The 576,716-nt window shown below is 48.2% G+C and overlaps 2 protein-coding genes across 2 annotated transcripts; one reads left to right on the forward strand and one right to left on the reverse strand.

Moving 5' to 3' along the window:
* Positions 1–97,253: 97,253 nt before the first annotated feature.
* NBAS (NBAS subunit of NRZ tethering complex) lies at positions 97,254–354,520 on the reverse strand. Its single transcript, XM_090280933.1, has 52 exons — positions 354,352–354,520; positions 351,701–351,755; positions 349,915–349,951; positions 349,067–349,144; positions 348,680–348,727; positions 346,774–346,817; positions 333,750–333,883; positions 331,796–331,929; positions 330,307–330,405; positions 308,591–308,729; positions 303,943–304,011; positions 301,086–301,214; positions 293,502–293,565; positions 292,442–292,635; positions 291,097–291,354; positions 290,309–290,434; positions 288,418–288,569; positions 287,409–287,546; positions 287,069–287,147; positions 281,538–281,642; positions 281,054–281,190; positions 260,864–260,947; positions 256,025–256,178; positions 252,212–252,397; positions 250,412–250,585; positions 243,633–243,766; positions 239,379–239,441; positions 237,268–237,390; positions 231,070–231,172; positions 227,814–228,031; positions 225,238–225,350; positions 221,923–222,036; positions 218,732–218,845; positions 216,267–216,424; positions 215,480–215,569; positions 199,685–199,852; positions 196,895–197,002; positions 196,443–196,566; positions 193,058–193,134; positions 192,588–192,725; positions 184,288–184,517; positions 180,491–180,601; positions 169,816–170,066; positions 168,436–168,770; positions 143,801–144,019; positions 140,726–140,928; positions 138,130–138,219; positions 130,279–130,474; positions 116,473–116,612; positions 113,518–113,662; positions 107,556–107,684; positions 97,254–97,684 (listed from the first exon to the last, which is right to left on the reverse strand). The coding sequence occupies exons 1-52, from the start codon at positions 354,466–354,468 to the stop codon at positions 97,409–97,411; spliced, it is 7,104 nt and encodes a 2,367-aa protein (XP_090137059.1). The 5' UTR covers positions 354,469–354,520; the 3' UTR covers positions 97,254–97,408.
* An 18,228-nt stretch (positions 354,521–372,748) lies between these two features.
* DDX1 (DEAD-box helicase 1) lies at positions 372,749–407,047 on the forward strand. The gene is made up of 26 exons (XM_090280934.1): positions 372,749–372,846; positions 375,994–376,045; positions 376,345–376,408; positions 377,365–377,394; positions 378,013–378,109; positions 379,953–380,000; positions 382,364–382,447; positions 382,650–382,733; positions 383,104–383,180; positions 383,778–383,850; positions 384,815–384,891; positions 385,008–385,122; positions 385,852–385,990; positions 389,021–389,081; positions 394,059–394,157; positions 394,950–395,039; positions 395,821–396,009; positions 397,301–397,352; positions 399,646–399,792; positions 402,901–402,992; positions 404,259–404,331; positions 404,449–404,521; positions 404,603–404,645; positions 405,370–405,465; positions 405,727–405,847; positions 406,726–407,047. Exons 1-26 carry the CDS (start codon positions 372,831–372,833, stop codon positions 406,854–406,856), a joined length of 2,223 nt encoding a protein of 740 aa, XP_090137060.1. The 5' UTR covers positions 372,749–372,830; the 3' UTR covers positions 406,857–407,047.
* Positions 407,048–576,716: the final 169,669 nt, after the last annotated feature.

Below are 576,716 nucleotides of genomic sequence, written 5' to 3' on the forward strand. Positions count from 1 at the left end.
GAGCCTAAAATCTGCTGTCTCACATCCCTTCCAGCCGGACACCTTCTCACTGATATAAATTGTGCCTCAGAAATCACCTTTGATGCCCATAGTTTCTCAAGGTACAGACACCTCTAAAAGGGGCTACTTGCTTACCTGTGTAATGTGACCTCGCTTTCTATGACGTACTGAAATGCCTTCCTGAAACTTATAAGAAGAATAGAAAATGGGAAAAGTCAGGCACACATTGTATTATTTTCCACGCCTTGCCCTGAAGTATAGCAAGAAGGAACACATTGCCAGATCGTATTTAAATTATTCTAGTAGCAAAAATAAATAAATAAAAATAAATTTTAACTTTAAGAAAATATGCTCCTATAGGTCGAGCTATTGCTGTCCTATAGCTTAAAGCTATCCCACCCATTGGTCCATGTGATCCTCATAAAATTCCTGTTAAATGGCTCGATCATCCCAATTTATTTTAAGTTAAGAAATTGAGGATTAGCAAATTGAAGTGATTTTCCCAAGGCCATCTAACTAATTAGTGATGGTTAGATCGATCATCCAGTTCTGATGCAGGTTTGGCTCTTAGTTCAAAGCTCTCTCCAATGCACCAAGAGCTGGGGGAATGTTAAACTATCATCAAAAATGACCTTTGGTTAGTGACAAATGTCATAAATGCCAGCAAGTAAAACTTGTATCCCTTGCTTCCCAAAGGGTATGGATATAGACGAGAAATGATGAAGAACCACTTTCTAACACACATGCTCATCTATCTCCAGAGAATTCTATTTAATACAATAGAGATGTAGGACTCGCTCGCAGACCAACAAATAAGTCCCCCATCAGGCTGCAGTAATTGCCTTACTGTAATAAGCTCATTAGATAAAGGTTTGCTTGTGTCTTTTTGAAGACTGTTAAAAAAAAAAAAAAAAAGTCTCCAACTCTCAGCCAGAGATCCCTGAACTTGACCTACTAAGAATACTAATCATTCTAGAGCCCAAACTGACGATCTCTGTGGTTGTTAATTGGAGCAGGCTCAATAAATAATGCAAGAAGTCATTGTTAAGGCCAAACTGTGAAGGAGGCAAGATGTGACCTCATTTCTTGTGAAGGCCAGATGTCCCTGCATATGCAGCAGTTTGCGCCCAGGAGGAGAACCCCCAAATCATGACACTCGGAGCTTATATAGGAACACAGGAAGCTATGACCCATCTTCCCATCCTCCCTTCTGGAGAGAGACAGAGACAGACGGCAGATGGGGTGGGAATCTTATAATTTGCTCTGGAATGCAAACCAATCACGGGAGAAGAGGAGAAGGTCACTAGGCTGGGATATAAGCAATTGTCTCTGAGGGTGATGAAAAGGGGATACAGCCTCTGGACTGCACCATCCTTGGCCTGGGAGCAAATGGCTCTGGAAGGGACAAGGCCTTTGCTCTCTTTGTAGTTGGCCAATTTCTATTGCCCTGAAGGCCTGAAACAAAGAGGAGCACCAGAAAATCCAGGGAGCATTGTGCCCAACCAATCAGCCAAGCAGGGAATTATAAACCCAGGAAGCACTTTTATTGGACCAGGTGCTATGAGGTGATGCGTACACCTCTCACTTGTCTAAGAAAAAGGGTTAAAAGGCCCGTGGCTTGGGGATATTCCTACCGAGTCCTCCCTCCATGGGAGCTACTGGGCGGTCACTCTCTGTGGCGCCTCCATGAGAGAAAGGGGGTAGCAGCCCACCAGCTCCACTTCCTCCTCCAAATCCCGGAGCTGCCCTTTGCCTGGCCCGATAGCCAAAACGAGCTAACTCAATGTGGCAGCAAACTCGACCAAGTCCAAGTGGCTGCTCACACTGGCTCCCTGGTTGGAACCCGATTTCCAGCACTGGTCCCACTCAGCCTCATTTCCCAGGAAGGATGCTAATGTCCAATGTTTTAGAGTAAATCACAGTTTTACAGGAAATTGTCAAATCTGCCATCTTACTGAATACACAGACAATCCTGTGAAAATGGTGGAGCAGGAGCTCTAACTCCCTTTTCACAGGCGAAAATAAAATGTAGCTCCAAAAGAGCAATAACCCACAAGACTGCACAAGCTGATGACTGGCAGAAGCAGAATGCAAGCCTATTTCCTGCCTCAGAGCCCGTGGTTTTGCACTAATCCAGCGCCGCCTCCCCACACCCGCGCCGGGCCGATAGAACCATGAAATCTTAAAACCTAACAATTTTGGCTTCTTCTTGGGTCCTTCAAAGTATTAAATGGCGAGTATGATTATTTTCCAAAGCATTGGCTTATTTTATTGTTGTTATTGCTGTTGTTTTAAAGACTTTTAATTAATACCATAGTTTTGGTACTGGGAAGCTGAAACATTTCACCTCTTTCCCCTTGACACGTGCATAAAAGAATTGGGTTACATTTTCGCTTCTTTTCCTTATGAAGGAGTTAATCAAGTAATTAACAGCGCCAGCTATTTGGCCAGAGCATTCCCAAACTTGGCTCCTAACTCTGCAAGGTAGAAAGTTACTTCTACACATAACGGTTTATACACGTATCCAAAAGAGTCAACCTTAGTTTCTGAGAACCAGATAAAATCGTTCTTCTTGAAGTGAAAGGTTGTTTTGCATAGTTTTTTCTTTTTTATGTAAATGCACCCGATTCTTAATAATTTTACACAGAATTTCATGCATGTACAGGAGAGGATTTCATGCAAAAAGCTGCAGCTGTTGCGTCCTGTGAATGTGTCCGTCACCTGTGATTAGGCACCTAAAAGAATGCGCTTTCTGCATGTCAATAAGCCATGGAACAGTCTGGTTCAAAACACACAGTTTAATGAAATGGTAATGATTTCATTAATATATCAAGCCATGTCTAATTCCTTTCAAGGAACATAAGTCAATTTCCATTCACTCTGAATACACAATAAGTAAATAGTCCAACTGGCAATAGATTAAATACATTCTCACACTCAGAGTCCAGATATATAGACATTGTTGCAAAATCATTAGAGATTGTTATTAGGGAACATGATTTGAGTTATAATGTTGAAACGGCAGGGAATTTGTGCTTTATTTTTTTCTAGTTACAATTGTACAGGAGGTAAATAATTAAACCAAAATTTAAGGACTTATTCAACCAAGTTTTCTATTCATGGCTGCCTATCTAATCCTTGTTAAAAGATCCAAGTATTTCCTTCATACCCCTTTTTCATTATCAGTTGGGGACATCTCTGTTAGCGGGTGGACAGAGGAAGAGGAACTGCAGTCAGAGAGACAGAGAACCAGGATGGTGCAGATACATGGAAACCAGGAGGAATCGATGAGGCAGCGACGTGTTCTGAGGGCCTCTCTGCCAAGTACATCACAAATACAGCATCTTGCTTTAACCTCGTGACATTCCTACAATCTTTACAATTACCTCCCCATTTTACAGAAAAGGAAATCAAGGCTTCGCGAGGCTGAGGAAGCTTTCCAAGGTCACACAGCTACTGCTGTAGAACTGGAAGGCGAACTCACTCTGCTTCACTCCCCAGTCCACGCTCTTCCTCACCCTGCCGCACCATCAGAGACGTCTCTAAGGGCAGAGTCCCCACGGGGGCAAGGGGACAACCGTCGGAAGATCATTTGATTTGGAAGTTATAAATTTCTCCGTCATATTTTCAGGAGCTGGCACCTAGAATTTGTGGTGTGAGGCACAGAGGGAAGCAAACACAAGCTCTTTTCAGACGTGCGGTGGTCAAAGGTGTGATGGCAGCCGGAGGGGTGGCAGAGATGAAAGGAACCAGCTTCAGGGTGGCGGTGTGAGGGCGGATGAAAGCAAGAACAGAGTTCCCAGAGCCCAGAGAAGGGGACGAGGCCCTGGCAGGGCGGTTGGCCCTGCAGATAAGAGGACCTGGCCACAAGATCAAAGTGAATCAAAGCACAGAGGGAAAAAACAGAGAGGACACCATTCCTGAGAGCAGGGGTGAAGAAGAAGATGGAGAACAGAAAGAGAGCACTGAGAGTCTTCATCTTGATTTAGAGTCCTTGGAGCGAAGATATGAGAAGTGGCTTTTAGGGGTAAGGTGACAGCTAGATGGTATCTTCTTTATTCAGAGACATCAAAAGCCAACTCACTGGCGCGGGTTTGGGAGAGAGCATTATACACCTGCCAGTCCTTAGATTCTGCAACTATGGGAGTCTGGAGCAGAGAGATGGGTTTAAAGTCATTAATACATTAAAATCAACCACCACTTACCTAGTGTTTTACAAAAACTTCACAATACAGGGATAAGCGAGATGGTGACTGGAGAAACACAGAGCCCAGTGGGAGGGACCAAGGTGTAAATAGTTACCACTAGCGCAGTGAGTGTTCTAGAAGAGAGGACCCAAAGATCAATGGACACAGAGCGGTCTGTAATACTACATCACCTCAAGGATCTGCATCGTGTGTGTTAACTGAATTAATTAATTCTGTCTGAGGGCAGGATTTAAAGAGGAAATGGCATGGGGCCTAGGCCTTGAAGGATGCATACCAAATGTCTGTCTGGTTCAAAGGGTCTGGGGCAGGGGCCAACCTAGAGCTAATTTGAGCATTCACCCTCCTCGGCCCTAATTGAAGAGACACAAAGGCTAATTAGGACAAGCAGATCTAGGTGCTCACAGGGTAGACAGACGTGCAGGCAGGCTCAGCTCCTGACGGGTGGTCCCGGCTGCAAAGTTCTGGGCCGCAAACAGCAGGCTGCAAACACCAGATTCCGAAGAGCCACAGGCTTGCCTCCAACAGAGGTCATCCCCCACCTCTCTGAGGTCATGCAGAAAGAGGAGGAGCTTTGGAAGCAGGGCAACTGGTCCTAGTTTAGTCACAGACCATTGGAGTCACCTTGAGGGTTGCAGGTGCCCAGAAAACAGACTCTGAATTGGAGAATTGTGAGCAGATGGTGTACCCGGGGACTGTTCTTGGGAACATCACCTGAAAGGAGGGAGGGAAAGGACGGGGTGGAAGGAGAAGTTGACCCAGCATGCACTAAACTCAACTGTGAGGTGTCAGGGGCTGAAGCAGCAATGGGTGTCTTGGTCCTCAAAGGGCAGATGAGGGCAATGCACCCCAGCAATGACTACAATCCCATTGCCAAAGTGCGGGATAGTCATTGTCAACTTTTAGAGTCTTCGTCCTACCACCGACTTGATCTTTCTGGTTAGGTTTATAACAGACATCTCCGATTTTTAACATATCCCCAAAAGGAACTGTATTTCCCATCCAACCCACTCCCCGCTCAGTAAAAAGGATCCATCAAACTGCAAATGCGAACAACCTAAAATTCCTTCTTGAGCCCCATCTGTACGTCTCAGTTCCTTCCATGTCCAGTCCGTCAGAAGGTCCTGTCAACAATAACCTCCAAGACCGATCCCAAGTCTGGTCACGGCTCAGGTCTCTACCATGACGTCTGAGTGCCTGTGAATCGCGGCTCTTGCCTGGGTTTCTGGGTGGCCTTGTAACTTCGCTCCCTTCTCCATTCCTGTATACTGTGTCCCTTCTCCTCATATCACCCACAGTGATCTTTTCAATATTGTTGAATGCCTTGGAGTTTTGAAATCTTTTTATTCGATTATTTATACTCGTACGTATGTACATGTTTTATGTGAATGAGATTATATACTTTTTTAGTCTTTTTTGTGTTCCTTTTTTGTATGGTTTGCCCATCTTACCCATCCTCCTACACACACCAGCCTCCCTTCTCCCCAAACATCATAGCCCAAGTGGATAAGCTGTTTCTCTAGGTCTGCGTCCGTGGTATTTTTCTGTTATTTCAATCCGATTGAGATATATATGTGCATATACATATACTTTGTACATGCACATATATCTTTTATGCACAAATATGTCTTGTATATACACTTGGTATGCATAGAGAAGGCAATTTTGTCAGTTTGATTTACAAAATGGAACCCTAATATGTCTATTTCACTGCATCTTGCTTTTCTTATAACAATGCTCAGTGGGAGGTCCTTCAAGTCAACTGAATAGCTAATTCATTCTTTTAAGGACAATATAACATACCATGGTACGTATGCACGTACCATAATTTAATCAGTTATTTCCTTATTAGTGAGCATTCACCAATTTCTTTCCAGTTTTTTTTTTTTTTTCTGTCTTGCTTTGCTCCTATGAATGATGCCACATGAATCATCCTTATTCATGAGTCCTTACATCTTGGGATTTAATCCTTGTAAGAAAGGTCACCAGGAGTGAGTGAAAGGAACTACATCATTTTAATTTTAATAGGTGTTGTCCACTGCTTTATAGGAAGGTTATAAATTTTCAAATCCCCAAGTAAAAACTAGAAGTACTGTTTTCCTCTCATACCTGCTAACCATCGGTTTTCCATTTCCCTTTAACTTTTGCCAGTCAACGCGTGTAAAATTATATCTCACCCTGATGTTAATTTCCATTTCCTTAACTCACAGTTGAACATCATTTAAGGTTTACTGGTCACTGGTAATTGCTTTTCTTTGAATTAACACTTTATGCATATTGTTCATTTTCTTAATGGTTGTTTGACTTGTCAACATGTGAGAAATCTCTGGATATTCAAATTATTCATGCTTTGTTCATTATCTGCAATAAAAATATTATCAGGGCATATCTTTAGTAATTGACGTTACTTGTGGAGTTTTTCTATATACAAACTTTTCCTTTTCATATAGTCAAGCATGCCTTTTCATTCTTACACAGCTTTTAGGTGTGCAGTTTTAATTAAGAGGGTATCCCCCAGCTTCCATATAGTACATGTAATTTTCTAGATTTGTCTGCATTTAACTCAGGAATTCATCTGGGATATATATTTTCATACGTGGCATAGGATTAAAATGGATCTATTTTTAGTTTCTTTCAGACAAATAGCTAGTGGTGGCAGACCACTTATTAAATAGTAAACTCTCTCATGTAAAATGGGAATAGTTATGAGTTCCCTAGTCTGTGTCCCATTAATGAATTTGTTCATAAAATAACCCCACACTGAGCTGGCTTTATGGTAGAACGGTATCTCGCGAGGCAGATCTCTACTCGCTGTTCTTTCTCACAGTTCTGCGCATGACCCTCAGGCTCTTATTCTTACATATAAACCTTATGATCATTTTCTCATTAACATTTAATACTAATTTAAAGCCCTGGCTGCTGTGGCTCAGTGGATTGAGCGTCGGCCTGTGAGCTAAGTGTCACTGGTTCGATTCCCAGTCAGGACACATGACGAGGTTGCATGTCAGGTCCCCAGTTGGGGGCACGAGTGAGAGGCAACCACACAGTGATGTTTCTCTCCCTCTCTTTCTCCTTTCCCCTCTCTCTAAAAATACATAAACAAACAAATAAATAAATAATTAAAAAATATATACTAATTTAAGGTAATTAACAAGTTTGTGATAGGAAGTCTTCCTATCCAAGAATAATGTATACTTCTTGGTTTAGGCTAATTTTCCATCTTTAAATAAGATTACTATAGTTTTCTTTATATAGATTTACTACCTTTCTTGTTTTATGTACTCTTAAGTACTTTAGATTTTTCAGTATTATAAATTATTCCATAACGAATAAGAAAAAATAGCATTGATTTTTATAGAGCCTATATCCAGCCACCTTATCATATTCTCTTAATAACCGTAGTAATTTTACTAGTCTCTTGAGTTTTCAAATACAAAACAGGTCGTACGATCCAAGATATAATTTTATTTCTTCTTTCTCAATATTTGTAGCAGTCCTTTTCTTGTTTCCGTGTTCACTGAAACCTCCCTGACCATGTTAAGTAATAAAGAGAATAGCAGGCAAGCTATACAGTCCTTGATTTTAATTCAAATGGGTTTTCCATTTAAACCATGTTTGGCACCAGTTTCTAGGTGTTGATATTGCCGTTGCTGTTGCTTTTCATCTTTATCATATTTAACTAGTTTTACCTGGTTCCCATCTTGTGAGTCATTGTTAGGAATTGCTGCTGAATTTTATTAATGCCTTGTCGGCTTTTATTATTATGACCAGAAGGTTTTCTCTGTTTTTTTTAACATAATGGATAATATTTATATATTTCATTGACGTCAAACTTTAGCTTACTAGAAAAAAGCTCTGCCTGATCAGCGCATGTTATTTTTTTTTGATACATTGCTAGAATCTTTTGACTAACATTGAGGATGTTTGCATTTATATTCATGAGAATAGTAGCTTTTTAATCTGTTGAATAGATCGATTACTATGGAAGAAACCTGAAAGAGGGTTAAAGGGCTACCATTAAAAAAACTCATCAGGAGCTTAGGAACCCACAGCTTCAACTTACCTACCCTTTAAACAAAATATAATTGCATTGTTTTCTTATCTAGTGATTTTAACAGATCTAGGGCTCTGTATTCTTTATCAGCTCCCCAGGGGATTCTGACATGCACCAGAATTTGCAAACTACTGTTCTAAACTGTTTAGAAAGCTCCCGGTTCATTTTATGAAGCCAAAAATAATTTTTTCATACCCAAATCAGATACAGCCAGGACGTTTTCATCTTTTGAAAACAAAAATCAGATTATGTTAATTCCCTGCTTAAAACTTTTGAACGACTGTCCCTTGCACTGGCATCAAACCCAGATTCCACGGTCTGGCCCACGAGGCCCTGTGTCCTTGGCCACGCCACGTCCCTGTGACATCATCTCGCTCTCTAAGCCACAGGTTTCCCATCCCCCCAAACCCAACAAGCTCGGCCAGCCCACTTGAGGGCCTTTGCGGTCTCCTCCAGCTGGAACACTCTTCCTCTAGATGTTGACACACCTGCTCCCTGACATCCAGTATCAGCCTAAGGACAAGGAAGTCTTTCCCTTACTACAGTCCTAGGGTAGGTCTCTACCACGCCATTTGTTAATTTTTCTCTCTATCTCTGTCTCTGTCTCTGTCTCTGTCTCTCTCTCCCCCTCTCCCTCTGCCCCCTCAGATTGTAACCCCTAGAACAGCAAGGAGCTCATCTGATTTATTTACCACTAAATTTCCAACACCTACAATAACTCCTGAAACACCGAGTGAACGGATTTATTCCCTTATTAGTCTGTAGGCTCCTGGAAGATACAACTTTTTCTGGTTCCTATCTGTAGCCCCGGAGCATGGTACAAAACATGTGCTCAGAAAACATTTGCTAAATGAGCCAAATGAATGCCTGTTGATTTTTACTCAGCTCCAACATGGCTCATAATAAAGGGCTGTTGATCTGAAAATACTGCTTTTCAAGCTTGTCGAGAACGTAACGACTCTGAGAAACAGGAGGTGAGACTGGCCTGAGGAAGAAGGTCCCACTAGGAGGCTCCAGCTACAAATTCCCATCAAAGCGGCTTCTCCCCAATGTGTGACTACCCTCCGAAGCGGTAATTGAATTATAAATCTTGTAGCGGAATACGCTGGAAACGACCGTCTGATGCAGACTCTGCCTCCGGGCTGGGTTCACCGTCGTTAGCCTCACTCCACAGATGGAGCTTGTTAGTAACAAAAGGAAGGAGAGACCTGGGGACTAGAAAGGGGGGGGACAGCAGGTAAAATACAGAAGTCGAGCTAGAGTAATTTCAGCGAACGCTTGGAAGAGAGAAAGGAATTTGAAGAAACCTATTCCTGGGCCTTCAAAGTGCTCTCCTGCCTGAGTAACACAGAGCAGGATATTCTGATGGGACACCGCTGCCCTGGTCATGCACTGTGTGTGACCTGTGTGTCACTTCCCGTGTCCTAGTTAATGACAGCAGGTGATGCCGCACGGAGAGGGCTGGAGCTGGAGAAATGGAGTCACCGAGAAAGGAGGGGTGACTATAGTTAATGCTTCTGTACCAAAGACTGGACATGGGGCAAGAGAGATTTCAGGTGTTCTCATCACCAAAAGGAACAATTACTATAAAAGATGTGTCCTGGAGCTGGAAAGTAGTAATGATTTCACTTCGTATGTGTATATGAAGTCACCACGTTGCATACCTGAAATCTACACAGTTTTTTTTTTTTTTTAAATAAGATAAAGAACGAAGGATAAAGGGAGCAGGCCTTGTACTTATGGAGGCCACCCAAGAATGAATGTCACCCTGAGAGCCAAGAGTGAGGTGGCGTCTATTTCCACCCTGACCTTGGCAGATACTGGATGATTAAAGATCAGAAAGGGACAACGATGCCGGCAAGACCGAAGGATAAGGATGGAGAGGAAAGCAGCAGAGTGCAGACCTGTCTTCCAGCCTGTCTCTGCCACTGACTAGTAAGGCTCTGGCCAGGCCCTCCCCCAGCTGCCAATCATCACATAAAGGGGAGGGGCTACTGGGGGTGGGGAGAGGCAGGAGGAAGAGGAGGGGGGAGCTGCTAGCTGCTTTCAACTCAGACGCTCAAGTCTAATATTCTAAGTATTTTCTCAAGTGAGAGCTGAGAATGCAAAACGGGCAATGCTCAAAGGATCCATTCTTCAAAAAATAATAATAATTTCATCTTCTGAAAGGCAACCCTTTAGCATGGGAAAAAGAACCTCAGACTCAGCCTCCAGAGCTCAGCTTATCGGGGAAGGAACTTCATCGTGCTGTTTCTGCTCGTCATTAATTTAAGTATCTGTCTGTTGTCTTCAGATAATCATCTTCTGGGAGTGTGGGGAAGTTGGTACCTTTAAGCACACATTCGCCCCAAAAATCACATGGAAGGACTTAGTGAGAAGGAGCAGGCCACGCCCTGAGGCAGCGAGCTCCAGGGCTGGACCATAGGCCGGTTCAGCCAGCAGAAGGAACGGAGAGTAGAGAGGGTCACAGTCAGAGATCTGGGGCTCACAGTCACACACAAAACCAAAGTCAGGAGCCCTTTAAGCAGGGGAATGACCAGCAGAGGTCTGAGCGGGGCAAGTCCAGATAAGAACATCTCTGAGGCACCCTTTACAACAAAAACTGGGGATGGTGCCAAACCGCCTGGACCCAGGAGTTCCTTCACCCCACCCTGGCCTTGGTGGGGGATTCATTTCCAGATGCCACTGCCAAGAAAAAGGACACGCAGGTGTGGGATGGCAGGGAAGGCCAGAGACGCATGCTCTGTGAGGGTTTTAGAGAGGACCCTGGCTCACGCCCTGACCTTCACCTCTGAATTTCTGCTGTGCAGTCATTAATCCAGCTGTTTGCATTTCACACTGCAGAGCAGGGCCGCTCAGCCTCTGCACTGCTGGCATTTTGGGTCTGATGACTCTTTGTAGTGGGGGCTGTTCTGTGCACTGTACAGTTGAGAGGCATCCCTGGTGTCTCCCCACTAGCTGCCAATGGGACCCTGCCCTCCCAGTTACGACAACCAAAAAATTGTCTCTCGACATTGCCAATGTGCCCCATTTGAGTTGCTGCCAGAGCTCACGCATGTCACACTGGCCTCTCCGGTACGACGTCAGATCCCTGGGGGCAGGAAGCATGTCAGGCTCTCCTTTGCTGCTCCCACTGCCTCAGAGACACAGTCTGATGTCTCAGATCAGCCACTCAGCTGCCACTCTGCTATCTGATTGCAAATATAAAAAAAGAATGTATATTCTCAAAATGTTTTCATGTGATTTATAGATTCTACACCAATATACCTGTCACTGACAACCAAAGAGTATAAAGAAGCTCATGTTTAGAATTTATAATAATTGACTTGAGATGGAGAGCTACGAGGGTTAAAACCAACCAACAGCTCATAGACGAGTAATTCCCTGGCAGCTCTGTTGCTAAATAGCTGTGGGAGCCTGGACAAGTTGACTAGCATCTCTGGGACTCCGTGTTTCCTGCCTGGAGCAAAGTACTTAAGGACTGTAACCGGAAGGCTCCACAGTCTGGGATCTGAGTCCTAGTGGAGATGTACAACATTCTTAGTGGGTATTACAAGGAGCTCTATCTTCATTTAGGCTGAGGCCTCAGGACAGCGAAGGCCAACTACAGCACCCAGTGATGGAAGACCTGGCTAACTACCCACCTCCGGCTGTACCCGTGGTTGGGTAAAGGACCAGAGGACACGGGAGAGAGGATTTTGGAGAGGCTGTCACTGTTTGTGGTCCTATCTCCTCCCCTCGCCGCCAGCCTTGGGACAGGGGTGTCTAGACCACCAGGAGAGCCTGTCCCCACATCCTCAGTTTGTGGGGCACCGCTCGCACCTGAGAGATGAGCAAGGCAGGGACCTGTGGCCGCATGGCTGCTCGGGCGACACCTTAGGGAACCAGCTCGTGTACGCAGAAATCCCCATGGCAACAGATGTGGGACTCGATGGGGCCCTCTGAGAGACAGCTGGCCAAGGATGAGCCTAGCCCCAGCTCGGGGAGACCTGTTGAAAGCGCAAGGAGACCGCAGCCAGAAGAACCGAGGTGTGTCCCTCTGGATGGCCAGGGGCTGTGGCGCAAGCCTGGAGCGACCCGCCAGAGAAGGAGGCCAGAGCACAGAGCTGGCGTCTCAGCGCAGAGCTGGCAGGGCTGCGGCGGGGAGGAGTCAGCCTCCCCTGAGCACACTCGGAATGTCCCAGTGGCTGGACTGGACTGGGGACCCGGCCATTCCTCTCCTCCTGGGCTCCAGCCCTAACCATCAGCAAAGGTAAACCCACTACACAGGGTGTCCTTGACATGCCAAACAACTGGCACATTCTAGTCTATACCACGCTCGTCTCAAATAATTAGACTCTGAGCTCATCAGTGCCAACACGCAATGCTCTGGTCATTGTTTTTTGGTTTTTGTTTTTCTGTTTTCATACAAGTAATACATGAATACATTTACTTGTTAAATTTACTTGTTAAAATTTTGGACAAAGCTGATTGAGCAAAATGCTGTAGGTCTCTGTAAAACCAGCCCTTCGTCAGGGAGACACTATCACCACTTCGGCCATTTCTCTCCAGCTTTTACACTCTGTTCACACACACACACACAGGAAAACAGTTCTGTCTTCTGATTTTTTAACATCAGTGTACGCTGTCCTATATTTTATTTTTTCACTGAATAACATCACTCCAAGATCTCTCCACAACAGCATGTATAGATCTATTCATTCTTTTTCCGGTTGATTTATAGTATTTCATAGGATAGTTGTACCAGAGATTGCATTCTCCTGCTGATGAGTATCTAGATTTGTTTATTTCAATTTTTCACTCTTATAAACCATGCTACAGTAAAAACACTTATAAATGTTTCATAATTGACATATGTAAATCTTTCTTTAGTGTAAATATTGAAAGGTTGTATTACTAGATTAAAAGTATATACATATATTAAATTTAGGGAGAAATTGAAAAATTGCCCTCCAAGAATTCTATTTATATTACTCCCACCACCCACAAATGAGAGAAGTTGCTTTTCTGTGCTTTATATTTTTTCCAATATGTTGTATTTTTAACAACATCTCATTTTTGCTTTAATCTACACGTTCTTGACTACCAGTGACCTTGAGTCCTATTCATATTTGCACGCCTAGTACCTAGCAGGGTGAATGCAATGAAATAAACACTAGTCTTTTTATAAGTTTTCCAGATAGAGAAGCAAGAGCAAAAACCCCTCACCAGCTGATGTGTGAGGAGATACACTAGCACTTTGTATGCATTTCCTCATTCATTCCCTCTACTCTGCTCTGAAGTTATTACTCTTCCCTCCCTCTTCATAATGAAGAAACAGAAGCCCTGCAGATGAAGGCAATTCCTCAAAGTCACAAAGATAAGAAGACAATACCAATTCCAGCCAAGATCTGACTCCAGAAACTGAATCCCATTCCACCTCATCACCTCCACTTCTTGGTTAAGCACCTACTCTGTGCAGGGAGCTGCAGGGGTCTCCGATCATCCGTGCTGTGCCCACTCCAGGTGTGACCGGGGGCTGTGACACAGCGCAGAGCGTCAGCGCACGGCCATCACGGAGAGCACGCAGCTGGCAGGCAGTAGAAGACACCGGGGGTCCAGGTAGGAGAACCTAGATAGGAAAGACAACTGGAGTGACTGAGGGAGGTCCCTGAGCGCAGACAAACAAGGCGAGCTCTGGAAGGGCAGAATTTGACAGGAGCCCAGAATATGGGAAGGCTTATGGGGTGAGGGGAACACCAAGAGCCAATTTGATATTTGGACAGGTCATACAGCAATATGACCCCTGACCCTACACCTCTGTGTCCTGACAGCAGGGGAGTCAGCACAGGGCCACAGAGAGGACCCCTGGAAGCCCTGCTCCCCCAAGATGAGCAGCAGTGATCTAAGTCACTGAGACCTTGTGACAATATCCCACTGGGCCAAGCAAATGCATCCCCCACGCCAAGTTTCCTTTTGGCCAATCCCAGAAAGGCCACAACAGGCCACCTGACCCCAGGGGAAGAGTGACCAAGTAGATACCACAGTGGAAAGAGACAGCAGTCTGAACCCATTACAGCCACAGCATCTTAACTCTTGCAAATGGGATGGAAAGACCTGACCATGTGACGACAGGGTGACGGGCCCTGACACTTCATCTTCGGTGGCCTGGTGGTGGATAAACATACCTCTGCTCCGGCGCCTGGTTCCGTAGGGGACACTGTGAGAAAAGACTCCCGGTCGCACCTGAACTCCCGTGAAAACAGGACTCGTGGAAGCCGAAGACCTAAATGTGAATACAGACCCTGATTCTGACGAGCCTGGTGTGTTTGAACATGTGCCTGACCTTGGCTGAAACTTAGCTTCCTGATCTGTAACATGGAAACAGCAGTGCGGGTCTCAGAAGGCCATGTTGAGGCTTAAACGAGATGGCAGAATGGAAGCACCCACCGGTGGCATGGGATCAGGGGTCACTGTGGCTGTGTGCTGAGCGAGCAGGTTGAACACGGGGACCACCTGAAGCAGGTCTCAGCTTCCTGTGCTAACTCCCTCTGAGGGGCCTTCAGCTCAGCGACAGCCTAAAACTCCAAATCCCCACAGAAATAAGCCAGGGCAGGATTGAAAGGAAGAGCTACGTATGATTTTTCACAGGCTAATCTGTGCTTCCATGGGGGTTAAAGAAGATTAAGGGCTCCTGGAAATTCGAAGGCTGATGACTTCCAATCCTATCCCAGGACTCAAAGGGGCTACCGCACTCCTCAATATTCAGCGCCCAAGTCACGGCTTTTAAGACCAGCATCTCAGGATACGCTCACCTAAGGCGAAGGGTGTCCAGAAAGCTGTGGCTCTGAAACAAACCCAAGGACCAGAGAGCTGAGCTCTGCGCACAGCCCCTCCGCCCAGCCGGCCCTCTGCCGGAGCCTGTGGCCGGGTCCCAGCCCAGCTCAGATGGCCCGCGGCTGCTGGGAGCCACATCCTCCCTGCCGCCTCTGTGGGGCAGGACTCCGAAAGCGCAGCCCTGGAGGCCGACCGCCTGACTTGGTGACCTCCTTCCCAGGTCCTCCTCGGAGCTCCGCTAGCAGCGAGGACGTGGGATAATGCACTTGCGCTTGACAGGGAACAATTTAAGTGACAGCTCCCATCTTGTACCAGGTGAGGCGAGGGGAGATGTGAGGGATGCCTCTTCCAGAAGGTGATCCATCTTCTCTGTCTCCGGGCAGAAAGGCAGATCCGCAGACACAGACGAGGCGATGAGCCTGCCATCAGGGAAGAGCTGGCCAGCCCACATCGCGCTGTGGGCCCCGCACGCCGACCCAGCTCGAGGCTTTTGCGAGGCTCACTGGCGCCTTAAGGACCTGCAAGGAGCAGGATTCTCATGGCCAGAGGAGCCTGGCAGCCACGGAGCGTTCCTCCATGCCGCACAATCACACTTGGCGGGCATTCACCGCCTGCCCCAAAGGCAGCAGGCACAGGCTTGATGGCATTTAATCCTTACCACCGCCCGACGTTTTCCTTTTCAACTGGGGTGGCCTCGCTAATCAATTATATTGGTTTCAAATGTACAGTTCTCTAACCCATTGCCTTCATATTGCATTGCGTGCCCTCCACCCAAAGTCAGGTCTCCTTTCGTCACCATATATGCGGTCCCCTTGACCCTTGACTACCTGCTCCAGCTCCCCTCCCTCTAGTAACCACCATACTGTGGTCTGTGCCTATGAGTTTTTGCTCGTTTGTTTGCTGTCTCTGTTCAATTGTTGTTTGTTTTGTATCCCACATGAGTGAAGTCATATGGTTCTTAGCTTTTCCTGTCTGACCTATTTTGCTTAGCATGATATTCTAACCCTGATGGTGCTCTAGGCCTGGGCAGGAGTAGAGCGGCCTTTCTGGAGGGAGGCAGGGCCTCCGCAGGGACTAAAGAAGTGGGCAGGTATCCACGAGGACATCTGGGTCTGTCTGCAGAGAATCGGGGGCCACAGACCAGGGCAAACGGCGGTGCAAATGCTGCAGTGTGGGGCGTCTTGTTCTTCCACATCCGTTCTCTACCCCTGTCTTTTTCCATGATAACCCTTACAACAAAAGCAGCGCTAGGGCAGGGAGGCCCCATGGGACCCGGGCCAGTATCCCACTGGTAGGCAGTGGAGGAATCTGCAAGGCAGAGAGGAGCTGCTCAACGGGGAATAAATCAGGCTGGATGCCTAGGGTAGCTGGAGGGAGAAGTGAGTCTGGAACAGAGACACGACCAGTGGCTTACATGTGGGCGGGGCCTCCAGTCTGGCCATTAGCTCAGGGCAGCTGTCAGAAGTATTCCTTGTGCACCAGACAAAGGAACAAACACATATTAAAGAAATGGAGAAATCTTCTGCCACCAGCATATAAATAAATAAGCGAGCCCAGCACATCTGGGCCTCTGAACCATCTGTACAGTGAGAAGCGCTGGGTACACTGCTTCCCAGAGTCCTGCCAGCACCGATGGTCTCCCTCTTCTGTTATTTCTCCCTCTTCGACATTCAGTGGAAATGAGGCCTGCCGGGAAGGCGGGATCACTTTCAGGGCTGGGTGCACGCCTTCCAAGGTCGGCTTTGGAACACACTTCCTTTCAGCAGGTGAACATGAAGTGGGAATGGCATGATTTATGTCTATGTTTCTCGTTCCTCTCCGTGCTTTAAACACAGACGACATTTAACAGCGCGTGGAGCTTTGAATCTTCCCAAATTGCCAGAGCCAAAGCCGGCTGGAGGCCTGACGTGAAAACTTGGCCCAAATTGGGTTCTTCTGTTGGAAAAGGACTAACGAGGAGGGAGGCACACCTGGAAGGTTGGTGGCCTTTTTCCCTCTATTCACATCTGTCTGTAAATGTGTAATTGCCATCATCAGAGCCCAACGAGGCAAAGGGGTGTCACGGAGAGTCTGAACGAAGCTGTCACACGCTGGCTGGAGCTGAGTAGTGCAGCAATAAGGACCATCACATGGTTTGGTTTCTACTTATCATGTCCCAGGTTGTTTACGGAAGGAAGAAAATGACTGGGAGAGGGCAGTAAGGGAGCAAAATTACTCCAGTAAATCCGGAAACAAGCAAAATGAACAAGGAGAAAATGGGAAGAAAGGAAGCACAGATGTTTTCTGTAGAGGCTCACAGGAAGCCCGCGGCCCTGGTCTCCTTCCCGCTTCTTCTCAGGGGACAACCCGGAGTGAAACCAGCTCGGTGACCCAGCCAGGGCCCTGCGTGTTGTCCACAGGATGGGAGCTGGCAGGCTACAGCGTTGACGGGACCGCCTTCCTTCTGAGAGATCATTCCAAACCAGAGACTCAAGGGAACCCCAGCCTCAAGCCCCCAAACAATGCAATCAATAAATGAAAGGGATTCTGGAATCTTCCCCTGTCAGTTAATCATTGTATTTGGCAAAACCGTAACCCATGACTTGAACCAGAAGCCAGCAAACTTTTTAAATCAAGGGCCAGGCTGCAAATATTTTTGGCCACACCGCTTCTCTCCCAGCTCCTCGGTTCTGCCATCACAGCGTGAAAGCAGCCAAGGGAACACACAGGCGGACGTGTGCAGCTGTGCCCCAATCACGCTTCATTCACAGAAGCAGGCAGCAGGCCAGATCCGGCCCACGGGCCAGGCTTTGCCAGCCCCCAGGTTCAGTGATGATCACAAATCTTACGTGACCTTACAGCACTTGACCCTCTAGTGCTGACGCCTTCCTGGGCTCATCCTGTGTCTGTGAGGAGGCCGAGTAGGGTTCGCTAGACTGAGCCCACAGACATGGAGTCGGGGGTTCACAGATAACAAGTGCATTGCACAAGGTCACACAGTCTGTAGGTGGCAAACTGAACGTCACTCCCTGCGTGCCTGGGGCCCCCACATCTGGTCCCGCCCCGAGTCCTGCAGCTTCTGCCTTCTGAGGACTCCGGCTGAGCAGGGCATCTATACCAGCACCGAATCGGTCCTGGCTGGCTGTGTCTGTCACGTGAAGCATCTTCTCCCTCCTTCCATCTCTCTGCACAGCTGCCTACGTGAGCTTTCTCAACGTCACCTGTCAGCATGTCACCCTCCTGCTAGGCTCTCTCCCCAGGACCTGCGGCTAAGGCCCACCCTTCCTGGCCCAGGCCACAGAGCTCTGTGCGCCCTGGCCTCTGCCCAGCTCCGCATCTTCACCCCGTGCAGAGATCCCTAAACCTCAGCAATTTCTAACAGCACGATCTGCCCACAAGGCACCACACGAGCCTCTGTGGCTGCGTGCAGACAGCTCTCTGCGCCAGAAGGCACCACCCTGCCCCAGCCCTGACTCATACATACTACACCCAGTGTCTTTGCTAGGGAGGCCTTGGTGGAATGGAGGATTTAAACATTCCCCAAGAGTTAGAAAAGCTGGGCTCTAAGGCTAGCTCTGCGGAGGACCAGTGGCCCTCTACTGGCCTGCCAGTCCTTCGGCACTCAGCGTAATATCTCCCCTCCAGAAGACGCCCCTGACCCCACCCACACTGGGCCACAGCGCTCCTGTTCATACCTCCGTGATCATGCAAAGCTCCCACCTTGTGACTTGTGACGTCTTCCTGTGTCCGCTACCCAAACACCGAGGCATGCGAGAAGACACCCCTTGTTACCCTTCCATTCCCAGCACAGAGCTGAGCGCCCGCTGCAGAGAAGGGGTAGGGGGTGGGGATTGGATGGATGTATGAATGAATGAATCAGTGAATGGAGTTCACAGACTGAGAAACAGAAATCCTCATAAAGACTTCTCCCGATAAAGGGTTAGGCTGAACAGGGAGAAAAATTAAGAACTTTCCTTTGCAACTACATGTAATTTAGACAAATCCCCCGGTGGCGTTTCCGATTATTTAGATTCCACATGACAAAATTAGCATTCTGTAAGACGACCTGCTAACATGCTGACATTGCACAATTTGGAAGAGGGAAGGAAAGGTCTTCGCATGGTTGAGTTCCCCACATTGACGAAGAACGGGGGACAGCTGGCTTGACATCAGCCCCCCAGTCCAATTACTTCAGCTCCCTTCAAGCCTACTGCTTTCCCACATCTAGAAGAATGAACGGCAATTCTCTATTACTGTGGTTTTTCGTAAGACAGAAAAACAAATGCAGTCTACAGTGAAACATACAAGGGGTGCAGCAAAGAATAGAATTAAGATGTCACAGAGCAACTAGCAAGGCAGGGTTCATTTCCAGTGTTGCCATGGAGAATCTGGAGGGAAAAATTAACCTGGGTGTCGGAATGCCAAGCCTTTTGTCCTGACTCGGATCTCCAGCAAATGCCATGAGACTCAGTTTCCTCCTCTGCACAGTGGGGTGATTATCTCTGCCCTGCCTCCCTCCAAGAGTTGTTGTAAGGTTTCAAAGAGATACAGTCGTTTTCTAAACTGTAAGTCACTATAAAGAGACAAAACATTACCCGATCGTCCGTGCTTCTGTTCAGTGCTTTTCACAGGAAGACAGCAGGCTGCTTCCTATTACACGAGACAAATGTGAGCCATGTTTTGCTTCCCACATTTAGCCTTCTGTTTGAAATGGACCATAAATGCGTCTGCTCGCACCAACACATAACTGGGGTAAGGCTAGCACATAACAATGAAATGTCACATGCTAGTAGGAGCTCCCTCAAGAATAACGTATCAAAGTCCGAGTGCAAGAGAAAGAGCCCATTCTGCCCAATTAGCAAAGACGGATCAATTTCTAAATATGATCTCCCAAATAAATATCAAAATCTCCATCATGCATTTGCTGAAGCATTCCAAGTAAGCAGACCGATCTGGGGGGCACTAACTGACCACCAACCCTGGGTCAGGCCTTGGAAAGCATGCCACGCTAGCCCCCAAACAGCGGGACAGTCGGGAAGATAAGGTATTCCGGAACAGGGAGAGCAGCGAACACTGGGGTCAGAACAAAGTGCTGAGGAAGCGAGACTGTCTTGTGTGTGTTTCTGGGCGGTCTTTCTCCTGCGCGCCAGGAACACGGCTGTCCACTGGAGGGGCCCCCAGCATGTTTCCTTCTGTTATCTGAGGGCAAGGAGGAGGGCTCCCCTCTTCCACTCTCAAAAATGCCTCTCCCAGCATCATACGCAGGGCCTGAGACCCGCAGGTAGTGGATTTCAAATCACCCCTAGTCTGGGCTGGGGAAGGGACAATGACTGTTTTAAGAGTGCCCTTGGCTCCTGCCTCTGCCCTCCATCATTGTGTGTGCAATAGCTCAGCAAAATCTCAAGCCTCTTTGATGAGACCGGGTCTATTGATCAGAGGAGGATGCCGATGCTTTCGCAAGACTCCTGTTAGGCAGTTCAGCAAGAATCCCTTACCCCCGATGTCGCCTCTCAGTAATTTTCCATCCACTGACCCTCTGTCTGCTCCCTGGCCATGAGTCCCCAGCTGTCTTTGCTATAGTTAGAGCTGAAGAGGTGTTAAATTTTGCCAAGTGCTTTTTGTCTCTGTTGAGGTGATCACATAGTTTCTCTTCTTTAGTCTCTTAATAAGTGGATTACGTTGATCGGATTCCAAATGTGACCCCCACAATGCATCCTGGAGATGTGTCCTGTTTTGTCACAGTGAAGTGACCTTTTTTATATTGAAGACTCTGATACGCTCACAATTTCGTGAGGACTGGCGCATCTATGTTCATGACGAATATAGTTCTCGTTTCCTGTGGTGTCTTTGTTTGACTTTCGTATCAAAGTGACCTTACAAAGTGAATTTGGAAGTGTCCCCTTTTCTGCTTTCTGGAAGAAGTGGTGTAAATTGATGTTAATTCTTCCTTAAGTGTTGGGTGTTGCTCATCAGTTAAACCACCTGGGCCTCAGCATATGCACCCCAGTTCCTTAAACTTCTCTATCAGATGGTCCCTCTGCCTGTGCCGGCTGGTGGCTCTCGGGAGTGTGTTGCTTTTTCTCGCTTTTCACACACCTTATGATTTCTTGTTGAAAGTTAAGACATGATGTGAGAGACAAAAGTAAATAGCTTTTATGTCCAGAAATGGACACACCGTCCCCTGGCTCAGTCTCTAGTGTGAGGGTTTGCATTAATTTAGTCAGGTGCTGGGCTGCGTTTGAGATTTATTGTTGCTATGGTTACCCTCAGCCCGTCACAGTCTCCAAAATTCCTGTAGGGACAGCTGGTGTCGAGGGTTGACTAGGCCAATGTCTGTTCAACTCCTGAGTCCGGGTCTCGCCTTCGTGATGTGATCAGAAATGGTCTCCTTCCACATGGCTGTTCCTCTCAGGTTCCTCTCCCAGCAGCATCCTGCTGTTGTTACTGAAATCTTCCCAGGTTGGTGGCGGGACAGGGACTGTGGAAAAAGCCTGTAGAGGGCAGAGACCCCCGGTTTCAGGGGCCCCAGCAGATTCAGCCAGGCCCGTCGGTCCGCACCCAGCTTTGACCAGTTTGTCAGCAGTCCCAGCTGCACGGCTCTCCCCCCACCGGCTGTACCTGTGCCAGGTAGCCACGCTCCCACCTTCCCTCCCAGGAGGCGCTGTCCCTCCTTGGCTTTCCCACAAGTTACCTCTGCAACCTCAGCTCCCCGGTGTTTCCAAAAACAGCCGCAAACTGAAATAAGTCCGGCTCTTTCTCGGTTGCCCAGGTGGCCTCCCCTGGTAGCTCTGCATCCGAGAGTAGAAGCCGGATTCAGTATCTCTTTACAGCTAGTTTTTGTTTTCGTTCTTAGGGCTTAATGTGAATGAGCTAAACACCCAACTTAACTGGGATGTCTCATTCCAATTCACGCACATCTTTAAACTTTTTAAAAACCTTTAAAAATGATCACCGTAAGTCTATAGAGAAACCTCTTTTAGCCGCAGTAGGCAGATAATTGTAGAATTGGGGGGATCATCACTTAGACCCAGCAAACACAAACGCCACACATTTCTGTTTCCTATAGGCTCCTGCAATTAAAAAGAGAATAATTTGAAGTCAGACAGAAAGAAAGCATCCCTTCTGGAATAACAAAAAGCTGCTCCTACTGTGTAGAAATGGAGAAAGCGTTCTATTTTTATTATATTTATTTTATGTCTTGTCACTTTAATACTGACAGTGGTTTTATTTTTAGTCCACTCTGAATTAGTCGTGCAGAAGAGAGAGCCAGTCCAAGGCAGGGAAAAAGAGATCATCTGGCCAACTCCATACTAACTATAACCTGGTAAGGGCTGAGGAGAGAGGATGAACTCTACACTCAGGGCACAGACTCCATAAAGGGTCACCAAGGAGGCTGCTGGGCCGTGAAGGGCAAAGGCACAGAATCACAGTGCGGGGCCTGCAAGAGAAAGCTGGAGGCCTGCTGGTAGGAGCTCTGACAGCCACCCAGGCAGTCTGGGGAGTCTGCACCCCAGGTTTCTCAGCAGGAGAAGTGGCTTCAACGTGATGGATCTGACTGTCAAGCAGGATGGAAGGATTGAAGCACGGGGCTCATGGGGTTGGGGGGTGGCGTGGAGACCACATGAGAAGCAGTCAGGGTCTCCCCTAGGGAGCTGGCAGTATGACTGAGCTCTGGGAGAGGCACGATGAAGGCAGGGGAGGAAGAATTGTTTTATCGCCCGATCGTAGTGAACCAGGAAGGAGGCCGGCGACAATGGCTGGGGTTCCAAGCCTCAGCCCGGCCCCAGCCTCCGCCCCATGGTCAGAAGTGGCACGCTGTGACAGGGCCCCCAGTATCGGGTGGCAGGATGGCTTCGGGCACTGCCTGGTACCCCGAGGGCCACCAGCTGCCTCCATCCTACCTCCAGCGCTAGTTCCTGTGCAGTCTCAGGTCAGACTGCGGGCGACCCAACTCAAGAACCAGAGACCACCATCGTCACCTGGCCATGGCCCCGGATCTGACCTAGGACTGGTTCAACATGGCAGCTACTTCCTTATTCCTGAGACTGGCAGCTCAGCCTGGCTCTTCACTCAACACACATCCCAGGTCTCACACTGATTAGGCGCTGACTACAACAGTAATGCCACCCAGACAGGACACTGTTCCTCCCCTAAGGAACTCCATCTGGGGCAGTCACGGGTGATTATAAGGCACTCTGTGTACCAGAGAGAAGGGGGTCCTAGACACAGAGGAGCTGCTTCCAGCCAGGATAGGTTGAGGCTGAAAATCCAGCTTAATGGAGGTGACCCCTGGGCTGAATCCCCGAGGAGGAGGAGGAGTCGGCCAGGTGAAGGGCTTTCTGGGCAGAGAAAGAAGCCTCAGGGGAAGGGAGGATGTGATATTTAAGGAACTGCCAGCTGTCCAGTAGCGCTGAGCCCCCTCTCCAAACCTGGCCACTGCCTCGCACACCAGCTCCAGCCAGGACTCGGTGCCCGCCGCTGCAGACTGCCACCTGCCCCCACAGCTCCCAGATGCCAGCCACCTGCTCCCAGACTCCCAGGACCACGCTTCAGCCACTGGCCGCTACCACTTCCTCCTGCCAGGCCTCCCGACCTGCGTGGGCTGCCTTGTTTCATCCCATCTGGCGCCGTCCTCCCTGCTGCCTTGGCTTCGGGGCTCCCTCCCATCTGTGACAGCCGGGAGCATCCCTGCTGCTCTGCCAGTGCTCAGCTCAGCAGACCACACCCAGTGGATTCATTCAATCTGGAGGCGACCGTGGGCATGGTCCCTCTGAGCGCTGACTCAGAGAAGGAGGTTTGCTGGCTTGTGGGGGGGGGGGGGGATGCTCCCTGAGGGGCTGGAAACAACCTCCCCCCCGTGTGTCAGCACCAGGGGCCTATGGGTCCAACACAAGAACCCCAAATCCATCATCTCTCTGAAATGGTGCTTAGTTCCCCATGGGAAGCCTGAGGAGACACACGCTCTCCCCTGGCTCTGCTGTCAGGGCATGGAGGCAGGGTCTGCTCCCTCCTGACACAGGACGGCAGGGGTCAGGGTCGGGGACAGGTTTGTCCACAAACGAAGGCACAGGTGCGGGGAGTCAGCACATACCCGCGGAGCCAGCGACAAGATGCAGACAGAAGTGGGAACCAGCCTTTGTCCAGCCATGCGCGTGGAGCCCGGAGGAGCTGCGGGTGCACCCCTGCTGGCTGGCTACTCCTGGCAGCCTGGCTCCCCGGTTCCCCAGCTGGAGGGAGGCTTTAGGGGACCCGGGGCCCCCAAACCTGGATTTCAGCCCCAACTGCAATTCTAATCGATGTGTGGCCTTGGACCAGGTGCCCCTCCTCTCCACACCTCAGCTGCATCGTCTACAAGTCATCCAGAACTCCAGCTTTCTTCCCCTACATGAGATCTCTGGCTTTGTCCCCCTTCCCCCAAGCTGCCGATTTCAGCATGCTGCCCCCACTCCGACCCCAGCACACCCCCAAACAGGAAGCTGCCTGCTCCTCACTCCCACTGCATTTTATATATACTTCTTTTACATTCTTTTTAAATTAGACTTAATCCCCACTGTGGTTCCACAACCCTTTATCCAAAACCTTTGTGGTTTCAAAATTCAAAGTTTTCCCGATTTCAGACAGGGACAGAGCGCACACAATGTCTGCACCCGGCGCCCAGCGAGGCAGCACCCGCCATCAAACGTGAGCGACTCTCCAGCAAAGCCCACAAGCACAGAAGTGCGCGTGAAACGGGACAAAGATGACTCAGCTCAGACCGGGAGAAACACGGCGGGATTGCTGATAAGGGGGCGCGGAGCTGCAGCAGACCACGCTGGTCTCAGCAGCACAGAGTGGGCCACGCACACACCCCGGAGTCCTGGGCCCAGGAGCGTGCCACCCGCCGGGGTGGAAGACAAGGGTGTGTGCAGAGGCCGCCGCGGGCAGAGGAGCTGCTCGGCCGACCCCAGCTGGCGACACCTGGGACCCGGGTTCCGTTAGGGTTTCCATCGTTACGATGGGCACGCACTCGGGCAAGCCCTGTAGCCTGTCCCTCAGTTCTCACGTCAGTAAACAGAGACCATAGTACTGACCACAGGCTCACAAACATAAACATGAAGTGAGACCGGGATGAATAAAGGCGGCAGGGAGGGAGAAGAATCTAAGGAAGAGGTTGAGGGGTGTCCTCTGGGCCTTCCCAGCCCTGGCTAAGCGTCTACTTGTCTGATTTCTTCCCTACCTGGTAAGCCCCTCAGGGCACATGCTGGGCCTTTTCTCTCCTCTTTCTGGTACCTCATAAAAAACGGGGTCTCAATAAATGCTTGGGGAGTGAACAAATGATAGAATGGATTATTGAGGATGCTCTCATCCCCAACCTTCTGTTCTCCAAGCAGGCGCCCTGGCAGCACATCAGTCAGTGACCTGAACAGAACTGTGTGAAGGCAGCCCCACCCCATGAACTGTGTGCTGGGTTGACAGCCACACTGGGATGGCACAGAGGCATGACAGAAGACACAGAGGCCAGGGACGGGTTGCTGGCAGGAGCCCACAATTTGGAGGCGCATACACCTGCCACTTACCGCCTGGGGCCCAGGGCCAGAGACCTCGCCCTCCTAGGGCCCATCCCCTCTTTTCAATGAAAATGGCAACAAAACCTGCCTCCCGGAACTGTCATTCATATTAAAGTACAGAGCACGTCGCCAGAAGGAAGATGCTATTAATTTACACTGCAGATGATTGCCCTTCGAGCAAGATGCAGTCCCATATCGCCACCGTAATTAGGTTAATTGCTTTAATATATATTGCAATTAAAGCACCTATATTTGTCTCGGGCCTTTCATCATATATCACTTTATACTGTCCTGAATGTCACTGTGGGACTTCCATCAGAGTCTGTGGCTGACGGACGGCAGACGCCAGTCAAGGAGCAGCCCAGGTTTAGTTTCTGTTCTCCTGGCCTCTGTCTAGAAACACCCTTTTCCTGCCCTCTCGGAACGTTCAACCCCTACTCACTTCTTCAAGAGTCAAGTCAGATGAGGTTTTCCCCATGAAAACTTTCTTCCTTGCCCCCAGCTGTAAACGTTCTCTCATCCCACCCCTCGCCGCCTCCTGGGAGGCCCAGTCATTGCATCATAATGACAGTGAGCTTCTCCCGTCTTCCATCTTGGCTTTGAGCAGCTGGAGGGCAAAGGCAGGTGTTCCTCATCTGTGTCTCTCTGGTCCTCAGCACAGAGACTGGCTCTTAAAAGACCCCCAGCAACTAAGCAGTCACATTATATAAAGTTGTGAGAAGAAAAAAAGAAGCCCTCTAGAGAATAAGCTGGAAAAAGCAAGCAGTAAACACAGCACTTCGCATTTGAGCAGGACCCTTAGGCCCCAGACCACATCCATGCGCTTGCCTCCTCTGCCGGGCTTTTCAGGCAGAGATGTGACGCCTCAGGAGGTACTAGGGACTTTCCAGAGTCTCCCAGGGCACAGAGATTGTCAGCAAATTCTCAGTCCCGGGCTTCTGAGTACCCTGCCCAAGAACATGCGTGGCAGGGGCGGCGTCACGGTGGCTCTTGTGTCCCCCTGCCTTTGCAGAGCCATTCCTTCCCGACTGGACAGGATGCACCTCTCACCACCTGAGACCTGTCCAGGCTGTGTTGCCTTGGGACACAGACAAAGGACACATGGCAGTGCTTGGTGTCCAGAACCTCCCTGAACCATGGCACCATAGAGCCATGTCACAGAGACAGAACTTCCAGTGGCATTTACTTTCTATGTTTAGTTTGCAAATCTACAAGTTTGCAACCTCTATATATATATATAATAGAGAGAGAGAGAGAGAGAGAGAGAGAGAGAGAGAGAGAGAGACGCCTCCTAGACCCTCTCAGTGGACAGAGCTAGGGAATGTGTGCTTGTATGTGCATGTGGATGTGTGTGTTTATATACAAACACATACACGTATACTACACGCATTTGTATTTACTTAAACCTATAGATATAAATGGCCTGCAGAGGAGCAATGAACACCACTCGCACCCAAATCTCAATCTGCAAACACCTTTCTCCACAAAAAAGCACCCTTTGCATAAATCAGACGTTGAAGAAACCAGCCTTAGAAGAGCACAGCATTGCCTCGGTCATAGGCCCGCCCAGCCTGAATCTAATCACAAGGCAACTTCAGACACACTGAAATTTTTAGGATAGTCAACAGAATAGCTGGCCGGACATCTTCACAAGTGTCAAGGTCCTGGAAGTCAAGGAAAACTCAGGAGCTGTTCCAGACTGAAGGGGATAGAGGAGCCACGGCAAGTACCTACCTCAAGCACCTCCAAACTAAATGCGTTTGGTCTAAAAGACACCCCCAGAGCAGTGGTAAAGCTCAAATGGGACAGTACAGTTGACAGTAGGGAAGCTTCCCTGTTCATTTCAGGGTTGTGTCTATGCCATTTACATACAAGACTGTCCTTATTTGTAAGAGACACTGAAGTACGGGGGTGTGACGGGCACCAGGCAGCAGCCCCCTGTCCCATGGTTCAGAGAGACAGAAGTGTGCACATGGCACTCATCACCTGTCTACAAGCTCAAGACTGACTTAAGAGTTCTTCCTCGTTCAAAGGGAAACACTGACCCTTCAGAGACTCTGTTTCTTCATCTGCCAAATGGACATGTGGTCCTTATGGAGGCTCACAGAGAGAATAGTAAGCAGTGTGCCTGCATTTTCCTTTGTCGCCCTGGAAAGCACCCTGCAGACATCAGGCACTGACTGCAGAGTGAATGGAGAGACAGCAGTGCCCAGCAAAGCCATCGGAGAGGGACGGAGGAGCCAAAGACACGGAGCGGGGCCTGGTCTCTGAAACACAGCCAACCAGCGAGGGAAAGGTAGGCTTTATGTTTGTCTTCTTTTGTTTTTCAAGGCAGAACAGACCTCACAGTATTTGGAAGCCAGGGGCTAAAGACCCTGCTCTCTTTTGCCTTTTCGCGGACACCTGTCCCCATCTGCGGGCCCAGGCTGCAGCAGCTGGCCTGGGCCCCGAGCGGCAGGCCCTCGGGCAGCCTCCCCGAAGCCTCTCGCCCTGCCAGCTCCCTTCTGCTTTCTGTATGCAAGGCCTCGGTGCATGCACTCAGCAAAGACCAGCGCAGCTTCCCTGTAAAAACCCAAACACCAAGCAAAACTAAAAATCGTTGGAGAGGAGCTCAGTGGCTAGGCAGGAGGGGAAGAGAGAATTTTCTTACACCTGCGGCATATTTTAAATGGAACTACATATGAAGAGCCCCTTGACCCTGATGAATGGGTAGGAGCCAATTTTGCCCCCCCCCCAGGGAGCATTTGGCAATATCTGGAGTCATTATCATATTTGTTACAACGATGGGGAGCTTGGTACCGCTGAACAGCCTACAGGGCATGGGACGGCCCCCACAACAAGAACAATCCAGTCCCAAGTGTCAGCAGAGTGAAGGCTGAGAAAACCTGGAATTCATCTTCCAACAAACACTACATAGGAATTTTTTTTTTTAACCTTTGGCTGCTTCTTTGAATAAAATAAAAAACATGCCACAGCTGTTGGCATTTGAACAGGCCAGGCCACAGACAGGAGCCTGGGTGCCCTCCCTAATTCTAAGCCCTGCAGGACAGTAGAGCATGCAGTGCACGTGCCGCTAATTCTAATCCAGGTCGCTGCGACTGGGGGGAAAGATGAAGAAGTCCTCGAGGCAGAAATGGCAATGACATTGAAAGTGTATGTAAGTCGCCTCAACTGATGTTGGGCACATAGTATTTGATAAGTGATCGTTTTAAGTGGCAGCTGTATCTGTATCAATGTATGTGATCGCACTGAAATGTTCTGTGTGCTAACAGAGAGGAGGCCCACCTGGGCTGACGTTCCCAAGGCCACGGGGACATGGTAGCTGGAGTGAGCACCCACAGTTCCTGTCCCCAGTCCTGTGCTCCCTTCACCTGCTTGGTGGTGAGTGCAGCCCCGAAGGAAAACTCACCAAGGGGGACGATGTAGCCCAGGTAGGAGCCCCAGCAGCATGCTCTGGAAGGCTGTCTTCCAGCATGTTCTGTGGGCGGTGACAATCCAGGCGGGAGCAATTACAGTGTTTGTTTGCGGACACCATTTGTTTGCAAAACTCCTGTTTGTGTACATCACTAAAACCCCATCTGTGGTTTCACAGGGGAAGATAAGCAAACCTTAAAGCAGCCTTCTGGAAAAGTGTTACGTGATTAAACCTGCACACGTGTATACAGGTCAGGAGGGCTTGGCTGGAAAGAATGCCAGGGACTGCCCATGGAGCAAGACAGTGGCCATCGGCATCTCTAAAATGGACATGTGAGGCCCCCAGGAAGCACCCTGCAGACCCCTAAATGGAAAGCAGCCCCAGCAAGGCCCCACCTGCTTAAACTCAGTCAGGCCACCCATAGCTAACCCGGCAGTCACCCCGCCTCGACAGACCAAGTCCTTCTGAGGTTCGATCTAGAAGAAGCAAGCTGTGTTACCGCTGCCTCGGTTTCTGGCACCCTTTAACACTGCCCTGAGGCCCGGGCCTGACTCTCTCACCGGCCACCGTGTGGGACCAGAGAGGATGTGTCAGCTGTTGAGCCTGAAGCTTACGCCCTGAGTATCATCCATTATCCTGTGTAATCACCGCACAGAAAACAAACGTGGCCGAGCTGCTCAGAGCGAGGAGCTGCCGGAGCTGCCCATGGGGCTATTTAGGCTGGAGGAAGGCTATTTGAAAACCCCAGGTCAGGGCCGAACCCAGCATGATCCTTCTACGTGCAATTATCCCCGTTTGTCATGAAATTCAAATAAATGTTTAGAAATGCTGGACCCTCCAGACGAAAGCTGTAATTAATGTATCAATGATTTTCCTTCTAAAGGGCACGCAGTCCAAAAGGGGAGTCGCATCTGAGAGCGATTGATGGAAATTATAGAGTTGTGAGGACAACGGGTACGCATTCTGCTTTCAACCGCTTTGGGGGCCCAGACGTTGTCAGGTCAAAATGTGCCGTGGCTGGAACCCAGCCTGATGAATGGTCACGGCTTACAGAGGGCACCCCACCTGCAGCGTGAACTCTGCAAATTGGAAAATACAAAAGACAAGGTCCTGCCTCCTGGACCTCAAATTCTGAACAATCTGTAAACTAAATAGCAGGTGGAAGCAAAGTATTTGGTCCAAGCCACGCAGACAGAGAAGCCGCCGAGGGCTCGGCCGGCAGGGGGGCTCCAGGAAGCCCGGAACAGAGCCAGGGAGAGAGGCAGACGCAGCACCCCCCACCAACACCAGGTCCCTGCGTGGCTGTGGGGACACAGCTGTTCCCCCCAAGCCGAGTGCAAATGTCGGAGCTGTGCCTCACGCTTCCCTGTCTGTCCAGTATGTCAGGGGTCCCCAACCTCTGGGCCATGGACCGGAACTGGTCTGGAGGGCCTGTTAGGAACGGGGCCTCCGAGCAGGAGGTAAGCTTACATGCAATGCGCTTGAATCCAGGCGCATTACGTTTGCGCATTTGACCTAGATAACCCCAAAACCACCACCACCACCCCCAGTTCATGGAAAAATTGTCTTCCACAAAATGGGTCCCTGGTGCCAGAAAGGGTGGGGACCGCTGTAGTACATGATCAACCCACAAAAGGCACTGAAGTCGCTCTTCATCTGGAGTGTGGGCAACTCAAGGTCAAATCCCCTCAGCTCAGGCCTGGCAGGCAGGAGATGCTCAGGAAATAGTTATGGAATCCCATTGCACTGAGTGCTGACTTCTCACATCTGTTTAATTTGGAGGCAGGGTCTCCTCTTCAGGATTCCAGAAATGTGCACGCGTCCTTCAAGGCTGTCTGTACGCTGCCTCCTCCCACCAGCCCCCCTTAACTACTAGAGCCCACGGTTACCAGACCTTTCTCTCAGCTCCAAAATTGCTCCCCATCCCTGGGTCTCTGCTGATCTCCCCATATAACCTGTAAGCTCCTGGAGGATGAAAAGAATGACTTTTGTGCCTTGGCCAGGTGGCTCAAAGGGTTGGAGAGTCTTCCTGTATCCAAAGGTTGTGGGTTTTATTCCTGCTCAGGGCACATACCTATTTAAGTTGTGGGCTTGATTCCCAGTAGGTGTACATGCAGGAGGCAACCAATCGATGTTTCTCTCTCTCTAAAATTAGTTAAAAAAACAAAACAAAGTATGTCCTCAGGTGAGGATATGTTTATCTTATTAGAAAGTCTTTTTCATCTTTTACAATCGGTTTTTTTAAAATATATGAGGTGTGATGAATTGAACTGTGTTCCCCCAAATTCAAATCTGAAGTGTTCACCCAACTCTGTCTCACCACGTGACTATATTTGGGCAGAGGCCTTAAAAAGATAAGGTTAAGTGAGGTAATCAGTTGTGTTAAAGGGAGGAGCCCTCCTCTGATGTGACTGGTGTCTGTATAAATCAAGAGAGAGACGCCAGGGTCACGGGAGCCCAGAAGAAAACCCACGTGAGGACACAGCAAGGAGGCAGCCGTGCACAAGCCAAGGAGAGAGGCCTCGGGAGGAACCAGCCCTGCCAACATCTTGACCGCAGACTGCCAACCTCCAGAAATGAGAGACAATAGATTTCTGTTGTCAGAGCCCCCACATCTGTAGAACTGTGCAACAGCAGCCCCGGGAGACTGACGTGTAAGGTACAGGACAGAAAATGCTCTCCTACGTGTCCTGGCTCCTCCAAGCAGCAGACAGGGAGCGAGTAGGTAGGCCAGAGGGGGTGGAGTCAGTCTCCAAGTTCCTGATTTTGAAAAGCAAGCAGATAATTTCTAGAAGTACTCCTAGAATCAAGACTATGACTGTGTTATGTCAACTCTAATTTTAAAATAATTCTTAAAGTAGTATGACTATGTTAACTGTGGACGGAAATTTAGAGTGAGGCAGAATGATCGGAAGTTGGCGAGCTTTGGAAGTAAGAGAGACCAGGATTTCAACTGTAGCTCTGACATTCACTGGCTGGGTGGTCTTGGGAAGGTCCCTTCAACTCTCTGGAACTTAGTTCTCTTATATTCTTCCTCGGGTTTGGAACATGTATTTGTCTGGTCTTAGCTTACACTGCTGTAATCATTCATGAATTAATATGGGTAAAACATCATCAGGATTAATTCATCACATTCATAGATCCTGAATTAAAGGACAACTACCATTATTCAGCGAGACTCTCGTACCCCTAATAGCTGGTCAAATTCCTCATCCTCCACCCTCCCCCAGCCGATAGCTGATCACCCTGGACTGCCTTCAGCGAGAATCTGATTAGGCGAGTTTAGCAAGAATTCTCCTATAGTCTTCATAACTTCCCTCCACGGACCCCTCCCTGCTCCGTCGCTCCAAATCTTTACTTCCCCTTGTTACATTCAGAGTCGAGCAATCCCTCTCCCCTAATGCAAAACCCCACTGCAGTGGGCCCTGGGATCAAGTCTTCTTTACCATCTTTAACAAATCAGAGTAGTGTTTGCCCAAAGCTTGCTATGTGGGCTTGAACTGTGGCTCTTTTCCTGGGCAGAGCTGATATCATACTAATCCTCTAAACCCCATGTCTATTACGTGACAGTTCCGATCAACCATCTTCAGGGAACAGTAATTCATAGGAGTGTTAAGGGCAGCAATTCTTACTCTGACTTGCATTTCTGAGCCACATGCTAAACGGCCCATGTCGCCCCATTGGGGACGCCCCCCTGTGTAAGGCTCCTGTAAATTCTGGACGCATCTCCTAACCCACCCACCGAGAAAAGAATGGGAGGACGCACACATTTAGCCTCTTTATGTCCAATTTGTCAAAACTCCCGCAGCAGGACCCTCCGGGCTCCCTAAAATAGCTCCTGGACCTTTCCCGGCAGTGACGCTGCCCTGGGAACTGTGGAGACGTCCAGAGAAAGATTCCTTCAGTCACAACAAAAACACTCTGTGTTCTCCACACTCTCTCCTGACAGGAACCCCCTCCCGGCCCCCTGAGTCACCAATGAGACCTCCGGACAGCTCGCTGTCCTTCAGGCCCCGGCACTCTGACGTCACACGTGCTGTGCAAACTACAGATCATGGTCTCAGTTAGACTCCAGAAACAAACAAACAAACAAACAAACAAACCACCAGGTCTGGAAAAGAGACAGCAAGGATGGCAAGTGACACCTTTCACGCTGCTTTTCGGGTTTCAAGGGAGTCAAAGGCGGGAGATTTTTCTCACCTCTGCATCTCTGTAGTCTTGAGCGGTGCTGAAAAGCGGAAAGTAACCTTCCAAGGACATTTCTCCTCTGCGGCAGCATCTACATAAGACACTGATGGCGGAGAGCAGAGACAGACCACCGATACTCGGCCTTAGCTGCTGTGAGTGTTCACAAGAACGGGAGGTAGATGAGCATTAAGACGGAGAGGCAGGGAGCGACCCCGTCCCTGAAGTCAGGGAGGAAAAGCCCAGGTGCTCTAGGGTTTGTCAACACCTCCCACCATGAGGTCTTGACAAATCGCCCCTGGCAATGCCCTTTATTTAAAAAATCAACATACTTTTTAAAAAGTGGAGCTCAATTATCTCCAGGCCTATGCCCTGCGGGCCCACTGGCAGTGCAGTAAATTTCACATATAATTGTGATTAGGAAATCATTTTTTTGACAGGCAAGTAGATAAATAATTCGTGGCAGACCTATATAGTTGCATACTATGGAGTCATTTAAAAAATAACTCCAGGTCCATGATACATGGCTAAATGAGAGAAGCAAGTTGCAGAACGGCATGCGCCCTAAGGAGCAATCCCTCCCCACACCTCCCCACCCTGGGGACGGCTGTAGGGGCCGCCAAAGCCCTGCCCCTGGCCTCCTGTGGCCTTCCACCCTGGGGAGCCCAGACCACATCCAAGTGAGTGGATAAGACAGAGGCCCAAGAATTTATACTCTTGGCTCCTCAAGGCAAGGCTGTCTCAGGCTCCCTCTGTGCCCCCGGCCCCAAAGCACTGTGCGTAAGACCATGCTCTCCTTCCCACGCCTCCGGCCTTAGGGCTGGGGTCGGCTCTGGCCCCGACCACAGCTGCCTGCTCTGTCTGCTGCAGTTCCCCAAGGCAGCACCCACACCTGCGTGCCTGACCCCTGGGCCACTAGTGGGACCCCTTCCAATGACCCTGATTCCAGCGCACCATTGTCTCCTACTGGGATCCTGACTCACTAAGTGTATGTAATGTCATTTATGCGCCCCCAAAGGTGTCGTAAACACATGCATAGAAAATCCCTGTGAGGATGCACAGAGAACTGCTACGCATGATCCCATCTGGGGAATGGAGTTAATTGGAAAAACTGGGAACAATAAGGGTTTTACATTTTGCTTAGTGTAAATTGTGCTAATGGAGCTTTTTCAAACAAGATGAGCATGTATTCCTTTTAAAATGTGTGTGCATATGCGTATATACATGTATACATGTGTGTACACATATAGGCTACCCTGGCTGGTTTGGCTCAGTGGATTGAGCGTCGGCCTGCGAGCTAAGTGTCGCTGGTTCAATCTTCCAGTCAGGGCACATCAGAGAAGGAAAACTCTGACTCCAAAAAACCTCCGCTGCCTTGCGGCATACCTCTTCAGGGAAAGGCTAAGGGAGTAAACCCCGACAGAAAATCCGGAGCCGGAGTCCCTAAGGCGGTTTGACGTTGTAGTCAACACCGGCAACTCCTGCGGCGCACCTGAAGCCAAGCTGTATTGACTCCGTCTTTCCCTTGGATCCTTCAGCTGCGAAGAGAGGGGGGGTCTGCTGCATGGGCAACAGCAGACCCTCCATATCACCCTGCCCAGGCTCTGTAGCTTCAGCTTCACTGGAGAGGACACTCCAGCGTCATCACAAGATGTCGATTCAACACGGGAGGAGACAGATACCGTGTCACTCCCAAGTCGGACTGCACAACCATTCTCGGCGGTGCAGATAGACTCTTAAGAAGCTACACCATCGTCTCTCGAGACGGACGGCTGCCGACGACGACGACGACGACGACACATATAGGCATGCGTATATGTGTATATACATGTATACATGTGTGTATACATATATACATGTGTGTGTGTGTGTGTGTGTGTATGGAGAGGGAGAGAGATTTAAAAATAAAGAATTCCCAATCTGCCACTGTGCCCTCCGTCTCTAATCAGCTCTTCGAGGCGAGGTGACTGTGAGCAGCCGGCCAGGCCTCTGTGGAAGAGCAGCCCTATTCTGGAACCTCTGTTCTAATAACCATGTGACTGGCCACGTGGCCTCCTGGAGCTTCAAGCCTGTTACAGCCACTCCCCTCCATTCCACACCAGCAGCAGATGTTCGAACGACGAGCGTGCTGGCTTCGCCTTTGAGGTTTGGGCTGGAATATTTACAACAGCAAACATAGAAGCCTGTGGAGCAAAACGGGACCGATCCAGACTTCCTCAGAATCGAGGGAAAACAATGCGTCTCTGTCCCTCTCCTGATGAGGAGCTGTTCCAGCCAGGCTAATCCGGAGAAGAGCGGAATTTAGAAAACGCAAGAAAGTTGAGCGGATATAAAGTTCTCTGGGAGAATGTCTCTCCCCGTGTCAGGCTTAGACTGGGGATTTGAATGAAAGGCATAAGGGAGAAAAAGGGACAGGGCTGGTGACAGAAACACTAGTGCTTTCCAATGGCAGAGACCGGATCTCGGCGGCCCAGGAAGCCACTGTGCCATCTGGAGTCGCGTCCACACCGGAGCTGACTTCCGTTCCACCAGGTCATCGCTGTCCTCCGTCACGGCTGGTCAAGTTCACAGCTGAGTTGTTCCCAGGCGCCTTCCTTCAAGATGCCCCTCAGCACGAAGCAGGCCAGCCGGGCGCCCTGGCTGCCCGTAGGAACTGAGTGGCAAGGCTGGTGACTATGCGCACGGTCGTGCGTTTGGCGGTCTCGCCTGCGACTTCATTTCCTCGGCAACTCCTTTTCACTGGGGTGCGGAGCAGTACCTTACCGCCGCTCAGAGCTTATCACAGCGCTGCTAGGGTGGCTGAATCAGAATTCCAGCAAGCACCCACAGGTTAAGAACTGCTGCCCTAGGCCATCAAATGATAAATTACACAGGGAAACCTCTGCATTTTTCAGTCAAGATGCTTCTCTTTCCTGTATGTAGTTTACACCACAAGGATCCTCATTTCCTCCCAAACGCAGGCCAACCATTCAATTCGACCAGCTTCTTTGGTGTGTATCCCCTGGCCAGGCCATTTGCCAGGCACTGGGCATGATCAGGAATATATCAACCCTTCCCTCAAAGGGTTCACAGCCCCACTGGGAACCCAGAAAAGAGGGCAATGCTTGCAGCCCATGTGTGTCATGTGACAGTGGGAGTGGGTGAGAGGTACTTATTGGTACTGAAGCTTGTGACACAGTCAGGTGGAACCTGTCACGGTCGGGGAGAGAGTGCCAGGAAGGCTTCGTAGAGGAGGTCCCTGGATCGTAGGTTTTGAAGGTACGTATACAAAATGACAAAAGGCATTGTGGATGTAAGGAGAAGCACATGCAAAGGCCCTGAGACACAGCTGGACTTGCCGAGGCTTAATGCTCAGAGGAGAATGATGTCAGCAGATAATCTGTAGGCCTGAACACAGAATTGAATTCTACCTTGTAGGCAGTAGGGAGCCTTGGAAACTTTTCAAATGGGGCCAGCGGGGTCCAATGGGAAGTTTCCCTGTGGTGGCTGTGATGGGAACTAGCCTTGCAAGGGCCTCGGAATCACTCTTCGGTGCAAGAACGGGAATATCAATAAAGCTATAAAGCTAGCGTGGTGCATTCGTCTTGCACTTCTTTTACTGCTAGGAATAAATAATGCTTTGTCCTGCCTCTGTTCTTTCTGCTGGAGAGTTTAAAGAACCGTGTTGGCTTGGCCTCTGTAATCTCCCCAGCACCTCTGAGAGGTAGGCTGCGGAAAATCACACTTCCATTCAGCGCTCACAGGGGCTTTGGGAGCCTAGTGGGTGTGCATTAGGCACAAGGGGACTTGGTTTGATATGTGTCAAGTGCACCCAATCTGTTCCTGGTAAAGGACCTGGTCCCCAGACTCCTCGGTGGAGACAGGATTTGAAGACTCTAGATTTGAGTTGCAGACTGCCAGGCAGTGCTGAAACATTTCCAAACAATAAGTATTTCCTTTAAAAAAATTTGTACCGCACGGAAAAAAAATATATCAAGACAGCCATGAAATTCAGTAGTTAGTGCGCACCACGGGCATGATGACTTTTCACGTCTGAAGATGTATTTCCTTCTGGTCTTCCCGGCCACGTAACAAAATCAGGATCAAAGAGAATATACAATTTTGCCTCCCAATACATTTCGGCCCTGCAGAAGGCGGAGACGTGAGAAAACGTGCATCACATAGGAATGGAAAAGGAAAAGGTACTGCAATCTGTTAGGACGGGCAAGCTCTGCACAACGGGGACCCGCCTGCGAGTTTAGTCATTTCTACGGCCTTTTCTCTAAGCTCCTCTGGAGCAGGAACGGTGCAGGGAGGTTTTGGGTCACAGCCGGACTGACTAGAGGACCTCGGAACCTCCTCCGAGCACCGGATCATCGGCTGGTGCACCTGTAAAATCACAGAGCAGCAGCCTACTTTCTAAGGCTCTAACCCTCACTCAGACCGATTACCCCTGAGCAGAGAAAATGCGAAATTTGGAACCAGACCAGAATAAAACGAGAAACCTAGTTCAGCCCACGCTAGTTGTGTGAACTTAATCAGAGCATTGCATTTCTCGAAACCTCAGTCCTCTCCTCGGTGAAGCGGGAATATTATTTCTTTCCTCATAAACATCTGGGAATCTGAAAGATAGCACTTAAGCACAGGACAAGCACTCAATAAAGATGCCCATCCTTGCCGTCATCCCCGTCACTTTCAGGTCCTTAAGAAATCAAGCAGAAGCCGCCACTCATTCCTGAGGCCCCGGTGGGATCTACCAGGACCACCTTCAGCCCTCCTTCTCGTCCACATTCCCGAGGACACCGCCACCCCTGCCCAGACCTCTGAATACGCAGAGCCTGCTATGACATGCTCAATGTCTGAAGCCCCCGTCACTATGAAGCCCCTGGCTCCTGTTCTGCCTGATGTGTGCATGTCACTCCTCAGCTTGTTCTTGGTCCTCCGAGGGACCCTCCCTCCATGCGCTGCAAGTCTCCTACCCTTCTAAGAGGCAGAGAGCGCTGTGAGAGCAGGACTGTGGCTTACTCCTCTCTGTGCAGCCAGTCCTCAGCTCCAAGGGCCAGGCACGGAGTACACAGCCAATGAACGCTGACAGGGAGAGCGACGATTACAATGAGTCAAATGAACATGGCATGGGGTTTTTTAGAGCCGTCTATTGACAAAGGAGTGGCCCTTTTCTCCCCACTGTTTGACCTTGGCATTGAATAAAGAACAGAAGATCTGCACCCCTCCCTAGAAGTTCATGGGCAATGAGGAAGCCAAGGAGAACAAGATAGCCCCTCACCCCGGCTGGTGTCACAGACCACAGACACCCACGCAATGGCCTTATCTGCCAGCACTAGGGGACTAGGCAGGCTCCTAGCTGGAAGAGTACAGCCCTTTCTCCTCCAAAAAGCCTGAAGCATCATGGTCCATCTTCTCTCATACAACAGCCCAAAGCACTCATGGGCACCTAGAGAGAACTTATTAGATCTGAGCTTGATAAGGAGCCCCGCCCCCTGCGCCTCGCATTCACAGAGATCCAACTTCAGGGCAGCACCATCCCCAAAAGCCTTCAATGCCACCTGCGCATCTGTTCCTCTCCACAGGTGTGGTTCTCATGACCAGCCCTGGTGGCCCTCCCCAATATGGGCAAAAAAGAGGTTGGAGGGATGACAGTTCTGGTTATCTATTACTGCATAACAGATTATTCCCAAACTCAGTGGCTTAAACAAAAGGCAACCGTTTCATTATATCTCACAATTTCATGGGTTTTGAGCTTGGGCAAGGCTCAGCTGGGTGAGTCTTCTGCTACCTGTGGAACCAAATGTCATAACTCAGCGGAATTCAGTGGGGTATAGGCTGATCTGGAGGAGCAGATGGCTTCAGTCTCATTTCTGGCACCCTGGTGGGATGGCTGGACGTCTGGGCACAGTTGGACTGTGACCTTTCTAGCACGATGGTCCCAGGGCAGACAGACTTCTGCACAGAGGCTCTGCACTCTCAGAAAGAGTTCAAAGAGCCAAGAAGAATAAGTTTGCAAATTCTTAAGGCCTCCAGCAGTATCACTTCCCCACTCTTCTATGGCTCACAAAGCTCGCTCGAGTCAAAGGGTTGAGATATCAGCCCCACCTCTTGGTGGGAGGGCTATCAAAAATTCAGACACCTTTACTCCTCTGGATCAAAGAGGACTACCGTGCAAGGGTGGCGGACACCCCCAAATTATCTGCCTCCTGTGATGTTTTCACACCTATATGAATAGTCCTCAGCTCCACCAAGCAAAGCAAAACCATTTTCTTTGTAAAACCAACCATCACCGACAGCTCTCACTGGCCTGTGGGTAGCAATGGGGCCATGCTAACTTTAATTTAGGATTTTCACTAGCATTCCATCCTTACCTGTATAACTGGTGAATCTTCACCTTTCACTCTGTCTCCCCAAGTTACTTCTGGGAGTTCCTAGGCCGGTGTGTCCAAGGGAGATAAGTCCAAGACAGTAGACTCAGGAGTAAGTCCTGTCAGGTTGTTCACGGTCCTCTTCACCGAGGGCCTCCGCCTACGTAGATAAGCAGGTAAATGTAAAGGAACTTCCATGCTGTATTTATTTACTTCCTACAACATTGTAAGAATAGTCCAGTGTATCCAGTCAAGGCCTCTAGCACAAGCTCACCCAACGGTCCTCTGACTTGCCTTACACCCAGTCCACTGTCCCGTGACCTCTTTACCTAAAGGCGTTACCCAAGCATGCCATTCTGGAAAGAGCTAAACAGGGCGCAGCCTCGTCCTTCCTCAGGCTTCCCCACCAGAGAGAGATGTCTGTGTGCCCAAGGCCTCTCTCTCTCCACTCCTGAACCCACGGCCACCCCACACAGCCTTAGCTCCCTGAGTCAACACGCAAATGGCTGTGACCAGATGTGTCGTGTACCCAAATGGTTTGAGACTCTGGCTGCCATCTGGAAGGCTGGCCATGTGTGCCCACTCGGGGAGGCAGCATTTTGACAGGTGCTGCCAGGTTGCGGCTACGGGCTGAGTCTGGAGCCAGGCGCACCTGAGCGCGAGTCACAGCTCTTCCGCTCACTGGATGTGTGGCCCTCAGAAAGGTTTTCAGTCTCTCAGCCTCGGTCTACACATCTGTGAAGTAGCACTAATGGTGTCTATTTCACAGAGGAATTGCCGTAATTAAATAAAACCAGGCAGTTTCATATAAAATCCACCCCTCCAAATATGGGAGCAATTAAAAAGAGGAGGATGGTGAGGGAATGAAGACCTGGTGAATCCTGGGTCTAGCACCACCCACGACTCTGCATGACACAGTTCCTCATACCCCCTAGTCCTGTTAGCTCCCATAGTGATCTGCATGCCAGTGTTTGCCCTCCCAGCTATTCATCCATCCATTTATCCATCCAGCCATCCATCCATCCAGCCATCCATCCAGCCATCCATCCATCTACCCACCCATCCATCCATCAATGCAACAAATGTCTATGAATCACTGTTATGAGCGGAGCACCTGGCTGGGGCTGGGGACACAGTAGAGATTTGGACACCGGCCTAATAGACCTTCCCACATCACTAGTTCACGTCTGAATCACGTGATGATTCAGACATCGCAGCTGGAAGGCCACTTCCGCTCTCTCTGGGCCTTGAATTCAGCTCTGCTCTGCTGCTGGCGTTCCAAGCCCCTGGCCAAGCACGGCTCCTGGTACCCTCCACGGCTGTGCTCTTACGTGTCCTCTCTTGATCCCTCCTCAGCCGGCCTCCCTGATTGGAGACCCCACTGAATCAAGCCCAGGCCCCTGGGGACTAGGGTTTGCATGGGCCCACCCAGCCCGCGCTGAGAGAGACCTTTAAAAATCCTAGCAGTTGGGCTCTATTGGGTGCTGTGAGCACGTTGCACACACTCCTCCGTTCACTCCTCCTGGCAAGCGTGTCCGGAGCCTTCCCCTCCGCTTCCCAACCCAGGGGACGGGGTTCCAGGAATGTGCCCCGGTCACAGTGGGGGCAGGATCCAAACCCAGGCTGGGTGCGGGCCCGGACTGACGAAGCCACGTGCAACATGAACGGCATTCGCCCCGCTTTGGGGGAGTTATCCATTCTCTGGGATATTTTAATTGACGCGCGTCTCCCCGTGTAGGCATGGCAACTAATTAATAAGAAAACAGATGTGGGAGGAATGCAGCAGGTGTGTGCGGCAGAGCAGGGGGGCGATGGAGCCCACCTGAGGCAGAGAAACCAGCAACTTCCCCAGGGCACCCACCCACCCCGCGGGGCCTGGCTGAACTGCGCTGGCCTTCCAACTCCCTGTCACCCGGAGCGTTCGCGTGGGTTCTGTGCCCTGCAGCTGGCTCCCCGCGTCAGTCCACCGCCCACAGACAAGGGCAGGGCCCGCCTCCCGCCCCCCAGGGTGTAGCCCTTTGCGGGCGCCGTGCAGGGGCCCAGAGCTGATGACTTCCTGCGCGACAGCAGCTCTTTAACATTTTCAAACTAAAAGCTGGGTTTTTGTTCTTTTCTTCCCCGCAGGTTTGTTTGGAAGGAACAAAATGTCCTCGTTCATTCCGCACAGACGACATACCTGCTACACTACCATTTGGAAAAGTATTCTAAACTTGAAAACTGTCATGAGCTAAAATTGCCTTCATCCGCATTTCTTATTCTGTCTCAGGATAATGCCGGGAAGACAGAACAGATGTCTGACACAGGTAGAGCCTGCTCTTACCAACGTGGCCCACAGAATCATCAAACTATTTCCATCTGCCAAAGAGAGTCACGGTGCTCCCAGGCCGGCATGGCTCTACCTGGGGGAGGGGAGGGATGCCACTTAGAGACCTCTGGGGTCACTGACCAGCCTGAGCTCACAAAGGTGCGAACCAGGGAGGGAGGAGAACGCGGGCCTTCGAGTAGAAATGACTCAAATATCAGCCTCAGCCCTGCACACACACCAGCTCCGTAACTCGGAACAAGTGGCTTCGTGCCTCTGAGCCTCCGTAGCAACACCTGTAAAATGGGGACAAAAAATGCAGACAGTAGGTCTGCTGGTTAGATTGGATAAAAAAACATACATAGCCCATCTAGCATATAAGTAGTTTGTGGCAAACACTCAACAATTGCCTTTATTTTTACCGTAGATTCAATGTTTAATAAATTACAGCTGTCATTCCTTAATCAATCTCTCTATCATTCAAGTGGTGTAGTCTCAGCAAAACCAGTCTTGGAAAGAGCCCGGAGGATCCGGGATGAACTCCACCTGGCTACCTCTAAAGTATCTATTGGATGTCGCACACATTTCTTCAATTCTGGTTCCTTAGCGCAGAAGGCGGGTCCCAAAGCTCTTCCAGGCAGTGGGGCCTCCACCTTCCCATGCTCATCTCGGGAAAGGCTGACTCACGCTCTCACACACGCAAAGGGAGGGAATCCTCACGGAGGCGCGTGTGCCCGTGCGTCCCTGCCTGCCACCGCTCCTTCCTGCCCCCTCTCCCCTTGTCTGAGGTCTGAGAAGCTGGCTCATTCGTGATGTACATCAAATGACAGAGCATTGAGACAAGGTAAAACAGGACAAATTCTGCTCAAGTACAGTAAATTACTCGTTACGTAAAAATCTATTGGTTTGCTGACTATAAACGTTAATTTTATGTGCCAACTTGACTGGGCTACAGAGTGCCCAGATGTTGGCCCAAACATTCTTCTGGGTGCTTCTGTGAGGGTGTCTTCAGATAAGATTAACATTTAATGGCCCTCCCTACTATGGGTGGGCCTCGTCTCATCAGTTGAAGGCTTGATTAGAACGAAAAGGCTGAGTAAAATAAAACTCCTGCCTAATGACTTTTTTTTTTTTTCAGAGAAAGGGGAAGAGAGGGAAACATCAATGTGGTTGCCTCTTACACGCCCCCAGCTGGGGACCTGGCCTGCAACCCAGGCACGAGCCCTGACTGGGAATCAAACCAGCAACCTTTTGATGCACAGGCTGGCACCCAGTCCACTGAGCCACACCAGCCACGGCTGCCGCAAGACTTTCAAACTGAAACATCTTTGTTTTCCCTGCCTTCGCACTGGAACTGAACTGAGACCTCGGCCCCTCCCAGGTTTCAAGCCTGCCTGCCTTCAGACTGGAAATAGACCCCGAGCTCTCCAGCCGGCAGTTTCTCCAGGGGATTCTGACTAATACAGTCTCTATATAGATAGTCTTGTCTATTCATACAAATGAGTACTTCAGTGACCTCTAGGCACTGCGGGTCACGTGGCGAGACGCAGAGACGGTACGCTGTGGTTTCAGGATGGTGACATGTGCCCGGCTTTCCCCTTCGTTAGTCTGCCCTTCACGCCCAGCTGGTCAGACTAACAATGTCTGGCTGCCGGCCTTACAGACACGAAAGACGAGAGTGACCAGCCTCGTCTCCCCTACAGCTGTTCACCTAGAGGAAGGGAACAGTGAAGGTGCTCAGAGAACTCATCATCTGGTCCCCCTCGGTTGACATAAGAAAAAAAAAAAGACAACCTTGAAAATCATATCCCTTTCAGCCTGGGAAGGACACGGGCCGGTCCTGAGCGCCTTGGGTTAAGGACTGCTCGCCAGCTATACTGACAGCAAGGTAAGGACGACCAGCGGTGAGACGTGGATGACAGCGGGGCCGGAAATCGTCCCATGTTCGAGCTGCCGTGCCACTGTGTGGGGGGCACCGTTCCCTTTCGCTTTCCTTTCATTCAGTCATGTGTTCATGCACCAGACAGTTCCTGAACCCCCGTGGATCCAAACCTCCTGCAGCAGAGGCTCCGGGCACTAACTCTGTGGTTAACCAGGCAGCCCTGGGGTCAGGGGACACGCGCCCAGAGAAGGAACATTCCCAACATGAGGCAGCGCGCGCCCAAGGCCCATGGTGGGTGAGTCGGGCTCAAGGGAGCTGCGAGGAGAAAGAACGTGTCACTCGGGTGGGGTCCTGGAGGCTGTGCTGAGTCTGCAGAAGGCAAGGCCAAGTGGGCTGGTCGCAGGAATAGGGAAGGGTCATTCCAGGAGCAGTGGGGGGAAGGGTCACCATTGCTGTCCGTGCTGAGTAGCAAAGGCCGTCAGGCTGCTTGTATGACGCTGAAGGAGACAGAGCCAAATAATCTGAACTTGATACAGGACTCCACAGGGACAGAGAATCCCTGCGTATGTCAGAGGAGCTGTGTTTTAGAAAAATCAATCTGACAGGGAACAAATTATAACCCAATTTTCTATTTTTTCCTGGCCGTCTTTCAAAATTATTTCTTTCTGTTTGTCTGCAAAGGTCCAGTTGTCAAACATGAAAGACCTTGAAAAGTGGAGAAAAAGGACACCAAAGATACTTACCTCCTCGCCTAGGTGGAGTCTTAAGTCCACGCTTTGCCTTTCCTACCTGATGGGAGGTTCCTTAGGACCGGCAGGCGGGACTCCCCGTGGGCCCCTGCTGGGTCCTTGCACTGCCCTGGGCACACTGTCTGCATGGGGGCTGCGAGCTCCTGTGGCTTCACCGGATGGCTGCTACAGAAGCAAGGGTGACTCTTAGGGCCAGAGGACGTCAGAGCTCGTGGAAATGTCTTCTGATCTTACAGAGGTGGGAGCTGAGAACAGGTGGGAGCAGGACCACGCAGTAAGTTCATGAAAGATCCGCGACAAGACTCCAGACTGGCTAACTCCCGGTCCCGTGTTCTTCTCATCCCAGAGCCTCACTGGGATCAGAGGAGATGCCTGGATTCAGGCCACCAGACAGGACTGGAAAACAGACAGGGCTGTGCAGAACTCTGCTGGGTTTCCATGGCCCATGCCAGACAAGCACAGGACAGGGCGTCCACCTGCCCACCGCCCAGTCCCCGCAGCCTCCTGGCTGGTTTGAAGGGTGGAGATGAACCCACAGCCTAACGACCCCTCCTGTCCTCCCCAAACGCTCCACGCTACGAAAGGCTTGCTTTCTCCCTCTGTCACATGGTCTCGTAAGTGCTTAATGAATGGCAGAAGCTGTCAAGGTCAGTGAAACATAATTGCCTTTTTAAGATACACCTGAAATATGGGGTTGGCCAAAAAGTGAGTTCTGGTGTTTCCGTAAGATGGCTCTTAGTTGTCTCTGATTTCATTCAAAACAGTTTTGTGAGATTGTATTGTGTCAGCTGTCATGTCAGCGCGTGTTTATAAAGACTTACCCATGGGTGAGTTTTTGTGTAGTCAGTTTAATATTGAAGAAGGAAGAAAATACGCAACGTTGTTGGCATATTACGCTTTATTATTTCAAGAAAGGTAAAAATGAAACTGAAATGCAGAACAAGAAGATTTGTGCCGTGTATGGAGAAGGCGCTGTGACTGATAGAACGTGTCCAATGGGGTTTGGGAGGTTTCCTGCTGGAGAGTCCTCGCTGGACGCTGCTCCATGGTCAGGAAGACCAGCTGAAGTTGACGGCGATCAGATCGAGACATTAACTGAGAAGAATCAACGTTATACCACGCGGGAGATGGCCGATACACTCAAAATATCCAAATCAATAAAGTTATTGGTAAAAATGAAGAATGTGTCTTCTATTTTATGGAAAAACCATACGGACTTTTTGGCCAACCCAATAATTATTCCTAACCATCCCAGAATCATAAAATATGAGTGTCGGGAGAGATTCTGGACCCTCTGATACATGTGAGGAAACCGAGGCCTGGGGAGGATAAGACACTTGAGACCTGCCCAGACTGGTGTTTCCAGCCCTGGCGCTGCTCATGGAGTGGGCAGAGGAGGGGTGCAGGAGGGGAGGGGGTGCACGACAGAGCAAGGGGGCTGTGGTCGGTGCAAGAGAGTGCCCCTCACACAGCTACAGAAATGGTTGCCATGGGGACACTCAAGCTTAGCGAGGCCAGGAATTCCTTTTCAAAAGAAGCTGAAAATCAGATTTTTATCTGAAATCACTACCTTTTAAAAGGCCGACAGCTGAGTCAAGGTGTTTTAACATTCTTCAGGCCAAAACCATGTGCCTGCGGGCGGGCCTCCGACCTGTGACCTCTGGCCCCGAGGCTGAGGCTCAGCACACGCAGCTGTCTGCGGCCCCTCCTCTCGCTGCCTCTTCCACTGTGTGCCTGTCTGAGGAGCCAGGCTCCCCTTGTCCGTCATCGGAGCACAGTAAGGCGAGAAGCCCCTAATCTAAGCTCTCCTCCTTGAAGCCAAACCACGTAGACACAAGTAACTCTGACCTCTGCGGGTGAATCATGTTGGCTCCAGAAGGATTTCCCCAGCTCAGCTTTGGCTTCCACTGACGTACGGTATTAAATAACCTTGACACGAGACATTTGCATGCGGGCTGCAGCAGACTGTGATGGGCTGATGCCAGCATTAATACCTGAGTGGGGGCCGGGCATTGGCCCAGGAACAGCTGCAGGACAGCCACCCAGCTGGAGCAAGCTATACAAGCCAGAGAAACAAGAGAACCTCCCTCCACCTTTCCCCCCAAACCCCTCTGCTGGCAAAGCACTTAAAACCAGAAAACACAGCCTCCCTTCCAGCATTGGGGAGAACCCGCCTGCGGCGGTAACGTCCCCTGGGTGAGTAGCTGAGGCGCCTGGCACCCAGATTCGCATTTACATTGATGGTTAGACTGACAAAGTCCCCAGCCGTATTTGGAAAAGCCACAGGAAGCACTTCAAAGAGTTTTCCCACTCTGGCCTTCGCCTTCTGTTACCTCTGTTGGGAGATCCTGGGGGATGGCCCACTGCTCTCACATCCTGTCCAGGGTGACACAATGCCCCGCTGAGCCTCTGGAGGCCCTGTGCTCTGAAGGGGTTACGGCTCCCCACTTCCTGTCCTCACCCACAACCGCAACTCAAAACGCACTCCAGATCCTAACACAAACAACACTTAAATGATGATAACGTCCAAGGAGACTTTTCCTAGATTTCTATCATGAAAATGTTCTGAGTAAGTCCATGAAATCAGAACTGTGTTCATTCCGTAATGCCCTGGCTTCTGGTGCCCCACGCCTGGGCCACTGGAGCACTGGCCTCGTAGAATCAGGGACACAGTGAGGAGAATAAGCCTGGGCTGCCCCGTGGCCAGGGACACATGCCATGAGGCTCCCTAGAGGCCACCTACCCTTATCTTCATTACAAATGGGGAAACTGAGGTCCTGGTCACAGTGGCAAGGTGTGAACTTGATCCCCTTCATTTCAAATACACCAGATACTGTTTCTCAACTTCAATGACCTCTCAGGAAAATACCCAACAAGACCCTGATTTCAAAAATCGCCCAGTGAAGAAAAAAAATGCTTTCAATGCTTCCCTCAGGAAGTCCCAGATCCCACCCCTTGCATAGCTGGCAGCGAGTCAATCTGCCTACATTTCAGCAAACGTACCGAGGAAGGTTTCAAGAGCCCAGCGTGATGAATTACGCACCCTTGGCCAAGGAGGGAAACGCATGTTCTAATTAATTAGGTATGCAAAACACAACGAGTATTGGACCTGAAACAAAGGAGGAGACTTGCAGAGTTCAGGGGAAAGCTTCATAAATTAGCTCCCACAGAAATGAACTAATTGCCTCTGCTTTTTGTCCTCCCGTTTTTATTCTGCAAATATGTGACAAGTCTTTATTTTCCTCCCGGTCTTCTGACTGTGCCTTTGAAGTTTCCTGCCACCGCAGGGACCCGCTTCCGTCCCCTGGCTCAATGGCCCCCGTCCACATGCTCAGAGCTTGCTCCAATGTGTCCGCCTCACGGATAATTAGTCTGAACTAAAAACATAATCTGCTCAGTGTGGTGGACTCTATATGAAGTTGACTTAAAAAAAAAAAAAAAAAAAAGTCTACTTTGGGCTTCCCGGCTCTGCATGTAACATGACCATTTCTTAAATCCAATGGAAATCCCAGGAGGTCTAATCCCCCTTTGAATCGGGAGGGTCACCGCGGGTAAGTCTGAGGGTAGAGAAAGAAGCAAGACAAATTCCATGAGCTTAGTGCTGTGTTTTCATCCAAAGTGCGGAGTTTAAACGGAAGCATTCTGTCATGCTCCTGCGGGTCACTCGGACCCAGTGCAGTGTCTGTCGCTGGCACCAGAGACATTTGAGGCCGCCCCTGAGCTGACCCAGCCATCTGCAGCCTGAATGCCTGCCCCTAATCAAGGAAGTGAACTGAAATGCGTAGGTGCTACGGACTTCAGCCCAGCAAGTGTGGCCAAACATGTTCGAGGAGGACTCTGCATGCCGCTCTATGACGTGTCTGCCGGGACGGACTTTCTGGAGAGCTGGCTGGCAGCGTGTCTGAAGGCCCTGACCCAGCCATTTCACTTGCAGAGTGGGCTCCGGGGGAGGCCCCTGGAAAACTGACCAAGATTTTCTGTAAGGAAGTTTATCACTGTGTTATTTACACAAATGAACAATGAGACAGGGCGGGGGGGGGGGGGGATGAAATGATTCCCTTTAGAGAATTGGTTAAATTAATTATATCGCAATCAAAGGTTAAACATGAGGAAGCCATTTAAAATGGGGTTTCCCAGGGGCTGGAAGGTGAAGGAAATTGGGAGAAGTTGGGCAAAGGGTACAAAGTCCCAGTTACGCCTGAGTTCTGGGGACCTGATGCGCAGCACAAGGGTGACCGGTGACAATACTTCATTGGTTTGCGACATCTGCTAGGAGGACAGGTCTTAAGCCCTCCCCGCACACACACAAACGGTAACTGTGAGGCGATGGAAACGTTAATATCTTCATGGTGGGAATCAATGTGCATCATGTTGTAGACCTTAAATACATGCAAGTTTTATTTTTCAATTATACCTCCATAAAGCAATCAAGATCAGATGATGTTTAAAACAATAATTAAAGACGTGGGAGAAACGCTCACCGTAAGAGGCTTTTTTCAAGCGTCGAAAAAGAATGTTTCTTTAAAAAGAAAAAAAGTGGATGATTCTCACAATACTTCATAAGTATAAAAGTGTTATTCGATTATGATGGATTTTAAAAGTAAGCCCTGTCTTGGCTACTAAACCTAAAGATGCAGGACGTGAGCTTTGTTTATTTTCAATAATAGTTTTAGAAAGGCATGTAACCTGTTGACCCTTTGTTTCCAGCCCAACTGAAAAATCAGCCCCACATTTGATGGGTGTCTTTTTAAAGCATGCAAAAGGAAGCCACTACAAGGTAAGACTCATAAAAAACAAGTCATTTGGTTAGACCTCCCATTCCCATCCAGCCGGGCTGCGGAGAGCTATTAAGGTAACTGCTTGCAAAGAACATATTCCTCTCCCTAGCAATCAAAATGCGTCTTCTCCTCCATCTGCCTCATAATGAGAAGTCGTAATCTTCTTTTTGAGACATCACCATAAAAGACACCAATAGAACAAAAAAAATACATCGCTCCTCGTAATAATAGTGTTTGTTATGAAAGTGTAAAATGTTCCCATATAGGTGCAACCCACTTTAATTAAGCCTTGTCAAAGAATCCATTTTCAAAACATCTAAATCAGATATTGTAGAGCCATGAACTTGCGGTCTTGGGGGAAAAAAAAGCCCTGCACCTCAGAGATTAAGCCTGGGGCTGAATCAATTTTCTTATTAAGAGCCGGCACAGCTTAGGACATTGGCCATGGGAGCTCAGCCAAGCCTCCAGCATGAAGTAAGAGCTTTGTGAGCTTAGCATGCAGGGACGGATGGGCCCCAAGGCTGGGCCGGACCTCCCTTGATCTGCGGGACCCTGCAGCACCCTCCTCTGCAAGGCTCCGCAGACCTCCCCTCCAGCATGGACCCTGATCGAAGCAGAGACACGAAGCATGAGAGCAGGCAGGCTCCCAACATAGCCACCATCTTCCACGAAGTTTCCAGAAAGAGGGGAAGGAGGCACTGGTGGGTCCGGCCAAATTTTAAGAGAAAGCTGTAATTTTCTTTCCACATTCTAAATTCTTTTGTAATTTTCTTTCCACGTGGTCTAATTCTTTTATTTAAATTCCTTCTCAAAAACTAGAAAGGGAAACATGTGTGCCCCATAATTTAAAAATAAATTACAAGGAAGTACCGTAAAAACCGTCTTCCCTCTGCAGCTCCCCAGCCCCCAAGGTGGCGGCAGCGCGGCCGGCGGCCTTCTTCCCTTCCCTCCTCGCTCCCCCAGCACACGCACAGGTGTCCTTGTTGGTTTTTATTAAAATAAGGGCCTCTCACACCCATGACTCTGCCACTCGTCTTGCCTCCGGGTCAGCAGCTACAGATCTAGGAAAACGGCCTCTGCAACCGTTCAGCTCCGGTTTCCTGGGCCCTCGCTCAGCAGCGCACAGTGGACCCCTGACTATGTGTTTCCAATGCCCCGAAAGGGCCTAGAGGAACAGACAGCCAGATTTTAGGTGACAATTTCTGAGGAGGTATTATTACAGATTATTTTTATTTTCATACTTTTCTCTCTTTCCAAATATCCTACAACGGGCGCAGGCACCTTCCCTACAAAGAAAAGGTTAACTTTAGTTTTTCAAGTGTAAGTACAAGTGGGAGCCCAGGGGAAGTTATTTAACCCCAGTGGTTTCTGTATGGGATATAGCCAACCTGTGATGCTGAGAGAGGAAAATTACGTAACTTCTGTTTTTATTTATTCGCCTTCAAAACGAAGAAAGAACTTAGATTGTACTCAATTCTCACAGCGACCCTGGCACTCCATTCCACCCGTGTGTCCTGTGGCCAAACGTCCAGGACCCTGCGATCCCGAAGGCAAACTGAGTCCCCAACAAGACGCCCTGACCGGGGTGCCGGGCTTTGTTGCTGATTTCCCGGTACCATAAATTATGTTGCCACCTGCTGTACCATACGTGTACACACACGCGCTACACTGTGTCATCTGGTGTTTCTTTTTTAATGGACAAAAGGTTTAAAAAGATTCCTGCATAGAAACATCCAGGCGAAAACAACACATACAAACACACGAACAAGCAAAGGAAAAGGAGGTAACTTCGGAGGGTGAGGTCTTTTCATGGTGTCCTTCTAATCCCGTCACAAAAAAGCCAGCCAAAAATCAACAGCGACAACTCATTTCAATGACGTGTCAGAATGTACACCACCATTATAAACATAATCATAATGTTTGACCTTCAAAGGGAAAGCATCCAGAATATGGGTTGGTTTTTTTTTTTTAATCTCTCATTCTTCCTGCCACAGTAACGTGGCTAAAATGACACAGAGCTATGATGTGGAAAGATGGTGATAAATTAAGTTGCACTCTTTGTCAGCAATACATTTGGAAGTCACACAAAAATTTCAGTGTGAGGAAATTTGAGGAAACGCCTAGTAGAAGACACCATGTAGTATCCATGTTTTCAGGCAGTTGGATTAAAGTTCAGATGTTGCTGACGTGTTGCATTTTATGCGTTTGGATTGGAAGTGCCTTATTCCCATGGCTCGCACCGCTGTGCCATGGGCCTCTGATAGCATGTCACACACATTCTGGGGGCCCTGATGCAGTGACCTGGAAGGACACACGTGGAGAAGTGCTTTCTTTGAGCCATGAAAGGAAACTATATTGGAGAACATATTGTCTCAACAATTAATTCTGTAATAGGAACTGTGTTTTACAGAAACATCCTAGAAACATAACCAGTAGAATGGAGAAAAGATTCCAGAGTGAGGGGACAAAGATGGTGTCCCACATGAAAGTCATTTATGGCCTCTTCAATGAGCTACCTGTCACAGCCAAGAAATGCAAGCTAGAGGGGAACACTGTCACGGAGTCCCAGTGGCGGGACTACCTGTCAGGGGAAAAGGATCAGGATACTTGCACCACAGAATTTTCACAAAACGTCACAATAATATAAGGTGTGACCATGAACTTCTTTTGGAGCGCAGAGTGGTCTTGAAAGAGTTACTAACTGGGAAGACGAGTGATTCATTTTCCTTTACGAAGAGACAGGGTATCAAATTTGGTGACCCGTCCTGTGACGGTAAGTGGCTCTCAGCAGCGCGCGCTGTAGGCAGTTAATATTTTTTTTAAATAAACACATTTAATCCGACCCTTCAAGGTACGGGGTGAGTGATGAAATAACTGCTTTTTTGAAAGAATTAAGATGTAGAGGAGCATTTTTGGAAACATTCCCCTCAGCCTCTGATTTCCTCGTCACGATGCTTGGCTCCCAGGTTAAATAAAGTATTCTCATGTGCACGCTTACACAGGAGGCTCCAGCCTGCGTGGTATTACAATCTTCCACGTGAAGTTTCCATGGGTTTTGGATCCCTTTGTTTAAAAATGTAAAAACGCACGATCTCCCAATTAGTTTGCAAGAATAACTGCCTGACATCGGGGAAAATGGAAATTTACTAGCCCAATTTCAGCAGAAACCTTTGCATAATCGGTGGCTGGCATTGAAAAATGAGGACCGGGCGAGCCCCCAGCCCCGACCCTGTTCTCCCAGCGGGAGTCGCGCCTCTTTGGGGGCGGCCTCTCCGTTCCACTAACGCGGAGCCGCCTGAACTTAGCGTTTCGATAACTTGCTGTGTCGTCTAATGTTAAAATTTCAAAAGTAATGACGCGTATCCAATCTTCATATTTACTTTGAAACATTATTACTGATTCCTGTGGCAGCAAAATCAGTGGCGGCAGAAAAAGGATTCTGTAATATGATTTAGAATATTACCTATGACATGTTTATCTCAAACCTTTACATGTTCAATTTTTGTGGATATTACATAAAATAATTTACTTTTATATTTATCCTTCCATATAATACACGTATAAATTATAATATACGTGTACATAATATCAATTAGTCATACATATATAGTATAGAAATACATGTATGTAAATTATAAATCAACATACACACAGTAAAAAAAAACGGTTAGGATTTTTATCCCATCCGAATTTGGGGTGGGACAGGGACAGGTAAGGGGTTCTCAAAGGGGTGACAGTTGATCTGAGCCTTGAAGCAACAGTGGCACCCAAAGCCTGACCACAACTAAATCAGGGATGAAGAATCGCATTCTCTTTGATCCCATCCTAATAGTCACTCAGCGTCATGCCGGGCGGCCCTGGAGCAAAGGAGCGGAAACTCGTTCCCTGCAGAGGCTGGAGGCTGGAAGAAGAATGAGGTTCCAGAAGACGAGACCTCGGTCTTCAGTGACTAATCTGAGGGGTGCTAAGTGTACAGTCCATTTCTGAGGGTGGCAACGACCAGCCCCTCCCAGGGAGGCCTCGGCATGACCTTGGGAGCCATGTTTTGTGTTCTTACAAGGCGAAGGGGCCTGCCCTTTGAGACCCAGCTCAAATGTCCCTTCCGCAGCACCCTCTCTAAGCCCCGAGTGGGACGTGAGTTCCAGTTCCCTCTGACTCCCTCGATCGGTGACACAGGTATGTCCTTCAGGCTAGTTGGGGCGATTTGAGGGAGGAGGGACCAGGTACCATGAGGGCCACTACCCAAGGTGACACGTAGTAAACCCCCAGCATGAGAAGACTTGGGCACGAGACCGAGAAGGCATCTCCTGTGGGACGAGACAGGAGAGTGAGTGGGGATGTGAGTGGCTGGGGCTCCTATAAGCAGGTGTGTGTGTTTGTGTGTGTGGAGGGGCACAGTCCAGGCAGGTAGCCCAGGCCGGCATCCAGCATCCATGAGCAGCAGGTGCTCTCCAGCCAGGCCTGTGCTCTCCCATCCGTCCCAGCCTCCCATCCTGTTACCCAGTGCCTGAGGGATAGGAAATCAGGTCGTATTCACATATTCATGTAACAAAACTTAACAAGCATCAGTGCCAGGCCATGCTGGGCACATTCTATTGCACCTGCTAATGAGGTACCTCTCTGCTCTTTTATGAATTCCCCTCCCCAGTAGTGAGCTCTTATGGGACAGACTTCTCACTCTGAGCTGCAGCTCCATGGTGTCTAGAATACAGGCCCTCCCTTGTTGGATGGACAAAGAGGACCTGTGAGTCCATTCAGAAGCCAAGGGACTTGAAATGATCTTCCATTGCTCTTACCACAAGCTCTTTTAACATGAGAAAAAAGTTGGTTTGATTTTTAAATCGAAACTAGACAAGGATAGCTCTCTGGTGCCTCCACCCACATGATCAATTTCTAGCTTCATGTTGGACTCATTTGGAAAACTTGGAAAGAGCAGAAGAGTAAGTGACAAACCTCAAAGTATCTTCCCGGAGTCTACCTTTGTCTGGACCTCTGCTCTAGCCAGATAATTCATGTGTGTTGAACTCAAGATCAGTCAGGCTATTTGGGGAAGGGATCCTATGTGTCATGGTTACGGTTTTTAGAGGACTGCATGTGGAGCACTGAGGGCGAAGGAAGGGTGGGAGAGGGAAGTGGAGGAGAGGGGAAGGGGGTGGAGTGGGGAGGGGGAAGGGAGGAAGGGCTTGCTCAGCCAGCCAGCCAGCGAGTCAACAGAATCGCCCGGATCATCAGTGAGGAGGAAGCAAATCGTTCTCATGTGTGACTGTTCCCAGCACAGCCATGTGCTTGAGCCTCCCTCTGAACCTCCAGTCCTGCTCTCCACGAGTCTAGAACGATCTCCCTGCACCCTCTCACATCTTGTGATGGCTATTTTGTGTCAGATGACTGTGCCATGGGGTGCTCAGAGTAAACATTATTTCTGGGTGTGTCTGGGAGGGTGTGTCTAGGTGACACTAGCCTTGAATCAGTGGACAGGTCAGGCAGATTGCCCCCCTCAATGTCAGTGGGCACCATCCAATCCGTGGAGGGTCCAAATCGAACAAGAATAGAAGAAAGGATTCAATCCCTTCCTGTCTGTCTGCTTGCACTGGGACAGGGGTCTACTCTTGCCCTTGGGCTGGGATTTACAGCCCTGGATTCCCTGGTTCTCAGGATATAACCAATATACATAGATATATAGATATTCTATCAGTTCTCTTTCTCCAGAGAACCATGACTAATACATGTCAAGCTTCTTTCTGAAAAATTTTACTGACGCCTCACCCTAAAAGCAAGGTGCATGTTCAGCATCATCATTATCACATACAGAACATCTTAAAACTGGATTCCCAAGCACACTCATCCTCACTGAAGTCTGAGAGCTTTTAGTCTATTCATTCAAAAGGCACATAGCAGGCACTTACTCTTTTCCCTACACTGTCCTAGGTTCTCCTAAATGTGTTCACTCTGTGTCACAGTCCTTTACCTTACCCCTCTAAGATACTGTAAGTGGGTCAGGGAAAAAGACCACTTCTTATGTTCCTTGGTACCCCTGAGGTGCCTTGCACAAAGAAGCCACTCAAGAAATGTTTTAAGAGTAAATGAATAAGCAAATGAAGTGTTCCCATCTCCCAGAGAAGCTCTCTGCTTACTAGCATTAGAGAGGTCGGAGACTGTCCTCTATGGTTCCATTAATAACATCATTTAAAAATCCATTAACTAGTTCCGGACCAAGGACAGAACTCACTGGTGCCTGGAAACAAAAATTCAGGTCCAATGTAATAAGTCTCTCTACCTGGTATCAAAAACCTTACAAGGTATGAGGGATTCAGAGATTTCTCAGGCACACCCGCAATCTTCTAAGAACTCCTCAAATACAGTTGTGACAGGGACATAGAACACACGTCCAGTGTACTGTGACAATGACTATCGGCCGAGTCCAGGTCATGTTTCTCCTTTAGTCCTCCAAGATCTTTGGAGATTTGTCTGTCACATCCAAGCCATGCACGCAGAAGAGACTGAGGCTTGTTTGGAAGAGAAGATGGCACACTATTTCAGAGATCACGCTGGCCCTCTGCCTTGGGCTACATCTGCTCAAATTGAATTTACTCGAACGACGGGACAGCCATTACGGCGGCACTCTTGCAACACTGGCATCTAATGAGATGGCTTCGGAGACGATTAAAAGTTAAATCAGTTGATAAATGAAATATTAAAACCACCAGAGAAATGGCCCGATGTGCAAAATATTAACAGTGCAACCTCTCAATCAAACACTGCACATGAATTTAGCCAAAGCCATTAAAACAAGACTGCGGACTCTCCAGAATCTGGAGCTGTGCCCAAGGAGTTTTCCAAAAGCTCCATATTTCCTTTTGTGGGGGGTTCGGTGTGAGGGAGCTCCACCCTGGGGGCTCTCCCAGGACACTTGGCACTGGGAAGACTCTGGGAGCAATGCTTGGGAAATGGTGCCTTAAATCACAGAGCACAATGACAGCAGTTTTATCTATAGACCATGATGTTGTTCAGGATGGGGACTGGGGCTCAATCCGTTCAGGGTGCCTGGCTCTCAGCACAGCGTCTGCCACCGCCCAGCTGCTCAGCAAACACTAAATCCCATCCCCTCTCCATGACTCCGCTCTCTCTCTCTCTCTCTCTCTCTCTCTCTCTCTTCCCCCAACCCTCTCCCTCTCCCTCCATCCATCCTCTCCCCCACCACAGTGTCTCCCCCCGCCATAAGAGCTCCCCCGTCCAAAGAATATACATCCTTCAAGGCCCAGTTCAAACCCTCCCCCTTCCAAGAACTCTCTGATCCCTATGACTGAATCCCTGTCTCCTCCACAATTAATCCCTTTCCCCATGGTTTGATGCATGAACAGCCATTGGACTACTGTTTCCAGTCCACCTTGGATTACAGTTACCTGTACAAACGTGCATAACTGTATTTATTTAGGTGTTCCCAGATTCAGACCCTGAGATCAAGATCCCAGTTTAAATGGCTTATTTGGCGGGCAAAGGGAACATTGGAATAGGGGTGGGTAGTGGTACAGGAAAGTGAGGGGTGAAGTACTAAGCTGGTAGGTGACTGGTGCTTCCTCCCAAGGGAAAACTCCGAAAGATGGTATATAGCACACCCTTCAGAATTATCCAGCTGAGGGGCAAGGGAGCTGAGCTATTTAGACACCAATTTCCAAAAGTAGTCATTTGGGGGCTGCTTCCAAAGTCTGCTCCCCAGCATGTCAACCTGCCATAGGCAGGAAGAGCAATCCTCTATAATTCTGGGTGGGGGAAATTTGGGAACAGGGTATGCTATGTGTAACCCCTGCCCCTAAATCCACATGTTGAAGTCCTAACCCCTAGTGTGATGGTATCTGGAGATAGAGCTTTAGCGAATAATTAGGTTAAATGAAGTTTTAAAAGCGGGGTCCTAATCCAATAGGATTGGTGATCTGAGAAGAAGAGGAAGGGAGCAATCTCTCTCCCATGTGCAGACACCAAGGAAAAGCCAGGAGAGGGCACAGCAGGAAGGCAGCCACCCCCAAGCCCAGAAGAGAGCCCTCGGCAGAAAATGATTGGCAGGAACCTTGATCTTAGACTTCCTAGCTCCCAGATGTTTAAGCCACTCAGCCTGTGACATTCCTCCGTAGCGTCCCAAGTAGACTAAGACAGCGACAGGACACTGGATGGGCAGAGGAAACAGGAGAGGAACTTAAAAGCCCGCTCAGAAGTCTGCAAGTCCAAGGGCAGAAACTGTGCAGTGCTGTCTCCCTGAGCAGCAGCCAAAGAGAGAAGGGAAGCAACATCTATTGAGTACTCAGTACCTGGTAGGCACTTATTTTAGAAAATCAGTAACGTGTCACTTACATAGAATACAATGCGCACATTTTAAGCATACACATGCCTACAGTCATGTAACTTCCCCCACAACAGAGACATGGAAACATTTCTATCACCCAGAGACTCCCCTGTGTTCCACCCCAGTCCATCTCCAGCCCCGACTCTGGCCCCAGGTTACCCCCGATCCACTTCCTATCACTACTGACTAGACTTGGTTTCCCTAGAGTCCCACACACACAGCAACACGGTCTTCTGTGTCTGGCTCATTTCTCTCAGTCCCACTGCTTTTTAGAATCATTCACAGTGGTGCACAGAGCAATGGCTCATTCTGTTTATTGATAAGTAGAATTTCACTGTATGAGTATAGATAATTGGTCTATTCATTTGCTCATCAATGGACCTTTGGGTTGTTTCTAACTGAAGCTATTATCAATAAAACATCAATATTTGCACATATGTCTTTGTGTAGACACATGTTCTTATTTCTCTAGGTTGCTTCTGAGGGGTTGAATTGCTGGGTCATATGCTAACTGTATGTTTAAGGTTACATGAAACAGTACACTAGGCATTTGTAATTTACCTTATTTAACTTTCTGACTGCTCAACAATGAGGGTATAATCATTCTCGCCTTTTCCATATCCTGAGGCTCACTGATGGTAAATGGCTTCTCTTAAGTTCATACGGCTTGTAAAGATGAACACAAGATACACACCCAAGTTGACCGAGCCCCAGATCTTGTGTTCTTTCCATGATATCATCTTCCTCTCCCTTCTTAACTCAACAAGGAGGCCTGGGTGTTGAACACAAGGGAATAGATAAAGTTACTTTCATCCTTCTAGTCTCTAACTGCATGTTGTCCTGAAGGGTTGAGTGGCTGCCCCAGGGAGAGGGATGGAAGATGGTCATACAGGCAAAGAGCCTGGCTGAGCCTGACCTTGGACATGCACAGGGATCTTACCACTCACCACAAAGCGACTGAAAGGAAAGGAAAGGAATGAGATTTTACCTACTAGGGTGAAGTTCATGGTTTTGAAGTCATGACTCATTGCCTGTAGCCTGTCAGGCTGAAATATAACCAATAAATAGTGAGCATGCAGGAGACACTTTTTTCAGGCCGTGTCTGGGAAAGGGTTTTTGAGTCAGTATCCAGGCAGCTGAGTGAGGTTAAGGTAGGGCACAGTGTGCACTGACCTGCTGGCCACAGCAACCCACTGGCTTAAGACCTAGTAAACACCCCTCCACACACACTTCAACACTCAGAAACACAAGGATCAGTTCACTGGACCAAGGAAATAAAGGAAACCATTGGGGTTATGTTCAAATCTTCAGAGGAACTCTTAGGGGAGGAATTGGCCTGTACAGCAGATCTTTTCCTGCTAAAGATGCAAACTTTGGCTACTCTCCAGAAATAGAGACTATTAAAAATGCATCGAAGAGTCATGTTCACATTTCTATAGTCAACTAAAAGATTTTGCTCCTATAAAGTGGGGTCCCCTCTGCATAGTACAGTCCTTAGTGCCTGTCAATGGAAGATAATATGCTTGAATTTTATGGAAAAGTACAGGATATTCCTCAAGTTCACAACCAGTCTATGGGATTAAAGTGCCAAAAAACAGCACCAGCAATAGCAGCCAGGAGTCACACACTTGAGTTCTGACCCAGTTCCACTGCTGAGTCGCAGAGTCACTCCTGTAACTGAGGGGAACCATCTCTTACCCCATGGGGGGCTCTCATGAAGAGCTATGGCAACCGTTCTTTGGCCATATGGAGTCCTGTGAGTTTTTAAAAAATACTTGAGTTGTTTAAATGTTAAGTGATTTTTCTGTTGATGTTAATTGTTCAAACATATTTATGGCAGATGGAACACATGTGTTTCTCCCTCCAAAGCTCATTAGCATGCCAGTAAAAGGATTTTACAAGTATGAACCCACAGAGACAAAGTGAACAGTCAAGGGCACCACTGGAAATAAGAGAGGTCAATTAATTTCTGAAGCTGGAGGGGAGGGAAGGGAAGCTTCACGAAAAGACAGTTGGGATAAATATCCTCAGGAAGTCACCCGGGAGCTCAGACACAGAGATGCCAGGGGCCCTGAAGGCAGGTGAGAGGAACAAGGCTGGAGACAAGAAAGGCAGGTGCGACAGGCTGGGTCTCCCTCCACAACTGAGAAGGAATACAACTACCTCAAAACTAGAGACAACTAGAAGTTCCAAAAAACCAAGCTGCGTGGAAGTCCAACAAACAAAGGTATAAAGAAGAAATACTCATCCAGACAGGTAGGAAGGGTGGAGCCAGAGCAGAGAGGATGCGGTGTGGTGGTGGCAGCAGTGATGGCAGCAGCAGGCTGGCAGAAAACACAGTCACACGTTTTCAAAAGTCAGGAGGGACACCTGAGGAGCGTTCCTGGCTCCTGACCAGACCCTGCAGCTCATGGTCCCAGTGCCGGGTAAAATCAAGCCTCATTGCTTCTGACTGTGCAAACCCATGGGGGTTGGGGCGGATAAAGAAATTGCCAGTCTCTCAGCAGAGTCCACTTGTTTAAAGGACCCCCACGGTCCTAGAACATCCACAGACTGACCCATTCTGGGGAGGGTGGCCAAGGCAACAGCTGGAGGGGCACCAGTCCCACACGGAAGTGGGAAAAGTGCCTGGACAAGGGGCAGGTGCGGAGCAAGTGACATTGTTCCCTCTCTGACCCCTCCCCCACATACAGTGCCACAACATGGTGAAATGGGTCCCCTCTATGACAAATACCTAAGGCTCCACCCCTTACAATGTAACAGGAGCGACAGCTCTACTTAAGACACAGACACAAACAAACACAGGAGCCTGTCAAGATGAGGAGACAGAGAAGTGTGGCCCAGAAGAGGGAACGGATCAAGGTTTCAGTGGGAGAACTAAGCGACTAGGAGATAGCCAATCTAACAGATGAGGAGATAGACAACCTAACAGATGCAGAGTTCAAAACACTGGTGATAAAGATGCTCACAGGCTTGACAGATATGCTTAAGTATTGTAAACACATAAGGGAAGAAATTAACACTATGCTAAGTGAAACAAAGGAAATCCACACAAAACCAATGGTGAAGGGAAGGAAACCAGGGTTCAGATCAATGATTTGGAACATAAGGAAGAAAAAAAAAATAGTCAACCAGTACAAAAGAGGAAACAAGAATTGAAAAAAATGAGGAGAGGCTTAGGAACCTCTGGAACAACTTTAAATGTGCCAACATCTGAACCATAGGGGTGCCAGAAGGAGAAGAAGAGGAAGAAATTGAAAGCTTATGTGGAAAAATAATGGAGGAAAACTTCCCAAATTTTGTGAAGGAAATAGACATACAAGTCCAGGAAGCACAGAGAGCCCCAAACAAGCTAGATCCAGAGAGGACGACACCAAGATACATCATCATTAAAATGCCAAAGGTGAAAAATAAAGAGAGAATCTTAAAAGCAGCAAGAGAAAAGCAGAGAGTTACCTACAAAGGGGTGCCTCTAAGACTATCAGATGATTTCTCAAAAGAAACTTTGCAGGCAAGAAGTATTCAACGTGATGAAAAGCAAGGACTTACAACCAAGACTACTCTATCCAGCAAAGCTATCATTTAGAATGGAAGGACAGGTAAAGTGCTTCCCAGACAAGGTAAAGCTAAAAGAGTTCATTATCACCAAGCCATTATTGTATGAAATATTAAAGGGGTTTATTAAAGAAAAAGAAGATCAAAATTGTAAACATTAAAATGACAACAGACTCACAACTATCAACAACTGAAGCTAAAAGTAAAAACAAAACCTAACTAAGCAAACCAGAATAGGAACAGAATCATAGATATGAGGATCATTTGGAGGGTTATCAGCTGGGAGGGGGAAGGGGAGAAATGGGGAAATGGTGCAGGGACTAAGAAGCATAATCGGTTGGTACGAAATAGACAGGGGGAAGTTAAGAATAATATAGGAAAGGGTGAAGCCAAAGAACTTATATGCACGACCCATGAACATGAACTAAGGGGGGTGGGATTGCTTGTGGAAGAGGGGTACTGGGCAGAGGGAAGCAAAGGGGATAAAATCGGGATTACTGTAACAACATAACCAATAAAATATACTAAAAAAAAAAAAAAAAGGAAAAACAGGTGAAAGTTGCCTGACTTTGAAAGGCCTCCCCTTCCAGACATTCATTCTCTGGGTCGGGTGCGCCACCCAGGGGAGTGGTGTGCAAGACAATTTATTGGAGTGTGGGAAGGAGTTATTAGAACTTTTATTTACAAATTTTCTTTAAAAAGAAATCAAAGTCAGTTGCACTAACATTTAATGACTAATGCAAAGTATTCATATATAAATGCACAAAGATGGACAGCCAGAGCGAAGAGCACACTTGCTCAGAGGAGACTGAACCAGGGAAGTTACAGTCTCTCTGCCAGAACCAGGGAGAGAGAGCTTTTCCACAGGGGCTGTGTGTGAGCCTGCCCAGCACACTGGGGATGCTCTGACCCCTTTCTCTGTCCAAGCCAATGGCTCCCAGACTGCAGACTAGCGGGCACGTCTCAGGGAATGGAATCCACTCCCGAGAAAACAGCGAATCCTGCTGACAGTGTGGGCACCCCCATGAAAAGCTGGGTCTGCCACAGTTACACTCGGTGGCAAATCCTCTCCAACACACATACACGCAGAAATCTCCATGTCGCCTTTAAGCAAGTTCTAAATATGAACAGGCAACCAGAGATAAATAGGAATTTGAGGAAATCCTCTAACACGAAAAACAGAGACCAAGATAAATAACCAGAAGGAAACAAATAATGTTGGGGGCAGAAACAATATGTTAAAGAACACATACAATATAATGAATAATCCCAGAACAATTTCCAGGGGAGGGGAGGACAAACATATGTACAAGAGAAGAAACATGAAATTAGTATCTGCTTTTTTTAAAAAATAATTTATTTATTTATTTGTTTGTTTATTTATTTTTAGAGAGAGGGGAAAGGAGAAAGAGAGGGAGAGAAACATCACTGTGTGGTTGCCTCTCCTTCGTGCCCCCAACTGGGGACCTGACGTGCAACCTAGTCATGTGCCCTGACTGGGAATCGAGCCAGCGACACTTGGCTCGCAGGTCGACGCTCAATCCACTGAGCCACAGCCGCCAGGGTTAGTATCTGCTTTTAATATAGTTCTAGTAGTCTGTGCTGACTTTACTGGGAAATAACTCTATTGGAAGAATGAAGGGAGGGCAAGTGGTTGGTAAGAAAGCAAAACCCCTGTCTCCTAGAGCTGGACGTCCTGGGTACGAATGTCTTAAAATGATGAGGACTCTGGGACTATGGCAGTGAGGTCAATGCATTTTTTAATCTTTCCCCAAAACACATGGAGAGCTCAGTGAGTGAGCGTTCGTCTATGTACCAAAAGGTCACTGGTTCGATTCCCGGCCAGGGCACAGGCCAGGGTTGTGGGCCAGGTGCCCCTTCAGGGGTGTGCAAGACGTTTCTCTCTCACATCGATGTTTCTCTCCCTCTCTTTCTCCCTCCCTCCGCTCTTTCTAAAAATAAATAATATAAAACCTTTTTTTTAAAGTCCCCTTTAAAAAGTAAAAAAATAAAAGCCCGTAGAGAAACGAAGGTAGCAAAAACTAAAACCCACATCCAACCTGCGTGACGTCAGCGTCTGTGCCAAAGGGAGCAGTGGAAGGCGCGAGAACTATGAAACAGGTAACAGGTATTTACTACGAGGTACGGGGCGCGACAGCTAGATCTGAGAGCGGTGCCCCCAGGGGGCCCCCTCCACGGTCTGAGGGGAAAGTAGCCTGGGCCTTACGAATTCTCAGAATGAATGAGTGAAGCTTCCTGGTTTTATATGTGTTTTACTTAGTAAAAATAAAATTAAAACACATAGAAGAATAAACCTATTATTTAGAATTCCAATGATAAAGAGCAGAGGTAGCGGAAAGGTTTGGAGGGAGGAACAGAGCCAGGACTGCCTGTATATAGTTATAATGTCAACAGCAAAAGCGTTATCATCCTGATGGCATTTTACTTATGCATCGTCTTCTGCTATGAAAAGGAAAATATTTTTTGTTTAAAAGTGTATGTTGCCATTTGAATCTGTCTTTGTGAACTGTATACTCCAGGGCCTAACACGCGGCCAGAAATCCAGCCCATCTACGCAGTAAACAGGTTTCTAATGAGCAAACACGTGGCTTCTTTCCAGAATCAGAGCAACCTGGCATCTGAGCCCAACTCTGCCACTAAACGCCTTGGCAAAATGGCTTTCATTCCTAGAAAAGGTACCTGTCTCTTGGGAACACGTACCAAAGACGTTAGATGCTAAAATATAGAGGAGTTGGATCTAGAGCTGAGCTTTGATTACCTGGAAAAATTGACTTCATAAATAATATTGTGGGGCGAGATTTGATGACATTGAATCAAGTAAAGCAGGATCCATGTAAAAGTGCCCGGAACTTTGTCAGGCTCGTGGCTGACGTGCAAAGGCATTTTACAGTAATTACTACCTGAGCTACCAGCCTAACCCGCCGCTGCTCGTCAGCGAAGTCACAATCCACACGTAGATACTTCAGCATCACCACCTAATCCCGGGTCCTCTGTGATGTTTGAAAGCAGATTAAGGAGCTCATCTTCTCCCGTGCAACAGCCCGTGCTGAGAAAACACGCCAGGTTTTCACCACGGAGACTGCGAGGGTGATTGACGGTGTGGGAGCAGCTCAGCTCTCCGGGGCGTTTAAACGAGTGACCGACCAGCCTCTGTGGGTCTTCACCGGAAGGACGGTTCTGCCCTTCGCGGACAGGGGTGTTCACCCCAGCCAGGGCTCCAAGGACGTTTTCTGCTGAAAGGGCGACAGCCAGCTCAGGCTGCCACAAGAAAATATCGCAGACTCGGGGGCTCACACAACGGCAGTTTATTTTCCACAGCTTTGCCGGCCGGGAAGTCCGAGGTGAAGAGGCTGACCGTTTTGGTTCCTGGTAGGAGCCCTCCTTCTAGCTTTTAGGGTGTATTCCCGCCGCCTCTGCCCCTGGCCTTTCCTCTGGGCCTTCACAGACGGAAAGAGAGCTCTGGGGTCTCCTCTTCTTTTCGGGGCACCTGAGCTATGGCATGAGGGTCCCACTTTTATGGCCTCATTAAACTTCTATCACCTCCTTACAAGTGCCCGCTCCAAATGCAGACACATCGGGGTCTAGGGCTTTTAATATGAATTTTGGGGTGACATCGGTGTCCAGGACACGACAAAGGGCATCTGGAGGAACACGGGGGAATCGATGCCTGGATGTGCACAGCATTTACAGTTTACAAAGGACTTTCACGGCGCTGTTTCCAGGTGGGCCCCTCAGCAGAAGATAAGCAGGACAAAGATTATTACGTCACATGTGCAGGTGAAAAAGCCTCAGGATTTTTTTTTTTTTTTTAATGCAATTAAACCAGTTGCCTTTCAGGAACGTCTTAATTTAATACATATAAAAGGTTGGACATTTTATGAGAAAAGAAAAAAATCACATTAAATATGTATGTTAAACTCATTCTACCCTTCGAGCAGAGGAGCCTGGGAAAAGCCGAGCAATCATTCCCTCCCTGTCTCATTAATTCTCTCTGGCTTTTTTATTCCTCATTCCCATGGGATACTAATGGGACCCAATTTCCCATGCAATGCTCCATAACGGAGACACAGGACAGGAAACTGTGCCCCTCGGCTACACACGTCAGGCCCCACAGGCAAACGTGCCCACGTGGGGTCACACAGGGCTGAAGCACACAAGGGCGCTTGATGCCTGGAGGTCAGGGTAGAGCAACGCCACCGTCCCCGTCACCACCCAGCACCGCACACGCCGGGGCGGCAGAGCCCGCTCAGAATGACTCTGCACTTGAACCCAGGCTGGCGGCCTCCCTGGCAGACAGGAAGCTAAACCATGGGCACTCCAGGGCAGCGTGTGGAATAAGCCCTGGCTCCTGCCCCAGCACATCCACTCCAGGCCCTACGCTGTGAGGACCCTCGGCTTGGCTCCTGTTTGTGGCCCTGCTCCGCCTCTGCACCTGACGGCTGGGCCGGGCCGACCTGGCTTCCCTGAGGAGTGTGCTAGTGTGCTCCCCAGAAGGCTGGTCTTGAAACTTACCCTGAAGAGGCAAAGGAGGACTTATGAACAGGTCTGGGAGCACTTACTGGAGCGGCGTTAGACATGTGCCCTAACTGCAGGCCTTCTCAGAGCCTTTGGGAGGCTGATGAGGCGTGGATATGCTATAAGAACATTAGAATGTATACTTTGCATAGACTCAGTATGTTGGAGACCTTTAGTGGGGGGGGGGAGGGTAGCACCTCTTCCCACCCTTGGGGATGGTGGCATAGGGACGGAGTTTGGGACACACTGCCCTGGGACACAGTGTTCCCTCCCTCAGCCTGTCCCAGCTCTGCCACAGCTCGCCCCGTCCTCTCAGAGCGGCTGCATGCTCAGGCCCACACGTCTGTCACTGCCTGCATTTCAGCATTCTGCTCGGCCCCCGGGAAGCCCTTCAAGCAGCGGGGCCTGCGCTGTGTCAGAGGAGGAGCGGGATGGCAGAGCCCCACTGTCAGGCTCCGCCTGGCTGATCAGGAACAGGCTTTATTAACAGGAAAAAAGAAACAGTTTGTTACTGACGCACCCTCATCAACCCGCCCCTTGCCTGGACTCCATCAGCCAAACGGAGGCCTGGAGGGACCTGGGCGGGGTGACTATTGATCATCAAGTCTTCTGTTACCACTGGGTCTCCAGCCTGTGACAGTCATTAATCAGAGATTCCAGGGTCAGCTGGAGCTGCACACGTTCGTCAGTGACGTCCACAGCGGGCGCTCCTGAGAAGGTTCCCATGTAGGTTTGACACAGGCATGCATGTTTATTCCCAAACACTGTCATCATCAAAGGACACAGAGAGGTGGGGGCTGGTCTCCAACAAGCCCCGTGAGCCACCAGGCCCCATATTCACAGCCTTTTTAGACCCCTCCCTGCCACACTGTATGTGGGCTGGCACTGTGACTTGGTTTAGCCAATCAAAGGCGGTGGGATGGATGCTTTGCCATTTCAGGCCTGAGTCTCAGGAAAGCGTGACAGCTCTGCCCCTGTGATCTGGGAGGCCAGGGCCACCAGGTGCGAAGTGGGGCTGTCGGACAGACTTCACAGAGAAGCCACATGGTGCAGCTGTAGGAACCACATGAGTGGCACACGGGTTCCAGGCGGAGCCCAGCCTTCCAGCCGTCCCAGCCAAGGTACTAGACAAGGAAGAAGCTGCCTTGGCTGTTCCCAACCCTGTCCCTAGCAGGCAGACGTCACAATGGACAGATCTGAGTCAGCCGACCCAGAGACCCCTGAGAAACAATAAATGCTGTAGCTTTCAGCCGCTGCGGTCTGAGGGAGACTGCTAATCAGCAGCAAGTAACTAAAACAGAGAGGAAATGGGCACACACAGGTTGGGGTCAGGGTCCCAGAGAAAGGGACAGAGCCTGAGGTGTGGGCAGCTGCAGGGTCAGGCAGGGAGGAGGGAAGAACAACAGACCCAGAAAGAAACTCTCCTCCCAGAGCAGGCTCAGACCCAGAAGAGAGGCCGTCTGTGTCCCTGACCGTGCGGGGCCCCAGCAGGAGAATAGAGGGGCAGGGTCTCCTGGCTGATGGTCGACCACCACCTGGCTGAGCGTGGCAGCTGGTGAAGGGTCAGGAACTCCTGGCACGGAGCCTCCACCATCTATAAAAATGCTCAAAACGCACCCCCACGTGCAGTGTGCCAGGGTGCGAAGCTCTTCCACACACACGCTATCGGTCGATCCTCTCCCCAGTCCTCTGAGATGGGCGATGCCATCACTCCATCTGATGGCTGAAGAAATGGGGACTCAGATATCAAGCGACTCTGCCTGGGCTGCAGCGCCGTTCAGAGAGCTGGGCAGGGCACCGGGCTGGGGCCCAGAGCGTGGGACATGCGGTCCGTCATGCCCTGCCGTCCCTGGGAGAGGGAGACGATCGCTGTCCATTACTTCCTCCCCTGGGTGTGGGGGGAGGTGCTTCTGCTGCAGGTGCAGGTGGGGGAGGCCCCTTCCCTGTCTGTAAGGTCACTAACACAGGCAGCAGGGGTCTGGGTGCCAGCTCACCCTGACCCACCGCTGAACCCTAGACCAGGTGTCTGACCTCCCTGGGCCTTCGCTTCCTCTCCTGACAATGGGGATGAAAAGAGGATCCGCCTCACACGGCGGATTCAAGGGGTCGCTGAGTTCATACATGTTTGTAAGTTACATAGCGCCGTGCCTGAGCGGAGCATTTTGCATTTGTGAGAGCTTCCTGGGCAGCCAGGTGTTTACCTGCCTCCAGATGTATCATCTCTTCCCAGGACCCCAGCCTCGCCCCTCCCCTGGCTTTGGAGTCCTTGCTTTTTATGAGGGGGAGGCAGGGACCCCCACAGGCAGTGTGCGAGGGGACCATGGTGTCCAGTGAAGTTTCCCTAAAATCACCCTCCGCTCGGTTCAGCCAGCGCCGTGTGCGGGGTGCCCCAAGTCCAGGCGAAGAGCTCACAGTAAACAGGAGCCGCAGTGGGACAACCTGGTGACACTCACAGGCATCCTGCTTACTTATGCTGAAGTCCAAGCAGAGGGTTCCACCGGCTGCTGAGAGCAGGTGGACAAGGGGACGCAGGTGGCCCTTCCCATCCATGAGGTTTGAGAACCCAGGACAAGTCTCCAGCTGCACAGCGCACCTGCCATCCAGATATTATTCTCCCCATCTGCAGCCAAAGGAACGGATGCTTAGAGGGATAAGTAACACTCCACGCCTGTCCCACGCCCATAGCTGTGTTCTCTCCCCCCACGCGTGTCAGGGGGACGAGGAAGGACGGGTCAATATTCACACAACTCTCTGAAGCAGAAACCTGCTTTCTTCTTATTTTTCAGGGGAGGCAGGTGAAGCTAAGTGAGGTTTTTGGCTCCTTGGAAGTCCCCGGATGTGAAGAAAAGGATTTAGGATTTGAACCCAAAATGGTCCCTTTGCATGATCCTGGGGCAGGGACCTTGGCTTCATCCCTTTGAATACTCTACCGGTCAGTGCGCTCTGCATAGAAAAAATAAATGAAACTCGGAAAAGAGGAGAAAAAATGGAGACTTGGGCCGGAATGAGTACAGCAAAGTGAACAAAATGTCAGGGAGCAACCCAGGCAGCCCCACAGCTTCGTGGGGCTGCTCAGGGCACCCCAGAGGTTTGCTTTGTCTCCACACGGTGTCTCTGGGACTGAGGGGTCCTTTCTGCACAGGAAGGACGCCCCAAGTAGGACGCCCTTTGTCACTTCAATGGCCTATTCAGTGTTTCACTCGGCCAACAACTTCGCTCTGTAACTAATTCATCTTCTGCCTTGAAATACAGCCCATTGGGGACGAGATACAATTTGTCTGTCGACTCCCAGCCAGCCCCTCCGTCTGTCCCCCTGTGTGAGAGCTGGCACGGCCTCCCAGGCAATCTGTTTCTGGGGGAGTCCTATCCCAGGACAGTGGCCTGGTCCGACAGCCTAAAGATCAAGCTCCACACCTCTTTTATCTCGCCCCTTGTTTTAGCCAAAACGCTGATCGCCCTGCTGGAGCCTAGATTCTGGGACCCCCACTGTGGCAACGACCAGGAATGGCACTGTGTGTCCCCTGGTGAGGCGGAGAAAACAGAGGCGAGTCCTCTCACTCAAGAAGCAAAGGTGGAAGAAGCGGGCAATGTGCAGGGTCCGCAAAGGTCAGAAGAGAGAATTCGGGAATTCCGAGAACGTGAATGGGGAAAACAACATCTTCCTTTCCACTCAGCTCCGACTGAAACTTAGCACCTCTCTGGCCTGCGCCACAGAATATTCGCCGGCCTGGAAATGCAGGTGCTGGTCTGTGGAAGTCGGCAGTGGGGGAAGGGGGCAGTGAAGAGGGCTGGGTTGGGGGGGCACGACAGGGCACCGACAACTCTGGGGGAGTGAAGACTCACTGGGACCCCGCTAGACACGATGCATTCTGCAAGGCTCTCAACCAACCTCACTTCCCTGCATCCTCTCTTCACTCCAGCTGCCTTCACGAAGGAGGACACAGAGGCTCCCCCCATCTCCGTCTGAGGTCAGCCAGCCAGCCAGACGCAAACCTGAGGACTGAGCCCAGGCTTGTCCGGCTAGAAGGCAGCTCCGGGGCTTCTCCACGGCCCTGCAGATCCCCCGAAAGGCCCAGAAGCCCGGGGAACAGCACTCACACAGGCCTGGGCTCAGCAGGGCCTACGCTTGGCTTAAGGCTCCGCAATTTCAGCATCGTGAAACTTCCTAAGTTTTGAACCGTGGGCCCGTGCATTTTCATTTGGCATCGGCTCACACATTATACAGCAGGCCCTGACTCGGGGCCTTGCCCACCCAAGTTCTAATTTCCCTAAGAAACGTATCTCCAGCTCGGCCACTTGAAATCTGATGGACTCTACAGAATTAATTGAAAAATCCCTGCCACGTACATAACAGTTTTCCTCCCTGAAGTTACACTAAAAATTAACAGGCGATAATGGTTTCCCAGCACTCTCCCAGCATCCAAGACTGGCCGAATTATTTCTCCACGGCCCTGGCTGTTACTTTAATCTTCTCCCTTCTTCCCGGCGCCGCAGCCCAGCAGTTAATGACCTGCAATAAATCCAAGGCGCTGTGACTTGAAAGCTACTGAGGTCCAGCTAGGAAACAGATCTATATTTTCTTCGAGAGGCGGCATCTAGGTTACCTGGGCCCGGCAAGGGTTCCTCGATATTAAGGCTGTTCTTCTTTTAAGACCCACATTGACATCTCCACTGGCTCACGCGGGGACTTGTGCTCTTCCTTTTAATCTGCACCAACCCTTCCCAGACGGCTTGTTCTTTCAAGTGCAATAGCCAGCTCATCAGACTAAGGTGACTGGTGGAATGTGGCATTGAAGGGAACTGCCCCGAAGCCTGGCAGTGGGGTACGCCTAAGACCATGTTCAAGAGCTCCAGCCACAGGCTGGGGGTGGCACCGCCCTTGGCACCTGGAGCCCTCCCCACCCCCTCACACACGTGCTCACCAGCCAGGTTCAGTCATTCCAGAAGGGTCTCCTGAGGCCCTGAAGGCTTCTCTCTCTCACGCCTTTAACACTGCAATTCCCCATTCAGCTAAGTCCTCTCTGCTTCCGGACAGATCGCTGTGACGTGCCTAAGTCTGAGTTAATCACCAGCCTGCCTGGGAGAGTGGATGGTCAGCTCTCCTCTGTCCCTGGAGAGCACATGGGGCCTCCCCTCTGGTCCAAGATCAACTTAATTCAGAAAATGGAAGTTTTCTGAACTTACCTGGTCAAAACCTGGCCTGAGCTTAACTGAAGCTAAATGCCATCTTTATCCCTTTCAATGTGAGTATTTCACTTTTGCAGCAGAAACATGACTGTGTCTGACTACAGGGGACGCCCCCCCAGACCTGGGGGGGGGTGGGGGCTGTTCCATGTCATAATATAGATGCACCATAATACTCGTCCGAAGTCTGAAAACTCTAGAATTCCACAGCACACCTGTTCCCTGGGTTTTAATGAAGGGACTGCGTCCCTCCCCTCCCCTCCTCACACAGCCCTCACGGGACACACACAGCTCAGGGCACTGAATCGGGCCCTCTCATCCAAGAGGCTGGGAGTCTGAGAAGAGATGAGCTACATGTGGGAGCTTCCCGGGTGAAATCTGCAACTGGGCCTCGTACCCAGAGGGCAAGGAGAGAGGGGAGAAAGAGGCGGGCCCCTCCAGACTCTAGGGGGCAGTTTAATAAGCAAGGGAACTTACAGGCAAGGCCTGTCCTGGGCAAATGCATAGATCTCTGCACCACCTGCCAGATTCTCAAAAGTTTATGCAGGGACCTCCACGGGGCTCAGTCATGTCTCCCATCCAGATGGCCTCAACAACACCTCGCTCTCTCGAGGTCGTATCTGTGAAATGGCTCCTGCAGTGGGAACGGGGGCAGAATGAACGTCCCAGGGATGGGGGAGGGGTGAGGAGCCTCTGACAACAGCCTAGGTCTACCTTTGAGGACAACCAGCAGTTCTGTCCGCTCCACGACCTCCTCTAACACACACACACACACACACACACACACACACGCAAATAACCATTATCCAAAGTGTGACACCATCATTTCCAGTTGAGGAGACCAGGGGTGCATCATGGAGGAGATGCAGCTGAGCTAGAAGATGGCCTGGAAAGGGAAAGTCGTGGCTGGCTGTGCAAAGGCCCTGGGGCAGGAAGCAGCAGGGCGCTCACTTCCTTCGGAGCCAGGGGCAGAATAGGAAATTGGGTTGGCAACGTCACACTAGAGAGGGCCCGGGTGCCCCCCGGAGGTAGAGCTTGCTGGAGCCATGGGGGCCATTGCCCGGAAGTTAAATCCTGGCCGGAACACAACTGCAGAAGCTGGGGGGAAAGATGATGATGCGGTGGACCCAGGGGCGGCAGCCAGAGTCAGGCGCAGCGAGGCAGAAGGAAGGAGGCCAGGGGACTGTGGGGACTCAGTTCTCAGGACACAGGAGCCAGGCATTTGAGCAGGGGCAGGGGGACCCGGGGTGCTCAAGGGTGGGCCTCGCCTCCCCGGCTTCATGGGGTGCACACACAGCATCTTTCCAGGCTGCACAGGTCAGTACCAGCATCGGAGCGCTTCTTCATTTGTATTTCTCTTCCAGCTTCCCCGAGCGAGGCTTAATTATTCAAATCTCAGTTCATCCCTGGAAGGGTACCTGCATGAGAAGCTTGTTTAATTACCTCCTTTCAACTCCCCTGTGGCACGTGGCCCTGTTTGGCTTATTGATCAGTCAACCACCAGCTTCTCCCTCAGAGCAGAGGGCTGGAGCGCAGAGGAAATTCTGCAGACGCGGAGTCCGAGGCCCCGGGGCCCCTCCTTCCACTGCCCACGTGGCTGCACAGTGGGGAAGGGGGCTCAGGACCGTCGTCTGCGGGAAAAGGAGGCTCGGAGTCTCCCGTCTCCATAACCGTCCCCAGCCGACGTCTGTGCCGGGCATTTCCCACCCTCTCATGCTGGCAGGGCGCAAGGTTCTCCCCAGGCCCCGGCTCAAGCTGTTTCTCCCACCCCCACCCCACCCAGCACGCTGCCCACCTGTGCCCACTCAGACCCTCGTTCAAACCCCGCCTCCCCTAAAGCACCTGTCCCGCCTAGACGCCTCCCCATCACCTTGCCTTTCCCAGCGCCTCGTTCAGCACCTGGACAATCAGCTGGGCAAGTTCCACCCGGCCAGACCCGCTCCCGCCTGCTCGCAGCTGTGGGCTGAATGACTGCATCCCCCCGAATTCACATATTTACACACTGATGGCCAATCCAATGGTGCTTAGAAGTGGGGGCCTTTGGGAGGTAATTAGTTCACGAGACTGGAGCTCTCACGGATGGAAGCGATGTCTTTATAAATAGGACCTCAGAGAGCTCCTGATGCCGCCTTCTGCCACATGATGTAAGCGGTGTTGGCCGTGTACGGGCAGGAAGAGAGCCGTCCTCAACGGCCCCCGCCCTGCTGTGGTGGCAGCCTGGTCTTGAGGGGACTTCCAGCCTCCAGAGCTGTGAGAAATACATTCCTGTCGTTTATAAGCCACCCAGGCTGGTACTTTGTCATAGCAGCTCCAACTGGCTAAGTGGGTCTTTCTCTCTCTCTCTCTCTCACACACACACACACACAGACACACACACCCCTCTAAGGTCCAAGAAGAGAAGCTCCTGAAGGTCAATATGCAGATAATCTCAGAAACAGGAAGCACCCAGAATGGAAGGGTCCTCACTTCTGATGGGAGCAGACTTCTCTGAAGAGCAGACACATGGAAATGTCAACAATCGGTTGCTTATTAGACGTGACGTCCACATGGGGCTCCCAACCGGGGGCTTTTCCCTCTTGCATTCAGGTCTCCGGATCCCACGTTCATGGATGCTCCTGAAGCTATTTGCTTCCTTCTGGCTTTTATATGGACCCCTTTTCCTAACAGTCTATTATAAGCTGGAAGATGGACCTCATTGTTCCTAAATGTAACCATGATCCGCGTGGTGACAAGTGGGCCCTGAATGATGTACGATCCCCTCTAATAGGCCAGAGCTTGTTTGGAAAGTGTGATCTTATAAACCAGCAGGTTGGCTTTTATGGCAAATCGCATGCGAGTCCCCCCTCTTGCTTTACATATTCTCCTAATTAGGGGAGATAAAATAGATTTTAGACCTGAAAAAAAGTGATTTCCTTCCAAGAGCCCACATTTGTATGGAAAATTAAGCTCATTTCAGTCAGCTGCACCCTCTAATTTGGAGCCATTGTCAGCATAAAGCATAATCGTAAGGGACTTCCCCATCAGGGTCCTTTACACAATTGAGACCTTAAGGTGACATTGTCTAGTTCAGGAGGAGACAGGACGCTGTGGACCTTCAGGTGGCCTCGGAGAGTCTGAAAGGAGACTCGGATTTCACGGAGGACGCTTGAACGCCGGTGGGCGCTTCGCTTGCCTATTCCTGGAGAAGCAGAGGGAGCTTACAGTGAATAATAATCGCCGTCCCTTAGGGGCCCTGCCAGCACGCAGGGCGGACACGCTAGCCTCAAGGTCACGGGGCAGGGAGGGAGCGCCTGTGCTTGGGACCTGGGCAGTGGGGAGATGTGGCCTTTGCCTCCCCACTTCCGGGGACACAGGGGGCAAGAGGTGGGGTGAGGTTAGGGTGGGGGCATGAAGAGCTGGGAGCGGTGGGGGGGGGGGGGTCTATAATTATCCCGGAAGTGTGGAAGCATTGTCATCCTCAGGGGCGGAGTCGCTGCTTTCCGCTCTCACTCCAAGTGGGAAGAAACGGTTCTTTCAAAGAGACTTTAAGCCCCGCCCACTGCCATCACGAAGGGCAGAGACCCTGGAGAGAGACCAAACGCAGGCTGGGGAGGGTCTGGAGAGGAAGCAGAGCCGTTCTGGGGCCGAAAGAGCAGCCACTCCATCCTCTCCGGGATCTGCAACCAGGGCCTGGAGCCAGCGGCAGACGGTGGCAAAGACAAGGGCCACACACAGAGTCAATATTTTTGGTCTGCGGGCCCTACAGTCTCGGTTGCAACACTTCAAGTGTCCCATGGAAGCCGAAAAGCAGCCATAGGCAATATGTAAATGAATCAGTGTGGCTGTGCTCCAATAAAACTTTATTTATAAAATACGTGGGGGGCCAGACTTGGCCCATGAGCAGTCAGCCTAGACGTCGCCAGGCTAGACATCCTGCTTGTCTCAGTGTTAAATAACATCATCTAGCCCTGGCTGCTGTGGCTCAGTGGATTGAGCATCGCCCTGTGAGCCAAGTGTCGCTGGTTCGATTCCCAGTCAGGGCACATGACTAGATTGCACGTCAGGTCCCCAGTTGAGGGCACAAGTGAGAGGCAACCACACAGTCATGTTTCCCTCCCTCTCTTTATCCTTTCCCCTCTCTCTAAAAATAAAATAAAATAAACAAACAAATAAATAAATAAATAACATCATCTTTAGGATGTTAATGAGCATTCAAATGTATGGCCCCTTCTCAAGCAGTAGATAGTGTGCTGGCCTCTCTTCCGCGAAACCTAGCCGCTTAGTCCTGACTGTCTGCTATAAAACATGGTGAACAGAACATTCACGTCCCTGTGGCCAGACGCCTGTGACAGCAAAGTCCATTCCACATGCCGGCAGAGCCAGGAAATATCAGGAGACGTGAGAAAGATGCACACACTTTTAAAAACGTAGCCCTGGCTCAACAATACCCTGCAACCTGCCGTTTCAAGCAGAAAATCTTTTCTGAAGAAAACACCGGAATTCAGGTTAAGGGCTGCTCAGCTTTCTCCAAGAACAATAGGAGCCTCAAGAGATTTCTCTCCAGAACAAAAGCCTCCCCGTTGCCCAGGGAGATCCACTTCTCCACCCCTGAGAGGCAGACTCGAGATCACAGCTGTCATCGAGACTCCAGAATAAGGGGACTCAGTGTCTGCCGCCACCGCCGCCACCAGCACTGCCCCCAACTCACACTGAAGGGAGACTCATAGGACTGTCCGCCAAGTGTGACCCCCCAGGGACGGAGAGGCCTGGACACCTGACCCAGACTCAGGACTGGAGGGGGTCACAGCGGAGCTGAGACTGGGGGGCAGTTAGTCAGGTGGAGGGGGAGAGAAGGGAAGACAACTCCCGCAGGGGAAAGAGCAGGTGCTGTTGCTCCCCTTGAAGAGAGAAAAAGCCCAGAACCTTCTAGAACGCGAAAGAGGTCCAGTGAAGCACTTCGGAGGAGCCCAAGGATGGTTCTGGAGAGGTGATGCAAGGTGAAGAAGGGGCCCGTGAAGCACTGCGAGCAGAGGGAACGCCATCAGATTGACCCGTGGGAGAAATCACGACGAGACGGCGCGGAGCGTTTCCCGCTGCACCAGACCTGCGCGCTGTGCTTCCCGCACGCCACCCCGCCGCCCTGGAGAAGGGACGGAGCGCAGGACCTGGGGACTGACTCCCGGGCTCCTCTGCTCTCAGACCTCAGAGCTGAGCCTGCAGGTCTTTGTGTCTCCCGAGCAATAATAGGTAGAACAGAACCCAAGCAAGACAATAACGACTGTCCAGGAGATGCTCGGTTCCGGGCTAATTGCTCCGGACCGCGCCGCTGCTGCGCCGTTGCTGAAACGGGTTCCATGGAATCACGGAGCGCGGAGAAGCCCTGAAGGATGAAGGGCAGGGAAATGCAGCCACACTAGTCAGCTCGGGTGACACAAAGAGGTCACTCGAAGATTTCCTCTCTTCCTGAAAGAAAACGAGAAGGTGTCTTTTCTTTTCTCCCTTTTGCCTTCAAGCTGTCAAACATTGTTCACATCTTTCTTCTGCTGGTTTTTTGTTTGTTCTTGGAAGGGAGGAAGGGGTTGGTGTTTCTGCTCAAGTGCTGGGCACAGACGGAGGCTGGGAATGAGGCCGCTGCGGGTGAGGCGCTGGGTGCTGGGCCCCCACTAGGGTGCTGGCTCAGCCTCGACCGGACAGCGACCTCAGCTGTGCCTCTGCAGTTTATTTTCTTCCTCTGAAATGCCACTAAGCCAGACCATTATTATCTTCTTAAAGCCACCAGGAAGCAAAGGGTAGGCAGCTGCTTGCGACACTTGCAAAGATAATGAAGAAAAGAGGGGTGTGAGGAGCGCTTGGGACCCTCTGATTTCACAAATACTTTTGGCCCTTCTGCCCGGACCCAGGAAGCTCAGAGCCTCACCTGGGGTTCAAGCACTGTAAGTGGATCTGAAGATGATAAAGGGGAGTTTCATGGGAGTTGGTATTTTTTTACTTTTTGCCTCTGTATTTGGTGTCTGATCTTCTGTGACACGTGTGTGCTGTGTGCACTGTCTGTATACATGTGTGTGTGTTGTGTGTGTGCATGTGTGTATAATCTTGGGCAATCTGTGTGCATGTGTTGTCTGTGTGCACGTTTGTACATGTGTGCATGCATCATCTGTGTATGTGTATGCATGTGTTTGTATGTGTATGTGTGTGTGAGTATGTACGAAGTCTGTCCAGAAAAAATCCAGCCATTGTTAATATAACGAGAACAGTTTGCATGACCTCGATGTGACCTGGCAGCCAAGGAGAGTGGCCTGGAATGTGCGTGTGTGAATAATGACGACCTCACTGTATTGGTCAGTGGGGGCGGTAGACATCGCTGAGTGAGCATGTGTACTGTGTGGCTGTCGCATTCAAAATGACTGAGTGAGTAGAGGAACAAATCCGCATCGAATTTTGCGTTAAGCTTGACCACTCCTCCATGGAAACTATTTGGATGATTCAGAAGGCCACAGCTGTGGGCACTGGTGATTGGCAGCTTCATTACGACAACACACCCTCTCATGCATCACGTCTTCTGCAGAGATTTTTGGCAAAACATCAAATCACCCAGGGGACTCAGCCCCCATACAGCCCAGATCTGGTGCCCTGCGACTTCCGGCTCTTCCCAACACTAAGGTCACCTTTCAAAGGAAAGATTTCAGACCATCGATGACATTCAGGAAAATACGACAGGGAAGCTGATGGCGAATGGGAGACCTGTGTGAGGTCCCAAGGTGCCTACTTTGAAGGGGACTGAGGTGTCATTGTCTTATGTACAATGTTTCTTGTGTCTTGTATCTTCTTCAATAAATGCCTCTATTTTTCATATTATATAGCTGGATACCTTCTGTACAGGCCTTGTATATGTGTGCATGTGTGTTGTGTGTGTGCATGTGTGTGTGCTTGTATGAGTGTGTATGTGCTGTATAGAAACCCACCTCAAATCTTCTCTGGGATTAGGCAAGAATAAGCTATCCTAGAAACCAGAAAATTCGCCGCCCGCTGCAATGACCATGAAACAGAAATATAAGAGAAACCACACTTTGCCAAACCAAGCAAGGGTCCCCTGCCTCTCCATGGCTGAGAACAGAAGCCATGACAGAGCAACCCAGGGCAGTGGCTGCAGCTTCTCCCAGAAAACCTTCCCCAAAGCAGCACCCCCAGACCACAAGAAGCATGCTTCCTTTGACGGGGGTTACAAAGAAGGCCACCATAGCATCTCCCACCCGCCTGCTCTTCCTAGAAAGTGACTTTGGCATTCTTCCCACAGAGAGGAACACCCTATTTTCCCTCCCCAAGAACCTGGGCAGGTTTGTGGCTACGGTGGAAGTGATGTTATGTGACTTTTGAGGTCAGGTCAGACACGTGACTTGGTTCTGCCCAGCTCCTTTAAGGACCCTGGCTCTTGGGACCCAGCGACCCTCTTGTGAGGAAGCCCAAGCAGCCATCTAGAAGGGCCACATGTAGGTGTCCTGACCAACAGCCCTCGCTGACGTCCCAGCCTCAACCGCGAGATGAGTGATGAGCTTTCACCTAATTCTAGTCTCCAGCTGCCAAGTCCCCCCAGCCTCCCAGTCTGCCCAGTGGGGGCCCCAGAAAAAATGGAGCAGAAATGGTCCTCCCCAAATTCCTGACCTAAAGGATCCACCAGCATGTTTGATAACACTGTTTGATAACACAGTTTCCAGGGCCACAGAGCCCTAGCATTGGGTGACCTTAGACAAGTCATTCAACCTCTAGGGCTCAGGTTCTTCATTTGATCATGACAGTAATACCTACCTCTCAAGGTCCTGTTCAGGGTTGTATAAAAATTTGTACAGAAAAGCATTCGATGAATATCAAGAAACACTATTCAAATAGGAAAGGTTATTTTTAAATTTCAGAAATGTCTTCAGTGAGCCAAGGGCCAATTCAGCAGAAGTCCTGGATTATCCTAGGTAACAATGCAGGTGGGGTCCTTGGGGGAGGCATCTCTGTCCCTTTACTTTTAAATGTGACGTGAAAAGGTAGTCACGAGAACTCAGAAAGAAAGCAAAAATGCTTATTTAATTGTACAGTGCGACTAAATAGGGCTGTCTTGAGCATTAAATGGTATTATACATCCAAACTGATGTTGGAAATACAACATTTCTCAGGGAAGCCTCGAGTTTTAACTTGCAGCCAGACTTAAACACACCCCGGTAGGAGACTGGGGGATTCCTCTCCAGAGAAAATGTTCAGGGTCTGGCATCAGGGAGCACGCAATAAGCGTGCACTGTTTTTCTGGTGCAATGCAAAGTGGTCTTATTTCCGTGTAAGATATTTCTTTTGGAGGAAATATTGCTCTTGGAGCTTTTCTGGAGGAAATGGCTGTCTCTCTGCCCCCCGCCCCGATTTCCCTCCCCCTCCTCTTCCCTCCCTCTCGCCCTCTGCAGGCCTCTGCAGCCCTGAGTTTTGAGTGAGCACAGCCTGCGCTGTGAGCCTTGCTCTCTCCACACTCAGCAGTGTTCGTGAAGCATCTGCCCTGAGGTCGGCCTTGCACACACACCGGCCCACGCCATCCTGCGGGCTGATGAGGCTGCAATGACAGCTCCCGCTTTGCAGACGGGGGCAGGGAGGCTCGGGTGGCGCATGGCCTCACCCAGGCTGCAGGGGGGCACAGCTGGGGTGGGAGCCAGGCCTCCTGACCCCCACCCCCCACTCTCTCCACTCTTTCCAGCTGGGTTGGGGGGCCTTTTTCTTTCATCTGTTTCTACTTCCATATGCTGGCGTTTTGAGACGTCACTCTGTTCTAAATGTCTTCAATTAACCCCTTAAACTAAAGTGGGGGAAAGCGTTTGCCAGTTGGTTTTATGAAAGCTAGACGCATTTTGATATAGAACAAATATATTTTATGTATAATGTTAATATATAGTCGATTATCAATAAAACCTTTTTTTTTTTTTTTAATAATAGGGACCATATGTACTCAGGCCAAGTGGAGAGACAAGAACTTAAAACTAGCATCCCCTTTACCAGACCCTCCCCCTCCCCCACCCCTTCCCCCACAAGAAAGGAGCACTGGGTGCTGGAGGAGAGTTCACGGCCAATGTGACTGTGTCGGGCACCGATGAAATCCAGGTGTTATTACATTTCTCTGGGTTTGGGTCCCTCTTCCTCGAAAGAGAAAGAATGAGCTCTCGAAATTCAGATTCCCATTGACTCTGAAGTCAGGAACATAGTTAACAGTACGAGGCTGTGTCATTTACAATCATTAAATGCACGTTAGAGAAGAAACCCGGCGTCACCTGCGTCCCTGAATACGGAACACCCACTCGTCTACACCACGTGTCCGGGCACAGACGCTTCCGCAATGACAGTGCTCAGAGCGCCGGGAGGCAGGTGCCGGGGGTGACCGCAGGCCGCAGCCAGCCTGCACACTTGCGAAGGCACCCAGACCAGGGAGGACCGGACAGAACACAGCCGGCTGCCTGCCAACCTCTCCTGGACAGGCGGGCACACCTGGCTTCACTTGGAGGCACAGGTGTGTGGGCCAGACACGGCAGAATGGATGTCACATCGGGGACAGGCACGGCCATCGCTCAGCCGGAAATGCACCCCCATGAAAGCCCAGGAAGGCTGCCGCAGGTGACATCAGGAGTGCTCCAAGGCTCCTGCCACAGAAGGGCACGCTGCTGAAGCGCTAAACACGCAGGCTGACAGGCTACGGTCGGAGGGACGCCGCACCGGCCCCCTTCCGTCCGCAGAGACCTTGCTGTGCTAGTCATCCTGCCGGGCCTCCTAAAACCGCTAAATGCAGGTCTATTTTTGCTGCTGCGTTCCCACCCCCTGAGGCCAGCCCCGGGTGGCCGGCTGGGAGCGCCTCCTGCCTTCGCCTTTCCTACCCCATCCATCTACCTCTGACGGGAGGGACAGTGTGAGGAGCGCTCCGGGGGCTGCAATAAACACTCCCCTCCAGATACCGCAGGAGCATTTTTGTTTTACTTTCTGAGCCTACATCTGGCACACGGACGAGAACAAAGGAAATGCTGGAACTTTAGGAGAACCATTTCTCCACTTTCTTAACAGGTTTTATGGAGAGAGGCTGAGAAACGATTATTCCAGCATTTCTCCCTCCCCCTGGCTCGGGGAGGGGAACACTGACCCACAGACGCCTCTGCACACAGCTTCACCAGCGTGTAGGACCGTGCGGACGACGGCTTCCCGCTTTCCCAGTGTGCTCTGTCACCCCAAGTAGGCCGGAAGCTTCCGGAAGTCTGCTGCTGTCGTCTGCCCGTGTGACTCCTGCAGGGCTTGGCGCAGCTGCCCGCGGGAATGCCCCATCTCCTCGAAGGCTACAACAGCCCCCTGAAGTCATCAGTAGCCTCGTTTTACAAACAGGAGGTCTAAGGCCTAGGAGCCCACGGTCATGGGGCAAATGAGTACCTGTGGGTCTGGGGGTGCAGGGGGGGCTGCTGGGCTTTGTCTGACTCTGAGCCCAGACCATTCACGGCCTTCATATCCCGGAGCAAGGAAACACATTGATCAATGGAGTCCAGTTTTGCTCCTGAGGCCCTTAAGGTTTCATGGGAGAGTCAGTGAACTTCCGAGGAGGAGGAGGAGGAGGAGGAGGAGGAAAGTCAGGACGAGCCCAGACAGCTTAGCGTAAGGGTAAGACTGGGGGCTAAGGCCATTCGATCAACAGTGCCCGGGACAGGGCCCCGTGCTGTCCTTGGGGCCACACAGAGCACCCCGCTCCTTCTGCAGCCAGAGGTTTGCCAGAGGTGGGTCTACCCCCCCATCACCCCATCACCCTTGGACAGACAGTTGTCTCTTCAGCAGCTGGGCCCCAGTGCCCTCCCACGGCCACCCTCCCACACACAGGCACACGCGATGTCACAAGGCAACACGCGTCCCCCGAGTTACGTAGCGTGACCGCGTCCCAGGAGCGTCCGTCACGGGCTGCCTTGGCAAACCTTTCTGAGACACAGACCCCGAGGGGTTTCCAGCACTCATCCCCGGAGCGCCTGCCCCAGACCCCGCCTCCCAGCCTAGTTAGTGACATCTAGCGTTTGTCTCGTCGTCGTCGTCGGCAGCCGTCCGTCTCGAGAGACGATGGTGTAGCTTCTCAAGAGTCTATCTGCACCGCCGAGAATGGCTGTGCAGTCCGACTCCGGAGTGACGCGGTATCTGTCTCCTCCCGTGTTGAATCGACATCTTGCGATGACGCTGGAGTGTCCTCTCCAGTGAAGCTGAAGCTACAGAGCCTGGGCAGGGTGATATGGAGGGTCTGCTGTTGCCCATGCAGCAGACCCCCCCTCTCTTCGCAGCTGAAGGGTCCAAGGGAAAGACGGAGTCAATACAGCTTGGCTTCAGGTGCGCCGCAGGAGTTGCTGGTGTTGACTACAACATCAAACCGCCTTAGGGACTCCGGCTCCGGATTTTCTGTCGGGGTTTACTCCCTTAGCCTTTCCCCTGAAGAGGTGTGCCGCAAGGCAGCGGAGGTTTTTGGAGTCAGAGTTTTCCTTCTCTGATGTGCCCTGACTGGAAGATCGAACCAGCGACACTTAGCTCGCAGGCCGGCGCTCAATCCACTGAGCCAAACCAGCCAGGGCTCCCAGTGGGCACTATGACACAAAAATTGGTAGGTTCCGTATATTATTGTATGAAGCAGTATAAAAATTAAAATATTCTCAAATTACATTAGCACAATTTATAAATCATCAAAGTGGGAAAAAGCGTTTGTCTACCAACGGAGAACTTCCACGTTTGACTTGCTCCTGTGCCTGCTGACTCAAACAGAAGTCCATTGATAAAACCGGACGGAGCACCTGCCCTGGGGGAGCGCTGGGCACACGCTGGGGGCTGCGGAGGGCGGGCACAAGCCTGGCCCTCGGGAGCCCCTCCAAGGCGGAGGTGCACCACGCGGCCACGCGTGCACCCCCGTGCACAGAGCTGCTGGCTTTGCTTTCGCACATTTCATTGCCTAAGAAAGGCAGCGGAGTGGGAGGAAGTGCGGGACTTCGCAGCCAGCCAGCAAGCCCTGGGTTTTAACCCGAGTTTTGCGGAAGCAGATCCTGTCTCCTGTTTCCACACAGGCTCACGCGGGCTCGGGAGATTCACTTTTAAGCACTTGGGAGCTTTCATGCAATGGGGTCGGCTTTCTCACAATTCCAGAGAAGGCCAGGGCAGCTGAGGCCTTCAGAGAAAAGCTGGCAGTGGCAAGAAGTACCTTTCTTCCCCGCTAAGGGGCGGGCTGAGGGGTTCCTACAGCCGCTCAGTGTTCCAGGTTAGACCCTCCGGCAAAGCGGTGAGTGGACTCGTGAAGAAGGCTACACCTCAGGCAGGCGTTAAATCTGGATGAGAAATCGTCCCCGGAACCCAGCCTCAGTGAAGGGTGTGTACGCACCCCAAGTTTAAGGAGGCAAAGAACAGACTGGTTGTGTCACTGGGGACAGTACCAGTGAAATTACAGCTAAATCCTCAGCTGCGATTTTTAGTGCCCGTTTTTATGGTTTGGGCAGCTTTCTGGTCACTGTGGATTTGAGTGGTCCACCTCTGTCCCTATTTTCCTGTGAACCCGGTGGTTTTTATTAGGCCAGTGTGAAGAACCCAAGGAGTTTAAGGCCACATACATACATGCTGTCACAGCAGAACTGCAGGGGTGTGCGTGTCTATGTGTGGGCCCATGCCCGGCGCACAGCAGGTGCTTCCTGGGTAGAAGCTTTTGTTAAGAGTTAGTCTCCTCTCTGCATCTGGCCGTGCAGCTGAGACCCGGTGCTGGGAGGGCTCAGACCGGCTGAGGCTGTGGTCACAGGCCGGGAGGGGCGGGCGATGCCAGCCACGGGCTGCACAGACAGGGCTGTCAGAGCGTGGGGCGGCCTCTCTCTGGGCTGCGGCAGACCAGTGGGCACTGGGCGACCGGCCCCATGGGATGTAGGGTGATCAGAGGGACAGCTGGGCTTGGTGCCAAGGGTAGGGCTGTGGTGGAGGGGATGAGAGCGCCAGCATCACTTCTTTTGAGAAGCCTGCTTCCTCCTGATGTGTGGACAGCTGATTGCCAGACTGCGAGGCGCCTCTAGGCCAGGGAGGGTCTGTGTGTCCCTCAGTGCCTGGCCTGTCAAGGCTCTAGGGCCGTCCCATCATTGTGTGTATTTAGGAACCAAAACGGTGCCCAGAGAACCGTCCTGTTGCAGTGAAAGACCAGTACTCCACGCAAAAAGTAACCAACTGTCCTGTGTCACCCTGGAGGACAGAGCGAACAGGCTGCGGGAAGTCCCGGGGTGGCAGGTTAGCACTCAGGACGCAGGACGTTTCTCTGAATGGAGCTTTGCAGCCCATCCGCTGCCCACAGAGGCTCCCTGGGGCTGAGCACATGGTTTCCAGGGGACTGGTATAGAGAGAGGACGCAGGATCAAGGCCCTTTCCGGCTCTGGCCTGGGACTGAGAGAGTCCTCAGATGGACGTATTTGGGGCCTCTGCCCCACCCACTCAGCAGAGGCAGCTCTGAGGCCCGCTGACGCTCACCGCCCATTTCCACAGCCCGCAGACGCCGAGAGACATAATCACGGCATCACCCCGTGAGTGAACTTGGAGCACTCAGTTCATTCCCTGGGTCTCCCATCAAGTTTAAACATAAGACAGCAGGCTCAGATCAGGAGGAACCTGGGAGATTTTACCTGCGGCCTGAAAGCAGGCTAAATAGTGTCTTTGAAAAAGAATGACAGCAGGCAGGGGCAAGGTGCGTGTTTGCAGACGCCCGGTACCCAGCTCCGTGCCGAGGGCGGGGACGAGGCTGGGAGAAGAGGCTAACCCAGGAGACATCAGAGGACACTGTGCTCCCAGCCATGACTGCAGCCCAGACCCTCAGCACGGTACTATGTGCGTGGGCCCAGAGGCAGCCGGACCCAGGCCCTGACACCGAGAGGCCCGTCTAGTAGGGGACAGACACTTGTCAGGGACTACTGGAGTCTCTGCAACAAACACTTAGGTTGGGGAAGGTGAAGAGGCAGGTCCTGAACCCAGTCTGGGGTGTCAGACACACTCCCAGGAGGAGCAGAAGCGTGACCCGAACTCTGGAGAACAGGACAGAGAAAGAAAGAGGCCAGGGGAAGGTATTCCAGGCTCCGGCCGCACCTTGGGCAAAGGAGAGTGGGCTGCAAGGAGTGCCAGCGGTCAGTGGACAAGGGGACTCCCTGAGCCTTAAACGTGGGACAGGATGAGCCCGGGCGACGACACTTGACTTGACTGGGCAGTGAACCTGGCCACACAATGGGGAGACCCTCCAACGTGCTCCCCACTTGGAAGCCAAACGACGCCCTGCAGCTCCCAGGCGGGCAGAGGTGGAGGCCCCTCGCCTGACCCCAGCCTCCATCAGTGGACAGAAGTCTGAAACCCCACCTCATCGCCGCCGGTGAGAAATACACAGAAGAGAAGTGAGGAAAAACCATGGCACCTCTAGCCTAGAGGTTGGAGATTTATTTCCTTATCTAAATTCATAGCGTAGAGATTTATCTCTTAACTTCACAGCAACCAGATAAAATGACCAAGGAAGAACCCACTGCTTATCCTCAATTTCAGGAAGCAGAAAGCCATCTTGGGCCCAGGCATTTGCTGCCCGTCAGCCCAGTTCACCGACAACGGCTGGTGCACCCGGCACCAAGCGATCTGGTTTGTATCAGGGGTGGTCGTTTGCCCAGATGGATCCCGGCCAGCAAGTGACATCCAGTTGGCTCCACACCTCATCTGCTCCGGGAAGCCTTCCTGACCACGGAGCCCCTTGTTTCCTGAGGGCTAACCATAAGGTCAGGGTCAAGTTCACTGCGCACAGGGGCTGGAGGTGGGGACTCACTGTCAACGGTCTCTAAGATCAAGACAGAATTTACCTTCCTTCTCCCAGGGGCAGGTAGCCAAGGAGGGCAGGGACGGAAAGCTCAGAGGGCATGCGCGAGGTTCAGGACTGGAACCAGTCAGAGAGGCCTGGGTTTGAGGTTGGGTTCTTCCAGTTTATAAGCTGCATCCACCAGGAAGTCAGGCCTCTTGGGGTCTCTGTTCGCTCCTGTACTGACTTTCCGATAACATCGAAACTCTCATCAGAAGGTAAAGCTTTGTCCTACAGCGAGAAGAGTCAAAATCTAGAACATTCCCAGGATGACAGGGCACAAGGAGCGTCTTCCAGAGATGTCAAAGTTGCACACGCTGAAGGCACTAAACAGGCTGCAAGGCGGTGAGCCGGGGTTCACTGAGCAGAAGGATCTTGGCCAGAAAACACCCACGCTGGAGATTAGCCAGCCCCGCAATGCCTCAACTCCTTTGGACAGAAACTCTCTCCCGGGGACCAGCGCAGACCACTGGCTTCAGAACAAAGAGCCAATCACAGTCCCCTTTTGAGAGTCTGAGTAAAGAGACGCAGAAAAGGGAGTGAGTGTGTAGCTGGGCCACAATGATCACATCCCAGAGTGAAGGACCTGTAGGCCGGCCCACCAGCTCCTCCCGACGGGTGGCCCTCCTCGGGTGCACACTGAGCGTGTCTGTGCCCCTCAGGCCCACCCCAACTCAAGGAGGGGCCTGCGAGTGATGCTTGTAGCAAGAAGCATGGGCCCGCTCAGCATACACTCAGGAGCCAAAAGTGGGGCAGATGTGCCCCGCTTCCAGCTTCTCCAGAGAGAACCGGATTTACAGAAGCAAAGGCAGACGGAAGAGACGGCGGGGTTGAGAGCCACAGTGAGAAAACACCAGACACAGCTGGGGAACACCGAGATGCTGAAGGAAGTCGCCGGGGTTTGCAGAGCCACTTCAGGAAAGGACACCGAGGAAAATGATGTCCCACAGAGAGGGCGGACAGAAATCCAGAAGCTCCAGCCAGTTAGCCCAAGGTCAGCTCCTGACAGAAATCTATCCATGGAGATGAGCCAGGCAGTGTGTGAGTTCGGTGAGTGAGGCTGCCTAACTCACATTAGAAATGTGCCCAACGTGGCTCTAAGTGGCTGTTCACAGTGCAGAGCTGTCCCTTTGGAAAATGTGGGACAGCAGACACACTGTGTTGTCCCCTCAGGTCCCATGGAGCCAGATGTTGCCTCAACTTTCAATCAGAGCTGCTCAACAATGAAACGAGGTTCGCTGAGAATGAGTTCCCCATCGCTAGACATATTCAACTGACATTTGCATTAGCATCCACCATCATTGCTGTAGAGGTGAACATTGCATCAGGGCGTAGTTAGAAGACCCAGACTCATGGCTTTACGTGGACAATCCATTACTGCCTGGGTGAACTTGGGAAATTCACGTACCCTCTCTGGCCCTTGGTTTCCTCCTGGATGAAATGAGGATGATTCTTTACAGGTTGTGGGTTACGGGGAAGTTGCCAGTCATAAATTAAATGAGAATACAAAAGCATGTTATAAACTAAAAAATGCTACACTAATGTGTTATCATTAAGATTTTAGGCGCCCGGAAATAAGGGGCTCTCGAGGCTGGCTGCATCGTACAGACTGCAGGACTTGAGGCTGGCACGCGGAAGCCTGGATGGAAACCAAGTGCTGTGACGCGGGGCACACGGGCTCTGGCGTGCAGCGCACCGATTATTACTCAGACGCCTCATTCACGCGTAATGATTATTTTAAAGCACCAGGGCCACACTCGAGGATATCAGCCTGCAAGTTGGCGCATTTTTATTTTGGTTTATTCCGAGTTTGAGGAATGATATACTGGGTCGTCTTGACGTCCAGAGACATGGAAGAAATTCCCCACCTAATTAAAAAGTTGACAGATGGAAATGAGGTTCCTGACACTGTATTCCCAGCTCACTGCGGGGCTCGGAGCAAGGTCGCCGGGCCGCGCACGGGCCTCTGCAGGGAGAAGGACGCCGTGACTGCGGAGATCTCTCCTTTCCCTTCGCTGGGGCTGCGCAGACCCCGTGGGTGGGGGCCTGCTCCTCAGCTGGGCCTTCTAGCCACCTGTCACAGCGTTCCGCAGGGAGCTCCGGCTGCAAAAGATTGTATCTGGTGTCGGGGGCCTGAACTCACTTCATTCTAGTTCACGGGGCACCATCCACCGGCTCGTGTGATTCAACTCAGCGAGCATTTGTTGAGAAAGTGCCCCACACAGCAAAGCTCCTGTCTCTCCTGTGGGAAGACCTGGGCCCAGCCCTGCCCAACAGGGGATCCTACTGCCCTCAGAGCCACTGCGTCACCAGGCTGACCTTGCATGTATTCCTCTTAGTCCCTCGGGTCCCAGCACTTCCCCCACGGATGCCGTATGGGTATTGCTACACGCGAGTTTCCCAGAGACCCCGTCTACCAGTGAGGGAGCTGGGGAGCGTAAGCAGAGATTGTCCTCCGGCTCTCAGGGATCCCCACCCTGAAAGGACGGGGAGTTGAGTGATTCCTAGGGACATTTCCAGTACGCTAGGATATTACAAATTTGCTGCTGAAGAGTAATTAACTTTCTAAAATATCGCAACACTACGCAGCAAAGAAGCACCCACCTTTGGGCTCTGTCACCAAACTACCTGCTGTCCTTGGGCAGCCGTCGGTCTCACTGACACTCCATTTCCCATCTATAAATAGGGATGGAAGTCTCTACCTCCCAGAAGGAATTTAAGTTCTAGAGGAAAATAAGTACGTCCAGTGCCTAAAAGCTTGACTGGCCCATTGTAGGAACTCCACCAATGTTTGTTAGTTTCATTCCCCTAGATCTTTGACAAGAGCTGCTGTTTTCTTCAAGAGAAGGGCTCATTTATCAGCAGGCCTGGTTTATGCTTCACAGTGGGATGGGGAAGAGGTGAGCTCCAAGGACGCAGGTGACGGAGACCCTGGCTCCCCTGTAATCCACCCAGGGGGGAGTTTCTGCGACCACTACCCTTGTGGCTGAGGCCGCCTCCCTCCTCACACTCTGTCTGACGTCCTGGGAGCTAGTGTCAGTCCCTCTGGACCGCCCTCTTCTGGATCTGGGTGCAGAAGTGGGTGGTGTCCGGCTGGGGCTCCAGAGAGAAGAGCCACCCGCTTCCGGGCTGGGCGATGTTCCGGGCGCCGCATTTTACGGCACAATATTCGCAAGGCTGTACATTTCTGGACGTAGTAAATCTTCCTCTTTCTTCCTGCAGAAACAGTCGCCCTACATGCATAAAACTGTTGGCTGAAAAAGTTTCAGCCGGCTTCTCTGTTCCCTTTCCACCACGTAAGCATTCCTACAGATCCTGGCCCGGGCCGCCCAGATGGTCTATGAGAAGAAATCAAGAACTCATCACCAGGCATTTCTTGGTGCCAAGACACACAGAAGGCTTATGTTTCACAATGGAAAGGTAAGTATCTCAAACAAGGCAGAACCCAGGGTACCAAAAGCTCCTTCTATTTCATATTCTCTTTCACAGTGGTGGGTTTTATACCGAATCTCACTAGACGCTTGACAAGCATAAAAAGCAACCTTTTCCTGTCCCCCAAATATGTTGCCTTCCTAGTTCCTTTTGTTTCCTGAGCTGAGCCAGCCGAGGAAAAAAAGAGGCAGTTTTCCGTGGAAGGGCAGCTGAGAAAGATGTCATTGTGGGCACTACAATCAACACAGTGGCTGCGTGTGGCCTGGACTCATCCCTCCTCCCACTAAAGGCAGGTGAAGGATGGAACCTTGCTAATAGGACAGGGGTCCCAGGGTGCGGGGCTGATTTTTTAAAAGTCTGGGTCTGCTTCCCTCCATTGTCTGCGTAGGAAGTTAATCTGGCCTGTGTGGTTCAAGTTCATGGACCGCTGTGGCCATTTTTCTAGGCACCTGCTCCGTGCTGGGCTCCAACACTCATGGATCCGGATGCTTCCGTCGCGTTCACAAAGGTTCGTATGCAGTGTCTCTTGACCTTTCTCGATGGTGGAGAATCCTGAGAAAGCCACGGGCATTCTCCTCCACCCTCTTGCCTTCACACACACACACACACACACACACACACCATGTACACTGTACGATGCTGCATGTCCACTCAAAAGCCCGTCTGTGCAACCTGAGGCATCACTAGAGCCCCCCGTCAAGAACTCTGCTCTAATCTGTGCCCGTCCTATGAAATACACCCCACGTCATCTGGCCTCCCGCGTGGAAGCTGTCTGAGGGCAGGCGGCTCAGGTTCAGGCCCTTATTCCCCATAGCACGGCCCGGGACCAAGTGAGCAGGAGAGGTCAGTTTCAAGTCCAAATCAGCGTGGGTCCCCGGACCACCCAGCAGGCTTGGCTTAATCTGTTAACTGAAGGACATGCCAGGACTGCGTAGAGCGTAGACGTAAAACACACTTCAAGCGGAAGCCTCGCTCTCGACCGTCTACACCAGACAGACTGTCCCACACAGACCCACGCATGGCGCTCCCTGGCACCCAGCACCTATTCTGAGCATCCGCAAGGCCTGACCTGCTTCCCTGCCTCTGCCTCTGCGTCCACCTGCCTCATCACTGCCCAGATTCCCCTCCCACGGCTCTTCTGACACTAACCAGGCGGCCAACTGAACTGGGCCTGAAACACAGGTGCCCCTTTTTCCATCAGAAGAAAAACATCTCAATGTTTCACAGAAAGCTGCGTCAACCTCACTTTCTGACTCTACAGATAAGACCTGGTCTGCAAGCGTCCCTGGGCCAAGCCGAGGGACAGGCGTGAGGGGCCGGCGGAGAGGCAGGACGGGGAGCGCAACGGAAAGAAGACGGGACCCGGATGGAACGTCCCAGGCCCCGTTCCCACCTGTGCTGCTCACACGGGGTGGCCCTGGGTATGTCACTGAACCCGACTTCGCTGCTGTTTCTCCGCCTTAGAACAAGGATGACAGCCTTGATGTCACCGTTGTTCTGAGGACCCGAGGCTGGGAGGGTGCCGTGCGCCCCGGGAGGAGTGCAGTGAGGGAAGGAGAGGATGAACGACCGACCGTGCTGCTGGTGCTCGGCGGCTGCTCAGCCACCAGGGGGCGGGGACCCTGCCTGAGGGAGGCCTGGAGACAGTCAGGACCTGCTGCACCCCGCCCTGCAAGGTCACCGGGTAAGCCGAGGGGCCTGAGCAACAGCACTGATCCCAGTGACCTCGATCCCTTGGGACAGACGAGTTCCAGGCCTCCTCTGGGGCCCGCAGTCCTGAACTTGTGCAGCAATTACCCTTTGCTGGTGAACTCGCAGGCCCCACGGCTCCCTGCGGCACTGTGGCTGGCAGACAGTGAGGAGCTGATCAGCCTGGGGCGGGGAGCGCAGCGCTGCGGATCCTGTCGCCATGGCAACTCCAGCAGGTGTTCCTCGAAGGAACAACAAGGCCAGGAGCTGGGGCTGCTTCTCTCTCCCTTCGGCAAGTCTGAGACTGAGAACGGTCACAGGGTGAGGGGCCGCCCCGGGCCAGCGGCAGGCACAGCAAGCGGCAGAGCTGGGCCCAGGGCCTAGTCTGCTCCTCCCTCTACGGCCGGTGCACACGGTGGACTTGGGGACACTGTGTCTGCTGCACACACCTCCCATCCCCACCTCTGGGCTTTCAGACACCTGCGCCCTACAGGAGATCTAAATTAGAGCCACGGCCAGGCCCCAGCTCCCCACTCCTCTCCTGCTCTGCTGGTCACAGCTGGCTTCCCTGCAGCACTGTCCCTAAGACTAGCGGAGTCTGTCCCCTAACGTGGGAGAGGCAGGGCAGCTCCCTTTTCTCTCCTGTGGCCAAGCCACGGAAACTAGGGGTACCCTGTGCCCGGCTCCATTGAGAAGGCCCAGACAGTGAATGCCATAGGCAGAGAAATGCAGATGAGGACTAAGAGAGGGACGCATGCAGCATCTGTCCCTGGATCAGTGTGCCCAGAGGCCCCGGCGCTGGGCCCTTTCTGTATTTGGTCACGGGAGTAAACCCCCACCCCACCCCCCACGTCCTGAGTCATCATGTGTCGACAGCGGCCCCAATTCCCCCAGCTCCCACACTGGCGCACCAAGGCTGGGAGACCCCAGCTGCAGCGCATAGGCTTCCCTCGGGGAATCTTGTGCCTCCAAACTCCTGGGGCTTGAAAGCCTCCCCACCTTGGAAGAGGCATCGGGAACAAGGAGGGAGGAAGTCGGGCCTGGGGGGAGGGCTGGGTTACTTTTCACATCCCCAAAACACCCTGCAGGCCGCTGTTCACCTCCAGGGGACACCAGCGGGTCACCTCGGGGAACCAGGAGTGCGATTCAGGGGCAGAGCGCTGCCCGCTGGGTGACTTAGCCTGCCGGTGCCTCAGTTTCCAAATCTGGAAGTTGGGAGCTAGTGACCCCTCCCTTCCAGAGCTGTAAGAATACAGGAAAGACGGGTTTGGGCAAGGTGAGCACAGGTGCCAAGCCAGCCCCGCCTGGCACTTACTGTAACAAACCAAGACCAACTAACACAGAAGGGGACCCTCCCTAGGCCTCAGACCGGAGAAGGGCGCCATCCATCCGCCCCAGGCTCCCAGGAACAGTGACTAGTCACAGAGCAGATGGGACCAGATTAAAGGAACATCCTAAAAATCGACGCAACACCTCCGCCCCCCCCCCCCCCCCCGAGAAATCAGTGCCATCTCCCAGGACATGGTGGCGGATCCTGACAGAATGTCTCCACCCCCTTGGGCTGGAAGACTGCGTGCTGGAGGTGGCAGAGGTCGTGGCTTCCAGAAGCCCTCACAGGGCCGGGCCCACAGCCCAGCGAGGGAGGAGGTGCTCTCAGACAGCAGGGGAAACACCCCAAACTAGAGGTTAATAGCTTAGGTCTGTATGAAGTCACAGAAAACACACACACACACACACACACTGCTTGGGACTTGGGAACAGCTATTTGGGCCTCGGAGACCACAAGGTTCAGAGCTCAGTTCTGTCACCGGTGGGCTATGTGATTTGGGGGAACTGTTTAACCCGTGGGCCTCCTCATGCCCTATGAAATGCATGTTTAAAACATGAAGGTTACTGAAAAGATTACCTATAAAAGACGCTCCATGTTACATAAAAAAATAGCTACCAATCCAAACATGGCGTGGAAGGCTTTGGTTATCACGCCTAGAAGCTGACTGATTGCTGGCTTTGAGTTGGGGGTCTGCGCAGCTCGGCCCTGGCCACGGTCCCCGGGCCTCGGGGTGCCTGGTTAAGCTTTCTGATTTCCAAACCAGAAAGACAGAACGGAGTCCTGATCTCTTGCCTTCAGCCCAGCTCAGGAGCTGTGAAGAGTCCTTGACAATTCAAGTGCCGAAGGGAGCACCCGAGGGCGATTGGGGAAGTCACCTGAGGATCTTCAGAGACCACGCCCTGGCCGCCCCTGTGTGGATTGTCAGCTCTAGGGAGAGACCTTCCCCACGGCGTTTTGCTAGGACATGCCCGCCCCCCTCCACAGGACTCCGACGTACCCCCTACACACCTGTGCCTCAGCGCAGTGGAAGGGGTACGGGAAACAGATGCAGAGAAAGCCAAGAAAGTGAAGTTGCCCCAAGTCACAAATGAGCCAGACCAGCTCTCAAACCCAGACCCCGAACTCCAGTCCAGGGCTGCCTGTCACGATGCTCTGTCAGCCAGGCTCAGGGTGCCGAGAGCAGTGTGAAAATCCCAAGTTGCCCCTATGTAGCGGGTGACGCATCAGGCGAGCCCACCTCTAGGACCCCGCCAGGACTATCTGAATCGCACACCCCGTGGCTTCTTTCACCACTGGACACGGTTAGGGTGACGCTTTCTGAATCTGTTTCTCGTGCTACGAGGCCCCTTCCAGAACTCTGACGGGCCCTGGGGAGGGACACTCAGACACCAGTAGCTGCACGCCAGCATTGAATCCGAGCTGTGCCCTGGCCGGTGTGGCTCAGTTGTTTGGAGCATGGTCCCACAGACCGGAAGACTGCGGGTTCAATCCCAGTCAGGGCACACGCCTAGGTTGTGGGTCCGGTCCCCGGTCAGGGCATGGACAAGGGGCAACTGACTGAGGTTTCTCTTCCCCCCTCTCTAAAATCAATAAGCATGTCCTCAGGTGAGGATAAAAAAAATGTGAGTTCAGGGGTACTGGGCGGAAGGGAGCCAAGGGGAAAAACATTGGAACTATTGTAACAACATAATCAATAAAATATACTTAAAATAAAAATTTTTTAAAGAGTTTTTCGTATGATGAGTAATTGATTGATAGGGAAAATAATCGCCACGTTCTGTCTCTGTAACTTTGCTCCTATGTTTGCATCAGAAAAAGACATGACCGCCATGTTCGTTTCTGTAACTGCTTCTATTTGTATCAGGAAAACTTTGACCAGTCTGCCTGCGAACGATCCACCAATGAATAGTTTGCCCACGAACAATCAGCCAATGAGCACTGATTCCCACGCTTGCTAGCGAAATGCCATAAAAGCCCAGGAGCGGCGCAGCTCAGGGCTCAGTCCTTTGGAGGTGACCCCTCTGGGCCCGCGTGTGTGAATGAAAGTTTGTGCCTCCGCCTCTCCCAGCGCCGCCTGAGTTTCTCGCCACCGTAATTTCCCGCAACATGGTGACTCCGGGCTCCCGCTGTGAGCAGGTGCGACAGCTCTCCGTGCCTACCGTCAGGCTCAAGTCTAAGAACCCCGGACTCCTTAGAGCAGCAGGAAACCAAGTCTTGCTTCTGTCCCCCTGCCTGCGGACACAGCCCAACACGTGGGCCTCCCTCAAGAGCCCACTTCTCTTCCTTGCCGGCCCTGTTTTCCTATTTTCTCGTTTTCTAAGCCGTCTTGAGTTTATAATGAGTTTGGAGTTATTAAGAAGAGATAGTGAATCCCCAGCTGTTGGAGCTTAACGAGAATGCTGAGCTGCTGCGTTTGTAGTTAACGGGGGGAAAGGCAGCCTCTCTCCAAAGAGGAGGGCAAACCTGCATTTTGAATGCTCTTCTGATACATTAATCATAATGAGTTTTCTTTCCAAAAAGATAAGAACCAGTTTTCAAGGTGGCGGGGGCTGGGGGGGCTTCACATACCACATGGCTGCCAGTGCTCTCACGTAGGGACCCACCTTAACTCCAGGGACCCACCTCAATTCCAGACCTGAATTTAGCTGCGGGTCCATCGCCACTTCCTTTCCAGGGGCTCCTGCTCCCCCTCCACATGAGCCCGGGAAAGGCAGCTGGCACGGACGGACCATTCCCGACCAAGAGCTCCCGCCTCCTGCTTCCTCACCGACCTTTCTGGTGGGGCTGGAACGGACAAATGGGCCCGGTGTGGGTCCCTTCACCTTCCTTGTTTGCTTTGGAATGCAAGGCAGGTGGACAGAGACGTGGCCAACAAGTGACGAGGGTCAGTGACGTAAATCCAGTTCCCCCCACTGGCTGTGGGGGCTCTACCCCTGGGTATTGTGATTCAATGGATCAGGGCTAGGGTGGCAGACTGGGCATCAGTATGACTTACATTGTCCTCTGGAGATTCCAATGTGCAGCCATGATTGCTAACCACCGGCCCCAATGACCTTCAAAGAAGTCCTTGACACGACCTCACTTTAGTGAGCCAGGTGATGGCAGAGTGATAATAACTGTCTACCGAGAATGTCAATGGTACTCAGACGCACTGGCACCTTCGGGGAGACCGGAACACTAGGGAAGGCTGCATGACGCTGCCTAGGTTTTCTGTGGCACGTGGGGCAGTCTGGACCGGTCAGTGTCAGCGCCCGTGAACACAGCAAAGATGGCATGACCCCTCCCCCCGCCTTGATGGAAGTAGGGACATCGATCAGCAGGCAGTTTGGAAGAGTCAAAGGATATTTCAGAACCGCCCCCTTTTGCCACGGTCATCAGCTGATGAATGGAAGGGACGGAGGGACGGATGGACAGTACAGCCCGGCGTCATTCAAACGCCCTCCCTCCAGGAGACTCACCCGGGTTTCCCGGCAGACGGACCTGCAGAGCCATGAGGACAGAAGCTAACAGCTTTGTGGCCAAAGGCGAGGGTCTGAGCCAGACTACCGAAGACTGCACTGGGGTTCCATTACTTACTAGCTTTGTGTCCCTGGCCAGGGGACTTTCCCAAGGATTCCATTAACAGGGACTATGAGATTTCTTGCTTGGTGTGTTCCATCACCTGAAATGATGAAAATTAGCTGTAAGGTTAGAGAAAACCTAAGTCATCAGCAGGCCGTGGCCTGAGTAATGCCACCTGGTACAGCGGGTGCCACCCAAGTTGATGGGCTTTTTGGCTCCTGGGTCTGTCTGGGAAGATGTTACCTAATTGGGGTGACTATGCTGACCCCTTTGGGCAGAAGCATTTTAAAGACTTCTGCAAACTATTCCCAGATTCTAGGAGCTGCTGAAGGTTCGGGCCAGGAACTCAGTCCTGGGGTAGACAACTGGTCAGAGGTCAGCGGAGTGAGCCCTATGTCAGTAAGTCCCCTAAGGGGAGGACGGACACTTTCCTTCTGCCAAAGGCCTCTGCAGCTGTGCCCACAGGAGTGCGGATGAGGTGAAGCCCGCGATGATGATGATGATGATGATGATGATGATGATGACGACAGACTGCGAGGTGACCCGACAGGTGTGTGGGGAGGACATGTGGAGACTAGGTGGCCCCAACATGCTACACACCAGAAGACCCTTGGTGACTGGTGTTACATTCAGCACACCAACTCTGCCAGCACAGTATGGAAACTGACCAGAGGCAGCCTTTTCAAATTACTTAAAAATTAGTCCTTATGACAAAGACTTGTCCTATATAATATTATCTCTTGTATCTAAACTAAGCCTTCCTATCAATAAATACGTGGTCACGCTCCCTCCCTCCCTCCCTCCCAAGAGGCTTTGCAGTTAGACACCGGGGCCTACCCTGGGATACCCTTCAGTGCTGGTCTTCCTAAGGGCATTTGCTACTCACACCTCACTGGGATTGCCTGTGTGGGCATTAGTGTACCCCAATATGCCTGTGTACGTGTACATGCTGGCTCAGTTAGCCCACATGCCCACAGACATGCAACTGTGTCAGCCTTCACATGGTGATGCTGGTAAGTCCGGAGACCTCTAATCGAGCAGGTAGCCCTCATGTGTTGGTATTCGCCATCTGTCTGTGGCCTTAAGATAACAACTCATGAACCACTACACTGGTGGGGGAGGAGGCATGGCATTTCTTGGGTCCCTACCATGTACCTGACAGAGCCTCAGACACACAATGTCACGTCATACTCAACAGCCTCGGGAGGTAAACAGCCTGACCCCCATTTGACACAGGACAGACTATGGCTCAGAGAGGAGGGGTCCTTCGCCTCAAGTCACATATCCAAGCTGAGACTTGACTCAAGCCCGTTCTTCCTGCATCCCAGGACATCGGTTCCAACCATGAGCCGTTCTACACACACCCTCCCTTCCTCACGCGACACTGCCCACATCGCATGCATCTGTGTGAACTGTGGTCTTAGACACTTTCATTGCATTCCATCCAGAAAAGGCAGTTCAAAAACTGGGTGGAGGAGCTGACTCTCTTAGTCAATAATAAAATATGTAAAAATGGCAGCTCGCTCATCATCAATGTGCATCTTTATTTTCAATTTGCTGGAAAACAACCAACAGGTACACATGTTGCCCCCGGGAACAGCACTCCGCTCTGTCTGGATGCTCCTGTCCACTGGCGCGCGGGCAACTGGAGGCTGTGCGTGGGCCTGGGCCTGACGCGGTCACACCCAGTGCTGGCTCGCGCTGAGGGCCGTGCTGAAAGTCCTCAAGGCCCGATGAGTGCCCCTCGCGGCCAGAAGGAGAGACCCAGCTTCGGCTTCATGGCCGGCCTCCCGCAGGTGTCTGGCCAGCTCTTCCGCGTCCCAGCGCCCTTGCTGAGGACTGGCCAGCAGGTGCTCAATGAGGTGGGGGTAGAAGGGAGTGGAGATGCACTTCACCAACAGCTTGGCATCCAGGAGCAGGGTGAGAAGTTCTGGGTCACAGTTTGCGTCATTCACCTTCAAGAAACAAGACAGGCGAGACGTGAGCGGGAGCCGCGTGCTTCTCACCAGGGGACTCAGCACGCGGCGCTGCGTTGCTGGGCACCGCCCCTCTGCTTTGTCCTAGAAGCACCTCGCGTGGGTTAACAGTGCCCGCTCCGAAAAGCACGTGCGGGTCTCCTCTGAAGAGGAGACACAGGGTCACAGCAAGAGCGCCCCTGGGTCACTGCATCTGCCCCCATAACCCGCATGCAGGAGCCGTGCTAACATCGCGCATGTGTTTCTGCACGGAGTTCTCCCCCCACTCACCAGCACCGCTACCCGGCCGCCTGAGAGGCTGGGACGCGGAGGCGCCAGCGCTCTGCCTAATGCCAATGCCGTGGTCAGCAGGGATGGGAACGGAGGCCAGTCCTGACTCCCGAGCCGGCCTGTCCCCAGCCGCGCTGACCATCCCGTTCGGGCATTTACCCCACCACTCCCCTGTAAGTAGGTCCGCAAGGAAAATAAAAAGTGTTTCAGAACAAGAAAGCCTTCCGTCTCCTCTGGGGAGAAATAAATCCGTCAAGCCCCTGACATAAACAGGATGACCTCGGGAGGTGTGTAAAACTTGTTTGACTTACGGCTCTAGGAAGCTCAGAACCAAACTTACCTTTTTAAGTGGTTCACAGGCCCTTTCAGCTGTGTGTTCTCTGCACTGTGCCCCTCGGTCCCACCTTCTGAGGCTACGAATGTTTCCCACAGCTTTGACACTTAGCTCCTGTGTTTCTGTTTTCTAGTATCGTCCGTGTTGGTGTAAGGAACCAAGCCAATGCTAGTTGCATATCAAAACTCACAATTACATTGTGGTGTCCTAAGACAGCCCCATGGCAGGTTCCTCTCAATGTCACTGGGCACGTTTAATAATTTTGGTTGGGGGAACCGCGGAAATAAGGTGGCATTTCAAAGCCAACAAATGACTGTTTAGACCAGCGGCACTGCTCTGTTGCAAGGAGAAATGCTACTGACAAGGGGCAGGGGGTGGTCAGCTGTGTCTACTAGATGCAAGAATTAAACAAAGGAAAGTTTCAGAAGAAGAGGTACTGCCCACTTGATAGCGTCTGTCTTTCCTATAACCTTGTGATCCTTCAAAACCCAACATAAATGTCAGCTCCAATGACATCTTCTTGGTGACATTTTCTCTAAATCTCTGGGCTAAGTGGACTCCTCCTTCCTCCACACTCCAAGACACCATGCATGCCTCTTCACGCTGTATTCTAGAACTGTGTGCCCGTCCCCCTGCCGGACGGGGGGCTTCCCTGGGCACAGAGGTTCTGTCGTCCTATTTTAGCACCCTGTTTCCTCCACGTTTGCTAAAAGGCCAAATGGGCAACGGGACTGCACTCTGTCACACTCCCGTAAACTGCACAGCCCGTGATGAGGACCCGGTCTCCATAGGGAATCTGCAGAGGGGTGGGCTCGGAACTGAATGGTCCCTGCCCACCCCCGGCACCTTCCCTTTGCCTCTCATTTTGTCAGCCCCTGTGCGGACAGCGCACGCACCTCTGACTCAGTAAGACACGCGGGTGAACTCAACTGAGCCTGTTTCGTTTGTTCTTGGTTTGGGAAGCCAGAAGGCAGGAAAAGCAACTGGCAGAGAAGGCTAGCTTGTCTGCTGCCAGGGGCGCAGGCACTCAATCCTCCACACTGGGGGCGGCGGGCGCTGTACACGCCCTCTGTCCTTCCCCGTCCCCTCCTCTCTCTTCCGCTCCACAGGCAGGAAACAGGAGTCTGAACCGCCGACGGTGCTGCCCACATCATCAGGGTGCCTGCTCCCGGGCTGGCAAGCGCTTCTTCCCCAAGCCTTGGAACACCCCGCGGAGGCAGCTACAGTCTCTCCTGGTAGGTGAAGGAACAGGGCCGGTGGGGTCAGAGCCACATGTCAGATGTCACACGGCTGCTTTGGGGAGCTGGGACAAGCGCCCTCACCTCCGACTAGTCTGCTGTGCACCATTTGCTCCCCTCCAGAAGAGGGGCTCCTCCAGAGCACGGGACTCAGTCCCTTTGTCCATGCCTGCAGCCCCCACGCCCAGGGTCCCGTGGGCCACGTGCTGGGGCCTCAGCAAGGTCTGTGGAGTGAATCTGTGAGTGGATGAGAAACGCTCACGTCCTTTCCCCGCACACTGCTGCCTCCGAGGGCGCTTGCACACGGCATCTGAGCTCCTGTGCCTGTGGTTATTCTGATTTACCCTCAAAAACCAAGAATCCCTCCACCCGACCCTCCAGGAGAGAACAGCGTGGGCCAGGATGCTGCAGGCAAACGTCTGATAAAACATACGGATAAAAGGCTAAGAACGCACACACTGAGGGGTGATGCTTTCCTTGTTGCCCCGAATAAGTCTTCAAGGCGGGGACCCCACTGTGACTCTGTTTGCTCACTGGCCTCCCTTCGGGGGCCTGAAGGACTCCCAGGAAGGGAGGGAGGGACTTTCCGGCAGGAGTCAGAGATGGGTGCTGTCAATGCCCGTGGCGGCGGCTCCTCTCACCCCTCCTCTGTTTGTTCCTCTCTGCACAATGACACCTGAAAATCGGTTTCCCACTGGGGGTGCCCGGCCTTTCAAATAGCTGTCCCCGCCCCTGTAGGCTGGGAGGAAGGGAGGGACAGGGTAGGCGTCTACCCTCCAAAAGCTCTCTATCTACTGCCAGGCTTCCACAATAGGTAGTAGCAGACTTTAGTGCCTTAAGTTAGAATCTTTAGCTAAAAATAAGAGATATGTAGACAAACTGAGGCTTTACAAATTAGTGTCAACTTAGCAGTGGTGCCCAAGGTCGCAGAGACACGACACTGTCCCCTCACCCAGACGGCCGGCCGGCCGGCCTCAGCAGCACCAAGGCCACGGTGAGTCCCGCCCCTCGGGACGGCAGGGCACCTGGCACCCCAAAGCCTTATCCCCATACTGCTAAGTTGCCATTAATTTGTAAAGCCATATACTTCCAATCATTTTTATTTTTAGTTGTGGGAAGAATCAAATAAGTCCTTTGTTCATTGACTAGAGGTACAACATCATTCTTTCCCACATGAAGTTCTTGGTGTAACTTAAGTATTAAAGCCCTGATTGAAGTTATAGTGAACATTCTAATGTGTTTACAACTGTTCGGGTTATTTGTTCTTGTACAGAAGTTTTACATTTTTATATCGTAAGGAAAAAACCTGGGTTTTCGTTCTGCTGTTTTTTTCTACTGCCTGAAGTTTAGAAGGCGTAATTCCTTGGAGGATCTGATGTATATAGATTATTTTGTGACATTGAAAAATACCTGATTTCTTAATCGATCGGGAATTACTTTGGTATACAGTCGGTGAAAAATCACACATCCCTGACACTGGCTGGATCGGTGCTTTAAGAGCTTGAAGACGAAAATATAATCTGTCATTTCTGGACTCAGCTGGATGCTCGAAAAACTGTGAGACACGTCCAGGAGCATTCGCTACTTTAATTCCTCTGGTCGCATAACGGTGAATGAGAGGGAGAAGCAACGTGGTCTTCTGAAAAGGAGACAGGCTTTTGGGTCCGAGACCCATTTCCAGTCCTGGTTGCTTCACTAAACTGCTGTGTGACCTCGTTAATTAGGAGGGGCTCTCTGGCCTTCAGTTTCCACATCGGAAATACAGACCACCTCTAAGGGCGACATAATCTATGCTTTCCAGTGCCTGGCACAGTGTCTGCTACAGAGTTCAAGTTCAATAAGTGGCTGACGTCAGCACAGGCAAACACATCAGGAGTGAGGCATTCTGAGATGAGAAAGAGGCGTACATATGTCATAAAGAGAGTGAAATGCTTGCCACCTCCATCGGTGATTTTTCTGTGTGCCAGTAATTAATTTTTGCGAATAAATGAAACTTCACAGACTTGGGAAAGAAATCTATTAAAGCACAAAACTCTACTGTCTTCCAAGCCATTAAAATGTTATCTGCTTAATTCCTGTTTTAACAAATGAACCTTCTCTGAATTATATCTTTGATTTTACGGATCTAAACAAAGCTAAGTAATTACAGTAATGAGGTAAGCTGAAAATTCCAGCAGCATAATGTATGCAGGGCCTCATTTCAATTACTTCAAGGAAGATTATTTAATATCGCGTCCCTGTTTACTGCAGGGAAGGATATTCATCTCACTGTTACGTACACTATTACTAATAAAAGTGATTACGTGCATCAGCGATGAGGGCAGAGGCACAAAAGGGCAACACTAGCGTATACCTGGAATGAGAAACAACGCCCGTAGATCCTTTTTGGGTTCCGTATTTACCTGAATGACAGGCAGGCGCTGTTTCTCAGCACAGCGCCAGTCCCGCCCCTGGCAGGGGATTTGATAGTGAACTTCATCTGACGGATAAGCAAACGACGGGAGAGGGTCTCTGAAGTCCAAGCCTGATCGCCAGCGTGACTGTCACCGAGTCTTCCGTCTCACGGCCCTGCGTCTGGCTAGTTCCACGATTGGTGCTCACCCCCTTCCCACCTGGCATAATTCCGTGATGGCCTGTGTCAGTCCCCCTGTGAGATAATGCCGTGAAATGCAGGGAAGCTCATTCTGTCCATCTTCGCCAGCATCTTATCCATTCCTCACTCCTGCACACAGGGCCAGGCTGTGCACAACGGTGCTCATGCGTGTGCTCACACTCAGTAACCCAGGCCAACACCAGTGCTGCCTAGAAATGTAACAGGTGAGCCCGCAGGGGGTGACTGCCCATCCCTAGAGGTGCCCATAGGTGGACCTGAGCTTCCCTCATTGAGAAGACCAAGCCCAGGCTGAGAATAACTGAGGATGGGGTACCAGTATCCTATGTAGGTACGTTCAGGTTAAAGGGATACTTAAAAATGAGTCAATATGCTCAAAATTCTGAGAAAAGGGGCCTGGGACTAAAAGAGCCACAGAACGGAGCAACTGCAAAGAGAGGCCAGTTTAGTAACAGCTGGCATCTGCGGTCCGCAGCTGGTTCTTCTTCGTGCACCTGGGTCGCTCCCGCCTAACCTGGTTGGGACACACTGAGAAGGAAACCAGCTGACCTCAGGGCTCCACAGACCTCAGCCCCATCTCCCTGCCATCATGGCACACAGGGCAGGAAGGAAAGGGACCGAGCCGTAGCTGAGCAGGGGGAAGGGGCCACGAGGGGCCACGACAGGTGGAGCAGACTCCCGCTGAGGGAGACAAGTCGGTGGGAAACCTGGGCAAGTCAAAGGGGAGCAAAGGAAGGGCCCATGGGCCTCCGTACAGACGTTCATCCACGAATGCTTTTCTGAGAATCTTTAAGGCTCTGATTCTGGTTTATAAGGTCAGCAGGCCCCTGTGCCTTTGTGGCAAGATCTAAGGGGATAAGTATCACACGCATTAAGAATGCGCAGGGCTGGCACGTTTTTAATGGGAGCAGCCAGTTCTGAACGGCACGGGGTGCTGCCTTCATTCCAGAGCGCTCTCTCCCACGAGGCCCAGCACCGCAGCAGCAGAGAGCCAGGGGCGGGCAGCTCTGTGCCCCTGGGTGGGCGGTGGGCCGGAGCGGGCCGGAGAGGGAGCCCCAACACGGAGTAAGCAGTGAGACGCACTCTGCTCCCGCCCTTTGCAGCGCTGGTGTCACACGGTTCAGATGCTTCCCCGCGATTCCACGTCTCTGCAGAGACACCCTCTTTCCAGTACAATACGTCCTGCCGCGTCACACTGAAAGAAGGGGTATGGTGGGATATAGACTTGAAAGCCGGATCCAGGGTGTACACTTCAGCCCTGGCTGCTCCCTAGCTGTATGACCTCTGAGTCTCAGGTTTTCATCCGTGAAGCCAGGATGCTATCTCCTCACAGGATTATTAAGACGATAATGGGAGGATGTGCCTGTTGTAATGCCTGGCAAGAACTTTCTGGGAGATGGCAGTTATTACTAGCCTCTGGGAGAAGTCCTTAATGAGGTGCTAAAGGTCTCAAAGGCTTCCTTTAAACCCGAGGAATTATTCTTTTAACAGGCACCCTCGTCCAGGACAGGCTGGGCAGGGGTGGGGGGTGGGCAGAGGCACTGAGCAGCACCAGAGGAAAAAGGGATGGAGAGCTGAAGCCACCGCGAATCTGGAGTCGTAGAATGGGAAATTTTCAGTGCACAAACCATTATAAATACACAACTGCTTACGTTGATAAAACGAGTCAAGGAATGTTCTCCTTGGAGAGCATGTGGCTTTGACAGTGAGCTCTGACGCTCACTGAGGCTGATGGACAGGGTGACGGGGCAGTCCACGCCACACGGGGCTTTAATATTCCTCAACAGTGCCCACTCAGAGAAGGGCCGTCTACGTCTGGCCCGGGAGGAAAGGCTGTCAGCCACCTGTAACAGCTCCTCAGCACCAGAGGCCTGTGATCTCAGAGAAGCTTCGAGAAAGAAGAGAGCGTCACTCTTGGAGGGAACCCTAACACAGGCTCTGGCATCAGCACGTACACATCATCGCCCTTTTCATCGCAAACACCTGCGAAGCTGTCTGTAGCCTAAAAATAGTGGCCGAGGACTGCGCGCTGCCACCAAGCAGGTGGGCGTTTCTGCAACTGGATCCCCGCACCGTGCACACGAGCGGCTGCCCGTCAGGAGTCCCTCTGCCAGGCGTTTTCCCTTTTACGTCAACAGGAATTACCATCAATGGCCAATGAAGTCAGGGATGAGCTCCAGCCCCTACTAATGTATTGAACAGAGGGAGTAGCAAAATAAAAACAAAAAAGACAGCAGACATTTTCTATTTTTCTGCTGCAATACCAAGTATAACCTAAAAATAACCAGATCAGAGTCCTGCCAAAAGGCCCACTGAAGCTTCTCCCTTAGAACAGTGACAGAGGAACTTTTCCTGGAGCTGGGGGGCCATAATCGATCATAGTTGCAAAGACAGAGAAGAGATGGAATGTTGTCCCCGGCTGCTGGGTGGGCGGGGAGGGGGCGGGTGGCCGAGGGGCCCTTGTGACGTAGCTGCTCTGCATCCGGACCACAGTGGCGGTGACGTGGGTCTACGTGACAATGCCGCACAGAACGTCACACACAGACACACAGAGAGCGGAGCAGGTGCGAAACTGGGGAAATGGGAAAAGGTCAGCGGTCACACCGATGTCAACGCCTGAGCTAATACTATAAATACTAAGGGGTGCAAGACGTGACCACGGAGGGCCACTGAGTGAAGGGCAACTGAATGTGAATTTTAAATGATCTCAAAATAAAAAGTTTAAAAATACATTTTAAAACTGGAAAACTATAAAACTTTTGGCTCTTTGGAGGATGCAAAACGTCTGGAGAGGCTTGGCATTTCTGTGAATGCATTTTAAGGTCACTGATGAGACAGCCTAATGCAAATACACAACGCAGTGCGGGGAGGTTACCTGAGAGCAAGGGTCTCCCAGGGAGGCGATCCGCACCCCTGTGGCTGAAGACCACACAGGTGTGGGGTGTGGCCCTCACAACCCCTGGCAAACGACCCACGGCCTGCACATAGGGTGTTTCAGAACCACCGAGTTTCAGCACAACGTTGTACGTCACAGGGGCCAGTGAAGACGTTAGGGATAAGTCCGTGCCGCTGAAAAACTCCTCAGGGTCACGATGCTCCCATTCAGTTTCTTATTTTGATAGTTTGGTGGGGGGATCGGGGGGGCGGAGTTGGGAGCGGGCCTAGTTAGCGCTTAGGGAACCCCAGTTCAGCTGTGGTTCTGACAGATGCATTCGCAACAAGGAATGTCTAAAATACAAGCTGGTCCGCTTGTCTAAGGGACTCAGGAAGGCGTCAGGGGGCACTAGGCCGGGCAGCCAGACAGGCACAGCGTGTGTGGAAGATGCCCATGGCAAGTGGCAGCGGGGCACTGAAGCAGACACTAGCGCAGGGCAGAACGGTGCCGAGAGGAAAGAAGTATGAAAACCTGCGGCCTGGCGATATTCTTCCGTTTTCCCTGCCTCCTCATTTCCTGTATTTACAATAGAAAATGGGCTAAAAACAAGATCTCACTGTAACTATTAGTTTCTTGTAAATTCCCAACATGATGCAGCTTCCAATTTAGGTAAAACAGACAGGAAGGCTACGACAGACAAGTTCCCTCAATGCCCCGCCCAGTTCCCAGAGGCCCAGCCGTGATCCATTATCCGTGATAACCAAGGGGATTCACAGACTCTCTACATAAGCTTCACGTGACTTCGAAAACACATGGAAATGAACAAAGGCACTGGATTTTCCCTCACTTTGCTCATGACGACTGTTCCCAAAGGCAATTCCGTTGACTTCTGTAACCACAGGCCTAGTTCTCTGGATCTTTTGTCACGAACAACACTTTGTATCGATGACACAGAGTCACGCGCCACGTAACACCGTCTCGGTCGGTGAGGAACGGCATATCCAACGCGATCCCGTCGGATCACAGTGGAGCTGAAAATCCCTGTCGCCTAGTGACGCTGCAGCCAGCACAGCACAGCACCCCAGGGCAACGGCCACCCCCCACCACCGCCCCCGCGCGTGCGGAGCGGCTGTGCAGCAGGCCTCCCGGCTGGGCTGCCACCCACGTACGGTGCAGCACGTACAGCCACGGACGGGACGCCATTCTCCGGAACGACAATGGGCGACTCTGTCACTGGTTCCCGTGGCTCCTACACCACACTCTCCATCACTGCTTTAGCGCGTACTTTCTGCGTAAAGAAAAGGTCTGCTGGAATACACACGCGGCCGTGGCACTCGGGCAGCCTCTGGCGCTGGCTGCGTCTCTCGGGCCGGATTTCAGCTCGTGCTGTCTCGGGAGCACAGAGCAGCCTGAGGGAACAGTGACGCAAAGTCTCCAGCGGTGGTCACGCCCTCGCACCCACTCCCTGCCCTGCGGGCTCCCCGCAAAGTCAGGGCCCTGCCCGGTGCGCCCTTTCCTTCCTCTCGTCTTCGAGGCCGCACTGTTACCGACCTTTCTGTATGTTTGGGCACGCACACACTTACCGCGCTGCTACCGGTGCCTCCAGCGCTCAGTCCAGCAGCCGAGGAGCCCCAGGCCGAGCCGTGAGCCCAGGTGCAGCGCAGGCTGGGCCCCCCAGGTGTGCGCGCAGCGACGAAACCGCCTAGCGGTGCGCTCCTCACAGCCTATCCATCCCCGTCATTACCCAGCATGTGACTGTTTTCACCAATGTCTTCATGGTCCCGTGTGGCCAGCAGTACCTCTGCTCCAGGCTTCTCCTCCCCTCTCCGGTCCTCTCACATTTTTGTTTGAAAAAAGCACCGCTCACACAGACACACATGATACACACACAGAGAGTTCAAACAAAAGAATGATCTCACCACAGAGGGCTTCGGGAAGACGCCTACAATGTGAATTCGTTAGAACACAACCGTGAGCCACCTAATTCAGAAGTCTGACGTTTATAGAGGGACGGGGATGTCTTTTCCTTCATCGCAGTAACAAGCTAAGCAGCCGTGGGGGAGAAAGCACAAGCCGTGACTTCAGGGCATCATCGCTCCCCCAGATCAGGCTGCCAGAGCACACGGGGGCTTGCGATCTCACACGGTGCCCGTCAGCGTGACTGGCAGCCCCTCTCCCACCGTTAACCAGTAAGCAGATAAGCAAACACCGCCACCCAGGCAGAGAGAGCCCGCCTAACGCCGGGAGCTCCTCCCACCCATTTCAGGTGCCCAGGACCGGCGCCCCACAGTCCTGGGCTGTCTGACATTTTCTCCAGGATTCGGACTTAATAGTCTCCGCACCTGAACAGAGTCTGGTTAAGTAAATGCTTGTAAAATAAGCCAATATCTCCTCCTCACAGAGCAGTTGTGGTCAGAGAACATGGCAGACAGAACGGTCACAGAGAAGCCGTGGTCATCACTCAGGAGACCGACAGGACGAGGTCATTCCCGCGGAACGAGCGCGGGGCCCGCGGGGCGTACCTTGGCGGCGGCGGCGAGGTGCTCCAGCGCCAGCGCGTGCAGGCGCGTGTCCTCGCCCTCCAGGAGCAGCTTCAGGGACGGCAGCAGGAGGGCCCGGCTCCGCAGCAGCGCGCAGAGCTCCCGCACACACTGAAAACACAGCACAGGCGTGTGAGGGCGGGGGGCTCCGGCTGTGTCCCCACCCCGTCTCCTCTGGGCGTGAGCGTGTGTGTCGGAGGCACACAAGGGCCCACGCTGATTTAGCGTCTGGGTCCTGCCTCGCTCCCTTCACAGCGAATTGGAAACACCTCCCCAAGCTCTCGGGTTTTCCCCTAACATCGCTTTTAATGGTCCCACGGTATCCCACCAGATGAATGGAAGCCTGTCATTTATTTTCCTAAATTCTCAGAGCCTTTCTCTACTCACAAGTCAAATGGAGGTAATTATACTTACTTGGCTGTGTTTGTGTATGAGAATAAGCCTGACTCAGTAATAATGCACAAGGATCAGCGTATACCAGATGCATAACCAACGATGAAAACTATTATCCATCGTTAATACTATCAAATATCTAGTTACCGTCCATTGCAACAAAGGAAATCAGCAAGTTAAATATTTAAAAAAACTGTTTATCATCCTAATGTCAAGGTGAACTGAATAGCTGATGCTTAAGATTTTCATCTTCGTAAAAAAAAAAAAAAAAAAAAAAGATTTTCATCTTGGTGAAAACTAGCCGTGGCCCAGAAAAATCAAAATGTATTAGAATTTTATTCTCAGCTCTTTCTTGTACTGGCTGACGCTGTCATCAGAGGACAGGCTTTTACAGAAGAGAGCAAATGATAATCCTTCACGACAAACGTATAAAAGAACAGAAAATGAACATGGAGCCACCCAGCCCTGCTGAGTGAGACTCCGCCTCGTGCCCAGACCTGGCCTGAGACACGCAGACGGGAACTTGTGGACCAGGGACCAGGTGACAAATGTGCCCGTCGCCCGAAGCCGGGCTGTGGGAGGAGCGGAGAACCGCTGTCCTCCGCGAGGCTGGTGATTCTCTGGCGCTCGTCCAACAGCCGCAGACCAGAAGAGAAAAGCAAGTTTATAACTTCGCAATTTCTTTACGTTATGATAAAGCTAGACCACAGAAGGACGGCACAGAGAAGCGCCCATTGGAAACTCTGGAGAAACGTCCCTTTGGAATTCCAGTAACTGTAGTATTTTTAGCGTCTGCCCACGTCTCTGCTGGGAATCAGCAAGGCCTTCGCATTTCAGGCCGGAAGCTTGTGCTGCACAAACTTGTGTGGGAATGATCAACATCAGCGGGGGGACAGTTTTGCAAAGTATGCACTTCCGGCAGGACGGGTTCTAATCCGGCAAAGTGCTCTGTGGGCCGCAGAGCACATTTCCACGCACAGGCTCTGGGCCCGGGAGAAATGGAGGTTTTCCATCGGGGTGCCGACTGTGCAGAAAATACCTGGGAGGACGGAACACACACTCCCTGGCATGACCATCTAGCCCAGCTGCCTCAAACCAACCCGCCTCCTTCCCGCTGCCCTGCCCAGCGTGACGGCCATGCCCCCACCTGCGGGCTCCTTCGAGGGCCGGTGCCCAGGACACAGCTGAGCCCGAACAGAGAGTGTGCTGCGGGTGTGCTGCGTGCGGGCGGGGAACGTTTGGGCTGTGGTGCATCCGAGAGACTGCATTCTGAACTTTATTCAACTGCACTGAAGCTTCAGCGTTCATAACCACACGCGGCCAGGGGCTACCGGGAACGCGCCTCTCTCAGACTCGGCGTCCTTACACGCGCTGCGGCTTCTGCTGCTTCCTTCTCTGATCAACCCTTCTGTTCTTTTAAGTCTCAGCTCTCAAATGCACCGGAAAACCCCTCCTGCCACGTCCGCACCTCTGATCCCCCTGGCTTGGCCCTCCTCTATTCCAATTATTCTGTAAACATTTCCTACGCTGTTACTTTGTGTTATTCTAGTTCTTCATTTGCCTGTCTGCCTCACTTGATGGCAAGAATGGTTTTCCTTTTCTGTCTTCCAAATTTGCTTGGTATATATTATATCTAGAAACATTTGTATATAATTCCCTCTTTCTTAGCTCACATTTGCTTATTTGATAAGTTGGTAAACAGGCATTGCTTAGCAATTTGTGATATTTAGACGAAGGACATGACTTGGCTGACCTCAGTCTTGATGAAAAGTGTGACCTAAATAACCCACGCAGGCATAGTGGGCAGACGCCACAGCCAGGCAGGGACATCTAGGAATGGAGGCCTTCGTTGTACACGAGCTCCTGACTCCTTCTGATCGCCGAGCTCACGGTTACTGTCTAAAACCCTCCTCCGGGTTGAAACGCTACGCTGTGTTCGTCGGTTCTCCCCCCTGTGCCGCAGGAGGGCGGTGCATTAAGGAGACTTATAAAGGGATTTGGGGAGCTGCAAGAAAGGTGGGAGCAGCAAAGGGAACCACAGACATCTCATGCGGCACTTTCGTGGCTCAAGCCCGTGTGTCCATTGGGACATAGGACAACAGGAGAGGCCCCAAACGGAGAGGAGCAGGTGGGCTGGGCCCAGAGCGGACTCTGCGTTATGGTGACGCCCGGCCCTGGTCCCTGTGGCTTAAGGTTGTCAGAGAAGCAGGACCGGTCCAACCAGCAGTCCGCCTCGCCTGTCCTCACACAACCCTCCTGCTGGTCGTGGGGCCTCCAGCACCTCGAGGTGTTACAGGTCTGCCACAGGAGGGCAGGGCGCATGATGTGCAGGGATGCATGCCGTCTGACTCCAGAAGTGAAGCTCCTGATTATCAAGGTCATGAGTGAGAACAACCACACGGAGACCTAGGAGCCAGGGCATCGAATGCCCACACCCTGCCCCACAGCTCATGCTGTGCCTTAGCAGGATCAGGGACCTTCCGGGTCTGCCCCAGGGGGGCTGGGACCTAGAATTTTACATCTATTGTATAAATGCCAAGAACCTGTTCTGTGCCAACTTCTTACTCTACCTCACCCCCGCTCCAGAGAATGCTCAGTATATTGCCATGGAAACCAGCCAAGAGGAAGGGACACATGACCTGTGGGAAACAGTGACTTTATCCTCCTGATACTTTCCATCAGCAAAACCATGACGGCCATAAATAACAAGTACCATGAGTGACAGCTGGCAATCCCAAAAAGGGCATCTAAGAAAAGAATCTCTAATAGGAGGCTTCGTGGGGGACAGGAAGTGCGGCTGGCGTCCCTGTCACAGAAGATGAGGTGGGGACCCAGTGGGGACACGGAGTGGGGCTGGCGTCCCTGTCACAGGCGATGAGGACGTGCACCTCATGCCCCCGAGAGTAGGGCAAACTGAAGGTGCTGGATTTAAAAACAGTGAGCCGTGGCTAATTCTGCCACCAGTGACATTAAATACTATGACACTCTGAATTAGACTGTGGAATTCTCAAACGAGGTGAACTTAAGACAGTCCCACTTTGCAACAATAGTGTGCCTTCCTTTGTAACAGTTTTAGTTCGCATCCGGGCACATTCAGTGATCAGTCAAAACAGCACACGGCATGCGCAAAGCCCCCATAATCATGCCGTCCTCAGACAGGTACCCACAAACAGACCCAATGAAAAGACAGACGCTGAGGCTGCCCATGGAAAACGGGAGCAAGTCACTGTGGCAGCAGAAGTCACGCGATAATAATTATTTTCATCTCCTCAAATTAGAAGAGAGAAGCTATAATGACCTAGTTAAAAATGGGGCTCGATCTAGTACCCTATGCCTCACCCCAGGAGACCGTAACTTAGGAAAGGCAGGGAGTTACAGGCGATGGATGAAGCAGGAAACAGCCTCCGCTGCTTCTCCTCGCGGCCCGGAGACCTCGCGAAGCAGACAGAGCGGGAGCCACGCTGAGACCACCCAGCCGAGCCCCCGCTTCTGAGCCTGGACAGCGGAGGCCCAGAGGGAAGGTCAGGCTATGGCCCCGTCCGGAACAGAACGGTACAAGGTCATGCATCGCGAGGGCCCCACCGGCTGCGCCTGCCCTTCAGGCGCGCCTGGTCCTAACGACGACAGGCCAGCAAATCCCTTCCCACGCGGCGGCGTGAGGGGGAGCCCGACGCATGCATGCTCAAGGCACCGCGCTTTCTGTCCTGCTCACCAGAAACCACTGGGGAATAACGACTCGGTGGTTCTGAGCTCAAACTGGACCGAAGCAAATCAACTTAGTATGTGACTTGATTGGCTGAAGTATTATAGCTCAGCCTGGCTAGAGAACCATATCAGGGACTCAATCATTACAGCTATGGAACTTCTCGCTCAACCACAAACTCCTTTCATTAAAACGTAGGAAACGGAAAGCAAACGCATTACACGTCAGCCAGTGAGACCGCGTCCTGGAAGCCTTCCCTCGGCTGTTAAGTGCCCCGTAACGGACTCTGAGCTACATCTGTCAGCCGTTCCCGGGGGGCTGAAAGATAATGCACACGACTGCTCCTGGGCCTGATCACGCGGCTGGTGGTGAGTGAGGGTCAAAGATGCTGTGGCCAGGTTCTCAGCCAGCTTACATTCCTCACCTGGGCACTAAGTACAGTGAAACCAAACCATAAGGACATTTAAGAAACAAACACGTGTCTCTGGGCAACGATGCAGACCCTAACACTCTTCCACCTCAACCCTGATCATCTGGACTCTAGACTCCGTAGGCCATTCTTGAAGAAAGCACCATAGTAAAGGGGGGGAAATGGACCATAAAACTCATGCAACTACATACGACAGACACTCAATATGGCCGCACCCTAGAGTAGTAAGAATGGAAGTGTTTACTTCTCAAGAGTGGAAGCCCAGAGCCTTGGCCTGAGGGCGGGCCAGCTGTTCAGGGCCCCAGGCCCTCAGCCCTGCGGCAGGGTCCTTGTCCTCAGAGCCCCTGCCCCCTCAGTTGCCGGGGGAGGTCCAGAGAGCTTCTCTCAGGGGCTAAGGTTAAATGAGACAACAGAAGGGAAAGCCCAAGACTGCTGGCAAATATTACTTCCTGTCACTACCGCCAGCTTGTCACGGAGTAACAACCGGTCCCGAACAATGTTTTCCTAACCAGGATCCAACAGAACCGGCATCAGGGCACTGCTGGCATCAGTCCTGACCTTGCAGTGCCGATCTCAGCTGATGCTCAGGCAAAGATGAGCCCTGCACTATTAACATCATACCTGCCCTCGGAGGGTAGCGTGCTGCGTGGAGGCCCCACTTCGTGCAGTGCTGAATCCCATCACGGGGGAAACAGATGAGAGAGCCACGGTCCCACCCCCCAGATCACAGGGAAACAAGTAGCCGATACCGGCAAACCACGCACCACTGGAGCAAAGGGAAGCAATCTTTGGTGTTGGCACTTAAGAAGTTTTACTAAAGAACTGTGTCATTCTGATGGTTAAAAGGCTTCTTTAAATAAATATTTTAAAATTCAATCAAAAGGACTTAAAAAGTCAGTCCATCATTCAGAAAACAATTCATTAAATGCGCATTCCGAATGAGAATATTTTCCTTGAGTGATTACAATGCAGATTCAGAGAACCACATTTACAATTTTATTTTCAAGTTTATCTCCTATGTGGTAAGAACTCAAAATCCAATTAATCAATTTAGTGCCCTTATCCAAATAAATGCTCCAACTGAAGGCATGTAAAATGCTTGAAAAACATATTGTTGGGGCCGGGACCCACAGCAGGGGGCTGGGAGCGGCCATGACCCCGGGGAAGGGGAACTTGAGGGAGACATGACAGGAGGGGACACCACCCCGGGCTCCACAGCAGGACTGCGAACGGAATGCCGTTTCAGCGCTCAGCTCAAGCAAAGCCAGTAGCCCCCACGGCATCCTTCCAGCGCTGCGTGTCTTCATTTGACCCGTTCCACACGTGTCCCTTCCCCTCGCGATGATCTGAGCAGGCTCTGTCAGTGCGTCCACGACGGAGCCGGAGGGGAGGAAGGACACCCGCAGGAGAGCACTCACCTCGGCGGGGAGCATCTGGCTGGTGTTATACAAAGAGCGGCAGAGTTTCAACACCGCGTCCCCGAGGCCTGCCTCCGTGTCCCCCGTACACCTGGTCAGCATCGCCGTGGCCAGCCGCACCCAGGGGTTCCTCGTCACGCTGGTTCTAAGGGAGAAACACGCAAGGCACTGGAAATGCTTAAAGCTGTACCAACTGTGATAAGAAATTCGAAAGGAGGAAAACATCCCACTTTTCGAAGCAGAACGCTATGGACAAGCCGCAATCCTAATCCAGACGCCGTGACCCTTCAGGCCCGTCCTGGAGAAGAGAGGCCCCTCCAGGAGGAAGGAGCGCTCAGGGCCTGTGGCCCCGACCTGCACCCAGCAGCCCGGACGCAGCGGCAGACGCGGCACGGCGGCCCCTAAGCCCTCGCCGCTCGGGCTCACTCCTGGCTCCTTGACTGACTCCCGGACGTCACGGAAACACGCGTGGCCTGCTGGATGGTCCTGGGGCAGCCACCCAGCCTTTCTGGGCCTCAGTTTTTTTCACTGTGAAGAAGCGGCTTAGTGTTTGCTCTGCAGGGCTGCTGTGTTAAATGAATGACGTGTGCAGTGGTGCAGTGTCACTCCTAATACCTACTTACTGCCTGATACCGGCTCTTCTTGGTCGTACGATTATGGTTATGAGTGTGATTATGCCTAGGACTGTGAGGCCAGGACAGAATTCGTGTCAGGAAGGACAGGGCACAGCAGAGTCAGCCTGGGGGCACAGACCCAGGGAGCCACACGCCAGCAGCAGGGAGGTCACACCTGAGCTTCACCTACTTCTCTTATTTCTAAAACACAAAAGCATGCGAAGTTTGCCTTCTGTTTCCCTTCTCCGGCCGCCACCAGCCATGTTTCCCAGAAACATCGTGACTCACATTTCAAGGGATAAGTTAAAAGTACATTCATCCCAATGTCCCAGGAACAGGGAGCAACCTTTACTTATAAGATTTGAAGATAATTTTACTATTTATTAAGTGTCTGTTGTGGAGGCACTGAACACCTAAGGATGGTCCTTTCTTTGAAGAATTGTATTCCTTGCCCCTGAGAAAAGTGTCAAGTGCAATGATGAGAAGAAGACCCACACCAGCAGCCTTTCTGTCTCAGCTCACAGGGGAGGGTCTGTGAGGACAAGGAACACTGCTCATTTCCAAGTGCAAACAAAGCCCGGGGTCTTCTTACACTCAGGGACTAGTGCTCTGCCCTCCTCCTTCCGAGTCTGCATCCACGCCCGGGGTCTCCTTCCACAGGCGGCCGCAGGGCAGGAGACCACGGCTGGGCCCAACTCAGCGCACCCCCGGGCAACGTGGCGTTGACAACAACTTTCAAAATGCGCTTTCACCAGCCAGGCGTGAGGCACCGGCCAAGAACTACGCATTTTCTATACGAACGACACTATTACACTGTCCGTGCCTTTTCCCACGAGGGACCCCAACTGAGAATCTCGGTGGGCGCTGTGGAAGGAGCAGTCATGTGGATGGAGCCCGTTTCTGAGTGTCCCACTCGCCTGTGTGACGGGCAACATTCAATCCCTGTCCCGCGGCCCCCTTCTCTCCTCCGCCTTTTCCCTCTCCCGCAACCTCGTCTTGGTCTTGGTTATTTTGGAAGTGCTGAAGTCATGCATGTTGGATTGTCTGAAGTGGAAAAAGTGTGTGCTCAGAAGCTTTTAAAGGGTTCCATCATTTGTCCTCCTGTGTCAAACACCAACCGGAACCACAGAAGAAGCAGAAACACACACCCTTATCCGGCGTAACCTCTGGTTACCTCTTCCGTGGAGGAGGCCCGGCAGATGGGTCATAGGCCTTGTTTGAGTCGGAAGATGTCTTTAACAGAGGGTTGTAAAACACAGGCCAGCAATTTACAAGTGTCATTTTACATGTGACTACAAAATCAGATTTTTTTTGTCTACAAGCACATGAACGGTTTCACATGCAGCAAAGGCTTTCGGTGAAGCTGATTTTGCTTCTTATGGGTCAGTGAGAGATGTGAAATGGTCACTGTTCTAAAGGTAAGAGAAACTGTAAAGGCACAGTTCACCCATCTGCCAGGGGTGTCACGTTTTCAATTTAAAAGTTCTCTTGACCGAGAGATCCATTTTAAGGAGGGGAAGAAATCTACATTCAACGCTAACAATATTCTCAAACAGGAAAGCCTGCTAACAATCTAATCAGGGGGTCCCACATCGACTTCATATTATCATCACCTGGGACTTGTTCAGAAACGGTTTCCAGGCCCCACTACAGAGCCGGGCATGCAGCAAGTCGGGCGTGGGCCCACGTGCTCCTGCTTTTTTGCCAACAAGGAGCAGCAGCTCATGACAGGTAGCATGCGCGCTCAGAGGAAACCTGCCACAGTTTCACAGGAGCCCTAGGCTGAGGGCACAAGAATGGGATGGCCACCCCACGCAGCCGTGAGCAGCGGCGGCGGCCAGCCCAGCCTGACACAGAGGAGACCCCAGGGCTGTGAGGCCAGCCAGTGGTTAGCCAGGACGCTGCCTGCTCGCCTATTGGCCATGGGAGGCCAGAAGCCACGTGACTTCTGGGCTTCAACACCCTCCTCCACAGAATGAGATAACATCACCTTCCCGTGCGGGGTTGTTGTGTGAACGGGTAATATTTGTAAACTGCACATAACATTGCGTGTGCTCAATGAAACAGGAATTATCAATTTATTCCGCAGGAATTCTCAAGTTAGCATTGCCGGCCATGTTAAAAGAGAGGCAAAGGACTTCCTGGTACAAAAAAGGGGAACGAAATTATTTTGTTGACATAAGTCGGATGTGATTATCAACCACTGTCTGATATTTTTGAATAAAATATTTGGGTTTAGGGGCAAGACAAATTGTATCTGTTTTTTTCACGGGCTCTTTTGAAGGTACTGACTTTTTAAAACGGAAGAAACCAAAGGAGGCCGATGTGTGTGCCTACTTACAGACGCTCCCGGCCCATGGGCGGCCACGCCTGCAGGAGCAGAGCCAGGTGCTGAAACTCGGCCTCGCGGCCGCTGGCCTCCAAGAGCGCCTCGAAGAGCGCGTAGCGCTGCTCCTCACTGTCAATGTCGGTCACGTCCACCTGGAAGCGCAAAGGCAACACTTGAGGCTGGCGGCAGAGGCGAACGAACTGCTTTCTAGCAGAAGTCAAATCTATTCGTGTTCACCACTCTGCTGGCAATTTTCACCAGATGTTAGGGAAAGATTCACCAACATCCCTCTCCACGCCCCCCAAAACCCGCAAAAGCTCCACACCTTTCCCACTTCAAACCTTGAAGCTGAAAATTGTTTAGAACAAATCACAGGATGGGTCTTAACATTCTTTACAAAAAAAAAAAAAAATCCAAAGTACATTTGTCCACAGAACTGGGTTACTGGCATTCAATATATGTTACACTAAAATACTTAATCATTTTATATGAAATGATGAGTTCAATGTACTAAAATTTAGCTTTTTTGTTTTTTGCTTTAAATTATTCTAAATGCATGTCTACTTTTTATTTTAGCATTTTTATTATTAACTAGAAAATTTTATTACTGTCTAGAAAATTTCTCTAATTTGAAGTTAAAGATTTTATTAAAGTGCATTTGTCATACGACGTTTTGCTACAAACAAAAAGTAAACTACCCTTTATTCTCATCTCCATTTCTAAATGTAAAACAAGTCTCGATCAAATAAAAAATGCTCATTTTCCCTCTCACTGAAGAACCAGACAATCTTTTACACGGAGGCAGTCCTAAAACAAATCCCGTCCCCAGCACCTCTGTGCGTGACACTGTTTGCTCTCTTACATGAAAAGGCAGATTTCGGTATAAGAGCAGGCCAGACGCTGGCCTGTTGTGAACACAGACTGCCCGTAATTGGGTAACTAAGGCTCAGAGGATGCCCTGAAATGATAAGGAGGATGAATGACTGCCTACATATTTGCTAAACTGTCTACGTTAATACGTGTCTCCAAAACATTTAATTTAACGGTCATTCTGGCTCTGAGCCCAAGGAGCCAGCCGATAAGGTTGTACCACGAATTCTCCATGTTCACAGTGTTGGTAAGTGCTATGAAATTACTGGTTAAGTCCCGCCAGCCAGATCCTTGAAACCTGCATTCCAGCCTCATGCCGTCCTTCCGTAACTCAGGGCATTTTATCATTTTTGAAACAATTTTATAATACAGTAGGTCCGTTGACCCTTACAAGAGTTTTGTGTGGGAAACAGCACAAATATTGGTAGCCTCATTTTACAGATGAGAAACAGGTTCATCTGTCCCAGCAGCGGGGCTAGCAGGTGGCAGAGTCAAAATACAGTTATAAGCAAGTGGCACAGACAAGATATAACCCAATCAGGAAGTTTGAATTGAGAGAACTCAGTAAGCTAAATAAGCTTCGAATTATTCAAACTGGTGGTCTTACTGGGAGATTTGCAATAGTTTCTCACCCGTATAAAGAAATGGTTTTAAGAAATCTCAAACTCAAGCCATCCTCCTGTTGTTGCCAGACTTCACCACCTTCAACTGGTGTCCGGCCTCAGGGCCCCTCGGGGGCTCTGCGCTCACCACGCGCACACAGGGAGACCTCGGGGACTCGGATCTGGTTCCTGTGCCCGCACATTCTCTCTCCGGAGCGCCGGGGGCTCATTCCCCAGTTCCTTACAATCTCTGTGCTGTCGCCTTCTCGGGAAGCCAGCTGCGCATTTCCACCCCATCTCCCTCTGTCACCTCGCTTTGTTCCCTTCTTAGCGCTTACAGGGATGGGACATGTGAAATATTTGCTGATTGCCTTTCTTTTTCCATTAGAGTGGAAGCGCCTTAAAAACTGAGACTTTCATTTGTCACTCGTTTATCCCTGCTGCTTCAAATAATGAAGGAATGAATGGACATACAAATGAATGAATGAAGGTATAAAATATTTTAGCACAGAATGATATCAAATATTCACAGAGCGGCCATAAATTTTTGGCTGTTCTTTTTAAATTAAAGACAGACTTAAGGTTTTAAAAGAGGTCACCAGACAGACCCCGAGATGGCAGCTTATTGACACTGTCACTCCCCCACTGATGCTTGTTCAGCTGGGTGATGTCAGCAAAGCCCCTCCCTTGGAGTCTCACTTTCCTTACCTGAAAATGAGCCCCCCAATACCTTGACATCTCAGAAGGGAAAGTGCCTGGAGTCTGCAGCTGGGAAAGAATTGGAAATGGCTGTTCTTTTCTTTCGTAGTTATAATCTAAGTTTTCACAGAGTTCATTTGTAGAAAACGTTTTTTGTGTAAAAAAAATAACTTAAAAACAATCAAATGATATGCTGCTAATGTTCCTAGCAGCGTCAATATTCCAGTTTCTATAATTAGCTGCCATATAATTAAGAATAATAAGTTTCTCCTTTACATGACATGCAGAGAATGGGTTTTATTTGCTTCAGACCATAACAGGGAAGAGATTAGGAAAAAGTGATTCATGTTTTCAATACCATTTAGATTTGTTTCTTTTCAGAAAGTGTAACCGCCTGAAAATTTTATGTACATTAACTGTCATAGGAGAAGAAAGGAGAAAAGAAACTATAAATTAAACCATCATGTGTTTGTTTCCATATTAGTGTGCAAATAATAGTTTCCACTTAAAAAAATGTTTGGTAATAAATTTCTTTGCATAACACATTTCTAATGTATACACAGAGTTTTTAAGGGTCTGTCTTTGTCAGGAAACATTTGCTTCTGAATACTCACTAATCACCTCAATTATTAGTAAGTTTTCAGAGCACTGATCCCCCTTTTTAAAATACAAAATCATAGTAACTTCCAGTCCCTCCTTTTGTGTTGGCACACCTGCACATAACCTCCTACCATAAAGGGTTTCAACCTGTTAAGTCACTCAGCTCTTAAGAAAGCATTTTTAAACTCTCTACTGCTATAGCTGCAAAAGCTTTACCTTACATGAGAGAAGATGTGTGTCCACGTATTAAAATATTTAAATTTATCTAAATTTAACAGGATATAAGCTTATTTTTTCATTATATTCTATAATATTTTAAGCTATATTCTGATAACCAAAACTCAAAATGAATTTTTATAAAGATAAAAGATAAGAATATGCAAAGAACTTCCAGCCTAGATAAAATAGTTTTAACCCATTTTTCCCTACCCCTCTCTAAAAGCACAACAGTAAGCTCTAGAAATAATAAAAAAGACAACCAGACGAGAACTCCTAACGGTGGTAAACAGAACTCAGACTGGTTTGGGACTCCAGGACTGAAAAATAATGCAGGAGCAGAGTATCCTGCATGCCTTCCCCCAACAGAAGAAAGACACACAGAACCAGTGTTTGCTGACTCTTGACCTAGAAAGAGAAGAGAGCCCAGATAAGGCCATTTCTCATCAGAGTTTCAGTAGGATGGGAGAAAAAGGGTAGAGCTTCCCAAATTTGGTGGAAAACACCAACCTAGAGATTTAAGAAGCTGAGCTAACCCCAAAGAGAATGAGCCCAAAGAAATCCATGCCCAGACATCATAATCATTCTCCAGTAAACCAAAGACAAAGACCAAATCTCGAAAGCAGTCAGAGAAAACAGCATGTCGCTATAGGGGAACAACAATTTGAATAACAGTGTATTTCTTATCTGAAACCATGGAGCCAGGAAAAAGCGGCACAATATTTTTCAAGTGTTAAAAGAACTGTCAACTACATAGTCTATATACAGCAAAACTATCCATTAGGAAAAAAGGGGAAATAACACATTCTCAGATAAAGAACCACCACCCCCGTACCCACCAGAGAAAAGAAAAAGCTCTCACTAACAGCCCTCATCTTAAAGGCTGGCTAAAGGAAGGTCTTCAGACAGAAAGGAAACGCTTAAAGAAAAAAGTATTGGCGCATCAGAAGAATGAAGAATGTAAGAAGAGATACGGGTAAAATAATGTTCCTTTCTCCTATTAGTTTTATAAATTATATATGAGGATTAGAATAAAGATTACAACAATGGATGCTCAGGCAATGATATTTGATAGTGGGAAGGTAAGAAGACCCAAATGGAAGTGATGTCCCCGCATCACACTCCCAGGCAAGGATGTCTACTTCTGCCACTCTTCTTCAGCATCATACTGAAAGTTCTAGCCACTGAAATAAGGCAAGAAAAATGAATAAAAGGCATAGAGATTGGGGGGGAAATTTCTATTTATAGATAACATAGTTGTCTCCTTAGAAAATTGCAAGAAATCTTAATATTAAAAAAACCCCAAAACCAAAAGCTAGAACTAGTGAAGAAGTCAGCAAGTTCAAAGGTACAAAATCAATGCAGAAAAATCAATCACATTTCTATCTACTAACAATGAACATGTGAAAACTGACAATAAATATACTCCATTTATAATTGCCCCCCCCCAAAATGAAATATTTACATGTTTGAGATCTATGTTCAAAAAGTTATAGAATGTTTATGAAGGAAATCAAAGAAGATTAAATGAATGAAGAAATATACCATGCTCATGGATGGGAAGACTTAACATAGTGAAGATGTCAAACTGATCTATAGGTTTAATTTAATGTCTATCAAAATCCCAGCAAGGTTGTTTGTAGACAAGCTTTTATAAAATGTTTATGAAAAGACCCCCTAGAATAGCTAAAACGATACTTACAGAGAAGAATAAAATGGGAGAAATACTGGGATTAACTTTACTTGATACAGAAGTGTATTATTAAGCCCCAGTAAGAAAGCTGGTGTGGTATGGGCAGACTAACAATATAGAATCGAGAACACAGCAATGAATATGCCCAGCTGATTTCTGACCAAGGGCAAAAGTATTTCAATGGAAGGCAGACAGTGTTTTCAATAAATAGTGCTGGAGGAATCTGATCTCCTGAGTAAAAAAAAAAGTGGAAAAGAAACTTCAATATAAACCTCATACTTTACACAAAAATTACTCAAAGTAGATAAGAGATTTAAATCTATTAAGTGTAAAATGGTCAAGTTTTAGGAAAAAAGAAGAGAAAGCCTTAGGGATCTAGGGCTAGGCAAAGTGCTTCTGCTCATAAGATTGGCAGCAACGTGAGATCCATGGAGAATGGTCTTTCCACAGCTTTTAAGATGTTTGTAACTCATCCTATTGGAAGAGAGTCCAAGAAGAGTTTGTCCTAATGCCGACCTCTATTCTTTAGAAGACAGTGCAGAAGCCCGCCCCCCATCGCCACAGTTCAGGAGATAAAAAAGGCTCACATGTGTGGGTCATAGACCTGAACAGAAAACGCAGCACATTGGACCAGAAAACACTGAGCCTCTAGGGACACGCGAGCAAGGAGGCCTCTGAAACAGGCAACCAAGTTCACATAATTTTACTACAGTGCATATTTAGGGTTATTCCACTACCAGTGATGACTGTGCTTAATTTATAAATTAAACTCTATCGTAAGTATTATGTATCGGAAGAAACAGGCTTTATATAGGGTTTGGTACCATGCAGGACTCCAGGCATCCCCTGGGTGGGGGGGGGGGGGTCTCCGAATGTATCCTGTGGATGAGGGGGCTACTATATTAAAGGAAGGTTCCTAAACAGGGCTTTCTAGATGGTAAAAGAGTCGATACTTCTTCCCTTGAAGAATAATATTTACTTTAAAATTTATTTAAGAAAATGATGATATTCTAAGTTAAAAAGATGTCTTCATAATAAGACATATTTACTAAGATCCTCTCCTAGAGTATTATGAGTTATTTTCACATATATTATTATATGTATTCACTTATTTATTTTAGCCCTTATAATAAATTCTATTTATTAAATCTAGTCATTTTAAATATTTTTCTTGGTTTTTCTAGAAATTAGTTATATAATGTAAAAGTAAAGACAATTTAGATTGTTTAAATGTTACAGCTCTTATTTGTTTCTTGTTTTACCACATTGGTTAGGACCTTCAAAACAATGCCAAAAAACAAGGAGTAATACTGAAAACTCTAGTTCTTAATTTTAATGAAAGCGCCTCCAAGCTTTCAGCTTTGGAAGTCAACTCGCATTAAATCCTAGTGGTCAACAGAGAACACACAGCACAGCCAACTATCGACACAGACTTCTTACATACATGCTATCATAAAAATAATGATGGTATCTACGTTCTTTCTCGAAGACTGTATTGGCCCAATATATTTCCACATCACAACTAGCGATGCTGCTCGTTGATGGTTAAAAAAAGTAAGCAAGAGGAAGTTTAAGAAAATCAGGATGTCATAAATCTAACAAACCATCTAAAAAAAAAAAATTAGGGAGAAAAGTATTGCTGAGAGAGCAGGAAAGTCAAAGCCAGGGGACTCAGAGGCGCGCAGAGGCTGAGAGGGGAGGCACGCAGCTGGTGTTAACGCCGGGGGGCTCCGAGTGCCCTCACACCCCTGAGAGCAAGGCACCTGGCTGCGCACAAACGCGGGCCCAGGGAAGAATTGGGGGAGGAAGGAGTGCGATCCGTATTGAAACACATGTATTCCCAGAATTGAGCAAAAAAGGTAAAAGGACTCAATGGGCATGGACGACAATGGGGTGACTAGGGGGATATCAGGGGACGAAATGGTAATGGAGAAAAAAATACAATAAAGATTAAATCAATTCAACAAATAAATAACTACATCTCACTAAGGTATGAGACGTACAAAAAACGGACACACGTGCCGACCAGCTACGACGTGGAACGACTATAGAACATATTTTAACAGAGGACAAACCACCTGTAGGTGGCTATCGAATGCCCCCCACAAACCTCCCGAGGAGACTGTAAAATAAGTGATAAGGGGCAATTTGATTAAATATGCCACTTTCAGAAAAAGCTGATAAAGACCAAGAAACACAGAAAAAAATATTTATGTTGAAGATATGACTGGATCTTTCTGCAGCTTCATTTCCTCTTCTGTACGATGAAGATAACACATATTTGTATGTCGGTTGTGAATATGATATAAGAAAATCTGAATAAGAGAGCTTAGCAAACAGACAGGCACATGGTAGGCACACAATGAGGAAGAGATACTATCAGCTACATAATATGCTACATTTACAAAAGAAGAAAGCTGAATGTGTGCTATACTTGCTTCTAGTAAGAATTACATCTATACATAGGACAGAAAAAAAAAAGGAATACAGCTGTTTTAGGATAATAGAATTGTGGATTAACATTTGTCTTTTAATAGTCATTTTGCAATAAATGTAGTATTTGAAATGACTCTTAAGCATTGCCTTCCACAGATTAGTGAAAATTAAATTGAGAGAAATCGCTTTCATTTCTTTTACTTTGCTTTATTCTGCCCTTTTCACAGTAAAAAAGAAAGCAGCATATACCTGTTTTAATATCTGTGTCGCTTGCCCAGTGAGCTGGGGGGCAAATGTCCACTGTTTTACAGGCACTGTATAGATTCTCTACTGACGCCACAAACACACATCATAGGATAAAGGGCAAAATTCAAATGTGACTCAGACATGAGAATCCCTCTTCCCTTGTGCCTGCAAAAGCGCGCTTCTCTCCTCATTGAGTTAGGTGACGCTGGTCCTCGCTGGAAGTCCGTCTGTCCTCTGTCAGGGAGATGCAGCCCCTTACCACACATGGTCCCTGTCCGCAAGAAGCAGGCTGGGTCGCTGCCTCTCCCACGAGGAGAGCCCTCACCCTTCCTCCCTCGGTGGCTGCGGGAAGGGGACAGAATCATCTCACACCGAGGCACCGTTCCTGAACTCTGCGTCTCCCTACAGGCACTGACAGCGGCTTCTGTCACCGTCAGATATTTGTGACTAGGAAACATATATTAATGCATATAAAAGTACCTGAAGAGTAGAAACTAATTCCCCACATGCAGAGGATTACTACTGGAGGCAGTGATTCGTCACCCTAACCCCATCTCCCTATGAGCTGCCGGGCTGCCCCTGAAGGCTCAGGAGATGACACCTGACTTAAAGTTGCAAAGTAATTGTGCCACTCCTTTCATGAACACAATCAAGGAAGACTGAGCGCTGTGTGCAGGGCTTCAAAGTAAAAAAACAAAAAACATCCTCACTTCAATAGATATGTGGAAATATACAAAGGTGACAGAGTTGATTCTGAGGGGACCAGACTCCTGTCTGGTAAAGCCACTCCTTTTATAAGGGTTTGGGTCCCCAACGTTACCTTTGAGTCCACTGGATCCAACCAGTGTCTCCAGTGAGGAAGCCCCATTTTGAGAAAACCTAAGTCATAAGCTGGTGGGCTGGCTTTGGACTTGGTCATAAACAAACTACGCCCCTGGTCCAAGAAGTGTTTAGACCAGTGCCTGGCACACTTAAGTACTCAATAAACAGTATTAATTATAGTAATTAATTATGATTAGACAAGAAAATATAAACAGAACATAAATGATCATCATGTCCATTTCTGAGTGTTTTTAGGTTTTATTAAATAGAAAATAGAGCTGATGTTTAAATATGAAGAGTAGGCAGCTATTATCGGACTGATTTTCCCATTTCTAAGGCAGAGAAGTGAGGTGCAGATGCAGGTACTGACAGAATCTCGTTAGCACTGGCTCCTGCTGTGCTCAAAACGAAGGCACGGGTGGAGTAGAGACAGCGTGAGCAGAGGGGAGAGGTCGCCCCAGGAGGCTGTCCCGATGAGGAATGAAGAGACCAGGGCACAGCCCACGCACTGCTGTACTTCAATGCGTGGCACAGATGTTCACGTGGATGAAGGTAATGTTTCAGGATTATTTTCAAAATGAGATATGTGCTAGGGAACAATGCTTTGTGTCCAAATAAGAGGAAAGGTTTTACCTTACAAATTTTCCCTCTAGGACAAATAACCAATCATACCCTAGGAGCCCCTATAAATACACGTGTGTTGACTTTAAATAGCTACTGCGGGAGCTCCGTTTTTCAGGCCAGACTTTGGTTTTTAGCTGAAGTTGATGACATATTAATAGCACAATTCGTGGAGCTGGAAATACGAGCAGCTCTGTGCGCCTCAGTGCTCTGCTATGTGACGGTAAGGCAGCCACACCTATCTCACCGGGGTACTGTGAGGACAACGTGACAGGATGTAACACAGAGGGCCAGAAACCCAGGCTCCCGGATCAGGGCTCACGGGGTCGGAACGCCAGTTCTACGGCCCACCAGCTGAGTGACCTTCAGTAGGCCCGGCGACCTTGTCCGCAACACGGACGCGGCAACAGCCGCTCCGCAAAGCTGCTCCCGAGATGAAGCGCCGTGACCCGCACTTGGTACGCACCCCACCGTGCCTGTCCTCCCAGCGATGCCGGAGGCAGGAGGGCAGATCCTCCCGGGGAAGAGCCATAATTCATAAAGACAGACTCTCCACGCCTTCAAATACTGGAAGGATCCAGTAAACCTGGCCGCCCTCTCCCTGCTGTGACCACCAGGTGGGGGTGGGGGCACACCCCGCGCGCGCCCTATCCTGACACCTCCGGCCTCCTGCTCGTTCCCGGACAAATGTGTAGCGACTGCGCGCGTCCACACAGAAGGCAGCGCGCTGGTCAGAAGTCACTGTCAGCAAATGACGGGGAATGAGTATAAAACCGCAGCGACCTGAAAGCACCAGGCCACCCTGCGTCACTCCCCGCCAAGCCTCCTGCGCGCGGGTCAGGGGGCGCAGCACGGCCGAGCCCCCCTCATTCGCGGCAGGAGTGCCAGGCCGCGCAGTGGGAGTCCTGACCCTGCCATTTTAAAGGTGATCTTGGACAAGTAAGATTTAGTATTCATTTATTCAGCAAATATTTAATGAGGGCCTTTAAGATCCCTGTTCTCGTGAAATTTATATTCTAAAGGAAGAAGGCAGACATCCTATAATAGACTTTTAGACAGAGACAAGGGTAGGTAGGAAGAAGTTAGCAGATAGTGGTGAGTGATTAAAAGAGAATTAAAAGGGTCATAAAATAGATTGTGACTAGGTCCCTAATTCAGGATGGAGTCATTTTAGAAATGGTGACATTTAAGCTAAAGTCTGAGGACATAACTTCCTTCCTGGGCATCCACCGCCTTTCCTCCAAGATGCACCTACGGAACTGCTGTGGTTCTGGAAGCCTCCTCTCTTTCTAGGAATATGAGTTCATGGCTGTTACACGTATGTTGCATGAGTGTGTGCACATATATTTTTAACACTGAACATTATCTTTTATGTGATTAAGCAGACAGTTTATGGCAGTGGGTCTTAGCTTTGAAGACATTTACTGTAACAGTATATTATTTATGAGAAACTAAATACAGCTTTGCATACTAAACTTTTCTACTGTTCTGTGAGCTCTGTCTGACAAAGTGTTTTTTGATTTTGTTTTTTTGCAGATGAAGCCAAACTGGCCTCTGACCAGAAGGGTAAACATGCTTCTGCAAGTTTCAAAGCAGACAAAAGACTTGAATTTGTAATGAGGTTAGAAGTTGTCTTAAACGAAATCTCTCCGGCGATCCCTTAAAACTACTCAGACACTGAAACTGTCAGAGGCCAAACCACAGGTTCTTTTTTTCTATAAAAACACAGGAAAATATATTGAGGTGATGGCGTATGGGATTTTTTAAGAAAACATCAGCATTTTGACCCGCATTTTTCATGCGCCAGTTAACTAGAAAATTACAAAACCTGAAAAACTCAGATAAATTGTACCGAGGGGATTAACACAATATGCCCGTCCCCTCCTCCACGTGCGGCTCTCCTCTCCCGTGCCTCCCCTTCCCTGCCCAGCTGGGACACATTTCTGGAACAGACAGGACGGCCTCTCAAGCTGTTGAAAAATGAGGGCCTCTGAATTTTTAATTCTGTTAACTAATCGTTAGAAGACTAGAAATTGCCGTCTCTCTGAGAACCTGGAAGGTAGCAGGCGCCACAGACGCTGCATTTAATTTTGCAGGAGTTGGCCCGTTTCCCGGCAACACGCTGATTTGTGGGGCCACTACTCTGGGCACCTGGAGGATAATTAAATATTAAGTCCCTCTTTGATGCATGCAAAGTCTGCCTAAGAGGATTACCAGCCACGGCAAAGGTAGCAGTTCCTTATTTTCTGGTAATTGAACATTGCAATATCATTATCTCTTCTTATCTGTCCTCTAAAAATCCATCTCCATACTTAATAGCACCTTGGAGAATGGAGAAGGAAGTAGGGGGAAATGAGAAAAACGAGAACCTGGGCAATCAGTATTTCGGGGTCTTCCGGGTGTCTGGAATGCAAGGATGAAGACAACGCTTTAGTGGGTGCGGAAGGAGTGACAGGTGAGGCGAGCAAATCATCCTCCTGCTCTTCTAGTTCAAGGCTCCACTTCACATACCCGGTAGCCAAGGCTCACGGTTAAGAATCTTCCCCAAGATGATCAAACAATGGTGGAGGGAGGGTACAGACACATGGGTGCAACCCATCTGCTAGTGCCCCGACTTAGCTCTGTGACAGGGAACACCGTTTTAAATAAATAAATAAACAAATAATGGAGACAAACTCGATTTTCAGCCGCGGGCATAGCTCCATGACAGCCCAGAAGCTGCTGCTGTTCCCATTCTGAAGACACGTTTTTCTGCGTCCATTCTCCATGTAGCAGGCAGCTACTTACCATTATAAGACAGAGTTCTGCCGACCAGATTCACTTGCCCTTCCAAGCAGCTTTGAATCAGCAATGGCAGACTGACACAGAATTCTTAATTTTTAAAAAAAGGAAGAGCAGGAGACGCTCGCTGGTTTATTTTTTGAGAGGACTACAGCTGAACAGCATAACTGAGGCTGTGGAAGTTCTATCTCCACAACGCAGCCATTTAAGAAACTCAGGTCATTAGCTGCCGAGAACAGGGAACTGTCCTCCCACGGGGAAGGGGAGAGGGAGGGGACGTGAGATGACCTGGCTGGAGCTGAGGCAGCTGTGGGGGAGACGTCTCCCAGAGGGCCTGAACACGCGTGTGCACCACCGAGGAATCCGTGCTGAAACGAGAAGCCACGTGTGGGCTCCGCGAACGAGAGAAGGCCGTGCACTCTCCGAGCGTCAAAGTCACGGTCGTTTAGAAAGGGACTCCGCGCCACGCTGCCTCGCGTGCTGGGTTTGAAAAAAGTTAAGCTACAGAGAAATTAGAATCTCAGAAATCACTGAGATCATACAAAAGTCAGGACTTGTTCTTAAGAGTAACTGGAAGTTGAAAACCGCTTCAAATAAGAAATGCGACTTCTGAAGCGTCTGCACCCAAATGTGACACACGGCGTGCGCTCGAGGGCTTCGGCGTGACAGAGAAGACGGATGCGCTCCCCTTTCCCGTGCCCAGGTTCTTCCGTGGTATTTCCGCGGTGCAGATTTGACATAACACAATGTGCGGCTCCAAGCCAGGGAAACGGGCCACATCGCCCTGCCAGGCTCTGACCATCGAGGACGATGACACTGGGGAGGCGGAGGAGCCAGAAAGTGGAGGCGCCGTCAGGAGGGGGCAGATCTTCCCACGGGACAAAAACTGCATGACAGAATCCCGAGCTTCCCTCAGGGATGTTACACGGACCTTCCCATGCGCTGAAAACAGGCGCAGACTGCTGCATTTGTGTTCACAGCCTACACGTTAGAAAGGCATCTCCTGACGAAATTCAAGGCAGAATGACCAAACTAATTATGTTGGTAAGATCATAGTGCTTCGTAGAGAGTATTATTCAGGTACTAGTGATGGTGAATCCAATCCATTTTAGCAATCCGGCAAAATTACAGAACCTTTGATATGTCCATCTTTTTTGAAGAACGGCTAATGGTACCTACTTATTTATCTCACAGAAGGAAATAAATAATTATGAAGATTCACTCGGTCTCAAGAATCTTCATTTTTTTAATTGTTCTTTAAGTGTAATAAAAAGGATACAAATATAAACTACTAAGCAACGCTTTAAAATCAGCAGGTAACTCAAGTTGGAGTCAGACTTCCAGGAAGCTCTCCGGCAGACGAGATGACGGGGAAGACTTACTTTCCAACTTCTGTCGGCATGGGGTCTGCTCTGCCTGCTGAAGCTGGGACCGAGGTTACTGGCTCTTGGATCCCATGCCGTTAGGATACATCAGTTTAGAATGGCAGCCAAACTTCAAGAGCGATCGCGTGTCTTTGACTGAGCAATTAGCATCCCCATTTATTCAACCACACGATTTTTAAGCTCTGAGCTCCAGTGCAACATATTGAGAGGAATTCAAAAGCGGATGATGAGTACATCCTCCAGGGCTTTGGAGTTCTCATGACAGTAAGGAAACAAAACTTTTTACAACGATAATAACGATAATAAATAATTTAAGCTCAAATGTGTGAAATTCACATTTCAGTTACATTTGACAAGGTGAGGGAAGGTTGCAGAGAAAAGATGGCCTGAGTGGGCCTGAAAGGATGGGCAGCGTGGAGAAACCTGAGGTTTGCTACCTTGCTTCCATCAAGGTTCAGGGGAGGAGAGAGGGCCCCCAGCACTTGGGCAGAGAAGGGAAGACATGAACAAGCTAAACTGGTGCTGGATGTTCCCCGGCGGAAGGGTGAGCCCCCACAGGAAACCGATACTGGGAGAAATCCTCACTACAGCTTATAAAGAGAAAAACAACACACGCATGTGAGGTAAGAGGTCATCTACTGTGCACACGCATCTTCAAAACCATGACAAAGTAAAAGCAAACCCGGCTGCACATGTTAACCACTGAACAGCCGGACGGGTGAACGCATTGGATGCCGGCGTCACCACGCTGCTTCTTTACCTGAAGGCAGTTTAAAGGAATCCAGAAATGACCTCTCATTATCGTCAACAGAGAAAACATTCAGTAACCAGTCGGGTGCTCCCTTACCTGCCTCTGGGGCCAGGTGGCTTTGAGAATGGCTTCCGTCCTAAAGAACATGAGGAGCTTGCCGTCCTCCTCCGTCAGGTGAAACGACTGTCCCAGAACCTGCAGCACGTGGACGCGGGGCCGCACAGGCTGCGTGTCATCAGCACAGAAGGGGCGCAGCCAGGCCAGCACATCCTCGGGGGAAACCAGCCCCTCTCTGCAGGGCAAAACCAAGGGTCAGCCAGAGCCATCCACGCCTTCCTTTTCCCTCCAGCCATCAGATACAGTGACTACCTTTAGAACTGAATTGTGGGTGACTGTTCTTTCCCTTGAGAGAAGTTTAGGTCTTAAATGTGCCACAGCAGACCACATGAGCTGTTTAAAAACTATGTAACCTGAATGCAACTTTGAAACCGTATCACATTAAATTGTGGTACAGAAAGCTTATAATCATTAATCACTATATCCTTAGCTACTCTAATTCTTATGCAAAGTTTAATAACATTATGCTTATTTCAATTAACAATAATAATAGCTGTCATTTCAGTAATTTTTTTCTTTTTTTTAAGTATATTTTATTGATTATATTGTTACAATAGTTCCAATTTTTTCGCCTTTACTCCCCTCCACCCAGCACCCCTATCCGCCAGCAATCCCCCCCGCAAGTCCGTGCCCTTGGGTCATAAATACAAGCTGTCCCGCCTCACCCTTTCATATATTCTTCTTTTTTTAACTAAATAAATGATTATTTTAACAATAAAAAATAACAATCCCTCCTTCTCAGATATTAAGACCCTTTATAATCTTATAAAAGACAATGGGCGAAGCTCTCAAGCTTCAGTAATTTTATATAAACTATTACTATTGCCAATAACTATACAGACATTATAAGTTCCGTTTTATTTTATTTTTTCCACTTTTGTTGAGATATAATTGACATATAACATTGTATTAGTTTAAGGTGCACAACATAATGATTTGATATATGACTATAATGCAAAATGATTACCAAAATAAATACGGCTAAAATTCATCACCTGATAGAGTTATAAAATTTTCTTCTTGAGATGAGAACTGTTAAGATCTACTCTCCATAATTTTCAAATACACAGGACACTATTATGAACTACAGTCACTACGCTATACACGTAAATTCCATTTTACAGATAAGAAATTAGGCTTCAAGGAAATGGTGTAATAGGCACACAAATATCCGTGATAGTTCAAACCTCAAAGCCCGTGTTCTTCCTACCACTTTTCTCTCTGTGATAGAATTTCAAAATGGGGTTAGGGTATCAAAATTTCATACTGCCCTCAAGATAAAATATGAGCACTTGGGTTTTAAAGAACGATGTGGTCTAAAAGGATTCAGAGACGAGGATATGTTGGACAAATTTCTGTCCAGTATTAGACTTCTGTCTCTTCAACTCCCAAATGGGCCATCTGAGGGAAACAGCCTATCTGGTGATGATGTCGACGAGTTACTGTTGAGGCCTGGTACGCAGCCCCTGCTCAGAAGTCTCACGCCCACGGGGCCCCGGAGGCCCACGACAAAGCACTGAATTACACGGGTGTTGTCGCAAGCAGAGGCTCAGGAGGCTTCCAGCAATAAATCACTTCAACTACGTCCCAAATTCCACACCCCGAGACCACAAGAAATGTTTAAAACAGAGAAGGAGAATGTTCTCCAGTAACACTAAGTCCATGATTTTCAACCTTTTCCCTCTCGGGGCACAGAGAAACTAATTACTAAAATTCCGTGGCACCCCCAAAAAATATATTTTATATATTTTGCCGATCTGACAAAAAAATAGGTATAATTTCGATTCATTCGCACCAGATACTGCTGTGTCGGCTGCGGTCACGTTTTTATTTCGACAGTCTAAGGGGAAAGAGGGCACAGTGCCCCGACTAAATAAACAACCAGGTGTTGCATGTTTTTAAAATTCTGTGCGGTGGCACACGGGTTGAAAAATCACTGCACTAAGTATATATGATTATCGATACAGTGTTATGGCAATTTAAATAAAAAATGGAAATGATCCGTATTTAAGAATAAGAGAAATTACACAACGCTGTGGGTAACTGGCATAAGCATTTCCTAGATTTACTAAGTCATCGGATAGTTTCACCTGGTGTCCTTCTTAATATGTATCAGAAATGGCAAACTTGGGACGCCAACAAGCAGACGGCCACCGTATCTCCTGGACGTCTACTACGCGCCCAGTGCGGCGGAAGGAGCACTTCTTTTGGAATCTGGTGAGCCTGAGTCCTGGCCCCATCCTGTCCCAACAACTCTAGACAAAATTCATGGAAGTCATCGTTTTCGTTTTACAGGTAAGTGGACAAAGGTTCTGAAAGTGTGTTTCTTGGAGGAGTCGGTGAAACCAAGAAAATGCATCTAAAGCCCTAGCACAGAGGAAGTACATAAATAGTAATATCATTAGCATCATCATCACTCTTTTTATTATCAGCATCATCAAACTCTGAACTGGATGATACAGAGCTAGAAAATATGTAGTCTCTGCCCTCTAAGAACTATTAATACAATGGAACAGGAAGACTTTAAAAGTGACTCTTCTCCAAATTACTAAGATGAGTTTGAACCATCTGCAATACGCTAGGCTACATTAAGAAGAAGGGGCAGGGGGACAGGGAGGGAGGGCCCGTGCAGAGGAGGAGGGAGGAAAAGCGAGCGAGTCAGTGTGCGTGAGCTAGGAGTGAGGGACAGACACTCGCACTCCTCGCGGGCCGTGGCCTCCGTGAATGGAGCGCCCGCCCGAGCGCACACCCTTCTCACCGCACGTGGGGCCGGGTGAGGCACGCATGTCAGGGGCCGTGAAACCACGGGGCAGCTGGCGAGGAAGGAGCCAGGACCACAAATAAACAAATGCACAATGTGTTGATGTCATTGCAGTCGTATATAAAAAGCGTGATTCTTTCAAAGAATTATCATCAGGTTGTATGAAAACAAAAATCCCTAGAACGGCAGCAATTGGGGTGTGCACACAGTTCTCATCTCAAATGTTAACCTCCGATTAGAGCTAGTCACCACTCTGTGGCTACTCTTCCCGAGTTTCACGGATCAGTAAAAGTGTCCGCATATATCGTCATAATGAGGCAGAGACGGTGACGGGGAAGGCGTACATGTGGGCTCAGCTGGCCCCCGATTCTGCACGGGGGCCGGGGGACTCGCCGTCCTAGCGGGCGGCCGTGCGCTTCCGCAGGGCCCAGCATCACAGGGCATGGCAGTCACACACCACGGGACCTCAGAGAACACCCGACGCTCTCTTTCGCCTCACAGAGCATGAAGAATAAGAAGAAATTGGACTTAATTTGTTCTAGTGGGCTTTTCTTTCTTTTTCCCTTTGCCTTTTTGTCTTCTCTCTGAATCAAAAATAATGTGAAATCCCAAAGTAATATCAAAAAAGTTCAGTGAAGTCTGAATGATCAGACCCTGTTGGATACACAGGAAGCTTTAAGGCAACTGACACAGACACGCAAAGACCCCTAACATACCCAATAGAGCTGAAGGAAATCTCTCTTCCTGTCTGAATAGTGCACAGTGGAATTCTTCATTAATTATCTGTTGTCTGGCTGGACTGGATTCTGGACATTCTTTTTGAGAATCACTAATATACTGGTTCACGCTTGTGGGCCATTCCAGTTAGGAAAGGTTTTTCAAGTATATGAAGGCAGGAAATTAAAAAAAAAAAAAAAAAAGCCAAGGCAGCAAGAAGCTTGTAGAAGAGGACAGACCGTGCGGGGAAGTGACGCCTGAAGACCTGGCCCCCAAAGCACGGCCCGCAGACCAGCTGACTAGTGCTTGGGAACTGGTCAGACAGAGGAACAGTCGGGCAGAAGGTCAAGAACCATATGATTTCAGTCATATGTAGGATATAAAACTGACAGTAACAAATGAACAAACAAACAATGACCACACACACAAAACTCACAGACAGACAACAGGATGGTGGTCACCAGAGGGCAAGGGGGTGGGGGTAGTTAAGGGTAAAGGGGGCCAAATCCATGGTGACAGAAGACCTGACTTTGGGTGGTGGGCACACCATGCAGTTCACAGGTGATGCATTATAGAATTGTGCACTTGGAACCTATATAATTTTATTATCAGTGTCACCCCAATAAATGCATTTTTAAAAAAGGAAAGAAATGCAGAATTTTAAGCCCCACCAAGACCTACTCAAGTAGGATCTTCAGGAAAGTCCCACGTGCAAGGCCATGTGAGAAGCACTACCTTTCTGTCCATGGCTGGGGTTCTGCAGTGTCCCAGGTGAGCTACGGTGAGAAGAGCTCATAGCATGTCCATGCCTAGGTGGCCCTGGACAAGTCACACACCCTGCCTGAGCCTCATCTCCTGATCTGTAAGATGGCTGTAACGGTATCTGTCCAACGGGGTCGCTCTGAGAATTAAGTGAGCTGCTGAGCAACCCTTCCCAAGGTCTTGGCACGGAGTAACAAATGTTCACGAGCCTTTTGATTTTAAAATGTGTAGTGGTGTTTTCTTAATTCCAGGTTTAATGAAAATATTATTTTAAAACAGTTTTTAATTATTGATTTTTTATAAAATTCTTGTTTTTCTTAAGCAAACTAATGAACTAATTCTAAGCACAAACTAGGATATATATCATACAGTTGGTCCTCTGTATCCATGGATTCTTCCCCCCCCCCAGATTCAATCAATCACCGATCAAAAAAATATTTGAAGAAAAAAGTTACATTCTTGCTGACATACATGTACTATGTAGTTGGTCCTATGGTGATTGTGTCTGCAGTGAACGTACGCAGACTGTTTTCCTTGTCACTGTTCCCTAAACAATACAGTACAGCACCTATGTACATAACGTTTACTTTGAATTAGTTAGGTATTATAAGTAATCCAGGGACAGCCATTTTATAGAAGGGACTTGTGCATTTCCAATTTCGGGATCTGCGGGGCTGCTGGAACCCAGCCCCCAAGGATCCCGAGGAACAGCTGTATTCTCAATGTACGATGCTACATGTAGACAGACATGAACAATGGGCGGAAGCAGACACACCCATAAAGCAGATTTAACATGCACGAGCCTCTGAATCATTAACTGCCTCATCCTCGTCTTTAACTGCAGATGTTATACAAGGGTTTGGACACGATTTCAGCCCCTTGAACACTCAACCCTGACGTCTAGAGGCAAGAACGCAGTGGAATTGAAGGAAAAACTGGACGTACAGGCGGCCGAAGGCCCCACTGTGGCCTGTCTGTGCTGTGGTTTCTGGGACCTACACTTAGCAGAAGAAGAGGGAGCAGGGCCTTCGTGGGTGAGGCTGGAGTTAAAAGGGACCAATACAAAAAAAAAAGAAAAAAACAAGAAGGGCGTGCTGATAATGGCATAAACGGCTAAAAATTAAGCATAAAGCCAACACTTGGTGGCAGCCATTAATATACACACCCAAACCCTTACTTTTCTATGCAATCTCCCTGCCAGGAGTATTATGGGACGGTGTTGGCCCAGCCTAAGAGCATGAGAGAGAGAGAGAGAGAGAGAGAGGGTCAGGATGATGTACACAGAGACGGGATTTCCTATGTACACAGAGACGGGATTTCCTATCTCACAGGTGCCGCAGAGGCCACTGGGTGTTCACGTCACACAGAGGTTTGCTATGTCACCCAGAGGGAGGGGGCTGGGGTGTGCAGGCCTGGCGCGGCCTCCTGGGGGCCAGGCAGTCATGTCCGGCCAGGGAATAAGTGACCTGAGAGGCACACAGTCGGGAAGGGCAACTGAAGTGAACAACATCAGTTTTAACTGTGATTCAAAAAAAAAAAAAAAAAAATACTTGCCAGGAATAAATGTTATGACTTTCTGTTTCTTCCTCTTTCTCTTTTTTAAGAAAAAATAAAATTCTTTGAGGATTTTTTGTTGTTGTTGTGTTTAAAAGCCTTTGTAATTATTCTCTGCAAGGAAAGTAAGACCTTGTTCTGTATCTCCGTTCCCTAACGTCCTCCTCTTTGGAAGCCGAAGCTTAAAAAAACTCATCTGTATGCAAGAGACCCGAGCGGGATTCTTCTGCACATTTGGCTGGAAACCCACCGAGGAAAGCACTGCCTTCTGATCTCTGTGAGAGGCCCCCCGGGGGCCAGCCTGAGCGACCCCGCCGGAAGGCGGAAGGGGCTTAAGGCAGTGCGTGCGAGATGCTTTCATCAGGCGGGGCCGGGCCGCAGGTCAGCGGCGGGGGGCGGGGGGGGGCACACAGTGGCCCAGCGCCGAGTGACAGGCTGCCTGCGGAGGCAGCAGGTGCAGCCTCGGGAAGGCGGCTGAGACTCTCCCACGCAGCACCTCCGCCGCCGGTGCCCTCTGCGGGCTCTGCATCGCCCGGGCACCCTCCTCTGCCCCGAGTCCCGTTATCCACCTCGGCCCTTGCGGGACTCCAATTTCCTGGGCCACCCCACGTCGTTCCCCCCCCCCCCCCGGTGCACCCCACCCTGAGTGTCCCAGCAGAGTCAGCCGCCCACTTCGCCCGCTTTCTGCACAGCACTCAGCACCCCACTGGACAGGAACTAGGGCCACGGGCAAGCTGACTGCCCTGGCAAGACTCTGGGCTCCTCGGGTGAAGCCTCTGTGCCCCTTAGGTGGGGGGTTCTCTCTCACCCAAAGCTAACTCCTCGTGACCAAGCACGGAGCATGGCACACAGCCAACACGCACAAAATACGTAATGTCTGCCTACAAGGAAAGGCCTACATCAGCCACCTAAAGGCCCACAGGCAAAGCGGGGGGCAGAAACGCCAAGGCCAAGGGCAGGGCAAGCGGAGGGCGCTGCTCACAGTGCTTTCCAGAGTCCCCCACACGGCCTATCCCAGGCCCTCCCACCAAACGGCGGGCACAACGCAGCGCATGGAAACGCGCTGTCCCGGCATCTGGGCGCTACACGCGACTCAGCGCCAGACGGAGTCCTGGAGCGACTTCCCAGGCCTCTGACCGGGGAATGTCAATCTCCCTCCGGGCTCCCCTGTCCTCATCTGAACACGGCAGCAGCATACGCGACCATCAAAAACAATGATCATTAAATGCACTATATAAAGACAAATGGAAGAAGTCACAACAACAGTAAATAAAACATAAGTGCTGATAAATTTTGATCAAAACAATATAAAAATGTATCTGTACTCGAACAATAATGGCACAGGTGATACACAAATATAAACAAGTATCTTAGTGAATGGAACTACGGGGCATTTTTCAAACACTTCTTCATGATTATATCATATTTTCCAATATAAGAAGAAAGCAGGAGCAAGGCCTTAGATATCTCATGGATCTCAGACATGAGAAAGATTTCTGTAAACTCTGGGAAGTGTTTAACTCTTAATTCATTGTTGCCTTTATTCCTATCACTACTACTGCACGTGAATGAAAAATTCTTTATAAAAACAGCATTAGAGACACATACCTTTCTAGACTTACACAGCCTGGACACTCTTAGTCCTCAGACAAGACAGATCTAACGTATTTAAAGCTTTTTAAATAATAATGTAATACATACCCTCTAGGAATTTCCAACTTAGCCCATACAGTTAACGTGTTGTGGCTGTAAATCCCTTTTCCTCTAAGAAGCTCAAAGCATCCCTCTCCTTAGCCTTCCTAGGAGGGAGGCAAGAAGCCAGCAGCCTCTCTTAGCAAACAAGGCTCAGGAGAGAAGGTGAGCTAGAGCTGATGGGGGAAGTACCTGCAAAAACACTCTTAGTTACACAGAAGGTTCTCAGCTCCTCCTTGGGAACCGCCTAGGAATGCTGCTTAGTTTTCCAGGCTTCATATGGAAAGTAATTCTGAGTCTGAGGAAGGCCATCAAATGAGATGGCAAATTTGCTATAGTCTTACCCCTGGCCCACGCTGGCGTGGATGGCTGCCACAACACCTTCGAGGACCTGGAGTGGCTCCCGTGGCCCACCGAGGTCAGCGCTGCCTCCGCTGTGAGGGGAAGAACGAAAAGAACTGGTTGAGAAGAGGACCGCTCAAGCCTTAGCCACGAGCTTGGCATTCACACTCAAAGAGCCCAGGTGGATGTTAGCAGAGCGCACACACTGCTCTGCCGTCCTCAACGGTCCTGAGCCCTACGCTATCAGCAAGGATATGGAAGTAAAACATTTTCTTCCCAGAAGGAACTCATATTCATGCTTTTTATCAAGAGAATTAAAAAAACCTACTTGCATTCTGTCATTCAAAAAACATTCAATGAACATTAAATACATGAGCTATTGTAAACATTAAATATGTATTGAGTTGGCCAAAAAGTCCACTTAGTATTTTCTTTTTCACCAATAACTTTATTGATTTGGATATTTTGAATATGTCGGCTGTCTCCCATATGGTCTAATGTTGATTGTTCTCAATTAATGTCCCAATTTGATCCCTATCAACTCCAACTGGTCTCCCTGACTGTGGAGCATCGCCCAGTGAGAAATCTGCAGCACGAAACTTCGCAAAAAAGCTTTTGGCACGTTCAGTCGGTCACAGCACCTTCTCCGTATAAGGAACAGTTTTGGGTTTTTTTTGCATTTCAGTTGCATTTTTACGTCTCTTGAAATAATAAAGCACAATATGCTGAAAATGTACATTTTCTTCCATCTTCAATATTAAAATGGCTACACAAAAATTCACCAATTTTGATGTTTTTTTCAATGCGCGCCGATAGGACAGCTGTCACAACACAATCTAACAAAATTGTTTCAAATGAAGTTAAAGACGACTAAGAGCTACTAGGGCCGTCTTAGGGGGAAAAAAATGAACTTTTTGGCTAAACCAATAACAATCACCCAAATTCTCCAGTATGCCTTTTTATCAAAACACTCATATTTTCATCATACTTAATAGATATCAGACACTGCTAGGGGCGCTGCCCCCATCCTGCCATTGAATGATCCCCACGGCCCGTGAGGCAGGGGCTGTTCCTATGTCCACTGTATAAATGTGAGTCTGAAACTCTAGTGAACTCTGAAAATGCAACAGAGGAAAAATAAGCTTTAGCTGAGTTTTGCGAATAATTTAAGACATATGATTTATATCAACTGCTGAATTCAGTTATTTTCGTGCCTTTGTTGTTTTGTGCTACTAAATTTTACTAACTTTCTCAAAGGTAAATGGGATGGATACTGTCAACAGGGGTCCCTTTTCCGTTGGAAAAGAGGTAGTTGAACTCCTGGTGTTCCCTTTCCTTCAACTGCTAGGCCCTAACTCACGGTTATTGGATATTGTCAGTGTGCTGGGTGTAATATTTATTAGATCAGAACCGAATCAGATCTTCAGTAGAAATGGGCTCAGTAAAGGAGGGAGAAGTCCAATTTATGTCAGAATTTCATAAATGTAAGAATATCACCTGTCGTGTTAATTATTAATAAAATGTGCAATTTTTAGTAAGTACACTAAATTCATCAAGCATGAATGTTTCAAAATATTTATTTTTGTGAGCTTCCCATAAAATCTTGATTTACTATGAATCAAGAGGTACAAAATATGGCAAACAAACCTCTTTCATTTGAAAGAGGAAAGTAGTTCTTACCACCACCACCACCACCACCACCACCAGTAATGCTGATAGTACGAAGCCTTACTAATCTGACATTTATTGTTTCTAAAGCGGGTCACACTGTATCTCTCGCCCCATATATACCAGCACCAGCTACCTCAGAGCGCCACAGTGAAAACGGTGTGAAGCTGGGGTAATTAAACTGATAAAGGCTCATTTGATGGCAGTTCAGCTGCTGAAAGCTGACTTGCATTTAATCAAAAAGTTCCTCAAGAGCAATACAGAATTACAAAGAATGCTTAAAGGGAGGCTGAATTAAACACAGCCAAGTCTTTTAGCCTAATTGCATTATTCTCAGAAAGCACTTGATGCCTCATTATTTTCTTAGCTCCACTGCCTCCTCTTCACGAATCCCCTTGGATACATTCCTATAGAGGCACCAGCATATCGATATGGAGTTAGAATTTTTCATCTGTGGGGTTTTCTGCTTTTGTTTTTGCCATTCATAGCAGGTAATTAATGTCCTAAGACATTTAACAGAAGTCTACCTTCTTCAGTCTATGGTAACCTTGCCTGGCGTACTTCCTAAGAACCTTGGGGACCACTTCCCCACTATGTGAAGGGAAATTAGAGAAGCCAGATTGGAAAATCCACCCTAGGGTCATCAACAGCCTGAAGCTTAGCTGTTTCACATGCCATTTTGGCCTTCCCTTTACTTCAAGAATAATGTGGAGCAGGGGTGTCTCACCGGGAGTTAGCTGGTTTCCTGACATATGACACACAACACCAGTAAGGAAACATTTTCATGGTTCTCTACTCTCAAGACATAAGACTTTGGGAAATCTAATAATCTCTCTCTCACTTCTGTACAGTACTTCTTAGGAGATGCTTCTATAGGCACTGTATTTCCCCTTGAACAAGCACTGTAACTGGCAGAATAGCACCGCTCACCTCAACGCAGAGACGATTTTCGTGACTGCACTCTGCACTACATCCCTGGGCGAGAGGCCCAGAGGACCCACGGCCACCTGCAGCAGCTGCTGAATCATCGCTAGAGGCTGACCGTCCAAGCACATGGCCACGGCCAAATCATGAAGTTTCCCTTTTTCAGACCGGGATAGATCATAGAAGTTACTGTATCTCTGCAGTATTTCCTAAAAAAAAAAAAAAAAAAGGGATGGTATTCAACACCTAAATATCCAATAGAAATTAAGTGTCTACATGTACATAGTGAAACATCTAGGTGATTCTCCAAGGAAGTACATGGTAACCAGAAACCACACAGAAGAACAAGCCCTGTCTGGTAAGAACTCCGGCTCCAGAGCCGCGCAGGCAGCAGGGCAAATCCTTGTTTCACCGCTAATTAGCGGGCCTTTGTGATCTCAGATTTCAATACCCACAAACCCAAGGTGAGAATAACAGGTTGTTGTGAACGGAGGGGACTGTGAGCATTACATGAGACCACAGAAATGCTGGCCAGTCCTCAGCACACGTCAGGCACACGGTGCTGCTCCGTAAGAGCCAGCTTCTCTGTTACTATTGTCATGCTACAGCCACACAACGGTTAGCATCTCCTGAGTACCAACTACTAGACACAGGTATTGTATGCATGTGATCTAACTTAACGCTTATAATAATCCCTCAAGGGGTTTTCCTCAGCTCCATCTTAACAAAAGGAGAACTGAGGACCGAAGATGCCAAGGCGCCCATAGTCGCAGAGCTAGCCAGCAAGGCATCGGGGTTAGAATCTAAATGCCTCCTCTCCCAGCCGCCACGTCACGCTGCCTGTCCTCCTTCGATAACAGCTGCCAAAATGAATGTGTCAACACACAAGTTAAGAACAGGACACAAACTACTGTTCTCAGCATGCCGAACGCAGTCACTTCATGTTACTAATACCTCCCGGGTTCTTCCCAGTTTCACGACTCATCCTGAACACACGTTTCCATCTTTCAAAACAACCAGCTGATCAACTGGGTACTTGAAGGATTACTAGTAGGTCTTATTTTTTCATTGTGGTAATGTTGTTGTGGTTATGTTTAAATGTATCTTCTAGAAACAGGTATGGAACTATTTATGGGTAGAATAAAAAATGACTGGGATTTTCTGTAAAATAATCTCCAGGAGCACGGTGAGTGCAGGCAGGGCTAGGCATGCAATGAGATGGGTCACCGTCTGAAAACTGTTGAAGCTGGAGGCGGGCAGGTGCAATTTTGCTTTGCTGTGTCCCCTCTGTGAAACTCGCTATTGAAAACCATGCCTGGCCGGTAGGCAGGGAACTCACTGGTACCCCCATGGAGACAAGAGGGAACTGAGTCTCCATAGGATGAAGGTCTGTACCTTAGATGGCACTAACCTTCTAAAATGTTCTCTCCCGGGCATATAATTAGAGGTTAAAATCAAGGCCTGAACTTAAAAGGGACAGACGTATGACCTTGAAAGTTTATTTCCAGGATTTACTATGAAAGGTCCCTTAATAAAATCAAATAACATCCAATGTAGAAACCAGAAGAGTCTCCTTTTGGGACCATCCACAGTCTGACTGAACAGCATTGGCAAGTAGCCATTTGGTACCTTTAAGTTACAGCCTCATTGAAACAAATGAGATATTTTGTTAATAACCTTCTTGGCCCCAACCCACTATTCTACTCATTAAAAGACAACACATTTCAAGGAGAGTAATGACAATTCACCGATCTGAGTGTAATATATTTGATAAAAAATAAAAAAAAATAAGACAAGTATTTTAAAATTTAAATTTTTTAATTAAAATCCTTTATAAGTTTAAATCACTTGAAGAGTTCACGTTTACCCTAGCTCTTATAACTATGGCTTACAGCATTGTAAATGTCAGCTGGATAAAGTCAAGATTGGAAAAACCAATCTGTTCCCCGAGAAGGCTTCTATTTTGCTCATACCGTTATTTAATGCTATTCATTAGACAGGTCAATAGGCGCTGAGAAAGACAGAAGGAAAGAAAATTGCTATCAAACTTTTGAACTGTTCTCGTTATCTTTCTATAAGGGGTCTGCATCGGTCTCATATACATTTTGAAGTCTTCTAGCTGTTCATTATTGGAACTCCTCTCCACTGAATGATCTTTCTAGTCAGGAATTTTTTTTTTTTTTACAAGCTAAGAATAGAATTCAGGAAATATGTAAGATTTAAGAAAAATAAAAGATGAGGTTAGTGGCCACTCACAGGGTCATTTGCCATAGCATTAAATTTTAATTTATAACATGTACATACCTAAACCTTGTTTTGACCTATATGAAAACCATTTACTCACTGATTTGTCAACTTTTCAGCCATGGGAAAGAAAATCTAAAAGCCCACGACTGTCCTGCATGATAATGCACAAGGAAAGCCGCCAAGGCCACAGAGGCTTCCCAGTTCGCTTCTACCACGCTGGTCCCCACGCCTTGCCGTGGGCAGGGCACCTGAGTCTCCTGAGGATGCTTTCGGAGACACCATGGGGGTCTCAACAAGAAGCCAACTAGGGACAATTTAATAAATTTATCCTGAGAACATGGAACACAAAAACCGGATGAGTATACTCAACTGAAAAAAACAGAACTATTGGAACAGAGAGGGGTGGTAATTTCTGTGTTTTTCTGAAAATTCAGGGTGAAGAGCTACTGTGATTTAGTTCGTGAGCACAGCACCTGCCAGTGGGAAGTGGGCTGGCACGCCACCCTCGGCACCAAGGCTGGGCTGGGGCACCTCCCCTCTCCCGGGCATCCTCCTGGGTTCACCTCAGCCCCCCCCCCCCCCATCTCCCCAGCCCCTTCTTCCCAGGCTGGCGACTGTGTGAAGTGGCCCAGGATCCTTTTTAAAGAAAAGTAAACTGGCTATCAAGTGATAGCGAAGAGACAAAAAGATAAAGGCTTGAGGGCCATTTTCAAGGGGATCTGCGACACAGAAAACCCTACAGAACGGCTCATACAGCTTTCAAGGGTAGAGGAAAGAAAATGCTGGTCGTTCTCGGAGCAGCTGAGCGTATAGAAAAAGTGTTCTTTTCCTCACCTGTTCACTGTTTTTCAGAGAAACAACGAAGCTATGGTTCAGGGTTTCCAGGTGAGCAAGGGATTTCTCCAGATGACCCAAGGTGTCTGCGTAGGTCACTTTAGGATCACCAGCTTCTTGAATGTCTTCTTCTGGACTTCTTTTCCTTGGCTTCTCAATAAAATGCTTGACTGTCTTAATGGCCTTGCAAGTCATCTCTTTCCGTGCTTCCACGGACAGCTTTAAAACAAAGGGGTGAACAATGGTAAGAAACCAGCCCTGCATCATTATATCTGGCCTACTTAAGAAGGCGTGAGTGAGAGAGAACAGAAGTGCAATTTTAACATATGCAATTTAACCAATGAGGAGGACTCGTTATACTAGTTTTTTCTTCTGTGACACAAACACAGTGAAATACCATTTGTGCTGTTAAATTAGTAAATGGAGGTTTTTAAAATGCTAATACCCAAATGCAGTCGGCGCTATGATAAAACTGGTATTCAAACAGACTACTGGGTGGAGTGCAAAACATGAAGAGCTATTTCTATAATACAACCGCAATTCCCAGTTCCGATCATTTATTAAAAGGGAAGAATGCAAAAGAAGAAGATACTACAGGCACGAATATTTTAACTGGAACAAGGCTACAAAAAGAAAGCTTCAAAAGCAACTAACTGTCTGATATTGAGAGACATAGCTAGCTTATAATAAATTACAATAAAATATTAAGCAGTCATTAAAATTAGCATTACAAAAACATCATAGAAATTTGGAAACTGTTTACCATAAAATGTTACATTTTAGGCATCAAAATAAAAACTGTCTATAACATGTTTACATGAAAACCTGCACTATATTTGTGCATATGGCCGAAGACAAAATATATATATATACACACATACACATATACATGTACACACACATAAAAATTAGTTACTATTATGTTCAAATGTTGGAATTATGAGCCATTTTGTTCTCAACCTTCTAAATTTTCTATAATACTTCTGTATTTACTCATTTATGCACCAAGTACCCGCTGAGTTCCGGCACGTGACAGCCGCTGTGCTAGATACGCAGGGGTCATACCTTTCTCACGATATTCAAAGTATCAAGCCCCCTTGGTCTCAGAACACAACACTGAGTCTAACCCTAACCCATCTGGAGAGAGGCACCGTGCCCCTCTGAGCCGCCGTGTGCCTGCTGATTTGTGCTGCGTGACACGGAATTTTAGGTTTCTCCCAACGACTGAAGCACCTTTTACTACAGCCTTACAAAGACCTTTGGTTGACTTTTTAAAAACAACAGAGAGAGGCCTCGGACAAAACCTCGCGGTGCCTGTAAAAGTTCCCTAAAATCGGTCACTGCATGTCCGGTTCCTCTGAAACGCAAACACAGGCAGCAAGCCTCCCCCGCCCTCCGGCCTGTCCCCTTCCAGTCGCTCCGATGAGTGCGTCATGATGCACGTGGCTACCATTTTCTCAATGCCTACGGGTACTGGTAAGAGGTCGTTTGGGGGAAGCACTGTGTCCTATGCCTTTTCACTACATGTTTGCTCTGCAAATGCAGCCTCAGGGCAAGTTCTGTAGCCCCACTCCGTGCCGGACAGCTCCCTCCAGCCTCCCGGGGCATTAAACGAAATCAGAAGCTACCACTGACCGGCAGGTGCAGTTACGTTATTGACTTTTTCTGTCCAGATAACCTGTGTGTTCCCTTCTGTGGCCGAGGAATTCAAGGCAGCAGAACTTGTGTTTAGGTCAGCAGACCTCCCTCATTCCCCCATCATGTGGATGGAAAAACCGAGCCCAGGGAGGTTCAGGGGAGGGTTCATCACACGAGTGAGAAGAGGAAAAGCCAGAATTCAGATCCCTATGCTCTGGAATGAGTGTCCCCTCTCCCTGCACATCAGACAGCTCCCGCGTGGTCATGTCCACCTCCTCGCAGGCTCTGACAGTGTGTGTCAGAGGACAAATGAGAATATATTGTAGAGAATCGCTCCTTTCCATTCACGTATATTTGTTCCCCCAAGAAATAAGGGCTTGGGGAATTATCTGGGTATACCAGCTGGCCACATGTTTATATTCTCCGAGCCTGACAGGCAAGGGGGGACGGGGCAGGCCATTCTCATGTGCAGGATGCAGGGTCCTGGGAGAAACAACAGGTCTGTATACCCTTGGATAGGTCCACCTGCGATCTTCACTGTCCAGGCTTTTACTTGCCATTGCCAACCGTCCCTGGCGGGTTGGTAAGAAATTAAATGAGGTAATATGTGAAACAATGAGCAAAAGGTCTTACCCACAGCAAATGCTCATTAAACGGAAGCTGGATTTCAGTTCAACCGACCAATATAATACACAGGCCACCTTCCGCCTATTCAGTTTTTTACCTTCCTAATAAATTTGTCACGTAGTTCTCCTTCAGGATAACCTTTCCTCAGCTTCCCAAATTCCTTAGCAAGGTACTCAAGGGCTTTCAGGCTGGCCCCAAGCGAACCCTCCAGCCTCACAGTAACGTTGTAACCCACACCCTAAGCTCCAGACACACAGCCTTCCATTAGTCATCGGTGTCATTACGTAGCTTGCTGCCTCAATGACATGCTCTTCTCTCTCTTCTTTGCAAGACTAATCCCGAGTCATGATTCAGCTGAGATGCCTGGACCACCGGTTTCTTCAGCCTCTGCAGCCAGGGTGCTGGCAGCTCCTCTGCTCTAACATCCACACACATCACCCACCTCCTTTCAGATACGCAGACGGTCTGCTCAGCTGCCGCGTCAGGGCCCACACTGAAGTCTACGCTTTCCCAGAACGTGCTGTTGGCCTTGAGAGCTGGGTGAATATTTTCAGTTTAAATTTTTTACCCCATCACCAGTGTTATCAGGAAAGTTTTTTTCCTTATTTTTAATACTTCAAAATAACTAAATAACCTGACACTCACAGGAATATAGAGTGTAAATAAGTGCACCCCTGAGTTCATCTTCCTGAGAGAGCCGGGACCTCTAAGATAGACACACATCGTGATCAAAGATGCCAGGGCTTTCATTTCACTGGCGCTCCCGCTCTTCACCTCCTTCCTTCATAAGCAGGTTTACTGCTGAAAGAATACAGGGTAAGCTGAGAAGTGTAAGTTTAACACTGAACTCATAGCTAGTAGACTTGCTTTCTTTGAGTTCTTCTATGATGGAACAAGCAAGAAGTAAAAGAGAGTAAGACTGACAAAATGTACCAGAGTGGAAAACAGCAATTCCTTCACTAACCCTAGTAGCCACGAGATACTTTACTTCTTAGCCTTCTTTTTTTAAGCCCATGAATGGACATGTCATCCATATACAACATTATTATAATACCCAATCAAAGATTTTCTAAAACGATTTAATAACAATTTGCAATTGTTATTTAAAAATGTGGATTTTGAAAGCTCAGTGGCTACATTGCTCTAGCACGCAGTCAACAGGTAATAAACATCTATTTTCTAGGCCCTAAGGAGAAATGAGATGAAAACAGGAGCCAGGCTCAAAGAAAGCCCATTCAGTTTAGGAGATGAGATGGTGGGAAGGGGAAAAATTGAGGAATCACCCGTGACGTCTGCTAATGGCACTGGGTGAACCTTCAAGGTATGCCCAGGCTCTCCCCAAATCCCATCGCCCTTCCTGACCCCACCCAAGCCCAAGCCACCGTCACCTCTCACCGTCGCAATGGCTCTAACTGGCCTTCCAATGCGGTCATCACCAAACACAAGCATCACGCGGTGAGCCACCTTCCAGTCCATGAAATCTGAACCGAAGCGAGGCGTCATTTCTGAGCCAACGCGATAGGTAACCCCCCACATGTACTGTAATCCAGGCTCCCTTCTCTGCCAGCCATGGCAGCTGAGGAGGGGGTCCCAGACGGTAGAGCAGCCACCAGCCTGGACCCTAAGTGACTGTGGTGTAAACCTCTTCGCCGTCTCTCACTGGAACAGGAGCATGAGGGAATATAAACCTTTGCTGTGTTAATCCTGTGATTCTGGCTCTCACTGGTTACTCCAGCATTACCTAGGAGAAGGGCAATTCTCATTTTAATTTTATTTTGTTAAAATATTTTATTTTTATTTCTTTTTAAAGAGAACAGAAGGGAAGGAGAAAGAGAAGGAGAGAAACATCAATGTGTGGTTGGCTCTCATGCGCCCCCAAGTGGGGACCTGGCCCGCAACCCAGGCCTGTGCCCTGACTGGGAATCGAACCGGCGACCTTTCAGTTCATGGGCCGGCACTCAATCCCCTGAGCCACACCAGCCAGGGCCAGAGTGCTAGTTTTAAAAGATAAAATCTGATCACATCACTCCTCGACTTAAATCTATTTAATGGCTTCCCAATTCATGAGAATAAAACCCCGTCTCCAGTGCCCTATGAAGGCCCTTCGGGACGTGCTCCCCACCTCGCCTGCCTGTGTAACCCCATCCCCCGCCCCTTCTGCATTGTCACCCCACTCACAGCACACTGGCCTCCCCGCATCCCTCAGCACCTTTCCACCACTTGCTGGCTCCTCTGGTGGAAACGTTCTCCCAGAAATCCTCATGCCCGGTCCCTGGGCTTCCCTCGGGACTTTCTCCTGACCGGGCATTATTTTTTTTCTTCTTCACAACTGACATACTGAGTTTCTATTTCCTTCATGCCCACCACCGTTACCTTCCCGGAGCCCGGAACGGCGGTCGTCCACAATAAATGCCCGATTTGTTGATTCTATGGTAGACGAATGACGTTTTGAAAACCAGAAGAGCAAAAGCAGAGCTGCCGAGGTGGGAAACGGGGTGCATGTGTAACCCCGGTGAGCACCTCGGTTTGGACAGAGCAGGCGGAGAAAGGGCCACACAGGGAATGTGTCGGGCCTTGCAAGTCTCTGTCACAGATTGTTCCGTTTGGTTGGCTGGTCGGGCAGTTCTCCCAACGCCTTATAAAGCTCTGAACCCCAGTCTGAGCTCAGAGGCGGGCGCCTGAACCTGGCCTGCAGGCCGCAGCCCACTGACGCCCTGGCCTGTAAGACTAAAAAGCCATAGTTGGAAAGATGAATAAACTGTAAGTGACCTTGAGTGCGACTAGCTATGCAACCTCAACCGCCGGGATTCAGAAGCCACGAAGGCGTCTGGCACACTGAGGACAATGACATGGGGATGTCTTGCTCGGTCCCCATGTAAAAATACACGGTAGGAGAATCTCAGGCCGAAGAAATCCCTGAAACTACGGGTCTCTGAGAGAAAGAAAAATGCTGGCCTTTCCAAGCCTCCCTTCGCCTGTCCGTGCAGAACCATCAGCTCGGAGCTCACTCCTCCGGAAGCGTCCGTCCCCGGCACGGTCCCCGCCCCAGGACACTGCTGCTGTCTGTGCCCCCCCGGAGCACTCCGCTTACCCACGTCACAGAACGCGCCGCACTGTGCGTCCCCCGGATTGAACAATGAAGTCCTTCGGGTGGAAACCGCTTTCCAAGTCTCTGTACTGCTAGCACCTAATGCAATGCCTGGCACACTGCACGCAGACAGAAAACAGCGGCTCAATTACTGAACGACTCTGGTCCACTCTGGAAAAGAACCTTTAAAGGGGCCATGAAATGACATCTTCTCAACATGTCCCTAGAAACGTGTGCCCAGAATGTGCCAAATGGCTCCCACGTACCAGTGACTCTGCAATGTCCTGTTCCTGTCTGAGGGCTCTGCGAGAGACTAACATTGCAAAAGGACGGTTTCAAGGACCTGCAACAAAATCCAGGACAATCCAGGGTGATCGGAAGTCATGGAGGAAGAGGCACGAGGACATTAAACTAGTGATGACCGTCAGTGTACTCACTGGACAGACACCCACTGAGTGTGTGCTGTGGGTCTGCCTCGGGCTGGGTGCTGATGACACAGCCCAAATGAGATCCGGTCCCTGCCTGGGGGGATGTCAAAGTTGGGCTGGAAATGCAGAGCAGCGTGGTCACTGTACAACTACAATAGGGCACACATGAGATGCCACTGAAGGGCCTTGGGGGGCGTACTTGTCCCGACGGCAGTCAGGGGCTGGGGCGCCCGGAAAGGTTTGCCTAAGGAGGCCGCTGCTAAGAAGAGTCCTCAGGAGTGGGCGGGCACTGAGACCGGAAGACTTCCGGGAGGTGACCAGGTCCCAGGAGCCCATGGGGACTGGGAGTGACCAGCCTGGCAGGAGTGCAGAGAGCAGGCAAGGCCAGGCAGAGCGGGAGGGAGAGGCACGCAGCGGTGACCACAGGAAGGGCCGCGTGCCGGGCTCACGTGGGCAGGACAGGAAGCAGAAGAGTGACACAGTCAGGATGATTATCCCCAGTAATGGCTTGATTTCAAACCCGCCAAGACAATTTTCATCAGGGTCAGGCTCTCAAGGCTGATCAGTCTTGCTAAGCAGATACTTTTCCTCCCCTTTTTAAAATAAACACAGCACGACTTCGAAGAGAAGACTGATGTTTAGGAAATGGCAGATGACTTAAGAAAACCCAGCTGCTACCCACGGAGTCAGGTGGGAACATAGGGGTTTGCATACTGTTTACATTGCTAAAAGCAACTACACAGAACAATGGGAAATCATGAGGAGAATTATTTCAACATCACAGTTAACTTGGAGACTGAAAAACATTTCTTTGACTCATAAAGAATGGGGTGAAATCTACTCAATTTGGTTTCCTTTTAAAACCTCATGCTAGTTTTTTATCTTTCCCTCCTCCGAGCACAAACACTTCAGCCGTCACCACACGCTAGGCCTGGTTTTGGCACAGGGGGACACAAAAGTGACTTCAGATACAGTCTCTGCCTTTGAAGAACAAAGATCCTAATGGGGAAGCCAAACACAAAAATAAATATTCGTAAAATGTGACAGAAGGATGAATTAACTATGGGGGTGTGCCTAGAAAAATGTCTGTCTTAGAAGGGCAAGCAAGTCTTTACTAAGGCAGGACTTGAAGGATGAGCTAGTGGCATGGGGAAGAGGAGGTGGGACAGGTTTCAGGCAGAGAGAACAGCATCGTGACTTAGAGAGAGGCTTTTATAAGAGGCAGCTCTGTGGCCGTGACTTTCAACCTTTCCACGGGCCCCAAAACACTTCCCACCTAAAACAATGGCTCGTGTCTCAAGGGCGTGGAGGAGCAGGCGCAGGGAAATAGCTAACACTGTATTTGGAAAAAGAGGAAGAATTGTTTTTTAAGACATCAATATATCCCAGGAGTTTGGTGCCCCATAGCTCCTCCTCAGTCGCACTGCCAAGAAGAGAGCCACTCTTCTGCTCCAGCCTCCCTGGAAAGCCACCGTTCTGGGGGGAAGGAGAAGCCTCTGCACATTGAGGGTCGGCGTGTGTCCAGGCAACAGGCTGTCCCGCAGGAGACGGGGCGCAGACAGGGCTCGGCGCCGTGGTGCCAAGCAGAACTACACGTTCTTCCTTAGGACGGCGGTCTGCAAACGGGGCACGTGTCCCCCCCGCACCCAAAGTCTTTTCGAAGACCACATGGATGCAGATAGTTTTAAGGGAACTGTTTCTGAATTTTCACCTTCTCTAAATACTCTTTCCTGAAACTAATCTTGAGAACGTGCCAGAAGTCAGGGTGTCGAATCTGTTCTCTCTGCATGCCCCCCATTCACAACAACCCCGCCTCTACTCACATAATAAAGGCCTGCCCCGCAGGCTTCCCGAATCTGCCTTGGACACTCTATCCTGGAGGCCCACCAGCCCCAGGATACCAAACAAAGGGACCATTCAAAACCCAGGTGCCGGAAAGGATTCCAACCTCTGGACAGCAAATTTCCTTGGGCTTGTCACATGGCTTCCAATTCTTTACTTTCAACAAAATTTATGGAGAATCTGACTGAGTTGTCAGCTGATAAATTATTAAAAATCATTTTTAACAACAGACCGTTCTGTGATTTTTGGCTGATAGCTCGGAGGGCATTCAAAGACTTCAGTGGTGCTCTGACAAGATGCCTCCCCCATCCACCTCTGTGAACAAGGCTTTTAAATATTCACATCCATAAAAATACGAAATAGGAAGAACTGATGTTGAGTGCAATCTCAATCTAGCAGTAAGTGACAGTCATGCAAAGACACAAGAACTAATTGAAAACAATGGTGAAAGCCCTGCCTACCTCGTTAAGATGTACATTTTAAATACAATTTTATTTTTATGATTAATACATATTTATCAAAAATGTTAATGCATCTATGTTGTTCTGGTCTAATGCATAATGTAATAATTTAAACAATAACTCAATGCAGAGTCGTAATAAAATATATTAGAGCTCCATGGTCACTAAAAAAAACCTGTAAATGTTCATTTCTATTTATGGAATTATTGTCGATGTAGAGAAACAAGACTTTTAAGCATAAAAGCACCTCATGATGATAAGATTACATGAGAGGGAGCTGCAAAAATTCTCGGCACAAACTAACTCTGTCCAAACTCCTTCACTAAGAGACCTGACCAAATCCTAGGGTGACTTCCAGCCACCAAAGGCCGTTAGGATGACCACAGTCCCTCTGTAAACATCTGAGCAAGCCCAGGGCTGCCAGGAGCACAGACCGGCAACAGGTCAGCAGGCCCTGTCGCCTCTTAGACCAGTAAAAGCTTGTACCCAACAAAGCCTCGCCCTGCCCCTCGGAGACATGAAGCTTCCCTACCCAGAACTGTCTGCCCAAGAACAGGAAGCCGTGGCTCTGAAATGCAAGCGACTTGCTCCAACTTGTACATCTTCTATCAGGACGACAGAAGAAGCCAGTCTTCCAGATGAGTGTCGGCAAAGCCAGACGGCCCGGTCACAGGGACCGGCACCCCTGTCCCCCTTTAGTGCCCATCAGGGCCTTTCCTTTAGCACCCCCAGTGTTTATAAAGTCTCCCGCCCCTGGTTTTGGTGACGTCAGACTCAGCTGACACGGACTGTCTTCCCGCTGCAGTAGTTGCCATTAATACAACTAGAGTCCGGCCTGATTTCTCTCTGACAAAAGAAACAAAATAGAAACAGGAAAGCTGCAACTTTTCTGACTGCTGAAGACATGAGTGTTCTGGCCCTGGCTGGGGAAGCTCAGTTGATTCGAGTATTATCCCTACACACCAAGGTTGTGGGCTCGGTCCCGGATTGGGGCACATACAAGAATCAGCCAATGAATGGATCAATAAGTGGAACAACAAATCAATGTCTGTCTCTTCCCTCTTCCTATCCTCTAAAGAATCAGGTAAAAAAAAATACACTTGTTCTAAAGGGACAGTGGTCCATACCAAATCATTGTGTTAATATAGACTGCCCTGAATACAAATAGAATTGTATACAGTTTTACTTTAAATGTCAATATTTAAAATACTGAAAATTACAGTATCTTTTGTAATCATTTAAAACTGTGGTAAATATCTTCAGGTAGCAAGTGCTACAGTTTGAATGCTATGTCCGCCCCCCCCCCCAAATTCATATATTGAAACCCTACCCCCCAAAGACGAGGATGTGAGTAGGTGGGTGGGCCCTCATTCAAGAGATCAATGCCCTGTAAAAGAGGCTCCGGAGACCCCCTGCGGCCGCGTGAGGCTGCAGTCGGAAGGCACCAGCTGTGAAGCAGGAAGAAAGTCCACACCCAACGGTGGCCTGGCTGGCCCCCTGCGTGGCCGCTCAGCCTCCAGAACTGAGAGCAGTAAGTTTCTGCCGTTTGTGAGGTGCTGGGTCTGCAGCACCTCGTTGGAGCAGCCCTTCAGACTCGAGTGTGGGAGGGTACCCCGGCTACTTTATTTACGTTCTCTTAGGCCGCAAGGGAAACAGCTTCAGGCCCTCTGCTCCGGAGCGCTGCGCCCTTGAAGTGTGATTTTTTAGACCACTGGTGTTGAAATCAACTAAGCGCACTTCAAAAATGCCAACTCCTGAGCCCTCGTGAGATGGACTGACAATCTGTGGGATCGGGGAAGGCCCTGGAATTGGAGGGAAGAAACCCGTATCTTGCGGAAGCTTCCCTTGGTTAGTTCTAACGGCAATGGAAGTGTGTGACATCACTGCAAGCTCTGGGCGTTTTGCGCGTCCCAGGGACCCGACCAACTGGCTGGTGTTGAATGTGGGATACGGTCGGAGGTGGCTGATGGGACTGAGGACTGAGGACTGACGGACGGTAAGGGTCACTGGTCAAGAGGTCCAGACAGGTTGCAGCGGGGAGGGGAGGGGAAGGGGACAGCTAAAAGAAGGCAGTTTGGGGTTGAAATGACATATATAATATATATAAGAACCAAAAGACACCCACATGCTGTCCATACGAGCCGCTGGAGTGTGCGCCTCCCAGACGCATGCAGCCCGGCGCTGCCGGCTGACCCAGCAGCTGCCGAGTGTTTCTGTCCGAGACCCATAGGAGGAGACACATTATATATCAAAGCTCAGTGATATCCCGATGCAGGCCACACATGTACTAAAAGTGAGCCAACGTTCCATGAAACAATAAGCCCTTCCTGTGGTGAGACGCGTGCTGATGGGCCCCATTCTAACCTGCAGCCTCGCGGCCTTTCGGTCTGTTTTTAACGCCCACCGTCTCTTTAGTCACAAGGCCCACTAACGGGCTATCGCGCAGGTTCCAGACCACCTGTCAGTCTGCTCCAGTGACGACAACTTACTTGCAGGAGCCCGCAGACACTGGGGCTACACACAAGCTATCCAATGACCTGAGTCAGATTTAACTGCGTTCATTAGAAAGAAGTCGCTCTATGTTTAACCAGTGGCGTAACAGTTGGTCCTATCTGTGTCCGCCATCCCGGCTGGACTTCAAGGCCCGTCACAGCAGGGCCTGCGTCCCACTGAACCGTCACTCGCTGCTTCGTAGAGCGTTTCAAGCACTGTTTTAAAGCTGTAAATACAGAATGTTATGAAATAGTACCTTAAATATCACGTGAGCAAAAGTGAAAACTGAGTTTTTTAAGTATTTACTTTAATATAATTGATCAGCAACTCAAGCAGATCAGAATGCAAGCTTTGTCACATTCAATTATATGCTTAACAACAAAAGAAATCATCATTATAATTCTGCTCTTTTGCTTTAACTATCAATTGCTAATACAATAAAGATGAACGATGCGGGACACAGGGGCCCCTGTATCTCTGCCTTTTACCTTGTAACGTGCCCACAGAATTACTGTTATTCTTCAGCGAAGTATAACTGGCCCGGTCTTCTTTACATTCCCCTTCAGCCCCATGGTAAGCTAACGCCTTCCTAAGCTTGCCAACAGCTTGAAAGTCACCTTTGTCTGAATTGAGAGGGACCCGAGGAATGTTCCTGCAATCAGCACTGAATCCCTCTGCCCATCGCGGTGTGCACACACAGTCTTTAAGGAACTCTGAGAGCGTCCGTTCACACTTGCCATTTAAAAATCTCCTCAGATCGTAGGCATGCGTGTGCTACACAACAGACTGTTGCTGTGAAGATCCTTTTAGGTAGATCCGCTGAATTTATATCAAAACCAAGTGTAAGTCTGAAAATCCAGATCTTATCCCAACACTTGAAACTACTTAGGGTCATTAAAAACCAAACTAAACTGCTGCCAGATTTTTGAAATTGAGCTGAAAAGAATCCAAAGGCTATTTTTTGACCTTAACGGTATTAACAAAACAGGGAGACCGCAGTAAGGGATCTCGAGTAAGGAAGAGGAGGGAGAGCGCGCGTGAACCACGCAGGCAGGAGTGCAGGGGCCCAGGCCACGGAAGGCGGGCAGCGGAACAGCCTCGGGGCCGTGACATCTGCCCGCAGAGGTTCCACGGGGAGGCTGTTTTCACTCCTTCCCCCATTGCTTTTGTTTGCATGTTGAAATATGTTTGGGTATGGGCTGCGCATCACTCCTCGGTCTCCCCCCCCCCCCCCACGCTCCTCCCCTGGGAACGGGACGCCCACACACTGCCCGGGGAGGGGAGGGCCCCCTTCTCAAACTCACTGATAAAGAGGCCCCCCGAGGGCGGCAGCCACACAGCAGCCAGATGCCTCCCTGGGGCGGGGGCACGAGCGTCTATGATTGGGCAGCGCACACCGCCTTCTGGCCAATTTTCACCCTCTCGGACTAAATTGTTACCTCCGCCAATTTTCAGTCATTTTCCAGCCACAAACAGCGAAAAGAGTTTTCGGCTTGCCAGTCAGGCCAATAATCACGAGCACCCCAGATGGGCTTTTGCAGCCACGTGTTCCAGGCAAGGGCAACAGGGAAAAGCCAAGATTTGGGGAGCAGGCCTAGATGGGAATCTTGGCTTTCCCTTCTTTCTCACAAGACACTGGAGCAGTTACTGAACTGCCTTGAGCCCCGTCTCTTCTGTGAAAATGAGGATAAAAGTATTTTCCTCCCAGGGCTGACAGGACAATTCACAGGGCGACATTACAGTCAATATTCCCGTTATCTCTTATTAATCTGTTTGGAAGACCGGACTTGCGGGGTAAATGGAGGGAACTGGTTAACGCGCACCAGACTTGGGGGCAGCCTGGGTGACTGAGACTTCTGGAAACATCAGTTCCCCCTTATGATTATAGGGTGACACCGACAGGCACTCGAGGGCCGGTCCCAACATTCAGGACCAACGCTACATGCACAATCCTCCTTGCAGGAAGCAGCCAGAGAGTCCCTTTGAAATAGGTTATCTGCGTGGCAACAGATCTCTTCATAATCAGCACAGCCGAGGGGACCAAGGACAGAGGACGCAGCCAAAGGCCGCCTGTCCGGCTCTGTCCCCCGAGGCTGCTCCACATGGAGAGCGACACGCAGCCAAAAGGTTCCTCTCCAGGGAAGTTCCCGTGGGAGTGGGAGTGACTGTGAGAGGCCAGCAGCCAGGCCGCGCAGGGTCCCACCCTCACGTCACACTTATCACGCGTCCGTGCCCGGGGAGCTGTGCGCGCCGCGGTGGATTCCGTTCGCTCCCGTGCTCAGCATTGGGGTCCTGTTATTCCCACTACGACGCCCATCAACCGGGGCAGCCAGAGTGAGGGGGCTTCCCCCAGCCTGGAAGAACAGATCAGCATGATACAAGGACAGACCAGCCACTCCTCTTCCCCTCCCCAAACAGCCCTCCTGCAGCCCCTTGGCCACTCCCAACATGCACTGGCTTCCTGCTTCCTCTCCATGTGCACATCCAGACTCTGCTGGGGGTCTCCCGGGGACACCTCAGAATATGCGGCCGATGTGGACCAGCTTAGTGAAGGTAAGACGCTTTCTGGGCTCAGGAATGTGGAAAATGCTTTCTGGGCTGGACCTGACTGACTTCTGCTACAGGGACCCCACAGCTCTTTGCAATCCCTAGCGCAGGGGCATGTCCTGCAGCCAGCGTCACGCTGGGACCAGGAGGCCGGGCTTGAAAATGGAATTGGACTCTTACGGCGCGTTTCACTTTGGACAAGAATCCTTTAAGGATCCGACTTCCAGACTGGAGATGCTAGTGCTTGCTCGGTAACCACCCCCACGAGAGGTCTGTGAATATCAAATAACTTAACATATGGGGGCTGATCATACCCAAGCTCACGCCGCCTCCCTCGCAGTCCCTGCTCGGCTTCGGTGCTGTGCGCCTTGTGTCCCCAGCCTGCAAGCCCCTGGGAGCATCTGTGCTGTTCCTCACAGTCCCAGCGTGGTCCCTGCCTGGGCCCTTCCCTCTCCAGTCCACTGACCTGGGATAACCACAGAGCGTTGCTGCCTCTCTCCTGGGAGGTCTTGGCTCCCACGTTACTTCCCCGGGGAGGTCTCCTCGGACCACCGTGCTTGAGACCGCCGGGATCCAGCTGGCCCATGCCGCCGAGCCCTTCCCAGGTTTACCCGTCATCCCTGCTTGTTACCACGGCACATCTCAGATCAATCATCTTTGTTTACTGCCTGTTTCCCCCTCTCCCTAATGCACGGTCTCTAAGGTTAGAGATGTTGGTCTGTTCTGTTTAGTGCTGTGTACCCCACACGGAGAATAATTCCTGATACAGAGTAGACACTGATACTGACTCTCCACTGTTGCACAACAAATTACCCAAACGTGGAGGCTGGAAGCACTGAATACCTTACAGTCTCTAGGAGCCGTGAATCTGGCCGTGGCTTCGGAGGTGCCTCTCCTAAGGCTGCACTCAAAGCAGCGGCCAGCACTGTCGCCGCACCTGATGACCGGGGTAAGGAGGGGGTGCACTCCCATGCCTCCTCTCTGCACCCGAACAGCCTGCGTCTCTGGTCATGGGGTCTCTGCACAGCATGGACGGCTACCTCCCCCAAGAGCAACCCGAAAGAGTGAGGGCACCCGGGAAGGAAGCCACAGTCTGTCCTGGCCCAGTTTTTAAGTGCACCCCATCATTTTTGCTGTACTCTGTCCCACAGAGGGAAACCAGCAAGCCCGGCCACTCTCTAGGGGAAGGGAGGACCCGGAAGTAGGGATCATTAGGGCCACCGGAGGGGCTGCCTCCCCGAGCACGCTAACACTCGTTCAGTGAGTGAACAAAGGAACCAACGATGCACACTTGAAAACGAAGACTGTAAGCCAAAAGGGAAAATCAGCTTGACTTCGCAAGGAACTTACAGAGTTCTGACGTGTGGTAAGTGGAAAAGAGCAAGCAGGACAGAGAACTTCAGAGGTGTGAGCACCATTTAAAACCTCCGACAGGGGAGCCTCTCCCTTCTTTAGAGACTTGCAACACAGGATCATTTTTCTCAGGACTGTCTATATTTTATTTATTTATGGGTAGGTTATATTTTTTTCAAAAACTATTGTCTATCCTTCAAGTATGGTATCTGTTCCCATTTATTCTGTGCCTTTCACTACCATGTTGGGAAAAATAATTCCTTTTTAGATTTGCTCTTCTACGCGTATCTCCTCAGCTCCTGGCTTCTGCATTTTTGTCAAGATAGGATAAGCTTCCCCCACTAAACGCACCCCTTGGCAAACAAACGAAAGTGTTCCTAAAGCAAAGGCATTCAAGGACAAACAGAAGGACAATGTCTACAAGTCAGCGAGCACACCCGGGCGAGCTGCAGGCCCGGGTCAGCGCCCAGAAGGGGTCGCTGTTGGTGTCACTATTAGCAAATACATGCCTGGACCACAGAAGGCTTTCAGTAAAGATGATTGATTCTGTCTTCCTCTGGGCACACAGCATTATTAATACCTTAAAGAGTACTTCTTATATTAAAGCATAGTCCATTTGATATGCACGCGTGCATTTGCCCCCAAACGACGGGGAGCTTCTCGAAAGCGAAGAGGTTGGCAGTCACTTACTTACTGATGGCACCGAGAACAATGGCAAAGGCGCTCCTATAAACATTTCTGAATGTATTTGGAATCAATAAAACTCATTCGGTTCAGAATCAAAGAAGGCAAATTATGACTCTACCCCCAAACCAAAGACAAATGGGCAAAATAGTTATGAGATTAAGAAAAAAATATTATGAGTCATCTTGTTAACACTGACTAAACATTTTATAACACCCTCCTAGTCAAGTTTCACATGATTATAAAATAGCAAAAATGAACACCATAAAACTTAGGGGAAGAAGGCTAACGCATGAGTACGCCCCCACATAAACACAGTCAGCTAATCTCTGACAAAAGAACAAAAGAAATGCCATGGAGAGAAGAGTCTTTGCAACAAATGGAGCTATCACAGAACAACTGGACATCCATGCGCAAAATGAATAAATAAATCTGGGCACAGGTCTTACATCTTCACAAAAATTAACTCAAAATGGACCAAAGACCTAGATGTAAAACACAGAACTATAAAACACCTAGCAGATGACGTAAGAGAAGATCTCGATGACCGTGGGCACGGCGATGTGCTTTTAGACTCAACACCGAAGTCAAAATTCATGGAAGAAATAAATGACGGCGAGACTTCATAAAAATTAAAGATGTCTGCTCTGTGAAAGACAGTGTCAAGAGAATGAGAGAAGCCACAGACTGGGAGAGAAAAATTTTAAAGACGTTTCACAATATATACAAAGAACTCTTAAAATAATAAAATAAAGAACAACCCAATATAAAAACATGGTCTTTACCCAAAGAAGCTGAGAGCTTACATCCACAGGAAAACCTCCACGTGAATGTTCACAGCAGCTGCATAGATAAATGAACTGTGGCATGTCCAGTCAATGGGCTATTATTCTTCACTGAAAAGAAACGAGCTATAAAGCCATGAAAAAACACGGAGGACCCTTACATGCATCTCACTAAGTGAAGAAGCCGACATGAAAAGACCATGTAGTGACCAATGCCAACTATGTAACATTCTGGGAACGACGGAACTACGGAGACGGTGAAAAGACGAGTGTTAGGGGCTGAACAGGCGGAGCGCAGGGGACTTTCAGGGCAGGAGAAATGCTCTGAATGGCATGACAATGATGGATCGATGAACACATACCCTTACACACGTGTCCCCATCTATGGAACGGGCACCACCAAGAGCGAACCCCTAAGGTAAACTGCGGATGGTTGGTGCTCCTGATGTGCCGGCACAGGCTCGTCACCTGTAACACACCTGACAAAGGGGAAGGCCGCGCATGTAAAAGGGGCAGGAGGCCCACGGGAAACCTCTACGCCTTCCTCTCAAGTTTGCTGTGAACCTAAAGCTGCTCTAAGACACTGGAGTCTCAAAAAATACGCAACTATCCAGTCTCCACGGGAACAGGGGCTTCGGAAACGCAGTGTCTCCCAGGACGCAGGCTTCCCGGAAGCATGTGCGTCCCCTACATTCATCTGACGTCGGAGCGTGTGAATTGTCAACTGGTCTGAACTGATATGTGCTGGAAGGGACACCGGATTTCAAAAAGTACTTAATATATTTTACATTAATTAGAGGGTGAAATGACCATGTTTGAGACCATCTCACCTATTTGGTCTTACTTTTTAAAAAGCGGGTCACTAGAAAATTTCACATCGCAAACCTGGTTCACATCACAGGTCTACTGGGTAAGACTGACGCAGAGGCCGCCTCTCCGGGTTCCACGGGTGGAAACCGAGGCGGGGAGCGGGGAGCAGCCCTTCCGAGAGAGCACGCGTGCCCTGCAGACCTAACCGCGTGCCTGCAGGGCTGTCGGAAGGGCTGGCACCGGGCGCAGCCCGAGGAGGGCAGACGCAGAGAAGTGAGCTCAGGCACCGCCCCAGTTCCAGCAACGGGAGAGCGACTGTGATCCCCGTCTACTTGACCCTCCTCTCTCTTCCCTTCTCCTCACTGGGGACGATGACATGTTAGTCATTGCTCTTCCCAACCAAATCCCAAAGATATCCCAGAAATATTTTTCTTCCCACAAAAGCAGCACGAACAAAAAATTCAGGGACAAGCACCCAGCAGAGGTAGTGGTCCTCTCCAGGCTTTGGGAGCACAGGTCTCAAACAGCCCTACGCTGATTTCAAGGGCGAGAGCCCCTGAGGGTGCATTTCGGCCACATCACACGTGGGCACGATGGTGAACTTCCCCAGGAAAGAGGTTTCCGAGACACGTGGCATTTCACAGCAAAAGGGCAGTGACGGCAGCCACGGAGGCGCTGCACCCGTGGGGACCCAGGGCTTCCGTGGGAAGAGGGAGTCAGGGAGGCGGCGTGACGCCAGACAGGGTCAGGTACAGCCCACTGGGCTCAGAGAGGAGCAGGACGAATGGCAATGCTGCCCTTCCTCTGTGGTGGACAGAACTGGGAACGGGGTTCTAACACCTCGTTCTGGGTGACCAACCATCGCAAGGCGGGCGACTGGCTCAAGTTTCTAACTTGCATGGCTATGGAGCGGGTGCTAATATAATTTTATTTCTCCTATTGTTCTTTCCGAGTTATAAAAAATGAGATGCATGAAAAACCTGCAGGGGGATTGATCTGACTCCAGATTTGCTGAAGAAGGTGTGTTCTGCTGAAGGAACATGCTATTATCCCGACACCTAAATCAGCCCACTCTGGCTGGGACAGAGCATAAACCACGAAAAATAATCTCTGCCTCTCATCTTCATTGAATTGATGATTTTTTTTTTTTTTTTTGATGTAATTGAACTTTAAACTGAAAGGGCAAGAGGATTTGGATTTTATGATGGCAATTTCTCCCAGAGAATTTAATAATGGGAATTTAGATTTGGGCCATTTTAAAGTTGCTGACCTGTAACACTTGGCATATTTTGTACTCCCATTTAAGCTCATGGCTTCACTTCTGATGAGTTTTAATTAGAACCCCAATTGAGTAAAATTTCAGGTAGGAAACAGAAGACAGTGAATTTCTAGGCAGGTCTTCTGACGACTTCAGAGCTTTCTGGAAGCAGGCTGAATTGCCACTGCTGACTTTGGGAGGGCACACGACAAGACTTGCAGGTGTGACTGGAACGGCCTTGTGAGGTGGGAGCACCAGGAGCCGGGCCTGACATCCCCTCTCCCCTCGCCGGCGACAGGTTTCGTTATTAAGCCCGATCAGCTAAGGGAACGAAAGCCCACTGCCCGCTCCCCACCTTTCCGTCATGGGAGACACTTTCGCTCCCGTCAACAGAAGACCGCAGGACGGACACCTCCAGCATCTGCCCCTCCCCTGCAGGATGAGATGAGCACGGACCAAAGGCCACGTGCGGGGCTTCTCCCCGCCGGCCCCCGCCTGTGCAGTGTGCCCTCGTCCTTGCCTGCCTTACAGAATCACTTTCTGCAGCCACCCTAACGCGTCAGTGACTGTGAAAGGGCCACTGGTCCCATCTCCAGGGCCAGCTCTTGTGACAGCAGTCACTTACATTTACTTCTTGTTGACACTTACGTTCGTCTTTCTAAAATTTACGAGCGTGGGAAGGACTATGGTTAAGCATCGCCCTTAAGCCCCCCTATAAAAACCGCCTCTTCTCCGGTCTGACATTCTGGCCTGGAACGGAGCCGAGGGCACAAGGTAGAAGGAGGGAGGGTCTCTTAGGAACCGCACCCCTACCCCGAGCCCCACTTTTCTTATGTGTCCCTCCTGGAGAAACCGCTGCTAAGCCTCATGAACAATAAACGGTAAACCTGTAGAGAGATCAAATATATTGTGCAGCTCGTAAATTTAAAGGGTGGTATCATGACCTTATCATGCACATGTTCCATCCTACTTTTGCAAATATTTATAACACTTCGACATCTGGATATCTGATTAGAAATCAAGCTATTTTAAGGAACTTAAGACAGTCCTTTAGGCACTTACCAGCATACACCTGCACTGTTTTTGTTTGTATTATAAACACTTAGGAAACTGAAGTGACCCTTTCACGTGGGCGCGACAGGCTGCAGCGGCAGGGAAACAATGGCCTATGGCCGTGGTTCTCAGGCTGAGGCCCCCAGAGCACGAGTCCTAGGCTCTTCCATAGGGTTTGCAAGATCGAAGTTATTTCTATGACATTGAATTATTTTTTATAATTTATCTTTTTTTCACTGCATGGACATTGACATAATAGTTCAAAGAAACACAGATAAAAGTGTCGGAACTTAAATCAAGGGAGTGGTATCAGACTTCACTCCACTGCACAGTCACTAAAGCATGTTCTTGAAAAAGGAGTCAAAATTATCACCTTGATCGAATCTCAACCCCTGAGTGCACGTTTTAAATATTCTGTGTGAAGAACTGAGATACGCAAATAACGCACTTCACTGCACAGAGAAGCACAGGAAGGACAGGCCTCGGAGTGACCGATCGAATTATGAGCTAAAGTAGCTGCCCTCTGCAGGCAGCACTGTGTTTGCTCGAAAGAACAACTAACAGACCAACTGGTTACTCTGACTTGGGTCTCTGGCAGACACTCCCTCCAAAGTGAACAAAGTGAGCCTGTCACTTCAATAAAACAACTCGTTATATTTATTGTCAATAATAAAATTTGAGCTTGCAAGCGAAAAATTGGAATTTTGGTGAACTTGCGTCCATCCCTGTGAGCCTGACAGCGTCCCCATACTTAAAGACTCATCTGCTGAGGTGGTGTTCGCACTGAAGCTTGTGACCTCGCTGATAGGATATAAGGCAACAGGTCAACCTCCGGATGCGCTCCGTAGCTCCGCAGGCGCCTGCTTTCCAAATGCCTAATGGGTTCTAGTCCAAACCAGACACAAGAACGAGATCCATTCAAACTGTAATCTAGACCAGCAGGCCTCACCCACTGCACCACGAGAATTTCTAAAGCATGCAATACCTTTTGAGTCAGGGGGCACCGATCTCTTTTCCTTTTGATCGTCAAACAAAAAAAATTTTTTTAAATGACAACAGTCAACACAATAGCCATCCAGTGAGAATACATCATAATTACACCGATGTTTTAAAATCAGGTTGGCAAAAAATACAGTTTTTGGTGTGCTGCAGAATTTTAGTAATTAGCTTATGTGTGTCCTGAGAGGAAAAAGGTTGAAGATCGCTGGTCTAGATGGATGGTCTTCATGTAAAGAGTACAGGGAGTTCAGTGACATGGTTTCAGACTCTCCATTACTGGTCTTTGGGTATCTATCATTTGCAGTGATTTCGTTAGTACCCAATAAGAGTACCTGAAATTAATTACAGTCTATTAAAGTGCTGCCTCCTTTTCCAACCCAGTATCTGTGGAAGGCTATATTTTCTTCATTTACTTCAATCAAAACAATAAAGACATGTTCTATTAGGCCAGACATATAAAATAAAAAGACGTCGACATTTCATTAAATATTTTTCTTTTGGAAGTATTCTTATTTTCCATTAAAATATGCTATTCATGTCAACCTACTGTTTAATGGGTCTATAGTTTTAAATTAATTAAACAAATATTTCTATAATTTCCTGGTTTTCATTTCTAGTATGACAAATAGGAATGGATATAAACTTAATAAATAAAAGTTCTTTAGGGTCCCCAATAATTTTTAAGAATGTTAAGGCATCCAGAGATCCAAAGTTTTAAGAATCACCAATCTGTGATAATAATTACTGATTTAAATAACTACTCAAAGGGTACCTGCTTCTACTGTGCTAGGAACTAGAACACTAGAAATAAAGATACCATTCCCACCCTCGAAGAATTTCATTAAAATTCTCCATATTAATAATTTTCCTGTAAACCAACTTTAAGTTTCTTAGGGGAATGTCTTTTGCATCTTAATGTCACCAATGGCGATCACTATTATACATGTCACCTAAATAAGGCCTAAGTACTCAACGATTCAATCTGAATCTACGTGACATGCATTTGACTGATGCATCAGACAGTCGTGGATCTTGTCACGCAATTTTGTGATGTGCGCTATCTGCACACGTCGACACGGGTCTCAGACACCGACGGCTCCTGGTGGTGAAACAACGTGCTGCCCCCCCTCAGTTAAAAGATGACATTGGCCCTGAGACGACACAGAGGCACACCTACAGTGCAGCCCTCGGAATGGCGCAGACTCAGGAAGTAAATGTAATATTTAAGTCATGTCATGGTTTTTAAGATAAATTTATTCTTCCAGATTTATATGTCAGACAGTCTGGATAATAGGATAAGGTAGAAGATAGTCACTTATTTCAAGAATTTGAACTGTCATAATATGAAAATAATTTTCCTGATGCTGTTACCAGAGCTCCAGAAGGCAACGCCAAAAAGTAGAAATTATAAGGAGCCCAAAGAAAAGATGCCATCCATATATATATATATATGGGATAGTAGCTTAATTATCAATAGAAATGATGCTTGAAGGTCAGAGGTCACGTCTTTTTCTGCTCTAATCCAAAGGAGACAGGGTATTTCCATCAGAAACAGCGGGAGCTGAAACGGAGGCTGCGGGGAGGGGGCGGGGGAGAAACGCCCACCCAGGCCAGGATGAAAGGCACCTGACGGGCTACCAGAGGCCTCTTCCAGTTCTGTGACTCCCGGGGTTTTCCAAGAAGGACCCCAGACAAGCTCTGGGCGGCAGTTAATCAGCAGAGGGGTACCTTCGCCGCCCCGCCTCATGCACGCAGCGCTGCCAGCAACGGCGAGGGAGGAAGCGGCTGGCCTCGCACGCGAGCCCCGCAAGAGCCACGCCGGGTCTGAGCCACGCAAATGGGGATCGAGGTGCACTTTGCCCATTTTCCTGCACTTCTAACCTGCTACCTTCTCTGTCCCTTCTACAACAAAGTTACTAATTAGTGAACTGAGAGAGCAGTAGGAAAGTGACTGAACCAAAAGAAACAATGCAGAATCAGAGCAAACGCACTTAAAGCAAGTTTCCTGACACCCCAGTCCTCTTCTCTCTTGGGCAGCCTGGTGTCCCTTCCTTGCAGGACAAGAAACCTGAAAGCCTGTCCCGGGACTGCAGCCTGCGTCCAGTGGGAACCCGGAGATGTGTCTCATTTAAATCTTGTGCGAGAAGGCTTAATTCTAGAATCAGTTCACCAGTTCTTCTCACAGCTTGGTTCTGAAACCAATGGGCGTGTACATCTGAAAACTGCACACCACGGATGAGTAGTACATACGCTTACTTCACATTTTTAGCATCACGTGCAGGCTGTGGGAACATCTGGTGTTTTGCAAATCTGGCGAGATCCAGCTGCATTTCCAGTTCCAGGTGTGTCCGCCGACATGTGTGAGCTGTTCTGCAACCTGGATTTCAGACTCTTTCTCTCTACCACCCCCGCCCCGTACAACAGCACTCACTGTGTGATTCCAAACATGCACTGTATCTAAACTTTATCCTTTTCCTCTCTGAATGGAAAAATTAAAAGCTTGCCAATTAAGAAAGTGAGGAAAAAACACAAAGCTGGAGCGAAGACGTAAAGTTAGTCGCAGGTGTTATCTGTCTCCCTTTCCTGCGGCTGAACCTGACGCTGCGGCAATGCCCTCGCTTGAGGACGCGCCCCCCGAACTGAGAGAGAGCGACACCCTCCTGAACCGCCCGATCCTTGCTGGGTCAGCACCGCCTCTCCTCCTCAGGAAGCACGCGAACACGCGCACAACCACATCTGTCACGCATTCTCAGGTGCCTGGAGGACATCTTAAAGGTGTAAGGTTAAGAAACTAAGGCGACGAGAATGGGCTGTAAATATAGAACATCATAAATAACAAGCAAAACTCTAAGTGGACTCTATATCCAATTCTGAAATTTAATCGTGAGTAAATAATTGCCGTTGGAAAGTCTAGAACCTCTGACCACCTCCACACACATGTCCGCAATCAGCGCGTGGCCGTGGCTGGTCATGCTAGGCTTGGTTCTTGCCCTCATATAAGCACTTAGAACCTCCTTCAGCCGAGGGGAAGGAAGGCCCCTCCATCACCCTGGCTGGTCGGTGGGTCTCACTCCAGCCAGGCCACAGGTCCTAACTCTGGAGCCATTTCCTGGGATTCCCAATCCCCACCTGGTTCAGTCTCTTCCCTCCAATCTCTACATCCTGCATTGCTAATACTTATTTGGATTTTGAACCTCTTCTCAGCCTTGGAGACTGAAACCGATGTTTGCAGGACTCCTGTCTTTTCCCACACGTGGCCAGGATCCTGCCCGGCCTTCCTCGATTAGACTCGGCCCTGCCCTGGGCCCACGCCATGACAGGCTGCCCGCTGGGACTGAAAACGCTCGGGGCCCCTGCTCTCCCACAGATCCTAGAACCGTTCCAGGTTCCTTGACTCTATCTGCTTGCTCTATGACTTCTTAGATGAAGCGCAGCTCAGTGGGTAAGAGCAAAGGCCCTATTTGGAATAAGCCTTCTTGAGTCCAACTTGTGGCTCCTCTATTACCACAGTAACTTGGTTGAACTCGCCTAGTAAAACCAGAATAATAATGTTATCTAGTTCACAGATTACTCAGCCACAGCCTCTGCCTCAAAGAGGCAGCAACCCAACAGAAATTCCTGAGGCTGAACCACAGAATCGGTGAATGGCAGGTTCAAAGTTCAAAGTCAGGTTTATATGACAACGGATCTGTGCTCTTTTCAAATATATCATGCTACTTCCCTGTAAAATCATCTTTATTTTCTTCTTAAAAAAAAACCCACAAAAATAATTACCTCCTTTTTATAGCAGCGGCTGTAAAACTTAAAACCAAGTTATTAACTAAATTATTTGATGTACACTAATAAGGAACTGAAGCCAAAGGTTATCCAGTAAGCTAGTTAAAATTAGCATTTCCCAGAGCTGTCTGAACCTCTACCTGTGCCAACTTCCAAGCGAATGCCTTGAATTCCTAGCCTTTACACTCAGTTCTCAGGATAATATTAGCCATAACAAACTTCTTGGGACAGGGTACTAGGCAGACGTGCGAACCTGGGGGAATGAGACAGCAGGCAGCGTTTCAGTCCCCTCTCCTCGGCTGCCAGGTGACATCACTGTCACATAAACTGTTCTCATTCTACTAACAATGGCTGGACTTCCTCAGGACAGACCTCACATACTCCGTGGTATTCATGTGAAATTTCCTAAGGGCTCACTTTTAATCAGAGCTAAGCGGTTAGCCTGGCTAAATGCATGTGATGAGGGATGGGCACCACAGGTTCTTACCACGTGTCACAGGGAAAGTTCAGGATGAAGCCTTTATATAAAATAACATGTTACAAGAACACGTATAAAACGTACATGTAAATTAGAACAGTCAAGTCCGATTGAGACTATTTACACAGCTGCGACAGAGGAAAGTGATTTCCTAATTAACACACCTCATGCCTAGCAAAAACCTGATATGCCACCGTGTTCATATTCCGCATTTCGAGAAAGGAAATAAAAATAAAATCGACAGAAAGGAAGAAGAACTTTCATTTCTCCTAAAGTGTTCAGTCTGCTAATACTTTCAACTGTCCCTCGGTTACCTTGGTCACAGCTTGGGGAGAAAACGTGACTGCGTCCACCACAGTGATGAGGTCTGCGGGGCGGAGGCGGTCGAAGTACTTCGCGCAGACCTCAAAGGCACTCAGCCACTCGGGCGTGCACTCCGGGACTTGCTTGATGAGGTGAGGGTCCCCGGCCCAGAACAACTTCTGCAGCCAGACGGTGTACAGGGAGCTGGGCGCGAGCGTCCGCCCATCCTGGTCAGGGATTTGGGGCACCAGCTTAGAGATAGACAGGATATTCTGGCTTGACAGAACTGGCCCCAGCGCTTCCAGGGGGTTCGTGTGCCCCTCGGTCAGCCTTTTGTAGTCGAGGCCTGATGGAAAGAGAAGAGAGGAGTTCTCGCCAACACAGACGGACAGCGGCTTCCAACACACACAGCCCTCTCTATGTGGCTGAGGGCAAAGACTGACCCGCCCGTTTAGTTACAGCAAACCACGTAGTTGTCCCTTAGACCAGAAGACCTGAGTTCTAGGCCCAGCCCGCCACTTAAACCAACCCTGCAGTCCTGGACACGTCACGCGCTCCGTGAGCCTCGGCCGCCTCCCGTGTGCACGGGAGAGGGCACCGTGTCCTTGCTCCCTCAGGCCCCTGGGGGCCCCAGGGCTTTCGGCAACAACTGCCCTCATGGACCTGCATTACGGCCACGGGTCACGCATCTGGCATCTCGTCAACTGCTGGAAGGCAGAGCCGCACAGGACGCCTTGTCCTCTGTGTGCACCCCAGGGTCTAATCCGGACACTTGCTAAACCACTGACAAACTAAGTTCTCATAATCGTTAGGAATACTAAAAAAACAGATTTGAAAATGCCTCGTAAATTATAAATTATCATAGTGACTCGAGGGATAGTAACGTGTTTCATTCCTTTGTTACGAGCGTAAAGACACACAAACAACGTTCCAGTGATTTCCACAATGTCTCAAAGATGTGAAGGCGCTAACTTAATGGGCTCCCCATGTGCTTTCAACGCAGAGGCTCCACTGAAGCCTAGTTCTGCCAAGTTGCCTGCTGTAAAGTGTCTCGGCCTTGATGTTCATGTAAATAAAATAGAACCGATGGAAGCAGAAAAAAAGATAACAAAAAAACAGAGCTCTAGAGTGAAAAGCATCGGATTTTGGTACCCTGTCTACTGTAAGCCGCTGTGTGAGTTTCAACAGGTTTCTTAGTTTCTCTGTATGCAGTTCCCCCAACCATAACTGAAGGCGCCGATAAGACAGAAACCAAAGACCAATGAGCATCAAAATCCTAGAGTTTCAGATCTATGTCAGTCATGGTGCACGGCCATGGCTATGCACCAAAAAAAATTAATCCCTAGATTTAATTTCAGAAAAGATACCAAGCAGGGGAATGATCCTCTTACCTGATGCAACAACTTTAAATTTCTTCAGCAGCCGGATGTGGGTTTCTGGTTTGATGGTGTAGGTCCCCAAATCTGCACAGCCACAGCTCTCCAGAAGGGTGAAATAGTACAGCAGCCTCTCGTGGTCAAAGCCACCGATAGTGGGGTAAATGTACTTGACCATGCGCTTGTGAAAGGCTTTGGGATCAGTCTTCAAAGTCTCAAACAGATGCAGAGCGTGGGCTCGGTGTTCAATCTCTGCTGTGGACAAACTGCAATTAGGAGAAGAAAAACAAAGTGTTAAATTTGGTTCCTTTATTAAACAAAAAATTATTATTTTTTAAATCCAGGAAGAAAGTCTACTTCTTACAAGTCCCTCCCATTTGCCTAATCCAAGACAGTAAACCACAAAGATGCATGTATTCTATATAAAAGAAGGCAAACGTGTTCAATGTCTGTGATGTACCATCCAATTTGGATGTGACTTCCTTGGGTCTATAGCCTCTACTTCTGGCTCCTGCAGTTGGGACCGTTGCCCAGGGCTTACTGACTAGGATAGGGACCCAGATCTGTTGGCTTCCACTATGCACTATTTATTCATGTCACGAGAATAATTCAAAATGGGAGCTTCGTTATAGAAATACAGACAACCTTATTATCTCAGGAATCTGTGAGGGGAAGACATAACCCCAACTTTTGGGCATAACTATTACATCCAAGAGCCTTGAACTGACACTGGAGAGACCCAGAATTGATACAAAGTTCCAAAAACATTAAAATCAGCAAGCACAGGTACACGCACTTCCACCTGAATTACCTGTAGTAATGAAAGCCACTTAAATAAAATACATCTTATTCCTTTCACGTTGACTTGGATGTCTTTACAATATAATACACACGTTACATGAGGAGTTGCGTTCGGTTGATGAGTTTGTAGCTGGAGGGGTTAAGGGGAGGGCTTAATTCTGGTCTGTGCCTCTCCCTGCACAGAACCCAGAGCCCCAGCACCCAGTGCCGTCCCAGCACCCAGTGCAGGGTGGATCAGGCAGCCCTCTGCTCTGACAGAGGTAGGCTCTGAGCAGCAGCAGTGGGAGAATCTGAGCGGGCGAGTGAGTCCTCCCGCAGCACCCACATGGGATGTCACACAGTTTCAAAGCAACCCTTCAAAATGGATACCCTGTTTACTAGAATCCCCACGTTTAGAAAGTGCCAGGACATGTCTTTGGTTTATGTAAATAAAGTTAATACAAATTATGTTTTAAAATTTTTATGTGTGGTAGTACTTAGGATAGTAGCATCAATCTATAAAGTCAAAATATCAAGTGGTTTAAAAATGCTCTTCTAACTTTCATGTCAAGAGAAATGTTCTTTTTCTATTAACACATAATCAAACATTTGCAAAAATAAACTGACCTATAAAAATGTCCCTGATCTACAAAAACTTCCTTGTCTGTCTCCGCTGAGTATCCTTCTGTTCTGGTCCTCACAGCACACCTGAACTACGCATTACCTTGTCTGTCCCCCTCACCAGACTCCATGCCACTTGACAGCAAAGATGATGTTCTCTATCAGTAGACTCTCAGCACCGAGCACCAGTATGCACTACAAGAGCACCCTCACTACACGTCTGACATGCGCCACAGCGACGGGGGGATGAACAAAACCAGTGTCCCCTTGGGAATCGCTGTGCTCGACGCTGGGAGGGTATAAAGATTGATCACATCAAGCGCTCACCCGGCAGCTTGAAAATCTAGTTGAGTGATAAATACTCAGAATTAAAACAACAGTGAGAAACAACAGCGTAGGCTCACAAACAGCACGCAATGATATTCCAATCAAGAGCAGGGTCCCTGAAGCTTTCACTTCGAAAACAGCAGAAGTCAGTAACTGAAGGGTTAATGAAAGAAGTCCTTGAGCTTGGCACTGCAGAAAGGAGTGAAGCAAAAACGATAAGACCAAAGCATCGAGACGATAACGCACAGGCCTGTCCAAGAAACACTGAGTGTAACGGATGGCTGGTCAGAAAATATTCCGGATACTATCACTATTCAAAATACGCAATGTCATCTGTGAAAGATTCTGTATACACAGAGCTCTATGGAAGTGACTCAGAATTTCTGATTCGCTTTCATAATTTGCAAACTGTAGTCTGAACACGATGTAGTGAAGAAGTAAATAATAAACCATGCAGCCCTATTGATATGAATCGTTTTGACAGAGCTTTGCAGGCAGAACAACATGTCCAGTGGAGGGGGAAAAAAAAAGCTTGCACGTACTACGCTGGTTACTGGGGCAGACGAGTTAAATCTAGGTAACTACCGACCAAGAGATGAGAGGTCGGAGAGGTGGAGTGACTTGCCTAAGACCACGCGCGTCCAGATCCGACTGGACTCAGTGTGGCTTTGTGGACCTCGTCACAAAGCTGCCGTTGCCTGATGAGGTCACGTGCCCGCAGTAACAATGATTTCAAACACAGGATTCTCTCTGTAATAGATGTTAGTTCTCTGCCCCAGAGCAACCATCTGAAAGAGGTTTCCCATCATCCTTCATTCCTAGCAACCTGAGGAACCACGTACTCAAGCCAGACTCAGCTACAGAATGGACAGCGACTAAATCCTAACATCTGTGTCTGACTTGATTCTGAACACAGTCTCTCAATCAACTTCACCTCCTCTCCCACCCAGTCCACTTGCTCTTCTGCACCTACAACTCCGTTTGCCAATGTGCAATTTTACCCAATTATCTTGTCAAGAGATGCTGGAATACCTTTACTGACACATGATAAATACCAAAATCTCCCTCTTCAGTAAATTACAACGTGCTAAGATCTTTTATAGATGCCAGTAATCAATAACCCATTCTAATAGTTTCCATTGAAAGAAGCTGCTTTCTTCCCTTTGGAAAAAGAAATGAAATGTCTGCTTAGAAAACAATTCCAAAGAACCCACATTCAAGAAAGGAGGAAGAAATATCATGAAACCACTGTGGACTTTTCACTAATCAAATTACTAATCACCCTTGGAAACTGTTTAAGTGCTTCTGCTTGAACCAAGATTTAGCTAGCTATAAAGCAGCTTGCATGTTTACACAATGCACATTTAACTCTCAGAGATTAACTGCGGGAAGAAATTAGCAGGAGTTGTACTCCCAGCACAAGGAGTAAGTTACTAGCACGAAGTCCATGATCAGCGTGTTCTGTGAGGGCTTCACGGTGTCAATCACCCAAAATTCGAGAGCAGGATGTACTGAAAGGGCTTATATTCGCACAGCAAACACATTTATTTAAATGCACATTTCTTTACCCAGTCTGAGACTGAGTAAGAGCGCAATCCCATCAGCTGGTAAAGGAGTACTTAGGAGGGGAGAGGAAGGAGGAAGGCAGGAGAGAAGGAGGGGGCTGCGAGGGAAGGCTGGAGAGAGAACAGGGGGACAGGGGAGGGGTTCCTGGGCTCAGACGCAGTAACATCTAGGCATCTCCCCCAAAGACTAATCCCAAACACTCGAAGAGACATGACTCCAAACTAACAACCTCGATCCAGGGTGAGCAGGCGCCACCACCAGTCCCCAGTTTCAAGGACGCGGACCCGTGGGAAACAAGGGGAGTGTCACACGAGGGCCTCGGGATGAACAGGCCTGGCCCCCCGATCTGTGCTGCTGCGGGGCAGCCCACCATGGGACTATGCGGGGGAGCGCAGTCAAAGTCATCAGGGCATTTTTCAGTTTTGCCCACATTTTGGCCACGAGTCTTCGTACAGTGAAAAATGGAATTTAACTTTTCGAGGTCACCTAGACAGTTGACGAGAGAATCGCTAATGAGTGTCCCAGGCTATTTCTTGTCACACAAATACTCGGTGATGTCCTCTGTGGAAGGTTCCTGTGAACAGAGTGGTGACATGACAGCCATGGGAACAGCTTCGTCCCCTCTTCCAGAAGAACAGCCCTGACCCTTAAGCCTTGTAATTTCTCATAAAATGTCAATTCTGATTGGTTTACATAACCTCATGTTACCTCTTGAACAAAAAAAATATCTTGAGACACCATGGCACAGAAATGGCAATAGCATTTCTGAGCACTTATTATACACTAAGCACTATGTCACCTCATTTATTCTTACAAAGCAGATGGAATTGATATCCTGACTTGAAAAAAAACTGTTCAAAACTCAGCTGCGCAATATTAGGCTAATAGTGTTCATAGGATACCTCTAAGCCTGCTCTGTTTCCAGAATTAATAACAGCAGCTACTTTTCTTCTTCTGAGCGCCTACTACATGTCAGGTATTTTGCGTAAATCTCTTAAATCTCACAGCAGTTCTACAAAATGGGTAAGAACAGCCTCTTTTCAGAGAAGGAAGCTTCCGCACAGAGGGATAAAGCCACCTGTTCACCTGGAACGCAGGAGAAGGAAGTCAGAGAGCCCGGGCCAGAGCCAGACTGGCCAGGTTCAAAGCCTGAGCACTTCCCCCCGACGGCGCCGGCCGAAACACACCCTCTGGCTGGCGTTTGGGCCACGGCCTGGAGCTGCGGAGCTGGGGAAGGAATCGCTTCCATCTTGGTAACGGCAGTAACTAGCTCTTCCGTGTTCAGGATTGGGAGATTTCGTCTTACGTGCAATACAAACCGTAACCTGGTCCTCTTTTCCCCTTCGGCCAAAAGAAAGATCAAACCCAAATACACAGCTCAGTTCGAACAACCACGTTAAGACCTGCGACCTGAATGTCTGCATTCAACCTTCCTACTCCAACGTGGATTTCTCCTGGTCGTGAATGTTACTTACTCTCATTTTCCATATTGGGACATACATTTAATGAGCCAGCCTACCTTAAATCCCCTCTCCATACACTAATCATTCTCACAGGAACTTCTCAATGAAGCCAGGCCTCTTCAAGGGAGGGGGTGGCAGGGAGGGGGTGGCAGGGAGGGGATGGCAGGGAGGGGGTGGCAGGGAGGGGATGGCAGGGAGGGGTTAGCAGGGAGGGGGTAGCAGGGAGGGGGTGGCAGGGAGGGGGTGGCAGGGAGGGGATGGCAGGGAGGGGGTGGCAGGGAGGGGGGTAGCAGGGAGGGGGTGGCAGGGAGGGGGTGGCAGGGAGGGGGTGGCAGGGAGGGGGTGGCAGGGAGGGGATTGCAGGGAGGGGGTGGCAGGGAGGGGGTGGCAGGGAGGGCTAGAATTCCAAATTCCTGACCACGTGCAATCCAGATGCAAGCCTGCTTATGAGCAACAGCCACCTCAGGAATGAATCCTGTCTCGTTCAGAACAGGGAAGAGGCATCATACTCACTCAGCTCTCCGGAGCTCTAAGCTGCTCTCACCCGCCCTTGGCCCTGAGACCAACAGCATTCTCCCAGCGAACACAAGGCGGCAGGAGTAACAGCTCAGCCGTGCCGTCGGGGTCCCCGGGACCGAGGCCCTGACCCTGGGTCTGAGCGAACCACTGCGAACGAACCCACAGAGCAGGCGACAGACAGCATCAGGGTCGCCCCCGCCCACGCAGTCACGTGGGCGGGCACCTTGGTGACTAGCAAGGCTAGTGCAGGACATGGCTTTCCGACCTGCCGTTTAAAGCCGGAGAGACGAGACGGTGCGTGGTGCCACGGCTGTCGGCCAAGGGCACTCTGGCTCCTGCTCGGTTCTCCTCTGTTCGGGGTGCCCCAGCCACGTGGTTGCGCTGACTGACTCACAGACGCCGGAACCTGCTCCCTCTGCCCGGAACGCCATTCCTTCCCCTGCCCTTCGGTCGTGAGCTCAGTCCACGTCCAAAGACAGGCCTTCCCTGACTGCTCCTCGTGCATTTCCTGTGGTGTGTTTACGATGACTAGTGACTTATGTTTTTTGGGGTGTGTGTGTGTGTGTGTTGTCTCCCTATCAGAATATAAGCTCTACAAAGGAAAAGATGTATCTACCTTGTTCAGCATTTAAACCTATGCTTGGAACACAAAGATACTATGAAATAATACTGATATTTAAGGGATGAACAAAGAGGACTATTCCATCAGCGAGAAGCATCCTCTGGCATTTCACATGGATCCTGCGTCCAAAACTTCAAGAGATGGAGCAAACAGGATTGACAAGAACAGGAAGAACTGCATGGTCCCCCGGGGCCCCAAGCCACCCGCGTCCCCCAGGTCTTCTCTGACCTCCAGCGCCCTCTCAGGGAAGGACCACGTCCTGGTAACTGAGAAAACAGAGGACTAAGAGGCGCTCAGTGCTACACAGCTGGTGTCACGGGCAGATGTGGACCCTGAAGCATGCTCCAACTACAAAACCCGTGCCCTTGCCGCCGGGCCACACGCACGCTGGTAGTGACCGTTGTCTCTGAGAACCATCCGTGCCCCGAAGAGCCCAGAGATGGAGCCGCTGCTGAGCTGGCACCGAGTGAGAGGCCAGCGCTCGGTCTGGGGAGCTGAGCCTGCCTGTCCGGAGTCGGAGACGTGCCCTCTACTGCGTAATGCTGCCGCCCCCAGGGCTGTCCGAGTGCGCTCATCGGCCCACGTGCTGAGGCAGGGACTCTCCAAATTCAACCAAGAAGAAGGAGAACATAAAATTACAAGGAAATCAACTTGTGGGGGCCGGGATGTCTTTTTAAAGAAATAGTGAAACAAAACCCTAAGGCAAACAAAATTAATTTCCTTGTGACTCTGACTTACTAACTTCCCACTGACACTGATTCAACAAACAGACGTCGAGCGATTTCTATTGCACTAACAAGGCTGATTTCTGACATAAGTGTCAGCAACTCTGATTGAATAACAAGGTAAACTACGGCCTTTTAAGTAAAGACCGGCGCGCACCACACACACTGGCTAAATCAATATTAGGTGTTTTGTCACTCACAAGTAATAATGCCAGGAGGTAATGATTTCCTGTTCTCGAAATTGCTGTGAGTCTGCATAATCACGCTGCCATCAGGTATAATGATATGCCCTGAACAGTCTTGTGTATTATTTAATTGCCTGATAACTTATAATATATTCAGAGACCAGTGAAGCATCCTGTTTGTACAGATATGACACCCTTCTGCGTAAATATGCCAAGAGATTTTTAAATGCCAATCTGCATACCACAAGAAACATTTATTTGAACATATGACTGTGCCCCAAAACAGATACAGTTCAATATTTATCATAGATAACATTATCGCCCGTGTAGCCATTTCATGAATACTTCAAATGCAGATATTGAAATCTGAAAGCAATCATACAAATTCAGGGTGCTAAGTCTGAAGCGTGACGTCCTTCTATCTGCCTCCCCTCCTTTCACCTCCTTCTTCCCACAGCCTCCCCAGCACGAGAGCCCATCTCCCCCGCAGCCTCTCCGCTCCTTCTGTCCCCGCTGCTGGCAGCCCTTCCTCCCCCAGGGACTGGGGACGGTCCTCAAAGTCAGTCTTCAGTCCTCTCTTCTTAATTCTGTATGCGCCCCAAGCACACCCACAGCACGGCTCAGGCGTCATCGTGTGCGCGGGGCTCCACCTTCGCCACCTTCTCCTGGGAATTTAGATCCCTAAGACCCACCGCCTGCTCGACCTTGCCTCGTGGGCACGTCAATGAACTTCTCTATTCCACTGCCTTTTCCTCGCCCTCCCCTCAATACCTTGTCTTTACCTATTATTCCCCGTCTGCCCGAGTGACGTCACCACCCGACAGGCAGACCCAGTGGAAACTGGCAGATGATTCCTGACCCCTCCCTGCGTATCTAATGGATGTTTATGAATCAACTTACTCAGTACTATCAACTTCACCCTCTAGATATCTCTAAAACCCTTTCTCACCGCTCCTTCTGTGCTTTTAAAACCTTACTCCAAACTCTGATCATCTGTCACCCAGTCTATTACTATAACAGCTCTTTTTTTAAGTATATTTTATTGATTATGCTATTACAGTAGTCTCAATTTTTCCCTGTACAACCCCATCCACCTGGTACCCCCTTCCCTCCAGCAATACCCCCACTTAGTTCATGTCCATGGGCCATGCACGTAGGTTCATTGGCTTCTCCATTTCCTACACTATTTTTAACTTCCCCCAATCTCTGTACCTTTTCCCCCATTTCTTCCCCTCCCACCTCCCAGCTGACAACCCTCCAACTGATCTCAATATCTATGATTCCGTTCCTGTTCTAGTTGTTTGCTTAGTTTGTTTTTATTTTGTTTTTGTTTTTTTGATTCAGTTGTTGATAGTTGTGAATTTGTTGTCATTTTAATGCTCATAGTTTTGATATTCTTCCTTTTCTTAAATAAGTCCCTTTGATATTTCATATAATAATGGTTTGGTGATGATGAACTCCTTTAGCTTTACCTTGTCTGGGAAGCACTCTATCTGCCCTTCCATTCTAAATGATAGCCTTGCTGCATAGAGTAGTCTTGGTTGTGGGTCCTTGCTTTTCATTACTTTGAATTCTTCTAGCCAGTCCCTTCTTTCCTGCAGAGTTTCTTTTGAGAAATCAGCTGATAGTCTTATGGGAACTCCTTTGTAGGTAACTTTCTGCTTTTCTCTTACTAATTTTAAGATTCTCTCCCTATCTTTGATCTTTGGTATTTTAATTATGATGGGTCCAACTTGTTTGGGACTCTGTGCTTCATGGACTTGTATGTCTATTTCCTTTGCCAAATTAGGGAAGTTTTCGTTATTTTTTCAAATAAGTTTTCAATTTCTTGCTCTTCCTCTTCTCCTTCTGGCACCCCTATGATTCGGATGTGAGCATTTTTGGAGAGGTCACAGAGTCTTCTTATTCTCTCCTCGCTTTTTTTTTTTTAATTCTTGTTCCTTCATCTGTTCTCATTGAATGTTTATTTCTTCCTTACGTTCCAAATCATGATGTGAACCCCAGCTCCCTTCCCTTCACTGTTGATTCCCTGTGGATTTTTCTTTATTTCACTTAGTGTAGCCTTCATTTCTTCCCTTATGCTTTCGCTATACTCAGTGAGTTCTCTGAGCATCCTTATCATCAATGTTTTAAACTCTGCATCTTATAGGTTGGCTATCTCTGTTTCATTCAGTTGTTTTTCTAGGGTTTCGTTCTGTTCTTTCATTTGAGCCATATTTCTTTGTCTCCTCCATTTGGAAGCCTCCCTGTGTGTATTTGTGTGTATTAGGTAGAGCTGCTTTGACTCCCTGTCTTAGTGCACCTGTTAAGTTGTAAGAAGCAGAACCTTAGGTGACCGCCAGGGAGGGACAACCTGCTTCACTGCTCTGTGGCTCTATATGTGGAGGGAGGGGTCAGAAAGGGGACAACGCTGCTGCCTAGTGGCTGGGGGCTTGCTTGGCACTTGCCCCATTTCCAGTCACTTCACCCATCTCCCATATGTGCCTGGCACCCCTCTAGCTGTTGCTCTGGTGGTGGTTCCCGAGTGGGTGAGTTTGCTAAGTTCTAGGACCATGCGGGCTGTTTAAATGGATTCTCTTGAGAGACAGGCAGTTTATTCTACTGCCCCAACCCCCACTGGATTTTATAGCCAGAAGGTATGGGGCTTTATTTTTCCTGTGCTGAAACCCTGGGCTGCTAGGTCTGGCCTGGGGCTGCAATCACTCCGCAGGTGTCCCTCCCAATTTTAGTCCACAACAGGTGAATGTGGGATCACCTGTTCAGCCGGCCACTGCTGCTACCTCACTACTGCCACACTGCATCCTCTCTGCCCCAGCTCATCTCCTACCTGGATGAATATGGCTCCTTTAAGTTCTTGGTTGTTGGATTTCTAAAGAGTGCAATTTTCTGGCAGTTCTGGGTGTTTTTTGTTTAGAGGTCGTTATCCTTCATATGCTTGTGCAAGGAGGTGAAGCATGTCCACCTACACCTCCATCTTGACTGGCAGCCTCTATAATAGCTCTTTAACCGGTCAAGACATCTCTACCCTGGCCTCCCTAAAACCTTCTTTCAACATAGTAACCAAAATGACCTTATCAGAATGTGAATTGGATCATATTATTTCCTTTTCCTTCCTTTACCCAAATCCTGAAATAGCTTCCTGTCGCTCTCAGGAGGACACCCACGGCCGGTGCCAGGGCCTGCTCGTGGTCTGGCCTCCAGGCTTTCCCGTGGTCTCATCGCACACCAGGCTCCCCTGACGCTCGGGGGCCTCGCCCACACTGTCCACCCGCTGGGCGCTCAGAGGCATCACGTTCCTTCCCGTCAAAGAGTTTTTGCGCCGAACTGCTCAGTCTCCCTAGAAAATGGTTCCCTGCTCTACATGTAGTGCAGTTACTTCAACTCAATACTTAGGTCTCAGCTCAAGAGTTCCCTCGGGAGAGCCTTCCCCAACAACACCCAGTCCCCTGACTGCGGCCCCTACAGGGTGCTTCTCACTGCTTCGGTTTCACATTTGCTGATGTCACTATTCTGTTGTAACCTGTCCCCCGCACTAGCCTACAAGTTCCAAGACAGCTGGGATGCCTGCCTTTGCCCAGTACTGGAATCCCAGTACCTCGTTCCTAGTACAAAAGAGAGTCTCAATAAAAACCTGTGAATGAGTGAATGGAAGTTAAAGTATCTAACTCAGGACTATTATTACTGAGAAAAAAAATGAACAGACTATTACTAGAATATTGGCATATCACTGATGAATAAGGAAAGACTGTGGAAAGACACTGGTCTACTGGAGCTGAAAAGGAAAAGGAAAATTATACTTTACAACGTCACGATCCTTCTAGAATAGACTGAAAAGAAAGACACGGACGTAAACTCACGCAGGAACTGTGTGTGGATGCTTACCCACTGTCGCTGAACAAGAACTCCAAATGGGTCATGAGCACTTCCCAGCGGGATACGCCGTAGCGCTGAGCCAGAGACAGAGCGATGCTGTAGACGTGTTCCTCCAGCGTTCTTCAAGGACGCCCAGCAGCCAGGGGAAGGGAGAGGAGAGAAACACGTTACCCCAATCAGCACGGAGAACGTTCCCCAGGACTGGCCTCCAGCCTTATTAAGGCACGGTCAGCCCAGCCCTTCATAACGCATCCCGTGCAGTGAAGGGAAAGGCCTTCTGGGGGTTCTAATGCTGCTTTTGCCCTGCAGTGCATTGCAGCTGCCCAAGGAACTTTCTAGGCCGGTGGTTTCTCAACTGAGGGTGATTTGTCCTTCAGGGGATATCTGACAATGTCTGCAGACATTTTTTATTGTCACAGGGTGGGAAGAGGCAAAGATGGCCCTCAGCATCCAGTGGGCAGAGGTCAGGGATGCAGCTAGCTATCTAACAAGGCATAGAACAGCCCTCCCTCAATAAAAATCACCCAGGCAAAAATGTACTGATGTTGGAAAATTCTGGTCTAGACACTACAGTCTCCACTCAAAAAACAGTGCAAAGGAAGTGTATTCCTGCCTTAGGGGTAGGTACTGGAGAAAGCACAGTTAGTCACTCAACAAACTTCTGTTTTCCACACTGTACCAGGTATTGTCAGCTGATTAGAATATAAAAACAAACAAGGTTTTTCTTGAGGAACTCAAGGCCCAGTGGAGGATGTGAAATGTTGACCAGTAATTAAATGTGACGAGACTGGAAGATACGTGGGAACAGAGACAGCAGGGTGACCAACTGCACCTGAAGACTGAGGAGTAAACAAGTGCTAGGTAGGGTTAGGTGGCAGAGAGGAGAAGAGACAGACAGGCTTCCAACAGAGGAGGCAGAATGGGGGGGCGGGGGGCAGAGGTGTCACAACTAGGAATGTATAGGGTCCTTAGGTCGTCTGAGAGTCAACAGAGAGCCGGTGGAAGGTATAAACCAGGAAACAGTGTCACCTGTCACTGAATCTGAGCGCCTGCAGGCACAGAAGCAATTCGGATCCGGAGCGCCCACCCTGAGGCCATTTTGGAAAGACTACTGTATAAGACATCTACGTCCCAGAAGGATCTGAGAGGTGAGGATGGAGTTCTCGGTGGGAAGCAGGGTGGACAAAGCCACACAAGCAGGAATGGAACATCTGTCACGATTAAGTAACCCTGCTGAGACAGTCAGACATTTGATCAGCCGAGGGCTGGCGAACACTTTCCGGGAAGGGCCAGGCAGGACGTCTCTCAGCCTTTGCTGCCCTACAGTACTCTCTTTTTTTACTGTTTTTTTATTGTGGTTTTCCTGCAGACGTTTAAAAATGCAGCAACCATCCATTCTCTGCTCATGGACTACAGAAACGAGGCTAAGGGCTGCAGTAAGTCTGTCAGGACATGGGTTATTAGGTCATTGCCAATTAAAAACTATTCCTTAAAATATTTAGTGAGAACCTCCCTCCACATGATGGAATAAAAGTTCCTGCGGAACAGGGACCATTAGCAATTCATTTTTCCCATCTCGGGGGTTAGGCACACTGCCTGGCAGCAGGTACATGCTCCTTAAGTACTGGTATCTTTCGTATTTGATGAAGTGGGAAGAAACCACACTGTATTGTGACCTCCTCTAGGTGACCCTGACTGACCACTGGGAAGGTACTACCCAAAATACACAGACAATAGAAGACAGATACAATACACCTCCCAAAAACAACGATCATTAAAAGGGAGGTACAGTTAATACAAAAATTAATGGTAATACTGTGTACAGCTGAAGACAGAGCTGCAGGACAAGTGGAAGCAGGTTCTTCAAGACTTCTTATGTATGGGACACTGAAATGCCATCTCCACACCAGAACTGCCAGCTCAAAAAACCTATAGACACTGAGACATTTTAAACAAGACATCCAAAGACTGCTGTATATTTTTCTAAGCAATAGGTTATGAAGGAGATTCTATTATATACATTTATCAAAAGTGTATATTTCTCCTCTAGGACATACTTCAAATAGCATATGCCAGCTGCATACTTGGAAAAGAAATAAAGGATTATAAAACCCTAACAAAATGGAATTGATGATATAGAGCATGTCTTATCTTGTAAATTTTTATTCTGCAAAGCAACCCTTTTCTAAGAAAACATGAGCGCAGCACCAAGGATTACAAAATGTCCATGGGACGAATTCACTGGGCTTGGAACTAGGAAGCCCATGTTCAACTTCGGGCTGTGTGACCTTGAACTACTCTTTAAAACTCTCTGATTCTCAGAGTTCTCTTCCAAAAACTAAGAGGTTGGATTAAATGATCTCTTTGGTGCCTCTGAAACTGCACGTTAAATGACTGAAATTATGAACCTCCAGGAGGACAGAGGGGAGAGAAAAGAACATTCCGCCTTTCTTCCCTTAATTGAGTCCAGCTATCGATTATTCCTTCTACCTTTCTTTGACCTCTCTGTTCCCTGACTTGCTCTAAAGAGAATCTGGAGTGTTATAAAATTATTGCAGAGTACCAAGGCTACCTTGCCCCTCTCTCTAAGGTTTAAATAACAATGATGAAAAATGACACACACCACCACCGTATCAGGACTATCCTCGTTACTTTAAAATAACTTCGGGAGAGAAGAATAATCATTAAATGTAGGCACAATTTAACCTCTGCTTCAGAGGCTGAAAGCCTTGGGTGAACTGCAGGCCAGCACTTCCTTGCGTACCCGTCAGGCCGTGCGGGGGAGACCCAGGGTGCGGTGAACCTCTGATGGCCCCAGTATGTGAGAGGTCAAGGTGAAAATCACAGCTGTGATCCTGGCCCCCTAAGCATGGGCCAGTTACTCGAAGACCCCAAACTTTACGTTCTTCAGCTATAAAATGAGGATTACCACCCTTACGTCCCATGGTTACCTTTGAGGATGAACAGATGTTTATATGGCACCTAATCCAGTTCCTGGCCCATGGTGAGCACCTCACAAGTTTTGGGGTTAAAAACAAAACACCTCTGCTTAAGAACCACTGTGGTGGACACACTTTCCCACTTTCTGACATGTAAGTGATGCTCACTGGATCTGAACTCAGCGGATGTAAGAAAAAATGGAGACCAATATTAAAAATTCCGTACGAGCAAAGGAGCTTAGCCCGCTGGCCCCTGGCCTGCACTGCTTTGCCTTCTCACACAAGGGCTTGCTCCTCTCTTGAAAGGAGCACGGGACACGGGGAACGGTAGCTGCTACCGGCCTCGAAGGACAGAGACTGTTATGGCTGGTTGGTCCTGCTTTGTCTCAAAACATGGGAGAGAGGAAGGTGCCCGGAACCCCTCTAGTACTCAATCTGCTGCGTCTATCAACAAATTAAACTGCCATGAACTTGAAAAGTGAGATTTCCATCCAGGAGTAAAAGGCCAACTTGTTTTTAAATTTCTATAGTAAGTGTCACGCTTTTCACCCCTGATTAGACCCTAGTCACCTCTAGCATGGTCATCATCTTGGTCTCCAGCTATCAAAGTCATGGGAAAAAAATTTTTTTTTTAATTGCCATCCTTACTATTTAAATCTGTAGGCTCAAGACGCTGTCCGCATCTACTGATCCGTTTGGGAAGACACCTGCCCCCGCCCCCCGGGATGGGAGGAAGCGGGGGAAAGGAAAGCCGTGTTCAAACCAGTGATGAATGTCAATCATCAAAGGCCTGCGGTGAACAGTCCTGCGAATGCAGCTCACTCCGACGCTGAAACCCACCCCTCTACGAGACAAAAGCCCCCTCACCCCGCCAGGCCGAGGATCGTCTCCCTCTTGTACTGCTCGTCCGCGGCGAAGCGCTGCACGTCCACGCCCCTGCGCAGACCCTGGAGCACCTGCGCCTGCGTCAGGTCCAGCAGCCGCTCGTTGTAGTAGCGCAGCTGCCCGCTCAGCGCGGCCACGTCCTCGGGCCAGGCGTCATGGCCATATCGAGTCACGTGCCTGGTGACCATCAGGATGAGCTCCTTTGGATCCGCCTGTGAGGCACAAGAAAGAAGTTCCAGGAAGAAGAGCATGACTGTTGGGCGGCTGTGTGGCCCTTCACACGGCCGTCCTGGGAGGTCAGCTGCAGGGGGGCTGGGAGCAGGCCTCCGGACCCCCGCTCTGCTCTTCTTCCGTCTTACCAACCCCCACCCACGGGATAAACCAACGTTCTTGCTTTTTCAGCTCCCGTCACCCTGCACCAGGTCTGGTCCCCCTACCGGGTCATCAACAACACGTCACCCCAGAAGGGGCTGCCGCCACGGCCGCCCTGAATAAACTTTCTCTGAAGCACCCACGTGTTCTCAAGCACAGAGCTGCAGCTCAGTAACCCCACTAATTACGCCCAGACAGCCGAGGAGAAGAGCGTTTCCTCTGAGGGGGAAGAATCCGTCCCTCCTGCCGAAATCATAACCGCTTCCAGTTGCAGGAGGAAGCCTCCGCCAGTGTTTACCCCGCTCAGTTTGGGCTCACTACGATATTGTTCTCCAATCCTTCGCAGCTCCTCCAACCAGTGCAAGTATTCAAATGGAACAAAACCCAGACGCTAACAGCTGACAGCAGAGAAAAATAAGTGACTAACTGGGCACATTTATTCATCTTGAAGTTGGTTTGGATGTCAATGAAATAATGTAGCTCAGCCATGATTTCGGAATTACTTTGGGAATCTAATACTTGAACATGAACCCAGTCACTCCCAATTTCCAGCAAAAGGTAGTTGTTGTTGTTGGCAGCCGTCCGTCTCGAGAGACGATGGTGTAGCTTCTTAAGAGTCTATCTGCACCACCGAGAATGGCTGTGCAGTCCGACTCGGGAGTGACACGGTATCTGTCTCCTCCCGTGTTGAATCAACACTGGAGTGTCCTCTCCAGTGAAGCTGAAGCTACAGAGCCTGGGCAGGGTGATATGGAGGGTCTGCTGTTGCCCATGCAGCAGACCCCCCCTCTCTTCGCAGCTGAAGGGTCCAAGGGAAAGACGGAGTCAATAACAGCTTGGCTTCAGGTGCGCCGCAGGAGTTGCCGGTGTTGACTACAACGTCAAACCGCCTTAGGGACTCCGGCTCCGGATTTTCTGTCGGGGTTTACTCCCTTAGCCTTTCCCCTGAAGAGGTATGCCGCAAGGCAGCGGAGGTTTTTTGGAGTCAGAGTTTTCCTTCTCTGATGTGCCCTGACTGGAAGATCGAACCAGCGACACTTAGCTCGCAGGCTGACGCTCAATCCACTGAGCCAAACCAGCCAGGGCTCCCAGACATGTACCTACCTAATTATAGTAAGCTGTCGGCATGTCTAATGTGGAAGCCATTGTTTTGAGCTACACAGGGATTTGCCAATGTAGTGCCCATATTACAAACACAGCCTGCCTTTCTCTCTCTTGATCCTATTAAGGAACGATCTGGGAGTACCAACAAAAAACAGTCAAAAAAAAACAACAAAACCTTGAACTCCAACAGCTGGAGCTGAGAAAAGGTCAACCTTGTTAGAATGTTTCCCCTTACTCTAGGCAGATACTGAGTCCTATTCTCAAAACACAGATAAGTATCTCCAGTCAAAAGACCAAGGTTTGAAAACGAACTCTCCAAAGCAAGCTACCAAACCGCTGTTCAATTCATGCAACAAATATTTTTTGTGGACCTATTAAATAGCAGGTGATGGACTAAGAAGATGCAACCCTTTCCTCCAAGAACGCTGCCTTAGGAGAGACCACCAGCGATTAGAAAACGGAGTGTGATACAGCAAGCACAGAGGAGCAGGACTTCGGCAAGTGTCAGGGAAGCCTCCTCAACATAGGCTAACTACTCAGATATCAGACGTAAAAGATCAGCAAAAGACAGGGAGACAAAGTCCAGCGCAGGGTGGAAGGTCCGTGCCAAGTCCCAGGCCGCTGAGACCTGATGGAAAGACGGAGCGAAGAGCACATCTCGGTGCAGCCGGACAGTGCTTTGGGAGTCACCTGCATGCGGACAGTATTTCTGGCAATGGATCTGGGCGAAGGGGATCCCAGCTCTTCGTGCCTCTACAGCTGACATTGATTGAACCCAACCCCCTCCCTACCTGTTGACTGCAGTCCTTGAGGCGCCACCCTGAGTCACCCACCACGGGCTCGGCCACCTCTAAAGCTATAGACACAGGGGTGTTGCTGAGGGCCTGGCCAGCATCTACACCTGCTCTGCACCCCAGACGTGCACGGCCATTGCCTGTTGTTCTCAGGCCTCACTGGTTAGCACTCCTCTGCCTCGCGGCAGGGAAGCAAGAGCACGTCCGAGGCTCAGGGCTCAGGGGACAGGAGAGCTCTTCTGCCGCTGCGCTGTCACGGAGCCCCAAGCTTGTGGCCCTGTCCTGCACTCCACCGACAAAGCCACGTTCACCGAAACCATAAAGAAGGCTTTTCTCACACACACTCTGATCTGTGGCGTCAGATTAAGCCGTTGGCCGGAAGTTGCCCAGCGCACGGTGCAGGAGAGGCTGTGACCGTGCAGCCTGTCTGTGAGTGTCCCCGGGCACCCCCCCACCCCACGCTGTGACTGCTTCCCAGCCCCTGCTCACAGAATCAGCTGCCTTCAGGCTCCCAAGGGTTTCTCCAGCTTTTGCTCCACTGTCATTTTTCACGTTTTGTTTTCTGGAATATCCAGGTGTGCTGGGACAGTGGCCTGCACACTTGTCACTCAACGAAAATAATACTAGAGCTTCTGAGGCAGAGACCACATGTAATAGTTTGTGCGTTTGTCTTTGCCAGAGCAGGGCATGGGCTGAAACGGGGACACCTGCACCAGCAGTGATGGCTTTCAGGACCAGGTGCCCGTCTGTATTCCAGCTGCCCCACTTAGCAGAGATACACTTTGGGGCACGTTACTTCCCTCTCTCTTTCATCGCCAAGAAGAATATCGATGCGCACACCGCATGCTCCCTTCGTGGTCGGTGGTGAGGCACAAATAAAATAAGGTTATTTTAAAGCTTCCTTTCCTCCATTGTTAAATGCAAGCAGATTGGGCCCAGAGCTTTCTCTCAGGCAATTAAAAATGAGTGACTGACAGATTCACACACACACGCAAACCACAGGAGGCGTCCGAATCCGAGCCCCACTGAAGACTCGCACACCAAGGACGGGGCGGGCTCTGTGGAGGGAGCAGGGAACTCCCTCTGCTGACCCTTCTGGAGCTCAGTTTTTTCAGATGTAAAGCAAAGGAGCATCACCAGATGGTCACTTTCCTGAAACTAAAATTCTCTGAATGTATAAGAATCTCATCACGAAAATAAAGTAAAACTCTGTAAATCCCCTCAGGGGTAGAACTGAGGAAGTTCAACATTCATCTCATTAATGCCTCCACCAACTATACAGAGCAGATTTCTTTGTTAAAAATACAATTTCAGTCCAACAAATTACCGTTAATAGGTTCCTACAGTTTAAACTACTTTAATCTCTTTTCCTTTGGTAAGTAGAAACTGTCTAGCCCCTCTGTGAATAACTTCTATTTCATGTTCTTTGAACAGCACATTTGTTCGCTTTTCTAAGGAAAGTTTAAGAACACCGACTACTTCAGTCTTCGGTGCAGAACAGGCATAGTGCTGAACAACATGAGCCGAGTCTCGGTTAGTACAAACAGTCCTGCGGAACAGGGGTCCACTGGTATCACCTGTTTTACACGTGTATGAGGAGGTAAGTTGCCTAAGGGCATTCGGGTATGTGGCAGGGCAGAGATACGACTCCCAAGCGTAAAGCCTCCCAAGCACCATCCTTCCATATTTGGTAGGCAGTGAGGGATATCTCTTAAAACTATAAAGCTCTTGATGGGACCAGGGTATATACAGAGGTCCCACCAGGTGTAAGTAAGACCTGTCCTCAGAGTCCTTTCACAAACGACCGGCTTTCAATGACGGATTGAATGCTGTCATGTGACACACACATTCCTCCTCTCATCCCTCTTTTACAAATACTCACGTGTGTGTAAATACAAGTGACCACAGAAGACACACAAAGATAGGTGTTCAACTGGATATTTGATTTGAGTGTATTTCTAAGCCTTTTGTTTTTTCCTCTCTAGTGATAAAGAATTTTAGAATCATGAGCAAGAATATCACCTCCTGTTCAACCCCTTGATATAGAAATACCTCCTTTTAAAATTTGGTCCTAATAAAGTGCTGAATTAAAAGCATTCTATGAATTCTTTGATGATAGGTTTCTAAGTGTCTCCGGGCTTATGAATCATTAAGTACTTATTAAGTATATGAAAATATATGTCAAGACTTCAATTTATTGTGTTAAAACATAATACTAATGAGAAAAGACAACTCACAAAGTCTTCCAAGAAAAAGAAAAATTAGTTACGGGGGAAAGAAAGGGAATTGGTATCAAAGAACCTTGATTACTGGACCTCGCCTCCTGAGCCTCACGTTTTTTATTATTAAAATTGAAGCCGTTTCTTTATAGAGGCCTCATAAAGATGCAATGAGACCGAATGGATAAGCACGTAGTAATTTCTAGCTCTCTAAACAAATTATCTTCTTGCCATTATCACTACTTTCTATCCCTTCCTCAAGGAACGTGACTCCTGACTACTTCCCATATTCTATTTCAATGTCAATAAGAATTCTCACCCTGAGCTTATCACACCTGCTCTCAATACACCCCAAAGCATCCCCGACTCACCCCGACACTTCATCCCATGCACACGTCCACTCACCCCGACATCGAAGTCTCTAAGTGCTCGCACAGGAACCTCATCTGCGTCTCGGGCCGACTCCGCGACGTCCGTACGAGAACCCCGTCCCTGGTGCCGCCCAAGCGCCAGGCGCCATGCTGTCACCCCGCAGGGAGGAAGGAGGCCCGCCCCGTGCCTCGGACCTGAAATCGCTGCCCCCCGTGTAGAGCAGTCGATCGTCTCTCCCTGCTCTCCCGGCCACATGCGATGGCCTGGCCCACGCGTGTGAAACTACTAGCCCCTCAGCTGCCTTTGAAGGACTTTGTACACAGCTTCCAGCCTTCCATGTAACCAGGCCTCAAAGTGATACTGCAAGGCAACACAGGCGGCAGCATGTACTAACATCAAAAGGCATCAAAATTTAAAAATGGAAGCGTGTAGAATTAAATTGGCCTATTACTTCTCAAAAACTTGGCAAAGCAATTTCTCAGGGGCAGGGGTGAATAAAATACGATTTCTTTAAAGAATACGGACAAGTCCCTGTGACAACAAAATACTCCTAAATATTCATGACAACAGAATGCTCTGTGAGTTCCTCTACTGCTTACTGCTTGGAGGTAGTAAATCCATTCTGGTTTAGTAGTCTTCCCTTCTGCGTAACATACTGGGAAGGTTTTAAACAGGTGGTGTGGCTTCCTCTCTAGGGTCCTTATTTGCTTGAGATAATTCTGTACTCAGTATTTTCAATTAAGAAGCTTTAAAAAGAACCCAATGTTCTAGAAATAGTCTACTATGAAGTTTTGCGTTTTACCCCTTGCTGTGCTTGCTTCTCTAGAATACAAAACTAAAGGGTATGTTTCCATTTTCAACTGATTTCATCTTCTGAAAATGTTTTCAAAAGGATGTTAAAAAGATCACGCTTCGAGATGCATTTACAATAATTCTAAAGGTCATATATTAGTGAAACACAAGGTACAGAACAATGTGCGTGGCTTATTCACATTTGTATAAAAATTGTTATATAAATATGTATCTGGGTGTGTATGTATACACATCCACAGGCCGAAAGAGGAAACAGAACTGGGGGAAGGGCAGACATCGAGTCTCACCATCCCTCATTCTACAACGCCCCGGCCCTACGTCCTTCCTTGTGAGCGCTCAAAGAACGCCAGGTCCAGAAAGGGATGCACAACCTACGAGATCTGGAGACAGAATACCCACTTCCCAGCAAGTGGGAAGAACTGCAGGGAACGCAGAAGCAAGCGAGATAGACACACCTGCGCTTCTACCCCTCACCCCCAACTTCCCACAGGTCTCCTTGCACACCTCAGATACAGACATCTTCCGTGGGGGTTCTCAGAGCGGCCGTGGCACCTGAAGTAGGAGACAGTGCTAGCCAGATATAAAGGTGGGGATGGAATCTAACGGTTCTCTCCTCACTGACCTCTCTCAAGAACGACATGATTTGGGACTTTTAGTTTTTGGTACAAAGTGATTTACTCTCAGGGTAAACATGAAAAACAGCTGTTCTACCAGAAGGTTCCTCCGAGAGGACGGCTCCCATTCATGTTTACAGACCCCCTAGTGGCTCCGCAGCTGGTCCTTGGTCCTCCATCGGCTGCCGGGCCCCGTGCTCACTTGGCTCCTCTCGTGCCCACCTGTGTGGCTGTCTCGTACAGGTCACAGGAGGTGTCAAGTTCACGGAGGTCAGGCAACATTCTCTCCCCCCACCCTGGCCTCCGTGCTCAGTAGGAAGGAGTCTAAGGCTCACATGACGTGCTCCCGGGAGGTTTAGTGGCAGCAACAGATTGAGTGGCTTTTCCATCCTCCATATTCACGCAAAACACAGCACCGCGCGCTCTGCACACGGTATGACCTTAGAACAGACGACATACTTGGCAACTGAAGAGGGAGATCCCCTTTCAGCACTGGGATCCCGTGTCAAACACACTGTGACCACACAACGACTTGTTGGGAAAAACCCAAGTTCATGACAAGGCGCACAGCTTTGGGCCACAGCAGAGCTGCCCTGGGTTTAACCTACTGGGGCCTGGGAGCAGCCCATCCTTCGGCCCTTGCACACACACAGCACGATGGAAGAAAGAAGGGTGTTCAGAAGCAGACAGCAGCAAACGGGCCCCCGACACCCCCTGCCAGCCGTGCCGCTGACTGTGATAACGGAGACGCAGCGCACTGTTCCCGCGAGAGACTCCCACCTGTGTAATCGCTGCACTGCTCGGTTTATAACGCAACCGGCCTACTGCTTCTTTCTCACAAACACACGCCTGACATATGAAAACGAAACGGAAAATTACTAGGGCACGGAACAAAGTAACTGTACAAAGCAGTGGTAGCTATCAAAAAAAGTTCAAAGTTCCCAAAATAAAGTAGTAACTTATATCAAGAGGCTAAAAAAGAAGAAACCAGTCCTGTTTGTTGGCCAAATGTCCTCATAATAAAACTGCGTCTGAGAACAACACCCGCCTGCCAATGACAACCATGTCCTGGGAGATGAACGTGCCCTGCAGATGGTCTCCAACACCCCCCTTCTTTTAATAGAACTGGGTGAATAAAAGCCATAGGTTTTGCCACAATTGTAATGTTTTCATATATTTGTAAGTTCTCAGCTATGTTTCGCAAGGCAGAGGCAGCTAGAGCTTTGACGTACACATGAAATTCTTTTTTGACAGTCTGCTTTGGGTCAAGGGGAAGAAAAATCCTGTCTTAATAAAACGTAAGCCTTGGACTGGTTCACAAAGTGGATCTGAAAGTCTGATCTATTTGCTTATCTTCCCTTAAGAAAGGGGCAATTTCCTTAAAATGACCCACTACAAAAGGGAGGCGACTTCCAGCGCTGACCGCTCACAACCTGATGCATGAAGCAGACCTGAGGTTCCGCCCTCAGAGGCGCCTGCAGCCCTGTCTGCCCACAAAAGGGGGCACATGGGACTGGCGGCCACTCCAGGTGCTTTCGCTCAGAAATTAACAGGAGAGTTACATACACGTTGTCTGAAGCAGGATATGTTTCAACATTTCACCTGCACAATTACTACTCTCACATTTATGGTTAAAAAATAACACAAAACTGCAGCACTGCTCGTAGAGTTACGTAGCCTGCTCTCCTGGACTAGACAGAGCCACCCTTTGGTGGCGGTGAATTAAAAAAGCAGTTCCTCACTTCGCCTTTCCTGTTCCTTCAGCCTTTCCTAAGAACGCCATAAAACAAGGCAAATGACAGGAAAGCTAGGAGGAGAATCAGCATTCACAACAAACAGGAGAAACTCTACCTCCTACCGATGCCGGGAAAAGCGACTGTGGCTGAGAACAAAGGCTGTCAGCCCCTTGGAATGCGCTCTGGATACAAAGCAGGTCAGTGCCTCCAAAGACAGACCTGAACTCTGCTCATTAAAAAGTGGAAACCAGGACTCACCCTGTAAAGAGGATGACACTGGTCCCTGAAACACGGAGCCAGGCGGGCGTAGATCTGCAGGCTGTAGTAATACGCGGCCAGCTGGAGCGAGAGGGCCGAGCAGGACTGCGTCTCAAAGCACCTGTTAGCATCCAGCACCTAGGAGGGGGCAGGATGGAATGGACGCAGCTGAGTGGAAGTCAAGATCATCGCACACCGTTACATCTCCAGTCGTTACTGGAGAATTCAGGTTCAAAGTTTCCATCACATCAACTCGCTCTCATCTTAATGTAACAACATTAAAATTCAGAAGATACTATAAAGGCAGATCCTCTGCACATAGAAAGATTTAATATCAACATTTCAACAGCATTGTAGAGTGTACTCCCTGGATACTGACTGCAATCATTTATGTAAAATAAACAATTATAATAATAGGTTTTCAGTTCATTTGTTTCTGACTCCTCCTTTCTTGGTGCGGGCAAACTTACCTGTGGTAAGGCAAGAAGATAAGCGAGCGCCAAGGTCATGTCCTTCGGTAAAGCGTCGCTTGCTAGTTGCAAGAGAACTGAATACAGGGGAAAAAATGAATTATTTTATTTGAGGAACCGTATGACATTCGTGGTTACTAAGTACCATGTTATCAGTCCTATAAGATTTCAACAGACAATTAGCTTCAGAAGACTTTTCAAGACACTTTCCCATCTAAACGCAGATCACGTGAAACTCTGTTACATGCTGTCGCTTAGACATGAGGAAATCCTGTCAGTGTAGCTGTAAAGTCTAAGTGCAGATAGATCAGTGAGGATGGTTTCTTAAAGCTAACCCTTTGCTTTAAAGGACCCAGGCCTTGCTGTAAAATGTGTGTATCAGCAGCAGCTAATGTGGAAGACGGCCATACAGGCGCTAACCATCAAAGCCACAAAATAGCTTCCTGAATGCAAACTTAGGATCCTTTGATTACAACAATGATGATGATATGGGTTTGTTCCTCCCAAGAACGCCCCTCTTCATCACAAGCCACAAAAAGAACACCAGTCTCTTGCTTTGGGTATATACCATAAAATATCCCAACCATTAACAGCTTTTCTAACAACAACAAAACAGTATGTAAGTGACAACTTGTAAACGTCACAGCTTTAATAAACACAAGGACACTGCCAACAAAGTCTGTGCTCATAAGCAGTTTGTCCAGATAAGGACGTACTCCATTCATTTAGGTCCGAGGATCAAGGACCAGGCAGTCATGCGTAATCACAATGTAAATCCTTTATTTTTAAAGAGCACAGATTCTACTGATCTGTGCTAATGAAGAACAGAATGTGAATCCAAAGTAAACGGTGTTTGACTTTAAGAACAGACCATATCCTGTTTTTCCAGAAGATTTACCTCCCTAATTATGCCTTACTTGGACTAGAATTAAGTCATCTGTATAATCTGAGCTTAGCTGACAGTCTGGGCAGGGGGTCGGTGGTGGGCTGAGGAGTATAATATCAACTGTCACATCTTGGTGAAAGGTATAAGGTAGTTCAATATAGAATTTTCTCAGTTTCATGTGCATTTGAAAATTTTCTTCATAAAATACCGGGTGAAGAAAGGAGAAGAGTCCTCTCTGGTAACTGTGTCTCATGCTCAGGTCCTGGCAGCTACTTCCTTCCCAAGGGGGTTATCCTGGAGGGAAACCCGGACATGCTGTATACACGTGTCTCCAGCACTCAGACAGCTGGTCTCCCAGCCACACGAAGCCCACGACCTCCCTGCTGCTCCAGGACTGGAAAAGTCACCAGTGCCAAGTATACCGCCACCCACCCGCCCCCAGGTTGAAAGGAAAGGGGGTCCCGTCTCCTCCTCCCTAATCCCTAACACAAATGGCGCTCAAGTTATGTCACAGCAACCTTTTCTCCCACGGCTGGGTCACAGCTCACTCATCGCCACGACCCAAGTGCCTGGCCCAGAGCCGCTCGTGACTAACAGCTGCACTGTCCCGGGAACTCCTGCAGAGTGACGGCAGTGGTCCCCCTCTACCCCTGGGCATCCAAACCTTCTCGGCAGCCCTTGCGGAGACTCGGGGATTCTTGCAAAGAAGAACTCAAACCCACAGACAGGCAGCTTCTCCGCCTCTGACTCTGCAGGTCATTTGAAGCAACAACTGACAAAATTATCGATAAGGATCTGAAGTAGTTGATGCCACCAGGTCTCACTGGGGTACACCAGATGTCACACTGGCTAGAGACTGAGGCCTGGTGATTTTACATTACCATTAAGATATATTTTTTAAAAACGGGGTGGGGCCTGCCCTACACTTACCGGTGCATCTGAGTTTAATCTGCAATGCTGGTTCTCAAACCCTGAATACAATGCATTTTGTAAAAAAGTTACCCAGCCAAACTGAGACGAAATCTATGTCTAGTTCTGAGCAAAGTCCATGCCCCTGGAAAGTAGGCGAGGATCAATTTAGTTCCAGAGCTCGATCTGCAGGGGAAAGCTGCCTGTATCATTGATTTAGAAATCATTAGCCATTAAATCATTCATTTAGCTAAATAAATAATGATCAATTTTCTTCAGCTAGTCTTCATAAAAACCTTTCCATCAACTTTATTAAAAAATTCTGAAATGTAGATCATGTTCAGAAGTGTAATTTGAATGATAACCTACATATGAACCAAAGTCAAGGATCCCATCTTTACAATTTTTAATATGGGCCATTGAGCCTATATAACTTCAATTTTGCCAAGTTTCTGACACATATTTGGTACTATAAGACAGTCAAAACCATGTTTCAGACATATTAGCATTATTGATACCAAACGTGCCTGTGAAAATGCTTCATAAATTATAAAGCCATATGTAAATTAAGGGATAATTATTAAAATCACCTCTATATTTTTTAAAAATCCATTTTTAATATACACAGTGGGTGCTCTAACATGTTTTCCCCACTCAATTCAACCACGTTTGAAAAAATGCTCACTACTTCAGTGGCCTTGGCGTCTTCCCCGTGGTGGAACGTGAGCACCCGAACGTCAGAGAAGGCAGCTGGGGGCCACACCCGCACTGCGGGGGCCTGCAGGCTGCTCGGGCCGCCGGGGCGCAGGGGAGCCGCACACAGGCCCTGGGGCTGGGGTCGGGCTCCCGGGGGGTTCAGGCGAGGGCGGGCTTTCGGCCTCGCCGTCCGGTGGCACCTGCCCGGTAGGACCCCCGTGTGGACGTGTGACAGCAGCCCGGGAGGGCGCGGGCAGTACAGGCGGCGCTCAGGGTCCGCCCGCGAGCGGAAGAGGCCAGGCCGCCGGCTGAGCGGCTCGCGGAGCCAGCGCGTCCCAGCCGAAGGAGGAGCGCACGGGCCGCACGGGTGGCTGCGGACCTCGGCCAGCTCGCGTGGGACCCTGGGGGGCTGCCACCTGCGCCACCCAAGGGGCCCCACGAACACCCAGGTTAGGGTTAGGGTTGGGGTTAGGTGTGGCTGTCAAACTTTCATACATTTAATTCTTCTCAAACACCCCTACCGGGGAAGACGTGCCACCACGCAGAAAATGCTGCAGATGAAACACACATCCCCGTGCCATAAAGCCGTTACCACCCGGAAGCAGGAAGAAAGGTCTACTGAGTACTTTGTATCATTTGCTTAAGACTCACTACATAATTAGCAGCTTAAAAACAGAGATTGCATCCCACGCGTCCTTTAAATCCTCAATATTAGTAAATACCTAGAAAACAGAAGGTAAGGTTTTAAATAAGTGAGAGATGGCGTCCAGCTCAGCGATTATAGGAGCGGAGCACGTTATGACTGTTCTTCCTGACCCGCCTTCATTTCATCCAGTTTCGCTGCCTGCTCCCCAGGCCGAGCGCCACGGTGTCGGGGACCGGCCGCCTCCCTACCTTCCGTGGCGGGGAAGAGGTCTCCTCCCCTCGTCTCCGCCTCCGCCAGCTCCCCCGTCCTCAGCAGCACTTCCGCGAAGCTCTCCGCCGAGACGTGCTGACAGGCGGCGAAGGCCACCTCGGACTAGGCACAAGGAGAACGCCACTTACTAAGGTGTCCCTTTTCCTATGAAGACATTCTTAGAAAACACAGTTCCAAGACTGTTTATCTTCTGGTGACTTCAATAACTTCTCACTAAAGCATACTATTTTGTGTAAGATTTTTAATTGATTTGAATCTCATAACAAAATATGTTGTATAGAAAACAAATCACATTAAAACCAATGGATAATATGATTAAGAAAGACGCCAAAGGGGCACATTTTCAGGAAAAATTTCAGTTTTTGTTTGTACTGACATGCCCACAACGGCATGACGGTTAAACCCATGTCCTTGGGCACACTGTCCTTACCTCTGTGACAAACGGACTGGCGAGGACAGACTCATAGAAAGGGTGGCAGCCTTGTTTTTCTAGACCTTCATTGGTTCCGATTCGATAAGCATCACCAAATTCTTGCCCCTGAATAGAACAAAGTGAAAAACAGTAGCTAGAGAGAGCCGTGAGAGAGACGTGAGGATGCCATGCGGGACGGTGTCAGGAGCAGCCATCGAAGCGCGTGTGGGGTCTAAAGAGGGCGTGTCAGAGGGACGCCGGAGAGTGAGGCACCACCGCGTCCTGAGAGCAGCTCTGCACCCTCGCCCCGCAGTGCCTTTGATTTCCCGGGTCACTGACAAAAATGAATCAGAAACACGGGAGGCAACTGGTCTTACACCTATAATGGCGAGTTTTCTACACTCGTCGGAATAACCTTCCTAAGACATCCTTTCGTGCATAGTGCTCCTCTGCTCAAAAACCCTTCAGTAGCTTTGAACAACGCAAACAGCCAACAGTAGCAAGTCTAAACTATGTGGAATAACATGTAGATCAGTAAATGTTCCCTAACATTAAAGGCTAACCGCTCACTCCGTCCACACTGGTCCACCGCGTGCGTCCTACCTCTGCGGCTTTCTTCCATTGCTAGGCTCCTGTCCATGCTGTCGGCCTGCTTAGATCCCACCTCCCCTTCCAGGCCCACCTCGGACCCCACCTGCTGGAACGGCACCAGAGGCAGGTAAGAGACAACGGCGCCCCTTTCGGGCCCCATCTGCTGCACGGCTGCAGCCCACACCAACACCTTCTGGACTTGCCGTCGGCACTCCCCACAAGCAGGTACGATATCTCAGTGACTCCAGTCTGCTTAATTCTATTCATGTGCTTTCCTCAGATAGATCGTAAAGGCCCTTACTGGAAGAGCCAAGGAAAAGACACTCACCGGGCCTGCCAAGTTTCCTGAGCACTTACCTGATGCCAAGCATAGCCCAGGAAACAACGTAGTTGCTGCAGCCAATGATGGCAAAAATGACTACCGGTACTTCAACACTATACAGTAGGCACAACGTTAACACTTTATCTAAGATACACACCCTCAAGAAGTAGCCAGAATCATCATCCAGTGGCACACATGCAGTAATAAGGGCTGCAGACTTGCCCCGAAGTCAAGCACTTAGCCTTTTAGTCAATGGTACCTCCACTTACCCAACGGTCTGGGCTATCATCCTGAGTTCTCCTCTTGCCTGCATATCCCACGTAGAGACCGTGAGTGGGTCCACAAAATGCATCCCCAAGCCTGCCGCATCCCACTTCCGCCCTGGCCACCGTGGCCCAAGCCAGCACCACCACCAGCACGTCTTGCCCGGGGTACTAGGGTAGAGATCTACCTGCCTGCTTCCACGCCTGACTCACTAGTGCTGTCGGCACAGCAGTCAAATGAGCTTATTAAAAGTAAACCTGGACCCCACAACTGCGTCGCCTGAATCCTCCAGCAGCTTCCCGTCTTACCCAGAATAAACTCTGCGGTCCTTCCACGAGGCTCCGTATGGCTGGCCTCTCACTCCTCTCTGATCTCGGCTCGTCCCGCTCTTCCCACTGTCCACTCTGCTCGCACCGTGCCGCGCCCCCTTCTGTTCTACAAAGATGTCACACACGTCCCCCCGCCAGGGCTTTGCACTTGTCCTGCTTCGCTCAGTCGGGTCCCTGCTCAGAGGGACAGCCCTTCTGAGGAACCTAACACCTTCCTACCTAAATCAGAGCTTCCGTCCCCAGCATCGCCCGTCACCCCCTCAGCTGGCTCATGGTCACAGTGTGCGTCACCGTCTGCCGTTACACACGACACAACTCTGTTTTTCTTGCTTTCTTTGTGACCCCCACTGAACCACAGGTTCCACAGGGGACGGGAACTCGACTGAAGCATTCCCCATTCCCAGTGACCAGCACGGTGTCTGACTCAGACGGTGCATGGTGAGTCTCTGCCAAATAAACGGACGAATGAGTTAACTAATGAGAGAGAGAGACCCGTGTGGGCATTTGGGGAGAACTTACAAGTACGTGGCTCTGTCCTCTGAGCTTTCCCCTGGGAGACTGAAGGAGCACAGTGCAAAGATGCAGAGGAGACAGCAAGGGACAATGGTTGACAGGTCACAGAAAGCAATCACCTGATGCACTGCTAGTCCTGCCGTCGACTTCCAGATGAATGGAAGAGTCTGTTAACCTGTGCTCCTAGCCCAGGCCCCGGAGTGACAGTATTATAAAGGGAGACCTTTAGTGGGTGACAGGTCACGAGGGCAGAGACGTCAGAAATGGCATCAGCTCCTCATCCCTCCCACCGTGAGGGCAGAGCAAGGAGACAATGGTCTGTGAACCAGGAAGGAGACCCTCCCCTAAATCTGCCAGCAATTTGACTTTGGACTTCACAGCCCCCGACATAGTTTGCTGTTTAGCCCACCCAGCCTACGGTGCTTTGGCTACAGCGGCCCAGACTAACTAAGAATGCCCTCAAGCTGGCTTTCAGCACTTAGCCTTCACGACTGGTTTGTAGAAGAAACACAGCAAAAGTGAGCAAGCAGTGATAAGACCTTTTTCCTTTTCATCCCACTAAACTTAAATTCTGACACAGCCCTAACAAGTGTCCTTTGCAAGTATTCTGTGGGGCTCCATATTACACTCCATAAAATAAATTACCCATTCCCTGACGGGACGCCTAGGTTCCTCAAGAGGTGAGTTTAATGACCTTGAGAAGACAAGGCCGCGGCCCCAGGGAAAGCGGCCGGGGAGCAGCGCTAAGAAGCGGCAGGAGCCACACCGCTGACGGGGGCGGGGGCCCACCTGGAGGGGCCGGAGGTAAGTCAGAGACTTCTTCCACCACTGCCCGTCACGGACCGCCTGCAGCACCGCCCTGGTGGTGGTCGTGGTGTTGGACAGGACCTTCCTGGTGGTGGCGGTGGTCCAGTGCAGGAGGTCGGCCGAGCCGCTGCCCGGAGCCCCGACGTCGTCCTGGGATGAACGGGGAGACAAGAAGCGCAAACGCGCGCATGGTCAGAGAGCGGAGAGGGGTGCTGGGCCTACTCAAGGTTATCAGACAAGAAGCAGGTAAACTGGAAGCCCATCTCTGCCAGTGACAAAATCATGTGAACTAGGCACCACTGCCACACCGTTCCTCTGTGAAGCGTTTACAAAAGAAAGTCTGGTAAAGGAAAAACCATCACAGTACATGAGTCAAATAACCCCTTTCAGAAACATTTAGGAGGTAAAAATGGGTTCTGTAATTTTTTCCCAGTGCAATATCCTGCCAATGAGACACACTCATGTTTGTTTCTTTGACAAGACTTTCTAGAGTATTCATTATCTAGATTAAGTATCATCACCAAGCCATTATTATATGAAATGTTTTTAAAGGGACTTATTTAAGAAAAAGAAGATTAAAGTTATGAACATTAAAATGACAACAAACTCACAACTATCAACAACTGAATCTAAAAAATAAAAACAAAATCCGACTAAGCAAACCAGAATAGGAACAGAATCATAGGTATGGGGATCATTTGGAGGGTTGTCAGCTGGGAGGGGGAGGGGGAGAAGTGGGGAAATGGTGCAGGGACTAAGAAGCATAATCAGTTGATACAAAATAGATAGGAGGACGTTAAGAATAATATAGAAAAGGGCAAAACCGAAGAACTTATATGCACGACCCATGGACATGAACTAAGGGGAGTGGGATTGCTGGAGGGACGGGGGTACTGGGCAGAGGGGAGCAAACAGGGAAAAAATTGGGATTACTGTAACAACATAATCAATAAAATATACTTTAAAAAAGTCATTTAAAAAAAGAAAGAAATCATTCACTCAAACAATGCTAAGTTTTACGACAACACTGCAGAGTAGATATTAGAGCACCATTTGACACAGAAAAAAACCATTGATCGAGTGAGCTGAGAATGCTGGGCTCAGGCCACCAGCCTCCCTTCCCAACCAGGGCTGGCTGGCAAAACGTGCCGTCCGCTGGTTCTTTGCCGGGTTCAACGCATCAGCAACATCTCTTTCTCACACACACAGAGACATCGACACTTGTATTTATTTAACATCGTTTGTTCTTCTGCATTATAACACTACTGTACTCTCACTGAAGATGGTTCGAGAAATTCAAAAGAGCAGGGGGAAAAGGATAGTACATTCACAGGTGGATGAAGCAAAGACATTACCTCCTCTGTGTCTGCAGCCCAGGCTGAGAGAACTTTCCTTAGAAAATGTCTACTGGAGTGTAAGGTCGATTAGAAACTGTGTGCCTGGACGTGTCCGGCTTGATCCACATGACCAGCACTGACACGCAGACACAGGACACCAGAACCCCACATACCACTCTGCGCTCACCGCCACACCCACCGCCCACCGCCAAGATTGACACCGCCCTGACTTCTCGCGGCATAAATGACTTTTGCCTATTTTTATGCTTGAGGTAAACAGAAATATGTTCTCTTTTATGTCTGGTGCCTTTCATTCAAAAAAATGCATTCCTATTCTTGCACGTGGATGAATACTGTCCAACTTGCGGTGGGTGCAATGCCACTGCATTGCTAACGTAACGGAGTATTACAACGTGTGACTACATCGGAACTTCTGTGAGCATTCCGCTGCCCTCCAGCCTGGAGCTAACACCAATCGTGCTGCCCGGAGCATGCTGGTAGGTACCTCCCAGTGAACAGACACCTTTCTGGGCAGGTACCCAGCAGTGGAGCTGCTGTAACAGGGAGTACGCCTACGTCCAGACTTAGGAAAGAGTGCCCAAGATTTTCTAGAACGGTTGTACCAGTTCACACTCTAACCAGCAATTACAAGGGTTCCGGTTTCTGCACATCCGTGCCAATACCTGGCACTGCATGCCTTGGTCCTTTTAGCAACACTAGTGACTCCCTTTGTGGCTTTAATGTCCGTCTCTCCGGCGGCTAACGAAGCTGAACACCTTTCCAGGCTTTTGCTGGCCCTGTGAGTGTCCCATTTCGTGACATGTCCATTTGTGTCTTTTGCCTGTTCTTCTGTTGGTAGCCAGTCTCTCTTATTCATGTGTAAGGATTCTTTAGATGTTCTAGATAACCATCTCATATTAGATATACGATTGTGAATATTTTCTGTTACTCTGAAGATTATCTTTTCAATATCTTAATCGTGTCTTTTCATTAACCGAAGTTCTTAAATTCTAAAGTAGTCCAATTTATCAGTTTTGTCATTTTATTAGTATTTTTGTATCATGTTTAAGAAATCTTTGTCTACTCCAAGGTCTCAAAGATATTCATCTATATTTTCCTTGACATGTAATATTTTTGCTGTAAGTAAAACCCTGTTAAGACAGTGTATTACCTTCTCCTATGCGCTCACAGCATTAGAGGCGTAGTTAATGCACTTAGCATAATATACTGATATAATTTTTTTGGCTTGTCTGTTTGCCTTCCCAACTAGGCAATAGCTTTTCGAGGGCAGGGACAATGTTTATTCATTACTATATCCTCAGAGTGTGTGAAATCCCTAATGTGTCATTTGTATTTGTAAATATGTGTAAGAAGTCAGGTTTTACTGCACTGTTTAAATGTTTGAAGATACATTTTCTCAAGCCTAATATGTTCATGTTTACAGTAGCTAAATGTTATTCAAATAAGATTTCAGGTCACACATTCAATCCCTGTTCATCTTTAGAATCTTCTTAATTGAGAAGGTGTACTCAATGATTTGAATGTCATCAACTAATCCAAGTGCAGAACTAAAAATATAAACATGGTAAGAAATAGGGCCCCGCAAAAGAACACAAGTTCATTCAGAGGAAAAATCAACTCTACTGAAAAAGATCAAAAAACATAGGCTATGAAACAATTATTCCATTTCATAAAATGAACCTAAACTTTACTTCTGTTCACATGGATAGGCTAGCTCAAGACAGGAAATTTAAAATATATGCAACTTAAAAGTTTGCTCGAGAAGATACGTGAAATCCACATGCGCAGGAATATGCGTCATAAAAGGATTTTCTGTAAGGGATCCTCTAATGAGACTTGCCAAAGAGGATGTAAAATAAAAAACTCATTTGGACCCCAGAGGAGATTTAATTTGGGGGCAGTCTACCATGATTATAGTGTAACCAGAGGCATTAATGAGGAAAATAGTCCTCTTTCAACTTCATGTAATGAAGAAAGAAAAAAGAAGTTAGGCAAAACCCTGAAATGATCGCTGCTGGCACATTTTATTCAGAGTTGCATTCTGCTAATTAATTTAGAGTGTATAGCAGCAGAAATAGATTGATCCCCAAAACCGAATCAACAACTCTAAGGCATAAAATTTAACATGAAATCTCATTAATGTCAAGTGCATTACAGAGCTCAAAGGTGAACTTACTAAGCACTAAGGATGTTTTTCAAACCTTACAGTAGACACCTTACCTAACAGGCAGGAGTCCCCAAGAACAAGAACAGTTCCACATGCCAGGCTGAGCTCACAGAAGCGATTCTTGCTGACCAGCCACCCCAGTGAATAATCTATTCTCTGGTTTGTCTGGTAACATAAGGGTTCTTTCCTGAGCCACCCGTTTGCCTACCACGGCTGAGCTCATGGTGGCACATACCCACGAAGGAAGGATGACGTATCTTCTAAATGTCCCTGCGGCAGGGCAGGAAGGAGCTAGGGCAATCCCTTGGCACGCGGACAGCCAGTTCCCACTGGCCCCACGCAGCACCCCAACTCACCTGGCTCTCGCTCCCTAGCATGACTTCTCCTTCCTTAAGCATTAGGCCCCTGGACAATGAGGTTCTGATCAGCATCAGATAATCTTAGGAATAAAGCCTTGGGTCTGCCGACCACTGAGACAGTTTTGGTCAAAGTGGAGATAACATCAGGCCCAGAAAGGCAGCAAAACCAGAGGAAGTCCCACCCCCTCGGGGCCAGATGTAACTGCCAACGACCCCCTGCCCTGGTGCCAGCCCATCAGTCAGCCCTGACCCCTAAGCTCATTTTGAAGAATCAGCACATGGAAAGCTGACGAATATTCTATTGAGCTCCTTCCCGGGGACGGCCCCTAAAATCCCTACCTTTAGAAAGCAGATAAAACCCCTCCAGCAAGGGCCCCGGGCACACTCCCCCCAGAGCACACCTGCACTTCCTACCCTTCTTCCCTCAGAGGCACATCTTGGCTTTCTCTCTCCTAGAGACTGGCAGTCGGGAGCAGCAGGCGAGGGCACCTCATCGGGGGGCCTCACCCCCTGACCCCGTCTGCAGGGGCTTCCCATTCACCCCTGAGTCCAGGCAGCCTGGGCAGCCCAGCAGGCTTGCTTCTTCGGTCTCTAACTTTCTCTCTAAAAGGCCAAGGCAGCTCTCTGAGCAGCCCACTTGCATCCTCTCTTTGAGTGTGCTTTTGCTTTGCACGCTAAATAAACTTCCTCTTGCACAGACTTCTTGGCCCCAAATTCTTTCTTTGCAGAACTCAAGACCAGAGATCTGACATCACTGCTAATACCTGGCACCGTGAGGTGACTCAGATTGTCTGATCATCCTTCTCTGGTCGGAGGTTTCTTCCGCTGACGGTTCCTTGCTGTGGTGCAGCAGGGTTCCAGAGAAGCCCACCCAGGACCGCCCTGCAGGCCGGGACCCGCGCTGGGTACCAGCAGGGGCCCACAGTAGTCCACTGGCTCCTCGCTTTGCATCGGGTAAACTTGGGTGAGTTTTTCTTGGAATTCTGGGCCTCCCTGTTTCAAGGTGAGAGGCCCTGACCTTATCTGAGCTGTTTTAAAAACAAATCCTCGAGGTGGAACTTAAAGGTTAAGAGCTGAGATAAGTCAGGGTAAGGCTAAGAGCTGAAACACCTCAGGACAGGAGGGAAAAACGCGTGGCTGGTTTTTAATTTTGGCTTCTCAATTGGAATTGCTTTCTGAGAGTCTGAACAAAACCTTTTACTGGAAAAATTAGAGCCTGAACTCATTCAGCTCCACAGATAAGGGGCACTTTCTCCCTCCAGCTCAAATTTCGGGTATTCTTAGGTGACTAAGTATTATTTGGAGGTGCCAAGAGTGTCCCTCACGACCTGCAGGAGCCCCGTAGGGAACTCCAACGCAACTGTAATTCGATGATGGACTCATCCGGGGACAGACATAAAGGCTGGTTATCTGGCGCCCCCAAGTCCTCAAGGTCGCGTTGACAGTATTACACAGCCGGGGAGAGAAACAGAGACCTGTAGGAGGGCTGAAGCAACTCAGGAGGTGACAGCCTCCTGGAGCCCAACGCACAAGCAGCAACCGCCCCCCCCCCCACCACTGCACAATATCCCTGGAAACATGTTCAGATTCTGATGATCTCAAAACAAAACAAAAATTAACACGGGAAATCACGCCCCCATGGCTGAGAACTCCCAGCCCCCGTCCCCCATTCATACCCCTGCAGCTATACAGTTCACAGGAAGCCTTTACTTGCAAGTACTTACAGAAACAGAAATGTCTGGCGGGAAGTGATCACGACTGAAGACGGCCCAAACGGAGCTCTTCTGCTCCCCTCTCCCTACCGGGTCTCCCCGGGCCCAGGGCTGCTGGCCGCCCCCCCAAAAATAAAGGCCAGAGTTATAGGACAGGCTCTCCACCGGGGGGTGGAGGCTGTAGGGACTCCTTGTATACAAAGGCCCGCAGGGACCTCCAGGAGGCTGGCTGAGGCCAGGGGTCATCAAGCGAGGGGCCCTCACTGGACGACAGGGGCCACACTCATTATCACTGTGGAGTGAGGTCCCCCTGCCTGAGCGGAGCAAGGCCGACGTCAGAGCGCTTGGCCATGTGACAGCGGGCAGAGCCGCCTTCAGAGCACCGGGTAAGCACCCCGTACCGCAGGGGGCTCCTGGGCGGCTGGGTACCTGTCCTGTTTATACCTCAGGACGGCCCCAAATGACCCGGAGACTCGCAGACACACCTAACTCTCGCCTTGTACAGATCCAACGCTCCGTAAGTGGGAAACCAGTCCACGGTGCCTCGGGATGCCCCCTTGAAGCTCCTGTTCGCCAACTGGGAGCAATTTGGCTCGGAGCCCCTCAAAAAAAAAGAGGCTAATCTTGTGCAACATGGCCTGGCCCCAATATAAACTGGGTGACGGAGAGGTCTGGCCAGTCGACGGCACCATCCATCTTAATACTACCTTACAGCGGGCCCCATGCTGCCATCCCCAGGGAAAAGCGGACGGAGATTCTATACACCCAGGCGTTTTTGGCCCTCAGGGACCACCCTAAGTTCCGTGTTACCAGGAAACTAGATCGCTCTGCAATTACTGTGCTACATTCCCAGCTGCAGCCTTGGAGCCCCTCCTCCACCACAGAGCCTGAGAGGAAAGCCAAAGGTACCCAGGTGGAAAGAAACTTTCCAAAAATTGGTGGATGGATTTGCCAGTCCTTTGAAGACATTTGGGTGACAACCTAATTCTTGTGGTATTAACAGCAACTGTCCTTGTTTTACAAATGAAGTCCTTTCAGGGCCCAACGTGGGGCTCCAGAAACAGTTCAAAGCCTGCCAAGTCCTTTCACCTTCCCCAGACCTCCCCTATTTATCTCAAAAGGCTTGTAAGTAATTGGCTTTATGAAACCAAAGTCTTCCTAGGGGATTGCATTGCTGTCCTTGTACTTTTAAGCTGTAAATACCTGGTCTTTTTCAAGAACTCTTATCTGGGCCATCTTTTAAAATGCAGGTTTCTGAGATATCGCAGCTAACAGCCACAAAATAAGTTTACTCAACACACATCTCTGGCACATGTACAATGTTTAAGACTCAGCACTAGGCAACAAGGTTACCATGACGATTAAGACATGTTCCCTGATCTGGCCCTGGCTGGTGTGGCTCATAGGACTGAGCACTGGCCTGCAAGCCAAAGGGCTGCTGGTTCGATTCCCGGGCAGGGCACAGGCCTGGGTTGCAAGCCAGGTCCCCAGCTGGGAGCACGCGAGAGGCAACCACACATTGATGTTTCTCTCTCTCTCTTTTTCCTCCCTTTCCCTCTCTCTAAAAATAATTAACAATTTTTTTAAAAGACATGTTCCCTGCTCTCAAGGAAATCCTAATACATTAGGAAGGAAAGGCAAATCAGGCAACCTGCCTCATTTCACCAATAAACTGAGAACTTATCAAATCAGAGCCACCCCATGTAGTAACAGAATTTATCCTCACCCATCATATCCACATCTTATCTTCCTCATTTACTTTATTCATTGATTCTTCAACCAATATTTGTGACATCAAACAAAAAATGACACTGTTCTAGATACTGAAAATCGAGCAGGGAATAAAACATGGTTCCTGCCCCAAAGAGCTTACGTTCTAAGAGAAGCCAGCAGTAAATAACTATAAAGCATGTCAGAGCAGTGTTTCAGATTAATGACAGAGTCTGGGAGGAAAATAAAAAGTGGCATATGGCTGGGGTTAGCAGAGGGAGCTATAATTGTGTATACAGGAACCAGGGAAGCTCTCAATGAGGGGATATTTGAGCCAAGACCTGAAGGGAGAGGACAAGTCATCTGGATATTTGAGAGAACATTCCAGGTGGAACACAGACGCGGAAGGTGTTGAGAATGCTTCTAGAAATGGCAAGAAGGTCAAGACAACCAGAGCCTGCTGACAAAGGGGATGTGTGTGGGGAGGTGGGGGAGGACAGTGGCAGGCTGGGAGAGGAGACAACGTCAAACAAGTAGTAGGCAAGACCGATCACGGAGGTCCTTGCAAGAGACTGAAAACTTAGCCTTTCCTCTGAGAAATGTGATGATCCGACCTTTGGTAAGGCCTCTGGCTGCCCTGTTGAGCAGACTACACAGCAAGGGAAGCACAGAAGCAGGGAGACATAGAAGACACGCTGCTGAACTTCCGGTGAGACACGCTGGTCCTTTAGACCAGAGTGGTGGCAGAGACGATGGTAAGACTGGGTCTAGTTCCAAGTCCACTGGGAAGGTGGAGCCCAAAGCCTTCTCAGCAGACTGGACGTGCGATGCAGGAGGAGGAGAGGAAGCAGGGGTGCCTGGGACAGGAGCTGCCCCTCCCCGACCAGGAGAGACCACAGAAGGACCGGTGGTTCAACCCTAACATTCTGAGATCGGGTATCTGTAAGAAACGTGTGCGGATATCAGGTCAGCAGCCGTACACACGTGTCCAGGACTCAGGAGGTGAGAGCCAGAGCTACAAAGCAGGCGATCACCGGCACAGAGCTGATCATTAAGTCATGACAGTGGGTGAGACCGACGAGGGAATGAGTGTCCAGAGACCTGGGGTATCTAAGATTTACTTCGCGAGATGAGGAAGGACCAGCAAAGTCAATGAGAGTAAGTGGCCAGTGAGCGATGTACAAACAGACGCATGGGCTGTCCCTGAAATGAGTCTTAGCCAATGTTACTGATGGGTAGGTCAGATGAGACACACTTACATCTGACCCACAGATTCGGAAACAAGGGCACACTGGTGACCCATACACGAGCTGGTCTGGTCAAAGAGCGGGAGGGAAAGCCTCATGGGGAGTGGGGAAAAGACAAGAGCATACAGAGACGTGGCCACTGCTCAGCGTAAAGCGAGGACATACAGGATGTCCCTCGGCGCAGTTCATATGAGACCCCACAGGGTAAGGGGTCACGTCACGAGGCCGCCTTCAAAGTAAAAGGCACCTGTTGAACCCCACAGACTGCACGGTAACTAAGACAAACGACTTGAGTGCATTGGTTTTGGAAAACACCCTTTGCACGTGGATTTAAATAGCAAAGCTAAATAAAAGGTAAAAAGTGTACTTCTCATTACTGAGTTATTTTAAAACTTAAAGAAAACAACACAACTATATTAGAAATGAATGGGCCCTGTGACGGAAGGGCAAAATAAATGAAAAGAAAACCTGGAATTCCATTCGTGGTGTTGAAAAAAAAAAAGAGAGAGAGAATTTAAACCTTTGTGAAGAGTGTTAATCTGTGATGTAGATTTGCAACCCAATGAAAATGTGATCACATTCACCATCATCAACTAAGCAAGCATGTTCCCCAACAGGCAGGCCAACGACAGAGCGCGTGCCCCTCGCGTTGGATCCCCCTGAGAGGAGACGCCGCCCACGGACTGAGTGTGTACCCGGGTGCTCTGAACTGGGCTGGCACCGAGTGCTCACACAGATCGCCGCTGCCTCCCCCAGAGAACACCCGCCAGGCAGTGCTGTCAAAAAATAAGTAACAAAACACATGAGGACCCACTGTGTTCCCACTGAGGTGCAGACATCACAGCACATAAACGAGGCAAAGTCAGGACTTAACACACTCACGGAGGATAAACCACACACACACACACACACACACACACACACGGAAATTACCTATCTCGGGAGCCCATTCCTACCTCTTTAACCCAGGACAACGCTAGCATGAGTGTGCAAAGTCATACACATAAAATGCTCGGGGAAGTTCAGTCTAATGTAGAGAAAATCTCTACCACAGTCAAAATGCCCCAAAACAAAGGAAAGTAGACCTAAAACATGGTACGCGCATCAATGACCGCTGTATAAATGATCTGTACATAACAGGAAGAGCCAGTGTCCATGACACATAACATTACATGGAAAAAGCAAGCTTCAGAGGAACATATGCGGTATGAACGCATTTTAGTTTAAAAATCAAAATAGTAATTATAGAGAAGAGCTGTACAGGAAATCTGTCTACACTCAGAAAAAGTCTGGAAAAAATATATATATATATAAACTTAGAAATGTTTGCCTCTGGGCAGTGAGATTCATGGAATGAGTGGAGAGAAAGAACTGAGAGAGAAGGAGAACTTATATACTAATGTATTGTTAATTAAATTATTTGTATATTTTTAAAAGCAGAAAGACGAAAATTATAACAAATTTCCATGTACTTATTATCAAAAGTTAACAAATACAAACATTAATATTTTATTACAGATGTTTCACACCTCTTCCTTTATTTATTTATTTTTAAGCTTTTAAGGAATAAAATAGCCCCGGCCAATGTGGTTCAGTGGGTTGGCCGCTGTCCCATAAATTGAAAGGATGCAGGTTTAATTCCTGGTCAAAGCACAGGTGTACGTTGTGGGGTTCAATCCCCAGTTGGGGCGCATGCAAGAGGCAACCAATCGATGTTTCTCTCCCACATGGATGTTTTTCTCCCTCTCTCTAATCCTCCCTTCCCCTCTCTCTAAAATCAATAAGTGTATCCACAAAAATGAGGATAAAAAAAATTAAAAAGTAAATATCGCAGATAATGTTAACTATCTGAACCCTGTTTCCCTTAAATGGGTTGTTAAAATAAAACCTTATTTGCACTACTTTTGTAATTGAAGAAAGCATTACAAGTTGTAGTCAGGATGGAGCCATGAATTCATGTGTCAGTACGCTCAGGGTGCTCCAAAATACTCAGGCTAATGGGAAAAGGGAGTCAGAAGACACTCAAACTCAGCAGAATCCAACATTCAGAGGCTGCCAGCAGTTGCCAGACGCCCCGTTTCTGAGAAGTCGTACCCACAGGACCCCGGGCAGAGGGAGGACCCCCACAGGCTCCCGGCCCGGGGCTGTGTATTTACATCACTAACTGCGGCTACAGAGGCAGGAAACAAAGGCAGGGCCCAGAGGAACGGGGCCACAGCCCTCACTGGCTCCCGGTCTGGGCTTCTCACGCCCTCGACAGTGCAAGGGAGAAGGGTCCCCTGAGAGAAGCCACCCCAGCACAGGGCTCCGCACGGGAGCACCAAGGGCGCAGGGGACGGAAACCACGGAAGTACAGAATCTGCACGGGGTCTCCGGAGAAAAACTTACCCCGGGTGTGACGACTCCAAATGGGCCTTCTGACCAAAATGCCCAACAGACACGGAAAAAAGAGTAACGCAGTAATTATAACCCAAATCCGCTCCAGGTGAAATCAGTTCATTTAAAACTTCAAACTATTACCTTGTGTTAGTGCATACCAAACATGAGACGTAAAACCCTTTAAGAAGGACCAAGCTGTTGTGAAACACAAAAGAAAACAGAACAAATATGGTCCTAGTAAGTTCATTTCCATGTGTGGTATGAGGTAAAGTTCTAAATACACTTTTTTGTATGTGGATAGTCTCCAAGTCTATCCTTATTTCATATAAAAAGTGGCTTCTTCCTGTTACTCATTTATCAGTAATACAAAAGACCAAGCTATAAACCCTTAGAATGAAAGCTCAGGAGGAAATCTTCCAACTTGAGTGAGGCACAGTTGTCTCAGATGCGACACCAAAGGCAGAAGCAATCAAATGTATTGATACCCTGCACTTCAGCAACTTTAAAAACCCGCGCTTCAGAAGTCACCGTTAAGAAAGTAAAAAGGTCAAACACTGAGAGAAATATATTTTCAGTTCCTACATCTGATAAAGGATTTGTATCCAGAATTTAAAAATCTCTCCCAGCTCAGTAATAAGAACAAATAACCCAGTTACAAAATGCGCAAAATACTTATGGCCATTTCACCAAGGAAGGTAACAGGAGCGACAAATAAGCACATGAAAAGATGCTCACTGCCATGAACTATTTGGAAAATGCACAGCAAAATGACCACGAGTTGCCACACACATCCATAAAAGTGACTTGAATCATAAAGCCCCTCCACAGCAAGTGGGGGGAGGGTGTGGAGAAACTGGACCTTGAGTGCTTCCTGGTGGGAAACAGAAAGCCCTGCGGCACTTCGGCTCCTACAAACGCAGACCAGAAATCAGAATGTGCGATATTTCCATACTAAGACCTGTAGGGAACGAGGAAGCTCGTGACTCCCAAACCAGGAGGAAATGATTAACAGCTAAGGCCAACTGAAACTGAATCATGAAGCAGGGGTCGGCCTTGGAGTCAACAGTCAAAGAAAGAAAGAAGGGAAGTACACAAGTCAGGAAATGACATTCCACAGCTCACCACGACTGTTTCTGAGAACAAAGGGGGGAAGATATTCACCACCAAACACAGGGAAATGGGAAATACAACTGGACAGCTCAGCAAACACGTTAGGGAGTCTTCAAGGGAGAGCTAGAGACAGACCTATCGCCGTCGTCGGCAGCCGTCCATCTCGAGAGACGATGGCGTAGCTTCCTGAGAGTCTATCTGCACCACCGAGAATGGCTGTGCAGTCCGACTCGGGAGTGACAATCCCTGCCGCACTTGGTACAGGTGAAGGCAGATGGCTGTTGTTGCTGCTGTTGACGCTGCTTCCGCCTCGATCTTTTCTGGGCCGCCTCCTCGTGGCGCGCAGCCTCTGCTCGTGACGTACCTTGCCTGACCGCGAGCCTCCAGGCTAGGCGGTCGTCTGCTTGAACTTCCCATGTGTTGAGATTGATGGAGCATTGTGTCATGTCCTTTTTGCAGATGTCTTTGAACCGCAGTTTTGGGCGCCCTGTCATCCTCTGGCCTTCTGCTAGCTCGCCGTAGAGGAGGTCTTTGGGGATACGGCCGGCATCCATTCTTTGGACATGGCCGAGCCACCTGAGGCGTCTCTCGCTAAGAACTGCATGCAAACTGCTCATACTGGCTCGCTTCAGCACCTCGGTGTTGGGGACCTTATCCTGCCAGGCGACATGCAGGACGCATCGCAGGCACCTCATGTGGAAGCTGTTGAGTTTCCTTTCGTGCCTTGCGTAGGTGGTCCACGTCTCGCTGCCATAGAGGAGAGTGCTGAGTACGCAGGCTTGGTAGATGCGCAGTCTGGTTTTCTCAGTGAGGCTGGAATTGTTCCACGCTCGCCGGTTCAGTTTGGCCATAACTGTGGCTGCCCTGGCGATTCTCCGGTTGACCTCCAAGTCGACTGACAGAGAGCTCGAGATGGTGGACCCGAGGTAAGTGAAGTCGTTGACAACCTCCAGGGTGTATCCGTCGATGGTGATGCATGGGGGAGTCCCCGTGCCTTGAGCCATAACATTCGTCTTCGTCAGGCTGATGGCTAGTCCGAACTCCTTGCATGCGTGGGAAAGGCAAGTGACTAGTTGCTGGAGTCCCTCTTCGGAGTGTGATGTCAAAGCTGCGTCGTCGGCGAAGAGCATCTCACGGATGAGCACCTCTTTGACTTTGAGACAGACCTATCACCCTTAGACAATCGCGCTAGGTTGCAAACTCTGGAGCACCCAGTTAATGGAGAAACGAGGGAGGGACAACTCGCGTTAGGATAAAACCAGTTTGCATTTTTTTGCTTTGGCGCGCCTGTCTCTGGCTGGGCGCTTGTTCCTGCAGAATCATGAATAAATATCTCGCTTTGCTGCTGAAGTCCTGTGTCCCGGTGTTTTATTGGGAGCGTTTCTCACAGACCTGTACAGCAATATTCATGGCAGCATTAGTCACAATCGCTCAGAAGTGGAAATAAACCAAATACCCATCGACTGGTGAATGGGAAAAGAAAGGCTTGTCCGTGATGTTGAACTACAACTGCCATTTTGCTCACTTTTATCTAAATATTCCTAATCGATCCTTATCTAAATTCAAAATAGGATAGCTCTTTGCTAAGTCCATGCCCCAGTTCTAAACATTAATTAGTCCACTTGTATAAATCTGTAGCCACTTAACATGTTCATAACAAGTTTTCCCACAGTGAAAATGATTTTTTAATGGGAACCTTGTACATATCCATTTCCAACTCTAATTAGATTTATCCGGGGAAAACACCACTGGCTAAGGGATACAACTAATACTAGCTAAACAAAATGTTAATATAATCTAAGTGGTAGAATACTGTTACATCTAGAAAACATAATAACCAACATTAATAAGAAACTGGAAAACTGTAATTTTGGTAGTTTTTCACAATGCATTTTGTTCTATTTATAAACAAATATCTTGTTCACAGGGACAAGAGCCAGTATCTTCACCCTTGTAGGTCATACTTGCAATAATGCAAATGCTACCTACTGCATAGCAATTATATCTTTGCTTTGCTGAGATGTATAAATAAAAATCATTATTTTCACAACTTAGTAATGAAAGTCTTGAGCATTAAGCAGATTACACATACAGTCAGCTCTCATTTATGAGTTGTAATTTAATGTGGTTATTATATCTGTTAATGTGGAACAAGAGCATCTTTCAGCTAGGCACTATATATTTTAATCTAATAATAGTAGCTTTAATATTCTGAAATGTGCTTCATGAATCAAGGCCATAATGTGTTTGTTGAGGTTGGGATTAGCACTTCAGGAGATCGAGATCGAGATCTGTTACAACTTGCTGAAAGAGGACAAAGGAAGATGGAAAGCTTTTAAGGAAGGAGCTAAAAAAGCGAGGACGAGGCCATCCTTTTGAAAAAATTCCCTCTCCTCGCCAAGCAGAACATGTCAGGGACTGTGGGTCTTAAAGATCCTAACGCCACAGCACTTGCCCACGTGTGGTGACCCAGCCTGTCCTACTCCAAAGAAGCCACCAAGTGCTCAGGCCGGCGCGTTCTAATTCATTGAAGGAGCAGGAAATAGGGAACCCAAAAGTCACCAAGGCTTTTGATGGATTTTATGAAGAAGGACAGGGATTCAGAATAAGCTAAGGAGCCGAACACGGCAGACACACTTTGCAGTTCTAGTCTCAACAGAGAAACGGTACACTCCTTTCAACAGCCAAACGTAGCAGGAGCTCGGGCGCCTCACCACATACAGGTGAGTGAAACAGGAAATTCCTTTTACTTTCAGGCTAAAACCTACTTTCTAGTTCATTTTTACCACAGAGCACTTTTACGCAGTGGGAGTTTCCAACTGAGCTTCATCAAACGTTTCCTAGGCATTCAGTACGTGGAAGTAGTCTGTGAGAGAACACAAGATCAAGGACACACTTCCAGTCACCACACAACACAAGACACCCCACTCCCACGCTGACACAGTGACGTGAGGGCATCTGGGGCCTGAAGAAGAGGGAGCCTTTAGAGGACTCACGAAAACTGGACAAGGGAAACAATATTTCAGATGCGATGGCCAGAGCGCAAGAGGAGGACAGTGCTGGCAGGAGAAAACTCTAACACCAAAGACGTGAAGGGGTCTCCTCGGAGGGCGGTGGCAATTCAGTGTGACTGGGACCCAACGTGTCTGCAAAGCGGGAAGACAGAAGAGGCGAAGAGAGATAAAATGAAGGATGTGGCCGGACGAGGAGGAAAGGAACAGAGGCACAAAAGATGCGAGACTTGAAACCAAGAAGATCTCATTAAAAGGAGGTCTTCTAATAAACCTTGGAAGTTGGGAACATCTGCCAGCTCCTAAACACAGGCCATACACAGAGCTGAAAACACACACTTCCGGGGCTTATGGGTAGATGCCAGAAGGCAGGCAGGCCCGTGTGCACTGGGGACATGGACTGAATGATGACGCAGCAGCGTCCTGAGAAGCTAAAACCGAACACTAACGTCAACATTAGAGGGATAAACTGTCACATGTGCACAAGGCAATTAATTTCTGTACAGCAGTGACAACAAAGAACTACACGGCATATTTCACACACGCAAAAAGTTCAAAGGAAAAAGTCTCTACAAACGCAGAGAAAAAGAAACACGCACACGCCTGCGCACGCGTGCACACACACACCCACACACACACCCCCTCCCACGCCAGGTCAGGCAGCTCCCGCTTCACCCCACTCACAGCGGCCCCTCCGACACCCCCGCCCCGCGCACGAGCTCACCTCCTGGCCCGCTTTACTAAGGGCCGGCGCGACGCTGACCCTCTCTCCTCCTTCCCGATGGATCTGGAAGTTCACTCTTTGATAAAGGATCTGAAAGCAGAACATGACACATCAGAAAGAAACTGCGTTTTTAAGCTTGCCTCTCTTTCACAATGTAGGCTGGACACTTGAAAGTCCTCTTTGGAGAAAAGCCTGACTATCCTCATGCACAATTTGGGCAACGGGACCCGAGGGCTTCAGGAACAGCTCCACACGCGTGTGACTGCGTCAGAGCGGGACCCAGCTGTGAGCAAGCTGACAGAGACGCAATCAGTGGGCAGGACACGCAAGTGCAAACCCAGAACCTTTCTCTGTATGTAACACTGTTTCCCGTCTCGCCTGTGAATTGTAGAAAACGAAGCATCTCCTCACCCAAAGCCCGGGCCGCGGAGGGACAGCAGCACCGCTGGTTTTAATTTATTTTGAGTATATTTTGCATGGCTGTTTCTTTTATGTTTTATTCTCGACAACACTGAATTTTCCATTACAGTCAATAATTTATTTCCTAGTAGTGCTTTCTATTTCTCTCGTATCTGCTTTGAATTCTTTCCCCATTACTACAATACAGCGAAAAGTACTATTTTATATCCTAAGATGTTCAAATTCCTTTTCTCATGAGTTATAATATATTTTTCTCTCATGAATTAAATTTCTTCTATTATTTCTTTAAATGACCACACATCTTAGATCCACACACCCAACAAAATGCACTTCACCGGTTCAGCTTTACTGGATCGGGAGCACTTACTTCTGTCTGCAGAGACCTGCTAGCTGCCAAGAGCGGCTCAATGCTGCTGGGCGGGCAATGTGTCAGGGCAAAAGCCATGAGCTCCTGGCGAGCGGCCAGGTCCTGGTAGCCTTCCGATTGTCCCAACTGGCTACAGACATCCCAACTTTTAGAATAACCTGCAAAGTTGACCAAAAAAAAAAAAAAAAAAAAAAATTAACAATATCCAATCTAACATGGGAATTTCATGGTTTTCCGCTCAGATTTCGTGTTACCAAAGCAAAACCATAGTCATTAGCAAGGCATAATTTTATATAACCAGAAACATGTAAGGATCTACGGTAGAAAAGAAATATTACGTTGGTTTATCCAGACAAGTGTTTCTGATCAACTCTGTTGCATTTTAGATTACCTGACAAGGACTACAAATAATCCACTGAGCTTTGTTTGATGTGGAGTAAAAAGCTGGATGTGTCTGAATTCAGAAAACTTAGGGCTTCGGCCCAAAGCTGCTACGCACACCTGAGTGAGCCCGACAAAGTTCCCAGTAACACACGTCCTTTCCCACTATGAAGAGACAATAACAATAACGCCTTACTGGTTGGGTTGTTGAAAGGATTCACTAACACTGGTATTTAAAAGATGCTGTTAACTGCAAAGTGCTAGAAAAAGAGACATTATTCTACCCAGCACTACAAGGGACGCGCCAAGAATGCAGGCAGCCCTGACCACAGCAAGTCTTTTTCCTACAGAATTTTGCACTGTGAATGCTTAAAACATACAGTGGAACCTTGGTTCTCAAACTTAATTCATCCAGGAAGGCTGTTCAAGAAGCAATCTGTTTGAAACCCGAATCTCCTTTGTTTGTCGCCTGAGTCACATGACTGATCAGACAGGTATCAGCATGAAAAGGTTGTCGTGTTGAGAACCGACGTTCTGTTCTTTGTTTGACAACCGAGACACTTTTTTCCGTGAACACGTTGGTCAAGAACCGAAACAGTCAGGATGGGGGACACCTGAGAACCGAGATTTGGCTGTACTCTTCATTCTTATTCTAAGGCGTTCCACTTTGAAGGTGGGGTTTTTCCCTAAGTCCAAAGGCCTCAGTCTAAAATAATTTCTCTAAATATAAGTAAAAATTAATCCAGGTACCACCATTCACAGGAATAAAATTATTACAAAACTCTCTAAATAAACAATTTTAAAGAAATACAAGATTTTTCCAGAAAACCACAACTGCATTGAACTTAATGCCCCAAAATCACTTGATTGATAACACAGAACACAGCTCTTCTATGAAAGCTGCGCTCCGGCTCCTCAGCCCTGTGTGCCTAGGCCTGCGCCCGGCCCAGTCCCTCCTGAGCCTGCAGAGCCCAATTTTAGCGAGAATCCTGCAGTCTGTTTACAGAGAACCTCTCGCCCCTACAACTGAACACCTTTCATACCTGATCCAAGTCCTTAGGCCTTACCCGTGACGTCCGATCGCCCAGGCCTGCCTTGGGCCAGACCGTGCTACGTCGGTTTAGCACGGATGCACACCAACCCTGATGTCTCCCCAAAGTACTTTTTCACCCACTGCCGCCCACACTCTGCTCCTCGGCTGTATCAACCCCCAGTTGTCTTTTCAGTATTCAGAGTTCAGCTCAACTGCTCTCCCCATTGCAATAGTCTTCACATCTATTGCAAAAGTGCTGAATAAAGTCTGTCTTCCTGTTTCTAGCAAGTATCAGCACAATACCGTCTTTAACAGCACACACACAAAACACGCACGCCTCCACGAACTATCGTGAAGGGAAGCAGCGCACTGTTAGTGCTCACTGTTAACCGCTCACGAACGCTGCGTAAAAAGCCGGGCGCGGCTCCCGTACATTTGGAAAGAGCTGCAGAAGCAGATGATACAGTACAGAGCCCAGAACAAGAGAGTATCACTTCCTAGCCACTGGGGAATGTGTTATTTTTTTTACCAGAGAAATTATTCTACAATAAAACCTGCTTATCCTCCACAGACCTAAATTGGACTTTCAATACAGAAAACTTTAGCGTTACAAACTACTTTGAAATCTCTCAATATTTTTTTAAAAAGCACTATGCCCTCTTCTTAAAAATATTAAATAGAAATATTGACTATATAGTCACAAATTGTAGATATTTCAAAAATTTAATTTTTTTTTAAATAACACATACATAAAAAGGCATTAAATATTTTACATAATGTTGTTCCTAAACTTATGAGACTGTTTTAATAGGAACTGGAAGGCAACCGGAATCTCAGATAAAATACAACCCCTGAATCCATTAAGGTATTTGTACAGATGCATGAGCACACAGCCTACATCCTTCTCAGTGCTCACAAAGTGTTTTCTAGTCTTACGAACACGGTGTGGCCGGCTTACCAACCAGGCCGACTGATTCCAGGACAGACCTTTCCCATTTCGCATCATGTGAGCGGGGGCATGAACAAAAAGCTACGTGGCTGTCCACTTCACCTGCGGCCATCAGCTCCTGGCAGTGCACGCTGGCTGCTTTGTAGTCATGGAAACGGAGCGCTTGCTCAACCAGAAGTATCAGGACCTGTCCACGCCTTTCCTCGGGGTCTTCACCTATAAACACATACAGACGACTTCGCAATTTTTGACAGCATCAATTCATAAAAGACCATCTTTTCCTAACACCATCTTTCAAATTAATTAAGAAATAACAAGTGAAGATTAGGCTGATTTTTAAAAAATATAGGACAAAAGGTCACAGGAAATTTCACCTTCTAATCTATTTATTAATCATTGAATCAAGTCTGGGTCTCCTAAGCAATCAATGATTAATAGTACTCCAAGACCAACCATTCCAACCGAAGCAGGTAGAAGAAAAGCTTTCCTCCCAACATGGATTTGAATTTTTTTTAACTTCATTTTTGTATTTTGAATGTTCCATTTCTAATTACCATTTAATGACAAATATAAGAAGGAAAAATTTTAAGTACTAAGTAAACAGTTATAATTTTATGATTTTACTGACAGTACTAATCTTTTATTTATCGTAGTGAACATTTAGAACTCTAAGAAAATATGCCAAATTCAGCTTACATTAACACAAATTTCTTCAATTAGTTTCCCAAGAACATTCTTAAAAGTCAGCTTGGACGTCACTTAATTTGGCATTTCTACTCTTTCTTCATATAAAACACATGGTTTAGGTGCGCCTTTCACATGTTCCCTTACTTTTCATTCGCTGAGTGCCAATTTGTAGCCATTATCTGTTTAACAATCTAACGGAATTTAAGCTCAGGACCCAGCTCCAAGCCATGCAGGTAACAGTGGCTCAAAAAAATATCCTCAATGAGATGGGCATAGATTCAATTCAGAATGTAATCTTCACTTATAAAACAAACAATTCAAAGTTATAATAAAGGCAATGTGTATAATTAGGCTAAAAAGAAAAAATATATATTTCATATTTTAATGAGGAAGAACTTTAAAATTATTTTCCATATTTCAAGAAAAAAAACAAAACATATGGATATAGTGTTTGCATTTTTAAGCTATAAAATGGTCTGAAAGAATAAGTAAACATCTCATAGAAACGGCTGAATGAAAGTTTTGTTGTTGTTGATAATCCTCACCAGACAGTTTGTTTTCCCTGATTTGAGGGAGAGAGAGAGAGAGAGAAACACCGATGTGAGAGAGAAACATTGATTGGTTCCCTCTGGTACACGCCCCCACCAGGAATTGAACCCCCAACCTTAGGTATGTGCCCTGACTGGGAATCAAACCTGCAACATTTTGGTGTACAGTCAATGGTCCAACAAACTGAGCCACCTGGCCAGTGTGGGTTGAATGCAACTATTAAAAGATGTCCCCATGAGAATAGAATAGAATATGTGGAATAAAATAAAATGTCCCCATGAATCTTCCTTCTGTGCGTCAAATATTTAAATAAAATTAAAGCTAGGTATTGGCCCAAGCTAGTCTAAAAATTTTCTTTTAAAAAGAGCAGACACAGCATTAAGATTCATGATATGATGAGAAATACACATTCAGGCTGCAGTAGCACTAATTAGGGGGACCAGAACAGGCCACCCCACAATGTGCCACGGTGGCATGGGGACTCTTGAGCTGAAGGCAATCAAGACCGGGCTGATTTAGAAGAGCCTTCCCCTCCCCGCCAACTGCCTGGACGAACTGAGTCAGGGCGCCTGTCCCAGGAAGAGAGCCGCTATCGGAGACCCGTCTACATCCGAAAGACTATCTTGGTGGCAGGGCAAGCATGTGCTGACCAAACACTCGCTCGTCCCGCCCTCCTGTAAACTGCCTCCCTCCCCGCGGGAGCCCCCCACCCCTGCCCACTCCCCCCTCAGGACGGTACGGAGCCTCAACCGCCTGGCTGGCTTTGACTCTCATGTCCTTACGGTCCAGTAGGTACAAAAGTAAGTTTTTCTCCTGTTAATCTCTTTTATGTCAAATTAATTATTAGACAAACCAAACAACCTAGAAGAAGGGAAATATTTTTTCTCCTACAGTAACATGCAATATGGGAAATGGAACAGTATGTGGAGATTTACTAATAATAAATGCACATATACACCTAACAGAAAACCTACTTCCTAGATAATAGTTCTGAAATGTCTGCATTTATTCAAATTACCTAAATCAAAAATTAAAGGGCCAGGTGCCATTTTTTTTTCCATGGGTCAACATGGCGAGGCTACAAACACTAATCCAGGTGTTGCTGGGATGGTATTTTACGGGTGTAACTGGAGCCCTGGTCAGCTGACTGCCATCATCTAAGGTCTTAAAAGGTGGGCAAGCACAGCAAGAGTAAAGGCCTCAAAGTAAGAAATAACGGGCGGGCCTTCCCTCCTGTTTGCTCGTGTGCACAATGAGCGTCCCGTCTCTGCCGTGAGGGCTGCAGCGGGAGGGAACCGGTACATGTAAAAGTGCAACACGAGAACCACTGTGGTTTTAATGTAAACTTCTATGCGAAGATGGGTCAGACAGTCATCCTGAAGTCCCAAGTACAAATACTGAACTGCGTTTAATTCTAGGAAGTTCCCATCTGAGCAGGTGGTTAAAAGGAAAGGCGTAACCAGAAATAGGCCTGGAAAGAATGATGTCTAGGAAGGGCTACAGCCAGAACCAGATGAGACTCTGCAGGAGAAGAGCCAGGAGTGTGGAGAGATCAGAAACCTACTGCAGAAAACGACGCAATGTCTCGTCTGGAGAAGAGAAGGCTGATGACAACATGACAAGGTTTTGAGCATATGAAGTATAATTTAAACCATGTCTACAAAGTCTTTGATTCTCTCTGGTAAAGATGGAGCTTAATGCCCCTCCCCTTGAGGGAAGGCTGGTTAGTGGCTGCCTTCCAACAAACAGAACGAGGTGGAAATGATGGCATGTGGCCTCCAAGACAAGGTGACAAAAGGTATCTATAGGTCCCTCCTTGATCTCTGGTGAATCTATTGCTCTAGGAGAAACCAGCTGTCACGCTAAGAGGACACCCAAGAAGTCCTACGGAGAGGTCCAAGTGACATTTTTATAATATGCCAATCTTTCTAGAAAAAAACAGATCTTTGCTGCAAAGAGCTACGCTGGCGCCTGTAAGTTTATATTCTGATGTTCACCTAGGATAACGATGAGAGTAACGTGAAACCTTACTCTGCCACATAGCAGTCCCAACTTACCGGCCACCCTCAGCAGCTCAGCAAGGCCCAGGAGCTTGGCGGATTGCTTGTAGCACGTGGGAGCCTGGCAAATACACTCCTTGATGAGGCCGACGCGATCGGAGCACAACCGCACTGCAAAGAAAGACACCCGGAATGAAGACTCATGACCAGGGGCATCGCACACGGGTCTCGTGAGCTTCCTAACGAAAGGCAAGCAAATAAAATGAAAACAGGACTGGCCGCCAGTTTAACACTTAAAATTACTGTTGCTTCTGAACCAATAACCTACAAGGTGACTCTGCTAGCCCCACACTTCTGAAAGAGCGGATGGACGGGCCTTCTGAAGCTGGCAGAAGGCGTCACATCCTCAAGTGCCATGTCGGCCTCCGGGAAAGTCTGAGAGGAGACAGTATCTATCTTTGGCAAGTCCACAGCTAGTGCGACCAGTCCCAAGCAAGCGCCGAGGCTGAAACATTTTTTTCTCATCAAAATGCAACGAGTACTGGGTCTGGCGAGTTCTGAAGCCGACGAGGACCGAGGTGCGACTGTAATTATAAGTGAGCTAGTGCCACTGGTCCTCTCCTGATGAGAAACAGTAACTCCTGAAGGGCAGGCAAGGAAGGCTTTAAACAAAGTCACAAAATGAACTCCTGTCCGCCGACGACCATGAAGTACCTGGACCATAAACCTTGAAACATCAAGTACTTCGTCCAGCATCACGAACGAACACAGAAACAGCTTAAGTGTGACCTGTCTCTGCGGCACAAACACGACCAATAGTATACCAAGGACATATTCTGTTTCCACATCCAGAAGATTTTCTGACAGCCATTCGAATAGAAACTCCAAATCGTTCCATCAATCTGGAAGGCTGTCAGACGTGAAAGGAAATGTCTTTCTTAAGACACTCCTAAGTCAGGAAACTTCTCAGAAGCTACAGCAGGATCCTAGGTTTGGCTGCCGACAGGCAAACCTACCAGCTGCTGTGCAAATACTGCCAGCAAAAATACTGCCAATAGAGCACCTTAGGAAATTAGAGCTAATTTAATATTTCATAATTCAGTAGCAACTGGGGGACTGCAAGAAAAGTTTTTTGCGCTACATCAATTTGGTTGGATTATATAACTAGCTAAAATACAAACACACACATGTAACAGAACCCCTGGGCTGCTCCGATTGAAACAGAACACACAGGCTGTTTAGTTAGGGGACTGATTGCCCGCCGCCAGAATCATAACTCTGAATACCAGAGTTTGGTGAAAAGAAAAAGAATTGTTTATTTGCACATAGTACTGCCTCCCCCTCCCAGACCTGGCCAGTCTTAGGAAAGTCAGAAACACCCGTTTCCCTACTTCCTAGGCACAGTTCAGCTTTACCAGCAGCTGCCAATCACTCAGTTCTGATTGGGGAGGTCCTTTCTGTGCTGTGGTGCCCTCCAGCTCTCAATGCAGGGCCGCCTGGATTCTCAGCCTCCTTGTAAACGGCCTTCTTCCCGCAAACCGCGTGGATCTCCTCTCCTTCTCCAAGCAGCCTGGCGAGAGCCTCTTCTTAAAGCAGCCTGGAGACCCCTGCTCCAAGCCAGACGGAGGGAGCCCACCAGAGCCAGAGAGTGAGGGCATGAGGGCCAGAGAGAGCCTGAGAGAGAGAGCCTCCTAGAGCCAGAGCCAGCCCAAAATGTCCGCAGCTCCCTCTCTCTTCCTCCCTGCCTCCTTTCTCTCCCTGCGTCCTCTCACGCGTGTTGCAAACTGTCCTGACCATTCACAGAACCCTATGTCTGCTTCTTCCGTACCAGCCCACAGTCCAAGACCCCTCCCATCTTCCTGAGTCTTGGAAGTAAAGCGGATCTTTGCAACAATGTTTCCAGCCACTAGCTCCAGGCATGCAAGGGCATCCTGAAAGCTGCTTCCTGCTGCCTATCTCCCAGCCGCAAACTCTGGGGTTTGTTTTTGGACTCCCCTGTTTCTGTAACACACACACACACACACATACACACACACACCCCAAGTAATAACTTGGACTAACCAGAGATGTAAGAAGGGCACAAGTTTCATAGTCGTCTGGACTCTCCTGTGTCTGAAAACTTCCATTAAAAATACGAGGGCGACTGGGAAAGTAGTAAATAATTAAAGAGAATACACTGAAAATTCTTTTTAATAACTCCGATTAATCTCCACAGTTTTAACAAAGTGCTCAAAAATTATATAAATGGCATAACTAAATAGAATTTCCTAGTAATTTAACAGTCACCTTAAATATACTTGTTTAAGCTGCTTCAGGATATTCACACTCATGTACAAATTATTTCCAAACAATGATACTCAAGGTAATCGTAATACTGCATTTTCCGATCTAATGACCTGTCTGACAAGCAGAACTTTGATTTTCAGTACATCTACGACGGGAACCCACATGAACACACTCCCCTAAGATATCTGCTGAGATCCATCTGACTCAAACCCTACAGGGGACAAAGACACCCAGAAGCGTAAAACAAACCCTCTTTGTCCAAAGGTACCGGGAATTTTTTTTAGAAAACAGGAAAGACGATTTTGGTGAAAATTTACCAAAACCCAGAGAGATGGAAGGAATTCAGCTATACCTTCCCACCCCCAATTCCAAACATTTCCACAGTCAAGGATAAAGATGAGAGATCAATGGCCGAGCCGCCCTCTTCATCAGGGTCTGAAGCAACAGAAACTGTAGCCCCCCACCCTCACCCACCCCGCCAGCTGAGGGTCAGGACCCTGGGGCAGGCACACTGTGCTCACAGCACAAAGCAGACAGCGACGAGTAACTTGGGCTTGGCTGGCGCTTACCTGACATTTCCATTCAAGTCAAGGACCCTGTGCAGTGTAAAGGTATCATGAATAAACAGACTCTATATACAGGAACTTCCTGTCTCTCCCTTTCTAAGAATAACAGTATCAACCTAATTAAAGAATACCCTACAGAAACCATAAAAAATAAACTAGCTACGCACCTGAAACAAAATCAGTATACTAAAACTGATGTAAATCTGAAAGCCTCCTCCATAATTCCCAATTTTATAGTTTTGTTTTTAATCCTACCGCCTGACTGCTGGTACTAATGTTATTTCTTTCAATGTCATACCTGTGAAATTAAAAAAATAAAACTGTGATAAAATGTTGATTTTCTTTTTGGGGGGGCGTGGGGGGGTGGTGTTCCACTTAAATTTCATTTGAAAAAATGGGTGAGATTTATTGCTAATGAATTAACTAAGCTAAGGCACTCTTTAGTTTAAAAAACTAAAAAAGAATGCTAGGAAATTAATGCAACATAAGTTAACAGCACAACACCAAACAGGTAACTCACCTTGCAAAGGCAAGATCTTGACCCCAAACTCTTCAAGGTATCCGAGGGCCTGGATAAGATCTAGCTCCTCTTGGATGGCAGGGGGTCGATCTGTGATCAGCTGTAAGCAGCACCTAAGAGAAATAAGATAAACGTCTTAAAACCAGTAACATATGCTTGGAGAGATCCAACACATATTTTTAAAAAACCTACTACGTTCCTAGTATTCTGCAGATGCTTCCTGTTACCTTTCTTAATCCTGAGCACAGGGAGATAGGCAAACATCCTCATTTGCCTTTTAAGGAAGCCTGAATGGAAGCTCAGTGAGCTGAAGGGAACTGTGCAAGGTTGCACCGATAGCAATGGTACCTCGGCAGGAAGCTAGATATCAGGAAGGATAAAAACACAGGCAGGATGCAGATAATTTCCAGCTATTCTTCTAGCAAAAACAGGAAGGTCTTCTCCCCCCAAACTGAAAAAATAATCATCTAGCAAATTGCACGAGACATTTTTCTGATAAAAAAGGAAGAAAAAAGTTGGTAATGTACTGCTGAGATAAATATAGGACATGATTTGCTAATCTAAGTGCACTTAGCAGGTATTTTAATTAACCGATAAAGTTATTTTCTAACAGGTGCATGCAGAACAACATTGGAACACGACACTAGACCATGAAGAGCTCATCAATGCTGAAGTCACACATCATGAGATGAAGACCCCTAGGCCCCAGTACGCACCCTGTGTGACTGCGTGATAGGGACAGGCCTCACCTGCTCTTGCGAACTTCTAGGATTTAAATCTGATGAGGACTAGCATACACTGCTGATTCAAGTGCAAAGGTATACAACCTCTGAGTACCTACCAAACTTCTAACTGCACTTTCCTTTGAACCCAGGAAATCCAGTTCGAGAAATGTATACAGCCAGGTTCATGCATGCCCAGACATATATGAATGTCACTACCACAATGTTTTTAAAATAAAAGAAAATACACTAAGTCAGGAGCTAGTAAATAAATTCTACAAAAGTCAAGCAACGGAGCACTGTACCACCATCAAAAGATAAAACAAACCAACATGTATTCATATGGAAAAATCCTCAATACAGATCGTAAATGAAAAAACCAAGATACAGAAAGGTATGTAGAAGTAGTGAACACTTATTTGTGACTGAAGAAAGAAGAGGATAATATTTACTATTTGGGAAGGATACACAGGAAACTAAGAAACAGCGGCGGGATAAAGTCGGGGAAACTAGAATGAGGAGAGACACTGTCCATATATATATTTCTGTGCTGTTTGGCTATTTTATCTTGTAATGTACTGCTTCCCCATTAAGAAATATTAGTTAATAAATAAGACTATCTGGGCTATTTTCTACATATAATACAACTGTGAACATTAAAATATATATCCTGGCTTACAGGGCTCAATCAGTTTGGTGCCACATTATATACACATGACATCTCTTCCAAATTAAAGTGTATTCTTGTGGCAGAAAAAGGGATGGAATGAAGGGGAAATACAGGAAAAGCAGTGTTGAAAATGATCCCTGAGAACACCTGCCAAAAACATGTAGGTCAAACATCTTTTTCAAAGGGTATTCTATTTGGTATTTTCAACATCTGAAATACAATTCCTTGAGAGAGAATAAAAAATTTACTAAACAACTTTGTCAAGTTCAAAAACATGGTTTGAGAAAACATGATCCTCTCTGTGGTAAGATATCACTGAAAAAAAAAAAATTACCTTTAAGTGTTGCTACAGTTGAAACAACTAGTCATTTTGGGTAAATATAAATCTAAATAGTTCCCACAATCATTACATCAAAATAAATTCCAAATGGGCCTAAAATTTTGAGTATAAAAATAAAACCATCAAACTGGTAAAAAAAATATGAAAAATGATTTTAATGGTCTTGAGAATTAAAGGCTTTCCAAAGGAAGATACAAAAGAACAAAACCATAAGAGAAAAAAGTAACCATCACATATTTTTTAAATTCTGATAGCAATTGAAAAGATAAATCATATACAATAAAAACCTGGCAACACAGTTAAAATATTTAAGACAGGCAAAGGGCAAATATCCTATGTAATAACAATCTCCTAAGAATCAACAGTAAAAAGATGAACACTAAATTTCCAGTACAACAGACTAACAGGAGAAATAAATTCGTGGTCCAGAAATTTCCACCTGGAAGGGAATGCTGAGTTTTATCATCTAATTGGGTCCACTGTCCCTAAACAGAGTGGACACCATGTGGAGAATACAGACATCACCTAAACGTGCCAGGAAATGCCAGGGCTTGAATTTTCAGGCTATCACACGACACTCTTCCAACAGAAGAGTACTGTACACACACTTGCAGGTGACCAGCAAAAACGACCATGGCAAAGTATGCTGGGAAAGTGGGTCAGGAAGAAGCTGATGAAGAGTCATGACATAATTCAGCTTTCTCTGTTGAAGTAATGAATAGGTGTGCCCAAGCAGCACAGAGCGTTTATACTTGTGATGATTCACGCCGTAGGGTAACGGAGTTTGTGCATCCGACGTCCACCTGCCCCCCCGCACCTCGGGGAGACCCAGGCGGGCACCCACCTGGCCAGGTCCATGCAGCTGTCCGTGAGGCTGGTAGAAGAATTGAAGTACTCTCTGCTGGCAGCCAAGACCAAGTCAACGCTTCTCTGGTAACTGACCCTGTACGGGGCCTTCCCCTTCGGGGCGGCGCTGGCGGACCCCAAGTGGCCCTGCACCATCTGCCCGGCCAGGTGGATGTTCTCAGGGCGACTGGAGCACAGGAGGCTTTCTGCAAATATCTGGGCAAAGCAAGAGCCTGCAATTAGCACTTTAAAAAGGAGATCAGATTCTCAACCACATGAAGGCTCTGTATCCAGATGAAATTACAAATACATCTGCCCTGGAGGCAGCAGCTGCACGAAGCTGGGAATGGACTGGGTGACAGGAAGCACACTTTTAAAACCTCAACAAAAAATCCTTCTTCTAAGAAGAATAATATAACTGAACAAACCAATATTAAACATAATGCTCCGTGCTACGGTGAATATTTAAGTAAACTATCTAAAGTTCATTCTCATTAAAAACACTATCAGACATACTGTCCGACATCCAACAAAACCATTCTGTTTAAACTATTTCTAACCACCACTTTTTAAATAAGAATTTGAATATAATACAAATAACTCATGACTGCTTAAAGCATCTGGACTCAGTCTTACAAAGTAAAATAGCCAAGCTACAAATATTAGACATATATCTAGCCATTAAAGTTAAAATATACCATATAACATTGAGTTTTTTCCAAATCTGTAAATTTCAAACTATTTAAATAAAACAACAGCCAATGATAAAAGGTATTCATGCGAATATCACTGTATCCTACTAACAACATCAATTACCATAAACTTTTTTCTATAATTAAGATAATTTACTTCAGAAAAGTATTATACAAGGGGAGTCTTTTAAACCTACACTAATAATAACAATATATAATTAGTACAGGAACTTCCCTAAGAATGGGTCTTCCCAAGAATACCACTGTTGGATGAAGATAGCACAGAAATAGAAGAGATGGAAAAAAAAGAAAGAGATTTCATGAAGCAACAAGTTTCTTTATAATTAGTAAGACTATCCAATTTTCATGTTTCTAGTCTTCTGGGGAAGGTATCCAGACAGGCCTTTATTGAACTCACTGGTCAGAATAAAATAATTAATATCTAAGAAGAATCTGCTATAAAATACATAGTGTGACAGAAAGCACATATTATCACTGAGTGGCCCCAATCATGTACCTCACAGGTGAAGTGGCTTACTCCAAATGACTTACATAGTTTAGTTTCTCTAAGCTATTACATGAAATAGTTTCTCTGTTCCTTTGGTTTATTCAAGTAAGCCATAAGGAGTTAATACCCAATACTGGAAAAAAAAAATTCGCTCACTCTAAAAATTAAAAGGCTTTGCTAAAATGAAGAATACAGATTTCTGCTCTATAGGCTGTAAAATATTTTCAAAATTGTGCCATTAAGCTTTCAAATTTTTTTCCAAGGACAGCAAACCTAATATAATGGCCAAACGTCAGTAAGACAATACAGCATAATTTAAAAGGTACTAAAAAACGTTCACCAACGTACATTTGCCAAATCTGCATTACCTTCTTCCAGAATCATTTCAAAACTATTATAATGTGCTTTCAAATGTTTTCCCAAATGGGAGAGACAAATGGCCAGACGACACTGAAATATCAAAGCCTAATAAAAAGGTGTTAAAATATAGCAAAAACGATTCAATATGTCAGCTTGTTTACGACAGAGTACACATGAGCAAGTTCAAGTGTAATATACTTACTACCGATGTTTTAATCAGAATCAGAAAAAGGAAAACACAAAAACAATGCCACTGCAACTTAAAAACACCACTTCAGACACACTAATGACAAGTTTAACACCCCACGTTCATACAGATTTTATCCCATAACACTGGATTTCAAGTTTCGCATTAGATACAAAAAAGGAGTTATTGGCAGTTGTATGCTGTCTTCTACTGTAGCCATAAACTTTATAATCATTCAAGCATTTAAAAACCTGAAGCTCAAATTTAAAACCAGTCATTTCTCCACAGTCTACATGCTCTTCTGTTAAAGTCACATTGAATTAAAATCCCAACTTATTTCATAGAGACCGATTATTATAACTCTCGTTTTATTAATGGGTCTTGCTTTGCAGAACACAGGGACACCAAAAATAGTCTATATTTTGTGTCTAGCTGATTCAACAGGCAAATTCCAATGAGAACCCTCTTTTAGGCTTAAAACTATAAATGGGTTATTCCGATAATTCTTCCATACAAACTATGAGAAATTTGGTGGCAAAACACATCATCTCCCAAAATAACGAGCTGTCCTTAGTCCGTTAACACCAGTCCCTTGCGTGTCCACGCTCCCGACGATCTAACGTGCGCTGCTGAGCGCGAGGAGAAACGCCTGCCCAGGAGCTCACGACCAAATGGAAAAAACACACCCAGAATCAGGTAGCTGCGTTGGAAAGAAAGACACAGTCCATGAAAGGGCAAAGGGAGCCTTCACAGAGGGTGTCATTGGTGAGCTGGGTCCTCAAAAGTGCCAGCCATTTTCAAATAAAGAGAAATAGATATGTCCCGGCAAAGGGAACAATGCACACCGTCACAGAAACATGAAACTGCCTCGCGCGAGGAGGGGTGCGTGAGAGGTCTGAGGGCGCCGGAGGGGCACGGGGTGCCTGGCGGCCTGGTGGGGGGGGTGTCAAAGGTGAGAGGGGGCCAGGGGGCGGGACTCTGTTGCGGCTTTCTAACCTTGAGAAGAAGTGTTGATACTTTCTGATATACGACACAAATCGAGCAGCCAACTTTTAAGAAGGAGAAAGACAGGAAAAGGTCTGTTTCAGAGGCAGAGTCTGAGTCCGTGTAAGTTTCAGAGACAAGGAATTAGGGGACAACTTGGAGGATTACTGCGGCTCAAGAGCGATAAAGATAGGGCAGGCTTGACAGACATCTCTCGGGCAGGTCAAGTAAGTCTTAGTGACTACATCTGTGGGCGTGAGAGGCGTCAGGCATGCGTCCGAGTTTCCCAGCCGAGGCCTGTGCACCCCTAACTAGAAGGTGTGGCAGTGAACGAAGACAAGACAGGAGGCAGGTAGGAGAGCGTTCCAACTGGGAAACACTGCACACCCACGCAATTCCCAGCCACCACTCAACAGGGCTGCTTCTAGCGAAGTTCATGCCCATCACCTTTGTCGCCAATAACTGATTTGCAATGACCCACATTTCTAAATCAAAAGGAAACAGGCTACATACACAGAATTACCTCATAGCAAGCATGAGACTCTAGGCATCTGTAAACGTTCTGCTGCATAGTTAACATGTCTTGTAGCAACATTCTCCAGTGAGACTCACTGACAGGAGGCTGTCTGGGGAGAAAAGGAGAAAAAATAATGATAATTCATGAAATCTCTCCAACTGGCCTAAAGTGAAAGCTGGTACCACCATCCCATATGCCACACGAGCTCCTAAAGAATCAACGGAAACCTGTCCCATCTGAGTGCTCAGGAATGAACTCGCATTACAGACAGAGGGGAAGGCCAGGCAGGTGCATCCGCGCTAGAGACGCCGCCAGCACAGGCTCTGTCGTCGGCCACCCAGGCACGAGGCTGGAATAGCCTTACCTGGCGATGGCAGAGGGAAACGAGCTGGGAGCTTCCAGGGTGAAATAAAGCCCAGGAAGATAAAGCGGCTGTGCTCTAGCAGAAAAAGCACGTGGGGACAGGAGAATTAGCCCCGAGTCCCGTCTTCATCACTGCAGTCCTCGGCAGGGGATCTGCCTAACTTCAACTACACACGCAGACCCCTAAGGCAAGCACTGGCCACACGGGCCACCAGCTCATCCGTGGGGAACATCAGCTGTTCCTTTCAGGGGGGCCTTAATCCAGTCCCCAGAGCAACTGACAACAGAGCCCGGCAGGGGTATCTTCTTCCCAGATGACAGCCCCGGCGCAGGAAGACAGAGTCCCATCGGGTAGTTGCGGCAATTGCCCTTGCCGGCTTAGGAAGAAGCTTCATGCTCCACAAGAGCCAGTATCTTTTGTAAGAAGTCCATGGGCAGAGCTGTCAGGGTGCCCTCGAGGACATATCAGTGACCACACTCGGGAGAGGCCAAAGCCTAACGAACAAATCAGGGGTTCTGGTGTATTTACAATTCCTCCAGGTCAGAGGCCAGCACCCGCCAGGGACCGGTGTCCCACAGGCAATGAGGCCTCCCCAATCTAGCTGATCAAATAGCACTTCCTGGTGGTACCCAGGGTAACAGAGTTAGAGAACTAACAGGTCGGATTCTCCTGCAGACGGGGAAAGGGCTTCATTAGCTATTTCACCCACAGTCACGTCACATACTAGCTGCATGATCGTGAGCAAGTCACTTAATATTCCTGAATCTCAGTGTCCTCGCTGAAGGCCCACCTCAGAGGCTGACAAGGAATGGATGCGATTCACTGTGACGAAGCACAGGCCCTGAAGCAAGATGTCCTGAAGTTCCATAAAAGCCTAGCCAATTACCTATATGGATTTAAGGATGGTTCTTAATTTCTCTGAGCTGCAGATCCTCTTTCTGTATCCTGTGAAGGTTACCTTAAACAAAAATGTATGAAAAGACACTCCCCTCATTTGCCTGGTATAAAATAATATTCAATGAATGTGAATGAATGAATCTGAAAGTTACAAAGCTATCTCATTTGTCCTTCTGTGGTCACAGACACGATGACCAGCACTGTCTAGGGGAGGGGGGCTGGCTTTAACCCTCTCTGCCTGTGTCAGGTGCTCATCCTTGGCGAACGTATGTGAGCTTGGAATCATCATTTACATTTGCTTTCAGGTCTTGATATTCTACACAGTTACGAATCACCTTGTTTGAAAAGGGCAGATTTTGTTTTGTTTTATGTTGTATTAGTCAAATACCAAATGGATGTTTCTTTTTCACCCGTCCTTTTCTTCTTTATGAGTTAAAAACAGGGCAAAAAAAAAATGTTTGTGTATAATAGCATTGCTATGAGGGGAGAAAGTGTATATTTGGGATCATTCCTATGAGAATTCTAGTCTTCAGGAATTTTTCACCTAAAATTATTAATAAGCATATGCTTCATTTGCTCATAGCATTTTATATTACACAAAATAAACAATTACTTCCATCACGTATGCGATCAAGCATAAAAGAAACCTTTCCTTCCCGGCGTACGAGGACACAAAATAGGTATGTTTGCAGCTCTTCCAGGATAATTCCTGAAATTTTCCCATTAGTGAGACCCTGGTATGTGAACTCTTTAGACGAAATTCAGAGAATTAGAGGCTCTTTCAGATCTGGCTGCAGAGAAGCGGCAAAACATTTGAGGAAGTGAGTGTCCACTTGCACCTGCTTGAAAAATCAGACCTAGGCACTGGCCAGCTGAATTCAAGTTCACATGGCCCAGCTGCTCTTCTGGAAGCCATCAACTCCAGGACAGATGGTACTGTTGTTTTCTCACACACGGCTAGCCATAAGCACAGGTTCTAATTAAAATAGATGACAGGACACTATTTACAACAGCCTTTTCAGAAAACATTCAGTAAATAAGAACCAAGAGTAGAACTTGCAGGCAAACACAAGAGGCTTGCAACTTAACCAAGAAATCTCTGAATACAAGCGCTTTGTAATAGAAGTGCACTTTCCAGGGAGCAATAATATTACACTCAAGATGGTAAACCTTGATTTGTGCCAGATCTGAAGAAATCCGCCACCATTCAGGATATGCATAAGAATAGTCTATAAGTCAGGATGGCAGGAATCATGACTGAAATACCAATCACGCAGCTGACCAAAAAGCAAATACATGAATTAACCGAGGAACAAATAGATAATCTTTCTGAGGCTCAGTTCAGAGCTACAGTCATAAGGCAGCTGAGAGAACTAACAAAAGATACTGAACACAACGGGGAAGGAATGAAGGCTAGCCCTGCTGAAATGAACGAAAACATATGAGACAAGTGGCGAGGAAAGGAAAACCAGGGATCAAATCAACAAGTCAGAATGTAGGGACGGAACAAAGAGTCAACCAGTGCAGAAAGAGGAAACAAAAAGTAAGGAATATGAGGAGAGGCTCAGAAACCTCTGGGAGAGCTGTAAGCGAACGGACATTCGAATTATAGGGTTGCCAGAGGGTGAAGAAGAAGAACTAGAAATTGAAAAATTATGTGAAAAAATAATGAAGCAGAACTTCCCTAAACTGGATTCCAGGGAGAAACTCACCAAGTCACATTATAATCAAAATGTCAAAAATTAAAGATAAAGAGAGAATCTTAAAAGCAGCAAGAAAGAAGAAAAGAATTATGTACAAAGGGGTCCCAATAAGACTATCAGCTGATTTCTCAAAGGAGACCCTGCAGGCAAGAAGGGACTGGTGAGAAATATTCAAAGTGATGAAAATCAAAAACCTACAACCACGATTACTCTATCCAGCAAAGCTGTCAGTCAGAATAGAAGGGCAGAGAAAGTGCTTCCAGGACAAAGTAAAACTGAAGGAGTTTGTTAGATCCAAACCACTGTTATATGAGATGTTAAAGGGACTTGTTTAGAAGAAGGAGGATCAAAAGTATGAACATTAAAATGAAAACTGTGTCACAACAACCAACAACAGAAGCTAGGGAATCAAAACAAAGGCAGACTAAGTAGGCAACGAGAAGGGAAAAGAATTATAGGCATGGGGAACATATTGGGGGAGGTCTGCGGAGAGGGGGAAGTGGGGAAAGAGAGGGAGGTGATACAGGAATTAAGAAGCATGGTAGGAGGGAATGGAGTAGACAGGAAGATGTTGAGAAGAACTATATGCACAACCAATGGGCATGGACTAAGGACGGGGGGACAACTGGAGAGAGGGGGGGGTCACTGGGTGGAGGAGAGCAGAGGGAAAATAAATTGGCACAACTGTAACAGCATAATAAAAAAAAACATTTTTTAAAGAAAAGAGAATATAGGTGCAGAAGGCAAAGCTGTCGAAGCGTATGTGAAAGAACGAAGATTCATTTCAAGTTGACCACTTTGAAGAAAGGAAGCCATTCCCTTACACGTCCGCAGGAAGTAGAACGGCAGCAGAAGTTAACTTCAGGACTTCGGAAGCACTTGAGACACTCAAAGCAAAGACGGTAGATAATCTAGCAGCAGTACCGAAGCTTTCGTATTGATTAGTAGGTTCTAGAGTCGGCATGATCAGAAACATTGACCATGTGTTTATATAGCTGTAAAGAAACCTTAAGGCTTGAGTTGCCAAAGCCTTCTAAATTGCCCAAGAATTACCGAGAGAGCGCCATGGCTACCCAAGGTTCCATATGAGATGCATGGGGACTACAACTCTCGCCCTGGAAAAGCTCATGGGAACAAATGTCAGTGAGCACAGCACACGGCTGAGAGAGAGAGGAAGAGGCAGACATGAAAGCTGGCTGCATTGCATAAGCCTTTGTCCACTGTCAGCTGAGGCTCCGACTGCAGCAGTAGGTTTATGCACCTGCCATCTCAGGGCTGCTATCACTTCAGGGCGGGTGTAATGGGCACTAATTCCCTTCCAATCCGAGCCTCAGGAAGCAGCACCTGGCTGCCCGGCGCTCTCCAAATCAGATACTGACAAAAAGGCCCAACTTTCTTGCTGCCTACAAGAAAAGCACTTCAAATAAAAAATTAATATTAAAATTAATTAAAAATAAAAGGTATACCATGCTAACAGGAGGAGTTATGGACCATGTTGTATACCAAAAACTATTTCATGCTAACACCAGTAAAAAGAAAATCAAATAAAAAGCATACACATTGGAAAGAAGTAAAGCCATCTCTGCTCACAGATGACATGATCTTGCATGTAAAACATGCTATGCAATCTGCAAAAGAGCCTGCTGAAGCTAATAAACGAGTCCAGCAAAACCGGAAGGCACAAGATCCATATATTAAAATCCAATTGTATTTCTATACACTAGGAATGAACCATCCAAAAATGAAATGGAAAAAAATCCAATTTACAATAACACCCAAAAAGCATAAGATAGGAATAAATTTAACAAAATAAATATGAGGCTTAAACGCTGAAAAGTGCAAATACCATTAAAAGAAATTAAAGACCTAAGTAAAAAGACATTCTGAGTTCATTGATTAGAAGACTTAATACTGATTTAAGATAGCAATACTCTCCAAATTAATATATAAATTCAACATAATCCTTATAAAATATCTAAAAGATTTTTTGTGTGAAGAAAATAGCAAGTTAATTCTAAAATACAGATGTAAATACAAAGGCCCCCCAAATAAACAAAACAATTATGAAAAAGAAAAACAAATTTGGGAGACTAATATTATCTGCTTTTTTAAGACTTACTACATACATCTACAAAATTATAAAATTTTGATAGCAATGGCAGGAGAAAGTCTTTGTGGCAAAAGTTTCTCAATTTGATGGCAAAAGCACAATCAGAAAGTACAATACAATAAGCTAGACTTCATCAAAATTTTAAAAGTATGCTCTTTTAAAATTGAAAAGATAAGGCAGAGACAGGAAAATAAAATCTTTGCAAAGCATATCTAATCGACAACCTAATTTTAAAAACGATCAAAAATATATTAATGGCAAATACGCACAGAAAAAGATGCTCGGCATTACTACTCACTAGAGAGAGCTATTAAAACCAAAATTAGAAAGCACTGCACACACCTCTTAGAAGAGCTAAACGTGGGAAGACTAACCCTTTCAAGTGCTGATGAGGCTGTGGAGCAATTGGAAACTGTACAATACTGGTTAGAAAAATAAAATGGTGCAAATACTGCGGACCAGTTTGGTCGTTTCTTACAAAGTTCGCCATCCACCTGTCGTATGATCTTGCCACTGCGCTCTTACGGATTCATCCAGAAGAAAGGACGCGTCCATACAAAGACTGGTACATGGAACCCACAGCTTTATTTGTACAAACCAAAACTCCAAACAACCCAAATGTCCAGCAAGAGCTGCATAAACAGAGGGTGATAAATCCATACAATGGAATACTATTCAGCAAATAAAATGGAATAGGTCACTGATCCATAATACAACGTGGATGAATCACAAAACATTTATGCTGAGTGAAAGACGCCAACTCCCTCCGACCGGAAGTGTGTATTGTATGATTCCTTTTCCATAAAACCTTAGGAAATGCAGAGTAATATTTAGGGACAAAAAGGTAGGTCAGTGGCAGCCTGGAGAGGGAAAGGTTTTCATGGGGAGAAGCAGAGGAAGGGGATTATGATGGGGCAAGGGCAGACTTTAAAAGTTAAGGATATGTTTATTATCTTGAATGTAATGATGGTTTCCTGGGGACATCCATATATCAAAACTCATCAAAGTCTATTCTTTACAAATGTGCAATTTAATGTGGTCATTTATAACTCAATGAAGTCAAAAAAAGAAGAAAAAGAGCAGTACTGATTTTTAATCATATGCAAGTATGAATTAACTTTATCACTCACTTCCGACCAGTGTGCCGGGTCAGCCTGACCATCAGCTGGCGCGCCTCCTCTGCGCTAGACCGCGTGCTTTTCACAAATGACACTGGTTTCTCAAGGCCATGTTTCTCCAAAAGCTCTGACACACTGTAAGTGAAAGCAGCCGTTTTTTAGAGTCTTGGAACCAAAGAAAGAAAGTCCAAGTATCTTAAGTATATAAGTAGCAGTTAGGATTTTACTATTTAAAAAGACAAAAAAGCAGCACATAGAGTGACCACATTTTATATATTACCTTAATCCTCAGCAAAAAATTCTAATAATTACTTATCAAATCTTATTTTTCCTACTGCCTTTCATTACAATATACTTGGAAGTAACACATTTTTTAAAAAGCATGACATATCTTTATCTGCAAATCTTCTAGTACAATTTTCCTGCCCTCTAAAAGCCACCAGCCAATAAAATAAGCCAAATCCGTCATTTCAATACCCAGCTTTAACTCTTAACAATCCTATTGAGTATATTGTTATAGGCAAAGCTGCTAAAAAAGCAATAAGCAAAGAATTTCATAGTTAGAAAGCCACACAAATATCATAAGGCTCCATCTCCCCCAAGAATCTATTCTATAAAAATACAAAATGCGTCACAAACTTTCTTGGTCTCATATGAATCTTCCTGAGATCTCCCATTCTCTAACCGTCAGCATGAAACACCCCTGGGCTGTCTCACCAAAGCTCACATTTATGAATGAACCACTGCTGGGCTTACAGAGAGGCTGGAGAGCATTCAATAACTCTTTAGAAAGACAGGGTCACGTCACCTGCCATTATGTATGTTCAACCATTTATCACCTGCTCACGGCCACGAGATGGAACAGGAATGGAACGTTCTTATTTTAAAAGGTTAGTAGATTACGCTCAACAGGGGAGACCTGGGCATCATCCTGAAAGCGTAAGATGACTGTGAGGACCACCCACAGTTACAACCAGCAACAAAGGGGAAAACGAATAGTTCGTTTCGCCACGGATCTCTGAGGGGCTGCCTCTCGGTACCAGGGAGACAAAGGCAGCCATGCGGATTTGTACGGAGTGAACAGTCACTGACTTCACCCAGTAAACTTGATTCAAACTATGCTCAATTTTTCAGGGGGGCTGGGGAACGGAGAGGCACAAGCCAACCGAAAATAAGAAAAGCTTGATTTATTAAACAGTTGAGAAAAAAAAAACTATGTAATTTTTCAGAACATAGAGGAACAAAAATCAGGTAAGGTTATAATAAATAGAGGCCCTGAGGAAATGAAACATTAATTCGTCATTAAACTCACATATTATGATACTTAAAAACATAATGTTTCCTTAAATACAACTCAAAATATCTTTACAGTGAAGTTCTTTAATGTGAATGAAAAAAAATCTACTTAGTAGATTCCAAGTTAGTATACTTCACTATACCTATTACCACTATAAAGCAATGTTATTATCTGTAATTTCTATAATTACATATTGGAAAAACCAAGTTTACCATTCCTAAAATTTTATTTTTAATACAAACATTTAAAAATTACACAAGCACAATTATGTACACATATAAAAGTAAATATTAGTAAACAATATTAGACTTCCTAAATAGCAAATTAGGAAATTTCAGTCTCCAAAAGAGATAATTTGCTTTTTCATTTTGATAGTAAAAGAATATGACTACAGTTACTTAAAGGCTCTGGTATAGTTTGCTCTAATCCAGATATTCAATCAAATAAAGTGCACTGTGTCCAAAAAGAAAAGTTAGAATTATAATAAACACTGTTTGCTGACAAGTGCAATAACTACTATAAGAACTAGTATTTTTTGTGAACCTACTATGTGCAGAGTACTTTCAACGCTGAATCTAATGTTAATTCCATAACCTCAGCTGGCAAGTGGCAACACCTAGATTTGAACACAAGTCTACAGGTTTTCAAGGTCCATGACCTTATTAGTCTAGCAGTTTGGAAGATCAGCGAGTGGTACGTTTGTAATGAAGGAAACTCACTCGCAAAAGAGTCACACACGCACAGGGTCAAACAGGAAACAACGACCGGGTATGTTTACCGTTCCCTGGACGGACCACCCTACCCAGCACGGAGCCCTCGTCCTCACCTGAGAGCCTGTTCCAGCTGGTCCACCATGTCGTGAAGAGCTGCAGTGGCTTCTGTGTCGTGACTAAAGAATTAAGAGAAATAAATTAAAATTAAATTCCAGTACTAGCTTTCTAAAAAAAAGTCAAAACTCACTTAAGTGAAAAAAAAGAAATGAGCTTTCTCTTGTACTTAATACATCACAATGTTACTCTGTCCAGGGGAAACGGGAGTCTCGTCTCCTGAACTCGTTCAGCATCTTTCAGAGATTCAGATAAACCACCATGGAAGAGAATACTATTCTCTATCACAGATTAGCAAGGTACAGGCAACTATTCTCTAAAGAACTTAAAGTCCCGTTCTTCTAAAAGACAAAAAAAGAATTTAAATCAATTGCTATCTTTTTTAAGAACGCAAAAGGAAACCATCACTTATTTGTTCTTTTACCCAATAAAACGGATGAGGAGGCTCCGAACGCTGCCCAACTCCCAGGCCCGTCTGCGCCACGGGGGACGCCCCAGGCGGTCTCCATTCAGTGTCTAATACGTGGGGACCTCAACTCATCATTCCCTCGGCACCCACGTCATGTGAAGGGACCAGGGAGAAGCAGAGGCATCAACAGGAAGCAAAGCCTTTCTGAGGAAGTGAGTGAACGGGGAACTCAGAGAAACGTTACCATGGAAAAGATCAAAAACCAGTGGAAATGGGCAGCAGGAAAGACTTAGTACGGCAGGGGTTTGGCAGAAAAGCTGGGCAGCTGCTGTGCCAGTCCCTTCCCCCTACGCAGCTCTGCGTCCGGATCACGAGGGACCCTCTCGGCAGAGAACCCCTGCACCGGCCCCACTGACCTCCAGCCAGGTCGGAGCGTGCTCTTAACAAAAAGACCCAACAGTAATCTTTGTCTGGACGTGGACAATTAAAAATGACCTTCCTTGAACACAAAAGCCTCATTATTTTGGAAACTATCGATCTGTCCTAATCTGAATCTATTTGGCAGTTATTTAGTGCAATTTATAAAGATTATGCTCTTTTTAAACTAAATTTTAGGCCTTGGACTAGAGTAATAAATTTGGGTATGCGCCATTTAACATCTTTCAAAAAAAAAAGATCATTTGTCAGAGCTAATACCCATTAACATACCCATACCCAGTCAGGAATAATATTTTTTAAATTATCAGTTTATAGCTCTACAATGAACATCTGTCATTGACTTTCAAGAGCACAGCGTTCTTCCTTTGTGAACTGGCATTCACAAACACAATGACAATAGATTTCTTTCAGTCAGATGGAATATGCTGTCCAGGTAAGATGCACACAACTTTCACTGGATTTAGTTAAGTGATCGCTCATTTCCTAAATGGCAAAAAAATACGGTTTGCTATTTCATAAATAACAACCATTTAACCATTAGAATAACAACCAATCACTGAGAAAATAGAAACCGGCAAAGTGGACGCAGAAAACAAAGAGAACAAGAGAATATATTCTGAAGCCCTATATTTAGTAGTGGGCTAACTGACAATTACAAATTATTTTAAAACTTACAATTGTGAAAGAAATGGAACAAAAGAGCATCAAGGTTTTTTGTATGTGCTTACCAAAAAACAAAAAAACAAAAAACTGTTAAGTCAGAGATCATTAATCTGAAGCCAAAAAATCTTTCAGCCTCACACACACGGACGAGGCATCTTTTTAGCCTGCACACTCTTTGAAAACAAATATGCTAATTTCCTGTCATGTCTACATAAAAAAATGTTCTTTTAATATCATCATCCTATTGATACCATGACTATCTCCTCATTGTAGGCAAATTACTGTTTAAAAATTAATAAATGAGCTTCTGTTTAATTTGATCTTACTGAAATACAAAGCCATACATTTATTGTATAACATTATACCCGTTGGTTGGAAGCCGGTGGTTTTAGCCGGTTGGCTCAGGGACGACAAAGGCGGCCTCCAGCCGAGAGAGGCCAAGCCCAGAAGAAAACCAGAGTCCGCAGCGAGTGTGCGCCTTCAGAGCACAGGTATTCGAGGACGGGAAAGGAGAGGCAGCCAGAGCTGCGCATCCACTACAAGTCTTCCAACTCCTGACTTCAACTACTTCACATGTTAGTTTACAATTAAACATTAGAGGGGGTCCCTCCCTATGGAACCCCTGACTCTAGAACAGCAGCAGCTCCCCACCCCCGCCAATCTGTTTTCCTCCATGACAATGACTTTTCAAAGTGAACAGACCAGCTGACCTGCACAATAGCTCACATTCTGCATGTATCTGGCTGGGTTTTTTCCTTTCATGGTGCTATTTAATTTTTCCCCCTAGTCCCTGCATTTACTGTAAACTAAACACCAGCCTAAAGAAACGATTAGATTCAGGGAAAACAATTCAACTTCCTATTGTATCTCACTAGGAGGCACACGGTGCCAGGCTGTCTGACTCAAACTGATGCTATATTTGACAACTCGATTAAAGGTTTATAAAGGTAAGTTCCTCTTTAAAATTACAAAAACAAATAAATATATAAAAATTTTATTTTTTATAAAACCTTTTGCATGATCTCAGTATCATTAATGACTGCCTGAAACAATTATTTCACAGTGGGTTGCAAAACTGGTGGTTTCTATCATTCATTTCACACACACACACAAACACACACACACACACACACACGTCTCCTCGTAATGAAAAGAGACAGGGAGGAAAAAGACATGCCGAGGAGGAAAAAAGGGGCAAAGAGAGGAAACACAGCATGAAGAGGCCTCCGTGTCTGAATATCTGATTTTGCAAACGAAGAGCCCAAGGACCAGAGAGGTTAAGTGACTCAGCTCAAGTCACAGCAGCTTAGACACAGGCCCACGGAGCTTCACCTCAGTGCTCTTCCACACGTCGGTATTCACTTCTCCGGATGTTAAATTCATAATATTTACTAGGTCTGAAAGAGTGATTAACGGAGTAAATACTGCCTGACTTCCAGAAAGAAAATATAAATCTGATTGACATGCAACTAAACGATCCAAAGGAATGTTAGATAAATTTCCATTTAAACATAAGCCCAGTTAAAAATTATGTAAATTTATTCCTCAAGACATTAAAAATAGAACTACCATATGATCTAGCAATTCCACTTCCGGGTACATGGATGAAAGAAATGAAATCATTGTGTGGAAGAAATATCTGCAACCCCCGTGTTCACTGCAGCATTATTTACCACAGCTGAGATACAGACACAACCCAAGTGTCCATCAGCAGATAAATGAATAAAGAAAATGTCACACACACACACACACACATATACACACACACACAGTGTGTGAGAGAGATATCACAATGGATGTTATTCATCCATTAAAAAAGGAAAAAAGAAGATCCTGCCGATGGCGGCATGGCTGGGCCTCGAGCGCAGTGCGCTAAGTGAAATAAGCCAAACACTGTATAATCTTGCTTATACGTAGAATTAAAAAAAAAACACTGAATTCATAGAAAAAAGATCAGATGTGTGTGGTTCCCAGAGGCTTGGCAGGGAGCTGAAGTAATCAGATGAAGGTGGTCAAAAAATACAAACTTCCAGTCATAAGTAAGTACATGGGGATGCAATGCGCAACATGATGACTACGGTCAACACTGCTGTGTGTCGTGTTTTAAAACTGCTGAGAGAGTAAATCCTAAAAGATCTCATCACAAGGGAAAAAACTGCTTTTCTTTCTATTTTTGCATTTCCATGATGTGATGAATGTTAACTAAGCTTATTATGGTAATCATTTCATAATATATGCAAGTCAAGTCCTTGTGCTATACACCTTAAACTTATATGGTGCTATATGTTCATTCTATCTCAATAAAACTGAAAAAAGTAAGTTTTATATATTAATACAAACTACTTAAAGGAATTACTATAGGCAGGAGCCAAGAACAAACAACTAAAAGAAGAAATACAATTAGCCCACAGATATGGAAAATGGTTAATTAGTAACACAACTTAAAACAAAGACATTTCATTGTCTATACACTTTGAAAAGTATTTTTTGTTGTGGTGGTAGTGAGTGCTGTTTTTTAATGGATAATTAATGATCGAGGTTGACAAAATTTTAGTGCCTTCCCATATACTGTTAGAAAAACAAAAGTTTATCTGTAGGCAACAGATTCGCGGATTATTTCCTTTTCTTCTTTATATTTTTTATATTCCCAAAATTCTCTGTAATGAACACTCAGGGAAGCAACATTTTCAGCTTAACTACTAGACTATAAAGACACACAGACTGGCACACAGTGGCTTCTTACCCAGACCCCCTTTGTGGCAGACACTCCAATATGTCGTAGCAAAGAGAGAGCTGGTCACTTCGTTCACAGCTGTAGATGCACTCCAGCGCTACTGCCATCAGCTGGTCCTGATCAGGAATAATTTTTTGCTGCAGCTAGAGAAAATAAAGCACACTGAATTAAATGTCAATAGATTCAGTCAGTCATTTTTTCCATATCTCAGTACCACTGTCAATAGAATATTAAGTAGTTCAATTAATGAGCAGCAGAAGCAAATCTTGATATTTCCTTAGCTTACAGACTTTGGGGATCTTTAATAATTCTCAATGAAATCACATTTTAATTATAGAATCAGCTAAGATAGATAATCTGTACCCATAAGCTTTGAATCTGCTAAACGCAGATTCTTCAATTTATTACATATTCAAGATAGAACAGACACAGTGAATTAAAAAGGCAAGTCATTAAAAACATTTTTAACCCTAGAGCCAAATTTTAGGTGTTCCAATTGCAAAAATATAAAAAATTCCTTACTAATATTCAGAGATGTTCAAACCTACTACTTTTAAGGGTGCGTAATATATGAGTCATTTAACTAAACGGTACTGACATTCTACCCAAAAGAAGTCGCATGCAGAAAGATGGTTACTTTGGGTCACTTTCTATATAGGATGCACCACTTCCCACTGCAAACCGCAGATTCCAATCTTAGAGTATTTTAAGGGAAATAAAAACAACAGATTCGTAGTTTGTTTTTCTCATCTATAAAGCTGGGATATTAACAAGCTCCTAATAGAGAGAATGGTTCTGTGGGTTAAATAAATTAATACATGTAGAATGCTTATCTTACCACCACCGCCGAAACCAAAATGCAGTTTCAAGCTATTTTCTTAGAGACCTTTTCAACAACAAAATAAGTTTTAAGATAATTTCCGTAATAAGACCTAGTTTTCAACATTCTAGCAGAAACACAGAACGAACAGGACAGGGACGGAGGGAAACTGCCCCACAAAGGCATGTTCTCGCAGAAAAATCACATCAGTGGGTGAAAGGAAGAAACACTCAAGGTTACCAGAGAAATAAAGTTTTTCTTTAAAGTAGTTGGGTTAAGGGATTTATATGCCTTCAAGGTGTTAAGAAAAAATATATATCATTAATGTGACACCCCCGTTTGACAAAAAGTTGTCCATGGTTGCAAAGTGACAAACGAGTGAAAGAGGGACAAAAAGGGTAATAAAAGTGTTATTAAAAATTAATCAAGATCGGTACTCTTCCTGACTCCTTATTATGGGTCAAGTACGGTTTCTCAGTTCTTTCCACGTATTAGTTCATAAATCCTCAAAGCAATCCCGCAAGGTCAGCACCGGGACCGTGTCTGTGCTACGCACCAGGAAGCCGAAGGCACGGGAGGCCACCTGGGCCGGGCCGGGGTGCACGCGTGGGCAGCTGCTCCGGAGCCCAAGCCCCGCAGCGCCGGCTCCCGCCGTCCTTCAGAACGTCACAAAGAGGGACAGAGGAGGAGACTGGGGAAAGACATGGGAATAAACACCTCACGTATGGGAAGAGAGTGCCCCAGGACGACAAAAAAAGCGCGGCCAGTGTCAGCCAACGAGGAACTGGGGAAACCAGCTGAGACGGGAGTTCCAGTCCCTGACTTAGCCCCCCACCCCCACTGCCTTCTCTCTGCCTCTTGTCTTCCTCTCCCGGACGCACTCAGGTGTCCTTGAAAGTTAAATGTTCGTGTGTCCATATCTGACCCTAAGGGGTCCCCACTTTCTGTTGGAAATCCTGCAGTCGTCCTTCAGAGAGCAAAGGGAAGGATAAGCCGTTTGCCTTGCCTTTATCTAAACATGAGGGTGGTCAGCTTGTGTCCCCTTGTCTTACTCCTACCTGGGACGCCTTCTCAAGAACATGTCCCATTCGAGACCTCCCTGGTGGTCCAGCTTCACCTCCACTTGGCTTGGACTTCCGCTGGACCTCGGGCTCTTGCGTACGCTCAGTAAATGCTGGCCCGAAGACTAAACCCTCGTAGGACTCTGACACCGAGATCTTTCCTCCTCTCTGTATTTCGGGGGTTCTGTTGTTGTTGTTCTCTTCCTAGGTCACTCAGAATGTCTGTCTTAATATTGCACAGCCCATTGTGTACGTGAATCACAATACTCACATTTTTAAGAGCCTTGCATTCTTGCCCCATTAGACTCCCTACCAGGTACAACTTAACTTCATGCGGTGTAGGACACACACGCCTCATCTTACTTCCATCGTTCCTGCCCTCACACCTCAGTGGTGATATTACACTATCACTTGCTCCACCTCAAGCTAATTGAGGAAAGACCATCCAGAACTTTCTAAGAAGTCAATGAAATGCACAGTCGATTATTTTCCATACTGCAACGCAAGGAAAAGTGTAAAAAATGCAAAAAAAATTTAAAGTCTTAAAATTATGTACTACAGACAACTAAAAAATGAACAACAGATGGTAAGATAGTTGGAAAACCCCAGAGAATCAACCAATAAAACAAATTAGTTCTTGACTTTTTCCGTCTCATTTATTTCACTTAGCATGACATTCTCAAAGTCAAGAACCATATGATTTCACTCATGGGGGATATAAAGCAGAAAGCAGCAAACGAATTAACAAGACAAACAAGAACTCATAGACACAAACAACAGTATGGTGTTCACCAGAGGGAAAGTGGGGGTGAGGGAGAGACAGCAGAGGGGGTAAATGGGGTCAAATACATAGTCACGGAAGGAGACTTGACTTCGGGCGCTTAACACACAATCCATATATAGATGATTTATTATAGATCTATACACTTGAAATGTATATAATCTTATTAATCAATGTCACCCCAATAATTTTAATAAAACATTTTTAAATTACTAAAGTTAAGAATACAAAAGCAATATAGTTCGACGACTAAACATTACAAAGATTTTGGCCTTATTATGGCAATTTATCTATTCAATAGAATCACAGTAAAAATACTAACAACCTATAAGCTATTTTATAGAATTAGCCAAGCTGATGCTGAAGTTCAGATGGGAAGACAAACATAAAAGAGAAAACAAACAAGCAAACAAAAAAAAGCCCTGGGGAAAAAGTTACAAAGGAACACTACCTTTACCAGACTCCAGAACTATAAAATCTCTGTATTAAAACAGTGTGGTACTGGTGTACGAACAGACAAAAAGACCGTTAGAACAATACAGAAACTCTAGAATTTGACCCACAGATGAATGAAAATTTGGTACAGTTCGAAGATATCTCAAATCACTCAGGTCACTTTTTAATAAATGGTGCAAGCCCATTAGGAATACAGAAGATTAACTCCTCATCTCTCATAGCATATAAAAGAATAAATTCCAAACAGATTAAAGATCTAAAATTAAAAATAAAACCATAGAAGTACAAGAAGAAAACATGAATTTCTTGAACACTGGAGTTAAGAAAGGCTTCCTCATGTTTACTCAAAATACAGAGGCAATCAAAGAAAAGACTGATCAATTTGACAAAAAGAAAAAGGTAATTTTGTAAAACATAATCCACCGTAAACAAAGTCAAAAGACAACCTACAAACAGGGAGAAAATTTTACAATATATATCACAGATAGGAAATGATTACACATGAGTGTGTGTGTGTGTGTGTATGTGAGAGAGAGAGAGAGAGAGAGAGAAAGACACAAAGGAACAAAAACGCAAGTGAAAAATAAGGAAAAATAATTCACCAACAAGAGAGAATTCCCCTCAAACACACGACAAAATGTTCAAATTCAGTCATAAGTAGAGAAGCGCAATTGTTAAAGAGCCTTGACATGCTAAGTCTCGCTTAAGCAGAAAGGTTTTTAGATTATCTAGTCAACAATATTGCCAGAAACAAACATTTTATTTCCATCTTTATGTCTGAGTTTTCTAAATATTTGACAATAAGCATTAAGTTAGAAAAAGTAATTTTAAAGCTAAAACTGCCCACTGAATTATGCAATCAGAAAAGAACTGACAACTGGCCCCTAAGAAACTATGATAGGTAGTGAAATCTTATTTAAAAAAGTTGTTCCTAACCCTGACATTCCATCAAAAGCACTTGATAAATTGTCAAATGCCTATTACAGAACCCCCTACTCTATTAGATATCTGGGTTGGACCTAGAAAACTGTATTTTATTTAAAAATTCACATAATCTCATGCACCCGTGCACTCAAAGTATGCTAGTACAGAAGGCAGAGAACAATATGAGAAGGAAGAGTATTTTACTCCTAGATCATCTCTATCCAGTTTCACTTTCCAAAAGCAGATTCAAGCAAAGAGCAAAGGCTTTAAACCAGAGATGGGTGCTTTAGGATGTCGTAAAAGGGAAGTTTGAGGCTCATGACAATGTAAAAATGACAAACATTGTATTCCTGGTCCCGATTATACACTCCTGTCTTCCTAAGAGAGAATTCTCCTTCCCTGCTCCGGCCTGGACTTCCTTTGGCCTGTGACGTGTGAGAGGAGTAACCTGACCGCTCTGAGCTAAAACGTGAAGAGCTAGTGAGGTTCTACTTCGTTCCTTTTCTTGTGCCACAAACTAGCTGAGGGGACTGCTCTTTCAGCCTGAGCCCCGGAATGAAGCAGAAGCCCAGCCACAGCCGGCCTGTCACCTGTGAGAGATGAGTACTGGCTGCCGTAAGCTACGAGGACTGAGGGCCCATTTGTTAATGCAGCGCACCTTAGCCTAAGCTGTCACACACAGGAAGCATGGTTCCTGTCCTATTACTAAAAACACGCTGTGCCGGATTCATGGCAGATCCCACTTACGTTCTTCACATAAACAATCAAGTGAAATAAAAGCAATGCTCAAAGCACAGTCCTAGTCAAGCAAACAAATGTAATCAAGTCCTCTAAAGCAGATAAACAGAACCTGAATCATTCATTCATTCATTCACTCATTCATTCATTCACTTCCCCTGCCAGGATTCACCAAGCATTGCTCTCTCCAAGTCACCACGTTAGAGCCCTGTAGCAAACGCATGGAACACAGAGGACGTGCACAGGAAACAGAGGGAGGGAGAGAAACACGTGCAAACAAGCGTTATAGCACAGGACGCGGTCGGCTATCACAGAGGCCATCACAGGTAAGTCACAGTGGGCTCCACAGGCCAGGGCGTCTCAGAGAGCAGGTCTGGAAGGAGGTACTCTGTAAGCGCAGGAAAGAGGGTTGACCATCCCGTACAGAGGGGACAGCGGGCAGGGACAGAGAGGCCTGAAAAGTTGGGAGCAGGTGTCCAGTGCCCTCGCCGCGGGAAGGGAGGCCAAAGAGGCAGCCCAGAGCAGACGGCAGGGACCCCCAAGCCAGCCTGGAGAGCCCAGCGTGCGTCCTGGAGGCAGGGGAACGCCCCTGGAGGGTTTCCATAGATCAGGACATGACCGGATTTGTGTGGCAGAAAGATAACCCTGGAGAAACAGAGAAGTCAGACTGGAAAACAAATGCCTGGCAACACCACTGCTCTCTCCTTGGATGTTTACGTATTTCGCACGGCCATGTTTTATTCAAAAGGCACATGCTAAATTGCCAAGTAAAACAACAAAAACTGACTACATACAGAGGATTTATAAGCCTCTGCAAGGAAGGAGTATCGCAAACAAGATTACTGACAAGGATTTCGAGTCACTTCTTTCCTCCTCATAAAACATTCACAGCCCATCCATCCCGAGTCTCGCACGGCGCTCTGCTGGCACGGGCCCCCCACCCCGGCCTGCAGCAAAGCTGCCAGATTTAAAAGCAGAACGCTCAGCAGGGCCTGCCCACGACAAGACGGGAACCTTTAAACCACCAATGGACAGATGCACGTCTGACAGTCACGCCTTCCCGAACCAGAACCCGCATGAGGTTCGCTGAGCCGCGCCCTCCCCTCCACGTTAACTCTCCCCGGCTACGGCCACAGAGCGGAGAAGGCCGCCGAGGCAGTCCACGCCGCTACGGCTCAGGGTCGGGAGGGGCCTCCCACGCCTTCTGCCTGAATCCCCATCTGATGCTCGAATCTCACCACGACGTTCTGTGCCTCAAGTGACTCTGCCGTCCTGCTTCAGTCCCTCCAGGGGGAAGGGGGCCACTGGCTCCTGAACCAGCATATCTGATCTACGACTAAGTTCACAGGTTGTGTACCTTGGAAAGTATGCCGCACTTAACAAAACGACTTACCACTAGCAAAGCTCAACAATTATTTGAACCTGATAGAAATACAGAGCTATATGCAAATAGTTATTAAGAATAATTTACAAGATCTTTTTATGAGATCCTAAAGACGTTCATGAATATTCTGAAGGTCCTCAAGGGAAGAAACCTTCTCTGCTAGGATCACTGTCATGGCGAAGCACACGGCTCAGAATGTGACTGAGATTAGAGTGCTGGAACCCAGGTGCCAACCCCCACTGTGTGACCCTGGGCCGCGGCCCAGCCTCTCCGCACCAGGGCTCCTTCCCTGTAACAGAGCATAATAAACACATCCTCCTGTTCAGACTGCGTAAGGATTAAATGAGTTAACATGTGTAAGGCGCCTGCCTCTCAGTCTTTTTGGTATTGACAATTTCCAGAATATAATATTCAACAAACTCTGGAGTCAATTAATTAAAACAAACATAACTTGATGAACTTCTAAAACAATTTTAGACCGAACTGCCGGAACATTTTTTAAAGAATTAAATGACAACCATTTCCTTCTCCATTTAAAGGGAATCTGCCTGCAAAGCCTATTATAAAAAAATGAGAAGTAAAGCCTAATTCTGTAGGGGAGAAAACTACAGAGTTTCTACTTACGTCTGGTTTGGAATGCTGAAATATCTTCAGCGGAAGCTTCAAGTCCTCTTTAGCTAAAGTTACCAAATATTCTCTTAACAGCTCATTCGCCACACCAGCAGACTGCTTCTCACAACGATGAAGAAAGGGGACCATCCACTGGTAGGCACTGGTCACGTACTTGTCCTCAGAGCACTGAAAATATACGTTAAAAACACACACACATTAACGTGAACTGAACACCAGACGAAAGCTCTGACCTCCCAGGTGATCGTCCTGCGGGCAACAGTGGAAGCCCAGCCCTTCCCACAGCGGATGCTCCAGGTCACCCCACACGGAGACTGGGGGGCACAAGAACCACCTGCTGCCGGGCTCCTGGAGCTGCGAGCGGAGACACCCCTGCTGCCGGGGGCCCGGCTCCACCACCGCTCTGGGCTCCCGTGCCGCCTGCGGCGGAAGACAAACATGCTGCTACCACAGCAGGAGGTCTTCCAGAGCACAGGGAGGCTCTGCCCCACGGGCGTGTGCGCGGAGTGGGGCAGGGATCAAAGAATCACAGAGAGGGGGCGACAGGCCAACAGAGAGCGTGGAACAGAAAGACAATAGTCTAGCGATGACCAGAGGGAACGGAGTGGGGGCGGCGCAGAGGGTCAAGGGGGGAATGCCGACAGAAGGAGACTTGACTTGGGGTGGTGAACACATAATACCACATACAGATCATGTGTTGTAGAACTGTGTACCTGATGGGTCGATACAACAAAGCTCTAAAAATCCGCCACTTGAGAACAGTCTTGTCCATAAAATCCCAGACCCTCTCCCTTCCTCTCCCTCCTCCCGTTTTGTTCTGTCCCAATATATCCACCTGCACAAAATTCCAAACAGCACACACCATCCCTGAAATCCCACCATCTCAGTCACCCCGGCAGATACACCCAAATCTCTTAAGAGGACTCTTACATATAAGACAAATCAATTTCACTGGGTGGATGATCCGAAAAGAAATTAGTAAGAGAAAGGGAAAGTCGGGGCAGAGGAAGAGACAAAACAGGCTTTGATAAGAGGGAGGAAGATGAGGAGAGAGGGGGGTGAGAAAGAGGAAGTGGGATGAAAAGAAAGTACCAGAAGAGAAGAAGGGGGGGGGGGGGGGAGCCTACCTGGCAGCTGTGAGCCCACCCAGACCTGACCTGACCCACTCCCACCAGGCCGCCCAGGAGCGAAGGCAAAGAAAGCTATTGGGCAGCTAGCACCTCCTCCGCCCCCTCGTTCCCGACTCAAAGGTGTCGCTCTACTCAGTGGGCTTAGCAGAAACCAGACCCTAACTTCAGGAAAGCACTCTCTCCCCAGGGTGACTGAGCCCCCCCCAAATCTGAGACTGGCCAGGCAAATTCTCCTAACATACCAACCCTGAGGCCAAGATATGTCCTTCACACAAACACCCAGCCTCTGAACCCCAGTAATGGTTCTGAAGACCTTGAAATGTATACATGGTTGTGAGTGATAACACAGTGAAGGGTTAAAAACATGAATCCCAGCATGACGGCTGGCTGAGAAATACGCCGAGCTGGGGGCAGGGGGTGCAGTCACAAATAGATAAATATGAACAAAGGCCAGGGGGGCACGAAAACAGCCAAAATCGTTTTGGATGCCTTCAGTAACTAATCCATAAAACTCAGTACTTTTTTTTTTCTTTTTTTAAGTCAAGAAACCTTCCTTTATTTATTAAGTTCTCGGGTTTGAGGGCTATTTCATCTTTGGCTTTGAGATACACATTAATCACAGTACACAAGAAATATTTTAAAAGAAAGTTAAAATAAAACCTACACTGTTCATCAGTAATCTTAGTTTTTCAATGTCTTCCATCTGCTGAAGTTCCTTCAAAGTTAGAGTTAAGTCACATCCGGCTTCATAGACCAATGTTTCCAGAGTAACCAAATTATCGCACAGAACCAGCAAACCGGGAATATTGCGCTCCATTCCAAGTCGAATAAGTGACAAAGCACAGTCAACCTAAAATGGAAAGGCCACAGTGAGTCTGAGTTTTGCAGCTTTGCCAGATACACTCAGGTAAAAGCCTCTGTATAGAATCTAATTCCTGTAATCAATGTACATAAATAAAATCACATCAACAATAACACACATTTTTAGCACAAAACTTTAGAGGTATTTACCAAATGTATCAGGGTCAAACTGGTACAAAAGAAAAAAACATATAATCTGCAAGAAATTCTGAAGGTAAAGATGGTAAGGGAAAGACAGTCGTCTTAAATTCATAGACCAGTTTTACATATATTTGTCTATTTATTTCCAAAGTAAATTATGTTTTAGAATCAAATAACCAACACATTAAATGAAAGTAGACTCTCAGGAAACTTAAAGAATTGTATCACAAACCCAAGCCTTCGCTGGATAAATTTCACCACTATAGACACGTTTTCGTAAGCCAACAAAAATGGTTAGCTAAAGGCATTTGTGGGCACTAAGGAGGAAGAAGTCCCATATCAATTAAATCTCTAAAAATGAAAAGGCTAAAACTATGTTAGATATCACTTTGATTATAGCTTAAGTCACATGAAATGTCAATACATGAAATGAAGCTAACGAATAATACCTCTATTAGGAGTGTATTTAAACATAAGAAAAGATGAGAGAAAGAAGGCAGCTAAATTAAGCACCCCCAAACCACTCCCTGCTTTTAAGGTTCCTCCATGTTTCTTCTTGACTTGATGGCTCATTTCTTTTTAGCGCTGAGGAATATTCCGTTGTGCGGTTGTAGCAATGTTTCTGTATCCATTCACCTGCTAAGGGACACCTCGGTTCACCAATTATAGCAAACACGGCACTCAATGCAAGATGTCAGTAACAGAGGACTGGTGAGGGGGTGGAATGGGGTGTGCATATGCGAACTCCGCCCCGTCTACACCATTTTTCTATAAAACTACAACTCCTCTAAAAAATAAACCAGTAATAAAATGAATGTGTAAGAACATCGATAAGTGCAAAGATGATATTTTATTCCACGTTTTAGTGCGGCCCCTTTTCGCTTTGTGTCACTGCTACTTTTTAAATAATCCTGAATAATGGCTGAAATTTGGGTTACAAAATATCTAAACACTACAGATGGAGGAGTCATTATTGACCTTTCGAAAGGCATGAGGGTGCATTTTCGGACATGAGAAACTTTTGAATTCTCATTCCTAGTTCAAGTAACAGAACTACCTAGAAATCAGCTATTCAAATGTACATATAGATACACTCACACACACGCTTCTCCTTTCCCTCAAAAAGCTCTATCTGGTTCAGCTAAGAAACTGCAAAGTGCTCAGACTAAACCGGCCTAAACACAGTCCTTTTCCGTGTCAGACAGAGACAGCAGTAAGCTCCATGCATTTCCTTAAATCGCGCCATGCCGCTGGAATCTTAAGTACAAATTAAGATTTGCCTTAATCTTGATACAAATCATACATTTACTTGCACAAAAATGTGCCTCACTAGCTCACCTGAGAGCTTTCTTCATGAATTATCACCAAGTGAGTTGCTCCCATATTAAAAAAATAAAATACCTTTGCCTAAGCTGACCAATATGAACGAGTCATTGTTCATATTGTGCATGAACTGGTCTAAGACTGTAGTTCTCAGCGGCAGCAGATGGTCTGCCAGGAGGCATCCAGAAAACCTGAGGAGGCCTTTCTGTCTATCGTACGAATTAGTGGGACCTACAGACATCACGTGGGTGGAAGCCAGGGACGCTAGGTGTCCCAAAAACGTGCAGAGCAGCCCCCATAGCCCACTTGTCCTGAGTTCTGCCTACCTTCCAAATGTCCACAAAAACCTAGTAACAATGATCAGAATCTAGATCTCCACTTCATTTAGTATTTACACAAAATTCTTCTTTGTATGACTTGATGTACACAGAATTTTCTTCAATGCAGCTATGATACAATCAAGGTTGGAATTTTTTATTGTTTCGTTAAAAAGTTTATTATGAGTTGTTCACATCCCACAGAGCAATTTGCAGTATTTAATGCAAACAATACTACATACCTGAATCTGCAACTTCAGCTACCTTATTCAAAGAGATTTCTCACTGACTTTATTTCCCAGCATAGTCATGACCCAATATTTACATATTTTATTTACCCAATATATGGCATTATATTAATTTTTTGCAAATTTTCTACTAAGAAGATACAGCTATGATTTTCTCATCAGGATAATTATTACGAAATACTTGGTACTATGAATCTGAGAACCACCTTTTCAGATTAATATATCTTGCTCTAAGCCATTAGGTTTGTGTAATTGCTTATTTATTCTGTGGGCTCTATAAGAAATATTATACAGAGACCTGGATCTCGTCTGGCTGCCCTGTACGCCCTGAGCAAGCTGCTGCCTTTCCCTTCTGTGGACCTTAGTTTATCTAACCTACAACACACAAAATTAAACTATCATCTCCAGAGACTCTTTTCATCATGATAGTGTGAGATTCTAAACATTTTCTACTATGGCCCTTAGCCATCTTCAAAAACGTGGGAAGTCAATTATAAATATTCTTGGCCACCCCACCCCCCCAAATTTGAGCTATAATGTTCCCATCAGCTCCAGCAAATAATTCATCTCCAATTCTATGAATACTAAAAATGTGGAATTCGATTAAGCAGAGATTCAAGAAGGCTATCAAATGGAGACACAGGGACGCGCCCAACACGACACAGAAATTTAAACAAAGGGTACACATTCCTTCCCACAGTGCTCGTAGGAGAACCTCTGGCATCACCTTTCCTATCAGATGGAAGACTGACAGGAAGACAGGGGGTCCGCAGCCAAGGCTGCATGTGGAAAGGAAAAGTCATCCCCTGGCCAGACCCGGAAGGAGACCTCTCCGAGCTTTCTGCCGCTCTCTGCTCAGAATCACCAACTTCTGTCCTGTGAGATGCACACCACTACTGCTTCCAACGGCACAGCATTCAATCAGCAGCATGCGTAATATTCTCCCCTGCATATTGCCTTTGTTCTCAGCAGCTCTGGTATAAGGACGAACCCACAGAGAAACCAAGGTACTGAAAATGGTAGGTGGCAGGTCCAGAGTCACAAGCATATGAGTGGGAGAGTCGAGAGTAGCATTCAGATACCCCACACCTGTCTACCTACCATCCTCGTCTCTCCCCGCCACGCCCTGGCTCTCATGCAGCCATTACGCATCTTGGCAAGACCTTGGACTTCAGGAAAACACTGGGTCAGAGCCCCAGACAGGGTCCCTGAAAAGCCGCCTAGACTCACTGCATTGCTGCAGTGTGACGAGGCTAATCAAGCATTTCTAGGTTGATACATTCTCTAGCTAATATGGTATTAAACCTATTAAAAATGTATCACCAACAGTATGTATCATATTTTGTAGCTGACATTTTAAAGAAAGATTTTGAACAATGTTTCTTGTATGTATTTGCTCTTTAATAAATTTTAAAAAGCCACATAAACTTTGTAGGCAAAGGATAAATAAGCAAAAGAAGTAACAAATATTCATTCATCCCTCACAAACTGTACACGTGGCCCTGGCAGGCACTCCACACACTGAACCCTTGGGATCCAGAGCAGTACTGCTGGTACCCCAATCAGCAGCTGTCACTGACCCCTCACCTGGCGAGCAAAATGCTCTATTTCCTCTGCTCTGGTCCGGTACCAGTCCATCACCTTCTCCACTGGAAGCGGGGTGCTCTTGTACCGCCGTAACTCAGGCTGCGCAGCGTACAGGAACTCACTTTCGTCTTGGAGGCTCGGCTCAACCACCACTCTGTGAAACACAAAAGGAACAATTAATAACTGACTGGGATGCTGGGAAAATTATCTTTGGGGGAGGAGGGCTCAGTTATAAGACAGGTCACGTGTGTGTGTGTGCCTGTGCTTTCCTGTATGTATGTGCACACTTACAAGATAAAGGGGAGATTTAGAGGATGCTTAATTTATTCCCCTGTTCGTTTTCCCAGTTAAAATATCAGAATGGACAAAAAATCAAAACTATGCCACAAATCAATCAAATAAATGTTAGCAAAATGAAAACCACCCGGGATGCTTTTCTAAAATGCCCGTGGCGGGTGCCTGCCATAGGCCTACTAAGTCAAGGTCAGCCTGGGACAGCCGGCCAGCCCTGGCTGTGGGGAATGCCCTCGGGGCATGTCAGCGCAGATATAAATTAAGGAACGCCTGTTCTCCATGTTCATAAAAATGACAGGAAAGGTGCCGTATCTGTGTCGACAACAGACTTTAGCAGGTGTCAGCCACAGAGTAACTACAGTGGCATTTGCAAAATATGGAACAATGCTGCACCCCTCCGCCGGCAGGAGTGAGAAAGAACATCCAGAAGGATGTGCACTGACATAACATCACAGAGACCACAAAGTACGAGTTTTTATGAGGGTGACCCTGGCCTTCCATGGTTAAGGACGAAAAAAGAAAATAAAAAGACATGAACTTAAACTAAGATATCTCGGCGAGACACATGGGCAAACACGCCTCCCATTAGGGACGTCTTTCGCCCGGTTAAGTAACTGGCAGCAAATGACAGGGGCCAGAACTGCCGCCACCGCGGGGCCAGGGGCTCCGGAGTCAGAAGTGACACTGAAGCACCATTCCGTCACCAAAAGCTGTGGACCTTGTCTAAACTAATAAGGGGAAAGTAGTCTGATTCGTTTTATTCATATAAAAAACGGGAATAATACTATGCAAGAATATTCAAAAGAATATAAAGTACACAGAGAACACTGGCTGGCCCAGAGCGGGTGCCTAATTTTTATGTGTAAGTATTATTTGTACTGGAGTGACTGGTAGCTGTCCTGTATGACCGGACACAGAGCCCATAAACATCCGTGCGATTTAAGCGCGGGCCTCAGACGCAGCTCCTGCTTAGAAAGGCGGTCCTTCGCTTCCTCAGTCTCACAGCGGCCGTTCCCGTTCACCCTGGGATCCCCCCTTCGGAGCAGCCCCACCGCTGCAGGGAGATCCCCACAAGCAACTGGGAGTGCCTTTGATCCAGTTTTGAGGCCTCCCGGCCCTCTGGCGCGATCTGAGACTCCAGCCACCTACTCCTTCCAGAACATGCTTCTCCTGCATCCCAGCAGGATGTGAGGTCTGACTCCCTCCCACCTCCTGGCCGCTCCTTCCAGTTCCCTCTGCTAGCGCGTCCGCCCCAGCCCACCACTGAACAGGGGTTCTTCCAGGGACTGGGCCCTGCTGCCTTCTCCGTCTGTGCTCTCTCTGGTCCCCCGTTTGACTGTGAAATATACATGAGCCGGACATCACAACAACTGACACATTTCTCCTCCTCACAGGGACCTCACTCAGAGGCCCCAAACCCTCCCTCTTTGCTTTGCAGATGCTTCACAGGCACTTCCAAAGCCACAAGGTCAAAACTGCATCCATGATAACCACCTCGGGAAGACAGAAACCTGGTATCACCCCCTGCCAACCTCTACAGTCGGATGCCCCATCTCACTCTGGCTCTGCATTCTTCAACAACAGGCCTTATTTTCAGTCCCTGAAGGGGGCCCTGCCCTCCGCTTCCCAAGCACTCTCCCCTCTGTGGGAACACTCCCTCCTCGAAAGGGGCCAGACGTGCCCACCCCCTGAGCGAAAGCCTCTTCCTCCTTCCAACCTGAGCGTTCACAGTGCGCCCCAGGACAATCGCCGCAGCCCCCACCCCGTGCAGGTGACCCTGTCCCAGGTCCAGGCCCAGCCTTCCCTCCACAGCACGCAGGACGACGCTGGTGCCCCCAGCAGCAGCACCCCTCCTTGCAGGTGACACGCTGCCCGAGCCCAGGACGGCGTCGGCTGTCCCCCTTCAGTCCTCTGGAATCTGAGGGAGCACAGGCAGTCATGGAACGACTAAGCAACAAGAGAGGGCCTGCCCCTCTGAAAGTTGGTATCATCTTCAAAAGCACCTTTCCCTACGTCACGTTCTTCCTGGCTTTTCGTCTTTACCGTCTCGGGAGCTGCAGCGTAACAAGCTCTGCTCACAGCCAGGCTTGCTGGGCTCAGTCCGAGTGGAGATGCTCTCACGCCTGTTCCCTGCCCCGTTGGAAGGCTACGCAGCTCCTTACGGAGAACTAGGCAGCACCGGGTGCTGAGAACTGCGGGCCACAGGGTCCACACACCTCCCCCTATGGCCACATCTGCCGCATCAGTCCCCCACCGTCTGCAATGCATCCGCCTCGTTGCAGTTGCTAAGTAACAACTTCTATTGAATGCGGCTGATAAACACCATGCGGAGCTCCGCGTCCTCCTGGAACTCCTCTGAAATGTCGGTAAAGGATTTTCAAAGGGGAGTCGGGAGTCGGGAGGGGACTGAAAATGCTCACGGAAGAACAGGGAGCATGAGGAAAAATAAACTAAACCGTTATTTTTCATCCCAGGGTGTTCACAGATAACAGCCAGAATTTAAACATCCAAAAATAGCTGGACAATTATGCTAATTCAGAGATATGGAGGAAATGCCAAAATAATCATCTGAAAGAACTGGGAGTCGTTGCTTCTGGCGAGCAGCATACAGAGGAAGGAGAAACAAAGGACTATGGGTTTTGGTTTTGCTTTTTTAAAACAATCTTTGATTTACTAAACAAGTTTTTTAAACAGAAGTGTCAACATTCAGTACATAAATTTTCGCTAAGTGCCCAAACTCTCCACCCCGCCGCTCCGCCCCTACACTGTGCTAGGCCTGCTGCCCAGGAAGGCGGGGGCTCCCTGGCTCAATTAGTGAGTTCAGAAATGAACCTGTGACCCCACGTGGGGAAAACACGGAAGGAGAGCGAGTGAAGGAGTACTTACCCGACGCTGAGGAGTCCCCACTCGGGGACTCAGGTGTCCCTTCCAAGGCCTGTCACCTCGTCTCCCACCCCCTTCTGCAGGACTTGATACCTCCACATTCCGAGGCTTTCCAAGGTTAAGTCTTATAAGAATAAAACTGAACCAGGAACAAAACTGCATGCATACCATAATAACAACTATGGAAAATATGTCTGTATATATCAAAGACTGAAAACAACTACCTCAAAATGAAAAAGAACTGCTGTATAAGCGCAACAGGGGCAGGGTAGGGATCCCCAAAGTCCCCACAGCCCATAGTCTGGGGATGGGGGAAGGAGATAATCCAGCTTTTAAGGGATTCTGCATATCTACGGCAGGCTGGTCGCTAGGGCTGGTGAAAGGGCAGATGACACTGTTTAAGGTACTTCGCGTATCAGTGACAAGGAGGTGGCCCCGGGAGAGGGCCACGCAGGCGGGGCTGGTAAGAAAGCCGGCACACTGCTGCTCTGATCATGGCCGCTCCAGCTGACTCCGAAGCCACCAAGGACTCTGCCTGGCAGACCTGGACTCTGTCTACACTCTTGGAACTTGGGACATGTGGAAAGGACACTCTCAGGACTTCGGCCTTTCCTGGACTTCACCATGATCCACTGCAACACGGCACATGCTTTCCTGGACTACTATATGGAGGCTGATGACATCGTACCCCAGAGCCTGAAGGAGACAGCTGACAGATAAGGAGTGGGGAACTATAGGCTTGACTTTGGTTTACAGCCTTTGGGGAGCAAGGGAAGTGCTGGGTCCTGTGGGAGAACAGGGTTCCGAGCTGAACTGCCCCCGGCCCCCCCAAGGCTGGAATAGTGTAAATAAAGACCTGTTTTTCTCAACACTAATTGTTGGGTCTTACATCAAGGCGCCACATGAACAAGCCCCCCTTTGCTCGGTAACAGAAGGATCATTCCTTCGTAGTATTTAATATTTTTCCAATTAAAACAATGTTAACTGAGTAAAGTTTTGTTTTGTTTTTTTTAATTCAACTCTCTAAGTCAAGAAAGCAGTCACGCGGCACACCCCACCTTCCCCAGGGGAAGGAAGCTCCCCGTTGTAAGGGGCAAGGAGACTGGTGACTCCCAAACCAGTAGAAAATAATTAGCAGCAAAGGACAAATGTAATCAAAGGGTCTCTGAGCCGGAGTTAACAGTATCAGCACACTTCCAAGTCAGGAAGGGAGCATTCCACAGCGCAGCACAAATGCTTCCGAGGACGAAGGATAGCTGAGATCAAAGAGGGGGTAGATATTCATCACCAAACACAGGGAAATGACAAAATCTAGCTAGACAGCCCAGCAAACAAGACAGGGAAATTTCAAAGAAGAGCTGGAGACAGACCTATAACCAGAACAGCCTCAGTTAATTTAGTTAATTGCGTTAGATTGTAACTCTGGAGTATCCAACATGGAAAAACTGAGAAGAAGAAGGAGGGGGAGAGGGGAAGGGGGGTGGTTTACTCGCGTTCGGATAAAAACAGCCAGCTCCGTTTTGTCGGCACGCATGCCCCTGACTGGCGGTGCGCCCGACTCTGCAGACTCGTGAATAAACGCCTCACTTTGCTGCTCAAGTCCTGTGTCCTGGTGTTTTATTGTGAGCGTTTCTCCCACCATGCACGCTGGCTCCTTCTTACCTGCACTCCACCGCCTCGCACCAGTCCTTATCCCGGTGTTTCCGCTCGTGCCAAGGGATGATCTTCAAGGAGTCACCTTTATAACTAAAGTTAAAAAGAAATACATGCGCATTTAAAATACATGTCATCTCAATGGCTGGCTATTCAAGGAACAGGCGGCAAATGATCTCTAGAACCTTAAGTCTCCAAGATTCCTATTTATGGAATGTTAAGAGGTACATGGTACAGTGTGTAAATGGAAAATACCAAATTGCAGGTCTCTCTTCTCTCATAAAAGGGTTCAAAAGAAAAGAAAAATTAAAAAAAAAAAAAATTGGCAAGGAACCAAAGGATGGTCATTCACACAAACTAAAACATTTACCAAGAGCCCAGATTTCATGTTAAAACCGACATAAACGATCCCTTGCCCTCAAAAAGCTTACAATCTAACTTCCTATGATCTTAAGAAGTAACCACTAGCTATAGATACAAGCTACTGAAACTAAGAAATGGAATGTTCATTTTAATTAAAATGTAAACAACCACAGGTGACTGATGGCTACCACCTTGGCCAGCACATAGAGGACAGGAAACAGTAGGAGCAAAGAAATGGCTTTGCAGGTTAAAAATAACACTAAATAAATAAATAAAAGGAGAATCTAAGAGACAAAGGCCTGATTGGATACATTGAGAAAAAACTACAAAGGGAAAGTGAGGTACAAATAGTACAATTAGATTGAGCGTCGGCCTGCAAGCCAAGTGTCACTGGTTCAATTCCCAGTCAGGGCACATGACGAGGTTGCACGTCAGGTCCCCAGTTGGGGGCGCGAGTGAGAGGCAACCACACAGTGATATTTCTCTCCCTCTCTTTCTCGCCTTTCCCGTCTCTAAAAATAAATAAACAGATAATTTTTTTTTAATAGTACAATTATACCACAGAGCAATATGCTACTGCAATGGGGTAGGTCAGAACAAAGATCGCCGGAAAGCAAGAGACCCCAATTCGGGCAGGAGAACCCCAAATCTGGCACGTGACTGCTCCCCCTCTTGCCATGTCAAGGCTGCAGATTAAAAGCGCCCCCAGCGGCAGGAGCCCCGGGAGCAGAAGGCACAGCTTAAGGCACCTGCATAACAAAGGCGCTATCAACTGTCAAGGGGCCAGGCGGCCCTTCCCAGCAGGGGCCCCTGGGAGCAGACCCCCTAGCTAGCAGCCTCCCAGGAGGAGGGGCAAGGGCAAATGTGGCCAACAACGGCCCTTACAGTGGGAGAGCTGGACACTCCCACTGGCTTCTGGAGGGATGGGACTCCAGAAGGGAGGACTTTTTAAACAGGGAGAAGCTTGCTCTTTGGGCTCGCCCTCAGCTCAAGGCGCTCTGGCGTGGGACTTCTGGTTGCAGATGCGCTTCGACGCCCTGTGTCTCTGGCCCTTGCTCCCCGCCCAGACAGGGGCGCGCGAGGGACCAGGCGGACGCCAGGCCCTCCAGGGGCTTAGGCCCCACGTGGTTGGAATCAGCTCCCGGAGGAAGGATCCCACCCAGGGACACGTGTCTCCCGGGGCTCCGGCCTCTGGGACACTATGATCCAGTGCAGCATGGCCCGTGGGTCCTGGACTGAGGGCAGTGCACCCCAGATCCCGAGAGAGAGAGCTGCTGCGAGAGGATGGCGACCCTGAGGCCCACAAGCACGCACCCCAGAGAGGACAGAGCTCTGTTTGCGTGGCCGGCCCAAGCTCCAAAAAAGACAGTCAAGGAAACGGGGGACTCCTGGGTGTGATTTTGGCTTGTAATCTTTGGGGGAGCAAGAGAAGTTCTGGGTCTCGTGGGAGCGAAGGGTTCAGAGAAGGAGTGCTCTTAGCCATCCCCAAATCGGAACCACGTAGTAAAATCCTGTTTCCTTTAACACAGACCTTCAGGTCCTGTATCGAGGAGACAAGCAGCCGAAGCCCGCGCTCCACAGCTGTGTGATGAATCAGGAGGCAGAGGAAACGGAAACACCGCTGTCTTCTGATGAGCACTGCGGGCTTTGTCGCGGGGCTTTCTAAAAGGAAGCACCTCAAACGTTCTAAGGTCCCTTTTAGCTCTCACAGCTCAAGAATGCATGCAAACAACAGAAACCTTCTGCATTAGGGATAAAGACAAAAAATTTTAAAGCAGATTTCAACTGCCTTGCTTTTCCGGTTCAAGAAAACATTCTCATATTTCTGAGTATCAATAGTAACAGTCTCCTAAAATTTACCATAGCCCCAGAGAAAGAACTGCACTTTCAGACGTTATTAGGTTATGTTTTGTGCTCTCTCTTACCCGACGACATTGTAAATCACACCTTGCACAAGAAACAGTTCATGAATGTTTGAAAGTTATGTTGATGATGAGATTGGTCCTCTTGTAAAAGGTAACAGGAGACCCCGGGGAGAGTTTTATCGTGGGGGTGGGGGTGGGGTCCTGGGAGTGCGCAGTGCCGGACACCACCCCCCGCAGTATTATTACTGGGGCAGACCCTCCCACGTCAATGCTCCCCCCAGAGGATGCACACAAGAAGAATGCCTAACACGGTATTTTAAAAACACAGCCTTTTACCTACGTTTTAGCTAGCATGCAATACCTAGTTAACTGGGTACCAGAAATATATTTTGAACACGTTTGTGTTCAGATTTTTAAATTTCTGAGTCATACAGATGATTCTTCAGAACGAATGCCACAATCACACTATTTCATTGGTCACCAAGGGAAAAACTATTTTATTTTCTTCCTAGTCAGTAACTAGTATTTTATCCCAGGCCACTGAAATGAAAACTTAAAAAGAACGTTTGGATACAATAACTACAACGTTCACTCTTCCAACATACGAATTAATTACAGCAATACATGGAGGAAGTTGGAAAAACAATAAGCCTAGCAAACTATCACTGCCTTTTTGAATTAATGCAGACACAGTTCCATAAGCAACACGAAAAGCTGTCTAAAAGAATTTTAGAAGAATATATCACAGGTTGAGATTTGTATCTTCTGTACAAAGTACATATTACATGCAGGGGTTATTACTACAGTGATTAGTGATGGCGTGGGACCCTCGGCAAAATAATCTTCACTTGCTATTTGCAGACTAGAAAGTTGTAAAACTTTGTTAAGCTGCACAGAACAGAAGCAGGTAAGAAAACCCTTCTTTTTATCAGCACACGTGTTAAAGACAAGTTCCTTTCAGAGGCCCACTCCAAAAGGGAGGCCTGAAGGGTCCCAGGTTAATATACAGTGTCTTCGCTACCTTTTCTTTTCAAAGGCACGCACCATTAAATGTCTCTCAACGTGCTGGTCACCACTGATCATAGTCCTAGAAGTGCATCATCAGTGATATCAGCCACAATGAGAAACTTCCACATTTACTGACCTCTTCCTCTAGACCAGACAGGACAAAAGGCTTGTAGCATACAAAACCTCCCTTAGTCCTACTAATCTAGTGCAGTAGGTGATATTACCCTCTCTTACTACAATGAGAAAACCTGAAGCCGGGGTTCACTGGCCACACCTCACAAAGCTAGTAAATGAGAGAGCGAGGCCTTAAACACAAGCAGACAGAATCCAAAGCTTGTACTTTTAGCTAGTACACAATACTGCCTCTAGAAAGGACGTGGGACTGTAATCCTAGTCTCAAAACACAAATCCAGCCTCATTTCCAGCATCCCTCTGCTTCCTCAGCTTCATACATAAGAGAACCACAGGTTAGATTTGTGAGTAGCAGATAGAAGGTGATTTGTGCCTTCCCGAAATTTAATACCAACAACCCAATAAGGACCATTCACAACATACTTAAAGGATACATTTAAACTAAGATATAAAACATCAGTAGGTTGGTTACTAGTCTAATGAAACTAACTTCTACCAAACATGGCTTGACCTTCAGTTTGATCATCAACAGTTGTGAAAAAGCAAAAAACCTTTCTGCTCTTTCCATTTCTTACAGGATGTTTCTGTAAAGCGAATTATATTAAAGCCAACTTCAGGAGTTTTAAATGCTTGCTATAAAAACACCACACCTTCTTTATCATGCTGCTAATGAAAGCATTTAAGAAACAAACAGGACCTCATCCCCAGCCAGGATATAAATTCCTCCAGGGCAGGATTTTTGTGTTTTTTTCTTTAGCAGACTCTGAAATAATATATGTTGACTGAATTAATTAACTGACGGCATAACAGAGGTTTTTTTTTAAGTGATCTCATGAGTATCACAAAAATTCAAAATTGGAATAGAGCAATGAAAGGGGACAGTTTTTTTCATTAAAAAAAATATGTCAAGGAAGTACATTAATATGAAATGTGTAGATCTGAGAGAATGAGAACAAGAAGGTTTCCTAAGTCAGATCATTAAAACGGAAGGAAGAGCAAGCTTCACCAGCAATGGCATACAATCCAGAGAGTCGTACATGTCATACTTCGGGGGCGGGGAGCAGTTTCAGAATATATATTTCTCTAAATCTCACCACACCTCGCATTTCAAAATCATCGGTTAGTTCTCTCACTACTTTCTTAAAAAACACCCAGATTTTAGCTACTAATTATTTCATAAGGAAAACAGAATGACAGAATGCTTCATAAAATTCAAGAGAAAACTTTTCTCATTAATGCTGCTCACAACAAAAATATTAGTCATGTAAATTAATCACTATATACTGCTTCCTTCTAAAGAACTGTAGAAAGTTTGTTTAACAACAAACTTAGACTCTGAATCTAAAATTCTGTAAGCACAAAACAACATTTACATATTTTAGTTCATCTTTTTTCCTATTGTTTTCACGTTGCTTGGGAAGTCTTAAAATTTAAATGCATCATCCCCATTGGAAAAAAAAAAAAGAAGTCCCTGGCTGGTGTGGCTCAGAGGTTGAGCACCGGCCTGCAAAGCAAAGGGTCGCCGGTTGGATTCCTAGTCAGGGCACAGGCCTGGGTTGCGGGCCGGGTCCCCAGTTGGGAGCGCACGAGAGGCAACCACACATGGACGTTTCTCTTCCTCTCTTTCTCCCTCCCTTCCCCTCTCTCTAAAAATAAATAAAATCTTTAAAAAAAAAAAAAAAGAAGTGGTGCATGGCAAACCTAAGTTATCTCTTTACAAAATAATAACTGCTTTTGCTTAATTTTAGGAGTCTTTATATTAGAACCCTGTCCGTTATTTTATTCCAAATATTAAACTTTTTTGGTTTCATTTGAAGGTAACATTTATCTGTCAGCAGGAAAGGAATGAATAAGTTCTGTTTTATTTCTCGCACTGTTTTATTTCAAAGAAATTTTTTTTTATTAAGAATAAACTAACGAAAGTTCTTTTATTCATGTTCTATGACTGGGAAACAAAAGGCTAAATAGTGTATTAGCACCAAATGGCCACCTTGCAGGCACTGGTTTTAAGATGTGGAATTATACTGATTTCTATTATCAGCCTAGAAGAAAATGTTCTGGTAAATGAAGGACAAAAACTAATAATTTGGGCCTACACTATTATTACCATCACTCAACAAGTCACACTCAATGGGAAACCAATCAAAAATCTAGTTATCGTTCAGAATGCCAAGATGGAGAAAACTATCGACAGGCATCATTCCAAGTTCTCTTCTGGGCCACGGGAATTCAATTTCGTGAATAAGCTACTTAGAAAATGGGGCAGAGACTCAGAACCAGTGTTCTCGGATGTGAGCGATGTGTGAAGAGAGGCGAGAGTGAAACCCCCCCCCCCAGGACCTGGATTCCCCCCCCCCTCCGTTTAGCAGGATGCACACAGTAACAGTGCCTGCCCAAGAGGAAGGCGAGATGAGCCAACATGTTCTCGAATTCCATCATAATTAAGGGTATGCTCTTGGAAGTCTAACCTCGCAGGAGGACAACGCCACCGCCCTTGGTCAGGTCGAGTGATTCAGTCTGCCTGTGCCTCAGTGTCCTCATTAGTCCCACAGGGGTAGTAACAGTTTTTAACCTCATTTGCGTTTGAGGAGGATCAAATTAGTGAGGACACATAAAGCCTCTAGAACAGGACCTGGTATATACTGTTAAACTATCATACAAAGCATTATTGTTATTAACACTAATAAGAAGGTTGCTCATGGGTCGTGAAATATTGGGTTACCCAAAAAGTACATTTAGTTTTTCTGTAGATGGCTCTAGTAATGCTTAGTTGTCTTTAATTTCATTTGAAATAATTTTGTTAGATTGTATAGTGACAGCTGTCATATCAGCGTGTGTGTTTTTTTAAGTATCAAAATAGGTAAATTTTTGCGCAGCCATTTTAATATTGAAGATGGAAGAAAATATGCAACATTTCCAGCGCACTATGTTTTCTTATTTCAAGAAAGGTAAGACTGCAACTGAAACACACACAGAAACTGTGCTGGGTGTGGAGAAGGTGCTGTGACTGATCGAATGTGCCGAAGTGGTTTGGGAGGTTTATTGGTACTGCTGACATTTTGGCCAAATAATTCTTTGCTGTGGGGCTGCCTTATGCATGATGTCTCATGATGGGACTGGTTGACAATCCAAAATATACTTTATGATAACTAGTAGCACCATGTTAATGGTCATATCCATGGCTACATTTACAAACGCCCAAGAGCGCCAATCAGCTCCGCTGATGCCGTCCTGAGCACACGGCACCTGGCCAGTGCAATAAACAGGAATAAGAAACGGTGAGGAGCTGAGGAGCTGATTTATGAAGTAAAGTAAGTAACAATTTCCACGAGGCAAGATCTCTCTCCCAAATGCTTAAAACCAAGTTTCAAATTATATTTTTAACCAAGAGCAAAGGATGATTTGAGTATTTCTGAAAACTGGTTTGTAAAATCACTCGTGTTTAAGAGACAGCCACAAACCCCAGTGGAGAACCATGTAAGTCTTCAGAAAAGCAAGTTAAATCCTGAGAGAGGCTGTTCTTCATCCACAAGGGTGTTAAAGTGAACAAAACGAGGGGCAACGGATGAACGGAGACACGGACGGCATGCAAACTGGCCACCACCATCGCCTGCCCCCTGAACAGACGAGGCTGATTTTGAAGAAGAGACACGGAAGGCTGTCAGAACAATACAGAACATCTATGTGCCTGCTACGAGGAAAGTTACCAGGGGGAAATAAAGGGCACCCGCAAACTCAATTTCAATGGCCTATACTTTAACGACGAAGAGCTAAAATGAACAACATTTCATGTTTTCCAGGATTTCTCCCTATGATTTTGTTAGGTTCCTAGGAAATAATTTGCCTCACCACGAAAAGGAAATATTCCTTTCTACTTAATGCTGACTGCATCTATCCCAACTCCCAGCGGTGTTGCATGCAGAGCAATAATAAACAAATAATTTTAACTAAATTTACATAAATGCATTATTTCATTTAATCCTCAAACACCCCATAAGTTACATTTACAATTCAAAATCTGCAGGTAAGTAAACAACATGAGCTCCAAGCACATCACTGACGTCCTGAACGAATGGGTTAAAGACCAGTAGGAACAGATCGCCTGACCTTCTCTTCATTCTGAATTTGGAGTACTCAAAGCAAACAACAAGAAAACTCTTAAGAACTAGAAAGAGAAGATGTAATCAAGACCTAAAACTTCATCTGGACAATAAATGCGAAATATAAAATCTCAGGTACCTGCTGTCAGGAGAGGGATGCTGTCCCCCGATGAGAAGCCAAAGCGTCAGAGGCATCAGAGAGGAAGAGTCCATTGTAACTGCCCCGTGCTAGTGCATCGGTCTCCCGCAAGACTGCTTAATGCACCTGACCTTGAAAGGTCTCTACAACAAGACACTGGTACCAAACTGCCGCAGCCGCTGCTGTGGCAGCCACACCCCCTCTGGGACCACCACGGCTGCCGTGCACTGAACACGGTCATACGCTCGGAACTGTGTTGGGTGGGTGGCTCTTACGTTACTTTGTCATCACATCCCCAGTCCAGTGGCCCCATTTCACACTTAAAGAAACCCAAGTTCTGAGAAGCTAAGTAACCTCCCAAAGTAACAGAGCTAAAAAGGATCAGCACTAAGACATGCACCCATGTTTCTGATGAAAGCCTTTGCTTTTCCCAGCGTACCACGCTACCACTTCTCCACGTCCAATACATGTCAGTACCATGTTGTGATCCCTACATTTATATGGGTCGTATATCTAGTATGCAACTTTTAGGATTAAAAAATGGGTACACACTGAGGTCAAAACATTTCTTAAATGAATGCATATGGTTTGTCTACAATATATAAATTTGATTCTTAACAGAATTTTACTTATTACAAATACAATATTTAAACAGACTTGCCCCTATCAGAAGTTGGGAGAAGTGTCTCACAAGGTTATTTATATGTTAATTAAAAATAGTGTGATAAAGAGATTCACTGCTGTTACAGAGAAGTATTTACATATTAATGAAATCTTGACTGGAAAAGACATTGTGTGATCAAAAAGAATTATAGGGACTATTTCCCTGAAGCAGTTCAACCATTCAGAAGATGTTATAATCTTTTTAAGACTCACATGTTCTGAAATTACTGGTCAAGGTATTTAAATCTTGTAAGATAATGAATAATGGAAGAAAAATCTCATCCCAATGAAAAGAGCACCATGAGGTATTCACTAGGTAATGCTGAACCTAGTAACATTTTTGGGGGGAACAAAATAAAAATCAGAAACTTTAAGCTGGAATAAGCCATATTAAAACATTTGACAATGACAATGTAATTAAAACTATTTTAAAATAAGTCCTTAATTAAGAACATATTTCACTAATTGCCTCTCCCATTTTTTGCTTTCAAAAGCAGGCTAAGAATCCTTGTTCTGCTTCTCTCATTAACATGCTATGAAAATTATATGTGAAACATAAAATTTGTTTGTAAATTCTTAAAATTTTTTTCATACTCAATCGTGAAATGTTTGTTGACTAAAAGGAAATGGGCCCTGGCTGGGTGGCGGGGTTGGCTGGAGCGTAGCGTCATCCCACGCAACAGAAAGGTGTGACTCGGCTCTCGGTCAGGGAGCGTTCAGAAGGCAGCCTGTCCACATTTCTCCCTCTTTCTCTCTCTCTCTCTTTCTCTTTCTCTCTCTCTCTCTCTCTCAAAACAAAAAGAAAAAAATCTATATCCTCGGGTGATGATTAAAATAATTTTAAATTTTTTGTAAAAAGAGGAAAGGAATTAATCAGTACAACTCTATTTCCCCAGTACTACTCGGAGTACATCACCAATGTCAGTACCGACACACCTGCCAAGGCCCATAAAAATTACCCTGAAATAGCTGTGTTTCTACCTTCTTGATCAAAGAATTTGCCCTAAGTCCATTCTGTTGCTTGAAGTGAACAGAAAGACAAGAACTAATTGAGTCAAGATCTAACACACCCGCAGCGCCAGGACACAGGCAAACCAACTGCCCCACTGCCAGCTGGGACCCTGCGCCCGACAACAGAGGCTGTTAGGCCTTCCTGCCCTGGTCTAAACCCCAGGGTGTTCTAGGCCCCAGAAACTGCTGACACTTTCCATTCTGCAAAGGACGCTCTGGGTTCCTCTCTATTAACAGTCATCGCGAAGGCCACGTAATTATTCCAAGAGTACAACACAAACCAATTTATTGTTCTTTGCTCACAGCAGTTCAGAAATGAACTGCACATGTGGGGGTTGAATTCTGATTAGGTAACTAATCAACTTTTCCATTTTAAAGGGAAAAGAAACATCTTTTCTTTCTGTGAGAACAGAAAAGTGAATGCAGAGCCCCCATCTTTCCATAACGTGTCACCATCGAGGCTACAGCTGCGGTGGCATTTCATGACAACAGGAAAATTGTGGTGGGAATAGAAAGCCCAATAAAAACGGCTCTTTAAAAATTTCAGGGAAGAAACAGAAATCTTTATGAGAGGGACTGGGCTACATAAAAACATGAGTCCAAAGAGACTCTTATTGTTTACTGGAGAGCATCTGCACTGATTTGCTTTCAACTAACTAACTGGGAACATCTTTTGGATTCTGTCTAAACAGTACGATACAGGTGAGGACTGAGTACGTGGAACACCTTCATGTTAAATATTTACTCGGATGACTCTGACCTATTAAAAATGCCAAACACCAGAGGCATCCTCAGCCTTCAAGACATAGATCAAACCTGACTTCTTACTGATCTACTCTCATTGTAACAAGAAGTAACCTCTCCTACCTCTAATCCTATCCATACTCCTCCTATGAGACCTTTTAATTATGGTAATTATATCTATCCGTAACCTGTCTGACCCTCCCTACCAGACTCTAATTTATCTGTGGACAGGGACCACATCTGACTCATTCTGTAGCCACCTGTTTCATGTAATACAATGCACATGAGCATTCCTTAAATGTTTATTAAAATAACGCAAAATTTTCTATGACTCACCCACCTTCTATAACATGTTCTTTCAAAACACTGAACTCATATAAAGCAATTTAGAAATGCTTTAATTATTAAGTCAGTTTCACATGTACACATGATTAGTTATAAATTTCACTAAAACTAAGTTGAACTTCAAAAATCAACATCTGCTCCACAAGAAACGTTACTATGTTTCTTATGGGAGAAAAACTTCCGCAATATCCTTAAAACCAGGAAACCAAGGCAACGGCAACTATTTCTGGTAGAGTCTTCTGTTGCCTTGCAAAGAAAAAAAGTAAAAACATCAACTAAACAATAATCTACCTTCTGAATTAAAAGCTGCTTAGGGCCAAATTTGACTTGAATAAAAAAGATAGTTCAAATTATTTCATTTCTGGAAGAAAAAAACCACACAAACTAATGTCAAATATCAAAACATCACCAACTTGAAACTGAAAATGATAGAAAGTAAACCTTCTACCTACCTTTCAGTTATCATCTGATCTTTTTAAAGGTTTTTTGTTTTTGTTTTTGTTTTTTTTTATTTTAGAGAGAGGGGAAGGGAGGGAGAAAGAGAGGGAAAGAAACACCAATATGAGAAACTTCCGGTGGTTGCCTTCTGTAGGCGCCCCAACTGGGGACCAGACCTGCAACCCAGGCCTATGCCCTGACCGGGACTCGAACCAGCGACCTTTCAGTTTGCGGGACAACACTCAACCAAGGGAGCCACACCAGCCGGGGCTAAAGGAGCTAAAGATAAATTCTTTATTAGTGATGTAAATTATAAAGTAAATCAATTTCACCTCAATCAAATTTGTCCTACTGGGAACTTTAATAAAATGCATAATTGATGTTTTATGATAAATTTTATGCTGTTGTAATAACAAAAAAAGTCTCCAATTTGGCTATTCAAATCCAAGATTGAGAAAACAGGTATTAGAAGAGATACCCGAAGTTCTGTTCAGTCTGGATACCCTATTTGTCATCAAAAGATGAAGAAGAGGTTCTCCATAGGAGTCAGGAATCAATGGTGATCTCACTTCACCTGTCTTGAACTAGAATTTACCTGCATCCTTTCCTGCGGTTAAGAAATACCTTGGCAGCAGAAACAGAAGCATGACCACAGGTAGAAACCACAGTAAATCTTACTTAATAGTAACGTTAACTTCACTATAATTGCACCATGTCTTGAGAACGTTCCGTTAAGAGAAATAAGCCAGTCACAGAAAGGGAAACACTGGATAGTCAAGCCCGTAAAGGCAGAAGGTAGAATGGTGGCCGTCGGGGACCGGGGTGGAAGAGGGGGGTTAGTGTTTATTGGGGACAGAGTCTCTGAAAATTGGTTGTGTGGCCTGTGAATGGACTTGTACAACAGCAATGGTTAATGTGGGTGAATTGTATGTTATGTGCATTTCACAACTTAAATAAAATTAAAAGTGTATCATGGCCAGATGGTCCTAACAGAGTCAAAACATATAAAGCCGAAAAGTATGATTTACGAATGCACAAAAGATATGTGTACACATACATATAATCAACGTGAGCAGGATGGGAGGAGAAGGCTGGTGTGTCACCTCGCTTGCGGTCTGAAACAGTCTCTTCCAATCTTTGAAAGAGTCTGCGGTTAACCGCTGATCTACTTTGCCACACCATGCCTTGTATTTTCCAAATCTCCTCACATAATAAGTTATCCACGCAACAGCTGTTAACCATCACCGCACAGTTCAGCACATACATACGTAGCACTTCATTATGAGATATGTGTTAGTCTGGTGATAATAATAATTTAAAAAATAAACACTGCAGACTATGAGCAGCCTCTGAAATAGAAAATCCTCCTCCAAATTGGTCACCCAAAGCTTTGGGTGAGTGACAAAGACTTATCCGTGAGAAGGAAAGGACGTAAAACTTATTCACCCAATGGTACTTCCCAGTGGAAAATGGGAAATTCCTGGAGAGCCTGGATTTTCTGTTGCATCATCAAGTGGGGCCAAGTGCACAAAAGGGACTGAGACCGAAGACAAGCAGGGCTGGTCAAGGGTCAGCAAGGGAGTAAAATGCCAGGGACAGACACAGGAGGCTGGGGTGTGCACAGCACAGAGACACCCCAGGGCTGCAGCTCACAGGGAGGTTTGTCACACAATTGATCATCCTGTTTGTTTTCAAGGTTCTTCTACATTAAAGCAGGTGAAAGTGGTGGTCACACTCTAGGACAAGAGCAGCTTCTGAACGTGGGACTGACTGGAGGAGTGAGCTGACATAGCTCAGGGTGACATGCTACGTGATCTCCTAATTGATGACCTGAATTTTTCACTCAGCCACTTTCTATTTTTATCCTTAATGACTGTCACATAAATTATTGTGGAAATGAAGGTACAGAATGATTCGAAGTCAACAAATAATTCATGAAGTCACAAATTCAGGCAGGAAAATGGAACATCTGAAACGTTTTCACGGCTCACAGAAGTACGGTGCATCTGCATGCTACAACATGCTTTTCACGATCAAACTTCCAATCAAATAATCTAAGCTTAGATAGTCACAAGCAGACAAACTGCCGAGTTACTATAGTAACAGCGTTTCTAGGATGATGAAAAGAATATGGTGTTCTGGATATTCTATTTCCATCGACAGTTTTGTCACTTATACTATAACATATTTAAATATTGCAGTATCTCAAAATACCCTAAATATAATTCCATCCTTCCTTGCTGATTTTGGAGATAATCCAAGATTATAAATATGCATATCAAGTTTCATTGTCTAGTAAAGATACGTGTCGAAGAATTTCCTGACAGATATTAAATGGCAGTTTATTTCCACATATTAAAAGGAAATGCAGTCTAAATGCGATGCTCTATCCTGGACCAGGTACTGAAAGAGAAAGAGGATATAACTGGAAAAGTTGGTTAAACCCAAATAAATATGTAGTATTAACAGACTTGTCCAGTTGGTTCTGCTATAATATTTAGAAAATGCAAACTTGTTCCAAAGCACTGACACACAGGGAACAATTTGGGCACAGCACAGACTTCGCGTTTGCGAGTGCACAGTTTCCTCCACAGGAAAGCTCGGGGAACACAGGCAACGGCCCTCGGCGGGTCCGCGCCGTGTCGGACCCCCTGCGCGGACAGACGCGCGTCCCCCACGGCTGCCGGCAGTGTCGGCGGTCACGTCAGATTTCTATCACCCTCTCTCTCTTCTCCTCCGTTTCCCAATAACACAGGAGCTGCAACCTGCCGACACCCACGTCCACAAGCAAAGTCTTTTTCACGTCTTTTTCGGGGTAAAGTACCATATGTTACACTTCACATGCATGACACTATGGGCCAGTTTTTATTAGGTTCCTAACTTTGTCCCACTGCAGTTTTTGTTTTTGTTTCTGATTCTTCCTGGGATTTTTTCCCCCATGCTGCTGCTGCCCCTCCCAGTGCTAACTGGGTCATCCGTGGACAAACAACCATCCGCAGCTGTACTGCGGCCGCCACCCAGGGCCTCCACGTACAAACGCACAGGCTGTTTACAGACAAGCACAGCCGGCCAAAGGAGCCCGTGGGCCGAGAAAACCCAGCTCACATTTCACTTACCCGTGTCCCCTAGCGCAAGGCGGCATCCGCCCGGTTGGGGCACCTTTGTGCGATTTGCACAGGTGCATAGCATGGACTAGTGCTTGAGTGTCCCATCCCCCTTCCCCGAGGCTCCTCTGCTTCGGAGCTGGGCACCCCCCCAGCGCCCCATGTGTCCATCAGTCAGACCGCCACAGATTCCTCATTCTGCACCAGCCAGAACCCCACCCTCCCATGTGCCCTAACTGTCTTCTCTCTTTGGAGCCCCTTGGCCGGGTGAGCTGTCCCACCTCTCTTCTTACTGCTCATCCTCAGAGACTCTCCTGTCATGGGCAAGAGACATCACAGCCAGCAGACAAAACATCCTTGTCGACTGAAGTTTGAGGTCATTTCATTACAGCACCTCCTAACACATCCCATTCACGGGTGTGCTGGAAAGGCCTTCCTGATATGGCCCGCCTGATGTGTTGTCCCCGGTAATCCTGCACATTAGGGCCCTGGGCCCCTCCACCCCAGGCTGCAGGCCGGCCCTGACGAGGGCTGCTCGTGCCCACCCCTTCGCTAGTCCGAGCATGGCTCAGTCTCTCCCATCGCTGCACGCCAAACTCTGCTGTGCTGATTCTAAGTGACTTTTCCCAGACAGTTGCACGCACACCAGTGGGCACCTAACTTTTCTACTTTAATCATTTGGGATTAAGAAAAATCTTTCCAAAACATAATTCTTCCCACCCTCCTAGAACAGATAAATGCAGACATAATAAAGCCTTTTCTTGAGACAGCTAAATAATAATAATTTTCGAGCTACTATAAAAGTGTTTTTAATAATTCCTATGGTCACTGTAGGAAAAAATGAAAATACAGATAAATGGGGGAAAAATGGTATCACCTGATATCTTACCAATTAGATGCAATAACTAAAGATTGTTCATTGTATAACTAACTTTCTGGACTTTTTCCTAAGCAAACACATTTTTACGGTTTGGAGCACAAATTTAGTCTCTCCTATTACTCAATAATTGCTGGCTCTCCATATGCTCATATGAACGAGAAGCCTCATCCCACACCCACTGTTATGTACCACCTCCCCACCCACCCACAAGAGCACAGGGAGCACACTGGGTCCCAGGGGAGTGATTGTGATTGCAAATGGCAGCTGGAGAGAAGCTGGAACACCCGGAGGCCCCGACTCCCACTGCTCTGGGCCAGCACGATGGTATCTCTTGGAGATGGTCTTGCAAAGCCTGCTGGGATCATGCCTCACTGGGCCAGCCCCTTGCCCAGAGTCAGGCTCCAAGGTCACCGCTCTTACATCTCACACTCCCAAGTTCAGCCACGTTCTCAAGCTGAGTGTGACCCTGGCAGAAGCAAGCTCACTCCAGGGAACTTCTGGGCTTGGGCACAGCGAGGCCCTGAGGTTAAGCCAGGTCACCAAGTCTGATCTCCCTTCTTTGGTACCATCCCCTGGGGGCAGAGCGCTCTCCGCTGGGGCACTGCATCCCCAACTTCATCAGAGGATTTCCACCGTCAACGTGACGGGGCCTTGTCCTCATCCCTTTCTTGCCTGACACTCCTCGGTCCCAAGCAAATGAGCTCCCTGCTCCTCCACGCGGGCACTTAGGGGAGCCTGCCTTTGTCAGGCCCCCAGGAACCTCCTCTATCCTTTCCCGGGGAAATCAGGGCGCACAAGCCTAACCTGTGCATGGCCTAGAGGGGCCACTCAAGGGACACTTCTCTGAGCAAAATGCACAAAGTTTTTGAATGTTGGGCCCAACCCCATTTTCCCCATAAATCCTGTGGTTTTCATTGCACAATTTGCACAGCACAGTGATTTCTCGGGACGTGTGTGTCACATTATAGGCAGACCGACTACGCCAGCAGTGATTTCTTAGTTCTGACCATGTGCTATGATTACGTAAGGAAGAGGAAGCTAGATAAAGGGTACACATGAAGTCACGATTACCTTTGCAGCTTTCCTGTAACTGTAGAATTATTCCAATAAAAGGGTTATATTTTAATTTTTATTTGTTGATTTGAGGGTGGAGAACGGAGGGAGAGGAAAGAGAAACAGCGATTTGTTTTTCCACTTCTGTATGCATCGCTGGTTGCTTCTTGCCTTGGCCTTGACCGGAGGTGGAACCCCCCACCTCGGTGCAGCAGGGCAACATGCCAACCAACTGAGCACCCAGCCACAGCCTCCAATAAACAGTTTAAATCAATAAGTCTATGACATATGTTAGTATATGAGGCCAACGTCTTAGCACCAAATTCTGCATTAATAATCATTGCTAACAGCTGAGTAGCACTGGACTTGGTGCCAAGCACTGTTCTCAGCCTTGTATACACAGTAGCTCATTCATCATTCCCACGGCGCTATGAATTGTGCTAGGATCATCGCCATTGTACAGGTGAGAAGACTGAGGCGCAGGTAAAAACTTATCTGAGACCAGGAATCTAGGCAGCTTGGCTCTAGCAGCCATCTTCCTAACACTATGCTCCACTCTTTCAACACACGATTATTTAAAGTCCAACTTTTTAACTCGATAATTTCATCATTCTGGAAAGGGTTAAAATAGGAAGAAGCAAAATGTGCTGAAACTAATATTATACTGAAGGTCACTTGTAACTGAAAAATAAAAAATAAGTTAATAAATAAAATGTGCTATAAACATCAAAAATACCAAAAATCAAAAAAGATGGTATAAAAATATCACCTTTCTACTTAAAAACCAAAACAGTCACCTAGTACATAAAAAGCTTTATAGCAATGACAAACTAAGGATGGTAACTAATAAAAAGATGTATCACCTATGACAGAAAATGTAATTTCAAAGTATTACAAAATTCAGTAACATTTCATCAATGTCAAATACACACGATAACTTAAGAGTGACAATATAAAACACACAATAACACAAAGCATGGAAGTTTCCCGGCAATCATAATCATAAAATTTTGTTGAACGGAAATTGGTCAATCAAATTTTATTTAAATGCCAAGGCAAAAGTCCTGCCAGTGGGATCTCAAAACAGAGCAGTTAAGAGGCCAATTGGTTGGAACAGCTCACTATTGCTTTCCGAAATATTATACAGCTTGAACTCTCAAATGTAAAACCACGCCTACCCGAATTAGCCCACGCACTCATCCAAAAGAACTTACTGAGCTCCTGCTTTGCGCCAAGCCCTCTCCTGGGCCCTGCGGCTCCGTCAGCAAACAAGATACAAAGTCCTGCCCTTACAGAATTTATCCTCATTCATTCGCCCAACAAGTATTTACTAAGGCACTATTCTAAGAGCCGAAGGTGAGGAAGGAAACAAAACACACACAAGTCCCTGTCCTAGAGGGGCTGACACTTTAGAAGGTCAAACAGAGAATAAGCAAGATAAATAAGTCACAACGCAAACGAAAGCAGATGGTGACAAATGCTAAGCAGCAGCAAAGCGGGAAAGGAGACTTCAGAGTGAGGGAAAACTGTAAGTAGGACGGCCAAGGATGATCAGATAAGGAGAAGACAAACGGCCGTGTCACACACCAGGTGTAAGTGAAAGGAAGAAAAATGGACTCCCGCCAGGACATCCTGTTCTCTGTTTTCCAACCGGCACAAGACGGACCTAACTCACCTAGTTACCTACCATTTTCAGAGAACCCGCTATACACAAGCACCATCCGGGACCCCGGGATCCAAAAATAAGCAGGAGATGGCCTCTGACAGTGAGAGTCCATTTGGGGCTTGAAGCTCGATATTTGTTAAAGAAGGAAACACAGGAAGAAAGGCAGATATAAAACTGACTGACTCTAATACAATGCAAAAAGTGATATAATACAAGAATGAACCAAGAATTATGAGGACATAAAGAAAAGGCTGAGTCATGGAAGACTGCATGGAAGAGGCCTCGCAGCCACATATACTTTTGGAGACTGACCAAAACAATATACTCAATGGGAAAGGCTATCTTGAGAAACTAAGATTAACCAAGAAAGAAAAAAAGTCTGTATTTTTTCAATGTGTTTAAAATGAATGTACCTTAAGGACCCATAAGAAATCAGAGTTTTTTTCAAAGTTTGTCTAAGCAACATATCAAAAAACAAAGATTTTGAGTATTGACTGTGGGAGAAGGGGTGGGCTGAGTTGGGGGGGGTGGCAATTGGGGGAAAATGGGACAACTATAATAGGAAAACAATAAAAATTAATTAAAAAAAAAACCCAAAGATTCAAAATAACTTTATCTCCTCCTTACCCTCTCCTGCACCATGGCACACCCACAGCGAGTCTCGCAATCTGCACAAGTGTGTGGAGGGCCCCATAAAGAAACCACGGGGCGTCCAAAGATAAAATAACACTGCAAATAAAACCATTTTGCAAACCAGCCCTGAAATCTCAGGTGAAAATCAAATGGTTAGCAATGCAATCATGAGAAGACAATAACAATAAATGCACTCAAATCTAAGGAGAAATTACCTTTCAAAACACCTTAATAAACAGTAGCCCTTTAATCTATATTAGCAATTTACAGTAGAAAAAGTCATTTCCGTTTGGATTAGATCCATTTTGCAAAGAGGCAAAAACAATAAATTAACTGCATTAGGAAATACTTACAAATATATTTACACAATACACTTACATAGCACTTTGCAGATCTAAAACAAATTATTTTTAAATGCAAAGGGCATCCCCAGCTTTTTCTTTTTGTTCACTTTTATCATAACAGAAACCGATAGTACTAAGAATAGTGCAAAATAAGGAGCTGGTAACTTTTATTTTCAGAGCCTAGTGACTCTAAATAAATACAGGTTCAAATCCTGGCTGCACTTCAAGGTTTAACATATTCATAAGGCTCTTTAAATCTTAGCTTTCTATAATGGCAGAATAATACCAAGAGTGCTGGGAGACCAAATAGAAGTATGTGCCAAATATGTAGTAATTTCTGTTGGCCATCATCGTCAACACCTAAGCCTAAACCTAGGACACAGTTGAGGTGGTGGAGAAGGAATTAAGAAGCCAAATGATCCCCAAATCCAAGAGCATCCCTTAATATCATCAGCTTCCAGCAGCTAAAGGTTGTAACGATGATTTCAATCAACCCGTCATAATCTCTTACAGTGTTTTACAGTTTACCGATTTCATATATATCAATTCACCTGCTACTAAAAATATGCAATATGAACAGGCAAGACAGGGACTGTCGATTCATTTTAAAGATGAGTAAATCCAAATTCAGAAAGGCTACATCATGCCGTTGATGACTGAGCCACATTTACGGGAGGGCTGGTTCACTGCAGCTAAAAGGGCTCACGAAGAGGCTACTCTTGCCTTCTGTCTCCGGGTGGCCTACCCATCTCTGAGCTGGGCACTGAGGCAAATACCTTCTCTGTTCTTCATGCTCAAGAAGAGATGCCCTGGCCTCCAGAAGCCCCCTGGGTGGGACAACTGGGACTTAATGGATCCAGTGGGCGGTGAGTCTATGTCACACGGCACAACGCAATCAAAAGGCCTCGAGTTGAGAGAAGGAGCATTAGTCTAACGAACACTAAGGGCTAATGTGACTTCCCACTGGTCTTCGTGCCTCTGGATTGTCACAGGGACAAAAGGCTGTTAACACGTTGCGTACGGGTGGCGAGAATTCTCGTCATTTCTAAAAGGCAGTTAAATTCCCCAGTATAAAACGTGTTAAAAGAAGCAGGGTTCCATCATCCCTACATGCCCTGGGCCTACTTCTGGATGTTCCCAGAACTACACCTCAATTCCTAAAAGATGTAACTAATTCAAACAGATACTGTTATCCTAAAAACCTGTTGTTAACCACAAAACAGTACATATTGAGTACATAACAGTCAAATCAGGGGGCTTTCCAAAAAAGGACAGTTCACATTCATTAAGTTAAGGGGGTCCTGTTTGTGCAAGACACACTTTGGTTTCAGGATCATTTAAAAAGAAGTTAGAAATTACTTTATAATCGGGGGAAAAGTTTAAATAGATTACATTAAAATTCTTTTTCAATTTATGCCCTGGTGTGGCTCAGTGGATTGAGCAACGGCCTACAAACCAAAGGGTCACTGGTCTGAACCCCAGTGGGCACATGCGTGGGCTGCAGGCCAGGTCCCTGGTTGGGGACGCATAAGAGGCAACCACACACTGATGTTTCTCTCCCTCTCTTTCTCCCTCTCTTCCCCCTCTCTAAAAATTAATAAATAAAATCTTTTGTTTTTTTAATTATTTTTCAGTGTGAGGGGTTCAGGATGAAATAAAGAACTGATATGACTTAGGAAGCAGGTAACAGTCAGTTCCCAATGTCACGTACCCAGCTCCAGGCAGCAGGACAGAATACTCGTGCGGAGAAGTGGTCTCCGGGAAGTTGGAGAGAATCACCAGGCGATGGGGGAGCAGGTCGGACCCGTGGTAAGTGAACAGAATCTCCAGGGCCTGTACGTTACTTTCCTGTACAAAAAGCAAGGAGTACGTTTCCATGTGAGCTTTAGAAATAAAGGAATGATTCTGTATGAACATTCAAAACCCTTTCACTGAGGTTTTATGCAATTCCGATGTGAATCATTTTGAGATATTCCTGATTCTTCCTAGTCTCTATCATGTCACTCAATCTAAAGCTATACAAAAATTATCTTTACAAGTCCAAATGAAGAATAAAACGTTTTTAAAATATGATTCCATTGATGTTACAAGAAAAAAGGAAATGTAATAGTATATGTATGTAACATTAACTGCATGACTCAAAGATTCAGAAATTGTTAACAACCAGAGTTGTTTTATTTACAAAAAGAAATTACCCGAGCATACGTTCTTGCTGAGAGAACAATATTCTGATTTCTGAACTTCTTAAAGAACTCAGCATCATATCTCTGTTCAGATGCATGACACACTCCTAGGATCTCCTGAAGGGAAACAGGGATTTAATGAAAAGCTTTTCAAATATCAATGACAAGAAAATATCGAAAACCTTTACAATTCTGCCTACTGAAATAAAGAAGACCTGGATTAATTAAACTATCAACTGTTCACTAAAGGACGATATCTGCAGTCTTGCCTTAGTTTTGAAAACGGCTGTCTGTAAGTGCTGTTACACTTTTAACATCCAGAAGTAAATGAAGTAGGTAGTAAAAGTTAAATCGACTCCGGCAGAACACCCCTGACCCTCCGTCGCCCGATCCAAACGAACAAGCGACAGTCACACATGGCTGTGCATCATGAGCACAGCCCTATCGGCGCAAGAGCGTAAACTTACCGCTGCTGCAGGGACATTGGTCAAGGGCAGAATGAACCCTTCGTTCATGCGGAAATATTCACGGAGTGTCTCCCATGTGCTGGGGCACATGAGAGGCAGCGGTGACCCCACCCACAGTACACTGACCCTGCTCTCCACAGACAGGCAGCCCAGGCCAGGCAGAGGGCAACCACAGTCCTCGGAGGGCCGGGAGGGCTTCCCAGAAGCAGCCCGAAGCAGACCCCGGAGGACGGACAGGGTGAGCCAGGGCAACTGCAAGCGTAGCTTTCCCACTGTGATGCGTGACTCCGGCCAGGTTCAAAGCCAAACCCCAGATGCATAGCACACATAATAAGCAACCAGTAAATACTGTTAATTCTGAATTCATTTACTGAGACAGGGAAGAGGGGAGAATGAGGATCTCTGGAGGAAACGAGAGAGGGAGGCCCTGAGAGAGAAGCTCACTTGCAAAGATGTTGAGTTTGGACCCACAGCACCTCTAAAAGGAGCACCCACATCTAAAATGCAGGTGGGTACACAGGTGAGGAGTTCTGGAGCAACACATGAGGCCTATTTTTTTTCTTTAAGTATATTTTATTGATTATGTTGTTACAGTAGTTCTAATTTTTTTACCCTTTGCTCTCCTCCGCCCAGTACCCCCTTCCCCCCAGCAATCCCACCCCCCTTAGTTCATGTCCATGGGTCGTGCATATAAGTTATTTGGCTTCTCCCTTTCCTATGTTATTCTTAACTTCCCCCTATTTTGTACCAACCGATTATGTTTCTTAGTCCCTGCACCATTTCCCCATTTCTCCCCCTCCCCCTTCCCCTTCCCAGCTGATAACCCTCCAAATGATCCCCACACCTATGATTCTGTTCCTATTCTGATTTGCTTAGTTGGATTTTGTTTTTATTTTTTAGGTTCAGTTGTTGATAGTTGTGAGTTTGTTGTCATTTTAGTGTTCCTAGTTTTAACCTTCTTTTTCTTAAATAAGTCCCTTTGACATTTCATATAATAGTGGCTTGGTGATAATGAACTCCTTTAGCTTTACCTTGTCTGCAAAGCACTTCATCTGCCCTTTCATTCTAAATGATAGCTTTGCTGGATAGAGTAATCTTAGTTGTAGATCCTTGCTTTTCATCACATTGAATACTGCTTGCCAGCCCCTTTTTGCCTGAAAAGTGTCTTTTGAGAAATCAGCTGGTAGTCTTATAGGCACTCCTTTGTAGGTAACTCTCTGCTTTTAAGATTCTCTCTTTATCTTGAACTTTTGGCATTTTAATTATGATGTGTCTTGGTGTGGTCCTCTTTGGGTCTAGCTTGTTTGGGACTCTCTGTGCCTCCTGGACTTGTATGTCTATTTCCTTCACCAAATTTGGGAAGATTTCCTTCATTATTTTTTCACATAAGCTTTCAATTCCTTGCTCTTCCTCTTCTCCTTCTGGCACCTCTATAATTCAAATGTTGGCACGTTTAAAGTTGTCCCAGAGATTCCTAAGCCTCTCCTTATTTTTCCCAATTCTTGTTTCCTCACTCTGTACTGGTTGACTGTTTTTTTCTTCCTTATGTTCCAAATCATTGATTTGAACCCCGGTTTCCTTCCCTTCACCATTGGTTTTGTGTGGATTTTCCTTCGTTTCACTTAGCATAGCCTTCATTTCTTCCCTTATGCATTTGCCATACTTAAGCATATCTGTCAAGCCTGTGAGCATCTTTATCACCAGTGTTTTGAATTCTGCACCCGTTAGGTTGTCTATCTCCTCATCTGTGAAATTGGCTATCTCCTCATCGCTTAGTTCTCCCACTGGAACCTTGATCCGTTCCCCCGTTTGGCCCATACTTCTCTGTCTCCTCATTCTGACAGGCTCCTGCGTCTGTCTGCCAACATGAGGCTTCTTTAGTACAGAAGCTAACATGAGTCCAAGGGAAAGTGTGGAAAATGAAACGAAAGGAGACTGGGGAACAACGCCACTTAAAACAGGAGCATGGGAAAGGGACTCCGGACCTGAGAAGTAGAGGGAGGTGCAGACAGAGACATGAAAGGAAAAGCAACAGCAATGGTCCTCATCTCCTCCTTCCTCTGTCCAAGCAGCCAATCCCCCTCGCCCGCTACCGGCTCACTCCATTAGCATACAAAGAGCTCCTCTTCCTTCTTCTGTTCAGGTAACAAACCTAGCCTTTCCTGCTGCTCCCGCCGCCATCCCCACCCTGTCTGCGCCCCTTCACAACCAAACTTCTTGGGAGAGCGGCCCACGGCTCCACTTCCCATTTCCCACTCCGTCCTAAGCTTTCCTGGCCTCTGACAAAAATGGAATTGAATGCCACTCCTCACACAGCGTGACAGAGCTCTCGAAACATGGCCACAAACGTCCCTCAGCTTCTCCTCGCCCTTTGTGACAGCTCAGTTTGTCAGGAGTGCACGATTTCCTTCCAGGCTACTGAACAGAGAGGCCCAGCTAGGATTCCAGCTTCTGATTTTCTTAGAAAGATTAGTTACCTCCCCTAAGCCTCAGTTTTCACATGCACAGAATTGAGAGGATAATAGTACCTGACTGGGAATTGCTGAGAAACAATCTGGACTAAGTACATAAGACACTGGCTGATAATCAGTTAAGTCCTCAACAAATGTGTTGGTATTTCTTAAGATATTCTCTTCCCTACTAGTTCCCTCCTGCCCTGGCTGGTTTAGCTCAGTGGATTGAGCGTCGGCCTGCGAGCTAAGTGTCGCTGGTTCGATCTTCCAGTCAGGGCACATCAGAGAAGGAAAACTCTGACTCCAAAAAACCTCCGCTGCCTTGCGGCATACCTCTTGAGGGGAAAGGCTAAGGGAGTAAACCCCGACAGAAAATCCGGAGCCGGAGTCCCTAAGGCGGTTTGATGTTGTAGTCAACACTGGCAACTCCTGCGGCGCACCTGAAGCCAAGCTGTATTGACTCCGTCTTTCCCTTGGACCCTTCAGCTGCGAAGAGAGGGGGGGTCTGCTGCATGGGCAACAGCAGACCCTCCATATCACCCTGCCCAGGCTCTGTAGCTTCAGCGTCATCGCAAGATGTCGATTCAACACGGGAGGAGACAGATACCATGTCACTCCCGAGTCGGACTGCACAGCCATTCTCGGCGGTGCAGATAGACTCTTAAGAAGCTACACCATCATCTCTCGAGACGGACGGCTGCCGACGACGACTAGTTCCCTCAGTGAGTATTTATTTACTGGGCTCCTCAGCAAGCCAGGTATCATCGTCACCCTGAGCTCTGGGGATACAGCAGCTAACAAAACCCTGCCTTTAGGGAGCTTCCATTCTTGAGTCTCCATAACCCCTAAATCTGCCTTCCTTTTTCTAAGCACCAGCTGAAATAGGACTCCTGCTTCCTGCATGCAGAGTGAGTCCCCAGGGAAAATTTAATGTTCTTCTCCACTGGGATTCCCCATCAATGCTCCGTATTTTCATTAGCATCAGCTATTGCCTATGTAATAAAAGACTGTTCCTTGGCCACTTCTTGACCTCTGACACTGGCTTAATATCTGGCATAGAGTAGGCACTCGAATAAAATTTACATGAATCCAATTTTTTGTCATTTATCACAGAATTAATAAAACAAGACATGTCCTGTGATTAAAATGCACTGCCTAGCTATCTCTACCACGATCTGCTGGTTAGGCATGATAGCTCTGTATCTTCATTTATAGTTTTAACAGCCACGTTCATCCACTTCATTTACTTTGCAAAAGCTTAGCTTCATTCCTTTCAAAAGCGGGCTCAACAAATACTTTAAATATCACTATTACCATGTAATAATAAATGTACTTACTACTGTCAAATAGGAAAAAGCAATTCAGTAACTCAAGAACAGTAAAAGAAAATTAACTGGATAGTCAAACACTCAATAATATTTCATGGAACTTTTCTTTTTAAGATCTCATCGCCAGTAAAACGAAGGCTAACAGAAAAATAAACCATATCTATACCGGTTTCTCCAGTCCACAACATGCTTTTATACATTACCTCAAAATATCACAGAACTCAGACATCATTGAAATGATATACTTTTAAAAATATGGCCATCTAACATTCAAAGTAGTTGTACTACAGATAAAACTACTAGAAGTTTTTTCAACCTGTTTGTGTGAAGTGATATACTCATTATTATGGTTTTTAACAACCAGAGAAATAGCCTCCTTTTGTCACTGGGATCTGGTCAGAGAACATGTCTATTATACTGGCGGTGGGGAATCAAACGCGCTGGGGTTTGCCTGCAGGCATCAGAAGGACTAGACAACTCCATTGCCCAGGGTACGGGCATCACATCAGTAGGTGTGTCATCAGCTGAGGGCCTACTGCACGCCGGTACCAAGAGCCAGCAGAGGGACGCCCACAGAAAGGAGGCGTAACACAGGCTGAGGAGGCGCTCTGCAGGCGAAGTCGAACTTCGAAGGTCAGAAATGGTAGTAAATCCTGGGAAACTTCCCCGTGAGGGCCACGCGGGAAAGCAATCTAAGCTGTGCCTGTTGCTGAAATGCGTGTCACACCTATAACAACACCTACACAGATCTTACAGTACAGGGTGCTACTGAAATGCCAGACTGGAAACAGTTGTGCTTGGGTACCTGAAGAAACGGTTATAAGCACACTTTTTTAAGGTCAAATGTCTAATTTTGGCCATCATTGGATCGAAGTTCAATCAACGAAGTTCAACCCACTAACAAATCATTAAAATAAAGTGAATCACAAATATGCACATTAGGATTATTAAAACACAATACATACTGAAACCTGGTACCAGAGACAGCTATATCCCCCAGCCTCAAACTGAAATGCTCAGTCAAAGTAAACGAAGAGAATGGTAATGCAGGGAACAGCGAAGTCGGGAAGCAGCTAGAGCACTTCTATTCCCCAGACTAACAAAACAACTCTGGCCTTCCACGATATCTAATTTTTACCAAAACTGGTATACAAGAGAACCCGTGTCTGTACTTAATGCAGGTTTTCCCACCTAACTAGTCCTAAAGACCAAGACTATCAGATATTAGGGCAGCCAAAGCATTTATAATGACAGATCAAATAAACATAAGTGGCTTGATTAAAACAAGCCCTTACCTCGTATGTTGCAAGCCGATCTAGGTAGGTCAATAATTTCAGCCTACAACGGCAGAGTTCCTTCTGTTCCAGTGTCAACCTGTTTCGAATGAATACATTAGGCCACTTACATTTACATAAGAAGCTCATTTCTCTAAGAGCTAAAATAAAATAAAAATGATCAATATTCTACTGAACCCCAAATCTGTAGAACAGGACATAAAAGCGCAAGGGTAACATATTAAATGCACTTGATTTCAGTTGCTGGAATAATTTGGAGCAATTATCCCCAGTAAAGACCACGCTGAGATGACTCATGACTATAAAGGAACTGCCCAACGAACAGGAACGCGTCACTTACTGTGAAAAGTTCACGAGTTCCAGCAGCGCCCGTTGCTTCCTGAGCTGGCTCTCGTGCGTATCCCGGGCCGGCTCGTCCTCGGGCGAAAGCTCCTCATAGGAGAGGCCGTCAATGTCCACGTCACCGGGGAGCGTGAATCTGTAACGAAAGGAAACCCACGTAGTGAAAAACCGCCACCCCGTACTTGGACTTGGTTTTATTACTGATTTGGTTCCCTCGGAAACCACCCGTTACTTGAATGAAAGCTATTGCTGTTGCAGGCAGAGAGATCCACTCATTTTATCTACAGGATGGGCATCCAGGCATCAGCAATGACCACATTTAGAAATTTTAAAAGTCAAGAAAACGAAAACGACAATCCTTGGGAAACAACGGACCCAACGTGAAAGAGCCAAGGAGGAAAATGCCGCTCAGAGTTCGCAGTGTGAGTCCCTTCTGCAACGGTAACGAGCGCCAGGCTCCTTTACTTCGTCTGTGTAACAGACACGCTATCACATTTATATCTCACGAAAAGTTCCAAATGTCTGGTGAGCACTGGCTCTCCGCAACTGACGCGATTTTGTTATTAGCAGACATTGGTATGGCACTTAAACATTTATGAGGCGTTCCCACCAGATATACAACTTAATCACTCCAGATGGCCCTGTGAAGCCGGCGTGAGGCTCCAGATGAAGTGAATGAGGCTCAAACTTGCCCACGGGGGCACATCTGCCCAGCAAGCACACGCAGGGACACCCTGTGCGCTCACGGCTTAGAAACGGCCAGGATTCAGTAAATGCTTACAGAATCTGCTCTTTCCCTCACATCAAGCTATCTATCATATGCGAACACATTTAAATGCAAGGAAAGAGAGCTGTGGCTTCAGATAAGAAAGCATCGATCAAAAGCAACTACCGGTACTTCTTTACAGAATGACCTAAGAAGAGAGAAGGTTATCCTCTCCAGCGACTCAGCTGAAAAGTGTTCACAAGGTCACCCATAGCTCAGGACCCAAGTCTTTCTGACCAACCTGCCGTCATCCGCCCCTCTCCCTATTGCCAGGAGAGCCTCCAGGTCCGTGCCCCTCAGTCCGTACTGCAGCAGTTCTTTCGCAGCGTCCACATTTTCAGGAACTCTTTCCAAACACTCATGAAGAACCCAGGACCGTTTCTTTATTTTACTCTGGATAAAGGGAAAATAAAACACAGAGGCATCAAACAATCCCTATCGTCCATTAGCACCTGACAGCGCCTTGTAGAATTATAAGGCCATAACTCAAGGAGTATGTAGGCAGCTGCCAGAGACAGTCAAAAGAAAAAGCGAACTCCCATTCTCTAGTGGTGACCAGAACTGGATGTAGCAGGTGTGGTTCCAACTGCCGTCTTGCTTCTAGTGAAACACAAAGCTAAGTACTCATTTTTGGAAACGGAGAAAGATCTTTCTTTCCCAATGTTCATTCTTGTTTTCATTTGGGTTATACGCAAGAGTAGGAAATAAAGCAGAAAGGCAAAATAAGGTATATCCTACTGTAATCAGAATGCTTAACCTGGAAACAAAACTACCGAGGCACGGCGACACCATGACATGTGTCACCCAGAAGTACAGATGATGGCTGAATCATAACAAGTCACACTATGCTGTTCTTCAGAAGGAAGACCAAAGGCCTATTCCTCCCTCCCAGCTGCTTCCTCTGACTCCGCTCAAAACCCTAACTTGCCTTCTTCACAGAAACACTCACTGTGGTTACCAACTGGAAGCAAGATCCGACTCACAGCCGCTCTTTTTTTACACACTGTAGCGTATCAATTCTTTCTTCAGTTGTCTCTTGACTCATTTCCCCGTTTCCACGTCTGCGGCCTGCAGCCCACTCTGCCACCAACACGGAACGCCTGGGGCGCTGTAGGAGGCCTGGCCCTTGCAGGGTCTCCCACCCACTCACGTCCCACGCCTGCTCCTCCACACCACCTCCCCCTGCACCTCCACACTCGGAGCCCCCCAGAGTCCCCTGGAGATAAAAAGCCGAAAGCGTCACAAGCTTCCGACACCTTCCCCAAGCCAACCCCGAGCCAACCCAACGTGTCTTCCTGCTCCTCCTTCACAGTGCTCGCTCTTGTGCAGTATCAGGCCCCGCAGACGGGTGTCCTCGGAGCTCGTTTACTCATCCAAGAGCTCGTTATTGCCAGGCACTGAACTAGCCTTGGGGGCACGGCAATGAGGACGACAGATCTGGGCCCGGGCCTCATGAGTCACGACCTCATGTCTCATTAAAAATGTCTTCCTCGCTTCGAGCTCTAGAAGGCCTACTTCGAATCCTTTCAGATCCCTGCTCGAAACACGTCCGTGATATAAAGTCCTCCATAGCCACTGGGTCTGTGATGACTGCTCCCTCCCTGGGTTCTCCCAGCGCTGATGGGGAATCTCCTTGTACGGTTATTTATAGCTTGGGCAGGACGCTTGCCTTCTCAGTAAGATGACAAGCCCGTTCCCTCCTGGGTATGCTCCTTCACAGCCCTAGGGTTGAAGGAATTCCTTAGGGATCTCTTTACCCCTTTATAGTTCATCTCTTGTCACTAGAAAATAAGTCTCCATGTTCAAACTTCCCCGTTCACATTACTGTGTGGTTTCTGGCTCCAGATGGGGCCCTGACTGGTACAGGCGAAGAGAGGCAACTGAGCTGGAGGAAAAGAAAGGATTACGTCAAAACCAGGGAGCTGACTGCTTTACCAGGAAATATTCGCTCCCATGCCTGCAGCACCGAAGTCCAGCTGTCGGGCCCATGAAATAGGGTAGCAAGGTAATTCTTCCAGGTTGAGAAGAACACACTTGGTCAGCAATATAAAGGACTCTAATATGAAGCCCTGCACCCAAAAGACATTCCATACATTTGAATTCTACCGTGTCACCAAAATAGTTCAACATACCAGGTAATTCTGAATCGACGCCACGTTGACCGCTGACTTCCTCCACTGCCTCTGATACACGAGGTCGGTGTCCAGGCCGTAGGTCTGGGCCAGAGACAAGGCCGCCTCGTACTCCTCACTTTCAATCTTTGGACAAGGAAACAGAAACAGGGTCACTGTGACGGTGTGATGGGTGATGACTGTCCCTTCATCGACCCAGCATGTTACACATTCCTAATTATTCTCATGGGCACGGTGACACCAGGAGCTCGCAAACATTTGAGGGGCAGATAGATGCAGTGTCTACTTGAGCACCTGGAGAGAGACAGGGGGGAAATGCCCTCATGTACAGAGTAAAATGAGGGCAAAACCAGAACGAGAGGGCCGACAGGCTGCCCCGCCAGGCAGGCCCCCGTCGGGGACACTGCGGGACCAGCACAAAGGGCTGGAACACTCGGGGCTGACCCAGCCTGCCTCCCAGGCAAAGCCCTGGTGACAGAGCAAGTCTGCAGGCCTTCCCGCACACCCCATGAGGCGACGGCTACACTGAGACACACACAAGGCCACAGGGATGGTCACAAAAGCCCAGGCTAAGCCACAAAGTAGACAAGAGAAGTACATTCATCTTTCATCCCTTTTATTTCGATTACTCTGGCACAAAGACCGGCATTATTTTCAAAAGCTATTGAACACTGGTATTTTAAACATGTCAATAATGGAACAATTCCTCTTCGAATCCCTTCCTTTATGCAAAAAAAGAGAAGTTTTTTTCTCAATAAAATCAACACTGCGGCCCTCGGGGCTCTCACCTTCCTCTGGAAGAGCTCCTCTGGGGTGGTGGAGCGCAAGCTCACCAGGCGGTACTGCTTCGTGACGGCCCGCGGGCGTTTGCGCGGGGGCGCAAAGCGCTCCATCTCGGTCACCAGGTACAGGCCCTGTCTGATGTACCCGAAGTAGCGGGCCTTGGCAGACACCTCCTGATCGGAGTCCGCGTCCTCCTCTCCCTCTTCGTCCTCTCCGCCCCTCGTCTCCAAACGAGAGCGTTTGGGGGCAAGTTTAATCTCACACTAAATTGAAAAAGGGGATGGTAGATTAATAATGAGGAACTGAAGACAAGTTTGAAAGTTAATGAGAAAAATGTTTTTAATTCTACTCTGGCTTGATTAATTACACCGGCCATGTGAATCAAACTAAAAACGGGATTCAAAGGAACCCAACAATAAACATTATATACACCAACAGCTCCAGAAATGTTCAAATACAGTACTGGCTCCTAATCTCCAAAACTAAAGCCTGTCTTAATAAGTCATGACTATGATCTCGTAAATATATGCCTGGTAATTATTGTAGAGAAATGAAAGAGTAGAGAATGTTAATTTCTTCACTTTTGATATTTTTATACCAGCTGTGGAAAAATAAGAGGATGATTTGTTTCATCCATTTAGAAAATTAACATGAACTTATTTTTTTTCCTTTACTAAAATGGCTTTCCCCACTCCCCTTTTTAAAAGCATCTAAGAGCGTCCCAAAGATCTGAGTCCGGACGCCTGACAGTTACAGATAACTTTCATTCCAGACTGAACAGAGCCGGCTTAGAACTTAAGCCTTAATTCTTTCGAAATAACATCTTTAGACTTAGGAACAAACTTTGAGGTAAAAAAATATTTGTCAATCTACATTGAAGTGAAAGCTATTATGCTTCAAACAACCAAAACAGAACTTTAATTTACTAGTCTCCATTTTCCAGTCTCGTCATGATAAGCAAGCTTTCCTGACTAAAAGAACCAAAATTTTCAAGTTGTCATACTTCACAGAAAAAGATTAAAAGACTGTATTTCTTAGGTAGCAATAACTTTTACATTTTTAAGATGACTAATCTAGAAAAAAGAAAAAATTGATCATGTCAGAGAAGAAAAAAGTTATAAACAACAAAATATAAATTTTCTTCATTCCTTAACAATGCAAATTTTTAATGGACTAAATAATACATCTTTTTTAACTGCACTCAATCTGTGATTCCAATTATAGACTCTTGTTTTTAAAGCCAAAATTAGATGATGGGATAGCAAACGTAACGACACGGATCTTCAGGGCTTTCGTGCAATACAAGCTTTCCTTTCAAACACACTGGCTTCTCTAAAGAGACAGCATTACCTCCAAACTTAAAAATCCCCCGTCGTGGGTGGCAGTGACTTGTGGAGACGGTTCAAACCACTCACAGGCTTTTCCCAGTAAATTCTTCAGCGTCCTCACAGAGGACACAGTCAAAGCACCAGAGCAGCGAGCCAAAGTCACTGCACTGTCTGCCCACCAGCTCACGTCTATCAGTGGGTAAAAGGCCTCTTTATCTGGTGGGGAAAGTAAACCAATACAAACGCAGCTGTCAGTGTGATTTACACAACACATCAGTCCAATAATCAATTTAGAAACCATATTTGGGCCCTAAAGGTTTGTTCAATGATGAGAAAGAATAAACTGCAAGCCAGCACTCTAATTTTTACAAAATAGTGATTTGTTTAATAAACATCTGAGTGCCAAGAATTTGTCAAAGTCCAAAATTACAGGGATGTACAATTAAATATATAAAAATATTTCCTCTCAAAAAATAAAGAATTTATAGATATAGTTCACCCAATAAATTGAAAGGTAGATGTGTACAAAGTGTACAAATTATAAGGTTACAAAAGATTTTCAGAAAATGTTCATATATCACTTTTCAGACATACAATATGAGAATTACACCCTTTTAAATAAGACACATATAATAGTTTCCAATGCTGACTGCTTCTTAGACTTGGGAAGGGAATCAGGATAATATGCCAACTCAAAATACGCCACTTTGACATAAATACTTTAAGCTAAAGGAATTGGAGAACCTCCACGTTCTTCTCCTTTGTCTTGCCCCCTCTCTGAAGCCCACTACTCCTCTGCTAAGATGCTAGCTATATCAGCCCAATTTCCAACCAAGCCTTGGTGCCTCCTCTCTGGGCACTCCCATGTGTGAGCTCTGTGTCCATCCTAATAAAGTTCTGTTTGCTTTTCTCTTGTTACTCTGCCCTTTGTCAATCTAATTTTACAGTGCCCCAGTCCAAGATCCCCAGAGGTTGAAAAGAAAAAGATTTTTTTCCTCCCCTACATATATAATCTAAAGAGCACCTTTATTATACAACAGGAGTCTCTTAATGTTTTAAATATCAAATTGCGTATAACTCACCTTTGAATTTTTTTCTCTTCTCAGTAGAGAGTCTCCAGTTCGGATTAAGGTCATCATACCCTGGCTGAATACAAAAGATACACACATGAGTTCTTGAGTCAACAATGTAAGGAAATTATGAGAACTTCATCAAGAACTATGGATTTTTTTCCTTTGATCGGGTTGAAATCCACGCCTCTCCATAATCTTGAAAAGCAGCTGTTCTTACACTTACGTGCACGTGCTCAATTTGATGAAGACAGTGTGCATGAGAACAATAGGTTAGCAAGTATACAACTACCACAAATAAAAACAAGATACACTAACAAATACCTCTGCACACACTCACACCTGCGTTCCGGGAGAACCGGTGCGCTCCTGTGAATGAACACCAGCCCGGATACCAGTTCTACACACACACCCCCCACTTGTAACTGAGCAACCCCCCGGGCCTGGCTTCCCCAGCTTGGACTCCACAACCTCCATGTAACCTCCGGTTCCTTCTATGACTAAACATTTACTAATTAAAAAAAAAAAAAAAAAATACAAGCGTGTAATCTTCAAACTGAATCCATTCATATTCGAATCGTGGCAACATAATGTCTTACCCACTTTGTGAGTGAATGACACATCATTATCTCTGAAATATGAAACAACTGAGATTAAGTTCACTGTTAAAACTTACCTCTTCAGAATTACAACAGTATGGGAAAAGACAAAAAACCATTTGGACGTTTATCTGAAATCTCAAGCCTAAAACAAATGAAGCTACACTTCAGCCAAACGTGCTGTTCACCTGATATGACCCAATAAGCATTTATGTGTTATTACCAATTTATCAGTGGCTAAGACTTTAGGATATTAAATGTGATCTTTCTTTCCATGGCCTGGAAGAACTTCATACTCTCTACTCCTATAAAAAGTCACTGAGAGTAGTCCCTGACAACGGAAGATGTAATTCTTTAAACTTTATCCAAAAAAAAGTTACCATAAAAGGCTATGTTTTCATACTAAGAGAAGAAATAGATTGTCCTGGTTGACTTAATGTAAAAAAGACGATTAAGTCCCAAGGTTTGGAATACAGTAAGACACAGATTACTGAAAATAATCAACTGACTCGAAGTCTCCTTCGGCCATTTATGAGGACCCCCCGGGGCCACCCTTGCTCCCCCAGCAGGAGACGTACACCGGCACCAACCTCCACGGCTGCGCGCGTCCCCCGCGACATTCAGGTACACGGGGGAGTGTGACATAACACTTTAAAACGTGAAGCCCAGCAAACAACAACATGATTTAGTTTGGGGTGAATTTATCACCAAAGAGTCTTGAGAAAATATTTTAAAGAAGTCATCTCCCTGGCATAGTAAGTACAAGGGTAACGAGAAGGAGGACCAGGGACGCACAGCAGTGGGGCCTCCGGACGCTGGGACTGGACCGCGCCGTGCAGATCACTAAAGCGATGGGTGTCTCCTGGAAGTTCAAGCTTAAAACACAAAGTGAGGATCTGTGCTTCCACGTCCAGAACTCGGGCATGGTCAGCTTTGCCGTCCCAGACCCATTAGTGTCCACGGGGCAAGTGGCTGAACGCTGACCGCCTCAGTCATGAGCCCTGATGAGAACGTCTATGCTACAGAGAAATCAGCTGACACAGGACTAGCCCTCCTACACCCTCTCAGAGGTGTGGCTTCTCTGCTGCAGAGCAATAAACTCTGTGCATTTCCACCGAGAGAGAAAAACCAGGCGTTACCAGGCCCACCGTCCAGCAGGCGGAGGGCTGGGAAACCGATATGAACGGCTGTAACCCAAGGCCAAGCTGGGTAACTGCCCCTGGCAGGTGTATGGGGGAAAGTGTCAGTGTCTTCAGAGGACAGAGAGGTCATCTGGGCTTGAGGAAGACGAAGGGAATTCAAGAGGCACGATGAAGCCCACATGCTGCTTTGCTCTGAAGTCTGGATAAGGTGTGGGTATGCAAAATGGGTGACCAAAGATATTCCAGGGAACACACCGTGAACAAAAGCACACAGGAAAAAGACTAAGCTTATTTAGGGGAAAAAAAGTAGGTTAAATATAACTAAAGTACAGGACATCAGCTTCTAATTATCTGCATTTTTGCTTAGGGTTTTATTTATTTATTTATTTTTTTTTGCTTATGTCATTTTTTATGGAGGTGAAATTCACATAACATAAAATTACCAATTGTAAAATGAACGATTCAGTGGCATTTGGTGCAATCACAATGTTGCCTCATCTCTGTCTAGTTCCAAAACACCTCCACCTCCACCGTTCTGAAGGAAAACTGCTTATTCATTAAGCAATTGCTTCTCATTCCCTGTGCCCCCAGCCCAGCAACCACCAATCTGCTCTGTGTCTCCACGGGCTGACCTATTCCAGACTTTTCATGTAAGTGGGTTCACATCGTACGTGGCCTTCTGGGCCCGGCTTCTTTTAGTTAGCACAGCGTCCTCCAGGGGCACCCACAGTGTGGCGCGCGTCAGTGCTTCCTCCTCTTACGCCGCGTGAATGGTCTGTTGTACGTATGTACCACACTTGCTCGTCCGCCCTTCCGTGAAGGACCATTTGGGTTGTCTGTACTTGTGGCTGCTGTGAATAGCGTTGCTAGAACACGGACACAGGTGTACCTATTTGCGTGGCTGTTTCAAACCCTTCGGGGCATGTACCTAACTATCTGCCTTCTGCCTTAGCAGTACACAGCAGATTCAGTCCAGATATCCCAGCTAAGGGTTTAACCTCACAGTGTGTGGGCGTTTGATGACATTATCCGTACAGCGTACTTAAGAAAGAAGCCCACGCAGAACTCCAAACTTAATGCTGCTCCAGGCAGAGGGGGCGTGCCAGCCCAGCACCCCAACAGCTGTGCCCCACCTGGTTCAAAGCTGAGCTCCCCTTAGATTAACTCAAACTCGCCCCGACTCGCAGACCATCGGCTCTGGGGGCTCCGTCTGCACAGAGGACCGTGACCTGGCCAAGCCTGACAAACCGTGACATACGCTCCGTGGACTGGTGCTCTGAAGACAGGGTCACCGGGCTCCCGGGACCACACATCGGGGCCACTCTCTCCTGGCACCTTGCTGACACACTCTGAGAAGCAGCGTCCACGTAACCCCTCTTTGTAGGACATGCTGCCTCCCCTGGGTCTGAAAAGAGCCCCAGGTGCCCGCACGTCAGAGTCAAGCCACAGCCTGGAGAAGGACGTCCCAAGAGCTCAGTGACAGGTTTTGTAGACAAAGGCCATTATGACTGAACCAGCACTTCCTTCACATTTAAGGACTTTATCTAATTCTTTTAATAGCTAAAAGCTAAATATAGGGAAGGCCCTGACTCTGACAACATGAAAACGACCTTTCAAAAGTTCATCCATTCCACAAACTCTTGGTATTTACTGTGCCAAGCCCCGTGGTAGACCGCCGGGAGAAATGCCTACTCAAAGCCTATTCTCAAGGAGCTCCCAGTGCAGGGAAGCTGTGCAGAGACAGCTGTGGGTCACACCAAGATTAATCTCACGGCCTGTCCCTCACTTATCCTTCTCTGATTCACCCATTGAAGAGAATGGTCCTTACCTACTATACGCCAAAGAGAGAATAAAATGAAAATGGGAAAGGTAAGTTTCCTGTCTACTACATCTAAGGAAGCACAAACAGGTAAATAATAAAACTTCTTTAGAGAAAAATTAAAGCCAAAAATGAGATGTAACTATATAAGCATAACATATGGGCAATGTTTGAAATGAAAATCACTTTAGCAATTCACTATATTCCAGACATGAGCACAGCTTAATGCTCACAGATTTCCAGCCAGATGGATTTCACATTGACGATGAAAGCCAAAGTATTTAATCAACTCAGAACTAGATGGAAGTAAATCACAACAGGCACTTGCACAACTATCTTTAATCATTAGATTTGAGAGAGAAAATAATCACACAAAGCGCATTATAAAAACTAATAAAGTAGCAAATTACAAAAAAGAAAGCCCCAGATGAGTTGAATTCACAAGTTGGTAAGACATTCAGGCTGCGCAGGGCAATGATAACATCAGTCCCTTCTCAGGCAACATTTGAGCTAAGATTGTAAGTTCTGACTAAACACGATACCTTAAACGAGAAGCGACACTAAACTACGTGGCTTGTGCACTCACTTCCTAGAGCAACAACAGGGAGAAGCGGAGCCCCGTCCCGCCTGGTGACCCGGGTCCCTTGTCTCGCGCTAGACAAGTGAGAAAAGACCAGCCGCCCAAGTGTTTTTATGTGTTTTCCAGCCTGTGACGCGTACGCAAGGTCCCCCTCGCTGCCGAGCATCCCATTTCCAGGGCCTCTACACAACGCCGTGCCAGGCTCCAGGAGGGGGCATTCACATCGAGTGCACGGCACTCTCCCCTGTTTTCCACGAACATCACAGCGAGTGTCCGATCTGGGGGCCCGTGCTGCAGAAGCGGGCTCACCAGCACCCCCAGTGCCCAGGTAAAAGTCAGGGCCTCTCAATGCAAACACTGCGACTCTGAAAAGGGCTTAACCTCGGCTCACCCTGGCTCAGAACGAATGCTTGGTTCCAACACCAGCATTTAGTGACCTGAGTTAACCACTTCCAGCACTCTTCCCGTCCATTCAAATGAGTATAAACCCATTTTTTACTTTAATAGGGTTTCTGTGAAGCAAATAAAATAGATGAAAATTGCTTTATGGACAGCCAGGCCTTACTATACAAACGCTGTTCATTCCCAACGGTCCTTCCCGCCGACACCATCAGCCGAATTTATGTGCCTTTGCTCTGAGCTTATCTTTTCATAATATTAACATGTTATTTTATTGATTTGTTTATCACTTCTCTTGCAAGACTGAACAGCTTAAGGGCAAGGACTGTGACAGATTGTATTTTCTACTCTAGCATTTGGTAGATCCAATAAATAGCTGAACTTTATTTTACAGTTATTGTTATGAGTATAGTAGCTACGCACTCTTCACAGCACTGTTACATTCAAGCCTTACGGAACTTAATCTAGCACGCTAGATTTTAATGACTTCCTTCACACACTGAAGTGCAAACCTAGCATGCCCAACCCAAGGGGGTTAATCCCCAGGACACAGGTGGGAGACTGAAGCAAAGGGGGGTTGTTCAAACGCCTTCTGCTGTCCCACAACAGCGTGAACTGTAGACACTTATAATTATCATAAAGTTAAGGGTTTCGCAATGTGACACTGTCTCAATTATTTATTCTAGAAGCTGGCAGGGGTGAAGAAAGCCACATTACGTTCACTGAAGAAAAGGATTTGTCTCTGTTCTTTTTTAAAGATCATAAAATAAATAAGGTCTAACAAAATAGGGGGTTTTCTCCACCTTTCTAAAACGTATTTGTTTTCCATGGAAAAGGCGTGGACATCAGATTCCTAGAGACAGGAAACCAGATCTCGGCCCCAGTGCTTCCGTCTGTTGGATGACGCCGGGGCACGGGCTCGGAAAACAGCCATCACACCGTTTGGGGGCCGCTGGGTCACAGCAGCAGGCGGGGAGACGGAAGCTCGCTGAGGTCCAGCACCAGAGAAACCAGGCCACAGCAGCTCCTGATGGACCGTCCTTCTAGGCTCTCAGGGCCCTCCTGTTCACGACTCCCACGAGGATGGCACTAGTGACAGACTTCTGGCCTGACCTCGCCCTGTCCCACCACGTACCTGCTTTGCCATTTCCGGATTCCCTTCCTTTCCTGTCCCATTACTTTCCTGGCGACCTAGTCCAACTTCTGAGATCTTTATAGTTCTTCAACCCCGACTTTCAAGATTTTTAATAAAATCATTATAGAATTCTAATTAATGAATAACATGAATGGGTTAAAAAGTGATGGATTATACTGACATCGACTGGCAACTAAGACAAAAAAATAATGTCTAACCAGTTAAAAAGTTGAGTTTAGGTCAACAAGGGCTACAACAGATGCAATTTATCTTTGCAGACAAAAATAACAAAAAAAGGCTATCTAAATTTTGGTGAACAAAAATGAACACTAATGGATTTTGTGTGAATAACTCTTATGCTATTGTGACATTCTAGTGTATTCACAAGATGAAATAGTAAGTGTGCTTTCTATTAGGTGAATAAAAATAATTTAAGAAAACAAAGTCAGGGGAAGGAAAAAAAAGTGCCTTCCATATTCAACGTTTTCCCCATTTAAGAAAAAAAAATGTGCCCAAATTTAAAATTTCCCACAAGCAATATAACATCAGGATCTTCTCAAATGACAAAAGCTGAATATTTGAACTCCATGTAAAATATGGGTAACTTTTGGATCAAGTATCTGGCAAGCCGAGCTAAAACACATTTTTGAAAAAGAAACAGTTTTGAGAGCTGACCCACTCTGCTCCCGGAGTGAAGCTATAAGACAAATTAGCTATAATCTCAGAGGAGACCGTCCCCCGTATTTAGCTGCCGACGCTGAGGACCAAGGAGCAACTCTTGTATTTAGAACACACACAGACCCTGTGAGAGAGAGTGGAAGAGATGCAGAGACCAGATTACATTCAAGGTGGGAACTGTGGGGGCAATGGTCTTCCTAAACTGGTGTTGAAGGTACTGAAGAACTGAACAGCCAGAATGAGTGTGTTCCAGTCCATGAAAAGAGTAAGAAAATGTAGAGCCACTTTCTATTTTCCTCCACTATTCTGAAAAAAAAAAAAAAAAAAAGCCATTCACGTATTAAAAATTCTTTGAATAGTGTAGTCTAACTGATGAAAGTTAAAAGAATTCCAAAAAAGGACATCAATCCATCCAGATCATTCAGGGAAAAAGCGGCAATCTTAGACTCACAAAGCTACCCACCAAAGAAGGTGACAAGACAGTGCTGTTAGAAAAAAAAAGGAATGGGGACGTCATAGAAGGGAAATTAACCCTCGGAGTGCTGAAACGGAAAATAGCCGTCAGAAGAGTGAAAGATGTGTAACATAAGCTGTACGTAATGGAGACGATTTTTATTTGAATCTTCCCTCTATCGTAGTACCTGGTATTATATGAGCTCGCCCCACTCGCCCATCATAATTTTAAATTTTAATTGGTGTGGATTTTATCTGTTCTTAAATAACTAAATCACTTAATTCTTAAAATGTCACTGCAAGATATTAAAATGTTAACGGTTCTCTTTCTTCATATCTTCACTATCCATTTTTGAGTGAAGCAATAAGTCCCTTCAAGCCTTAAGTAAACCCAACAGAGTTGCAGAATTTGGGAAGAATTGTAACACTTTTAGAACATTGACCCTCCAAAGCCTTGATCGCATTAGTTGACTTTTATAAAAAGCTAACATCTCCAATCTGTATTTCTGGAATAAAAATAAAAAGAGGCAGGGTACGGGGAATGGAGAATTCAATGGGCAGATTATATTCCATATACAGAGCATATGGCACTAGAAATTAAAATCATTACACAGTGCTACTCTATTATTAATCTGTCCTTCTATACTAATGATATTAAGACATAAAGTTTTGGAATCATGAGAATAAATTATACCAGTGCACTACGAAACATATCCACAAAATGAAATTACTGTCAGCACTCGCCCTTAAGCAAGACTAATTTGAGGAAGAATCAGAATTGGGACACGTACCTGCTCGTTTTGGGTCCACTCTCTTTGCTGCCTCAGGGACGGGACAGCCCAGACGCTTAGTTTCCCTGAGAAGTGAATGGCTGCAAGGAGGGTCCCGTCTGGAGAGAGGCTCATCTTAAAGATCCCATCCTGCGCGGAAATCACATGACATTGAAGTCAGAGCGGAGGCTTGCAGCTCAGTAGAAATAACCTCCAGAATTTAATGACACTCTTTGGAGAGTGCCATGTCATAAACGGTCTCTCCTAATTGAGGGTTCTCACAGCTTTGCGACATTACAAATGTGCCCCAGCATATAGAAACAGGGCTCTTACCCTTAAGGAGGACTGTTAAATCTCTTTTATAGTGTTACAATTTACATATCACCCAAAACCCAAAATGAGGGGATTATAAAAATATTCTTTAATATCACATATCAATTACCATAAATTTTTAATAACTTTTATGGCCCATATCTTTATAAAATTCTCTATGTACACACTGTCTGGAATATTCTATACATCACAGGCAGGCCACAAAATCAGGCTGTGGAAGAGGAGGAAAGGGAGGGGAAGGAAGAGAGAGATGGAAGAAAAGAGGACCCAACGGTGATGGGATCGAAGGCGACCAGGGGAGAAATGCATTCCTTAATTTAGGGAACACTACGCATGTTTAGGATTTTCAGATTTGCTGACACATTACCCAATTTAGAGAATCTAATTTCTGCCGCAGAGAAGGGAAACTTTGTATACACTGATTTTACATGACCAACGTCAGGGTACACAGAGCAAGTCTTGCCTTCCGAGTCCTCCTTATCCAAATACCCTCTCAATCCTTTCCTACAAGAAAACCAGGTCTGCTCAGTTACCGCAGTGAGAGACACCAGAGCAGCAGAGACGTCGCGTGCCTACCACCTACCACAGAGTCACGAGGATCAAACACTAACTGGACACCCATTTCCCATTCACGCGTTGTTCAGGGCGGGGTCCAAGGTGGTTACCCACAGAGAATACCACGGAAGCCTGGAATGGCCGCCCAGAACCTCGTTTCTCCCGAACATTTAGAAAACCTGTCAGCACAGGGACCAGCATGCCCAGACGGCACCAGCCAGGGGGGACGAGCTGGTGTGTGCACCCTCCCTCAGAAGGGCCGTGCCCCCGCCATTGCCCATGGCGGCCCAAGATTCAGGCCTAATATCAGCGACAACACAAAAAACTAACCATGGCTGTACTAAAAATCCAGAATTACACCGGACTCAGCTGACCGTATTATCTATAAAAACCACCAAAACAAACAGAACGGTTTCAGGAACTGCAGAACCCTGCTGGATGAGGGGACAGACCAAAACATCAGCAGCCTCTAGTCTCACCGCAGCAGGTCTATCCCAGAAGGCCAGAATTAAAAGTAGGAAGGATTAAAAGACAAACGCCTGGGGAAGAGAAGCAATAAAAGCAACAGCACTCCAAGCAGAATTGTGAGGACAGGCTCCCCCGTCCCCTGGGATGGAGACAGGGGCAGGGGTAGAGGACGGAGGACCTGGCATCTCCGTTCCACAGCTCTAGTCGGCGGGCTCCACGGTGGGCCTCAGAAGCACGGCTGTTTAGGAGCTGAAGCATCTCTCCTCCCACCCATGAGAGCAGAGGTTCTCAACCTGTGGGCCGCGACCCCTTTGGGGGTCGAACGACCCTTTCACAGGGGTCACCTAAGACCATCGGAGCACACATATATAATTACATATTGTTTTTGTGATTAATCACTAGGCTTTAATTATGTTTAATTCGTAACAATGAAAATACATCCTGCATATCAGATATTTACATTACAAGTCACAACAGCAGCAAAATTACAGTTATGAAGTAGCAACAAAAACAATTTTATGGTTGGGGGTCACCACAACATGAGGAGCTGTATTAAAGGGTCATGGCATTAGGAAGGTTGAGAACCATTGCTTTAGAGGCTCCAAAGGAAGAAACAGAAGACCTGTCAGAGTAAGACACTTGCCCAAGATCGGTCCAGTGCAGAGAGCTGAACCTGAACTAGACGCAGAGTCTTCGAGCTCAGTCCGGGTCGCTTCCACTGCACCATGATCACAGCCCCACCGGGGCCACGGCCTTTCTAGCACTCACAGGCGTGCCCCTCAGTAGAATGCTTCACTATTTCTGTCCCCTAAATAATTAGTCAGGTGTGACCTGCATGGCAACTCCCTGGCATCACAAAGGCGTCACTAAACAACTCCACTAAAAGTAGTCTCAAAACAAGGAGAAAGTTTAAGAACCTGTTTAACAATAACAAACAAAAAGAAATGCATACTGAATAATGTGAATAATTTAACAACAGAACTGTGACCCAGGAAATAATGAATGAATATGCTAAATTTTCTTTTGATTTAATTTCTCTCTCCCCGCCTCCCTTCCTGTCTAGACCCTCAAGCAATAAATATATTAACTAAAATGTTACGGATTGCTTTTAATGTGGTGGATTCTTGATCCCCTTAGTTTCATCTGATACTATGATACCCACACAGCAAACTTAACAATTTTTCTTAAGCATTTCCTTGTAGAGATTTGCACTCACACAGACAAAAGTAGAAGTTACAGGACAATGAATTCCCAAGGACCCAATGACCAGCTTGAACAAAAATCAACATTTCAAGCTTGTTTCATGAATCCTTCCCCCATCACCAGCATGCCCTCAAGGACTTTTTTTTTAAATAGTAAAATAGACAAATCTTCAATGAACATCCATGAATTATTACTAGTGCTTAAGCCCGCACGGTATACAATCAAGAGATCATAACATTCAAGGTTCATTCAGCTTTGCCCTTCATGGTAGCCTGGGGAAAATATTTGAGAAGCACAAGGTTTTAAACTTATGAGTTACCTGTTCTTGTCCTGGGCGACTGTAAAACTTCCCACTTAACATTCTTAATAATCCCAGTGTCTTTGGTACCTACAAAATAAATGCACATCATACAAAGTAAGATGAATGTAATGTTTTCTCACCGTATAGAGTCCTTGGATCAGAAAATTAAAACTATAGCAAATGTAGTAAAGAAATGGGAAAGAAAATCATCAACAGATGTCAGAGACATTGGTGAGACTGTTTTTATTTGAAAAAAAAAAAAAAAAAACCCACCAAGCACTAAGTCTTACAAATATAACTATAATCAAATGTTCTTTCAATAAATGCATAATAAGTCTAGTACAATCTATGCAAATTAGAATCTATACCAAGCAATTCTCAAATGACGCGGCCCCAGGTTATCATTCTATCCTCACAATACTATGGAAAAGGTCGGAACTTCCAACAGAAAGTTCACTCATTAAGGATTGAACTCCATACTTGGAAAACACCAGAAAAATAATCGTCATTTAGAAACCAGTACTTGAAATAACACAAAATTATTTCTGTCTTTAGATTTAAGAAATACACTTACAAAGGCATGGGAGGGAGACAGGTATAATTTTTAACATGGAAAACAGCGAACGTTGCAGAAGATGGAGAGAATCTGAAACCACAGCACATTGCTGGTGGGCATGTAACCTGTATCGCCGCTGGGGAAAAAGTTCGATGGTTCCTCAAAAAGTTAAACTTAGAATTACCACAGGACCCAGCAACTCCATCTAAGCACACACCCTGAAGAATAAAATATATGTATTCAGACAAATACTTGCTCACAATGTTCACAGCGAAACTAATCACAACAGCCCAGAAGTGGAAACAAGTCAAACAGCCATTAACTAAGGACGAATAAACAAATGCAGTCCACACAGAGGACTGTCATGCAGTCACAAAAAGGACTGGAGTACTGATACACGCTATGACTTGGATGAGCCTCAGAAATGTTATGCTAACTAAAGGAAGCCAGATACAAATGGCCATATTGTGTGATTCCGTCCATATGAAACATTCAGAAGCGGTAAACCCACAGAAACACAAAGCAGACCACTGGCTGCCAGGGGCTGGGGGGAGGGGAGAGCAGGGAGAAACAGATGAATGGGAATGACGTCTCCTCTGGGGGGGCGGGGGGGGGGGGGGTAGGAAACGTCCTGACACTAGATAGCTGATGTTTGCACAAAACTGGGAATCCTCTAAAGGCCACTGAATTGTGCCCTTTAAGATTGCTATTGGTTGATAATATGTTATGTGAATTTTACTCAATTTAAAAGAAAAAGGCAAAGGAGGGTGGGAGGAGGCACGCTTTTGTTGAAGTTATAATTTTTCCCACAAGAACTGAGCAGCTGAAGACAGCAGTGACAGCCTAACTCCCAATATTTTCTCCGACGACAAGAAAAAGCAAGAACGGAAACATAATTCCACATAAAACCTATGCCCACAGCTTAACGTGAAGGTTAAGGACACACACACTTCAAAACAGTGTAAGCAGGAGAGAAATCACCAGACCCCAGGGCGGCACTTCCACTGGCTCTTGCCTTGTACCCCCACCCCCGCCCAGGCCCACCCCGAGGCCTGCTGGGGAGGAAAAGCAGGATAAAAACTATTGCAGGGCCCAGGAGAACAGACAGGGGAAGCTAACCAAGTGTCTAAGGCCCATCTAAGAGCACTTTCAAATTCAAAATCTCTCCAGAAAGAGGAAAAGATCTGCGTCTATACACTGAGAGAGCCAACAGGATACCTGGGAAAAGCAACCCAGAATAATCAACTCCCAGAGCTATCCTAGGAAAGCTATTCGATTTCAAAGATAGAAAAAAATCCTTATGCCTCCAAGTAAAAAGGCCAAACAACATACAAAGAGGAAATAATGTAACTTACATCAGACTTTTCAAATTCAAGATATAATACAAAGCAACAATAGACTATAGTTTGTTTGTTTTTTTCTAAGTTCAATGGAAAAAAAAAAAAAAGGTAAGCCAAGGATTTCATACCCAGACACATTTTCCTTCAGACCCAGGCTCTGGAAAACAGTTTTGAACACACAAGAGCTTAAACCTCTTCACCTATGAGCCTTTCTGAGAACATTCTCTAGAGGACCATTCCATCTAACCAAGAGATGACTGGGGTAAGCTCGGCAACAGAAGGACAGTGAGCAGCCTGGAATACATACATGGACATCTAAGACTAAACAAAAACCAGTGAGGATAAAGGTATAAACTACTGTGTAAGTATTATGTGTTTTGACAAAGAAATAACACAACTAAACGGACAGGCGATCGGCAAGAATGAGGGAGCGCCCGTGAGACTGACAAGCGGGCGCAGTACCGGGGTGCGCCGACAGCACCCACGGGGGCCTCGGCGGGCTGATCGAGGCAAAGCCCCTCTCAAGCGAAGTCAAGGGAGCCTGTGAAGAACAATACCGGCACCTGCTGAACGTGCCGAAGGACGGAAAGCAGGCGGGGTGGCAGCAGGGTTTAGTGGAGTTTAAGCCCCCCGAGAGCAGAACCAAGAGTTCCTGCCATGAGGAGAACAACAGCTGCTGTTTACTGGTAAGTCCGGCCGAGAGCAAACCTGGCGAGGCAGGAAGAACACCCTCGGTAAGCCGACGGAAGGGCTGGCCTTCGCCGGGACGAGGACAGCCGGTCTGTGCGGCCATGGGGACGGCCAGGCACACAGCATGGAGGCGGGCAGGTGGCGAGCCCCTCCCCTCCCTCCCACCTTCGCAGGGCAACAGGCTTTCTCAGGGAAACGGGGCTCCAAAGAGCTGAGTTCTTCCCCAAACGTTCTACACTGGAAGAACAGCATCAGGATCAAGAAGTAGTCAGGTCTGTTCACTTTAATTTTTTCTACTATTTTGATCATAAATATAGAAATAGAGGATAGTTAACACTCTAGGTCCTTTTATGATTGATCAAGTCCATTTGCACATATCACCTCATTTGATTCTGGCCAAGGCCCTAATACACAAGGGTTAGTGAGGAGCCAGAGGTCCAATCCCGGCTTCTGACTCCTGAGCCTGGGCTCTTTCCTCCTTCCCAGCAATGACTCTAACCTCTTCTCTGCTGCTGCTTACTGACCTGAGCTGAGGGACACAGCTTATCCTCCAATACTGTGAAGCCCCATGAGGGCCACCTTGAGAGCTGTCACCTGGAGCAGTGATTCAATGCTGAACGAACGAATAAACAAAACCCTTTCACGGAGATGACACCAGCATAACTTGGAAAGCTCGGCCGACGCATATCCTGAAGTTTGCACGTCTCTTTTACTACCCAGCAGCCTCGCAAGGGGGGGAGAGGACCTGGCAGCGGCCCTTTGTGGCCCGTGTCCACCCCCGGCACAATGGCGACCCTAAACAAACAGTGGGAGGAGGCTGCCGGCTGACAAAAGCAACGGATCCTATTAATTCAAAGGACTCTGAGGTAGGGGCAGGCTCTGGAGAAGGACTAAGTTTAGCTGCAAGACACATTTAAAAGCTACTAATATAATTAAAATATACTCGAAGCATTTCAAGAAGTTAATCATACAGCAGAGCATTCAACTGGCAATTCAATATAATATTTTTCCCCACGTACTCTGTCAGTGCACAACTAATTTTCTTTTAAAAGACTCCGATACCACAGCTTTGGGGCACAGAGGGAAGGACCAGACGTAGCAGAACGGATTCCAGCACTTCAGCAAGAGGCCACGTGCGCGCACAGGAGGGCTCAGAGGAGCCGCGCTGCGTGCAGGCTCCGTGGCCCCCGGGACCTGCCCTTCCCCCAGTCCCTATCAGATCACACCGGAACCCCTGTCCTGAGACCGACCCACGCAGTCCGCCCACTTCGTCTCCCCGTGCCCGCTCCACGCCACTCCCTTACTTTCTTTCTCGTTGCCCTAGCCTTTCATTTTGAAAGATTTCATGGCAACTGAAAAGCTGACCTGATTACCCAGTGAAACACCAGTCTACCTTTCACCCGAGATCATCCATTACAAACCTTTGGCCACATTTACTTTATCTGTGTGTATACATACTTTTTAAAACTATTTTTTTGACTGAACCGCTTAAAAATAAACTACAGACCCCACATTTAGATTCAAAAGGTAAAACTGTTCAAAGTTGTTAAAATATCTGCCCTGATATAAGAAACAAAGTGGGAAGAGTGCACCTTGGTGGTTAAGAAGCTGCACAGGGAACTTTCGCCAGGCCACACCCTGATTCTGCCCCTCGCTAGCTGGGGGGCCCAGGCAAAGTCACTAAGTGCGCTACACAGCCGCTCCCTCCTGGGTAGGCTCCGGCTGGTTCCAGTTCCTCCCTGAAAGGGATACTGGTGATAAAAGGAGCTGACACGCACAGCAGCACTCAGAACAGCGGCAGCACATAAAGAGTGCTTGGAAATAATAATGTCTTACTAAGTAAATGCAAGTAACAGGACTACTGGTGGGCTGTTGGTTTTTCAAGGAATGAGACCAAGTTATATACAATGTCACACACAATATGCTTTAGATAAATTTGGTATTTCAAAGGAGACTAAGATTTCACGAGCACGCAGTCATTTTCCTCACCCAGGACAAATTACTTCCTCCTCTTTATCTTGCCGAGGGCTTATCTGCCTACCATCTCCTGGCAAAGTCAAAAGCCCTGACTGACACTCACCGCCGCGACCCTGTCTCCACCATCGGCAACCTGCTTGTAGTAAGGGGATCCTGAGAGAACTCTCCAGGCAGAAAGGCCACAGCTGGAAGCTTTCGATAAGCCCACTTCAGCGGCTTCACAGCCACCAACCAGTAAAAGCCTGAAACAGAGAAAAATAAAAAAAAAACTGATAAACTGCAAATATAAATAAGACAACATCGAAACAGAGAGAGCAGAAACAGCTACCATCGCAAGGAAAATTAAAGTAAGATTAGTACGGACTAAACCCAGAAGGTAAATATTTTAGACGACACCAGGAAAAAATAAAATAAACCAGGCGGTTTTTCTATTAGAATTTCACCTTCCCTTACACAGGGAAAAGGCTTACACATTTCAGCAGCTGAAACCCAGAGGCGGATTTAGAAATGAGAAAAACCGTTTTAAGGTTGGCCGTTGGCTATCGAAGGAACTGTCTGTGTCAACACCCACAAACATGAATACACAGATGTGTCGCCTCGCCCGGATATGTAAATAAGGGTGTGAATCACGGCAGCGCATCGGGCGCAGTGAAGGCACAGGTGGCGGGAAGAAGTGGCAGCTGGGTGCGCTGCAGATGGGACAGACCCGCACAGGACACTGGGACGCGCAGGCGTGTAGCTGCGCATTATGCCTGGTTCACTTTTCTGCTGCTTATGCTCTGTTGGCAAGGAGAGGCCAGTTACCTGAGGGAAAGCAGCCTAACATATAGTACTAAACAGTAAAAAAGACTGTGGGACCACTATACAGACTGGGCTGATTAATAATGGGCCCAAACAGTCATGACTTATTCCACTGAGGTGTAAGGGGTGTATAACATTACACTAGCTTCAGGGGTGCACCTCGATATCTGTAAGTATATTCTGATCACCACAACTGCCTAGTTAACATCCATCACACACAGTTCCTTATATTTTTCTCACGATGAGAACTTTTAAGGCCTACTCTTAGCAATTTCCCAATAAGCAATACAGCATTATTAACACAGTCACCACAAATAGCCATGATTTTTAAAGATAAGTCCTATTCAGTAAATCTGGCACGGAAGTATATAACAGGTATCACAATCATGTGTCTCAAAAAGACAAAAGTTTGAACGGAAAAGTTCTGACACGTTAAAGGGAACACTTCGCCCACCAGTGAACTCTGCGGTGTTCCCAATGGCAACAAGGCAGCAGAGTGACAGCATAGAAGAGCCACAGACACAGCAACATCCCGGGAGTTCAGGAAGCCCCTCCCCTGAGCTTCGCAACCCCTGCTGCCTCCGAGGGAGAAAGACTTCATTCAAAGCAGAGGTTTCCCCCGTCACGTGCACAGAAGGCTCCCCCCGCACAATCCACCCCTGTCCCGGTGACAGAAAATACTATCAGGCTCCCTTTACATCACAGCGTCCATCACATCAGTCGTCACCAAGTGCCCGTTTTGTCAAAAGGAGACGTACTTAGTCACACAAATGAGTATTTACCTTTTCTAGGCTAGACTCAGAGAGAAAAACTAAACTGAACAACTGTTTGTTTCTGCGCAGAAACTGAAAGGTGAAAGAAACCAGCACTTCATAAGGCTCCTGTGGGCTGGCATGTCAAAAGACTGACTCGGTTAAATGGTTGTTACCAATGTGAACTTTCAGATGTTTTACAATTCTAAGTACCTCATGCCGTAACATTATGAGCTCTACATATTGTCCCTTAAAGACCAGAAATATATACTCGAAGGCAGTCACGAAGAACTGTGTTAGTGGAAAAATAAAACCTACCTTCTGTTCATTCAGCCCAGCTTGAGAGTAGATAAAATAATGGCCCCCCAAAAGATGTCCACATCCTAGTTCCCGAAACCTGTAAGCATGTTATGCTACAGGGATTTAAGGCTACTAATCAAGTGACCTTAAAACAAGATTACCGTGGACGGGGGCTGTCCGGGTGGCCCAAGGAAACCCGGGGTTTTTAAAAACAAGAGGGGGTGCTGGCATCAGTGCCTGAGTGATGTGACCTTTGACCAGCCGCTGCTGGCTTTGAAGGCAGCGGGGCCAGAGGCCAAGGAAGCCGGGCAACCTCTGGAAGCTGAAAGAGGCAAGAGAACAGACTCTCCCTGGAGCCTCCAGAAAAGAACAGCCCCGCTGACCCCTTGCTGTCAGCTCAGGGAGACCTGCCACCCTGCCCCAGATCAGTAAGACAGCAAAGTCGTTTCGAGCCCCACTCCATGCGTGGCAGTCGGTCACAGCAGCACGGAAGCGAGTACGCGCCTTGGTTCTCCCCCAACCCCAGGGCTCGGGCGCCCGCGCCTCGTTTCACCGCCCGCCGTCTAACACGGTTCTGAACTACGCTCACGCAGCAACCACCAGCCCTCAGCTCCACCACGGACTCTCAGCTGTCAGACTCAGAACTACAAAAAAATCCTCCTGGGTTTAGACATGGAGCTCAGCCCAACTCAAAATCTAAAAGTTCACCAAGTATTGGAAATGTGCTTTATTCACAGAAAACAATCTGAGCCGTCACTCAAGGCCCGTTCAGTGTATAACATGGCAAATGGGAAGCAATCGATTCTGAGAAGATGGCCTGAGGCAACCCACGGGGGCTGTCCCTACCCTGGGCCAATCTTCAGGGCGGACAGGTAATTTGTTCACCAGGGCAAAGGAGACTCGGGTCCAAAGTCAAGCTAAAAGTATGAATATTACTTGCCTAGAGCATCCATTCTCCTCAAATGATTCTTTTATGCCAAAATATAACCCCCCTCCAAAAAAAAAAAAAAAGCTATTACCACAGATAAAATCTTATTATTCCTCTGGATCTAACTACCAATTTGAAGAAAATACAGATGACAAAGAGAAAACACTTTCAACAATACCACAAAGATGTAATCCCAACAATGGGAAATCTAAAAATCTAGACAGTAAGAAACGACAGAATAAAGGACGTGGCTTCTTCAGAATGAACTCTCTCTCTGAGCACGAGACTGTGACAGGGAGAGAGACGGAGGAATAAGAGAGGACACAGTCTGGGTGTTCGATGACACTGACAAAGGAGGATTCATTATCCTCGAATGGGTATGTTTTCCAGAGTCCTTATTGTTTAGCAATACCCCTAAAATACTTAGTGAAAATCACACGCCGTCCAGGACGACCGCGGGGCGGGCAGGTGGCGGGAGGCGGAGGACAGAGTGGAATGAGACTGGCTGAGAAGTGCTTGGTGAACTGAACGGCAGGCAAAGAGCCGCTGTTCTATTCCCTCTGGGACCACGCCTCACGCCTCCCATAAGGAAATGCTTTTTCAAAAGTCAACTAATCAGGAAAAACTCCTCTGAATAAACAGAAACAAAACAGGCAGTTTTGAATATCTACATGTCCAAATTTAACCAGTGTTTTTTCCAAACGGAAAACTCGTCATTCATAAAACATATCCCCAGAAGGCCAGGATAAAGTTAGCGGGATAACTAAAATAACTAAAATAATTTTCATCTGATGAATGTGCAACATATACATTTACATTAACAGTGTAATTCTTTTCTCGATGGATTGAACGTTATTGTTTAATCTGCACGACTATGTCATGGAGGCCACAGACGTCATATCCAATTTTCAGATTAAAAACCAGACACAGGAAACTTTAAGTTGCCTGACTACTGAAGGAGATAACAGAGCTGAGATGTCATATCCATTATCTCCCAGTCTTGATACTAGAAAGCACTTCCTCTCTACAAAGTTTTCACACACATCACGGCCATGAGGAGACCAAACTGGCTATGAGGCGACAAGATCCAAAAGAAGAAGGGACTCAATGTCTGCTTCCCAACAACCCCTCCTCCATTCGCGGCGGACGGAAGAGTAAGTGCGGAAAGAGGCAGAATGATGGAACCAATCCTGTACTGTCCCCACCCGATGGTGGGCAACCTGGGGACGCTGATGCTCCAGCAACAAGGATGCACATGCGATCACACGTGCAAGCGGGCGTCTGTGCGTATGTGGATTTAGAGGGGGACCGAGAGGCTTCATCAGCATATCCTCAGAACAGGTAACTGGCAGCTGCGTGTGCGAGGCGGCATGCAGGGCCCTGAGCAGGGAGGTGAATGAGCTGTGCTCTCCGTGTTCAAACAGCTCCCTCTCGAATGCAGGGGAAATCCAGGGAACAGCAGCTGGGAGCCTGGAACCGAGAGGTGGGGACGGTGGCGGCCGCGCCTGAACGTAACTCAGTCCACATCTACCCGAGAGTTCACTTCTATGTGCCAAGAGGCATGGCCCCCACCCCAGCATGCCGCTCTGGTCTGCCACTTCACTGTTTCCCAGGACTCAGGGCCTTGACGGGAGCTAATCTACAAGCGACTACAAAAAGCAAAGCGAAGCAAGTTGGCAGTGATGCCCGGCCTCGCACAGAAACCTTCTCCACCAGGACCACAGGGGTAGGGCAGGCTTCCTGGGCCACGCTGGAGCAAGTCCCACTGGGAAAACCACACACCTTCAATGAAAACAGCGGGAAACAGGGAGGCCTGAGGCCCAGCACGGAACACACGAAAAATGTTTCCTGAGTGATGGAGTGAACCTAAGGCTCCAACTTCCTTTGTAAGTAGCACAGAGTGAACAGGGCTGAAGAGAGCCCTCCGTCCCCTGCCTGTCCGCATTCTTGCTAGGTTTTGGCAGTAAGACATGAGGCAAGGAGAAGGGAGGGGTCATGGCCACGGGGCTGCGGAGGGGGTGCACTTGGCAATGCTAAGTTGAGAATTTAGTGAAGAAAAGAAAGCAGCAGGAAGAAAATTTCAAAAAATCTGTGGAAGACGTAACAGACATGAATAAAGAGAAACATGCCTGTTCTTTGGTGGACTCTTAATATGGTAAAGATGCCAATTATCCTTAAATTAATCTATAAATTGAATGCAATTTCCAATAAAATCCCAACAGAATTTTTCATGGGACTGAACAAACTGATGTAATGGAACGAGACAAACAGAAAACTCCCAAGGGAAAGCAGGATTTACGAAGAGGCAACTCAAACAGTGACAATCACTCCTTTATGAACTGTGCTCAGGCAGCTTGACCCGTAAATACTCTCCTACCCTAGGACCATTAAGCTATCCTCCTTTGGATCTGACCACATTAAAATCTGAAACTTCCATCTATAAAGTGAAAAGACATGTCACACCCCGGGAGAGGTCATCACAACACATAAAACTAACAGAATTAGCAGACGGGACCTGTAAAGCTCTCCCACAAGCAGCCCACAATGAAAGTGGGCAGCGGATAAGGGGGAGAGGCTGGAGCAATCATTCTGGACAACGACACATGACAATATCTAATCAACGTACATACCAACATCGCGGTGTTCTAAGGAAACTTGGGAGAAATTCTTGCACAGGTAAATTTATCTCTTGGTAAAAGAACAGTTCATGCACTGCTATTTAAAATGCAGGAAAACTGGAAATACTTTAACTGTTTGAAAGGCATGAGTAAATAAATTCAGTAGATTGTCCAGGGAAATATATACAATGTAATAAGAATACAAAATATATACTGGAAGGTCGCCCACCAAACTCAGGAAGAGCAGCTGCCTCCAGGAAGGGCAACTGAGACAAAGACATGGAAAGAGGACATTTTGTCTGTCCTCCTGTCTCCGTTATTTACGTATCTGCGTGTCTGTACATACATAAACACACTTTTAGTAAAAAAGGTAATCTTAATATTTGTCAATTACGGGTAGTGGGTACTAAGGTATTCTTTACATCATTGCTGTACTTCCCTCTCTCTTTTTAACTTAAAGAGGAACAAAAAAGATAAAGTCACAAATTAAGTACATAAATTTTTCCAATTAATAAAGTCCAGGAGAAAAAATTCAGTGACTTAGCTTTAACTCTTAGTTAGCATCAACCCACAAGTTCAGGCAAATACTGAAAATAAAATTAGCATGTACTTTGCTTTGCAACATTTTGAGATAGTTTATATGTTAATGGTTATATCTAAGCATTCTGTGATTTACTACTGAAATGATGGTTCTGTTTTTGCAGGAATTACATCCACAGACACACCACACTACAGAAAATAGTTTATATCGTTAATGTCATTTTCTGTTGCAGTAAGGCCCTCCCCCAGGATAATTATGTGCAGTGTTAACCAGGATGCCCTCGGACACGCAGGTGTTTGGCTTTTAAGTGCTCGCTTGAAGAATCACATTTTTAAACTAAAGCACGTGATGTGTGGGAGTTAAGCTTAACTTCTCCTTAGCAAAAATGGGGGGAGGGGAGAGAGAAATTAACTTACCCAATAATCTTTTATCTCAAAACGTTGTGGAAAATAGGAAAATCATGTGTCTAGGAATGAGAGGGACCGGGTACTTCTGCAACCAAGTAACTATGCCATCTTAAGAAATCCCCTACGGCCCATCGGTACTGACCGAGGGCTGAGCGATGAGGGCCATGCTAAGCTAAGCAACTGAGGAGCCTTCTTCCTAAACCACGGAGAACCCTTCCTGGAATCAATTTGTAGCATCACGTTCAGCTCTCCCAGTTCATCGCAGGCACCCAAAGGCGGTGGTCAGGGGCACGGATCCTGTCCCCCTGCTTCCCTGAGGTGGCCCTGGACAACCATTCCTACAGGGGAAGGAAGGCGAGGAGCACCGCCCAGGCCCAGGGAGGACAGATCCACACGGACCATGGTGCTCAGGACCTCTGCAAGGACCTTGGAGTTGGGTACAGACCAGCTCCAAGGACAGGCTGACTGCATGGAGGAGGTGGCCAAGGAAGGCTCCTCTGGGCCACAACGGAGACAAGTTTACCCGTTAAACAATCTCGCAGACAGAAAAGGGACCGGGTACTGAGCTGTCTAAGCCAGGAGAACCCGATGCACCGGAGCCCAGGCCCCAGTTTGTAAATGGTGTGCTCAGAGGAAGGTAAGAAACGTGGAAGTGCTTCTAGCCTGTACAAGGCAAGCGGGAGGAGCAGAACAGGAAGTCCAAAGGGTGAGTAACAATGCAAAACAGTCCATCCCGCTCCCCCCCCTGGGCCTTACCACCTCCCACCCTCCAAGCTAAGACAGCCCCTTAACCCTCCATCACCACGCGCTGAGCACCCTGCGCAGCGACTGCCTGAGGCCTTTACGGCACTTCCCGGGGCGGCTTCACCCCAGAAGCAACTACATGCACCCTCCGCGCACAGAACTACAGGGACACACAGATAAATGCGGCACAGCCCTCGTCCTTGACTTAACCTCTCCCAGCGCCCACGCTCCCACCCAGGGACGGAAGGGGCTGAGCCAGATGATGGATGGAACTGGGTGCCAGTCTGACGTGCTGAGAGGCTGAAACTCAAAGCAGGAGCACAGGCATCAGGCAACACAAGTGACCCGTGCCTGCTGGGGCGAAACGCACAGGGAGGGGTGAGCTCAGTGAGCGGGACGGGGGGCTGGGCACGGCCATCTGAGGAGTGGGAGCTGGGGACAGAGAGCAGGCCCCCGAGCAGCACACGGACGTCACACTGATGGCCCGGGAGAGCTGAAACGAGACGCTGCCAGTTATTTCCAAGAATTAGAGATGGTTTGCTAAGAAGGTGCTTCAGTCTAATAATTGTTGGAAGAGTCTGCCATCTAGTGGCTTAAAACTCCTTGAAGCCAGAAAGGAAGTTTGGAATAATAGCAGCAGAGACACTTGGATCCACTCTGTGGGATGACCAATGGGCTTGCGGCACACGACCAGCAAGGAAGGAAAACACAATGTCTCCACATTAAAAAGTGCCTAAGACCATACCTGACAAAGTGGGGGCTCAAAAACTACTGCCACCCACTAACAAAGAAGCTAGAAGCCATTCTGCTCTCGGGATAATTTTTGAAATGTTCCCAATTTTAATTCATTTTAGTGTATCTTAAATATTCTTCCCTATTAAAATATTACTACTTCCATATTTAAAATTCTGCATGTCTTTTCTTTATTAGATAAAGAGCTTGTAAGAAGAAAGCACATAATCATGACTCCATTGATGGGTCTCAAAAGTGAGTCTGTATGAGAATCATGCAGAGGTCTGCTCCTGGGCCGAGGTGGAGTCCAGGACCCCGCACTGCTAACAGCCTCGCCCGGTGACGGGGACGCTGCTGGGCAGGTGCCACCCCTTGAGAACACAGAGCTTTACGCGATGCTGGAATCTATAAACTGAGCCTGGAGGACGCAGTTCACTGTAAATCAAAACAGGAAGCATCACACCATTTAGTCAACCCGTCCTTAAGGACAAGCAAAGAAAACTGATTATACTGAATAGTTCATTGTTAAGACAAAACTGGAAAATTTTTCTTGGGTGGAGAAAGCATTATTGGAGACTGCTTAGTTCCGTAATAAAACTTCATTTTCCTGGAAATTTAATAATTTAGGCATTTAATGTATTTAAAATTCAGTGGTACCTGGTTATAAGTTTCTTAAAATGTAATTTGGAAGTCAGAATCAAGAGGTATAGGAAAATCTAGAGCTCGGTACTCCTTACTTTAAACCTTCCGATGAGAACGGGACCCACATTCAGACAGACGGTGGAATGGCACAGAAGAGGTCAGCAAACACCCTCTGTAAAGGGCCAGATAAATATTTTCAGCTATGTGGGCCATACGGTGTCTTTCACAACTACTTATTTCTGTCACCATGCAAATAAAGCAGAGGCAATTTTTTTTTTTTAAGTGTAGCTACGTTCTAATAAAATTTTATTTCTGAACACGGAAATTTGAATCTCATGTAATTTTCATGGGTAATAAAATAGTCTTCTTCTGATTTTTTCCCCACAATTTAAAAAAAGTAAACTCCATTCTCAGCTCACAGGCCAAGCAAAACCTGGCCCAGAGGCTACCGTGGGCCAGCCCCTGGGACACAGAAAAGCTCACGGAGATGGGCAGGAGAAAAGATGATTTTACCACTTAGCAGTCATGTCAGATGAGAAACATTTCTTAACCTCTTAGAGCGTTAGTTTCTCCATCTACAGAAAAGCTGCTAGGACACTATCTTACAGATCTGTGAAGACGGGAGGTTAGTTAAGTATCTGATAACCAGTAAAAACTATATGGAGCTAATTTTCTCAATTATAACCTTAACTTCAGAGTTAAGTCAATTCAATACCAGTTTAGGAGCACCTAAAATTTGGAATATACGGTGCAAGCAATGCAGGAAATACAGTCAGACCTCGGTTCTCAAAAGTCATGGTTCTTGAAAAATGAGGTTCTCAACTGAGTTGTTCAGGAGGAAAAAGTCTCAGGTGTCTAACAAAATTTCAGGTATCAATTCTCGACCCAACAACCCTTTCATGCTGATACCTGTATGATCCGTCACGTGTCTCTCAGGCGACAAGGAGATCTGAGTTTCGAACAAATCGCTTCTCGGACAGCTTGCGGAATGAATTAAGTCCGAGAACCGAGGTTGCACTGGTGTGTGAGGACAACAAACTTCCCTGCTCCAAAGCAATTCACAGTCTTGTAGGTTAAGGAGACAACAATTTCACCTGAGAAAGGTCTGGAAAAACCTGTTTCCTACCTTTCGTTCAAACAGCTGTTCAGCCTGAGCTCTGAGCTCTTGAATCTTCATTCTGCCGAAGTCAGGCTTTCATCCCTTTACTCAGCAGAAAGTGTACTTGCCGGGCCGGTTCTAAGCGCTGCAAACAGGGCTACAGATAGCACAGATACAGTTCCTGCCCTCAAGGGGTTTACGTTCCTTTGCATCGGTGTTGCTTCTTTCCTTTTTTATATTTTGACAAAGCCAAGTAAATGTTAACAACTGAACCAAAATTCACTGACAGATGCTCAAAGCCTTTAAACAGCAAAGACACGTGCGCAAGAATTCACATACGTCTGAAGGTATCTGGAGCTGGATCAGCAAACCGCAGCCTCCGACCCCAAACCAGCCTGCCACCTGTTTCTGTAAATAACGCTTTATTGGAACACCGCCACAAACAGTCACTTAAACAGTGTCTGCGGCCGCTGTCCCACGGCAATGGCAGATTGAGTAGTGACAGCAGAGACCGTCTGGCCCTTTACAGAAAGGGGCACCGATCGCTGGTCTGGAGCAAAGAAACGTGAACGGCTGTGACAGGAGACGAGAGACTGAGAGACGGAACTGCAAACAGCCTCGATCACTAAACCAAGGAGCTGTGTCTCTGTCCCCGTGGCTAAAGGAAATTAGAGATGAATCTTTAAGCCTCACACTTGCATTTTAAGACCAGCACTCCTTGCTGGAAACACAACAGAAAACAAATCAGAGCAGGATGGGACGGGAAGCAAGGAGCACAGTCGATAATTAATTGGATAAGAAGTAATGAGTGTCTGAACCGTAAGGATGGCAGCAAAAACGGAGAGGAGGAGATATATTTGAGATATAATCAAGAAGGAAAATCAGTGAGTCTTAAAAGATTCATAAAAATGAGTTAGGACAGTCACGCGCAGTGCATCTCAGGTTCGGGCCTGGTGGAAATGTCGTCGTCGTCGGCAGCCGTCCGTCTGGAGAGACGATGGCGTAGCTTCTTGAGAGTCTATCTGCACCGCCGAGAATGGCTGTGCAGTCCGATTCGGGAGTGACAATCCCTGCCGCACTTGGTACAGGTGAAGGCAGATGGCTGTTGTTGCTGCTGCTGACGCTGCTTCCGCCTCAATCTTTTCTGGACCGCCTCCTCGTTGCGCGCAGCCTCTGCTCGTGACGTACCTTGCCTGACCGCGAGCCTCCAGGCTAGGCGGTCGTCTGCTTGAACTTCCCATGTGTTGAGATTGATGGAGCATTGTGTCATGTCCTTTTTGCAGATGTCTTTGAACCGCAGTTTTGGGCGCCCTGTCATCCTCTTGCTCGCCGTAGAGGAGGTCTTTGGGGATACGGCCTGCATCCATTCTTTTGACATGGCCAAGCCACCTGAGGCGTCTCTCGCTAAGAACTGCATGCAAACTGCTCATATTGGCTCGCTTCAGCACCTCGGTGTTGGGGACCTTATCCTGCCAGGCGACATGCAGGACGCGTCGCAGGCACCTCATGTGGAAGCTGTTGAGTTTCCTTTCGTGCCTTGCGTAGGTGGTCCACGTCTCGCTGCCATAGAGGAGAGTGCTGAGTACGCAGGCTTGGTAGATGCGCAGTCTGGTTTTCTCAGTGAGGCTGGAATTGTTCCACGCTCGCCGGTTCAGTCTGGCCATAACTGTGGCTGCCCTGGCGATTCTCCGGTTGACCTCCAAGTCGACTGACAGAGAGCTCGAGATGGTGGACCCGAGGTAAGTGAAGTCGTTGACAACCTCCAGGGTGTATCCGTCGATGGTGATGCATGGGGGAGTCCCCGTGCCTTGAGCCATAACATTCGTCTTCGTCAGGCTGATGGCTAGTCCGAACTCCTTGCATGCGTGGGAAAGGCAAGTGACTAGCTGCTGGAGTCCCTCTTCGGAGTGTGATGTCAAAGCTGCGTCGTCGGCGAAGAGCATCTCACGGATGAGCACCTCTTTGACTTTGGTCTTGGCTCGTAGACGGGCCAGGTTGTAGAGCTTGCCATCGGATCTGGTGTGAATGAAGACACCCTCGCTGCAGTCCTTAAAGGCGTATTGGAGGAGCATGGAGAAGAAGGTGGAAATGACACACGGCATATCGAGATTTGGGAACACGGAGAAGATGTAGGTATGCAGGTGAAACGTGACTAACACAGTTAGAAAGTGGTGAGTGTAAGGCACTCGCGAGCCAAAGATCCAAGAGAAGGTTTCCTGCAGGCTGATGGACAAACCGCTCCGAGGCCCAGGTGGGGCTTACCGGGTACAGACTTGGGAGATAACACACACACAATTAAGGGGTTAAATGAGTTTGTTTAAAGTTGCCTAGAAAGGATACAAAAAGTAGGTAAGAGAAAAAATGGCCAAAGGCTTCCACTAAAAATCTGTTAGAATTAATAATCAGGTTCAGCAAAGTTGGAGAGCATACAAGATCAATATACTTAAAGCAACTGTATTCCTGGCTGGTTTGGCTCAGTGGATTGAGCGTCGGCCTGCGAGCTAAGTGTCGCTGGTTCGATCTTCCAGTCAGGGCACATCAGAGAAGGAAACTCTGACTCCAAAAAACCTCCACTGCCTTGCGGCATACCTCTTCAGGGGAAAGGCTAAGGGAGTAAACCCCGACAGAAAATCCGGAGCCGGAGTCCCTAAGGCGGTTTGACGTTGTAGTCAACACCGGCAACTCCTGCGGCGCACCTGAAGCCAAGCTGTATTGACTCCGTCTTTCCCTTGGACCCTTCAGCTGCGAAGAGAGGGGGGTCTGCTGCATGGGCAACAGCAGACCCTCCATATCACCCCGCCCAGGCTCTGTAGCTTCAGCTTCACTGGAGAGGACACTCCAGCGTCATCGCAAGATGTCGATTCAACACGGGAGGAGACAGATACCGTGTCACTCCCGAGTCGGACTGCACAGCCATTCTCGGCAGTGCAGATAGACTCTTAAGAAGCTACAACATCGTCTCTTGAGACAGACGGCTGCCGACTACGACGGATTCCTATACACAAGCAATAAACACTAGGCCGGGGGGGGGGGGGGGCACAGTAAGTACATACACACACGCCCCTCCCACAGGGGAGAAGGGAAACACCCAGCTCCTACCTCCACGCCTGCGCCATAGACAGCCAACCCCTCACGGCTCCGACCCGGCTCCGCTGGACTTCCCGGGCCAGTGTTCTAGGCAGCCTCAGCCAACAGAAGGGAGGCAGCAGGGCAAGTCAAATTTATTCCCAACCCTCACTAGGGCAACCTCAAAGGAAGGAGTGTTTCCTATTCATTTTATTTAATCTCCCAAAGCGTTGGCACAAGGGTTCTCAAGAGGGGAGTAGGGAGGGTAAGAATCCCCTACAGAGGCTTTTATCAAAACGGATGCTAGGCTCCCCTCCCTCAACTCCTGACCAAGCCCGTGAGAGTGCAGCCTAGGTATGCTTTCTATTTTTTTAATTCTAAGTAGGTGATTCTGTCATCCGTACCTTGTTAAGAACAATTAGGCTAATAAACAGAATATCAAATATATATATATATATATATATATATATATATATGTAACGAGTGAATTAGGAGAGATTTCTTAAGATTCCCTTGCCCCTGTTGTCTTCCTTCAACCCACAGCTGATGCCAATGGTCATCACCCAAAGACTTAATTCCCTCCCAGTCCTCAGGACGCATGAAGGAGCCCCCCTGCAAAAGCACAGTATGTCCAGCATCCACCTCTCCGGCCTATCCACCTGCCACATTACCTTCCATCCTGGTTTCAGAACAGCCCCGGTTCTGAAACCCAATTCCCACCTTCTATCCCAAACTGGTTCTCCCAGGAGAAAGGTCTTGTCTTTGAACCCCAGTGCCCTCTCTGTGGAGCACTGCTACCTGTGGCCGGCCAGGTGTCACTGATGATGGGTCTTATCCGTAAGGCCGGCTACCGAACGCCCTCCTACAGATTTCCTCTCACGGACGCCAGTGGTCTACACTAGACCTCCTTGGTGTCTGAGCAGCTTGCTAAAACATCACCTACTGTCCCTGCCCAGGACAGCGCTGGCAAAGTGTGGTCCGAAAGGATGACGTGCGTTGAGGCTTCACAGCTAGTAAGTATAACGGCACAACCAAGAACAGAATTCAAGTCTCCTGCCTCCTAACCCAGCACACATTCTATTACATCAAAAATATGGGGTTTTTTAAATTTTCTGTCTATAAAACATAATGAAGCATCATTCTTTCATTCCTATAAAACAGCCAAAGATTCATAGCCTTCTTTCCACTGTCTGCTCCCAAGAGGGACCCACCAGCTAGCATCACGCCGAGTATAAGAAGAAAGTCCATCTGGCCTGAGTCCTATCAAGTTCAGATACCACTAAAACACTCTGAAAGAAAGACATGGGTAGAGAGATTGGTTGATTGATTGATTCACCAACTGAACAGATGCAAAAATGTATAAAGATCTTCCGAGGCCCGTTTAATTGCAACGGTAACATAATGAGAATCAGCCCATCCTATCAAAGAAACTCCAAACATATGCGGAATGGACGGGTAAAAGCTGCTTTCCAAACAATGCAATGTCTTTCAATGCTAGGCCAAAAAAAAGTCAAATAAATAAAGCACCGTCTTCTACTTAAAAAAGCAGCCAGCTGAAGGCTGCTAAGGATCAAGGTCCTCCTGAGTCACGCATGTCTACACGTCCGTAACATGTTCTGGATGAAAACAGATCATAGGATGTGGCCGAGACTCACTTCCCTGCCTCCCCAGAAACAAATACCGATGAAACCCAATCCCAAACAAATATTAGTCTGTAAAGCTCAGAGGTCCCTTAATTCACATCCAAGGTCGTGCCCCTCTACCAAGACAAAGTAGCTTTCTCTTCCAATAGCACCTCTTCATTCTCTTCAAAAAACCAACCTGAGTGCTTGAGGAATGAGCAGCTGAAAGGCAAAATGAAAAACTCCTTAATATGAGGTCAGCTCGATTACTGACATGCACACTTTTCTCAGGCACGAGGCTGCACACTGGTCTGTCAGATGCAGCAGGCCCCCGTATTACCAGGGGCCAAGTGTGCTCTCACTGCAGCGGGAGACGGTCAGCAACGACCATGACTACAGTGCCCATTCCTTCTCTAGAAGCAACCCTTCATAACATTATCAATCTTATCTAGTCAGGGTTTATGAAAAATGTGTTATGCAATTTACACCTCTCTGCTCCTCTAGCTGTCAATATCGTGTATCTTTCCACCTACGGATGCCTGGATTCTCCCAGAACACAGACGACTTGCAGGAACCAGAAAGAAAGGCAGGCGACTTGATGGCAATGTGACGGCTGTGAAAGCCCACTGATTCCCTTCCAAAAGCACCTCACAGGTCCAGATGGAAAGTCCACCTCACAGGAGGACAACAGCATTTGCGCATGCCCTCGGGTAAACCTTTCAGGTAGGGGACTCCCAACACTATCTTCTCCTCAAGACCCAATTTAAGCACTTGTGGGAGCAACCGACTTTCCCTAGGTAACAGCCTGTGGCCCTTCCAAGTACTCGGCCGCACCCCTTCCCATTCCGCACGAAGACTGTTCTCATTCCGCTTGCGGCCAGGGAAGTTAGCACCATGTCACTCAAGAGCTCTATCGCACATCAAACATGCAGATCCCCCGTTAAGTGAGCTATGTATTTGGACCACTCCTTTTATCCCACGAGTGTAAACAGTTCATGATGTTTTGTTTAGGGGAAATCAGAACCGCACGTGGTATGAGCAAACCAGTATACAGAAAGCATAGCCTTCACTTCCAAGGCGTTCCTCAGTCTCCCCTAAAGAGCAGCCTTCTGTGGGAGACCGTTTTGTGTGGTGTAGAAAGCTGGAACTGTGCATAAGCCGGGACCAAAGCAAGTGCCCACAGTCTTACAGACAGCTGGCAGACAGGACTCTATGGCCACACTGACGTCCGTACTCCCGGGGAGGAATAGGAATGCGATGTACCCTTTGAAAATCGTGAAGCCTGCTCTGCTTTGGGTTATGTGCAGATCTATACCAACAGAATGTTTAACTCCGGGAGTATAGTCTAAACTTCTGCCAGGTACTCTGGCCCCGAAAGTCTGAACTGCTCATCACTGTGTGTTGATCTGTATTTCTCTTTGTCCTTCCTAAGGATCCTTGGGAGCAGGGCTGCCTCCTCAAGTCAGGCATCTCTGCACGCAGCCTACTCAATAAAAGCCCTGCTGGGGAAGCAGGGGAGCGACCCCACCCTCGGGGCCCTCTCCTTTCTCTGGGTCTGTCTCTTAATCCGCGATGGGGGACTGTGGGTTCAGAAACCCCCGCAGCCTTCTTCCTACATGCTCTGTCCTGTGCCAGCCCCCGAGAGCCACCCCCAGAACCGCAGGCCCTGCTGCCCGCCTCGGAGAAAGCCGTGACCCAGTGATTCTCAGCCAGAGGAGTGAGTGCCCTGACTGTCACCCACTTGAGGGCAACCTGAAACCACAGCCTGCGACTCCCAGGAAATGTCGTCTCCCCTTCGGTCTGGAGAACCTGGATTTGCCCTAAAACACAGCTGACTGAGCGAGGAAAAAACACGTCAATTACCCAGATGGTGGAATTCTCCCCCCGCACAGCCGCGACGTAACGTTACTCACCCAGCGCGCTTCTTCCCCACACACCGGATGAAACATGAGCGCCTTCCTCACCCCAAATCTGCACGCTTCCCTAATGAAGCTAAAAGTGTTCAAACGGAGGCCTGTTTAAAGGGTCTCTGTTCTTTCTTACTCACTCCTTTACTTATTACAGTTTTACTGAGGTATGGTTTGCATTCCAAAAAGCTCAAAGGCATGAGAGATCTTCAGGGGTAATGAGTATTCTAAAACTGATTGTAGTAGTGGTTGCGCAAATCTATACGTTTACTAAAAGTCACTGAATTATACACTTAAAATCTGTATCAAAGAGTCGCCAAGGATTCTGAGCATGGGTGGCTTCTCAGATAGGCCCAAGAAAGAAGACGTGGTTTCTATCTTTCATCTTTGCTGAAACGTCCATTAGGGTCTGGAAGATGTTACCTTCAAACACGAATCATCTCTGTGTAGTTTTACCAAGGGACAGTTGAGATTCAAAACTGAGTCAGTCAGTTTCTGTTTGTAGAAATTTACAATGAAATCAGGAATAAAACATTTTTTAAAAGCTGTATCCTATTGAAAGCAATGTCACTTAAAAAGGTGTACGTAGATGAACCCTTGTCTTTGAAGCGAACTCACACCGAGCGAGCACCCTACCCCTGACTATGGACCTCCCACGCAGTCCTGGGCCCTCAGGGAGGAGCAGGCATTCCATCTGAATCTCCACCACCCAGCACAGTAGCCACCTGGACTAAGAGTTTAATGCTGCCACTCGCAAAACGCAGAGAGGGTAAGCGATTCCTCTCGGCTGGAACCAAAGTACAATGTCAGCCGAAACGTTACAGCACAGAGAGCGAACTAAGAACCCCAAGGAGAAGGCAGGAGGAGAGCCGGGCTGCCACATGAGGTGCGTCTGGGGAGGACGAAGCACCTTCATTTGGCCGTGAGTCAGCATTTGTAGAGAAGAAAATAGTGAGACACAGCACAGCCACAGAGCTGCTCCCAGAGCTGCTCACCTAATTTCCGTTTTATATTACCCACTTTCCCACCTCCATTTCTCCTCTTCCACTGGCCTGGCAGCATCAGGCAAAACAATGGAACGTATAAAACCCTGAGTGTTGTACACTCTGCCAATTGATGCCAACTCCACTCTGGCTGACTTATTTCCCATTTAAAAAATCCCTGTGGATGACAGATACCACAGGCTCATACTACTAGAGTAACCAAAAATAAATAAAAATGTGATGAGTACTTCAGCTTCTTTCACTTAAAACAGACACATAATAAAAAACAGGAACAGCCTAGCAATATTTCTGCCATGCACACAGGGCGTTTACAGCCCCCCCTCGCTGTGTAACAGTCTGCATGCGGAGACCTTATGCAGTTATCCGTCTCCACGCTGACTGCGACCAACAACTGTGTATGACTGCAGAGCCAAGGAGAGACCCTCCTTCTGTGGTTTGATAATGTATTTTTAACTTCCCAAAATTTTTATTTAAAGATCATCCTCCCACCAAAAAATACCTAAACTTTCTTATATTCTGGGCCAAAAAGTGAAAGCCTTAAGAGTAATAAATGTAATCTGATTTATGACAAACTGGTATGATGTAATAACTATTTCGTGTATGATAATTTCAAACCTCCTGAAATTCTGCTAGGAAAAAAAAAAAAGATATCAAATATTGACCTCTATAATAAATCAAAACCACAGAGTCAGTGTGAAATAAACTAACAAACAAGCAAAATAAAAAACAAGAAAAATAGAAAAGGATTAAAATACAAAATATTTCTTTTAAAAGGGACAAGAAAAATAAAAAAAGCATGGAATGAACAAAAATATGAAAGAGAAGAGAAGAAAGAGGAAAGAGAAAAATCAAAAGAAAGAAACCATTTTCTTCTCCACCCAGGAAGTCAGAATCCCTAATCCAAGGAGCTCCCAGGGGAGAGGTGTCCATTAACACAGCTCTCACGTTACACGTACGCTACAAAGGTGTACACTACACCTTCTCTGCCTTCAAGTATCTGACATTCTAATGCGAGATCCAGGAGCTATTCATCAGATTGAAAAATAACAAAACATGACCTATACAGAAATAGTGCCCAAAATGTGGCAAAGCACCGAACAGCAATTCTATGTGAGAAAACGGACAGGCCCCTACTGCCTGCGGCCTGAACTCGGAGTGCCCAGCCTCCAGTCTCTCCCCACGGCGTCCACATTCCGGGAAGCAACGCCTGGTCCTATTTCCTCGTCTCAAACTCTTACACGCCCTGGAGGACAGGCAGCCCCCACTGCTCCCATTCACGGGACCGCAAGCCGTCCTTCCACCACCTTATCTGCTGCAGCCACCATCACGTGTCCTCCCCGCCAACACACCCTACCGGGTCAGCCAAGCGACACCCGCAATTTCACAAAACTACACTGTGGCCGCCTTCGTCCCGTCACTGTTCACACTGTCCCTTGGTCGGGATGCCCATCATGCCCAGATCATACCCCGTCTCCAAAGCAAGTGCAAGCCCCACCTGCAGACTTCCCTGGTCCCGAGTGATGTGGGTCCACGTCACTGCCCCTGCACCCTGCTAGGCCCTCGCTTCTTTCCAGCTTGCACTCCTATATAACACGCATGCACATGCACACACAACTGACACTTCAAGGCAGGGGGCACACAAATCCAAAGGAAGAAATTAACGGCACTGGGTTCATTCACTACCACCATTTCCCAAACGCCTCCTGTGTGTTTAATCCTCAAAACAACCAGTGGCTCACAGGACGCTCATTTCAATTCCCTCTTCTCCCTTCTTCAGAGGTACTTAAAATAACTAGAAGTGAGAAATACAACAATTAAGAAAAAACCCACAATAACTACTTTTTAAAAAGCGGTGAGGCACAGAAGAATTAGTAAATAGAAACTATATCCAAAAAAGTTAACCAGAACACCAACTTTTTACAGGATCGTATATATTATTAATTCATTATATTTATAATAGATGTCAAAAGTTCAAACTTTCTTCATTAATTATATATAGTTATATAAAAATAAAATAAACCTTTAGTCCTCCTTTTAACAAAAACAAGGTAATAAAAGAGAATGAGAAAATTAAAGGTGATCCAGGAGACTCAATATCTACATGACAGACATGCCAGAGAGAAGACAGAAAACAGAAAGGAAGAAACAATCAAAGAAATAATTCAACGTTTGTCCTAAGTAAGCATCCAAGCTGAAGAACTGACACTGAATATAAGAATAACTACTCCAAGACAGAACATGGTCAAATTTCAGTACACTGGGGTTTAAAAAAATCTTAGCTTCCAACGAGAAGGGGACCAAAAAAAAAAAGAGAGAGAGAGAGAAATGGGTTTTAAATTAGCGTGGTATTAGCCTTCTCCAGAGCAACACTAGGAGCTAGAAGGCCAAGGAGCACTGCCGTCAACACTCCGAAGGAAAATCATTTCCAGCCTACAATTCTATCCAACCAAATTATCAATTAAGCATGAAAATAGAATAGAGCCATTTTCAGACACGTAGGGGCCTCCACAAATACATGTCCCAGGTCCTCTTCTCAGGAATAGGTTCACCAGAACAGTGAAATAAACCAGGGAAGGAAAAGGCCTGAGATCAGGAAACAGGTGACGGAACAAGAGAGGAAAATACAAGCATTCCTTAGGGTGACATTTCCGCTATGTGAATGGTTCACCCAGATTGAAGCAGGTCACAAAGTTCTGAGAAAGACTTTTTCAAGATCAAACTGAAAGAAGACCTAACGTATAAGATACACTAAAAGAGATTTACGCTATGGCGTGACCAAACATCCAATAAAAAGAAGTCACTTTAAAAAGCATTTCATGGAAGAGGAAACGCGAACGGCCAATAATAACATGAAACGTTGCCCACCCTCATCAGTTGATGGGGTCCCTCATCAGCGATCAGAAAGGTGAATTAAAACCACCATGAGATATTCTTCTACACCTACAGATCGGTAAGCATTTAAAAGTAGGACATCATCAAGAGTGTAATAAAAATATGAAACAGCAAAAACTCATACACTGCTGACGGAATTATAAATTGGAAGGACCATTCTGGAAAATATTTGCATTTCCTTGTAAAGTTGAAGACATACTTACCTGACATGTCAACAATTCCACTCCTAGTTATACTTCCCAACAAACACTCTTGCACATATGTGTCAGGAAATGCACAATAAATTTTGCGACAGTATCATGTTTATAACCAAAAAAAGAGGGAAACACACCAAATTTTCATCTACAGGAGAATGAATAAATATGCTGCAATAGTCACAAAATGACATGAACTAATTGTAGTTAAAAATGAATGAACTAGAGAAAGATGCCTCAAAATATGTATGTCCTTTCTGTGATTCCATTTATATAAAGTCAAATAGTAAAACTCGTCGGCAGCCGTCCATCTCGAGAGACGATGGTGTAGCTTCTTAAGAGTCTATCTGCACCACTGAGAATGGCTGTGCAGTCCGACTCGGGAGTGACACGGTATCTGTCTCCTCCCGTGTTGAATCGACATCTTGCGATGACGCTGGAGTGTCCTCTCCAGTGGAGCTGAAGCTACAGAGCCTGGGCAGGGTGATATGGAGGGTCTGCTGTTGCCCATGCAGCAGACCCCGCCTCTCTTCGCAGCTGAAGGGTCCAAGGGAAAGACGGAGTCAATACAGCTTGGCTTCAGGTGCGCCGCAGGAGTTGCCGGTGTTGACTACAACGTCAAACCGCCTTAGGGACTCCGGCTCCGGATTTTCTGTCGGGGTTTACTCCCCTAGCCTTTCCCCTGAAGAGGTATGCCGCAAGGCAGCGGAGGTTTTTTGGAATCAGAGTCATCCTCAGGGCGGCAGGGGGGACAGGGTCAGGGAAGAATACAAAGGGGACTTCAGTGTGGAGTGGGGGTGGGGGGTTGTTCTTTTGTAGTATAAAAATTTTAGAAGAATAAAATTCTGAACAAAATACAAGGACAGATCTATGATTAAAGAGCATACATTTCAATCAAAAAGTCAGAAAGGACTTGGAAATGGACCAAGTCAGTCTCAAAATTCAAAACTCAACTAAGGTTGTCTGACTAAAATTTGATCCTCCTCCCATTTAAAGAACCAAAAAGGTTAGCTCAGCTAACTCACAAAATATCCGTAAATTTTATTCTCAAGTAACAAAATTAACGGGAAGCAATCGTGAAAAGCAGGCAGTGCCCTTGGTCTCAGTGACCCTCAGCCGCGTGGCAAATGCACAGAAGGCACGTGTGTGCAGACCCGAGGGGGTGGGGGGCGGCAGCTGCCCCCACCCAGGGAAGGGGGCGTCGATGCTGTGTACGGGGCCACCCATGCCAGGGCACTTCACGTGCAGTGCTTCCGAGTTCTGTCCACAGTGATGGCATGAGATATTAACCTCGCTTTACAGACGAGAAAAACAAGATTCAGATGGTGAAGAGAGAAGGAGTTCCTCAGGGAACATTCCCAGCACCCCGCCGGGCTCGGAGCCCAGTCTGCCACCCAGATGAACAGGAACGTGACTGCGACCATATTGCAGCTGCTTAAGGTGACTATGCACAGGAGGAGGAGATGAAGAAGCCAAGGTAAGAACAGAATCAACAATCCGCTCCCTAACACTGCCATGACTTCTGCGTCCGCTCAGACTCCGCCCCGTGCGCGAACAAGCGGTTGCTTACCTGTGCCCAGGGTGGTGAACAGCCGCGCTGACTCCGTGGGGATAGTGGCTGCTGAAGCTGAAAGAGTGGCTCTCCTGATAGCTCTGATTTGTCCCCACACTAATTTAAGAAGGTGAGAAAGAAACACATACCGTTACACCACAGTGCAACACCGCGAACACCCACCGTAATTAAATTACAAGGAAAAATAACACCAAAGGCTGCCGAGCATGTAAGGCAACCGGCACGCGGATACATAGTAGTGGGAATGGGAACGACAGGAAAACCTTAGAAAGAGGTCTGGTCGCTTCTTATAAAAATAAACTACCCTACAACTCAGCAATTTCATTCAAAGATATTGAACCAACAGAAATGAAAATGCATACCCATAAAGATTTGTACAAGAATGGTCCTAGCAGTGCTATTTGCAATAGCCCAAAACTGGAAACTCAGAAGTCCATCAATAGAAGAATTGACAAACAATGACAAAGGTTATAAACAGTGTTTGTGACTGCCCCTCCCTCGCCACCACGGACTGAACGTTTTTATCCTACCCAGGATTCATGCGTTAAAACTCGAATGCATTGGTATTGGGAGGTAATTACGTCATAAGGATGGAGCCCTCGTGAATGGGATTTGTGCCCTAATACGAGGAGGCCAGAGAGCTACAAGGAGAAGTCAGCGGTCTGCAAGCCACAGAAGGCTCTCACCAGAACCAAACCCTGCGGGCACCCTGAACTCAGCCTTCCAGCCTCCAGAACTGTGAGAAATACACTTTGGTTGCTGACAAGCCACACAGTTTAGGTATTTTGTTAGAGCAGCCCAAACTAAGACACATGAGATATTCATCCGCTGAAATGCTGATCAGCAATAAAAGGGATAAGCTACCGATACATCTCAAAATATGATGAATCTCAAAGCATGCCAAATGAAGGAAGACTTAGAGGTCTGAGCCCTTTACTGGGAATTACTAGAACAGGCAAAACTAACCTATGATAGAAAAAAGTATAAACAGCAGTTGCTCTGGGAGTGAGTGTAGACAGAGATTTACTGGAAAGGGGACAAGAAGGAACTTTCTAGAATCGTGACAGGAATGTGAACTAAGCAAGTACATGCATGTGCCATAATTCACTGGCTGGTCCACGTAAGACCCGTGCGTTTCACTGTATGCAAATTGTATCTCGAAAGAAAACTATAAGCAAACACTGAACTTTAATTGATGAGAAGCATACTAAAGTATTTAGGTACTGACTCACATGCGTTAAAAAATAAGACTGATTAATGGCTGGATAGAAGGATGGATAAAAATGTGCCATGGCAAGCATAGTACAAATGCTAACAGAATTTAAGTTAAAGTATATGAGTTTTCACTATATAATTCCTTCAAACTTCCTATTTGCAACTTTTCATAATAAAATGCTGAAAAAAAAAAAAAAAACTGACACTAAGCCAGAGAAATAAACAATCTTTTGTCCAGTAGGTCTTCCCAAATAACGTATGTCATTTTTACCTTACAAGGTAACTCCTAAGTTCTCCTCGGTAATTGATGACTAAGAGCTCCGCCGACCACTGCGCGCTTGCTTTATATTCTAAAAATATCAACCCAGCAATGGCATAGCTCAAATCCCCTGCTAGGCTAGACACCTGTGGAAGAGAGGGAAATCAAGTTACTAAAAAGGGAGAGACTTTAACGAATGTAGAACCGGAAGACACCTGAGACACTGGCCTCACCAGGTGCCCTCTAGGTACGACAGCCTCAGACCTGGTCTGTACACTGAAGAATTATGCAAATCAGAGCACCCAGAGGCAGACACCCGAGTCTAGCCCAGCCTCCCAGCCTCCCAACCACTGACGGGAACCACAGCTGCCTCCTGGAATGAGACAGCCACAGATAAGAGAATTTGTGCTCACTGGACTTCCGTGGCAAAAAGAAAAAAAGAAATAACAGTAATGCCCCATTCAGCCTCGAAGAATTCTAAGGTACAGAATTCAGATATAAGCCTTCAAATGTTGACTTCTACGTCCAGCAGTAACCAAAGCTTTAAAAAAAAATTAAAAATGAATTTTCAAAGTCTCCAATAACCTTCCATTTGCCTAATCAGCAACTGAAAAGGACAGGACTTCTGCAAACACTCGCTCAGCACCAACTTTTTCCATCAACTTATGGCTGCCGATATGAAGGCATGTGTACCCAGGAAGCACACAGAATGAAGTTTATCCCACTGAATGGCTCTTCCTTATCCTGAGCTACGCAATAACATACCGTAACCACCTGTGGCTACTGAACACTTGATGCGTGGCTAATCCAATCTGAGACATGCTATGAATATAAAAATACACACCAAATTTCAAAGAAATCTGTATCAAAGAAAATAAAATGTATTGGATTAAATAAAATATATTTTAAAAATTTCACCTTTTTAATGCTTCTTAATGCAATGACTAGAAAATTCAAAATTGCACGTGATCATATACACAGTTCATATTACACTTCTATCAGAGAGTGCTAGTCTAGAAAACGGTAATCCAAAATCTTAGGTTTGGTTCCCCAGGACCCCATAATATGAGCCTAATGAACTTTTTCAAGTTCTTCACTCATTATTTCTGAACAAAACCCATTCTCTAGATCATTGGTTCTCATCCTTAGCGTCTCATTAGAATCAGCTCAACAACCTGGAAACAATATTTACACCCAAAGCCCCCTCAGATCAATTAAATCAGAAGTTCTGTGGGGGAAGCCTGGGCAATCCAGTAATTTTCTCTTTCTTTTCTTTATAAAGCTCCCCAGGTGCTTCTAAAATGCATCCCGAGTTAGAACCCCTCTTCTACCTGGCCCTGTGCCTCTTCACTTGAGGAAGAAGGATACAAAGTATAAAGCACTGGATTCTTAAAAGAGACACTCATTAACTTGACCATCATGGAGAAAGTCTCTCCCAATTTTGTTTTCTGAACTGTAAAATGAGGATATCTGTTAAATCTACTCAAAGGACTGTTGTGAATATTAAGTAAGAATACAGTGTATCCAAGTCGTTAACAGAGTACAAAGCACTATATAAATACAAGTTATTCCTGCCATGAACTTCTTTCCCCACTCTCCCTTTTAATTTCCGTCCCCGTTAGGGTGACAAATTCTAACTCTTCTCGACGCTGGTCCTGCTGCGACAGCAAACTGACCTTCCTCCCCTCACTGGAAGTTGGGAACAACTTTCAGTGTCTCTTTTTAGTATTTACGTACCACTAGGTTTTAACAACCGCAGACTGCATCTGGATACTGCATTATAAAATACAAAGAATAGATTATTCCGGGTATAGATAGCTAACTAGATTCTAAGCATCTTAAATTCACAATTTATTATTCAGATTTATACTTCTATTTCCCCTCTCTTCACACTCATTCACTCGAGTACCTACACACACACAAAAAAATTCACAAACGATGTTCCTGGTCTCACGCGTGTTCGTACCGGGGCGATGACGAAGAGCTCGCTTCCCACGAGGTCGAACACCCGCACGGTCCCCGAGCTTCCTGCGTAGGCCAGCAGGGTGCAGTCGTAACTCCATGCCACACGCCTCCACTGGGGCTTCGGGTCTTTCGGGACTAGAAGGGAAAGAAAAGAGTGCTTCTGACAATATACTGTAAACAGAGCTAACGCTCACAGTCACTGCGGCTGAAGCCATCACCTCCTGAGGACCTCTCGTGCTTCCGTTCAACAGAAGGGAACGGGTCCCGGGCACCCACTCCAAATGGAGTGGGCCCCGAAAGCACAGCAGACTCTGCCCGCGGACTGGGGGAGGGAGGCCTGCCGACGCCGGTGGGCCGCGGGGTGCTGAGCGTGCCCTAGTCTGCAGTCCAGGTCCAGGTGTGACGTGCCTCAGATAGCTATGGGATTGAGGGGTCAAACGCATAGAGAGAGAACGGGCAGAAAATAATTCCAATCCAACGAGTGCAGTTCCGCTAAAAGCAAAAAATAAGAATTCTAACTGAGAGCTTTTAAATATAGCAAGTATAGATTTCAAGGCAATGCAAAGCAGGATTATGTTCAAAGTACTAGAAATATACATACACATATGTAAAATATACATATTAGGCAGGTGAGCCACGTACTGTTCTTACTCAATCACACAATTACAAAATTTTGATAATTTACACTTTAATAATCCAACTGCTGCATTTGTCGGGTTTGACTTTTTCAGCACAACAGAGAGAAAAGCCATCGGAGCGAAAGAAAGAGGGACCGAGAACTCTCGGCCGTGCCAGGTTTGTCTGAGGTCTCGCTGTTTTGTTTGCCTCGGTTCCCCTGGCTAGAATCCCAGACCTGGGGAGACAGGGAGGATCAGTGCCTTCCCTGCTCCAAGAACCCCGAACAACTGGGGGCTCGAGGTGACCCCATGAGTGGAGCGCGCATCAGAGCCGGGAGCCTGAGTGCCCGGCCTTCCCACGCAGGCAGCGCAGAGCTGGGTGCAGCCTCCGGATTCCCGCAGAAACGCGCCCGCAACGCGGCCCCCTCTCTCTCCTGCTCGGGGAACACCCCATCGGGGCCTCGTCACCTCCTGCGGAGCCCCTCACCACGCCCTCCCTTCCTACTTGAAGTCCCTTCCCCCCTTCGCCCTCCTCAATACCGTCCAATACCGTCTGTTTCTAAAGCAGAAAGGTGAACAGGTCACCTCCTTTGCTGCGTCAGGGTCCCCAATGGTTCTCCACTTCCAACGGTCAAGTCCACACCCCTCCCCTCACACCGGAGAGGGTCCGCAGAGCTGGTCCCATCGCAGCATTGCAGTTCCACCTCCCACCCCTTCCCCACATCCAGTAACCCACCAATAGCACAGCTACACCGAACAGGCAAACTGGGCACACTTGAGTCTCTGTGTCTTTCCCACACATCACTGCCTCCGCCTCGGACGCTCATCCCCAGTGTCACTCCCAGGGCTGTCTGCCGCGGCCCGTGCGGACAAACTGCTCCCTCCTTCCTTGACACTCTTCAGACACTGCACTCCGCTCGGTACCCCAAATACGCTGTACAAACATCTTTCGCAGCGTTTATGACCTACCATGTAGTTTACATGGCTATTTCCCCACAGGTTTCTCATCTCCCTGAAAGCAAACACAATGTCTTCTTCAGTACTGCCATCCCGGGGCCTGAAACACAAAGTGATTAACGTGCCACTAATGGGCAAAAGTCTAAGTCTCTCAGAAAAACCTGTAACACAGGGTAAGCTGATGGTAAGGGCTCAAGGGAATCACATTACTGAAGCCCACTCCCCACCTCAGAGAAATACTGTAGCATTCAGCCTTTCCTCTGATCTCTGTAATATATGCACTACCTGCTCTGTAGACAGGGGAAGTATCCCAGACATCAATGCGTTCCTTCGTTTTGACTCTATCACAGGTAAAAAGCCTGCAAATCAATCTCAGAGGCCCCCGAACACAGGAGGGTCTAGAGAATTTTATTAAAGCTTATGAAGATATTGCATATGCTCTGGGAAAGAACTTGTTTTAATGTTAATAAAATGGGTTTTTTTAAAAAATGAGTACTCGGTCTTCAGAGAGCTTTAAAAAAGTCAACCTTGGAAGCAAACACGGGCACAAAATGACAAACACCACAAGGACACAAGGCCCGCATGAAAACACGGGCTCCCCCAGCACCGTCCAGGGGGCCGCTGAGCACCCTGGACATACTCAGGTGCCACAGAAAGAGCAGCATTTTCCCGTCGTTACCGTTTAACTGTGACGACACACTTTTCCTCTTATTTCATTTGACGGGGTAAATACATTTGTACCACATTCTGTTTTCTGTTCCGCAATAAGGTCCACCTGAAGGGGATGTGTTTTCGCTGTTAATTCTAGTTAGAACCAGGAGCTCCAAGGCTCAGCCTGGATAAAGATATGTTTTCATCACAAGGTAAGACGTTACAGGACACCTGGAAAATAAAGACTTTGCCGCTGGATCTTTCCAGCTGCCTACGTGGCTTTGGAGCGAAGTGAGCGGTACAGACGTTTGCAGAGCGCGTGGCAGTGGGGCTGTCCGGGAAGCATTCAGGGCAGCCGCCACCTCCCAGGTGAGACCGTCACACCTGCTCACATCCTGCACGGGCTGCGGCCCCTCCGGCCGCCCCACCGGCCACTGGTCCAGCTCTCGCCCCCCCCCCCCCCCCCACGGCTTCCATCAGCCTTCGTCGGCCTGGAACACTGCCCCTGAAGCCTCCGGGCCCCTTGTCACCATTCAGGGCTCCAGTTAATTCCACGTCCTCAGGAGGCGGTCTCGGACCCCCTGTCTGAGTAGCCCCAAGGCCCATTAGTATCTTCCGCTCCGGTGATTTCACTTCCCTCGCAGCTCTTAACCCAAATGATGACTCTGCGTCTGTCTGTCTACTGTTATTGTCTTCCTTACTCAGTAAACAATAAATTCCAGCGCGGCAGGCACTGTTCCCATGCAGTGTGTAACTTGATCGCCAGCGCCCAGGACTCTGGTCCAGGACGGGCGCTCAACCCAGCGCTCGCTGCCCAGACAGGAACAGGAAATCGCCAAGGATGAGCACAGAAGGAGCCCTGGGTTCTATTCTCAGGGCGGCCACAAAACGACACAGCCGGGTGCCACCACCTCGGGGCATCGCCAAGGCGCAGTTTCCTCTTTTGCAAAATGAAGGGGTCAATGAACAATCTCTCACACTCTTTGACTTTTTAAATCTTTTAAATTATAGTTGACATACATTATATTAGTTTCAGATATACAACAAAGTGATTCAACATTTACATATGTTTTGAAGTGATCACCACAGTCGGTCTAGTCACTGTACAAAATTATCACGCTATTATTAACTAGACTCCCTATGGTGTACTTCGCCTCCCCGTAACTTATTTTACAACGAGAAGTTAGTAGCTCTTAATCCCCTGCCCCTCTGGCAACCATCAGTTTGTTCTTTGACTCTAGGAATCTGTTTGTTTTGTTTTGTTTTCAGAGGGTATTACGCTACGTGAAATCAGTCAGACACAGAAAAAGAATGATTTCACTTATATGTGGGATCTTTTTAAAAAATATTCTTTGACTTTAAAATCAAAAACCAGTGAGCAAGAATAAACTAGTGAGGCTAGAAAGACAAGCAGGGAAGCTAGATATTAAATGACTGAAATAATGATGCCAGTAGAAGAAGTGAGAAAATTTTTACAATCCTAGAATAAGAAATGAACTAAGTATGACAAGAAACCCTGAAGTTATACAGAAAAAAACATGACAAATTACAACAAAAAAGCAAACCAAAATAGATACCATAACAAATAAAATAAAATAAAATTATTGGATAAAAATATATGACAAGGGTTAACATTCATGCTATACAGAAATACTACGAACCAATAAGAAAAAGTCAAGTATTCTAAGAGAAATATAGGCAAATGGATATGACCTAACAATTCAAGAAAATAAAAAGACACAGCATATGCTCTACCTAATAACTAACGATACACAAAGTGAAACAGGGATGCTCTTTCCCTTCGCCTGTGAACGTGATGAACATTATAAACAGGTAGCATATGGTGCTGACATGGCTTCACTTAGACCTTTTTTGTGGTGGCATAAACAGGGATAACTTTCAGAAAGGTGCTAGGGCAGCAGCTATCACATGTTGAAAGCTACACCCACAGACAAACAGAATGTCACTTCCGGCACCGTTAGAGAGGGAAGGGGACAAAGAGGGGTAAGAGACTGGGGCAGGAAACAAGCCGCCATGAACAGGGGAATAAATACAATGTGGTTCACATTCTTACAATGGAGAAGAGTGCCAACCGAAAAAATAATCTTCTCTTCACTTTTTCTACTTCTGTACTGTTTCCATTTGTTATAAATATTTGTAATTTAAAAATGAAAGAGTAACTAGTTTCAGACGAGGCCGCCCACCACAGAAGAAAAATACGTCAGAGAACTGTTTCCGAATGTTATAAAGCGGGCAGTGAACATCGGCAACCGCGGGAGGGGCATCACCCTTGCTTGCTGCCGGGCGCACTGTCTGGACCACAGGGCGTGAAGAGGGACCCAAACTGGCCAGGAAAGGCTCAGCACACTGAGCAGATACGGCTGGAGTTTGGAGCCACTAAGCTGGACCAGAATTTGATGACACAGACAACGGAATGGTGGTCGCCAGAGGGGAACGGGGTGCCGGGAGGATGAAGAAGGTAAAGGGAATCAAATATATGGTGACCCAAGGAGACTGGACTTTGGAGGGTGAGCACACAGTGCTATATACAGAGGATGTGTTATAAAGTTGTTCACCTGAAATGCATATACAATGTCACCCCAATAAATTGAATTAAATTTTTTAAAAAGATGTGCAAGGCAGCATCCCAGATAAAAGTGAGGGAGGCAGAAAAGCAACCTTCAGCTGGGGTATATTTACACAAGGAAATACTATGCAGCCATAAAAAGGAAAGAAATCTTGCTATTTGCAACAGCACGGATGGATCTGCAGAGCACTAGGCTAAGTAAAACAAGCCAGTCAGAGACAGACAAATGCCCTATGATTTCACTCACCTGTGGAATCTAATGAACAAAATAAAGTAACAAAATAGAAAGAGCCTCACAGGTACAGAGAAGAGAGACTGATAGCTGTCAGAGGGGAGGGAGTTGTGGGGCTCGGTGATAAAGGTGAGGGGACTGAGAAAAAACACTCTCAGACACAGACAACAGCATGGTGATGACCAGGGGGCACGGGGATGGAGGTAAAAAGAAGAGGGTAAAGGGGGATAAATGCTGACAGAAGCAGACTTGACTTGGGGTGGTGAACATATAATACAACATACAGATCATGTATTACAGAATGGTACACCTAAAACCTAATTTTATTAACCAATGTCACCCCCAGTAAATTCAATTTAAAAAAAAAAAAAGAAAAAGAACTTTAAAAATCTACAGAGAAGGCCCCTGGGTCTTTGGCAAAACACAAAGCTGCACACACCCACAAAGATTCTGCGAGGCCAAGGAGAGAGTAAGTATCAGGGAAAGTGCCCACCAAAGCCTGCAGAGAACTTGGAAATGTCTGAGTTTCATGCAGTCACAGCGGAGAGACTTCAGTGAACACTGAGGATTCCTACGAGATCTCAGAAACGCCTCACCTCGAAGTCGGACGAATATACCTCTAAGTAAAAGCTATTCTAAACTGTACCTTACAATACTTAAAAATAACCTTCAAAAAACAAGCATGTCCACAAGGAAATTACTCCTCACAACAAACTTCAATACCCTGGAAAGCAAGGTAATAAATAACAGACAAAGAACACAGCATCCACAGTGTGGGGCAGGAAAATGTAACCTGCAATCATGAGACAACACTGTCAACAGAATCACACCCAGAAATGACACAGGTTGAGGAATAAGCAGACAAGAACTTCAAACCATATTTGGGAATTCAGAGGAAAACATAAACATAGGGAATAAATAAAAAGGGAATCTCAACAGAAGCCGAGAAAAGGTATAAATTAATCAAACAAACTCTTAAAATGAAAAAGACAATGAAATGAAAAATCCACTGAACAGACTTAAAAGCAAACTAAACACTGGAGAAGAAAAAATATATATAAGCTTCCATCTTAAATACTTAACAAAAGAAATTATCCAAACTGAAGAATGGAGAAAAAAAGGTCTGAAGAAATTAATAGATCCTCCCTACCAGTGAGCGTGGAGCAATCACAACCAGTCTATCTATCATACATACACCTCAGGGTGCCAAAAGAGGCCCTGCCTGGGCAGCTCAGCTGGTTAGAGCATCGTCCCAATATGCCAAGATTGTGAGTTCGAACTCCGGTCAGGGCACATACAAGAATCAACCAATGAATGCATAAATGAGTGGAACAACAAATAGATGGAAAAGAAAAAAAAAAGAGAGAGAGAGAAAAAGACATTGGGATTAGAAAATTGTATTTGGATTTTAAATATTGTCCATAAATAATGCAAATTGGATAAAATCTACATATCAGCTGATATGAGGTCCAATGAACCTAAAAGCAGGACAAACTGGGGGGAAAAAATCAAGGCACATGAAAATCAAATTTCTAAAAACCAATGGAAAAAAAAAAATCTTAAAAGCAGCCAAAGAAAAAAGGACACATTACACACAGGGAAACAATCACGGCAATAAACGAGTGATTTCTCATTAAAACAAACAACCTAGAATTCAATACCCAGAAAAACTATTACAAAAATGAAGGCGAAATCAAGGATGGCTTCAGACAAACAAATATTGGAAGAATGTTATCAACAGACTTGCATTACAAGAAATGGTAAATAACTTTTTCAAGTTGAAGGAAACACCATCAAATAAAAACGAAGTTTTACACACAAAAGCAGAATGGTAAAAATAGAAAATAATGATAAATATAATAGGTTTGTCCTTGTTTTGTAAATTCTTAAAAAGTTATTTGACAAAAATAATAACAATATATTGTAGGGGTGTAACATACGTAAAAAAAAATTGAAAGTAGTACAAAAGAGTAGCAATAAATGGATGTGTACTATGTAGTAAAATAATTTTTAAATGTACATTGTAAACCTTAGTCAAATGTTAAAAGGAAACAGAGAAGAGACAAGACAAATAGAAAAACAAATACCAAGAAGGTGCAATTAAACCAACCCAACCAAAAATAAATAAAAAATAATACATAAACAGACCAGGCCAATAATTGCATTAAATATAAATGTTCTAAATCTCCCAATTAAAGAATAACAATGGTCAGACTGGAGGAAAAAGCAAGATTCAGTTCCATGCTTTCTAACGAGAGGTTTACATGAAATACAAATACACAGAGGAAAAAGATAAATCCTGCAAACGGTCACCCTAACAAACCCAGAGTGACCACATTACTGTTAGACAAACTAGACTCCAGGGCAAGATTATGACGAAAAAGAAACATTTCTTCATGACAAAAGAGCCCTTTTCGGTAAGAGGACAAAATAATATATATATACTCCTAAAAATTAGAACTCCTAAATATATAAAAACTAATAAAACTAAGGGTGAAATAAACAAATATGCAATTATAACTAAAAATTTCAATTCACTTCACTATGTAATTGACTGGACAACTAGAGAGAAAATCAGAAAGGATATAAAATTTTGGACAGCTCTGACACCCAACTCAATACAACTGACATTTATAAAACACTTTACTCAGTAACGGCAGCACACCCAAAAATCAGATACTTTAAATTCTTTTAATTGAATTCTTTTTCTTTAATTCGGTTCATGAAGACCACATGCTGGGCCATAAATCAAAACTCAATAAATTTAAAAGGTAAAAATAATGTTGTATATATTTTTTACCAGTACATTATTTTGGATGTTTTTTCTATTTAGATATTTTTGACCACTAATTAAATGAGATATCAATACCAAAAAAGAATAGCCTACAATGCTTATGTAGGAAAAAGTTTAAAATCAATAATCTCAACTTCTACCTTTCATCTAGAGAAATAACAGCAAATTAAATGTAGTAGGCAGAAGGAAAGCAATAATGACAACAGCAAAAGTCAAAGAAAAAAATCAAAAACTAAAGTTTTATTATTGAAAAGTAAACTAATAAACTGATAAAACTCTGGCCTGACTAATTAAGAAAAATATGGAGAGAATGCAAATTACCAATATCAAGAACAAAAGCGGGGCATCAGCAGTACAGATCTGACAGACAGTAAAAGGATAATAAGGAAATGTTCTAAATAATTTTAAGTCACTGTATTCTACAATTTAGAAGAAAAATACCATGAAAAAATGAAACGAGGAAAATGAAATTTTAAATAGTTTATATCTATTTTACAATTTTAATTAGGAATTAAAACTGTGCTCACAAAGAAAACTTTAGGTTTCACTGGTGAATCCTATCAAACACTTAAGAAATAAGCAATTCCAATCCTACACAAACTTTTGCTAAAGCGGAAAAGGAAAGAACATTCCCAAGTTATATTTTTGAGACCAGCACTACTCAAATTCCAAACCAGAAAGACATTAAAAAATAAATTAAATAAACTTAGCAAACTAATATCCCCACGAACACAGAAGCGATAATCTACTGCCTACCTGATACACAGTTATCTGCACAAAGGCCTAATGAGGTTCTTCCCGCCTTGCTTGAGAAATCAAGCACAACCCTGGGTTGCTTACTGCTCAGAGACCAAATTTATAGGCACTTTCTGGATGATTCGGGCAGTGGGGGCACCTACGTCCTAACTCCTAGGATGCTACCCAGTGGGGAAAAAAAAAAAGACACTTTGGAAAGTTCTTAAATTTCAACCTAAAAGACTCAACAACCTAACTTTACGTGAAGAAAGCAGATTATAAAACATCTTACTTTCATAGAACATGTCTACAGTAACAGGTACTTTAAGAAAAACGTCTAAAAGAATAGATCATAAAATGTTAATACTACTTATCTCTAGGTGGTGTACTCATTTTATTTTCTATTGTTTGCTCATTCTTAGTTTCTAAAGTCTTTCCTGAGAATGTGTATTATTTTTCAACAGGAACAATTTTTCTCCAAAAAATACAAAAAGTGAGAAACAGTTCTCAATCATATAGCCTGAGGCTCCGTAATCACAGTTCTGTAATAAAATGTTGCATTTCAAAATCTGGGTGTTTCGACTAGCCCGTGCTTTGCAGCCTTTTTCACGTCAAGACACACACAGAAAATGATGTTTGCGTGGCCGCTGGAAACTGGCAGGAGCCAGTCTGACTCAGCTGCCGAGGGCCCCCCGAGGCAGCGGGGAGAGCGGATGGGACCTCGGCCACCTACAGTAAGCGAGCTGTGGCCCAGCACTGGGTCCACGGTATCTCAGAATCAGAAAGTTGAGGACAGTGTCTTGATTAACATAGGACAGCTTTTTTAAAAAGTATAATTCCATCTTCTGGTTTTAGCTCACCCTTCAGGATAGAGAGAGAAGCCTGAATTATTCTTGATGGCCTGGCAAACGGAACCAAAACAAGCTGCAACCCACGCTGAAAACAGTCTCAAATGGCCCACATTTCATAAAACAATAACTGAAAGATATCAAAGTGGAACCAAACGGCTCCTACTTGGGGCTGCAGACTCGGCAAAGTGTCATGTCACAGACGCACCGACAACAGTTCGCCCCGTTCTCCGGGCCTCCCCGTGCAACCTCGTTTGGCATATGAGAGTCGTTCCCATCAAGACGCGTCAGATAATAAGCCCATGATCATTACCTCCCATTATGTGACATGGAAAGAAGCCATTAATGCAGCATTAGGGTCATAAATTCATATACTCAGAAGCCAACGAAATCAAACATCAGCTCTCACAGCACTGTTACCTCATCCATGCTGCCGCAGTAACTGCACACACTAAAACTCTAACAAATAATATAATCTACGAGAAACGCAGAAGGATTAAGCCTCCCATTTTCATATTAACTTGCGTATTCATCAGCGTGCTTACTGGCTAAGGGCAGGGCTCTAAGGCCAAAGCTCAAACGGGCTCCGTCGGCCTGAATCGGGGCGCATCTCAGAAGCCCGCAGGAGGCTCCCCGAGCCCGCACCCCGCAGAAGGGCAGCACCAGGGAAAAGGCAACCGAATATTCCCCTCACGTTATTCTTCTGGGAACTGTGGATCACGGAGCGTTATTTAAGCAAGGTCTGGTCTACTTTAACGAGCACTGTAAAGAAACCATAGAAACTAAATTCAGAAAACGCTATAGCCCCACGCTTAAAAATTCGCTATTCCCCCTCTATTATTCTCAAAACGATAACAAGCAAAAAGGATTTAGCTGCTCTATTGTTCCATTCACAGGATGTACAAACAACTGTGTTCACTAGGAATAGAAACTATAAATACGTGACAATTATCCATAAGTTTATAGGTGTATAATATAAATATATTATATATAATAAGTGTATACCTTATTCATACATTTGCTCATAAAAATCATGTTAACAGTTCTCAAGGGCGAATACCCACGTGATAGGGCCAAAACCTGTATGCCAAGAGTATGAGTCAGACACCATGCTCGGCACTAAGAATAAAATTTAAAAAATTAAAAAACGCTCAATAAGACAGGAGCCCCACCTTCAAAGGGTTTATAACTGAACTGTGAATCAGACAAGCGAGTCAGCAAGGAGAAGAGGGAAGCAGACCAGGATGCACAGATGCAGGCACCAACAAGTCCTCAGGAAGCACTAAGGAAGACGTGGGACCAGGGCAGGGAGAAAAGGCTACCGAAGAGCTGGCGGTGGCACTAAGTGACGCACAGCTCATTCAGCACAAAGGTGGGGCTTCTGGGTGGAGGAACGCTCTGCAGGGAGGCATGAGGAGCCCATGGGGTTGGGAGACTGCAGGCTGCTGTGCACTAGAACCCAGGACCTGTGGCAGGGGGTCTCACTGGGCGGAGAGACAGTGACCTGCCTCGTGTCCTGAATCAGAAAATCACACCTGCGCTCTACACTCAGTGGCAAAAGATCGACAGGGTTTAGGCAGAACAACAACAGTAGTAAGTGCTAGTAGGAATAGCTAGTGTTCCCTAAGTACTTAGAAAGTGTCAGACGCTATGCTAAGAGCTTTAGAGAGATGTAGAGATAGATGGAGATATTCTATAAAATTATACCCACATTACAGAGAACTGAGACGCAGAGGCAACGTTACTCGTCCAAGGTTACATATCCAGATGACCGGAGAGCCAGATGTGAAGGGTCACCTGGCAGGATTTTCTCTTAAGAACGATCAATTTGACAAGCAGTGTACAAAGTATGGATTAGTGAAAAGCACGTAGCAGAAAACCCTGTCAGGAGACAGTCATCAGAAAGCAAGTAAAAAAGGTTAACAGCCTGAAGGAGGGTCTGAGGACTGAGTGCAGAAGCGGGAAGCAGAAGCCACTGGACCGGGCGGCCAGGACTTGCAGGGGCGGGTGTTGCTTCTCCAAGTCACTCAGCCCGAGGGGCTGCAATCCTTAAATCTAGGGAGCCTCACTGCAGACATGCATAGTGCCTAGGGCAGTGCCTGGCATGTAGTGGAAGAAAGAAAGAGGGGAGGGAGAGAAGGAAAAAGAAGAAAAAAAAGGTCTAGTTCTCCAGCTTGATAGAGGCAAGGGTACCGCTGACCCTCCAGGGAACGGAGCAGAAGGAACAGAGAGTAACATGGGAGATCAGCTTATGTAAATATGTAGGTTTTACATTTGCTTTTAAGTGACAATACAGTTGTTCGGAAGGAAAATAATATACTAATTAATAATACAAGAATAAATTCCGTTTCACGTACTCACAACTGCAGACCTACTTTTGCCCCACTCTGAACAGCTAACTCCGTAGGAGCTCTACTACTTACTCATCCACTAGTACACATGGAATTGTTTAGGAGTATTGATTCAGACTTTAAAAAATCACCTTTCATATGGGAACACAAAACATTTTTAAAACATTTAAGTTTTAATCTTCTCAGTGTATCCGGAAAGCTGACAGTGAAAAGGAAATGGGCCCCTAATGGCGCATTTGACAAGGAACGTGAAGACCAGGTTTCCACGGGGAGCTCAGGAAATCTTCTGCACGTCACCATTTTGTAGATTTCAAACGATCGACGCCTCCCTTTTCCAGGCTTGCTTTCACTGTCAAACATTTATTTTATCCTAATGCTGCTTTAAAAATCTGTATACCATGTTCTTCCAACTAAACAAGAAAACACAGGCCTGGCACCGGGTCACGACGACGGGGATTATCGTCATTACGGTTCCTACAACTACGGCCCTGTTCAGCCAGCCCAAGGTCAGGCAGATGGAGCTGCAGGTTCTGTAAGTAAAGCCCAGCCCCGTCCGTCCTCTTACCGCGTCCCCTTCGTGACCGTCCTTCCCGTGAGCTTACACAGCTCCTGCGGGTCCTGGCACTCCCTCAGCCGCTCTACCTTCTCCTCACTCCTAAGGTTGCTTTCCAAAATTACCTCTTCTCACCATCTCAACTCACACTCCTGGTCAGAGGCTAACACCCGACTCCGTCCTTTTTCCTTCTTTAGATTTGCCAGAGTTCATGGTCACGTACTTGAGCGTCTGCATGAGGGAAGGGACTAGGCCTTTCCGCTCACAATTATACCCCGAGTACCCAGGACGATTCATATACATAAAAGACATGCAGTAAATTCTTGCTGGCAATATCAGAGAATGATCAAATCCCAGACATTTTTTTACTAGTCTGTGTCTGACCAACTCTTGACTTATACCAAAATATTTACTTCTTCATCAAATTCAAGATAAGACCACAGACACTTGCAAATACTTTGTCACAAATGTGACTTAGACTTTTTAAAAAGCTTCAATTTCAAATTTCTCCAAAACGCACATCCTAAAGCAAAATTAAGGCAGTAAGAGAAATCAGTTAAGATTTTTGAAAATTATTGTAATAAACAGTTTTAATAACACTTGTTAAAATTATTGAACATCTATTCTGACTTTCGAGAGATCCTATTAACTATTACAGATTTGAAATTTTCATTTTATTAGATATTTTGGAAACTCTTACCTTGACATTTCCCAATAATAGATGTAAAATCATCTTTTGCAGACCTGCAACATACGTACAAAATTAAGATAATAGTTTTACCATAACAACACTACTGCGTACAGATACTATAGACTGGACACCTTCTCTACCCAACACTAAATCATTCCTCCTCTTATAGAGATGGTTCTATGCCTCAAATAAGACCCTTTCATTGGTGACAATATTTTCTTCCAACATTTCTATTTCATCACAGATGGAGCTACACCAAGAATTAAGTGATGCAAGAACCAGTGAGTGGAAACGTGGAAACAACCAAAGTGACCTTCAACAGAGGAGTGGATAGAGAGATATGGTACATACATGCAATAGAATACTGCTCGGCCATAATAGAAGATGACATAATGCCATTTGCAACAATATATGGATGGACCTTGAGGCTACCATGCTAAGCAAAGTAAGTCAGACAGAAAAAGCCAAGAACTGTATGATTGCACTCATTTGCGGGATATAAAAGTTGAAGTAACAAATGAACAGACACGACAAGCAAAAACTCGTAGGCACAGACCACAGTGTGGGTCACCAGAGGAAATGGGGGTCGGGGGGAATTAAGTCGGGGTCAAATACATGGTGACGGAAAGAAATTCGGCCTCAGGTGGTGGGCACACAATGCAGTATACAGATGAGGTAGCACAGCAGTGCACACTTGAAACCTCTGTAATTTTACTAACCAGTCACCCCGATAAATTTAATTGGGAAAGTAGTCACACCATCAGCACAACTCTCAAAAAGATGCATTTCACATGACTGCCACAAACGGAAGAGGAAATGCCAGCCATTCCGATGAATAATGGAAGTTCACCTACTCTGGCAACGGGATGCTGAATGACGCTGTTAGAGAAGAGAAGCCTGCCTACTGAAGCCAAGCCAAATCAAGTAATGCAGTGCTGAAAGGCTTTCATCATCGCCAGTCATTTTTATCCCGATGGCTTTAAGAGGGGCCATGCCCCACCCCCAACCGACCACCCCCCGTCAGACGTCTACACCACTACGGGGGCAAACCCTTGGACTCCTCCCCAACAAGCTGAGGGGTCCAGTTATGTTGGGATAAATGGGAAGAAGAAGAAATTTCACAACAGAAAGCTAAAACCAGTGTGGTCCCAACTGAATTTTCATGAATACCATTGTTAGTCAAGAATAATGAAGCAGCGGAAAAACCTTTGACTGGCATCTGCCCGGGCCTCCTGAAACTTCTGCCTCGTTGCTTATGTGTTGAGAACGAGGAGTTAGGCCCTGCCTGGAGAAAGGGGTCACCCCCAGTTTTAGAGGGGCCACACACTCTGTCTGCTGTCCTTAATTTCCCAAAGAATGAACCCGTTTATTATGAGTTAGTTGCTATTGTTTTATCTTTCATAAGTGATGCATTAAATAAAAATAAAGTACATGGAAAGCCCAGCTTAGGGAAGTCTTCTAGATGTGCATGTAATGCCACTGAATGTCTCAAAGGGACAGAGAATGTCACTGGTCTCAAGTAACGTGTGACCTCGGTCTCATGCAGCCCCACAGGCCGTCTGCGCAATAGGCCGATAGAGCAAAGCGGCCCCTCCTGTCTTATACCTTCCTGAGCCTCTGCTTAGCTGACTTCACAGCACACAGTGAAACAAGAGCGACTTCCACGCTTCTGGCAAATATGCACCACCTACTGAGAAAGTGAAACTCTTCAAGAGACAGCAGAACGATCTGAGGAAGTGGAGAGATGGACGTTCTCCTCTAAGAAAGCACCCTTCCCCTTTTAATTGGCAAAACTGATGCTTGACGCCTCATCAAACTGTGAATTAACAGTAAAATTCCTTGAACACTCTTAGTTTCCATAAATCAAGCAAAATGCTTCTCAAAGTAAAATTTTAATACAAATATTAACAATTACCTGATCTCCACACACTGATCTTGAACAGCAGCCAAAAGTTTTCCGTTGCTTCCATAGTGGAGAAAGAAGAAAAAAAAGGCGTATGAATTTTTGCGGCCGTCTTCTACACAGTCGAAATGACGTTAAGAAAGTAAAATCATTCCCAAATTTTTTCACATGCTTTAATTACCCATCTTTTGACCTTACAATTAGATGCGCATTTTGTACAAAAGCATATGGAATGATTGAATTATCACGTTTAAACGATACTCACCAGATGTGTCAACGGGAATTTATAGACAATAAATATCAAGATTGTAAGCCAAAGCACCCCAAACTCAATGCCATAATGAAATATAAGTGCTAATCCAGTTAGAGAAACATTACATGAATTTTATAGATCCTTACCTTGCAAGGACCAGATGCCAGTTTATCTGTTTGTTAACCAAGCGAACCAGTCCATCAGGGAGCAAAAACGGCGCAGGGCTGAAACCACAACATAGGAGCTAACTTGAAATCTAATCGTGAAAACCACACACACACACACACACACACACACACGCACACACGCACGCACGCACACATCCCCCACACCACACAGAGTAAAAGCAGGAAACACTGGAGCTAGTCCAAAAGAGCCAAAGGTCTCTTTTATAGAACTATATTATCTCTGGAGCTTTTGAGATTAGACATCCTCAAGGAAAAACCAATCTATGCTAAGTAATTCCATAGAGCAACTCCTACACACATATCTAAAAATTCAAATATAGCCTTTGTCAGAATTACCAGTTTTTTGCTCCTTTTAGGGCTCAAAATTATCACTGTGCCTGAAAACATGCCTAATACTGAAAAGAATTCAAAAGTACCCTGGAACTGAAACCTAGAGAACCTTTTCCGATGCACAGCCACTGAACGTGGACTAGAGAGTCATGACAGCAAAACAAAAGTTTCTTAAAAGCTGTGCAGGCTACAGATCCATCACGTGGACATTCAAGATAAGGCTGAGGATGCTCATCAGCGAGAGCGCAGCTGTCCTGAAGTATTCTCAGCAATGCCTAAGGGAACAAAAACTACCCAAGGCTACTAAGATATCCTGACGGGGTCTGCCCAATGTCTGAAACATCTATTTTATAAACCGGGCTCACCTGAATGTCAGCGTCTGTACCACAATTCATTCTGAAAACTTAAATCATAAAAGGGACAATACTGTTTGTATCTGATGTTCCTACTGTTTCTCTGTGTAATTGGCAACTCACCTGTACCAGATGTATTGGCGTAAAAATAACAAGCGATCTGTAATAAAAAGAATAGCAAAGCCAAATATGAATCAGCTGTTCTTTAGGAATCATTTTCAAATTAATTTCTTGATGGTAAAAATCTGAAATACACTGTAGACTCAGTCATTACAAAACAAAATATGGAGAATGCAACTCAAAGTACGTAAAAGAATAAAAATCTGACATACACTATAACTTTTATAAGATCATATATTTGTTGATATTAACTTCCAAGCTGGTCTACTCAAAACTCTGAAGTATTTCCAAATACAAAAAGTCAACGTAATTTGAGATACTAAATTTTGCTGAAAAGGCTTTAACAAAACACAGGAGTAAAAATCATAGTAATCACCCTTTAAAACCAAAGTATTTTTATAAAAATATTAAGATAATATTGTATAGTTTATAGCAAAGCTTTAAATAATAATAATATATAAAAATAGGGAAGTCCACGAAAAACATAATCTCCAACACACTCGACAAATAATGTTTTATATGATCTCATTTAAAATATATGTGTGTGTGAACATGTGTACATAGTTAAGTGTGTATCACTGGAAAAAAGTGTGAAGGATAACAGATTACCTCTACATGGCAAAATGAGGAATAATTCACTTACTCCAATGTTTGGTTATCAGTATTCTCTAAATCTTCTACAATAAATTTTATTACCTGGATATATTTTATAAATTTTCAAAATTTCAAAGCATTTGTGATAACAAAAATTGAATATTCGAGCACTTCCTGTTAGCAGAAGAGGAAATTATTTTATCTTTACCAGATGATAAAATTACAATTGATTTCAAGTACTCAGCTCCTGCGAAACTGAATCTTCTCTTCAGAAGTAACATTCACCAGTATAACAAGGCCAGGCTTTAGAACCAGAAAGGCACGCAGTCAGAGTCCCGGTGAATGACTGGACCGGTTTCCTGGCCTAAACACATAAACTCCTAACAGCACCTACCTTGCTGGCCTGGAAAAGGTTTATAACAATGAACACCAGGAAAGCCCTCCTAGCACAAGCTCAGTGCGGCCACCGCCTGATACTCCCTCAGATCTGTGAGCTCAACAGTAAAGTCTGCCAGGAGTTCAACGAATGCCCCGGTTAATCAATCTGTAATTTGAGTTACTGAGCCGATGTGCCTGAAACATCATGTTAACCACTCAAAACAACCTGTCACTGTCTTTTTACTGTCACTGCTTTTAGAGAGAGAGGGAGGAAGAGAGAAAGCATCAACGGTAGAGAGAAGCATGGATAGACTGCCTCCTCCCACATCCAGACCAAGGATCAAACCTGCAACCTAGGTAGGTGTCCTGACCTGGAATCGAACCCGCAACCTTTTGATTACGGGACAATGCTCCAACCAACTGAGCCACACTGGCCAGGGCTGTCTTTTCACCCTCAATGTCCATACTCTCTGACACTCATACTGGATTTGATGTTCTTCATTTCTTTTGAACACATTCATAATGGTTAACTCAGGCCACACATTAGCTCTGCACTGCAATAAAAGTGTGTGTCCATACACAAACACAAATACATATATGTATATATATCCATATATCATGAAAATATATACATATATAAAGTTTAACTCAGGTAACATGTATGCTCTTCATTTTCATCAGGTGCTACAATAGAAGTCTAAGAAACACATTTTGAAATTTCTAAACTTTCTGAAACAGCACGGTTATGAATGAAATGGGGGGATATTTTCTGCTAACTATACACTTATACGTAGAAAAATGAAAAAGCTATACTTACCTCTAATTGCTTTTGTGATGATAAAGGATGCACCATGATTTCTGTTGCCTCTAGGCTGCAAATAAAAAAAAAAGAAAGAAACTTACATTTAAGAATTTTCATACAATATGTAAAGTTCTATCTCTTTCGTGAATGGTCAGAGCACTGGGTACAAATTACAAGTATTTAAAAACTACTTATAGACAGAAACAAGTAGAAGCAGACCTGGGAATGGCGAGAGTACAAGTGAGCACGTGAGGATGAATTTTGCAGAGGACAGGAAGGATTCAGGCTGGAAACTACTTCAAATCAAAACATCAGTCCAAAGACAAGAGAAGTTAAGGGCAAAGACCACCCTGGTCCCCAGTTCAGTTCAGTTGGGGGATACAGAGGCCTAAAACTAGTTTTGCTTGCAGGAAAGGGGGTCATATAGATCAATGAACTCATGTCTGGAGGAAAATTTGTTGAATGTTGTATATCCACAGAGAAAGTGCTACTAAGGCACACACTGATATATAATTGCTACATTAAATAGTTAAGCATAGCCCTGGCTGGTGTGGCTCTGTGGATTGAGCGCTGGCCTGCGAACCAAAGGGTTGCCGGTTCGATTCCCAGTCAGGGCACATGCCTGGGTTTCAGGCCAGGACCCAGCTGGGGGCGCGCGAGAAGCAACCACACAGTGATGTTTCCCTCTCTTTCTGCCTCCCTTCCCCTCGCTCTAAAAATAAGTAAATAAAATCTTTAAATAGGTAGACTAAACGCTGTGTGGGCTAAACAATTCTAGGCACTACAAATACTAAGATGTACTAATGTGCTGTTAAAAAAAAAAAAAAAAAAAAAAAAAAAAAGGGAGCCCTGGCGGCTGTGGCTCAGTGGATTGAGCGTCAGCCTGCGAGCCAAGTGTCGCTGGTTCGATTCCCAGTCAGGGCACATGACTAGGTTGCACGTCAGGTCCCCAGTTGGGGGCGCGAGTGAGAGGCAACCACACAGTGATGTTTCTCTCCCTCTCTTTCTCCTTTCCCTCTCTCTAAAAATAAAACTAAACAAATAAATAAATTATTAAAAGAAAAAACACTGCATCTTCTAGTGCAAAAATAAAATATCTTTGTTAAAAAAAGGAACAATGAACATATACAGTAAAGGCAGACAAATATGGCTGAAAAGCACAAAATAGTTATTTCACTCAACAAACATGAACTGATCACCCACTTCATGTAAGGTACAATTTGGTCCTGGTGAGGGATATAAAGATGAACCTGACATAAACAAACAAATAAAGCAAGCAGGTGAGGCTGCCCTCCAAGAGCCTGTTGTTAGATAGTTGAAATCAACAGAACAACAACAACAAAGGGGCCATGAGGTTTCCATGTAGGTTGATGGCGGTGCTTTTCTTTTTAATCAGTTTATAGCATTAAGCATTCTGAAACATTATGGTAATTAATCAGTAAGTGCTAAGGAGTGGAAACTTATCCTTATCCAATCAATAGCAGCAGCTGCTTCCTGTGCCTAACCCACAAAATATGCACACTGTTAAAAGACAAACAGGAACTAAATAAATCCCTGAAAAACAATTAATATATACAGCTCTCCGCCAGCCTACAAAATACGTTACTGAAGACCAGCAGGAACGGCAATGGGAAGGAAGTTAAAGAAAAACGACGAACTTCACTGGAGAATGAGCAGGAGAATGAATAGTTTCTCCGGTACAGAAAACATTTTTAAAAAGATGTTGTAAAAGAGAAATTATATGGGCTGGACTCCGTGACCTTTCATAAAAGTCGTTCTCCATCTTGCGGCCCCATCTGAGCCTGAAGCAGCGGCTGGCACGCGTGACGCACCCAGGAAGCATCTGCTGGATCAGTGGGGACTGCTACTCTTCACCCTGCGCCTGGCAGGTCCTCTCTAGGGAACAACTCATCACCCCAAGGTCCAGGGCAGGCTACCCAGCCCGAGAAGCCGTTCTTCCGCAGAGAACCCAGCCCCGGTCGGCAGCGCCTTCCTCTCTCTCCCTAAGGCGCTGCGCTCACACCGCCCCGACAGCGCGTGTTCCTCCGAGGGACGAGAAATGTTCCCGGGATCGCCTCCGCGCTGGATGGCAAGCACCCCCGAAGTTATTCGCCTCTGTGTGCCCAGCGCCTGGCACAGCATCTGGGACACGGACGGACACCCGTGCACACTTATGAAAGGCTCATTTGTTGCAACACACCAGAACCGGCACGGGTCAGCTCCAAGTCAGAGTAAAACGCTCGATGCCACGCTCCGCGGCTGCCCGCCAGAAGCTGTTACGACTCTGGGTCCAGGAAAACGCTCCCACCACGGCTGAGACTCAGACCTGGCCAGCCCGCGGGGCCGGGCCCCCGAGAGCCCGTTACGACAAGGACCCCGGACTGGACCCCGTCGCTGCAGCTCCCCTCCAAGCACCACCGGAGAGACAGAACCAGACGGTCCGCCCGGCGACAACCGCATTCGGAGCCCGGGAGGACTCTCGGGAGCCGGGCTTAGGGGAGCCAGACCCTCGCCAGCTCTCGCGCCGTTGCTAGGGCAACGGGCCACGCCGCTGAGCCCCGCTCCCCCGCCCAGCCGGCACCGCTCCCCTACGTGGCTCTTCCGACGTGGCTCTCCCCGGACAGCCTGCGCCGCGCTGGCCGCAGCTCTCAGGAGGCCTGATTCACCTGCACTTCTGTCTCCGGGGGCCACTCGGTGTTAACCAACAAGTCGTAGAGAATCGTCTCCTCCTCGCCCTCCGCGGCGCCCGGCACCACCGCCGGCGCGGACTCGGGGGCCGCCATGCTCGCCCGGGACCCGAGCGGCGGAGCGAGTGGCGCTACGGCGGCCCGCGGCGGACAAGCTTCCCCGGCCGCGGCCGCCTCCGGGTCACGAGGGAGGGGCGGAGCTAACTGCAGAGGAAAGGAAATGCTGGGTTAACCTTGTCGCGAGTGGGACGGACGGTGAGTCCTGCTTGTCGGGGTGCGATTACGTCTCACTGCGCTCCTTGCTCATTAATCTGCGCGAAACCAGCCCCGTACGAACCTCTCTTATCCTGTCAGCTTCTGTAAAGTAAAAGTGGCAGAAATGTCTCCCTGAGATGCCAGCGTTCATCTGTGTATTCGTTGCCTAACGCGCAGAAAGAGTGCAGTTTCTAAATAACCCCCAGAGTTCTGCGACGCTGCAGGTGAAGCTGATGAAAGGTTTCAGAGGAACGATGCTACAGGGTCTCAGGGAAGGCAGGGAAAGCAGGGAGGGCCTGGACGGGCTTTCCGCAGCAAGTGCAGCTTGTCCTGGGTCTTTAACCATAGACAGCATTGGAATGAAATGGAGATTTGGGCAGAGCGTCTCAAGAGGCGGGGAATGGGGCGAACAAAGACGAAGGCCGACATCTGCAGTTGAAAGAGCAGGAATCCAAGCCGAGAACCGGTGAGGAGACAGTCAGGTTGCGATGCTCCGTGGAGGCTGTACCGGGAGGGGCTGAAATACCAGCCTCCGGTGTTCCTTTGTTCACACCTCCATGCCACAAGTGCCTCTGGATGGGAAGCCTCGCACTGTAACCGCTTATTGAAATCCGAACAAATACACAGGACAGCGGACAAAGAATTAGCACCGCCTCGCCCTCAAAACAAGTACTGAAGATTTCTTGCAGGGACTATATGGCATAATGTGCATCAGTGCAGCAGGCAGTGAATGATACACTGAAAAGCCTCCGCTGGGGGCCCAGAGCTTTTTCTTTCTCTCCAAGTTAAGGGACCTCTAAGCAGGCCCTAGTCACCTGCTCCCCACCTCCCCCCGCTACCTGCAGCCACACTGGCCTTGCTGATCCCGAACACACCAGACACACATCTGCTTCAGGGACCTTGGGTGGGTTGTTCCCCCTGCTTGGAAGGCTTTCTACCAGTTGTCTGTCTGATTCGTTTCCTCATCTCCAAGTTTTTGCTCAAATGTCACCTCCTCGCTGAAGTCTTCCCTGATTGCTTTTTAAATTTGCAGCCGCCCTCCCTGAACTCCAGCGCTCCAGCTCCCCCTTAACTTCTGTTTTTTTCCCCTAACACTTGTCATCACCCAAAACGCTCTTTAATTTGTTCATTATATTTGTTTCCCATCTATCCCCATTCATTAAAATGTACGCTCTGCCGGAACACAGTGCTCTAGCTACTACTGTACATTTAGATGATACAATGGAAAAAATTCAGCTTTCAGCCTGTGTAAGGAAAAAACCCGTTCTCCCCTACTGCGTGGTTCTTCCCTGTGAGTCTTCTTTGCTTCTCACACAAAACACTTTACTCTGACACTTCTGGGCACCAATTATTTCCCCCAGACCAACAAGCGGTTCTCAGACAACAGAAAGGTGCCTGAGAATTCAACTCAATTCTTTTCTTTTCTAAATTTATTTTTCAACTCAATTCTGACACTATCTATCCTGAGACAGACCCCATAGGTTAAGGCCTCAGTCCCACAACACTGCGCACCCCCTACCCCCTCCACCCCCACCCCAGACACACTTCAGATGCCAGGCGCAAGCCCAGGGTATCACCTGTGCTTCTGAACAACCCGTACAAATAGAGATTTCAAAGGCCTCCTCCCCGGGTTTGATTAATCGGCTAGAGCAGCTCACAGAACTCAGGGAAGCCTTTACCAGTTTGTTAAAGAATATGATGAACAGCTAGATGAAGAGATATCTAGGGCCCCGTGACAATATCCCCCGAGTTTATAACAGCGCCTTGAACAGAGCACGGGACAAAATATATATCTTATTTGTGGAATAAATGAAAAACTGCCCCCCAAACCCTTTTCGACACATTGTTTCTGGGAAGTCCTTCTCCCAGCAGCGTTTCATCAAATCCTCAGTTGTAAACAGCAGACATTTTCCCCCAGGCCACCAGGACTGTCACGGGGCCCAGCTGCTGGGAGCGCTCTCACAAGGCCTGCTGTAGAAGGTGACCAGGTGGGAACGCCAGGTGGGAGGCAGGAGGGGTCACCCCTGGAAGGACCAGGGCCTCCGCACTGTCCCTGCCCATTTCTGCACAGCAAGTCCCCCGAGCTCTTTCCTCCCCTTCCCTGGCCCATCCTTTCTCAGGTAGAAATCAGTCTGCCTTCTGCTTCATCCTCTGTCTTCGCCTCCGATCAGCGCAAGCACGGCCAGGAGGCCACTGGCCAACCCACAAGGGACGATGCGTCCTCCTTAGCTGCGAAGGAAGCGATAGCGAATACGTCGCCAAGAATGGTCTTTTTCTCCGCCATTATCCCAGGGCGTTAGTTGCTTTATCCGTCCTCACCCTTAGCCCAGTTACCCTAGTTAGGACAAGGGAACAGGGAACCTAAGGCCATGCCTGGCTGAGTCCTGGGAGCTCATCTGCGGAAACAAAAAGCGCAGCGGAATCAGCACCATGGGGAAAGTGTGCATTCAATGGGGTGCAATTCCCGGAAGGGAAAGTCTACTCCCAGAGGTGCTCTGGGCAGACGGGCGGGTTATGAAGGCTTCCTCACCCCTATTTAAAATCCTGAGGAGTCCTGGGCGGGGAAGAGAGTGAGGTGACGGGTAGGAGGGAAGAAGGGGGTGAGAATACCTTTGCCATGAGAAGCACCGCATGTGCAGACAACCAGATACTGGGGCTGGAAAAGGAAAGGCGGAGACGTGATCGAAGTTCCAATCAAAGTTCAGCTGAGTCAAAGGAACGGGGAGAATTAAGACAGGCAGGGTGGCTGAAGTCCAATGGCTAGCTGGTCTTGTGGACACTGACTATACAGTGAATTGTCCAAAGTGATGATTTGAATAATTATGATAGGAAAACAGGAATGAAACAGGACTGTCCCAGGCAAACTGAGAAGATGGTCACACTAATCGTTTTTTTAATATATATTTTATTTCATTGTAGTGGGGCTGCCAATCCCCCAACTCAGCCCCCTTGATCCAGGTCTGTCCAGTCAGAGAGCCCCATTCACCTGACTTCAAGCTCTGGGGTGAGAATGCTTCCCTAGGGTTTAGGGGGAAGGGGGGGGTCCTAGAAGTAGAGGGACAAGCACCTTTCCTTGGGAGATCACACAGTTTGAAAAAAACAGATTTGGGATTGTCAATAGCCCTCTGACCCACGGTACAGGGAATGCCTGTCTGCATGGTAAGAAAATGAACCCCACACAGTGAGAAAGCCGCAGGGGAGATAGACATCGCCTGACACCAGCGTGCCTGGCACAAGTGGCATCCGTGGGTCCCGGGTAGGTGAGCTAGCGCATTGCCCATAAGCTAACTGGAGTGGTGTTTCCGTGCATTGGAGCTACTGCTCCCGTGGCGTTCCTATCTTCTGCAGGCCTCCCCAACGGAGGATCTGTAGTGTGTGCGTCTCTGCCATGCTGCCTCTGAGCTTAGTTGTTAGTTAATAGCACATCGATAGTGTTATTACATTAACACAGTGATAGAACTCATGGCTGACAGAGCTCTTTCACCCCCACAGCTACTGCTGAGGCGAACAGATGGAAACTTGGGAGATTCCCATCTCAGTTCCCAGGTGAGGAAAACTGAGGTTCAGAGAAACCCGAGATCCCAACAGGGCCAGAATTCAAACACAGTTCTTTGGGTCCCGGGCCCGTGTACCTTTGCCCACACACAGCACGCCACAGGGAAGACAGAGGAGCACTTGGATGGGGGAAAGTGGAAATTAACTGTTCGGATGACCGGAAGTCCCAACCGGTGGGATGGCAGTTATCAACCTCTTATATTCAGGGGAAGTTAAGTCTATATAAGAGTTTGGTTGCCAGATACTATCACGGCCATCTAATCCAACTTCTTAACATAGCTTAAGGTCCAGGTCTGGTGTAAAGAGATTTTAAGTCATGACTGAGTCATTTTAAAAGGAAAATTATGCTTTCCAAATAACCAACACAAGTGGTAGCTCTGTGCACTGCTTAAGGAAATAAGACTAAAAACATGGAGAATTCCAGAATAGGCATAATAACAGCAGTAATAATGACAGCTACGTTTTGTGTATGTACTGCAGGCACCGTACCAGGCACTGTTATACCTCATCCCTGCACCTCTCTAGAGTGCTGCAAGCAGAGGGTTAATATCCCTATACAGCAGGAAACAGAGCCTCTAATTCAGTGTTACACCCCCGTAGTGGTGAAGCCAGAATTGGAGCAATTTTTGTCTCATGTTGAAATGATCAACAGAGAAGATCCTGTGACCTGGCCATTTTAATGAAGTAATCTGATGTTTTTATCAGTCTTTGATGAGGGGAAGGGAAAAAAAAACAGAAAACTTTTCCCATTTCTTCCAATTCTCACAGCATGCCAAGTATGCCTCAACTGAATGAAAACACAATTTTCATTCCCTCTAGCGATGGCCACGGACATTTCCACCTCTGAATCAGACAAAAACTGTGTAACAACATCTCACATGCAGAGCTATCACTAATGGACATTCACTTTTTTTAGGAGCTCAGCGTTTTTAGCTTCTATCTGCTAAAGAGCCCATTAAGCCAAAAGCCATTAATGATTCAGCATGTAACCCTTTAATGCTTCTGTAGAGACCAAAGATAGTTGATCATTTGAAGTAGCTCTCATCTTAAAGTTGCATAATAAAATTAAAGTTGAGCACTTAAATGCTACCTGGGATTGGTGTCATGCATTTGTACTTGGTTGAATGATAACTTAGTTCTTTATGAAGAGTATAAACTGTAAATGTAATAATAAAATAATACTAAGAGCAATGTAAGAAATTCTATTTCCTCCAGAAAGCCTGGAACATAGTAGTCAATCTTTCCATAAATATTCTAAGACTTCCATGATATCTCTTGGCAGCCAGATAGATACCATGGTGTTCAAACGTGGGATTAGCTGAGACGAAATCTCCAATCTGTTACTTAAAGCCCCTTTACTCAGATTTGCTGCACAATTCACACAGGTCTACCCTGCCCACCCCCATTCTCCTTGCTCACAAATCATGTGGAACAACAAACTGGCCTTACCAGAGGCACCAGGGATGAATGGCCTCACCAAAGGCACCAGGGACAAATGCAAAAATGAGCCACACATGCAAGAGATGAATGAATAAATCAGAAAGGGGGGGGGGACTAGTAAATTAATCAGTTAATGATTTATATGTAAGAATAGCTCTTTTATTTCATTTAAAAACAAATCAGCTTTAATATACTTTGAAGCATCAAAAATAAGATGGATTAATGGATAGATTGCAAATGACTAAATGCAAAGATATGTGACCAAGCAAGTATGGAAAAATACTGATGATACAATCTTCGTGGTGAGTACTTTCCACTTTGCAATATGTGAAAACTTCAATAATAAAAAATAATAATAATTTTAGACCGCACAAAAGATATGGAAGAGAGGAGTCCAATGAATAGTGTGTTAAAGTCCTTTCTGATTTGTGAGCAAGACGGAGATATTAAATCACTTCAGATTTTAATAGAAAAATATGCTGTTAATTATATAAATTTCTTAAAAGGGAAGAAATACAACATGTATCTTCTAAGCCATAGAATGAAATAAGGAAACTATTTCAGGCAGAGAAGGACGGAATAAATAAGTAAATGTAAACCAGGATAAAGAGAAAATTCTCCCATTGGGGTAAGGTGGTCCAATAATCATTAAGTTAACACGACACACACACACACATGCATCTACACATACAACACACACACACATACACACCAGATTCTCTTCCAGCCTCGCTTTGTCTTACAGAGTCATTTCAGAAGTTGGAAATACAATTTCTTCCCGAGGAAGTTCTCGGTCATTACATCTTCAGATATTGCCTGTATGCCCCGCTCCTCAGACGAATGGTGGCTTTGGTAACCTCCTGACGTCACAACCTCCCTGTGATACTTTGTGTCTTTCGGTGGTTCTATTCTGTAATCACTGTAATTTCTTCAGATCTCTCTTCCAGTTCACTAGTTCACTTTTCAGTTTAGTCTATGTTTAATATTTCCATCGAGTTTTTGATATCAGTTATTATATATTTTATTTCCAAAAGTTCTTTAAAAAAAGAAAATCAAATATGCCAGTCATGTTAGTTACTTCTTACTCATGTTTTACTTTCAGAAACACACCCAGCATAATTTATAGTTTCTACCTGATATTTCTAATACCTGAAATAGTTAAAGACCTTTGTTTCTTTTTCCTCCCGACTCTCGCTCATGGTGGCTTGTTTCTTTATGTGGTGCATGTGTTAGAGAGAGAGAGAGGGAGAGAGAGAATGTTTGTGGGTCTGGTTTGCTCATATGCTTTGGAACCCAGTCTGTGAGCATTTTTTGAGCCCAGGAGTACAGGGTACGTTCCCCCAGGGAAGATCTGCCTTCAATTTTGCAAGGTACTGGTGAGACTTGGGTCTACTTTAAACTGAGATTCTAAAGTATTTCAGGTGTTACAAATAATGTAACCTCGGGCCGAAACTGGCAAAAGGATTCCAGGCTGAGCAGACAAGTCTGGCTGCTGACTGATGCTGTTTTGAGAGTTGTTTACCTTGTGTAGGTCTTCTTGGGTCCTCCCTCTTAGTAGGGTGATCAGTGATCTGACTCCCTTCCCTTCACAGGCCCTTGGCTTTGACCCCAGCCCCCTCCCCCATCCCACCCCACCTCTACAGTCAGCCCTGAAGTCAAAGCTCCCTAAAGCCGCCCATGACTTCTCTGCTTGCTCGTCCACGGATCCTGCGCCTCCTTCCAGGATTCAGGGTTTCCTTCCCTTCCTGACAAACTCCCCCATTCCTTCTTAAAGTTGTGGTTTTGTTTTTACGTTTTAGCAGGTATGCTTGGTATCTGCGCGAGTCTTTAGGATGTCTCGTCTGACTCATTGCCTGAAATGAAACACTCTGACCCCCAGAGGGAAGCACAAAGAGGAACGGATTCTCGGAGGTTTGCCACGAACAGCGGCGCTCACAGGTGCACAGACCGTGGACAGCACCCAGAAGGAGCGCACGTGTTTGCCGACGTGTGTAAGGCGCCTCTGGGCCGCCCCAGAAATGTTTGGCTGAGTCTCGTGTCACCAACTGGGAGCCAGACCAGTGATATTACAATGTTTCATGTTACCCTGATCACTACCATTCATGTCCACAGTCTGGGGGACGCCTGGGGAGTTTCAAACAACACCAATAATTCAAAAATTCAAAAGGCAACTGCAAAACCAAAATACTGTAATTCTTTGTGGACAGGGACAATGGCTTTTTAATCTCTCTGCACCCAGCTTGAAGGTGGGCCCTGAGTACTATGATTTTATTGACTGCATGAATTATTCATGGTTATGTGGATGCTGTTACAGATACTGTAAACTCTTTTGGCTTTTAAAAAAGAGAGATCACAACTTTTAAAAATCATTTCTTTTCACCAGCAAAATAATATAGGCTCGAGGAAGTTTTCTCTCCATAAGCAGACCATTTATGAGCTCTGATTCTTTTTTTCCTACTGTCGTAATGAAATTATAGCCGAGTCCTTCATTTTATCCTTGAGTTTCTGCTAATAAAAAATGGCAGTGGGAACATTAACCAGCAGAACAAGGACTCAGTGAAGCTGATGAGGAATTAATAATGTGTTTTGATCGGGCAAAGCACTAACTGAAAATGTAGAAGCTATTAAGACATTAGAAACAGACTCTCTCTAGAAAAGCTAAATTAAACACAAAGGATTAAGAACCTTTTGAGGTGGAATTACTAAATGCCTCTCAATTTTAAAGATTTTATTTACTTATTCTTAGAGAAAGGGGAAATGAGGGAGAGAAACATGATGTGGGAGAGGTTGTTGCCCGTTGCACGCCCCCAACTGGGGACCTGACCCGAAACCCAGGCATGTGCCCTGACCAGGAACCGAACCAACAACCTTTCAGTCTGCAGGCTGGCACCCAATCCACTGAGCCACACCAGCCAGGGCTGTCTCTCAATTTTAATGATGTAAGCTCCTCAGTGGAATTTCATGCAGTAAACTGTTGCCTGATGAAGTCCGTATCATTTTTGGTTTCTTTTTAGAGAAAATAACAATTTAAAGTCTAAATTGTTATTTAAATACAGTTTTAATCTAATACAGACATAAATTAATAATTTAAAAGGAAGCTTGGCAACCGAATTCAGTCCTGAAGAAATTAAAGAAAAATTAAAGGCATTTAGGGGAGACAAAACTCATTACCAAACTTCAGTAACCGAGTAATAAAATAGTATGTTAAAGTCAAATGTACCACTGTGCTAGAAATTGCTCTAGAATTTACACTGAACCTCAGAGATAAAACTCAACAGTGTTGCAATAATTACACATTTATAGAAAGTCATTCCTTCTCCCTGCACTGATCTTGACCTGTACAATTTTCCAGCTCCTTCCTCTGCCTCTGGTATAGACCCTCAGAGAACCATGAACAAAGACCTTGTTTTGGATCATGGTTCTGTTACTGACCTTTCTATTGCCTTGCACCAATTATTTGATCTATCTGTATCTTGCTTTCCTAATCTACATACGGGGTTTGGGGGGGACCTAAAGTAAGGCACAAATGGGACAAAGCTCCTCTCTTTGACTGAACTCTAGCCCAGACTTGCAGAATCAGAATCTACGTTTTAACAGATTTCCGAGCGGATACACAGTAAGGGGTGGGCAGTGGTCCTCCCTCCCAGCTCTTCTCCGCTACACCTTCTGGGTGAGCTCATCTATTTCCAGGCTCACTACCTATTTGCTGGAAATTCTCAAATTTGTATTTCTACCCAAAGGACCTCCTCCAGGCTCCAGACTCACACAGCTAACTTTGAGCTGGTTATTTCCAGCGGAAAGTCCTACATTAACCCTAAATCCAACATGGTCACAAACTGCTGCTCCTTCTTTAATCTTTTTTTCTCAGTTGATCCTAACACCATCCACCCAGCTATCCATTCTAGAAACTTGGGAGCTGCCCCTAACACTGTTCTTCCTCTTTCATTTACTCCACCTCCAGGCTGACCTTCCCCTCCCCCAAATCAAATACAACATGTAATCAAACCTGGCCAGTTTAATGTTATTTCTCTTACCTGTCCTTCCCTGCCTGACGTACTTTCTTGGTCCTGACGGGGGACTCAAATGTTGGAAAAGTTTTAGTTTCAGGTAACAGCTAATACATTTAATAATCAATATATATAAAAGGCTATCGTTTCAGGAACTGAAGGCCTTGGCTCTAGGACACCACAAGCAGTTCCACCTGTGTGCCTCAGGAAGATGGCAAGCGATCAAGATGGTATCTGAGCCACTGTGCTCCAGGGTGAGGTGACCACTGCCCAGGACACAGATAAAGACCACGCCCAGACCACTGCCCAGTACACAGATGAAAGAATATGGAAGCTTTTATCTGATTAACTTTTTCCCCGAATTTCAAACCCCTTACCTACACTTTTCTTCTCTTAAAAAGGGTCAGTTTAAAATGGAGTCCAAGGCAGTCTGTTAGGGTTCAAACCCACTGTCTTCTCAGATCGCGGACCATCTGAATAAAGCGCCGGTAAAGATTCAATCCCTGTCTCTGCTTATGGGTCTGGGAGATGACAGCGAGTAACAATGCCGGCTTTTCCGGTTTCGGTCCTGGTTCAAGGTTCAGTTACATCTTTCGATGGCCTGTTGAAAGTGCCTGCATCGAGTCTGTTCTTGACAAAACCACCAGAAGGAGTGACATAGAATGAAAAGCTGGTCGCATCGCTGTCTTACTTAAATACTGCTTCACCCACAACAGTGGTTCTCAAACTGCAGTCCCCAGACCAGCAGCGTCTGCACAGCCGAGGCACTTGTGAGAAATGCAGACTACAGGCCCGACCCCGCATCTCCCTGCCACACCAGAAACTCTGTTTCAGCAAGCCCTCCACGTGATTCTGCTGCCCAGCGAAGGGCAAGAACCACTGACCAGCCAGATTAAATCGGGATTATTAATCTGACACCCATAGGCCTTCCTGATCTAGTCCAGGTCCAAACCCTTATCTTTATTTCTGTACATTCAACAGTTTGAACTTGACACCCGAGAAATACAGGAATATTTGTTACTTTTTTGCATAAGTAGCACATCCGCAAGTGGCCCTCCAGTGATCCCGGCCTCCTCGTGTTCCTGCCCTTGTGTAGTTTCCTTGACGTGGGACAGGGCTGATCTGTATAAGTAGCAGGATGTTGTAGGAATGACAGCCCAAGGCACAAGCAGGGGCATGTGGAATGGACGGTGGAGGCAAGTAGTCGTAAATTCCAGCTATGACCAGGGGACGACGTAAGATGGATTCGTTTTATGTCATCGTATTTAAATATTGTTTTACCTTTAGATCGTTGTATCCGAGTTATAAGGGATAAAGGAGAAGAGTAAGCATCATGCAAGAACTTTGTGTCCTTGGCGGAGGCAGGGGGGAGTTTTCAGTTGGGTGGAGGAGAGTGTGTCCGGTGAGTGGGCATGCGGCCTTGTTATTGTGTGTATTTGGAGATTAAGTATGGCTTAAGGAGGTGCTTGGGGGTGTTGAAAGGCGTGGACTTGGGACGGCTAATTTTATGTGCCAACTCGTCAGAGTAAAGTTGGGGCTCCTCCAATCAGGTGATGGAACAAAAGGCTGATCTTCCCCAAGCAAGAGGAAATATTCTGCCAGCAGAGAGCCTATGGATCTGCCTTATTGGCCGTTCCTGGTTCTCCAGACTGACAGCCACCCTACAGATTTTGAACTTGCCAACCTCTATAATTGCATGACCAATTTCTTAAGATAGATCTTTTTCTCTCTCTCTCTCCCTATATATATACATATTATTAGTCCTGTTTGTCTGGAGAACAATGACTAATACATGGCCACACCGACTTATACCCTGTCCCATGTGCTTTTCTTACCATGAAATGTTGACACTTCCCTTCATGTAGTAGGATCTACGATCCCCTTGAACCTGGGAAGACCTCTGTAAATGCCTCAGTTAATTAAATTGGTAGGAAGTGACACTCCTTGACTTCTGAAGCTTGGTCATATAAGACCATATGGCCTTTGGGAGGCTGCCTTTGGAACACAACCGCCATGTTGTGAGGAAGCCCAGGCCACCGGGAGGGACCCAGCAAGGGCCTCAGTTATATAAGCATCAACCATTATGTGAGAGAAGAAACCATCAAATGATTCCGGCCCCTAGCCTTTGAGTCTTTCAGTAGAGGCACTAGGTATTGGGGAGCAAACATAGGCCATTCATGCTATGCCATGTACAAGCCCCTCCCCCCCCTGAATCCATGAGCGTAATAAATTAATGTTTTATGCCACTACATTTGGGGGTAATTTGTCATGTAGCCATAGTAACCGGAACATCACCCTTCAGAGCTACATCTGAAGCAGCAGCCTTCACAAATTCCCAGTCTTATCGCTGTAACATCATAGGCACCTAAGCCTGGGCAGAATTATTTTCTCCAGATATCTTAAGGAATTATTGACCATTCCTTTTATCCCCTCTCACCTTTTAAAACTATAGCACATTGTCCTGCTTCAGTCTGCTTTAAATAAAAATCACAGGCTTTGTTAAGAAGAAAACCTGTGACCAATTTGAACAGACAGGAAGGGAAGATCAGTGAAGCAAGGTCGCTGGGAGGGAGGCCCAGAAAGCAAGCCTGCACCTGAGTGCTGCTGAAAAATGACTCTCTTCTGCGGGTCAAGGAGCCCGAGGGTCCTGGCAGATTGGGGGCAGCTGGATCCAGAACACTTGTCTGGTGCACAGTGTGTCTTTAAACACCCACAACCTCCAGGCCATGTTCTCCTGCTCAGACTCCAAAGGCGGCACCCGTTCCCCAAGGGCCATCAGCTTCAGTCACAGGGGCTGACGAGCATTCGCGATGGCAAGCGTGGGAGAAGGAGTGACAGTCCTGCCTGCCAGCCGGCCGGCACCCAACCATAAATCAGGTCCCTGCCTGGCTTGCTTATAATGAGGCCGACACGGTTAGTGAGGTGTCTTTTTCTGCTTTACGATCCCTTTGAAACTCATCGCGTTGTCTTTTGTCTCCCTCTCCCCATATATCTGGACTGATGGACTTTATGGCCTCTTCCTCGGGGGACAGAGAATTATACACCTCTGGATTTATGCCCGTGTGCCCCGCCCCCTCCGTGAGGTGAAAGCCAGGGGTGGTGAAAATGATGCCGCATTCTAATAGACCTGGGCCAGCTTCTGACAGCTTATTTGGACAAAAGCATAAAAGCCCAATGATTGTTGCTCAGCTGAGAAGCTGCAGGAAATTCGGGGGGGGGGGGGATGTTTAAATGTGAGCTATCTCCAAACTGCTCCCTGAATCAGGTACGTTGTGAAAACTAGGGTAAGTCAGCCGAGCCAACAAATTCAGTGATGACAGTAGCCGGAGTAGAAGGAACGTGATTTATCGCAGAGGCCGCTGTAAGCAAATACTTTTTCCTGGTATTGAGGGATTATCACCTGCTCCTAGAACAAATGCTGAGTCCATTAGGGGAGAAGCGGTGGTGTGGAAGCCAGCCTTGAGATGGCCTCCAAATGACCCTTGTCTGTTTGTACTCAGATATTTGTGGACGTCCACCCTGACTGGGCATCTGTCAGTGCAGAAGTGACAGTGGGGGACTCGGATGGCTAGATCATAAGAGATGTCCCTCCCTCTGCTTTGCTCTCGAGAACGAGCAGGAAGAGTTCCGTGTGGAGAACAGAGGCCTCCTGCTAACGGCTGCACGGTCCCCTAGATGTGCCGCCTTTGCAAGCTGAGCCGCCCTCGCCAGCCTCCAGGTGCTCGCAATCCAGCCAGGAGCTCGGCTGGAACGGCAAGAACGACTCCAGGGGGAAGTGCCCAGCCCCAGTGCTCCTGCTCCGCAGAAGCCGCGTGTGATAATCCATGCTTATGCATTACGTCACCAGCGTTTGAGGCAAGTTGTCCTGTAGCAAGAGATAACTAATGAGAATATAGAAAGTAAGATTAGGGTCAGCAACGTGGAGCAGAAAACCCAGAACAAAGAACACAGATGTTGTTTTCTCTCTCATGGAAGAAATCTAAAGTCAGAGTTTTGGCTAGTGTGATGCTCCTTGGTGTCAGGGACTGGAGCTACCTCTCTTTTTATCATTCTGCTATCCTCAGCAATGTGGCTCTCTTCTCACGGCCCAATAGGGCTGCTCAGACCCAGCCATCACATCCCCATCCCAGCCAGCAAGAAGGAGGAAGAGCAGAAGGATGCACCATCTCCTTTAAGGATACTTCTGTTTACAAGCCACTGGCTAGAACCCAGGCATAAGGCCATACTGAGCTATCAGAGCAAACAGAGGAATGAAGTCTTTATTCTGGACAGCCATATGTCCCGCTAAAAGTCAGAAATTTAAGGAAAAAGAGGAATAATTACTGAGGCAAACTAGCAGTTTAGGGATTGGCATTCATCAGGATTTGCTGCAAGGTGCTAGGTGAACTGAATATGAATGAGGAGTTTGTCCAGAAGATAGGTGTGGTACAGTACAGATCCCTGCGAACTCCGCCATTCATTGCATCAACAAGTAAAGCCTATTTCCCCTCCACGTGAATCTGGGCGATCATGTGACTTGTGTTGCCCAACAGAACTTGGCAGAAGTGACATTGTGCTACCTCCAAGGCCAGCTTAAGAGATATGAGCTTTTGCTTTCTATTTTTGGAACACATGCTCTTGGAACCCAGCTACCATGTAGGAAGTCTGTCTTCCCTGGAACTTAACGCTGCTGTGGGAAGGTCCGCGTTGGCCATCGGGAGGGAGTGAGACCACATATGGGGGCTCTGTGGCATCACACAGGGCAGTCACGTCTCAGATCTTCCAGCCCAGCCCCAACACCAGCTGAGTGCAGCTGAGTGAATGACCCCAGGTAATGTCACATGGAGCAGAAGAACCAGCCCGCTAAACCCTGCCCAAATTCCTGCCTCATGGAACCGTGAGCAAATAAATCGGTTGTTGTATGAAGACACCAAGTTTTGGGGGTAGTTACTATGCAGCAACTGGTAACTAAAACTATTACTATAACTGAGGCTATTTTAAGGAGAGGGAACAGCATAAGAAAACACACAATGGCAAGAGGCAACCTGATGCAGGCGAGGAATTCTACGTAGTTTGAGATGCTGCAGGGTAAAATCGTCGTCGTCGGCAGCCGTCCGTCTCGAGAGACGATGGTGTAGCTTCTTAAGAGTCTATCTGCACCACCGAGAATGGCTGTGCAGTCCGACTCGGGAGTGACACGGTATCTGTCTCCTCCCGTGTTAATCGACATCTTGCGATGACGCTGGAGTGTCCTCTCCAGTGAAGCCGAAGCAGGGTAAAATGACCCCAGGTATAAGCTGGTAGTGAGCAGGAGGGTGGACATGGAGGATCTGGTGGGTGCCATCCTAAAGGGGGTGGAATCGGGAACCTTACCAAGAGCTGCGTCAAAGAGCAGCCACACAGGCCCACTCTTAGCAGGGTGCAGGAGCCAGGGCAACCCCTCTCTTGTCCTAACACGTGGATCTGAGGGCAGACTTTCCAGCCGCATTTGAGGAGAGAGAAGGTGTGGTTACTTGTGTGGAAGGATGACCGTGAGGAAAGACTTGGGGGTTAAGGTAATGGAGATCCTGCATTTTCTAATTAACTTATTTTACATTAAAATAACTTATTTCTCTTGCTGGTTCCATCTTCCCGGTTGGCTGGATCTTCAGGAACTAGGCAGCTTGGTTTTTCTGGTTGGTGGGGGGGGATGGGGAATGGGGGGAGGGGTTGAGTGTCAATGAAAGGACGAGTGAACAACCCGATTTGACTTGCCTTTGCTAGGCTGGGTTCAGGGTCACATCCTCCACTGTATGTGGCATGTTTCATATGCATCCTGGTTGTAAGGAAATGACCAGATATTAAAGGATCGTTTTGATGGTGCCTTCATGGCTCAAGCCAAGTGTCTCCCCCTCCTTGTAGCCACAGCAGGTTGCATATCACTCTGTTCTAGAGCATTTGCAAATATTTCCTGAATGATTCATTACATGAAATCCATACTGATAAAGGTTTCATCGGTACCTGTTAGGAACGTGTTGGGCCGCAAGCAAGAGATAATTCACAGTCGCTTAACCACAGAAGGCCTTCTCAAACCACAAGAGGCCAAGAGAGGACAGACCTGGGCTGGTAACTTAGACCACCAAGGTCACCAAGGATGCAATCTCCTATTTTCTGCTTCAGTAGCCTTGGCAGAAAGCCTTCGGGGTTGGGACTCATTGCTGCCTCTACAGTCACGACGTACACGTGTTCATGTTTCAGGAGGAAGAGTCGGTGCCAATCAGGTCTTTCCTCTGTAGAGATTCCCTACCTGGGATTTCCATTTATCTCTCCCCAGGAAGAACTGGGTCTCATGGCTGTCTCTCTCTACAAGGGAGTCTGGAAGAAGTGATTAACCCCCCCGTCCCCCAGCCTGTATAATAGAGAAAGGCAAGGGGAAAGGGGACTGAGTGTGGCTTATGAATGGCCGGTCCACAGAGTCCTTCACAAGGCCTATGCACTCTTACTGTCCTGGGTATCTGAAGGGCATATTTCTGAGGCCTGTCTTAGCAGCAGCCAAACTACATATTCTGCAGTGAGCTAGATAGCATAGCTTACTTGAAAATACAGAGCACATTTTTCTGGGTGCATGGGTAACATAGTAAAATTCCACCATGGCATGAGGAGTGGGATCCAGAAGATCCAATCACATAAAATGTGTATAGAAAAATGCTGGGGAGGGAGCGACCAGAGAAGTGCCAGCTGAGAGTTTTAAGACGGGTTCAAACTTGACCTGGCTCAGCTGTAGCTTGTCGCCACCTAGTGGTAGTCGTCTTCCCATCTAACTGCCTGCTGTAGCTGGGTTTCTGGGACCCGGCAGGGGATTCCAGGACTGTGGACAGGTTAGTAGGTGCTCATTTAATCAGCGTGTTCTGCGGAGAGTGGACTGAGGGCAGCGATGCTCTGTCTCTTGGTTTGGTGGAGGAGTTGCCTGCCCTTTCTCTGCTTGGTCTTGTCCTACCTGCCACGGAGGGTACCCAATCACATTTTGCCCCAATTCACATTACTCAGAGTATTGCCTCTCTCTCTCTCTCCTTCTCCCCCCCTTCTCCCCCCACCACTTACACTTATTAAAGCAGTATATTCAATGAGCTCAAGTTGACCACAAGCCAAAAACATTATCCATTACCCTGAAACCCTCTCTATGGGCTATTTCCTTCCCTGACCTAGATGGAGCAGCTCGCGTCTTCCAGAGCTTTCCTGGTCACTCTCAGATCATGAAAAGCTGCCTGGCCACATTCGTCACAACTATAGCCTCATATCTGTAATCAAACAGTGTAATGATCAAAATCCACAACTTCAACCAAAATTATAGCTTCCTCCCTCCCGAGCGGGCAGTGAGGAGGAGGGTGTGATCAGCCTCTTCTCTGCCCTCCCCTCTCCCATTAGCTGTTCCTTCTGAGCTGGAGAGGGGGTGTGGGGGTGAGGGGCTTGGTACGCACCTTTACCTATGCCCAGTGATCTGATTCTGGTGCTCTCTGGCTCAGTCACACTCAAGGTTGATTCTTTCACTCAGGGAGTACTTTTTGTGGGTCTCTTGGAGATTCTTTGGCTCGCATTCTCCAAGTCAACTTACACGAGGCAGGTGATAGATATCTCTCCTCCAGTTCACGGGTCTGTCTGCTGCATTATTTAGCTTCTCTAGGCAGCTCTCTTGGGCACATTCTGCTTGCAGAAAGCTTCAGGCCCCCTCTCCACAGGTCCAGTTAGCCCCTGAAGGAAAAAGTCCCACGTTTCCCCCATAGCTGTTGGAGATGCGGTCTGCTTGCACAGCAGCCTTCTCCTCCTCTCTCTCTGTTCCTGTCCTGCCCCTCAGGGCTTTCTAGCCGCAGCTGTCCGTATGCTGGTGACACAGCTCTGCTTCCCAAACTCCAGAGGTCCAAAGTTCGCTGATTGGCAGTCCCCTGGGAAACGCTTTCTCCTCTGAGGGAGGGGAAAAATGCCACAGTGCTTCAACAACTCTCTTTTAAAAAAAAAGTCTTTTAACTTGTACCTGCAAGCCTTTCCTATGTGTAAGATGGGGATTTGGCTGAAGGCCCAAAAATCTGATTTCAGGTTTCCTTTCTGCAAGTTCTCCATCATAGGTGATCCTGTGCCTGTCTTTGGAAAGTGGGTGCATGGCATCTCTGCAGAACTGCTCTATTACATAACTCTTAGGGCTATCATTTACATAAATGTCTATAAAATACAATGCGAATGTAAACTGTAATGTGAAGGGTGGCCCTGGAGGCGGAAAGCTGCAGGCCTGACTGTACTGTCCTTGGCTGTTGGAGAGTCTGGCGAATCCTGTGACATGTAAAGCAGTAATAATAGAGCTAACACATATTATTGCCATGTGCTGTGCACTCTTTTACATGCTTTACCTATGTAACCCACAGAACGATCCGACAAGATAGGTACTATTGTTCCTGACTTTCTAAGGTTACACAGCTAGCAAGTGGCAGAGCCAGAATTCAAACGCAGGGAGTATGGCCCCTGCAGTCTAACACCATCGAGACAGCTGTGCGGCTTCCGATAACTTACGTACACTTTCCCGAATCGCAGCACCCTCATCTGACGACAGTAATACCCCCTGCCAGAGTTGTTGGGGGGATCAAACATTCGTTTAATTCTCCTATCCTTCTGCAAAAGGAAAGGAGTAAAAACTTCATGAAATGCAAATTTTCAGTAAGCTTGCAATTATTACCGAGACTTGGTCGAACACCGTGGGAGGGAGGTTGGGAGACCTAAATCGTGAATGCCTGTTGCGGCCAGGCGCTCACTAGCATTGCTTTTCTCGGCAATGAGTTCAGTAACGTCTGCCCAGGTCCTCCGCGCACTACAGAGCCCCGCTTTGCTTGCAGAGGATGGGGGCGCTGGGCGAGGGAGGAGAGGGCCCAGTTCTGCCGTCAGGTCACCCTGGGCCACTGTGTGACCCTCTTCTGCTTCCTTATATGAGGAACTGTGGTCCCGAGGACACGGCATGCTCCAAACAAACGGCGATGATGGTCTAACGACGCCCGATCCTGACAGTGTCCCCGGGAACTGGGTCCGCACTCCGGGGCCCAGGGCGGGCCATTTCTTCCTCCGGAACCGTCCTCCCCGGGGCCGGGGCCCCGCCCGGAACTGCCAAGCCGCAGGCCCGGGGCCGGAAGCGCGCGCTGCCACGGCGCCGCGGGTCAGTGCGGGGAGAGGGAGCGCCAGGCACGCGGCGGAGGACCGGCGACGATGGCGGCCTTCTCCGGTGCGTCTGCGGGGCGCGGGCCGGTGCGGGCGGCTCCACGCGCGCCTCGGCTTTCGGGCAGCGGGCGGGGGCGGACAGGCACCGCGCGCGGTGCAGGCGGGAGCTGTCCACGGCGGTGCCTTCGGCGGCCGCGCCAGGCCGGGTCTGCGCGCTCAGGTTGCCGTTAGCGCCTGCACCGCGGGCCTCCCCGTCCCCCGCCCACCCCTTCCTCCCTCCAGGGCTGCCGTGCCGGGGGCGCGCAGCTGCGGGGACGGGACGGGGCGGCGGCGGCGCGGGGCGCGGACAGGCGTCCGATCCCGGGCCCGCTGCCGGTCGGCCGTGGCCGTGGCGCTCGGGAGCCTTTTCCGCTCCGCAGCGTCTGATCTCGGGGTTGGGCCGGGGCCGCGGCCGCGGCGCGCGGGGAGGGCTCCTTGGGGAAAACGACTCTCCTGCCTCCGTTCAGTTTTGTTCAGCAGCCCCCACGCACCCCAAAAAAGCCGTCCCAGGCGGAAACCTGTGACATCCTGCTGTTAAACGCTGTCGTGTCAACGTGAACGTTGAGTAGTATTCAAGCCGCGCGAAAGCGTTTTCCTTCTCGTACATCCTAGCCCAGTATCAATTTAAAAAAATACTTACTGTACGATACGCTCCTTGATTCCAAACGGGAATCCGAGGGAGTGTATCTAACCTAACACTTGCTCTTTTTACCTCTTTTTTTAATAATCCATTTGTACATCCACGGTTTTAAGAAGCTGCAGGAAGCCTTATACATACTTACGCGTGGTAAATTTACATAGCAATAAATGGATCAAGTTAGGCCTGCTGTTTTTTAATGTTCTTGGTCTGTTAAGATGACTTCAAGTGTCATGGTATTTTTTCAGTTTTCTCCTATAAGAGAATGGGGCATCCCAAATTTTTAGTCGTGAGATAGGATTCCCGACTGTTGTAACTGCATCCCGTAATAGGAGGTAAGGGGAAGCCTCCTCACTGGTAGCTAGTTTTCCTCCCCAGCCCTCTCCTAAAACGAGATTTTAGAGCCAAAGTGCATGGAGCCGTTCCAGCACAGGTTCACTTCTTCTGAGCGTCATGCCTAAATTTCAAGAACGTTAGGTAGGGTCAAGAACGAGACGAGTCTGTGATGTGAAATAAAGACAAACGTAGAGTTAAAGAACATGACTTCCCTATATTTCCTGTAAGTGTTAAAAACGTGACCGTTAAAGAAAACATAGTTTCACAGCCGACACGCAGAGGACGTGACCCGAATGGAACAAGAGTGTGGAACCCGCTGAAAGCAGGCTGTGGTTGCTGCGCGTTGCAAGTTTCACAGGCAGCTCCTCTTTGTTTATAAGCCGTTTCCTTTTCAGGAGGGAGGCTCAGCTACACTCGAAACGGGGCCAGTTCTTAGAAAGTCGGCTTGGATATGCAACTTAAAATCTTGATTAGTTTATCAACCTGTGCATTTTTCTGGGGAGATTTAGAGTTAGGAGAGCCTTTCTTTTTGAAAAAGGTTTTTATACTTTCCCATGTCATCTATGTTTATATTAACTAGCTTACTACATAAAATTGTAGGCTTCTGTCTTGTGTTAATTGATAGTATGATTCTTCTTACCTGTTTCAAAGAAAAAGCTACTTTTGCAATGGATGTATTCAATTTGTAGATTTATTTTATGTCTTTTCACAATTACAAGAAATATAAAATTTCCCCACTGGTTATTTTGGGGGCTTGGAAATATTTGAGTATTGTTAATTTATAATAGGAATACAAGGGATGTCTGGAAGGTATCTAGCCATGTAATACAAAAAATAGAGACATTTATTGAAGAAGATACAAGATACAAGAAACATTGTACATAGGACAGTGACACCCCGGTCCCCTTCAAAGTAGGCACCTGGGACCTCACACAGTTCTCCCAATCACCATCAGCTGCCCCGTTGTATTTTTCTGAAGTTCATTGATGGTCTGAAATCTATTCCCTTTCAAAGGTGACTTTAGTTTTGGGCAAAAACCATAAGTCACAGGGCGCCAAATCTGGGCTGTAGGGGACTGAGTCATCTGGGTGATTTGATGTTTCACCTGAAAACTCTGCCCAAGATGTGATGCATGAGTGGGCGCGATGTCCTGATGAAGCTGCCAATCACCAGTGCCCACAGCTGCAGCCTTCCCAATCATCCAGATAGTTTCTGTGGAGAAATGTTCAAGCTTAACGCAAAATTTGATGCAGATTCGTTGCTCTACTCACTCAGTCATTTTGAATGCGACAGCCACACAGCACACACATGCTCACTCAACGGCATCTACCACCCCCACTGACTAGTACAGTGAAGTCGTCATTGTTCATGCATGTGCATTCCAGGCCACTCTCCTTGGCTGCCAGGTTACAGTGATGTTGCGTAATTCATTCTCGTCATATTAACAATGGCTGGACTTTTTCTGGACAGACCATGTATACTTTTGTAGTAACAGTAATGAAAGCTACATTTTTATATATGCAGACTTAAAACTTACTTCTTATTTGGAAAGATGTATGTAATCCAACTGTCCTTTACAGTTAATTTGAGAAATAGTAAAATGAGAAAATCCAATCAGAAATAATCCAGTCTATTCAATTAGGACTGACTCCGAAGTAGAATTATTTAAATATGTGAACAATTACGAACAGAGCAGTTCATGTAATATTGCCAGTTACCCAAGTTTTACCACGGGCCCCTCCCTTTTTAGTTAGCCAAAGTTTTGATTATGGCTGACAGTAAACGTGGGTTCTCCAGGCACATGAGTTTCCCATCATCTCTAGAGGAAACAGCCAAGATGCTGGTCTAGAACCCTCTCTCTAACTCTGGCAGGTTTTCCATTACTCCTGAGACACTGGTGGTTACTGCGTATTAAGTGCCAGATGTATGACATATTATCTGTGATCCTCCTACATCCTTACAGGGTAGGTAATACCAGCCCCATCGGGTGTGGAGAGAGCAGGTTGATAGCTTGCCCCAGGTGACATCGCTGGTCTTTCTGTGAAACTTACACTCCTTCTGCAGCGCCACACACTCAGGAGGCGCTCTGTGACCGAGCGCTGCTTCCAAGCCTGTTCTCTGTTCTGTGGACAATAATTTTAACAGCAATATGATTTCAATTTAGTAGGTGTGGTTTTTAACAATGATTTTTACTTTCAGAGATGGGTGTTATGCCTGAAATCGCGCAAGCCGTGGAAGAGATGGATTGGCTGTAAGTGCACAACAAAGCGTAAATGTATCTGTAACAACAGTGCTTTGTAATTTAAACAGTTGGTGGTGATCTCATCAGATCTTTTTGGGTATAGTTGGGCAGGTGAGATTCAGTTTTCCTTGTGATTCTCTAACTTATAGAACATTTTTCTTTTGAAACTTTGATATATTTCTAGCTGAAAAAGGTACTTTTTACCAAATAAAATTCTCTTTTAGGATTTATAATCTAATATCCCTTAATTAGCTTGGGTGATTTTTTTTTTTAACAGACTAACATTTTTCAAAATATGATTCTTTTAGTCTCCCAACGGATATCCAAGCAGAATCCATCCCGTTGATCCTAGGAGGTGGTGATGTGCTTATGGTATGTTTCATTGTGGTGAGGTGGTAGGGAGCTGGGGGTACACACTTCAGGGGCTGATTGTCTATCAGTGTAAGAGCCCCGTGGGCTTAAAAATAGTATTTTCACCAAATTAATTCTATTTATTTGCATATATTTAGGATGCACATACTGTATTCAAAGTACAGGTAGGAGTTGTGGGAAAAACAAAGGCGAATAAGATGCAGCTTTCGCCCTTGAGAAGCTTAAACCCAGCAGCACAGTGATATGTGTGCCCAGATGATTGTCATAAAGAACGTGGCACCTGGATGAGGGATGCACATACTACGGGGTTTCAGTGGGGGCCCGTTACCCTCCTGGGTGAGGGGGTCGTGGGGGACTCTTCCTGGAGGAAGTGGATTTTGGACCAGGGAGGATGGAAGAGGAGCGAGACCCAGGCAGACAGTGAGGAGGAGGAGGATGCAGATTTGATCCCGCAGTCATTCAGTTAGACGGGTACACCATGTGTGTGTGGTGGGTGGAACCTGAGGTCAGACGGTAGGTATGTAGTGGCTCGGGTTTGGGCTCTTTCTCAGTGTCCTGTGGAAGGAGTGGGTGTTTGCTGGCACTGGGAACCAGTGGCCATTTTAAGTAGAGAGGAGTTACGTGGTTAGAACAGTGTTTTTATGACGAGTTAAGTTGGTAGTAGCTTGTACAGTTCTGAAGCTTAAATACTATTAGGATACTTTTGCAGTCTAGGTTAGAATGTTGCGGCCTTAGGTTGAATGGTAGAAGTGGGGGGAAAAGGGGAGAACAGATTTTTAAGGGAATGGGAAGGAAGTGGCAAGACTGGCAGTAGTCGTACTTGACTGAGTAATCGGGTCAACGTAAAAGTAAAGCTAGCGAATTAAATGAAAGATTTCTGTGTGGTATCGTCAGTGAATCGGGCTTTTTGAATCAACAACTTCATCTGTAAAATCACGTTTTTTTTTTCCATTTAGGCTGCAGAAACAGGAAGTGGAAAAACTGGTGTAAGTAATCAACTTAAATTGACTTACTTTGCAAGAGTTGATTTCTAAAGCAACTTGGAACAAGTAGTCTGGACTTTGAGATATTTAATAAAACAGCCTCCTCCAGAATGTGACGAGTTGATGGCCCACCCCTGAGCGTGACGTTTTTATTGCTAGCTAATTCTAAACTTTCTTCTGTAAGAGTGTGGCTTTAGGGACAGAGTTTTAAGCTGGCCTTGGAGAAGTAGTTACATTCTCGTCAGTGTTTACATTCCCTCCTGAATTTCACTACAGTGGCTTCCGTATTAAAAGGGTTGCACATGGAGGTCAGTCTCCTGTCGGCCTGGACGAGAGAAACAGTTTGTCAGACTGGATGGTATTTTTCGTCTTTAGGTTCATTCATTAGGTTTTTCTGTTCTTTCCGGGACAGGGTGTGAGCTGGCTCCTGTTACCTTCATGTAGTCAGCTCTTGTGGGGATCTTGCTGATATTCTGGGTTTGGGCAAATAAAATTAGATTGACAGTCTGATACATGGGTAATTATTTAATGTGCGTGCATAACTTTTGTAATTTATGTTGATTATTAAACTGACATTAACATCTGAATGCTAACGCGAAGGCACTCCTGTCTCTCTGGTAGGCCTTCAGTATTCCAGTGATCCAGATAGTGTACGAAACTCTGAAAGACCAGCAGGAAGGCAAAAAAGGAAAAACGACCATCAAAACGGGTGCTTCCGGTACTTTTGCATATTAATATTTTCTTTTTGTACAAGTTAGTAATTCTCATCCCTGGCATGTACGGATGTGAGGTTTGGGTGTTCGTTTTTATTGTCGTGTCCGGGGGGTGGCGTTGGGCGCACTGGGAACAGGGGTACTAAGTATTGTTTAGAGCATGGATGGTGAAAGGGCGTCTCTCCGCAGTACTGATGGTGCTTCCTTTGAGAAAACTGTGGAGCTGGGAAATTATATTTAGTTATTTTAATGTTGGTGTTAACTTCGTGTTCTTTATTTTGTTACATTAATGTTTTTAACTTGATATCTTTTTTGCACCTAATATTAAATTGGCACAGTGTTTTACAAAGTTATTAAAGAAGGATGTTTACAAATAATTGATGGAGTAAAAACTAATGGTGGTGGGAAATATTCCTTTTACGGGGAAAAGAGGCATGTATTTTCTTTTAAGATAAGAAAGAAGGAGCCCAGGAAGTTAAAAGTGTAAAGTGTAAATTTTAAAGTCAGTTTCTTATTTTCAATTCTGTCTGCATGGAGATTGGGCATTTACTTGGGTTCTTGGTCCTCTCTGTAGCATGAACAATCTTACATCAATTTCATCATCTTTAAATAGTATTGCTTTGATTAAACAGTTTCTGAATTCCATTCTATCTTGAGTAATCTATGGTTTTGTTATATTTTAACAAAATTTACTTCATATTTTACATCACTTTTTTTCATAATACAAAGTAGGATTGTAACAAAATTATAAGCGTAAGTGGAATGAATTTGGCATATCGGCATTTCCTTGTGAGTAGTTTGAGAGGGACAATGTGATATCGTTGGTAGAAGGAGCTCATTTGTAAGTGAATGGTGAGGTACTGCTGGATGTGAACTCTTTAGACTGTTGGCCTATTCAAAAATGATGTCAAACTTGTAACAACTCTAAAGCATCATTTATGAGAGGTGGTTATAAAAGCGAATGCTTCCAGAGAATAACCAGACTGTTAATGGTTCTGAAAGTCATGTTCTATGAGGAGTAAAGAAACTGGATATTTAAACACGGGGACACAAATGAAGGGATCTCGGGAGAAAATAACTGTTCAATAAAAAGTAGGACTAGGACTAATTAGAGATACTGTAGATGAGGGTTTCTGTTTAACTTCTGAGTAGCTAGATTGAGCCAGCAGTGGAAGAGCGACCCTCCAGAGGAAGGTACTTCTTCGTACTCAGAGGGTTTAAGCAGATGGTAGATATCACTTGACCAGAAATAGAGAAAAGATTTCTACCTTGCGTGGAAAGTTGAGCGTGAAAACGTGTGGAGTTCTCTATAGTTATTATCATCTTTTGATTATCCGTGTACTAATGAGATGTTTTAGAAAAGGAAATGCTGATTCCAGTAAAGTAAGGAGGAAAAATCTTGTGACTTTCAAATATGGTATTATTTAAGATGAAGGGCTTGCTTTTTAAAAAATAATGATAAAATGATACTTAATTAGATCTTGATGTGTTGGTCAATTATTTTTATTATGATCAAAGTCAGCTTTTTTAGTTACGAACACTTTATTTTATCAGTGCCCTCAGAGGCATGACAGAGGTCAGTGCCCCCTGATGCCAAGGGCATTGAAGTGATGAGGAGGAGAGGTTTCACCCCCGACAGGCCAGCGATTGTTACCTTTGGCCTGTTTCCGTTTTCCGTTTCAGGGTTGCCGATCATAAAAACAGCCACATGTTTACCTGTACATTTCAGGTAATATGTGAAATTGAACCGAGAGGAATTAGGTTATATAAGACATGTGCTTTATTTTTGATCGAGTGCTTTTGATTTCCTACGTTTGTTGGTAACCGTGCCTGCTTGAATTCGTTTAGTGCTCAACAAGTGGCAGATGAACCCGTACGACAGAGGGTCTGCTTTTGGTAAGTGGATGGGTTTCAGCAACTCATTTATAATTCGGAAACTGGTTTTTAATGATACCTGAGAACACAAGACAATTATGAAGAAAAATAGTAAATGAGGATTTGATTTACCAAATTTTAGAATATAGTCACTCCGGTTTCACAGTTAAAGTACAGCAGTCCCTCGCTATATCGCCGGTCACTTATCGCGGCCTCACTGTATTGCGGGATTTTAAAAATATTATATTTAATTATTTATCGTGGATTTTTTGCTGTATCATGGGATTTTGCTGTACTGTACAGTAAATACTGAAATAAATGTAAGGTTCCTACTTCCCAGCTTTTCACCTATCGCGGGGGGGTCTAGAATGTAATACCTGCGATAAGTGAGGGATCGCTGTACTGACATAGGAATAGACAGTCAGTGGAATATAAGGGAATAGACCTCAGTGTATATGAAATGTTAATATCTAGGAAAAAAAATTCCATTTCAGTGGGAAAAGGGATCATTCAGTAAGGGTTTCAGCACAGTCGAGCATCCATCTGGAGTAAAATGAAAGACACATATCTAGAAACAAATTATTTATGTATTTAAGACTTAAATGTGTATGTACGTATGCTACATGTACAATTTAGGGGTGGGGACGCTCTCCTAACCCGAATAGGAAACTCAGAAATTGCGAAAGAAAAGATGTAGGTACGTTTGTATAAAATTCTAAAAAATGTGTGTGGAAAAGTTGTCACAGGAAAAAGCTGAGACAATAAATAAGGAAAGAGTACTTGCAATGTTGATGAAAGGAAGTCCCTTTATAAACTGTTAAGGAGTTCTTGTGTAAGTACCCGTTTTTGGTAAGAAAGAGGTAAACAGCCAATGAGGAAAGTGGGCAAAGACTATGAACAGGCAGCTCACAGCAGAGCCCGTCCGAATGGCAGCGAACATGCAAGATCGATTTACGGGACGTGGGGAAACGGAAATTAAAGTTACAGGGAGATGTCATTTTGTATCTGATTGGCAGCAGTCCTAAAGAGCGGTAGCTGATGGGAGTTAGTGCCTTTTTGGAAAGCAGTTTGGCATGACCTATTAAAGTTTTTAAAAGTATGTCTGGAAGGTCTAACCCTTAGGAACGAAAGTGGCAGTAGACGCGGACATACGTGCAAAGCTGTTTGATGGAGCGTTGCTTACAAGGGAGAGCCTGGCAAGAAAGCACATGCCGTTGCTGGGAATTAACAAGGACCGGGGTGTTGTGAATGCGTCGCAGGGACTGAGTCAGCACTCTGTAGAGTCCTTGGGTGTGATCAGGCGTCAAGAACGGAGTTGACCTAGGGGAGTCTTGACAGGGTGCTGTTAAGAAAAGCAGGGTGCAGGGAAATGGAGGGTGGGCACGAGGAGTCCTGACAAGACAGCCAGCCAGACCAAAAAGCCCCCGCTGCTGCTCTCCGTGCGCTTTATGTTAGAGTTTGTATCTGTGTATCTGCATGCCTAATTTTAAATATAAAAATTTAAGGATTTGCCACTGATAAGGAACATTTTTGAAAGTTTAAAGTTTTATATAATGTAGTGTCCTTTGAGTAAGAATTGACAACTTTGAATAAATAATTTGCTACGTGAAGTAAAATGTCACGAGGTCTCAGCTTTTTAAAAAGGTTTGTTCTGCATTCAGCTGCTGAATGTGAGTCGCAAGCCTGAACCAGGACAGAAGTTACTGTTTCTTTGCGTCACAGACAGAAGTCCATTTTTTACTTAAAGCCACTGATTGCCAGTAAGCACTGTGACCGACCGTGACGTATATTATGGAGCTTTGTGCTTGAGAACGCTAATATTATTAAATAACACGCACGGGTTGGTTTATCCGTGCTTTTTCCTGCTCTCCGTTTATGGTTTCTGGGTCGTTGGATCGGGGAGCAGGCTAGACACAGCTCCTGCTTTCCTTTTAGCTCAGTGCTCACTCCAGCTTTGATTGATACATAAGTGACAGCAGCAGGGATCTCGGGTGGGCACCGCGTCACCCTTGAGTACCCATTTCTCTAAAGGACGTAAGAGGACCATTGTCTAAACACTATCAGTGTGGCTGATGCAGCCGCTATGCGTGCAGGTCAGATCAGGGGCTCTTCTGAGTCCTTTCTGGGCTGGTTGCAGTAAAATCTTGCCCTGGTGAAGAGGGGACTGTGTAGAAACCAGTCTCCGTCATGGCCAAGGCCGTCCAGGGGATGAATAGGGACAGTGACTTCTGGAGAAGGCCCTGCCGTTACTCAGGAATCAGAGCTCCTCGTTCGTGGGCACATGGCCACACGTGAAGGGGTTACTAGTGCGGCTGAAAGACACTCAGGACGTGTGACTACATAGTCCGGGCTGACAGGGTTTCCTGTGCTCTTCTCAAATCCAGCCATTGGGTCAGACGGTCTGTGCTGTCAGAGCAGAGAAGTGAAGGAGTGGCACGGATGCCGGGCGACCAAAGGGCTGACGAAAGGTACCGGGCCACGTCTGCACACGTGCGGACTTCCTTCCCCCAGCCCCCTGCCAAGGCCCTGGGGAGGTTTTTAATGTTACAGGACCTCCGTCCTTCCTCTGGGTTATACGTATTGTAATTCAGAAATGATGGGAAAGTGGCGACGTGTTCAGTGAACCCCGGGTGTGATGTATATAGATCGTGACGCACTCTGCTCTTGCAGGGAAGCACTACTACGAAGTGTCCTGTCATGACCAGGGGTTATGCCGCGTTGGATGGTCTTCCATGCAGGCCTCCTTAGACCTAGGTAAGCGTTTCTAAAATAAACTGCGTTTATTCATTTATATTTGGGAATTGTCAACGTTTTCTTATAAAGGGGAGCGAAATGATAAACTTGACCATACAAAGTGTATATTTTAGAAATAATATTTATCTGTACCTCGGCCTGATGCAAAGAAGATGTAAAGTACCAAAAAGTGTACATTATGACAGTGTGACATCAGGACGACTAGGGAAAGAACAGGAGGCAGAAATTGGAATAAAGTTAGTGTGCGTAAATACACAGCACCCAGGACCGCGTAGGTGCCCTCTGTTACTGTACTTCTGTCAGCCTGTGTACAGGGCTTTGGTTTTCTTTCTACTCTCACCACATGAGTAACATACTTTTTAAAATCCAGGTACTGACAAGTTTGGCTTTGGCTTTGGTGGAACAGGAAAGAAATCCCATAATAAACAATTTGATAACTATGGAGAGGTAAGTGACTTTGTTGACCTCATCATAGCATCAGTGAGTTTGCTTGCAGACTCACTCCCTCACTTGTGGCTGGACTGAAGGCAGAGAAATGATTCTCAAATTCAAGTGGATTATCTGTGTACAGGGGTGGGCTAAAGGAGGCCAGTAATAATGATAATATAATAATTAACCAATAATGCAAGAATAAACGCCATGTACTCACTGCTGTAAACCTACGTTTGCCCAGCCTTGTATTTTCCGCCGGGAGTTCATATTTGGACTTCAGTGAAGGAAGGTTATGAAGTTTATTTAGCCTTCTGTTTTTACCCCATTTTGATTTTTGGCTTTGACTTTAATGCCCATTATCCTCATTTCTTATTTTTAATCATGGGAATGTAAATGTACGTGTTCTGGTGAATGCAAAGGCATGCAGGCTAAAAAGCCTGTCCGGCCATTTTTACTGTTCTGTCTGAAAGGCTGTGGGAGGCACTTTTAACAGCTACACCAGAGCTTCCGGGAAGTATTTTGAACCACTAACACTTCTGATGCAGGTGTCTTTGAACTTTCAACATTATTTGTGGGTTTGCTTTCTATTAACAGCACTTTCTGGTTTTGCAGGAGTTCACTATGCATGATACCATTGGGTGTTACCTAGATATAGACAAAGGACATGTCAAATTCTCCAAAAATGGTAAGCCTCCTGTGGGTTGTCCTTTAGAAAAGGTGTATTTGTGGTTTTTACATCCCCTTACCCTCTTCTTCATTCCTCTCTCCCTCCCTCCTGGTCTTTTTTTGAACAAATACTTATCGGGCATTTGTTAAGTGCCAGGCACCCTGGTAGGTGCTGCAGATTCAGCAAAAAGTGGAGTAGACAGCATGTTTCCTTCTGTGGGGCTGCCCGGCGGGTGGGGAGAGACGGACAGATACCTCGTATGGCAGGTGGGCGCAGGGGCACTGCGGGGGCGTGTACACTGGGGTGAGGGCGTGAGGCATGCTGGTAGTCGGGGGGTGGGGGTGCTCGTGTGCACAGGGTGGTGCGGGGGGGCTTCTCCCGTCCCGTCGGCTGGTGTCTTAGAGCAGCCTGAGTGAGTGGGTGGTGGGCCAAGCCGCAATGTGGGAACCGTGTTTCAGGAAGAGGGACGGTAAGTGCAAAGGCCCTGAGACGACTTGGGGAGGCCAGGGGGCCTGGAGCGCACTAGTGTGGCGGGGGGGCGGGCGGGGGGTAGTGGGGCCGGGCCAGGTGGGGCCTTACTGGTCAGGACACAGACTGGTTACTTGGGGTGAGGTTGGAAGCCGCCAGGGCTCTGAGTAGAGAAGGTGCGTCATGCGTCTTTAGTTACCAGTGTCATCACAGCCGCTGTGTCGAAAGCAGACGGGTGGGGGCGGGGTGGCAGTAGGCAGGGAGCCAGCCGGATGGGAGGAGCTCTGTTTGGGACAGACTGCGTTCGAATGCTTCTCGTCCGAGTGGGGAAATCAAGTACGTCGTGAAGGCGCCGCTCCGGGGTATCAGGGAGAGGGGACAGGTGCGCCGGCCGTAGGCAGCGCGTCCCTCGTGGCCGCACGGGGAGGGCACAGGTGCCGGTCGGTGGCAGGTGCGCGTGGGAGCGTGGGGCGGCTCAACCTCTCTGTCTCTTTCCTTCTGTGTATTTTTAAAGGGAAAGACCTTGGCCTGGCATTTGAAATACCATCACATCTGAAGAACCAAGCGCTCTTTCCCGCCTGTGTTTTGAAGGTAAGACGCCATTGAGAAAGATTCTGCTGGGATCACAGCTATGATCTGCATTCTGGTGTATCGGCCAGTTTGCCGTTAGAGTGAGACATTTCCTTTTCTCCTTTATTCCGCGCTAGAATGCTGAGCTAAAATTTAACTTCGGGGAAGAAGACTTTAAGTTTCCACCGAAAGATGGCTTTGTGGCTCTTTCCAAGGCACCGGACAGCTGCGTTGCCAAGTCGCAGCACACAGGTAACGCCGCTGCGGGGAGGGCTGCAGGTGACAGCCCCAGCCGCGAGGCTTCTCCCGCGGGGAGCTATGCACGGTCTCCTTGTTGCTTTAGGCACATGTCTCTATTCAGACATCAGTAAAGTTCAGTTTCAGAACCTCATTCATAAACTCTTTTGAGTATTGGGTTTCAGTTTAGGGATCTGGGGGATCCCGATGATGATGATGATGACAATGACAGTTAGTATTTATAACATGTGCACATTAAGTGCCATGGCACCGTGGTCATGCTTCACAAAGACTACTTAATCCTCACGACAGCCCCGTAAGGGAGCGCTCTGCCCATTTTACAGACTGAGGACTGAGGAGCAGGGACCTGAAGTCACCTGCCCAGGGTCACAGAACAAGTAGCTGGTAGACCTGAATTCAAACCGGTCAGTCTGACTCCAGAGATCAGACTCTTACCCATTGTATTGCCGGTCTGTTTCAGTTCTCTGAAGTGAGTACATTTTGTAACCTAGTTATTTTATCACAGAACATGTTAATCAGTTACAATTATTGCAAATAGATTTAAAGAAAGCTTCATTCATTTGAGGAATCTTAGCTGTATTGTGTTTTGTTTGACTGCTTCCTGTACTTTTTGACAGTTGCTATTTGAAATTTTGCTATTGGGATATTTGCACGCATGTGTTACAAGCGATGGCACTTGGAGGTGGGATTGGAATGGGTCCCAGCCCTTTCTATTCTCTTAAGGTAATGCGCAGGTGGCGCAGACCAAGTTCCTCCCCAACGCGCCCAAAGCCCTCATCATTGAGCCCTCCCGAGAGCTGGCTGAACAGACCCTCAACAATGTCAAGCAATTCAAGAAGTACATCGACAACCCTAAGTTACGGTAAAGGCCCCGTTGAGCTCACATGCCTGCTGCCTTAGGTTTGAGGTGTTCGGGGGAGAGAGGGCGGTAGGGAAAACCGAGGTGGAAGTGCAGGGTGTGGGCATGCGCACGGAAGTGTGGGAGTGTGTTCACTCTGACGTGTGGTGGCAGTTAGTTCCTGCACAGAGCTGCTTGAGTGATGTTCGCTTTCAGAGGTTTCTTTTTTCTGTGCCTCTTACATGAAGAGGTTTGCAAGACAGTATCAGAGTAAGAATTAGTTTTTTAAATGGAGCGTTTCATTTGGTGTTAAATTCATCACTTCGTTTGCGTGGACAGCATATCGCGCTCTGTCACGCATGTTGGTGACCCTGACACTGCAGTGTGTTCTGGCCTCGCAGGGCCGCGTCCTTTTGTCTGGGTGGCCGACTGGCCACTGTCCACTTAGGGGGCTCTTCCTGCCGTAAGTTAATGACCTCGTGGAACGTTTAGCTCAGCAGGGTCCCGTTTAATTTGGGGAAGCCCATGTCGTATAAATAAATCTCCCTGTCGGTTGATTTGCCACTAGGTTTTTGTGAATTTCACGTTGACTGACTTGTTTTATTGAAATAACTCACGCACTGTAAAGTTCCTCACGCAAAGGGCCCAGTTTGGGTGCCTTCAGTGAAGCTACAACATGGGGCAACCGTCACCAGTGTCTTCATTTCAGAAACTGAATTATTGGCATCATGCAGGCCCATCGTTTTTATTCTGGTCTTTCTTAGAAGTAAAACTTCCTCAGGGATAAATGATACTTTTTAGGTAAAATAACTTCTGATTTTGTTTTCAGGGTGGATGCATGTTACCTATTAAGTAACGATCTGAATGCCTACTCTGTGTGAAGCCTTCGGCTAGCGGTCAGGGATGTAACTGAGCATTAGCCTTTGCTGTTGCAGAATTACATGGGGCCAGCGTGCAGGGAAGCAACGAAGCAGGTGTGGTGGGAGGGTCACCAAGGGGGCGCAGAACCAGGGCGCCTGTTCAGTGTGAGAGACTCGGAACTCTTCAGAACAGCGTTTTGGGAAGAATGTAAAATGCTAATGTGAATTGATTATCGTGTATAATTGTGTGTGAAGGTTAATATGCCTATGGACGAAGGCTGGAAGGGGACGTGAATAATAAAATAAATTCATTAATGTGGTAAACTGTGGGTTATACTTATTTTGGTGCTCAGTACAGATGAGCCTTTCCTATGAAAACTCAGCTCACATCCCGGTCTTTCTGTGAAGCTGACCTGGCTGAGCGGTCCCCGTCCTCCCTTCCTGGGTACCACTTGCTGCGTGTGCCGCCCTGAATCCTAGGTGCTGACATGCCTCAGGGGCCCTTGTTTTAGATGCATTTAGTGTTGCTCATCCCATTCCCAGTTACACTCCCTGAGATGGGGGCTGTCCTTGCATAGTCCTCAGCTCTGCAGTGTGGCTACTTACTGACTGACTTCCTGTCTGTAGGTTTTCCTGGTGGGGACATTTTATGTAAATGGAATTGATCAGGTGTGCTCTGTTGTGACTGGCCTCTCTGGCTTAGCATAATGTTTTCCAGGTTTGTCAATTGTCAGTACTTCACTCCTTCATAGTGCCGGAAATATTCCATCACATGCATATACCTCATTTTTGTTTATTCACACGTTAGTTGATGGGCATTTGGGTTATTTACTCTGTTTGGCCACTGTGCTGTGAACATTAGTGTACAGGCTTTGTGTGGACGTTTTCATTTCCCCTGATGTGTACCTGGCTGTAATTGCTGGGTCACATGGTAGCTACATGTTTAACATTTTAAGGAACTGCCAGACTTTCCCAAAGTGACACCCCCATTTGATATCACCAGTAGGAGTGTATGCGGGTTCGTTTCTCTGTATCTTCAACAAACTCACTGTCTGTGTTTCTGACTGTAGCCGTCCTACTGTGTGTGAAGTGGCATCTTACTGTGGTTTTGATTTACGTTTCTGTGTAGCTAGTGACGGTGAACGTCTTTTCGTGTGCTTGTTGGCCATTTGTAGTGTCTGTTCCAGTTCCCTGCCTGGTTTTCCATGGGGTTATTTGTCTTTTTATTGTTGAATTTTAAGAGTTTTTCTCACACACATACACACACACACACACAATGTATTAGATACACAGGATGGACAAAAGTAGGTTTACCGTTGTTTGTATGGAAAATACTATAGTAATTTAATAAATGATAATACAAGAATAAACTGTTTTGTGTACTCAAAACTGTAAACTTTGCCCCACTCTATGATTTGCAGATAATTTCTCCCATTCTGTGGGCTGTTTTTTTACTCTCTTGGTAGTGTCATTTGAAATGCAAAAGTTTTTAATTTTGATGAAGTCAGTTTACCTATTTTTTTCATTATTGCTTTTGGGTTTTTTGTGTACAAGGAAACTGCCTAACCCAAGGTCATGAAACTAGACTCCTGTGTTTTCTTCTAAGAGTTTTCTTTTTCTAGGTCTTATATTTAGCTCTGTGGTTCATTTTGAGTTAATTTTGGAGTGTGATATAAAGAAAGAGATTAAACTTCATTCTTTTGCATGTGCGTATCCGTTTGTTCTGGCATCATTTGTTGAAAAGGCTATTCTTTTCCTCCCATTGAATTATTTTGACATAAGGCAATTTTTTAAAACCTAAACATTATTTGTGAAGTATTTTGAAGGGGAAAAATTAGGACAACTAAAGGATATCCTATAAAAACTAAGTCATTTCACCAGATCACCCCTGTTTTTAGTAATTCTACCTGAAGGCCACTTTTTAAAATTGGTATTTATATATAATTTTAGAGATGTTCTATACACATACAAGCATGTACTCATGTGTCTGGAAAGGTAGATGGAAACAAGGTTTCGGAGCACCTGGAGGCTCTGACGATGAGGGGGGCGTTTTGGGGGCTCCTTGCTTTCACACTCGGCTCATGTGGATTCTTCCTCAGTTACTTTAATTTTCACCTAAAAGAAGTCGATACGTATCATCTCGTAAAGCGTGCTTCAGTCTTTTCCTTCATTGTTATTCTGGTATCTGTTTCAGGGAGCTTCTGATCATCGGAGGCGTTGCGGCCCGGGACCAGCTCTCTGTCTTAGATAACGGGGTAAGCTGTGCTGTTAGTCTTTAAAAAGGTAACACCATGGGTGGTCGTTATGGCAACGCAGTTGCGTGGTGTTTCAAGACAAGTCAAGACGCCGAAGTTAAGATAAGGTCAAGAAAGTATAGGTTTGCTCAAAAGCCTCTTGTAGGTATGCCTTTTCCTGGAATTGTTCAGAACAGTAGTTCCTCCAAACCCCTCGTGCGGAATCCCAGCGTCCGTCTTTGTTTGTTTGTGTGTTTGTTTACCTTTTGAGCATCTTGAGAATGTTCTCAGTTGAATTAAGTATCGTTTCTTTTTTGAAGGGCGGGGGGATAATTGAAAAAGAAGAAACGGGAATTAAGAAACAGAGAAAGGGTGGATTGCAGAGAAGGGTAGAAGTTCTGGCAGAGATCATTGGGGTGGATGAAGGGAGACGAGGTGCACTTCCAGGAGGAGGGAGGTGAGTACAGGTACTTACCAGGGTAAGTCTTACAGGCCGTGCCTAGCCTTTCATTTGTGAGGGTAAAGCTAAGACTGGGGTCTTTCTTAGTTGGGGAGAAGTTTGAAAACTCTTAACTGTGCTCAAGCCTGTGAAGCTAAATATGCATAGGACCTTATACATGATTTTATATGTATGAAGTGACTTCTTCCTTACAAATTTTATTTCCATTTTCTTCTCTAAATATTTTATCATTCAGTCTAAACCACCCGATACTGAGTCATTGAGAGCAAACATGTCCTCCTTCCTGTTATGTTACATCAGTGCCCATCAAAAGAACTTTTATACTGAGTGTTTTAGATTTGACCTGTTATGCATATTAAGTGCAAGGAATCATACCGTACTTGTTAGTGCTATTTTAAGATAGCAATAGTGCTTTAATATGTTCCTATTTAGTGTGTTATATTTTAGTGCTTGTAAGAGATATTTAATATGTTCGTTCCCAATCTTGGTTCCTTAAACCCAGGTCCATTCTCTTCATAAGTTATTACGTTTCTTAACTCATATTTTTCAGCTCCAGAGCTTTTGGGGACTTAGATTTGCTGTCGTTGGTCACAGCCTAAGTTTGGTACTGGCTGAGGCTAACGGCAGAGTCAGGCACTTGTTCTGCAGCTTTCGTGGTAGGACTCAGTTTCATTCCACTTCGGGGATCTAATAGGTTCCCTCCCAGTTCTCTCCACCCCACTGTCGCTGCCGCTTCGTCTCCCCCGGCCTCTGGCTCAGTCTCTGCCCTTTGCTGCGTCTTACGCTGCGGCAGAAGTCAGCTTTGGAGCGAGAGGAGAACTGTTTAATTTTTAAAAATCTTTTAAAGTTGCAGCATTATGCAACACATGCAGCTGAGACCTGGTGGGGTAGTTGATATCATTGTACAAGTCATACTAATATCTCTGTCAGGCTTTTCCAGTTTAACTGGGTTCCTTTTTTCTGTTTAAACCTGAGCGACCTTGTGCCTGTTTTCATGCTGAAACTGAGGGGGGCGGAAACTCACAAGGTGGGTTACAATCCTGTACTGAGGAGGTGTTACACGTAGAACCAGAACAACATTTTGTCACTGCTGCGCACAGCCCCGTCACATGCTTGGCATACAGTAGATTCTTCGTACGCTGGACAGATTTCATCTTTGTATTTTCCAGGTTGAACTAAGACCTATATATAGTTATCAATACAAGTGAAACATTTCCTTCAGAGATATGTTTCATATTTCATGGGAATATGAATGTCTTAATGGGTCAACTTGGAAGTTCATTCAGCACAGAATCCCGCCTTTTCAAAGTCTGAGATGTGGACGTAATGGGGCCAGAGGGATAAATTTGTTAGGAGAAAGTTACCTCTGAGTCTGAGGAGAAAAAACAGGTATAAGAGAGTAGAAGTGATTTTTTTTCATGCTTATCAACAAAGAGTGGAAGTTTCGACTTGTCTAATTTATTGAATGATTTTTTTTTGTATAATACCTTACTTGTGTTCACATACATACATCCACAAATGCACTTTAAAAATACTAACCCTTCTGGTCAAGATGGAGGCATAGGTGGGCATGCTTCCCCTCCTTGCGCAACCACAGAGAGAATTAAAACTAACATCAAAACAGATACCACCCAGAACTGTCAAAATCTAACTGTATGGAAGTCCGACAACCAAGGATTTAAAGAAGCCACATTCAGCCAGGCAGACAGGAGGGGTGGAGACGTGGAGACGGGCAGAGAGGCGAGGAGACTCGGTGTGGTGGTGGAGGGGCAGCGGCGGGACCGGTGGTCCCACGTTCACGTGTGGGTGAAAATCGGGAGTGAGCGATCCCAGCCCAGGGAGCTAAATCCCCAGGACTTCTGGCTGTAAAAACCAGTGGCGGTTGGGATGGCAGCGGAAACTGCCAGATTTTCAGGAGACTCCGCAAAGGGCCCGCACAGTCTTAGAAGGAACGCAGCCCCCACCCCCCGCCCCAACCCCACTGGGACTCGGCACCAGGGCAGCAGCGGAAAGGGCACCAGTCGCATACAGGGAGTAGGTGAAGTGACAGGAAATGGGGCGAGTGCTGGGCAAACTTCCAGAAGCCAGGCAATGGCACTGTCCCCTCTCCAAGCCCTCCCCCTACACAGAGCCCCAAAGCGGTGAAGTGGGTTGCCCCGCCCTGGCGATTACCTAAGGCTCGGCCCCACACAATTTACAGGTAGGCCGAGCTACTAAGACAGGGAGTCAGAGCAGTTCTTCCTAATACACAGAAACAAACACAGGGAGGCTGCCCAATTGAGACAAAGAAATATGGGCCAAATGAAAGAACAGAACAAAACCCCAGAAAATGAAACTGAGATAGCCAACCTATCGGATGGCAGAGTTCAAAACACTGGTGATCAGGATGCTCAGAGAACTCATTGAGTACAGCAGCAACAGAAAGGAAGAAATGAAGGTTACGCTAACTGAATAAAGAAAAGTCTACAGGGAACCAACAGTGAAGGGGAGGAAGCTGGGGTTCAGATCAACAATTTGGAACAGAAGGGAGATATAAACGTTCAACCAGAACAGCAAGTCGAAGCTAGAATTCAAAATAACAAGGATAGTGTAAGAACCCCCTGGGATATCTCCAAACATACCAGCATCCAAATCATAGGGGTGCCAGAAGGAGAAGAGGAAGAGAAAGAAATTGGAAACTTATTTGAAAAAGAAAACTCCCCAAATTTGGGGAAGGAAATAGATATAAAAGTCTGAGAAGCACAGAGCGTCCCAAACGAGTTGGACCCAAGGAAGACCACACCAAGACACATCTTATTTAAAATGCCAAAGGTTCAAGATAAAGAGAGAATTTTTAAAGCAGCAAGAGAAAAAAGCAGAGAGTTAACAACGAAGGAGTTCCCATAAGACTGTCAGCTGATTTCTCAAAAGAAACTTCGCAGGCAAGAAGGGACTGGTAAGAAGTAATTAAAGTGATGAAAAGCAAGGACCTACAACCAAGATTACTCTATCCAGCAAAGCTATCATTTAGAATGGAAGGGCAGATGAAGTACTTCCCAGACAAGGTAAAGCTGAAGGAGCTCATCATCACCAAGCCATTGTTACATGAAACATTAAAAGGACTTATTTAAGAAAAAGATTAAAACAATGAACATTAAATTGGCAACAAAATCACGACTATCAACGAATCTAAAAAACAAAAACTAGGCAAACAGCCAGAATAGGAACAGAATCATAGGTATGGGGATCATTTGGAGGGTTATCAGCGGGGAGGGGGAAGGGGGGGAATGAGGGAGAAGGTGCAGGGATTAGAGGCATAACTGGTTGGTACAAAATAGGGGGAAGTTAAGAATAATATAGGAAAGGGTGAAGCCAAAGAACTTATATGCATGACCCACGGACATGAACTAAGGGGGGGATTGCTGGAGGGATGGGGGGTACTAGGCGGGGGCGGCAAAGGGGGGAAATTGGGAGAAGTGAAATAGCATAATCGATAAAATATATTTTAAAAATATACTTAACCTTTGTTGACTGCTTTCTGGAAATGGGCCAGGCACTGTCCTCAGTGCCTCTCATTCATTTTCTTATTCAGTTCTCACAGTAGTTGTTGAGATGATGGTCTTCCCAGTTTAGGGCATACGAGACGCCAACGCTCATGGTGGAGCTTACTTTAAAGCCCGTGACCCTAACCACGGTACGAACGGACTTGGTTACGAAGTGCGGGAAGGAGAACGGGAGATGTTAGCTGTACAGGCGCTCTGTAATCATACCTGCTCAAGATTATCCTCTGTGTGTGTATTTGAAAATGTTTATAATAAAAAGTAAAACTTGTTCTTATTTGAATTGGACCTTTTCTAGCGTTTGAGTCCCCGTTTAGATGTTACTTCTTGTATCACCCGAGTGCCTTTGACTTCCGTGTTCTAAACTTCAGTCTCTCATTTAAAAATCAGATGATGATAGTGGTATTTACCTTAGTGGTAGCATGAAGTGACATAGTCCTTGTCAGTGTTAGCACAGTGCCTGTGTATTATAAGCACTTGGCAAGTAGTGATTATTATAGTTTTCCTAGACAGTTGATCATCATCGTTATCAATAACAACCAACTTATTGACACACCTAGCACACTAGGCATCAAGTGACTTACGTATTTCATCTCTTAATTACCACAGTCATCTTGCAAAGTAGAAGGCATTACTTTCAAATACGAGAAAATTGAAACTAGAAGATACAACTGGGTAGTGCAGAGTCAGGATTTGAATTTCAGAGTTCCAATAAATTCATCTGATTATTGTTTGCAAAAAGCAAGTTTTATATATTAGACTGTGTAACAATTAAGGATGTCAAACGTAGTTGGCCAAACTCTTCAGATTAATCTCAAACTAAATACAAGTTTGATAATACAAGTGTTTTTTGTTTCTGTTTTTTGTTTTTACAAATTTAGAGGTAAGGTGACATTTTAGTATCCATGGTTTATTGTAAGTAGACAGTTGTTGGTTACTACGTCAAGGTGATGTGATAGTTCTTCAGTTTTCATCAGGAGCCTCTTTGATGTTTTTCAGGTCGATATAGTTGTTGGCACTCCAGGAAGACTCGATGACTTGGTGTCAACTGGAAAGCTGAACTTATCCCAAGTCAGATTCCTGGTCCTGGATGAAGCCGTATGTTGAAATATATTTATGCTTTTTAAAGTGTTTGCTTTTATTTTTGGAGATAAAATATGAGAAATAAATTAAAAATATAATTCAGTCATGATTCAAATACCTAGAGATAATCACCGTTACCAGTTTGGTATATTTTCATCCACTTCTAATATACATGTTATTTTATGTAGTTGAAATCAAGCTTTGAGGACTCTTAAGAAATTTTTTTTTAATATAGTGTCATAAGTATTTCATGTTATTTGTAAAAGATGTGTAAAGGCTGTTTAATGGTCTGTTATACGGATACTTTATTGTTTATTTAACTATTGTTACTAGATGTGTAGGTTTGTTTTTCTTTCAAAATAGTTATTTATGTTTGTACATAGTTTTTACACATTACAAATTACTTCCTTGTATCATAGTTGCAAAATATGAACTGTATGAAAAGGCATAAATGTGTTTGAGACATACATCCAAATTATTTTCAAGATGGGTCGAAGTAGTTTCAGCACAGGTTTCTGGTTTTGTTTTCCATGTTAAAATCATGCTTAAGGACATGTGGTAGGAGCTGTTAACTCTTGTATTTATTCTAGAATATTAGTGTATGGTTTTTGGGTTATTTATTGTCAGCTTTTTCATATTTAGTCAAACAGGATTTAACATTGGACTTATAACTTATCTCTAAATACTTAATAGAAAATTATTTAGAAAATATGAGGATCGGTATCTGTATGAATTAGTTTGCATTTGTTGTAGAAAAGAAAGATTTAGATACTGATTTTAAAACTTTGCTTTTCTTTGCTTCTACAGGATGGGCTTCTTTCTCAAGGTTACTCTGACTTTATAAATAGGATTCACAATCAGATTCCTCAGATTACCTCTGATGGAAAAAGACTTCAGGTAAAAACTAACCATCTTAAAATATGTGTAAATAATATTTTGTGTTAAAACTTAATGTTTTATCTTTGATATATATCTTGTTTTAGTGTTTTCTGATTAAGTTAACTACTCTATAAAACATTTTCTTCAGTACTTGATTAAATAGCACACACAGAGAAAACAGTCGTAAGCTGCTTTTAGAAATAAAGAAGGGAATTTCAGGAATTACTTAGGTAAGTTACAGAAGACTATAGTAAAATTCTTAGTGTTTTTTTCTTCTGAGCATTTAGAGTTTATATTCTAGACTATGAGTTCTGTTTCCTGTTTGCAAGAAAAGTATCTCGAGCTGTTGAAAAGCAGTGTTTTCTTTAGTAATTATTTCTTCAAATCTTATTCTTATTTTCCCCATCCTTCTCGTGAGAAGAATTCGATAGGTAGAAGCTATTAAGAGATAGAAGTCATTATAGTTTAGATAAGCTTGTAGGTTTTTAGGTAGGTCTAAAACTTACAATTTTACATCTTCAAAACCTTTCCATCTTCGTGTTTGTCGGAGCCTGAGGAGCAGATTTCGTGATTTCTGTGGCAGTGAGGGGACTGAAGCTCAGAGAGGTTCGCCTGCCCAGTCACACCTCTAGTTGTGGCTGCAGAGTGAGGTATTGAACTTGTCTTTAGACTCCATGCCTAGTGAGTGTTGTGGCCCACATCAGTATCGTAGGCAGAATGATGGTGATGATGATGATGATGATGATGATGATGATGATGATAAAATAAGTTTATGTAAGTTTCGATTTTCTATTCTCAGGTGATTGTTTGCTCTGCTACTCTGCATTCATTTGATGTAAAGAAACTCTCTGAGAAGATAATGCATTTTCCCACATGGGTTGATTTAAAAGGAGAAGATTCTGTTCCAGATACCGTGCATCATGTGGTTGTCCCAGTGAATCCCAAAAATGACAAATTCTGGGAAAAGCTTGGGAAAAACCACATTAGAGTAAGTACTTCATAAGGTTAACATTTGCATAGAATAAAGCAGTTATAAACTAGCATAGCCTTGGACTCTCAGTGATGCTTAAAACAACCAGATATTGTACCTAAGTAAAGAGAAGACCAGGGAAAGTTTAGGCCTTTAAGGCACAGAGTAAGTGATGGACTCATCTTTTATTTTTCTGTCTATATAAAGTTGCTTTTGATATAATTTTTATAAATAAGTAGGGTTATCTGCATATGATGTCTGTCCAGAAGGTATCCAGCCATATATAATAAAATGAAGACATTTACTGAAGAAGACACAAGAAACATTGTACACAGGACAAGATGCCTCAGTCCCCTTCAAAGTGGGCACCTGGGTACCTCACACAGTTCCCCTAATCGCCATCAGATGCTCGTCGTATTTTCCTGAATCTCATCTACAGTCCAAAATCTCTTCCCTTTCAAAGGTGATTTTAGTTTTGTCAAAAGCCAGAAGCCTCAGGGCGCCAAATCTGGGCTGTAGAGGGGCTGAGTCACCTGGTGATTTAACGTTTTGCCGAAAAACTACATGAGGCGTGACACATGAGCAGGCATGTTGTCGTGATGAAGCTGCCAATCACCAGTTGCCCAGAGCTGCGGCTTTCTGAATCATCCGAATAACTTCTGTGGAGGAATGTTCAAGCTTCATGCAAAATTTGATCTGGATTCTTTGCTCTACTCCCTCAGTCATTTTGAATGCAACAACCACACAGTACACACGCTCACTCAATGGCATCAACCACCCCCACTGACTAGTACAGTGAAGTCGTCAGTGTTCACACATGTGCATTCCAGTCCCCTCTCCTTGGCTGCCGGGTTACATCAACATCGTACAAACCTTTCTTGTTACATTAACAATGGCTGGACTTTTTCCAGACAGACCTTGTATATAGAGATCTAATCCCAGATACAATGCTCTCCATTTTTAGCAGTATTTTAGCGTCTTCCTGATGGGCATTATTTTTTAAGAAAATGAATTGCATGTGTCCATTGTGTCAGTTTTCCCTCTGTTACTAGATTTACCTCTTTTATATAAGGATATGTTTATTGTGAATACACAAAATTCTAAAAACCGCTTTCATTTTTATTATTACATTTAAAATTGGTTAGCCTTAGAGTTTTCTGAATCCGAAGAACAGTTTTGCCTACAGATTATAAAGATGTATTTCTGAAATGCCATCTAAAGGTAAATACAATGCTCTTAGAACAGTGACAGCTGTTCCGAACTGTTACTAACCACTCCCCATTCCTTTTTTATCCTCTCCTTCCGGTAGACGGATGAAGTACATGCAAAAGATAACACAAGACCTGGAATTAACAGTCCAGGTAAGTGGAAAATATCCATAAAATGAGCTGAAAGATTTTGAAAACAAATTGGTTTGTTTTATTGAGTTTATGCCCTGTCTAACCTCTTGAAGAACTTGAGTGATCTATAAAAATAGAACAGGAAATCTGAAAATAAAAGCAACAAAAATAGTAAAGAAATGGTGGGAAAGTCGGTATCAGATAATTTAGAGGATTATTAGTCACTGAATTTAAGACAGTCTCCTAGCCTATAAATCATAGATGTTTTAAATTATAGAATTCTCACCGATCGTAGGAAACCAGCAAATTTCTCTGGTGAAGGATTTTATATTGGCCCTGAATTTCAGGAGGTTCTTCGCATCAGGGAATTGGATAACAAAGAAAAACGTCTTGAGCTACAACTTTGTGAAAGATACAGAAATGATCTAGAAATGGTTCATTGATTCTTTTTGAATCAATATCCGTAACATAGAATTTACCATTTTAACCTTTGGGGGTAGTTTTCATGGAAAGCAGTGGAACAAGGGATTAAAAAGTTTAAAGATGTGAGCTTGCCAGAGCGGCTATACAGTGCAAGACTGGAAAACCCACCGGACACTTAGGTTCCACGGGAGAGCGCAGAGGATACACCGCTTACCGAAGCGGGAAGCTCAGTGGTGGCTCTCCTCTGTGGTCCAGATTAGAGTAGGAGATGCTCTTTCGGAACTGAGCTCACCAATTATAATGGGGATGTTAGGATGGCCCCGTCTCCCCTACGCACTGAGGCCAGGCGACAGCATAATCCTAAGCCAGGGAGATGCTGTTATTGTAGCGAGCAGCCTGGTCAGAGTGGACGGTGGGCATCTGGGAGGAGTCCCTGAGATGGTGGGTCTCCAGCCCCTCCAGGGGTTGAGCTGAGGTTGCGTGGCCTAAGGCCCCCCCATAAACCGCGTTGTTGGCGTGACCGTGCAGCATGGGCCCCACCCCCCAGGTGAGCAGACAGGCAGGGCCTTCGGGACAAGGCCAGTTCTTTCCGGTTCATTTTCGCACCAGCGCCTTCCATCTGCAGGCGCCTCTGTCCTGTGTTACCGGCCTCCTTCACGTCACGTTGTGTTAGCCATTTGTAAGTGTACAGTTCCGTGGCATTAAGGACATTCCTGTTCTGTAACCACCACCGCCCCCCCCCCAGTCCAGGACTCCTCATCTTCCCAAACGGAAACTCTATTGTTGAATGTTTATCAGTATTTAAAAAGTCTTACATTAAATCCTGATTCAGTGAGATATTTCTACGCAGAGCTGAGACTATTTGTTTCCTGCACATAATGTTTCAGAATTTATGAGGATCCATCATGGTACAAGGACAGGGCTTAGAGAACCTGGGATGGATCTTAAATCCATGACGCTGCACGTTTGTCTGACACCAAGTGTGTCGTGCGGGTACTTGGCAGGAGCAAGGCTGCATATGGGGTTGGTTAGCTTCGTTGGTAGGTTTCTGAGAAGCTTCTGAAAGGTGGATTGTCTGAAGTCTTGATTGAAGAGTGTTCCTATGAACTCATTTTGGTGAACAAGGTGTGTGCTCAGCTGGCCTGTGGCTGAAGAGGAGCAGAGGCGCTGCTGATCAAGGATGACACTTCATCCCGCTCCCCGGGAACGCTTGCCGTGAAATGAAAATGTGCACTGCTGCATCTGCTTGTCCTTGTAAAGCTTCTGCTTGTGCTACAGTCAGGGCTGACCGCAGAGACCTTGGGAAGGCGTCGGGCGACAGAATTAACACTTTGCAGCAGGTAGTAGTTAAGGAGGAGCCGTAGCCCAGCCTCACGCTGGAAATAAAGACTTCAGTGACTCAGAAATGACTAACTAGGCTCGGTGCGCAGTTTCTTCTCAGTAGAGAGAAGTATGAACGCTCTGGTGTTTAGGTTAATTTAGAAAGTACAGTACTTTATTTTTAACGGGTTAAAATAACTGAGTAAACATTTATGGCCCGTTTAGGAAGTTAATGTGAGACACAATGGAATTCTCCATAAGAGGGAAGAACAGTTTTGTTGTGGGTGTGTATTTTGTTTATGCGTGTGTGTGTTTCCCTCCCAAGAGGTATGGTCATAGGTGTTTCGGTGCCCCGCCAACTGGCATCCAAAACATGAGCAGAAACAAAACTAAATGAGTGAGTGGATTGTCACACCGTCTCACCGTCTTATTAGTTCTTGTTTGCATCGATAGTACTTGAATTAAAGCAGTTTTTTAAGGTGAGTTAAGCAGTAAGCCTGCAATTAATTAGGTGTGTTCATGACAATTTCAGATTGAAATTCTGTTTTTATTTGTTGTTGTTGTGCTTCAGAGATGTGGTCTGAAGCTATTAAAATCCTGAAGGGGGAGTACACTGTCCGGGCAATCAAGGAACACAAGATGGATCAAGCAATTATCTTCTGTAGAACCAAGATCGACTGTGACAACTTGGAGCAGTATTTCATGCAGCAAGGAGGAGGTACTCTATCCGTGCCTGAATGGGTGGTGTTCGACCCCTCGTTTCCTAGGGTGCCGACCTCACATCGGTGCAGTCTGGATGCTCGTGTGTGTGTGTGTGTGTGTGTGTGTGTGTGTGTGTGTGTGTGTGTGTGTTTGCTGCGCATGCACACTTACTTAGCACTTTTCTGTAAGAGAAACCTTAGGGAAAACAGTGAGGCCGAGGTCCACGGGGCTGGTTTCATTACCGCAGTGAATATGAATCACAACATTTTAAGTACTTCCTGTCGTTTGGAAGAAGGGTGAAGTTACTGATTAACTTTATTTTTAAATTTAATGTATTGGGGTCACATAGGTTAATCAGATATATAGGTTTCAGGTATACAATTCCGTATACGATTGCGTCTGTATATTGTGTTGTGTGTTTGCTGCCCCAAGTCAGGTCTCCTCCCATCACCACTTACTCCCCCTCCACCCTCTTCTACCTCCCCCTGCACCCCCTTTTCCTCTTGCGCCCACCATACTGTCGCTACGTGCAGTAAGCCAGTCAGAGGAAGGTGTGCCACTCGATTTCACTCATATGCGGAGTCTAATGAACCGAATACTAAGGAACAAAATAGAAACAAACTCATAGATACAGAGCCGACTGACAGCTGGCGGGGGGGCGGGGGGGCAGGGTGCAAGGGGAGGAGGGGATTAAGAAAACACCTCCTAGACGTTGGTTAACTTTAATGTTACATTTTTAAGGGTAGTCATTAAGTAATAGAGTGATGTCTTCTAAAACAGTATGTAAGGAAAAATCCTTCATCTAAAAAAGCCTAAATACGAAAGGGGGAAATGAGAAAAAGCACAAGTTAGAAATTACCGGGTAAGAAGGCTGGTGGGAACTGAATAGGTGCGTGTTGAAAGGCATAGACTGTTAGACTGGGTGAAATTAGCTGTATGCTGTCTACAAGATGTTTACCTAAAACCTGAGGACATGCAAAGATTGAAAGGAAAGGGAATGAAAACATATGTCTGTCAGCTCAAATATTAACCAGAAGAATTAGGTATAGTTTAAGTCTAGCTGTATTAAGAGACACAATAGACATGAAGGCAAAAATATTCCTAGGAATAGAGAAGGTCACTATATAATAAAATATTAAGGCTACAGAGGTTCTAATTTTATGCTTCTCACACGTCAAATATTTCTACACTGGGATATTTCTACACTGGACTACTACTCAGCGACGAAAAGGAATGGCCCACTACTGATAGACCCAACAACTCAGGGCGGGTCTCAGACATGCCAAAGGAAAGAATTCTTACCCAAGGGTTCGTTCTGTACTGAGCCCGTTTGTGTGCAGTTCCGGAAGAGTCAAACTGAGCTCTGATAGGGGAAAACCGGAACAGTGTCTGCCCTCAGGAGCGTGGGAGCAGGGAATGACGGGGACAGGCAGGGAGCCACTCTGTGGGGTGGTTGTTCAGTATCTTCATAGAGCTTTGGGTACAGAGGTGTGTGTGTTTGACAACTTAGCAAATGTGCACTTAAGATTTGTGCATCTTGTGTGTAACCTTTACCTCAAAAGGAGAACAGCAAACCCCGAAGCAGATCCTGCCCTTTACTTAATGACACCTTTGCGGAAGTGTGTGCTGATAGCCGCACTTACGCTGAAATGTATTGGAAAGATACAGGTGCGTTAAAGGGAGGACGGTGTGCAGGTGTGTGGTAGGGAGGCGTGGTGAGGACGCCAGCCGCTCGCTGTGGGAGGTCTTCCAGTTCTGCAGTTGGAAAACGCAGAGATTGGAAAAGTATGTAAGGAAAAATTGACAGATGCACAAGGTAACAGACAACTCCCGTTCTCACGGTGGGGTAGACAGTAGCACATCTCTGCTTAGAATTGATGTACGGCAAGGCGATTGAAAAGTCAAAACATAGGGGAAATTTAAACAATTTAAAAGTTCGAACTAATGGCCACGTAAAGCACACGTGACACCGTCCACGGCAGTGGACAGTTAGTAACTGTTTCTAAGCCCTGGCACACGGACTTGCCTGGTGGTTTCAGTCACAATGACTTTTCTAATAAACCTTCCTGTCCGCCTTAGTTATGAACGGAGGACTTGGTTGTGTGGTTAGGAACGCTGTTGATCAAGCAGAAGTATCTTTGAGTTTCTCTTTCCTTTGCTAAATATTCTGATTGCCTCTGCCAGGAACACAGTGGTCCTGAACCGTTTGTAAAAACAAAATCATCCAATGTATACCCAGTTCCAGGGTTTAAGAGAGGGAGGAAAGGATCCCTTCCCCATCCATAGGCGCCCCAAGCAGGCGTGGGAGTGTGTGGGTCACACGTCCCCCAGCCACTGGAATTCCGCATGCGGTGGCACCTCCGCTGGGTGCCTTTGGGAGTTCTGGGTGGCTCTTGCGTCTCTGCGTAATTAGTTTTTGTTAGTCATTTTGGGTTGATACCTTTCAGAACGTCCTGTTTCCTTGAATTCTATCACTGGTACTCCAGGCTGTCTTTCGTGGTGTCTGCGGGCTCTGCTGAGGCTCTTTGCCCCCCTCCCCCCACCCCCCAACCCCGACTGCACTGCTGTTTGCTCCTCTTTATCTGAAGTGTGTCTTGTAGGACGGGCTCCCATGCATCTGCCTCTAAGGTAGCCCCTCTGTCTTTCTTACCTGCTTGGACCAGGAAACTGGATAACTGAGTTGCTTGGAGCACCTTGAGGAGGGCAGGCTTGTGGACGGGGCCGGTAGTGAGAGCAGGGACTTCATGGTGCCTGCTTGGGGTCTTCCAAGAATAACCTCTTTTGCCTAGTTTTTGGTTTTTCGCTTTGTATGGTACAGGTGAAGTTCCTGGAGTACACATGTACTTTCCTTATTCCTGCGTTCTTGTTAGCATACTGCTTTATTTACTCCTGCAGATTGGGAAGGGTGACTTACAATGTCCTTCAGAGCAACTTCGGTTTTAATGCCCATGGAGTTCGTTTTAGTGGCACTTTGCCTAATGGTGTTAACCATGGTCGGTGGCAGGTTGGGTATAGATTTCCATAGAACTATATAGTACCATCAGACCTGACTTTGGTTGTTTTTTTGACGTGGTTTTCAGTGCAGTGTTTTCCAAGGTTAACTGGTTAATCTGCTTTTCACTAGGACCTGATAAAAAAGGACACCAGTTCTCATGTGTTTGTCTTCACGGTGACAGAAAACCTCATGAGAGAAAACAGAACTTGGAAAGATTTAAGGTACCGCTATTTAGTTGTCTGCATTCCCTTAATACTAAGGAGAGGAGTTGCATCTCGTTTTAAGTTAGTTCCAGTTACTCTTCGTAAAGCAATTCTTGTCCTAGAAACTGCTGTATCCTCTTCATGGCTGGGCTTAGTCACCCTTAAGGTCAAATGGTGAATTACACATTCTCTACCAGCACAGCAGTACTGTGATAAGGATTTTCAATTTAAGGAAGTTTTAGTTAAATTCTTTCAGGTAGATATTTCTAGAAGCATTGTTAGATAGTTAAACCATGTCTGTGGGTCTTTTGTAAAAAATACTTTGTAGTAATGCCCATAGAGAACATAAGTAGTTGTAGATTATTTTAAGACAGATGTCAGAATACGGTTCTACAGAACTATGTACAGTCTGAATTGTTTGGGGCAGACCACCCCGCTGGGTGCTCACAGCACCTGAATGGGCTCTAGCTCTGTGGGGGTGGGGGTGGGGGGATGGGCTTGAGCCCTTGAAGACTCAAGGTCAGTAGCCCCCACCCACAGGAACCCCCAGTGTTGACCACAGTGCTTATTCCAGCCTGTAGTGTCTTCTCTCAGGCCCGCCGTGCGGGACGAGGTGAGAAGCCTGGACTCGGGAACTTAGGGTTCTGTTCCCGTGCTCTGAGCTGACGTGGGCGGGAAAGCTATGGGGTGGCCTCGTTTCAGGGTGGTGCCGCCCTTCTGAGCCTAGGCGTCGTATGGGAACCTGCCCAGCGTGCCCTTCCCTGGCCTCCACGTCCCTAACTTCGCTGCACCTCGGGGCACAGACCCCATTCGGAGGCTAGTATGTGTTTCCCTGGTGAGCACCAGGGACTCTGTCCCTTCTCTTTAGGATTTTGTCACCACAAAAACTGTAACATCAAGGTAAAATACCTAGTATATGAATTTATTTAAATGCAAGGGTAGAAATATGGCTCACGTTTTCCTAATTTGTTCTATCTTCCTCTTAATTACTGGTCAGGATTTCTAAAGATAGAGCCAAATTTTGGCATTGGTTTGGTATCTTTGCTGTAAGAAAAAAGAAAAGCAAAAATGAATCCAGCCGTTGGTTTATTTACCTTAAATGTTGTATTTAGTGACTCATGACTTAGAAATGCAGTAAGAGTTGGCTCAGGGGTCATGAATACCTGGACCTCTAATCTGGTAGTAGTGTATGCGTTGTTCGGGTCCTCATTGAATGGACAGAGTTTGTGTTCACTGTTCAGTGTACGTACTAATGAATTCCTTTCTCTCCTCTGTTCTCTTTAGAAAGGAGACGTGAGGTTCTTGATTTGCACAGATGTGGCTGCCAGAGGAATCGATATCCATGGTGTTCCTTACGGTAAAAAAGAAACTTTCTGTGCCTGCAGATTGAATTTTATGGAATTTTAAGTAAACCTAATGTTTTCAAAATATTTAGAAACTCCTCGCAGCTGGTAATAATTGACTCTGTTTGCAGTTATAAATGTCACCCTGCCGGATGAGAAGCAAAACTACGTGCACCGCATCGGCAGAGTGGGCAGAGCTGAAAGGTACCGCCGCCGCTCACGCCTGCCCTTAAGCTTCTGTGCTTCAGGCGTGACATCTAACGAAGACTTTTTTAACTCTTTCAGGATGGGTCTGGCCATTTCCCTGGTGGCAACAGAGAAGGAGAAGGTAAGCTCTTCGGTGCCGCGTCACACTCACTGTGTGTGCGGCCGTTTTCGGTGTTCGAGATAAAAGCAGTTGGACCTTTCCGTTTCCGTGGACTGCAGTTGCATACAGACTAGAAGTGAGCTTTTTGTGGCCCTTTTATTGCCCGTGTTCATTAGGTGGACAGGTAATAGGATGAAGTTTAGAAAGGAAAAACGAAAGATGTAACTTGTCCTCATTTCTTTAATATAATTATTTTCACCAAACTGAAACCCTCTCTGGTAGTGTGCCATAGAAGACTTGCCCGGGGAGGAGCGGGGAGTGTAGCTTACTATTTTGGTATAATTCAAAATATACAGAAAAGTTGCAAGAAGAAGGAACTCCCACATAATCATTGCCCAAACTAGATGTTCATTTTGCTTTTTGCTTTATGCTCTTGTAGAAAGGATTTGAACTTTATTTTTGATACTCATCTTGATACAGCATTCTCTGATACATACTCTTTGATCCCCGTATTTATCTGAGAATTCCTTCTGTAACTGACATACACTTTAGAAAAACTTGGGCTGTTTTCAAGAACTCTTTCAGAAGACTCAGCTGATGAGCTCCTGAATAGGGAGCGTGCGGCCACACCCGCAGTCTAGTTTCTTGTGCCTGAGGCCAGAAGACACTAACAAACACGTCGAGTTGAAGACAGAGCCGTCTAGCCCGTGTCCGTCTCCATCCCTGTTCGTGCTTCTCCCTCCAGGTCTGGTACCACGTGTGCAGCAGCCGCGGCAAAGGGTGTTACAACACGCGCCTCAAGGAGGACGGGGGCTGCACCATATGGTACAACGAGATGCAGGTGGGACGCGGAGAGCTTATTAGTTAAAGCTGGACACTGGGCTGCGTTTGTCTCTGCACTAACCGTTTGTCCGTTGGGAGGGAAAGCAATGAGTAACCAATATTAATGGTCGCTATGAACGCGTCTCTTCAGAAGTCTTCCTTCCACTTACACCAAGCACGGTGTAGCCACCCTGCTTTGATTGGACGCTCCTCAGGGGCAACTCTGGTCAAAATGACATTTTTATTTGAAAAGGCTTTGAATTTTCTTTCCCTTTCTTAGTTGCTCTCTGAGATAGAAGAACACCTGAACTGCACCATTTCTCAGGTTGAGCCAGATATAAAGGTACCAGTGGATGAATTTGATGGGAAAGTCACCTACGGTCAAAGAAGAACAGCCGGTGGTAAGCTCTGAATTACTTTTTTTAAAAATTATTAATTAATTAATTTATTTATTTACTTTTAGAGGGGGAAGGAGAAAGAGAGGGAGAGAAACATCACTGTGGTTGCCTCTCACTCACGCCCCCAACTGGGGACCTGACGTGTAACCTAGTCATGTGCCCTGACTGGGAATCGAACCAGCGACACTGGGCTCGCAGGCTGACGCTCAATCCACTGAGCCACAGCAGCCAGGGCCTGAATAACTTTTAATTCAGTTTTAAGTGTGCATGTTTCCCTTCTGAGCATCAGTTTAAGAAGAGAGTAATTTTATTTCATTGTGTTAAGTGTACATTTTTAGCATATCACTCCTTCCCTCTATTACTCCCCCAGCACTTTGTCCATGCCTGTCTCATGCGTGCTCTCGTGTGTGAGCTCTGTGTGAACGAAGCAGCACAGCTGGTTCTCTCGGGGTCATAAGAGTAGTTGAACATTTATAGGCTTATCAGGAAACAAGAGTATAAGGGTAATTTTGAATGAAGAATCGGAAGCCTTTGACTTAATTCAAGTGGTAACCCAACATGCCATTCCCTTTGCCTGGAATGACCTTGGCTCATCCCTGAAATTTTGTTAAGATTCAGGATAAACAAGTGGTTTTCCAGATCAAAAGACGAGGACACGGGACGGATGGGTGGATGAGGGCATTGGGACAGCTGTTAGTGAGGCCTGCTCGTTAGTTTATATTGATTTAACATTCTTAGAGCTCTGAGTTGTGGAGCTGACTTGCCCAGTAGTGCATTTTTATTGCTAGAAGCAGTGTTTAAGTTGATATAACTGAGCCGAAGTGACGAGGTATTTCAGGCATATCACTTACATTACGTGGTGTCTTGTGCGTGTGATGCAGGTGGGAACTACAAAGGCCATGTGGACGTTCTGGCGCCCACAGTCCAGGAGCTGGCTGCCCTTGAGAAGGAGGCGCAGACGTCCTTCCTGCACCTGGGCTACCTTCCCAACCAGCTGTTCAGAACCTTCTGATTCTCACACACACTAAGTAAGGGTTGAGTGATGGAACTCCACACCAGTCGTCTGCGGCCCCGCAGCAGTGTTTATAGTGACCTAAGCTGTTAACGCTGACTCTTGCATGTCAAGAAACATGGAACATTAGTCCTAGGAGTTCATAAAGTGGCAGCCTCCGGAAAGTAATAAACTTGGTGACTGTGCTTCCACGATGGTCTGTGTCGTATGTTCACGGCTCCGACGGCTCTTCTTGTCTGAGCGCGCTGTGGGGTGTGAAGGGCAAGGCCCTCTGGGGTCGCCGGTGAGCATCCTGAGAGGAGGGCCCTCCCGGGCAGTGGTCCTCAGTGGGGACCACCCCGAGGGGCTGCGGCCGCCTCCGTGTCTGCTGGAGCCGAGGACGGGCATGCGGTGAAAGAAGGTCGCGGGTCGCACGGTGGCAGGACTGCTCGGTGCGTGTGGGGGCCTGGAGCGTCTGGGAGCAGAAGGTTCTGCGTGCGAGGACCGGCAGCCGGTGGGGGGCGGGGGGCGAGGCTGTCTCGGAAGGTTCGCCGCCTCTGAGAACCTCTTCCCAGCGGACACACGCCCACAGAGAAAGCGATTCTGCTGTCCCTCTAGGTCTCAAAATTAAACTTGAACACAGTCCTTTGGAATAGACGAGTTTCCTCAGACCCTCTTGCCTAAAATACCAGAAGGAAAAATTGAGATACATATAATTGAATTGTTATGCCATTTCACTTAGTTTATAAAGTAGTTTCTTGGGGAAATGTCTTTGTTGCCCTAGAGATTTCTAAAGAGCACGAGTTACCGTAATTTTGTGTATGATGGTTTCAGACCTTTTAGCACTGAAATACTTTCTTCAAACAATCTTGAGCGAAACTAAATAGCTAAGCAGTGGGAACACCGAGACCGATCAGGCATTCCCTAGTGGGGCCCTGGTCTGTGTGGAAGGCTTGTCAGGATTTCACCTCCCCACACCCCAGACTGCTTCCTCTGCAGGTGCCCCAGGCCCCGCCGCCCGTCTCGCAGCCACGGCGGCAGCTCCACGCAGGGCTCACGCACACGCATCGCTGCCGTGGGAATAAGTGTTCAGTTCCCTGTCGGCAAGGAAAGACGGCTCCTGTGTTGAGACCAGGGCTGGAGCTGGCGCAGGCCTTGGGACCGTGCGCATGTCCCTGTTCTGCAGGCGGCTGAGAGGGGCCCACGTCCGCGTGGGCCAGCGGGTAGAACTGGAGCCCGGCCGTGGGCGTCCTGGAGGCAGCTTTTGCTCTTTGGTCTCCCTGTGGACGTGATGCCCGGGTCCCACAGGTACTCCAGAGGGGACTGCTGGGCCGGGCGGGAAGATGGTGGAAGGTTTTTTTGTTTTTTTTTTTCTCTTTAAATTGCTGCCCCACTGGAACTATCCAGGGAATAGGGGTCTGAAAAGAGGAAGCTCCGAGCAACCAGACCTGCAAGGGCTCGCCTGGAGACCTGACCGCCCCTCTCTGCTCCACGCCACTGTCCCTCCCTTTATCTTCGTCCCCACGTCCGGACGCCATGTCCGTCGGGCCTCGGCATTCATGTTAAGGGTGTGAGTAATTGCTCAGTGTCGGTCAAGATGTGGTCACTGAGCCACGAGAGGTGCTGACTGCGCCCCTTCCTTTTAGATACAGAACCTCCCGCGTTTTAGTTGGTGTAGATCCCTGGCGGGAGACGGGCTCCCCGGCTGGCCGTGGGGTGTGCGTGGGGGTGGAGGGGACCGCTGCTCACGTCCTTTCGCCTGCCCTTCCCCTCCCCTGGCAGGGACTTGCCTGTGTACGAGGGAGCAGTGTCCCCCAGAGAACGACTGTCGTAGACAGGGAGTGGCGGAGGAGCCCAGGCGACCCTCTGGGCTGCCTGTCGCAGGCACCTGATGTGCCTGAGCCGCTGCAGGTCTAGGTCACGGCCCCTCGAGGCTCCGGGAAGCCCAGAGCATGCGCAGTGGTGACCATCAGATGCTCGCATTTCTGACACCGCTTCCGTTTGTCCACGCAGTGGTGTAAGAATTGAGAAGCGGACTCACGGATCCCATGTCCATGGCTCTTGGGTCCCTCCCTTGTATGCAGAAATGCCAAGACGTGCCCACCCTCCATGGGGACGTCTGCGTCTGGGCGCCTTTCTCCTTAAATACCTTAGTGCCCCGTTCGTTGTCCGTTCTCTCTGAAGCTACCTTCGGACTTTGATGGCTAGCGTTACACTTTATTTTCTTTTTTTAAGTATATTTTACTGATTATGTTGTTACAGTAGTTCCAATTTTTTCCCCTTTGCTCCCCTCTGCCCAGTACCCTCCTTCCCTTCAGCAGTCCCACCCCCCCTTAGTCCATGTCCATGGGTCATGCATATAAGTTCTTTGGCTTCACCCTTTCCTATATAATTGTTAACTTCCCCCTGTCTATTCTGTACCAACCGATTATGCTTCTTAGTCCCTGCACCATTTCCCCATTTCTCCCCTTCCCCCCTCCCAGCTGATAACCTTCCAAATGACCCCCATACCTATGATTCTGTTCCTATTCTGGTTTGCTTAGTTGGATTTTGTTTTTATTTTTTAGATTCAGTTGCTTATAGTTGTGAGTTTGTTGTCATTTTAATATTCATAGTTTTGATCTTTTTCTTAAGTAAGTCCCTTTGACATTTCATATAATAATGGGTTGGTGATGAAGAACTCCTTTAGCTTTACCTTGTCTGGGAAGCACTTCATCTGCCCTTCCATTCCAAATGATAGCCTTGCTGGATAGAGTAATCCTGGTTGCAGGTTGCCTTTCATCACATTGAATCCTGCCTGCAGTGTCCTCTGAGAAATCAGCTGATATTCCTATAGGCACCCCCCTGTAGGCAACTCTCCGCCTCTCCTTGCTGCCCCCAGGATGCTCTCTTTATCTTTCACCTTTGGCATCTCAATCATGATGCATCCTGGCGTGGTCCCCTCTGGGTCCAGCTCGCCCGGGGCCCTCCGTGCTTCCTGGACCTGTATGTCCATCTCCTTTACAAAATTTGGGAAGTTCTCATTTTTTTCAGTTCTTGCTTCCTCATTCTGCACTGGTTGACTGTTTTTTTCTTCCTTATGTTCCAAATCATTGATTTGAACCCTGGTTTTGTGTGGATTTTTCTTTGTTTCACTTAGCATAGCCTTCACTTCTCCCCTTATGCGTTTGCCGTACTCAAGCATATCTGTCAAGCCTGTGAGCATCTTTATCACCAGTGTTTTGAATTCTGCATCTGTTAGGTTGGCTGTCTCTTCATCTGTTAGGTTGGCTATCTCCTCGTCCCTTCATTGTTCCACTGGAACCTTGATCCGTTCCCTGTTTTGGGCCATAATGCTCTGTCTCCTCATTCTGACAGGCTCCTGTGTTTGTTTGCCACTGCATTCCAGGTACAGCTGTCGCTCCTGTTACATTGTAAAGGGAGGAGCCTTAGGGATTTATCCGTACAGGGTGACCCGTTTCATCACGTTGTGGTGCTATATGTGGGGGAGGGGTCCGAGAGGGAACAATGCTGCATGTCCAGCACTCTTCTTCTTTTCCAGGCACCTCTCCCACTTCCGCACCGGACTGGCGCCCCTCTAGCTGCTGCCCTGGCCGTCGTTCCCAGAGTGGGCGGGTCTGCAGACATTCTAGGACTGTGGGGGCCCTTTAAACAAGCGGACTCTGTTGAGAGACCAGCAGTCTCTGCCTCCGCCCCAACCCCCACTGTTTTGCACAGTCAGAAGCAATGAGGCTTGATTTTCCCTGGTGCTGGGACCATGAGCTGCTAGGTCCAGTGAGGAGCTGGGGAAGCTCCCCAGGTGTGTCCCTCCTGACTTTTTAAAATGTGTGACTGCGCTTTCTGCCGGCCTGCCGCTGCTGCTGCCACCACACCACGTTCTCTCTGCCCCAGCTCCACCCCTCCTACCTGTTTGGATGAGTATTTCTTATTTATATCTTTGTTTGCTGGACTTCCATGCAGCTCGATTTTTCTGGAACTTCTGGTTGTTTCTAGTTTTGAGGTAGTTGTATTCCCTCTTAGTTGTGGAGGGAGATGCAGTGTGTCTGTCTACGCCTCCATCTTGGCCGGAAGTCTGAATTTCTTTAATAGCATTACACTTTCATAGTGACTGAGATAGTTTTGTGTCTGGGGGACTTTTTTGTCATTTAAGATTTTCATACACTTAAGTGAGCTTCTTTCGCTCAGGCTTTGCATTCACAGTGCAGGTATTGCTAATCTGGAAGACCTGAATGTTTTCATCACCCGGCGGGGTTGCCTTCAGAGAACTGATTCCAAAGGACTCTGACTGGTGGCATGAGCTCCAGGATTGGAGAACCTTTCTGTACCTCATTCTTACATCTTTTCCTGTAATAACCAGAAATGCGGAATCTTCTAGATAAGAGTAACCCCACCCCTTCCTATGTTTTATTTGTAGCCCCACTCCCACACAGATTCAATGCTAACATGTTTCCTTTCTTTTTCCTGTAAATTTATCTTTACTCAGCGTGAGGACTGTTCTTGTTACAATGACTTCCATGCCGTGTGGTCCCGCCAGCGCGCTGTGGTTGATGGAGCCATTGCCTGCTCACTGCTCGTGAGCTTGGTGGGGGACTGAAGTCTATGGGGACCTCCGAAACTTGCCCCGGGCGCAAACCCAGCTCCCCGCCTTTCTAGCGGGATGACGGAGGCCAGGTCCGTCAACTCTCTAGTTTCTTTGTTTATGAAAATGGTGAAAATAATGTGCGTCATTCAGGATTCTGTGAAGCATTCAGCAAAGGTCCAGCAGGCAAGAGGCACTCGCACCATGATCTGTCGTGTTCATGCCGGTCCCGGTTTTTCTGTGTTGGCATCGTGTTTCTCTGGGAGCATCTTCGTCTGTGTTCCGGATTGTTTCCTTCTGTGGGATTCCTACGCCTTTAATTCCTGGATCGAATTAGAGCGAATGAACCGAATGACCATTTCTCAGGGTCGTTACCAAACCGCGTCCTGAGAGGGTTGTGCTCGGTGCTATTCACACGAACAATAGAGGGAGAAATCTGCACAATTTATTTTACAGACGGAAATCATACTCGTTGCATTTAAAGTTTGTCTCTGCCCTGTCGCTTCACATGGCGAGCGCGTGGTGCTGGGCTGCAGGGGACGGTAGGGACGGTCTGACCTCTCGATGGAACGTTTCGCACGCGATGCCTTACCCTGTGCACACCCACCCCTGCCCACCCAGCGGCCTCGTGCGGCAAACAGGGACCCAGGCTTGTAAATAGGGTGCCAGCCTTCTTTCTTTTTCTTTCTTTTCCTCTTTTTTATTGGGGGGGGGGGGGGGTACAAGCGCATGTGGCAGCTGTGACTGAGAACATCCCAGATTTAAAAAAAAAAAAAGTGAATTCCCAGCCAATTCTAAATAGGCAAAGACCGATTAGTCATGGTTTCACCTTATTCCTCTGACTTAAAAGGGAACTACACCTTATTGCAGTTTGAATGAGATACATAAAATACGAAAAATGTGTAAATAAATAAAAGGAGATCTGGGGTAGCTTCCCCCATACAGGAATCATATCATTTCGCTGTAGATGCTGATGATTTCTAAAGGACTCTCAGGGATGTTTCCAAGCGAACCTTATTTCGGGGAGAAAGGAATATTTGTTAGAGGAGAAAAAATGTAGTGGAACAGAAAGGAAAGGGAGGGTATTTTGCTGCTCCAGAGTAATTGATGGAGGGAGGATTCCTTTGAAGGGAGGAGGGGAAGGGGAATTTTTGCTGTCGTCTTCCGGCCTGCTGCCTTAAATAATTACCTTTCGCGTGCAGTCCTCTGAAGCTCTGGATTTTTGGACAGAGGTTTCAGTCTTACTGGTGGAAAGTATTGAGGGGGACTTTGCGAGGACCTGGACTCAGACAGGCTTGGATCAGACCCTGGCAAGTGCTCTGACTTCTGCCTAGCTCAGTCACCTACAGAGATCTTTAGATCTAAGGCGGGGCCCTGGAATCTGCATTTATTTAACCAACTCCTCAGGTGATGGAGGTGCAGATGGACCTGGAATCACAAATTAAGACCCAGATAAACGGCTTCTAGAACTTTAATTTTTGCTGCAAGACGACGGAAAAGGGCATCTGAGAGACTGATGCTTCCTGTACTAGAATCACCTTCGTACCAAAAACGAGCACCTCAGTCCCCTCCCTTCACTCAGCGGCTCTCGCTGTGGGATCACCTAGGGAGCGTTAAAAGGAAAATACCAGTATCTGTCCCTCACCTGTGGCGGGATTATCTCAGTGGGGCCTGGCCGCCCCCAGGGGTGCAGGTGCGTTGCCAGGGTTGAGAGCAGCCGCTTTAAGCTGAGCCTGCCCGGGATGTTTCGTGTTTCTGCGGCAAATCATCGCGGCCTCTGCAAATAAATGCCTGAGTGCCTGTCCTAAACTTCAGTGCGATTTAGCTTCGAGCTGCAGCCCTCGTTATCACACTGTGCAGCAGAGGTGGTCGTAGGGAAAACACTGGTAGAAATAGTACCATATATTGTTTTTGAGAAGCTAACACGATTATTTTTAAAATAAATTTTATAGCCAGTTGAATTAAGTTCCCTTCAAAACAGTCACTTTGGTAATGCAGACAAATCTTCCATTTTCAAAGCCCATTCGACCTTTTTATTTTAGACATTGCCACTTTGTTTTTATTGAAGACATTTCTACTGCTTGAGACAGTCACTTTATAGGCATCTGAAATGATTGGTTCAATTCATTATTTTCCTTTAAATCTTATTCCTCAGCTGGGTAACTCATCCTGTTCACCAGAAAAAGACTGGTCAGTTATTAGCCGTTTCCTTGAATTAAACCCCCATCAAAGGATGGACATCTGCTGCTGCCACAGCAGGACTTTGGAGAAGCAGCTAGAGGTGGCGTGTCTCTGTGCAGCAATAATGGCATGTGAAGCGTCTCAGGGAAGAGCATCCAGCATTTCGGGAAATCCTGGTCCGAGTAGGAGTTGCCAGGATGGAGGCGGGAGTCAGAGAGAGAGGGCCGGCAGGGATGGAGTCCGCGGAGTGTGGGAGCAACACTGTCTGATAATGAGTTCTGCTTTTCCTTCTTTATACATTGTGATCGCCCTGAAATCCTCCAACGCTGGCCGCCTCGTGTTAGCAGTTAGGGGTGTAGGACTTGGGGCTCTGTGTGTTCAGACAGAGTGATGGTAGAAGGTGTGGGGACTGGTTAGGACCCTGTCCTATGGGAAATCGTTACATAATGGCAGCGGGGGACAAGGAAACTCGGGAGCAGTCGTCTAAGTCAAAGCCCAGAAAGGTGACAGTCAGGCCTAGTGGCACCTCTGAGAATCCTTAGACATTTGGGGAGACAGCTGGCTAACCGGCAGTCCCAGAGGCCGGAAGCTTGGGGTCTTTTGTTTGGCTCTTCGAGGCTAGCAATTTGGGGACATTGGATTATACCCACCTCCTTAAAGCCTGTTCACTTAAATGATTGGTGTCAGTTCTGTTGGTGACAATAACAGACTCTGCCATATCCTCGGTCCGTGATGGTTATTCATTTTCCCACGGGTGGCTCACAACCCAGCGCCAAGAACATAGTCTCCTGGGGAATAACCTGCACCCGCTCTTGCGGGTCTGCGGTGGCTCAGTTCCCAGTCCGGTGCACCAGGGGGCGCCAGTGTCACGCGTGACAGTGCCCACAGCCGAGCGCTGCGTGCTGGTGTATTTTTACCACTTGGGGTCACTTAAGGATCGCCTGCCTGCCTTTTTCTCTGCTAAGCAAATCGCAGATTCAAAGGAATTCTTTCCCATCACATCTGTCAGAGTCTATGGTCTTTTTCTCTGGGTCCCGAAGGCCAAGGAATGTGCGTTAGGATTTTCTTTTTCCCACGAGTTGGCCCCGCACCGTTTGTGCGTGGCGGTTTCTCCCGTCGCGAAGCCCTTCCAGGACCACCGCGCCCGCGCCCTCCTGGGCCCGGCACGTTGCGTTTCTGCCGATTGCCTCTCCCGTTGGCATCTCCGGAGCGGCCGCGCCCTTGGAGAGCCCGGGGGAGGTTTGAGGAATGGTCCCCGACGGCCTCTGCCTGCCTGCGGGCGGGTGTGGGCGGGCGAGGCCGCCTGTGTGGGCCTAGCAGGCAGCCCAGTGAGCCTAGCCCCCTCCAAAGGGACTAGCAAATGGTCTTCGAATCCGCGTGGGCCGGGCTCCCTGCTGGTCTCCCTGCTGACCCAGTGACTCCACCGAGGGTAAGTTGGGAGACCCTGACTGGGCAAGTGACCGGGTACATCAGCTGCCCTTTGCCTCCTCCTTCTCTCCGAAGGGTGCCATCCTGGGGGCACAGAAGCTGGCCGAGGCAGGAGCCGCTATTCAAGAACAGCCTCTTCTTGGGCAATTAAAAGCTGCAACAGGAATTCATTTTGCTTCCACCGTTTTCAGCCTATAATTAATCCATGTCAGCCCCCCTTGGAGAACCTGCAGTGGGCCTTTATTGCCTTAATTAAGTCCAGACCAACGTGGGCCCTTCAGGCCCTCTAATATGGAGTCCCAGCCTTCCTCTTCTGATTTCCTGTGTGGCTCAGGTCCTAATGAACCTGGTCTCCTCACCCCCTCCATAGAGAACAATAACTAACATGAATTGCCCCTTCACTACGTACCAGGTACGGTTTTAAGTGTTTACCCACCTTAACTCAGGCCTTAGAACAACCGCAGAAGATAGGTTCTATGTCTGTTTCCATTTTACAGATGAGAAAACCGAGGCACCACGTAGTTGGTAAACTGCCTACGATCAGCTGGCTAGTAGGCAGTGGCACCAGAATTTGAACGCAGGTGCTTACCCACTGCACCCTGTCGGCTCTGATGCCCGGAGGCCTTCCCACCTGCCCACTGCCAGGCGGGACTCCACCGTCCTTAGGGACCTGAGTGAGAGTCAGCCTGCCTCCTTCATGGGGCAAGAACACCCCACATTTTAACACACCAACCATGACCCAGATGTTTTATAGTCAACGTCTTGTAAGAGCTAGTATTTCTATTTCCCTCTCTCTCTCTTTGCAGATAAGGAATCGCAAGGCCCAGAGAAGTTAAGTCCAAGTCCTTCAGGTTGAATCCATTGGCTCCCAGAGCTTAATTGTCAAAAACTGTTTTGTGACTGTTTTCAGGTGCATCAGAAGTTCCTCCAGGGAAGGGTTCCTGGGCTGCACTTCTTTCCTCTCCCTGCCGTGTACGTAGTGGGCATACAGCAAAGAGTACTGATTAGCTTACTTTTCGTGCTGTGGGGACAGCTTCCCAGCTTACCTGGGGGTAACCGTTCTTCTGTGGAGACTGAGACCAAGACCAGAAAGGCACCTCGTGACTTCACCCCTGGGCAGGCATCAGTGTTCTGTGGGCTTGTCCAAGACAGGCTGGGAGACCAGACTGCTTCCAATGGGAAAATCTAGCATCCCTAAGGCAGTCTTGACCAAAATATGAGCATGGTTTTGAACATATGGGGCTTAAAGCTCCAATTTCCCATGGCTGAGGCCTCAGTGTTAATGGTGGACCGTCACTTTCACAGAAATATGTGAATTCATCATGGTTATTTTTGCAGCATTGGAGTTGGCGTGCCTCCAAGTCAGGAACTTTCTGCCTTTGCAGTTCTTGGTTATTTGAGGCTGGATGACTCACTTTGTGTAACATCCTCTTGTTTTCCGCATTTTCCTCCGGGGCCCCCTCCTGCCAGAGAGAATGGCAGGGGCAGAGAGGGCAACGAAACTCGGGCAACTGTTGGCCCTTCTTTGCAGTTTTGTTCACGCTCTTCTCCTCCCCCTCCCGCAGGCCACTTTCCTCTTCGGTGCCCTCCAGAGCTTTTGCTCCTTTCTTTATCATAGCGTTTAGATTTCCTCCTTTTGCTTACCTGCTTACATGTCAGTGCCCGGGCAGTGCTTACATGTCAGGTAGGTCCTTCACCACGGGTCTGACTTCAGTATCCTCAGTACCTGGCAGGGTCTGGCCCAGAGAAGATGATTTGGTAACATGGGTTGAGTTGGAAGGAGGCGAGGAAGGAAGGGAAGAAGGAAGAGTGGATGGATGGATGGATGGATGGATGGGTGGATAATTATAAGAAACTGATACGAAGGAATTTTAGACATTGGCTAGCAAAATGAGGCTGAGAAATTAGCTACTTACTTTTTATTTTTGGACAGAAGATCTGCATGTCCTGAGTATAAGGCCACAGAAGTAGACAGACTCTGAGCCTCAGCTTTCTCCTTAAGAAGGGTTCATGTTTTCCAGACAGAAGCTGTGCGGGCTTAACCAAGAGTCGCCTGGTTACTTTAGGAGGAAACCCTCACCACCACATTCTTCGCCAGTGCACAAGGAACATTCTCCAAGACAGACCATACACTGGGCCATTAAAATAAGCCTTGGCCCACTAGATTGAAATTCTATACACTATATTCTTCAACCACAATGGAATGAAATTAAAAATTAATAACAAAAAGAACTTGGAGCAATTCACAGATATGTGGAAATTAACATGCTAATGAACAACCAGTGTGTCACAGAAGAAACCAAAGGAGACGAGTGAACATGGAAACACAACACAGGAAATCTTACGGAATGCAGGTAAAGCAGTGCGTGGAGGGCAGTTTATAGCAGTGAATGACTATTAAAAATGGGCATCTCAAATCAAAAACTTCACCTTCCACTGTAAGGGACTGGGGGAAAAAGACTAAACTAAACCCAAAGAAAGCAGAAGAAAGGAAATAATAAAGATCAGAGGAGAAATCGGAGAAAATAGTAAAGCAGTGGAAAAACAGAACCAAAAGTTTTTTACACTTGCCCGGGGACATTTTTTTATTGCTTTTAGAAAGAGGGGAAAAGAGAAGGAGAGAGAGAGAAAAATTGTTGTAAGAGAGAAACATTGATTGGTTGCTTCTGTACACACCCTGACTGGGGATCAAACCTGCAACCTAGATATGTGTCCTGACCAGGGATCCAACCTGGAACCTTTTGGGGCAACACTCCAACCAACTGAGCCACAATGGCCTGGGCCAGAAGTTGGTTTTTATAAAAGAGCAGAGTTGATGAACCTGAGCTAGAAAGGGGTGAGATCGTTTTCCCAGCGTGACTCTGAACAGCAGACGGCAGAGCCAGGATTCCCAACTAGGACTTTCTGATGCCAAAGCTGAGGCTGGGGGCCTGTCTCCCACCCGGACGGTGAGAGGCTCGAGGACCAGGAGCTTGCCTTGCGCGTCCGTGTGTCCCCTGGGCTCTGCCCCGTGCCTGGCACATGCAGGGGCCTAGGAAATGTCTGCTGAACTGGAATGGAAAGCAAACCTTCTCCCCACCCTCAGTCAGCCATCTGGGTGAGATGATAAATTATGCTTCCAATGCAGATTGGGCTGAATAGCAGTATTTCTGACAAGAAATGCTGAAAACAGCAAACTGCTTGTCCTTAAAAATAAACCCTTCAGCTTCAGGGATTTGGCCCAGAAATGAACCGTGTTACATACAGCTCAAGCCCCAAGATGGAGTTTCTTATCCTGGAGCCAGCAGTGACGGGGTTTCTGACTGGCCCGAGACCTGGCCCCTGGGTGGGGAGTGTGTGCTTGGCTGCCCCTCTCTGCCCCTGGTTACCACGCGCGGGTGACGGCTGGCGCAGCGCCGAGGGAGCAGCCGAGCCCAGAGAGCCCCCGGTGCTGGCTCTTGTCCCCAGACTGATAGATAAGGAGCAGGGCTCAGGGACGGCACCCGGCCGAGCCAGAGCAGGCTGCGTGTGGAGTCTCGCTCCCTGACATCCTATAAGGGGTGAAATGTAAAGAATGTTGACTTTAATTAACCGGAGTGCACGCTGATATGTCCCAAAGGCTGGGGGGAGAAGGTGATCCTAGGTAGATTACATTCCAGAATGCTGCTGCCCATCCAGGCCGGAGTGACAAGGCCACCTGTCCTGGGGGCAGGGAGGAGGCAGCGCGCCCCCACAAATGGCACAGCGCCTTGGCCAGACCACCACGACGTGAGGGGGGCGGGGCGCAGGCTGTGTGCCCGCTTTTCAGGAGGACTGGATGAGGCCCGGAGCCCAAAGACTCGCAGAAGGCAGGGGACTGAATCTATTCTTCAGCCTCCCGCCCGGCCTCTCAGGAGGCTGCGTGAGGAACCCCGTAGGCACGTTTCCCATGAAGGGTCTGTGTGTGGTGCCGTGTGGAGGGCGGGCTGTGTGCATTCATGTGTGCCCCTTCCCTGGTTCATATGCCACCCCTCCCTCTTCTCTTTTCTTAATTTAAAGGTGACTCTTCTGGAAGCCCCAAATGTGGAATTGACCCTAAATTAAAAAGAAGATCTTTTTAGGGCAAGAGCTTTGTTCTTGTGAATTTTCTGCCTCGCCAACCATGGGGAATGTGAGCTGGGGGAAAAGTCTGTTAAAGAAGCTGCTCATTCACTTCAAGGGGCCGAGGAGCTATTCTGAAGGGGAAAAGTCTCCTCCTTCCCTGGCCTTTTGATCCGCTCAGGCTCCAGGCAGGAGGATGTAGAGGGTGGCCCTGTCCACCTGCTGCCGACGGGGGTCAGGGGGGACCCGATATAAACACAAGGAAATCTAAGCTCTGCTTCTAACTGCAGAACGAACAACCTCTAATTTTCATACCAGAAAATCAGCAAAACAATACCTTTTTTTTTTTTAGAGAGAGAGAGAGAAAGTAATGACCTGGTACTTGCATTGTGCCCAACTGGGAAATGTCTCCCTGTCCTCTTTCCTGTGTCCTACTCTTATGCCTCCAGAATACCGGGCACACATGCACTGTTCAAAATGGGGGGGGGGGGCATAGATGTAACATTTTAATTTCTTAGAATGAAAGAAACAGCCGTGGTCAGTGAATGGCATGATGAAAGCCTGCGGCAGTGGTCAGTGGCGCACCCAATCCCAGTTTTAGAGAGAAGAGAGGCGATGGAGTAGGCATGAACCGGGCCTTCCAGACACAATGACAAGTTGATGTTTTCACAGCACCCTAAAAAATAAAAGATACACTTAGGTCAGAGGAGGTGGGACGGCATATCTGGAGGTCAGCGCTGAGCGAGGACGTTTGAGGAGATGAGGAAGGCTTTCACAGCTGTGTTCTGGCCGTTGGAGAGTGGGGGCAGGGACGGCAGAGAGGGCCCAGGTTCTGGAGAGCGGGATTAGTAGAGTGACCCATGAGTTGGTCTGTCCTGGAGGGTCCTGCTTGATACCCATTGTCCTGGCCTTTTTACTCAGAGTGCCCCTCTTACCCTCTAAAGTGTCTGGTATGGACATCGTATTATGTGGTCACTCTGGTTGTAAGCAACGTGGATTCATTTGGAAGCTATCGTAAGGGCAACAGGAGGCCACGGGAGGCCACTTTGTGTTACCATGGAAGTGCCCGAGGCCAGATAGAGGGCTCCCCGATGACCTTGGGGAAACCGATGGCTGTTGCAGCCGCTCCCTGAGACATAACCCCAGGGGACCCACTGGGAGTTCCCTTTGGACGTGCTGAGTTTGAGGCGCTGCTCAATGTCCAAGTAGAGAGGAACAGCCGGCGGCTGGATGAGCGGACCTGACCCTCAGAAAGGTGCTAGGGTGACCTCTGAGGGTCAGGGCGGGCAGGGGACAAAGCAGTCGCCCAGGGTCTCACTGCTCCATGGGTCTGTGCCGGGAGGTCTGGCTGCATCCCCAGCAGGTGGCCGACCGGACCGACCTTCTCTGGGCCTTGGCTCCCACGGTTCTTCTGGGGGATGCCCTCCTCGGCTTCTCCCATGCGCTCGCCTTGACCTCCTGACAGCTCTTCCAGGCCAGCTCAGCGCCACGTCCTGCGAGCCTTCTCTGGCCTTTCGTCCCGAGCTGGTCGTCCTCCCCTGTGTCACCTCTGTGGCATGCCCCTGTCACCTTGTCATCGTGGAGTAGAAACTCTTTGATGACTTAGATGTATCTTCTTCCCCAGCGTATGTCTCACAGGTCTGCACTCACGCAATGTTCGATTCAACAGACGTTTCTGTTATCTGTTATGTACTCCATGCCAGGGGCCGGAGTTCACCTCTGTGAGGGTCACCCAGCTCTTCGTCGTTCAGAGAACGCTGGTTACGTTGCAGGTGGGGCGGACGGAGGCAAGCTTCCAACAGCAAACACCTGACTCCAATACCTGTGCTTGCTAAGACATCCGGGGCACTCCTCGGCCAAGACAGAGATTCCCCCAGGCCTGGAAACCGGGGGAGACATCGGAAGGGGAAATCGGGGTTGGCCGTTGAGGGGCCAGTAGCTGGTCATCACGGAAGGAGAGTTTTTCATCTTACCTTCCAAACAGGGAAGGTGGTGTCCACCTGGGATGCCTGCTTGTGCCTGGACCTTTCAGGTGAGGCTGTGTCACCTACAGTCCCTGCTGAGAGAAGCAGTGCCAGGCTGTCCCACGTGCAGGGGGCCGCCCGCTGGCCCCGAGGTGCTGGTTAGCTAGGCCCAGCCAGTCAGATTCTTCTGGGGTTGGAACTTCCCGTGGGGCTAGGCCAAGGCGTCCCTCTAACCTGGCCACACTCACTAAGTGGCAAATTCTCCACCAGAAGCCATCGCCCCTCAGCATGGGGACCACTCATCGCAGGTGGGCCGTCAAGGACAGGCCCTGCTGTCATCAGGAGCAGGATGATGCCTCAGGGAAGGTGGCCTCCTGTCCTTGTGGGACAAGTGTGGCTTTTATACCCCAGAGACTCATGGCCTGGGGGCTTTGCTCAGGGAAGTGACTGAAATGGGCCTGAGGACCTAGAGGAAGACAAGGCTCACCAGCGCCTCAGTATCTCTATCTTCAAATTCAACAAAATCATCTGAACGGTCTATCTTACTTTTCCAGGGCATTCTTGACTTTTTCATTATGGCTGGTTCAGGCTCAGGCTCCTGCCTGCACCTTCTGGGGGTCAGACAGCCCTTCCCCCACCAGGGGTGCCCCCTCCATACAGAGAATGCTCCAAGGATGGAGCCCCGGGCAGGCCTGCTGGAATTCCAGGAGAGCTTTGGTCCCTACGTTCCTGTCAACCGTCCAGCCTGGCATGTGGCAGGTGCCCGGTCAAGTTTTCAGGGGGGCTTCGAACATACTAGAAAAGGGACTTTATTAGAGAATGAGCTGAGGAAGACCGCGGTCTGTGGCGCGATGGCAGAGGGGTGTTCTCTGTGTCCTGGGCTGCGCTTCCTCCCGCCACAAGAACGGCAGCTCCTCAGGTCGTCCTCAGCGGTCCGGGCGCCTGCTCGCTCTCCCTGATGACCCAGGTGCCGTGGTCGCTGTGGCCAGCAGCAAGGGCTGTGCCAGGCCCGCCCCCTGTGAGGCTCCTGTGTCCCCAGGGACCCCCACAGGATGCCCTGCAGGACCAGAAACAGGATACCGGCCAGGGACCCCTGAGAGAAGACCGGGGCCGGGAAATGCTCCTTCCTGTTGCAGGGACAGCTCTGTGACCTGGGAAGGTGTGGGCCGGAATGCTCGTGTTTCCACGGTGACATCACCTCTGATGTGGCCCTGAGGCTTGGCCCCTTGGACCTGATGAGCACACCCCATCCCTATTGTCGAAAGCGAGACTCGGGCAGCTGATGTTTTTGGACATCCGGACAAACACATCTTGAATTGTCCCCTCTGGGTTTTCCCCACTGGAAGAGTTCATATAACCGTAGAATCTCATCTCACACACGAGGAAAAGGGAGGCAGCCACGCACTCACGCTCTCAACTGTGTTCCATGTGGCATTGGCTCGTCTCAGCCGCCTGCTTCCAGGGACGGGAAGCTCCTCTGTGCGAGGCCACGTGCTCACTGCTAGCCCCATTCTCACTGTGTCGGAACAGGGGTTCCTGTAATTCCCTCCGTGGATCTTCACTCCCCTGCCCCAAAGACCAGCTCAGTCTCTCTCTCCGCCACCAAGTCCTTCAGAAACACAGCCCATGGGGCTTCCCGTCTCCCAACCAAAGAGCCAGTGCCCTTTCTACTCGGTCCTGTCCCATGGCTTCAAGGTCCTCCTCATTCCGGCTGCTTTGCTCTGAATGTGTTCAGCATGGTAAGAGTTGATTGGGACCCTGGACTGACACGATGCTCTAAGCAGGGTCCCCACCTGTTCCGGAGTGGACATGTGACCCCAGTGGAGGTCATCTTACATGTCAGGAGCTGTCAGGTCTTAGGAGCAGCTGAGCTGACCTTCCACCTCTTTCACCACCCACCACTGCCCCTGCGGGGGTCAGGTGCCCCGTGGGTCTCCCCCCCAATCCTGTGGGCCCTGATGTGGTGGCCGTGGTACGTCCATTGTCCCTTCTTGGCCATTGCTGTTACTCCTTCCCTTTTTTCTCTTTTTACGAAACACTGACTTGCCAGGCCCCCATCCCAACCCCACCCCGCCGCTCTGCAGCCCCAGTGGGTCACTTGTTGAGCATCAAATAAGCGCTGGTTGTTGAGAACCATCCCCAGGGAGACGGAGGCTTCTGACCAGCAGGGTGAGCCTCTCCAGAGCCTGAGGCCGGAGCAGCGCCTTCCGCATCCCTGCCCACCTGTGGCCACGGTGGTCTGGCTGCGAGGGCTCAGGGGCACAGCAGGCCTGAAGCCCTGTCCCTGCGTGGGCTGCGGCGTCTCGGCGGGGGCATGTGTTGGTGCGGCGCCTCGGAAAAAAGTCCCCTGAACCTCCGTGTCATGTAACTAAGGGACCGTGCAGTTGTCACGGACTAACCAGTAACAGAAATTAGAAGTAGGTGACTTCTATTGAGTGTCTTCCCTAAAGCGGAGACTCTGAATTTCTTCTTCTTCCTATTATTATTATTATTATTATTTTGCCCCCAAATCTCTTCAGTGTAGGCCATGCCACTGCCACTTTACAAATAAGGAAACAGAGGCCCAGAGAAGTTACAAACGCGCCCAGAGTCTCCCACGTGGGGAGTTCAAGCCCGGGGTGAGAACGCGGTATCTCTGACCTGGAGCACGCCACGCTGCCTCCCTGGAAATAACACAGAAGAACGCCCTTCCCCTCCCGGCTCTGCGCCTCCCGCTGCCCCGTGGTCTGCCTGGCTCCGCTAGACCTGCGGCCGTCATGGGAGCCCCGTGCGGTGGGGGCGCGGCCCAGGGAGGCCTTGGCCTGGAGCCGCAGATCAAACAGCCCAGTGGTGAGAGCCAAGCACACGTAAATCACCCCTCAAAGAAAACTGGTTCCAAGTGACCGGTGAGCTCAGAGGTTCCCACAGACACCCAACACCCCGTGCGGTCCTCCCTGCTGGCCTGGGCCGTGGGCTCGCTCACCCCGGGAACCCAGACACCGTCCTCACAGCCTCATCTCCCAGCGTCGGCTTCTTCTGCAGGAGCCTCGGATCGGGGTCCCTACCGTCCCTGGCACGCGTGGAGGGGGATGCACCCACAACTCAAACCCGCGGCCACTTCCTGGCTGGGCCAAGTGAGACAGAGGCAGTAACCACCGTGAGCAGGTTTTCCATGGGTGAAGCTGGACTGTGCCCCCCAAGCCCTGCGGGTGGCTGCCACTCAGAAGGTGCTAATGCCCTTCCCCACGTCAGCCCCTCTGCGAGGGGCTTTGCAGCCTGCCTCTCTCTTCCCCTTCACCGCCCTCACGGGACGGCTTGGTGGTCGCAGCCCCTTGGGGAATGACAGACAGCGAGGCTGGAAGTGTCAGCCGCTGGACTTGAACCTGGCTCTACCCGACCCTTAATTCCCCTTCTTTTCCTGCTTCGCGGGTTACCTCGGCTCTAAAAGATTTATGCCTGAAATGGTTAGTGAACTTCCGTGCAGTTCTGCCACCTAAAGTAAGAGTGTGGGCAGTGATGCAAACACACGCTGCAGAAGTGAGGATTGTCCCCGAAAGGGACGAGCGCTGGCGCCTGTTCTGGGTCCCTCAGGGAAGCGTGGGTGTTGTCTGAGGACCTCCTGGCCTTTGGTGACAGGCTGTGGCTGCAGATTTGGCAGTGCCGCCTCACGGTGACGGGACAAATAAACCCCCTCCACGGCCCTCACACCTCCCGTCCCCGCTCGGCAGCTCTGAATTCTGTGGGAACCTAAGCAGCGGCCCCTGCCCCAGGGAAGCCGGGGTCCCCAGCAGACCCCTTCACGCCCCCAGGGGCCTGCTTCTCATCTCCCAGCGCCACAGGCAGTAACCCCTCATCCTGTGAAAGCCGAGGAGGGAGGAATGTCACATGAAAGGTGCCTGAGGAGGCCTGGTCAGTGTCAGGCCACCAAATGGCAGGTGCCAGGTGGTTAGCATTAATGGAGTACACAGGACGGGGGCTTGAGTCGGGGGGTGTTCTGCGGATGGGCGGGCGCTGATGCTCACTGCCCCCTTGGTGGTCACCCAGGAAGGCCTTCGGTGTGCTTTCCTTGCCTCTCCTCTGAGCAAGCCCTCCTGGCCTGTCCCCTGCCCCCACGCTGGCTTAAGTGACATTGCCTCTCGCGTGCACTGTCCTGAAAGCTCCCTCCCTGGGCTTCTAGCCCCAGGACTGCGGCGTCTCCTCTGCCACCACGCTCTGCCCGAGACACAGCCTGAGCTTGTCACTGTCTCTCGTGTGAGCCTGTGCGGCTGACCGTGGCCTCCAGGTGCCTTGGTCAGTCACCCAAGGGCCTGACGGTTCAGCCTGGCCCCTCCGCTGTCCCCAGCACATGACACCCTTCAACCCCACTAAAACGCCCACTAGACTTGGGTGCCCCCAGGCGCTGATCTCTTCTAGCACTTACGTCCCATCATCAGATGGAAGGAAAACACACGCGTGTTGGTCTTGCCAGCTCAGCCGGGAGCCTCCTGTGCAGACAGTGGTCCCCGCATCAGCATGAGGTGTGGGGCTCCCCTCTTTTCCTGGGCAGCAACTTTCTGACTCAGGCAGAGGCCCCGGAACCAGGTGTGAGTGAGTAGCGCTGACACCTGGAAGGAAACATCCTGGCTCCCTGGGTCCCCCTTGAATGAGTAGAATGCTTCAGAGTCCATGAAGTCCTCAGTAATTATGAGGGTTCCTTATACCATTTTCTCTGCTTTGAAATGTTTTTGACATTTTCCAAAATACGAAGTAGAAAACAAATAAAAAATAACAACAACACTCCCTGCCCCGGGGCTGTCTGTGCCTGCCCCTCAAAGTGAACCCCTTCTTATTCTGATTTCACCCCCATTCCTACAGAATAAGAACCAGCCTCCACCGCCTGACCGAGTGCCCCTCCTGTCCCTGCTCACCGTCCCTCTGCGACCAGCACCATGCCCTGGCGGACAAATGACACCATCTACCAGGGTCTGGAAGGGCTTCACGGAGACGTGTCGGGGTGAGCCTTGAAGGTGAACAGCAACAGTCACGCCCAAAACGAGGGTCCTGGAAAGGAGTCAGGAGAGGGCGGGTCAAGGTCACCGGAAGCTAAGGAAGACATGGCTCTCAGACAGTGAGAGACACTTTCAACTTCACATTTCAGGAAGATGCTGCTGACTACCCTGCAGAGGACGACTTCAGCAAGGGGACAACAGAGGCTGAGAGGGACGCTAGGGTTGGTTGCAAGAGTCCCAGGTGTCAGGTGACAAAGGACGATTTGAGGACTACTTAGGGGGTAGACCCAGCTGGACCTAGTGATGTGGTTAAAGGGAGGGAGAGGGCCTTTGGCAGTAGCTCCTTGTCCCTGTTGGAGTCACCAGGAAGAACTATGGGTGGGCAGACAATGCCTTCACTACGTTCAAGTCCCCCAAATGCATATTCTCAGGGCCGACCACAGGCCTAAGGAAGCAGAATATTGGGGGAGAGGGAGCGGAAAATCTGCATTTCAAGCTGAACCTCAGGGGGTTCTCAGGGTCAGAAGAGTTTGGGAAGCAAGGCTCACGGACAGGTGGCAGCTGCTGGCTTCACACGGGGCGCTGTCCTTGGGCCGTGAGCCGCGGGGCCCAGCACATGGCCCCCCTCTACTTGTGTTTCCCCAGAACCTCGCTCATAGCCGGCAGCTGGTCCATGCGCAGTGTTTGCGGAATGAATGAGCTCACCTCCAAACCAAGAGGGATGATTCCTTCTGGAAAAGTGCAGTGACTACCAGCCATGCCTCTGACTTCTGGGGTTGGCTGGCCAGTCCTCTTGCTCAGTTTGACCGAAGCTCAACCAAACCTTCTCTCGCATCCCAGCATCTGCCTGGTAGTTTGGCAGGTTTCCTTCCAGCGTGGCAGCCCCAGGTGCTCTGTGTTTCAGATGGGAACCACTAGGGGGCTTCTACCTTTTGGTTAAGTTTTACAATAGTGAAAAATAATTGCACTTTTTTTTTTTTTTAATAAGAGAGGAAATGTTACCGATGGTAAGGTCTTCAAAAGGCCACTTCGCAAACTCAAAATTTACTTGAAAGCACACAGTCTTTTGCTGGAGGCCAGGCTCAGTATGTTTCTGATTACACCCGTGACCTTCACCCTGAAAACCCTTTGTAGATGGGCCTTTTTTCTAGACAACCTACTGATGAGCAAATGATCTAACAGATTTCACACCACATAAATTTAAGCCTAATAAATGGCTTCAAATTCAGAGCTCCTAATTCTGGGTTCAGCGAGGTAGTCCCTTTACAAAAGCAATCATGTAGACAATTCATAAACCCACACACAGCACTGGGAAAGAGGGGGTTCTGCCCCCGTCCCCCAGTCCCAAGGCCAGCTGCAAATGGTCTGCCTCAGGAAACGCAGATTTACCTTCCACTTCTAGTTTGGGCAGAAGTCATGTCCACGGTAAGGTCTGCTTGGCTGCAAATGTCTTCTTCCCTGTTCAGTACAGTAGTCACTAGTTGCTTGTGGCTACTTACATCTATATTTATATTCATTAAAGTTTAATATTCTGTTTTTGAGTTGCACAGCCTGCATTTCAAGTGCTCAACAGTCACATGTGGCTCGTCGGCAGCCGTCTGTCTCGAGAGACGATGGTGTAGCTTCTTAAGAGTCTATCTGCACCGCCGAGAATGGCTGTGCAGTCCAACTCGGGAGTGACACGGTGTCTGTCTCCTCCCGTGTTGAATCGACATCTTGCGATGACGCTGGAGTGTCCTCTCCAGTGAAGCTGAAGCTACAGAGCCTGGGCAGGGTGATATGGAGGGTCTGCTGTTGCCCATGCAGCAGACCCCCCCCCTCTCTTCGCAGCTGAAGGGTCCAAGGGAAAGACGGAGTCAATACAGCTTGGCTTCAGGTGCGCCGCAGGAGTTGCCGGTGTTGACTACAACGTCAAACCGCCTTAGGGACTCCGGCTCCGGATTTTCTGTCGGGGTTTACTCCCTTAGCCTTTCCCCTGAAGAGGTATGCCGCAAGGCAGCAGAGGTTTTTTGGAGTCAGAGTTTTCCTTCTCTGACACATGTGGCTAGTAGCTACTAAATTACAACACCGGATAGAATATTTCTATCATTGGAGAAAGTTCCATCGGGCAGGGCTGACCTGTTCCGGCAGAGCCTCTCAGGGCCCAGATTAGTTTTGTTCCACCTCCATTATCAGCAACTGTACCTTCCCAGGGACTGTTTCATTACATTATCCTTGGTAAGCAAAACGAAGCAACGTTCTTATGGAGGAAAACGTTCTTATGGAGGAAAAAGTACAGATTAAAAAAAAAAATCCTATTGTTAATGAGATAAAAAGGAAACTTTGTTTTAGATCTGCTGATGAGCTCGCTCTTTTATTCAACTCTTTGCTATTTTGGGTGGCATATTTGCAGCTTTGGGGATGAACAATCTTGGTTATTCAGAGCTAGGAAATAAAATGTGCTTTCTTGTCCCGGTATGATCATTCCTCTGTCTGAATTAACCAGGTACCGGCTCTGGCTGGTTGTCCTGAAGCTGCTAAGTCAAGGATGTGTCAGAGACTATGAGGGATGGCAAAGGCCTTGGAGACCCCTGAGGTCCATGACCTCATATACGGGTGGCAAATGCCGGTGGGGCAGAGTCAGCTCCTAACTCCTCCCCTGAGCTCATTGTCCTCAGCAAACAATACACAGCCTCTCTTTTTGACTGTCTGCCTTGGTTTAATTGCCTATAAAATGGGGCATGTCTTGTCGTTGTGTGGCAGAGGTGCTAATTTAATGTCAAGTGCAAGGAGACATCCTGGGAGATGTGGCCCTAGATCTAAATTGCTATGGGTGGTCCCCCAAGTTGGTCTTTTCAGCTTCTTTAGTGGACAATGAGCTTTGCCTCATAAGAAGGATTTCCCAAACAAGAGATGGGGGTTCAGATGGGGACAGCACAAAAAAATCACAGATGTCCACTAACTTTCATCCACAGATGATGCCCACTTATAAAATCCCATCCCAGACATCACTTGTAAACTTCAAACCTATACATGTTACTTTCTGTTTAACATTTGGGGTGGGGGTGGGCGTGTATATTAAAGGTACCTCAAACTCAACATGTTCAAAAACTAAACTGAAGGTCACCCTTCTCAAATCTGTCCCTCCCCAGTATTCAACAGGTCTGTGGATAACACCGTCATTGCCTGGGTCGGACACGCCAGAAGTCCTGGCATAACCCCCATCTCGCCGCGGCCAACCTCTGTGATTTCTACTCCTGAAGCTCTCCCCAGTCTGTTCACTTCTCTTCGTAGCCTTGGCCCCAGCTGCTGTCAGTGCCCACCTGGGCTATGGAGAGAGGACCCGACTGGTGACCCAGACCCTACATGTGCTTCCACCCCACCTGAATGTAGTCTCTCCTTGGACACTGGAGTGACTTCTTTCCAATGAAATTTAACCATGTCATCTCTCCGTTTTCAATTCTTTCCTGACTTCCATCGACTGTAGGAGAAAGTCAAAATTCCTTAACAGACTTGAAGCTGTGACATGGCCTGCCCCCCTCCCTCTAGTCGCCCTCTCCCCCCTACCTTTCCTTCCCCTATTTCAGATGCACCCATTGGCATCTGTCTGTCTCTGGCAACCCTGTGCTTCTTCCTCTTTGTGACTCACTCCTCTCCACCCCCCATGCCTTGGTCACTAACTCCACTCACGTCCCCCACCTCAGCCCAAGCATTACTTTATCAAGGGTATTTTCCATGACCATCCTGCCAAGGTCACATTTCTAGTGCAGGTCCTCAGAGCCCCGTGGACTTCTTCTTCAGTGCCTGTGTTATAGCTGCGATGTCACGTTTATGTGTGTGGTAACTGAACGAACATCTTTCTCCCCCACTAGAAGCTCCATACTGACAGGGATCATGCCTGTGTGATCACCAAAGAACCCCGGTCTGGCATAGAGGGAGCTCTCTGTAATATTAAAGAAATGAGTGAATGAATGAGCTTCACTGTTCAGCAGGTCACATCTGGACTTGAATCTCGGTTTTGCTACTTCTTCCGGTGTGTGAACTTGGGCAAATCATTTAATCCCCCTGAGACTCAGGTTCCTAATATGTAGAAGAAGAAGAAGAGCCCCAGACTGACTCCACAGGAGCTTCTGAGGGCAATGGAATGAGTGTGGCAGAGTACCAAGGTGGCCACTGTGTCTGGGACATCGTAGGTACTCAAGAAATGGTTGTGGTCGTCATTCTAAACATCCTCCCTGCTGGTGACCCAGTACCCTATACAATATCCTTCAAACTTTCTTTTTTGCTTTAATTGGCTTGCGTGTCTGCTGTTTACAACCAAAAATCGTATGTGAAATGTAGCTCTAATCCAGACTAACAAAATACAAGCATCCACTTCCAAGGTTATTGGATTTAATTGCTTCTAGCTAATTTTTTTTTTTTAATACAAACATTAACTCATTCAATTCTACGAGCATGTCCGCTCTCTGAGGTGTGTACTGTTACGATCCTTACCTCGCTCAGAGAAGACTGAGCCACAGCCAAGTGAAGTGACTGGCCTAAGGTTACACAGCTAGTAAGTGCCAGGGCCAGGACTCAGACCCAAGCTCTCCTTGGTTTTAACCCTTGCACTCCGCTATTTATCTGTACTTCAAACAATTAAGCCCAGAGCAATGAAAAGGTAAACCAATGGAATGCTTGCAACACGTTACACAGGTCACCCCATCTACCCACACTACCACCAGGATCCAAATTATGTAAAAGAGGAAAAAAAGTATGTATGTGCTCGTCACATGCATAGATAAAAAGACATGAAGAAACTATATCACAACCATGATTATCTCCGAGAGGTAGAATTTCAGTATGCAACTATAAAGTATTGTTGTTCTTTTATTTTTCACTAATTTCTCACATTCTCAGGGCTATGATATATATTACTATTATAACCTAAAGAAACAAACTTTTATGAAAACAAAAGTCAATCTCTTATTAGCAGAAAAGAAGGAAGAAAGAAAGAAGAAAAGAAAGAAAGAATGAAAGAAAGAAAGGAAGAAAGAAAGAAAGATAGAGGAAGAAAGAGAAAGAAAGAATGAAAGAAAGAAAAAGAAAGAAAGAAAGAAAGAAAGAAAGAAAGAAAGAAAGAAAGAAAGAAAGAAAGAAAAAGAAAGAAAGAAAGGAAGAAAGAAGGAAAGAAAGAAAGAAAGGAAGAAAGAAGGAAAGAAAGAAAGAAAGGAAGAAAGAAGGAAAGAAAGAAAGAAGGAAGGAAGGAAGGAAGGAAGGAAGGAAGGAAGGAAGGAAGGAAGAAAGAAAGAAAGAGAAAGAAAGAAAGAAAGAAAGAAGGAAGGAAGGAAGGAAGGAAGGAAGGAAGGAAGGAAGGAAGGAAGGAAGGAAGGAAGAAAAAGAAAGGGAAAAAAAAAAAAAGAAAGAAAAAGGGTCCCATTGTAATCAAAATCCAAACAGGAAAGGAAGAGAAGTGGAATGGGACTCTGTTAGTCTACCTAAAGCTTTGCTGGTTGGGGCCCTTTTTTGTGGACCTTGCAACAGCTGAGATTCTCATTTTCAGGCCAAGTTCTGAGAATTTTCAATAACCTTAAACTACAACCAGCCCATTCAGTCTTGAGTAATAACAACAGGCAGTAGCTGAGCATGCACTGGGCGCCTGGAAAAGCCCTGGCTGGGACAGAGAGCACATCGGGGCTCCAGGCTTGGAGGGCCCCTCACCACGTGCCTTGGGAAATCTCTCACCTCTTCGTCTGCCAAATGGGAGCAGCTGTATCTGCTTGATCACCTTTTGAACTCTTCTGTGAGCACCCAGAATGACAGCCAGCCCTCACTGTTGGAAGGACTTTACATAGATTAACTCATAGAAGCTTCAGGACACCCCTGTAAATTAGCTACTGTTATCATCCCCACGGTTCAGATGAAGAAAACGAGTCATGGAGCAGTTAAAGGACATACCCACGTACGAGTCAGGAGACAGCCTGCCCCGACGTGAGACCCTGCTCTACATTTATCAGTCATATGATCCTGGGCATGTTCCTTAACGGCTCTGGGAGTCATCTTTCCTGCGCCAAAGGGACATCTCAGCTTGGACTGAGGGTCGGCACAGGAAGAGCTGGGAACAGTTCAACACCAACACACACACACACAGAGCAAGCTCTTAGTTCGGGGCATTTTAAAGGAAATGGCTACTTGGTGTGAGGCAACATTTTAAAATGGTTAGTGATTAGGAAACAGGCACAAACCTAGGAAAAGCGGCACATAAATAAAGCATTTCCATCTCTCATTGGGAAAAAAAAAGTTTCCACCAAGAACGCAGGAGAGCCTCCAAACAGGAAGAGATACTCTTTACTTAATAAAGTGGTGAGTTTCTGTTTATATGTCCTGCTCCGGGAATCTGCCTCTCAGACAGAAGACATATTATGTAATTAGGTTTCTGAAGCTTGCTGGGCAAAGCAGCCTGGAAGCTCCTTCCTTCCTTCCGAGCATCTATCTGTCCATCCATGCATTGATTAGACAGAACGGTGGTGCGAGTCCTATGCTCTGCCCACACTCCGAAGTTGGATGAGCTGCCCTTGATGGGCATCCAATGTCATCTCTAAGACGCTTCGGTGACAAAGAGCGAAGAAGGTCACCTGGTTCACCCCTTTCCCCACTTACTTTTCCACCCAAACCACCGCCACCAGATGAAGTGAGTTTCTATTTGCAGGGACCTCCAGGGAAGAGGGGTACCTCCCCCCTACCCCCACCACCAGCAAGCCCTCATCAGTCCGTAATCAAAATGTTTGGGGTCCGTGGGAGAGCTGCAGCCCAGGCCAGCTTATCAAGGCGGAATTTATTTACTTACTGTCCACATCATTTCACATCAGATTGGCTTGTTGCTCTCTGCGCTCACCGGCTGGAGAGCGGAGGTGACAGATCACTCCATTGCTTATTTAACCAACCATAAACAGGACTTGAAAGAAGCGGGTTTGCTGCACACAGCTCGTCTTTGGAGAAGCTGACAGGTATCAAGTTGATGGCAAACTTCTGCTCATTATCTCAAAACTCCTTTTCTACTCTTTTTTTTTCTTTCTTGCTCTGTTCCCAAAGGAAGGCATTTACTTAGAAAACGCACCGGTTTTCCTCTAAGGAGAGCGGTAGAATAATGCGTATCTAAGCCAGAAAGTGACGTCCAGTCTAAATGGCCTGGGGGTTGTTGAAAGTTTTCTTTCCCCCCTCCGTGGGCCCGAGAGCAGGAGGCAGAGTACTGAATTTGGTGGTGCTTCCAGTTTATTTGGTTTTCCAAAACCTCTTAAACTGGCTGTTCAGCAGTGTCTTTGATAATCTACAGTTTGGACGGTAAGCAGATTAAGTCGTAATGAAGTTATCTCAGCGATGTGTGATATTTGCGACATATGTGCAGGAGTCACGGGCTCTGCATTTCATAGAATAACGGCAACTGGAAGTGTGTCGTTCTCTTTGTCATTGCCCTTCCCCCACCCTCCCGCCCTTGTCCCCCCCGCCCACCCCCAATAAGAGAGAAAATGGAGCATTGACCGCTTACATGAAGCCAAGTGCTGGGCGGGGCGGGGGGCTTTTAGAAACGGCCGCATTTGATTGAATTTTAACACCCCCCCACACGACTCGCATCGTCATGACAGGTGAGGAAACAGAGGCTGAGACAGGCTGTGTGTTTTGCTTAGAAACACGGACACAGTTGATCTTGCAGGTGGGTTTCAAGCCCAGGTGCCACGACGCCCGAACCTGGACTCCCTCGCCTGCCTCTGTCGCGTCGGCCTGACCTGGGGCTGCGGAGTGGTCAGAGGGGCGAAGCGCTGTCACCAGAGGCGTGAGCAGGCGTGTGAAGTGCGGTGGCTGACATCCGAGGAGCTCCAGGATCAAAGAGCCAACAGAAATTAGGATAAGCCATGAGAGAAATTCCCTGGGGTGGGATAATACAATCTAGACGAGAAGGTAAAAGAAATAATATGGCAAAGTGGGGAAATGGAAATGGTGACCTGATGCCTGACTCAGCAACAGCTCTCATTGACAGGGTAGGTCCCATACATGCCACAGGGAGCGCTGAGGAATTCACACAAATACTATTTCAATGTCATAACGTCCCCTTTCAGAGGAAAATAACTTCTGGGGTTAAGGACAAATAACCACCACAGTCTCCGTGCTCACGCCTGTGTCCAGGGGTGATGGTAGGAGCCATGTGCTTCCCTGCCTGACTGGAGCCCGGGGGAGATCTTTTGGGGTTTCCTCTGCTGTGGGCTCCCAGGGATGCAAAGCAGACAGGTGCTGACCAGGTCTCAGCTCCCCTGCCGTGTGGCATTATTTAGGATCTCATTTATCAAGTCGTTGAGACCTTCTCGAGGACCCTGAGAACTACTGCCATTTCTTCTACGTCCTCAAGTCACAGGAGCGATGGAAACAGCACCCGTGACCCCGCTGTCTGCAGGGCCAGGCCGGAAATCTCCAAAGCGCATACTTGGTGTGGCACAAATGCCGTGGCTTCCTGGCCTGCAAGATGAGGACAGTCGTCCCTACTTCAGGGTGCGGGGAAAGGAAGACGGTGAGCATTAGGGGCCTGGGGCATAGCACGAAGCTACCAAATAATAACCTCTCTCTGTCTCTGAAAATGTCAAGTCAGTGTCTTATCAGAACTTGAAATTTTGAATGAAAAATGTCTTCCTACCAGGAACAGAGGGCAGAGCAAACAGTTGGGCAGTCCCTCAATCAGTTAAACATAGAAGCACCACTCTTAGAGCGACACCCAAAGAATTGAAAACAGGTGTTCAAACAAAATCTCGTCCAAGTTCACAGCGGTATAATAGCTAGAAGGTAGAAACACCCCGAATGTCCATCAGCTGATGAGTGGAGAAACAAACCGTGGTGTGGCCATAGAGTGGAGTTATTCTTCAGCCATGAAAACAGAAGGAAGTGCTGAGACATGGACGAACCCTGATGATATTACGCTGGGTGAACGCGGAAGGCGTGGAAGGTCACACACTGCGTGATTCCATTGCTGGGAAATGTCCCAGGATAGACAGATCCACAGAGACAGAAAGGAGATTAGTGATGGTCAGGGTTGGGGCCGGGGGTGGGAGAGGACAGCAGGGAGTGGTTGCTGAATGGGCGTGAGGTTTCCTTTTGGGGTCATGGAAATGTTCGGGGGCTAAACAGCAGTGAGGGCTGTGTACAGCATTGTGGATGCAGTCAATGCCACTGAGTCGCACACTCTAAAATGGTGAGAACGGTACGTTTTATGTTACGTGAATTTTACCCCACCCGCTTTGAAAAAGGAAAGAGCCATGAAGGCTCTATGACGGGTCTGGGGTCGTGCTGGGGAGCGCTGCGTTTTAGATCAGGACTGAGCCTTGTCGGGGACCCACATGCCCGTGACAAGATGCTTTTCCTCCCGGCGCCGCCTCTGCTGGCCCTGGGCAGGGACTCCCACCCTGAGTCTGTGTGTATCCGCCTGCCCTCCCGTAGGGTCCCCACGCTGCTAGACAAAGACCCCTTTTCTCCCCGCAGTCAGGAGGAGCGGAGGGGGCACTGTGGAGGCATAAACATGGGCAGGAAGGCAGGCTGCCTGAAAGCTTCCAAAAGCCCCTTTCTGACAAGTGAAAAATGTTGGTGACTTCTAGTCACAGGCCAGGCTTTTAACAACCCTCGGCGTATTTATTTAACCCAGTAAATACGTTTATTAGCTAGGCCGCCTTCTTTGTAGGGCAGGTAATGGATTCCCCATGTGTTTCTGCTTTGCAGGCCGGGGCCCTGTGGCCCACACCTTGCCTCCTCCGGCCTCGGAGGTGAAGACCTCGGTGTGCTGCCACTTTACGGCCTGGCCCCTCCGCGGGCGCAATTACAGCCACTCCCAGAGCGGAGGAAATCCCCGGGCTTCGGCCTTAACTAGCCCCGGCGTTGCACTACCAAAGGGCACGTCTCGGAGGGGGGAAGAGAGGGGCAATAAAGCTTTCACATTATTAACTTTTTCCTTCTGAAAAGAAGCCTGAAAAATACCATCGCACCACATTAAAGGGCTTACGTGAGGGCTGCCGCGGCCTAATGAGAGGCTCAGGCCCTGTGCCACATGCGAGGGCTTCAGGGGCCCCCGGTCGCGGACCCTTGATGTTCTGCCAGCCCCGGGACGCAGGCATCAGGGTCGGGCTGAGGTCTGCACCTGACGCAAGGGACTCGGGCCCAGGCTGGCAGGGCGACACCCAGGGTGGGCAGAGGCTGAGCCGTCACCTCTCTGCTGGAACCCCGGGGTCACATTGGTTTCTTCCTTCAAGGGCCTTCCCATGCCATGGGGGAGGGGACATGGAAGCAGGCCGGTGGCCTCAGAGTGGCCCGTGTCAGCACAAGTGTGGACAGGACAGAGCAGCGAGACTGAAGTTGTGATGGCCTACACCTGGGCTGCGGCCCCCCAGAGATCAAGAGGTGGGGCCAGAGCCTCATTGTGAGCTGTGGGGTCAGCCAAAGACAGCCTCTTCCCCAGATCCCAGCCGTGGGCCAAGGGAAGGATTTTTAACGGTTTTAATTTGTGCTGATGTTTTGACAGTGGGTGAGATTTCCTCCCTGGGCATTCGGTTCAGTTCAGTGGCCGCATGGGTCTGTCGCGGGGCAGCGGAAAGACATGGGGATAGGAGTGATGACAGCCAAGTGTGGCACTGAAGGCTCATTTTGCAAGTCTCATGACCTTGAGTGGCTGCTCTGGAAATCTGTCTTCTCCAAGAGCTGCTGGGGGTTAGGGGCAGCTTCCCCATCTGCTTGCCCACCGTCGTACTGAGTTCCTGTTCCCATCAAAAACAGACCTTGATCTAGAACTCTGGGTCCAACTGCGCAGGCTGCGCCATTCCTGGGGGTGCGGGGGACTCATAAGGATAAGATGTGATGGGGCCTCCCTAGCGCTGTGCAGTGTAAAGGCCCCAGTGAGCACTGGAAACCCTGGCTTGGGAGAGCTGCCAGTGCCCATGGTACACTCCCTGGGCAGATGGGGAGACTGAGGCCCAGCGAGGCTTGGCCCAATTGGTATTTAATTCACTCTTGCAATGAATAAAGCACTTTCACATGCCTCCTTGCATTGACCTCTCTTTGCGGAAGCAGGCAGGCATTAAGAATTCTATTCAACATGTGGATAAAGTGAGGACCACCCTGGGGAAGGGACTGGCCCATCTGCACACAGCCAGCCATGGCTCTCTGGATGTCCTGTCTAGATGCCTGGTCACGAGACTCTGGGCTGCCCAGAGGCTGATGGGCTCATCGTCTCTCATTTGCGGGTGAAGGGTCTTCTGGAGTCTCCGATTCCTCCGTGTGTGTGTGTAGCTGCCCTCATGAATCTCCAGAGGTAACCCTGGGTTCATATTCCATCTCTGCTAGCTGATTGACCTCATTCATTCATGCATTTACTCATCCATTCACTACGTATTTATGGGGGGCCTGCTGTGTGCCAGGCGTGGATCTAGGCACTGAGGAAACCCCAGAAAACGGAGCACACACAAACCCCTGAGACCCATGCTCAGGAACCCTTAGCTAGACCCTCCAGGCTGGCGCTCCCTCTGCCTGTCCTCCTGGTCCTTGGTAGGCACAACCACGCTGTGGCCTCTTCCCAGGGAACAGAGGGGGTCAATTTCCCCGGTGGCCCAGCCCCAGCCCTTGGGAGCTGGTGAGGGAGGCATGGGAAAACTACCCACTCACCCCCGCGCTCCCATTTCCTGGCCCGGGGTGGCTGAGCACGGTCACGCGTGAGCGGGTGATAATATACACCACCCCCCGGGGTTCGGAACACCCGAGCTTGCCTTGGTGAATGATCTTCCTTGATACGCAGAGCATTTCCTGTATCAGACATAATGTGTGGTTTATTTACAGGGTCACTGAAGGAAGGGAGATGCCAGTCTCCTCACATGTGAAACGGGGGCGGGGCGGCCTTCGGAACAGTGCTTAACCCACAGGGAGATTGTGATGGTTCGATGAAATTGTCTGTGAGTGACCTTCACCTGTGCTCTGGGCATAGGAGGCAATGAGGGAAAAAGGCGACCTATTTTTTTGTTTGTTATTATTGGAAGCATCGAATTGCATGCACAGAGGGAACATGTCTCTACTTGCAAAAGATTCCAATGCCTGCCCGACTCTGCTTCTTCATTTTTTCGGAGTGGGTCTTTGCAGGGAGGACCTGGGATAGAAAGGCTTGTGGTCTTGATATTTGAACGTTCTGCAGCCTCTCCAGGGACACAACAGCAAAATTCCGGTGCTCGTTAGTCTAAGACAGCCCCTGCCTCCTCCAGGAAGCTTTTCGAAAGGGAGAAATCAGAAGAGGCCCAGAGGCTTCTGGGCTCAACTTGTCTGAGGCTGCAGCTGTTGGCACATCTGTCCGTTAAAAGGCTGGATGTCAGGACAGGTGAAGGTGAGGAGAGGAAAAGGTTTCGTGAGCAGCAGGGAAAGGGTAAACACACAGAAAGGCTTCGTAGCAACACGATAATACAACTGTGAAGGCTGAGCGCAGAGTCTGCTCCTGCTCGGGTTGGATCTGGATCGCTTCAGGAGGAGGAGGAAGTGACGCTTCTGGAAACATTAAAAGGGCTTTGTTCTCTCTCTCGGGGATACTCAGGGAATGATGCATCTTTATATCATGTCATAACAATGAACATTTGTTTATTATCACTTACAGATGAGGACACTGAGGTTCAGAATGTTCCAGTGTGAGGACCAAGGAGTCAAATTCCAGTTCTGCCATTTATTAGCTACAGATCCCTTTGGGAAAGTTATTTATCCTCTGTGCCTCGGTTTCCCCAATCTGTGAAACAAGGGTAATAAATAGTACATGGCTGCTGTAGTATGCTTAGGACAGTGTCTGGCACAAAATCAGCACTGGGCCAACACTACTAATGATGATGATGCTGGTTAAAGGCTTTGAACCTGAGTAATCCCGGCTTCTGTTCTTATCGTTACCCCCACACTGCCCTACACATAGCAAAAGGTACTGAAGAATCTTAAACAGAAATAGCTCAAACTAACTGAAACCAGAGCATTAAGAAACGATCTGCTTTACCCGCTGTGTTTGGGAGTGCACCATCAGCCGGTCAGAAGAAACAGTGATGGAGTAACCCCGATCAAGGCCTGAGGCTCAGTTAAAATTTAAAAAAAGAAAACTTACAATATATGAAAAGCCCCAGGAAAGCTTCTTAGCTCGTAGAATCCATTACTAAGGTTAATTTTTTTTAATTTTATTTATTTACTTTAGAGAGAGGGGGAAGAGAGGGAGAAAGAGAGGGAGAGAAACATCAATGTGTGGTTGTCTCTTGCGTGCCCTCAACTTGGGACCTGGCCCACAACCCAGACATGTGCCCTGAGTGGGAATCGAACCGGCAACCCTTTGGTTCGCAGGTTGGCACTCAATCCACTGAGCCATGCCAGCCAGGGCAAGGTTAATTTTTGGTGTTCTTTTTGGGAGGCAGTTTTCTGAACTTTCTTTCCTACTTCTCTTCTGTGCTCATTCTGTTCTCTGTGCCTGAAATGACTTTATCTCTGAGTCCTGTCTACCCTTCAGGATCAAGCTCAAGCCCCACCGCCTCCAGGAAGACCTTCCTGACCACCTGGGACACAGGGATGGCCTCCTCTTCTGCATCTGGGTGCTCACTTAACTGGGAGCACAGAAGCTACATGAAATATGAATCCTTTGCATGCATACAGAAATCCTTTTCTGGAAACGAGGTCATAAGCTCCCCAGGACAGGAGCCCTGCCCCGTGTCCCTATGTATTTTTTATTGCTTTTGCGTATGGATGATTATTATTTAATTTACATAATCTCACACACCCATGCGCTCATTGAGACCTGAGACCCCGAACTTTTATTTTCACTTGGCCAGTCACAGAATCTTATCATAATGCCTTTCTCCAGTAGGAATGTAATCAATCATTTTTTCTCCATTGACCAAAGAAACATGTGCTCAGGACATACCACGTGCAGGCTCTAAAGGAACAGAAATGAGGGAGCTAGGTTCTTGGGAGCGGGTGTTGGAGGGGAATCAGACAGGAACACAAATAACTTCACCATGCTAAGCGGTAGGGTAGAAGTGGGTTTTGGGGAACAGCAAATTCTGGCTGGGAGGCTTGAATTGTCTTGAGAGCCGGTGTGAATTTGTAACTGGAAAAGTGCGGAAGGACGTGCCACACAAAGGGAACAGCCAGTACAAATGCACTGTGGCCTAGAGGGGCCTAACAAGATTGGGGGTGACAAGAAGGGGGATGTAGTTGGAGAAGGAACTGGCAGGAGGGAACCATGCAAGGAAGACCTCCGGGGAGCTGGTCCGACAACTCTAGGTATCGGGCTTGATTTTAGGATTTTAGGCAGGGGTGTAATAAGATGTGTGTTTTAGAGCGTAGATCGGCGGCTCCCTCCACTGTTAATCTGATTTGATAAGTAGAGGAGTCTCCGTTGGTGACAATGATCTAAATGTTAGCGAGCAGCGGGCTGATGAATTATTCCCTAGGTCATGACAAAAGCATGTCATTATTACATGATGGCCAGTTCACAATGGGCTTGGCTTGAAATGGCTATTTCTGTCCTGTCTGGGGGTGAGGCTGCCTCTCTGTGCCACGTCCCTCCTGCAGGAAAGCCAGGAGCCCGCAAGTCTAATACTTCTGTGCCTGACAACTGGGCTCTTGTCCACCCCAGGCAGCTCACAGCTTTCAGCAGCGGATTACTTAGAATAACAAGTTAATGACTGTCCTTGGATCAGGCAAGCTTTGCTGGAAGAAGCAGGCATGCCCAGAGTTCACTTCCCTCTAGTCTGATGGGGGTGGGTTGAGAAAACACATTGCAAATTCCAGTCTAGAGAAAAAAAAAAAAAGAAGAAGAATTCTTCACCCAGTCAAAGCAACATCCTTAGAAGTCACGGGTGGGAAGGGGGCGTCATTAAAAAATGTGAAAGCAGTCTTTTGAGCGTGGAAGCGTGTCTGGGTGGCAGATCTGCCTGGAGAAATGAGGAGTGGGCTGTTGGCTGCCTTGTTCTTGGGGTCATCTGACGTGGGGCCCCACAGGAAACAGCTGGGGGCTCAAGTGTGAATGTGGAGTGGGGAAACAGGGAGATGGGGTGAGGGGGACAGAGGAAGAAGGGCAGAGGCGAGGGCAGAGGCTGGCTCTTCTCCGTCAACACGGGGACCACCAACAGGGCCCGAGCTCTGCCCCTCCCAGCTCCCAGCCCCTGGCCAGCCTGTCGGAGGCTCCTCTGAGGGTGTTGAAGGTGTGTAAACTCACTCATTTATTTGCTCAGTTAACGTTCGCTGTCGTGGGTCTCCCAGGGGGCTAGTAGAATCAAATGACACAACACTTCTTTGCCAAATGCTAACATTTTAAAAAAATCCTCACTAAAGGATATATTCATTGATTTGAGAGAGGGAGGAAGGGAGAGAGAGAAAGAGAGAGAAATAAACATCAACGTGGGAGACAAACATTGATCAGTTGCCTCCCACACGTGTCCTGACCGAGGATCAAACCCGCACGCACCCTTTTGGTGTATGGGAGACTCTCCAACCAGCGGAGCACCTGGCCAGGGTGCCAGATGCTAACTTTGAAATCCGCAAAGTCTGTTAAGAGCACTGTTTGTTATGAAGAGATACAGAAAGATGCGCACGTGGCCGAGTTCTGTTTCTGACGCGCAGTGTGTGGCAGTCTTAGAAAAGCTCCAGGGTTTTGAGGGCACAGAGGCAGCTGGCGCTCTAGGTCCTGGGAGTAAGGACCTAGCCCCTGAAGGACAGGCAGACACGGAACGTGGAGGGAGGACAAGACAGGGGGTTAACAAGGACGTGGTTACCATGACCAGGTCCTTGCTTCTTCTGGTCTTTAAACCCACCCACGCGATTCCTGCTGCAGGTTGTGGGGGCTGAGGGGACAGGGTGGGGGGTGGGGACAAGGTCTGAGATCCCTCCCTTTTATTTTTAAAAGGTCAATTATTTTAAAACAGAACACAGACGAGGCTCAGAGAGGTTAACTTGTAGCTAGTAAGTGGCAGAGCCAAGACACTCACCATGCCCCTCTGAGGAAAGGACCCCCTGGACTGAGCCAGGGGATAAGCTTAGGGGTGCAGAGGGAGACAAAGCTGGGGGCTGGGGCACAGCCAGGTGACGCCGGAAGGCTGGCAGAGCTGTTGGCTGGGCACGCAGCAGGAAATGGGGATTTCCAGGCCCCACTGGAAAGGAAGATCTTAACCGAGGTGTGGGCTTCGGGAGTCCCCTGAGTCCCCTGAGTTTCCCTGTCCTTCCTCCCTGGCCTGGCTGGAGACTGGCTCTGAAACCGGAAGTTCCTGAGGGCTGAGAGTCAGGGACAGTCTGTTGGGAGTTGTGTACAAAAAAAGATAAAAAAACCACACAGGTAAAAGTGGAAATGGTGTAAACAGATGACTCAGGGCCCTCCCTGGTCTCCTTGAGGCGGCCTCAGCTCCTGAGAAGAGCCGCTGAGATGCTTTCTCCTGCTGGGGCCTTGGTGCTGAGGTTCTCCCTGCCTGGGAGGCCGGAGACGTCCTCTTTATTGATGCATCGTGTCTATAAAGGTAGCCCACGGGGCAGCCAGCGTGCTGGGTTTGAAGCCACGGGCTCCTGGGCTTGGATCTCAGCTCATTCCTTTCCTGGCTGTGTGACCTTCAGCAAGTGGGCGAACAGCCCTGGGCCTCCGTTGTCTCGTTCATTACAAACGGGGGGCTGGAAGGTGGAGGGTGTGCGTTCTCAAATCTGTATCACGTCATTCAACGTTTTATATTGAGTTATTGCTCTGCACAGGCCCACTGCCAGGTGAGGGAGATTTAGAAGGATTAATGAGATGACAGATACCAGAGATTCTTAACCAATGGCGATTACCTTCCACAGCATACAGTAGAGGCCTAATCAATGCATCTGGTAGGAGCTAGCCCCCAAGGTGACCCTGAGGGACGCTCGCTTCGCGCTTTTTACGCTCCTGTGTAGTCCCCCCCCACTCCCAATCAGGACTGACCCTTTACGATCAAAAAGCTGTGGTGGAAGTGAGGGCATGTGATCTCAGAGCCCAGGTCACAGGAGCACTCACTGCAGGGCCTGCCTTGGTCTCTGCAATCACTCAGGCTGAGGACAGTCCAGCAGCCTGCGGAGAGGCCCACGTGGGGACTACCTGAGGCCTGTGACCAAAGCTCGCACCTTGGAAGTGGGTCCCCCAGCCCTCGTCAAACCTGCAGAGGATAACAGCGCTGGCTGACATCTGACCCTAACAGCGTGAGACAGCTACCCAGTCAAGCCACTTCCAAATAATACAAACACCCGTGAAAGCTAATGAAGGACCGTAGTGCCAAGTTTGGAGATGATTTCTCATACAACAATAGTTATTCATGTTCAGTACGAACCTCCCTCGACCTAGAAGTTACCCCCTTTCCTCCTTCTCTCTCTGTTTCCCCACTGAAGCTCCCCGCCATGCCCGTTTGGCCATCTTACATGCCAGTCCCAGTCTGGGGCCCGCCCTGCTCCACCCCTGCACTCCTGGTCTCTGCGGACTTCCCCGGGCCGCTGAGAGCTAGCCTCAGGGCAAGTTCCAAGCCCACCAGATGGCCTTCCGTGGGCCGGACACGTGGGGCCCCGGGCGTTTGAGTGCCGTTCACTGTGGCCGCCTCTCACAGACCTGCACCTGCGTCCCCACTGCCGGGATTCCTGCCCTCACCTGCGGCTCTCACCTGCTGCTTCCCAGGGAAAGCCGAAGCAGCCAACAGGGCCTGGCTTGTTAACCTCCGCTGCGGGTCCATGTGTGCGGGCCTGGCACACAGGTCTGGCCGCACACCGAGCGACCGGGACCCCCACGCGGCCCCGCAGTGCGCCCGGCTCCTGGGCCTGACTGCCAGTTACGTACAGTCCAGTGAGTCCCACGTGCTTCATCTTAGTCGATAAATATTTTCACTTGATGTTACTATCTTGAAAGATTTTGAGAAGTGGAAAATGAGGATTGGGGAGGGCATCCCAGGGAGCCAGGGTCAGAAAAAGCAGTTCCCCTAATCATTAAGGACCTTCATGCCACACGGAGGAAGCTTGGAAATGCTTTTGCAGGCAATGGGGAGCCATCGAAGGCTTCAGAGCCAGGGAGAGTGTGGGGAGTTAAATAAGACGCTTATCAATGGCTTATTTCACTAATAATCACACGAAGTGCTGGGACGCAAACAGGCACTTAAGTATCTCCCCCTGAACATACTTATCCCAGTAAAGCTGTTCTCGTGGTCTCTTCTTGCAGAGGTCAGGGAGGACTCTGCGTTGGCTTTCTCTGAGCCACCACGGACGTGCACCGTGGTGACCGTTCCACGAGTCTGCAGCGAGGGTGGGCACGTCCAAGGCACTGGGAGAAAGTGCAGAACCAGCCCCTGCTGGTCCCAGACTTTGGTCCCTGGGGACGCAGAATAAGTCGAACAGACAAGGATCCCACCTGATTGCCACTTAGTAGGAGTGACCTTGGGAAATGCCAGCCCCCCCCCTGAACCTGGGCGCCTTTGCCCACAAAGTGGGGCGAGTGACACTGGCCCCGTGCAGAGCCCACGAGACCCTGCCTACAAGGCCATCGGAAGGGAGAGGAGCCGGTAAGTGCTACTTAACATCAATCCCCATACCAGAGTGACAGCTGGAGGCGGGGAAAGAACCCATACACAAACATCAAAAAAATTCCTTCAGGGAAAAAAAAGAGAGAAGAGACAGGAGCACTGGAGAGGAAGAAAGGAATTAGTGCTGTGTCAACAGCGGGTCGGTTTGTCTAAAAACCTTTCAAATTGTGGAAAGACCTGAGAAATGTATTTCCTGGGGCAGGAGGCGGCGGGCTGAGGGGCCGTGCGGCTCACCCGTTGCCTGCCCAGGTGGGGGGAGGGTGTGGGGTGGCGGTGGGAGGGTCTGCCCCATTGAGCCATGCATTCCAGAGGGAAGGGCACCCCGACAATGAGGGGGGGCCAGTGCTGCGGCCCCACCCAGAGCAGGGGGCAGGGCAGAAGAGGCCGGGAACGCGCGGCTGCGTGGATGAATCTTGAACATATTACACCGAGTGAAAGAAGCCAGATGCAAAAGACCACATACTGCATAATTCCGTTTATAGGAAATGCTCAGGACAGGCAAATCCACAGAGACAGAAGGTAGACTAGTGGCTGCCTAGGCTGAGGGGACTGGGGAGAAATGGGGAGTGACGGCCAGCCGGGGTGGGGTTTCTCTTCAGGGTGGTGGTGGCAGGACTTATAGCTGGTGAAGCATATGGTATGAGAATCATATCTCAATAAAACTGCTATTAGAAACCAACCAATCAAACAAAAGGGGAAAGAGACCCAAGGGAACAACAGGCACAACTTTTTTGTTTGCCTGAGTGACAAGGCGGGTCCAAGGGAAAAGACTTCGGGAAATTCTCCAGCCCTACCTGCCCGCTTTCCAGAGCCGACCGCTAAAAGTCAGATGCGCTGAGTACCTCACTCAAAGCCCCAGGGCTACCTGTGGCAGAGGAGAAGGCAAGACCGCATCCTGAGCTGGCACTTGATCTGATCCCCTGCTGACAATCCCCACGGCCACCCTGCGCTGCATTAGCCATACTCTGTGTGTGAGTAACTTCCGGGGCTCACGGGCCTGTTAACTGGGAGGACTGACTTTCAAATGCAGGTTGACTCCATTGGTTTAAATCACGATACCTCCAAAGAGCTGGAATTTTTGCTGTAGAGCAGCTAAAAAAAAAAAATCCTAAAACTGAGACGTATATTTCTTCCTGAGGTTGAATGGTCCTGAAGGCCAAGGACAGGCCCCTGGGCCAAACTGAAGAAGCCCGGTTATGCGATTTGTGCATGAAAACTGGATGTGCCTTCAGAAATCCTTGGGCTGAATCTACTTGTAAAGACGCCGCGCGTGAAGCCCAGAGAGAGAAGCAGGCTTCCCAGGGACACGCAGCAAGGCGGCAGCAGGGAGCTGAGAGAGGACCCAGGCCTTTGGACTCTCTGCCCGTGGTCTTTGCTCAGCACCACTTGGGGCCCCCCACCGTGGACAGAAATAGGGAAAGGGGACAAGAGACGGGCTTGGAAGGCAGAGAGGCTTCAAACACCCCATCCCAGGAAGGCAGGGAGGCAGGGTGCCCATGTTCATCAAACCCAGAGGAAGAGCCGTGCGTGGGAGACGGGTGGAGGGCAGCCAAGGAACCCAGGAGTCCCAGGGGCCCCTTGTCCCTGTGAGCGCTGCTGTTCCCAGATGGTGGCGGCCCACCCTTTGGGACCAGGGCAGGGGCGTGGCTGACAAAAGCCTGAGCAGCCTATCGCCTCAGATCTGGTGATCGGGGGGTCCCCGCCACTGCTTCTGGATGGGTCTGCTCCACTTCCCACCTCAGAGAAGGAGGGAAGGCGCTGCCCCATGACGAAGGATGGTCATAGCCCTACGCTGGTTCCCACCCCGGTTCCAGTCTGCTCTGTCTGCAGAGTCCTGGGCAGGTTCTGTTCCTTTGCCGGGCCCCAGTTTCATCATATGTAAAATGGCAACGAGACCCGTCTTTTGTTTTGTTTTGTTTTGTTTTTTTCGTAACGAGGGTTAGATGGGACCCTGTCTGCGGAATCTGTGCGATGCTCTACCGTGACTTTATGACACGGATTTTGCTTCACAGCTACAGAAACACCTGGAATATGGGCCCCTATGTTTGAGAGCATCACTCCCGAGAAAGAAGACAGTGTGGCCTCCTGGGAAAAGGTTCTGGGCTCCCGTACATGATGGTAGCTGACCTCTCCTGAGAGCATGACCCTGCAGTCCCCTGGAGGGCTCCAAATGGGCCCAGCAGGGAAGAATGACAGCAGTCACCCTTACATGTCATTATTAGTCCTCATAAACTCCAAAGCCACTCCTCCTCCCATTCTAAATTCTAAAGAAATCTATATTCCAAGAACTGGAGTGCCAAGGCTCAAAGAGGTTAAGGAATGTGCTGAAGGTCATCCGGCTGTTAGAGAAGGGCCAGGATGGAAGCCCAGGTCTATGCAAGCCCAGGTCCCACCGGGTCTTTCCAAAGCCGCCCAAAGCAGTGGGTGCTGGAGGCGTTTTGTGCCCACGGTCTGATTTTGTTCAGAGCTGGCGGCCTGCCAGGCCTCTGAGTTTACTGAAATGTTCTGAGACTTGTTGCGGGAAATGGAGCTTTGAACTCGCCTAATATAACACGGGCTGGTTCTCCGGATCATAAACATGTTTCTGAACCTAATTAAAGAGTCTCGTGAAAAGAGGGAGAGCAGAGCTGAGACATGACGGTCCGTCTAAAACCTCCCCGTGGGCCAGAACGGGAGCTGTGCTTTTCCCAGACTCGGGGAGAACCAGCCCTCTCTGGGGGCAGAGAGTTAAGAGGCTTTAGAAAGAAGAAAAGGCTCTTTTACAGTCCTGGCTGGGGACCTGGGCTGCACCGGGGAGGGAATGCAGGAGGCATAATTGGGGCTAGTAAAACATTTCCAGACAAAATCACTTAATGCGTTTTGGAGAGTAAAAGGCAACCGTCCACATAATCCATAAATTTGGGCAGCTTTCTATAGAGGCAATAGAGCCAGAACCGGGGGACCCGAAGGACTGCAGGCCAGCGATCGGTGCACGACCACAGCTGCAAACGGACTTCGCTCTGGGCATCGGACCCCCGAGCAGCCAGACACTGGGGTTTGAATCTGTGCTCCGCGGCTCACTCACTGTGTAACCTGGGACAGGTGATTCTTCCCTCGGGACCTGCGTTTCCTCGTGTGGAAAAAGGGGGTAAAACAGTGCCCACCTGCTAGGTTAGTGTCGGGAGGAGGCTTGCATGTGTGACCACAGGCAGAGAGGTGAGCACAGTGCGCAGCACACGGAACGTGCTCCAGTGCAGATGCCTGCTGTCCCCAGCCTGCCACCTTGGGAACGGGCCACCTACCACGTGCCCAGGGCAGCGCTGCAGCCCCCGCAGGACAGTCCACGCCGGCGAGTTTCTAGAGCTGGAGTCTCATCGTGCTTCCCTTGAGCCCCTCCTCCCATCTCTTCCCCGGCGTCCTCTCTGCCAGGCGCAGCGGCTCCCATCAATATTCCAACAGCCCCGGGAAGGTTATACTTCATGGACCCAAACTTCTCTTATCAAAAAAAGCCCCAAGGAGGCTTCATTCCTCTGCGCATACTGTCCAGACCGCGGCGCCTTGTGAACGCAGTTTAACTTTCTGACTCATGACCCGTCATGTCCCCTGAGGTGGTCACCACGTGCCAAGTGCTCCCAGTTTCCACTCCTTGTGGGCAAATGGTAAATATTGCACCTCCTGGCTCCCCTGTGGCAGCGGGGCGGGGGGCAAACGACCAGTTTTGATCAATGAATCGTGAGCAGAGCTAACTAGGAGCTCTCTTTCCTTCTCTGCCACTCCCAGGGCAGGGACCTAAAGCAGGGGTCAACACACTTTTTCTGTAAATATATTCAGCTTTGTGGACTCTCTGGTCTCCGCTGCAGCTTCTCCACTCCACCATTGTCCGGTGAGAGCAATTATGGGTTTTTCACACGTGAATGACCATGACTGAATTCCAAGAAAATTGTATTGACAAAAACAAAAGGCAGATTGGATTTGACCCAGGGGCCGTAGTACGCACACCTCTGTTCTAGACCAGGTTGTCCAGAGAACTTTCTGGAATGATGAAAATGTTCTATAACATTTTCCATCCAATTCTTGATGTTATATGCAACCGAGATTTGGGGATGTTTGTTACTACAGCATAACATAACCATTCCTGACACATACGCCTCACCCTCACTCCATACATATTTTATTGGCTTTCAGCTAAGCGTTCCGTGCATGGTCCGGCCTCTGGGCCTTGGCTCATACTAGTCACTCTGCCTGAAATACCCTCTACTGTCCCTCACTCACTGGCACTGGCTGCCTCATTGTTTAAAGTTCAGTTCAAATGTTTCTTTCTCCTGGTGGTTAGCCGATAACCCTCCAGACCCTCGCCATACAATAAGAATCAGCTGCAATTTTCTTAGGACTCTTTGTAAGTATAATGTTGTAATGCAATAATATGTCTTCTTGTGTTTTCCTTCAGATTGTGGGCTCTTGAAGAGACCCCTTTCAGATCTTACTTCAAATCTTCAATGTCTTCAGTGGGAACTACATAAATGCTTGAATTAAATCTACATCAAAACTAGACCATGGTGGCCTCTCAGGGTCGTTAGTGGCCCCCTCTGACACTAGGTTCAATTTTGGACCATTCCCCCTGCCGCCACCTCCTTCTCGTCCTCTTGTTCCCAGTGGTACCCCTCAGCCGCTTATTCTGGCAATGGGGACGGTGGAGGCTGAGAGGAGCAGTATAAAAATACCACCTTGATTCTTTCCTAAAAATTGACTCTAAGTAAAGAGTGACTGTGACTATAAACACAGTCATAACCCTGCTGATGGCTTCCAGGGGTGGCTGGTAGCATCTCAGAGCTAGAACAGTGACCAACTTGGGCATGTCTGAGCAGCTATGCTGTTCAGGACCTTTCTCTTAAAATTTCTTGTCAAAAATATTAGTTTATTCTTCAATCATTTTCATTCTATCTGACAAAGGATATTAGTGTTCTCATTTTCTGAACAAATATGGAAACATATTTGTTCCTTGCCTATATGTTTCTCTTGGTGGCTCACAAAACCCTTTCCACCCTGGGGAAGAAGGCAGGGTAGTATCTACTGGCAGCATTTTACTCATGGAGAAACTATAGCCCAGAGTTAAGGTGATTTACCCCCACCATCAATCAGTTTGGGTCCAAATAGAAACTTGAACTTGGGCTCCAGGCTCTTAGGACAGTGCTCTCAGCCCCCAGACCCCACCCATTAGCACTGCCTTTGTACCTATGCAGGGAGGTTGGGGCTATCCTGAAATCATAGGAATTCCATATTCTTTTCCTCTAGAAGAACTTTCATCAAAGCAATTTAGAGCAAGTGGGAATTTTCCTTATTACTTTTTAAAAAACAAGGCTTGGTTCACTAGCAGTCTGATACTGAGATGTATTTGAGTTATTTACAAATAGTTTGAAAATTTTTGCATGGGTATTGCAAGAGGTATAACAGGCCTAAACTTCTTCCATGATCACAAAAACATGTTTTATAAAATTCTGCCTGTCAAAGGGATCATGCTTACTCCCCCTTAAGTTTTAGTCCACCAAAAGGAAGAAAACGAAGGTTGATATGGATCCTCTCTGAGCTCCTTCTGTAAGGGGGGCTCATCCAGGGGTGATGGGGAAGAGCTCAGGATCCCCCTCCCCTCCCAGCTTGCTCTTTCCCATCACCTACCCTCACCTTTGTTCCCAGCCCTTAGCTCTCTCCTCCCACACTCCAGCCACCGCCCCCGGGCTGCGGATTCAGAGAGGTCGTTGTGTCAATGGGAACCGCATGGTGAATGGAGAACCCTTTGGTTCATCTCTGGTCCAGTTAAATATTACTGCATAACCAACCATCCCAAAACTTAGTGGCCTAAAACAACCCCGTCATTAATTCTGCTCATGAATAGCAGCAATCCGTGGGAACAGCTCGTCCCCTGTGCCATGTGGCATCAGCCGGAACAGCTGGACTGGGGCAAACCCTTCATTAAGATCCTTAGAGGACCTTCATCTGTCTGAGAGGCTCTAAGCGCACCACCTCACATCTTCCTGAGACGTCTTAACCACAGGTTTGGCTTGGGCCCCGTCGTGGTCTGAGGCTGGTCTGCCATTCGGAAAGACTTAGGGATAAAGGAACAGTTTAGTGTTGGAACTCAGCCAGTCCGGCTCCTCTAGCTCGCCTCTCCCCTCCCACCTTTCACCGTAGGTAGTAGGAAGAAGCCAGGTGGCACTTTCCGTATTCTGCCTGGAAATCGGAGCTGGATTATTGAGATTGTTAGGTAGCTTCCTATTATCCAGTGCTGCCACACCTTCTACCATTCTATAACAAGGGTCCCCTTTACTCAAGATTCCCAGAACATTTTCATGTCTTTCGTAAAAGCCCTCATTGATGGGCTTCCCAAGGTCCTTTAGGCTGTCCCCAACGATCTCCTCGAGGACCTTCAGCTTCATGTGAGCTGCCTGATCTGAAAGCCAATGTCATACATTTTAGGTTTTTACTATGGTAACATCTCACTTCCAGGTACAAATATCTGTTCTCATTGTCTATTGCTGCATAATAATCCACCCCAAAACTCAGTGGCTTGAAACAATGACCGTCATTAATTTTATTCACATGTTTATAGTTTGGACAGGTCTCAGCAGGGACAGTTTGTCTCTGTGCCTTGTGCCATCAACTGGGGTAATTCGATCAGTCTGGAGAATTCTTCTCAAGAGGGCTCATTTGCATGTTGGCGGGTTGGTGCCCATGGTGGCTTTCTGTGCACACGGGCCTTTCTATGGAGTAGAAGGTCACTTCCTGTGCACCTAAGCCTTCCCACAGAGCAGTTGGGCTCCCCTGAAGCATGGCATCTGGGTTTCTAGCATCCCAAGGGACTGCAAGTGGTTCCTCTTGGTCAAGCAGACTTTGATCACATCTGCAAAGACCCTTTCTCCAAATACACTCACGTTCACAAGGTCTCGGTATTAGGAGGTGAACACGTGGTTTGGGGGTCACCATTTAACCCACGGCAATGACTGATTTGGAAGCAGGTCTCTTTCTCCCCCTTTTTCAGAGAGGAAACTGCAGAGTCAAGGGGCAAGTGTCCGTCTTCCACATTTAAGCTCCATGACACCACGGAAGCTGGTTTCGCCCGCAGCAGTCAGCACAGCTTTGGGGGGACAGTGGTGCCGAATAATGCATGTGGATTGATAGAAGTTCCACATTACTCACGAGAGAAGTACTGAGCTGTGCTGAGAAAAGGATTCAGCGCGGAGGGGAAATGATCTCTTCTGCAATCTCTTTGAATCTGTCTAAGGAGGCCAGATCAGTGATTACTTCTCTTCTTAATTAATATGATTAAGAGTCCTTCTGAGGTGAGAGGCTTGGAAGCTTTCCAAAGAGATACTTTCCCATAAGAATTGGAGATAAGAGATGGAAGGAGGGAATTTTTCCTGCCTCGTGCCGTCTGAAAGCCACCTGGCCTGGGACTGAACCCCAACTTTGTTCCTTCCCACCCAAGAGACTCTGGGTAAGTTGCTTAACCTTCCGGAGTTTTCCTTTCCTGAGCTCTGCATACAACAATATTCCTGTGTCACTATCGGTTGTATGGACAATCTGAAGTGAAAGTAATAGTAATGCTCATTGTAGTGGTGGATAGTAAGTGGCTTAGACATCTTAAGTCATTTAAACCTCACAACCGCCTCCTGAAGCAGGTACTTATTCCCATCTTACAAACAAAGAAACCATAGTTAGAGTAAAACTCAACAGCTACCGAGTGACGGAGCATCGCTGGGATCTGGATTCAGGAAGTGGTTCCAGAGGCCGCCTTTCTAATATTGCACTGTACTGACTATAGCAGTTAGGAGTGCCTTTAAAAAGCAGAACCGCAGTAAGTGATATAGAAGAAAGACTTAAAAACATAGCAATTCTACTTGAAGTAACTATGGGAGCTAGTCGAGTAGTCTGTGTAATGTGTAGAGTGCTGGGTTTGACCGTGGCAGGGCCAGGAGGGATGAGCACGAAGTAGCAGAGAGCAAGTCTAAACTGGAATCAGCAAGGAAAATGCGGTCCTGCCTGACCCTCACTGCTCCATCCTCGGTGATGCTAGTGACCTGCAGGGCAAGCTGGTGTCCTTCACTGTGCAGCTGTGCATGCACCTGGCCCAGGATTTGGAGAGGTTGCGGGAGCAGGAGCTGCTGCCTCAGGCCAACAAGGTGACCGTGCAGATCAGTGACAACACATGGGAACCAAGACGGTGTCTCACCCCACTGTCTTCAGAGCGCAACAGAATGGCTGAGGTTTCACACCAACCTTCCAGATCTCCCTAAATCTGCAGCGTGTAGGAAAGGGGATTCTGGGAAATGTAGTCGCAGCTCACCTAAGCTGACAAGGGACAAAGTCTTTATGTAACTCAAATGTGAAAGTGCCCAGAAGACTGCCTGGACCAGTTAGCTCTTTCCTCGGGACTTAATAAAGATTACTTCTTTTCTTTCCTGCCATTTTTGATGGAGGAACAATGAACGAGCCTGCTGATCTGGGAGTGGGGCAGTGAATAACAGTTTTAAAGGACAGGGCAGACAGACAGGGGTCAGTGGTGGTGGAAGAGCTGGCAGTGGGGGATTCAGCCTCCTTATAATATCTCCATTTTTGCCCCAACCCCTCAATAAGCCTGCCATAAATCTGTAGATGTTGCCTTGAGGCAAGTCTTTTGGTCTCACTGCCCTGTCCCCAACAAATTGCCACCTCACAGCCCCCCCGCCCCCCCGAACAGAAATCAGTGATGCCCCAGTTGGGTGAGGCTCTGGTAGAGAGGCATGGCTGAGGCCTGGACTCCAAGGGGCTGGGTTAGGGCAGGATCCTCCCGTCAGCAACGAGGGACACTGGGAGATGAAGGTGGGCCAAGCTGACTGCTCTAGCGGAAAGCCCAGGTCCTGAACACGGGGGAATGGGTGGAGTGGAATGGAGTGGAATGACTATGCTGGGCTCCACGGTCAGAGGCTCAGGTTAAGTGGTAGTGGGTGCAGGAGCAAGCAATGATAGGGAAGGGCATGACCGACCTGGGACCTGGCTAACCTGGAGGAGAAGCAGGTGTGTGGTGTGGGATGTGCGTGACGGGCTGGCATCAGACACAGGGATGTGCATTAAAGCCCATACTCCTGGTGGGTCTCAGAGAGGACCATGCCGAGCTCAGATGGATATCACTTCTAGTATACTTCTCCACCAGATCCCGTTCCTGAGCATACTGAGAGCATCTCTGTCTCCTGTCGCCCATGATCTTGACTTCCCAGGCACTACTTGAAGGCTTGCATACATTTTGTCAATTAAAACTTTTCATAATGCTGTGAGGTAGGAATTATCAGCATTTTGCAGAGAAGTGTTTAAGAGGTTCAGAGCAGTTGCGTGACGTGCCCGAGGCTGCCACCCAGCAAGTGGTAAAGCTGGGACTTGAACTCAGGCCTGTCTGAACTCCAAGCCTTTGTTCTTTTTACTCCAAGTCAATCTAAAGGAGTGGCTGGAGTTTGGGACTTGCAGGCCTTTGAGGCTTTTCCAGCTCTGAAAATCTGTGAGACTCTCAGGAACATGAGCTCTGGTCTTAAAAAACGTTTTATTTTCAAATATTGCACTGGGTTTCTTAGAATCGGAAAACAGGAGACTAAGTTGTTTCGTTAAAAGTTGTATTCAGTATAATTTCTTCTCCTGAAGCTTTTCAATGGCAAATTCAAAGCCAAATTTTGACAGTAAACTCTGACTTTCTAGAAATCAGTTGCAATTGCCTTTTTGTTATTATGATTGATCCACTTGGCAATTATTGGCATATTTTTTTTTAATGAGCATATCTTACTTCTCTCACATAGTAATTCCGAGTCTTCCTTTGAGGAGAAAAATGGATCCTCGACATGTACTTTTGGCTCAAATCACATCGGACCAAGAAGGGACTAAGTGTGATGAGCAGCACCCCCTGCTGCAAAGCACAGGGGACCCCTGTCCTGGGCTGCCATCAGGGAACGCCAAAAGCCCGTACCCAGGGAGCCCACTGTCATCTGGCTCTGCCTCTCTCGGCTCTTTATTCTTTATTTCCCATTTGCTATTCTAGTCACTTGAGCAGTTCTGCGTTCAGAAACGGGAATGTTAGACTATTTCTCACATTGGAAAAAGTTTCACCTTTTATAACAAGAATCTTTGCCTCGGGGACCCGGGCCTGAGGACCCAGAGTGGGAGCGGTCCTTAGCTGGCTGTTGGGAGGATGTTCATCCATTCCACAAACACTTATTTGACATAACTTACGGTGCTGAGAGCACAGTCAGGAAGAAGTCCCATGAGCTCTTGCCCACTGCCCCCCCCACCGCCGCCCCGGAGCACACACCCCAATTGAACAGATAAAGCCATCGGACGCCATTGCTGCCCCATCACTGAATCACCTGCCGTGCTGATTCTCACAGTCCGCACGTGCAGAGGTGCAGATGCCCCAGAGTGAAGGGCTCACACAAGGATGGGCAGCCCCCCTGTGGGGCTGTGTTAGCCCCACAGCCGTAGGAGGTACGAACTGTCATGGCCACTTGAGGAGCAAACTGAGGCTCAGAACAGTGGGTCTGAGCTTCCGCCCAGAGCCAGCAGGTGGTGGGGCTCCTCACACTGGGGCAGGCACTCCTGAAACCCTGGCTGACTGCCACGCCCCCAGGTCTCCCTCCCAGCCTGGGGGAGGGCCCCCTTTCCAACTCCAGGGCTAATTCTTTGCGGAATACCCGGTCTCTTTGGCATCAAATATTCACTTTCTTTTTGAGGAAGCAGATACTATCTTCCAGGACACCTAAGGAGCTGCGTCTGCCAAACCCCTACTTGCTCCCCCACCAGGTGCATGCCCCCCACCCCACCCTGAGGCCCTGGTGCTTGCACAGCTCTGAGGGCAGAAGGGGATCATTAGTAAGAGGGAGAGAGGAGACGGACGCTCCCTTAGCACAAAAATGCATGAATGTTGCTAAGAGACGGCCCACCTTAGTAGGAGAAAAATTAGTGCTTTCAAGGTACTTCCCCGTGAGGCCCGAGAGAGAACACAGTCCCCTCGCTGTCCCACCCCCGCCATGGAGAGGGGCTGACACCTTCAGATCTAGAAGCCAAAGGGCAAAGAAGAGGCGGACAGAGAGTTTGAGAGACAGGACCTCCCACTGGGTGGACGCAGGAGAGGAGTGAGGGTCTCTGAGGGCTGACAAAGCTGTAGGGGTGCGGTTAGCCTGGGCTTCCAGCTGCCTCTGCCCCTCGGCCCCCACCACCCTGCTGAAAGGCAAGGTGCCCTGAACCCAACTCTGCCAAGAAAGCCTTGATTGTGGGAAGGGAAGGTTTCTCTAAAACAGCTTCCATAGCAACGAAAGAGAGCGGAGAGGCACAGCCCAGGAGCTCCTGGTTGCTTAGCAAATGCTGGCTGCTTGGGAAGGGGCGGCCTGCTCTGTGCCTGCCCCGAAGAGGGGTGGGGGCTGGGAGGAGAGCTTTGCAAATACTCTCTCCTGTTGTATTCATGGAGCTCGAGGTCGGAGTAGAAATGCGGGCTCCAGCTTGTAGTTGACACTCCCTTCTCTTGGCACAGACCTGGATCTGTCGTACATGGGAGAGAACCTCATGGAACATCCCAGCCTGCAGGGCTAAGCTCTGTCCACCCTGACCCCCAGACACCCTAGGCCCCAGAGTGAGCACCCCAGGGACCCAGTCAGCCCTTAGGAGAATGGATCCTGGAAGCAAGCTCGGAGCTATGCAGACGGCAGGGTCTCAGGGCCTCGGAGAGGCTCAGGGTGAGCATGCCGGCCTGGCCCAGAGGAGTCACGCTCACGGGATGGGGCACTGCGGTGGGGCCAGGGGCCTCAGAGCCTGTGACCCGAGATGGGCCCTGGTCACCTGGGGCTAAGAGGGGTACTGTTTGCCATCTGGCTCCCACACCCACATTGAGCAGCTGCTTCCCGCTTGTGTATGGAATCTGGGAGCCTCACTTTGATGACGCTGTCCGCGAGTGTGCCTTCTAGAAGTAGATGGCCCCAGGGTGGTGGCCTTCAAGGGGCCCAGTTGCCAGCCTGCCAGGTAGCCTCAATGAGACGGCAAGGTTCCCCGGCTCTTGCCCTCATCCTCCAGAGTGGTCCTAGCTCCAAACATGCCGTTTGCTCAGTGGGTGGCTGTGAGCAGGCCCTCAGTCTCTCTCCGCTCAGTTTCCTAAATGTCCCCAGTCTGCCCTCAGCCTGGCTCCCTGCTCCCTTTATTCTTTATTCTCATCTCGCACGGTCTCCTTAACCTTCAGGCCCAAGGTCAGGAGCGAGGCTGGACAGACTGTCCGTTTCATTCATTCGATTGCAGTATATAGCCCAGGGCCCTGTGCTGGACGAGCCCTTTGGTCCGTGAAGCTGACCTCCTTTGAGGTGAGACCCCTGTCCGGCTCACCTCTGTATCCTCACAACTGGAGCATGGGAAGCTCAATGAATTTCTGCCCCCTGTGAGGATGAGGAGAGAGAGCCCTGGAGGTGTGGCCGGGGCGGGACAGTGGGAGCAAAGGTCAGCAAGGTGAGCCCCTAGCAGGACTGACCCTTTGGTGCTATGAAAGGGGCACTAAATCCCTGCAACGACCCTTTACTTTTCCCCTCTGCCTAAAACCAAGGAGCCAAGGTCTGTAGCCCTACCAGCCCAGGGGCCACCGCTGCAGGCTGGTGCTCTTATTTAGGCTGCTCCAGGGCCATCCCAGCGTCCACCCCTCTGACCCACACAGACGGTGCTTCATTAGCACCCAGGCCCTACGGGTGCCATGGGGGCTCCCTCCCCGTGGCCACCTTGGGGAACCAGATGAGTGAGACTAATGACATTTCTCAGGAAAGTCACTCATGCCAACCATTGGGAGCGCCCTGGGTGGGTGGTGTTCAGAATATACAGTTGGTTTACATAAAAGTGAGTTTCCGGTGGGCTGGACAAGGGGCAAAGCCCACCATAACCCAGTGAGAGCAAGAGCGTTGGGGACGGCCAGAAGGGCAGGGTTCACATGGCCCTGCTAGCTGGGCCACCTTGCTAGTGTATGGCCTCTGGAGGGTCGGTGTCCTCAAAGAGTAGAGGTCGTGGTCTGTCCTCTGGCAGTTATTGTGAGGATTGGATGATATGATCCAATATCGAGCCTTTGGCAAAGGGTCTGGTAGCTGTCATATTCAGCTTCATGAGGTCACCCAGTCATATAAAGGTGAAGCATTTGAGAACCACACCCCCACCTGCCCGCTCATTGGCACTTGGCACAGGTGAATGTGGCTCGGGCTGGTTGGTGTTACGCAACCAAGTGGCCTGATTTTAGGGGATGGGCCTTCAGTCTTCCAAAATGCCAGCCCCTTGAGCCCAGAATCCATAGTCCCCAGGACCCTGCTACTCCCAGCGTTCTGAATCATCTTCATACCCTGGCTTTGAGCACATCAGGGGCACCCATGGCATTGACAAAGGGCTAAAAGAGGCCAGTGACCCGTCCAACAGAACTGGGCAGCAGAGCTGGGGCTGGAACCCAGTTTCCCAGCAGGGAGCCGCCCTCACATCTGGGGAGGAGCTTCACACTTCTCAGTTGAAACAGGGCCTGGGAGCTGCTGCTGGCGCACCCATCCCTCACCTTCTCCCACGGCCTTCACTGTATGTTCGCTGTGGACTGAGCACCACGCTTGGTACTGGGGGAGAGAACAACAGAGAAGGAACAGCTCTCCGAGAACTCCGTGGGGAGAAGCCAGCATCCCACACAGGGGCCCGGAGGGGTCGGTCACTGGTCCCAGCTCACAAGTGGCAAAGTTAGCATTTGAAACCCACACCAATCCTGTCCCTAGAGGACCGATCCTTAAGTGCATGTCACCTATTAAAGAACTCGGACTTTAGCTATGGAAAGACTCTTTCCCTGACCCCAGCTGGGCTGACGCTGCTCCTGGGGCGGGGTGTCCTTGGAGACCAGCAGCCTTGGGCCGTCGTGGGTCCCCCGCCACTAGCACGCTCCTGCCGCTCCCAGACCGGCTGCGTGGAAGGTCTCTGTTGCAGATCTCCCACAACTACTTTCGTTTGCTATAAAAGGGGGGAAAAAAAAGAAACCAAAAAAACCTCTGGGAGTGGATTTAGTGGTTGTGAAATTTAAAAAGGCAAGTGCGGAGCTGGGAGGCATTTCCTTAAGCACAAAGTAATGAAGTGGCCCGCCCGGCCCGCCCAGCACGCCACACATGGAGAGCATTAGCGGCAGCTGCAGCGCCGCCGCCCGGCCCCGCCCCCCGGGGAAGCGTCCCTCTCCTCTCTCTTTTTCTAAAGACAGTTTTGTAGGCAGTTTTAGGTTTGCAGAAAAACTTGAGAGGTAGGTACAGCGATGTCCCATGCACCCCTTCCCCCACACGTGCCCAGCCCACCGCCAGCAGCCTGCGCCAGGGCAGGGCATCCGTTAGAGCCGGTGAGCCCGCACCGACGGCCAAGGCATTAGCACGGGGGCCGTGTCTACAGGGGCGTTTGCTCCTGGTGCTGCACAGCCTGCGGGCTTGGGCAGATGCGGAATGACGCGTCTTCCTCATCAGAGCATCAGGCAGAGGAGTTTCATGGCCCTAAGATGCCCTGTGCCCTGCCGGGTCCTCCCTCCCCTCTCCCACACGCGGACAAGCGCTCACCTTTTTACTCTCTCCGTAGCTTTCCATGCTCCGGAATGGCCTATAGTTGGAATCACACAGTGTGTAGCCCTTTCAGGTTGGCTTCTTGCACTCAGTGCGATGCATTTCTGTTCCCTCCGTGGCTTTTCGGGACGTGATAGCTCATTTCTTTTTAGCGCCGGATAATATCCCGTTGGCTGAATGTGCCACAGTTTATGTATTCATTCACCTACCGAAGGACATCTTGGTTGCTTCCAAGTTTTGGCCATTGTGAATAAAGCTGCTATAAACATCCAGGTAAAGGTGTTTTGTATGGACATAAGTATTCAACTCCTTTGGGTAAACACCAAGGAGCACAATTGCTACATCACGTGCTGAGAGTATATTTAGTTTTGTAAGAAACCGACAAACTATCTTCCAAAGTTTGGACAGTGAGTGGACTATTTGCCCTCCTACTAGCAATGAAGGAGAGTTCCTGCTGCTCCACATCCTTGTCAGCACTTGGTGTTGTCAGTGTCTGGATTTGGGCTCAACTAATAGGTGTCCCCCCTCCTCTTCAGAAGAGAAAGCCTAACACAGGCGAGAGGAATCCTTCAGGTAGGGAGCACAAAGAAATTTAGTAACATAAAATCTCTTATTGAAGTAAATTACCCCTCCACTCCCTCTCTCAGCAATTTATTTATGGTTTCATGTGCCAACAACTGAAAATATTTGTTCTTTATTTATTTCTCACACATTCACTGACCGTAGGACAAGGACATTTACATAAATAAAACATTCCTGCTTGGAGGAGCTCACACATGTGTGGAGACAGAAATATAAATAGAAAGTTGCAGTTCAGCAAAATAAGTGCAATTATGTAAAGACACACAAAATGCAAGGGGGCCCGGCAGAAGGCCCAGCAGATGGAAAGACCATGGTAGGCTTCAAGGAGGAGGTGACCTTGAAGAATGGGGAGGCACCTATGCAGGGCTACGCATGGGAGGAACAAACTGCTCAGTGTGGCTGAGATGTAGGAGAAAAGGCATAGGGGTAAGTAGGAAGCCCCTGGTCCGCTGGAAATCTGGATTTTTAATTTTTGTAAGGGGGCGTATCAAGTCACAGACAGTCCCCGAATGCCATGTTTAGGAGTTCAGATTTTGCCTCGCAGTAACCTGAAGTGATTGGAAAGTTTTCACTTTTACTCTTTGGAAAGATGAGAACGTGCGCTGGCCATTGGGATATGCTTCAGCTCCCTTTGTCAGGTGCCCCTGCGTGAAAAAGAGTTCTTGGGTCTCATGAGACTGTGGACTTTGAGGGCCCTTCACTGAGGCCTGGGCACCTACTGGAGGCTGACGTTCCCATGGACGGGTGTCTAAGTTGTTCCTGGACACTCACTAGGATTCTCTGGTGCCTTTCGATTGCCACTCCTAAGCAGCTCCAAACCGAGGGACTGCATCTGGGAACCGGCTGCCGGGCTCAGGGGCCCTTCTCCAGGGGGGCTTTGCCAAAAACATCTGCTCCAGCCAGAGAGCAAGACCTCGTGTGGCCACTGGCATTCTTCCTTCTGTTGCCTGTATTTGGAACAATACTTGTTGTTTTTCAAGGAAGACACCATGGCCCATGAAGTTGTACAAACCTTTGGCAGGCCTGAGCCCTTAGGGCTGGGCCCCAAGGCCCCCATGACCCAGGAGGCCCTGGCATGCCAGTCTCAGGTGACAATAGCCCTGGGCCAGGTCTTTCAACCTCTGGGCCTGTAGGAGCCTGTGTTTGTGCACATGTAGCGTTTCTGGGCCTTCCTTACTGGACAGAGGGGCCCATATTTGACTTTGTCCTTTGTCGCCATGTGTTTCTGGGACCCTGAAATATTCTCCACCGTGGCCCCCCTGCACCATGACCACTGTCACCACCATGATTCTGGCTCCACCTTAGCTACCCTCACCCTCTACCTGTGACTTCTACCCTTACCACCCCCCTGCCACCTTCAACAGCACTATTATTGTAACTAACCCTTATTGCCCTTAATTCTAATATGGGCTCACACCGAAGTAACACTTCCTGGTTTATAGAACTCTTTCCTCCCAATGAACTCATCTGACCCTGCTCACAGCTTGGTGAAGTATCAGATCATGGGTGGCTGGGGGGCATCTTGTTCCGCTGCCATTTAGAACCTGGGGCCTCCCAGGACACTGTCCACAGAAGGCTGCTGAGAACGTTGTGGACGTTGAGCCGCATGCCATTGGCCGGCACCCAGTCCCATTTCCTGGCCTCGCTGCAGGGCACGTGGGCGAGGTAGCGGTACGCTGGGCTCTTTGGTGACCACCAACCACCTCTGCAGCGACCAGACATCTCCAAAGGCCCTGGTGTCCTTCGCAGCACGGGGCTGATGAGAGCTCCCGAGGGAAGGCAGATCATGGTCGGTGGTGCGGTGGGCCCCTGCCATGGCCTGGCCTTGGTTGTATCTCAGTGCTTCTGTACCTCCTGGCTCGCATAAGCAAAGCACTTGGCCATGGGTTAGATGCCCCATTTTAGGAGAAGAACACTGCTTAGTGGGGAAGCGACAGCCAAAAGTCACACAGTGAGTGACTGCTGGGACTGGCATCAGAGCTCGGGTGACCTATCTCCTATGCAAGTGCCATAGCCACTGGCCATCAGTGTCCCCTATACAGATCCTAATTTGTCCAGGTAACAGGAGGCCATGCACATAGGGGAGCCAGACCCTTCCTCAGCCCTAGGAGAGAAGCTCAATTAGTCTAAAAACCAACAATGTTAATTCAGTTTTCCGGCCGGTAAGTTTTTTTAAATTAAGAAATGGCCATATGATGCTTTGGCCCATTAGGATTGTGGGGACTCTGTCAGGGGGCTTCTGGGAAAGGTTTCTTCACTCTTAAAAGGGGGCCCAGGGAAGGGATGTGCTCCTGCCTGGTCTTTTGGCATTGTCGTAAGATGCTGCGATGTTTGGATCTGCTGCAGCCATCTTGTGACCACGAGGAGACAAACCTGAGAATAAAAGTCTATCACAGAGGAAGGCAAGACAGAAAGACAGAAGGAACCCGGGTCTGTGATGATGTCCTTAAACTGCTTAAACAAGCAGCCTTGGAACTGCCCTACCTCTGCACTACTTACTATGCGATATAAATTTAGTTAAATTTTTAAACTTTAAAAAAAGTTGTTTAAGTCACCTTTGGTTGAGTCTCTTACAATACTTGCAGCGGAGGGCAATCAAATCAAAAGAATCCAATGACAAAAATGTCATTTACTCTGGGCCTTGGCCCATGTTATCTCCCATTGACCAAAAGGAGAATATTTTCTTATCCATCTGGTAAACTCTGAACTTGTCCCTAAAAATCAACTCAGATGTCATTTCCTACAGGAATACGTCCTATGGAATTATTGCTGCCCAAAGATTCTGCCATTTCCCCCCTCCTGTGCTCCCTGCCCCTGGTCCATACTTGTGTCTATTGTGTTATGTATTATAATTTGAGTATCCCTGGCCACCGCTGTATCTTTAGGGCAGATGCAGGGTGTTCTTTTCTCTGTTTCTCCAGCTCTTAGGCCAGAGCCTGGTACAGACTAAACCTCAGTGAAATGTGTTCATCTGAGTGGAATCAAGAGGCATGATGCATGCGAAGTTCAATAAACTATAAAGCAAGAAGCAACATGACGTATTATTAAGTTGATAAATGAAGCCACTGAGGTGTTCATTGCTTTTTAATGAGCTTCGTTCAATGAGACAGATACTTGTTCAGTCATTGACATAGCTCTCTGCATGGCCAATGGAAAACAGATGTTTTCTGACAATCTCTCTGTCCCCTTCCAAAAATGGCGTTAAGGACAAGCTCCCAGTCCAGCCTTCCCACGGCACAGTTGTTCCTCTCCTCCCGGAAAGGCAGCGCTGTGTACTTGCACTTGAAAGAGGACTTTGACTGTTCACAAGGAGACCCGCCATGAAGCCCAGCTCAGCACTTGCTCTGCACAACCCCGGGCAAGTCACATTGTGTGGTCACCTGTAAAAAGGTGTCATTTTGACCCGGACACCTACCAAGGCTGCCTTGAGACTCCTGGGAAGGCCCGCACGTGGTCAGACGCTATGTATGTGTTCTTAGTGGGAAGGTCACGAGCATCTTCTTCCAAGGCGGTGGGTGCTCACCCCTGTCAGCCTTGTATTAAGCCTGTCTTTCTATTTTGATGCATTGACCTTTGGGGCCTTGTTTACTCCAGAGGGGCAGCCCCTCCCAGGTGAGTCAATTCCTAGAGACAGGAAATGACCCACTAGGGTGCCTTTTGAATGCAAACCAACCCATCCGGCTTCACATCCTGGCCACCTCCTTTAGCGGGCTCTCTCACTCACCCCTCCTGGGCCACTGTCTGCCTGTCCTCACGACCCCAGGGCCAGGCACCTGACAACCAGGGACAGCTCTTACGCCTCTGAGCCTGCTGAAATTATTCAGAACACCAACGTTAAGCCTCTTTACCCTGCCTCACCACCCCTTCCTGTGAAAGCCACAGGGAAGTCTCTTGCCCATGGTGACCCCTGTGCCTTCTGAGCAACGCTGCTGCTTCCCACTGTGGCCCTAAATGGTGCTGCATGTCCTCTATTCTTGGCAACGGTAACAAACTACCATTCCAATGGCAGTCACCTTTTCATCTGCTGGCCTCGCCAGACCTGAAGAAGAAGAGCTGGGGAGGGGCGGGCAGGAGGACATGAGAAGGAGTCTCTCAGTTCTTTCTCCTTTGGAATCTGAGCGTTGCGGCTTCTCCGTGATACCGAAGGGACCCGCACGCAGCAAGGGCGCGCGCACTATTTCAGTCCCCGTGGCAGCCCAGCCCAACTGAGCGGCAGATACCAGAGTCGCCGTGTCTCGCTCACGGGGTCTCATAGACCGGCGGTCCACAACCTTCTTGGCACCAGGCACAAGTTTCATGGAAGACAGTATTTCCACAGACGGGTGGCGTCAGGGGCAGGAGGTGGAGTTCAGGCAGTACTGGGAGCAAAGCCTTGCCGGCGGCTCACTGGCCACTCACCTCCTGCTGTGTGGTTGGTCCCTAACAGGCCACGGATTGGTACCAGTCCGGGGCCCACGGGCTGGGGACTCCTGCCATAGGTCACTTAACCGTCTCGGAATGTTGAGAAGGAAAGGAGTCTTGGTTGTGAATTGGATCCTTTCAAATACTTGATACTGAACCCCAGATGTGCTCTGGAGAGCTGATCAGAATCCCCTGCACGTTGGACCAGAGGCTTCGGGGGCCGGAGGGTGGGGGGCACCAGAACTTCTGACCCTGGTCTTCATGCTCAGAGCCGAAGGCTGAGCTCTGGACCCTGCGCTTTGCTGGAAGGAGAGTGTGTGCGGCCCGAGCCGGCCCCCCTGAGGGGACAGACAGTCACTGCTCTCCGCAGCAGAATGTGCTGTGTGCCTGCCCAGGAGCGCCTGCAGGACGTCCCTGGTCCTGAGGTTCTGCAATCCTCTACTCCAGGAGCCCCGAGGTGAAATGGATGGAGAACAGGAGCGGCAGTTTCACGGGCTTTGCTAGCGGGCTGGGGAGAGGGCATGGTGAGGGGACTGCTGAACTGGGTCTTGCAGCTTGACCCCTGTCCTGACCCTGGGCATGGCCTTCCTGGTGCCTGGAAGCCGAGGGGCGGCTGGTCTGGGAAGAGCCTGGGCATGAGCTTCCTAAACAAAGGGCTGAGGCTGATTCATCTGCTCCTGGATCTTTGCTGGAAAGTCGCTAACAACCCAAATGGAAACACGGAACTGTGGTTTGGGGGCTGAGCTCCTCTGGGCCTTAGGAACCTCCAGCTACATTCAAAGGCATCTGCTGCTTCTTGCAGTGGCTTATCCTCGTTCCTCGGGGATGCCTCTCCAGATGTCAGCTTTGGGGGTCTTCCAGGACTTCACCCCCATGCCCACCCCTCGGGGGTGGCTGATGCCCTCCTGGGGCCTCTATTAGGCACCAGCACCAGGCTCAGCCCCGGTGCCAAAGCGCATCCTTGGAGGGAAATAAACATGTTCTAATCAAAACAAAACACTGCCAAACGGGAGTTTCCTGTTGGAATTTCCTGGCAGTTCCCAAGGCAGTTGTGATTATGAAAACACTCACTGCTTTGTTTGGTTTGGTTTTTTTCTTCTCAAAGGGTGTGGAGGACATGATAATGGTAGTCTTCGTGTCTTCTTTCTGGGCAGAGCTAACAGCTGTGGTTACCGGAGGAGGCGGCCTGAAATCAGAGGGAACCCATAGGAGCTGCTGCCCCTGGCCACGAAGAGACTCAAAACTGCCTGCTCCCTAGCCTTGGAGAATGGGCTGCGTTTTGCTCCTCTAGAAATCGGAGGAGCTTAGACTAATGCCCGCCTACCTTATATCACGCCATGGTGACCAAGCCTTATTCCTTTACCTGCTCAAAACCTTTCCATGACTCTCCACTGGCTCCCAGATACAGCCGCACATCCTTAGCGCAGCAAGCAGGTCCCTTTGCGCCCTGACCCCTGCCCACCTTTCCGTCTCAGCTCCTGCCACGCCATTCACTCTTGTGCCCAACTTGTCCCGCCTGCTCTCTACCGTGACATTTCCCTGGAATAGCCCTTCCCCAGGTCTGCTTACTGCGTTCGTTCCCATAACATAGCACGAAAAACAGAGTAGCTTAAACAACAGACCCTGTCTCACTGTTCTGGGGGCTAGAAGTCCGAGGTCAAGGTGTCGTCAAGGCCACGGTCCCTCTGAAGGCACCAGCAAGGCCCTGATCCATGCCTCTCCGGGCGGCTTCACTGACAATCTTTGCCGCTCCTTATCCCGGAGACGCGCTACCCCAGTCTTTGCCTCCGTGTTCACATGGCGTCCCTCCTGTGTGTACCTGGGTCCAAATGTACCCTCTTTACAAGGCCACCAGCCATACTGGATCCTATCTCTAAACAAAGTCCCATTCTGAGGTATTGGGGGTTAGGACCTCACTATATGAATTTGGGGACAGGGAGACACAATTCAACCCATGATGCTTTCCTTTTAAGATTTTCCATTTATCATCTCCCCTCCATCCTCTCTCTGCCCCTGGAGAATTGGCCAGCCCTCCTTGGTACCCTCGCTGGGTCCTGTACAAAACAGCCCCAGAGGACCTCGAACTTGGCTTTGGACTATGTGCGCGTTTCTCTCATGTATTAGACCGTGAGCTCCTGAAAGAGAAAGTGCCTCATTTCTCTGCACCCAGAATAATGCTGAGCGCACAACAGGCGCTGAGTGTTTGTTTGCTGGGTGACAGGGTGACTGGACGTGGGAAGGTCTTGGAGAAGACAGGAGCTGGCTCACGGTTCTCCTACCTGCGTCCCTGGAGGGCCCCCAGTTTGTCTCTGCCTATGCCGCCTGGTCTTTTTTTCTGCCGACCAGTCCCACTTCAGACCCAGTAGTAATCTGTATGAAATACAGACTTGATCACATTATTCCCTGGGGCCAACGACTTATCATCCCTATTGGAGCAAATCTATACTCCTCACACTGTAGCCATTTGTTAGCAAAATTATCAGATAGCTTGTGATATGTCCAGGGAACGGAATCTTCTGCAGTCGATTATTATGTGACAACATGCTGTGGACAGAGAAAAAAAATGCTTTGAGGCCTGGGCTACATTCAAAATAGTGAACAACTGACCACTCTGAATGGACCCAGCAGACAGGGCAGAGCCCAGACAGCTTCCAGCAATAACAAACCAGTGGGAGAATCGACTCACCACTCTGGTGTGAGCAGGAGGGATCCTGGATGGAAGTCTGAATACCCGGTGCATGGTAGGCAGAACCTGAAACCGGCCCAGGGGTCTTCGTCCCTGGTGTTATTCCTGAGACTGGCATGTTCTAGGGCCGCAGGGAGATTGTCCAGGTGGGACTAATCTAATCACATGCGCTCTTTCAAGCTAAGGGTTACCCTGGCCAGTAGTGAAAGGAGGACTCCGGGATCAGAGGCGTGGGGAGGATTCGACATGCTCTTGCTCACTTTGAGGATGAGGGGACCTGAGGCAAGAACTGGAGAGAGGTTTCTAGAAGCTGGGAAAGGACCCCTGCTCACAGCCAGGGAAGCCACAGAAGCCTCAGGCCTGCTGCTGCGGCAGGGCACGGAACTCAGCCAGCAACCTGCGTGAGCTGGCAGGCCCTCCCCGCTCCTGGATCAGAGGCCGGCCGACACCGTGATGTGGCCTGTGGGACTGAGCAGAGAACCTGGGGGCACCCCCCCCCCCGCTCTTCGGACCTGACGGAGCTGCGAGGTGGTGCGTGGGTGTGCGTGTAGCCACTGAGTTTGTGGGAAACTGTGTACAGCAACAAAGAACAAACACAAAGTGGGATAACCACACAAAGAAACAAGTTTAAACGGGAAGAAAACCTGCCAGCACGTTAATGGTGGCTGCCTCTGGTGGCTCTTGACGTTCCTTTTCCCTCTCTAATGTGCTTCCCCGGTGCCGCAGCCTTCGTTTGCTTTCTAAGGCCCGGGCTTCTCAAGGACAGAGGCCCATGGAACTTTGGGTCTTGGTGCCTGGATATTTGAATAAACAAATTCAGCTTTCCAACCAAAATGGGTTTATATGCCCAGGCATGATCTCTTATCCTAAAAGCATCTCTAAAACGTTGGTACTACTATGCCCAATTTACAGGCGTGGACGTGGAGACACTGCGTGGTGCAGTGGCTTGACCTTGAGACCCAACACCGAGTCCACAAGATGTCCCACAATGGGACCCAGGTCTGTTTGTTGTCTAGAGGAGCCCACACGTACTACCCTTCCTACCAGCATGGAGCCAGGAGCTGGGGAGTCTGGGGCAAATGACTCCTCCTTGTCCCTGGGGGCTCCCAACACAGTACAATCAGGAAGTGTAGCTCTTCTTCCTCGCCCCCTCCCTGCCTTTGCTCCCAATGCCACAGGCTCTCTTCTCTCTGTTGATACGTGCCCAGGCCCCGGCCAGCTGTCCCCTGCAGAAGGCTGGCTTTCCCCAGGACCTTCACTGTACAGAACGGCCGGCGGTGTGACGCGGGCCCGCGAGCCCTGGGCAGAGCCGCAGCGAGGGCGCAGCCCTGGTGCCTGACGTGCCATCGCTCCATGCCTGTGTTTACGACACATTTTAAACAATTCTTAGGCTGCCAACAACCCCCCCACAAAAAAAGGCAGCTGCGTACCCCTCCTTCCTGAGCTGACATCCCTGTTTAGAGAGGGGCATCCGGGTTTTTCTTTTTTCCTCCCTCTCCTCTAAAGTGAGGTTTGGAAACAGCAGAGCACGCCCCCAGCCCGGGGCCAGAGCAGGCCTTTTATCACTGCGAGGCCGCAGGAGCCCAGCAGAGAGCCTGCCTGCTTCCTGTCCGGAGAGGAAGCGGCTAGGTCTTGACCTTGGCCGTATTCTTGTTTCCAATCATTTTCCAGCCTGGAATGCAGTGATTCAGTTTCCATTTATAAAGTGAAATTAGCACTGGTTGAATACTCTGCCCGAGGGCGGGGGTAGGAAGGAGGAAATGGGAGCCCCTTCCAAACAATTCTCCCCTGTTTGGCTTGGAACGGGCTCTGCTGTGGAAGGATTTCCTTATGTTCAAGGTGTTAATAGCCTCTCTCAGGAAGGGCCCTCCTTCATTCTCTTCTGCCGCTGGAAAAAAAAAAAAAGGTACTGGAACGCCATGTGATTCAGCAGAGGCTTGACTATAATCAAAACTCACGTTTCTATAGCACTTTATGCTTTGCAAAGAACTGTCATCTGTCATCTGTGTTATCTCACAGAGCCTCAGAACCCCTCCGGGAGGGACGCTGGGAAGGCATTCAGGCCCTCATTTAACTTCCTTTGCAAAGTATGTTAATTCTGAGAACTTCTGCGGGAAAGGCCCAGGAGAGAGACTGTGGTGGTCCCGGGGACATGGCCCAGACAGAGAGTCAGGAGACCTGGTTTCCGGTTCCTCTTGGACCTCCATTTCCCTGTGTGACTCTCAGGACTGTGGTTGACTCAGCTGTGACGTGTGATAAGAACACAGAAGTCACTGTGAGTGTGCAACCTACCTGTGCAAGGAGACAGGATCAAGTGTTTGGTAGCAGTCACTTTGTGGCATGAATAAATGGGTCTAGTGAGCATCTTCCTGGAAGTATGAAGGAAGATCTTAGAGAGCTTGGGAAAAGGGACAGAGGGGTCCACTCAACCCCAAAGCTTGGGTGACCAAAGGGGCTGATAGCTGAATATACCCTTCAGGTAAAGTGGAGGTGCACAGGGGGCATGCCAAGAGGGAGCAGGAGCCTGAAACCAGGTCCAGAAGTTTCTGCCATGCCCTCCAGGACATGCCCCTTGAAGGGTATGGACAGTGGCACCGGGGAATGGCTCTGCAGAATACGGTGACGTGGCCCGGTACTGAACAAGGGACTCAGACGTGTGGAAGAGCAGAGGCCAGCGGGCAGCAGGGTCATCTGCAGAGGGCAAGGAGGGAGGGAGAGGATTTGGAATGGTGGCTAGTTTGTCTGGCTAAAGCCAATGGCGTTAAGTAAACTTCCCAGCGTTTTGCAGCTAATAAGTGGTGGATTCAGGCTTCAGAGATCTTTTTAGCAGCCCTCAAAATCTGCTCTCTACTCTCCTGTCCGCAAGCATGCTAATGTGAAGATGACCGATAAGATGTGCTTCTCCTAAAGGGTGGACGACTGGAGTGGCACTGTGGGCTCTCGTTTGTGGCCCCTTGCGCCCTGCCACCAATTCCATCTTTGAAAAAGCCCAGCCCAGCAGGAGCATGGGACTCTGGGCCTTTTGGGTAATTGCTACACCGACACCAGAGACCAGGCAGAAGGCCCCAGGCAGCCCGAAGAATTGAATCCAAGGCTCAGGGCTCTTTCTGGTCTCGCTCTCACCCTCAGGCAGCTGGGCTGCCTCACTCTGATCTTTACTCCTCTTTCCTCGAAGGACCAGCAGTTCTGAGCAGGGAGAAAGGGTCACTAGTGAGCTGACAGCTGGGGCAGGGGATGTGCATTTGGAGGCCCGGAAGCCATCACCAGTGTCCAGGTCACCAACCAACAAGCTCCTTCTCCAAAGGAGGAGCATGTCCACCACCAGGGTGTGTCTCAAGGAATCCATTGGTGAATTTTTTCTTTGGATTATCTATCTATTTAACTACCCATCCATCAATCTACCTATCTGTTGATCTGTCATCTATCTCTGCCTATCATCTATTATCTCTCTCATCTATCTACCAATTATCTCTCTGTCTATCATCTAGCTGTATCATCTATCATCTATCTCTACCTATCATTTGTCTCTCTGTCTGTCTGTCTGTCTGTCTCTCTCTCTCTCTCTCGGAACGGGACTTCTGCTCTCAGAGTACATCCACCTTTACCATCACTACATGCTGCCAAATCATTTTCCAGAAGGGTTGTGTGCATTTACAGCTGCAAGAACAAGCTTCGCTGGTTCCATGTCATCACCAGCACTTGTCAGACTAATTAATGAGCATGAAATGGGACACTCTCCCATTTCACTTGATTGAGTCCCCTTTCTGTACGCCTCTTCTGTCCATGCCATGCGCAAACTATGCCACAGTGGTACCGTACTGATGTGCTGAATGGATGTTTATTACCAGCCTCGATGGAGCGTTTTCCTATGCTGGACGCTCTCTTTTGTTCTTTTCACAAATGATCTCACTTACAATTCACAATAACCTAAAAGAGGGAGGGAGAAACGATGATCTTCATCGTTTAGATTCATTGCTTTATGGCACGTTCATTCAGGAAAATATTGAGTGACTATCCTTGGCCAGCCATGAATGGAGTCGAACCTCAGCTTCCTACAAGAGGAGGCATCTGGGAGCCACTCAATAGTTTTGACTGCCCAGATCCATTGCTCCTCCCTGACAATAGCCCAGTTTCCCATTGGGGGTTATTCTACCTGAATGCATGGCCTTGGTGGAAAGATAAATTCCGATAAAAACCTTCCAACTACGAAGTCTACCAGCTGGATTTCCCCTGCCCGGCCCTAGTACAGCGGGGAGCAGCAAAACAGGCACTTCTCCCAGGACTTTGAGTTTGAGTAGCTCCTGAGGGAGGGGGCAGGGTGAAAGGGGTTGTTGTAGGGCACTGGAGTCGCCTTGGTGGGCCAGTTCTAATCAGACCCCACTGGGAGTGAGGGAGCTGTGCGCATCCTGCCTCCTATTAACTGAGCCTTGGGACTCCCTTGGCTCATTCCCCAGTTACTTGTTCTTTATGTGACACTTTAAGGTTCTGACCAAGTTCTGGACCCTGTGGGATCCATGAGAAATCAGTAAGAACCCTCCTCCATGGGCCTGTCCTCCTCCTGGATCTGTAGGTCACCCTGGGACAGAGACGCTCTCCTGCGATGACTTTTCCGTGCGGGCAGGATTATCGGTCACCAGTGTTCTGTCCTTGGCGTACACGGCCCCACGGAGCTGCCACCTCGGCTTCTGAGATCCTGGGCCTGGGAGAGAAATCCACTCCTTTGAGAAGGATGCAGGCCCTAGTCGTGGTGCGTGCAGGCCCTGCCCTGACTCGAGGCATGAACTTCCAACTGGTGATGGTGTCATCCTTTCATGGAGTCATGCCAGTGATCTGCTAACCCCAGAGAAGGATTTTTCTAGCGCAAACAGCTTTTTACTGGAACTTCCAAGGACTATATAGTTTTCCCTCAGGATATCAATGATCCCGTAGGCCTGTGGCCCAGAGGAAGCCCCTCACCTCTGCTTTTTCCTCCCTACAGGGTTGCTCTGGATTCCACGACCATCCCTCCTTCTCAACCTGATCAGGGGCTCCCTCAGGAGACATCGATTTGTGTTTTCTCTTTGTAGAGTGCCAGGCATGGGTCCTGACACAGAGATTTTCAGTTCAATAAGTGAGTGATGTTCCCTACTCCCGAGACCCAGAGGATCATGTGTAACATGGAGGTACATTGTCCCCAAAGGAGGTGGTAGCTGGAAAAACTTTTAGTTGGATATACATTTGCCGAGTAGTTCCAGATGCTGACACTGTGCTGGGTGCTGGGGAGACAGGATTGAAAATCCTACGGTCTTTGACCTGGAGGAGCCCCTGGTCTCAAAGGGGAGGCAAATGGATAAACAGTTTTGGTGGAGTAAGAGCTGCCACGGAGGTACCAGGACCAGGTTTCAGAGACCAGCACCTCCTTTTGCAGATAAGGAAACTGAGGCCGAGAGAGGGCGAGGTCAAATGGCAGGGCCAAGGCCCGAGTTCAGACATCTGTCCTCGCAAGGCAGCGGTCTACGCACTGTTCTCTGTTCTTCCCGATGCTACCGATGAGTTAATGATGTCACTGATGCAAATACTTATTGAGTGCTAATGATGAGTTTGGCACTGTGCCCTGCGCTGGGGATGCAGAGGGGAGCCAGGCACATGTGGACACGGGCCATGTCTTCCTGAGGTTTACAGCCTGGTGGGAGGACAGACATGCTGAAGGGAACTTCCTGCATGATGGATGTGATGAGGAGGAGATCGGGGTGTGGGGAAGGGGTCCCAGACACAGCCTGCAGGGCCGCTCCATTCATGCACACATTTGTGTCATTCCTCCGACAAGCATTTAGAGTCTAGCAGATGCCAAGGTTTTTCTCGGTCCTTCCCAGCACACCTACCTCCCAGTGTTGCACGCCTCTGAGCTGAAAACCCGAGAAATAAAACTCTCTAGTAACAGAGGAAATTTGCGTGAACAAGAGCAATGCCTTCTGAAATGGAGAAACTATCAGGACTTTTTAACAGGAGCCTAATTGTGTATCTTCACACCTTCCGTTGCCAGTTGAACATTCTATTCTGGGCTCCAGATTATCAGTCTCCTGCGTTCCCGTGGTATTAGGACTTCAGGGTGGGTGCTGCGAAGTTGGATGTGTTTGGGAACAACATTGGGCCGACAGGGATACAAGAGAAGCGAGCTTGGTGCCATCTGCCCAAAGACCCATTTTACTCTCCATTCTCTATGTCCTCCTTGATCTTGCCTCTAGTGACCAGACCCTTTGCCTGCAGTCCCTCCCTGTTTCCTTGCCTGTCTCTGTGATGAGCTCAGAGGATTCATTAAGGAATAGACCCTCTTCCCTGCCCTCAAGTAACTCCCAGCTTCAGCAGGGGAGACCAACAAGAAAATGGCTCTTGGCAACCTGGTAGGAACAGCAATGAAACGGATGAGAAATCGCAAGGACAGAACTCCCTCCTCTCTGGAGTTTCAGCCCGGGCTCACGGAGCAGGGACAGCCAGGTAGGAAAGTGTTAGGGTGAGAAGGGAGACGTTTTCTAGAAAAGAACAGACTGTGCCAAGGAAAAACCTTAGCATCTTTAGGGACTGGAGGATGGTCCCCAGGGCTGAGGTGGATTGGGGCCCGTGATGCAGACAGAGGAGAAGGACCTTCACAAAGAAAGGAAGTTTCCTGACGGAGCACTGACCGCGCACCCCCTGGGCCGGGCCTAGGGGTGTCCTCAGCTGCGTTCGGTCACAGTCGCTCAGAGCAGAGCCAGGATCTCCGCCGAGGTGGTGGGCTTGGTCTTACTTCTGAGCTTACCGACACTCCCTGGGGTGTCTACGAAGGGCCCTCTGGCCTCTGTCTCCCTGGTGAGGCCCTGACATGTGTTGGGTGCAGGACACTTGCCTCTCTGTCCTCATGCCAGACTCATGCCCCCTCCTCCCAGGCCATCCTGTGGCCACCCGAGGCCGCGGGAGCTGGCCACGCTTCCCTGCTGCGCACGCGCGTGTTTACGTTTCTGCCCCAGACAGCCCTGCCGGCTTCCAGAGCATTTATCAGGGCCTGTGTATGTTTTTCTTGTGTGGGATTTGAAATGATTTCTTTAAACAAGATCTAAACTGGGATTGATTTCCTCTCTTTATGTAGTCGTTTGTTTTGTAATACGGTTCTTTTAACAGTCTAAATTGTGGGAACTGGGGAGGAAAAAAGAGAATTTGCTGACTTCATATAAATACAAATTACTTTATCTCTCTTTGAAGACTCCCATGTCTTCTCCTTGGAAAGGCTGGAGCCGAATTCTTTGGGGGTCCTTTCCTCGTCAGAATTGTTATGATGAGATTGATACATTCACCGCGAGACTTCCATTCTGGGGCTGACAATTAAAAACAACCTTGGCCTGTATATGGTGCTTTGTACTTTTCTTCAAATCCGTATCCATTACTCTGATCTTTGCAACATAAAATTCTCCTTTAAGATGATGTTCATAACAGCTCCGAGCGATGAAGATGTTGATAGAGGAGGAAATGGCTTGCCAGTCTGGTTATGGTCCTGGCCTGGGAGGTACTAGGTCCCTCATTGAGCAGCTTGATCATCCATGTGTTGATTCCGTAAATATTTTTCAGAACCCACTATGTGGCAGACTTTGAGCTGGAAACAACCCTGAAAATGAGCTATCGCACTTTTCCCATTGACTCTTCGAATCTTCCTGCCCGCCCCCCCTCCCCCCAAACTTGCAGGTTGTAACTCTCTTGCTTGTGCCTGCTTGTCCCCGGTGACAGGGAGGTCACCATCTATCAAGGCTGATCATGCCCTTTATGCACGGCTCAGATCACTGGAATTCTCCCTTACACTGAGCCAAAGCCATCTCCCTGTATATTTCTCCCATGCTGCCCCGGGTGTTCCTGCTTGCCCACAGTGTGTTCGAGTAGCCTTCACCTCATCCTCTCTTCTCCGGGAATTGTCTTTGCTCTGCATGGTGCTGACCTCTGGCATTTTTATCACACGTCAGATCTGATCAACTTATCACAGGGCAAGGCCATCTCATCCCGTAATCTGGGCCTTATAAATGGCTTAACATGGCACTGACTTGTGTTGGCTCACCCGGACTCACGTTATTCCTGCTGACTGACATCAGCCTCACGCTGACAAAACCCCTCAGTCTTCCCCCTCCATCTCCCACTTGGGTCCTTAGACAGGACTCGGGAGGTAGATCTCACATTTATAGCCGTTCTGTTGGACCCCGCGACGCAAGGCCCATTGCCCAGCCTCTAAGAAGCCTGGGCATCCATCTTCATGTCATTATCACTCAAGGTTACCCTTCCCCCATATATTGGGCCAGCCCACCACCCGCTTCCATGCCCAAACCCTAATGAAATAGTTACAGAGCACGGAGCCCAGGAGAGGCCCTCTGGTTGGCTTGCGTTGGTTCATTAGCAAATGAACTTTGCATCTTCGCTATTATCTCCTTGTCCGTAAGGAGAACATGACCTACTTTGTCGAGTTCATTTCATCTACTGGATCTTACTAATATCCCAGGCCAGGGAACCTGTTCAGAAGGGAATGACATTTAAAATAACTTATTCTTAAAGCTCACAGAACCGTTCCCAGGGCACAGTGCTTTCCTGGTGTCTCTCCTGGTGCTTTGTTTACTTTTCTATTCTACAAGAGGATTAGGGTAATTTTGTGTGTGTGTGTGTGTGTGTGTGTGTGTGTCAATGGCTGAATAGGGGGTAGGAAGAGGAGAGTCATAAAAGAAATTAGAAAAGAAGATCACAGCCAGAAATAGAGGGTCCTGAAAGCCGCACTAAGGAGTCTGTAGTTTGTAGGCAGTTCTGTCTAATTTGGAACAGACACAAGATCCCTTCTCAATCCTTTGTTGATCTTGGACTCTCTCTCTTTACCTCTCTCTCTATATCTCTCTTTCTCTGTCTCCCTCTCTCTCTTTGTCTGTCATTTGTATAAGGTTTCCAAATAATGGCTGAAAGCCTTGATTTCTAGGCTGTGTATTCTGTTAGCACTAAACCCTTCTGGGTAGAGTAACCACATAATTATCTTGCAAACTATAATTCTTGAGAATGGGGGTGGGGTGCTATTAATAATTATGCCAGGACACTAGGGGTAACCTAGGACTTCTCTGGACAAATTCCATTGAGTCACACTCAGCATTCCTCCCAGACACTCCGGAACACTCAAGCCTCTGACTCTGACTCGGAGCAGATGGGGATCACGTTTCACTTTGACCCTGTGTGGGGCTGCAAGGGTGGAGAGTGGGGGCTGAGGGTCTGGCTAGGAGGCCAAATGTTTTGGGTTTGCTAAAGCCTCAGCCACAGGATGCCTTCAGCATTTTCCTCCCGCCGGCAGGGCTGTGTACTTTAAGGCCACGTCGTTTCATGTGGCTCTGGTGCCTTCACACTCAGCTCACTGAGCCCATCCTTGGACGAGCTCCTTGCTGTTGAGTGAGCTCTCCCTGTGGACGGCGCCTCGCTTTGAACTCAGATGCCTGTTTATTTTTGGACTGGAAACGAGAAACTTAGAATTCCCCAGGCCACAGGCTCAGAGCCTTCTTTGCGGTGATAACCTGTGGAATTGGGGAATGATAGACCGGGGAAATGCCCCTGAGGCAGGAGCCCCACAGATCATTTCATCCGAGGGGCTCAGGTTACAGAGGGGCAAATTGGGTTCAAAGAGAAGGGAGGGACTTGCTCAAGGTCACCCAGTGTTTTCTCCCTGTGCTGTTCTCAAGGATATTAGCCTGCCTGGTATCTGTAGCAGTTAGAGCAATGCAATGTGAATAAAAAGCTGTTAATTTCATGCAGCCTGGAACCACTCACGGTTCCGAGAATGTCCGAGGCTGTGTGCAGACCCTCACACAATCTCCATTGTCAAGTCCAGAGTTGAGTCAAGGCCCATGCATTTGGAAGCAAAGTGGGGACAAGGGTTGACATTGGCTGTCCAAGTCAGAGAAGGGTCTCATGGCCCCCAGAGATCAGCAAAGTGGTCCCTTGGAACACCCTATGTTAGATACCTCATCTGCCTCTTCTGTACTGCTCAGCTGCCTTGTCCTGGGAGCATGGTCACTGGGTGGCTCTCCTTGTCTGGGACCCTCCAAGAAAGACCTCATTTCTATATCCTCCCCATGCCGAGAGGCACCATGGTATGCAGGAGGATGGACTTTGGCCTCAGATAGGTTGAGTTTGAAACCTGCTTCTTTTGTCTTGGACAACTTACCATCTCTGAGACTTTGGCTCAACTTAAAAATCATCGTATCTCCTGTCTAGGTTGGCTGGATTACGTGGCGTGCTGTGTGTCTGAATGTCTGATGGGCCGAATTCACAGTTGCTGCTTAATTAGGTCACTGTAACCATCACTTTAACAGAGTTTCTGAACTTGGGCGCTTCCTGGCATCTTTGCTGTGGCGACTGTCCTGTGTTCTGTAGGACGTCCATTCGATGCCAGGAGCGCACACCCCAAATTGTTACAATGAAAGCTGTCTCCAGATGTTGCCAAATGTCCTCCGAACATTTGCTTTTACCCTGGGACCCTGTGTTCACTTGTTCGGAGACAGAATAACAAGTGGGCAAGTAATGAGAAGGCAGGGACAAGGGGAGCAAAGGGACACGAAGACATTTCCTTTGGGGAACTTTTGAAGGAAGTGAGGGTGTTCCTCTCAGAGCTGAGGGGGTGTAGCAGTACAGGAGGTCTGACTACAAGTATCTGTCATTTCGAAAGGGTGTGGTTGGGTCTTGTGCAGGCCCGAGGGAGAGACACCTGACACCATGACTCGGCTGTCTCTTATGGAGGGTGGCCTTCACGTCTCTGGGAGGTGTCTGGTGAGGACTCTACCAGAGACTCTAAATAACAGTAACAACAACAGCAGCGAACCTTCATTAGGGTCACGATGTGCGTGTGCACTTTCCATTAATCAATCTGCTTGATTCTCCCCAAAACCCTTCCAGGTAAGTGCTAAGATTACTCCCATTTTACAGGTGGGAACATTGAGGCACAGAGGGCCATCGAGCTGCTCCAGGTCGCACAAGGCAGTGTGGCTCCCTCCTCCAGCCTGCGAAGAAGAGTTTGAGCAAGAAGAGCCCACAGATTTTTTCCGGGCCCTGATACTTTGAGCTTTTAGGGAGTTCCCTGCTGGGCCCATCTTCAAGTCATTGACTTCTTGTGGCCTTTAGGTCACGTTCCACCTACGGCCAAGGAGACAAGACCCTGCTGACTCATGCTTCCCCAGCTGTGCAGGCTGGGAACAGAGCCAGGCCGCTCGTCCAGCCCGGGTGGCTGGTGCCGGCTGCTGTGGTTTGGCAGCCGGTCAGCAGCTGGGATGAAGCCCCAGGGGCTGGCCAGTGGCGATGGCAGTGTGTCCACAGGAATCCAGGCTCTGGGACCCTTCGCAGACAGGTGGCCCTGGATATAGGAAAGAAATGCAACCCAGCCGTGCAACGAGACGGAAGCGTGGCGTCGAAGAGCTCTTCACAGACCTTGCTCGGCCCAAGGGTCGTGCACGGCTGATTCTCGTCCACTTCGGTGACCCTCCCCTGGGGCTCAGCGGGGGGCCGCCGACAAGCCTCTCCAGCTTCATTCATTCCATCAACACTCACTGAACACTTCAGTGCCAGGGCGGAAGAGATCCAGTCTGCAAGGGGGTGTCCCTAGCCCAGTGCTTCTCTGAGATGTTCTGGGTGGCAGCACCCAGCAGCAAGTGTGGTGACGTCTGGGGCCCTCCCGCTGCCCTGAGGGATGAAGGGATCAGTACGGAGGCACATGGGTGTCCCCTGGGAAGCTCCAAATCACCAAACCAGTGAGGTCCTGTTCTTCCTGGCCTAGAGCCCAAAAAGAGGCTCTTTGGGAACTTGTCTTCTGCCTGCCTCCTCCAGGATCCCCTTGGGCTGTAAGTTGCTGGGATGGCTCCCTGCCTTGGGGCAACGGTCCCTGAGCCCCAGTTCCTCACCTGCCCACTCTGATGGGTCCTCAGAGGTGCACCTTATGTGTCCCCTATTCCAAGAATCCTTCATTGACCCCCTTCCCCCAAGTCTGCCTCCAGCAACTCTCCTGTCATAGCACTTAGCATGCAGTCTTATGATTCTTGCCCACCTGGCCTGTGCTCCCTGGGGACAGGGCTGCCCTGCGTCTCTGGGCCTGCAGCCCCTGTGGTGTGGCTGGACAGAACCACAGCCTCCACTGAGTACAGCTCCTCACAGCAGCACGGCACCTCGCAGTTCATAATGCACTTCACAGTCACTTGCACATCTGAGTTTCACGGGCATTGGAGTATGTTACTGTTTCTATTTTACAAGTGAGGAAGCTTGATGTTGAGGAGGAAAGTGACTTGACCAGGGTCACATAGTCCTGGGCCTGGGTCCAAGGTCACACAAGCTCCTTGGTTCCATCACTGAACTGGGTGGCCCTCTGCTAGTCACAGTTGGGGGGTGGGTAGCGGGAGAGGACATTAAGCCGTTACCGGGGACATGAGAATCAGCCTTAGTGATTCTTTGCCATTTGGGGAAGCAGTCGTGGGGCGCTTACTCCCAAGGTGAGTGAGTTCTGGGAGGGGTAGGCCCCCTGGGCAGCATTAGTTAGCAGGTATTTGAAGCCTGAAGTAGGCAGTTCTTAACTTCTAGACGCTTTCTGCCAGTTTTGGAATTTTGGAATTTTGTGTTGCAATCCCTCGCCCCCAAGTTCTCCCAGGTCCCCCAACTTCTGTTTGACTTCTTCTTGGTGTCCTCTTTGGTCAGCTGATTCTCTTTGCCTGGACCCACTTTCTTCCACTTCTCCAATTTATTGCCCAGGTTAGGTGCTCCTTGCTCCAGGAAACCACCATCTCTCCCCATCACCCCCAGAGTACTTTGTAAACCCCCCCTCTGATAGGCACATTACTGCTTTACTATCCCAGGGCACATGTGTGAGTTCGGCTCCCTCCGCTAGGTGGGATCCCCTGAAATGCAGTCATGCTGATATTTATGTCTGTACGTCCACTCAGTATCTATTATGTAGCAGGTACTTGATTAAGAAATGAATGAATGAATGAAAAGACTGGACTGGGGTCATCTTGGCTTTTTTAACGAGTGTGGAAAGAAAACGGCGCATGAGCCCTGATCTCAGGACATGGGGTTTCTTCGTAATCTGCATAAATAAACCACTCTGCCAGGGAGACCAGCAAGCTGCCCATCACCTTTGGTTTCTGGAGAGGAAGCCCAGCTCAGCAGTCCCCAGGGACTGAGTTACCTTCCTGACCCAGTCACTTTCTCTTTGTGCCAGAGGGACGCAGCAGCTGTCTGCCGTTCGGGTGGCCTGGACAGGGGGCCGAGTTCCAGACGCCACCTGTGTGACTGCATGATGTCATTCCCCAAACGATTTCCATCTTCTCGACCTCGGTGGCCGCTGCAGGTGTGGTCTCCTTGTGAAACCGGCATTACAATCCCCTCCGTTTCACATGGGAAGCTGTCATGGTCAGGAGACAGAGACCAGGGTGTGGCCGGGTCTGGTGCCTCTAACCCAGCCCAGTTATGTCTCTCGAAGCTGGCCTTGACCTGATGCAATTTGGGGCCCCCAAGCCCCAAAAGTCTTTCTTTATCTTTTCTATCCAGCTATGGCCCAGATTCGCATCTTCCTTTTCAGCGTGTCTTTTAAAAAGCATTTAAAACTCAGAAAGCTCCTGAGGCTCCTAATGCGAGTTTGTCACATCTTTTCCCATTCTCTCCTGACGGGACAATCTGGGACAATTTGAAGCCTCTCTCACGTGAAGCTGCAACGGCATGGGTTTGGTATGAATGGGGCTTGCTGGTGGAATAGAAGCCCTAGGACAGCGGCCAATTGCCCACAGACCTTGGGTGTATCTCCTAAGGAGAGTTTTGAGCATAAAAGTCCTCTCTCTTTTGGTGTGGGACACTTGGAGGACAGAAGGTGGACAAAATCTTGGCACCAAAGTTCCTCTTAAATGAGAAGAAATTTCATTTGCCTTAGTGGTTCCCAAGCTTGTCTGATGATAAAACCCACCTGATCAGAACCTTTCTGGGAGAACCCTGACAAGTCTACATTTAAAAATAAGAGCCCCTCTCTTCCCCCAATTTTTATCATTGACTGAGACACAGAGGAAAATAAAGTTTAAGTTGGAGACTCAATTCATAGCTCCTTCATCTTAGACTTGAGAGATCCTTAAGGAATCTATACTAATGATTTGATAAGACTCAAAAGTCAAGAACCCCATGAATGCAAGAGAAGGCTTCAAAAAACACTGAAGATTTTCCACCCTTAATTTTAACATTATTTATTATTTTACAAACACTTTATAGCACTTACTATGAGCCGGATATTATGCTTTACAAATATTTGCTCATTTAACTTTCACAAAACCGGGCAGAGGCCCAGTGAGGTTAAGTCACTTGTCCAAGGTCACACAGTTAGAAGTGGTGCAGCCCGGGCAGCCTCGGGCTGTCTGGCTCCAGAGCGTTTGATCTAAACCACTAAGCTATATGTTTTAAAAAAAATCTCTTTTCATTTGGCCACAGAGCAAACGTTCTCTTCATAATCATTGTAAAGTAAACGATACGCCTGCATGATTTCAAGGACCTCTCCGGCGGGGCCCAAGTTAGCGGTGCTGTTATTGTATGTGGAGTCCAATCTGACTTTTCTATTTGATGGAAAAACATGCCTATTGTTATGGCAATCCCAAATGCTGCAAGAAAGCTTTAAAAAACAGATTCCAGTCCCTTTGTTTCTCACCCAAATGTTGAAATGAACCTACGAGCTCTGCCGATTCCTGATAGTTTTAAGTCTCTCCCTGTTTCAAATATTGTAGACAGCTTGGGAGCAAGCAGATGATATTCTGCTTCCTCCTCTTGCATAGTTTATTTTTAAACTATGCATCTGGCTGCCTTTTTGTTCCCCTAAAGGAGGGGGAAAATGGCTCCTCAGAAGGCGGATGTTGGATGGAAACTTCTCCTTGAAGATGGCTCCATCATTTGGGTCTTGTCTCTTAGTGGGTCTTGCTCTTAGCCTCAATCTCAGAACGTGAAGGAACCTCCGACTGGCTGGGCCCCTTGCGTGTGGACAGGAAAGACACTGGTTATTTGCATGTATTCACCTTCCTTAAGTAGCAGTTCTGATTGTGCCCGGTCAGGTCAAATAGAGGACCTTTTTCTGGCCGAGAGAGCCAGTTTTCACAATGCTACCAGCATTACTGAACATTTGTTATGTGTCAGATCATGGGCTGGACATGATAAAGCAATGCTGTGAAGTAGCCATCACTATTGCCCGTTTTGAACCTCAGAGACTGAGGCCCAGGGCATCTAAGTCTTCTCCATGCCCAAGGTTATGCCGCGCGTGAGAGCAGAGATCGGAGACTGGGTGTGACACACACGCCTCTGCTCACTGCACGCGTCTGTGGCGTGAAGGTTCATCCTTACCCTCATGCCTAATGCAGCGCCCTGCCTAGTCCCTGGAGAGCAAATGAGTGGCTGAGTTGTGAGGATGAAACAGCTGGGAGAGACCATGTTTGGTCTTAGAACTTCTGCCTTGATTATAGGTGTGTCTTCGTGGCTTTCTCTCAGGAACCCGAAAGAAGTGAAAAAGCGCAAGGTGTGAAATTTAAAAAGTCTTTTGGGATTACATGTACGTATTCTTTCCATAATGGCTTTACTCAAATAAGATCATGTGACTCAAAACAGGTGGCTGACGTAGCCCACATGGTTGACATAACCTAGGGGATTTTTAGTGATACTATAGCACAGACTGTCTGTCACCATTTTCCTCTCCTTTCTGGGAACAAATCTAGACACTTCCTGCCTCCCTTGTAGTTAGGCAGTGCCCCGGGATAGAGCTGTAACCAATGAAATGTGAGTGCCCCTTCTAGCTGTGGTCATTAAAATAAAGCAAAATGAAACAAAAGTCCTGCATACACTTCCATGATCTCCTCCAAAGCTTACCCTGGAAGCTCAGTGTTGACAGTGAATCAAAATTGGAAGGAGCCTGTGTTTCTGAGTCACTGTTTAGAGAAAAAATGTCTGATCATCAAGGTCTTGAGGACCGAGACTGTGTCTTGATCATCTCTGTACCCCTGGCTTTGCACAATGCTTGGTGCGGAGTGGGTTAAATGTTTAGTGAGTGATGAATGAATTGTATAGTGATCATAGAAAGGATCATCACATCTGCATTATATTTTATCTTCACAACTGTGTAAGAGCAATACTACTATACTTTTTATAGCCTTGGCGACCAAGACTTAGAGAATGAAGTGCGTTGATTAGCTCATAAACGCTGGACTTGCTCTTGAACACAGACTGTGGCTGAGAGGTCAAAGCTGGTATGAAGTTTAATCCATGACTAGCATCAAGGTACGATGGGGCTTTGGGCCTGGGATTCAGCTATAAATGAATCAATAGGGATAGTGGTCCCGCAAGCAGTGACACCCAAGCTTGTGTCCTTTTAAAACCTCCAAGCACCTCAGAATCACCTGGGGATTTAAAAAGTAGAGTTACTCGTCGTCGTCGGCAGCCGTCCGTCTCGAGAGACGATGGTGTAGCTTCTCAAGAGTCTATCTGCACCGCCAAGAATGGCTGTGCAGTCCGACTCGGGAGTGACACAGTATCTGTCTCCTCCCATGTTGATGACGCTGGAGTGTCCTCTCCAGTGAAGCTGAAGCTACAGAGCCTGGGCAGGGTGATATGGAGGGTCTGCTGTTGCCCATGCAGCAGACCCCCCCTCTCTTCGCAGCTGAAGGGTCCAAGGGAAAGACGGAGTCAATACAGCTTGGCTTCAGGTGCGCCGCAGGAGTTACCTGTGTTGACTACAACGTCAAACCGCCTTAGGGACTCCGGCTCCGGATTTTCTGTCGGGGTTTACTCCCTTAGCCTTTCCCCAGAAGAGGTATGCCGCAAGGCAGCGGAGGTTTTTTGGAGTCAGAGTTTTCCTTCTCTGATGTGCCCTGACTGGAAGATCGAACCAGCGACACTTAGCTCGCAGGCCGACGCTCAATCCACTGAGCCAAACCAGCCAGGGCTAGTAGAGTTACTAGACCCCTGGAAATTCTCTTTTAGAAGGTCTAGGATGGGGATCTAAAATCCACGTTTCTAAAATAGTCTTCCAAAGAATTCTCTATGTAGCCAGATCTGGTACCCACACTGTGGAAGGAAACGGGGTGTCCTTGGCAATCGGATGACGCTTCACACCCCAGCTCTGCCAGCTCTTAGGGGTAGAGCCGTTGCCATGTGACTTGGCCATGCTGAGCCTCAGCTTCTGCGTCTGTAAATTGGGGGGGAAACAACTCCATCCTCACTGGGTGGCTGAGATAACGTGGTGCCTGTAAAGCCCCTGGCAGTAGGAGACACATCCCCTCTGAGGGTCTCTGGGGCCTAGCCAGAGCATTCCTCCACTGGGGTACTCTGACCTCATGGGGTTCCTGCTTCTGGAACTCTCTAATCAGGTCAATCTTCCTAGCTGTAAGATGGAGATAATAATACACAAACTAATTGTCACTCTGCCCCTGGGTATTTTCAACCACTACTGCCTGCCACAGTCCCTGTTTTTTAAGATTCAAATAATGTTAGCTGTAGACTTTCTGTAGCTGCCCTTTATCAGACTGAGAAAGTTCCCTTCGATTTCCCATTTGCTGGGATGGAGAGATACATACATCCCAATGTTCTTTATCTATTCACCGGTTGAGTAGACATCCAGGTTGTTTCCACGTTACAGCTCTTGCGAATAACACTACAATAAATGTGGGGTGCAGATGTCACTTTGACATCCTGATTTTATTTCCTTTGGCTACATACCCAGGAGTGGGATTTTGGGATCATATGGAAGCTCTACTTTTAGTTTTTGAGGAACCTCTATACTGTTTTCCATAATGTCCTGTCCAATCTTCTTTTCTCAGAAAACCCCCACCCTGGGGTGTTCCAGATCACCTGGGAGATTCTCAGGAACTTTCTGTTTTCTCTGTTTCTAAACCATTTCCACGTGCAAGAACTGCCCCTAAAGGTGCCCATCCCTTAAAGGGGCATACCCGAGCCTCCAGGGGATGACTGAACAGTCTAGAACTTTACAATCTGAAAAATGACCCCTATCCTGAAAGGCAGGCCTCCCCTCCCTGTGCCTAGAGAGAACCTCTGATTTAGTTCAGAGACATTCATTTTCTAGATAGTGGAATATAGGCCTAGAGCAGGGAAGAGACCAGCCAAGGGATTACAAGTGAGACCAGAGCTAGGGGTTTTGGACCCAGATCTGTGGCTCTTCAATAATAACATAATCATAATTAACATTGAGGGAGCCCTTCGTCTAGTCTATGACATTTTGCTAATCCTGTTACATGGATAAACTCATGTATTCTTCACAATCACCATAGGACCATGGTGCACTGCAAGAACTTTTAAACAAGCAATACCTGGCTAGACAGGGGCACTGACCTCTTTTCTCTCAGATGATCAGATAAAAAATGACAACAGCCGACACAACGACAGATGTCTGGTGTGAATGCCCTGTCTTGAACCATAAATATATAGGTCATATGATAGAGTGGCACCTTATTGGTCACGTCGCATTATAAGGTTGTATCTGATTAATTTTTGGTACCAGAAACCCTTATATACAAGTATAGGCACCCAATTTTTTAAAAAGTCACTTTGGAGCAAAAAGGTAGGTAATTACTATTATTATTTTTTTTGTAAGTCAGTAACAAATTATACATTTTTCTTTGTCATATTGGCAAAGAATATATTTTCTGGTGTGCTGCAAAATTTTACTAATTAGTTATTGTGAACCCTTTAATTAAAAAAGATTGAAAATCAGACTTGCAGCCAAGATGGAGGCGTAGACAGACAGGCTGCGTCTCCCTCCACAGCTAAGAAGGAATATAACTACTGCAAAACTAGAGACAACCAGAAGTTCCAGAAAATCAAATTGCATGGAAGTCCAACAAACAAAGATATAAAGAAGAAATACTCATCCAGACAGGCAGGAGGGATGGAGAGGACGCAGTGTGGTGGTGGCAGGAGCAGTGGCAGTAGCAGGCCGGTGGAAAGTGCAGTTACACATTTTAAAAAGTTGGGAGGGACACCTGGGGAGCTTTCCCAGCTCCTGACCAGACTGCGCAGCTCACAGTCCCAGCACCAGGGAAAATCAAGCCTCATTGCTTCTGACTGTGCAAACCAGTGGGGGTTTGCATTGAGGAAGAAACTGCCGGTCTCTCAGCAGAGTCCACTTGTTTAAAGGACCCCCATGGTTCTAGAACGTCTGCAGACCCACCCACTCTGGGGACGACGGCCAGGGCAGCAACTAGAGGGGCATCAAGCCCATAGAGAAGTGGGAGAAGTATCTGGAAAGGGGGCAAGTGCCGAGCAAGCAACATTGTTCCCTCTCAGACCCCTCCCCCACATACAGTGCCACAACGTGGTGAAACGGGTCACCCTGTACTGATGAATCCCTAAGGCTCTGCCCCTTACAATATAACAAGAGCAACAGCTCTACCTAAGACACAGAGGCAAACAAACATGGGAGCCTGTCAAGTTGAGGAAACAGAGAAGTATGACCCAAAAGAGGGAACGGATCAAGGTTCCAGTGGGAGAACTAAGCGACGAGGAGATAGCCAACCTAACAGATGCAGAGTTCAAAACACTGGTGATAAAGATGCTCGCAGGCTTGACAGATATACTTGAGTATGGCAAACACATAAAGGAAGAAGTGAAGGCTATGCTAAGTGAAACAAAGAAAAATCCACACAAAACCAATGGTGAAGGGAAGGAAACCAGGGTTCAAATCAATGATTTAGAACATAAGGAAGAAAAAAAACAGTCAACCAGTACAGAATGAGAAAACAAGAATTGAAAAAAATGAGGAGAGGCTCAGTAACCTCTAGGACAACTTTAAATGTGCCAACATCTCAGTCATAGGAGTGCCAGAAGGGGAAGAGGAAGAGCAAGAAATTGAAAGCTTATGTGAAAAAATAATGAAGGAAAACTTGCCAAATTTGGTGAAGGAAATAGACATACAAGTCTAGGAAGCACAGAGTCCCAAACAAGCTAGACCCAAAGACAACCACACCAAGACACATCATAATTAAAATGCCAAAGGTGAGAGATAATGAGATAATCCTAAAAGCAGTAAGAGAAAAGCAGAGAGTTACCTACAAAAGGGTGCCTATCAGACTGCCAGCTGATTTCTCAAAAGAAACTTTGCAGGCAAGAAGGGACTGGCAAGAAGTATTCAAGGTGGTGAAAAGCAAGGATCTACAACCAAGATTACTCTGTCCAGCAAAGCTATCATTTAGAATGGGAGGGCAGATAAAGTGCTTCCTAGACAATGTAAAGCTAAAAGAGTCATTATCACCAAGCCATTATTATATGAAATGTCAAAGGGACTTACTTAAGAAAAAGAAGATCAAAACTATGAACACCAAAATGACAACAAACTCACAACTATCAACAACTGAATCTAAAAAAATGGTAACAGAATCCAACTAAGCAAACCAGAATAGAAACAGAATCATAGGTATAGGGATCATTTGGAGGGTTGTCAGCTGGGAGGGGGAAAGGGGAGAAATGGGGAAACGGTGCAGATATTAAGAAGCATAATTGGCAGGTACAGAATAGACAGGGGGAAGTTAAGAATAATATAGGAAAGGGCGAAGCCAAAGAACTTATATGCACGACCCGTGGACAGGAACTAAGGGGGGTGGGATTGCTGGTGGGAAGGGGGCTACTGGGCAGGGGAGAGCAAAGGGGAAAAAGAATTGGGACCACTGTAACAACGTAATCAATAAAATATACTTTTTAAAAAAAGATGGAAAATCATGGCCATGGGAGATAAATAATACTACCATAGAGCTCAGTTCACAGATGGGATACTGAGGCAGGGAGAAGTTTAGTGAGTTGCTGAAGCTCACGCAGCTGGGCACGGGGACGCTGGGAAGCTGTTCCGGGTGTTCTGAGCAAGATGTCCATGTGCCCACCCATGTGGCTTGCCTCCTTCTCTGCCTGTCCCCCAATTTCTCAGCATTAGGATTCCTCTGCAACCTGATGAACAGCCTTTGATCTGCCATTTCCCTTGTAGGGGTACCTTCTGTCGGTGGCGTTCCTCAGCGTTACTGACATTGGCCAGGGTCTCTCAGTGCTTGCACAGAGCAATGCCTGAGGTGCCAAGCCCCCTGCCTGCGTCCTGTCCCCACTGAGGAAGGGCCCTGCCTGGGCCTGGCGCCCCATCCTGCTGACCTGGCCTTCTTCCAAAGCCCACATCCTCTGAAGGTCTCGACACCAGGGGCCCTTCCCAGCTCAGCTCAGGCAGCACCCTCCGGAGGGGTAGCCTGGGGCAAGAGGGACAATGCATCTAAAATTACCCCAGCCGAGAGCTGTGCACCCTCCACCCTTCCTGCATTCCTACCCGAGGCTGAACCAACTGTCTGCCCAGGGAGAGGCCTCTCTGGACCTGGGAGGTTTATGATGAGGCCTCTGCTCCCAGCCGCTGGGCTCCCCCTATGCTGGGGTGCAGGATGGGCTCCATGGAAATACAGCCAATGTGAAGTAGGCTTGCCATGGGAGTTGGGTGCTCTGCTCCAGTGTCTTCTTTCAAACCGTGGAGGGCCTCTGTGTTTCCTCTTTTTGGATCACATTTGCTTGGCTAACTCCTATTTATTTCACAGATGTTCTTTGCTTAGATGCCCCCTCCTCCAGGAAGCCTTCCTTGCATAGGTCTCTTCTGCATCCATCTGGGTTGCATGACTTTCCCCACCCTATGCTCACCCCCCACTAATAGGGATTTTCATACCAGTCAGTATCTGCCTGTCCATGGGGTCTGTCCCCTTGAGAAAAGTACTGTGGGTATCCAAATCCCCAGCACAATGCCCAGCATGTAAGAATAGCTCACCAGCATTCACTGAATGAACTAATGGAAGCAAAGGCAAGGGTGAAGACTGAAATAGGATCACTTTCTTCATGCTCTAATTTTCAGATAGCCATAGAAATAAAGAAATGAAACAGTCCACTCTTCAGGTATTAGTGACAAAAAATGCCTTACATAACCTTGTTTTAGGAAGTGCAAACCCTCAGCTCTTTCTACTGATGTCTGAACTTTCCAAACAGGATACTCGGGATAAACCTTCGGGCTCTCACTGCCAGCAGCCCTCTGAAAGCGCTTTATCCCTATTTTACAAAGAAGGACACAGAGGTTCAGAGAGGTTCCATAACCTTCTAGGGTCACACAGCCAGGAAACAGATTTGGGGCGCTCTCACTGTTTGTAAGCAGGTGCGGGCCTTATCTTCATTGGGCTTTCACGCACCTGGAAGACACGCAGGAACTGAGACAATGGCGTATTGTTGGGGGAAGTACGGGCACAGAGGGAAGGGGGGAGGTGCTGCGGGAACCCGAGGGAAGGAGGAACTGATCACCGAGAGTTTGCCAAGTGGACTGGGCTGGGAGGCAAGGAGCAACTCATGGGCAAGGCCAGGAATGCAGGCTTTTCAGGGGACCCACACGCTCTCCCTGCCTGGTGGGCAGCTGTGGAAAGGAGACAAAGGTCCAGGAAGAGACAGTGTGGCTCTGGCCCGTCTCTAACGTGAGGTCTGCGTCTGTCCATCGAACAGTCGGCTTTTCCAGTCTTACCTGTCCTCCCAACAGAAGTGACACATCAACTCCTTTTACTTTATCATCAAACAGCCGAATTTCCTGACTGTCAGGACTCAGAGGATGGCCCTCTGCCTTGGCCTTTGGGTGTGTCCTGCTCAGCCACCTTCCTGCCCCTGGCCTGTGTCTGTCCTTCCTTTTGTCCATCCCTCTGCCTGGAAGAATTGTCAGGTCAGGGCAGGCGCCCCTGTGGCCTGCCACAGGGTCTCTCCAGAGAAGTGATGGATGTGCCTCGGGATTAGCCGACTTTCCCTGGCCCTGGTGGTGCCAGGTTTGAGCGCATTCCTGAAGCGCTGGTGCTGATGGATGCCTGGGAGGGTGAGGGGGGGGGGAGGCTTGGGGAGAGGAGGGGCTCCAGTTTGGGAGGGATTCCTAACATTCCCAAGGATGCTCCCCCCACCCCCCACCCCACCAAGTGCCTGGAGCTGTGATGGACAGACAGCTGAGAGAACAGGCCCAGACCGGGTGGGGGGGTGGTGGTGGCCGGGCGCTTGGTCTGCCCCTCCCCACCCCAGCGCCCGCCGGGAATGTGTGTTATCTCTCCTCTAATCACTCACAGGCGGGGGAAGAATGAGGATGTGGCACCTGTGCCCTGGGCTTCTGAGACATATCTTAGGCTCTTTCCGGTTCAGGGGGAGGACCTAGTGCTGGGAGGGTGAGGGTAAGAAGGATCACAGCCTAATAGGACTGGAAAGGAGGGTGCTTCCTGCATCCCACCCACAAGCACTGTGGTGAAACCAAGAGTGGGGAAGGTGTCCCACCTCTGAGCCTTCCAGGTGTAAAGGATCTTTCGGCCTCCCCTCCTCAAACCCCTTCTTTGGCGGCCTCAGGTCTCAGGCCCCAGGGCGCATACCAGAACTCTAGACTTTTCTTTCACAGACACCTCTGAACCTTGGCCTCAGTTTTCCCAACTCTGGAAACGAGAAGGCTGGATGCCATGGTGTGACGTCCGGGGACCCCTAAGAGCGGTCGCTCCAGACCACACACAAGACGGGAGAGGGGAGAGGGAAGAGTCAGTGGTCTTGCTCTTGTTCTCCAGGGACGCCTTTGGAAAACAGTGGAGGGAGGGAGCCCTTGGAAATCTACTGCCTGGAGTCTGCGCTCCGGAAGCCTCGTGGCAGAGGGAACAGTCTCACCGTGGACAGGCAACGAGACTGATCTACTAACAATGGGCCAGGACACATAAGTTGTTTTTGAAATCTCAGTATTCTCCATACTGCTTCCGTGAGCCATTCATGATAGGTACAAAATGCCTGAAAGTATTCATCATTCTTCTGAGACGTCAGAGAGCCCAGGGTAGGCTGGCTCTATTTTCCTTCAACCAGGAAGCTAGGGACCGTCTCCTGGGGAAAGAGACCCTTGCACACTAACTGGAAAAAGGAATGGCAGTTCTCGGTGCTCTCCCCTGTCAGACAGAGCTTCCTGAAACCCTCCAGAGGAGCAGAAGGTTGGGATGGGTGGTAACACTCATGACCTCATCTCCTTTGCTGTCCTCTCTCTCTTTTTTTTTTTTTTGCTGCTCAAATCAAACAAAAACAAACCCTTGCCAATGTTATCCTGAGGGGCTGTTCTATAATAAGATGAGCAATTGTGAGGAAATCTAAAATTAGCCCTGCATTAATCAGGCCCTGTCGCCAACACGGATGACTCAGTTTCCAATCGCACGCGTCCTGGATGCGCCCTCTCAAAGGCGGCTCCGCCAAACCCACGGAGCACAGCGCCAGGCGTGGGGCGGGCGGTCGTCGGCTCCGGGCAGAAAGCACACGAGCACGGGAGTCAGGCAACCTGGGTTTAAATCACGGCTCTGATCCCCACGAGCCTCAGATCTAAAGACAAACTGCTTAACCTCGAGGAGCCTCCGTTTCTCTACATGAAAAGAAGAGCTGGAAGCTCCCATGTGATAGGGTGGTTGTAACGAACCAATAAGATAATGCGCGTAAAGATAGACCTCGTGTCGTTCCTTGTGCGGCGGTTCTTTTAAAATATTGTTGTCCTCCCCCAGCAGCCGGCTGTCGCTCCCTTGGCCACTCAGAGCAGCAGACAGGGCCCCCCTGGAGACCCCGGTCTCAGCCTGAGCATCGGAGTTCGTCTCCCTCCCGCGTGTGCGCAGGACCAGCCCGGCATGTTCGCCATCCCCAGCTCTGCCGTGCCTGCAGGGCGCTGTGCGCTGTGTAGCATGCGACCGGCACTCTGCTCACGGGAGGGTAGGATGTGGGGACCTGCCAACTCTGGGGCACAGCCACCGCCTGGGGAGGAAGCAGAAAAGGCTGCCGGGGAAGGAGGAAAACACTGCCCGCAAGGTACGCGCCTCCTTCCGTGTAGCAGGCGGTGCCGCCTTCGGGCTTCCTGGTCAGAGGTTGGTGGCAAAGAATTCCGTCGGAAGGAACAATTACTGACTTCACCGTGGTTCTGAAAAATCTAATTTCTCCTTCTTCTTAGTGGGACGAGTGGTTTAGAATCAACTAGAGACACGCTGAGAGATGGAATGGAGGAGCAATCGCAGAGGGGCAGGTGCTGGGACAGAAAATTAAATTTGTCCTGGAGAAGCGGGTTGGGGCCACCGCGCAGGGCAACCGGCCCGGACAGCCTGGCGGTGTCAGAGGACGTCGATGCAGGGAGGTCTGTTCAGAGTCACTGATGTGGCGGGCACTTTGCTGAAGAGCTCAGGAATGCCCATAACCTACTTTATGCTACCAACACAGTGGCTAAAAATAGAAAACTACTGCTTCAGATGGAAAGTGCCAGTAATCAGGAAGACTGGCCTTTGTGGAACAATTTACTCACCTCACTGGCAGAGGACAGGACGTGGCCGTGGGAGAGGTTCCCCCCACCCCTGCCCCGGCCTCCCAAAGGAGGGACAGTGTTTGTGTGTGTGTGGAGGGGGCGGAGCCTAGGAGAAACCCCTGCGTCTTCCACTCGGTTTTGCTGTGAACCCGGCTCTGTTCTGTAAACTAAAGGTGTTAACAAGATAATTTTAAAAAGAGTAACTGGGGCTGGGCACAGTTTTTTTTTCAATAATAATTTGTTTATTTATTTTTTTAGAGAGAGGGAAAAGGAGAAAGAGAGGAAGAGAAACATCACTGTGTGGTTGCCTCTCACTCGCGCCCCCAACTGGGGACCTGACGTGCAACCTAGTCATGTGCCCTGACTGGGAATCGAACCAGTGACCCTTGGCTCGCAGGCCGACGCTCAATCCACTGAGCCACAGCAGCCAGGGCTTCACAGGTTGGTTTTTAATGTTGCTGTTTCTAACTTGTAATGAGTGAACTTCACTTTGACTTCGGATGGCTGCAGAACGTTCCTCCTTCTCAACCTCCATCTTGTTACCTGTGACTTGGGGACCCACCACCGCCTGCCTCTCAGGGCTGCAGTGATGAGTCTATCACCTTATCACCACAGGTCACGATGACAAAGTTTGGAGCCTGGTTCCCGGCCCAGGGAAGAACCCAGTACTGTGAAGTTCTCATTAGCACTGGAGTTGAAGGGAAAAAAATCAATTGCCGGCACCCGTGTCTGCCCCAGGAACTAGAGCTTGATTTAGGTCAGAAATGACGGTCATTTTGAGTTGCTAAGGCTGCGCTCTCGGGAGGAGCTGGCTGCCTCCTGTCATGAAACCCATTCATGGTGATGCTCCCTTTTCTGTTCCTTCCAGGCCAGGCCGCCTTCCGTTCCCTGTGCCCTGAAGCTCTGTGAGCCTCTGACAGCTGGAAGGGAGAAGAAGAACTGTCCCCTGAGCCCTGGAGTCCTAAATTGGGCAGGAGTTGACGGGTCCCTCAAACAAGGCCTGTCATCTGCAGTGACATTAGAGGTGCTGAGTGATGGCCCCTCTGGGGCCCCCTCAGCTGCACACCAGAAGGCTCCCAGCCCTGCAGGCCGCAGACAAGGCGGTGAGCGTTGGGAGGCAGGGCCCCTGGCTCCTTCCTCTGCGTCTCCGCAGGTGGGTGCAAGGGCCTGGGAAGATGCCGGGGCAGGGAGGCAGGCACATCTGGCTTCCGGAAGCCCGTTTCTTGAGGGGAAGACTTGAGCCGACCTGCTCCGCCATGACAGCGTCCCAGTGCCACTGAGTGTCTCACACGGGGCACCCCATTTGAAAGCACTTTGGGAGCTGCCGGCTGCAGATCTTCAGTCTGAGGCGGAAAGGGCCATTTGGGATGCTGGGTGCCCCACCATCATACAGTGTCGCCATCTGCTCCTCCTTTCCTCTCATGGGGGCAGGGTCTTGGGTCGCGGCTCACATCCACGTGCTCCATCCGCAAGTCCCAGTGGGAACAGACTTCCCCGATCACTCCCATGAAGGCTGTGCCGGGAGAACTTCCAGTTTCTCTTTGTTAGTGCTGGGGACCTGCAGCCAGCAGAGGGACATGCCTGCCCCCGGTTACCAGGGCTGTAAGTGGGTGGGGCGCACAGGGCTGACCCCGGGTCTCCGGGCTCCCAGACCAGCCTCCACCATTCCGAGCTGGCACTCACAGCCACATGGCCTTTCCATCCCTCCATCGCTCAATGCCAGACCACAGTAACTGAAACATTTTATTTCCTGATAGGCGGTGGAGGGAGTGTCTACAGGACACCTTCCAAAAATAATATTTTTAGTCTCCAGCAGCAAAATACACAGTATCCATTCTTGTCATTTTTGAATCTCTGGCAACAACTCAACGCATTCTTGTTGAGAACAATATAACAATCTCACTTCTGTTTTGGCCCCTGCGTTCTTTTGTTCCTTCCAACAAAGTGTGAAATATGCACTTCCTGACCATCAGACAACAGGTCCAGACAATGTTAACCATAACAAGCCAAGCCAGAAGCAGGTGAGGCCACCGCACGGTGATCCCAGCCCCTTTGAAATCCTCTGTCTGGGTTACGAGGAAGATCCAAAATAAGTAGCTATCAACACCTACCTAATCCCAAAGGGTTGGCAACATTTTCTGGTTGAGGATTGCAGTCAAGGGCGGAGTGATAGCAAAGTTGCCCCTAGCCGGCCCCCAGGTACCTCACGTGGCCTGATCTGTTACGTCACCTGCCAAACCCTTTACCCTGAGTAGCTTAAGTCTGATCTCTTCTTTGGAGACTTCTCTGGCTCTTCCATTTACTCAGCAAATGTTTGCTGCATTCTGCAACACACGAGCATTTTCCAAGTAGCGGTACTCCTGTCCTGAATACAGGTTTATATTTCCTCCTTTGTGCTACTTCTTTAAGTGTTTCTCCATTTTACACATAAGGAAACAGGTCTAGAGAGGGGAGGTGACTTAAGCCAACACCGTGTGACAAATGGAGCATGGAGGTGCTAAGGGGCTATACCAACTGCACGCAGCCAGCTGGTCAACCCCCATCCCTGCACAGCGGCGGGGGAGCTCCTAAGGCTTCAAGAGCCAAAAGACATGGTGGCTGTGCCTGACCCCACCCCAGGCTGGTGGGGTGCTCTCTCTCTCGTGGGGCAAGACAAGCAAGGGCTGGGGGTGGGGGAGTGGAACTCTAAGCTGCCTCCCTTTTCCTGACAGCGGGCATGATGGACAGCCTCTGAGCCCCTGATGCCCCTGTGAGGGGACGCCCACTTCTGTGAATGACAGGATTGCTGGCCATGATAATAATACACATCTCCACCGGCCCCATCCCACTGTACCTCTTGATATTTTCTCTGCAGCTCCTGCCTTCCCCCGCTCTGATTCAAATGGTTAATTCAGCTCAGTATTAGCGAGTGCTGCTGTTTCTTGAATGCTTACTCTGTGCCAGGCACTGCAGTAGACGTTGGCTAAACCAGATGAAATCTCTGTGATGTCTCAGGAAGTTAGCTATTATTCGTTCATGTTTTGCAGAGGAGAAGTTACCTTTGGCCAAGATCACTTGCTGGTGCCTGGTAGGCGCAGGACCCCCCACGGAGGTTGGATCTTTGTCCTCAGGAAGGTTGGTGCAGAGGCTGAGAGGTAGAGTGGAGGGTATGGGACCTGAAGTCAGCTGCCCAGGGGTGGAAGTCCCGCCCCCACTCAGCCCAGGTACCTTGCTTCACCTTTCCTGGGCCCCACTTACTTATTTGCAAAATGAAGATACTAATAACACACATTTCACAAAGTTCTTGGGAAAATCAAATGAAATAATGACATGAACAGAGTTGGTAGTCAAAGCACAAGACGTTAGCCATTATTTCACAATGATGTAGTAATATGGTCACAGCAGGAAAATGTTGACGCGTTCTATGAAAATCCGTGTTTTTCTGTCTGTCCCGGCAGCTCAGCACTTTGAGTTGCTCCTTCCCCACCAAGCCTTCCCTCTACACTTTTGTAGAAAGAGCATTAATTCTGGCTCTAATTGTGCAGCCTCAATTTGCCCACCTGTAAACTAGATATAGCCGATCAATTGAGATAATCAATGTGAAGCTGCTTGGAAAGCTGCCGGGTGCTGGAGAGAAAGGAGTGATTGTTATTCTAGATCATCCGCGCATTCGACTCATATGAGAACAAAGCCAGAAAGTTGCAAAGATGTCTCTTTAGGTTTACTTCTTGCAAATCCACTTGTACGGATATGCCCAAAAGGACTGAAAATTTCAAACAAGTACTTCTACGTGAATGTTCATAGCAGCACTATTCACAACAGTCCAAAGGTGGAAATGACCTGAATGTCCATCAGTGGGTGACTGGATAGACCAAACGTGCTCTCTCTCTGCAACAGAGTACTATTCCGTCACAACAAAGAATGAACTACTGTTACCCAGCCCAGCTTGGATGAACCTCAAAAAGGTTACACTTAGTGAAAGGAACCAAGGACAAATGATCATATGTTGTATGCTACCATTTATGTGAGACGTCTAGAATAGACTGTAAATCTATAAACACAGACTGGTGGTTGCCTGGGGCTGGTGGGGGCGATGAGGCATGAGCAATGACTGCTTAATGGGTATGGGGTTTTATTTTGGTGATGATGATGCTTTGGAACTAGATAGAGGTGATGGCTGTATGACATTATGACTGTACCAAATGCCACTGAATTATCCACTTTCAAATGGTTAATTGTATGCCAAATGGATTTGGTTTTACCTCAATAAAAGAAAAATGGGCAAAGTCTTTGGACAGTTTACAAAAAGGGAATACTAATTACTTTGGGCATATGGACAGAGGTTCAACCTCACCACTAATAACAAGTACAAAAACAAAAAATTTAAGTCAGATGATCATGTCACAGCCTGGTCCTCATTTTCCATTTACTCAGAATGTCAGCTGATGGCTCACAGGGGCCTGTGAAGTCCTTCACTGACCCACTTCTGCTGCCACTCTGAGTTTATCTCCCATGACTCTTCCCCCCGGCTCACTCCACTCCCGCCACCCAGACTTCTTGCTGTCTCTAGAGTACAAGTGCATTCCAGCCTCAGGGCCTTTGCATTTGCTATTCTTCTGCCTTAAAAACTACTTCCCCCGAAGCTCAGCCTGGCTTGGTCCCTAATGTTGGCCTCTGCTCAAATGCACCTTTTATCTGAGAAGAAGCCTCTTTAAACACAGGCCTTGTTGGGTGGCGTTAGGTGAGGCCCTTACCCTGTGGGATCTTGGTTCCCTCCCTTGCGCAGCCAGCGCTCAGGCTGGACAGTGTCCAAGGACCCTTTCCTGCCCTTGACACGGCCTCTCTCAAGGCCTAATGTCAGCCTCCTCCCGCAGAGTTCAGTTTCTGGAGAGGAAGGGAAAGAATGTGCATCATTTGTCATTCAAGAGAAAGTTAGGCCACTCACCTCTTTGTCTGTGAAAATGTCTTGGTCAACTTCCTCAGCCTCTTCCCTGGTTTAGCCCCAAAACAGACCCTGAGTTATCAACAGGCAGCAACCATTTCCTCCCCACTAAAGCTTTTCCTTTCCTTTCCTTTCCTTTTCCTTTTCTTCTTCCTCCCTTCCTCCCTCCCTCCCTCCCTCCCTCCCTTCCTTCCTTCCTTCCTTCCTTCCTCTCTCTCTTTCTTCCTTCCTTCCTTCCTTCCTTCCTTCCTTCCTTCCTTCCTTCCTTCCTTCCTTCCTTCCTTTCTTTCTTTCTTTCTTTCTTTCTTTCTTTCTTTCTTTCTTTCTTTCTTTCTTTCTTTCTTTCCTTCTCTCTCACTTCTTCCTCTTCTCCTCCTTCTTCTTCACAGACATTTATATGGAGTGATGAAACTGCAAAACCAGCAACAAGTTTAAATACCTCAAGAACAATTAGAGAACTGAACTCTCAGTGACACCTCTGGCCCGGGGGAGAAGAAAAAGAGGTCGTTTTTCCAGGAGAGGGTTCGTCTAGGTCGAAGGGGAAGCCTTTGGTGCTGGAGTCAGACCTGGAGAAGTGCTGGCTCTGGGCAGGTCATTTCCTGAGCTGAGCTCTTCTCATCTCTTCAGTGGAGGTGTGATTCCTGTCCTCACCCCCTCCCAGGATGCCCCGGGCTCACTCTGTGCCCTGGGTGGGGGGTGGGGGTTTGGAGATGGATGGGCTACAGCCCCTGGACTCAGATGTATCACCTTCTTTGTGTTGGCCTTTCCAATAGGGCTCAGGATGGGCGCTCACTGCAGGTGCAGAAGGAAGACTTGGGGAAGAGTCTGGGTAGCGTCTGGGGAGATGAAGAGGGGAGAAAACAGTCAGCAGATAGATAAAAACAAAGCATGTGATCTGGGTCGGAAGAGGAGACAGGCTTTGGAAGTTGTGTCAAGTGAGGTTCACCTTGGTGGGGAGGGGGAGGGAGGGCCATTGCTTCAGCCAAGGTGACAGCCAGGCCACGATCCATCCTTTAAACCCTCATCATGTAAGAGGATTCTTCCTGTGATGTGCTCATGCCCAGGGCTGTCACACACATGATCTCATTTACTCTTTCCAGTGATAGCATGTGTGGAAATTACAATTTTCATTTCCACCAAGGAGGCAAAGAAGGCTCCAAGACTAAAGACTAGCCCAAGGTCACACAGATGGTCTAAGTCAAGGCCAAGACCAGAATTCAAGGCTTCAGAAAACTTAGGACATGGTTAATCAGTTGGCATCTTTAGCAGTCAGACTTCTTAACTGCCACCACCTGAAACCATGCTGGCCGATAGGAACAGAAAGGGTGCTCATTACAAGAGTGACTCAGTGAGTCCTGGGGGCCTGGAGACTCAGGCCGGGGGTGAGAGTCAAATGGCAGAGCTGGGTGGGCGGGTACACACACCTTGGCGCCAGAGCACTAGATGCTGTCACTTGCTCACTGACGTGAGAGCCTTGGACCCTGGACTCTGGACGTGACCACAGCCACTACCGTTCAGGTCTTTCGGCCAAAGAGGATGACAGCCGTTCACCCAGCATTGTCGCTGGGCACACAGTGAATGTGAGGCCGGAACGCGGGGGTTTCCGAAGGAGAAGAAAGCACTGTTGTGTGGACAGGCCCTGCTTTGGAGGCCAGTCCCCAAGTCCTAGCCCCCAGTCACCCCTCACTGGGCCTTCAAACACCTCAGCAAGGTGGACAGGACAGGGCTTAGCAGATGACCAAACGGAGGCCCAGCCATTTGCAGGGATGTGCCGAAGGTGACGGAAGTCACGAAGGAAAGCTGATCTTGTTCCGGGAATTTGGATTCCAACCTAAAGTTCTTGCCAGCGCGTGGAGACCAGGGCATGGAGGGAAACAGGGCTTCTCTCAGGACCAGCCCTGCCTGTTTGACATGGGGTCTGGGCTGGGGAGGTGGGTGTGCGGAATGAGCCCCAGTTCAGATCAGAGACGGAGGGCGGGTCAGGATTCTATGCGGTTATTGTCCCTGATCTGAATCTGCCCCTTGTCTGCGCCCCTCCCAGGAGGGGAGTGTGGGCGTGCAGTGTGCCGAGGGCAGAATTCAAGAATGCCCATTCTTCCCGCAGGGTGGGCAGCAGAGAGCTCCTCGTGCGTCGGCTGGGCCCCTTGGGGTCCTTCGGGGACATTTCTCCAAGGCAGCTGCTGGCGACATCTTTGGCGTGGGGGGACCTCAGCAGACTACGGGTTCAAACCACAGAAACTCCAACCCAGAACATAGGGCTAGGGCCACAGCCTGGGAATCCCTGGAAGCCTGGCCTGTGGTCAGCTTACTGAGGTCACCCAAGTGTAGCAGGAATGTCCCAGCCCTGGACGTTGGGCCCTGGGGAAGAAAAGCACCCTGCCACACAGTGGCTGGTCCATGCTCCTCTGGCTCTGGCATGGCTTACCTGCCTGAGCCATAAAGAAACTCCTGGGGGACCTTGGGCTGTGAACCCTGGGGAAGAGCACTGAATGTGGAGTCACATGCCCCCCACATCAGCCCCAGCTCTACAACGTCAGTGTACAAGCTGGGAAAGTCACTTAGCGGTGCTAAGCCTACCTTTTCTTTTCTTTCAGATGGGGTGATAATAGGGGGAGGGGTGCTAGAGCTTGTGGGTGAGTGTAGCAGCCTACTGTACGGGACAGGTCCCTAGCGAATACCTGTGGGAGGTGTGGATGAAGGAATGGATGGACTCGGGCCGCCTTTTAGGAGGGTGGAATGGATGGAACCAGAGGCCCCACAGACCTTTCTGAGAGACCGGAAACGCTGTCTGATGGCGGCATTTGAAAGGTTGGAAAACAGACCTGGAGATAAAATGGAATTCCCCGAAGTTCTTCTGTGGCCAAGTCCCCCGCCTCCCACCGCCACACCCAGTCTCTTCTTAATCTTGCTTGGGTCCACACCAGCCTGTCGCCTTCAAACACACAACAGAGGCCCCTGTGTTGGGTTCGGTCCCTTGCTGGGGCGGGGGCACTTTGCCGAGGTCACCGAGCATTGTGGGCCTCAATTTCTCCCATCTGGGAGATGGATCAGTAATGCCACCCTCTGTGAAGAATAAATGTCTGGCTCACGGAGAGCATGTAAGGGACAAAAGCCCCGGATGTGGCAGAGACAGAGAGCATCAGAACCTCCTTGTCCCCACTGGGATGCCATTGTCCCATGTCCCAGGAGGCTTGCAGGGCAGAGGTTCAGGGAGGGTACTGAGGAGGGAGAGGCGGCGGGCTCCCCTCCACAGAAGGATGAATGTCAGGCTCAGCAAGGGGATGGGGACAGCCAGCAGGGCCATGATGGCCCCTCTGCCTTACTTGGTGTGACCCCGGGCAGTGGCCGCCCTTCTCTGGCCTTGGCACTACCATCCGTAAAGTGAGGGGTTTGCTTAGATGATCTGAAGAACTCCTGCGCCTCATGTTTAAACATTTTCTAAGTGTATTAATTTCAAAACTCCTGGCAGGGTTTCCAGGGGCCAGATTTCCTACGAGGTCAGTTTTGAAATAATGACTTGGGGGGAGCTCATTAGTGTTCTCTGCCCACACAGGCAATTTCTGGGCGGGGGGGGGGGCAGGGAGGGCGGGGAGGGGACACGTTTTCTACCCTTGTGCACATGCCAATTTTCCAACATCTCATGTTCGCAAATAATAACTGTTATTTCTAGACGGTTCCCTCACAAAGGTCTCTCTGTGCCAAAGTGCCTGGGGCTGGGGTCTGGGCACACAGATTGGGCAGTCTTTGCCCTCCAGAATGTGTCTACACCTGCATGACAATTAACCAAATAATTTAACTGAAAATCCCACCACTTTACACCTGAAATATGCTAATAATTGAGAAGAAAAAAAAATATGTGGGAGTATTCTCGACATTAATTATCTGGATAATTGCCTCAGATATTCACTTAGCATATATATTTATTTTTTGTTTTGTTTTTTACCATCAAAAAGGTAGAACTATATTAATAGGTTCCTTGAACTTTCCATTTAGAACAAGAATTCAAAATAACTTTCTGAACATAAACATAAAAATAGAGCACGTTTATTAGCAGTAGGAAAACTCCTAAGCTTATAATAACAATGTATTAAATCTGACGTAATAACACACAGCCAAGAGCAGTGGAAATTTGCTGCCAGATATCCTGATGCATTATCCTGAAAATCTGTCTGATACATAACACTGGCATATAACAAAGCATAGCATTTATTTCACAGGGAGAAAAACTTTATCACAAAACCAGATTTGCTGGATTCCAGCTTTTGATTAAGTGTGAGCGATACGTTTTAAGGATAAAAAAGAAAAACAAGTATTACCCTTAAAATAAAAATGTGTGTATCTATAATCCATTATGAATACTTCTGATGCTCTTAGCATGTAAAACGCTTAGAAACTTTTAAGCGTTCCAAACGCTGGCCAGGTAACCTGTTTGGCTTTCACGTATTCTAAGTTCCCATTGGGGAATCAGGTGTAAGTTTGGGGTCCCATCTGGGTGGAGCGATTCCAGTTCTCTTCCTCCTTCTTCTGTGGTTCCTCCTCGGAGCTGCTCTGGGCGCTGGGGCCGCCCCTCCTGGGAGAGGTGGGATCTGAGTCTGAAGCAGGGGACGAGGACGAGCTTGCGGAGGAGGCTGAAGACGACGAACTGGGGGACATCGCGTCAGTGCCGCTGTCCTCCGAGGAGGAGGCAGGCGTTTCTTCCCTCTGATGGAGAAGCGCAGGCTGAACCCGTCGTCACTGCCACGGCTACGGGAACCGGTCACACGCTCAGACCTTTCGTCTCTTGGTCTTTCTTTCTGCTTGAGTTTCTCCAGGGCTTTGCTGTGACAATAACCGGTTTTCTTCTTCCTTGAAAGCTTTCTTTAGTTCTGTTGCTCTTGAAGGCCCGCATAGGTGTTTCCTTTTCCCCGTGCGCTCATAAGTCCGATGCCCACTTTCCAAGCACTTCTGACATCTCTCATGTTGCTGATTTGCTTCGCGGAGATTTTCCAGGTGAGGCTGCTGGGCTGTTGCTGGTCCCCTGAGGGACCCTGGCACACTGGCTCTTAGCTGATCCATGGGAGCCATCACCTTAGCGTCACTGAGATCTGCCGTGCTGGGTTTCGGAAGTCACTTAGCATATTTACAAGTAGCCTCAGTAAAGTGAAGATTTGTCCAAAGACAAGATATAGGGTTTCTAAACTTTTCCTTCAAGACCCAGGGCTTCCCCCCAAAAATCACAGTGTAGGGAAGAGCTTGTTCTTGGGGTTCAGGAAAACCTAGGCTTGAATTTCAGCCCTGTCCTAACCGTGTCACTTAGTCACGTCCTCTCCGTGTCCTTCACGAGGATACAGCAGCTGGTGCACATCATGAGTGAGTGGCTGTCACGTAGCTAGGCCAGGTCTCTCCTACAACCTGCCCCCTCTCGGGGCCATCCTATGTCATGGCCCAGACCTACTCAGGAACCTCTCCATTCACCTAGAATGTTCTTGTGCCATTGGCAGCCGGCCAAACTCTTCTCCTTCTCCAAGGCCTTCAAGTGTCTCTCTCTCTCTCTGCAAAGACTTTCCTGACTCCAACCTACCTGTACACCTAATCTGAATTCATCGGCCCTTTATTCCCCTCACAGGGCTGGAACAAGGCAGCTTCTCAACTTACACATGGCTGACTGAGTATGTGCACACACTGGAAGCTGCTTTTGTAGAAATATGTCGATCTGAGTAAAGAGGTGAGGATCCTCTTACTCAATCTCTTAAAATTCATAGCAGATCTGGTTCCTGTTCTGGTTGTTTGCTTAGTTTGTATGGGGATCATTTGAAAGGTTATCAGCTGGGAGGGGGTAGGGAGAGAAAGGGGAAAATGGTGCAGGGACTAAGAAGCATAATTGGCTGGTACACAATAGACAGGGGGGTGTTAAGAATAATATAGGAAAGAGAGACACCAAAGAACTTATATGCACGACCCATGGACATGAACTAAGGCAGGGTGGGTGGGATTGCTGGAGGGAAAGGGGTTACTGGGCGGAGGGGAGTAAAGGGGAAAAATTGGGACAACTATAACAGCATAATCACTAAAATATACTTAAAAAAAACTCATAGCAGAGTCTGGTGTGGGACATGTATTTGAGGAATTTTTGTTGAAACAATAAATGAATGACTGGAGACTTTTAATAATTAGATCAGAGGCAATGGAAAGTATCTTGTTCATTCATCCATTCAACATTTATTGTGCACACAAGATGTTAAGCATAAAGGGTCAGACGTGGTTCTTGTTGTTATGAAACTTATATTTATGGGGAAAGAGTCCTTACATAAGGAACTGCAGGAAAATTGACAAGGTAGGATGATATGGGGATAGATCACAGGGAAACCAAAGTGGTCTAAGAGCCTGGGAGGTCCTCCTGCTATGAGTGGCTCTTCCTGTAAGAGAATAAACTAGCATGAGAAAAAAAGCTGATACTAAGAGCATAAACTTTGTCAGTGTGAGAATAAACTAATTGGATGGAGGGGCAGAGTTGATATTTCACTAACAGAGACAGTAAAAGCGAAAGCTCAGAGGGAAAGGGAGGGGAGAAGATCACGGTAGCTGAGCTTGAGGAGGCATGGAACGTATTGTGAAGGACCTTAGAAGCTGGGCTTTCCAGAAAAATGAGAAACTTTCCAAGGATGTTAAGGCTGTGGGCTTTTAAAACTTACTCTAGCTATGGAGTGGAAAATGAATTGGAAGTGAGCGAGAAGTCTGACAGGAAGCTGCATCCATTATAAGAGCGGGATTCTGAAGACCAAGACAACATGCGGAGTCACGAGTGTGCGCGATTACGATGATCCTTGAGATTCCATCTGTCACCAGAACTGTCATGCAGAGCTCAACATCATATTGTTCCTTGCTTCCAGGAGCTCTTCCTGTGACTGGGGAACCACCCCCACTCAGGCAAGAAGTAAAGGGCATCAGAGAGTTTGGGCTAGGAAGTGTTTCGGTGACCCGAAGGGGAAAAGACAAAGAGAGAAGCCATTGGGCTGAAATCTCCTGGAAGTCGTCCTTGTCGGAGGTGAGGGCTGCCCAGAGCTCTGCTGGTGAGAAGCAGAGAATGAGCAGGAGGGTGAGGTTCCCAGGTGGAGGCTGGACGGAGAGCAACATATAGTATGGACCCAAAAGAGACCTACCTTGAAGAAATGATTGGAAACGGAGTGGGCAGAAGCATCAGAAGGTGCTGTGTTCTTTAGAGCTGATATCTCATTTTGCTTTAAAAAAAATGTTTTCATTTTCAAGATATGTCTAGAGACATCTGCTTGTGACGGGCTGTATTATGATAGCGTGGATTATGCTGTTTGGGGCCGGGGAACATCTGACATTGTCACAGCATGGATTCGGTTGAATTGGGTTCGCATGGGCTGGAATGTTTGCGCTCATGGAGATCAGCTGGATTAGAGGCGTCGGGCTATGTTGGATTGAGTTATTTAGGTTCCATTGGAACAGGATGGAGTTCGCTGAGTTGAGATGCAAATATTGCTCTGGCGTGGGTCAGATTTAGCTGAGCTGTGTTTATGTTGATCACCATGCATTTCTTTGGTTAGTCTAGGCTTGGAGGAGTCGAGTTGGTTGGCTTGAATAGGATTATAGTGACTGACTTGGAACAAGTTGGAATAGACTGGACTGTATCAGGTTAGCATTGGTTGGCCAAGATGGGTCATTTGAGAAGTTTCTAAAACTTGCTGAGAGTGTCTGGTGAGTCCATGCTGGGATATGTTTGCAGAGTGAGAGATGAGGGGAAAGGCCCCTGGCACTGCACTGAGGACAGGGACTCGTGGGGAGCCTGGCAAAGCCACAGCTCAGGCAATGCTGCTGTGGGCCCAGTTTGCTCCTGTCTGGCTCCTGCTGCTTTCTCTGGGTCTGTATTCCCCAGCTGTGACATGAAGAGACTGAACTTCCCTACAGGTCACAGAGCCCTCCTGTGCGTTGTTCCACAGGACCTTCAGCCCCTTCTGGGAGGTTGATGCCACTGTATTGATGGAGGAGACTGAGGCTTAGAGAATGAGGTTCTCCAAGGTCACACAGCTTGGGGGAACCTACCATCTGCAGAGGCCTCCAGATGGGGCTCCTCACTGGGGCTTGGAGCTGAGGGCTAGGCAAGATTTCCAACATGCCTGCGAATGCACATAGTGATGTCCGCTTGCAGTGCGGCTTGAGTTTGTCCCCCTTTGCCCTTCATGTTGACACAGTCCAGTGGCCGTCCTAAGGTCCCTCTTTGCCCTTCATGTTGACACAGTCCAGTGGCCATCCTAAGGTCCACAGACAGCCATGGGGCGGCGGGGGAGACTGTGGTCCCTGATGGAGAGGAGGGTGAAAGGAAGATAGTGAGCCGGGCTGGTCTTTCTGGCCCGAGCCCCAGGCTAGAAGAGGCACAAATCAGCCCCCTGGCCCGTGGGCTTCGGCTGGACAGAGTGTGCTGGGGAGGCTGATGGGCCGGCAGTCAGGAGACCTGACGGAGCCCCTCTTTGCGTCAAGTCGGATAAGCCATGCACCTCCCCAAACCTCGGTTCCCACTTCTGTAAGATGGAGATGCCGGTGCCTTCGTATCAGGACCGTTGCTGGAATGCGAGGGGAGGACTGAGCTCACACCCTGGCGCACAGTAGGCGCGCGGGGCCCGAGGGCCTCCCCTCTCTGCCTCGTGTGGGAGTCCCAGCGCAGAGCCCCTCCGCTGGAGCAAAACTGCTATCCAGCGCCCATAACCCAGGTGACCTTCTATAACCCCTTCCACCCTGGGCAGGTCGGCTGACCTGTGACCCTAAGGTGTTGACAGAATCTCTGACCTCTGGGAAGGAGCAGGTCACTTTACTGAGTTTGTGCAAATAGATAAAGAACAAAGTGGCCCATAAATCAGAGCAACAGGAAAAACAAATAATTCTTTTCCCCCTTGGGAAAGGAGCAGCAGGGATGTGGGTGGGGGGAGGGGAAGCAGCGCAGACACATTCTCTCAGAGGGCTCCCCCATGCACGCGGCACCATGCCCACCTGGTGACGAGGAGAGGAAGGTGTGCACGTGGGCTGGGCCCCTGGGCTCACCCTGGCGAGGCTCCTTTGGTGTCTGTCTTCCTGGCCCCTGGCCCCTGAAAGCCGACTGGCTGGGCTTTGGGGAGCAAAGCTCTCTTGTCCCTGTGGGCATTACTTGTTACTCTACGTCACCGTGGAAAGGATCACAAAGCCTCCCTCGGACCGTCCCAATATAAGCAATCCCCCAACTGGGATCGTACGCCAACCATGCCCTCTGCCCCGAGTCTCAGTTTCCCGACCTGTAGGCAGGGAGGTTCATTCCTGGCCTGCCTGCTTCTCCGACATAGGGTGTGAGTGACAATGTCTGTGTGAGGAGCTGAAGGGTTCAGTGTCCTGGGAAGGCCACCGGCCCTGGAGTGGGCCTCCTGCTCCAAACCCTGGCTCGTGGTTTGGAGCCCAGCAGCTTTGTTTCATTTCTGGCTTTGCTGAGGTTGCTGCTCTTATAGTTGTTTGTACCCCCAGAGCCTTGGACAGAATTTGGCGGCAGGAGATGCTTGGTACATTTTCTTTTTTGGTATGAACAAATACATGAACGGATCTATGGCTCTTGGATCTAGATAAGAGCAGCAAAAAGGCCCAAAGGATTGCTTTGCAAAATGAGGATGAAAAATAAAAGTTTATGGCTGCCCCGTGTTGACTGATGAGGTGCGCAGGCTCCTGCCGAAGCAGGAAGCGGGGCTGGACCCTCAGCCTGGAAAAAGAGGGGCAGGGCCAGTGTAGCAAGACTTCAAAGCGCCAGCAGCTTCTCTGGGGCTGTGTCTGAACACGTGAGGCCCAGAGGAGAGGCAATTAATCAGGTAATTCCAGCGCCCTTCCATCCAATGGCCTCAATTATCTGGCTATTTGAAAACTAGCCGTTTTATGGGTAATGAGTGTTAATAGGCTATTGTCCGGAAACAGCCTCTCCTCCAGTTTGCTCTCCGGCATTCAAGAGGCCCCGGGGAAGCAAAGAAGGCTCAGCTCACCTCCTTGGGACTCCTGCTCTGCTCTGCGTCTGTGGTAGGGAATAATAAAGCGCAGGGATCCCGCAGCGCTCGCTTTGGTGGGTCACATTCCTGTCCCCTCCTCCAGACGAAAGCCTGATCGTCTGCTACCTGCTCTCCAGAATCCCCTCTCTCCACTTCTGCAAACTCTCCCCAGGGGCAATGAGAGAACTGGAGAAGAAGTGCTCTCTGCCCTCCCTGATGCTCCCCCAGAGCAGAGCTGGCCCTCCCAGGAAAAGTTACCGAGCCAGAAAAAAAAGAAAGGAAAAGCACGAGACGGAGGAAGACCAGCAGCAACTCCCAACTCTTGGGCCCCCATTCTATGTCGAGTATTGTGCTGGGCCCTTTAAACGTGCTTTTTCTTTTTAATGCTCATGACATCCCTACCTGAGCTGATGTCACCTTCATGTGGCACAATCCACACGTTCACCAGCAAACCTTGAGCATCTACTATGTGCTAGGTCTGTCTCAAGTCTGTACACGTGTCTCTGGCCTCAGTTTTCTCCCCTGTGAAGGTTATATGTCCACCGCCTCTCTCAGGCCTTCCTCAGGGGCTGGGGGGGTGGGGCGCAGAGAGAACAGGCTACTGACTAAGGACACCTGGGACAAAAGCTGTAGTCGTGACAGCCGTCCCTCAGGTGTGATGAGTGAGGACTTGATCGTTTTCCAAAGGGCAACCTGCGCCTCATTTCCTTCCAACCTCACACAAGCTCAGTAGCTTGGACCGGGCGGCCCTGAGGATGGAAGGTTAGGAAGTGAAGGGACGTTTCTGTATCACCCAGCGCCACAGTGACGGGATGGGGCTGGGACCCGGGTCTCCTGACTGCCCACTGAACCTGTCGCAGGGCAGTGATTGCAGACCGCCCCACGAACCAATCCCTAGGGGAGGGAGTCAGTCGTCTTTTTGCTTCATGACGTCCCCTGGACTTTTGTCCCAATTGGGTGAGCTTTCACAGAGGGGTTGGCACGAAGCAACAGCCATGGGACTTGGAAGTTGGGGTTGGCCTCTAGTCTGGGGGGGCTGGAAGATGGTGTGCCCTCTCTGGGCCTCGGACCCCCCTGTGAAATGAGCGTCCGTCACCCTGACTGTCTGCTCACGTGGTATCCGGAGGCAAGCAATGCTTGCATTAAATTATAAACAGAGTTCAGCATCCTGCCGGGCCCGCCAAGGCCGGCGGGCAGGCTACCTGAGTATGAGGAGGAGGGCGCGGATGTCAGGTTGGGTACAGAGAAGCCTCCCGGGGAGGCCGGAGAGTGCAAATGGCAGTGGTAGCAAAGTGGGACCAGTGACGACAGTGACAGCCAGCATTTATGGCGTGTCCCTGGGCGTGAGCATCCCCCCCACAGCAGGCCTGGGCCTCCCTGCCAGCCCTTACCCCCAGCCGGCCTCACGTCCTGCAGCAGCCACCACAGTCCCCCAAGCCCTCTGTCCAGAGCCACTAGGGTGGGTGCCAGGCTCCTGGGACGGCCAGCTCTGCGTGGGGTCCCCCCATAGCCCGAGCTGCTCCGTGGGCCCTCCCCTATGGGCCTGTATATGTCACGCCCTCCATTTTTCTCTTTCAAACTCTCTGCATTGATTTCCCTGGCCCCGTGCCCCTCTGGCTTTGGACTCCCAGGCATGCCTGGGTCCATCGCGTGCCTGAAACCCCCATGTCCCTTCTAGGTGCGTGGCCTCCCTGGTGACCTTCCAAATGCACAGCCCACACTTTTAATAAGAAAACGTGGCACGAAAGCTGGAAGGCGGGGTCTGCTGGCTCATCTGGTTGGCTGCAAGACTAAAGCACAAGGAGGGGCTTGAAATTTTCCTCCAGATAAAATAAGTGCACATATTTCGCCCACATGCAATTTCTGCTTGGGTCTTTGGCCACAACATCCACGCAGCTTTGCAGGGGAGCCTGTCCACATGGCCTTTCTGGGTGTCACCGTGACAGGTGTCATTCCATCCTACGCTTCGTTCTCTCTGTCTTGGCAAGGCCGTCTGCGCTCTCCCTGCAAAACAGCGGGAGGGCCGTGGCGGGGCCAAGGATCTCCTGCTAGGTGGCCACGTTGTTGCCCAATCCTCTGGGCCAGGTATTTAATTCTCCGACCTGAGTAAACAGTTCAGGGGAGGGGACAGCCCAACCCCCTCTGGTCAACTCTCCAGCCAGAAAGCTGATCATGAGTTTTGTTGGGAAGGGCAGTGAGGGAGGGGCACGCGGCGGGCTTGCTTGCTCCCCTTACTGAACCCTGTTGATCTACCAGCCTTTTCTCTTTTTTTTTTTTTTTCTGGTAAAATATACATAATACACACAACGTAAAATTTACCATTGCAACTATGTTTTACATCTACAAGGCAGTGGCATCGATCCCATCCTTGTGCAATCATCACCGTCAGCCACCCCCGTAACTTTTCTGTCCCCCTAAACTCTGTCCCCGTTCAGCAATAACACCTCATCTCCAGCCCCTCATAACATCTATTCTGCTTTCCGACTCCATACATTTGACTCTCCTGGGTGCCTCATCTCAGCGCGATCATACCATAGTTATCCTTTTCTGTCTGGCTTAATGAAGGCTGACTGTAATGTCTTCATGGTTTACCCATGTTACAGTACGTGTCAAAATGCCATTCCTTTTCAAGGCTGGACATTATCCCATTGTACGTATCTACCACATCTTGTTTATTACCGACACATTTTTACCATCCACGAGCTGTCTGACTCCAGTCTAGGCACTTAGAGGTATCGATCAGGGGACTAAGAAGATTAACAGCATTTTCATTCAAGCAGGGAGGCTAGACGTTTGTGTAATGATTGGTGAGTAAATCAGGGTGCTGATGAACCAAATGGCGGTGGCCATTTGGTTAGTGGAAGGAGACATTTTCCAAGGACTGATCTGATCAGAGCTTTGGTAAATGACGTGAAATATACAGTTTCTGTGTGTCTCCTCGTTGTCCCTTGCCCATTGTTATTTCTTATATGTATGTACTTGAGCAGGCAGAGAACAGTGAGTTACCTGTGATGCATCGATTTCCCCTCTATTTCTAAATATTGGCTATATCCTACCATGTTGTTGATGCCTCAGTTCCATGATTAATTCTTCTTATCATTTGCTATTAAAAAAGTTTTTTTTTCTCCCTACCAGGTCAAGTGTCTTTTGGAATGTGACACAGTATAAAAAATATTCCTTCTCTGTTAGTCTGTCAACTTGATTTCCTTTTGTGTGACGTTATTGATAAATTTCACTGAACCCATCCTCCCCCCCTCCCACCCTCTTCTGTCCACTGGGTTTCTCTGGAGTGGGGGGCTCAGCATCTTCCGTGGGGGGACCCTGTCCCTCCAGTCAGCCAAACAACCAATTAGAGCCGGGTGTGAGTTCTCCGGCTCTTTCCCATTCCTTTGTTGCTTGTTATTCTTTCCAGTGGTGCTGTGTTGATATCTTAGACTAGTAGAGACTTAAACTCTTAAGTAAGGGTTTGTGATATTTATTGATATTAAAGTAGTTTGTGTTTATTGATTTAGAATAAAAATAATCTCTCAAAGAGTCTCCTCACCCACAGGACAATGACCTATTGTGAGCGTGGCGTACGAGGCTGGTTCTTTCCCCGGAACCTCCAGCAGCCATCAGCTGACTCCTGTGGTCTCTAGTGCACACCAGCCACTGCCCCTTTCCCTGCCTCTGCCTGACGGCTCCCGTGATCTAGACGTTTAAACAAATAGGCCGTGCGTTTCTCTGCTGTGGCACCTCTGAAGCTTTGCTGCCCACCTTTGTTTAAATGTCTGCCTCTCCCCCTTGATCTGAACGCTTCCAGAGCAGGGACAGGAGCACAGCCATGAATAAGTCACAGTGCTGTTGCTCACGCAGCTGACGATGACCTGGAAAGACGAACACCTAAAAGCTGACTGCAAAGTGAAGGTGCGAGGAAAATGCTTTGGGAGTAGAAATAATCAGCTGCGCAGAGGGGGTGGAGTGCCAAGGGGAAGTTCTCAGTTAGGACTTGAAAAATGCGAGATTTATAGGGGCGAGGGTGTGGGGGCCACTTCAGACAGTGGGAACGGCCTGATGGCCAGAAAGTGGAGAACGCATTCGGAACATGTCACATGAACTGGTGAGGCGAAGGGAGTGACTTGGGAACTGAGAAAAGCCTGGGGTTCCCAGCCCAGACGGTGTTTGTCCTGGGGCCATGAGGAGCCATCAAGCACAATGCAGAAGGGCAGGGCGGCCAGAAACTCCATGCCCCTCAGGAAGATTAATCCTGGTGGGGTGCAGATGGCTTTCGGGGGGCCGCAGTGAAGGCAGGAACCCAAGGCGGAGGCTCTGTGACAGCGCCCACAAGCGGTGGTGAGGGTGGGTGGAGAGCAGGAGGAGGGTGTCCCCGAGGGGACTTCCTGAATGTGTTAGTGGGAGAAAGACAGTGAGGGAAGAAGCATTTCTCCAGCACCCGGGCAGGGCCAGGAAGAGAGCTGCTCTGCCAGCGCAGTGTTTATTGTTCTCTGTCACAGTCTATTTTCTGGTACATAATGCATCAGGCTGACCCGCACCCCGCAGACGCTGTCCCAGAGGCCTTTGTTGGCTCAGCCCTGGGGGCTGTCGTTGGACGGCTGGACTGACAGGCCCCTGACCAGCCCTTCCTTGTCCCGCGAGGACAGCAGGCTCAGCAAGGCCCCTGAGCTCCTGCGTGGGGCTCCCACCCTGAGTCTGGCAGAGGAAGCCCAATTGCAGGTGAATCGAGGCATATCAAAAGGTAATAAAGGCACAATTGCACGTCCATCATGGGCCTTGGAACAGCCCACTGTCCACTTACTCAGTTTACTTGTCTCACCTGCAAGAGAACGAGACTCTGGGAATATTTAAAGGGCTGGAAGGACATTGTACAACATTGAAGAAAATAAAGGCACCACTCAGCCTCCAAAGGGACCATCACCTTCAGTCCTGAGGTTGTCATGCTCCCTCTGACCCCTTCGGTCTTTAAGGGCTGGTCCCCAGGGCTCTGGACATTTCCTAAGTGAGAGATGGCCTGAGAGCAGCCTAGAGTGACACCCAAGTCCAGCCGAGAGACTGGGCAGGCCCAGGGCATGAGGCCCTGGTCTCTAGACCAGCCACAGCAGGGCTCTCAGGAGGGGTACGTATGTGCGCATGTGTGTTGGGGGGTGGAGAGCAGGCTACACTTCCAGCCAGTGCATGTTTGGGCTTACCTGGTAGGGCCCTCTCTGCCCGGGATGTGCACTCTGAGGCTGGGCCATAATGCAGTGGTCGGAGGGGTAGCAACTCTCTGACTCACTGGTAGAGGGTCCAGGGAAGAGGTGCCTCAGAGTAGGCCTTCTATGCACAGCCAGGGATGCCCTCCAAGGAACTGTGGGGTGCAGATCTTTCAAAGCCGGGACAAGAGCCTCTGAACGGGCACCAAAACATAGGCGTCCCGCAACGGCTCTGCCAGAGCCCCAGATGCCCTAGGACACATCCATCCATTGTGTATCAGGCCGGCAAAGTATGGTCCGCACCTCCTGCCCTCCACACCGCTTTTAGGGTCTGGGGTGCAGCCGTGAAGACAGCAGAGGGCCTGCTTCCCTCCCGAGCTGCCATCCCGCAGTGAAATAAGCAGCAGCTGTCATGGGAAGGCAGCAGCTTATATGCGTCACCCAATAGGCCAACGCATGGTGTGCCCATCACACATGGAAGGTAAGTGATTTAGCCTACGTTCAAAGAGCTAATAAGTGGCAAAGCAGATAATGTCACCCAGAGTCCCTCCTCCATGTCCTGCCTCTCAAGGAGCTGTGACGAGTGAGTCAAGTCAAGGAAAAGCACTTTGTAAACTAAAATGCCCCAACTGCACTGTGGCTCTTATCGTGCATAGGAAAGAAATCAGAGGCAAGGTAGGCCAGAGGGGAGCTGAAGGTGGGAAGCAGCCCCTCCTGGGTGCGTTAGGCTTTGGTGGTTGGGGGCGGGGGGCAATGTCCTTTGCTTCCCCCCGAACGCCTGTCTCCTGTTGTCTTCTTCTAATCTTTTGGCATGCGGCAAAAATGTTTGTTTTGGAAGCTGAAGGGCCAAACTTGTACCGGTTGAGACGAGCCCACCTCTGGACAAAAGGCAGGGCACTCAGACCCCTGAGCACGAGGAATTCGTCCTGTCACCTCTGTGTACCATCCATAACCCTAAAAGACGGCCCTGTCAGCTTATCTAGCGAGCGGGGTTTTAGCAGTCCCTTCATTAAGCCCGGAGAACAAAGGCGGCCGGCTGAGGGTCTCGGAAAGTCCAAACACGCTGTCACCCGGAGTGTGAGGCTGAGGCTGCCCCCAGGAGGGCCGGACGCTGTTTACAGATGGAAGGAGATAAACGCGGGGGAAGGTCGCAGAGTCCTCTCTTCCTCCTCCCCCCACCCCCATCCGCCTCCTGGGGGGTGGCAGGCAGGGTGGGGGGGTCCTGACCACCCTGACTCTCCAGCTGGCCTGGGGCCTTTCTGGGCCCCTGACAGAGGAATGCAAGGCAGAGCCCAGGACGTCCGCCTTCACACCCTGCAAGCAAGAGAGGGTGGGGTGTGATTCGGTGGCAGGGAGCCGCAGACACCAAGAACTGGATGTCCTGGTGCGCCCATCCTGCTAAGGGCAGTGGGAAGCAGGAGTTAAGCAACGAGGTAACAGTTTGGGTCCCCTCCTGGGAGCAGGAACATTCCGAGAAATCTCTGGTTCCTACTCCATTCAGCCAAACCCTCTCCCCCTGAGACAGAAAGAAATTTCCTCTATATCATCAGAGACAAGGGGCTTCCTGGAGGCTGCTGGGGTACTGCCAGTGATGGGGAGCTCATTCCTCCAAGGAGGAAGGGGGGGGGGGGTCTGTTCCTTGGGAGGGCAGCTTGTCAGAAAAATCTCCCCAGGGTTGAGCTATTGTCTCCGCCCTGACAACAGGTCAAATGTTTACCTTGGCTTTGTGCTCTAAGTTACTCCCAGTGGTTGAGAGAAACTTTCTAACGGATAAATTACTTGTTATCCCCATTACCACCAGAATTAATCTAACCAGTATCATTAGTAATGGTAACACCCAGCACTGAAAGAGTGCTCCCTACTTTTCAGAGTGCTTTCACACCCAGGAGTTTCTCTGATCATCCTACCAGGCCTGTGAATCCAGCATTAGTTGGCCTCATTTTTTTTCCAGATGAACAAACAAAGGAAGGTGGGGGGAGATGAAGTCACGGGCACAGGCCGGCGAGAAGCGGGACCAGACCCCGAGTGCCCTCCCTCCTGGTCTGGGACGGCTCACCTCGAGCGTAGCTGGCAGCCTCTCTAGACCTTCACCGAGGGCTGACTTGGTGTGCAGTGCTGAGGAAGGAACCTCTGACCCGAGGACGATGGGTAGGTGTCGTTCCGTGGTTCCATCTCAGTATTATCCGGTGCTACACCTGCCTGTCCGTGCTGGGAACGCTCGCTTGGAGAAGCGGTGAGGTCCCTGTGCTTGGAGTGGGTCACACACGAGTTGATTAAGGGCGTAGAACAGAGACGATAAAAGACAGTTTGAAGGACCGCTTGCGTGAGTGGCGCATGTGATAGCGAGTTCCTTTAGAGTTTTAGTCACAGGAAAACTCTTTCCCCTCCCAGGCCCCGCCCCCCACAGATTCTAGGGCTCACCTACGGTGGTGCATTCGGGACACCTCGAAGAGTGTAAGAGCAAGCCACGGGCTCTTCTCCAGCACAGGGAGACACACACACAACCTAGCACACACAGAACTAACACACATGACATATGGCACACACAACATACATGCGTAATACACACCATTCGTAACTACTTCTCGCTGCCAATTCTAACATGTTTGCGGTCTTTTGGGCCAAGACTGGTAATGGGTATAGTGGTCAGGGACCAGCACCCAGACAGACAGTGTCTCTGGGAGGACGGTCCAGCCAGAGAGCTCGGGCAGAGCAGAGGCATGAGGACCCTCGGTCCCTGAGGACGGAGAGGACAGAAGGGGCTGGTCCAGGGCTGACACAGAGCCCCTGGCTCCCAGCCCAGGTCCCTTCCAATGGAACAGAAGGAACCCACAACGCAGGGGCAGGGGGTGGCCTGCCAGTCAGTCCCTGGTCTGGCCCAGATGTTTGAGGACTTGGGCTGGAATTCCCACCACACCAGGACGGAAGCTCCTTCTTGAGAGAGACTGCAGGTGCTGGCGGGATATGGGTTTGGGGACATTGGGTTCCATATTGCTTCTTCCGATAAAAAGGCGTTGACTTCACCTTCCTGTCTTTGGCTTAATCACTTTCAGAGGCTCATTAGACTTCAGGAAGTAAACCTTCAAACTCAAACCACATGCCGCCCTCAGAGAACAGAAGCCCCTACCTGCCCCCCAACCACCACCACCACCAGAGTGAAAGGCACATCGGTTCCCAAGCACGGAACCTTCCCCGTGGAGAGGATGCTGCCGAGACCCCAGTACTCCGAAGCCGCAGGACAGGGTGGTCAGAGCCGTGTCCGGGAGTTTGAGATGATGGCCACGGCCGACTGTCACAGACCACCGACTGCCTGGCGCCGTGGCAAGTACATGCAGGCATTAGCACATGAGTCTCACGCAGAGGTAGGCACCGCCATTATCCCCCTAGTGCAAACCTAGGCATGAGGATACAAAGTGACCCGTTTTGAATCACGAGCAGCAACGTGGCTACACCAAAAGCCAGACCGCTTGAGTTCGCAGCCTGGCTCTGCCCTTGACCTGCTGTGTGACTCTGGGTAGGCAATAGCCTCGCTGAATCAGCTTCCTGCCCACTGGGTGCTGGGTGAGTACCAGGCGTACTGCGGGCCCAAGGACACAGCAAGTGCCTGGAAATTTACAAAGCCGCGAGCGAACGAGGCCCAGCTGAGACGCCCCCCGCTGAACAAGGCCGTGGTCCTCGAAGCTGCCCCACGTCACTCCGTTCAGGATGCCTTTGTGTCCCTGTGGTGCTGCTGCTCCTTGATGTAATGAGCCCTTCCGTAGGACTTCCTGTGTGCCTGGCGCTGTGCTAAGGGCTTTAACAAATAAGAACTCTCTTTGAAGACTTTATTTATTTATTTTTGGAGAGAGTGGAAGGGAGGGAGAAAGGCGGGGAAGGAAACATTGATGTGCAAGAGATACAGTGATCCCTTGCCTCTCAAATGCCTCCCAACTGGGACCTGGCCTGCCATCCAGGCATGTGCCCTGACTGGGAATTAAACCAGACTTCTTTCGGTTTGCCGGCCGACACTCAATCCACTGAGCCACAGCAGCCAGGGCAAGAACTCTCTTTAACCTACAATCACCCCCATTTTACAGATAACAAAACTGAGGCACAGACAGGTGGTTAAGAACATTCTCAAGGTCACACAGCTGGGCAGTGGGGAAGCCGGGGTTTGAATCCAGACAGTCTGGCTTCAGAGCACCGTCCTCCGCTACTGCAGTGTGGTTGCCATGGTACCACCCACCTGGGGGTTCATGCACCTCCCCCACCAGACGGGGAGCCCCTGGGGGCAGGACCTCAGTGATTTATGTGGATTCCCCAGCTCCCCACACAGAGCGGGGCCCAGAATACTTGCAGAATATACTTGGTCAATGAATGGATCAACAATGACCACAATTACTCAATGGAGACTTTCACCCTCTGCCCGGTGTTCAAATGTCACAGACAGACAACAAAATCAGACCGCATTTTTCCTGCATTCCTTTGTGGAGACATTCTTGCCGGCTGTCCTGTTTCTCCCGAATGCAGTGGTCAGACTCAAGGTCCCATAATTTATTTCTCCTCTTTCTCTGACTGTGTCCATCATTTCCTTTCTCCAGAGAGAGGGAAGGGACGCAGGTCAGTTATGGACACTTCCACAGAGGGAATATTTGTGCTGGGCCTTAAAGAATTAGAAGGGACAATTTGCGTATAAGGAAGCTCACGTTAGATTGTTTTTTCATGTGGAGAGGATGCTAAGTCTTAAAAGTAGGAACAGTGCCTTAGCCATCTTTTCATCTTCTTCTTTTATTCCCCTTGCTGAGCACAGACTAATTCTTTAATCCTGTCTCTGTCACACCCATCATCCGTCCATCCATCACCCATCCATCCATAATCAGTCCATCCATCCATCATCCGTCCATCCATCATCCATCCATCCATCCACCCACCCATCCATCCATTCATCCTCCATCCATCCATTCACAGAATATGTACTGAGCACATACTTTACCCTGTGGTACCTCAGAGGCACACGGAGGCCACTGGATGGAGGCCCCAGAGACACAATGTTACCTTACCGTCAATAAGCAAGCATGGGAGGTGCTCTATGGCCCCGTGTGGAGGTCAATGAATTTGTGGCCCCTGTAGTCTGTAAGCCAAGATGGCCCCTGGGTGATTGTAAGAAGGGGCTCAGTTGTTCCCAGGGAGCTGGAGGAGAGAGGTCACCCTCGGGGTCTTTCAGTGGCGAGAGCTGATCTGGTGATCACCGTGTCGGGCCATTTTCAACATATGATATCCTGAGATCTCCCGTCCTTAGTCACTCACGACCCTGAAACACAACTCCCTCTTTGAGCGAGGCGAGCTTGGCCCAGAAATGGCCCTTCCTTCTGTTTGGGGCCCCTGTCCCCCACAGCTGCTCCTTCCTGGCCAGAGGCCGTGGCCCCCGTCCCACGGCACGGACAGTGTGTGCCTGGCTCACCACACACACAGCCTCCTTGTTCCAGAAATGCAGGCGGCTGCTCAGAGCCACCGCTGGAAATGGCCTCCCAACAGATGTGCCTTTAATTTGTTTCCGGGTCAGCGGCCCCCATGCCCCGAGGAGGCCGCCTCCCAGGCAGGAGGCCCCAAAATAGCCCTGTGTGTGCGTCCTGGGATGGGGTTATCCATCACTGCCCGGCCTCTGCCCCCGGATGCCTCACTCTGGTGGCTGGCTCTAATCGGACCACTTGATGTGGGGACGGGGGAAGCCGGCTCTGTCCCCTCGGGTGATGGCCCCTCAAAGAGCCAATTGTAACCACATGGAAGTGAGGCCTTCTGCCCTGGGCCCAGGGTCAGTCAAAGATCCCCTGAACAGAGATTCTAGGGAGGATGCAGGAGGGATTTGCAAAGTTCCTACAGCAGAGCCCATGATCTGAGATAGCTGCAGAGCACACATGTATTTCTAAACAGTATGCATTTAGTAAGCACCTACTACACACCAGCAGGCACTGTGTCTTACCCTTCATAGGCACCAACACCGATTCCTGGTTCTCAAGGAAATTCTGCAAAGGAGGCCCAGTATCCCCACTGTGCACATGGGGGAACTCAGCCTCAGAGAGCTTGGGTCTTCTCCCACCCAAATAGTCAATGAGGAACCAAAGCAAGAACTGAGCTCGGAAAATAGGAGCTTCCCTGGGACAACACTGCCGCGCTGTCTGGGACAGGAAAGCTTGCACACGACAGACACTTACTAAATGAGAACACTTCTGTCAAGCTCGTGGTCTGGAAAAGGCAGATAACTGTCTAACTGGGTCGTTTGAAGGTTTAAATCAGGTAAGTGTGCAGAGAACCCAGCATCGTGCTTGGTGCTCAGTTAGCAAACATTAGGTGCTCAATAAATAAATAAATGAAGGATGTGCCGTAGAAGGCGTGTGTAGATAGCAGGGGTTTGTGTCCGGATGTGTAGTTTACAAGGCACCCTAAACTCTCTCCCCACTTCCTCCTTTCTGAAGCCAGCGCCCAGGGGGGAAGTCTGCATCCCGGAGGCTCAGAGATGGGCTGGCACTTGCTCCACAATCTCGAAGGTGAAGGCAGCCGAACTCAGGCCCCCACCGCGCTGTGCTGCACGCAGGAAAGGGACCGCAGGCTAGAAACGTCAGCAGCTGTGTCCAGATGGCCACGAGCACACCTGTAATCACGCCATCAGCACCTCTCCACGGACAGCTTCCTGCCAGTGCCCCGCGGCTCCTGTGCTGCCCGTGGGATTCACGGGGAGCTCCTTCCCTGGCCTCCAGATCCTTAGAACCTGAGGGGCGGGAGTTGCCAGGCTCACTTCTCACCTGTCCCGGCCACACTGCAGCTCCACGCACCCTAGATCATTCCACGTGCTCTGAACGCCCCTGCGAGCTCCTGCTGCCGGTCCGTTAGCTCCTCTCCTCAAGCTGTTTTCTGGTCTGGGGTTCTTCCTCTCCATCACTTTCCCCAGTTCCTACCCGTTGAGCATCCTGCTGCTCCTTCCTGAAAGGCCTCCCAGCATCTCCTCACCACCCAGTGGCGGGGAAGCCCCCCTCTGCTGGGCTTCCCGATTACTTACTGCGGAGCCTGTAGTGTAGGTTGGGGTCGGCAAACTGCTGCCTGAGAGCCAGTGCTGGCCCACTGCCCGTTGTGAATAAAGTTTTATTGGGACACAGCCATGCTCACGTTTTACCTGTTCTCTAGAGCCCTTGCCAGGCAACAACGGCTGAGGTGAGCAGTTCCTTCCAGACTGCACAGCCCGCAAAGCTAAACTTATTATCTGTTCCTTGGCAGGAAAGTCTCCCAGCTCCTCTGCTGGCGTGATCAATGGTCTGATTCTGTGGCCGTCATACCTCTCTCATTGGGAGGGATGGGGAGGTTAGGGACACGTGGCTTTTCTTTGGTGCCCCGCTGCCTGCTGCTGGGCCCAGACAAAACAGAGCGTTCACAGCAGGGCTGAGAGCCAATGGCGAGGCTGTGCCCCTCCATCGGGCTGGTGGCTCCGGTTCTCTGTCCCAGGGCGGTGCAGACACAAGCTGCCTATGATTGACAACCCGATCCCTGGGCGTTGTCAGGAACTGCAGAGAAGGCTGGCAGGGGCCCCTGGGAAGTCACAGCCACGTGGTGATCGATGACGGGCGATCGATGACGGGCCGGGATTGGAGCCCAGGAAGCCGGAAAACCCTCTGGCAAGGCAGGAGCACTCACAGATCGGCGGGATCCAGCAGGAAGCTCTGGGTTTAGGAGGGAGGAGTCCTGGGCTTGGGCTTCAGCTGCCACCCTTGCTCGTCAGGCTGTGACAGAGGAAGCTTTCCTTGCAGAAGCTCGAAGATTGTAAGGGGGTGGGGGGCGGTAGCACGTCCTGCTGAGGGGACAGGGAACAGCTGGCCCCAGGGTCCCCCTGGCCTGGCAACGGCTGGGCAGAGAGCAGACCGGTGGTCTCAGAGGGACAGCGGCCTGGCAGGACAAATATAAAAGGGCCCGGGAACACAGTCGGACGTGGGCTTCAGGCCAGAGCAAGTGTGACGCTGTCCCCAGTGGGAGGGTTTGCTCAGGGCTCAGCACTGGGACCTCGCAGTGTACCCCAAATCCTCTCAATGGCATTCTTTGCAAAGCACGGTCCAGATTCTGCTTGCACACCCCCAGCGGCAGAGAGCTCACTGCTGCCAGAGGAAGCCAATCTCACGTGCAAGTCCTCAGAGCCCCACAAAGTCTCCTTGGTGACGATCTGGAACCTTCTTTCCTGTCTGCAGCTTCCAGGCTTCTGCCTTACAGACACAGAATACATGCCTACACCCTAGACGGCCCTTCGGCTCTGAGGGTTGGGGGACCGGCACATGGCACCTGCCCTTTGGGTCATCCTTGTGGAGGAAAGTCCAAGGCTTGGGGGGACAGATGCCACCCAAGACCACCTAAGAGGAGCCTGCTGGTCAGATGTGTTGTTTGCCAACCTGAGGGCTGAAGGGAGGGTGGAGAATGAGTAGAGAAGTTGGTGCCCAAGACTTGAGAGCAGGAGGGGGTGGGGTGCGAGGAGCAGGTGGAGGTGGGCACGTCAGAAGTGCCGTTTTCTGGGGAGTTTGGGCCCCAACATCTCTTTTCATGGCTCCGAGCACACTGCCATCCACAGAGCCACACAGAGCGGGAGGGCCAGGTGGGGCCGTCCAGGAAGAGGGGGCTCTGAGCTGGGCGTACAATGGGCTGGACCCCAGCCCCACGCCCCGGGGCAGGTAATGCCGCTCTTCAGAATCTGTGTTCTCATCCATAAAATGGAGCAATAAAAACCACTTTCCAGTTAATGCTGTGAGTGCTAAATGCTCAGATGCAGGGAAGGAGGTCAGCACAGTGCTCAACCCTCAGATGAGGTTACGGCCTTTTAACATAGTTTCTGGCCCTGGCCGGGTAGCTCACTTGGTTAGGGTGTCATTCAGATAAGCCAAGGTTGTGGGCTTGATCTCTGGTCAGGACACATCAACCAACGAATACACCAATAAGTGGAATAACCCATTGAAGTCTCTCTCGTTCTCTCTGTCAAATCAATAACTGAAAACTTTAATAAATAAAAAGTTAATTAATTAAAAGTATTTTTTGATGAGCAGGAAAAGGTTGCTTCAGTTTCTCGCCCTCAGTCTTTAAGGGAAATACGGACGCTGGTTGGGTCCCTGTGTTTAACCGAAGGCCATTTTCCTCACGTGCTGGAATGCTGGCTTGGGTTCCTTCAGTCTCTGCTGGTTCCCAAGCTGACCCAGACCCAGGGGGCTTCCTGGGCACCTTCTCATTTCATTTAATCTTCACCTTAGCTCTCGAGTTCTATTTCCATTCCTTTTGTACAGATGAGGGAACTGAGGCCCAGAGGGTGAGAGAGGCTGAGTGACTTGTCCAAGGTCACACAGCTCTGGAGTGAGGGGCACAGGGACACTTTTCCCTGAGCCTCCTGCATCATCTGCCCTTCCAGAAGCTTTGGGAGGACGTGGCTTCGAGCTGGGTGATGCCTCCCCTCCCTGACTCCTCCTCGGCTCTCTCCTGGGTGAGGGGCCACGTGCAGGGTCCTCCTGGCAGACCCTCTTACCCTAGCAGAAGTCCTGCAAGGGCTAGCATCACCCCAGCCTCTTGGGCAGGCCTGTCCCTCCAGAGAGTGCAGTCAGCTGCAGCTAATCTAACCGGGGGGAGGGGGAGCCTCCGGGAGCTGAGCTTTCCCCTCCAAAATGCACCCCCCAGGCTCTTTTCTGAGATCTGTGATCTTCCTGCTTGAAATCACCTTTAATTTCCCTCAGGAATGAACAAGCATTTAGAGGTTTGGTTTTAATTACACCAAGAGAAAAAAGTTTGACACAAATTTCAAGCCAAATAAATTAGGAAACCACAGAGCTGGAAAGACAAAGCGAGGGATGGGGTGGGGCTGACCTTGGCTCCCCCTGGTGAGCTCAGACTCTGCGGCCTGTGCCCAAGGCCACCCTTCCTGGGCTCCCCTGTCACCAACCCCCACGGAAGGTGTGGGCTTTGTTCTTCAGTGGCCCACAGTCTTTCTCCCATGCTTGGCCTTTCTTTCTCTGGGAAGCCTTCCTTGACTGCCCCATGCCAGACACAGGGCGCATGCTGGAGGGAGTACCAGGTCCCAGCCTATCTGACTCCAGAATCTCTAGGTAGCCCTCTGCCCCTCACTGCCAGGGTCTGGCTAGAGCTGTAGGATGTGAGACCCCAGGGGCTAACAGTCACCCAACACACACAACTGTGCAATCACCCCCTGCCTGGGAAAAGGTAGGCATCTGGGCACAGAGACACAAGGACAGGTGCTTCGGCGCATCCGCTGCCCTTCCTCTACCTCCATCCGGAGAATCTCCTTCCATCCCAGAGGCCCCGAATTCCCCTCCTCCGTGAAATCCTGTCTCCGATGGCTCCTTCCCATCCAGCGCCCAGCGCCGCCCTCTCTCAGGTTCTGGCTCCAGCCCAGCTTTGTCTCAAGGTCCGAGGTGCAAGCTCTGGTCTCCCTCTTTCTCCTTCTGGCCTGGAGCTCCCTCGATGACAGCTGGCTTCTCCACGTGGTCCCTGGCAGAGCCTAGCACAGGTGCTTAGCAGAGACCCGACAAATGTAAACAGAAGCACAGCTATGACTTCTGGTGCTGTCCTGAGCCCCAGGGATGCTGAGGTGACGCACGTAACCAGGCCACCTAGGGATCACCTGGCCGGAGCTAAGTGCTTGGTGTGAATCCCCGCAGCAACCTGTTTTCAGGTCAAGGCACCATGACAGAGAGCAGAAATCAGTGCCCACGGTCACAGAACCACGGGGGCAAAGCCAGGGCTCAAATCCAAGCTGCTTTAGCTCCTACCCCGGCACCCTTCCCCACACTCCCAGTGCCCTCGTGGCTCCCAGGGCTGGGCAGGGACAGGCAAAAAGGGCACGTGACACAGCACCCTGGTGTCTCAGAAGAGCTCTGCAGACAGGCCAGTCCTCAGACCCCCGCCGTGAGGCCCTGACTGTTTTCTGGATGAGCAGGCACTGAAGGTGGGGGGCCAGGTGCCTGGCGACAGGGACCCCAGCCTCAGACAAGCTCAGATGTGTCCTGAGAGGGTTTGAAAGTTGGAGAGCAAACTCAGGCTCTCCCACATTATCCAATTTTTCTGGCACCCAAATCCCTGCACTGCCCGCTCAGTGGTCATGAAACAAACCTCAGCATTCTGTTCTGATGATGTCAGCACCTGATGTCAGAATCCGAAACACATGCATGAAAGGCCTGCCCGGGTTCAACGAACCCAGGAAATTACAGTTTGAAGGGAAGGACCCACCGGAGGGGACCATTAGAATGTCAGAGGCTCGTACCATGCATGTTTGACATGGGCTTGGCATCAGACACACCCCTGTCCCCACCCCACACCCTTACCCAAGGATAGCGGATGCCCAGGGCTTTGAAATCATGTCAGAAACTGCTTGGTACCCCAGAGAATATAACACAAAGCCAAACAGGACATCCGGTGTTAAAGTGTCGCACATTTATCCTTCAGTTGTATCCACAGCACCATGTACACCGGGCAGGCAGGATGGCCACCCCTCAAGGTGTGCCCAAGGTCACACCATCAATTCAATTCCACCATCACTATCGTCACTGACTCAGCGCCAGGCGTGGGGACACTTTGCCTACTTCATTTGATCGAATTTTCACAACAGCCTTGAGTGGCAGAAATCAATGTCCTCATTTTATAAATGAGGAAACTGAGGCCCAGAGAGCTGAAGTGGTTTGGTCACACGTTGTGGATACGTTGGTCACACAGAGGGTCAGTGGCAGATCAGGGCTCGCACCACGCATGGCCTGATGGTGTGAGCTCTCCCTGAAGACAGTGGAACCTGGCAGAAAGGATGCTGTTGCCCCAACCTGCTCCTCATCTGCCCAGGGTGACAGGGAAGGGAGGCTGTGTGTCTGAAGCGGGCGCAGAGGAAAGGAAGTGGCACCTCCAAAGGGTTCCAGGCTGGCCTGGTCGCTGGGCTCCCTTTCAATCCACTGCCCCCGCCCCCGCCCCCAGGAATCTGAGCAATATGCTCAGTGATGACATGTGGCACTGGCCCTCGGTCGCCCCAGGGTGAGGTTGGGCCCTATGCCTTCCCAAGCCAGGCTGGGCTCTGGCCAGGGGCTGCGTGTCCTTTGGGATGAATGGAACCCACAGTGAGAGAGCAGGCCCTGGGCTGGGTCCCAGGGGGGCAGCTGAGTGAGCATAGCTGCTCCATTGTCTGGGCATCCAGTCACAGACACCCACGGGGCCACATGCAAATGAGCCAGCTTGTGCGGGGCGGCCGCCAGCCCAGAGTCGGGCCCCAGAGAGGAGCGCCTAGGAGTGAGCCTCTCCCCGCAGGGTCCCACAAGCCGCGTCCAAGGGAAGGTGGCCGGGGCCTGTGTCCCTCCATGGAGACAGGTTCGAAACATACAGGGAGTGCTCAGACTCTTGCTGGGGCAGACCCCCTCCGGAACGAAAGCTGTGCAAGTAAGGGCAGGAGCACAGGTGATTCGGGCCAAGGGGCCCCCTGACACATACAGCCCCCAAACCTTTATGGGCCATGGAAAGAAGTATAAAATTGCCCGAGACTCTGAGTAGACCTCCCAGTCACATGGCCACTCCTCTCTATGATCTTATTTGATTCTCAAAGACACCTTTGGGGATAAACAAGGCAGGAAGCCTCTCCCCTGAAAAACATCTTTTCCAGCTGAAGATGGAGCAGTTTGACCAGGATGGGTGACGTCAACCGGAAACGGCCAGCGGGGTGGCAAAGCTGGCACTAGACACAAGCCCTTGTGGCTTTCTGGCAGAGGTTTTCCTTTCGTGGGCTGTGCACTCCGTGTGGCCCAGCTCTCTTCTTCCTTGCTGTCCGCTTGTTCTCAAGGGTCATGGTAACTGTGTTGTGCCCAGCTTGGGCACTGGGTCTTCTCAGCTTCGCTGGGGCCAGTCCCAGGGCCTCTTCCCGACTGGGACAAGCAAATGGAAGATTTCAGTGAGTAAATCCTTTTGACCAGGAGAGAATGTCTCAAGTTGGTTAAACAAGGGGAGACCGGTCTACACGGAAACCGAGAAAAAAATGAATCCCCCTGGCCAACATGCGTGAGCACCGGGGAGGGCTGCTTACCTAGTGTTCCTGTCCCTAGCTAAGATCCTGTCTTAGCTCTGGGCGACCTGTGCAGTGTGCTTGGCTCAGATATTTGTGTGGAACTTCTCCACTGAGGGTTTTTTTTTTTTTTTTTTTTTCAGAACTCCAGAAAAATGGCCAAGATATTGAGACTGTCTTAGGCGATGCTATAAATGCAGGGCTTTATGCCTCGGGGCTGTGTCTGCCATTTATAACCCCCTGCCAGAAATTGCTGAAACATCTTAACCAAGTGAGGCAGTAGGAGGGCAGGCACGTGGGCAATCGTCTGGGACTGGTTTGCTCCCCCGAGTTCCTTCATCTCCTGTGAAGAGCTGGGCACACTGTGTGCCCATCGCCCGTGATTGGAATGGCAACGCTCACTCTTCCTTTTCTCTAGTTTGGCTGGGAAATAGACTTTGCCCTCTGAATTCCTCTTGTCTCCCTCTGAGAACGGGACAGATGTGAAGGGCCTGGCAGGAGTTTGGGATCTTGGGGAAAACATCTGCTTCCAGCACAAACTAAACACATCAGGATCCAAGAACGTTCCACAGCGCTCGCTACTGTTTGACTTCTTTTATTAATAACTTGGGAGGACGGCAGGCAAGGACTTCTGGCAGGAATGAAAGGAAATGATCCGGGGGGGGAAAAAAAAAGAAAGAAATCAAGCCCATAAATAAGTTAAAGTCACCGGTGGAGGGCGTTTGATCTTTTTTTTTTTTTTTTTTAAGTGAAATATGGGCACTTCCGTTTAGAACCCTGCAGGTGGAGGGAGAAGCCACAGGAGCTGTGTTCTTAAGGGTTAATGATGGTGGTGGAATGGGGAGCAGATATGTCTCTTTCAAACTCCAGCCTCTTCTCATGGGCCTTTGGGGAGCCGGGAGACCTCGCTCAGCTGTGAGCAAGGCAACAGCGTGGAGTAGGAGAAAAAGCGGGAACTTTGGAACCAGGCAAAGCTGGGTTTCAAGCTATGTGTGTGCTTTTAGGCAAGTTCCTTACCCAAATTCTATGTTGCTTTTGTGTCCCCTGGGGGAGAGAACTCCTGTCTCACAGAATGTTTGTGGAAACTGGATTCGATGATGGGAATGTAATAATCAGGCGAGGTATTCACTAACAGCCTCAACAGATGAACCTCAAAAGGTCAGTGGCAGAGCAGGACCACATGTTCCTGGCTGAGGCCAGTGCAGGTTGGTGGGTGCTCCCCTCTCTCCCGTGGCTCAGGTAGGACGCCTGCCTGTCCTGACCACCTGGGGCCACGCGGGTTGACACCTGCCTTCCCAGACTAATGATCACGGGCCCTTCTCCTTTACTCTCAAGAGTGTCCCAGTTCAGATGACAAATTATATGGCCACTCCAGACTCAGGGAGTCAGACTCTCCCTGTCCCCTGATGCCACCCCCTCTACATGTGGCGTCCAAGCTCATCCCAGCACAACAGTCCTTAAATGCCTCAGCCCAGAAGTGACTTGTGCCTTTCTGCTGCCATTCCATTGGCCAGGCTGGTCTCCGGACCTTGTCTGCCAGCCTTGGTGTCTTCCCGTGGGCCCAGGAGAGAGTGGGGAACCAAACATGGTGTGCTGGTCTGAGTGAGAGTCTCTGGAAAGGTTTTGCTCCTGCTCTGTCCCTCCCCACTATTCTCGTGGAGGCTTCTGGATCAGGAGCAGAAAAACGTGGTCATGTGGACACATCAGATCGCGTACCACCAAATGTTCTATCAATACACATTTTTAAAGGTAAAATGAAATACAGTCCTTTACTGTTTCCAAAAGGCTTTCAGCATGGGGCAGATTTTGGAATTTTCACATATTGTGTAAGTGAGAAGATTGACACACAGACAGATACGCACACCCTTTTAAAAGGCTACAAAATGATGATGCTAGGACTTGAACTTCACCCTCCCACCTTGCCGTCCACTTCTCACCCTTTTCTCTCTCCCACGGGTGTGTAGGTGCATAGAGGGTGCTTATGGGCACCCTCCTCAGAGAGCCCAGAGCTGGATTTCCTGCAGGGCTGAGCATGGGCCTGAGGGCTGAATCTATCATCTAGGATCACAGAATAACAGACATGGAAGAAAGCTTAGTAGGGACCCTGTTCAATCAGTCAGCCTGGATCTCCAATGACAGGGTCAGGACATGCCCCCCCCCCCCATACACACACCCCATGGCTCTATGAGAAAGAAATGAGCCCCTTGTTCTTCAAGCCACAAAATTCTTGGTAACTATTGCAGAAGCTTAGACAGTTCTAGCTAACATAGCCTTGAAGGCCAGATAAGCCTTCCAGAGGAAGAAGTAGAAATAAGTAATTCTGTTGGAAGAAACCAGATGCATAAACATATAGATAGATGTTCATCCAGCTGTTTATTCTTTGGACAAACACTTACTGGGCATGTGTGAGTGCTCAGGCACTGTGCTGGGTTCTGGGCACATCAAGATGAGTGATTTAGTTTCTGCCAGGCTACTTGGGCAGGTCGCCAATCAGGATACAAGTACTCACAGAGGAATGGCACGGACCCAGCCCGGATGGAAACAAAGAGAATTTATTTCCTGAAGAAGGCGATAATAGAGCTGAGACTTGCAGAAAAGGAGCATGGCTGGCTTGGCCAGGGCAAGGTTTGGGTTGGAGGTAATGAGACAGACGTGATGCCATCCAGGGAGACATGATGCCATCCAGGAAAACACAGATGAACCAGAATCTGCAGGACCTTGACTGCAGAGAGTTTGTACTTGACCCTGAGGACAATGAGAGCCACCGAAGAACTGGGAGCAGGAGAGTGACGTGATTATATGAGTGTTTAAAAAGTCTCCTAGCAGCTGTGTGATGGATGGAGCTAGGGCCTGGACTCAAGTCCTTGTTCCTCTGGGTCCCACTCCCAGCACAATAGATCTGGCTGCCATCATCTCTCACCTCCAGCCTTGCATCCCCAGCCCATTCTCAATAGGTCCGTGTGATTGATCCTACTGGAGCACACATGGGATTTCGTCTTCTGTGTTTAAAGCCTTCTGTGGTTTCCCATTGCCCTCGCATGGTCTGGCTACAGGTCACCTGTCAACCTTAGCTCTTGCTGCTTCTCACCTTATCCTCTGCAGGCCAACAAACTTACTGTTTCTTGAAATAGCACGTTCTCGCTTTTCACTGGGCCCACACACATACGATTTTCTGTTTGCTCTTCTCGCCTCCCTCACCCTCTCCCTCTCAATTCCATTCCTCCTGCAAATCTGACCATCGGCGCCACTTCTCTCTGGAAAATTTTTCCGGGCCCCAAGACTAGGTGAGGCACTCCTGCCCCACGTTCCCCCTGAGACCTGCATCTTGCCTTATGGCTCTTGCCTATTTACCAGATCATAACAGTGTAAAGAGGCAACAAGAAAAATAGGGTTCTCTTCACAGCTGCTCTGTCCCCGGGGCCTGGTGCAGCGCCTGGCACATTTGCACAAATATCTGTTGAATGTGTGACTGGAGGCAGGAGACCCCGTCATGGTCACCCAGATATGTGAAGCAGAGGGCTCAGACCGGGGGGAGACTAGGGAGATGGAGAGAAGAGCTGTGGTCCTGGGCTTGGCTGAAGAGCGTGGTGAGTGTTATCAATGGAACCTGGCTGCTCCTCAGCTCTCGGGGCCACTCCCATTGGGTGTGGCCAAGGGACCCTGGCTTCCAGGGACGTGTTCTGTGGGGAGAAAACCATAATGTCACATCACAGATTGTGCAATTAGGCCATCATTTCTTTAAGTTTCTTTGTCCCAGTGGACTGGAAACTCCTTGAACACAAGGCCTAGAGCTTATCAGATCTGTATCCTGAGCCCTCAGCAAAGTGTGGATGGAGTGGACCCTCTGCAAGAACTCATCGCATTCATCCGAACTGAGCTGAGATTCAGTCCTGGCCCACAAAGAGCTCACAGTAAGTTTCAGGTGGCACTTAGGAACATAAATAACTTTCTCCAGGTGGGGATGGGAAGCAGGATGCATTTAAATGGTTGGGATTGGGCTGTCAAGTGCAGAGGAGGAGTCAGTGATCCTGATTTTGGGGGGAGTCTATCTCGAGGGTTCCCGTGGTGTGCGCAAACATGCCTCCTATTTTAGGACTGCGCATTTAGCATCACGGAGAGAGGTCTTCATCACAGTGACCTTTTGTTGCCTAATAAAGAGTTATGTCCTCCTGGCTGCTGTGGCTCAGTGGATTGAGCGACGGCCTGCGAACCAAGTGTTGCAGGTCTGATTCCCAGTCAGGGCGCATGACTAGGTTGCACATCAGGTCTCCAATTGGGGGCGTGAGTGAGAGGCAACCACACACTGATGTTTCCCTCCCTCTCTTTTTCTCTATAAATAAATAAATAAATAAACAAACAAATAAATAAATAAATGAAAATTGGGGGGGGGAAATCTTTAAGAAAAAAAAGAGGCACTTCTTGCTTCTATCATGTGCAAGGCAGGCCAGTAGAGTCCCACACAGTCATGCAGAGACCCAGGCTCCTACCGCTGAGAGCAGGGTTTCCCAACCTTGGCATACTGACACTTTGGAACCCAATAATTCTTTACTGTAGGGGGCTGTCCTGTGCTTTGTAGGACATTCAGTAGCATCCTGACTTCCACCCACTAGATGCCAATAGCATACACACAACCTTAGTTACAATAGTGTCTCCTGGGTGGCAAAATCACCCCCGGTTGGAAACCAATGATCTACGGACTCTGCCATCCGCTAGAGTCTGGAGCAGTCCGCTGGGTCACCCACATCTACCTAGAGGAAGGGAAAGAGCACTGAGGGTCACATAATCGGTTTCAGGGACCCAGAGCGGAGGGACAGACGGGGCCACGTGACCACAGCCAATTGCAAGGAAGGCTGGGAAGAAGCAGTGTAACTGCATGCCTAGGAGAAAGAGGGAAGTGGTTTGGGGAACAGCTAGACAATCTCTCCCAGGGGTGGTTGGGGTCCACGTATTTTATTTTCATTCTTGTAGATAAGAGAATGCAATTATTATTTTTTCCCCCAAATCACCACTCAGGGCTCAGTCTGGTCCCCAGCCTCTCAACCAAACCTCGAAGAAGGTCTCTGTTTCATCTGGAAAGTCCTGAAAACAGTTCCCTCCACATCACACCGTCCTCCCATCTCTGATGACTGATATGAACCCAGGAACACCTGCAATTCTTGACGCGCTTCAGCCACTCCGGTGCTTGGGTGTCTGCTGCGTTACCATGGCAGCGGGGCCCAGGGATGTCAGTCCCTGCCCGGGAGGAGGGTGCTCCCCCAGCGCTGTTTGAGTTTTCCTCCCATAGCAACCGTAGGGAAGACCAGATTTGTACAGATGCCCAAAAGGACTCGGCAAGGGCCACAGGTGTGAGAATCTACAGGGAAGTGGGGGAGGCCAGAGGGATCCCAGGTGGGAGAGAGGCGTGAATAAAACCACGGTGCTGGGTGGGCCTGGCACATGTGAGAAGCACCGAGAGGTTGTCTGATGGAGCAGAAAGTACCCGAGAGGAAACGGGGCGCAAAGACCGGGGCTGTGACGGCGACTTGGTCACAATGGAGTACCAACAGGAATCCGCTATTTGCACTTTACCAATACAGGTGAGTGCTCCAACTCCCCGCGTGGCCTGAACTAACACTAACCACGAAGAATTTTTTCTGGAATCCCCCATAGGAAAATGGCCGTTTGAACCCCAGCAGGAGGCCCTTTCTCCAGCAGCGTGCAAACCCCTGGAACTCCTCCACCACAAACGTTTCATGTGGTATAGCTGAGAATTAATTAGAAAAGAAAAAAAAAAAAAATCTCTCAAGTCAAAACACATATCTCACAACCTATTAGCATTAAGATTAGCATTAAAGAAAGTTGGAAACTATAACATTTTAAGCACAATTTATAAGTCTAATTTCCTGTGTGCCACTCTCGGATAATAAATGCTTTTCCTTCAAGTTGAAAAGTCTTGGTGGAAAGTGGGGGGTGGGGTGAAAGGGGGTGGGCAAGAGAAAGAAAAAGTTAATTTAAGGCCTATTAGTTTATTTTTAGTCGCCCAAGATCTGAGGGACTGAGAACATTTCCCCTTTCTGATAGAACACGCCTTCCTGTGTAGCGAGGAAGTCCCCTGACCTCAGGCCTCCTCAAGGTGCTACTGATTTTTGACAGAATTCCTCAGGCGAGGGCTTTGAAAGAGGCCGAGCTGGGCCTGCGAGGGGAAGGCGATCCGGGGTCCTGGAGGGACGAGGTTAATTGCTGGGAGCATTGGAGGACGGAGCGGGGAGGCGAGGGGATGGCGGGGACGGGGAGGCCCGCTTCCTGTATTGCTCTGGAAGACGTGCGTCGCCCACAGCTTCCATAATAAGACATTCCTGCTAATTTGCCAGGAGCTGAAAGGGATTTCTGTTTTTAGCTTTGGGTCTGCGGCAACTGTTTTGTTTTAAATGAAAATTAAACGGGGACAGAGGGCTCGGGGTGGGGGCTGGGGCGGCAGAGCCACAGTTGAAGTGCATTACTGGTAATTGCCTCGTTCTCCCCTTCACTCATCATGTTGACAGAGGAATCTATTACCGAGCAGCTCCTTTTCCACAAATTGCCCTTCCCCGAGGACCTGGGGCGGGGCCGGGCCGCGATGGTGCTGGGGGGCCACGCGGCTTTGTTCCAGAACGTGGGCCTCCAGTCACCCCCAGAACGGGGCTCCAGCTGTCTCTTAACCGGAGGGTGGGGAACCAAGTGGGGACCCCGAGCGAGAGGAGGGGGGCGGCTCCTGGAAGCAAGGCCTCTCCCAGCCGGGCCTCATCATGCAGACCCACTTGGAAGGCTGCGTGCAGTTGGGGCCGTGGCCTTGCCTCTGGCTCACACAGGAAGAAGGGAAGCTGGAGGTGGAGCCCTGGCCTGAAGCGGCGGCCCTGTTGGGGACGCTCCTGGATATTTATCAGTGTCCTGAGATAGGAAGGGTTCTCGCCAGGAGGAGAGCCTGGGCCGCGCCGTCTGCCATCGGCCGTGACCGCCGGGGCCCACCCGCCTGCTTTCCCTCCAGCCCTGCAGTCTGCCTTCCCCCTCGCTCACCTCTGCACCTTCCTTCTGCCCCCCAGCCTGCTGTCCCCGCTCTTCCCTCGTGCCTTTGAGCTCCAGGTGGCTTCCCCTCCCAGAAGGCCAGCAGCCTTTTCTGACTCTATTCTGCCCCCACACGAAGTTGGAGGAGTTCGAAAGAGTCTCAGTAGCTCCCACGGACAACCCCCTCTGTCCTTCTAAACCCTCTTTTAGACGAAGGACTCTAGCATGTCCTAGGGCTTTAGAAACGTACCCGCCAGGAAGAAGAGAAAGCCAACTCTCGGTGAGCACCTACTGTGTGCCAGGCCCATGCTGGGTGCTCACACGTTTTTCCTTCAATAACACCATGCGCGGGTATTATGGGTATTGTTAACCCTCTTCTAAAGATAAGGAAACTGAGGCTCAGAGACATTAAGCGGGACTGCCCAAGGTCACACAGCTACTGAGTGACAGAACCAGATCTTGAACTCAGTTCTTTCTGCCTCCCAAACCTACACTGAATCTACCCACCCTGCCGTCCTTCACAGCTGAGTGACAGTCATTTTTCCAAAGAAGGAGGAAGAGGAGCCAGGTGGCCTTTGGAAACCTTTGTATGTAGTGGGTGGTCCCTCAGACATGAAACATCATTGTATGACGTCCTCTGACAGCTAAAACGCAGAGCGGGTCCAACAGCCATTTCAACCTCCTGGGCTGGAAGGCTGCCGATGGGTGGGCATGAGAGGGAGGGGAGGGTTCCTCCAGACACTCATTGGGCCTCGGGCTCATGCTCTCAGCCTTCGGGCTGCCCCGCTGAGCTCTGACCGGACTGCCCAGGCTCCCGAGGCTCTGAAACTGTCGACTCTGCTTTTCATATCTAGACAGGGTCACTGTGAACATTTTAAATGAAGCGAACCTGCCAGAGACAAGTGGACTTAGTGCAGCATTTTGAGGGGCACCCATCCTTGGCCAGGCGCTGGGCAGGAGGAGCTGAGCATTGAGAAAGAAACAGGACACAGCCCTGCCCTCAGGGGACCGTGGCTGTGGGGGAGACAGACGTCAGCCTGGAAAGCGCGATCAGAGACACCAGTCAGGGTGTGCGGGGCGCAGAGCAGCCCCAGCCGCCCAGCCCGTGGAGAGGCGGGGACAAGACGCATGTGGAGCTCAGGTATGAGGATCCTGGGACACAGGTGGGAGGGAGTTCACAGATACGGTGGAATATTTCGTTTGCTAAAAATCGAAGGGCTAAACCTTCGTTGGGTGGCTTAGTTGGTTAGGGCATCATCCTGATAAAAGAAATCTTTTTTAAACAGAGGAATAAAAAATAAAGTTGGGTTTTTGGTTTGTTTTGAGTTTTGTGTGTGTTGTAAAAAGAAAAACCCTGGACCAATCCGCTACCTTTCTTGCACATGCAGAGAGAGTGCCACGGCCATTTTGGTCTCAGAGAGACAATTTCCCCCTAACCCTGTGTTCTCTTCTGTTGCACGAGCAAACGGAAAAATGAAGGGGCAAAGAAAAGGAGCGGAGGGGGAGGAGACTCCCCTTTAATGCCACGCCGTCTTTCCTGGAGCACTGACTGACTCAGTGCCCGCCCCCCTTTGCACTGAGCAAGCACTGAGGGGTGCCCTCTGCGCTCTGAAACTCCGCCACATGCCCTGTACACAGGAGCTCAGTTAAACCTTCAAACACGCCTCGTGTGGATGATATCCCCATTCACACAGGTGCTGAGCAGAAGACCTGGCAGGTCGCACATGTGTGTCCTTCCCTCTGAGCCACTCTGCCTTCCCAACAGGTAGGACTGAGTTCCAGGTCAAAGGTTTTTCATTGAACTCGTGAGACAGTCTCCTGGTTCCGACAAGGTTCCAGATGTTGCCTGCCTTCTTCCTCTGTCTGAATCCTTCTGCTCTGAATGAGCTGTCATTGCAGCTGGAGGGCCTGTCACTCCAGGTACCTCCTACACAGCTGGAAAGGAGGGGCAAGAGGAGGGGCACCACAGGGCAGGGGCCTGGGGAGTCTCTAAAGCTCCCAGCCCTCCCGGGCCTGGGATGGATGTTGGTGGGGTCTGGGTTGAACCCTCTAAGGAGCTGACCACCCAGCTACCCCAGGCATGAACTTCATCCTTGCTGGTGCACGTGGAACTGGGTTTCCTGAAGGAGGACCAGCTGTCATGGAGTGACATCTACCTTTGTTGCAAGTGCAAATTAGTGCAGAAGCAGAGGCCATGTTCACAGACAGTCGTAGGTGGGAGAAAACAGGAAGGGCTCCCAGTCCAGGTCCTCACAGGACTGATGGAGAAACTTGGATTCAGAGAGGGGTAGGCACTTGTCCGGAGTCACACAGCAAGGGCCCAGGTTTCCCACCCCGGAGTCCCATCTGTCCTCTGTCCTCTCTGTACTGTTACAACAAGGTTTGTTTCACTGCAAAAGTCTCCCCGGTTAAAAAATCCCTTGACTGTTTCTGCTCAGGCTTCTTTTTGAGAAATTCACAGACATATATTTCAGTTTTTTCAAAGTGAATGCTTAACATTCCAGCATCCTTTGTTCCGCTTGATCCTGGAAGAATAACTTGAAGGATTTCACGATTCCACTTACCAAGCTTTCTGTCTTGATGAAATGCAGATTCTCTTCTTGTTCTCAGGACACACAGTTGCAGAGGCCAGACGACAGTAGGACGTCTCAAAGGGAAGAGTTTAACCTTGAAGCCCACGGTGACAAGACCAAGGGTGAGCAGAATGCTGGACTCACTGTGGCTGTTCCTCAGTCTGTGTGGACAGGCACAGGGCACCGGGACAGACGCTCAGACTGTGGTCAGGGGCCTGCTGGTGGCACGCCCTGCGAGGACCGGTCAGCCTGCCACCCGGAACCTCAGCGCCCTCGCAAGTGACGTGGACATGCCTACTGCGTGCTGCAGTGAAATGCAGTTCCGTTTGTAAATGGAGAGGGAATCCGAACTGGAAGCGAGGCTTCAGCTACTTATGACGGCCTCCAGGAGCACACGTGACAAGACGTGTCCTTCAGGCAGGACAGAGCGTTCTTGGCAGTTTTCGGTTTAGTTACTATGTTAGAGGAGCGGGCCTGGGGAGACATCGTGAAGGGTGAAGAAGAGAATTGGACCGGGAGGCGGGGGATGAGGTCTGGTATTGTCCTCTCTGGGCCTCAGCCTTCTCATGTGGACACTGAGCTCGTGGGTCAGAAATGGCACATGGCACCTGGGTCAAGAATAGCTCTGAGCAGGAGCTGAAACGGGGCCTGGCCCTGAATAATGCATTAGCCATGGCTGTCTTGGGTCCCGTTTGGAGAAGAACGGGAACCCTCTCCCGCCTTAGCAGGAACAGGGAGGGAGGGGAACGGGCGATGCTGACTGTAGACAAGGCTGGGCTGGGCAAGGACTTCACGTGGGGCTGTAGCTACTGACCCCGGTGACATGAGCTCCGAGGTCCTGCCCACAATGGATGCCATCAGGCTTCATGTCCACACAGTATAGGAATCAGCCCCTGAAGAAGGACCGATCTACATGCCTGGGAAGCAGGGAGCAGGGCTGCCACACACGGTCGCACAGGCTGCGCCCTGCACAACTCCAGGGGGCACCCTCCGCCTTGCCCACAGGGAGCAGGTGCCTCCCTCCCAGGGCTGTGTGGCACAGTGGTGCTGGTCGGGAAGCAGGAACCTGCAAGTGAGAGAGCACTGGCCTTGGGGACCAGGGACCTGGCCTCTAGGCCCTCCCTCTCCAGCAGGATTGGCAGCCAGCTCTCCATCGGGCCACATTCAAGTCCCCACCTGTGTTCGAATCCACTAGCTCCTCAGGACTCTCCCTGGACCCTGTTCCAAGTGCTTGGGTGACATGAGGCTTCTCTTTGCTTTGCCCCATAACCTGGCCCCTAATTTGGACAACGGGAGCTTGTTTCTGGGCAGCTGCAAAGCCGGGTGAGTCTTCAGACCAGAAGGGGCAGTGATGGGGGGACAGGGGGTGCTCCTGGCGGAGGGCTGTGTCACTGCCAGCTCCAAGGCTCCAGACCAAACCCTCTGCCCTTCTAGGAGCACGCAGTGGCAGTGACCTGCCGGCACCCGTGTGGGGCGGGCCCCAGCCTTCTGGTCCCTGATCAAGAAATGAATCCAGCCTCGTGCCAGCCCTCCAGACTTCCGAGCAGTTTTCTGCGTGGGCCCCGCTGTGCGCTTCCTCTCAGCCTTTGTCCAGGCCAATTCCCCCGCCTGGAACTCCTTCCCCTTCCCACACTTATTCTTCCAAGTCCCACTTGAACATAACCATTTCAGTGAGTCCCTGCTCCCAGAGATAATTAATCACCCTCTCTCTCCTCTGTGCGCTCTGCTTCTATTCCAAGCCTGTCCTGCAGAGCACTTAGCACACTGTGCTGAAGGTGTGTGTGGCACCCCCAGCGCCCCCCTGCCCCCAACGCCCTGCCCGGTGCCTGGGAGTTCTCTCTGGGAAGGGCAGGTATCTGCACGAAATGAGGAGAGGCCTCTTCTGGGAAGCACTGGCCACGTGCCGGGCCCCTTGCTAAATCTTGCACATGCACAATTTCATGAAGTGGGCAGTGAACTTGACACCTTTTTAGAGGGGAGGAAACTGAGGCCCAAGGTCACAGCAAGTAAGTGGCAGAGAAGGATGCAAGCTGCCTGGTCTCCCCCGAGTTCTGGGGAGCAGCCTCCTAAGGGGGTTTGGGGGGGGGGGGGTTCGGCGTGTGTGGTGGAGAGGGACGGACCTAAACAGGACCGAGTGGCGTGAGCAGTTCTCCGAGGGACCTGTCATCTGTGCAGACCTGTTTGTGGGTCATTGGGATAAAGTCCTTCCAGGGCGGATTTATTTTCGTGTGTGTGTGTGTGTGTGTGTATGTGTGTCAAGAGCTAAAACTAGTTTTCAAGATCTGCTCTCGAATGCCAGAATGATTATGTTGATATCGCCATCAATTATGCAGAAAATCAGGCAACCAGACTATTTACTTGTTCCCTCTCTGAAAGAACATTCCTGAAAGGGTCATTATTTTTTTTTCCCGAGATGCCTTTGTTCCTAATTGCTTGAAGGTTTTGAAAATTGCTCCCTTTCCCTGTTTCCATTCTGCGTGAATGTGTTTCCTCCAGTCGCGCTCCCTGACACCTCCCGTCCCCTGGAGAAGCAGGGCCCCTCCTCCGGCCGCCCACGGGCCTTCTGCCTCAGCAGGGCAACCTCGGGGATTTGAGATTCGAGATTCGAGATTCAAAACCAAGCTGGAAGAAATACAGCTCTTTTGGTTTTTCTCTTTTGTAAACAGAGCTGACAAAAGCGAAGTGGGAAGGGCTGGAGCCTGGGTGTGAGGAGAGCTGGCTTTCACTCCCAGACCAGCTTTGAATTTGCTCAGTGGCCGGGGCAGGGCCCCTCTCCCTTCTGTTTCCTCAAGTGTAGAATGAGGGGCGAGCATGATCTGTGGGTAGGTCTAAGAGGAGGGACGAGGACCAGGGGATTGGAAGGTCCCAGAGCCAGAGTTCACTTGAATCTAAGGAAATCTTCACCTCTGAGCTCCCCAGCATGCCCAGTCTGCCTAGTGAGATCATCCGAGCAGAGACTGGGCAACCCTCATGGAAAAGACTGTACACAGGGATTCAAATGTTGAAAAGACTGGCCCAGATGGCCTTCAAGTCCCTTCCGGCTCTGGCTCCTTGGCTGGAAATTCTCCGAGGCTCTTCCATCCTGAAAAATCAACGGTATACCTTGTTGGGTGTCCCCTCACCAAGCAAACCATGTGCTCACTCAGGTACTGCCGAGAGGCAGACACTCCTGCTTCTCACCTACCCCAGCCCCTGGAAAATGTATAGATTTCAGCTGAGCACACCCTCCTCCACCCCTTTGCCTTTTAGACTCCATCAACCATGCTGCAAGAACAAAGTGGACGGGAAGCATTTCCTAAAAGGGACTTCATCTTCACAATGCCGAATTACCTGGCTGGAAAGGGGGCAAGCCAGGCAAGTGGATATTTTCCAAACTTGTGTCCCTCTTGTCTCCTTGGAATAGTATGTATTTTCACCCCGCAAGAAAAGCGTCACTAGCTTTGGCTGCCTGGGCACAGCTTAGCACAGAGCAGCGCAATCAGCCCCTAAGCTGGCTCGACTAATCTGTCCCCCATTGAGGAAGTTCCCCCAGACTCCCTGGCACTGACTGTCCCCACACCCAGCTTCCTGCCAACCAGCACACCTGCACTGGACTCTTCCGTGAGCGAGAAACACACTTCTGTTGTGTCAAGCCGCTGACATTTGGGGCCTTATTGTCATAGCAGCTGTCACTAGCCTAGCTGATTTGCTCCGTAGACCCCTTACCATGCCATCCTTTACTTATGTGTCTTTCTCTCTCACTAGACTGAGAGCTTTTGGAGATGTAAGGTCATATCTGATCTGTCTTTGTTTGTTCTTGAGGTTGATGATCATGCCTACAACATGTGTTTCTTGAATGAATGAATGTTGAAAGATGTGGGCTATTTAAAATTGTAACCAGAAAAAGGAAATGAATGAGTTGACATTTTTTTTTTTTTAAATCAAAAATGGAACTGAAAATCCTAGAAGTCTTCCTGGAAGAGATGATTAGAAATAATTTTTTTTTTTAAATTGGGTTAGTAGCAAGAGAGGAACATCCCTAAAACAGGGCTCACAGTAGCCATGTGGTGAGTTGCAATTGATGGCCAACTGGGGTGTGTTGGGGGAGGACAGAAATACGATCGTTGCATGTAAGAAAGGAGGTACGCAAAAACTGTAGAGAGAATAAGAAAGCAGAGGAGACAGAGCACTTCCTGTGTGCCAGGAGCTTGCCCAGTCATTCTTATTCTTTCTCATCCAGGGGATTTTACAAATGAGCCCCAAAGGCTGAAGCGTTTGCCTGAGGTTCCACGCGCAACCCCCCACCCAACCCCCTGCCACACTCTTTTCTCCAACACACCAACAGTGACTGGGCTGCCATGCAAGAGAGTGGGGCCGTCCCTTCCCACCCTGCCCCTTCCCAGAAGCCACAGGCTTTTCAGGGGCAAATAGATTGCTGTGGACCGAGGAGCACTGGCCTTGGAGTCAGAATACCTGGGCCTAGGCCTGCACTGCCACTGATTGGCCATGTGACCTTGAAAAACTCTCTTCTCTTTCCTGTGGTTCAACTTGGACTTCTGAAAAGTGACACATTTGGGCCAGATGACCTTGAAAGGCTTCTGACTGAACTAGCGCGTGATCCCTGCCTTGGGAGAGGGCCACCTTCTTACAGGTGAAGGAAAGAGGCCTTTGGAAGTTCTATACCAGGGAGGGGCAGGAGGGTAGGAGGGCAGGAAGACCCTGGGGAGGGGACAGAGTCAGAGAAGATGTGAGGGAGGAAAGAAGGGACCCGAGTGCAGCTGCAAATGGCCTTGGGAGCTGGAAAGACCTCATTCAGGGAAACAGCAACACACAAGGGAAAAGGTAAGGGCTGCAGTGAGCAGCTCAGAGGGGCCTATCCAAGACCCCAGGCTCAGGGCTTCAGGATGCCCGTGTAAGAGGCAGAATTTCATGAGACCCCTTTGTAGAATTTGGTGAGCACAGACGCATCTCTCCCGGCAATGTTTTGTGTGGAAAGAATCTCCCTCAACCTTCCTAGTGTTCAGGGTAAATCAGTTCTTTCCCTTCCCCAGCGCCCATCTTTGCTCCTCAGAGTGAAAGATAAAGATTAGGGTGGATGCTCCTCTGGTGACTTATTTATTCATTGATTCTTGCATCCAGTGAATCTTTATTGCACACGTACTACATGCCAAGTCCTGGGCCAGGTACCAGGAAGGCAGCGGCAGACAGGCGCTCTCATGAAGTTGAGAGAGGGAGGGTAAGCAGGCGTTTCACGGTGATTAAATCAACGAGATTCTTTCAGAAAGGACTGTCTACAAAGGCACTAAACCAGAGATTTCGAGGGCACAAGCCTCTAAAGGCTTCCTTTTGGTAGAAAACCCTGGGGCCACGTCTCTGGAAAGGGACATTTGAGCTAAGACGTGACTGATGGGCAGGAGCCAGCTGCACAAAGCGCTGGGAGAAGGGACCCCAGGAAGAGGGGGTTTTGTGAAAAGACTGGAAAGACCCGAGAGAAGACCAATGCTGTCTGGCACCCACGGCCACTGAGTTTTAGCTCCTTACTTCCTGGGACAGAGGCAATTTTGCAAGAGCCCCAGGAAAACATCAAGACCCAGCGAACGCTGTGGTTCACAGGAAATCACAACCTCTGATTCCAGCGTCTGTCCTCATCATTCCTGATGTTTGACAACTATTTCCTTCCCGCTCCAGGCCCAGCCTCCAAGTGCAGAAACACCGGAGCACGCCAATGAAATTGATTTAGTGTCGGCTGCTTTCTCTTCCCTAGCCTCGGGCAGGAGAGATTTACAGCTCCTGGAAGTGCCACCCCTCCCTGCTTCCTGTAAATCTCCCACCACATTTTGGGCGGCTGGAGCTATTTGGGTAACCTTTATCTGAACCAGAACTTCAGAGGGTACCTCCAGGAAGGACGGGAGAACCCCAGGGGCCAACTTGTTTTGGGGAGAATTCCAGGCCTGCCTAGGACAGCTGTTCCACAGGCATCAGGCGCAGAACAGAGTTCTTCTTTTATGCCGTGACTGCCTTTTGTGGGGATGGTCCAAACCCCCAAAGGAGCAGTTAGGGTTTATGGAGGGCGTGTGGATAGGCAGCATGCTATTAAGCCTGCATGTCGGGCCCCTGGAACTAAAAAGGAATCGTCTGGGCCAGATGCTCGCGGCTACAGGGGAAGCTGGGCGCTGTGGAAGGGAGCTCAGCCCTGAGTTGGACAGGTCTTACAGATGTTACATTATGTATATATCAGCGTGTTCACGGTCTGTCTCCCTGCCTGGAATCTCATCACCACCAGGCCAGGGCTCTGATTATTCCCAGATATTCCTCCTGCCCCGGTGGCCACGCCTGCCTGAGAGTTAGCACTCAGTAAGTAATTGGTGAGTGAATAATAATTCCAGATAAATGCTGGCTCCACCGCTCTCTGACCCTGGCCAAGTCGCTGCCTCTTCTAGCCTCAGTTTTCCCCTCTGGCTATGGGCAAAAAGAATTGATCTGTCAAAATATCAACAGAGATCTTGTTGACTCCTGTGTTTGCAGTATAAGTCATGTCCTGTTCTTCTTCCCTCTCGGAGCCCTGGGAATGAAGGCAACATAGCACATGTGCCGTGTGCCGTGTGCTGTGCCCTCAAAGCAGCAGGTGCCAGGCCTCCAGGTCGGTGGCACTTGTCAGTTCAGAGGGAGCATCACACTGGGTGCATCACTTAAACGCTTAGTGCATTTCCTTGCAATTCTTCAACTAAGAGATTCCTGAAGTGGCCTCCGGCACAGAGACGATGCTGCAGAGCACAATGAGGTCCTTTGTCGCATGGCTGAGGGAGGGGACCGTCTGCTGGGGTGGCCACACATTGTGGGAAAGAGCATGGCACTTCCTGGTTTTAGGACAGAGCTGGCTCCTGAGAAGCCGCCATGGGATACTTCCTCCAGGAAGCCATCCAGGACTAGCTTTTCCTTTGACCCAGACGAAGATGAGTTTGGGGCCTCCGCCTCGGGCCCCCAACAATGCACCCAAGCTCCCGTCACTCAGAGTGCCGTCCTGTCTTTAGTTGCTGCTTCACAGGACCTTAGAGTCAAGGTATGCCCCTGCCTTTTTATTCCTCGGCTCCTGGTGCACAGTGGGGTCACCCAAGGAAGCAGGGAGATGGCCGAACCGCTCCTGGTGCCCATAGTGACATTTATCCTGAACAGGCTAGCCAGTGGCTGGAGTCTCTGGCCAGGAGGAGCAAACTGCAATTGCTTCAGTAAACAGCCTGGGCAGAGCAAGCCCGGGCCTCATTAACCCACAATTAGGATTTCTGCTCTGGCTTCGAGGGAACTCCGCTTGGGACCCAAGACTGTTTATTTGAACAAGCCTGCTGCTGGGGCTGCGGAGGAAAGGGACCAGAGGTGGAGGTGGAGGTCAGGCGGCGGGCGTTGGATCTTTCTGTCATTCTGGACACTTTAATAATGGGAAAACCTTTGACCTGAGCCCTCCCAGATTCCTGGATTTCAGAACCCAAATAACTATGGGACAACAGTTTTGAATCTCCCTGAAATTCCTAATTCAATGGGATAAGGTATGAAAAATGCCCCGCGCATAACAAGGGCTGAACAGAGGTGAGTTACCGCTTCGCACGTTGGTCCGAGAGCCACACCAACACCACAAGAAAAGCTCGTTCCTCACCAAAATTCTTGTTCCGTCTGTGAGTGGCCACACTATTTTTCGCTGGGCCATTATTTCTTCCTGCGTGAGAGCAAACAAGCAGGTGAATGACCAGATATCTTGTCGTCTGACTCATCTTTTAGGTTCTAGGCACTGCCTTTCTCTCAGCATCCTTCCAGGGGTCTGCTTGCTCAGCCCTACTGGTCTCCCTCGAGACTGCGTCCCCAGCAGCACTTTGTCCTGTGACCCCCCCGTGGCAGTGACATCAGCTAACGTTGTTCTCCGAGCTTTGCCATTGACGAGGTCCTTCTCCTACGTTGCCTTCTTGCCGAAGCCCCCCCAGTCTCACGCCAGGTCAGTATTGCTAGTTTTCTCGTCCGAGACATGAGGCGGGAAGGTTGAGAGAGGTCAGTAAGGAGCTCTCTGGCCAATAATGCGTTCACCCAACAACCATTCAGGAAGTACCGTCAATGTGTGGGTGCTTGAGATACAAAAAGAAGGACGCAGTCCCTGCTGTTAGTGTGCCGGGCGTCCGATGGTTTATGTAACTGGAAGTCTGTGGACAACTTAAAGCTCCTTGCACTGAGCTAGACAGGGTCCAGCCTCTGATGTTTTGTGGTTGAATGAGTTTTAATTCAACACACACAAGCTCCATGACCTGGAATGAGTCACTCAACAACTTGAGGTCTCATCTTGAAATGAGGTGGGCGACACCTGCCTTATCAATTACATTTTTAAATGTAGGTAAAAGAGCCAACATAGAGTCTGGCACATAGTAGGTGGCCAACAAGTGGACATTTGCTTTCTCATTCTGCATAAGGTCCTTAAAGGACCTCAAAGTCTCTTTAAACACAAGCCTGAGAGGTTACACTGCCCCCGGGTGGGAGCCTAATGGCCATGAGTTACCTGTCTTTTGCGGGATTTTTGCAACCAGATCCTCTGGATTTGATGTGACATGAGGCATGTCATTCAACCTCTCTGAGCCTCAGTTTCCCCATCTGCAAAGCCGCTATCCTAACACTGACTTCTGTGGCTTGTTAGGATTGAATGAGAACACGCGGAGGGCCCGGGGGTCAGTGAATCGTAGCCATGCAGACCTCTTGGAAGGTGCAAGAGAGCCAGATTTCAGTTCCAACTCTGCCAGGGACAGGGATGCTTCCCCCGGGCCCTGTTTTTCTTACCTCTAGAATGAAAAGGCTGATTTCTGGCCCACCTACAAGCAGCCGAGCTTCAGGGACCTAGGAGTTCATTGATTGTTTCGACTTTGGGTGCACATTACAGTCATCCAAGGAGCTTTAAAAACTGCCCAATGCCATTGACCCATCTCTGATCAGCTTCATCAGGATTTGGGGGCTGGGACCCAGGCCTGTGTTTCTTCAATGTCCTAGGAGAGTCTAATGTGCTGCCAGGTTGCAAGTCACTGAGAGAAAGACATGGACTGGTTGTCTAAATCATACAGCCCTGTCTGTGCACATGTGGGGTCAGGCTGGACTTCCTCCAGGTTCTCCTGCTGCTCCTGGCAGGACAGTCACTTCTGGGGTCACCATTCCTTCCTCCACTGGGTCGGAAGGCATCAGCTTCTCTGATTCCCTTTCAACACTTCCCAGGATTTCTGTCCCATCTGAAGAGGGAAGCAGGGTGCTGGCAGTAACCGGGGCATGCTGACTTTAACCTTTAAAAAAACAAGCTTTATTGTGAAGACCAAAAGGTCTTATAAACCTTAATGAGCGGCATATGTGAAACACATACGTGAATTGCTTGTTTGAAAAATATTTCCCAGCTAGCCTTCAATAGCATGGCCTTATTATTCTAAACGGGGAGCTTGTCTTACTAAAGGACTGAACAAAACCCCAGTTGGAGATAATTATCTTAGCAGAATTCCCCGTGGGTCCCTGGAGAGGGGGTGGGGGTGGGAGCCCCTGAGCACATGTGCTAACTTGGGCTGCCTTTGTGTACACAACAAACACAAAGCAGAGCTTTGGGCAGCGAGGAGAATTCCGGCTCTTGAAACGGCGACCTCTGCGTTTGTTCTGGGGATGCCAGATCGGTTTGTCTCAATGGGTAGGGGCTGGAGGTGGGAAGGGTGGGAGAGGGGGACATGTGTCCAAACTCATGTTCCAGGCGAGAGCTGAGATGAGCAGGAAAAAAAAAAGAAAAAACAACCCCGAAATCAAGGACCCCGGCTATCCCAGTGAGCTCAGGTTTGGGGATGTGACTCAGAGCAAGTTGTTCCCGCTGTCCGGGTCTCAGTTTTTCCATGTGTAAAATGGGGTCACTGGGACGCTTCAGCGGGATGACAATGGTGATCAGAAACCATTTACTCCAATGCTCTACAAGGAAAGCAAACTCTGTCTCAGTAAATCCTGTGGGCAGTCACCTCACAGGCAACCTGCCCTCATCTCAGAGAATATTAGACTGGAGATGCGGCCTGAAGCAAGAATTTGGGGTTCTGAGAGCCCCTGCCTCTGGGGTCATTCAGCCACCATTACCTGAGGTATGTACGGGCTGTGGGCCTTCCGAGCCTGGCACCCAGATGTGAAGGGAAAGTGGGCCAGTGGGCCTCAATTAGCTGGGTAATTGCTTCAATTCCCTCCTGATCCCTACCCCTTAATTATCTCCCTGCTACCTCCCATTCCCGTGCTCAGGAATGCCGCAAGCCTGCCCTTTCCCCAGCCCTGGAAGCCGCAAGAGGAAGCCACTTCGGTGCGACTCGTCCTACAACCACAGGGCAGCCCGAGGAGAGGCGAGCAGGCCCCATCGGGCCCAGAGCGTTGTTTGATTGCTATCTGCCCACTGCAGACCTCCTCCAGAGGCCAGGGTGAGCCCCAGGGCTGAGCTGCATGGTCTTTGAGGCTGTCAGGTGAAATGGACAAAACCGGAGAGTTTCAGTAGGAACCAAGGGCCGGGTTACTCTGTGCCAATGCTTTCACTCTCCCCAGCCTCAGTTTTTGCATCTGTAAGGTCTCTCCAGAAAGGTTGTGGGAGTTATATTTAAGTTAGCTAATAAAGGAGTGTGCGCGCATAATGAACTATGTACCTAGTGTGGGGGTTCAGAACCAGCGACCCCAAGATGTGCTTCTGTGGGATGTGGATGGTTTTGAACTGAAGGCAATTTTAGCTTCAGACTCAAGAGAAATTTCTGCCCCTCTCTTTAACTACCTAAAGGAACCTGAATTAGGGGCTTTGCCCATTCTAAGAGATTATCAGTGACAACATTTTTGACCCACCTATATGGCATGGGAAACATGTATCTACTCAGCACCTGCTCTTTTTATCACCCTGCAGGGACCCTTTGAAGCCCCCCAGGGCATCCCCTCCTACCGAGCTCAGGATGTCTTATACACCTTGATTCCTACTCCTATCTCTGAACCTCTCGTGCAGATGGGGTCTCTGACTCTCTCGTGTATGTGGGGTTCCCATGCATATGCATACGTTCAGTTTGATTGTTTTCTCCTGCTCATCTGTCTCATGTCCATGTGATTATTAGACCAGGCAGAAGAACCTTGAGGGTAGAGGAAAGTTTCTTCCTTCCCAACACTGGCAACAGGTGTGCTCTGTAAATGGGCCCCTTTCCCTCCTGCTTCCCAACTCCTTTCATCAACAATAACTGTGTGGGGTTGTTGTATTTTTTAATTTTTAAAAATATGTTTATTGATTTGAGAGCGAGAGAGATAGAGAGACAAGCAGACAGGAAATCAGCAATGTGAGTGAGAGAGAAACACCGATTGATTGCCTCTCATATGTGCCCTGACCAGGAATCGAACCACCAGCCTTTTGGTGTGCAATGATATTCCAAGCAACTGACCCACACCGGCCAGGGCTTGCCGATAACTCTTCAGGCCAGTGAGGCTGCTAAGTGAGTGAGAAGAGTGTCAGAGCAGGGACCGTGGGTAAGTCTGCTGCTTCCAGGCTCTGAGCCTTCATTTCCCCATCTATACAATGTTGCTCCCTGAGGGTGGTTGCATCTTCCACCACGCTGAGAGGGGAGAAGGCAGAACTCCGGCCAGGCCCCAGAGACTTGATATCCCAGGCAGAGCCCGGTGTTTGTCGGGGGCTCTGCTTGCCTTTAGCACATGTACCCAGCCTGTTTTCCCACAAAGGTAAACAGAGTCATTAATGCTTTATCTTAATTGCCACTAATGATGGTAAATTTGCCTGATTACATCAAACGGGGCTTTCTGGTTGGATTTGTTTCCTAAGCTGAACTGGAACGTTAAAAATTTTAACTGAGTCATGTACCTTGCTGCTGAACCTAACCGGTCAGTTATGGATTATTGATGGTGGATTTGGCTTCCCATAGGATAGGCTGTTGGGGGCAAACATGGGATGGGAGCAAAAGAAAGAATGACCGACCAGGGCAGGGCAAACTTGGCGAAGAGAGAACTGGAGAAGAGTTTTCTCCTTGGTTTCACCAATTTAATTCTTATATCAGCCTATTTTCGTAGGTTTTTTAAAAGTATTCGTTTTTTTTTCACATTCCTTAAACTGTTTTAAATCCAGATTCCATAAAATTGTCACTTTTATGCAATTTACTAAAAGATTAAAAGTGGGTTTTCTTTTCTTAACCATGTTTTATTGATTATGTTGTTACAATAGTTCCAATTGTTTTCCCTTTGCTCCCCTCCACCCAGTACCTCCCTTCCCCCAGCAATCCCACCCCCCCTTAGTTCATGTCCACGGGTCATGCACATAAGTTCTTTGGCTTCATTCTTTCCTATATTATTATTAACTTCCCCCTGTCTATTTTGTACTAACCGATTATGCTTCTTAGTCCCTGCACCATTTCCCCATTTCTCCCCCTTCCTCCTCCCAGCTGATGACGCTCCAAATGATTCCCACACCTATGATTCAGTTCATATTCTGGTTTGCTTAGTTGGATTTTGTTTTTATTTTTTAGATTCAGTTGTTGATAGTTGTGAGTTTGTTGTCATTTTAGTGTTCATAGTCTTGATCTTCTTTTTCTTAAATAAGTCCCTTTAACATTTCATATAATAATGGCTTGGTGATGATGAACTCCTTTAGCTTTACCTTGTCTGGGAAGCACTTTATCTGCCCTTCCATTCTAAATTATAGCTCTGCTGGATAGAGTAATCTTGGTTGTAGGTCCTTGCTTTTCATCACATTGAATACTTCTTGCCACTCCCTTCTTGCTTGTAAAATTTCTTTTGAAAAATCAGCTGATTGTCTTACAGGCACTCCTTTGTAGATAACTCTCTGCTTTTCTCTTGCTGCTTTTAAGATTCTCTCTATATCTTTCACCTTTGGCATTTTCATTATGATGTGTCTTGGTGTGGTCCTCCTTGGGTCTAGTTTGTTTGAGACTCTCTGTGCTTCTTGGACTTGTATGTCTATTCCCTTCACCAAATTTGGGAAGTTTTCCTTCATTATTTTTTCACATAAGCTTTCAATTTCTTGCTCTTCCTCTTTCCTTCTGGCATCCCTATGATTTGGATGTTGGCAAGTTTAAAGTTGTCACAGAGGTTTCTAAGCTTCTCCTCATTTTTTTCAATTCTTGTTTCCTTATTCTGTGCTGGTTGACTATTTATTTCTTTATTATGTTCCAAATCGTTGATTTGAACCCCAGTTTCCTTCCCTTCACCATTGGTTTTGTGTGGATTTTCCTTCATTTCATTTAGCATAGCCTTCACTTTTTACCTTATGAGTTTGCCATACTCAAGCATATCTGTCAAGCCTGTGAGCATCTTTATCATCAGTGTTTTGAACTCTGCATATGTTAGGTTGTCTATCTCCTCATCTGTTAGGTTGGCTCTCTCCTCGTTGTTTAGTTCTCCAATTGGAACCTTGATCTGTCCCCTCTTTTGGGCCATACTTCCCTGTCTCCTCATCTTGACAGGCTCCTGTGTTTGTTTGCCTCTGTGTGTTAGGTAGAGCTGTCGCACTTGTTACATTGTAAGGGGGCAGAGCCTTAGGGATTCATCAGTACAAGACGACCTGTTTCACCACATTTATGGTGCTTTATGTGGGGGAGGGGTCTGAGAGGGAACAATGCCGATTGCTCAGCACTCGCCGCTTTTCCAGGCACTTCTCCCACTTCCATATGGGAATGGTGCCTCTCTAGCTGTTGCCCTGGCTGTTAATCCCAGAGCGTGTGGGTCTTCGGATGCTCTAGGTTCATGGGGGGCCCTTTAAACAAGTGGACTCTGCTGAGAGACTGGCAGTTTTTTCTTCTTCCCCAATCCCCACTGGTTTGCACAGTCAGAAGCAATGAGGCTTGATTTTCCCCAGTGCTAGGCCTGTGAGCTGCGGGATCTGGTGAGAAGCTAGAAAGGCTCCCCAGGTGTCCCTCCTGGCTTTTTAAAATGTGTGACTGCACTTTATGCTGGCCTGCCACTGGCACTGCAGCTGCCACCACCACACTGTGTCCTCTCTGCCCCAGTTCTGCCCCTCCTACCTCGGGATGAGTATCTCTTCTTTATATCTTTGTTTATTGGACTTCCGTGCAGCTCGATTTTCTGGAACTGCTGGTTGTCTCTAGTTTTGAGGTAGTTGTGTTCCTTCTTGGTTGCGGAGGGAGACGCAGTATGTCTGTCTAGGCCTCCATCTTGGCCAGACGTTGGGTTTTATTTTCTACTCATTTTCTCACCATGTTTTACATATATATAGATTGATTTTATACTAAAATATTTCTTCCATGATTTTTTTTTTTAAACCAGAATTTCATTTTGGGTTTCTTGACAATATTGTCTGAGTGTAACGCTTAACTTTTCCTATTTAAATTATTTCTTTAAAAAAAAATTTAATCCATTGCTTTGAAGCTTGTGGAGTGTCTGAAGGGCAAATGCATACTGACATCTTCTCTTCAATGATCTGCAAGTTAGTCAGGGTCTGTGGTTGGGAGTTTTAACTTCCACAAATGGGATGCTCTAGTTCCAGTGTTAATACTGCAGTCTCACTGGAGGGACTGGAACTGTGTCACCCTTTCTCTTGTCACAGTGTACTTGCTCCCTTGTACAGAAGCCTGGAAGAGCAGGACCAATGCCCAAGGAGATTTATACATATGCCTTTGACCTGGTAAACTTGACCTTGTGAGTAAATTTGCAACCTGCACTTACCTTTTTCTCCTCATTTTTAGGATTGTATTTTCATTCTCATTGACAGAGTACAGGATACTCTCATATCCATTTTTCCATGGGGTCCTTTGTGAGGGGGAGGCAGGGCAACGGTTCAAATACCACTTTACAGATGAGCAAACTGAGGCTCAGACTAACTTTCTCAAGGCTTCTCAGAAACCCGTTTGAGTCTCAGAATCCAGGGACCGTCAGCTGGCAGTCAGGAGGTGAGCAAAGACCACGAAAGGAAAGCAGGACAGGAAGGAGGTAAGCACTGTTCCTGCCTCTTTACTCCTTCAGTCTATTTGGTTGCCCTTCGGAAAATGGGTGACCAGCCCCAGGTAGCATGGCTCCGTGGGTTGGGCATTGTCCTGCAGACCAAAAGGCCACTGATTCAATTCCTGATCAGGACGCATGCCTGGGATGCATGTCCCCAGTCAGGATGCAGCCCGTGGATGTTTCTCACATTGATGCTTCTCTCCCTCTCTTTCTCCCTCCCTTCCCTTCTCTCTGAAACCAAAACTAAAAATAAAATTTATGGAAAAAAAAAGAAAACGGATGACTAGACTATGAGTTCTTTCAGTCAGAGCCCATTATGGACTAAATTGTACCTCCCCTGCAATTCATATGTTGAAGCCTTAACCCCTAACGTGACTGTATTTGAAGATGGGGCCTTACAGAGGTAATTAAGGTCCAAGAGGTGTTTATTCTCTCTTTCTGTCCTTCAGGTCCCTTGCTCTGGACAAAACCATGCAGTGAGCAGCCTTATGGAGAGGTCCACAGAGCAAGAAACTGAGGCCTCCAACCAACTGCCATCTCAGTGAGTCAACTTGGAGTAGACCCCCCCCACCCCCCCAGCGAAACCTTCGGACGCTGCTGTCCAGCCCACAGCTTGACTGCGCTCTCACGAGAGACCCTGAGCCAGGACCGCCCAGCTATACCAGCCCCAGATTCCTAACCCACAGAAGCTATGAGACAATACATGTTTGTTGTTTGAAGCCAATAAATTTGGGGCGACAGAATTGTTACTCAGCAATAGATAATGAAGACAGTTTGTCACCAGCAGGGAACAGAAACACATGCCTCAACTTTACATCCTTTGGAGGAACAACTCAGCACCCTGACTCAGAGGGTCCCCGATGGGATCGGGCCTCAGTTCATCATAGTAAAAAGCTTCCTGACATTTCCTCTAGTCCCCTCTGTTCTTCACACTGGTTTTCCAGGATTATTTCCCAAATAAGCAACCTGCCTCAGGCTCTGCTTTGGAAGGAACTCAAACTAAGACGGGGCACTGCCCATACAAAGGCTCAGAAGCTATCATGTGAAAACTCCCGCAGGGGAGTGAGTGGGCAGCAGAATGGGTTGGCGTGGAAGTTCTGGGGACCATCATCGGCAGCCCAGAGCTCCAGACTCATGCATTCGCATACGTACTGAATAAGTCCCCTGAGCCTGTTGAGAGGGCTGGATGCTGTCCTGGCCATGTCTTCAGCAGCAGGGTGGAGGAGATTGGGAGATGTGTCTTGGCTTCCCTACCAACCTGCTGTCCTCAAAAGCTGCCTTTGCCTCCCTGGACCTCGGCCCTCTGATCTTCAATGGTTCTGGTGCAGCTTGCTGCTCTGAGCCCTGATGAAGAGTCAACGAGAGAAGAACCATAAATAGTGAGGGTGCCCGAGCATTAAGATCTGTCTGCTCATCCTTCTGCCATGTTGCTCAGAGATTGGGACGGGAGGGGCAGAATTCGCACATTGGAAAGTGACAGCATCATTTCCTAATTATCACATTTGGGGGAACAGATGGGGAAGCATGTGGAGGAATTATGGGCTCCTTTTAAAAAGGGGGGGGGGCATGCTTTCTAAAGAAAGTTGTCACGGAACATTTCCACCCAGTCGTCCTGAGAGCATTTGGAGTTTATGAGGCATTTAGTACATAGAATGCTTTGTTACAGATGAGGAAACAGAAGTGGGTGAGGGGAGGCAGGACGAGGACTTAGTGAACACCTGCACAGTGCCAGGCATTTCATGTTAGTTACATTTCATGATCACAAGTGAGCGTGATAATCTGTTTCAAAACCAAGAAAGTGGAGGCTCCAGTACCGAGAAGTGGAGCTGGGCTTTGAACCCAGGACTGTCTGGCCCCAAAGGTGCCTTCAGGGTTTGCCACATGCAGATGAATGAAGCATGGGCCCTGCCATCCTCATGCTCCCGGGTGAAGGCCCAGGTGGGCTTAAGAAGTCCTGGCCCAGCTCCTCAAGAAAAGTTAAACACAGAATTATCATTATGGCCCAGCAATTCCAGTTGAAAGCCAGGACTCAAACCAATGCTTGCATACCAATGCTTGCATAGCAGCATTATTCACAACAGCCAAGAGGTGGAAACAACCCAACTGCCCATCGACAGATGAATAGATAAATAAAATATGGTCTATACATACAATGGAGTATTATTCAGCCATAAAAGGAGATGAAATTCTAGAAAGGCTATAACACTAATGAGCCTGGGAAACATCATGCTAAGGGAAATAAGCCAGACACAAAAAGACACTACTTCCACTGCCCGGTCTCACTGACCTGGAATTGTCTGGCCCATCCCCGACTCCCTATGGCCTCAGCTGCCAAGACCAGCTCAAGGTTCTGCCACAAAGCTATGCTGGCTGTCGGCTCACGAGGACCATCACCTTTTTCAGTTTTAGAATCACTTTGGTGGGCTGCACCCCTAATAGGCACTAATAAACCCACCGATTAGGAAGGCAGAATTCACTTCTAACTGTCGAAGAATCATACTTCTTGGTGCTGTGGGCTGGACATCTATGTCCCCCTAAAGTTATAGGTTGACCCGGAACTCCCCAGGTGAGGGTATTGGGAAACGGGTCTCTGGGAGGTGAGTGGGTCGTGAGGGCAAGGCCTCGTGAATGGGATTAGTGCCCTTAGAAAAGTGGCCTGAGGAGGCTCCCTAGGCCCTTCTGCCACATGAGGACAGAGCTCAGCTGACCACGCCGGCACCCTGATGTGGGACTTCTGAATTCCAGAACTGTAAAAAAAGCACTTTTGTTGCCTCTGAGCCACCCAGGCTGTGGTTTTCTGTTCTAGGAGCTCGAATACACAGAGGCAATTGGCAGGAATTCCTTCGTTAAAGCAATACGGCATGTTCTCCGTGTGCCCACTCCTATCTGTGACAGGTCATGGCTATAAAGCTGTCGCGCCTTATGTTCTTTGACCCCCTCAACAGCATTGCAAGAGAACCATCATTATCTCGTGTTACAGACACAGGAAGAGCAGTTGCGAGTTGTATCTTCAGCCCAGGTCCCTTCACGTTACAATTCCTGCTGTTTCTACGATGTGAGCTCCTCCTCGATCAGCACCCTGCTGCCCTGTCCAGCCCGGTCCCTGCAGGACGAGCGCATCCCCCTGTGCGGTTTATCTTTCCTCAGCCGCACACTGCTGTCCCTGCTTCTCCTGCTGCCCCAGATGCTTTCCCCGTATCTGTCGTTCAACACTCAAGGTCAGCTCCCTCTTGAATTGGGACTTCCATAAGCAATCCCAAAGGAGCAGGCTTTCCTTCCCGATCACCTCCATGCTTCTCTGGTCTCTCTCAGGGACCTCTCCACAGCCCGGGAGAATGTCTCCCATGCCCCTGGGTGCCACTCAGAAGACCAAGCTGGTGTCTTGGTCCCGACGGTCACTAAGCGTGATCACGCTGAGACACCTGCTGACAGAGCCTGTTTTCCCTTCTGTGAAATGCGGGTAAGAATAGTACCTGGGCATCCTGGTCTCAAGTCTTCTGGAAGAGGTAAAACTGTAGGAACAAAAGACAAATCAGTGGTTTCCAGGGGCTGGAGATGGGCAGAGGGGTTGACTACAACGGGGTACAGGGGAGTTTGGGGGTGATGAAACTCTCCTGTATCGTTTTTCTCTTTACCAGTCTGTATCCTGTTTACATTTTTACTGAAACATAGACACACCTGAAGAAATCGCTTGATTGATTTCTACAAAGTGAACATCCTCATGACACAGCTCGGGGAGAAAGAGCTTCCGGCGCCCCCGAGGCCAGTCTCCCAGACTCTGCTGTCCCACCTCTGCCTTCTAGAACTGCAGTTTCTTCTCGCTTCTGATCCTGACATGGATGGGATCATATGGTGTGTCCTCCTGTATCTGCTTTTTTTCTCATTTTCCTGCTGGTAAAATTCACCCGTGTTGTGAAGCTCATTCGTGGTACAGGTGGCAATGATCTATCTATTTTCATTTCAACCTGCAGATTTTTTACAGCAGGATGGAGAAAAAGAATTCCCTGTGTGTGTGGGTTCCAGGTTCCTGAGTCTTCTGCTCCCCTCTCTGCCAGGGCTGACCACCCTGTGACCCCATCCTGGCTGCAACCCCTGTGTCTATGGAGGATGAGCTGAGTGATTTCTTGGGTCCCTTCTGGGCCCAGCCATGCCTGCCTTATGCCTCTCTCCTGTCCCCATACAGATGACTTCAGGCCTCTGGAACACCAGGCTGGAGGCCTGATTCAGTTTAGGGGGAGAGAGGCGTGAGCCAGAGGGTAGACATGCCACCACGCTGCCCCCCGAGGCTAGTGACAATGGGGCCTGGGGCCAGGTGAGCTGGAGGCTGCCCTGCAAACCCGATCACATGGTCTCTGTCCAGCTGGCCCGCGTCTCTCAGGCAGGTCCCTGGAGAGGCAGGTGTCAAATGAATCAGACCCTGGACCCTGGCACAGAGTAGGCCATTCACGGGCCCTGTGTCACCTAGAAAAACAGGTCCCTGACCATACGGCAGTGTGGAGAGATTGGGTGGATGTGTGACTGGTGGCCAGGCAGTGCAGGCCAGCTCAGAAGAAGGGCCATCTCCAGGGCCCACGGGCCCACGCCTGGGCTTAGGGGTAGATTCCCGGCCAACGCTGTCGTGGGTGGGTGAGCAGAGAGCACATGGGTGGGGGGAGAGGCAAGAGTCCTGGGTTGTGCTCCAACGTATCACGGGACAGTGGTGGTTCTCGTCCCAGCCTGTGGAGTGTGTGGCCTCGCGTGTGGTGTGACAACAGTGACCAGGGCTGCTGTACGGACAGTGTGAAAGGGGGACCTTTCCCAGGAGGGCTGGGCCTATGGACATGGAAGGGCTCCCTGTCAGTCTGAGGCTTCCCTGTGGGGAGCAGGGGACCTGAGGCCCAGGCCACAGCACTGGCCACATGGTCCCTCCTCTCTGCCTGCCCAGTGGGTGTCACCCTGACATCTGGCTGTCCATGTGGCTGGCCCAAGGCCTGTCCCCTTTCTGCTACTATGACGTCTTCCTAGATGTCAACCAGTGCACCGCAAGACGTTTTAAAACATGCAATACCTGACTATTTAGTCAGGGGTGCTGACCTTTTTTCCCTATTGTCAAATAAAAAGTGACAACAGCCACCCCAACAATAGCCGTTCAGTGTGACTGAATCAAAATTATACTTTTTTGTTGTTGTTGTCAGATTGGCCAAAAATGTGGGGTTTTTTTTTTGTGTGTGTGTGTGTGTGCTGCAGAATTTTAGTAATTAGCTTATGTGTGCTCTGAGATAAAAAAAGTTGGCAAATCGCTGTCCTAGAGGGACCCAAGAGCCTCCTCCCAGATTTGCAGGTGGAGAAAGTACCCCTTGGAGAGGGTAAGTCGTCGGCCCCCATCAAAGGCAGTGGGGCAGGGATTCTGACCTCCAGCACTAAATAGAATGGCTTTGCGCTAATCATTCCTTTAGAGACACGGAACCCATGCTAGAAAGAAGGGTGCTGGAAGCACCCACCTAAGGCCTGGCCCCAACCCTGGTGGTCTGCCCTGCCCCGCCGCCCCCCATGAGTTCAGGGGTAGCTAGGGCTGCAGTAGCAGGACCAGTGCATGGCAAGTGGCTTGTGTGGGGGGCACCTTGGAGCAGAGGCACTGAAGGCCCAGTAAAAATGCAAAAATACATCCTTAAATACAGGTTTGGCTGCCGCAGCCAGTGTGCTAAACCCAGACCTAGAGGTGTCACCTCCCGTTCAGGCCAAAGGTGCTCGATGTATCCCGTTCCCCAGCCCCTACCCTGCCACTGAGTCTGGCTCCAGGTCTCTGCCTCTCATGGGTCCCACAGATTGAGGTTCCACCCATGAGCACCCCAGAACATCACCTAGGCTTCCAATCAGACCTGCCTCCCTGCTCCAGTTTCCATGGAAACACGCAAGGCCCCATTGATCAACTCTCACTTGAGGCTTTCGTTAGCCCAAATGTTGGAGTAAGTTTTGATTCCAATATGACACTTTCTAATGCAGTGAAAAACTCGTTTTGTACCAAACCCCACAATGTGGAAGAGGCATGCCGGTTGATGGCCAATTTAGTTAATAGAGCTTTGAAACTGACATTGAATTAAAGCTGCAGGAAGCAGCCTCTGTTTTTCCCTGGAGAGAGTCCTGTGTGGGTTGGAAACGGGCTGGGGTAGAGGGAAGGCCATCCTCTGCCTGTGCCCTGCCCACCCACCCACCTACCAGCCCCCCTTCTGCCTCTCCCTCCTACCTCAGCTCAGAAAGTGGAGTCCACTCTCCAGCCCCACTCAGGGGACTCTGTTGCTCAAGCAGGAGCCTAAGAGCTCTAGCCCAGGTCTCATGCCTTCTCTCGACCTTTCTGGCCCCTTGCCCTTCACTCCATACTGCTTGCTGGTCTTCTAACACACCAGCTCTTTCCAGCTCTTCTGTTTGCAGGTGCAGAGTGCCATCCCCCCAAGTAGGCAAATAACTTTTGTATTATGCTAAATATCTGCATGAACCTGTGTCTTCTCATGGCATTGCTAAGTATTCCCGAGCCTCAGTCTCGCCGTCTGTAAAATGGAATGACAGCATCTACTGCACAAACTAGCTGGTGCGCGGCATGATCACAACTGCGCTATTTACCAGCTGGACAACAGTTTCTTAGTCCCCTGTGCCGGTGTTTTCTCCCCTGGAAAAGGCAGGTAACACCAGCGTGTCCCTCCCTGGATTGCTGGGAAGATTAAGTGACTTAGTGCGTGGGACGACCATCCAGGAGCCTGGCTTTGAAGGATGTTGCCAGGTGTAAAAAGGAATGACTAAGGCGGACTTGAACTTCACCCCGGAGAAGTCTCCCTTCTGGGAAAGCAGATGCTGGGGACGGAGGAGGGGAGAGATGGAGCGCAGCGATAAGTGTTCTTGGCAAGAAAGCATTTGCTGCTGTTTTGCACCCCAGCTAAGCAGTGGGAGAGAAAATGGTGTGGTTGGTGGCAGCCAGCCAGCCAGGGCAGAAGAAGCAGGGCAGATCCGCCATGCCCCGGGCCAGTCCTGCTCAGCCTGGGCGGGAGTCATCCAACCAGTGTCCTGCTAGAAAACGCTCTGGATCCTGAGGCCTTTACCACAGAACAGTGTGTCTGGGAGCCTCGGATGCCATCTCACAGGGGAGCGGGCAGGCCTCACCAGGTCGCTCTCCCCTGGACCCTGGCTGTGCCCCGAGGTAGGAAGTGTGCACCCAGCTGCTGACATCCCGGGCCACCTGGAAACTCCCGCCTCCCCAAGAGGACTAAAAGCTCCTCAGGAGCCAGGACAGTGTTGCGCACAGCCAGCGCGAACTCATCTACTGCTGGTCAAAGCCACGTCCGATGGACCAGGCCCCGTTCTGGGCCTTCCCACCGCTGGGTGGGTGAGCAGCTCCGGGTGGGACCTGAAAGGCCTGACCCAGCCAAGTCCTAGAAGGGGCCTCTGGGCGTCCTCCACCGGGGAAGCAATGGTGGGCCTGAGAAATGGAGGGGTCTTCTCCACTGAGGAGAGCGTGGCCCCAGAAGTGGGTGGCCGGACGTAGCAGGTGTGGCTGTGGCCCAGATGATATTTCGTCCCTTTTGTTTTTGTTATTTCCTGCTAGAAGGAGAAAATTCCTAGAGTGGCGCTCCTTGTGAAGTTAGGGGGCAGTCGCTAAGCTTTGAGAAGGTGCTTTATTCTTTCTCTGATTGGATGAGTAGGGCATGAGAGAGGAGAGAGAAGGAGAGAGGGAGAGAGGGTGCTGGAGTGCAAGAAGAGCAAGACACTTCTTTCTTGTAAAAGAAAATCAGGTTTAGCTACAAACCCCTGAAGCTGCAGGGATGGAGCCGGGGCTCTCAGCTCTCAGCTCTCGGGACATTTATAGCAGCTGGGTGGGGACGTTTGTGATTGGGCTGGGATGAGCTGCCTCAATCAGGGGCTTGTTGAGAGACAGAATGACACCAATTATTTGAACAAAGAGAATTTAATATAGACCATTGTTCACCAGAACACAGTTTTACTTGGCATTTGGTTTCTAGGGGGCTGAATATTATAAAGTGTTTTTTAAGCTGTTGGCCCTCTGTGTAATGAAGTCCATTTAATAATTTGTGTAAAGATCAAGGTCTTATTGTTTTTCTTATGCATTCATATAATCTCTCTATACATTAGACACTGACCTTTTGTTATACTAGGTATAGGTTTCTTCTCCCCCCCCCCCCCCCCCGCCTTTTAATACTGGTCATTTTTATGCACATTTTATGTGTTCAAATCTGTTGAGACTTCCCTTTGTGATTTTTTTTTTCACTACATTTAGGTGGTTCTCCCTGTTCAGAATATAAAGTTTTTTATATGTTCTAGATTCCTTGTGGTTTTATATGTTATAGTTCATTCTTTAGTCCATCGGAAATTTATTGTGGTGTATGATATGAAATAAGAATCTAATTTTTTTCTCCACAGCTTTCAAGGTGTCCCTTCTCAACCCATGGAACGAGCCTAGCCCTTTGTAAGCCTCCTTAAAGCACACGTTCCATCCTTAGGTTTTCTAGGGCCAGTCTGGTCCAGCTCTTCTGTTGGTGCATCTGTTCATATTTATGCAGGTCCCTCACCTTCTAGTATTAAGTCTCGGAAAGAGATAGGACTGGTTTTTCCACATATCTCATTTTGCTGTTTGGTTTTTCCTTTAACTACTCACATCTTTTATCTTCCAGGTGGCCTCTGGGATGAGAGGGGCTTCCCTTTGAACTCCTATCTCCCGAGGGGAGTCAGTCCCTCCTATATCTGACACCTCTGGAACCAGCCCAGATAGAGAAGGAGCAGGAGATGGGGAGCACTGAACCCCTGCTCATTTCGCAAATGGAGAAATCTGAGTCTCCTGGGGACTGGGGAACAACCAAGGCCAGTCCTTCGGGGAAGGGGAGGATAGCCTGCAGGACTCCCCCACCGTTCAGAACTGAAGCTTTTCCCAGGCTTGACTGACAGGATCCTGATTCCAGCACAGACCTGGGGATCTCTGAGGGAGGGGTCCTGGAATCTGTGTGCCTGGATGAGTCTTCTTATCAGACAAGGCTGGAAACACAGTGCTAGGAGGAGAAGGCAGAGTAAAGACTGAAGCCAAGAAGCCAGCCTGAATCACCCAGCAAACGTGGCTACCAAGAACCCAGTGGAGCAAAACCCTGGGACAGGCTCCTGAAAAGAACTGAGTTCCCACTGGACTAGAGATATTGAGATAGGATGACATGGAAGGCATCCTAGCCATCGTGGCCTGAAAGGAGCAGGTAGAGGTGTCAGGCGTGTGTGTAGCAAAAAGAACCTTTTGGGAAACACAGAAGGATTCTGGACATCTTTAGCAAGCCTTTAGAGAGCCCTCTGCTGGGTACAGGAGACAGAGACACATGGGGTGTGGCCCCGTCCTTAAAACGTTCAAAGACGAGGACACAAAAAATGACGATAGAGTGTGATAAATGCAATATTCTATTGTCAGAGGGATGTATGTAGACATCATTCTGTCTAGAGCAACCTGGAGATCCTTCGGAGAGATGATCGCCTTGTTCCTGAGCTGGGCAGAGGCATGGTAGATTCTAGGGCAGTGATGGGATGGGCTTGATGAGGGTGGAGGAGACAACAGGAGGCCTTTTGGGAAGCAGGAACAAACTGAGGAAGGCTGGGAGGCATGAAAATACTTGACGTTTTGGGAAAAGTTTAAATGGTTCAGTCCAGCAAGTGACCAGCGTGTTCCTGCAGAAGCCAATCTAAGAAGCTTGGGTTTAACTCTGGATTCAATAGGGAACCCCAGGGGGGGTTTAATAGCACAAGAAGGAGATCTGATCAGATTTGCATTTTAAAGAGATCACCCTGGCTGTGGGGAAAGATGGAAGTTAAGAGGAGTAAGATCAAGATCAGGAAGACTGCTCAGGAGGTTGTTATAAGAGCCCAGGCAGGAACTAAGGGAATGGGAGGGAATGAGTGGGTGGTGGATGAGACAGCCAGTTTGGGTAGCTTGGACCCAGGACTGGAACTTAACAATTGCTCCATTTACATGATTTCCAGCTTCAGAGGCTGCCCTGGATCTGACTCCAGAATGACTCCTCCTCTGCACCATTTATTCATTAACACTTATCTAAGAGGTAAGATGCCCCGCTAGGACCACGGAATGCTCCATCTGGTCTGCTCTAAAAACGGGAGCACTTCAACATAGATTGAACCTCATTCTAGATTTTCTTAACCCTCAGAGCAATTCTATAAAAGGACAGTATATACATTTTTCACCATATTACAGATGAGAGACCCAGAGAGGCTAAAAGAAGTCACCCAAGTATACAGAAATGCAATGGACTTTTGTATATTAATTTTGCATCCTGCAACCTTCCAAACTCACTTATTAATTCTAGTAGCTTTTTGGTAGATTTCATTGGCTTTTTTACATAGATGATCATGTCATCTGCAAAGAAAGTTTTGCTCCGTCTTTTCCAGTTGGATGCCTGTTTTATTTCCTCCTTGAGCTATCTATAAATTACAGTGTAAGGTGCCGAATAGAAGTGGTGAGAGGGGGCACCATGATTTTCTGATTTTAGGGGGAAAGCATCCACACTTTCACCATTAAATATAATGTGAGCTGTTAAGTGTCCTTAGTGGTATTTTGTCAGGTGGAGGATGTTCCCTTCTACTCCTAGTTTACTGAGAACACAGGTAAAAAGGGCAGACGTGGACTCAGAACCCAGCCCCTCAGACATCAAAGCCTGTGCGCTCAGCCCTTCCAGCAACAAGAACGAGTGCGTTTTCCCATTTGTTGTCACCTCGTTTTACAAAAAAACTGCTCCCCCACCCCTGCAAATATTTTTCTAACTAGGCACTGGCGAAGAACAGATTTCTCAAACACTATTGCATCAGAAACTTGATGACTGTCCTGCTCTAATGTACAGGTTCTTACTTCTCATCAGCTAGACTCTTCATTAATTTCATGTAAGTGGTGTAATTAAAGTAACTGTTAATTGGGGTATGACTGAGGTGCCATTATGAGAGGTGACAAGCCTTAATTAGCACATGGTCCAGCGCTCACAGTTCTCAGCGCATCGCTTGGAAACAGAGACGGTTCTCTCCGAAGCGAGACTTCAGAGCGCCAGGAAGGCGGTGCGGTCGGAAGGCAGCAGGAACAAGAGAGAAAAGTCACCTCCAGTGCTTTTTCTCATGGAAATCGGCTCTTCGCCGCCCACTGAGCGGCACCTGTGTAGTTACGTGGACAGGGCTGCAGCCTGCGTGTGGGCTTCACTGACCACCGGCTGCGGAACAATGGACCCAGAAACCACCTGCCATTGTCTCAGCCCCCACAGACATCTCTTTCACCCACGTGGCTGCCCCAAAAAACAGGTGACCTCTAACACCACAGCGACCTCCCTACCGCCTCTACCGAGAACGTCCTGGAACTTCTCTGTCTCCAGTAGGATCTGGAAGTCACCTCACTCATCCTGTAATAGACCAGTACAGCTATCAGTCCATCCACTAAGTATTATCGGAGCACCTGCTACGTGTCTAAGGCTCGAAGGAGATCAGCAGAGGAGTATGACATGCCCTTGTGCTTGAGAAGCTCCCGAACATTGTGTCTGGAACACTGTGTTCTGAACACGGGGTCCTTGTTCACACAACAGCTGCGCTTACTCCCAGCAGGCACTTACCAACTGCAACAGTGACCGGCTCTCTTCCATCAGTACCCCCCAGGGACGATGCAGCCCTTGGGGGAGGTCTAATCTCCTTTGTGCCCCCGGCCCTCCAACACCTTGTACAACACCTAAATATTAATCAATAAGCTGTTAATACATATCCTACTATTTTCATTTTGGCATCAAAATGGATGGTGGTGTGTAATGGCAACTGTATTGTTTCCGGATTAGAACACTTGTCAACTGGGTAAATGTGGTCCAATCACTTCGTCGTTTTTGAACCTCAGTTTTACTTGTCCAGAAAAGAGGAATGAAAATAAGTCACCAAGTTTCAAGATTGATGTGTGGGTCAAATGATATACTTTATACAATGACATGTGTTAAATTGAAAAGTACCATTCAGATCAATAAGTCATATTATTAGTTATTAATTAAAAATGTCACCCTGATTTAAGAAAATATGCCAATCACTCAAAGAACATTAATTGACTCTTCTGTTGTAAAATTTTTCCAAAGAGGTTGATTTCCACAATTCAGGGAACTCTGATATGTAACAGCCTTATTGGTAAAAAAAAAAACGTGTTGAAGAAAAGACCGCAACCAATTTCTCATGATCTCTGTTAAAGGCAAACACATAGATTGTGTTTGTTTAGGGTTTTTGTTTGTTTGTTTGTTTTTTACTCAACCCACAATAGATAAATTGTCCAGCATTTTGATTCAGTGTGCATAAATCTATTGTCTCTACTGCAAACGCAACACAAATAAGCCACGATCTACTTAATTACATCACTTACAAAATTTCAATTTTAATTCAGTTAAGACAATATTAACTGGACTTGTGCCAAGCATAGAGCTAGATGCTAAGGGCACAATGGTAAGAGAAACATTTCTGGGTTTATAAATTAACTTGGTTTGTAAATATAAGTCACCTACTAAATAACAAACTATAGCCAGTGGCTAGAAGTCTCATTTTCATAGTAAAATATTGGAAACAACCAGTAAGTAATAGTAACTAAAAACTCTAAAATAAAAGATCAGGTTAGCCTCTATTATTTTGCTGAGAAAGGCAGGATTGGACTTTATCTATTCATTTAAAGAAATAGGTATTCGGTGCTTAGTAGGTGTCAGCCCATGTTGTAGGTGTTGGGGAAAGAGACAAAGACCTGGCATTCAGGAAATTTACATTCTAGAAGGAAAGGCAGAGGTAACCAACGAATGTATTATAATGTGTCAGATGATGGAGGACTATAAAAAAAAAAAAAACACAGAAGGGTAAAGTGATAGTGACAGAAGGATTTAAAAAGCATGATTGTTGGTGGTTTTTAAAAAATTATTAATAAAAGGACGTGGAAAAATATTTGCAAAAACTATAGCTGACAAAAGACATATCTAGAACTTTTAACTTAACAATAAGACAACAATCCAGTTTAAAAATAGGTTAAAGCCCTGGCTGCTGTGTGGCTCAGTGGATTGAGCGTCGGCCTGCGAGCCAGGTGTCGCTGGTTCGATTCCCAGTCAGGGCACATAACTAGGTTGCACGTCAGGTCCCCAGTTGGGGGCGCGAGTGAGAGGCAACCACACAGTGATGTTTCTCTCCCTCTCTTTCTCCTTTCCCCTCTCTCTAAAAATAAATAAACAAACAAACAAATTATTAAAAAATAAAAAATAAAAATAGATTAAAGACTTAACAGACATTTCAAAAAGAAAATACACAAATGTTCAACATTTTATTTATGGGGAAATGTAAATTAAAACGACAATGAGATGTTACTACAAATCAAGCAGAATGGAGAAACTTTTTAAAACTTACAATACTAAGCACTGGTAAGGGTGTGGAATAGCAAAATTTTATTATTGCTATTGAGAATGTAAAATGGGACAAATACTTTGGAAAATAGTTTGACTTTTTCTTGTAAAACTAAACATAAATTTATCCAACAATTCCACTCTTAGTTAATTATCCCAGAAGAATTAAAACATCTGTTCACAGAAAACACTTGTGAGTAATGTTCATAGCGGTAGCTTTACAAATGATAATTAAACACTGGAACACCCCCCCCGCCCCCCCCCAAAAGAAATTGATAACAAAATATATCATTGTGAAACTGCAGAACACCAAAGACAAAGAGAAGGTCTTAAGAGCTGCCAGAAGAAATATTAACAGTGGTTGAACCTTGGGACAAGTATATAATGTTCATTGTTCTGTTCATTTAACTCTCCTAAATATTTGAAAATGTTTACACACACACACACGTATGCATGCACACACAGGCAACATGTTGTAGTAGATGAACCAGAGAAAAAAGAGGGATTACCTTCAAAAGAGTGTGTGTGGCCAAAAGGACTATCGAGTGCCCATGAGGCCCTGGGGTAAGTGCTTGACACTTATCCTCACAGAGTTTTCTGCCCATATTCTAGTAAGAAGATCACCAGGGGTAGAAGGTAGAAATCACACGGCCTGGCTGCAGAGCCCAGAAGGGTTAGAGCCAAGTCCTGAGTCCATGTCCTTCAGACTCCCAACCCAGCGTTCGTCCCCCAGCACCCAAACGCCTCTGGGGTTGTCCCAAGACTGGCTGAGGTACTGTGGGAAACAGGAGCACTGTGATGTTTTCAGTGGGCTTTGAGGACGTGGAGGAAAGGCCAAGCTGACGCCCACTGTGGGAGATAGTCCAGGTACAGGACAGGTGCCTCATGATGAGTCAGTCTTGGGAGAAACTTACGAGCAGCTGCGAGTTGAGCAGTAAAAGAATTCTGACATGTCACCCCCGGAGACTTTGAGATCTTGTTCTCCGGCACACGTCGTCAGTTTGGCTCAAATAAGCTCTTAAAAATTCAAATTCAAATAAACCCCCCAAACCAAGCACAACAACAAATCCAAACATGGCACCCCAGAATGGGCCACTTCGGCACAGGATTATTGTGACCTGGTGGTGCTTGAACAGCAGCAGAGTCAGGGAAGGCTCTCTGGCCTCCCTCCTTCTACCTACCAGGAGGTCCTCCAATTTCCTGTGAGAAAGGTGCCCTCCTTGTCCCAGAAGAGGAGAACGTTTTTATCACCGGAGACTAGAGCCAACACCCAAATGGACCTGTCCAAACAAACCTACAGTAATAGCTCGTATCTTCTATTAGTGTCTAGCATCTACTTCCTGGTCACTGCTGTACAGTTTACTGTCCCTAACCCAAGCCCCTTTGTCTTGTCACATGCCCACCATTTATTGTCCTTTGTGTAAAAACTATCTAAGAGCTTCTTCAGGTCTTCGTTTTCTTTTGGAAAATTGCCATGTGATGGCACACATATTAAATAAAATTTGTATGCTTTTCTCCCGTTAATCTGTTTATGTCCATTGAATTCTTAGGCCCAGTCATGGGACCTAAGAGGGTAGAAGGAAATGTTTCTTCCCCTACTGTGGGGGAAAGACAGACAGACATGGGGAGATGTGGGAAGCAGACAGGCTTGGTTTAAGAGGCTCTGACCGCTGTGTGGAGCTGCCCCCCGCTGGGCCCTTAGCTGGCAGGTTGTCTCCCAGGCCTGCTCTGAACCCCACCCTCCGGGGGGTTTTAAAGATAGAATAGAAATCCAAAGTGGCTTTTAAGGAAAAGGGAACCTACTCTGTTTTTCTCTGTACAGCCTCAAATCCTTGTCAGTAAAATGTGAAGAACAGAACGATTAAGTAAGAGGAAGTGCTTTTGACCTTGTGTAAAATACCTGGATGTTTCAACCCTGTATTGATCTGCATTTCCCTTTCACTCCCTACCATTTGGGGAAGGGCTGCTTATTTTCCTTAAGTACTTCCGCATGTGAAAAGTGGATAAAAACCCTAGCTAATAAAGAAATGAGGGCGATTTTCCACTAGAGAAAACCCCCTTCCTTCCTTCCTCAGATGGAGAGTGTCTGAGAAGTTTCTTCAGCCACTCCGAGGGACCCAGAGTCTCTCTCACCTACAGGAGCAGCGTCCACTGCACCATAACACCCACGTTTTCTGCTCTCAGGGTTTCTCCCATCACAGCTCGGTGCCCAGGGTAGTTCCCAGCAGACCACTTCAGCGAGCAAGCACGTGTGCCATCAGAATAAAGACACACACATGTACAGGCTCTCCTAGTGTCAGGGAAACCAAAAACTGCTTCTTAAGGAAACAGGACTGTTCACATTCCCTGTCTGCACAGTATTTGGTGAGGTCTTCACGGTGAGTTGACCCTCCTACAAGGGCTGTGTAATCATATCAATATCCGCGTGATAATCCCGGCGGAATAACCCCTGGCTGGTTTGGCTCAGTGGATTGAGCATCGGCCTGCGAGCTAAGTGTCGCTGGTTCGATCTTCCAGTCAGGGCACATCAGAGAAGGAAAACTCTGACTCCAAAAAACCTCCGCTGCCTTGCGGCATACCTCCTCAGGGGAAAGGCTAAGGGAGTAAACCCCGACAGAAAATCCGGAGCCGGAGTCCCTAAGGCGGTTTGACGTTGTAGTCAACACCGGCAACTCCTGCGGCGCACCTGAAGCCAAGCTGTATCGACTCCGTCTTTCCCTTGGACCCTTCAGCTGTGAAGAGAGGGGGGGTCTGCTGCATGGGCAACAGCAGACCCTCCATATCACCCTGCCCAGGCTCTGTAGCTTCAGCTTCACTGGAGAGGACACTCCAGCGTCATCGCAAGATGTCGATTCAACACGGGAGGAGACAGATACCGTGTCACTCCCGAGTCGGACTGCACAGCCATTCTCGGCGGTGCAGATAGACTCTTAAGAAGCTACACCATCGTCTCTTGAGACGGACGGCTGCCGACGACGACGAATCCCGGCGGAATAAGTGCAAAGCATCATACACCATTGAGGTTGCAAAGTGTTCTCTCATCTCTTCTCTCCCTCTCACTCCCGCCACAACCCCACAACCCCGTGGTGTGTTGGGAAGAACAAGGGGACTGTCCTTGTCATGGGGGGGAGCAAACCCAGACAGCAAGATCACCTCCCCCTGGGGGACTCTACCGGCTCATTCCCTCACTCACTCACCAAGTACCTATGCATTATGGTAGATACTTGACACCTGTCTTTTGATTACACCCTTACAACATCCTGAGAAGTAGAAACCACCCTCGCTTTAGAGTGGTATTTGATTCTTCAATGTCTGTACAAAAGCACAGGCCAAAGATATCCCGGATAGTTCGGAAGATGGGGAACAAAGTGAGGGACTTGGCAGATCTTTTCAGATTATCAAGAACTACTGTAAAGCCGTGATAATGGAGACAACGCGGCATCATCAGTTCAGAGACAGTCAGATGAACTAGAGCAGAGAAGGGAAGGCAGACGGGTGAGCCGGGACCAGACAGACCCTCATAGAACGGAACTGGGTTGATGACAGAGAAGGCACTGCAGACCAGAGGGAGAAAATGGGATTTTAATAAATGGCGTCAGGACAATTGGTTATCTGTAGGGCAAGTATGATATTAGAGCCCCTACCTCACACCACACACAAAATCAATTCCAACGAACAAAGCATGGATTATTATCCACAGTAAAATAAGCCACACAGATACTTGACACACGTTGAAGGAGGTACTTTACCTAATAAGATAGGACGGTGGAGGGGTGCAGAGGGGACTGTGAAAATAATGATACAGCTGTGATATGGGCCATGCTAAACACGGCAGTGCTGCTTGGAATAGCAGGAAAGGGGAGGTGACCTACCTTCAAGGAACTGGTTAAATAAAAGATATCCCTACAATGAAATAGTATGCAGTCATAAAAAAGAATGAAAGATCTCTTCATGAACAAACACAAAAGTCTCTGATATGTAATCTAGTGGGGGGAAACATGATTCAAAACAGTGCTTCTAAGTATAATACCGTTTGCTTAAAAAAGTAGGAAAACGCATAAAATATCTTGGGTGTGAGGTACAAGGGTCAGAAAATGTGGGTTGCCTCTGGGAGGGGAGCTAGATGTGAAACACTTGAGCTTTAAGTATCCAATTTTAAAGTTAAAAAAATGTGTGTTCCCTAATGTCTGTAAAATTAGATGGTGCTTAGATATTACTTCAAAACCCTCCGGCTGGCATTGTCCTGGTGTCCCAGAGCATAAAACCGAAGGTCCCATGAAGTGACTTGTCCTCACTCCTCCCTCTTGACCACGGAGCGGCATCCACAGGGATGCACTGACTCTGATGCATTCACAGAGCCCCAGAGACCGGTGCGTCTTTTGGAATCCACACCTCATGAGGAGGCGAGGCCAGCTCTTCAGACCAGATGGAGGACTTCATCACCTGGGACTGCAGACCAGCTGGGAAGGGCTGCAGTTATCCCCGGGCACAGGAGAAGCCACTTGGAGGGCAGCGGGGAGCCTGGCAGAGGAAGTTACAGAAACCTCCCAGAGCGGAACATCTGTTTCCACACTGGCTGCCAAGTGCAAAATGATATTAACTTGTCAATATCTCTCCCTTGGTCTGAAGGACCTGAAATCCTATCTGTGTCTGTCTGTCTCCAGATCTGTCGTGGGGCTGGGGGGGCCAGAGCCCAGATCCACATACACCCGGAGCAGACCCCATTGTTTGCAGGCTTTGGGAACCGGGGCAGAAACCCCCCTTGCTTTCTCTGAACCTCAGTGTCCTCATGGGTGGAGCCGAGACTGCAGGGCCAGGTCGTATGTAATGAAGATGTAATAATATCATGTGTGAAAATGCTTTGTAAGCTGTGAAAGGCTCAGCTGACGTTTGCTCATTAAATGAGATAATCGATGTCAAGTATCAACCCAGGGCCTGTTATATAAGCAGGTAGTCAGCCATACACCACGTTCACAGGCTCCTTGTGTTATTCCTGCTGCGATTATGGTTCTGCCCCAGGCCCACACCTCTGATATGAAGTCTTGGAAGACATCAGTATTCCTCATTCTAAATTACCATTATCTCCTGGCGGCTAATTGTATTTTTCAAGAATGGTACAGCTGTATTTTCAGTCCCACATGGTCTTCCAAAACCTGTCCCTCCCTATCAGGAGGTAGCATTTGTTTGTCCTTCAAAGTGGTCAGGGCACTGTGACTGCCTTGTTGACTAGAATGTGGCAGACATGATTTGTCATGTCTGAGGCCAGCTCCTGAAAGGCAAGATAGTGTCTACTGGGATCTCTTGGGATGCTTGTCCTTAAATCGGCCACCGTGCTGGGAGGGAGCCCCAACTGACCCACAGGAGAGCCCACAGGGCTGACCCTGCGGAGGGAAGCGGGGGCCCTGACCCATAGCCGGCACCCACAGGCTCAGGAGGCCCAAACTTGGGGTCTCCCAGTGGAGGCGTCATGGAGCAGAGCTAAGCTGTCCCCACCTACCGTCGGAATTCCCCGCACACAGACCCAGGGAGCATAACAAACGGTTGCTTTCCACCACTAAGTTGTGGGTGATACTTGGTACGGCCACAGTCCCCGGGACAGCCGCCCGGTATATACCTCTCACGGGCAGAGAATCCTTTACTTCCTCCGCCTTAGCACGCTGAGCAGAGGACTCCCTTCAGGCTCCAACTCCGGCTGGGCTGCCAGGACAGGGGTGATGTTCCTGGTCACTGGGCCTGTCCCTCTCCTTTCCAACCACACCCTCCCCCGCCCCGACACACACACAACATCAGCCAAAAGTATGTAAGTAAGAAACAAGGAGCTTCTGAACAACCAAAGCCACGGCCACCGGGTGCACAGCAGTTGCCCTATCCTTTCTTGTTCGAAAGCCCCATAGGCCTCGCGGAGCGCCTTCCAGCTCTCCCGGGGCGCCCAGTCTGGCAGTCCCGCTTCTCTCTCCGCTTGCTGAGCTGTTAGCAGCGGCGCGCCGGGAGGAGGGAGGAGGGGAGGCCACAAGCATCTCAGCGGATCGCCTGGAGGAAGCAGGGGGGCTGACGGTACAGCGAGACCCCCAAGACCTTGGGGCAGGTGGTGGGGGCGGAGCGAACAAGCCCCTCAGTGCCCCGCCTCTTCCAGCAGCGACAGGTACTCTCAGATCAATTAGCGCGGGGTCCTGGGCTACAAAAGCGTACTTTAGAGTTACTTCTATTCAAAATGGAATGAAATTTTAGTGTTCGAAGCGGCCATAATAATGATGATGATAACCAGCATTTATATTTCATGTTGTCTACTGTATTCACCCATTTAGTCTTCACCCTTGGCTTTCTAGAAACGTCAGCTGTCTGACACAACCACCCCTCCCCCGCCGCTCCCCTCCACCAGAGCCAGACGCTCAAACGCGTGCACAGACGCACCGTCCCACGGGGTGCCCTCCTGGACTAACACAGATGTTTCCTTCTTACCCTTCAGGAACCCACCAAATAAAATCCACATTCTCCCGGAGTGGGAGCAGATTCTTGAGGCCCAAGTCAGACCGGCCCCTCTGCTCAGGGGTTCCTGGGAACGTCAGGAGTGGGGGAGACTCAGGGCTGCCCTGTGCGTCTGCCTCCTTTCGCAGGACTGTGGCCGGGCTGGCGGGAGTGGGGCTCGGACTCTGCCCTCTGCATGCTGTGTGGCGGTCCATCAGCTCATCCTCCAAGTGTGGTTCCCTTCCCAGCTGTTGCTGCCTGAATTGTTTTTTTCCCACGCCCAGGCCTGCCCAAGCTGTCACCAGCTGTGACCAGCTGTCAGCCAGTTGTTAGCACTTTGCTCCTCTCCCTGCCACGTGACAACTCCCACCCTCAGCCAGGCAGACGACAGACCGAGGCGCCCAAGGCCTGAATGCCCTGCAGCCAGGAGGAGAGCCCCATGAGAGACCCACAGGATTAGACTCAGAGGGACAGACAGACACCCCGACAAACAGGAATGGAGGCAGAGAGATGGAATCAGAGAATTCGAAAGCAGGTGCACACGCGCGCACAGCAGCTGACGGGGACAGGGCAGCAAAGAATCGCTTTCCACCCACCGTGGGCCCTGGGAGCCCGAGGCTCCGGGCGTGTTACGGGGGCCTCGCCAACCCACCTGCTCACGTGTGGTCACCCAGGACCCGGGGTCTCTGCACCCTGGGCGCTGTAAGACCCGCAGGGTCCCGGGCCCAGCTCAGACCTACGGCACCAGAATGTGCGTTTCACATGAGCCCCGGAGCCTCACCCGCACGCCGGGCACAGGCACGGTGCGCTCGCACTCGCGGCAGGGCGCTCGGGGTGCGCGCACGCTCACCGTGCAGAGCGAGAAGACGACGCGGCGGCGTGCACTGCTCCAGCCCTGGCCCCTCTCTCTTCTGCCCTTGTCCCCTGGTCCCTCCACCTGAGGAGCTGCTGTTCCTCTCCCAGATGGTCCTGTGCGCTGTTTCCTTTGAGTTCCAGGCAGAGAGGCTCACGAAGGCAGGAGGCTTTGGGGTACCCCCAGAAGATGGAGCTGTCCATGCCTCTCTCCTCCTAGCCACCAAATAATGACAGCTACCAACCCACCAGACGTTTTCCACGCTCCCCGGCTGTTTTGATTTCTGTCACTCAATGCACATGGCAGAACATTAAGTACTATTGTTATTACCATTTCACAGATGGGAACACTGAGGCATAGAGGGTTGATCTGTCCTCCATTCAACAAAGGTTTAGAGAATACCAAGTACGTGTCCGGTGGGGGACCAGCTTGTCTAGAGCCCCGCCCCTCCAGCGTTCTGCCTCTGGATGGTGGCCCTGGGAGGGAGGGGCAAGCCAAGAAATCTCAGCTGCCTGATCAGAGATAAGGGGGCTTTGTTCCCCAAGGAATTCCATTCACGCCTGTGGGCGGAGCGGGCTGGCCACCTCCTTCGGTGCTACACAGTTGGCTCTGAAACATCAAGAATGACAGTTATTATTTATTAATGAAGTTAGGACCTGCTTGGCTCTACAAACAGGGGTCTCTTCCAGCTCTCGGTCTCCTGCTCCCCTTGCCCTGAAGGGATTCTCTAGCCCTCCGCCTGTTGCCACCGGAAGTTGGTCCCCTTGGACAGCGGGCAGGAAAGAGGAGTCACCTGGAGCACCCCGCAGCTGTGGGGCCCGCAGACCTGGTGTGGGGAGAAGAGACAGCATCTTATCCAGCTATCGGCTGGGTCTCCTGGGGCGGTTGACCTCACCTGCCTGTAAATGGAGACAATGGTCTCTTCGTGGCCTATCTAGAGGGCTGGGGGGAATCTGAAGAAGATGAAAGACCCATAAAGTCCTAAAGAGGAGGCAGGGCAGCTGAGCCCCCACTAAGCCCCGCTAACAGAAGACCATGTCCAGTTTTGATTTAGGAGGTTATCTACTAAAACCACTGCTTAGAGACACACAGAAGACATTATACTAGTTACAATTTCCATTTTGTTGCTTGTAGAACGTTGTACGTCCTTGTTATAAAGAACCGGTGTTAAAGGGGTAAGGCCTCTCAGGGGTGATAGTAAAATGAAGTTCCCTTGCTAATAAATTCAGTGTAATTGTTTTAGGGGTGTGGCTTGAAAGTCATAAATGTGTGGTAATGAAAAGACCTCTATTCCTCATGTTCTTGCAGGAAAAATAAGAATTTTTGCTGGTCTGAGCCTCTCATAAACACAGTTCATTTTAGGACATGATTTCTGAGATTTCAAATGAATATAATGCTCGTGCTTTAAGCAAGACACCTGCTTGGAGTCCCCTCTGCGAGCCAGACCCTTCCTTCTGACTGAATCCTTTTCCCAGTCCCAGGAGGTAGTTTTCCAGGTAAGAAAACTGAGGCCCAGAGAGAGGTAACTTAGTTGAGGTCGTCCGGTTGGTAGCAGGAAAGGCGAGTGAAGGCAGGACTCCGGGCCTCCAAAGTCACACTTCCTGTGGCGAGACTCACCCTGGCGTCCTTGATGGAGGCGGTTCCTCCCGAGACGAGATGGCCCCGCCGGTGAACTCCAGACGCCTGGGACCAGCGGGGGTGAGAGTCTCCTGTAAGCTGTGAAGTCCTCCACGGAGGTCGGAGCTTCGTACACCAAAGCTCGAGTTCATCACCAGTCATTTAGAGCCGCTGCTTCCCCCACCAGCGGAGCCTCGCTTTTGCAGAAGGAACCACCACAGGGTTCCTCGGATAATGAGCGTTTGAAAAATGACTGAGGACAACTCTCCAAGATCACAATCTGCTGCACAGAAGTGAGGGGCACGTCGGGCTGGGAAGAGAAATCTCTGGAACGGTAGGATCTTGCAAGAGCAGCTCCACTGAGCCAAATGCTGCTGATCATTCCAACCTGTTCACAGCCCTGGAGAAAGCAAGTTTTTTAAAGCCACATAGTTATTTATCATCACCATGCATAGAGTAATTCGTGTTTACGGTAGGGCCTGAGAGAGTTATTATTTCCAATGAGGCTCAAAAAGCTTTAGTAACCTGTCTAAGGCTATACATACAAGCATCGCTTACTAGGAGCACAGAGCTATGTGTTCCAGCGACTCCGCTCCTGGGCGTGTCCACAAAAACCCGGGCAGCAGGGACTTGAACAGATACCTGTGCCCCAATGTTTATAGCAGCAGGATGCACGATAGGAAAGAACGGGAGCAACACAAATAGCCATCGATGGACGGATGGATAAACCAAAGGGGGTGTATATACACACAATGGAGCCTGATTCAGCCTTCGAAGGGAAAGAACGTCTCCTACATGTTGCAACATGGGTGAAGCTTGAAGACACCATGCTAAGTGAAATAAGCCAGTCACAGAAGAACAAGTATCGTATGACTCCATTTATATGAGGTTGGTCAGCAGGGGCTGGTGCGAAGGAGTGGAAGCGGGGAGTCAGTGTTTAATGGGGGTGGAGTTTCTGCTCGCAGTAACGAAAAAGGTTGAGAGACGGATGGTGGCGATGATTGGACAACCTGTGAACACTTAATGCCACTAAACTGTACGCTGGAAAATGGTTAAAACGGTCATTTGTGTTTTATATTATGTATATTTTACCATGATTAAAAAAGAAAGTCAATATATGACCCAAATAATCATGATACGTAGTTACCAATTACTGAGCCCCTACTCAGTTCTCAATACAACCTTGTGAAGTAGTTATTACTCTTCCACTTTTAAGATGAAGAAACTGAGGTTCAGAGCGGTTACATGACTACCCCCCAATTTTAAAGCCAGAAATAAAGCTGGGATTTAAAGCCAGGTCTTTCTGGCAGGTCATCCCTCTCTCGGAACACCGAGCGTTCTCTGCCTGGCCTCAAATAAAAGGAGTTTGTTTCTGTTACAGAAAACTAGCAGCAAAATTAAGCTTCGGATTATTAGTTAGAAGCTGCCCCTGGCACAAGTTCAGCGTGGTCTGGAGTTAGCTCCTTCCCACTCTGTACCTCCATTTCCCCATCAGGGAAACTGGTGGCTGGCCTCCAAGTACATGTCCGAGTCCCACATTTCAATACTCTCTAACACCGCATCGCCTCTCAAACAGAACTGTCTTTAAAAAGAAGCCAAGTTCATAGGCCGACTCGAAGTCCCTTTTTGTCCCAGACAGCCCTGGTTTCTGCCTGGTGCCTTTCAAAAGTGTCCTGGTTTGGATGAGATGCTCACCTGCAAATTCACCAACCGGCTTTTGTTCTGGCAACAGTTGACTTCAGACCTCAGAGCCGGAGCTGCCTCTTATAAATTCCCACTGCTATTTGGTTTGCAACCTGTAACATAAAGCCACCCAGAGGTTGTCAAAATTGGTATCGCAGGCTTTTTTTTTGAAGTCACTCAGTGGGGACAGTTACACTTATTTTTGTTTGAAACTTGCAAGCCAAGATCTCTAATGATTTGTTTATTTCTGCTTCAAAGCTTCGAAACTTTCTTTTAGCTATTGTCTGATAAGGATTATTCTGTGATCTTTAAAAAGACAATAATTCAATTCAATGATTTTTTAAAAATCTAAGTGGAGGTCCAGCACATACCTGGTAGAAGAGGTAAGAAGAGTAACTATTATGGGGTGTTTATGAGTTGATACCTAGAAGGACCACAAGTCTATAGAGTGAGTCAAGAAAGTCCTGTTGTGTTCTTTGGTAATTTATTATTACTTTGAGAAGGTATTCAATTCTTTTTTTTTTTTTTTAGTTTTTTTTATTATTATTATTGTTTTTCAATTACAGTGGTCCCATTTTCCCCCATTGCTCCCCCCACCCAGCCAATCCCTCTCCCACAGCCATGTCCCGCCCCTGTTGCCCGTGTCCATGAGTCATTCATACATGTTCCTTGATCAATTTTTTATTTCACTTAAAAATAATATATATTCAATCTAGAAAATGTGAAAAACATAGAAAAAATACAAAAAGAGAATAATTCCATTATTTAAGATACCTGCTATTGAATTTTGATATATACTTGTAGTTAGTTTTGTATTCACATACATGTTATTTATCCAGAAATAGAGCACATGCTATTTCTCTTCTATAATGTACTTTTCCCCTAATAATAGCAAACATTTTTTTATATTTTATTAATTCACTCAATAAAATCACTTTAATAGCTATGAATATGTCAAAATTTACTTAACTCTGCCCCTACCTTAGAACCCCATTCCCCAGGTTTTTGCTTTAAAAAGCGAAGAAGACCGAGATAACTGTTCCTTGGCTAATACTTCGTAAACATCTAAATTATTTTTGGAGAATGAATTTCAAGAAATGCATTTGTTAGATTAAAGGGTATACAATTCGAAGGCTCTTGACATCTTGCTAATATCATAGTCACTGTGAAAATTCTAAAACTTCCAAAAGCAACACAAAACAAGAGAAATCAAGGCTCGCTCTTATAGCTCTGGCACTACAATGCAATCCGGGTGTGTCTCATCACAGGTCCCAAACCACCGCTGACCAAACTCTTCTAACACCTGTGGTGCCCTCAGACAGTTACCGCAGAGGGAAAAACACAGGGCCAGGAGACTGGATGCCTGACTTCTAATCCTGGCTCAGCCCTCCCCGCTTTGGGCCATCAGCAAGGTAGCTGGCCTTCTGGACGTAAATTCCTCCACTCATGAAACCACGGGGATCAGCCAGAGAATTATGAAAGGCCCTTTCTGTCCTTCCATTGGAGATGAAAGGAAATGGATGGAAATGCAGGTAGTGTATTAACTTGGTACACTTGATTTTAGCTTGTCAGCGTAAGAAACGTTCAAACATGTGGAGAATTTGTATAAGGGTTTATTTGAGCCAAACCGGTGACAGATTCCGGGGAATAAGATCTCAAACGCTTTAGAAAATAACAATTTTGCAGTTTTTATGCATTTGCAATCGAGGAGGCAAGGTAAAGAGGATTACTTGAAGGTGGGAGGAAGCAGGGGAGGGATCCGATCACAGGATAGTTAAGATCCTGTGCTCTCTTGAAGGTGGTTTACAGCTTATTGCAAAGGTGCGTTAACCTAGATGCACAGAAGCAATGGGCAGGGCTGGCGTAAGGCAAAAGGTAAACCTTTTACTAAAAAGTTACGTGTCTGGGGCATGACTACCCACCAGACCTGCCCAGTTAGGAATTAAAGATCCGATCGCCGCGTGAGGATACTTTTTCATGGAGCCCCTTCTTCTCTCATTCACAAGCTCCCCTGCCTGCTTTCCGTCAGCTCAGCCCCCTGTGCTTGGCTGCATTTCACCTTCTCTTGTTTCACTCTCAAACCCTTGGACAGGCTTCAGCTGGGTGGCTAACCATGCCCTTGGCCTTTTTTGAGTCATTAGAAATTAGAAGTAATCTTTGCCCACTGTGCTCCTGTGCAGTTTATCTGGTGCCTTTGAAATGCAAATGACTCCAACCTGCAGTTTGGGAAAACTGGGCTCCCAGCTTGATACACAGCCCACTCCATGCCGTAAGGAGCAGGACTCTGTGGCCTGCTTCCCAAGATCAAAGAGGCATTGTTCATCTAAAGGCACCACCAGAAAACCTAGATTAGGGAGTAGTTTCTTCCCCATCAACCTTTAGTAGCAAACCTCTTAGCATGGGTAGGACCTGGGGTCTCTGGCCACTGGGCTCTGAGCAGTTCAAGAAGGGAAGCTATTTGTGACATCTCAGGGGTGGACCAAGGTGTCTAGTGAAGCTGCCTCTCTAGTCTCTCATGATGCAGAGCAGATCAAAGTGGGGATGCTGGAGTTGCATAAAGGAGGTGCCAATATGGGCATTTGCGATAAACTCAATGAATTCCCGCAGCCACGTCTAAGTGACACAGGTGCCCACTGCTTCCGTGGTACACTTGCAGTCACTGCCTTCCTCCTTCAGGAACCGGTCCTGACTGGTCACTGGGGGTCAGCAAGCTCTGGCCTGTGGGAACGGATGGTGACCTTCCCGACCTCAACAGGTTTCCACCCTTCTCACTTGGGTCGCCTGGTCCTCTGTCTTCTCTTTTCCGTGATGCCCCATGGGCAGACACACACATTATCTCCACCCCC

The sequence above is a fragment of the Furipterus horrens genome, unplaced genomic scaffold (genome assembly GCF_987537825.1).
Source record: "Furipterus horrens unplaced genomic scaffold, mFurHor1.1.pri manual_scaffold_6, whole genome shotgun sequence".
NCBI classification, from domain to species: domain Eukaryota; kingdom Metazoa; phylum Chordata; class Mammalia; order Chiroptera; family Furipteridae; genus Furipterus; species Furipterus horrens.

Excerpts from the sequence above, each read along its gene's own strand:
- NBAS (XM_090280933.1), bottom strand. The coding sequence starts at position 354,468 with ATGGCGGCCCCCGAGTCCGCGCCGGCGGTGGTGCCGGGCGCCGCGGAG. Across the intron at positions 333,884-346,773 it reads TATTATTGGGAAATGTCAAG|TCCCGAAAGACCCGAAGCCC; the intron begins GTAAGAGTTTCC and ends TTTCCCTTCTAG. Across the intron at positions 138,220-140,725 it reads AAAATCGTCTCTGCGTTGAG|CGGAGGCAGCGCTGACCTCG; the intron begins GTGAGCGGTGCT and ends TTCCCCTCACAG.
- DDX1 (XM_090280934.1), top strand. Across the intron at positions 377,395-378,012 it reads CAGGAAGTGGAAAAACTGGT|GCCTTCAGTATTCCAGTGAT; the intron begins GTAAGTAATCAA and ends TCTCTCTGGTAG. Across the intron at positions 399,793-402,900 it reads TTTCATGCAGCAAGGAGGAG|GACCTGATAAAAAAGGACAC; the intron begins GTACTCTATCCG and ends GCTTTTCACTAG.